The following is a 570744-nucleotide window of genomic DNA, read 5'->3' as shown; positions in this document are numbered from 1 at the left end:
ATCCTTTTTCCATTCAAGAAAACAGTTCACCACCTCAGGAGGCAAAGCCATTTCTATTTTAACAAACTCTTGAAAAGATGAAAAAGGTATGAATGGATCCCGCAGTGTAGGTGAACACCTACTGTGCTGACGTGACTGCATGAAAGAAATCAACACCCAGAATATAAAAAGGCAGGTTCACTTCTGGCATTAAGTTTTTCTTCCTTTACTACACTTTCCCTGAAGCATGCTTGTTCCTTTGTTCATCCTGTCCTGTCCTGTCCTGTCCTGTCCTCTCCTCTCCTCTCCTCTCCTCTCTCTTCCCCTTTTTTCTCCCTCCTGCTCATTCAGAGTATCAAAATCCCCTTTGCCCTTTGGGCCACATTACTCCTCTCTTCAAACCCTTCTTGCCTGCAGCGTAATTTTTTAAGTCTTATCCTCTCATCTTTGTGGGGTTACCCATGCTACCTGCTCCTTTCCAAGCATAAAATATGATCAGGGGTAGGAAAGATGCCGGAAGTCCACCAAGTTTGAAACCATTATGTTTAAGTCTGGCAGTGGATCAAGGCAGAGATGCAGCTGCAAAGCTGCATTCTGGTTTATATTTTATGCCTTATCTGCAGTAGAGGTGTGCTGTGTAAACTACCTGTTTAAAATTTTTTGTGATGAAAAATCACAGTGCCACAAAATATACCATCAAAAAAGAGGGAAGTAGGGTGAAAGAGATAACGGCTGCTTAGTGAACTCATTACCTCACTGTGGGATGAAACAAGATGACCAGAAAACCTGGTCACGGGTGCTTGGCAGTGCTCTCCCACCTTACCTCCTCCAGAAAAAGTAACATCCATCCACCATGGGGCCAGAGGCCATAGCCCTCCAAATAAAGTTGTATTTCTTGGTGGATACAAAATATAGCTTCAGTCTTTTGTGCCAAAAATGCCACATTTATGGTGCTTGCCCTTCAAGAATTTTCAAGAACATGTACTGATTAGCTTGATGCAAAATTAGTTAAAGACTAGGAATGATGGCATGTGTATCTGTTCTTGTATCATGCATGGGATACACCTGGAGAAATCAGGTTACAGTTCTGCTAAGTTTTTAAATGCTGTTCTGGCTAATCACTGTGATTGTACAGACTATGGGCAGGTTCAGGACAAGAGTGCAGGTAACTCTGCAGTGGTCACTGTGTGATCAGAGATAAGCCAGGTAGGTACTTGCTTCTCTACTTCCAAGCTAATTGCCTGCAACAGTGCTGCTCCCTGCAATGAGTCCAGAGTTTCCTTCAGTGACTTACACTTCTAGGGGAACACTGCTACAACCATGAAGGCTTGGACTTGAGCCCCGCTGCTCTCACTTCATATAATGTTGGTCTCACCATAACAGTCCTGCAACCTCAGAAATCAGCTCTAAAGCTAAAGACCAGATTCACAGGCTGTGTCTCAACTGCTTGGTAATGTTCTTCTGAATATGGGAAAAAAGTCATAAGAAAATATAAGATATTGGGAAAAATTCACAGGAAAATATAAGCTGTACATCCAGCATTACTAGATCGTTTGCTTTATTTTGTATTTAGTATCTTGGAGAATTTGCCCATGAATCTGTGTTGCTACTGCATGTTCTATCTAATAAGTGATATTAAATAATGGTATTCTTCTTCCTGGGTTTTCTTTGTCTCAGTTAGTGTGCATATTCAAAAATTTACATTGTATTACATAAGGAATATTATCCAAGCAAAACTATCAAGTATAAGGTTAAGAACTGAAATCTATGTTGTTAACTCAAGACTACTGCACACTACAGAGCAAAGCCTTTTAAAGAACACTATACAATACTTTACAGATCTAAGCTTTTGAAAGCAGGATATGCAGGATTAAGGCTACATTTAAATCCAAACATGAAAAAAGGGAAGAACCAAATAGGCAAAACATGACTACTTTATAGTGATGTTATGTAAGAACTTACATAGGGAAACAAATCATCCCCTGGTTCTGTCTTGTAACGATGTTATTTTAAAACATTAATTCCTTTTTTTTTTTTTTGTCCTTATCTAATCTGATACCATAAATACTAAAATACTTTAATCCAAACTGTATGGCCATTGCCATCACAGTGCAGAGCTCATTTTGTTTGTGAGCCTTAGTCCTGTATGTTCTGTTTCAGCACATTTCAATTTCTTTTCAGTACCAGCTCAGCTCTGACATTTTGGGAGTTTGTGACCACTGAAATACTTAGCTGTGTGATGCTTTTCAAATAACTGCACCATTATCTGTACTACATTCTATTTTCAAGTCTGTGACAGATATTCTCAGAACTGACTCAGTTTTGAAGTTACCTGTGTTTTCAGGCAAAAGTCATAGAATCACAGAATGGTTTGTATTGGAAGGGACCTTAAACATCATCTAGTTCCAACCCCCTTGCCATGGACAGGGACACCTTCCACTAGACCAGGTTGCTCCAAGCCCCATCCAGCCTGGCCTCGAACACTTCCAGGGATGTGGCATCCCCAGCTTCTCTGGGCAACCTGGCCCAGTGCCTCACCATCCTCACACTGAAGAATTTCTTCCTTTAATCTAAATCTACCCTCTTTCACTTTAAAGCCATTCCCCCTTGTCCTATCAATGCATGCCCTTGTAAAAAGTCTCTTTCCACCTTTCCTGTAGGCTGCTATAAGGTCTCTGTGGAGCCTTCTGTTCTCTAGGCTGAACAACCCCAACTCCCTCAGCCTGTCTTCATAGTAGAAGTGCTCCAGCCCTCTGGTCATCTTTGTAGCCCTCTTCTGGACTCACTCCCACAGGTCCATGCCCTTCTTATGTCGAGGACCCCAGAGCTGGACACAGGACTCCAGGTGGGGTCTCACGAGAGTGGAGTAGAAGCGGAGAATCACCTCCCTTGACCTGCTGGTCACTTTTGATGCAGCCCAAGATGCGGTTGGCTTTCTGGGCTGCAAGTGCACATTGCTGGGTCATGTTGAGCTTCTCATCAACCAACAACCCCAAGTCCGTCTCCTGAGCCCTGTTCTCAATCCATTCTCCACCCAGCCTGTATTTGTGCTTGGGATTGTCCTGACCCAGGTGCAGGACCTTGCACTTGGCCTTGTTGAACTTCATGAGGTTTGCACAGGCCCGCTCCTCAAGCCTTCCAGGGTCCCTCTGGATGGCATCCCTTCCCTCCAGCTGTTGACTGCACCACACAGCTTGGTGGTGTTGGCAAACTTGCTGTGGGTGCACTCAATCCCACTGTCTGTGTTGCTGACAAAGATGTTAAACAGCACCGGTTCCAATACAGTTCCCTGAGGAACACCGCTTGTCACTGGTCAACTTTGACATGGAGCCATTGACTGCATCTCTTTGAGTGCAACCATCCAGCCAATTTCTTATCCACTGAGTGGTCCACCCGTCAAATCCATGTCTCTCCAGTTTAGACACAAGGATGTAGTGCAGGACAGCGTCAAATGCTTTGCACAAGTCCAGGTAGATGATGTCTGTCACTCTTCCCTTACCCACCAGCACTGTAGCCCCATTGTAGAAGGCCACCAAATTTGTCAGGCACGATTTGCCCTTAGTGAGGCCATGGTGGCTGTCACCAATCACCTCCTTATCTTCCATGCACCTGAGCATAGTTTCCAGGATGATCTGTTCCATGGTCTTGCTAGGCACAGAGGTGAGACTGACTGTCCTGTAGTTCCCTGGGTCCTCCTTTCTCCCCTTTCTAAAAATGGGAGCTATGTTTCCCCTTTTTCAGTGGGAACTTCACTGGGCTGCCGTGAATTCTCAAATATGATGGATAGTGGCTTAGCCACTTCATCTGCCAGTTCTATCAGGACCCGCAGATGCATCTTGTCAGGTCCCATGGACTTGTGCACCTTCAAGTTCCTTAGATGGTCTTGAATCTGATCTTCTGCTAGGGTGATCAGTTCTTCATTCTCCCCGTCCCTGCCTCTGCCTTACGCGACTTGGGTGGTGTGGCTGGAGCACTTGCTGGTGAAGACCGAGGCAAAAAAGTACTTCAGCCTTCTCCATGTCCTGTGTAACCAGGTCTCCCGTTTCCTTCTGGAGAGGCCTCACATTTTCCCTAGTCTTCATTTTATCACCAACGTACCTACAGAAGCTTTTCCTTTTGCCGTTGACACCCCTGGCCAGATAAATTCTACCAGGGCTTTAGCTTTCCTAACCTGATCCCTGGCTGCTCAGGCAATTTCTGTATTCCTCCCAGGCTACGTGTCCTTGCTTCCAAGATTACACTATCCTTTGGGACTATGTATACTGTCTACATAATATATACCTATGTTGTAAGCTGCTTAGTATAGGGACCATGTATTATATGAAGTGGAGTGTATAACCAATGCCCTTATTTAGTAATAACCTGTGTTCTCACTCCTTCTGACTGTAGTGCCTGGCGGCAGACTGGGGTTTCTTTGGGAGATGTGTGGTGGCACAATAACATCTACTAAAATACACTTGTTATTCCCGCCTTTCCCATTCACAGTTGAAGACAGCAAGCAGCCAGCAGCATAACCTCCTTGGTAATCTATACGCATAACAGGCTTATAGATCCTATCCATGTCGTTCCATCTTCCATCTCCCCAGGAAGAAATGCTGTGACAGAGACGGCAGCATTATCCGCAGGACGGTACTGCTGCGTCCCTCCCTCCCCCCCAGCTCCCAGAGAAATACGCTGCCTTTGAAACTCACGTGCCAGGATATTATTCAAAGATTTATGGTTCCTGATTCTCACTACAGTCCGCTCTTGTGGCTTTGTTTACTTGGCATGGTGAGAGAGGGAGGAGGGAACCGGATTAGCCTCAAAGCCCCACAACAAAAGGCAGAAAATCTCTGCCTTAGGCATTTAATAATCTGCATTTCTACAGAGTTACTGAATATGCGGGGATTATCTCCAGAAAATTTGGCGTATTTTAAAATAGTTATTCATAGCACTCAAGAAGCACTTCACATCAAAACAGATTTGAAACCAATAGAAGTTTTGTTCTGATCTAGTAACCACGGTCACATACCATAAGAGAAGAGCAAAACAAAATGTTCTGGTTTTATCTGCTTTTCCTTTAGAAACATAAATGTGACACAGACAAAAACAATCTGAACTACTGGGGTGACAGTACTGGGAAAAGGAAGGGGAAGCAATTCAGGGTTTTGGTCAAATGAACAATTATCTTCCCATTTGTAAAGACCTTTACAGCTAAGAGAGGACTACAGTATTTCCCCAAACATAATGTGGGGAGAGGACTAGGGTACTGGTTTTGCTGTTTTTTTTTTAACAGAGGAAGAAAACTACTTAGTCTTTGCTCACGGTATTAGATATCATGCAATGGCTCAAAACACTAATTTGCTTAATTGCATTAGTCCACTCCCCTCCTGTTATGGGAATTCAAGCTTCAATGGCAAATTCAGCCTCCTAATGAGATTACGGTGACGTTCTCAATATGAGGCTGTAGGGTGGCAGTAAGATGGGCAAAGGAGCCATGCGTTTCCTTGGTGACTGGCTGAGTGGTTAACCCTGGTAAGAAGGGGTGGAGGGAAGAATCAGCCTGAGTGACAGTACTTCATCCTTTAAACTTCAGTTCATGGCAGAGCAAAGCAGAAATAGAGCCAAGCAATGACCATGGGGAAATTACCCTTGTTTTAATCTCTGTCTCTTCCAGCTGATGTCAGTAGAAGGGGACAAGACAAAGGACCTCAAGCTGTGGTAAAGATCATTAAAATAGAAGAACATAAAGCCATGGACACCACTGTGCCATCTATTAAATATTAATTTCAGTTGAATGCAGACATTTTTCTTTGTTATGCTGTTTGATACTATTATAATTATTATACCTTTAATCCATTTTGTATAGTTTTATTCCTTTTTTAAGCTCCTTTGTAAGGAAGATGTCTTTTAGTCAGCTCCACCAGCTAATCAGATTGCTTTCTCTTCATCACTCACATCGAGCTTTTAAAGCCTGAAGCCTAAGATAACTGGAATATATGGTCACGATCTAAGTTCTGTGGAAGAGCTGAAACTATGCCAGAAACACAGCACATAGCTATGTTTTTATTGCCATCATATCAAAAGCAGGTGAGACGCTTTTGAATTAGGGACTATTTAATCACAAACATGCCCAATTACTGTACAGGAGTAAAACAATACAGGAGTAAAACACGTGTTTATCAATCACAGATTTCAGTGGAAACAACTAACAGTCTTTTTTGCCATTTATGCAATAAATTGTGTTAAGACAAATGTAGGGCAACATTAAAGAGATGATGTCTGTGAGTGAAGGAAGACAAGAATTTTTCAGGGGTATGTTATTTTTTCCCAAGGCAAAGATATTTCTGAGTCGGAGGACAACACTGTCCACATGCAATTAAGCAGTCTATAACCCACACACATGGGTCCCTTGAGCCCGGTTTAGTTCACAGCAGTGCAAATCTAGAGGACTTCCATCGCAGCGAGTGAAGTTAAGCTGTTGTCAAAAACACTCATACAGGCAAAGTTGTTGCCACTTTCACAAGACCGCATATATGAGGAAAAACTGGAGGTACAGGCCCGTGAGTAAACCTGAACAAAGGGCTCCAAAGGCTACGTGAATTCAAAAGTGACAGAAAACTTACTCCGACCATCGAGCACCCCCGTCGGGTGATTTGCCTCTCTGGCATGTGGCTGCTGCCCAGGAGGGTGGCGGCAGGGAACAGCATTCTGGTGCAAGGGTGAGAAGAAAAGGGGAGACCATTATTGTGAGAAACCAACAGCAGCAACTTCTAATTTCTCTATGCGCTAATTTAGTACAACTGAGAGTGCCATCAGCTGCTGAAATCTTTTTACTATTTTTAAACCTTAGAGAGCAAATGGAAATCACATTTTAATGACAGAAACTCAGTTAAGGTTTTTGAGAGCTAGTCATTTGCCAAAGGAGAAGTGACAAGGCCAGTCCTACATTCTTTACCTCTTCTCTCCTCTAGGAAGGTTTCTGATGTCTGCTGCTGCTCCTTTATTGTGGCTTTGGCTGCAATGGCTCCCGGCAGATCATTTTGATGTAGCTGGTCATCAGGATTAAAACAGAAGAATCAATGGGTTTTTCAGTTTGTTTGTGGTTTTGTTTTCCTCAGCACTTTCAGGAAAGCCTGTAATTCTTCTAATCACATCCTGACCTTGGTTCTCAAGATCATCTGCTTTCAAAGATACCTGCACTGTAATCAAAGTTGCCATTGGGGCATGGCTAGGTATACCTGCAGCAGCTTTCATCTAGCTAGATTCAGAGGTTTCTGCGACCTTTTGGACTACTGAAGCCGATGGCCGGGAGTGTGTCGCAGCAGTGGGGCCCTTACAGCCCCACAGGGAATGCTGGGCATCAGCTTGCAAGGGTCGTGGGCTTGGTGGCCCTTCCCATGGCAGCTCCTGCCTACCTGGCTCTCTGGAGTCACACCTTTGCCTCCTAGAAAGACCTCATAACCCCCATTATGCTGGGATTGTCTGTAGTTAGATCTTTAAACATGACCTTCTTCAGTCCTTCCAAATATTTATTAAGTGTATGGCCAGTTTTGCTCATTAAGCTCTTGCAGCTCACACAGGATGAGTTTGGCCCCAAATGCAGCTGTTACTGTTGTGGCTGCAATGTGCATCTGCAGCTCCTTCTCTTCAGCTCTGGATTTTTTCTGAAAAATTTTCCTTCTCAGCTTTCTTCAAGTTTCTGTGTTGTTTCTCGTTGGTCTAGAGCCCAAGAGAAGATGTTCTGGGGTACTTCTGAAAGTTCAGCAGTATCAGTAAGTTAGCAGCTTAAGAAGCTGAGAGGCTGGGAAGAAGGCGAGATATTCACAGCATCTTTTGAAGGTATTTGGTACATAATAAAATACAACCAAATATTTTGATAAATAAATTAGGAGCCTAATCTCTTTTGACTTTCCTAACAGTGAAAGAGATGACGCCTCCTGCCTCCACTTGGTAGAGGAACCTAATTTAAGCATCCAGATTTAAATAAGTTAAGTATATGATGTGATGACTCCTTCCCACTCCTGTTCATTTTTCCACTGCTCACATGGGTAGGAAATTCAGATGTATGTTACTATTTTTTTTAGCCACATGATGTGACCCCTTATTGCTAATGAGAAGAGATTAACCTTTTGAAATGTGAGGATGAAATTACACTCTCTTCAGGATGAGAGCCATGAGCTAATATAATCATGTAGATCCTAGGAAAGAGCTATGGAGACTCCAGAACCTCAGATCTAAGATTTTTTTTCTGTAATGAGAAAACCAGAACTGTTATTAAAGGGTTATTTAAACAGGCTCAGGATCACAATCCCAACCAATTCTGCTTTGGCCAGGAACAGAGAATTAGTTGGAGAGCAAGGATGCGAACCCAGATCTCCACCCACAGTTTCAGTGGGACAAAAGAAATCATCTTCCAGCTGGGTTTTGCCATTGACTAATCCTGCAACATCAAGAATTCTGATTTTCATGGAGAGGCATAGGAACTAAAGTGATCTCTTAAAATGCAGCCCCAACACCATTTGGAACTGAATTTTGGGTGTGTTACATACACTCACGACAGTCTTTGGCTGTACTATGTTTTGAACACAGCTGCAAGCACTCATGTAGTCATTCCCTTAGAAACATCCATCTTGGTTACGGGAATACAAGTATTATTAGAAAATAACTACTAGTCATTAGAAGAGAGCACCCTCATTTGAATATGATGTGGAATATAGGCAATATTATGTGAAAATTTTTTTTAAAAGGGTGTGAAGGCAAAGAAAGGCCATGATATACCTTTGTTGTGTTGCATTACCATAAAATATAAATAAATGTGATAAAATGCTTTAATGACTCCAATTCAGAATTTGAGGAATTCCTTATTTATGACTCTGCCAGAGGTGAACAGTCATGGACATTGCCCTTCTGATTGCTAGCAACATTTTCAAACTATTTGACATATGTTTAGGTGCTTGTGTATTCGCAGGGAAGGAATAAGAAGGTGTAATGTAATGGCATTAAGTAGGTTTATCCAATGCAGAAAACACATACATTAATCCCTCTCCCTTTTGGTTCTGCTGTCTTGCGCTTCACACAGGATGCCAAATCAAGTATTGCAATGTTAGAAAAAGAGGTTATTGGCACAGTTTCAACAAAAGCAGAGGGTTAGTTTTGTGTGCCACCACCAAAATAGCCTTACACATATATTTTAGAAACAATCACAGCACATACAGGTGGATGCTGGTAGAAAGATGGTTCCACTCATATGCTCACAATTCTGTTGGCAAGATTTAAACTATGCTTTTAATATTATCAACAATTGTTTCAGTTTCTCTCTCCCATTTCAGCCTATCTGCTTCTTTCTTCCTTCTTCATCCCTTCTAATTCTTTTGCTCCCAGTACAATAGTGCTCTGGAGGCTCCTGTCAGTCCTGTCCTGTAGGTATGAAATGTGCATGAGACTTTCGGGCTACAGCTCCTCGGATTACTGGCCCAAGGGTCTGAGCCTTGCTCGCTTGCTGGGGCTGCCCGGGGAGTGCTAGTGTGCAGCTCGTATGGTGCTCAGCTACCCGCTTCTGGCTGGCTTAGAGGCTGCTTTGATGGGTCATCTGGGCACACCAGGAGCTTGGCTCAGCTCAGCTAGTGCTGACAAGGTAGGCATCACCCCCAGTAATTCTGACAGGCTGACAATACACATTTAATACTAACAAGCACAATTTCCTCTTCCAGTGCCTCATAAATACTTGCTTCATTAGTCTCATGTCTTCTTCTTTTGCTGCTCCACTTCCACATTCTCATCTAAATTCAATCGACTTGTGATATACTCCCATCCATTCTCCATTTTATCTTTGTTTTCTCCTCAAATGCTCCCCTAATTCTCCTGCCTGAAGCAACAGTGGCCAAATGCACTGAGCAATTGGAGCCCAGATAAGGAGTTACTGGGCTTCTGAGCCCTCACCAACACAGCCCTGTACAGAGTTAAATGAGAAAGAGGGGGACACATGCTCAGAAGAGAAGTCAAGGTGCTAGCCATAGCTGAGATACTTTGTATGGAAGAGTTTTTAATCAAGATCAAAGATGAGGCTGGCTGGGTGTGCTAAGGTCGCAGTGTGCCAGAGGAGGAACAGAACAGGTTTAGCTCCCTGTGGTCAGCCTTTGCTGAAGCTCCTCACGGGAGCCTGAGGGATGTAAAGAAAGACGGAAAGCATAAGGCGCTGAACACCCCAAGCAACACAGGGCTGATCTGACTCTTAGCTGAATTACTACTTGGCGTGCAATATTTGACATGTGAGGTGTGACTCTCCCACATCGCCACTCGCATTTGCATTCTCCTTCCTATTAATTTTAGTTACTCTTTTCTTTTTCCATATAGGAAAACGTGAACCTCAATGCTTTATTAAAAGGCATACTGTGTTCAGAAAGCCATTACAGAAGCATAACCTCTTCCTCTTTCTCTTCTCATAGCAGATCTGGGACAAGTTAGATGTTCTCTGGGACCACTGACTTGCTAAAGTTTTTTTTAAAACTTAAACATACGAAAAAGCCCCGTATTAACTTGGTGGGAATTCACATTATAGATGGTGGCTGATTAGAATTGGATGGCTGATTCAGTTAATCAACTCTGATGCCTGTTGATCAAGCTGATAACCGATGTACTCCAGGGACTGCTTTCTGACCTCTCCAGAGATGGGCAGGTGCCTGGAGGCAAATGCTTGATCTTCATTTGGACCCCTACATCAGACAAAACACTTTTTCAAGCCTTTTGTCTCTCAAACACTGATAATTACTTATGATGCTTACTTAGAGCTATGCAACACATAGCAAAGTTGATTTTATTGCAGAAAACCTGAAATTTTTTCCCCACTGACCTAAGTGCATGCTGTGTCCATTTACTGGGAAAAGAAAAGTTGAACTGGTCAGGATAGCTGTCTTCCACCCTCCTTTGGGTTCCATTATCAATGACATTTGCAGTTTCAGCAGACACCTAAACTTTCTTTATGAGCTGCTAGCACAGCCTAGCACAACTGCCATGATTTAAATCTATCCTATCCAAATTCATTCTACCCATCAGTATCTTATGAACCAGGAAGACATAAAACTCAATTTACTCATTAACCTTAGCTTTCTGAAACTGCAATTACTGCCCTGTGGACAGTCAGTAATTGAATTGAATCAGGGTAGCATGCAAATGCCAGCCGGTGCTAGCTACTGCTAAAAAGATAATCCTGCATGCTTACAAAAATTACATGTGGCACACAGACAGCAGGTAGCGAATCAGAGTATTAGAAAGCAAAATGCATAAAGTAGCATGTGCAGGGATTAAGGAGATGCAAAAGATCAGACTCACAGGAACCCACTCAGTGGGAATAAACAAAATATTATATTAACTTAGGTTTATGGTTACAGTTAAAGCATGCAGTTACTACTTTTGCATTGAAAAGCATTTTCTGAGCGGATGGCTACACTGCAGAATCAGATCTTGGTTTTCTCCCTGCCAATTGCAATTCAAGACATTAGCTGGCATTTTATATTGCCTAGTATCCCTTGCCCTAACTGTCACCAAAGAGATCAAGACATTGCAAATAAGGACCCGAGTTAGCAGAATGAGATTCAGTCTGAAGTGCACTTGTCTTTCAACATCGTTACTTTCATTTTTTTTTCCCTCCCATTGAACCATGAGTGCATGCTTTTCCAGGCTTGTGGACAGAGCTTTTGCATTTTTCAGCTTGATCTAAGTGTAGATGGCCTTGGCCTCTTACATTTCATATCTCATTTCTGCCCTTGCAAAAGTATCTCACTGGTTAGTTGAGTGCATTTATTATGCAACCTCATATTCCTCTCACGTTTAACTTGTTTTGTTTAGTTTCCTGGTTCCAGCCCTAATTTCTTACCTTCTTCCTTTGCTACTGGAAGAGGATGCTTCAGTAAACAAAAATGCCAATTAAGAGCTTAATCGGCACGCCTACGTTAGTATTTTAATTTAGATCAGGATCATCCCTTCTTACTGCACTTTGGAGCATGTCTCAGAACTGTGTTCCAGAAAATTAAGTGGATTTCTTCTAGAGGCATCTAAATCAGATGTTCTTCAGGAGCACAGGTAACAAATTCTGACTGCTATCAGCAGTCGGTGCCCAAGGCCAGACCAGAGCAAGCCCAAGCAATCCCTTACCGAGCAATGATCAACGTCCATGCAGATTCCCAGCACCAATTCCCTTGGGCACGTCTGCTCATTTTGGATCATGTTACTTGTCAAGATTGACATTGTGTCGACAGCATACATAAGCACACACAACTTTCTATTGTTTTAATTTGGTGATGTCTTGCAAGAACCTACAGAGATACTGCAGCTATCTATACAAAACTAAATAGTATGATTTTTTGCTAATATTTTTGTTGTAAGTGATGTCTCTTTAATCTGATGTTTGATTAGAGTGGTTGTCTGCTTCTCTTTGGTTGAACTTGTTTTGCCCTGACTGGAGACCCTGGTTTAGCTTGCTTAGCTATAACAACATTTTTTCCTAGTGATCAGATATGTACTACCCGTTCTGTGTACTTTTGCTTATTTTAATCATGTGATATAATATTTTTTATAGAGATAGTAGCAGCACTTAGTTATTCTACATAGAAAGACATATTTAGGACTCAGACATACAGTGGCTAGTGGAATTACATAGGAATAGAGTCAAGGTATGACAGCAAATGCCTGTAAAGTGGGGACACTGGATGCAATCTAGACAAATACAGGCCCGGGCTGAATAGAGGGGGCTTGGGATAACACTAAGGATGCAGGTACTCATCCATGGTCAATTAAAGACACACACAATTTGGAGCTGAGCAAAACAAGTGTTAGGAGTAAAAGAGAACAAAAGAGCAGTATCCAACATGTGTACAATGCACTGTATATTGTAAAAGCAGATGTAATGTACTTGCAGACCTGTGAAGAAAGAACAATCTGTATGAGAGTGTCAGCAAACATCAAAATAGCCCCAAGTGGGACCTAGAGTGATAAAGAAGTCACCAACATCATATTCCTCTTGGCAAAGGTCAGGAGGAAACCCAACCATTGACATCACACTCCACCCAGTGTGTGTGTATATGTCTGTGTCTGTATGTTTCCCTGCAACAATTTAAACTGTTTATTTTTAAACAGTGAGAAGTATTCATTACATTAGATAACTGGGATTGTGAAATTTAGTCACTGGACTAACCATAGTAACTGTTTATTGCATTTTTTTTATGTCTACTAAATTCTTGACTTTGCATATAAGGTATGTCCCCATTTTTGCCTATGGCTAGATTTTGAGAATAACAAACTGACCTCAGTTAAGATTTATTTTGTTACCGTTTTGAGTAATCCTTATCTGGATGCACAGAGTTCACAAGAACCTGCAAAGCTAAGTTATTTCAGTACAGATTTGCATCCAGAACACCACCAGTGGTGCAAATTAACTGTAAACAAGTTTAACCTTTTGAATGTATCAACATTGAGATTTTCATTGCTTTTAAACTGCTTTCAGTCTGCTCTTAAGCTGACAGAAGTAGTGTACCTGCCTGTGCTTTCCTTAGAGTGATGACTATACATATCTAGTGCAAAACCCAGCCATCTTGCCTGTCCTCCCATGCACATTCCACTGACGAGAGTTCTCTAAGGGACATCAGACTGACATTGGTACGGGGTAGTTGGTATATAATGTAATCGAAGAATAGAAGACACATAGAAAAATGTTATTTGGGATCTAAGAATATCTGTGATGCCCAGCCATCACAGACTGCATGAAAAGGGAGATCCGCTTGATCTAATTTACCCGGATTTATAAAAGCCATTCAACCACATCCCTCATTGAAGGCTCTTAAGAGATACGAAGATGCCATGGGATAAAAGAAAAAGTCCTCTTCTGGATAAATTACTGATTAAATGATTAGAAGTTACTGTGCAAATCTATGCTGAAACCACATTTCTGAATGCAGTGCTTGGCTTCTTGAAAAAGGATGGTAATAGAAAAAATGTACATAGCAGGGCTGTAAGGATGTTTAAAGGTATGAAATAGCTTCAATAACAGGAACAATTGAAGACAGTAGGACTTGTCAAGTCTGCAAGGGGATGACTGATGGAAACATTTGATAAAGGATCTTAAAATTATGGGAAGCATAGGAAAGGCAAAAAGGAAACAATTGTTCAACTGTTTCTTCTGGTAAAAGAATGCTGGTGGGTGAAATGAATTGGTTCAATACTGCTAACAGGTTCAAACTAAAGGGAAGCAGTCTTTCCCATCGTTTATTGTTATATTGTAGAAATTACTACCACAGTATATTGAAGATATCAATAATCCACAAGGGTGTAAAAAAATGCAAGCAATCAGACCAATTCTTGGAAGAAAAATCCGTTGTGCTATTACGATCCATCAGCTCAAGGACAGCAGTTTACCATTAAGATTTCCTACCCGCTAGAGCAAAAACTTTATTTTCTTTTAATCCTTGCCTATTACAGAATGGCAGTGAGGAAACCCCCTCTATTTCATGTTTGCCTATAATTACGGGGGATTAAGTTCGAGGCCTGAGCAGCCCCTTCCACTTCTTTGTTTTTAAAAACCAAACTGCATTGGAGCAGACAAAGAAATGCCCTTAGGCAGAGATCACTGGCTGCAGATGGGTATTTTGGTCTCCTCTTTCTCGCAGTGGTCATCAGAGCTCTGGATTTTGTCCCCCTCCTGACATGCCACTAGAAACCCCCTTAGGGGCAACTGCTGTATCCTCCAAGAAGTGGCTATAGCCAGAAACCTGTAGCATAAAGTAAGTAATTTCATAACTTGACAGGTAACACATTTTGGTTGCCCTACAGCCTTCCTCCTGTTTTTCATGCAAGCTTGGACAATTCTATGAAGTCTGTGTTTACACAGTGACTGTGAATTTGCATGACTGTCCCTGAGAAAGAAAACTGACTGCTTTCTTCAGTACTAGCCAGCTTTTAAGGCCCCATAATTTTATGCCAGGTAGGGAAGGTGTCTGTAGGATTGTGTGTACTAGCACATTGAGATACACATGGTAGATTTTATAACTCTTAAATGCAACATGAAAGGGTTTTGGAGAATGTGATAAGGTACTTTGGGTTCATAACAAATGTAACGTAATGTAACGTAACATAACAGAACGTAACATAATGTAACGTAACATAGCATAACATATTTTAATCTAAAAAAGCATCTTAATTCCCTCATCAGAACAAAAATCATAGCTAACACCAAACAGGATGACGCCTTTCTAAGAGACCAAAATAATCTTCAGGAAATAAAAATTTTAAAGTATAGATAACATAAAACCTAAATGTTTCATAACTATCTGTTAGGATTTACAGAAAGCTGGATTCTTCTGCAAGGGCTGGCACTTACCCAGACTGACACAGAATTTTGTTTTAATAGCATTGACCCTGTAACCCTCTGTGATAGAACAGCATCCTTGAAGACTATCATATAGAACTGGACGTCTGAAGTACTTAGAATTAAAATTAAAATTTGACCTTTACAATTTTGAGGAAAGATACCCTTCACCAGAAACAGCTTATGTATATTTTGACCAGAGTTGGAAGGAAAACCAATTTCACTCAAGATCACCTAATCAAGTAATAGCGCAAAGAACAAATTTTAGGGGAAATTCTAAGAATAACAATAAAAAGATACTATGAATCCTGACAGAAACACAAGTAATAAATCACACTGAGGGTTTTTTATATTTTGATTCATTTATTAGGAAATTAATAAGGTCCATCTGGATATTTAATGATTTTTGAGCAAGTCATCGAAGAGGATCCTCAAGGAGTGCAACTAAACAAATTGCATCTATCATGCAGATCACTGGAAGTTAGTTAAAAATATCCTTTCTGCCAGAAAAGATACTTAAGCAAGCACATCTTCACATACGGAAAGAGAAGTGTCTATTTTTAATCCTTCAGTACTTCCTTCCTTGTATCAACACAACACACTCGTGCATTTCTTTGGCTGTATTTTCAGTGCCCACAGCTATTCACCGATATTATACATCAAGTTGCTGCTCTGGAAAAAAGAGGCGTTTGGACAAAAGAGACGTTTACTCAGTAAGAAGCGGCAAGAAGCAATTGCTAATCCAACAGCACGGGTCACGGGCTCCTTCCCTGGCAGGGCTTCAGTGACCCCTAATGGACACCTGCCACCAGTGCGCCTGCCCTTGCAGGCACCCGACCCACGCCACACAGACAGGCTGTACTCAAAACTCCTCGTTTCAGCCTAATACCAACTCTGGCACCTGGCTTTTCGTTAGTTAGTGTGAACATATTTGCAGCTTACACTGCAGGCGGCTGTGATGCCACCTTTGCATTTTGATCGTTTGAAATGTTCTAAGCCAGAAGGAAGGGAAAGGTGAGCAAAGCCTATGCTTAGGGCAGCCGTACTGACGGCAAGTTAGGACAAAGCAAATTCAACATCTGAAAAATTAGAGCCAACTGGGTTTACATCTTTTAACAAGAAATAAAAAATGTTAAGGACTAACACCCCAAATTTAAACCATTGAAACTATTTTAAAAGGAAGATCTGCAATCAGCACAATCAAGAGTCTGTATAACTGGTAGTAGTAATTTGAAAGACACAGTCCAAGTATTTTCTGCCTTTTCTCCCTAAGTGAGACTATACCTGCCATTAGAACAGCAATGAGCCATTTTCATTACAGGGAAAGGATTTTTTGCTTCAACAAAACTGCTACTGTTTCCACTGAATGAAAAATTGCAAACACAAGAAGGGAGAATGAATTCATGCTGGTTGGTGCAGTTTCTTTTTGTCTTTCACAAACAGCCAAGATGAACTCATGTGAACGAATTCCCAAAACAGGAAAGTGACCAAACTGGAAACAGGCTGCATTCCTCATTCCCCTTCTAGAAAAGGTTGCTGTTCATATTCTTTCTTTACTAGTGTCCTGGTTTCAGCTGGGACAGAGTTATTTCCTTCTTAGTAGCTGGTGCAGTGCTGTGCTTTGGATTTGGTGTAAGAATAAGGTTGATAACATACTGATGTTTTCTGTTGTTGCTAAGTAATGTTTATACCAAGTCAAGGACTCTGCAGTTTCTCAGGCCCTGCCAGCCAGAGGCACAAGAAATTGGAAGGCGACACAGCCAGGACAGCTGACCTGAACTAGCCAAAGGGATATTGCATACCATAGAACGTCATGCTGAATATATAAAGCTGGGCGAAGAAGGAGGGAGGGGGATATTTGCAGTGATGCCGTTTGTCTTCCCATGTAACCATTCCATGTGATGGAGCTCTACATTCCTGGAGATTGCTGAACACCTGCCTGCCAATGGGAAGTGGTGAACAAATCCCTTGTTTTGCTTTGCTTGCATGTGCAGCTTTTGCTTTCCCTATTAAACTGTCTTTTATCTCAACCCACGAGTTTTCTCCCTTCTACCCTTCCAATTCTCTCCATCCCACCAGGGGGAGTGAGTGTGTGGGGCTTAGTTGTCAGCCGAGGTTAAACCACGACAACAAACTCGATTCCCTTTTTCCTCCATACCTTGCTTTTCTTCCCACCTCTGAAATGTACATGCTATAAATATTCCTATCTTTGTGAGATTTCGACATACACAAAGATAAAGGCGTAGCAGCACCGACAGCTAGCAGAACAGCCCCATGAGGACAACTGATACCACTGGTCTGTAAGACAACTACTGGCTTCCAAGGTTAACTGGATTAACTAGAAAACCTTGCCCAATTCAGAAAGACCTACCAAATTCCACATCCTGCTTAAATCTAGCACTCTAAGTAATGATCAGTTTATGATACCACTTTCACAAATAATAATAATCATCAAAAGGCAAACCAATGAAGGCAAACCTTTGGCTGCCAAACCCGCTTGTTGCTTCAGTGTGATGACAAAAACCAGATTAAATTAAATTGATCTCCAGTTGACAGTGTCCCTTGGTAGGCAATGCTGAAGGGCAAAGGGGTCCAGGAAGGCTGGACATTCTTCAAGAAGGAAATCTTAAAGGTGCAGGAGCAGGCCATTCCCATATGCTGAAAGACGAGCCGGCAGGGGAGAAGCCTGGCCTGGCTGAACAGAGAGCTTCGGCTGAAACTCAGGAAAGAAAGGAGAGTTTATGACCATTGGAAGAAAGGGCAGGCAACTTAAGATTACAAGGATGTCATGAGGTTATACAGGGAGAAAATTAGAAGGGCCAAAGCCCAACTAGATCTTACTCTGGCTACTGCTGTAAAAGATAATTTTAAAAGTTTCTATTAACTGGATGCAGGGGGAAACAGTGACAAAGGATGAGGAAACAGCTGAGGTACTTAATGCCTTCTTTGCCTCAGTTTTTAATACTAAGACCAGATGTTCTTGGGACACCCAGCTCCCTAAGCTGGCAGACAGGGACCTGGAGCAGAATGAAGCCCCCATAATCCAAAGGGAAATGGTCAGCAACTGGCTACACCACTGAGACACACAAACCTATGGGGATGGATGGGATCCACCCCAGGGTACTAAGGGAGCTGGTGGAAGTGCTCACTGAGCCACCTTCCATCGTTTTTCAATAGTCCTGGCTAACTGGGAAAGTCCCAGAAGACTGGAGGTTAGCCAGCGTGACCTCCGTCTACACGGGCAGGAAGCATCTGAGGAATCACAGGCCTGTCAGTCTGACCTCGGTGCCAGGGAAGGTTATGGAGCAGAGCATCCTGAGTGCCATCATGCAGCACGTACAGGATGACCAGGTGACCAGGCCCAGCCAATATGGGTTTATGCAAGGCAGGTCCTGCTTGACGAACCTGATCTCCTCTGACAAGGTAACCTGCTAGTGGATGAGGGAAAGGCTGTGGATGTTGCCTATCTAGACTTTAGTAAAGCCTTTGACACCATCTCCCACAGCATCCTCCTGGAGAAACTGGCTGTTCATGGTCTGGACGGGTGTACTCTGTGCTGGGAAAGCAGCTGGCTGGCTGCGCCCAAAGGGTGGTGGTGGATGGATTAACCCCAGCTGGCAGCCGCTCACAAGTGGTGTTTCCAGGGCTTATTATTGGGGCCAGTACTGTTTAATATCTTTATCAATGATCTGGACGAGGGGATTGAGTGCACCCTCAGTAAGTCTGCAGATGGCACCAAGGTGGGTGGGAGTGTTGATCTGCCGGAGGGCAGGCAGGCTCTGCAGAGGGACCTGGTCAGGCTGGACCGATGGGCCGAGGCCAGTTGTATGAGGTGCAGCCAGGCCCAGTGCCGGGCCCTGCCCCTGGGTCACACCAGCCCCACGCAGCGCTACAGGCTGGGGCAGAGCGGCTGGGAAGTGCCTGGTGGGAAAGGGCCTGGGGGTGGTGGTCAACGGCCAGCTGGACATGAGCCAGCAGTGTGCCCAGGGGGCCAAGAAGGCCAACAGCATCCTGGCTTGTATCAGAGACAGTGTGGCCAGCAGGACTAGGGCAGTGATTGTCCCCCTGTACTCAGCACTGGTGAGGCCGCACCTCAAATACTGGGTTCAGTTTTGCCCCCCTCACTACAAGGCAGACATTGAGGTGCTGGACCGTGTCCAGGGAAGGGCAACAAAGCTGGTGAAGGGTCTGGAGCACAAGTCCTATGGGGAGCAGCTGAGGGAACTGGGGTTATTTGGTCTGGAGAAAAGGAGGCTCAGGGGAGACCTTACTGTTCTCTACAATTACCTGACAGGAGGCTGTAGGCAGCTGGGGATCGGTCTCTTCTCCAAAGTGGCAAGCCATAGGACAAGAGGAAATGGCCTCAAGTTGTAGCAGGGGAGATTGATTGGATATTAGGAAAAATTTCTTCACTGAAAAGGTTGTCAAGCATTGGAACAGGCTGCCCAGGGAAGTGGTAGTCACCATGCCTGGAAGCATTTAAAAGACATGTAGATGTGGTGCTTAGGGACATAGCTTAGTGGTAGACTTGGCAGTGAAAAGTTAACAATTAGACTTAATCTTAAAGGTCTTTTAAAAATGGAATGATTCTATAATTCTATAAATAAGGGAATGCTGAAATCTCCAGCAAGGGCACAAACACACAGCCCCGAATTTGCTTTAGCAAGTCACCATACCCTGCCTTTTAGCTTCCAGTGCTTTTTTCCATCTTCTCATCCTCCTCCATCAGAAGTACCAAATGTTGACATTAGTTGAGTATCTCTGCTCTGAAGGAGCAGAACATCTGGTGAAAGAAAGATATGACTGTCACTCTTCCTCTAGTGCACACAGCACAACAGTGCATAAATTAAGATGTCCTGGTAAGCCAGGTGTTTTCTTTCAGCTTTTTCCATATCATGACTATTACACAAAAGAGAAATGTCCAGTCTTTCTACCTTCCTTCTCTTTACCTATGAAGAAATGACCTGTTAGGTCACTGGTTGAATGTCCGTTATAGGCAAATGTAGAACTTTATGGACACAATCAAATATCGTAGCAGCCTTCTGATAGATATGAACTTTGGTTTTGGTATAAGATGTGGTGCTAACTAGATATACCACTGAAACTGTGTGATTTCAGGAATTTACTGGATTAAATACTAACCACACTGCAATCAGTGGCAAATCACTCTTCAATGGCTATAATCTATCTACCATTATTTCATGAAAGTCAAGAAGCCACCACTGCTTTGGAGCAGATGTGAGTATCCTATTTCTGACACTCCTGTGATTTTTGCTTGCCATGCTTGCGTAGCAAAGTACACTCCTATGTATTCTCCTCCAGCATGACGAAACTGCCAGGTACTAGAGGACCTTGGCATCATCTGATGTGTTTAGTGGTAAAGCCTGTTGGGCTCAGTATTGGAAGGAAACAATCCCCATGCACACCGTGAAGAGTGGAAATGGGTTGCCCTTAACCAGGGCTTCTAAAGAACAGCAATCTGCTAACATAAGCTAGAACAGACTTAAATGCTGCAGATAGTGCTCCATCTTGCCTCTTTTTCATTCTGTGATCTCTCAGTGGCTGCGCAGACCATTCAAACACAGTCCATCATTAGATGTCAGCACAGGTTGGGCTGACTGCTGACCTTCCATATGAGGCAATGAAGCAGAAAATATTTTTTTTCCTCACCCATCTTCCTATGCCACATTGCAAATGCCTGCTAGGTACAGCAAGGACATAAATGAAAGTATTTTGACCCATAAAAGTTGCGGAGATAAAATTAGGAAATAAACCCCTCTTCAGTCTCATAGTATAATGGTTGCAAAGGAAAGACGTTTCCTGAACTTTTTATGATTTCCAATGAATAATCAAATACATTCAAACACTCTTACATAAATATGTCTTTCTCAAAGGCAATAGTTTTTAATTTTTGGTACAAGAGACTGTGATCCCAACCTACCTATACACAAACAGCACAGAATTACAAAAAGAAAGTTTATCTAAGTCAAATTTCTTAATTTTTATTAAATCCAAAAAATGCAGAAAAAAAAATCACAAGTTTCTAAGTACAAATAAAAACCAATCGGCTAAACTAAAGTGGTTGTCAAGTTACAACTATTTTCCATGATTTTCCCTTCCTTTCTATTGCCCACAGTACCATCAGAAATCCTACAAATGCTTTAGAAATTGATTTTATCTTACCAATATGATAGTAAACTGTAAGTTTACTATGTAAAAAAGCAAACTGTTTAGGCACAAGGTGGCAGAAGACATAAGCACAAATATCAACCATGCTTCCTTAATTTGTCAGTTGAAATTTGGGTGTGCTAAAGACCTGCATGGTATTGTATTCAGAATGTCAGAGCTTACTCTGCGAAATAAGGGCTCATAACTCATTTATCTTAAAAGTTAACCGTTTGTGGTGTCTCTCTTCCTTCCACAGAACAGAGAAGCTGTTTAAGTCCATGGTATACCTTACTGGTCAGTGCCAGTGTTCTGGTTAGAAGAGTAGCAAGTGACAAAATAGGTTCCAGCACCAGAGAAAGAGAAGTAGAGAAGCTGTAGTGTGAAAAAGACCGGTTCATACTTGTGTTGCCAGAGTAATTAATAGTTTGGCGACCACCTGCTAAGATAGCATGACAAGCAGTCACATGCTATTTGAAGATATCAGCTGGGCTAGGTCATCAGCTGCTCTCCCAACAGAGCAGTGATGAAGGTGAACAACCAACATCTGCTGCTCTTCTAACTACACCTAAAGGAGCTGTCAAACTGAAAATTAAATCATAACAAAATTAAGTGTTGTTCCAGATTCTACCTTTTACCCATCATTTTATATTTGCCATTCTAATAACAGGTGCAGTTCCACTGTCATTCATAAATACAAAATTTTATTTGCACTTCATTAGTTTAGAAAGACCACAATGTTTTTCAATACCACAACATTCAGGACACACCAAGTTATTCAAATATGTAACTACTGATTTACCACAGCTAAACTAAACAGTGCATTTTAATAAAAGATATACCAAAGATATAATTCACAAATTCATTATCAGACAAAACCCTAACACAGTATTTGCTTGATGGGAATAATTTCCACCATTAGGAAAGAAAATAATTTTACCTTAGGTTCCCTTCCCCCCAACCCTACTGATGTCCAGACAAGTACACATATATATTCCTTAACACAGGAAAATTTATCATCTTAATTAGGTTTTTTTTTTTAAAGAATTTGTCTAGGACAGCAGCATTGCTTTTTATACCTTATTTTAGAGCTTGAATATATCTCCATTCTTTTATTGAAACAATGATTCTTGCAACCAAGTTTATGCCTACGCAGAAAATGATAAATGCTATTTCAGAGTGCAATCTTAGATCTGCACCAGATGTGATGTCTTGGTACACAAAGAAAGGGTGCAGCATTAAACAAAATAAATAGAAGACTGCCAAAAATTAAACTTAGCTTTTCAATATATCCAGTCAGCAAAGGATGCTACAGCCAAAAATGTTCTCACTACATTAAAAGGAAACGTAATGCTGATTATGGAAGCTTTGTACATAAAGTCCTCTGTTTTTAAAAAATTTGTCTTTAAAATAGTTAGCAAAGCACCATATACTTATCTTCATACCAGAAGAGCTTCTGCCTGCCTGTTTATAATAACAAAGAACTATTACAACATTTATGTCGATAATAGGTATAGATTTAATTTCTCCTCCTCCTTGCCTGGAAGTGTGGTAAACCCCCACCGACTGTACAGTATTTATAACACTGGGGCAATGAACAAAACATCATTGTGAGGGAGAGGGGTAATAATTAAATGTTATAGCTGAATCCTACACAGGATTGCATATTTGCATATTTACAAGTTAGTGTGTAGCTCTGACTTGAATAACAAAGTGCAACGAGAAACTGCCAAATGATTGTAGTGCAGAGTAGTACAGGTACTTTCTTTACCCTCCCACTCCTATTTTTCACTCTGTATGGAGTAACAAGTCAACAGCAACGGACATGTGGCCTTGGAGGAGGCAGTTCTGGTGGGATTTCTGGCTCTGGTTGCAGGGACAGGATACTGTTGGACAACTCATTTCTTATAACATCCAGTGGCATCTTAAAGAAAAGAAAAAATCACCTGTAAACAGTTATCTGCATAGAACTCGGCACAAAGAGCTCATTTCAAGAGTTCACTGTCAGCCAAAGCCTCAACTGAAGGATCTTGCGGTTTGTATTCATGAACTACATTTGAGTAAGTCGTGTTAAGAATTTCTCTCAGAAAAAAGTTATAAGACATTGTTGAAATAAAGCCACTTCCTAAACCAATTACAAATCACAACAGAACTGCCCACAAATGAAAGCAGGCAAATGTACAGTCAGCTGCTGATATAAAGTTATAGGAAAGAGGAAGTACAGCATATAGGAGCAGATGTTTACCAGATTCAACAGCAGTATTTATTAACAGAAGTGTCTACCAGAGTCTGTGAACTACATCATGCCCACTTTATATTCACTAAAAATCTCACCTGACTGTGCACGCACCCAACAAGTACCTGCAGTCAATTATTTAAACACTGGCCATTTACGTTGTCAGTGGAACTACCACCTGAATATTTTACCTTTTTCAGAATGTCATCAACAAGTTTTAGAAATATTTCATCCACATTAAAATTATCCTTGGCACTTGCTTCACAGAACCGCATCCCAGTTATTTGCTGTGCAAACTGACAGAAGAGAAAATAAAATATCTACATGAAGATACGCACAAACAGCAACGATACATTCATAAAACCTTCAAAAAAACCCAACCCACAACTTCCCCCAAATCTGTGACTGACGTATAATTCAGTTAATAATCTTGAATCTCAACAGTACAGTGTATGTTGCCACATACAGCTAATTTTCACTTAAAATTGGTTTACTGGAAGTGTGCTGCATTTTTCCAGACTTAAACCTGAGAAATTCCTGTCTCCAGTTGACGTGGATTGCTGCAGATTGCCAAAAAGTAAGAACTTTTCAGAAGAGTTAATCTTAACCTTATTATTAAAATGCAAAAAAGAGAAGTACAGATGTAAGAATTAGTCTTGCCTCTCTAACACAAAATGCTTCACTTCCAAACATGTGACAGGTAGCTGAAGGAAAATGTGTATGACCATACTGACAGTGTCCTGGTCAAGATGGAGCTATGAGTGTTATGCTAAAACATAGTCTCTTGTCAGGTTGCTTACCACTTTTGAAGTTGGAAGAGAACAAAAGAAACTTGAAAACATAGGTGAGCTAAGTAATCAAGCAGGGCTGTTGCCTGTCCTAAAATACTACCGAAAAGCAAACATCTGGAAGAAGGCTCACGAAGATGTCCCGAGTAGAGATATCTCCATTTGTGATTCAAGTCTTCACTACATCCTCTTTCAGAGCCCCCCAAAAAGTATGTTTAAAGGGTAAGCAAATTTATAGTTTACTCTTTGTTTACATCAAAGACATACTGCTCCAGCAGGAATGCATATAATTGCACATTCTGTAAAAGTAAATACCATATGGATTTTGACAGAACAGCACCATTCTCAATATGCTCCTTAGATCTAACAGTCTGAACAAGAGTAGCCATGGACCATCAGCAGCAAAGACACAGCAGTTTTGCTTCTAACAGTAACTAAGAATTTGGTTAGATCTGTTCTTACCTTTTCTCCCTGCTGTCGAGTAATCTCTCGATCAACTTCACAGTCCAGTTTATTTCCAACTAATAGAAGCTCTGCATCTTCGGAAGCATACTACAATTAAAACATTTTTAATTAACTAAACCTAGAAACCTAAGATTTTGTAATGCAAACACAATATTAAAAAAGGGTAATCCCTCTACTAAATAAGGAACCACATCTACACAGTTTATATGTAAATGTACTTCCCAAGCATTATTTCAAAAATTTTCAACTTAATTTTTTAAATTCCACGTTTAAAACATGGCTTGAGAACTAGCTGTTCTAGTTTACCTAAGAATGAACGTAATGACCTTACTTCCCAGACAGGAAATAAAACTTCCCTACCCTCGCAGTGCACAGGTAAATGAGTAATGTTACTGACACTTCTAACTGGGACAATCCTAGTTCAAGGAAGCAGGAATGGACAACCACTTTACAACAAAACCACATTCATGTTAAATTCTGGCGAAAAGAATTCAGTTAAAATTAGTTGGTATTATTTTAATAATCCTATATCACTGCCATTACAAGTATTACACAGTACCTTTGAGGAAAAAAACCCTCCCTTCTTAAAAAAACATGTAAAAACGAAATACTTAAGGCTTACCTTATCAATCATTTTCATCCATTTTGGTAAATCGTCAAATGTTTCTTTCTTGGTGATATCATACACCAAAATAATTCCCTTGGCACTTCTGTAATAAGCTGAGGTAATGCTGTTGAATCTCTCCTGACCTGCTGTGTCCCTAAGAAGCAGCAGCAAACATTGGCAAAAATATTTCACCCATTTGCAAAGTACAGAATAAATTTGTTTGCATTTTAATAAACACCCCCCACCCCACCCCCCTTAGACATTCTATATTGAACATTTCCTTCTATATATGCGAATTTCAGGCAAAAAAACCCCCACACAGTACTTTTATCATGAAATGTTTTCACATCAGGACTACTTATCTTACACTAACTTCACCAAGAAAGGCCACCTAGCACTTCTACAGCTGTCTGAGAATGAAGCTGTCCAATGGAAATGTACCAGCAGATGAAGCTGGTTTTGTGTTGTTGGGGTTTGGGTTTTTTAGTTTGTGTGGGGTTTTTTTTTTTTGTTTTTTTTTTTTTTTTTTTTTTTTAATAGTACTGAAAATATGAAAAAAAAAAAAGATACACGCTTATCAAACCCAGCTGGACACCTAACTATAAAATCAGCAATGTACTAATCATTACAATTTGAGCTTTCAGAGCTTTTTTGGATTCAACCACAGCAATTCAGCCATGATTCTAAAACCAATGCAGAAGTTACTGGTGGAAGTGACGACAGGAGTGAGCAACCACTATGTGGTATAGGCTTTTAAAAGTAGATACATGGCTTTCATGCTTACGTCTATTAATCTGAGGTGTTCAAATGACATTTCCATTCTTACTTTCAGCACTGTAGGCATTTCAGACATGGTGCATTTACAGTGGAGACTATTTTCCAGCAATGACAACATATTGCCCATACTAGCTATGTCTTATATTCCAAAGCAGAAGAGACAGAAAGGGTATTTTTTACTGAACCATGAAAACCTGTGAACTGCTTTTAATCCTATCATCAAGTCTGCTCATGGAAGATTTTTGGCAATTATACTGAAAAAATAGCTGGTGCATACCCTAAGTCTTAAAATGTGACTGGTATCACAACTGGAAAGTAAGTTATACAGTGCTTCAATGCAATCAAGCATTTGCTGCTTGAGTTCAGCCCCCAGAGTCAATGGTAATTTTGAAATTCCAGTTAAAGCAAGTCAAAAGATGGACCAAAATTAAGAGTGGATGGGGGAAAATGTGTGCATGTGTGTTGGGACTCAAAAGTTCAAAAGGAACTCTAACAGTCACATTTTAGACAAAAGGAGGACGAGGATGGATATAGGAATGAGATTAACAATGGAGACCTGAAACACTTGTTACCAAAAAAAAAGAAAGTCATGTTCACAAAATGCCACATCAATTGTCCTGAAGAATTAATTCTTTTGAAGTCTACGCACAAGTAGTAAACTACCACAACCCTATCTTGCTCTTCACAAAAATTTGTAAGAATTTCAACCAAGCAGGTTTAAAAGTGAAGTACTCAACTTTCCCTTTAAATTGCCACAAGCATCTTGATAGCAACAAATCTTTGCTAGTGATTTCACAAAGCAAAACAGCGTCCACTAGAAAAAGATTTGAAACCTCTGTATTGACTAATACTTCACTGCAAGCCATTGGCATTGCAGTAAGGGGCACAAAGAACAAATTCTTATCACATCCATTTTTTATTTTTAACCAAATCCCATTCTCTACTCACAACTTCAGAATTACATTCACACAAACCTTTGGGACCCTACAGAAGGTGAAAACAGGTAGCCTGTTTCAATAAGGTCAAGTATTTCAGACCAGTTTTAAATGGTTAATTGGTTGCTTTCTTATCACTAACGAGGCATTTTAATTAAAGCAATACAGGTTCTGGCAGCTGAAATGACATACATATTACTCAGAGCAAGTAACTCTGCTTTCTCTTCTGTTACTTCTTTGCTATGGTCAAATTTATTTTTTGAAAGGTCCTTTGGACATTCTCTCCACGAAAGATTCAAAAATTCTAGTTATGAACCGTTGATTTTCCACATATGGATAACATTGCTTTAGCATTTATGAACAAACTTCACAGAATTATGACCTTGTAGAGCAGCCCCTGCCAAGGGTATTAAGGGTGGGATCCCTTTAGTTCCATCATTCTGAGTAGACATAACTAGATGGCAGGTGGAAGGGCATACCTGATGTGCAAAAATGCATCAGTTTTGGCTTTGGCCAGAATAATGGAAAACGTTGGGTTGGTTTTTTTGTTAGCTGGTCTTCCCCCTCTGTGCCTTTACTGGAACACAGAAATGAAGGGGCTATTTCAGCCACCTGGCTGTGCCTTCAGGTCACTGCTAGGGACCTTTAGCAACTCCCATCACAAAAGGGTGATCAGATCACTCAGTTCAGACATTAGAAAAACAGAGGGGAATTAAACACACTGATGTGCAGCCACCCTCCCTGAAGACAGTCATCAACACACTGGATAAGCCTAGGGGTAGGTGATGGAGCCAACTATGCAACATTACACTCTGCCACCCCAGCTATCTCCGGCTCCACGTTTTCCTTGACCTGCCAAGTGCTGTATCTCCAAGTCCACCTGGCACTATCAACCTCTCCTCAACCCACAACAATCTCAGGCTCTTTAGAAGTTTACAGTATTCCCACGCTGCCACTCATCTTGGCTGCTGTACCTTCAAGTCCCGTACTCATTCCATTCTGTAGGTTGTTCACTTAAATATCACACAACTTGTAGTCTGGCTTGCTAGCTATTCGAGACACACCACATACTGTGGCCAGTTTAAAACACCCATGGACAGCTGGCTGCCCACTACACATGTTAAATGACCAGATGGCCACTGACTGTCACCTGCCAGTCGTGCTAATTACAGTGGATTGCAGTTGACTTTCTTTGCCTTGTTTTAAGTCATTGACTTCCCCCCACTTCACACAACCAATACCTCTGCTGCTGCAGCCAGTTAAAATGAAACCAGTCACTAGGTTTCTGACTGTAAGCATGATATTTTAATCCTTGTTTCCTTTGAAAAGTGGAAGAAAATAAGCTGAATTTGCAGTCTCTCACATTACAGTAACATTGTACTAGCCTTCGAACAGTAAGGTGAACACTGGAAAACTATTTCTGCAGTAAGTTTAGAATGCAACCCCAAGGTACCTAAATAAGCTTCAGTCTGAGAAGAGTATCAAGCTGATCTTTCACATGGAAAATCTCATCTTCTACCAACTGCTATCTTATTTTTCATGAAAATATGCAGTAAATTCTTCCAATATTGAGGATAAAATGACAATCCCTAATGCAGAGCTAGTATTAAAAGCACATCCATCTTAAAATGCCTTTCTTTCACATGTGGTGCTGGAGCAATCAAGCTTGTTATACTATTTTCACTGATGTACTACTCTCCTGCAGCTGGAGTATTTTAGTAAGGACAGCTATTGAAGCACTAGTGGAAAGCTGGAAGAAAAGATGAGCATTATTTAACTAAAAGTACACAACTTCATGAATTTCAAAAGTGATACCAAGTGCTGCTAGTTCTTTATTTGCTCCGGTCAGAATCAACGTACTAGAGTAAGTCAGTCCAATTTAATTCAAACTCCTGAAGTCCAAACAATAAATACTACAACTTGATCAATGATTTGGCATCACTGAAAAAAATACAACAGATTACTCCTTTTTGAATTCGAAAAGCAGTTTTCTGTTATTTTTTTTGAAAGAAATTGTTCTAAATGGAAAAACACTGGTCTTTCTAAACTGTAATCAGAAGCATACCGTGTATGACTCCCTGACCAATCTACAATAACATCCCACTGCTTGACTGTATTTCTATTTTCAAAACAGAAACTAGACATCACTCCGAAACCAGAAACATTACACCAAACCGAAGGCAAATAAAAAGCCCCACACAAAGCCCATTTTCAAGTGTACACTTGTCATATTCTTACTATTTCCGGCTGCATAAAATAGAACATAAATACAGTTGATCTTGATTAAAATAAGTTTGGATATGTTTTGTTTTATATAAATGTTCCCTGTGCCTATCTAGAACAGTTGCTTGAAACAAACACATGGAGAGACTCAAAACTTTCCTGGCTCTGAAGTTATTTTTTTAATGAGCCGTGATGTGAAGTGGCAACAGAAAGGAAAATTATTTTTAAACAAAAATTTAACACTAAAATTTAATTTTTAATTTAACATTAAAAAATGTTTAAGTCACTTTAGAGGTTAATTCTACTTGTCAAGCTAAGCTTTTTTCCTCCCATAAAACACAAAGATCTTTTATTACGTGAAATGATTTATTTCAGAGGCAGTGAACAACAGAATGTAGTTCCTTCTATATTCTAGGACAGGTGATCTTTTCCTCAGACTACTCATCTCAAGAGATTTTCCAAGGCAACAGGTGCCCATTAAAAACCGCTGAGTTGGCAGAACATGAACTTCTATGAGAACGCACTGATTTAAAAAAACTTTCAGAAGCAAATCAAGACTGTTTTCCTGCCAAGTCACTGGCTTCCTTGGGCATTAAACCTGTAGAGATTATCAGAGAGCCCCTTCGGCTCCCCAGCAGCGAACCAGGCACAGTGGCAGGGCACTACAGCTTTCAGCAGCCAGGTCCTTTGGAAGCCAGAGGTGACAGCTGCTTGTGTCACCGAGTGCCCCGATTACTCAGGCGAGAGGGCAGAGTCAAGACACCCTGCTGTCCTGCCAAGCCACTCGTGGCACACCTATGCTTCAAAGCGTGAAACTGGGGTTCCTATTATTTGGTCTTGGTTTTCAGGCTTTGAAAAAGGACTGATTCAGAGATGCTCGGATTCACTTGGACACTTACACTATCCAGTAGTTCTGGTTATTTTACCCCACGGCATGAGCTGTGTGCGTGCATTACTTCTCACAGAACATACAAGCTTGCTTCAGCCAAGAAGTGCAATGCAGAAGCAGATTTCCTGTGTCTATGACTTCTGGCAGACCAAGGGACACCTACCACTGTTCCAGGTGGCACAAAAAAGACAGACGTTACTCTGTCTCCTCAATGCTGCTCAACCATTTAATAATTTAAGGAGCAGAAGGTTGTTTCCTGACTGAAAGTCAGGGAAATCGGGGAAGAGGTACTGTGAGGCAGCAGGGGCCAGACAGGAACAGGTAAGCCAGAGGTGAGAGCAGGCACCCCTGTGATCCTTAGTGCACAGTATCGCATTGTGAAAGGAATTAAGATGCAAGTCCAATTTGTACACTACTAACAGCAGCAGATGTGAAAGCCACTTTCAAAAGGATGCCTTGCACATCTAATTGCTTGATATATTCTACATAGTACTGCTGCGTTTTGATAAATTCAAGTGGTAGAGCTCTGCGGAGAACCACCTGCTGATAGAGTGGTCAGTGGAGAGACAAGAAGTGACCATGAAAACATCAAAGTCAAACTTCTTTTTTTCAGCTGTTCTTGATTTTTGAAGTAGAATCATCAAATAACTATAAAAATAAATAAAATCAAATTTTGATGCTTTGAAATGCAACCTTATTAATTTTAAGACATACAAGCATATAACTTTAGAAATTATCCGCTTGCTGAATAAAACAGTTTTTTGTAGTAAAGTTACTGTAATCATTGTACAGAAGACTCCCAGGAAGTATGAGGCAACGTTAATTCTGCCTCCGAGTAGGTATGAAAGGAGACTGACTTAGGATCAGCCATGCAAATTAAGTCTACATTTCTAAACTCCCAAAGTGTTCTGACTTGGCAAATTGCTTTCATCTTTTAATCTAACAATTGAAGATACAATAAGGAGCTGACGGAGCTGGGGTTGTTTAGCAGGGAGAAAAGGAGGCTCAAGGGGAAAACTTATGACTCTCTACAACAACCTGAAAGGAGGCTGTAGCAAGGTGGGTGTCAGTCTCATCTCCCAAGTAGCAAGCAATAGGACAAGAGGCAATGGTCTCAAGCTGCACCAGGGGAAGTTTAGACTGGATATTAGGAAAAAATTCTTCACTGACAAGGTTGTCAAGCATTGGAACAGGCTGCCCAGGGAGGTGGTGGTGTCACTGTGCCTGGAGGTATTTAAAAGACGTGTAGACGTGGTGCTTAGGGACCTGGTTTAGTGGTGGACTTTGTAACATTGGGTTTACAGTTGGACCTGATGATCTTAAAGGACTCTTCCAACCTAAATGATTCTATGATTTTGTGACCCTATGATAAGATTTTATAAATAGGCCCAACAACATACACAATATAATTCAGGATAAATTAGCAAGAGGATTGCCTATCTAATTGCTTTTCCAAAAAATTGTAAGTATGCCTATGTCAAGACAGTTTTAAGAATTAAGTCTAAGAACATCATTTTAACAGCCACTGTTGAAGAGAAAGCGACACATAGGAGCAGGATGTTGTGTTCATGGATTTTATCGTATTTTAAGATACTATCTCTTTGCATTGTGTTTTCTCCACCATTTTAACAGGCCTTCACACAGGAGTAAAGGTCACCTATCGATTTTTAGTTTTAAGTTTCCTATATCCTACTAGCATATTCTCAATATGTGGAAAATAATGGTTTAAATGTCTCCTTTCCAGCAAAACATCTCTCCTAGGAAGTATTAATTCAACATGAAGATACTGTTTGATAAGCTTAGCAATTCACAACAAGAATTCACATCAGGCATACAGTAGCATCTCCACATCAGAATTTTTTGTTACCTCTCTCAGCTCCAGCAGACCCTGGCTAACAATTGCTGGCTCAACTGCCAGCCTTGTGGTCATACGTTTCCAAACAGGGACAGATGATGGATGACTAACATTCAAGTGTTAGGTGACTGATGATACCAAAGATGAAGCAGCAGTTAACTCAGAGGGGAGCAAGACAGACACATGATGTGACAAACAGAGTTGATGGTGACCTGCCAAGAGGAGTTAGTAAGCTGAATTCACTGCATCCATGTAGTTAAGAATGAGAAACCAACAGAATAATCCCAGAAGTGTAACAACATGTATATTTAGAGAATTTTTCGCCCTCTATGGATTGTTAGCAGCTTTAACAGTTTAACTACAATGCCAATTATGCAACACGCACTGTTAATAAACCAAAGCTAAGCTTCTACATAGTAGTATATAAGATTAATGTCTAAAACATAGCTGGTTTATTCTCTCATAACGCTGTTTATGTATTGTACTACTCTGCAAAACAAAGGACCTTTTAAGCTCAATAATTTCTAAACAATAAAAATTGTATTAATCATTGACATGGAGAATCATTATCAGGAAACATGTAACCTACGACAGAAAGGAAAAGCTTAGTTCAGACTTTGAGCTTTCTGTAGTAGGACATCGGTACCAGTTAAGATAGTCTTATTTGTATGGGTGTGTTTTACTTCTCAGTGCTGTTTGGAGTGGATATAATTTAGTCTTGAATGTCCTTCACTTTGAAGTTATGCAATATAGCGTCAAAGAGACAGCACTGTCTACACCAAGTTTTAGAAAAACAGTTTAGAAAATACTTCACAGTCTTTTTATACTTGCTGTTACAATGACGGTTGGTTTTACACAGCCTAGGAAATAATAAAAAAAAAACAACCCAAAGTGTACTTTCTCTGGTGTCTATTTAACACAGTCACCTTTTGCTGTCTGTAGAACTCCTATTTCTTGTGTAGGTGATACCATTCTTCCAGGAAAAGGGGCTTGAGACCTCTGTGATGCATTAACATTTCAGCAATTACATTCATGTCCTATTTCTAACTTTCTCTCTCTTTCTCCTCCTTTACCCTCACATAAATCTAAGAGCTATTTGTTTTTGCTTAAGTCTTGTGGGAATGGAGGAGAGGAGGAATAGGGTAAGAGCTAAACCAGCTTATAACAGTTAATAGTATTAGACAAGCATATTAATTCATGCTAGAACATAAAATTAACACATACTGCTGGTTGCACGTTTGTTTTACTTACCAGATTTGTAATCTAATTTTCTTTCCTCTTAGCTCTACTGTTTTGATTTTAAAATCAACACCTATAAATAAAATACAGTAAACAGAAAAGGAGGAATAAGCAGCAAAAGTAATGCGGGTGTAATTAGGATTTTTTTTTTTTAATATATATATATATATATAACAACTTGTAACAGTGTGAACAAGCAGAAGGGTTTGCACCACTATGGGTCACCTCAGGATCATCACGGGGATTTGACAACCGCTCTATAGTCTGTGAGCCATCCAATTTGGCAGTGTCACAACATAAACCTTCCACTTTGTGCAATGCTTCCAGCAGCAGGTAAACCCAACATAACAGTAAAACAACAGGCACAGTTTGTTTCTGCCCTGTCAAGGACAAGCCTGCTCTACTTACAACTGGCACAGGTGCCCTGGAGGAGTGAAATCTACCCCTCCACATCAGTTTTGCTCTCTGAAGTGGGAACAATACACATCTGGTTTCCAGGCTGGATGGCTTAGCATATGCTAAAGTGCTTTAGTAGAAGTGCTGGAACTGTGGTTGGTTTATGAAGAAGTTTGTCAGCACTGTCATTCTTAATGTATGCAAATCTTTATTAGCAAACTGCTTAGATTTAGAGAGGGTATTTGAATTTAAAAACTTCTTCTATGTTTGTGTGGTACTTTTACCCATCATCTCAAAACTCCAGCCACATTTTGAATGCACGCTAAATACCAAAGACAGAACCATGAAGATCTTGTTATACAGAAAGACTTTACTTCTATAAAAAAAAAAATAATGCTGGCAGTCAACATGTAAGACATACTATGGTCAAACAATACCTAGACACAAAAGATTACCACCTCAACTACAAGAATATTTCAGGGTATTGATGTCCTAGAATATCATAGCATTTATAGACTGTGAAGCTGTTTATTTTAGTATACATGTGTATGAAGATTTTTGCTTCAGTTCTTCCTTCTGAACACCATCTGTCTTAACAGTGCTAAATCAAAAAGGAGGGAAATAAAAAGACAAGAGAACATGGTTCAGACTGGTACACTTAAACTCACACAGAAGTGTAGAAGCAGTGTGCTGGAAACACTCTTGCTATTTCACATACAATTGTATACCAAAGATAGGGATGAAGGTGAAGAGGGAAAAAAAATTATTTTCTCTAACAAAACCTACACATTTCCCTAATGTCTACCCTTGGTAACAGCCAGGTGTCCCTGCTGATATTGTGAGAGTCAAGACTGGACTGTAACTTTGACAGAAAGGCCTGAACTTGGCCCTTACGCAAAGCCTTCCAAAACTCCTGAAAATTTAGGTAGGAAAAAAAGTGCATTTTACATCCTGAAAACCAGCTACACATTGTTGACTTGGCCTTTATTTCAAAGTGCTTTTAAAGATAGTTACGTCTGTACAATTGTTGGTATGAGACAATAAAATGGACTAAGTTTTAAAAAGCTAGAAACACTTTAATTGAAAGGTAAAGGATACACTCAATTCTATTTTGAGTTTGCAAAGCAGATTGGCACTCTTCAGCTAGACTAAATAAATGGAAGGATCAGTTATCTTCATTCCCCTAAATAAAAATCCCTTTAAACAGCTTGCAGTTACACATTATATAGGGATAAAAGTATTGGTTATCACTATGACATTTGTTGTCCTCCTCCATGTCCTTAAAAGTGTCTAGCTCAATTGTTCACCAATTTCTGGAAAGATATTCAGGACATACAATGCTTACACTTCACTTACCAATATGTATCCTGTTCAAACCCCAGTAGGGTTCTTAAGCAACACAGAAGCTAAAGTGTTAGAACTGATTTGTACTATACAGTCTACAATTTTAATCACAATTTTTAATTATTCATATGCAAATTGAGAAAAATATTAGAACGATTAAGATTTCAGAGCATTAACCCTAACTTTAAGAGATTATTTTTCTACACTTTTGAAAAACCACCATCTGTGTTGATGTAAAAACAGAAGAAGGTGAAACAATTGATCTGTGCTCTATCCAAAATGTGGGGAAAAAAATTCTTGTAATTACTGCTTTTCCATTAACAAGATTTTTATTTTTAAAGAAACACACACCCATTTCTACAGCTAAAAGCCTTTCCTCCATATAAATGCATTTAACTATAAAATGCAATTGTCTTAATGGTTACAGCTTTGTCTGAAACAAGACAGCAACTTTACTTGCTAAGGAGATAATCAGTAATCAAAATTGCTTCAAACCTCTCCCTCCTCAAGGAAGTCTGAATAAAATTGCCCACAGTCCCAATCACAATTCTCAGTCCTGCCATTATCTGATACACAACATACTATACAATTTGTCATTCATTTGAACTTGGGTTTAAATTTTTTTTTTTTTACATCTTGCTTTTCTTTCCCACAGAAACAAATAGAAAAAAGAATCTATGATGCTCGTGCAGGTGGGTATACCTGTTTTAGGCTAACAACTGTAGAGGAGCTTTATCTGAGCACAGAGAAAATACAGCTCTGCTGTGTAAAGAAAAAGTCCTATTGTCACACACACAAAAAGAAGACTAAAGCATCTTTGATCCAAAATTGTGTATTAAAAGCCATCACAGGAATTTCATGTAAGCTTCAACAACTCCATCACGAAATATTTTTATTTTTACAGAAGTGGTTTATACACTGCTGTCTTACACAAATCAAGGAACAAAAAGGTTTTGTTGTATTTTTAAAAAAGAAAAATAATTAATTATGAAGAGAAAATCCAACTGTTCTAATAAGTAAATTTTCAAATTGGTACTTCCTGGTACAATATATGAATGAAATGAAGTGGAGAAACCCCTACATGTTAAAGAGGTGGTTTCAAAATAAATAACGTCAACAGCATTCTTATTTCAAAGGTAGATCTTTCTATTAATTATCTTAAAGTCATACCATGAAACACTTCTCTACTGTTAAATTTTGCAATAAACAATGCAAATCAGTAGAAGTTTTTGAAAAAGATTCTTCTACAGAACTGTTTGAATCATTTAACACTTAAGACAGATAGCTTGCCAGAACTAAGCAAAGGTTGCTCAGCTGCTTTTTATAATTAGTAATGCTCTGCAAGCATCAACACAAAGCTTCATGTCTGCCAATACTGAAGGAAAAAATCTGGCAATTTTCCTTTTGCACATGAAGAAACAAATTCCTAAGCTTGTCCCATTTCATGACCATGTTTCACCATAGACCTGCCAAAGGTAGTGCTTTGAGTTTACATACAAATTAGTAACTTAATTAAAACAACACAATAATTTGTTTTACACTTCAGTTTCAAGTATCATCTTGAGTTAAGAAAAAGTTCAATGAAACAAATTATATAGCTTGATTATGGTAATGAAAATACCTAAATGAAAAGTTTTGCTATCCGTACAATTACTCCAGCTATTAAAGACATGAGGAAAACCTGTTAATATTCTCTGAAAGTCAATCAGGAAACTAACACTTTCCACTACTACAGATAACATACTTCTTAGTCACATGACATTCAGAGTTAGACAACTGCACCTTTCCATTCACGTATGCTAAGCTGGTCTTACATGCTTATTTACTTGCAGCTGTAGAACCTAAGATTTGTATCAGCTGGTGAAAACTCCCATTCTTCAGCAAAATAACTGTAAGCAGTTCTTTTAAGCATCTCTATTCAGCACAAGAGAGAAGCCATTAATTCTGCTCTTAGAAAATGCTGTTTTTAAAAAGAATTCCTTTGTAATGCTACAGTGTTGATGACAGCAACATCTGATAAATACTTCTTGCTTCAAGAAACACCTAATTTACAGTTCCTCTAAGCAAGATATGTGTTTCTCAGTCTTGTTAAACTTATTCTAAGACTTCTTAAGTACAGGCAAATTGTCAGATTTTTTCCAAGTTTTGTGCTGTTTATAATACTAGTAATCCTTGCACAGTTACTATGCCCCCTTAAGCCAGATCCCAAAACACAACACTCAAATTTATTAAGATTCTACATTTGTTCTGTGTTCAAACCTGCCAGAAACTGCTCCAGTCTTGAAGCTACACAGGTGCACAAAAAGTGGTGTGCTAGAATGGGTCCACTGACAGACACGATTTACTAGCCCTGGCATAACAATCTACTAGCACAGCTATACCAACAGGTTCCCACCATGTGCCTCCAGTTATGACAGGTATCCCCTAAAAGGATGTCAACAACAGCTAACACAAGCCACTTCAACACCTTCTGTCCTTAATTTTGCAAACAGGACCAAGGGCATGGTTTTGTATTTAGTCAATAAAATAGAGGACTCAATAATTACTGTTGACAAATGCATTAAATCTAAACAACATGTCTTATAAAAAGAAAGATTTTTAAAGGCGCTCTTTAGCTGCTACACCACCAGTAAACGATTGCTGGTTTGCATGCTGCCTAGTTTGCATTTTAAATGTCTGCTGGCTAATTTATTGTCAATGAATAATCAAATGCACACATGCCAGCAAAGCCAAGTGTATGTGTTTACCATCATACATGCCCCTTGCCAGGTCACAGAGATGCAGGGGGAAGCAAAAAGCCTTACCGCAATCTTCCCCCCATAAAAAGGTCAGCCTCTTTCCATACAGCAGACTTGCATGGACCACAGGCCATCAATGCATTCTGTTTCTCTAAAATTATTACACTCACACCATGAGTTAATCCAGACTACCATCTCTCTTTTTATGAATTAAAAGTGTGTGTTTTGGATGCCAGATTTTGACCCCCATTTTTCCCTGGAAAGACCTTTTTCAGTATCCAAACAGATCCCATACACATATAGGAACAAATGAAAAAGGCACAAAAATACTGATATCAGCCTCTGGTTTGGATTTATGATTTTGTATCTGTTAAGCATTTCAAAGTATAGTGATTCTATAGCACTTAAAACTACAAATGAGCTGCTGCCCTCTCCCTGTAGGCTAGATATATGTCAGATAAACCCTTAAGTACAGCAGCACTTGTGTTGTGTGTAAGGTAAGATTCTTAAGGATTTTTCAAAATTTTATACAAAGCATATTGTTTTTGTTAATAGCACATGAACTTCAGATTAAAAATATGCTTCATGCAAATGAGAACATCTATTACAACATGTGCTCAAGTGAAACTATGCATTTCCAGGGAAAACAAAGGGCTAGTAGAATGGAAGGGTGTTTTGGAAGTATATTAAACACACAGCTAAGCAAACTGTCTGCACTCCTTTCAAAAATAAACAGTCTTAAAAAGAAAGAGAACAGACACTCAAAATAGAAGCACACTAATGAAGTTCTAGATAAGGGCAAGTTGGTGAGAGTGACATATCTTGTCACTGAACCAAACTTGAGACCGTTCCAAACTTGAGACTGAAATTCAATAAAAATGAAGTCTAGTCCATATCAGGTAATAGATTAATTGCCCATCCCAAACAAGAACTAAAAGTTATCTACTAAAGCACAAAATCAAACACACAGGAACTGGGTCTAGCCTCTCTCTTTAAAGCTAAAATAATTTGTTTTGAAATAAAGCCAATGATGAAGGAACAACTTACTATGCTTCTGGCATTTACTTCCCCCCCCCCCCCCCACCTAAGTGGCAGAAAAAGGAAGTGGAGACTGTTTTGATTAATGCACACAGAGTGACCTTTTGGAGGCCAAGATTCCTGATAACTAAGTTAAAGGGGAAACTGGGAAAACAGATGCAAATAGAGCACAAAACCCTCCCTCCAACCAAAATCAATTCCAATAGATTAAATTTTCAGAGGCCTATTAGTGATTTCCATCAAAGAAATTCAATCAATGAAAAATAATCAGACCATGTTTAAGGAAACAGTTTAAAAATTCAGAGGTTTTATACTAATTAGCCATTAGAACAGACATACAATTCAGAGATTAGGACAGTTTCTTTAATTTGGACATCTGACAGCATTATACAGACAGATTTTCTTACTTCTGCTACAATTAATGACTGAGGTCACATGCTTCTTGATGGCAAGAACCATCTTTGTTAGTCCTGGTCTGTAACTAAGCACAATACGTATACCTATCCAGAAACTACTGAAGTCAACGAAAAGATGCTCAATAGCTTTGATACCGATTTCTATCATTTTGCTGGGGGCAGGGGGAAGCAAGCAACAACAAAAGGTACATGGGACAGGAAGAGAAGGGAAGGTTACAAAAACTGTCTCGACAAAAAGAAAACCAAAACCACAAAACCATTGTATCATTTTAATTGAAGTTGTAGGACATGCAGTTAATTTTAAAGCATGCTAAAGTGGAAATACCTCTTTCAAACTGCATGTTACACATTTAAAGATTTTAAAAAGAGATTTGGAAGCACTGTGTTACTCAAATATGAGCTAGTTTGGGGATTATTTTAGAGGCAGGTAATGTACGTTGTCCACAAAGATTCAGTGTGTAATTCTAGAATGATTAACATGCAGACATTTGAGACTGCTTGCCTAAAATAAAAGTGTACCCGTATCTCAGCTGGCAACTGCGCTACAGACCAGAATGAAACAGACACACTGACAACAGAGGGGAAAGAAAAAAAAAAAAAAAAAAAGATTTTGGTAATATACACACAGTGACTAAAATTTGAAGGTGTAATTATAAAGTTTTTAGAAAGCTTTCAGTCATTTTGGGATGTCCAATATACACCTTTAAACATCTCAGACACTTGGTGCTTCCAAACTCAATGAGAACGGAGGAAGTTACCATTTCTTTACATTCTCATGGACAGTAAAATTATAAAGCCTTTCACAAAATGTAGGCTTTTGACACTATTTACAGCAGTAAGTTCAAAGCTTGCACCAAAATTTTGATAAACAGAATGAAGTGGAAGGGGAACTTGGAATCGATAAGACTCTCTGTGCCTTCTTGAACAAGACTTAATTTCAAAACTTTTGGTTACGGAACACAAAACATAGTGAGCTACTGGTCTACAACTACCTGACCTGAAAGGAAAATTGAATGTGAAGAAAAATTAAACTTATTTCATGAAAAGCACTATCCATATTTTAAAAAGGCAGAATTATTTCAAGGTGAGACTGAATCTAGCTTTTTGGTTTGGGTATCAAGTTTCCCACTCCTTGGGCTATCAGAAGAAATAAGTTATAAAAGTGTTGCTATATGCTATTATACAGTTACAATCTTAACAAGGGAAATATTAATCACTTTCTTGTTTAAGCACAGCCTAGTGAAGACAGTTTTACAAAGACTTCAGTATTTTTGTGATGAAAGGCACTCTGAAGAGTCTGTCTCTTCCATTTTGTAGTTTCAGCTAAACCATAATTACATGCACTGTTTTCATTAAATGAACATTGAAGCTCACAACTCCCAGAAAGAAGTCAATAACTGAGAATCATGTGGCCCTACTTTTTTTTTCCTTTTAGCTACTGACGTGCTCAGCTGTTCACAGCAGAGACTGAGTTTGACAGCTGCATTCCACTCTCCTTGCAAACTAAACTCTGCATTCAACACCATTCAAGTGGCCTCTTCATCTTGCCTGTTGTTTTACTTGCATATTCTCATATATGTACTGACTAGGGACTACAAGGTACCCTGACAATTCATATCGTTGATATAACCCAGTATCTGAATATTTCTATCAGCTGAAGTTAGCATCTAGTTTACAAATGAAGAAAAAGTCAATTTCAAATTTACTCTTCTTCCCAACCTCTTGTTAATTAACACCCCCCATACCTCCCCAAAACCCTATTCCTGAATTCTGATAATTAGTATCATCTACCTACTACACTTTCTGATTTAGAATATCATTTTGTCACCTTATGAGGACTCAAATGATTATGCATAAAAAACCCCGATTCCAAATGCTGTAAAATAGACGGAGTTGACATATCTGAGGCGAACAGTGGCTTGCCAGGTGCTTTCAGTTGCTGTAGTCTCCATTGTCAATTGCAAAATGACAACATTGCTCCTAAAGGTAAAAGGCAGCTTGCAGGGAACGCAAGCTTCTGTTCCAAGTTGCAGTTCCTAAACTTATGGTTATAGAACTGAAGACAGACAAGGCAGGTTCATACAGCTCCCCAATTATCTTAAGGTTTTGCGTACGATAAACTTGTTTTCTGTGCAGATTTCAAGTCTCCCGCTCTCCTCTATTTGTAGTTTGTCAAGTAACTGCAGCACATAATTAGTGAGATATTTATTTAAACTCTTCCGCACTAGCCAAAAAGCCAATATATAAGAAGAGATTCATACTAACACCCTGGACATGCAAAGATAAGAAAAAAGGGTCAATCCTCACAAAAATACTTGTCACCTATCAGAACTTTCTTCTTTTTGTACAACAGCAAAAATTTCTCAGTCTGAGTAGAGCTGATTTTGGGTGTAAAGCAAGCACATTTTACTTCTACTCTGTCATGATGTGGTAAAGTAAGAGACATCTATTTCTGCCCTTTCTTTCCTCTCCCCACCCCACCTAGGTTTTCAGTGCCATCTTACGGAAGGGGGAGGGGAGGGAAATAGTTGAAGAAAAATTAAAATTAATTATACTTTTCAGAAAGAGTCCACAGACACATACAAGTGTAGCAAAAAGATGTTCTAGTTGATGCATGACATTTTCCTGAAAATTTTATGTAGATTGTTTTTCACCTCAGATTACACCAAATTACTAAACTTGCTTTTAAAACATAACTTCATGATTTATTGAAAAATTATTTTTCAAATGGTTAGTAAGTCACATACCATGTTTACAGCACTTGTGGAAATACTGACTAGGTAACTATAGAACTGAGGAGCCACTTAAAGGGTAGTTCTGAAAAAATAACCAATTTACTTTTAAAACGAATAGGCTGATACTTTTAAGTGAATATAATTAGGTTATATAACAAGCTTATGGGAATGAAGTTTCATTTATGTTGTTAGCCCACATTTTTTAAGGATACAGAGAATGAAGAAAGGGTTTGAATTGTGACAGAACCCCCAAACATATGTATACATGTATATAACTGTATTATTTATATATCCCATGTATATGTACTTATATATCCCATATACATGTATACATATATTAAAACAAGAAGCTGCCTTACTTAAGATTACTCTAATAAAAGATAAACGTGAAGTTTTCACCGTTATTACTGTTTATTTGATGGACATTATGCATCTTGTAAGGGCACAGGTATTTTTTAAAAGAATTGATACAGAAAAGACTGCTTGGAAGAAAAAGCTGTGCAGCTCTTCAAATCTAATTAGTTCCCAACTTGCATACCATTTCACACTAACACCAGTAAGGTGAAACAATGTCAAAGAGCATTTTTGTGAAGTCAAAGGAGTTTTACACTGCAGTGCATTTGCATGCCACTGATCTGGATCCCACAGGCTACAATTAATCTAAAGCACATCATGACATTTCCATCCTGATTCACAACAAACCTTCCCATTACAAACTTAGCTGAGTAGCTTTACCGATGATTTTGTTTGTAAACCAGGACTGCAGGAAGCTTCAGTGTTTACTACAAGTGCTCCTATCTCATTCCCTGTGAATAGCTGCTACGAGAAGCCAGCAATGCATGAGGCACCCAAACTGCTCTGTTATTATCAAGGGCAAGGCTTCTTTCCTGGGATGCTTTCAGGCTTGGTGTAAAAGAGCTGAAGAGTAAGACTAGGCCTTAGAAACTTTACATAACTAAGCCAGCACTTAAAAAGAAAAGCTGAGAAGCTCAATTTGATTTGAGGGAGCAGGAGAGTCAGTCGCCTGAGAGGTGGTGAGTCAGTGCAGGGCCTCAAGTTTGGGTAAGCCGGAACCTCAAGTTCAAAGATTAAAAGCCAGAGGGAAGCATAATGCCTGCGGCAAAATTAGATGGACAGGAAATACTGCTGAGTCCAGGAATTTTGTAGATCTGTCATGGAAGAAAAACAGCAGAGAGATGGGGAATAAGCTGATTTGGTGGATGCAGGTAGGGCAGACAACTGTGAGACAGAGCAGGAGTTGGACACTGGGAAGAGAACAGAGGCCTCTGACTATTACATAAAGGGACTCTGATGAAAAGAGGGTGAGAGCGCACCATCTTTTAAAATACACATATAAATTATAGCACCACTATGGAGATCTGAATTAAGATGTATTTTTTGCAGGATAAGAACTATTTGGGGCAGGGTAAGGAGGGGGGAAGCAACAAAGGTACACACTCTTCCCTCACCAGCCATCTTTGAATCTTCTCACAAATGTGGCAATGAGTATTTATCCACTACCTTTGGAAAGACCATCCTTTTTCATGCCAAATTGGGCTTACTTCCTTTTAATTGTCAAGTCTGAAAAAACTTTAGATTTAGATTAGCTTTAGATTCTGCTCCCATGAGAATAATACAGGTGCATGGGGGTCAGGTAACAAACTTAAATTGAGAAAAACAAATATTTTAAAAGGAAAAGTGTATATTTACATTTGTTGACAAAGCTAACATGATGCCAGTATTACCCTTGCACAAGCATTACTCCATTATAGAAAAGAAATAACCTTAACTACCCTGGATTTAACACTGGCATGAAGAGAGTAATTTTACATCACTGCAGATACAGAGGAACGTTTCTAAAAACAATTTATTTGCCCAAACAAGTAATAAAAATAATTTATAACCTAATAGTAAGAAAAAAACATTCAGACCTATCACATAAAATTTGGATAGAGCATCATCTATTTCTCATCTGACAACCGCATGCAAAAATCAGTAAATATTTGAGCACATTGAGTGTTCTCAGCACTATGTAAATAGCAGATTAAGTAGACAATATTCTATGCAACTAATTTAATGCCCAAAATAAATACATCAAAAGAATTTTAGATCAACAACACATCGTGTGCCGTTATGAATAATGTGCTGAAATCTGCCAAGCTATTTTTGAACACTTTCAAAAAACTTCGGTACTTGAGATGAGACTGAAGACATGTTGATGTGTTTTTATTATAGAACTTACTTTACCAATCTGGCAATGTAGTCTTCTTAAATTAGCATCAAAATACTGTATCTTTCTTAATTGAATCCACACCGCCCTTTTTCAGCAGAAACACTCCACTCTTCAATGACACAGTGTTATTATCCTAAACAGCACTCAGGGACAGGAGGCAGACAAAGGTTTTGAACATTTACAATTCCTCCACTGTAAGACCTCCGAGTAGCCTATCCACTTTCATACAAAAGGTTAAGGTGTTAAATGCTGTTCTGTTTGGCCCATACTTCCACAGGCTTAGTATAAAACCACAGAAGTAAGGTTGAGACCATTAATATCAAGGTAAGGGAGTAAAATATGTATTCTAGCATTCCGTTCAAAACACAGCTTCGCTAACATAAGGTAGATACAGCAAATTTTAGTCATTTATTTGGTTACATTGCCTTTTCAAATTTAATCTCAAGGTCTATTCAGTTTATATAACTTCCTCTGAAACTGGATCAGTCACAGGGTTTTCAACAATGTTTCAAAACACATCCTCTACTTGTAATTCCTGAAAACCATTACTGTAAATGGTGACAAAGAACCAGCCCAGCTTTATGATTTTAACTGTGTATCCAAGTCTCAGGTCATTTTGAAGTGTGGGTTATTTTCAATCTACATGAAATGTAAATAGCAGAGGTTACTTTTTTCTTAGTCTATAGTGCAAAAAACCCAGGGTGCAAGCTGACTGAGAAATGCTCTTTCATTTAGCAGCCAAAGGATCTGGGGGAATCTTAACAGCTCTCAAGTTTAGTCAGAGGAGGATGAAAGAATGCCATTACTGTCAAGTCTTTCTATATGTATTTTGGCACAAATTTCAATTCCCCTATGCTGCTTTATGTTGGCACACATTGTACATCAAACATTATGTAATCTTCTGTCTAGCAGCTCACCACCATTTATTTCCTGTTTCTTTTCTAAAATAAGGAAATTTCTCTGCTTCAATCACTGCCTCTGTTATCTAGCAAATCAGTTTTGCTTACAAGGCACCAGCCTGGAAGTGTGGACCAGGGTCTAGAGCACCTCCTCTACTTCTCAAAATTCAAATCAGGAAACTATCCCTAGTTACAGAGAGCAGCCCAGCTTTGTAGGAACCCTTAATGTAGGTCAACACAAAGGTGATGCACATGAGTTCAAAACAATACATAGACCTGAAGAATTTATAAATACATTCCACTACTGGTTCTACTTCTCCAGCTATAACATATATTTAATTAAACCTGTCCATCTAGAGAAGCCATAAGCACTTCTTCATTACAACACGTCACCTGAGGATTAATGCCTCCAATATGCTACCACTGTCTTTAACTTCTACAAGGTTAAGTTACCAACTTCAAAACAAAATAAACCAACCATATTGACGCTAACTGGGCTAATCTGCATTACCAGATTTGCATGTTTAGAGGGCCTAGGAAATACTGAAACAACTGATAAAACACACATTAAAACTAAAGTAACTGTATTATTTTTCTCATGGAATGATAAATTTGGATACTAATCATTCAGCTTCTAAAAGGCAATACAATCACTTTCCATCACATGCTATAAGCTTCCTCACATTCCAAGCCACAATTAAGCTAAGCAGACATACTTTCCAATGACACAGGCTTAACAACGGCCTTGCTGCAACACTCAAGAGTTCAACTCCAAGGATAGGACTCTAATAACAACACAGACTTAACTAGCTTGTTTTCTTCCCTTCACACGTTTGTGTATTAAAAGACAGCAGGCATTAAATTATCTGCAAGAGTCACACAGATGACTAAACCATGAATAAGACAGCATACTACAGAACTAGGGAGTTTGCTCTCCAGTGAGTTGTGTGAGGAGCAAAACTCGCAGTGTGCTCAAGAGGTACTATTCTTCAAGAAACGAAACATTAGGTTCCTCAGACCTAAAACATCGGGGTGTGGGGGTGTGTGTGTGTGTTAGTTCTTGATGAAGATATAACAGTGATCTGGAGTTAGACTATGGTCTGGAAGAGTATTCAAAGTCTCATCAGCTATGGTGAATACACTGCACAACTTTTCAACTCCCAGAACACTTCTGTTTCCCTACACACACCATCTAAGACTTCAACACAAAAACCCGTTTTACCGCCCCCCCTCCCTTTTTTTTTTTAACTGTGCTTTTTGTTTGCCGTTAGTAAGGCTGAAACAGGATACCCAACACCTTCTCAGAACTTGCAAAGACAACCAGGCCCCCCACCATCCTCCCCGCCACTGGAACTTCCCGAGCTGGAAGTTCGGCACCAAGGGCCCCCTCGCCGCAAGCCCCGTGAGCTTCCCGCTGCGAAGCGGCACACGGTCGCGGAGCTCACCCGGGGCGGCGCGACCTCGCCCCGCCAGGCCGGACGGGCCGGGACCCCCAGGCACCCTGCAGGGGACGGGCACGGGGAGCCCCCCGAGGGGGAAGCCGCGGGCCGGCATGCGGGGAGGGGGCCGCGCTCGGGGAAGGGCGGGGAGAGGGGCCAGGCAAGGCGGCCGCCACGCCGAGCCCCGCGTTCCCACGGCCGGGCCCCGCGGCTGGGTGGGCACGGCAAGCACCGGGGCAAGGCCGTCCCCCTCCCCCGGGACGGGACAGGACGGGACGGGGCGGGCGCGGCCCGGCGCGCTCCCTTACCCACGGTGGACTTGCAGGCCTCGCAGAAGGTGTCGTCGGTAAAACGCTCCATGAGGCTCGTCTTGCCGACCCCCCGCGACCCGATGATGATCACCTGCAGCTTGAAGTCGGCCGGGCGCGGCGGCTGCTTCCTGCGGCGGGACTGCCCCCCGGAGAGCGCCGGCGACCCCCCCGCCGAGCCCGCCCCGAGGTCCAGCCCGCCGCCCCCCACCCTGCGCTGCGGCAGCCCCGAGCCCGGCTCCATCAGCGACGCATGCGGCGCCGCGCTGGCGTCGCGCTGCCTCCCCGCCCCCGCCGCGCCCCGCGCTCCCGCCCTCCCCGCCACCGGCGCCGACGACTGCGAGGCAGGGGGAGCAGGGGGCAGCGAGGACGAGACACGGCCGCCGCCCGGCCCTGCGCCCGGCCCGGCCCGAGGGGAACGGGAACAGCAACAGGAACGGGAACTGCGCCGCCGCCGCCGGGAGCGGCGCGCCCAACTCCGCGCCCAGCCGCGCAGCGCCCTCTACCGTGCCGGAGCCGCAGCCCCGCGCCGCAGTGCCGGGGGCGGGGAACGGCCGCCCGCCCCGCCCCGCCCTTCCCCGCCCCGCTTTTCCCCGGGCTCGGCCCGGCCGGGGTCCTGCCCGCCCCGCCTCTGCCCGCCTGCGCGCGGCCCGGCCGGCCCGGAGCGCGACCCGGCGCCTCAGGGTCCCGCGGCTGCCGGGAGCGGGGCGGGCATCGCGTCACCTCAGCCCCTTCAGTGAGGTGACCCGTGGCGGCCTCCGGCCTCGCGCGGCCGGGCCTGGCTTCGAAGGCCGGTGCGAGCCGTCCCTGCGCGGCACTGACCGCCGGGCGCTCGGACAGCACAGCCCCGCGCAGGGCGCCGCCGGCCTCCTGCTGTCGGCTGCGCGTGGGCGGTTTCCACCAACAAATCCAAACCCAACACCTGTGTGCCAGGGCGGCAGGCTTGCTTCGGGGCACCGACCTCTTCACAGCAACCGCCTGTGCTGGCTCCGTTGTTCAGATTCCAAGCAAAGGAAAAAATGGCCTTAGGGGAAGTAGTGTCATAAATCATGTGAAGGAAAATGATCGGGATGAGCCTTGCTCACTGTAATTTTTGAGGTGATTTCTGCCTCTCCGGGCACTGAGGACCAAGAGTTCACAGAATCCAGATCTTTCGGCAGCAGCTGGCACCAAAGATGGGGGCCAGACTTCCAGGGTCAGGAAGGCTTTGTGGTTTTAGCTGAGATCTACAGGTAGGTGCAGTATTCCTCTGAACATCAGAGGTTAGGGCAGCCAAAGCTAGCGGATATTTGAGAAAATTTGGTCCCATATTCTAGTTTCTCACTACTATTTGTAAGCTAAGGCAGTTCCACAAGGGAATGTCAAATTGGGCTTTACACTTAGGAAAACATTGCCATACAGGAATGATTTTCTCAAGTGCTAATTTTCTTGAAGAGAAGTTTGACCGTAAGGCTATGTTGTCAAGAACAAAACCCAACAAAACAAAAGAGAACTAAACCCAACCAAACAAAAGAGAACTAGAACTATTTTAACATTTTTCTTAATTGGCACTAATTTTTATAACGAGAAATATTGGCAGTTCTTCAAAAAAGTAGAATGATCTAAACCTAAAACCAAAACAACCCACCAAATAACAACCTTAACAAACCAATCCCAACACTTCTTGTGCATTACTCTCACTCCACCCTCTTCTTACCGATTAAGTGTAATTAGGTATTTGAAGGGGCAATCCATTACTGAGAGTGAAATAATCTAGCAAGTAGAGCATCATAACATGATAACCTTATTGTCTTGAGTTGGGTTTTTTTCCCCCTTAGGTCCTTCCTCTAGAATTATAATGTTCTCCAAAATCAGGCACTTGCTGTGACCCATCTGTAGCTCTGATAGATCCTCAAGATTGCTCAGCTCTTCCTCAATTGTGCAGATCCCTGGGTATGTTGTAGACTGTTGCCCCACATTCATTATTGGTCGTTAGAGTAGCCACAGTTCCATACACTATTTTATGTCCTACCAACTCACTTGCAAACAAGGTAATTCAAACGAATCTAGGTTGAGCACTCTATTTCTGTAGCTGCACACAGATACTCAGCAACATCAATATTCATTTTCAGTCCCTCATTAAATGAACTGAACTGTGAACACCGGGCTTCAATTGTGTAGCTTGGAATCATTTGCATCTTCTGTGCAGTAGAAGAGCTATTTCCCAATGAGTCAACAGCTGCAGAGAACCCACATACATGAAGTGAATCCCTTTGCACCTCCAGTCTGTCATGTTTAGCAGTCTATCACCAGCCATAGGCACCCTTTATTCCTCTCTGGCTATTCGCTGGGGCCATCTTAGCAAGCATGCATAGATTTTTCATGTTAGCTAGTTTGCGGCATCCAAACTTTTCATTCACCATCTGTTTTCAGCTTTCCCACACTGATGTGCATAGTCAACTACTGAGTATCACAGAATCATAGAATATCTCAAATTGGAAGGGACCCATAAGGATCGCTGAATCCAGCTTCCAGCTCCTCGCAGACCTACCTAAAATTAAACCATATGACTAAAAGCATTGTCCAGTTGCTCCTTGAACTTTGACAGGCTTGGTGCTGTGGCCACTTCCCTGGGGAGCCTGTTCCAGTGATCAACCATCCTCTGAGTGAAGAACCTTTTCCTACTGTTCAATCTTCCTGACACAGGTTCATTCCATTTCCTTATGTCCTGTTGCTGGTCAACAGAGAGAGGAGGTCAGCACCTCCACCTCTGCTGCCCTTCTTGAGGAAGTTGTAGACTGTGATGAGGTTACTCCTCAGTCTTCTCCATGCTGAACAAACCGAGTGACTTCAGGTGCTCCTCATAAGTCTTGCCCTCAAGACCTTTCACCATCTTGGTTGCCCTCCTCTGGACACAATCTAATAGTTTGATGTCCTTATGCTGAGGTGCCGAAAACTGTACATGCTGCTTGAGGTGGGACCACACCAGTGCAGTGTAGAGTAGGACAGTCACCTCCCTCAACAGGCTAGCTATGCTGTGCTTGCTGCTCCTGAGGACACAGTTGGCCCTTTTGGCTGCCAGGGCAGACCAGACGACTCATATTCAACTTGCCATCAGCCAAGACCAATAGACCCAAAGACTTGTCAGCAAGCCAAGCCAATAGCTCCTTGTTTGTCAAGATCAAACTACAAATCTCAGGCAGAATAAGAAGCACCGGACAACCTGCGGTACTTGTCATACCCTCAACTATTTCACTCCAAACAGAACAAGTATTTTTATTGCAGGGTTTTAGGGTTTTTTGGAGGGCATTTTTTTTTTTGGGGGGGGGGGGGGGGGTCCCTAGTAGCTGCTGATGGAAGGTTTTTCAAATAGACTTCCAAAATGGTCTTCTGAATTTTGCTGCTTTATATCAGACAACCTAATTCATTGCTTGGAATGTAATTTTGGATTAGGTTATGCCACAGTATTTGTTGGTATTACTTGCCATCTCTGGATGACCTGATCAGCATTTTAATATCTCTGGCTGTGAGAGCTGGGAGAGACTGATGCCTTCATCTAGTTTTCTTCCTCTTGTACCCATGCAAGAAAGTGATCATTAGAGGAAGAGTCATTATCAAAACCATGGAAAATAGGTTCTTTGGCTGAGCTGGAAAGAGATAGTATTTAGGAACTGGAGATGATATTTAGAAATTGTAAAGTATGATCTATGGCATAACAAATTTTTCTGAATTAAAATTAAATACTCTTTTAATTAGTTGCATTCATCTCAGATTAGTTTGTAACTTTTTTTTTAAGTTTTAAAAATGTATTTGATTTCAGGGATAGAAGAGCTGAGATCTAAGCTGCACAGTTATAACATGGATCAATTTGACTGTGGGCATAATTTTTTTAAACCAAAATACTGTTACCATTCATAATGTGAATACTCTTATTGTTATGAAGAGATTTAGATTTGTATGGTTCATACACTTTACCTATATGGGAGCTTGTATATATGATGTATTAAGTGTATGTGCATCGGTACATTCATACCTACATGAGAAGGACGTACTGATATTACTATATAAAAATGTTTTGATAAAGCTGTACAACTTATATGGGTGTCCTGGCCTACACTTCAACCCATTTATGTACACAAATAAAAGATCAACATGGAAAAAAAAATATCAGAAGCTAGCTTGAAAAGCAGACAAAGAGGTGGGAATTTCATTTCTTTGTAATTGTTTGGTGAAACATAATCAGCAGGTAGCATGGTCTGAGTTGCAATGTTTTCATTACAAATTCAATTGGAATTTGCCAGTAGGAAAAAGCTGGGGGCACAGCAGCATGGTTGAAATAGAAAAAGAGTTTCTGACCTCTTAAAAAGCAAAGAAACAAAAGAAATAGAAGAAAAAAAAAAAGCCCTCAAACCTCTTGTTTTATTAATAAGCAGATGTATGGGAAAAAAAGGGCTATTTTAGTACATTTTCAAGCTGTGTTCTTAGGGCTAATCGTAGTTAATATTTCAATCCCTCTTCTACATCCCAGACACTTTTAGGGCAGCGAGTACACATGTTTGTGTTTAGAAATGTGAAAAGAGACTTGCTGCAATGTGGTGAGCTGTTTGGAGATGTCACTTCGTGTCTGTACAGTTGATTTCCACTGTATAGCCTTTAGTATATGTCCCCTATATGTTATCTGTTGTGCCCTAGGTCTAAACTCTTTCTATTTTCATGCAGGTTTTTTTCCCTTCCACCGTGTCTTGTACTTTTCTAGGTTTGATCCAGGTTGAATTTATTTTAAAAGAAATATTTAAAAGAAAATACATGAAGTATTCTTTCGGAGAGGAGAGAGAGGGGAGAGCAGGGCTGATGGGCTAGGTCAGCCTCCATAGCTGTCAAATCCAGTCTCTAACCTTAAAGGATACTGATGGAATATTGACTGACTGGTCATTGTTCCGGTAGAAGGAACTCTTGCTACTCAATTGAGTACAGCAGTATTGTTAATTTACATGTCTCTTCAATCTTTCTCACAGTCTGTTTTGCAATACTTATACTGTAACATCTGAACAACGTTACTGTTATAATTATCTTTTCAGTACACATCTGAAGGGTTACCCTTATGCCCATATTACAGATGGAAAACTGAAGCCCTGGTATTTTGGGCTGTGTACTGTTTTAGACTGATTTTAAACATTCTAGACGGTTATTTTGTGTGTTAAGTCTTGAGGATTTGCCTCATAAACTGGTTGGAATATGCCATTTTGGAAATGGTGACAAAACACATTTTAAGGCAATGGTAGTCAAAATGAACATGAGGTAAGAACTGCAAGCTTACCTGCGCATGTTGTCAGAGTAGTGTAAAAGCAGGATTTAAAGGTTTGTGCTATAGTATATTGGAAAAGTTATAGCCCCTCAGAAGGATAATCCAAGAAGTCATAGTCTTGAGCTACTCTGCAAGGAGTGCTAAGCACAGAGGTATAGCTTCTCTCTTCCCCTCAGAGTTCAAAGTTTTATACAGCTTCTTCAAGGTGCACAGCAGAATGCAGGTTGTCCCTCTCAGATTAATATCCTAAGACAATCTATTCTCAAATATAAATTAACTCAGTGGTTTCTGTTAGCTTTATTGCTCCTTTTTCTACTTAAAAATATGTGAAAAGATATCAACACTCTGGATCTATATGCAACTTTTATCTTTGGTGGAAATTAACAATTGCCTTTTTTCCCTGCTTTCAGAAACTTCATCAGCTCTGAATAATTTTCCCTCTTTTTTCCAGGTGGTCAACTGTGATTCCCATGTGAATTTTAGATATACTTTCCAAACTATTTTTATTCTGAGCAATAAATCCCCTTTGTAATATTTTTGTTCCTTTCCAGACTTGAATGTTCTATTTACTGTGAGTGAACTGAAAGAGCCTTCTTCTTAGGCTATCAGAACGCATTCTGGCATTTGAGATGATAGCAATTTTGAGTGATATCACACCCTGTTTTAGTTCCTTAATGTCTTGTTTCCCCTGAAAATTTAATATTAGCATTATTAAATCCATATTGTTCTCATTGTTGACAAATTCAATATATGCATGGGATATTTATCATCCAGTATCAACATGCCAGATTGAGTATGATGAAGTCAAAGAAGAAAACAAACAACAATTAGAAAAAGTCCTACTGTAAACAGCTCTGCAGATTCTTTATCGTACTATTGATTTTAAGCAGGTCTCCTCATTGATTTCAGTGCAGAGTTTGGTTAAAAAATCAATAGTATGAGATGGCCTCCTGATTGTACCTTAAAATTTGTACAAAGACAATAAAAGGATTTTATGTGAGGGAAGGACTTTTTACTAGTACCATTAGCGTGAGAGTTAATGGGCTGTATTCTGATCACTGTCACTTCTGAATAAGCTTTCCTTTGACACATCAAGCAGATCATGCACATAGAGAACAGGCTGTATGCATGTAATCCATACCTTTCTTCATGCAGGTTTGGACAGCTTTCCACATCTTCCTCAGATCAGGACTGATATCTACATATGCAGAGACCCTTGGGAGAACTGGAGAGAAATAAGCAGGAGAAACAGGGACTCAGGCTTCATTTTTAAACAAATTTGGAGACGCAGAAGATGTAATACCCTTTAGCTATTGCCGTGGATTTGTGTGGTCTGCCACAGGAACTCTGGTCTGTTCTGTGAAGGCAAGCAGCTCCCCATCCACAGTGAAAGGGTCTCTTAGGATTATACTTTGCTGAATTTCTTGGTCCACAGAAAATTATTATCACAAGGGAGCAATATCTTTCTCACTGACTTCAGTGGGATGGCTTCATAGCTACACAGCGGCTTCAGATTTGGCCTTAGTTCTGTAGTCATGCTTTACATTCAGCTTTTCAATTCTGTATTTGTTTTAAATGTAACAGGAGGTTCATTATAAAAGACGATGGCAGTTTTGAAAACTTCAATACATGTATAAGAAATAAGAAACTCCATCCATCCATCCAGGCAAAACTGGCTGACTCCAGAGGAACTGTGGGCTGTAGTGAGGGAGAACAGAAAAGTCCGGACATGGGCAATAAGTGGCTGGGATGGCTGCTGCAGCTTCTGATTACCAGTGTTCTAAGAATTTCCCACTCTTCTCTCGGTCTGCCTGTGTCATGGCCTTTCGGGATATCCAGAAATGGAAACAGAGACTGTGTTCATTGACTTCTATAGAATCAAACTGGTACATACCTTTTTTTTTTTTAATTGCACTTTCCAATAAAGTTCAGAAGAACACTAAATATGTACAGAGTGGTCTTCCTAATGCAAGCATATTTACCTCATTCCTGTTTCTAGCAATGCTTCAAATAGTTTTAGATATATTTGCTATTGAAGTGAGTAATTCAGTAGAGAGCAGAAAAAATAATAATCCTGCAGATAAATGGATCTACAAACAAGTTCTTAGAATGAAATCAAAGCTAATGATCCAATAATCTCTGACTACTGTAATATGATAAAACATGAAACATATGTTCAAGGTATGTTTCAGTCTTGTGGAGCGCAGGTTGTTATAATGAGCTTAACTGACCAAGTTTCCTCCTTACTTTTAATTCTGTGCTTTTCCTAGCAGTTCCAGACAGATATTTTTTGGATAGCTTTCAAATTTTTGGTTCGTTTAAACAGAAGTGAACTCTGAGATTTGATAATCAATATTGCTAATTATTATGACTAACTTGGAGGCCTTTAAAATTGAAGGGTTGCAATTAGATGAAGGCATTAAAGTACTTTAGTCACTATAAAGAATAGCAGAATTTTTTAAAAATCGGGAGTGTTTATATGGGTTGGCTCCATTGTAACCAGTAGTTTTTTAAAAAATCAGGAGTTTGTTTTCTTTTTTTTATTTGTCTGTGAAATACTAAAGGATAAATTCCCTCCAAATGAAGATCTAGATCACAGAGCAAGGCAGAAATTGAGTGTTTTCTCTCCCCTGCAAACACATGTACACACACTCTTGTGCATGCACACGCATACACATTTGAAAACTAATATTTGCTTTTAGATCATGAAATGTTTGTTTCAAGAACTTGGAACTGTTAAGAACTTGAACTGGTTTTGCACTTCAAGACCACTAGGTGCTGCCTATTCACTGCAGCAAACTTTACAGTCTCATAGTGAGTCAGAGGAAATAATGTGAATTATTCATAGTATCAAACTGAATTTGAGGCCTTTTGCTTCCCAGTCTAATCTGAAAGAGCTAAGAATAAAGCTAAAAATATGGTAGAGGGCTTATGTTGTGTAATTAGGGGAAGCATTTCCTTGGCCACTTAGTTTTGAGCCCTCAATTACTGACATGGTGAATAAAAGGTATCAAGAAAATCCTGCAAAAAGCCTTTCCAATGTTTTGAGAAAGGAAAACACAAAAATCCCTCTCATATTCTGGTCTGACTGGCATAGGAGGGATTTACTGTCAGGCAATTGCTGAAAATTAAAAAATGTAATTAAGGTTCGTTTAAAAGTTTTTAATCTCACTTTAGCTCTGATGCTCATTATCATCTTAAATGTGACATTTATTGTTTTTTAAATAACACGTGAAGAGCTGGGTTCTTTACAGTTAACACACAATCCTTCCTAATGAAAATATATTTCATTACCTGCTAATTCTGTACATACACTGCAGATTAAGGACAGACAGGAATAGAAAAAGTTTTTCTGCATGGTTGTAATAGAAAGAAATAATACAAATCTCTAGCTTTAAGCAAGCTTATCCGTGATAGTTGTAAATACGCTTAAGAATGAAATGCCAACAGCAATTACAACGTGAGCCATCTATCCACAGACAACTGGAAGCTCATGGCTGCATGAAACGGCTTGGAAACCTTTGTGATTTTGCTGTGCTTAACAAACCTGTATTCCTATCTTCTAGAAGATGGACTGATTTGAAAATAAATATGGGACAAGAAATAGAAGTAAAGGTGTCTACAGTGAGTCTATATTAGCATATTATGATAAATGAAATGAAATGTGCAGTATGTAATAGGCAGGGTTGTTGCTGCTAAGTGATACCACTCTTTTCTAACGAAGAAGAGATAGCACTTCATTCTTCCTTTGAGTCAAATAGACCATCTTTTTCAGTAAGAAGAATAACAATGATGTGAAACTAATGTTGAAAGGCAGACAGCATTATAAAAAGTTTTTGCAAAGATTTAGATAAAAAAATTACAAGAGAACAATTTTTCTTTCCATGTCAGTAAAATGACCCTAAAAGTGAAACTGTACCCATGTTGTTTTCAAGGTCTGGAAAAAAAAAAAAAAGCTCAACTAAACATTAAAATACAGTAAATTAGTAGCCTAGGTGAAGGTATTTATCACTTTTGTAAAATATCTCTCTAGTAATACCTCATATAAAGATTGTCTTCAGGGAATATGTAGTCAGCTGACAGAATGCCCAAGGGAGCAGGCTAAGGGTAAGGGCGTGGGTCAGATTCTGAAGCAAAGTTCAGAAACTATTAACAACCTGCCTGTTCAGCTTTTGGTTTTCCCCTCTCTTTAATTACAAGGTGCTAATTATATGTATATCCCAGAATGATGATATGATCCAGAAAATGTAATGTGAATCAAAACACACTCAATGTTATATTTATCAATAGGAAATCGAAAATCCATTTAAGCTAATGGGAGGTTATTTTTTTCACCTCTGATTTCAGTATACTGAGGCCTCATCCATCAGTGCTTTGGCTGTTCTTCCAGGTTAAGAGCTGGCTAGGAAGCACAGGCTGCTACCAGTTGTATGGAACAGGCACAACATTCCCATCCATGTTTCCAAAACCCTTGTTTTCCACAGTCACTGACAGGTTTGGAGCCATACATTCATAGTATTCTCTGCTGCAGATGTTCTCTCCTTTTACAGAGCAAGCAACTTGGCATCAGCTATTCATGCTGGCAGTGTTGTGTGACGTTTATACAAATGTGGTCAAAAGGAAAATGGTAGGTACTGGAGGTGGGAACAGTCAAGCTCATCTGGTCCATGTCACTACTTTATGTAGTGCACATTTTGCTTCCCAGCAGTAAAAATGAGGATGATTTGGGGAAGGCTGTTTGCATCATTCCCTTCTTTAGGAGATCTGCCAGAAAAACAGCTATAAATCATGTCTGGGATACTGAAGAGGTACTGGTGGCAGAGCTTGCCCGATGAACAGTGACCAACTGTGTGGTGTCAAAGCTTTGAATTCTGAATTCCTAAAAAAACATCAGCTATTTAATGGTGTTATTTTCAGTTACACATGGCAAGCTTGAACAAAGGACCTGCTTAGTGAGCATCGCTGGTCAGAGATCAGTGTGTAAATGCCAGGCTTGTGTCTGATCACACAGTTGCCCAAGTTACAAGGTGTAGACCTTATTAGTAGTGATACTGGCTTCTTTATGTGACGTGCTGTGATGACAAGATCACTGTAACAAACATCTCATTTTCTGGATAGAATAGAACAGTTACTCTACCTAAGGAAGGTAGAAAAAAGAATACCTGGTATCTGGTATCATGTTCTAAAATTAAATATATTTATATTAATAATTCATGTCCTGTTAAAATTCTTCTTGAAATGGTACTAAATAACACTACAACCTAAAGACATTCCGGTGAGGATTTCCAGCATTGTTCTAGAGAAAGTGAAGGAAAATCATGGATCTACTTATTCGCTTAAATCCCATACCAAGTAACAAACCAGTTTATTTTGTTAAAAATACAATTATGAACTTAAAATGTGAATCAACATAATTTCTTGGAAAGTAAATATTTCTTTCCAAACAAACTCATCATGCTTATTTTATAGTGAACTCTGAATCTGATGGAACAAGACAGTTGTATTGATACAGTAGTGTTGGATTTCTCCAGTGGGTTTGATATAATACTGCACATTCTGAATAAAAGATGTTATTCATGTGGGACAACCAGCATGAACAGCATACAGATTTAAACTGGATTACTGAGAGTCCTTGAAATGCAGCTGATACCAGGCTGACAGAGCTGGGTGTCTCCAGCAGTTTCCAAAGGGGTTATTAAAGTACTTCAATGCTCTTTTAAAAAATCAATTGTGTAGATGATAATACAGACTCTTCGCCTGGATGGTTTAAAGATGGCATAAAGATTGACCAGGAAGCAGATAATGAATACAGGTTGCTTTACAGAGAGTTACCTAATTAAATGCAATTACCCAGTCCAAAGAACTGTGAATCAGAAGAGCCACATTTATAACTGGGAGTCATTACAGGGCACAGCAAAATCTGAGCTAGCACTGAGTGCTCTTCAGCAGGGCTGCTTTGCCTTGGCATGTGTTTTTGGCTATGGTGTCCTTCGTGTTCAAATGAACTCTTCAGGGCCAGCTCAGGTATGTCTGTATCACGCTGTGTAGGCTTACTTACTCTCTGTCTTGGTAGATGAGTGGCTCAAAGAGGAGTTGAAAGTTCACTGTAGGTGATAATGTCAACATCAAACAATAATGCTATGTTTTAGGAAGAAAGAGCGAAGGGAAACAGGGAAGTGATTTTGCCAATACACATATCAATAGTAACAACATTACTAGAACACTGCCTTCATTTTTCATAGCTACACTATGAAAAGAATGTGGGATTATGGTTGAAAGATACAGAAAGGTATAGAACAATGTCATGATGAGGTCTGTAAATATCTCTGCTTGGATTATTGTCATCTAACTTTTAGGGAGATTGAAAGAAAGCAGAGTGCCTTTCCATCAGTGGCCCATGTTCATGGCTTCACTTGCATGGACTGTTCATTACTTGGTTAGAAAAAGTCTGAGCTAAAAGTATTCAGCATTATTCTGAGAATCACATCTATCTGCTCTCCAGTTTGTGTCCTGAAGCAGTTTCTCTTTTTGGGCAGTTGGACTAGATGATCACTGTAGGTCCCTTCCAATGGAAATATTCTAGTCTAGTCAAGTCTAGTCTACCCTAGTCTGTTCTTAAGGGTTCACCCCATCGCTGGTCCCCTTTCCTTTCGCTTTCCCTTCCCTGTTTGTTTCTTAAATGGTCCTTTTCTTGTGATCTTATATTCATGAAAGGCTATTGTCCACCTAGAAGAAACATCAGACAAGATGAGCAATGGTGACTAAGTCCTGTAATTGCATAATCCTGTGTTTTTTTTAATTTAAACCTGAATTTTTTAGATAAGATGCTGAACATTGTATACTATTTTAAAAGACTTTCTATTATTATCTTTTCATTTTCACTGACTTCACTGAGAGTAGAGGGTGGACCAGTAATGACCTTTGGCTACATAGTGCTTTTTTCCTTTCAGTGGAAGGATATTAGATAATTATAGCTTATTAATGGACAAGAGAACAGTTATATACATACAGAAAAAATGTTAGGGTCTCATTCAAAGCTGCAGAGAGAAAAATTTCAATGTATAAAGGCATTCTGTTTTATGGAAATACTTGGGTTTTGGTTTTCCTCTAAACACTGTTTTTTCAGAGGCTCAGTAATATTTTGCACACTGCATTATTTTGTTATTCAGCACTGCGTGAGAATTTGCATCTTATGGAAGGGGAAATCTACCAAAATTTAAAGCAGTTTCTGAATTGTTTTATTGACTCTAGATCAGATGGGTTTATGTTTTTCGGTTTAGTACAGATTTGAAAACAGGAATTTTAAGTGCCACGTAAAATGCCCCCACTATTGGAAAACTCTTGCAATCTGTAAGCATCCCAAATGACATTTCAAAATGTGCTTTTGCTATTTTTAAAGATTTTTTTTATATAACTCCAGTAATAACAGGTATTATTTGAATTTAAATGGTTTCCAGAATATTTAATGTTGTGAGGCTGCAAAAACCTATATATAGCTCATTAATAAAGCTAGACCACCTGTCTCCTGCCTTGATCAATACATCAGTTGTTAGAGAAGGGGTAAGACTCTGCTGTAAATTGTAGCTATTTGTTTGCACTCCAAACCCTTTCAATTCAGTTTTTTAAAAAAGCAAAAATACGTCCTCTTCCCTAGTCCCTAGCAAATATTGTTATGACTCAGAAATGCAATTTGAGATTAGGTTATTTCCATTTCAAAAGGAGCTTTGAGGAGAGTGTATACATGGAAGATGCAAAAGCACCAGTGTCTTTGTGGACTACAATTTCTGAACTGTAATATACTTATTTTATTATTTATTGTTAATAAGATGCACCACAAGATGGCTGTCTAACAACAAAAATAGTCACAAAATCCAGAGCTGGTTCTAAAAATAGTTGTTGAGCTCTGACCGAGAGTAAGTTCACCAGCACAGACCTGTGTGTGGTGCTGTTGGAGCTGAGGAGAAACAGTTTAACCACCTGGACAATACCACATGCATCACTGTTTATTTAATCCCTTCATGGTGTTATTTGCTTATAGGAAACAATTAGAATATAATAGCACTTGCTTAAATGTTCGACAGTAAATAGCCGTGCCCACCTGTGACAAGTTAACAGTGCATTTGTTATGTGGCTTCTGAGTGCGATAGCACAAGAACTCAATGGCATTTTTAACTGAAGGATAATTTCAAAATTATTTATACCCAGTTTTCAGTGAAAAGTGAAGAATTTGTTCTTATTTTGTACTATTTTGTTCTCTACTATCCTATTGAAAGGAAGATAAGCATATGCCAAACTTCCATTTACAAAAATTATGTACATAGCTATTACTTGACCAATGTACAGGTTTACTTGTTGGAAATGAAGATATGCATGTGTGCAAACGTGTGGGGAGAGAACATGCATGTGGAAAACACATACCCAATAAAAATATCAACTGCAAGATGTATGCAGTAATAGTCTTAAACAGGAACAGTCAGAAGTGACTATTAGGAAAGGCCATCTCCTGGGAAGTATTCACTGACTTTGCTGGAGATGAAGCACCAAACTTTTGTGGTTTTGTCCTTCATCTCATAGGTTACTGTCAAAAAGCAGAGCTTCCCTGCCTGTAGCAAAGGCTAAAATAGACTTCAATGTGTTAAAGGCAGTGTCTATTTTTGGAGAGCCATTGAGTAGGCCTGTACAGTCCCAACACAGGGTATTTCATGCCCTGGACACCCAAAAGACAAAGAGACTAGTCTAACTTGACTAATCCAGTCCAGTTGAACTGTCCTTGGAGCTTAAGTGCAAATTTAACGACATGGTGGAAGAAACAGGGCCAGCATCTAAGACTGAGTCCCTTATTCTTGCTGAGTAGGCCAGGACACACAGAACTGAAAGGAGAAAGTCAGGAATTGTCCTTAGCTACTCCTCATCTGTTACTGTGGCTGATAGTTGCAATTCAGTAATTGCCCATGTGAGCACTTCTGTTCCATGTAAGGACAAATATCAGATTAGTTTTAATTCACCTGTTTGAATTTTCCCCTAGATGGAGCAGAAGAGCCCTTGTAGTCAGCTGCCAGCTCTCAGCTAAGAGCTATACACTATCCAATTCATAGCAAAGCAAAATAACAGATTAGTTTGAGCTATCTTCAGAAGCTTGTTAAGATAACATGTCCTGAAATGAAGTGCTTCCATAGCCAGGCGTAGCAGAGATGTGATGCAAGAATCTCTTTTTCCTTCCCTCTCAGCTTGCTAGCTGCTGCTGCAGACCCATACCTGACTGTGGAAAGCTTAGGGACTAGTAATAAATCAAAGGTGGGCACAGATTTAATGTGTTAGTGAGTTTGCTCTGACTGAACTTGGGATAGAGAGCTTAGCCACAACCCATTGTTATTATGGTTCTGATAGAGACCGCTTCACAGAGGCTTGTGGTGCTAGTAATGAAATATAAGAGGATTACTGTTTTGGACAGAGATTTATATCTAGTCTTTCCAGCTCTAATAAGAAATGGTCCTAAGCTGCATAAAATGGGATGTAGACTTTCCTAAAGTTTAGTGGTGTTCTGACTGGGGACTTTGGTTCAGAGAAAGTATTACAGATCCTGAAATAAATGTCTACTCTCTGAGACTCCCTAGTCCTCTCTACAGCTCCCTGTGGAGCAGTCCAGCAAAATTACTGTGATAAAAGTTCTGCCTTGCAGTTCCTCAGCCCTAACCCTGTCCGGGTTTCTCATAAAGGGCTCTTCTTTCTGAGATGGCCTCTTTTATTACTGCCTTTCAGGTAAATCATCTCTCACAGGGGTGAGCTAAGGTTACAGACAATGCCAGTGGGGTTCTCCTAATTTGTTGTAATGTGACCATTGTTTGATTGCCCATGTGAAATCATGGGATAGACCGTGTCTGTTGGCTGACACAAACTGAGACGATGTATTAAACACTTAAATGACTGTGTTAAACTGGACGTCATGGCTGATTCCTTCCCTACTACTCTTAGAACACCCTGATCACTCTATGTTGGATGGATAACCTCCGGTTACCATCTTGCAAAACTTGATCTGATGAAAATGACCCATGTTAGGTGGTACTGGAACAAAGAAGGATCCCTAGGTCTGCAGGATGGATTGTATCCATTGTTACAGGATCACAGAACAGTTGAGGTTAGAGGGGACCATTGCTCAAGCAGGGCCTCCTAGAACAGGTTGCCCAGGACCATGTCCAGTCAGGCTTTGAGTAGCTGCACAGACTCTACAGCCTCTCTGGGCAATGTGCTCCAGTGTTTCACCACTCTCACAGTAAAAAAGTGTTTTCTTGTGTTCAGATGGGATTTCATGTGTTTTGTGGCCTTTGCCTTTTGTATCACTGGGCACCACTGACGGGAACCTGGCTCTGTCTTGTCACTCCTTCCCATAAGTTATTTATATAAATTGATAAGACCGCTTAAGTCTTCTCTTCTCCAGGCTGAGAAGATCCAGCTCTCTCAGCCTTTCCTCTTGTGGGAGATCGTCTTAATGACCCTTAGCTGGACTTGCTTCGGTAAGTCCCTATCTGTGTGGTACTGAGGAGCCCAGAATTGGACTCAGCATGCATTCCAGGTGTGGTCTCACCAGTGCTGTATACATAGGAGGGATCACCTTACCTGCTGGTAACACTCCTCCTAATGCAGCCCAGGGAACTGTTTTGCCACAGGGGTGCATTGCCGGCTCATGGTCAGCTTGTTATCCACCAGGAACCCAATGTCTTTCTTGGCACAGCTGCTTTCCAGCCAGTTGCCCCTGGTGTGTGCTGATGCCTGGGATTATTCCTCCTCATATATGGGACTGCATTTCCCCTTGTGGAACTTTATGGGATTTCTGTCTGCCCAGTTCTCCTGTCAAACTCCCTCAATGGTGGCACAACCATCTGGTGTATCAGCCACTCCTCCCGTTTTGTATTATTGTGAACTTGCTGAGGGTGCACTGTCCCATCATTGAAGTCATTAATGGAGGTGTTGAACAGTATTGGCCCCAGTATTGAGCCTTGTGACTTGTGCCACTAGTGACTTGCCTGGACTTCGGGCCACAGATCACAACTCTCTGGACTTGGTCATTCAGCTAGCTTTTAATCCACCTCACTATCCACTTTTCTAACCCGTATTTTGTCAGCTTGTCTATGATGTTACAGGAGATGATGCCATAGACTTTACTAAAGTCAAGGTAAACAGTATCCACTGCTCTCCCCTTGTCCATCAACCTAGTCATGTCATTGTAGAAGGCTATCATGTTGGTCAAGCATGTGCTCCCCTTTGTAAATCCTTGCTGACTACTCCCCATCACCTTCTTGTCCTTAATGTATTTGGAAATGCTTTCCAAGAAGATTTTCTCCATCACCTTCCCAGAGACTGAGGGGGGGCTGACTGTCCTGTAGTTCCTGGGATCTTTGTTCTTGCCTTCTTGAAGACAGGAGTGATATTTGCTCTCTTTCAGTCTTCAGGAACCTCTCCCAGATGCTGTGATCATTCAAAGATAATCAGGAATGTCCTCACCATCGTGAGTGAGTCCCGTCAGGGCCCATGCAGTTATATACATGCAGTTTAAGTGCACCCTAAACTGTTCCTCCTCCACCAGGGTAAGTCTTCCTTCTCCCAGACTTTCCCTCTGGTGTCAGGGGCCTGGTATTCCTGAAGGACTGCTTTCCCGGTAAAGACTGAGGCAAGGAAGGCACTGAGTACCTCAGCCTTCTCCATACCTTTTGTCACCAGTTCCCTTGCTGCATTCAGCAGGGGGCCCACATTTTCCATGATCTTCCTTTTGCTGTTTATGAACTTAGAATCATAGAATCATTTAGGTTGGAAAAAAACCTTTAAGATCATGAATCCTGTTTTGTTGTCCTTCACATCCCTTGCCAGACTCAACTCCCAGTCAGCCTTGGCTTTTCTAACCCTATCTCTGCACAATCAGTCAGACTCTATACTCCTCCTGGGATGCCTGCTTCTGCTTCCACCCTTTGCACACGTATCTGTCGTAGCCATGTCCCTGCTGGAAATACTTCGGCAAACATGGAGAAGAGCAACAGGATTCTTCATTCTCTATCAGCCCTTCGCAATACAGACTGTGCTGAGTTTGTCAGCTTCTCCTTTCATTTGCTTCATTCCTTTCGTTCATGGACTTAGAATGGTTTTCACATGTAGCCAACTGTCAGCAGCTTCTGCCCCAGAGGATGCAGCATCACCAGTGCATCTGTGGGAAACATTGGAGAACCTGGCTCTATTCTGACTTACCTGGCTCAGAACTGAACTAGGTGGTACAGCAATAAAAACAGTGCCGGTCCAGCAATGCCAGCCCTCCCAGCAGCTCTAGGAAGAGTGCTGTCTGTGTGCATAAAACCAAGAAACTGGTGTCTCCAGAGGGGATAAGACAAAAGAAAATGTACACTTTCTTCTGCAGAAACCCCAGTGGAGCATTTTGCAACCAGGTGGATCTTCTACCCAACGCACAGCACAGGTTGCAGAAGGGCTTCCAGGCCCCGGTGTCGTTGCAGTGGGAATAGGGGGAAGCACAGTGGCTGCAGCAGCATCTTGTGATCTGGAGCAGACTTGTCGCACTGGGCAGTGCCTTTGAGATGTTACAACTCTCTCCCGTGTTTATCTTTGGTAAATCCTAACATGGACTTTTTTGTTTACTGCTATATATTTAAAAGAACAATGGATTTTTTTAATATATAAAGGACAAGTAGCATGATAAATATGTTACATGTGTTGTTCTGTTTATTTCTGTTTAAGAGTTTGTTATTGAAACTTAAAATGACAAAAGTGGCTTGGCCCGTTGGAACATGCAATCTGCTGTATTGCGCTTTGGCAACGCACAGGTCAAGATATTATTACAGTTGATGTATTGTGGAGACAACTGGAAGCAGGTACAACACAGTAGAAATCTCATGATCTTGTTCTAGGTTAAAATTCACAAATCTTTGCAGATTTAAATGGAGGAAAAATGCCTTTAAAAATTCTTTTATGATTAAACTGTAGAATATTAATAATGAAAACAATAGCAATGCCTTGTGAAGAGAAGTGTAACAGTATAGTCTGTGCATGCTCAAAAGATAGCAATTTGAGGAATTCAGTATAAATGAAAACAAACCATGATAAATTTCATCTGTGTTGTTCAAATGTATCACTGCTATATTGTGAAATTTACAACCCGTGACTCAAGTAATGATACTTGAAAGTCTTAAGTGATAAACCACAAAACAGTGGCTTGTACAGAACACAGAAATTGCATCAAAATGGACTCAAACAAGTAAAGCCACAATAGGGAATAACAGGAAGGAAAATTATGGAGATGCCCTCATTGCTTTCAGAGACAATATGGGGATGGAAGGGCAAGACAGCTGTTTGAGAAAAATACTCACTTCTTAAAAAAAAAAAATATCTATTGACTTAGCACTGAGTAATATTCTCAAGGTATTAAAGCATCAGCCAATGTATTTTATCTTGTGAGAACTGTATCATTAATCTATACGTAACCCCAATGCGACACTAGGTTATGTAGGTGCATGTGTTTTATCACAGTGTATAATATTTTCTCAGAACTGACAGTCCCTGGGAAGATGTCACACTGCTAATCAGCACTAGAAGAGGCAACATTTTTCCCCCCTCCATGTGGGGAGTTTATGTTCCTAGACAGCTGACAGGGCACCAGAGACCTTTCTTTTCTCATTATTAAAGCTGAGGAGTGCTGCCAGCACATGCCCAGTTTTAAATGAAAGGTGTAATTCCACACTAATGTTGATAATATTTGCTTAAGGGATACAGTAAACGGACAATTTGACTTCCTAGTGCTTCTTCATCTGGACCTGTATTGGAACCAAGGATGCCTGTATCTCCTCACACAACTGAGTCCGATCAGACAGCAGGACTGTTAATTTTCAGTTAGGAGTTGAAATACCGAAGGCTGGGCTGCCGACGCACCATCAAGCCATTAAACCACATGTTCCAAGAAGGTGCATCACAGCATCAGACTGCTCTCGAGTGAGTAAAACTGGAGTGGGCAGTGCCCTCCTGGTTTTCTTTTGCACTCATCCAGTTAGGAGAAATGAAAGATTAGCCCTGAGTGAGACTGCCAATATGACTTTGAAGAATATATATCAAAAGCCAAGAGGCTGTAGCGCCAAATCCCAAAGTGCATCTCCTGAGAAAGAACAAATATCTTCCACTGTACTCCATAAATTCCTCATCAGTGAAAGAGCTGCACCAGAGCTGAGGTTCAAAATTCCCAGGCTTTATCCTGCTTCGCTACATACTATTTTGTGCATTGAATAAAATTATTTTCCTATCCTATTTTTCTAGTGTATATAAGGACAGGCATAAGTAATACTTTAGACCTATCCTGAATGTCTTAAAGCTATTCCTAACACCTGGTACTGGGTACGTCAGGAAGAGCATCTTGCCTGTTTCTCTGTTGAGTCAAGATTTTCAGATGTTCTTTTAAAATCAGTGGTCTATCGAAATATAGTCAGTACCAGTTAATGTCTTTAGGTGTTTTCTAGTGAGGATGTAGCTATTAGCAGAGTCAGCAATAAATAGGTTAAAAAATTGTGAAAAAACTCTTAATCTAGCAACAATATCTTTCAGGCTTGTGTGCTACCACGTACACTCATAGCAGGTCTTCCCAGGTCAGTCTTGTAAGCACGAATTCCTTCATACTGATAAATAATCTACAGCAGAACTAATCCCCTGGAAGAAGTTTCTCACATGTCTTAGTGTGTACAGTTCGGCAGTTCTGCATTTGCATCGTGCAGTTACAAATGCCAAGTTCAATGGTATTTAATTGGTTAAAATTTTGCATGGCAGAGATACCATAGCACTGTGGTAGACATCTGTGCATTGGTCCAAGGCAGTGTTTTCTACAAAAATCTGTACTAAATTACAATAATAATACTTTATTTGCTTAATGTCAAGTTATCATCAACCCCATGCAAATTGTTAGCTTTGCAACAAAACACCATGTAATTGTCACTACAATCTTAAGCCTCAGCAGTCCTGATTTTTAAAATACTAGTTCATCAATAAACCATTGTAAAGGCTTTAAGCTCCAACAGGAATGCAGTAAGGAAGCTCTTTTCATGTGTGATGTCGATAAGCTGAGATGAGACAAGAAACTAGACTCATCCAAGTGACAAGTGGATATATATATTTTAATTGTAATGAATAAATGACATCCCTATTAATGATTTATCTCCCTTCAACTTTAACAAACTGTTCTAGTGATAATGACTATTTTTTTTTTTTGTATTAGGAAAGTAAACTGACACATACCTAACATAGTCAAATAGACCCTAGTTTGATATTCATAAATGCTAGCTTTGTATATGGAACCCGAGTGGGTAATTACAACCAGAACTATTCATTTCCTTTTTTAAAAGTAGATACCTGGGAATGCCATTTAGTCATTACTCAGAATTACTTGTTATCTTTGATGAACTTAGTCTGTGCTTTCATCTGGTACCAGACTGCATGCTAATGCCAATCAAGAGTGTAAATATGCAAAGAAAAAAATATTTGGGATGTGAATTTTAAATACGTTTGGTGTCATTTTCATTCTGTTCCCATTGAATCATAGACTGCAGTGGCAGCACTCTCTTCATAAATGCTGTCATTGGGGCAAAAGGGGATATCACCGTGCTTAGAGAAATCCATCTCTATTCTTGTGACAAGAAATGCACTGCAAATGGGCATTTTCCCTATCCCTCAGTCCATTCCATTTGTTCTTATTCTTATACCAATTTCGAGCCACTCACCCGTATCCTGCCCATTAGAGCTGGTTAGTACGTGCTGTTCATTTATCATATGGGAAATAGGCTGCTTCACCGCTCAGATGTTTTACAGGAAGGTATCCGTTTCAGCAAGGCTTTTTCTGAGGGCTTGAAAAGCAATAGAGAAGAGCCCTGTGTCCCAGGGCAGCCCTGCCATCACCAGGAGTCACAGGCGCAGGCATTGGATACTGACAACTGGCGCTTCGGCACAGCTCCATTTTGTGCAGACAATGGAAGCAGGTTGTTTTTATCGTTGTACAGAGTAAAAACCACAGCAGCAACAAGAAATGTCACAACCTGAAGAGCTGCCACAAAACAGAAATGTCATCCTCCGGTCAACTTTCAGAGACATTTAGTTTGGAGAGCTAACTCAGCATCTAAGACAAAAAAAACCAAACAAAAGAGATGATGTAGCTGTTTTTCTGCAAATTGGCTTCTGGTTTTTTTCACATCCTCATAGATAAATACCTATTTTAAGCTTTCCTGTAGTGTCTGTCATCCTCCCCTTTAGGTACTGCAGAGGAAATTTTGAAACACAAATATTCAATAATAATAATAAAACCAAAAATAACAATAAATACAAATGTCAAGGAGGCGATTACTCCTTTTTTTTACCTTTGAAAAGTTCTCCCACTGAATCATTAAACATCCCCGGTGTCCTCTAACCTCAGTACATTTATCTGTAGGGAGATTAATGCTCTTTTGAAGTTATGGGTCATTTTTCAAAATGTTGGTTTCCTCCTGTTTTCTGTTCATTTTTCTCAAGATGCCTCTGCTCCATGGTGATGCTGGCTAGTACATTAGCTCTTCACCTCTGCAGAGCAGGATGAAAGATTTTTAGCCTTTCACACCTGTCCTTTATATTTACTCAGTCATAAACCACAGCACAGCTACCAGAAAAGGAGCAGGGAATGTGGAGCAGAGCTGGAGCAGGAGGCACGGTGCGACTTTGGAGAGGGGTAATGTTACCACAGCTGTGATGAAAACACCAGCAGACCTAGTTAAACCTGAGTTAGGCTGTCAGCACTGAGGTCAATGCATTGTATCAGCTAGACCGAGGTGAAATCAGGACTTAACTCCTCTTTTTCTGCTGGTTGCAGGTTCGGTGTCTCACTCTAGCAAGCTCTCTCCCCACCTAGGGAGACCAGACAGTAACCTTGAAGGATAGCTATTTGCATAAAATATGTTGCAAAGACTGGATTTCTGAACACAGGCTTCTGTTAACATATTTCTTCTATTTCAATAAAAGCACATTTTAAAAAAAGATGGTTATTTGGAATTGTCACGCATTACAGTGAATACAAATACACTCTTATAAATGAATAAAATTCTAAAGCTTCTTATGTTAGGATCTGTCACTCAGACTCAGTGGAACTTTATCCTCTTCGCAAAGGCTTAAATTTTCTACTGAAATAAATATAAATCAGCACCTCATTCTAAGTCATCGAAATGGTGGTTTGCTTTGTTTTCTTGATGAAAATCAGATGGGATCCAGTTGGCAAGCTGGCGGTAAATGCCTTACTGGTCAGACTAATCACCTTTAATCATTTCAAGCCCTGAGCCATTCCGACATAAAATGGGAAAATCCAGGCATTGCTGTCTGCACCTTCCTGAGAAAAACTGTCTTTGGGCACAAAGCCCAGTGGAGGACAGAGCCTGGGAAGGAGGAGCCAGAAGGAACAATGAAAGAAGTTCAGCCTTGCCTGGAAATGTTCTTTGTCCCTGTGGGGACCCTCACGAGGCTCAGGAGAATGCTTCCATTGCCCTTCATACATGCTTTTAATCTAACCGGGGAGGTGCAGGGGAAGCAAATGGATAAATGATAGTGCCTCCTGTCATGGTGTGTGATGGACTGTGCGATTAAGCAGAGTGGTGCTATTCAGGAGCTTGAGAAAGCAAGTTTTGAGAATCTGCCTGGCAGGAAGAAGCGACTGTGTTGTTTGTGATGGCTCACTCCCAGGAAGAGGGCTCTCAATCTCTTTCCCAATGGGGATCTTTTACAGAAAGTTGTAGCAAACATCAGGCCAGGCATTAGCCAGTTCTGCGGTTTTGCTGTCCTCAGATTTCAGAAATAGTGTGTATAGGCCATTTTGTTATTTACATTGAAAATCACAGCTTCCTAGCAGAGGCTGGGGAGGTTAAATGAGATTTGTTAACGTCTCTGGAATTCCTGCTGGGCTGAGGTCCATGGTCTGCATGCAGGTGTTGATAGTGTCTCTGTATGACAAGGAGACAGTGTATAGAAATCAAAATGGTTGTTCAGCCTGAATGTGATTTGTGACCACGGACTGCAGTACATACAAACCATCTCTGACCTTGGCATAATAAGATGTAGAGGAAAATTTCCTTCAGGAAAAAAAAAAAAAGTTAACAGAGCTTGCCCATCTTCTTTCAGTTATTACAAGAGCTGAGAAATACATGTATTTTCTTCTCCCCTTCCCTCTGTCTTTCAGCTCTCCTATTTCCGTGCTCCTCAAGCTCTGCCAGGCTCTAGCTGCTGTGCCTGAGGTGCTCTTGGAGCAACAACATCTCAGAAAAAACTTCTGGACTGGGATCAGAAAACAGCAAATGGAAAGGAGGGGCTAAGGTATGTGTAACAGACCATTTGTTTTCAACTTTTTCTGTCCCCCACGGCATCATGCAATCAGTTCTTGATTATCCATATTAACAGAGACTTAAGATGGCTTGTGTAAAGCAAAAATGCAGCTAATGCAAGCCATATGGCAATTAGACTATCGGAACATTCAGTGAAAAGTACAGTGGGGAAGGGAAATAAGGCCAGTAAAGCTCCCAAGACTGAAGCATGGCAGTCCCCAGGCCAACGCTGATTTGAGCTGGTAAGTCCACACCGCCATGTGGCACCTGCTTCCAGACATCTGCAAGATCAGGAAGAGCTGAAGGAATATCTCTCTCTGAGCGGGTTACTTATCTACACCTCAAAAAGCCTGCTGAAAAATAATCCAAGGGTAGTGATGGCAAAGATGATGTAGAACATCCCTTCTTCCTGCATTTCAAGAGGAACAATAATCGCAAACATCTGAAGTCTGTCCTGTCCTGAGTTCAGTAAAGAGCTCTTAATAGTCATGTCCTCTTTCTCTAGCTGGTGGATTAGCATGATACCAAGTTGTTCTAGTCTTCTTGTTGACAAGAATAAAGAAAACGTCACAGAGTCCCTCAGTTTTCTCATCCCTTATTCAGCAGAGTGCAGAGGAAGATCCAAGCCCTAGGACTGTTTATTTCCACACAAGCAGAGCCTGTGATTAACTCGTGCTCTTTAATGCCAATGTAAAACACAACCCTCACCTTTCAACAATTGCATTTTGAACCTGCAACTTGAATAACTGGGCTTGAAAATTATTAATCCCACTATGGCTTCTCTCTGGACTCCCAGAAGAAAAGAAATCTTTGTCTATGCTCAGCAACCATCCACTGCAGGTTTAATTGCCCAGTGGTCAGCACTGAGGGACAGTATATGCAAAGGTGAACACTGCTTAAAGTTTGAATGTGAAACATCCCAGCTCCTTAATACTCTGGCTGGGAAATGAAGGGCCCAGGAATAGAAAAGGTTCCCATCTGATGAACTGAAAATGATCGCCTGTGAGCAGTTAATTGTGTAGTTGCACCATCAGGCTTTACAGTGGTTTACTTACCTAGAAGATAAAACGGAAGAAGTTTCTTGACCAACATGTGTAAGAATATCTAATTTGTTTGCAAGTTTACCATGTTTATCCTGTCCTGGTACACTCCAGTTCTCAGTGGAAGGAAACGAGAAACAATTACTCTTAAAAAAGTTTCTCTTAAAATTGCTGTCTGCTGACAGTTTGATTGAGATATCAAAAGGCTTTGCTGTTTGGGAACACTGGGTGTTACCCTTTGGGATTAAAAGCAAAGGCTCTGTAGTGCATTGTGAAATGGATTCTGGGAGGAGATGGTGAAAACTTTCACGGGGACTTAGATATAAAACTGGTGGGAGGGAAATAAGTAGTCAGGGTTCTTGCAATGATAGGACTGAAACAATCAGATTCCATATGTGCTGTGTAGGATGTCACTTGTCTTGAAATCTAGTCTACTGATTCCTACCATACTGCAGTAAAATGACTGGAAGGATCCTACAACCTCTTCCTACCTGCCACGGCTGTCAGAGTGTGCCTTCTGGTGAGTCTAATATCAGTCTGGTGATCAGTAATGGAGTACTGGGGGGAAAAGAGCTCCATACATGTCTGGCAGGTAGAAAACCCCCAGGAAAAAAATCTGTGCAGGTTTACAACAAACAAATTGTACCACCAAGTTAGATTTTTTGTTAGAATTACTGAACTAATGGATGATGGGAATGAAATCGATTAAGCAGTTCTGAGCTTTCAGTGAGGTATTTTATATAGCGTGTCATAAAATCTAGTGTGAAAAATGAGTAGCCATCTGAGCTGCAAAGAAACTGTCCTGAAAGCTGAGGATTGAATCAAGGACTTAAGGGGAAGGAAAGAAAGTTCAAAAAATAAATGACAATGACAAACCAGAAGGAGGCATTTGCTCTGGGCTCTCCAAAATCTGGTGTTCATTTCACTGGTATTTCATGCCCTATTAGGGAGCTGTTAGGAGAGGTGGAAGTGACAGTAAATTAGGAGATTCAACTGAGTTAGAAATATGAGCAGGAATTAATAGGTAGATTAATTTCCCCTCAGCCTCAGATTCACTCAGCAACAGCTCCCCGCCCCCGCCCCCGATCCCTGGACACCCCATAAAAACCCACGCCAAACCTAATACACAGGGAGAAGGGGCAAGAAACACAGTAGAACTGAAATATGTGCCCGGGAGGAGTGGCATGGTAAGGTCGGCATGGACCTTGGTGCAGAGAACAAGAGGAGACCTCTTTGTCGGCTGACTGCCAGTTCAGCCCATTTTATCATCCAAGTGGGGACCCTCCAGGGCTATGGGTTTTGGTTCTCTCTCACAGCTTGCTTTGTCTGACAGCTGTGCTCTGCTTGGAAGGCTGAGAAGCCAGCAGAGACTTGCAGAGATAGGAACTGAAGAGAAGAAAAATTAGCAATCCAACTCACACAGCACAGAAAAGGGGTATTTTAAGGAGTATGCAGGAATGCTTCATAGCATGTCACAGGAAGGTCCTGTCTGCAGAGTGCTGATGAAACTAGGCTTCAAATACAGCTTTGCTGTACTGATTTTTACTCCCATTTCTATGTTTCTTCAATAATAAATAGCATCTTCTTCCCACGTCTCAGGTGAACTGCACATTGTGAAAATATTACTTCTTGAAAATAAGCAGACAGGTAAACCACATCCTCAGATAAGCCAGGTGGGGTGGCAGTGCCCTGCCCTGCTTGGTGCCAGGGGAAGGCAGTGAGGACCTGTTTCTATGCCACACTGTGTAAAAGGTCACTTTGCTTTTCCCTCTCCTGTATTCACTGCTGCTGAATTAAAGATATCTTATGGCTGTCCACATGACATCTGTACTAGCAGATTCCAAGGAATTACAAATAGTAGGGTAGGTATAATCTTCTTTTTTTTTTTTTTTTTTTCCTTTGTGTCCTATACCTGGGGAAATGAGAGGTAACACAACCAAGCTGACAGACCAGTGTGGGTCTGTGGCGTAGCTCAGGACAGACTCCTGAGCCCCTGATGCCTCGATGCCTTTCAGGGAGTTGCCAGCATTAGTTTTTTCTAACTTCTTATTAACACTTAATTCCCTTCCTCCCCTTTAACATTTACTCCCAAATGTGGTTAGCTGAAACCACTTGTAGACCTGGAGAGTGCCTTTTATTCCTTTCTATGTGTTGTAGCAATTTCTATTCTAAAGGTCTTGGACCTTCTGTGACTCATTTTCAAGTGTTTTTAGAGTTTTGAGCAAGTCTGGTAGCAACTATGAGTGATAGTAAAACCTTGCCACACAGAAAGACTAATTTTCGTCTGTTACAGAGATTAATGTTATTCTTTCTGGATATAAAAGAAACCTCCTGGCTGATGAACTTTGCTATGACACTGGGTGGGAATGGCTCCAGACTGTTATTCTCTCTCTTTCCCCAGAATCGCTTTGCTCAGCAGCTATTTGTAGGATACTGAATAAGCCAAGGAGCCCTGCCAGTTCCTGCTGAGAATCAGTGATCAGCTCTTGTGCTGGGGGAAAAGGCGGTAGAAGCTGAGCCCTTCTGAGGGAAAGCTGCCTTGTTAAAGACCTGTCAGCTGCTGCCAAAACCAACAAGGCGAACAGCCCTTATGGGCAGCCCGTGGGGTTGGGAGCTCTCTGCTGGGGGTGCAGTCCACTGGTTGAAAGCACCTGGGGTTTGAAGGAGCTGGTGGTCCTTTCTGATTAACAGCTTTCTACAAAACACATTTTCATCTAATTTACCTCTTATGGCTTTCAAATAAGCAAGTAATGTCACACCTGCTAAGCAGCTAGAATTATGCAGCATCATAAATTAAACTTTTTAATTTGCCAAAATTCCTGACTTATACCATTTATCATTCAGAGCCATCCTTCAGGCAGGAGGCAGAATGAGAGGGGAACCTTTTCCCATTGCCTCACAGTGCAGGATGAGGCATGGATGATGGTGAGCAGTGGGTGCCAGCACCAGAAGCTCTCCAGAAGGATGGATCATTAGTGAAGTCATTAATCCCAGCACACATGTGTGGCAGTGGTGTGTTTTGCACTACATATCCACTGCAGCTGCTTTTGGCTGAGTGACTGGCAAGGCCCTGCTTGTTTGGGTCCCCGTGGCACAAACTGAAGCCCTTGGTGGCACGGGCACCTTTGAAAAGTGGGGGAGCACTGAAAAGCCAGCTGATTTGCTGCTGTCAGATACTCTGGGAAGTTCTTACAAATGGGAGTGCGATGCTCGTATTAGTGATGCTGTTCCAGCTGAGTACTCTGGCATCAATTACATTCACTCTGCCATACAGGAAAGTGTCCTTATGAAGCTGGGTAGTTTTGACCTCTCTCTTCCTCTCCCTCGACACAAGACTCAAAGCTACTTAACCCATGAGACAGAGCATCACGGAAGGGGCTATTTCGGTAAATGCATTTCACTGATGGAAGCTGGGCTTTGAATATTGGTATCTCTTGAAAATTCTTTAATATAGTGAATACTGTTGGGAAAGTACTGATGAGAATGTGTTTTGCATACAAGAGCAAGGTGCTGCTGCCGCTTAGCACAAGCTTCTGGGAAGCAAAATCAAAAATGTGAGCTTGTCTCAGGTCTGGTAGTTGCAGACAAAATGGGGTGCCTGCAGGGTCTTTTCCTGTGAAATTTTTCAGTGGGTTTTTCCCCTACTGCCTTTCATTTCAGGCCAAATGCTGAACCCTTCTCATTTCTTGAAGAGTTGTGGTAGTGGTGGGTTCTTCTTTCAAATGAGAGATAAAAACTTGCTCATGGATTAGAATAGTTTGGGATGGGGGATGTGGAATGGAAACACTATCATGAAAAAGTAATTTCCTTTTTAAGAAATATTTGAAGTCACAACAATTTGGTTTTTGAGCAGATCTGTGAAGAGTTATCTAGGCAGCAAGTAATACAAATGAGTTAAATTACTCATAGGCAGTTGCCCTTTTCCATAAGCAAAAAATCCATATCAAAACAGAGATAGGTATATATGCGGATGTGCTTAGGGTAAAAGAACTGCATTTAAAGAGTTGAATCCAAAAATGGTTGCACCACAGAGTCTAATGTAAACAAGAAGATGAAGGTGATCTGCGGTACCTTGCAGAGACAGAGAGAGTTTAATTTGGATGCTACCCCTTCTTTCTGTAAGACATCCGCATGGCTGCTGGGAAAATAAGTTGGGAGGGAGCCAAGAGGAACAGCGGTGAACGTCATGAGCCCCACGAAGGGAAAACAAAGTCCAGCCACTGCATGCAGTGCAGCTTGGCTTTCCCTCTCTGCTGTTTGCTTTCCTCAAGCCAGAAGCGCAGCCTGGTGTCAGGGGGCAGAAGGTGGGTTTCATGGGCTGCCCTGACTGTTGAGAGCCTCCTCCCATTAATTCCTAACAGCCTTCAGAGGGCCTGCAGCTTCTCTTGACTTTTATAGCACCACCATTCTGACAGGGGACTATGCCATGGCCACGGCCCCGGGGCCTGGAGGAGGTGCCTGCAGAGCAACACGCCATGTCCTGTGCACAGTGTCTGAGCCTGCGGTGCAGGGCTGGTTGACACAAGGTCTGTCCTGTATTAAACTAACTCACAGCCAGATTTGTCTGGAAAAATATTCTAAAAAGCAACGCTTCCTAATACTCCAGATGTAAACTTCAGCAAGGCTGGAGGTGTTTGCACCAGCTTGCCTCTGTGTCCTTCTGGACAGCCTTCTCCCAATGGGATCCTGGGCTTGTCAGTGGGAGAGCAAAGGAGCTGTGAAGGCTCAGAGATGCACACACTTACTCGTGGCACCAAAACTGCTCTTCAATTTCAAGCAACCAGGAGAATTCACAGGGGTTTTATCTTCCTGTGGTCCCTTCTGAAGGAAGCCAATCTTTTAAGTTAACTGTGCACATTGCCCATGTGATACTGATAGAAGGTTCTTCTACACTATATCCCTGCTGTTAGAGACCAAGTCTGGAGTAGTTAGACACCTCTTGTCCCAAAGGACTTAGCCGTATTTATGCAGCATAGGGATGACATGGCAGGGTCAAGGTCTGTAAGCGTGTTCATGCCTTTGATGTGCTGGCACCGCTGAGCCACTCTCAGTCAGTAACGCACACGCACCGCATGGGTAGTAGAGCCTGGCTTTCTTCAGCTTATGGCTGGGCCTGCAGCAGCAAGGCAACTAATTCCAAGTCCAGTGGTGGAACATGCCCATCCCCATGAATTGGTACTGTTAAACGTCTTCTGGAAGCTAAATCAAGTAAGTTGGTTGTACATACCTCATCACCATGTGAAGTGTATTTAGAGCTTCACACCTGTGAGTTATAATAAAAAATATGCTAACATATACAGCAATAAGGTGTGATTTGTGATGTTAATGACTTTCCCATCTATACATTTACTGACAAAATATATTGCATAATTTATGAAATTGCTTTCGTGCTCAGACCACAAATGATGCCTCCTGATTGGCTCAGTTCAGTGCCATATGTTGTGTAGAAAATGTATTTATACTCAACGAAGATATAAATTGTAAGGAAGCCTTAAGTACAATGATAAAATTACAAACACATTTTCCGCCTGTTGAACACAGAATTTATATTTGTAATCTTATCTTGGTTGTGTTGCAACAGTCACCTTGGCTTCTGTTTTTGCCCCTAAAGGCTTTCTTCAAATATTCCCTTACTAGAAGTGTTTTTTTAAGTTCTACAACCAGACAATTAAGTAAGTACAAAGAGCACAATAATTACTTCACACAGCCAGTATCGTGCCATGTGTGGTAACGTCTTTCTTCATTTCAGTTTATTTGATCTAGTGATATGCTACACTGATAGACTGGCTTCCAAGTCCATATTCAACTCAGTTACCATCAGTTTTAAGAGAACATTGCCGCTCAAAAAATACACAGATGTACAAAAGCTTGAAAACTGGAAAGAGTTCAAGTAATTCAGGGATTTTTCATTCTCATTAACTGATAAGAACATTTCAAATTTAAACTCTTCTGCTATAATTATATATATAACTCCATTTCCCCAGTTTAAGTCACATTATTATATAACAAGTTGCTTTAAATCTAACCAGTCGGTTCATCCTTCCTCAGAGGATTTAGGTGTGGAATATGCGAGAGGACAGGTGATTGTTACCCTTGTTACCTGTACACCATCTACATCAGCCTGTGGAGGCAGCTGGACCCCTTTGAGGATGACTCACGTGTGGCCATCTCTGTATCCACAGGAAAACAGTCTTGGGGTGGGCAAACTAGGAGGGTCCTCAGTCAGGTGGACACAATTTAATGGTGGAGTCAGAGCCTTGGCATGCATGTTTCATTTGAAACACAACTTTCTGACAATCCTGGTAGACATTAGCCAAGTTGGCCAAGTCTTCCCTCCCCCCCCCCATCCCCCCCCTTCCCCCCCCCCCCCCCCCCCAATTTCCAGAGATAAATGAAGATCTGTTTAACTGCTGCCAGCTTCGTTAGCTGATTGGGGGGGGGGGGGGGGGGGGGGGGGGGGCTTGCTGTCTTGGCCAAGCACTGCTCTGAAGGTTAGGTTTCCTGAAGGCAGGAGGGAAATCCCCCCATGACTACTCTGGCACTTGTAGAACAAGCAATTTGTCTGCCTGGCTGCTGAATGTATTAATATTTGAAGTTAATTTGTCTGCTTGAATAATCTGGTGCCAAATCATGTAGCCATTTATCAGTTGTAATAGGAAGATGCTGCTCTTGCCCAGGCGCCCCTAGAAGGCAACCACCATAAACTCAGCACATTTGACACAGCTGATTGAGGAAAATTACATTGCAATATTGTTCTGACTGCTTGGTTACAAAAGGTATGTAGTAGCTTTATGTGCAAGGTTGGACTAAATCATATCTCCACAGTCCAGATGAAGTGTAACAGATGAATTTGCACTTGTACCAGCAGGTTAGGGGAGGGTGTCTAGTTCTTCCTAAGAGTCTCAGCTAAATGGAAACCTCATGCAACAAGTAGATGTGTTGAAAGAGAGCGTTCTCAGCAGAGGTTTTTGGAGGGGAGAGAATGCTCTATTTAAAAACACAAAAGGTAAACAACACCCAAACTGATAAAACTCTGCCCACCTTCAGCAGACGACACTCTGCCCCAGGCTGTGCTGCTGACAGATGTGGTGGGATGGCAGACGGGAGAGCAACACTGTCAGCATGAATGAAAGCCTTCTCTGGAGAACACATATTTGGCAAAGCCACCTGTGAAAACAGATGCAGGATGACCACAGACTGATCCTTGAAGAGATCCAGAATGTGGGTCAGAGGGATTTGGCAAGAGGGGATGTTGGCAGTGGGGAGGGAGGGAGGAAGGAGGGAGTGCCAACAGAAGGAGAGGGAAGCTCGATTTGACCAGCGTGCTTTGTCATCTGATAGAAAGACAGTACAGTTTAATATATCAAAGGCTTTTATTCAAATCAGTTACAACAGCACTCATTTACCGACCCTTTTGGTTGTCAGACTGAGGCATAGCTCCATGCTAGGCTGCCTAAAGAAGGCAGAAGGCAGACTGATAGCAGTTCATTCATTCATTGTCATTGAAAGAGATACACATTTGTGCATGTGCTGTCTTCTTGCTTGATCTCGACAGAGATTGGTACAGGCGGGCTAGAATTACCAGGATGTGAAAATTATCTAGTTTGGGGGGTGGCTTTTATTTTTCTCATATCCTACCAAGACAAAGCCAATATATATATATATATATATATATATATACAAACTGAATACCATGAAGCAAAAGTGTTGCAAGCCATTGGCAGATGGTTTTTTAGCAGTGGTATCTCTGTCGATTTGCTTAAAGGCTGGTTGTTTTCAGATGGAGACTGTAATCATTCCAAAATACAAGGCTGCAATCCACCAGCACAGCTGAATCTGTGCTGATCCCCTGTAATGGCAAAGCAACGTTTTGTTGTGTGTGGTGTGTAATATTGATTAAACTCCTGCACATGGCCAACAAAGGTCACTCTTCTTATTCCTGGCTGTGCGAGAGTTTCACAAGTGTTCCCACCAAACAGCGCAGAGTGGAGAACACAAAGACGAGTAGATAATGAAGTCTTCAAGGACCAACATCAAATTTCATCCCAATTCTTATGTAGTAAGGCAGTAACTGTATTTCACTTCCAAGACTTTTCATCCCCAAAAGGCTTTATATTATAGGCCGATTGTTATACACCATATAAATCAGAATTTCAAGGGGACACAACAGCAGGCTAGCTCTCTATGTATTCAGCTCCACTTCTAAAGGCTACAAATACAGAGAGTAATGAGACTGGATACATCCCAGTATCTCTTCAGAGGCTGTAATTACTAACCTGATGTGTAAGGTGAGTATTAAGTATGTGATTCAGCATGGTGCTCTACCTTCTGAGTTATCTGAAGTTAATAGTTTCTGAGGGAGCAACTCATCAGGGTTAAATGCCACCTCCTTGCACAGCATCTACAGTTGTGCAGGTCTGGAAACTCTCAGGCAGGGCTCTGCTGCACCTGTAATATTCATTCATGGCATGACAAAAACACTAGCAGAGGGTTTTTTTGTTCTAGTAACTGCTGGTTATAGACAACACTTAACATGGACTGAATACTGTACAGATACAGAGAAGGCCAGGTATCTGCCCCAAATTTTCTGCCACACACAATTCAATTCCATGCTTTTATCACTTCAAGTGGGGGGGGGTCAATCTGTCCTGTCTATTTAGATTAATTTTAAAAATGTGCTTTTAATAGCATACATCACATGCTTAATTTTAAGCACTTAAGCAATCCTATTCATTTTATGACAAGTAAGCTCCTATTTAAAACTTTTTGTTGAAGCATGTAATTGACTGACAGCTGTAAACGTCAGCCCCACGAACACTTCTATGCCATCTGTGAGAAGCTGACCCCAGTGAGCAGCTAAGGCTCCAAACAACTACTTGCACACTCTCCCCACCCCTGGTGGGATGGAGGAGAGAATAAGAAGAGTAAAAGCACAGAAACTTGTAGGTCAAGATAAAGGTACTTTAATAAGTGAAGAAAAGAGGAAGAAAAGTGGGGAAAAAAACCCTCCAGCTGATGCAAAGGCATTCATTCACCACCTCCCACAAGAAGACCAATGCCTAGCCAGTCAGTTTCCTAGAAATTTCTTCCTCCCCCTCTGCCCCCATTTTGTTGCTGAGTACGATGTTGTGTGATGTGGAATATCTGTCCCAGCTGTGTCCCATCCCATCTTCTTGATCATCCCCAGCCTGCTTGCTGGGACAGGGGCAGAATGTAAACAGAGAAGGCCTTGATGCTGTGTAAACACTGACCAGCAATAGCTAAAATTTTGGTGTGCTATCAATGCTGTTTTAGTCACAGATGCAAAACACAGCACCATATGGGCTGCTGTGAAGAAAATTAACTTCATCCCAACCAGACCCTATAGAGCATCATTGGTATGACACATACAAAGACTGTTGAGATCAGATGCAAAATGTGTGCATCGGATTGATTTTTGTGCAAGTGGGACTAGGCAAGAGGATATTAATGTAAATGCTTGTAGGACTAGGAGTTCTGGTTGCATTTACTCAGGCTTGGCAGCAGTATTAATGTATGTCTAGCATGAATGAGACTTATGCTTTAATTGTGGCCCCCGAGTACATCTTCACAAAAAAACGAATTACTAGAAATATCACAACTGTAGAGATACAATTAGAAGTCTTCTAGCTGTTACTGAAAACACATCAATAGAAGTGTTTCACGAGTAAAAATACCATTGCTTGGAAAGACTGTCAGTGAACATGAGATATTAATCTCTGCTGACACATTCCCTTAGACAAGCTACAACCAGCATTGCTCTCACTCTTCATTGTCAAAGCCCACCTTTTCCATGCTTTTGTGCATTGAGTACTGTCAACAATATTAAACAAAATCTTGGCAGGGTGATTATTGATGCCAACCTCTTCCAGCCTCACATCTCCCTTTTCTCAAGTCATACTGCCCAGAAGGAATGTCATGTGCTGCAATGGCAGGACTCAGAGGGAAGCAGGGTGGAGGCTCACGGGGCAGGGGATACACAGTCCTGGGGTGAGAGGCAGGATGTGGCACCAGAGGGCAACGCATCCTCCAGAAGGGCCCTTGGAAGCTCCGATGGAAGATAACAGACCTGAAAGCAGCGTAGCACCACAGCTATCCTGCTCTGACTGGCCAGGCTGGGCCAGGGAGGTGTGACGGCCTTGCCCTAAGAGTCAGTGGGAAGCTGGGGAGACGGACTGGAGGAGGTGGGGGTGGTAGGGGATGGTTTTCAGGCTTAGAGCAGATCAGGTGAGTCTGGGGAAATAACCAGTGCAGGAGCTGCCTTTTCAGCTTTCGACAGAAAAGTCTGCTTTGAAACACCCAGCAGGGGTGAGGAAGGCATTTTGCTTTTGCTGTTTATTGAAGTTTGTGAAGGGTTGACAAGGCTTTGGAAAGGTTCCTTCATTAAAATGGGCTAGGATGCTCAGCTAGCAGCTAGCAAGGGCACATGGAGCAAGCTGCCTTGTGCCAGCGGCGTACAGAAAACTCCCACAGGCAAAGCATGTGAATGGCTGAGGCAATGTAAATGAACCCATCAGCTTATAATTTCACCACACAGACAAGGCCTAGCCTATGAAAAACAAACAAACAAATGAGCTTCAATAGAAACAGCATTATTTTTCACACAGTCTGCTGGGTTTTACTGGTACTCTGCCCCAAAAATGGCAGTGGTCATCGGCTTCCTTAATAACCATCAAACAACAAAACTAAGCTGTACATTTTTCTTTTATTCCTAATTTAATTTTTCTTTTAATAAAAAGTGAGTATCTGGCATCAGATAAGGGCTGCATGAAATTTTGTAGTCTAAGGCTCCAAGCTGATAAAGAAAGTGTAAAGCCAACAATAAATGTAAAATGATATGACAAATCGTTCTGCTACAGTGATCTGCCTACATACCTTGCTGTTTCTGAAGGCAAATGCACTACTGCTTGAAGAAGTTACTCTGGGAGGCACAGCAACCAAATTACCTTTGAATCAGAAAACTAATGAGGCCCTAAAACCTCAAGTAAACTTACGAATCACTTACTTTCCTTTAGTCATCCTTGATTTGGAGGGGGTGGGGAAGACACAAAACCACCACAAGGGAAAGAAGACTCAGCGGCTGCTCCTGCTGTGAGTGTTTTGGAGCGAGTAATGCCAAGGGGTTTTAGGTTTGCTATTACCATTACAACCTCTCCAGGCCTTCCCGAAGGAAGCTGCCTGGAATAGCTGCTGCTGGAAGTGTCAATTTATCTTCATTGCTATACCTCAAAGAAGAAAAATCTATTTGGGTGTTTGCTACATGTTATTAAAGGGCCAGTGTTGACTGAGAAGGGGCATACACAGTGAGCAGGTAGACCTGGGGAAACACCCACATACAGTGAAATGAGAAGCGAATGTTTCAGAGATGTTAAAGATAAGCCCTAATAAGCTGAAGGAGAAAGCCAAAATTAAGGTGGTTGTGATGCTGCATAGCGTCTTCAGTAGTACAGAGACCCTTTTGAGCCACACTGTGTACAGCTGGGTAAGAAGCTTTTTCTACGCTTAATTTTTTTAATCTTACTATATGCAGTCCTTAAGCTTTGGGTTAGTACTCTGAGAAGCTACCCTCCCAGTGATAGACTCATGTTGCTGATAAAGAAGGTCAGGAAGCTGTTGGGAGCATTGCTGTTAAAAAGATACAGATTACCTGCATGCCATTGGCTCTCTCACCATCCCCATTACTGCTCCTTCAGAACAATTTAGTAAATATCTTCTGCCTCAAGTCCCAGAGAGACAATGAGTTGGGTGATGTAGAGGAATTATAGAGGAATGAAGGCAGGTTAATTAACATTGATAATATACAGCTGTGGGCTGGCTTCAGGGGCGGTGGGTTGGCTGATGTGGATAATGCACAGCTGTGGCTGGGTCCTGCTAAGTACTTAAATAGCTCTAAGGGGTATGAAAGAGGAGCACTGGATGAAGATAGACCTGGGAGAAGCAGAGGGAGGAGAGAGGGAGAGTGTGTGTGCCTGCCCTGGATGTGGGAGGGGCCCTGGGAGAAGAAGGGAGCCTGGATAAGGAAAGGCTGGTTGGAAGAGGAGCCTCAGATGATGAGAGACTTTGGATGCAGCAGAGGCAAGAAGCGGGGTTAACTGGCCTGAAGAGGATGGAGAAAGAGCATGGGCAGTAGATGAACTTTTGAAACCTTGTGGGGGTTTGGTGGTTGTGCTGGGGCAAGGCATAGGAACTACTTATTGAAGTTAACCTGGTATGGGGTGGTAAAAGCCTTGTGTAGCTGGCTGGTTTTGATAGTGCTGTGACAGGGTGATACCTACAGCAAACCATTTAAAGTATCTCTTTATTCATTTATGTACCTCTTATGTACTGGTAATTGAAGAAAACATCTCTTCTTATGATCTTCCAAGCTAGGACTGATGTCTCTGTTAGTTCTGCTGCTGTACTGGGCTTGTAATTGTGTAACTTCCTTCTGAAGAGGGAAGTTGGTTTCCGAGCACTTAAAATGGCTGTCACTTCTCTTTTCTTTCCTTTGTCTCTTCTAAAATGCCACCCTCCAGGTAACTTTCCTAAAGCCTGTGCTGCTTCTTGAATACCTGCTGTCCATGTTAACCTCTTCTTCCTGCTCCTTTCTGATCCCTGAAGTTTTCTGTATTCCTAACTCCCAAAGTCCGCATCTGTTTTTAATTCTTGCCAAAATATTGTTACCTAAGCCTGGATTTCTCTATCATTTATGTTGATTGATAGCTGTAGTATAAGAGTGAGGAAACAAACCTTGTTGTGCTTTCTTTAGCTCGCTCCAGTTTTAAGGCATTGTAGTTCACAGAATGTCTTTTGGGACAACATCACACAGACTCTATAACATGGGTTTGACTATGCCTATGTTAGAAGAAGAACAACAAAAAAAGTAATGTCAGTAAACTAACAAGAAACACTGCAGAACTCCCTCCTCCTCATCTCCCTCCCTCACCTCATCCCCCAAGACATACCTGTGCAAAGTATGTCTGCAAGAATACAGCAGCTGAAATAAAGTCTAGCAGTCTCTGTCCTTGGGAGAGATTGCCATGATTCTTGCTGCACGTCAATAAATCTCATTCACATTTGGGATCACATTGTCTGCATCACCATCTGTCCTTCAGCACACTGATCCATCTTACTAATTCTTCTTGAAAGCATCAGGGAATACTGGACACATACAAGCGTGTTGCAATGAACAGGTCATGGAACCCGACTTTGTAGTGTCCCACAATTAATACAAAGAAGCATGCTTGGCTGGCATACCTGGTCCATCGAGCTGGTTGTGAGGAATGTCATGTTAGAGGATTGGATTTTGTTTCTGAACACTAGGGGTTTCCAAATGAATCTGAGTATGCTCTGCAATAGGCTGAAGTGCTACAGGGTTTTTCCAAGGGCCATCATTCTCCTCAGGGCTGGGGTTGTTTTTCCTAAGTTTTTCTGTACCTCTGTGCAATTTATAGCAATGGCCCATACTTGCCAGCTAGATTTTAAAGCAATTTCAAAAGAGATGCTTTCCAGCAGAGGAAGTCTATCCTCATATCTTCAGATCTGAATTTTGACGTGGTTTTGATCTGGCAGTTGACAAGCTGTGAGTCATTCTGTCCAAGCTGGATCTCTTGGATTTAGAGGTTCTCAAAAGATTGACTGATACATTTATATAGATACTTCCCCCATTCCAGATGGCTAGCCCATTAAAAGGATCGTTTTAAGAGCTGAAATACTGTGCAGCCTGCAGCTTCCTTGCATTGGGTTTCCCAGATAGCTTTGGAAGGCTTCAGTATTCAGCAGTTGCTCTGTCTGCTATGCCTCCTTGACACTTCTGGGTGAGAGAAAGATCTGCAGTTTCAGTGGACAGTGCAGCAAGCTGTTGCTGGCTCATTCTCCTTTCTTGCTACTTCATTGCTGTGCTTCCTGTACCCATGAATGTAAGGGGAGTCCCAGCCTGTTCAGACATCAGTGAATGCTCTGGAGAAAAGGGAACCATCCAAACACACGGAAGTGCAGTACTGCCCTTCTCAGGACAAGCGAGAGCTTTGATGGTATAAACCTGTCCACTGGCAGTACCAGTAACAGCCCTAGTAACAGGACACTTGCTTTCAAATCCCCCATCAGTCATTCTAGCATTAGTATCTTCAACATGATGAATTACTTCCCCCTCACAGCAGTCATTCTTCCCGAGAACAGATGCACCATCACCCCTTTTGCAGCAGCGATCCCGGAGCGAATGGCAGGGCATGCCCAGGGCTGCGGAGGAATGCTGTGACAAGACCGAGTACTGCAAGCCCAACATCATCTCTTCTTCATACAGCAGGGTGATTTTAAGGTTCTGCATTTGTGCATATGCATCTTTAAACATTCAATCCACCTCTTTTTATATGTTGGCACGGCACATCTTGCTATTGGCTGGATCAACACCGGATCACACAATGACCACGCTCTGGAGGTAGCTCAGTATTTACAAGAATTAATCTTAAAAGAGGCTTAGTTGAAGGTGCTCAGATGCCAAGAGATATTAAATCAAATGAGATTTTATCATGTATGTAATTATTTATTGAGCTGAGAATCCATACAAGGTAAACAAATGTTTACACTATCATACAGTAAGCATTTCCAGGGCTTAATAAAAATGATTGTCACTCACTGTGCTTCACAAAAAAATTAATTTCAATGAATAAATAATTTGATGAAATCAAAAAGTATTTACAATATAAACAAATGAAAAAGCTTTGGATATATTAATCTGAGCATCCTGTATTTTGCATTTTCTAACCGTATCTCTATCAAGATTCTCTCTCTGAAATGGTACAAAGTAGAAGAAATCACAACTCAACAAAGTTAACATGATTTGGTATATGTCTTTCCATTAGTTCAGATAAGCTACATATGATTCATTTATTATGCACGTGTTAGAATACAAATATAACTAAAATAATATCTTATCAAAATGCCAGACAGCATTCTCCACAGAACAAAAATGTACACTAGGCTGTGACAATAACTGAGAATCACAGGCAACGAAATATAACCAAAAAGTACAAATTCCTTCATAAGAATATAATTGTGCTCTCTTATTTACCAAAGGACTATGCTGCTTCACCACATCAATGGCTATGTACGAATACAGTGTTCAACAACTGCCATGTGGTTTGGTGTACGTTCATATGGGTGTCAAGCAGCGGCATTATTGTGGAAAACGGGCAGTGCAAGCAGTTTTATAAACATCTTTTTGGGCTCTTAAAAAGAGCCAATTATACAAAGCAGTATAAGCATAACACTGAGAAGTCTTCATCTCATTTACACAGATATCATGAAGCAACTTGCTTTGTTTGTGGTGGTGAAAGAAGGATCTGTCTGTGCTGTTTATTCAATCAGCCAGAATTCAAGTATTCCAGAGCCACTTCATAGCAGAATTTGTATTGATCCTGAAAAATCAAAAGAAAACCACGAAGTCGGTTATTGAAGGAACTTAATTAAGGGGATCAATATTTCTCTTCTGTTAAAATTATTTACTTTCAGCTGTTGTCAAAGGGAACCAGTTTGCAAATCCAATTTATATTCAGATAAGAAAATCTTTATATTAACCAGACAATAGACACTACACACAGTCACTTATGGTACTGCTTATATTAGATGCGCATTTAGCTGCTCTAATAGACTTGTAAGAGAAAAATTGACTACACGTAAGCAAATTGACTTGCAGCCCTTCTGTCATCTGTCAAAATGCTCATGTAGCACTTTGCCTGAATAGGAGTTATTGACGTTTCTCCCTGGAAATGTTATCTTAAAATAGACCCAGTGTCTAGTACTTCCCAGGTCGTAACTTTTATTTTAATGTCATTCATATACTTGCAACACTTCAGGGCAAGAGCTGCTTACTGTTCCTTCTCTACATACAGCCCAAACCCACGCTGTGAGATCAGGTCTGAGCTAAATTAATTGGATTAATTCCAATTAATTTTTAGCAATTAATGGTGATGTGTAAGTTAGGCTGTTATCTGGGCTAAGTTTTCAGGTGCCAACTGGTTTTATTTGCAGCTGCTTGGAAACAGGGCCAGTTCCAGGGAAATCCCCTTCCTGTGGCATGCAAACCCAGTCTGCAGCCTTCAGAGCCCAGGGGCTGTGGCTTCGCCCTTTCACATCTTCAGCGGTATAGAGAGGCCAGTGCTCTGATGGCAGTCACTGATGGCCTCACCGCTTTGTGTGGGCACATGTATCCCTCTTCTGTTTTCATTCTTGCTACTCACAATATTGAGCAATGCTACAAACATTTAAATGAAACAAAAAAGCTGAAAGAAATAGTAGGTGCAGGTTCCCTGAATCCAAGGGCTCTGGTTTCTAACAATTCAGTCTGGGAATACTTGCCAGTTTTATGACTATTGCTGCTGCTGAAATGCCTCTTTCTCTTATGCACTTGAATCAAATAATAAAAGATAACTAAGCATGTACTATCACACAGGAACAACAGACTTAACTACCTGAGAGCACTCAGCCTTCACCTTCCCAACATCACAAGCAGGAAGGTTAGAATTACACTTCAGATGTGTTTTATTTTTCATTCAACAAACATTTTAAAGGATTGACTCTTTCGGCCTGTACTTGTGATTTTGGGTCACATTTTAGCTGAAAGGAGAGTCAACCTTAACATGTAAGGACCAAATAATATTGCAACAATCAAAAAGCCATTAACAAGCATGGAGAATTTCTAAGTTCCTTTGTTGAGAGCTGTCACTTCAAAAGAAAGCAAATCCACGGTGGACGTACCACCTAAGTTATGAATGAATTGCATGTAAGGTTTTAAGATCCTGCAGGGTTCCATAAATTGCTTGTGTCTTCTTCAGAATGAGAAAAGAATAAAAAAGAAGAAAGGAAAGAAAGGAGTACTATGTAAATTATTCCTTTTCTGCTTTTATTTTGCATATATGTTTCTAAATAAATGAAAATTATTCTATAACTACATAACAGCTCAAAACATGAGATCAGGCACTCATCCGTTTCCATTTTCCTATGATCATTTTATGCTGATTTACTGATCCATAAGAATAAGCCATTTTTAGCAAACTGAATACCTGTCTTAAAGACTAGACTTCTATTATTTCCCACTGTGTTCACTCATGTGTGTCCCTCATACATTTTTACTATTCACTTGATGGTGGATACTAAAAGTCTCTTTATGTTAGCTAGCTTCATATATATATATATATATATATATATATATATACACACACATATATTTTTTTTTTCCCTAGGACACCTATTGGTAGGTCCAATAACATTTACCACAAAATGCTTTGGGTGGTCTGTAACAGACATTTTGTAATACCATGTGTTACCTTTGTATGATGGCTGAATTTCATAGATTTCCATATCATATGGATGTGGCATTCAGATTTTTACACTTGCAGGAAACCCAAATGTTTCAATGAAATTAAGAGATGAATCTCTAAGTATGGGCCATAAACATTGCCCTTCTTCTTGTCAGAAAGTGCATAACAGGTATTGATAAAGCAGTCTTGAAACTGTTTTTGTGAAATACTGTTATAATTCTGAGCATTTGATCTTTTACCACAGAATTTTACAAATGTAGATGAATATTATTGTTCTCATTTTTCAAATATGGAAACTGAGGCAAAGACACTTTAATATAAGAAGGATCATAAGGGATAAAGTCAGTAACAGCATCAGGAAAAGAACTCGATGTTCCATTTCCCTTTTACCGTGAAACAATCTACACGGAAATTGAAACCTTGCTAACTCAAATATTTGTTCCTACAAGGTAGCAGACCAAGACTGAAGAGATGTGGTTCTAACTCTGCTCTGTCCGTGAATTACATGACAATGGGAAAAATCCTGATTGTCTCCTGCCTTCGTTCCTCTGTAAAACAAGGAAAACAATACTGATCTCCTTCACAAGTGCTTTGAAGTCTCCTAATGGAAAAGCCTTACAAAGCCTCTCAATGCCATCCAGATATTCTCAATACCATCCTCAATTTGCTAAAAGCTATTTTTATATTCTAAAATAATACATTTAGCTTTTGATTAAAAACATTCTCTGCTGAAAAATGGAGACAGCTGCCTGACAAATCTATACCTGGAGAACTGTCACCAGTGGGAATTTATAGAGAACATTTTCTTCAACTGTACATCTTCACACTGGTAATTTTCTTTTTATTTTTATACAATAAATGAATAAGAGATCAGTGAGTTCTGTGGACTTAAGCTCTGGGAGAACAGAGAACAGCAGGCCTGCCAAGTCTCTATCCAAATTATACTATCTGAATGAAGAAGTAGGACATTTTTCTTAATATCTCGGAAATAAAAATGTAAGGTTCTCAGCATGATGATTCTCCTCCTGAGAATATAAACTACAGGAAGAGGAGCCAACTAAGCTGTTCCCACCCACCACTGCAAAAACTTGATAGTTTCTCACTGCTACAACATCCACAGTTGCTGACTCATGGCCCCGTGGTGCTGCTTGTAAACTCCCTCCCTGCTTTGCACAGCTGGCAACATCTGGCTTTTTTCCATGAGCCTGGCCAGAGCAGGGCCTAGGGGAGGGTCTGGGACTGCACAGGTAGGCTAAGTGAGAGCACTGCAATGGAGGATGTGGTGGGAGCTGTTCTTCCATGGGACAGACGAGGTGCAGTGATACATGTGGTGGGGAAGTGGATAACCCTACCCATCCACACATGAGCCTGAAAGCCTCACTCTTCCTTCCTGCTTTCTGCACATTCTGCAGCGTGTTTCACACCCAGATCTCAGTAACTCATCCAAGAGAGGAGGATCTTTCCTAAAATTACAAGAGGCTGGACCAGTTCTGCCAGATGCCTCCTGCCTCACCCTGGGCACTCTGTAGAAATGATGTTGAAACTTCTTTAACCAGAGCTTGCAAAAGTAGCTCAGATTGGTTTAGCATCCCTGAAGCTGCCCAGACACTGCTTCCTTCTGCCTATGATACTAAATCGAATACAGCTGCCTCTACAGCAGGATGTTGTAAAACAGTGTCATTTATAGCCCAGGCTTCAGAATAAGGTACCATGCTACACCCATCTCCAAGTATAGAACTATACACTGGAGTGTAAGAACCTGCTGGTTTAAGCTGTTCTGCAGCTCTTCTGGCATAGCAGCTGGCACTTCAGCAATTCTCCATTTAAAAAAAAGGCTCATAAAACACTCTCTAGGAAAATAATTGCACATGGCCCCTTGTTTCTGAACTTCTTTAATCTTTCTATGAGATACAGCAACCGTAATTAAATGCAATATTCTGGATGTCAAACTGAAATTCATGGCTTTGATAAATATTAGGCGATTAAGCTATTTATAAAATATATAATTTGAAAATCTGGCATTTCATTTTACATAACTATTATTTCTACTATGCAAGGGCTGCACTCCACTTGGCTCAGCCTGCTAGAAAAGGAAATTAATAAGGATGTTCGGCTGAAAGTTTAAAACTCTTAAAAAATTCAAATGAACAGAGACAAAGTCTCCTTGGGAAGAAAGAAGTGTAAAAATACTCTTACAAGTGAAGTGACTTCATTATCCCTTTTGAAAATGACTTGCTTGCTTTGTGAACAACTCCCACTGCAAATCCTGGAAATCTTACTGAGTCTTCTGAGAAAAAGGAACATTCTCTATTTAGTGGTGCAGTTAAAAAGCTCATACCAGAAGGTCCACCATGTTAGGCTTATTATTCCTCAGTGTCTTCACAGCATGGAATACGTCAACAGCCCTCTGATGTCGAAGCATTTCACAAACAATACTGATTGCACAAAATGTCCCACTGCGGCCACCTCCATTCCTACAATAAAAGTGATAAAATGGCTCAGTTACAATTGACTTTATGTTACAAGTTCGTACAGCACCAGAGATGGCTACAAAAGGCATGAGTTCCAGTAGGGAGAAAACACAGAACATTCCTGCCCCCAAAGGCTGCCGAACTCTAAGCAGAACATAATTTTAAATTGGAATTAATGGGCTGAAAGATCTCAAAGCAGCAATTCAGAATTCAGAATTCAGCAGACTGAAAGCCTGGAGGGAACTGAATGGCTGAGTTCTGCACCACCCTTCAGTGAACACTTGAGAAGCACAAAGAGGATGCTAAAATAAGAACAAGGTACTTTTAGATTCTGTTCAATACCCCTTCGTGCCGTAAACACACAAGATTGCAGTGAGCATCAGGCCTGGAAATGTTATAGAGAAAGTGGATCTTTGAGTTCTTTTATTCCAGATCCTGGTGTTTTTCTCCTGGACCCAAAGGCATTTCGGAGGGACAGCAAAAGTGCCCAAAGTCTCATTTGTAGGAGCCCTTCTGGTGGCTGTGCATTTGGCACGGCAGTAGGTGGTGCTGCGATATTCCCTGGCTGATGTGTTCACCCCTGGCAGCAGGCAGAGGGGCCACCTGCCTGGCAATGACTACTTTTAGAAGTGTATGTATTCCCCCTCCACCCACAGTATCGGAGGATGAGAACCCAAAGTGACTTGCTAACAAAGAAAACAGGCACAAACGTTCATATGCATGATCAAAACCAGTATTTAATAATACTTTAGCCCCAGTTATTTTTAATCTTTAAGAGAATATCTTTCTTTCCGGAAACCCTATTATTTCTACAGCTATTCTAATCAGAATCTTTAGGCTGTGCTTCACTGAAAATAATAAACTTTAGTAATTACCAGAGTGCAGACTAGTTAGGTAGCAGGCCTTTCAAACCAGCTTCGCAAATGGTTGATTTTCAAAGGAAGATACAACGTCGCACATCTGTCACATCCAGACAGTATGAATAGAATGCTCTCTGCTGCCAAAACATTGCCTGATATTGTGGGACTCTTTGAGAATTTTAATTAAAATAAAGTAATTTAAAAGGATTATACTAGAGCTTTTTCTTTCTTTACTGCCTGGAAGTGACGCATGTGTGATGTTGTACAACTATTTAATATCATCAGCCACCTCAGAGATAACAGTAATTTGCACTTCAAAAGGGTCTTTTCAGCTAAAGATCTCAAAACATTAATTAATCGCACTGCACAATGCCCCTTTGATGAAAGCATTATTACCCCCATTCTACAGATGGGGAAACTGAAGAGCAATGACTTGTTCAAGGTCAGTGATAGTGGGAATTATTAATTCATTGTTGGATTTTCCTCCATCATTCTAACATTGGGTCCCAACTTTTGGAAGTGTGGTAGCATGTGCTTTTCCCATTAGCGTGCCCCTTCTCTGTCATGGCAGCATCTTTAAACAGATGTTTAGAGGAAGAGGGATACAACTTCAAGCACTGAAGACCCAGTCTTAAAAGATCAGGTACTGCTGAGGTTAAACGGCATGTACAAGTATTAGGCCCTATCAAAAGAAGGATGGTGGCAGAATGGATGAGAGCCTGCATCAGTGGAGCACAAAGGTCACAGGAGGACAAAAATATATACCATTATTACAGAAAGGTAAGGCAATTACAAGATCATCGTAACTGGTCTATCATGTCACGTTTACTTCTGTGCTTTATGTCTGGAAGAGGAATCACCCCTCCAATACTACTCATTTCTACAGTCCTTATCTGTAGAAATAAAAGGTACGTTGTTCTGAAGGTACAGTTTTGATTTACTCTGAATAAATATGCATATTTTCCATTTGCAAAAGTCACTGGACATCTTATATAAAATAGAGTTAACTTGTACCCGTCATCTTTTCACAGGGATCTACCACGGGACAGAGAGGGAAACTTACGAATCTACATAAAAAAATCATACAATTCTTCTTGTATTCAAAGCTTGTAAATGAACAGTTTATTTATCCAGTTCCAGATTAGATAGATGCCTCTTCATCTCTTCACTTCTTCACAAATCTTGTAAAACCTGGCACAAATTTCTGTAATAGTACTCCTTTACTTTCTCTCTTTTTTCAGTACTTACAAGCAATGTACAACTGTGCGTCCCTCTCCCCCGTTATATTCTTCCTGCCACTTCTCTACTTGGCGGATGAGCTTCAAGAAGGAACGTTTAGACACTGGAGTGTCTCTGTACATGGGCCATCCCAGGAACTGGAACTGCTGCACCATCCGATAGCCGTCTTGGGGCTGTGGAGATTCAGACAAGAAGCAGGAAAAAAACCCAGCATTTTTTTGGTACGTAATTTAGACATTTGCATCAGTGAGGAAAGTTGTTCAAGCAGATCACTGCTGACAAGCTACTAATGTAATTTCAACTGCCCTTGAGGAGTTATGACTTTTAATTTCCAACAGAGTTATTAGAACAAGAGGTTTTAAACAAATAGACTAGAATAGAGCAGGATCTCAGCTGCAGGATCAAGCAAATAATTAATATCATAGCTGTAACTTGGTAGCAAAGAGGGAGTTGCAACACAACTTCAATTATCTACCTTTTTTTATATGCTTCAGCATTTTGAAGAATGTTTGTGTGCCTCTGTTGTTTTTTACAAGAAGGGTCAAAACTTCTCAAGATATTTTGAAGCAGGAAACATTAAGAAAAAAAGAAATGAAACCCTCAGATGTTTCCAGCTTATCAAAAATCTAACTACATTTTATTTTGTTGTGTGCTTCTGCAGCAGTCAGAACCCCTCTGGTGAAATGTTACTGAACAGTTGCTTTATGGTGATTTAAAATAAAAAGGGAGCATAGAACAAGTATTAGTGGCAGAAAATTACAGTCCTTTGAAAAGGGCGTAATAAACACACACATGAAAACTTTTTTTGTAGTCTAGGATTTGCCACTTTCACTTCTGTGCAAAGTGAGGGCATTTTAGTGCCACTTTTAAAATGAGCAACGCACAGAAATATTGACATTATGATTTTTTCTCTAGAGTAAGAGGTAATAGAGAGGAGGTAAGATTAACAAGATGAGGGATTGAGACAAAGTGGATGCAGCATTAGATATGTTCTTCAATGGGTTTTGTCTGCTTTATGCCAAAATTTGGAACCTACTGATTTCCTGGCCAGTTTCTTTCAGCTGATGGCCTCTCTTCCCCAAGCACATCAGCCAGCCCCAGCGCCTGCTAAAGCTCACATTAACGCTGCTAGGGATTGTGTTTTTATGTTGCCAGAGTTGCCGTGAATGCAGGGCCTTCTTAGTATTAAAGAAGTATCTTGAAGCTCACAATCTGCTTCCCTGTTCAGGTATTAACATGTTTTTGGGGCCTTTCACTGTCCTGAGAGCTACTACTCCTACAGAGGAATACTGCTTATTCCTAGCTATGGTTCTTTGGTGATTGATTCCAGTCCATTGCAAAGGCTCCCTCCACCTGGATGGGAAGAGACGCCTGGGCTGTGGTGGAATCTTTTTTTCCACTCAGCCTGAAAGACATGCTTTGTTTAGTCTGTCAAATTTATGGAAGCATAAAAGCTGGATATGAGAACGTACTTGTCCCTCTGAAGTGCTTACATGTACTATGAAGTGTGATTAGTGGGTAAAAGCCCGAGACTGGTATTGAAAAACATGCCTAGTATTGGTGCGCAGCTTGCTTTGCATGACACGGGATACAAGTATTCAAGATGGCTAATTTCAAACTGTTGAAAACAGCACTGATTTCAGCATTTCCTGGCTACCATACAATCTGAATACTGCCTTTATTTCATTTGCATTTAACGCACTTGAGATATGCATTAAAATATTTTTTACTTTAATTACACATAGAAGGCTTTTTTTCTCATTGATTATGGTGTGACTCAGTATTGCACCATTGCTTTCAAATAAATAAGCTGAAAAATGAGAATGGTTGTAAGTGAGTTTTACTTTCATTTTTTGTGATTTGAGTAGAGTCATCTACTGAGACAAAATTGTTTTGCAGATAACATCCTTACTCTGGCTGCGTTATAAATTCGGAATATCCGGCTGATTATGTCTTCCTCTAAATCAGCTGACACAAACTCCACCTGAATAGGACCGTGTCGGTGTACTCCATTTTCTGGCCAGTACTGAGGACACAGCTATAGAGGGCCACAAACACAAAAGAACACAGTTAATCGCTTTGAATTTCACGGTGCCTCAATATAAACTTCCATATTTTTCTTGGTGCTACATTTATTACTGAAATTCTCCCACAATATCTTTATAAAATACACAGCACACCACCTTCCATCGGTTTGGAGCACTCCGCTTTTACTTATGTGGAACAAGTTTAAACTTTCACTTTTCACTTAACTGAACACGCAATTGCTCGCTGCTGTACTCGCCATACTCTGGTATTTGGAGTAACACATTTCTGACACTCAACATCAATTCTGCAATATGTTATGACAGGACAGGGGGATGCTGTCAAATATTACCATATCTTGGAGACAGCATGAAGCCTGAAGACCAAAAGCTTGGTATCTCCAGCTGTCCACAAAAGTTGGTAATAATTCAAGCTACATCAGAATGTGTGCTTTATACTATGAAGGGTGCATCAGCTCTCAAAACTTAGGAGTTAACTTTCACATCTGTTTCACCCATGACTGATGATACCAGTTAATACCAGCATTGCTTTAAATTTTCAACAACTGCTCAATTTCATCTTATGAATGCCATCTGAAAATAGCAAAAAATAAAATATGCTTTCTTTAGTGCTCAGAAAACATTACTTCTAGGTATCTAAAGATCACAAAGCAGTATTACCATTATCCTGCACAGTTCTAGTGTCTAATAATATCACAATGGCTTAATCCAGGAACCAATTATCATCTGTGTTAATGCTTTAAAGATTAAATCAACACTTTGCAAGCAGGTTTTTGAAGGTAGACTCTGCTTGTCCATTTTTTTCCCATAAAACTCCTAATGACATTTTCCCAGGGATATTTAGAGCAGTTCAAGCACATAGCTTTTGCAAGCATTCACCAAAATTAAGTACGAAATCATGAAATTTTGTTTGCTTGCAGAAGCATTGATGTCATATTTGGAACCTTATTTTATTCAGTAAAACAGCTGTGGTCTTCATCCTGCTGCATTGCTCTTGGTGATCCAGAGCTGAGCTGACAAATCACATTTACTCCAGATGTTGTTTTGCATTTCTTGTAATGCTTAGTCCTCAACAAAGCCGTTTAGAGATGACTACATCTTAGGAAAACATAATCATTTACTACATCAATTAAAAAGAAAACTGGGTCTGATTTGCAGGAGTTCACTTAAGTTAAAAACAGAAATTTCGAGAAGGAAAATATATTTTCATTTATTTTAACCCCCCAACATGATTCAGTCTGCTGAGCAATTTACTTTCCAAATGTTGTCTAAATCTTACAAAAAATTTTATTATGAAATATGCTAGTGTACAGGATAGCAAAATACAATCCATACAGCTATTGTAAATTTAACATGTGCACAATTCAGTACACATCCTTCAAACACATAGGAATACTACAGATCTTTGAAAAATGCTTAAATGGTAATAAGCAGAGCTGTTGCTGGAGCTGTTTTAGGAAGCCAAGATTTTCAAGCTCCAAAGAAACTAAAAGCATTTAGGTCTGCGCATTTTGCATGCACGTGATGCTAGCGACTCTCTTTAAGTCACAGTCACTGTGAAGGGTTGAATTTCATTTCCCAAAAGAGCATAACAATCCACGTAAATTATAATATCTAAACAGACCTTTAAACACTTCCACACATACATAAATAATAATTATAACAGTAATTATTAATAGATCTGAATGTAATGTGTGTTTTTAATAAGCTCTGCCCTCTCTCCACTTCTGTTTGCTCTAAGGGTTTTGAGATTTATTCCTAATGAAAAGATTGTTACTCACATTAGAGGGAAAAAGTTTAACACATTGCAGAGGCAGGTGCATTAACTGCATATCCCAATAGCTTTTAAATCCTGTGAGGCTAATAAATGCTTGAAATAGCCATGCACTATTGTAAATTCAAAACATAGCCCACAAATTAAAAAAACTCTGTTCAGCAGTCCCTAACAGTCTGACTCCCTTGAGTCTTTTCTTATTCACTCAGAAAATAATCTTAGACTCATGAATAAACGTTTTGTCTTTCATTTCTATTTCTGTCCCTGTAGACAGTTAAGGGCTTGGAATCAGAAATTCCATCTTTAAAATAGTGTGTGGAGTTCCTACACATTCCTTTGAAAGACAAACCAGAAGATTAATATGTTTTAAAACCAAATTCTTTGTGTTAAAAAGAAATGAGGAAATGTTTTTCTAAGTATGTGCTATACTCAACAAAACTAAAAAGATTCTTCATCATATCGACTAAAGACGACATGCATTCTGCTACAAAAAATAACAACTGCTCTTAACCAATAATTAACAAATATTTACGTATCAAGAATCCAGATTACCACCACGTTATTCCAGCAGATGGCTGGTGCAGTTTGTTGGAACCAAGGAAATTGTATCTGTTTAAGGACTTCGAACTGTGCAGTTGCGAGCCAGGCTCTAGGACGTTTAGTGATTAATGCTAGTGATTAAACTGCCAAAGTAGTAGGTAGGGGTTTCCAATTTTCTAAAGAACATGTTCAGCATGCACAACTCTTTTGTAAGGTAATTACCCTCCCTCATACATTTCACTGCCCTGTTTTCTCTTCCGAAAGATGCTTAAGTTTCCAATCTTGTTTAGTTCCTATCTTCTTGCTAACAATGTAATTTTGTGCCAAACATAACACATATTTTCACACTGGGAACACCTATACCCTGGTAAGTAGACCAAGGTCACTGACCTGTTTCAGGCAGGCTAATGAATAATTGTTGGCTTCTCTTTATGACTTTTGGCTATTAGTGTGTTTCAGACTTGAGTCAGAGTTCCACAACCATCAGTTTTGGCTTTTAGCGGCTCTTCTCAAAGCATGTTCTCCTATCAGAACAAATGATGGGCACATGCACTTATGTGTGTGTGCATTAGCATTTTGGTGGCGAACCTGCTACCGGTCTGATTTATTCCTCTTTCTCTATGTGTATCTCCAAGCTATAAATAAATTTTTCAGTGTGTTAGTATTTAATGTTGTTTTATAAAACTAATTATGTCCTAAAGCTTTTCTGAAATGCTGAGGCATTAGCATTCCTATTTTGAGTGGAGCAGTTTTCTGGACTTACTTGTGCAGGATCCACATCGTTCAGCATAACTATTGAAGTGCAGTGATAATCTAGGACCAGTCTCCAGAAATCTTTGACAGTATTTGGTAAGGGATGCTGTGTAACTATAAAAGCTGACGGTTGCTTGTAGCTCTGCAAAGAAATAACAAGATAGTGAGAAGAATGGTATGAGATAAAAATCCATTTAGCAGAATGCCAGTCATAGCCCCAAAACTTCGAGACTGAAAGCATTATTTCTATTTTCTATGTAATTAATACATTGTTTTCAGCTTTTTCCTGAGCTCTTACATGCTTCAAAGTTAATAAACTGTATTTGAGTAGACTATAACTTCTGCAGATATTATACTTCTGAAATGTATTTTATGCCACAGGCACAGAGTAAAATCATCAGAGGTTTTTGCCTCCAATGCAACTGCTACAAAATTTTGAGCAACAGTTTTGTTTTGAGCTCTTAATGGACAGATTAATCTTGGCTGTCTGCACTTAGCTGTTAATTTGAATGATGCCCAGGAAAGGAAATATCTAGTTGTATTTCAGAAATACTGTTGAAATTCTGGTCTATCTGACAGCAGCGAGGCTACCCAGGGGATAAATTTCAGTGCTTTTGGGTTTTTTTTTCAGTAACAGGATATGTCGTTGACTAAACTGTTGGGCAGAACTGTTCCATCATAGATCTCACACTAGTATTTTCACTTATGTCCTCCTGAGTGTTGAAGGCCAGCATAGCCATACTGGGGCAACTGCTGGGAGGGGTTGCCGTTGTCTTCATTAAGGAGGGCAAGGAAGCCTCTGCCTGTCTGTAACTGAAGTATTTGTACCATGACAGAGATGCAATCTGATCAGCTATTTGCATCTTTCTTTCAGAGGCAGTCACTGAAGAGATCACAGAAAATGAATCCAATGTGTTTTGGGTTACAGATGAAGGCATGCAAGACTTCAGTTCTTTGTTTTGGTTTTGGCAAACTGCAATCAGCCAATATTGATGTTGCTGGTATATCAGTCAGCTGCCTTCTACCTTACTGGTCCTGTCTTGCTGGCAGTTGCATGCAGATGAAAGATGCTTGAAGGGCTCTCCATTACCCCCTTAGAAGCTCCAGCAGTTTTTTAGGAAAAAACATTCTCAAACTCATTCTGATGTTGAATAACGAAAATCATCCTTGCTACCCCTTTTGCTTGAAGTGAGCGCTGAAGGCTTACATGAGGTGATCCAACTGCATCTCAATCGAAGAAGTGAAGAGGTTGAAATGCATCATCTCGCCTGCTGGAGACTTGAGTGTTTAGAGAGAGGGACAAGTGTCTGCTCTTGTTTGTCAGTGCAGGGATATTGCAGGTGCCTGGCTAGGGTGCTTCAGCTGGAAAGCAACCCAAATCACCTCCTCCCTCAGAGCCTTTTGCCCAGTCTCGCTTTTGGATACAGCTCATTGTTTCAACAACGAAGAAGGGAAGCATTTTCAAAGCAAGTATTAAGCACTGCTCTTCCTGAGCAGTACATAATTCATACAACAAACCAGCACTGAACTCTCCAGGAAAGAAGACAATGTAATGGCAAGGTTGTAAATTGCAGATCAAGGAAGCTCTATTCTAATACGAAATATCGTTGACCTACTGTGAGTACCTAGAGAAGTCACTTAAACTTTTGTTCTCAGTTTCTCGACACAGATAAACATAAAGATAATACAGCCACTTTTTCATAGGAGTATTTTGAACTTAGGCTTATTTTAGGATAATGCTTTGAAACTTGGAAGGAAAGAAATGCAAAAACTGCTATAATCTGTTATTACTCCAGCTTCACTTTTAAAAAAGGCCATCTACAATGTGTTCATTCTTTGCTAAACTCTGTTTTCTTGTTGTTTATATATTTGACAACCATAATTACTATAGCTCTAAATTGACAAAGATAGTCTATGAATATCTACAGACTGTAAAGGCGGTTTAAGTGTCTTGTTACTAATATTCTATTAGCAGAATTAGAGTTACAATAGATGCATTAGACCACCCCCCCCCACATCCCCCCTGCCCCCACATGAAGAGGAACCATTCATTCAACAAGAAATAAACTGGAAGACTGAACTAATGGCTTGTGTACTATCTTATGCTGACAGACAATTATTTTTTTGGTAAATTACTGTTTAAATTATAAACAAAGAGAAATGAAATATTACTGCAAACCTTATTATTATTAAGTAACTGCCTTAGCGTCTTAATAGGTAACTCTTTTTTCCCTGGGTCAGATGGTTAAAAATTCAAGCACTAGGGAGAAATCCAGACACATTTAATTTATCAAAACTCCCTGACTTGCTCTCTGAGCATGGCTTTGGAACCTTGGCTGTGACATAACATATGTGGGATCCTGAACGTACTTGGAAGTTTAAAGATTTTGTGCCACGTTTTTGGAAAACAAGCTAGAAGGGTTACAGCCATCTTATGCTGACTACTTTCTGGCATTGCTGTTTGGAAGGCTGTTTATTCCCTTTTATTATTAATGATGTAGTGGAGACTTACATCCATCAGTGCAGCATTAATGTAGTTACTGCTCTCCCCATCTATTGTTATGAGGAAAGGCAGGCATCTGTCTGGAGGCAGAACATCCATACAGCGATTCTTTTCATGATTTCGTGGTAAAAGTGCTATGCTGCAGTCTTCTACACGCAGTGTCGGAGTCACCATATTTAAAGTCTTTCAAAAAGAGTAAACAATACAACAGAAAAATTAACACAGCAGTGAAAGCATCCCAAAATATTGAAGAATAGATCAGCTCAGCATTCAGTTTCAGTGGGAATCAACATGCAGAGAAATGAAAACACATCACAGTCAGCAGGGCTTGGAAGCAAAAAAATCCTGGAAGCATACAGATCAGAAAAATAACCTCAAACACAGCTGCAGAGTAACCTGCCTTCTGGAGAAAGGACAGAAGAAGGAGTCTAATGAAGTTCAATAAAGGCAAGTCTAAGGTCCTGCACCAGGGGAGGAATAACCCCAGCACGGGCTGGGGCTGGCCTGCTGGGGGGCAGCTCTGGGAGAAGGGCCTGGCAGTGCTGGGGGACAGCTGCCCATGGGCCAGCAGTGTGCCCTGGGGGCCAAGAAGGCCCATGGGGGCCTGGGGGGCATCGGGAGGAACGTGGCCAGCAGGTGGAGGGAGGTGATCCTGCCCCTCTGCTCTGCCCTGCTGAGGCCGCACCTGGAGCGCTGTGTCCAGTGCTGGGCTCCCCAGTTCAGGAGAGACAGGGAACCACTGGGGAGCGCCCAGCGGAGGGCTGCCAAGGGGATGATGAGGGGACTGGAGCATCTCCCTTGTGAGGAAAGGCTGGGAGAGCTGGGCCTGTTCAGCCTGGAGAAGACCGAGAGGGGATCTTATCAATGCACACAAATATCTTAAGGTTGAGTGTCAAGAGGACGAGCCCAGGCTCTTTTCAGCGGTGCCCAGCGACAGGACAAGGGGCAACGGGCACAAACTGCAGCACAGGCAGCTCCATCTGAATATGAGGAAGAACTTCTTTACCCTGAGGGTGACAGAGCAGTGGCACAGGCTGCCCAGAGAGGCTGTGGAGTCTCCTTCTCTGGAGACATTCAAAACCCGCCTGGACACGATCCTGTGCAACCTGCTGTAGGTGACCCTGCTTTAGCAGGGGGTTGGACCGGGTGATCTCCAGGGGTGCCTTCCAACCCTGACCATTCTGTGATTCTGTGAATCACCATACTTTCTTTGAGTAAAAAGAAGGTTTTGCTACCACCCCATTGCATTCTTTTATGATTTAGCATAATTCAATAGCAATTAGTGACAAGTTATTTTTCCTCTTTTGCCATCTTTCCCTCCCAGGCCTGGTCTAAAATTCACTTAAGCAGAAGTCTTTAGTATAGCTGAACTGTAGAGCTTCTAGGGTAATGCTTGTAACAGCTTACCCTAAATTCCTCTTTGATCTGGCTGGAGTTAGTTTGAGGATCCAGTTTATTCATTTCATAGTAAACAGACCTAACTTGAGAAGCTGGAATAGATGTGTCCCCACAAAGACAGGCTTCCAGGATAGCATCATGGATGAAAACATACTGTTCCTGGTAAAGCAATTAAAACAATTACTGACATAGAAAGCATATGCTATTAGTATTTTGGTAAATAAAAAAATTACAGCTAATACAGTTGCCACTAATTCTTTTTGACTACCAGCACTGAAGCAAGAGCAGAAGAAACAACAGCAGTTCATAAAACTTTATCCCTCTCATTTAGAAATTAATATACACGGATCGACTCAAACCAGTTACAAGTACAAACAGAAATGCAGTTACACTCCATAATAAAACTCAGAAGTTTCTCGTTTCCTCATTCCTCTGCACACTTTGTTAGGTGCTATCACGTAACTGAGCCTCAACAAGATGTACTCTAAAACGAATCCTGCCCAGAGAGGCAACACTCATGATATTCCTTTTTTTGTAAAAAGCATGTTGAACCTTAAGTGCAGCACAACTGTGCATTTGTTTGGGTGGCCGTTCTTCAGGTTTGTGTGTGGATTATTTTATGCACATAATCGAATCCAGTAGATTAACAATACCTCAGTCTGCACCATGTTAACTCTCCGAGATCGAAGCTCTCTCACACAGTTGTATATGTCTACAACACCTTCTCTTTCTGCCATATCTAGCATGATGTCAATAACAATGAAGCATCCAGTTCTGCCAGCACCAGCGCTAAATTAAAAGAAGAATACAGTTAATGTTCAGCAGTGTACTGGGAGATGTAAAGTGTAAGGGTTCATCTCACAGGTACTTGATCATTGGGATGATGACTGAAACTGAGCCTTGCATTCAGGTGTTTGCAGGATTTCAGACTCCATTTTTCCATTCTTGTTTATATTTTAGATATTAAGTTATTGTGGCTAGAACTCCAGTGGCTTCAGCAACCTGTGTGGGGATTACACAGTACAGAAGATGCAAAAGTAGGTCCTGAGTTTAGTGGACAATGTAATGGAGAGATTTCTTTCCTACCTACCTGCAGTGAACAACCAGAGGGCCAGCGTTTGGTGGGCTTTTGGATTTGACCTGCCGTACAAATCCCAGCAGGCCTGTTGCATGGTATGGTACACCGTGGTCTGGCCAGCCAGTGAAGTGAAACTGCCGAATTTCTCGAATCTCATGAGCACCCCTCTATTCAAAAGACAAGAGTTGAAAAAGAAAAACAAGCTGGAATGTGAAAGAATATGGATGAGAGACATCGTAAGAATGTAACTTCAGAAGCCTGAGCCTTGCTGAAAAGCATCAACCCCCTACCAACACAATCTGCCCAGATTGCTGGAGAGCTTTCTCATAGCAGAAGAACAAGTTCAAAGGTTACATATCAACTGGTTTCAAAGCCTTACAACAAAATTGAGTAATTTAGCACCAGATTGGTTAGAAACTTCTAGCGATAACATAGATGCTCATCTCTATATTTAAGCACTAGCCTGGTTTGAAAACTGTGGCCTTAAGATGCATGCCATCATCACAGAACAGGTTAGCAGCAAGGCCATGAACATACAGCACAGATGATTTTTTTTTCCCACTGTTCTCCACAGGAGTTTTGCTGTTGACTTCAGGGAGCTATAGCTTTAGCATAATTTTTCTTATCATTTGTCTCCTTCATTGGTCTGAAAGAAACAGCTGAATACAAGAAACCTTTTTGCACCTCGTATCACAGGGACTGTGTCTGTAGCTCCTCACATGCTCACCTTTGAAGTGATTTGCCACAGTCTACAAAAACATGGATATGGTGAGACAGGTATGAATGAGAAGCTGATTGTGTAAGTAATTTCCCATGTGACTTTCTGGAGCAGTCCGGATATTAGATGTGTGGATGCTAAGTTTGATTTTCTTAGTGCTTCTATTTCCTCTTCCCCCTCTGAAAATATAGCTGCCAGTATTTTATTCTCATTAGAAATCCACAGAGCAGAGGCCATCATAGATATTTCATAAGCAAACAGCAAAATTATGACATATCATGTCTAGGCTGGACTAAATGTCAGCGATATTAATAACTGGTGGTTTATGGCTTTTCTCCTTAAAGATGTATTTTCTGTCTTGAGCTGGTTTGCATATAAAAGGTCTAATTCTCTCTGCACAATGAAGTAATATAAACTTCCTAATTTACAGCTAGTATGCAAGCTAAAAGAGTTTGGGATTTTCAATAGTTGAGAAATTTTGGCTGTGCCAGTGCTACACAACTGGAGTGGGCTTGGTGTATCTTGGGGTCCTGATGCTGTGACAGCTCAGGCTGGGGGTCTGTGGAGACTGGGCATCTGCTCAGAGGAATATCCACACTCATCTCCCTCGGAAACTGCGACAGAAAAAGGCAGGCAAGGGAGAAGATGAAAAGCATATGTGACACTGGTGTAGACTGAGGAGGTCATACTGTTGCAACAGAAACGACCTTATATCCTAAAAAACAATTTTAAAACATATTGAAAACCAGAAAGAGAAAAAGTAATTTGCATTTTAAGACAGTCTAGCAAACACATTCAATTATAATTTGGTCTTTGTACTCTGGGGATTTTAGTGTGTTAGTTAACACATCTTTTTGCTACTGTAAGTAAGGCCTCCAGCTCTGTAAATAGCTGTGTGTAGGTGGGGTATCCATGTCCCAAACACTCTTATATTGCTCATAACAACTGCCCACAATCCCCCAAGAAACAAAGATCCCATACAAAAAAGCAATGCCATGACTATACAAACTGAGGACTGAAACAAGTACCCCACACAAATTCTTCATGCTGTATGTAGCCTTGATTTTCATGTAATCTACAAAAAATTAAGTACAAAATAATGTGCCCAGCTGTTGTGCAGATCAGGATATATCCTGCATATCTTGTGCATTCATTTTGAAAATGCAGTCTCTTATGCTGACTGCATTTTTGTGTATTGTTGGTAACACTCAGTTACTTAGAAAAGGTTTTGCATATAGGGTACTTTTATAATAAGTTTGTTTATTATACCTAGAAAGGAATGATTTTCATGTCTGTAGCTTTCCTGCTGGTTTTTAAACCCAAAATAGCAACACAACTGCATGAAACATAAAAGTATATGCTCAGGTTGGAAAGGCTGTATTTTTTACTATTTTTTTTCCAGCTGAAACAAACAGAAAATGGTTTACATTGCTAACAAACCCTAGGATGTTAAAATTGCTACAAATACTTATGGTGCTGCTCTGTTACTACCCGAGTAATTTGTCTGAGTGAACTGCTGTGTTGTAAAGGAACTGCTCCAAAGCAACTGCTTATGCACACAACATAAAGTGTATCTAGGAAGTGGTCCTCAGAATCAGAATGTAATTTTGGGTTCAATTTTCTTAGCATTATCCTTCTACTCCTCAATAATTACCAAATAGCCATTTAAAAGAAGAAAAAAAATATGGTTGATTTACCTACAAACAAATCAACTTATAAATTGCATTTTAGGAGCAGGTGTGAGACGTTCACCCACAAATAGGAAAAGATGGTCAGAAGAGACCTCTGGAGGTCTCCAGCACAACCTCTCATTCAAGAGTGGGTCTATGGCCAACACTAGATCTGTCTAGCTGGGCCCTGATGACCTCCAAGAATGGAGATTCCACAACTTTTCTGGGTAACCTGCTCCAGCACTGAACTACCCTCCTCCTGAAGGAGTTCTTCCACTGCAAGCCTTCCATGCTGCAACTTCTTGGCCATTGGCCCTTCTTTCGCCCTTCACTACCGCTGAGAACATGGTGCCTCTGATGTTCTAAACATCTCTGAAGTAGTTGCAGGCTGCAATTACATCTTCCTTACCCTTTCTCCTCATCTCTACCACACTGAACAAGTCCAGTTCTCTTAATCTCCCCTTTTAGCTCATATGACCTACATCCGTAATCAGCTTGGATGTCAGATATGTCCCAGGATTTCACAGCTTGTACTGACACATGGGTTTAGTCCACCTAAAGCACAGAACTTTGTGTCTTCCCTTGTTGAATTACTACAGTTTCTGTTGGCCAAATCTTCAAGTCCTTTGGTACTGAGGCTCCAATGTTCAGCGTTTCAACAACATCCTTCACTTAGTGTTACCTGCAGATTCAGTCAGGGTGCACTCTGTCTCATCATGCAGCTTGTCTTAGAGAGGCTGAAAAGTATCAGTCCCAGTAGATCAGAAATATAAATTTGAGCGAATTATGGTGGAAGAGATGTACAGACTTGACCTTCCAGTACCATTGGAAGAGTTAAAAAATATGGAAAATAGAGTAAAAACAAATGTACTTTACTCAAACTACACTGACACTGCCTTTAGAGGCTTACTGAAAAACTACCAACTATTAAAAAGCAGTGTCTAAATGAAATCTTTTCAGATGGAGATTTTTTTAAAGAAATAAAATGTTTAGTGCCTTTTATCTCTAGCTGTTCTAATGCACTTATTCAAGACAGCTTGGTTATGTTCAACTGTAAAATCCTCTAGGTTTTTTTTTCCAGTCTCAGTTAAGAAGTGAAAAGCTAACATCAAAGCACGGACTTAAAATCTGCAGAATAGAAATCAACCAGTGCTTCATCTACTTCAAAGTGTAGCCACCTTTTCTTATCTGTTTATTAAAAATATCTAAATGCAAGGAAACAACAGGCATGAGTGAATTCGATGTACAATATGTATAGTGGTAAACATGATACAATATTTCAGTTCATTCAGACCACACAATTCTATTATCATTACCCTCAGGTTGCTGTATTGATGCATATTTAAGTATTAGTTTGAAGAATAAACCAGAAAAAACCATAATTCCTTGGTTACTGTGGATGTATGTACAGAGAGCCTGTTGGGTTGTCTTTTTGGCAGTTGCATCTACCTGGGTGCAAGATTCTTTAATGCTAAAGTTTATGTTCCTCAAAACCATAACTGAATACTGTTTCATCATTACAGAGAACCAGTATATCACAGGTACTGCAACTAAATCAAAAGGAGCCTTCTAAGCTAATTAGTTGAAAATCTACTCATGATAATACTGAACATTACTTCAGTGCACCATTAGGAATATTAAGTCTTCCAAAGTGGCCCTTTCCTTGTTGTTCTGCAACTCAAATGAGTCTTGATACATACAATTAAAACATTTCTGTTCTTTAATGAATTCTGAATAAAACCCCTGAACTGACACAAAATGCATGACACCCTTCAGCGTTGACTGACCCTGCTTGTTCTCATTTTCAGTTAGTATCTTATTTGTTAATTGTATGCTGTCCATAGATTGCAAGCTGTTCAGGAGAGCTACAAGATCTAGTAAGCATCAAACAAATACATGGCATTATTCTAATAAACAGTAATACAACACACTGATTGGAACTCTCCATAAAAGACGGTATCCACATGAAAAGTGAAGGTGCCTTGAGAAGAAAATTAGTTTGTTACAACTATGTCTCTGCTGATGAGGAACACACAAGCCCAACAGATAACAGTATTGTCCACCACGGACTTCTGAATAATGGTGCATACAGTCTTTGTCACAGACAGAAAATGATTGTGGAGAACCTAAGATGGGAAAACAGCACAAATGTGTTTTTCAATTGATTGCTGGGAGGAAGGTTTCGATTTCTCCTAGCAAAGGAACAACAATTTTTCTAACTCAGGCAGGGGCCAACAGTGATGGAAAGTGCAGAAAGGCTGATATATATTTAAAGAAAAGCAGTTTACCATAAGAGGGCAGTAGCCGTTTACCCAAAAAATAGCTACATAACTGTGATGTTGGGCAAAAGATTTAACTTTCCTATGTTGAATCTGTAGGAAAGTTACTTAGGCAGATACCATTCTCTTTAAGAAAACCGAATTTGGAAACTTACCTTTTCTACTGCAAATGTTCGAATCACATATTCAGCCAGGAGCTCTGTTTCTATTAGGGTAACTTTAATGTCTTTATATATCTCTGTGTCATCTGGCCAGTATTTGCAGCATTTGACCTTTAAAAAATACAAAAGAAATTACGGTTTATTTATTTTAGAAGGTTCATGCTGAATCCATTCTGTATTCTGTGCAATGATTTCTGTTTTAAAATGCAATCATGTGCAAAACCGTCACATTTTCTGCATGTGGAAATGATTTATGTTTAAGGAACATTGCCTCTTCTTTTTTTAAGACAGCTTTCAGAGTTGCAGGTGAGATTTGTGTTGTGGTTAGTGAGGTAAGGCAAATACATATGGAGCACAAGGGTTATTTATACCCTGCACAGCTCCGAGTAACTGTTCCTTTGCTGTGCTTTCCAAGGCAGGGTGTGCCCAGAGGGACAACTACCACCAGAAGGTTTTTTTCCCCAACCTCTATCTGGTCATTTGTCTCAAAAATGTCTTCCTACCTCCTAAAATGAAAACATGCTTTTCAGACAGGAAGGATATTCTCTACTGTTAGCAAAGTATCTGTTTTCTCAGATTAACTTTCCAAAGGAACTGATGAGAGGTCAAGTGGCAAAACTCAACACTTGAAGTCAAGAGATGAGTTTTATGTCTGAGCTTTAACACCAATTCACTAGATGACCCCAAACATTATGGATGGGATTCATCTCACTTAACTCAAACTAAGATGAGTCGGATGAATGCCTTCTAGAGGTGCCGTTATTTTTTTTATTTATGAAGAGTCTAGATGACTGCCTTTGCCTAGGTGTTTGGCTTCTTGAAGGCTAAGGCTAGGTGGAATGAATTTCCCTTTCCTCCATACTGATATCAGCAGGCTTCCGGACCTCCTGTGCGTTCTTGGCAAATTTGTCCTGGGAGATGGAGATACAATTAAGCTGGGTTTTTTTAACTGTATTTCAGATTTTCCAAGCCCTTGTGTGGTCTAGATGGAATGGACTTCAATGTTTAACATTTTCAAATTTGTGCTATTATTCTCCTATTTTTTGAAGTGGGTGGTTGTGGGGACTGTACATGATGATGTAGATAGCTGACAGACTGAAGAATTTTCTCCTCCTTCCCATTTGTGTGAACAAGGCGATGGGCGGGAGAGCTAACATATTACTTACATATCTCTCTTTTATTCTGCTCTATCATGGTAATAGCTACACTATCACCACTGCATCTGGCCATCGTCCAGTAGTGCAGTACGTGCTAGGAGTAGCATCTGTTACACATCTGCTGCATGGAATGGTTTCTCTCTTTCACTGAAGGGAAAACTTAAAATGCATCTTTTAATACATGCAAATCTACTGGTTTACTTAAATATACAGTTAAATGGGTTGGGTAAAAAACCCAAACCCTTCAAATATTCAATGGAAAACTGATAGAAAAAAAAATGTCACAAGTGGTAGAGTATTTCTCAAACCTGTTTTCAAGCCAATATATTTGGATCACTATCGTGTCTAGCCTTGAGCAAAAGGTAAAACTGATGAACGTGTGTATAAGCATACAATGAAAACTGTAATGCATGATTCAGATGATTTATTTATACATACTCCATGTTCAGTATACAAAAGATTTTGCAGGCAAACCTTGTCCTGTCAGACTGGAGTACCTTCCTCACAATTTGTATCACCTCAGTGATGTAGCTGATAATCATGTACAACCCCTCTTTACTGTCTGAACAGATGATAGGTCTTGCCACATCAAAGTAGTAACATAGGCTGATACAATAAAGTTTGTTGGGGCAGCGTCAGTAGTTCTGACACTTTTTTCTGACTCTTCAGCATGATAAAATTTAAATCTGAACAGAACTGAGTTGAAGGACTGGAAAAAAACAGCCCCACATCAGGATACTCTTCAGAGAAAAAGAGTAGCCTGGTCATAAACCTTGGCTCCCAGCCACAAAATTATAGAAGCATCCTAATAGCTTATTCCTGCTTACACAGCTGATGGAAAGCTCCTAGAGCAGAGCTGAAGTTCAGGTTTTTAATTTACTTCTCTATGCTTGTCTTCAGACCTAGTAACCTTATTAGTATTGGCTAAGAAAAATTCTTTATATTCTTCACAATTCATCCTGTATTAAGCATGGTTTTGGGACAAGTGGCAAACACCAGGTTATACAGTTCCCTTCCACAGCGAGAGGCTTGGGGCTGGGACACCAAACAGACCTTGCAGGGCTCAGAACTCCTGTTCCAGGAGTAAGGGTAGCAAGACTGCTCCCCCCGCCATGTCCACCAGCCAGCTAGCTGACAGGGTGTCAGTGTGGATGAGAAGGTTTCCAGCAGCCAAGAACCAGTCCCAGGGTGCCTAACTGAGCATCTCTGGCAAATGTGTATTCACCTCCAAAGCATATCTACCAGTTGTAAGCAATGAACAACCATTTCAAAAGCATTAAACATTGCTGCAAGCATTTAAGTACTTGCTGCTGCTATGTATTGTTGCATCTACTTGATATTTAGTCAGATTTTACCTTGTTTGGATGTATTTACAAAAATCCTCTAATAGAAGCTAAGTGAAAAAATTTGAATGCTCATTGTTTTGTCCGTGTTAAAATCCCTTAGACCAGCAAATGGACCCTCTTATAGTCATTGCTGGGAACTCTCTGAAATGGGGTTTTCCTACCTATGGCTAAGATGATTTTTCAACTCCCCATGCAGAATAAGGCAATTCACACTGCCTCTGGACTGCAGCAGCCCACTGACAACCCCATCTCTGCAGTCAATTCCCTTTTCCTGCCTGCTGACTTATCCTTTCCGTAGCTGGAAGCTGAACCACACGAAGACAGGCCAATGCACGTAGGAAGGGAGCAGCTGCGGTGGTGATCCTAGTCACAGCACTACTGATCAGCACGCCTCTTTGTTGCTAACTTTAGCCTTGTTTCTTTCTGATGGGTGCCTGCCATCCTCAAAACAGCTCTAGTTTAGTAAAATAAACAACCAGGGAAAAAACCGCCAACCCTGGCTGAATTAAATTGCTCAGCCTTGAAGGAAAACATGCCTGTTTCTAACTTGGTAAGTCTAGACAGCCTGGATTATGACTAAGAACTAGGGACATTTAGAAAGACCAATTTAGAAGAGCACACTCCCCATCTTCTTATGCCTTAACTGTTGGATCTGCTTCCACTCCTTTTATAAACTTTAGTTAAGATGATCCAGTGGGATAATTAGGGAAGCATTGGGGGATGCTGCACAGACGTTACAGCCTTTTGTGCCTCATGCAGCTTGGGCCCGCTGGGGATTTCTTACTCTGCTGCACAGGGGATTTTGGTCACGGAGCAGACTGGAGCTGAGTAGAAGGATCCATGACAACACAATTTCCTGAAAACTCTCCCAAGTGGAATAGGGGCTGTAACAGCCATGGGAACAGTGCCAGAGCCACAGTCAGAGCCACAGACGAACACTAAATGATTCACTCACTGGGAGAGGGAAAAAAAGCCAAATCAAATGGATTTTTTATTATTATTATTTTTTATTAATCCAGGATTCTTTCCTACTTTTGGCTCTTGTTCTGCAGTGCTGCTGCACGTGCTGAGCTCTAGACATGGGGACTCTGTGGCTCCTGATGAGCCAAAAGTTAAGTAAATGCTCAAAGACCAGTCTCCTACCTCCTCCAGGACCTCTCAAATAAATGCAGAGGTGTCTTCAAGACAGGAGTAGATTAAATAGTGTAAATCAAAACCACACTTAGAAATGTTTATTGGATCAGGGCCTTTATTTGTACAAGGAAAGGGAATTGCAAAAAAATAGAATATGGTTTTACTCATCAAATACGAGAAACACTGCTGGTAACATATGTTTGTTCATTTTTTCTTTTTAGCACAGCTTTAGCTACTGTAACTTGATGAATCTCTTTCCCTTTTTATAAACATTTGATACATGTTTTAGAAAAAACCTGCTAACAGAAGGTTTAGCTAAATAATTGATACATGAATCCAGAACTGAATATTAAATGCATTAGATTTTTCCTTGCGCAGTTGCTACCATAACAGTAAATATCCTCCACAACGTAAAAACCTAATTTTGAAATCTCATCTGAGCAGAACTATAATTAAGAGTTTGTTCAGATATGCCCCACATTTATATCCCAACAATGTGCCAAAAAATACAGATGTTCATCACAAGATGAGATAAAAGGGTGATTGCCAGAGACATAACAAAAATGCTCTGGTTTAATCTATTCATCCCAAGGTACACTGTCCAATTGTTCCAAACATGTTCATTTTACTAATAATTTTAGAAGTCTGGAGAAGATTATTACCTACTTCCACCCCCTAGCTCCATCCCCCAGCATAACAGTCTAACGTGAGAAACTAAGAATTAAAAATTAAGGTGGAAAGTTGTTGTTGCTGCTTCTAAATATAACAAACAATGTAGGCAGTGGATAGCTAATGAACACAAATTGTGACTTCTGAAGCTGTATATTTAGTCATTTGGCAATGTGACACATCTAGCCAAAGGCAGTATGAAAGCCAGGACAGTAATTCATTTACTTAAGAGGTTTGGAGTAGAAGAACTATTACAGAATTAACATGTGAGCTAGCTGTGAAATATACTTTGTAGTGAGTACAGAACAGTTTAAATAACATCGGTTATTCTAAGTTTATTTCCTTCAATTCTGAAATATTCTTAGCAAAACGGTGATACAACTGGCTATGTACTGCATAGATTGTAATGATGGCAAGTCAGACATAAATTCTAAAGTGAAACCTCTAGGATATACAATGAAATAGACGACCAAGCTCACTGGTGAAAATTTTAAACAGATTCCACAGATATAACTAGGATGACATCAAATACTTTTATTTTGCTGACTTGAAGTAAAAGGACATCCAATAATTGAAAGTATTTTTATCTAAATACTTTTCAAACAAAAAATGTACTGTGATTTAAGATCATTTTATATGTTATAAAACAACCTTTGACAGAAGAGAAAATTCAGTATTTCTTTGTTTCATTTTCTCTGTTTGCTTTTGAGCAAGTCAGTTAATTGATTTGTACCTTATTTTACAGTTTTTTAAAAGAGGCATGGAAGGGTATTGAGAAATAGAACATTTAAGATACTGTTTGGCACTATCAGATGAATGGGTCTGTATAAACACAGACAGAAGTCTTTATGTGGTTCACAGCTCCCAGAGGGAGAGAGATATCTCCATGAATTTTACCAGCTCAGTCTAACTTCTTCCAGTGATGATTCAGAGCCAATACAACTCTCCACCTTCTGCTGCACTGTGCTGCCCCAGCAGTAATTCTAGGTTGCCTGGTGGGCGCACTCGCATTCAACTTCTGCCCAGAACAGCTGGCTTTCTGGACACGTCCAGTAGTAGTCGTACACTAATGCTTTCCACCCAAGGGAATGAGTGCATTCCCTTTGTTCTTAAGAATCAGGTATATTGTTAGCAGGCCACCAACCCGGTAGCTTGGGTTAGATGAAGTTAAGTTGACAGGCCGAACCCATGGGGTGGCCTTCCTTTGGCCATAAAAGAGAATTAGTCTAGAAGAATTGCTTTAGGGTAAGACTAACCCAAGGTAAAGCTGTTGCAGTATTCCTGCCTCCATTGTTAATACCAACAGAAGAATACGGATTGCCTCTATTTCATTGCTTATGTTTTGGCAATTTTGTCTCCCACTGGTCATTAAAAAACTGTAAATTAGTGCACCTTAGCACAGTCCTGGAGGAAAAAAGGCTGAGCACAGAATGCATGACAAGGATGGTCCCACGCCAAGATGAAGGATGGTTACAGGATTAGCTGGAGCTCCTCAAAGCCTGTCTTAATCCCTTACACAACTGTGAAATCATGGGCACATTGCTCAGATCCTGTGCTCCGAGGACCTGACGTGCCTGCATTGAGCAGAACAGCCTGCGCTCTGCATCATGCTTCTGTTCCTAGAGCAAAATATTGTCATTAGTTGAACTACAGAGCAACACCAGGTTAGTGGATTGCCTTCTGTTTCTAAAACCTGTTAATTTTATGTTAGGTTAGAAAGCTCTACATGTTGCTTTCTGGGTAAGGTAAAACTGTGTTGGTACCTCCAGGATACTTCCTCCTTCACAGAGAGATTGAGAGATTAATTTCATGAGACTGCTGAGGTGAGGAGACTTCCAGTGATGGAGCCATTTCACTAGTGCTGACATTTCAAAGAACCTGAATCCCTCTTTGCAAACTGCACTTATACTTGCATCCCACACCTTGGCAGCACTTCAGCAGCTAGCCCAGGAAGGGGGTCAATGCATTTGTGTATCCTTAAACCTCTTCTATTTATTTCGCAAAGTGAATTATCTCAATTGGATTAGTGAGCATTAAGATATTAATCTCTGTTGATTAACATTCTTTGAAACATGGCTTTTACTGGAAATGAGAAAACATCAAAACACCGAGAGCTTAAACCATTTCTACTTTGAGTGACAGAGGACAGCACTGAATGCTTGTAGGTTGATGTCCTGTTTGATGATGCTAACATTGCCAGTCTGGGGACATCTTTATTAAATGATTGCAAAGCGTCTTCCCTTCTCTTTCCTGAAGAACAACAGCCAATTTTTTTCCCTAAGGGCTCCTCCCCTGCTACGAATAATGGAATAACGCCAACGTGTTATTTCTGGTTAGAAGTCTTGAAAGCTGAAATCTGATTTGATGACTAGAAGGGCTCACTGACTCAAAAGATTTACAATAGTTTTAAATTATGATTGTTTTCTTTTTTCTCATCGATACCCTGTAAAATGCTACTCTATCCAACAAGACATGCTAGAATTACAGTAAAATCAAAAGTATAACAACAAAATATATAATAACATTTATGTACCATAAGCACAGGTACCAGGTTTTCTAGGTAAACATAATTAAACAAAGTAATTTTCCATAGATGGGGAAGGACACTAGTTACAGGTTTTAGAAGCTGAGACTAGAATTACCTAGAGGTAGGGAATGGTTTCACACAGCAACCTTTCTCCCTCTCATTTATAGAATGTGTTTTTTTTCTTTCAGTAGAAAAGTTAAAATGGAATCTTAGTCACCAGTATGCTTAAAAACTATGACACACATCCTAAGAAGCACTAATGCCATATCCTGAACTAATTCCAATGTAGGTAATTTGGCTTATTACATGTAGAGGCTGTTTCAGTTAGATAGAGTGTTCTTCCATTTATACTAAATACAAACGTGTTATTTGTGAGATGTGTTAAAGAGTTACTATGTTTCACCTCTGCAATAGCTCTGTCATGGGTGATCTGGATCTTAAATACAAGTTGAATTTACCTTTGTTTATTAGAGGGTTCTTCCACATGGAAGACTCTCAAAACTTGTAGAATGTGTAAATGCAAGCTTTGTAATAGCTTTGTGTCAAATACTTCCTTTTTTATTCTAATTGGTGGCAACTCCATTGGAAATTTCACACAGTTTTTACGTTGCTGGAATGTCATATGAAGTTTTTGTTTGGTTTTTTTGCAATATGTTTTCAGTAAGAAGTCTTTGGACAGGGCTATACTTGGCAGCGTTTCTCAGACATCTAATGTCTGTCTATAACAGAAATGGATCATCAGCTGGATCTGAAGATCCGGTTCAACATAAAGACTTCTGGGCTTTGTTTGTTAAGGAAACATATTTGTACCTGTTTCAGAAATGTCTCTTGAATGCTGACCAAGGCTGCATATCCTGAGCATCCAAGGCCCAAACACATGTACATGTGATTGCTTAGGGCTGGTCCTATACAGCCTTTCCTGAGAAGAGCATTTCTTTTCTGACAGATTTTGTCTTTCTTACAACTGGGAATACTTTTTTAGCCAGCCAGCATGAAGGAGGTATTTACTCTGTGCCAGAAGACCATTGCATGGGTCTCCTTGATGTCATGTGGACCCCAATACTCTTTTAACCCCGAAAAGTTGGAGCCATCAACATTTTTGCAGCAAGGCAGATAAGATTGCCATGTATGTAACATGTCATCCACAGGTCCAGTAAAACAAGCAAAGGAAAAGTAACCCACCACTGTGTTCTTTGTTTTTCCCTGTGCAGACACAGACTTGCTGACTCCTAGGAAGGAAAAGTCACCCAGGAGGAGTGTGAGATGGCTATCAGGAAAGCACAACACTCCTGAGAGATAAGATGGCAGTGAGAGGCTGTTCCGGTAGCGCTAAGGTGTGCCTGCAGGCATAGGGGCTATTTACCAATCTGTGGCTGACCTTCATTCCCCTGTTTCTGTCACATCCATTCCGTTGCAGTCAACCTTGCCTCCTTTCAAAAAAAGGGTCTTTTGTGTGCTTATTAACACTATTAGCACTGGCTGTTTTCTAATTCTGTATAATAATTGAGAAACTCTAATTACTGTAATTACTATGCTCCTGGGGTGAGGTTTTATTTTTTATAATTAATTCTAGTGATTTTTTTGTGTAAATACTTTGTTGTATTAAAACCATGATAGACAAACATGAGTCCTTGCAGCATATTTATATATCAACCACTCCACTGAATTTCATCAGTGTGCTTCACCATTTATTAATCAGATTTATTAAACTTCTTCTGCTTCAAGCAAAAACAAGGAGTGGGAGAGAAAGTGACTACTGACAAATGACAAATGATGTGGCGTGCCAAGTTTGATTCTGCCAACCATACCAGCCCAACAAGAACAAAGATGGAGGTGACAGCTAGATGGCACAATTGAATATATTCTAAATCTTCCCCACATAACTCTTCAAAGAGGAAAGAAATATTTCAATGTGTGCAAATATTGAAGCACTTCAAGAAGCAACCTGAGACTTTGGCCAGTACATACAGACCTTGATCCAGTTCCCATTGCTTTCCACAGAAGGATCCAGCTCTGTCTTTTGGAGTCTGTAGTCTAGAGCAGTCTCCTGGAGTAAGCAAGATGTTTTCTTGCTTGTGACTGTTTTCTGATCACCGCTACACTGGTGGAATAAAAAATTTTGTTTCTTCTAGAATAATCCACCAGATTATGCTAAAGCTCTTGGGAAAAGATTTTGCCTGAAATTACATTACTGTCTTCAGTTGCTCTACCACTTAGAAAGATGAGCATGGAGGCCTCTTGCATTAATATAATCCAGAATACATGATTTTGAAATAGTTTGTGGTCACACTGATGAGTTTTTATGAGTCTTGGTTTTGCTTTTTCCTGTTAAGTGTATGGTTTCAAAAATTCTGATTCTTGTACTAAAATGTAGGTATATTATACCATTAATTACTTGTCATTCCCTTTTTGTGAACTTCATTGTGAGTTGAAGGTTGTTGACCCCAGCTTGAAGAAGACAGACTTTTTTTCCAAGGCTGCTTCAAGGGCTGCTTATTTGTTTAGTTTTTTTGTGAAAGTTCTTATGTCAAACTAGGCCAATCTTAACTAAAAAACACTTCAACATCCGATATCAAAGAACTGTTCATGCAACTCAGCAATGATTTTTCTAAATGACTCCGAGACCTCATTTAGATTTTTAATAAACAGTCACATTCTAATGAGGTCTTCATAAAACCGACTAAATATGTTTAGAAATCATTAGCTTAAATTACCAGTACAAAAGGCTCCTTAGGGAGCCCTGCAGATTTTGTGATAAGACTTCTGGCAGATGGATTAGTATAACAGCACAAGTGAGTTCTGAATTTCCACACAAGCAGTGTAAATGTGAGTGACTGGGTAACAGGCTACTAGATAAAGAGTGAAATATCCCTCAGGTGGGTTCATTAAAGAGAGAAAACAATCAAAACACATTTATGTGCCATTTAAATACCAGGTGCACAGCAGTCTGCAGGTGCCAGAAACACTGACAAGGGTCCCTTGCTGGAACACACAAGAGCTTAAAGGGATGCATGGTTTTGACAAGTGTGCCTCAGATAATGACAGATATTGGCAGATGTACCCGGACCCTGCTGGAGGGTAATGTGGGGACTGAGTCATTTGCAGCAGGTGCTTGCATTAGGGACAGCCTCATGGTGATTCCTCCATCCCCAATTAAAACAGTCCTGATGCATAGTGCTCCAGGGCAAGAAACAAGTTCCTAGCACTGATTTAATGACTATCCAGCCAGTCCTGGTAAACAAATACACATACGCCCCCTCAATGATTAATTCATGAAGCACGTACACTATGTGGCAAACATGTTAAATAGATATTCCTCTTTCCTGAAAATATAAAGGAATTTTCCTCCTTGGCTTACATAATGAGTCAGGAGGGTTAAAAAGTGAAAATAATAAACCTCTATAAATCTTACACTAGCAATAGCAATTGCAATAGAAAACCTCAAGGTTGGGAAGGTTACAAGGTTTGCCCTGCAGGAATGCTACCAAAAGGTCCATTAAAATCATTATTAATCAAGGTGGCACAGAGCTTGTGTTAGGGGTTGCGGGACAGATGGTGTGTTTGTAGCATGCCTTCTTGCTGCTGATGGGTCCAGCTCTGGGACTAGGACAGAAGCACCAGCAGAGGAGTGACTGCATTGTTCTGTGGCTCGCATGACCTCATTTCCATTAAAAGCTCATTTTCAATTTCTGCTCTCTGATCTCACCTATGTTGGCCTCCAGAGAAAGTGAGAACAAAGTCATTTCTACCACTGCCAGAAACAACAAAGCTGCAGATCTGTATCCCACTAGGACTCTTGCACCCTGAAGAAATCTTCATGGTGGCACAAACTGTTGCTTGCTGCTAAGGGAAGGTGCTGCATACCTAAACGATGTGAGTTGAGGCTGCCAACACTGGCACCAAGGCTGGCATCTCCCTGGCTGGTACCTGACCGTTCACTCTAATTGATACTTTCAAATACTGACTTTAGGAAAACAGTACATGGTTTCACACTGTATGCTATTTTTGTTGTTAGACTTATTTATCCATACGCTGAAAACATCCCTTTTTAAATTGTGTGCTTGGCTACCTATGAATGTGTATAAAGCTTTAACAAAGACATTTGCTGGAGAGCTTCCTATTCATACAGATCCATCCGTTTTGAATTGATACATGACCATCCAAATATTTCTACCTTCTTGCTCACTCAAGGGACTGAATTTTTAAAGTGGCCACCATGATCCTTTTTTGCCTCTGCCATTAGTCGTACATGTGTTCCTGCAGCAGGTGTTAACTGCAGTCACAAACCCCATCTTTTATTGTATCTAAGAATAATCCTGGCACCTGATCTGTTGGTAGGCTTAGGCACACAGATATCTAAACAATAGGATTTATATTAACAATTGACAAAGGACATAAGGAAGAATAGATTGAGACTGTAAAACTGGACTTGCTAAAAAGGTGACAAGATCTGATACTTTGATTCACGCCACACAAACAGCGCTTACTCTCCTCATGCAAATGCCACAGGGAAGAGGGGTATCAGCCACTCCAGCAGTGTGAAATTAAAAACATCTCTTAAAACCATGAGGCTCACACCAAGATACATGCACTTCTTATTTCAACACTTCGATTTACAATAATTGCAGTAGGTGCAATAAAAGCAATGCTTTTGTTTTCATATGCCCAGTTCCCAGGCAATTTTTTTGAAAACAACATCCCAAATGGGAACTAAGACACCAGTGCATAGACAAAGCAGTAAATTAAAAGACTCAGTTATTGACGGTTGTGAGAAACAAAGAAAATGGTTCCATTCTGTACATGCTGAAAACAAAATTAGCCATAATGACTTGAGTAGGAAGCATAGTTTAGAAGTTATCAAGCAAAGAAAGAAAAGTACACAGTAACTCAAGCTTTCCTTTACTACTTGGCTCCTGAAGAAGACCTTCTGGTCAAGAAATTTAGTGTACAAATGACTAAAGCTATTTTTTTTCTGTTTTATTCCAGAAGGCTTACAGGAAGAAAAACCTAAACAAACCAGGTTGATGTAGACTTATACACTATGAATAAGGTGCAATTTCACAGTTTAACTACTTTTCTCAGAAATCTGTTTCGGAATTACTCTCCCTCAGCCTCCCTTAATAAAACAAAGATGACACCATACCTTGTTCTGTAACCAATTCCCTGTTTTCCCTTAATAGAAGTGGTATGTTTGAGATATACACAAAGAGACGGTGCTTTCCCTCTTTGGCAGTCTTTGCAGGCTATGTTGTACAGAATGTAGCTTTATCAGTTACTTTTTCATTGTGCTAATGTTATCAAAGCCAAGCATCCAAGGCATGTTTAAAAATAATTGATAATGAACCTCTTAGTACAGGCAGTCATAAATATTTTATGTGCTCTACTTAGTGCATAAGCATCTTGTTGGTCTGCTATTTAATTTTCAAAAGCAAACACCTTGGAAGTCTTTCATCTTTTTAAATACAAAAATCACTTACCCTTCCCACTTCTACAAGATTAGTAACCATGATTATGCTGGCTGTGTTTTCATGCCATACCATTCTCCAAAAGTCATATATTGTCTCCTGCATTGGTCCTGAAACAATAAATCAAGTGAAAGGTTACTATCTGAAAGTCTCATGATTGGAAGCTTGTCTCTGGGGAACTTTGAGAAACCATGACTATACACATATATTCATATCACTATCATCATATTTTTCATTTAGGGTCAATTTCTTTTCTGTCATCCCACCCATCTGCATTTAAATAGTTTTCCCCTGAAACAGTGCTCTGAAAGAAAGTTAGTTCTCCAGCATTTAAGTATTTATCGCTGTAATACCCAGAAGTGGAATTATAAAAAATGGATAACATTACTCTTTCTTTTAACAAATAGAATAATAACGTAGAGAAGGTATATTTGGAATGAAATGAGCCTCAGTGGACTATGTGGCCTTTCCTAGTTTCTAATATTTTTCTTAGTATACACTATCATCAAATTACCCCAGCTCCTAAATTGTACTTCCTGAAGTGAGACAGAAGTTAGAGATTTTTTTTGCTGCCATCTATCACTTTGTAAAATAGCGGGAAAGTGGGGAAAGCAGTACAGAACCCTGGCATGCCATGGCAGCCATGTCCTTTGCAGTGCTTTCCCCAACATTCTGTGTGCTTTTGTCGATGAATGCACAAGGGCTTCCTCTAGCAGCTACTAAAGCTGGGTACCAGCCCACAGGAAACGTTACAGACATGTAAAATGTTGCGAACCACCACACCACTTTGCACGTGCCTGCTCCTGTTCCTAGCCTACATGTCTTTCACATGACATTCAGTGTGCCACCCCAATTTTAAACCACTGCTTTAAAATCACTGAGCCAATAAGAATAAACAAATATAAAATCCTTTCAGGTACTATAAATTTAACGTCCATTACTGAACTGCCACACTGCAGTAAGCTATTAGTTGCTTATTTTGAAGAATGCCTTAAATTAGCTAAAATGGATAATTTATTGGCCAAATGTTCCTCTAGTGAAGAAATCAACACTCTTAAAAAATTACAAAACCATAGTTTGACATATTTGGGTAGTTTAGCACCCATATTTTGGTACTTTGAAAATAAAAATTTCACTCTGAAAGGGAGCACTTAGTGGAAAATGTAGTAATACTTTATTGTTATTATTATCATGGCGGGGTGGTGGTGGTGGTGGTCTTTCAAAGACTAGATGGTCTTTGAAGGTTCCTTCCAACCCAAACCACTCTGTAATTCTATGGCTTCATGATTCTGTGATATTATAAGCAAGTCAAAACCAGCGAACTAGGCAAATAGCATCACAGTTATGACATAACTTACTTAGAACTCCAGTTTAAGAAAAAGGATGGTAATAGTCTAAACCTTCAGATTTTTTTAGATTTATCTTCAGCAATTTCAAAGAATAATTTTCTCATCCATAATTTGCATACACCACTTAAAGAAGTTATGTATTCTCCTCCTTGCCTCCTATGCTTTTAAAAATGCTGCATATACAACTATATATAAACAACTAGTTTCACAGGTTTCCCTACAGTCACTCAACTTGTCTTTTATTTGCCCTGGTAGTTCATATGATAGGAGAAAAACAACAGGAAGCTATGACTGTTAGAACACAAGAAATGTTAGAAGGTCTCTGAGTAGAAGTAACAGCAGAACCTAAAATTACTGATTCGGAAATTACCAGACTCAAGCTGATGTTGTGGCTGTAAAGCTGGACACTTTTTTTTTTTCCTTTTAATTTGCAGCAGAGAAAAGGTGATAATTTTGTGAGATTTCATTCTGAAATATGACCAGATTTAAATCACTCCACCATACGGAAAACTACAATAAGTATTTTAGTTCTACATAAGTGTTCTAGATATGTAATACAGACACAGTCCAAATGCAATTTTGAATGTTGAAGTAAGATAATTAATATACATTACAGAGAAACTTCAGCTTGCTTGTGTTTTAATAATGTAGGATTCAATATAGCTTTTGGGGCAACTGAAGTCACAACAGCATTAGAAAGCTTTTGGGTCAACCTCTCCTACTGGTAAAAGGAAGGAGACTATTCTACTCACTGTAAGAAAATACTGTCTCTGTATAGCTCCTTCCTTCCTCTCAAATCTCAAACAAATACTAGCAAAATTACTATTGCTATCATCTTTGAAGGAGTGTAGCTAAAAACAGAATTATGGAAAGGCAGCTTTCCACAGAGTAGTGTCCTAGAAAGAGTCTATCTGCAAGTTCATAACACATTATTAAGGTTATTTAAACTTGATCAAAGACAAAAAATAACAACGCTATTGCTTGTTAAAGAATCCTGATTCACCACCTGGTTTAAAGGAGCAAATGTAAATGGCTTCACTGTCTTCTGTCACCACAGGATTATGTGATGTTTCAAGATTGTTCATCGGAATATGTTCTTGCTAAAGCTGCAGGAAAGGTGAGAAAAGATCCTGTCTATACAGCCCTTTTCTTTTCTCCTTGCCAGAAGCCAGAATCATGGAGGAACTGAGGGGCAAGGTAGTGAGTTTCTTTCTGTGTTATTTCAGCTTTCTTTCCTACAGATTCACTTGAGATACAAGATGGTTGGGCCCTACTTTGTAACACTCATTCCTTTTTGACAGTTCTGGGATAACCCGCAACAATTTATTCCTGATTTTTTTTTTTTTTTTCTACAGACAATTTGTCTCATGATTTAAAGATTACTACATTTCAGATCCCGAGATCACAAATTACAACTGGGGAGAGATACTAAACACTGATTTCTTCCTAAAGATTTTGAATTTGTCATTCTTTATACAGAAAAAAAAGATAATAAATGATGAGAAAAAATAATCTTTAGAAAAGGTAATAGCATTTTTCAGGCAAGAGAAAATGGTGAGCTGTGAGAAGTCTTTCAAGGTTGATTCCAAATGTTCTTCTAGAAGAAATGTCCCATTCTAAAGTGCTGAGTACGCTCCTCTCAATCGTACTATCCAAATGATAAGACAATCATAATTAAAAGTGCTTGACAGGATTTCCTGCTCTCCTCAAGTATTCTCAAGTGTTTTCATGATTTTCCTCTCTAATTCTTACACGTAGCCTCCAAATGTCTTTCATGTTCCAGACACTGAAAGCAAAAAACCCCAAACACCTGAAAATCTACCTTAAAGTCTCAGAAAGTAATGCTTTTCTACCCCATTTTGCTTTTCTTCCTGACATTTTTCAAATTATTTTCTGACATATGAATAAATTATTACTTGTCTCCAGCCAGAATTGAAAAGCATTAGAGGCTAGGTAGGGTTGGAGGATTTATTGTCATGAAGAGCTGAACAATTTGATTCCAGACACTCATGGCAGGGAGAGAAAAAGCCTATAATTGTTCTAAGCATCAACTTAACAGATGTGTGCACAATAGGCAGGAAGGTTATTCTCAGCAGTTGTCCCCTTGCGGGAGGAGAAGGTCTGAAGAGAAGGTACTGTGCTGCCGAACAGTAAGCCTGCAGCGTACCCCATTAGCTACACAATATGGTAGTTGGTATCAAAGATTTCTGCTGTGAAAAAAAGAAATCAACAACATACTGCAAGCAGAAGATGAAAAGCAAAGGAAAATAAGAAAAAGAAATCAACCATCCAATCCCCAATCTAATTAAATGCATTATTGAAAAAACTCAACAAAACTGTTCAGTTGTATATACCACAAGCATTAGTTGTATTACCAGTAGTTGTTAGCTGCTGCCCTGGCAATGCAAGCATCCTAGGAAATGGAAAATCACACAGCTTTTAAGAATGGTTTAAACTCTTAAGAAGGTGCTTCTGTACACAGAGCTTTCTAGAGCCTCTATTTCTGCTTGTTATTGTGAGACCCAGTTCTAACAACTGGTATTGCTGCTGGGTATGTGATCAATTCAAACGTGACAAACTGGCCCAGAACACAGGAAAAAGTATTCAGAAGCAGGAAAGAAAGCGAACACACAAAGAAACAAGTAAAACCAGAATCTTGCAATGTCTCCAGCACTTACTCAGATGGGACTTCTAAATCTGTGGGTCATTTTTCAATTTCTAGAAAAGCAAGCAGGCTAAACAAGGAACAAACAGGTTCTAAAACTGTATAGTTTTTCTAGTATAGAATGTCAAATCCACAAGCTAATGTTTGCTCCACCCGAGACCAAATTCAATGATAGACATCAAAGCCAAAAACGTGCAGAAAATGAACAGAAACCCTTCAGTTCCAAAGGCTCCCTGGGGACAGTGCACGGGCAGTGTCAGCCGTTAGCATGTGCTGATAGAGGCAGCTGACAAGATGCAAGAATTGTATCTGCAGCCGTTAAATTCCATCTGGAAAAGAGAGCAATAAAAATCCTTCCAGCAAGTAGACATATCCACCCCGTGTAAGGAGGTAGTTATAAAATGGTCCCCTCACCTAATGGTTACTGCTGCTTCTAGTAGCAATGATAACTGTCTTCACTTTTTGCTGAAGCAAAACCTGCATAAAGGGAGCTGCATTTTAGTCCTCATTCTTCATGATGTACGATCCCTTTGAAATGAGCTTGAGATACAGCAAATGTTTTCTTATTACCATAGATGGCTGCATGGCAAAAAAAAAGTGCCAAAAAGCAATGAAACCCTTTGCAACTATGCTGTCAAAAAAACCCAAACCCATTACACATGAAAGCATAAAACCAGAGATTAAAAAAAAAAAAAAATACTAGGAAAACAGATTACAAGATAATAGACTAAAAAGTCCAAGAATTCTCCTTTTCCTAATCAACCTCTTAAATGGGTCAGACTAGCTGTTAGTAGGATATCTTACAGAGAACTTCACAGAAGGAAACAAAATTATAGGGTTACTAATGCTTTGCCAGTCCGGTGATCTGATAATTTATAAGTGCATGTTACTCGCTCTTTTAACCATGCTAGAATTCAGAGGTAAGAACAAAACACCTTTTCAGAAGTTATGTAAAAAACTGCAGTTAAATGTTACTTTAAACTATAAATATCACTGATTGCAGCAAGGGAACATCTCCCTTAACCGAAATACATTTTTTCCCTACTCAATAAGGCAATGTGCCCAAGATTTTATCAACAGGAATTTGAAGACGCATCATTATGTGATCAGGTTTTCATGAGTGTCCAGTTCTGCCAGCCTCCCAGTTACCTCATGGGAAGCATCAGTGGTCAGCAGCTCTGCAGACCTGGGCACCTCTGTGTCACCAGGTGTAGACTAAGGAGTGTAAGATTAGGTTCCACTTTTTCATAAAGTAAACTAAACTAAAATAAAATGTCTTAATCTTTCTATATAAAATAGCATACTATAAAGGAAAGTGCCAGATCCCAGCTGTGCTGATTTAGTCAACTAGCAAGATAAACTGCTAGTTCAGTATTTCTTTGTAATTGTGTTGCCACTGCCACGCAGCAGCACCGCTGTAGGCTGCTCATCTTTGCCCTCCCCAAACGAGCTGGTTTTTGAAAGGAAGATACTTTGAAGATCTCGTCAGTTGCTGATAATCTGATTTGTCAAGTGCAGTCTTTACCATATAGTTGTTGAATATCTATGGTAGCATGCATTTAACTTTCACTCACCCTTCCAGGAGTTCTTAAGGGTTTAGTACCTCTGTGGAGGCCAGCGAAGTCCATAACAAAGCTCTGCTATAAAAACTGCAAAACCTCAGGCAGTGATCATGCAGTTTTTCTGCAATAACTTCTCTCAAAAAAAGGTTTAAACATCCGTTTTCTACATAACACATACACTTAAATTGACTTTAAAGGCTTATATGAGAGTGAATAATTTTTAGGTCTGAGATAAAATTGTGGTCAAGATATCACTAAACCATATGGGCCCACCCCTCACTCATAGCTATCAAAATGGAGACAGATAGGTATTTTGTATTTTAAGGTGTCAAGAAAATAAGGATGAAAAAGAATCAGGTCATATAACCTGGATGCTTCTAATGCTTTAATTAAAGTCCTCCCTAATCTGTTCCAGAAACTAAAACAGCATGGAGGGTAAAACGTACTCCTCTGCCAGCCATCTATTCACTTTCACTGAAGTCTCCTATAGGCCTATCACTGTAAGAATGAGCACACTAGAAGGCAACAAATGTTTGTACTGGAAAAACTTGGCCATAGATGCTTTAGTGTTATTTATTAATTGCTGGTTTCTAGCTGCCATACTTCAGTATTTATTATTTGTCACTTCTGCATATCCTAGCCACAGCCATTTTGTGCACTAAAGAATTTCAATGCAATTAAACAAAACCCCTGCAATGAGCTGAAAAAACACATTCTCACTCCTGCCATTTAATTTCATTGACTTATAGTGTTGACTGTGATGGCATTTGAAAAGCACTTTCTAAATTTAGCCTTACAAATATTAACTATTGTGTAATCTCCAGCAGGGCTATGTTGTAATTATATAGCTATGCTGGCTTTCTTGATAAAACTTTCTTGCAAATCATTCTTGCCTTGGAAAAATACAAATAAACAAAGCTGTGGATGAACTTCCAATGAGATTGGTTCCCTGTAAGTATGTTAAGCCAGCAGGCAGCCCAAGCAAAGATGCCTGAAGCTATGGCTACTCTTATGTGAGGTATGGAATAAAGCTCCCCCTCAGTTTTAAACCTTATATTAACTGATTCCTCCATGGTAGTAGATTCAGAGATGGCACAGAGAGGAGCCACTTGTTTGAAGAGGCGGTAATTAACTCATAGTTAGGTAAGAAAGAATATCCTTTTGTAAGAAAGAATTCTACCAGAATTTAATTCACAAACAAATAAAAAACGTTCAGTTTCTTCTAATGCTAGTTTTAACCCAGGCTTCAGATATGCTGTGCATATCAGAGATATGCAGGATCTATATTTGAGTTGTAGCCAGTCCACCATTTCTTTTTTTGGCCTTTTGCAACAATACCACCTTACAACGCAAAAAAAGAAAACAGTGTACAGCAACACTATCCCACAGTTAGCCACCTCAGCTACACTCAAGTGGGTTAATCAGGACTGAGCTATGAATTTAAAATGCATTTTTCATTATTTCCTCACCTTAGATGAATTGTCAATAAGAAACAGATCTGACTGAATCTTGTTAGCTTGACATTTCAGGAAAATGTTGCTTATAAAGTAAGCTGAAATGCTTTATTGGGACAAATCCAGCCAAGTGCAGCTACTGGTAACATAGAGGCTTTCTGCTGTATCCTTTTCTCAGGAAAAACACAGCTTTCTCTCATTATCAGCCAAGGGATAACACAGTGAATAGTAATTGGCTGATTTTCAAGCACAAACTAAATCCTACCTGTTTCGGACTAGCCAGTCAGCAAGCCCTGCTGACTGTCACAAAATGAAATTTTCAAAGTGCTTTCAAGTCCCATTAGCTTTCAACAAGGCTTAGATTACTAAGTGACTGAGGTGCATGTAGAATTTTTATCTATGGCTCCCATGAGACTGACCAGTGCTTTGGCTGGCTTTCTACACCACCTCCTCCTATATTTAGAGGAGGCAGCACTAGACCTTTTGCAGCATGAAAGAGATTGACCTGTAAATTCTCCATCTCTTTCCAAATGTAAAAAGAACATAAAATCATTTGGCCTGTAACATGCCGTTCACAATGTACACTAATGATGAGCTACAGTCCTATTGCTTTATGAAATATATGCAAGCATTTTACAGCTAGCTAAAATTAAAAACCCCTAAACCCTGCATTCTAAAATCCCAGTTTAATATAGAGATACTTAAAAAATATATCCTTTGAGTAATGACAAAACTGATTATTCCAGAGAATTTTTTCATTAAAATTGTTCATTTCACAAAACTAGATAATCAGTTTGAAAATACTATTTTATGTGTGTGTATATACACATACACATAAACTATTGGCTACAGCTGGATCATTTCTGTTGCTGGCATTTCCTCCGACCCCATTCTGCAGTGATTCTGTGGGTAGTCAGAAATTTTTATGGGGATGTGGTATTTATTCTCTGGAATATCATATGGCATTTTCTTTTCCTTATTGATACAGATCTACCTAGGCTGGAACAGTGCACATCTCTATACATTATTTGTCTGTATTATGATACCATCTAGAAATTCCAGTCCGGGACTGGACCTCCACTGTAGTGGGAGCTGCATTACATATTAAATGCCCATGAATACACAAAAGGTGTTCATGTCCCTTACAGTCACCATCCCAACATACCTTGAGAGACAACGGGGAGCAAGGCAAGGTTCGAATGAACTGAACAGGCTTGGTACGACATACAGCAGCCACAATATGCCAGCTCCCTAGCCATTTCTGAGTAATCTTAACCTCTTCCTGCTCCACGTTAGTATGTCCACCATGTTCAGAAACAAGTCATTGCTGCACTTAAATATTTTTAAGCCTGAAACCAAACTTTGTGCACTCTTGGCAGGTGTTATTTAAGACATTTTTATAACTCTACAGCTAATGTTACTAGCTAACTTTCCGTCTAATAAAACGTTACACACTTATTGATTGACATTTCTCCACAGCTAAATTTCCAATACTAGCTCAGTTTGTTCTGTATCAACAAAATAAAATGAAAATGTCATCTAATTTCTCAAGGAATAAATAGCACATTCCATAACATCTTTTGACTAGACACAGAAGTACTGCAGACTGGGAACAGAGGAACTGGCAGCAACGGAAATGGTCCAGATTTCTCCAGTTAGCCTGAGATCAGGCAAAGCTGACTGCAATAAAAGCTGTGTACATAGTACTACTGGCCATGCATGTACTGTTATGATCCATGATTCTATGATTATGCCATTCAAGAAAGCTGCTTTTTCTGATCTTAACTGCAGGAAATTAAAAAGCCCAAGAAAACAATGTAGTTCATCCAGTATAACTGATGAACTTCTTTTGTATAATATATGTGACACACAGTGGGAATGTTAAGTAGTCTGTTCCTCTCATTAACATTTTCTCAGGCTGGATAAATCAGTAGCTTCCAAATTTTGCAGTTATGTGGCACTCCTGGGGGTTAGGGATACCCTCGTGAGGGTTATATGGGACACCGGCGTAAGGCCAGAGTCTTGACGTTTGCCTTACGCAGCTTTTAAGAGAGCACTGCTAGGCAGTGTCTTGCAGGGAGTGTGTTTCAGTTTCTTCTGCTCTGGAACAGGAATACTTTGAATAACTGTAATTAGAGGCCTTGAAGTATTTTCCAGTCGAGTGCACTGGTTACAGAGAAACAGAGTTGGTCTCACTCACACATGGACCCTCCTTCTCTCCATGTCCCACAAACTTTTTAATGGTTTAATTACAGCCAAGCACGTCAGAAGAACGATAGGTGACTCATCTCGTAAACTGAGAGATAGGTCCAAATTGATTCAGATCAAAGAGCAACATGAGGTATTGGTTCTCCATCTGAGCTCACAGCTCTGACTGAAGTCTTATTCCAGGAGCCTTGAGCCCATGGTTTGAACCTGGACTATCTTTGTGAAAGCAGTCCAACAAAAAGTTTCAGTTTAGCTGAATCAATGTTTTCCAGTAAGAAAGCCGTTTAGTTTCTGATTTGTGCATTTTTCTCAATATGGGTGATTTGCATTACGGAAATATGAATACCTATTAATCACTCATTCTAAACAGCCCATCTGAACTTGGGAAGATTAACAAATATGGCATTTATTTTGTAAAAAACATGCTGTCTGTAACATTTCCAACACAAAAATCTTAGGTAATTTACTTGTTGGACTGGGTTCTTCATATCAGGTTGCAATGCAGAATCAATTTTGATGATGAATGAGAAGTTTTAGATCATTTTATCCCCTTCAGTAGACAGTTCCTTAGGGAATGGACGAAAGAACCTAATTAGTCTTTCCCATTTCTACTTTCTATTTTCATGTTGAGTCAATCATAAGCATCAGGATGTAGTAAAATCATCACTATTCTCCAGCTCAAAAATATGAGTTCATTTTGGCTACTTGTTTCTTTTATTTTTCCCCAAGGACCTTATTGTGAAGGAATGCTGCTCATGCGTGTGAGTAAGATATTCAGATGCTGTATTTTTTAAACTTGTGCTGGGAGTTTAAGTGCATTATCATGAACACTTTACTCAGATGAACAAACAAGATAATTTAGTCTACATTAAAGCATAAGTAAAAATGCTAGAACAACCAAATTTATTATCCTGATAGGTATCTAATGAGCGAGATATATCACTCACAATATATTTTTTTTATTTAAGACTGAAGAACTTTGGTACATTCATTTCTTCCTCTGTCATAGAAATAGTCAGAACCAAACAAGTATTAGCCAGATCAAGATACATGTGAAGGTCATTAACAAATAAATGTGTATTGGATGTTTTTCCTTTTAACTTCTAGATAATCACGATAAAAATAAAATCTGCATGACAAGAAATTCTCTCAGCAGCATCATTTATTATTTTTGTGAGCACATTGGTTATTTTCACCACTTCAAGCAGGAAAGGGCAACACTAACCTTTTAATTCTATTTTTTATTGTATTTTATGGAGTCTGCAGTATTTGATGTACACTGTAAACAAGGAAAGCCATTCTAACATGCAGCATGTATTTGTGCTTAGTACAGACACAATAACATGAACATACTTGCAACAGAATGAGATTTAGCAGCAGCAGAGGGAATCTCCACAAAGTCTACATCTGAATATGCAACTGCACGGAAGAATACAGATGGATAGGGAAAGAAATTAATCCAATAAGCCTATATCTTTCTTTTTTCAAAGGCAATGCTTCAAAATCACCCAGACTGTCATGTGCATTGGTGGCCATATCAATACAGAGATTTCAGTTCCCACCAAAGGATATAAAATAGAGGAAAGATGACAGGTTTCAAAGATTTTGATATGGTGACAAGACAAAAAAAAAAGCTGCCTTATTGTTTCTTGATATATTTGTTTCTGAAATACATGTTGTTTGTACATCTGCTAAACTCTTTTGTTCAGCAAATGAGGAGATGAAAAACCTCCTTACACCTGCTGCCAAGCTTCCTCCAGGCTGCTGAAGACCAGTTGGAAAATAAACTTCACTAAAGAAAAGATGCTTTGACTACGTGATTTTCCTGACAAACTGCATTTCTCTGCTCCTTCTGGTTTAGCATTAGGCTTTCTTGGTTTACAGGCATGTTAACAGCACTCTGTCAAGAGTGCCAGATAAATTTCCCATCAAGTCCAGTTTATGGCTGATTCTTTATCAAGGATGGAAATCCTATCATCAAGCGCCAGCTTTTCATAATTCACATCCCCCTCATGTGACATGTGAGGTACACTTGTAAGGCTGATGTTGTATACTTTCCTTGGACAAAAACTGGATTCTAGTGCTTAATCTAGGCAATTAGGAGTCTGAGCAGCTAAGCAATACAGGGCCACCTCCATAATGTTCTTTTCTGAAAGCGTGTTTGGTTCACAAGGACAGTTTGCTCAGCTCTGGAGTTTCAGGGAGATCATAACTTCCTTGTTTGCAGGACATATCTTACAGCCACATCCTTGAAAAGAGGACAAATACATTACTTTTCACAAAATCTTCCATATTCTACAATACAACCTTGAAACACTTCCTTTTGCCTGATTCACCTTTGTCTCCTTAATTACTGCAGTTTCTCATTTCTCTTACTTCTGAATTCTGATATGAAGTCTGATGTATCTCTTCTAGACTGACCACAACAGAGAAATCAAACCAGTATCTTGTCTTTGAGATGGAGATCTATGTATGCTCTGAAGACCTTTACGTCTGATTTCCTGCTGCTCAGTCTTTGTGGGGAAAAGGATGGAAAGACTGTGTTTTCCTCCTCTGTGGCTTTGACAACGGGCTACAGAAAAATCATCGGTTTCTCAAACTGTTGTTTCACAAGCTACGTTAACAAACAACTGAAAGAACAGCCTGCATGGGATGTAGAAATTTATATTAGCAAATAAACATTCAGTAATTATTCAGAATAATTTCTAGAGCTTGTTTATACTTTCAAAGAATTTCCAAAGATTTATGAAAGGCAGGCATGTATTTCATGCAAAATGTAGCCACACATATGTGAGGAATGTGAATGGCTCTATCTGCTAATGGATCTATCAGCAGTTTTCCAACAATGCTCTGTTTCACTTGGTCTACACACGAAGATTCTGAGAAGTGACACACTGCAGCAGAGCCTAAGCCAACTTTGTCTCTTTTAGAAAACTCCGCTAGCTCTGCGTTTACAGCCTTCTGTGCTGAATGGAAAGCAGCAGGGTCATCTCATTCTCTGTATAGACAAACCACCACACAGCTGATTAAGATAAAGACAGAAAAATACAGGAATCATGAAAATGGTGAAAGATAACTGTTCTAACACAGCTATCACTAAAATCTCCTATTACAAACAAGGAGGCAGAGAGAAACTGCTATTCACATGTACTATAATGTGGCAACTGCTAAAAAGTATTGACTTTGATAGTTACTAGTTCTTACTACACATTGTCTCTTTTTGTCCTCAACACTAGTGAAAGTACCAACTTTAAAAAGATGCTTAAATGTTGTAATTATTATCATCAGCCTTCGGTGGAAAATGGTAGTAAGAGAGATCTAGTGAATTTGCCATATGGCTTCACAATATAACCTGGAGGTGTCACTTCCATACGAAAAGGGTCTATTACTTCTGTATGCATTTGGGTGTGGGAAAAAAAGCAACTTCTTTGCCATCTGCCACATGATTGCAAAATAGGTGAAGGACATGTTTCAGAAAGCCTCACTACTCAATTTAGTGCTTAAGAATGGCTTTATCTCCTTTACTGAGGGCAGATGGCTTTAACCACCTTTTTAACATTTTGATGATTAAGCAGTAAGAACAGCATCAAAAACAATTGAATCTTTCAGATTCAATACAGATTAATACAGGTGTATAGGATTCAATCACTTCCTATATATATATGTATATATATCTCAAAATCAGCCTGACTACCCTACATCCTGCCAAAATGACAACCATACATAAGGCTGAAAAACTCTGTATAACTATCTGGCTTTGTTGTTTTTCAATTGTCCCTGAAGAAATTTCAAATGCTGATTTTCATCTGGAGGCTAAAACCATGGAAGCAAAAATTTCTTTGTAAAGAGAAGTGTGGAGCTTCCACGCTGCTGTAGTTCTGACAACTTTTTGCAACATAAAAACAAAAACCCTGCCAAGGAAGTTAAGAGTGTTATTATTCAAAGCAATGTTTCTGCTTCAGATGCCTGAAAGGGAACTTTCAGTTTGAAAGAAAATGTATTTTTGTTTCTGAAAACCCTTATTACAATGTTCACACAACATATACAGTCATGTGCGGAGGAAAGTCACATATTTTGCAGAAAAGAAAAGGAATATGAAAGGGGTTATTACAGTGGCAAGTTTATGCTGCTGTAGTGAAGACTGTAAACATTTCCATTGTAAACATTTGTTTTTGGAAATTTAAAACTCATACCTAAAAAACTCCTCTTGACTGAAACTTGACTTAAATGTCTTGTCTCCATAATCAGCAATACACAAAGAGAAACAGTTTAGCACCTGCGTTACAATTGGATACAGACAAAAAAGAGGTTGAAAGGCTACACTGAGCTATTAAAGCTAAAGCTGCTTTACTTTCAAGAGTAACTTTTTAGAGGCATTAAGATACGCTCTGAAGTACTTCCACAAAACATCTTAGATCTGGTTCCTCTGCAGGCTGCAGCAAGCAGAGACAGTCTGAACCGTGAGGAGTACTCAAAAGTCTGAGATGCACAAAGGAAGGTACTTCATATATAAAGACATGCAGCTTGCATGTGAGTATCTGCTGTTTCATACGACTGACCTGCTCAAAAACAGCCTGGTGGAAACAGCAATGAGCATTGCTGTAGAACTATATTAGCATTCGTTTGTCACTCATAATTTACAGTCACTGGTGCAGTGGTGGAGGAAGCATTACAAAACCTTTGCTAGACATTTGCTAAAAGAAGCTAAGTCATAGCTCATTTAACTACATGAACTTCAGCGGACACAGAACAAGTAAATACAAAAAAGACTTGTTTTTCCTGCTTAGTAATCAGGGTGAGACATGCAAGATCAACAACAGTCATCCAATAGTAAGACCATCCAACAGTGTGCATGAGAATGAGTACTATACAGATATTCAACCTAATACTCTCACTAAAGGACCTGGTTAAAATTCATTGATTACCTAACTCCTGGAGAAAAAAAACCCTAGCTGTCAGTAAATTGAACAGATCATACAAAAGCTCGATATTCCACTATATATTTATTTTTTAAAAGAATTATATCCATGGGAACAAGTGATATATGAAACAAAATAGCAATTTTTAAATTGCATCAGCTTGCTGGCTCTGCATGACCCAATATGCCAGCTTGTGATGAGGGATTCTACTTAATCACGGTGATTCAGGTGCAGATCTTATCTGGTTTTACCTATTAAAGCAGATCACCAAAAGTCTGTATTAGCTGTAAATTCAGTCTACCACTCACATTATACTTATCACATAAAGGAAATTTGATATTAATTTTATAATTGAAATTGCACACTCTGAATGTAACACTTAAAATGGAAGTAAACCTTTTTTTGATTATTAGTTGAGAAAGCCTCCATTAGCTAAGTCTTTTAAAATATGCTTCTCCACCTAATTCAGATTAGCAGCAGGATGAATGCCAAGATCGAAAGATACCAGTCTGTATGTCAAACTCTGGTTAGTATGGAAGACAGTAACACTTTAATAAACAGGTAATTATGCAGCTCTCAGCTCTGTTAAAAGCAGATTGGTTGTCTATTACAAACTGATTAAATTTCCTATTTCTTCACTTCAAACAATTATATTTGCTCATTAACATTTGATATGTTGAATGCAGCTTAAGAAGAACGTAGGGAAATTAAGTATCAATCATTCTAACTCCTCGGAGATTTAAAACTGACTCACGTAATGATATTTTCCTTCAAAGAACAATAGGCATGTGCACCTGTGAAAGCTGCAGTGGAGGAGCAAAGGGAGAATGGGAAAAGTTATTCAAAGAATGATGTAAAGCAGACATCAAGGGAATTAAACAGGCAGCTTAACTGTTGTGCTGCGTTGATGCATTTATAGGTATCTATATGAAAGTTTGTTCTAAATCAGTGCACAGACATCATTGGCTATACTGCAAGCTGTGGCTCATGGCTGGGTTACTAGTAAGGAAGACATACCCAGGCATAGTCTGTTTGCCATGCGAAACAAATGTCTTTCCTTTCATAGTTGATATAGAGCATTAAAGGAGTTTTAGAGATTATTCCCAGTTACCTTATAATCTTTACAAGAGACAGAGATTGCACCTTACTGAAAGTGTTACTGTTGTGTAAAGGCTTTATCAGGAAGTTGGGATACTGGATAACAACGCTAGCTAGCCTTTACACAGCTGCATATATCAGGACATTGCAGAGAACTATAAAAAGCAAATGAGTATTTTTAACCCTATTCAGCAGATAGGAAAGCTGAGACAGAGGAAGGAAAAGAAACTTTCTCATAGTTCTTCATCAGGCCAGGGACAGTGTCAGAGAGAATACATAAACCTTTTGAGATCAGTGCTCTTCATTCCTCCAAATCGGAGATATAAATCTGCTTAAAAAATAAGATGTTAAAGATGTAATCCTCCAAAAACCTCACAGCCACATTATTTTGAATTAGCTGTAAATTGTATGCCCATTTTTAAATGAAGATATTCTTCAGTCAGTTTCTTACTTATTGCACCACAGGTGGGGTCAGGCATCCTTGTGTACACCTACACGGAAGAAACTGATGAGACCTGCCCCAAAGAATGACAGCTGAAACAATCATATATCCTTTACATCTTGGAAGAAGACCTGTTTCTACTCCTTTTATTCTCCTTCTTGACTAGGTACTTCTTGACACTGTATCAGTAAAAAAGTGTGGCAAAGAAACTCTTGTGACTTGCTAATGGATCTGGTACGTAGACTTTCAGTACATTATTCATACATTATTACACCTAACTTCAAGAGCTGAAAGTATAAAAACCTCAGGCTTGGTATTTGCTATTCAAGTATTACGATGAGTGATAAAGCTGCATTTAAACTTGCTCCAGATAGGAACTCATATGTCTATCAGAAAGTTGTCAGGGAGATCTGGTGAACCTCCTGACGAAAACAACTGTAGTACAAACTGCAAGCAAAATGCTAACTGTGCATCTTTTTATTTTAGGATTCAATTAAAGGTGAAAAACAGCAGCATCATTAGCTAAAGGTTAAATGGAACAATCCATTTCTTCTTAGAAAAGGAGGGTGTAAAAGTCCAAAGGGAATCAAGAAAATGCTGCATTTCTGTCCTAGTTTTCATGTCTGGCTCATCTGTAGAAGGACTGTGGACTTAGGAACGTGGTGGGTGGGTAGCAGAAGCAAAAGCAGCAGCACATTTAAATGGCTCATATTTTAAGAGCACAAATTATAATTCTGGTCTCAAAGTGTAATATTAAAAGTAGTGAGGTGGTTCTAGAAGTAAGATCTGTGTCCTGCCCCACTGTCATCTGACAAAGTAGTCCCTCATTTGGGACTGTTTGGAGCTGAAGTACAGAGAGGCAGAGATACAAATACTCCCACTGGTAAAAGTGGGGAGTGGAAGCTGGAGATGGGGTTACTTATAGGACAACTGAAATCACAGTAAGATATCTTACTTAACATAGCCAAAATTTTATCTGCCTTGATAAAAAGTCATTAAAAATTACATAAGACCTCTAAATCCTACACACGGTAAGATTATTCTGAGTATATTATACTCAGTACTCCAGCTGGCTCTCTTGAAAGGTTGGGCATGTGTTGAAATAACGTATGTGGGTGTAGCTCAACTTCTCCACATTCACAGACAAACGCAGGAAGCTCTGTCACAGAATACCTGTTACACAGAAGATTCCCTCCAAGCAGTGGAGGAGCAATTTGATTTTCACGTGTATGCTAACCAAGCATAGGCAGGAGATTGGCATGTTGTTCAATATTATGATTAAGCAGTCACAGAAGATTCATCTTTCCCACCTGTTCCAGCTCTGCACTTGACCAAAAAAAACCTCCCCCACAACTGCATCGGAACAGGCAAATTATGTCTTTGAAGACAAGTACAAATTGACAATTAATTTGCATGTTGACAAAGGAATAGATTCTTGTTCACAAGCAAGCTTTTAAACAATGCCCTGTAAAATTGTCTGTTTAGATCCCTTTGAAGAATCCCACTGCAAGCATAATATCTCTTTGGGTCCTCCACTAAAACTTGCTAACTGAAGTGATTTGTATTTTAAGGACCTGAAGCCTAGTTATCATTGAACAATTAACAGAACATACATTTTCATGACACTGTTGTCTCTCTGAAAAGTTTACTGAATATTTCTGCCATGGCTTATTTCTTTTTTCATGAGTAAAAACATGTTGAGTAAAAGGATATATTTTGCTTTTCTACTCAGAACCTATCTGAACACAAAGGTAAAGGACTGCTTACTTGACATACCTAAAAAGTAGATAATAATTTAGTTTGCTTACTTCTGCCTAAGTGATTGAGTTTACTCTGTCCTGGATATTGACTGTTGCAAGAATGCATATGGTATAAACCATAATCCAAGTACCAAAACCTCTTAGCCTCACATAACAAAAAAGAAAAGGTGATAAACTTACCTTGTGTAGCAATGTAGTGATTTGGTCTATGATAACCCTAAAATAAATCGGAAAAAAAAATAAGCAATGTACACCTTGGCTATGTTGCTATTACTGAAACTTCATTTAGAGTAGTATTGAGTAAAAACCACAACAATACAGATAATGTATTATATGCAAAAGTTCTTTCCAGTGGGGTAAGGGCAAGGCAGAAGTGGAACAAGAAGCAAATGTGTTTTCTGCAAGATATTTAAGTTACAGTGTTGTACATTAGGGGACAGAAGTAATATGTTCTTTCAGTCCCTTGTTGGCTCTGCTGAAAATGAACAGCATGAAATCCTCTCTGGCACTTGCAACTAATGGCATCAGATGCTCATGGAGGCCGAGATATACCTCCAAGCTACTGCTGTTGAGTGCAAAGCCTATTCCTTTTTTAACAGCTAAAGAATGCTAGATTTGCATTCAGCCTGGGGAAGGGTGGGGGGATGTTCACTCTGTCCGCTGTGATTTGTTTATGTTTCACTTCCGAACAGTAAAAAGGAGGGTAAATTATTTGACTAAATGGTTTGGTATGAATATATTTGTTCACATCTACATAGGAGGAACATAAAACAATCCTATGTTTGTCTGATGACAAGAGCAACTTAATCACAAGCTGGCCATGCAACAAAGACTAATATTCTTTGGAATCTCTGCAACATTGAATAGGTTGCCAACATAGAACAATATAATTTCTATAGTATTCGAGTTTCTGATGTGATGGGAGTGTCACAAAGGTTTAGTTCATGCATTAGTACATTGATAAATTCAGTTATACTACTGTTGATCTTTTAATAGTGGTTAGGATGTGCTGTCAATCATCAACGGGAAGAACTTAAAGCTGCAGTTTGCATGCCATTGCAATTTCTTTGTAAAAGTGCAAGGGGCACTGTAGTGATGCAAGGTGGGAAAGACTCAAAACAACTGAAGATACCTTGAATATCACAGAAAGAATAACATGAATTACAGAATAGATCCCTTTACATGACATTGAAGCAAAATTTGGAAGTCTGTGAACTGAGAAGTGTTCAGATAGCTACAGAGTTGATTTTTTTTCTCCCATATGTTGTCTAATATCCCTAGTGGCTGCGAACAAACAATTTTGATTCCCCATGAAAAACCGTATTGGAAAAATACAGCATAACCCTTGCTTCTTTCTGTTTTATCCAAGAAAATTTCATAGTTTCTGTGACGGTGCTATTCCTTTATTAACATGTTTAATCTGACAACATGACAACTGTACTAATAACCGCATGCAAGAGTAAAATTGCAGCTGCTTCTGTAGCAAAAACCCCAAGTATTTATAATGGAAACCTGACTAGCAAGATTAAGAACAAAAAATGCTGTGTTTTGTAGTACAAGTTGTCTTTGGAAGATGTCTGCAGTCCTCCAAGCTTTGCAATGAAGCCATTTGCTGAGGATGAGGGACAGAATTTTTTGGTTCTCTCCCATTGTTTCTTTCAGGGCCACATTCTCTCCATCCTCTTGTACTTCCATAAGCAAAAATGGCTGCCACGCAGCTCTCTTACCCACATTTTAAATGAGACTGTATGGTTCAAATCCTTATTCCTCACATCTTTTAATATTTTAGAGTCAATTCAAAAACTGACACAAGAACATACTAGTAGCCTAAAATGAAAACAATCCTGAATGTTGGAGAAAGTGTGAATGTAAATTCAAATCTTGGTCCCCAATGTGAACTTTCTCATTCCTTTCCTGACAAATTACTCCCTTCAGAGTTGAAAAATATCTAAGTATATTTCCATATGTGGCTTTACCTTTTGGTGACTGTGCTATTCTTTCAAACAGAAGGGGACTGAGATTAACTTAATGGTTCTTGAACATGCTAATAAATATCAATAGAAGGAGGTATCTTCAGAAAGTTACAACTTTCTACTTCAGGTTGTTACAACTAAAGTACCTACTTCTCATGTATAGCTCTAGTTCCTCCATACTCTGAGAAAAACATCTGTTACATTCCTGTTTCATACTGGTGATTAAATCTGAACTGTAAACTGTGACACCATTTTTTTTAATGATGACACTGCTGAACAAGAAATCTTTAGTAGACACAGATTCCTATGAAGCAACACTTGTTTTACTTGGCCTAATATCTAGCACTCCATGTAAACAATAAAATTATCTTTGCTATCCATAGATTTCTGACTTTAAATAGTATTGACTTTGTAGCAATTTTCAATTCTACATTTCAGTTCATTCTTTTAACCAAAAACACCTTGTCTCTTAAAGAATTTATTCTAATGTAAAACATTAAGTTAACATGATGCAGAATGAACAAAGAAGCCACCTTCAATAATTAAACAGCCTACATATTTAATGAAATGTCTTGCTTGCATTAGAAGTACTGGTTAACAGCTGCAGAATATACTTTGAAGGCGACTTAAAAGTGCAGAGATGACAAGAGATTGCAAATCTCTGCATTAGGCATTACAGAGTTTTGTCACATTAATATGCAAACAGCTTCCTTTTAAATGTGGAATGATGCCAAGCTGTTGACAGAAAGTGAAAATAACATTTTGTTAGCCCATATAAGCACCAGCAAAGTAGCCATAGTGTTGCTGGCAAGGTTTCAGTCTAGTGGCATTTGGAGGAAATGACTCTTCATTTGCTTATTGACAAAACCTTCAAGGCTTCTTTTTTTTTTTTTTTTTTTTTTTTCCCTTTAGTGTACACCTAGCTTCCAAAGACAGTGTTTTCCAGCAGTGTTTAGCAGCTGGTATTAGCTGTGATATCTATTACAAATTATGAATAATGTGAGAATAATAACAGCTCTCTCTTTGACTGAACACAACATTAAGTTTGTTGACTCCATCAGTATACGCACATCAATATAATTTCCATTGATGTAATCAGAACTTGTTTCTCCTTCAATGGGCTGCAGTCTTACTCGAGAATGATCATCTGAAATGGGAAAAATGGAGAGGAAAAAAAAAGTAGTTAAAGACACATTCAGTAACAAAGCCTTCATCAAAATACTGCTTTAAAGTCAAAGTAAAACCTCAGCATTTGCAAGTTCTTTCTTGTTTTGTTGTTGATGAAAACTGTATCTACATTTAATCCCCATTTCAGTCACTCATAAGGTCTTCCAAATCCCTCTGATTTTCGGTCTGAATGTCTTGGAACCCACTGCAATTATGTTTTTTGCCCTGACACACCCCTCCATTTTGTCAATAAAACAAATAACATTAAGCTGTCAAAAGTTTAGTCATTTAGAAATGCATCTGCCAGTTCTTCAAAATAAGCTGAAGTCATTTTACAAGGCATACTGCCACCTTACAGTTTCTGAAGAAAACTCATTATGTTTAAGGAAGAAAGCAAAATAAAGTAATGGCAAAACCCAAGCAGACAGATAATGGCTTTGTCACTGAATTTTGCTCACTGTGGCCTTCTATATCTATCCAGGAATGTGCAAATACTTCCAACTGTATTTTCCAAATTCCAGTCCAAAACACCATGACATAAATTTGTTTCTTGTCAGCTGCCTCATTTTCTTTATGATACCACAGCAGTTATTAAGAAGCGCTAGAGGCTAGATCCCCCCCTAGAAAATAATGTCTGTATGCTGACAGGGCTTTTTCTTCTTTGTGACTTCATATGCTTCTCTTGGTTCAAAAGCAACCAAACACAATGGCTTTTCCAGAATGCAGCATGAGCTGTTGCTAAAACAAATTGAGAGCATGATCTTGAGGCTGGAGATACGGTAAATAGCCACTTTACTGCTGTTTTGTTTACAAGTTTCTCTTGCTAATTAGATACCTGTGTATTCTTGTTTTTGAATGCTGCTTGCTAGCTGAGCTAATATTACTTGCAGCTGATGCTAGACCTTCATGACTTTCATTATTTTGTTGTAAGTGTAAATAAGCATTAGAGCACCTGAAATTTGCCATCCATGTTCTGAATATTTTTTTAGCTTTAAAATCCTAAAAGACAAATGAGTGAAAGAACATGAGGTTCCTTAAAAACCCAGCTCCATCATAATTAGCATAATATTGGCCCACATTATGGAGGAGGAAGGAGAGGGCAAGCGTTTCTTAAAATAATATTGTTTTAGAATTACAAGTCAGGAGAATTTTGAATGGCTGAGTAGGAAAGGAAGAGGCAATTTTTATTTCATCCTCTCTTATGTTCAAAGTCTCAGGGACTAGAGATCTCAGAGCCTCATTCAATTCTGGGATTCCCTTTGGGAGAGAGAAAGGGCACAGTTTTACACCAAATATAGTAAATCAGAATGAATTAAAATTCCAGCCCTAGGTTCCACACAGCTCTTATTTTTGCTATTTTCTTGTGATTATTTCACCCGACAGTCTTCAAGGATGAGTTTTTCTCAAGATGTTGCAATATTCAAATCAATTTTCATCAGGTCAGCCTTTTCAGTCTCTTCATTCACTGTTCCAAGACTAAAAATTTACAGAGATGTGACTCTCCACTATATAACCTATGCTGGTCTGAACCTGCCAAGCTATGTTTATCCAAGTGCTGTGCTAGCCTCTGATCAATTAAGCTATTTACCAGTTTCTTCAGAACAGAAGTTCGGCTCACAGGCCCTTAATTCTAAAAATCCATCTTACTTAATAAAGATGCTACATTAGGAACTTTCTAAGCTCCAGTCATGGCTGCTGCTTGGACCCGATCCAGCTTCTGCTGAAGTCAGCAGACTCCAGAAGTCAAGCCTACTTTGACCCATGGTATGCCTTCGTCCACATTTTCATGATTTCCTGTATCATTGCCTTAAAAGCATTCTCAGCAGGACAACTCAGGCTAGTAAAGATCTCCACTTTCATATTTCTTGAATCACTTAGGGCAGAATTCAGTTGTCTAAGCACAAGCACCTCATGCCACTCTATATACTCCAGGATATAACTGCCTAGCCTTCAGCTGCCACTGTGCCATAAAACAGCTCTCATGTGTACTGTCACATTTGTTGGTTCTACACAGATGTCCTAGGTCACCTGAAATGGCACTACATGTCTGTGTTTAGGCAACTGAATCCCATCTCTGATGACTTGCACACCAATAATTCCTTATTGGGCAAAACAAACCTAAATTTCCCACTAAGGAACATCTTAAAAATATAACTTCCTGTCATTTTTTCTATGACTGATTTATACAACTGCATAATACGTAGTAGTATCTTTTCTTTACCTTTCCTGTTATTTTGTTATTTTCTTTATTTACACCATTCTTTCCTTGCAATAATTCTTGCTTTGGATTGGGCAAAACTAAATTGTTGCTTCACACCTGAATCTTCCTATGGTCTTTTTGCCTTTTTTCTTCTCACATCATCCTGTCTAGTACTGCATTCTCAGCTAAGTTTTTGGGAATTCTAGATTGTTCAATAGCTATGCGTTTATTTGCAATGGAGCTGGAGTGACTCTCTTTTTTTATTGATTTGAAAACTCTAGTTAACTCCTTACTGCATGGCAACACTTAATTTGAAAAAGTTCTTTCGTCGTCATAAAGAAATGTTACTGTGTCTATGCTTGTACTTATGTCAAGTAGATTTAAAGCTAAGAGGTATACAAGCCATATATTCTTCCAACATATGTGTTGATTCTTGAATAGCCTCTAGGTTAACTGTCTAGATTTTTAGGGTATTTTTTCCTTTATACTTCAGCTGTTCTTGACAGTTTTGGTAGCTTTTAAATACTCTCTTTTCCAGCTAATTGCTATTTTGATACCCTTCCATTATGGGATCAAACTTAACTTTGCATTGATCACTTAAGCTTTCAAAATTAGTTACAATAGAATCCATTTGTCTTGGTAGCAAATGGTAACAGATAATGAATATAAGCATTTTATGTTACCTACAACACGTATATGCCAGCCTGCAGACTGTGATCTCTAACAAGCCCATCGAGCAGCTGGTTGATTAACATACTGACCCAATGACCCTTTCGTGGGATGTGCCTTGCTGATTCTTTGCAAAGCAACCCTTTTATAAAGGTCTCACCTAAAATCTTTAGCTACTTTTAAAAGCTGTGATCAATATTCTCATTTAGTCAATATTGAGTTAGGTAAAAATAAATACAGAACATCTTCCATTCTGAAATCACCTCAAGATCTCTCCTGAGGAAACCCGAATAGGTTTTACCAAAATCCATACATAACCCTACATAATTATGGCAGAAACAGAATTTTTCATGGATTGAAAATTATTAATTTAGCAGATTCATGCCAGTTTTAGTTCCTAGTGAGAAAACACAAAGTTTTTTGTGTTCAGTAAAAAAGAAGCACGTTTTCTGTGGGTGACTGGACTGTGATCATGATTCAGCTTGTTGATACAGTGGCTTACAAGTTGTAGCCACTTTCATACAGTGGGCAGGGCACACCTGTAGCTAATTAAACACACATCACTCGAGTAATGTAAAGCATTCATTATAATCATGTACCCATAGTCAGTAGCATCTGAACCATCATATTTCTAAGTCCTTAAATATAGCATAAAGGGCCAATTTAGTAAAATGCTTTTCAGCTAAAGCAAATACTTTATACAACTACCTGGGACAAGTTTTAAAAAGTGGACCACTAAGACTGTACTTCAGACTCTCAGACAAGCCATCATTTATCCAGCAGAAAAACACACGAAATAATTAAACAGTAACTACCCTATTTGTATATATGTATTTAACAGATGACAAACTGTGGGCAGTTTCAGCCTCTCTTTTAAGATACTGCCTTTAATTCCAATGGATTTTGATTTTAACTTGTGTTGTCTGTGTTTTCACAGTCACATAAATAGGAATTGTTATTGATAACAACTCCATCCAACTCTTTCTCTTTGCTAAATACTGAGGACATTAAAAGTAAATTGAGATCTAAATTATCTGAGTTATATTTGCCCACTCAGAAAGCCTTCAGTATCGCTTGTAATTGCCATCGATTTGTGTATCTAACATCTTTGACTTGTTTTCCCTTGGCTACTCAGCATTTCATTCCCTCAGACATATAGTACTAGTAGTCCTCTATTTCCTTCAACCAAAGGGTGTCAAAGTATAAGGAGACGCCCAACACAACATTAAAGAGGGTACTGACAACAGTACACCTGACTAGAGAAGCTCTATTGCCATAGGCTTGGACTGGAAATAAAATTTCATAAAGGAAGGATAAACATAAAACTTTTGGGTACTCTTATTTATGCCTTCACTATTTTTCCTTAAATGATAACATCCATCTAATGTATTGCTACGTCCTCACAAAGTAACAAGTTTGTTATGCATTAAAGATTGCTTGGAGGAAGACAAGCAAAACCACATGTAGCTAACATCTTCTTTTGCATATGCTCCAGCTCATCATGATGTTCACATTTCCCTAGAAGATTTAATTTCCTTTTTTCAGTAAGTAGCACAGTATACTTCAAAAATACACAGCAATACTATCACATCCATTCAAAGTGATGTGGCAGATACCACCTCTTGCTTAACGTACCTCTGCCTCCACAAGCATTTCTTGCAGGTTTTCCTTCTGCAGCAAGTTATACATCTGTTTTCTCTTTGTAGACTGTCACAGCCCAGCTAGGCCACAGTGATATAAGGGCCTATTCATACCATCTACTGTAGGTCACTAAGTCAGGAGTTGGTTTCTCTAGACTCATTGTACAAGCACTGCAGAAAGGACCTCTTCAGGTGGTGATTCAGAAGCATTTGAATGGGCTCTGTCAAGTCCATGTGGCTCACTGATGAGGAAACCTCGATAGATCTGTGCCTGGACAAGCACCTAGACTAGATGCTGAAATTAGGCAGTATAAATATGCACTACACACTCCTTCCAAAGGTCCTCCAAATGTTCAGACAATCAGCACTGTTTATTCTTCTATGCTGACCCATGTACCTAGGGTTATACATGATTTCTGAACTTCAGCAGTGTCATTAAATGATCCCTCCTTAAAGGCCATTGTTCATTTTCATGGTTACCAAACTTCTGACATGCTGTGACTACTGCTTATTTCTCTGCTTATGCCTGCTTCATGGTTCTCTGTCTGACTGGCACAAACACATACGCTTCATACCTTAAACTGAGATTTTGAAGGAACAATCAGGGAAAGGATCATCTCCTACATACACACTGGCAACTTAGCCTTCAAGTGCAACACCACCAGTGTGTAAATAATAATATAATTTTACAGAACTTAATATATTTTCTGCCCCTGTGTTCATGTGCAGCAACTCTTTCCACAAAGTTCTGCAATCTCATAATACCAGATCTAGGGGTCGTTCACCAAATCATGTTATCATCTCCTCAAATTATTTGATTATTAGTACATTTAATCTTTATCAAGCTTGGCATTTTTAAGTAAAACATACAGATTCTGTTCTTTTTCCTTGGAGTCTGTCTAGCATCAAGATGGTAAGTCAGGACAACTGTCACCGTTATTAAAGAATACTTGAGCAGCAGTATTGTCCACTCCTACAATATCCAGATTCCAGACTCAACGTGCCAATGTGATCATGGATACTCTTTCACTAAGCTGCCAGAAGCAGTTTAGGAGCCGCTAGAGCCTAGTGCTGGTTAAAGTTGTCATTCTCCATTAGCCAAACTTTGATCACAGGATGGAAGGTATACAGAAAGCTAGTTGAGAAAATGCATTAAATTTGACAGTCTTCTCAAAAAACCCCCAGTAATATCTTACTTCACTTTTATCTTCTTAATTAGAGAAGAGGAATATAACCCTGATTTAAGCCCGAGGCTGGTGGTCATTCTTATCCACTTCTGAAGGGAAGTTAACACAGTGCACAATTACGGTGTTAACACTTACATGCAATGATATTCCCATATCTATTTTTCATTCTGTTCTCATCTTTCTTAGCTGAATCCCATGGTGCAGACTGTCCTTCAAAGAAACTCTAAAAAAGGAAAGACAGTGACATTAAGGAAAGCATGCAACGACAGTTACCTTACGGATAAACCAAGGAGAAAGACAAACAGTACTTGCGGGTATTGTTATTAAAGTGTCATTTAACTGATTCTGTTATTGAGCACAAATATGAGTCTTCTGTCAAATGGTGTTTATGCATAGCTCCAAGTGTTACCTAAAATTTGACATATTATCTGTGTAATAGCAAGAAGAATTATTTCCATATGAAGTGCTATTAAAGCTTTCCAAAGTTGCATGCTTGCAACATTAAGAGTCCTTCGTTTGTGCTATCCAGATTTTTTGCATAGTTCTCATACACACACATGAGACTGAAGGAGCTTCATCATCAGTGTTGGAGTTGCTCCAGTATTTCAGCGCAGAATTACACACTGTACTAACACGTTTTATTTTTGACACATCCACAAGTTTCAGTTACTTCTTGGCAGATGACCCCATGGATCTAAACATACATAGGCATTTTAAAAAATATGGATTCAATCAGCAAGTATCTGTCTTTCTTTTAAACAAAATTTATGATAGCACCAAGATGATTATTTTGTTAGAGAATAAAAATAATGTGATTTTGTGAAAGACATAATCTAATATTCACCTGACCTCTGTGCTCTAGTAAACAAATTTAATGTAAATAAGAAAGTTGAAGGTGCTAAAAATACATTTTTACATTAATAAAACACACAAGCTGCCAAAAGGGCAGCAAGCAAGTTGTTATGTCCTATCTGTCCCATTGCTTAAAAGAGCATTTGCACAATTTCTTAATTTATGCACTGTATCTCTGTAAGTCATACAATGTAGACGCATTTTATCATTTTGTATTGAAATATTTTTCCTATGTTAAAAATACACAGTTGCCAAAGAAACCAGTGGAATTCTAACAGGATGATGGCTGGTCTTGATTCATGTTTTGAACTTTTTACTAGAATGATCAGTAGATTTAATCTTTTGATTCAAGAGGGACATGAAGGTACATGATTTACTTTTCTGGTAACAGGAGCCAAAAAAGGCTAAGTCCCAGACTAAACAGGGAAAACCTCAGGAAGTTTGTACCTCTTGCAAGCCCTCGACATATTCTGAATGCTTTAAAATAGATAATGCTCATTAAATGGACTACCATTTGTTCTTTGCCCTCATACCTGAAATGCATTGTTCTTCAAATCTCAATGATTTCCATTAGTAAAGAGGATAAAAGTAAAAATAAACCCTTTATCTCTTGCTGAAGTCAATGGAACACAGGGGCTTTCAGTGTCTAAAATGAGTTTTCTTCTAATAAGTTCACTAGAGTGCTGGTTCCCCACTTACAATATGGAAACTCCTGGGGATACATGATTATTTAGAAAAAGTTTGTAAGTAATAACTTAGGAAAAACAGAAGCCTTGTCAAAAGGCTTCAATTTGTTTGTCCTTCATCTCTCCACGCTTCCTTAGAAAATTTCAAAAGGTTTGCAAATTGAAATTATTAAAGCCCACTAATAAAAATAAGTTTCTCCTTAATCATGGCATACCATCATTGGGTATGGCTCTGAGAGATGCAGATTGTTGCCATGAGAAGTGACACCCTGTAAATCCTAAAATGATTTACAGCTTTGTGGCAGCTTGCCAAAAAGGTGCCAATCATTGTCTGATTATATATCTGCCAACGGCATCTAAAGCAAGCAAGCCTTCCCACTCCGGAGCACTCTCAACTCGGGCTGCATGGAAAATACTTTTGTAACAAGCCCGACTGAGCTGCAAAAGGAATTGGTCTCCACGGGCAAACACCTATGTCTCAATTTCTTGCAAAGTTCACGCTTACTCTCAAACAACACCGGATGGTGAACAATTAAACATAGTTAAAGGCAAAACAGAGATGGAAATGTTCAGCCACAAAGCTCCAAAGGCAGAACAAACTAATCAATCATCTGATCTAAAACTTGACCTGGTATCTTCCTCAGGAGTCTGTGTTTCAGGCAGCTAGACAGACTATAGAGAATTCTAGTTTTCTTACAGTCCTTTTACTAAAGACTAGTTCACAGAATCGATCCATAAGACATTATCCAGCAAGTGCGTTTGGGTTTAATTCACTAAACGTTACATGTGCTGTTACAAGGAGTTCTGCTGATACAGCTTCCAAACATGCACCTTGAAATAAGAAGGACCCTTATACTCCTAGGGCCTTCTTGCTTCTCCCTGCCCCACTAATGAACTTTTACAAAATTGCTTTAAGCCAATCAATTAAAGTACATCTCTGGAGACAACTGGGAAAGATTTGCATGGTATTGAATTCAGGGAAGATATACAATAGGCAATGTAGTGGGCTGGGCAGCTTGTCTACGTCTCATTTGCTAACGTACAGGTTCAATTTCTCCCACCTGTTTGGAACTTCTGAAAACAATGATAAACTTAATGAGCCTTACAGATAAAATATTTCCTAATAATATGTCTGCCACATAGATAATTCTATTCTTCAGATTACATATATATCAAACCTCACACAATAATGAAAACCAGGAGACAGATTTATGTTTCCAGCTACTGCATATTGACTTCACTTTCTTTATTAAAAATGTATTCTAGAAAAAGAACTCCATATATATTTTTTTCTTTGGGTTTTTATCAATAAATTAGTAAATGAAATGAAACCTATCACATAGGGAAAATAGAAGTAATTTATGTAGATCCATTTTTCTTTTAAATTCATTTTGGGATACACACAGGTATTTCAGTGAGAAGTGTACAGAAAAGATAATTTGAAGGAAAAGGTATTACAGTGCAAAAGCATAAAAAGAAACAGTTATTGTAAAAGACAGCTGGAGTGTCATTTCCTAAATTCCCCATGTGCAGCGATTACACAAACCGCAACAGAACGATAATCCTCAATGAATTATAAGCAGAAATCCCATTTGTCCTACAAGTAAGGAACAGAGCAGATACCTCATAACAGATGATCTGTCAAGATCTTTCCTTACTTGTGAGAAATATACGTTTCATTACAGAAATTTTTTTAATGTCTTTCCTGACATATCACTCTCCAGAGAGACTGCTGCACAGCAGCCCACACGTTATCTTACTGACTATTCACTCTAATTCATCCTTAAAAGTTTCTTAAAAATGTGGACTATTAGGAAGAAATATGCCTACAAACAGCTTCGTTCCACCAAATGTCTGGGCAAGGGCAATGAGGAAGCAAAAATGTGTGTAGGACATTTCTGAAATAATTTAAAGTAAGTATTTCTTTACCTCAAATCGCACAAAACCTTGGCTACCGAGCCTCTGTAATTTACTTGAAAAATGAAACACTTTTCAATGCAGTTATTACAGCAGACATTTCAATATGCAATGTCAATTGTCATTCTGTTGTTAGAAAATATTTCGATAATCAGGATAAAACAGTTTCTGAAAAAAAACCTGAATTATACAGAACTGCTGGATATGCAACATGAGAACTGGTCAGTAACGCAGCAGCAGGATCATCTTAGGATGAATATGTTTTTGCTTGAACTCATTGCTGCAATGGTTTCCATTATAAATATTTGCCAAGGGCTAAATCACAGACTAGAAAATAACTGCAGTATCTCAAATGAGAGGGGGAGATAATCACTGCAAATACAGATTTTTTAAAATTATTCCCTTTCCTCATTTCAAAATTCGTAAGACCAGAAGATATTGGAAGGGCCCTATATAAAAGTGCAGTTTGAAGAAGCTGGAATGTGGAGAACGGGTTGAGATCTTCAGCATACAATTTGTACCTCTGTTGATTGTAAATTTTGGCAACACACTTTTCGTCCTAGATTTTCATGCTTCAAATCAAGGACAGCAAAAAGAATGCATTTTTGTAAACACTTTAAGATCTACAAATGTAAAAGGTTGCGTGGAATTACTATTTTTATTATTAAACCAAAGCCAAGCAGCAACTTTTTCAAAAAGCACTTCTTAGTTGCTAAGTGACAACAGCGTACTGTCCTATGATGTCATTTACAAAATGCAAGCTCTTACAAAGAAATGAGAAGTTAATTACATCATAAATCATGCTCTGCCTACTTAATACACAAGAATATTATTCACAGGTACAAAGAAATGTATATTTCACTGTGTAACAATCTTAAGTTTGATTTGTGGATTTGTTTTAAAATGTTTGACACTTTATGGTGTCTGCTTTTCCCAATTGACCCTAAGTTTGTCCACTGATAACATCCATTTTTCCATTGTTATTTCTAGATAATCAGATTAAGCTGTACTCTAGTAAAATGAGTAATTTGACCTATTCAGTCATAAAAGCCTCTGGATTTGTTTTTAAGCTACATGCAGACAGTTATGCATAATGTCTACTTTAGGCTAGACCAGACAACTGATGGTGGTCCTAATGGAGGTCTTTGTCTATGCTCAATTAGCTACAGAAGAAATGTACATTTCTACCATAAGTCCTTTGAGCTGAAGCTAAATTAGATGCCTAAAATGTCCTGAATTGGACAGTGAAGATACATCACTAGTTTTACCTAAATGTATCACCCTTTACTACTGCTACGTCCAGTTTATATGTGGAGATTATAGGTGGAAAAAAATGCATCCATTAAACTCTGAGTTAAGATCCTAGTGTCACATTAGACTCTTATTTGTATTTAAAACCCCTAGTAAATATATCTTTTACTTTAAGCAAGTCCATTAATGTTTGGAGGACAAGGACGTTCAGGCTCGTGTAACGAACAGTGCAAGATTTGTGAGTATAGTAAATCTGTCAGTTCATAGCTTTTTCAGGATTCAGAATCTGCAAAATATCTGGCATGTAAGGATGTTCTTGTTACTTAATATTAACTTTTTTTTTAAGCAGAAAATTGAAATAATCACATTCAGTTTGTTGATAACTGAGTATTTAGATTGTTAAGGAATTAAGAAGGAAGAGTCATTGGTAGTTATGTTAAAGAAATGTGCAGAGAGTTTCAAGCTATCAACAACATTTTTAATCTTCTATTCACTTTGAGGAAAGATTTTATCATTGAAAATGCATCACCTGCAAGTAATAGATCACTGCAAATGTTTGTGAGCAGTGGTAGATGATTTCACTGATGGCCCACTGTAGGCAAGCAGCTCTTCCTACTTCAATCATGGCTTTGGTCACTGCAAACATTTGTGGATGACAGCGTGCCACTAGAGAATATATTCACCATCAGCTTTTTCTTTTCTGTCAGCTTCAATCACTGAGAATTATGTCCAGTTTTCAAATAACGGAATTAAAAAAAAAAATTTACTATGTGTGCCCTTGAAAACTGTCTGTTGCAAGCGCCAGTGTGAAAATCTATCCAATCAATGTTAACTGCCTTCAGCAGTTATAAAGCACTTACCAGTGTGTTACTGTAACCTCGGTCTGAATGTGGAAGAAAAAACCACAATACAGACTGTTATGTTATCACCAAAACTCCCTCATTCTGTTTGGAATTTTCTGGAAAAATTAGGCTGATAATTTACATATGGTATTCTGAGTGTGAGATCAAAAGTGTAGATCAGTGTTAAAGCAGATACACAGTAAAAAAAAAAAAAAAAAAAAAAAAAAGAGCAAGCAGCATCCTTCATAAAGGCTTGCATAGCCAGAGGTAGGAAACAATCTTTTCCTTTGCAGGTGCATTTAGGTTAGTCTACATTAGACATGAGAAGAAAAGCAGGAAAGCAAAAGTCCTTCTGGTCTTTTGAGACACTAAACATCATAGTCACTGCCTCCATTAAATGTTGAAATGGGAGGGGAAACATTACCTCCTCCAGTAACTAACTGCAGCACGATTTACCACTCGATTTTCAAAAAAACAAAAGGACTAAAACCATGTGGTAAGACAAAATCTGGTACTAATTCTGTCATTGTATTGGTATGCTCATTTTTCAGCAGCAAGATGCTTTCAATTAGTGAATTTTCTAATACATTTGTATTTTTAAAGTCACAGGCCTTGGTACTCTCTGGACAGCTGGCCAGTCTAGTCAAGCTATAGCTTCATAATGAAAACATATTAAAATGATTGAACTGCTTTGGTGTAGTATCTTTAATGACATAGGTATTTGTAGTGGTTGCCATGAGTTATCTCTAGATGACAAGAGTGTTAGCAAATGCACATGAAATTTAGTTAGCGCTATAGGAGACGGGAGAAACATAGCTATAATAGAGAAGTAGCAAGTGAAGGTGACTTGTCTGTCACTGTGAAAGTTGTGAAAGTGTTGCACACCTTCAGGAATAGCAGATCACGAGTACCAGCCATGGCAAGAGCTAGTTTTCAGGTACCAAGTGCATTTGAACAAGAATTTAAGAACTCAGTACTATCTTCTACCCAGCCCTGTATCTGAGTGTCCTGGCTTACTTGGGGAGTGTCACAGCACTCTCAAAACTATAAAGCTGCAACAAGGTCTTTTACCAGCTCATACCAGCATACTCTTCATGCCAGTCCCTCAGCTGCCTTCTCCTCATCTCGCCTTATCCAGGGCATGCATTCTCTCTTCTCTTGCTTCTTTCTCAGCTGCTCTCTCTTCATTGACTCTCAACCACTTCACTTAACCAGCCACAGCTGCACCTTATCTACTTCGGCCAACCCGCTGCCCCTGAAGCCAACCCACGGTTGTATATTATCAATGCCAATTAACCCAGCTTTGTTCCTCTACAGGGGTGAGGATCCAGAGGACAAGGAAGGAGGCTCCTGAGAGACACTGTAGGAGAACACACGGTATGGCTGGAACCACCGCGCAGAGCCACCCAACTCTGTCCTGGACTGAGTCCTCTCTCCTGCAGAATCTCTTCCGTGGAACAGCAAAGTTGTGCAATTTGTAAAGTTGCATGTATCTGTGACTGAGGTATTTTGGTAGCTGAGTACATTTAGTTTCTAATGACCAGCTGTCATTTGGTCTCAAACCATGACAATTACTGCAAAAGAGTGTCATGGAGTACTTCTATAATAACTAACAAAGAATTACTTTCCATGTATTTCTTAAACCAACCTATTTATGAGGTCTGTTGATGTCATTTATTATCTCAGCATCTAACACTGCCACATCTGAAGTTCACTTTTAAGATTTAACAGCAGGAGTAGAAATCTTTATAGATTCTGCAGACTGGTCTAAAAATTTGAAAGATAACCTAGTTTCTATAGGCTTTCAGAGTAATTTCCATTTTACCTACTTAAGTTTTAAAAACTTATTACTTTCATTCCTTTAAAATTCTTTAAGACTTCCATATAAGGAAAGATTTTAGATATATGGTGAAATGTGAATTAGTAAGAGGACTGCAATAGAACATACAATTAAAATTCTAATTTAGAAACTTATCCCCTGGCATACCAGATAGCACTAACTTAACCTCATTAATCTTGCTGATTTATCTCCAGCAGAAAAATATGGTATGTTGATGGGATTTTATGATCCCTTTTTTATAGAAAGGACCCTCTGGGTACAATATGCACACTTACAATGCAACTAATGTGCAGGTTATATTATTTTCAAATTGTGTGTAAAAAAAAAAAAAAAAAAAAAGTTGGTCTCAAGTAGTGCTTATTCCCTCTTATGAAAATAAATTTCCTGATTTTGGAAGATTTAATGAATAGTTTTCATGTACAGTATGTGGGATTTTCATACCTCCCTATTTCACCACCCAACTTTTAACACAATACATAATTAAAAGTTTTGTTCACAGCTATCATGCCTTGTACGTTTTCAAGATGACAGTGAACTTGACCAACACTCATGACTATAATGTCTGTAAACATGAAGTGAACGAACACAGACTATGCTGAATATCAACTACTTCTGCCCTTTGATAGGAAACCTCTTCTGGGTAAATACAGAAAGACATTGATCACCACAAAGGCACTATCCATCCTTTTGTGAACAAAATTATCTGCTTTATTATTCAGTAACTCTGCTATCTCCTTGCTTTCTCCCTTTGTTGTTCTGAAGGATGTAATTACACATCTTAATTGCACAGTACATGAGTAAAAGATGCTGCAGAGTTATTTATTTCTTAATGAGAATTCCTCCTTACCAAGACACAGGTATTTCTTCACTGTGAGGGTGGCATGACACTGGGCCAGGTTGCCCACAGAAGCCATGAATGCCCCATCCCTGGAAGTGTTCAAGGCCAGGCTGGATGGGGCTTTGAGCAACCTGGTCTAGTGGAAGGTGTCCCTGCCCATGGCAGGGGGGCTGGAACTAGATGCTGTTTAAGGTCCCTTCCAATACAAACAATTCTATGATTCTGTGATTCTATGACTTATGCAAAAGGGGAGGGACTCAAAGTTACATATAGTGCACTGAATGTGTGGATAAGCGTTTTAAGATAAATTCTAAGTTAACTTTTTTATACTATTTTTTGAAAGTTAACATGTAAATATCTCAAATGATGTGGACAGAAGGAAAATTATTCAGCCTGAGCAGTATGACATGGTTTGAATGAGTCCAAAAAGGAGAAGTATCTTAAGATATTGGGTGAAGGCAGAGATATCAACTGTGAACTAATGCAGGTATCCGAGTTACCATTACAATCACCTAACTCTGATCTATTTCAGGGAATTTAACAACACTATTATTATTATTGCTGCTGCTGCTGCTGCTCATGATGATGATGATAATGTACCTCTTTTGCCCCCATCATTGAAAACTTACCTGACTTTCCTGTATTAGAGTATAAGGAATCCAAAGCAGCTATCGGCTGCCAAATTATCAGTGCAATCACTCCTTTTTCCAATGTCACAGGGGTAAATTTTGGTGCTCTTCTGTTGCAGTTGTTTTACAAGTAGCCACAATGACAGAACCCTGGAACTTCCAGACTAAACAAGTTGCAATATTGCTGTTAATGATGCCACAAGCTTTAATTTTTTGCATTACAGATCTGCCCTATTTGCTAAGACTCCTTGAGACTGCCTGTTGAATGAGCTTTGCAGAAGAAAGGAAATGCTATCCTGTTCTACCTAGCAGCGGTTTCCTCCAACTCCTCTTCCCTCCTTGGCTGCAACTCTGCGTCTTACTTCCTTTCCCTCTGTTTGGAGTTACTTACATTTACATAAGGCTGTCTGTACGTCTGCATCGCTACTCTCTTAGAATTGGGAAAACTGTGTGTTTGTCTCTTATTGTTTCTTGTTTCCAACTTTTAATCAAGAAACTCTTTTTCACGTGCCTTTCTGCCAAGCAAAACATTCCTTCCACAGTACTACTTAGAACTCAGAATTACATCCCCCCTAGATTTTCTCTGTTGAACTCAGAATGTTAGCAGGCTAATGGATTCTACAGAGTTTTTAGGTACCTTAGAGCTTTGAGAACATTATTTGGGATCTTTTTGTACAATTTAAATTTTTATTCAAAAAACTAATTAGACGATTTAAGTATCTCTTCTGAGTCTAACCTGTTCTTCCTCCTAAAGATTAGCATTATGATATTTGATTTACTTTATAAATAATAAAAGTTTGTCCCAGGGAATTGTTTTAAAGAGTTAATGAAATGTTATTTAAATGCTTATAAAATATTACTTGTTATATTAACATAACATTATATATGATAATATAATAATAATAAATATTTTTAAAATATAAGGATACAATGTGCTATGAAAGAAGTAGGCAAGAACTACAGATTTTTTTCCTCCCTACAGTAAAAAGAAGAGTTTGCAACTGATTTAAAATATAACAAGAAAGAAAAAAAAAGAGAAAAGAAATTAAAATAAAAAATACAGAGAACAAGGAAATGAGAGGGAGAGACGGGAGAAGAAAAGACACAAACATTTTTTCAGTCATCAGAAAAAAATCTCAATAGTGTGCATTTAACTGAAGTAGTAAGCTTTGTGTTGGAGTCAATTTTCTGTTCACTCATGTTTTATGTACTGACTGATGAGAGCTACTCCACTCATTGCCTATCTATGCTATGTAATGCACAAAATAAGGCTTAAGGATTCCAAGAAACTTTCTCAATTAGGTGGAAATACTTTCCATGGCAAAATACTCTTTTCATGACTTGACTGGCACTGAAGTCTGGGACTTCCTCTTTGAGGAAGTACATTGTTTGAAGTATTTATTTAATACATGTGCACTTCTGCCATCTGCTTGCTGGAGATTTTTTCTAAAGAAAGGTGATCAGCGTTGAACTGGTGGACACATACACTGATAAGAAAGGCGACTTCTGACACATTTCTAGCTAATCCAGTAATATTTTTGCCTGATGTTATCTGAATAAATCATTGTAATTGAGACAGTACACTGAGCTCAGAATTCACAAGAACTGCATGACTGTTTATATTATCAGCTGACCCAACCATAGAAAACCTGACAGCATCTTCAAATCCCCTGTAAAGGCAAGCTTTTTTCTGATTTAGAACCACACAATTTGGAAAAGCCTTGAACGTAATAAAATTCCCTGAAGCAACAGAAAACAGCACATGGGGAAATGAAATAAAGGCAAATGTTGAATCTGAAAAGTGAACAAAACTCCTCCTATCTTTACAAGCTGTAATGTACACACAGCTGATCTAACCTTTCAGAAGTGATAAAGCACCCCTCAGTTTTTGCTCACTAAGTGAGCCTCAAGGGTTTTCATGAGTGTATCTAGGCCGCTCTAGTTAATATAGTTTGGATAGAAGATAAGAAAGAAACAAAGCTCACATAATAAGATTTTAATTCTGCTACAGGGTGACACTGACATATTAAGCTACAAGATAAAAGCCAGAATACACTGGCATGTACAGATGGAACACAAATATTTTTCACACTGTTGTTTTTCCTAGTGGATAAGATAGTACTTTTCAAGGGAAGTAAGGGTAGTAGGGTAGGCTAAAGTAGATAAGGGTCTACTTGCAGTGCCCTTTCAAAAAAAGGATAACACTTCATTGTGCTGGTTCATTACTTTTTTTTGACCTTAGCAGGAAACTTTGGTGCCTTGATGTCTGCTTTGCTTGTTTGCAAATACACTTTGCTAGCATATATAAAGACAAATTATTCATTCCTCTAGGCTTGACTTTTAGCCCAGCATTTTCCTTGTTCTAAAGAAAAAGATCATCTTCTCTCTAAAGCTATGTGTATACTTCCTACTTTTCCTGGCCAGCATCCAGCCCCTGTGACTATCATTTGCTATGCTGTTCTGCTCAGGGGAGAGCAGTAATGGGTCACAGTAGAGCCACTGAGTGCTTCCACAGCGATGGGAGCTCCCACTACTTCGCTACTCAAAACTTCTGTCTCTGGCTTTTTAAAGCTCTGTTTCCTTTTTGCAGACATCCCTCTGCAGGCTTTCACTTTATAATTGCTACCTGCCCATCATCACCCCTTTGGAAAACTAAACACTTACTGGAAAGGAGTGGGTAAGTAAAAACTGAAAAAAAAAAAAAAAAGGTGTTGGTCTTAGATGATTCCACACCTCTCTGAGAAACTGCTGAAAGAATAATAGAGTATTGAAGAATATATAAAGATAATCAACATAAAACCAGTAGTGGTAGTAATGGGATTGACAATGATGACAAGTGTTGCTGTCAATTGTTAACCTAGTCATTTTTAGCATGCTCACTGTACATCGACAGACAGCAGCATTTCAACACAGCCCCAAGACTACTTGTTAGAACAGAGAGTATGGTTAGGCACAGTAATGAAAAGCAGCAGCTCACCAAACTGGATTAACATATTTTGATGTTCAAAATGTATATGCAGCACTTTCTAATTCCAAGAGAAATTTAAAACCAGGCAGTTTATTTAAATATATAATACGTAGGATTATATATTTCATATATATATATATATTTTTTTTTTTTCCCCACAGGCTACTCAAATGACCCAGACTCAGCTAATAGATAAAGTAGAAGTACTCTGGGTTAACAATGAGGGAGGGGCAAAAGGAGTTGCTGTCCCTGAACGCTGTCACTTGAGAACCACTTCTGCATCATTAATCAAATATCAGATACATGGTACTAGTATATTGTGAATGAGAAGTACAAAGATACCATACACAAGTGACAGTTTCACTACAGCAGGTATCCACGGGAACTTATCAATGGACATTTGGATTGCCCAGTTCTACTTCCATGTAATCAGCTAGTACGTTCCTGATGCAGAAGAAAGAAACTTTCAAAGAGCTTTGAGGATTCTTCTAAACTTGTACTGAACTTGTGGAATACAATGGAGATCTCTGAATGTCCCAGTGCAAATGTCTCTTCTTCCTTCTATCACTCACACAGCATACGTTCAGAGAATATACTCTGCAAATGAAATAAGTATTGGACAAACAGAAAAAAAATCAATCTACAGCTGTAATGACAGAGATGGTAATTTGGGTGCCACCAGCTACTGGGCAGGTATGCAACAAGGATGCCTCTTCTACTCTGGTTTGGTAGCATCTTACCATCATAGTTTCGCAAAATAATGAACTGAATGTAATATTCACAGAAAACAGATTGGAGGGAAAAAAATTTAAAAAAAAGGAAGAAAAGTGCCATTGTTTGACAGGACAGTCTTTTTTCTAAAGGACAATATGGTGAGAATATGAAGGTAAGTTGTTTATGGAGTAAGAGAGCTAACAGTTACAAAGACCACGTAACACAAATGGATTGTGAAATAAAAAACCAAAAAATGGATTGTGAAATAAAAAATAAAAAAAGTCATTAGTCACAGAGAAGAAATAGTGCAAAATATTGTTTACATTCACAGCTTTAAGAAAAGAAAAGGAGTAATCATAGTTCTGCACTTAGACCACACCCATGACATTATTCTGTGGATTTTTTCCTGATGTGCAGGGCCCTTGTGAACATGTCACCTAGCTACTCTTTTGTTCAGATTCTGATCTTGCTGTGTATCTAAACAATTCTTCAGTAATGAAGATTGAGATTTAACGACTTGATGTATAATTTTTGGGTTTTGCAATTTGCTTCTTCATTTTCTCTTTTGCATAAACTGAGCAAAATATAGCAACTTATCAGCTCTCCGTGGACATTTCAAGATTCATATACATTGCAGCTCTACATTTTTATTCTACATTTCCTTTCATTAGAACACTGCACTAAAGCTAGATTAATTGAGGCAAGCCAACATTATGAAAGCTCTGTTGAATAGCCGCAGATGCCTTTATTCTCTGCATCCCTCCATAAAACAAAACTTTTTAAAATTTGAGTCTCTATATAAATATTTCCCTTACAAGACAATACAAAGATTCCAGGCATCTGTCTCTCATTAAGTCGATTACTAGTTGTTTAAAATAATTCAATAAAGTCCATATTTATCAGATTTCTTATTAAAAGTATTATTCGACTCTATGTGCCAAATTCTGCCAAGGGAACCAGATAAAATGATGAAGAGAGAGCTAGATGGAAAAGAGTAGCTTGGCACTGAAGTGTTCCTCTCCTGACATTTGGTGGAAGTTCCAACTTTAAAACAAAACACCATTTAAACAAGATGGGAAGATGTACTGATACGAGATTCAGAGAAGTCAGCTCAGCAGCGACTGGACTTCCAGCTGGAGTACTAGGGAGAACATACAGTAGGGAGTATAGCTGGAGCGTTAGGGATCTCAATACTGGATTGAATCCTGTTTAACATCTTCGTTAATGACCTGTATGATGGGGCAGAGTGCACCCTCACAACCATAGGATCATTTAGGTTGGAAAAGACCCTTAAGATCCTCAAGTCCAACCATTAACCTAACATTATCAAGCTCACCACTAAACCACGTCCCTAAGTGCCACATCTACATGTCTTTTAAACACCTCCAGGGATGGTGACTCAACCACCTCCCTGGGCAGCCTGTTCCAATGCTTGACAAACCTTTTGGTGAGGAAATTTTTCCTGATATCCAACTTAAACCTCTCCTGGTGCAACTTGAGGCCATTTCCTCTTGTCCTTACTACTAGGGAAAAGACACTCAACACCCACCTCACCACCACCTCCTTTCAGGTAGTGGTAGAGAGCGATAAGGTCCCCCCTCAGCCTCCTTTTCTCCAGGCTAAAGAACCTCAGTTCCCTCAGTTGAAAAGAAAGAAACATCTCAGATTCTCTTAATGCTAGATACAGGAGTCATTTGAATGCAGACTGTGGTACTGAAATTTTACCTGACAGCTCAATGATTAAGACACCTTATACTAGTGATTTGCAGGACGTGGGAGACAGTATTCTTTACAATTAGGTTTTGGCCCAAATTGCATCAAAATTAGTAATGTCCTGGAATGATCTAACATAAGGTACAAGAAAAGTTGTCTTCCAAAACAAAACAGGTTCCTGGGACACTGGGTTGGTAAAACCAGTCAATTAGTACAAGATAGTAAGATATGAAAAAACAGTAAAACCGGTTCAAGCTCAGTGACCATTAAACTCTGTTTTTCTCCCACGCTTCCAGTATCCCACTGCTAACAACACTTAAGGTGCCAGGAGAAACCTTTTAGTAGCTGTAAGATGCCTGGATTTAGTGTAGATCTGTCAATCCAGGCCCAAGTCAACCTCTGTGAGCTGAATCTTAGTTCCTGTTGCAGTTTAACCTGGGCTGGTAATTAAGCACCACGCAGCCGCTTGCTCACTCCCCACTCACCCAGATGGACGGGGAGGAGAACTGGAATGGAATGTAAAACTAGAGGGTTGAGATAAGAACAATTTAATCATTGAAAATAAAATAAAAAAACAATAATAACAATAACAATAGCAGTTATAATGAAAAAGAGGGAGAGAGTGGAGGAATTAAATCCAAAGGGAAGGGAAGAAAGAAAACAAGTGATGCACAATACAGCTCTTCACCCCCCACTGACCGATGCCCAGCCAGTCCCTGAGTAGCGATCCAAAAAACAGGACAGTTCCTTAAGAATATATTTAAGAGTCTATCTGAGACAATACCCGCAAAAACTATGGTTTGCTCTTTTCTGTATTAAGTAGCTGCATATGTAAGTTATCATTCTTGGTAACTTCATTAGTCATAAAAGCTGGCATCTAACCTTGCCACATCAGTCAAAATACAAATGCTTGATATGATACCAGATAAAACTTGCATTTTAGCATAAACTAACATAACTCCTCTGTTTTTCTGTTGGAAGATGCTGAAACTTTTCCATGCATAGGCAGAACTGTATGGTGAATAGAGTACTTCATTGTTTTATGCTCATGTATTTTCAGCTCTTTAAAATGTGGCATGTACTAGTGATGTTAAAATAGTACTTTTAATAGTGTATTTTTCCCTTTTTCTCCATTGAAATAGATAGGAAAGAAGCCTTTTTTTGATTTTTTTGAATTATTCCACTACTAAGCTTGAGCACTCCAACACACTGTTCCTCCACACTAAAACAGTCATATGAGTAGAACCATTCAAATCTTTTATGACACCAAAAAAACGGTGTTACTATTAAACTTCTAGATTAGTCAGTCAGGTTTCCAGGGACTCTGGCACTTGCTAGTCTGCAAAACGGGGGAAACAGGACGCATAACCAGGTGACCTTTTCCTTGCTCAGTCCCAGAGACGCAGAATCACTACCCCAGCATAACTCTTTCCCACAGCTGTCTCTACACTGTGGCCTCCCCAGTCAACAAATCTTCTCCACTGTTTCTCTGGGGGAAAAGGAGACTGCTGCTACCTGAAAGGAATAAAGCAGGAATGTAGCCCGCTTCCTGCTCCTCACTCTTCCTGGTGTTAGGGAGGACACCCACCACCACGCTCCCACCTCCTGCACTCAGGAGAAGGAGGTGGCAATGGCAGAACCTGGGTGAGAGATGCAGGGTAGGTCTGGGCTGGACCAAGCAGGGAAACACAAAAATTGTAGTGTACCTTACATATCGTTCAGCATCACCTCCACCAAAGGCACAATCACTGTTCCACACTATCTCTGTCTTTTAAATACTCCTGCAATAGCTACGGGACTATGGATGTTTTCACCTTCCCCTCATGTGGAAGTCAGCAGGTGAGTAGTGAGGTCCCCACATCTAGGAGGGCGAAAGGTAAAGCTTTATCTGTGGGGAAGGTTCTTGCTATCAAGAGGGAGCACTTCTGGGGAATAAGAGTAAATATTGAGTAAGCACAAGCAAATCTCTGTGTCAGTGTGCATCTGGGAAAAAAGTTTCTTGGCTCTTGAAACAGGGCTATTTTAGAAAGATCCCATCTGATTCTTTATATTTAAGGTAATTCCACTGTGGCATACATGGAGCTAAAAAGAAAACATACTCCTAGTTATGTCAACAAGAAAGACATTTGCATCCCAACTAGGCTGTCCTTCTATCTCAGAAATGTTTAAAAATCGATTGATGTCAGAATCATAGTGTTTTGAAAAAATGTCACCAAAAAATAACAAACACATAGTCTCAGTAACAAGAAATAAAAAGCAATCCATAAAACAGTTAAACTTTATAGAAGCCCTAAATGCTGCAGATAGCATGGACCTTTTTAGCTTTCTTTGTGTGCCAGAGATACATGTGCTTAGTAAATACCAGTAAAATAAACACAAATGCTGTGAAAGAACTGACAAATGGAGGGAAAATATGTCAATCTCTAACCAGATCTACAATTAAACATATAAAACGCATGAGCAATTTGTGTGATTTTCCTTGGATCCAAACGTATTTGTATGTTCTAGCTACTGACGATTCTATAAACTTCATTCACAATGTAACCATCAAAATGTAAAATTCAAGCTGGTAATGTTGTAGGAGAAGAGACAATTAAAAAGTCAGTGGTAAAACTGAAATGTATATAAAGCTACTACAAAAGCAGCAAGACAACAAATTTGCTTAGATTTGAAATGTTTTCCCCATGCAAAACCAAAGCGAATGCTTTGGTGTGGTTTGGAAGCTCAACCTGTTTGATTTCAAAATTCATGTAATTATCCCCTTTTAGCTCTGCAAAAGGCCAGAAGTGGTTTACTGCCCATACTAGGAGTTTAACTGTACTACCTCAACGCACTGTAAGTAACATGACTCTTTTGAAAGGGCCTAATTAATGTAAACAAGTTTATTTCCAGAATAAGACAGTGCTCAGAATAAAGGCTCAAGGATTAGGCTTTACCATAGCAGCTACATGCATTTTAAATAAAAACATTTTACAACTTAATTTCTTCTTTTCTCTTCCCTTTCACAGGATCATCACCCTACATTTCACAGTCCAACAGCTGGACAATGTACCAGAACCGCTACAAACGTAAAACAACTAGAAAACACTGAGGATGCTAGTTAACTTAAGAGAGCTCTTTTTGTTCTTTATAAACTGAAGTGATGTTAGTACTATAAAATCATCTACCAGTATGTAAAAAAAAAGAAAAGGTAATAAAATAATAAATTACCATTTCACATCACACTGGTTTTATATACAAACCAAACAGAAGCACTGATTTATTTTCTTCTTCTTATGTGTGTTAACAGCCATACTGGGTCAAACCAGAGGTCCATACAACCCATTCTTTTTTCTATAACAGTACTACTAGCAGACGTTTACAAAAAAGTATGAAGAATAGAGCAAATAGAGAGTGAATCTTTCTCCAGCATACCCTCTTAGCTCCTAGCAGTCAATGGCTTTCCTGAGCAATCTCTTCTTCAGCCAGAGACTGCACACAGCCATCACGTTTAATAATGAATTTGTCCAGCCCCTTTTTGAACCCATTTATAATTTTGGCTTCAAAGAATATTGAGGCAATGAGCTCCAAAATGTAATTATGTGCCGTGTGAAAAATATTTCCTTTTGTTCACTTTAAACCTGCTGCTTAGTAGCTTCGTTGGGTGCCTTTAATTCCCTATATTATAAGGAGTAATGAATAATTGTTGTTAGCATTGCAGAAGTAACACTGATGTCTGGCACAGCTCAGAAAATCCCAAGGAGGTATTACAGCCATCAGGAATGAGTGATATTTCACTATCCTGGAAAAAAGGTAGAGACTTGATACTGGAGCTGACAAAGTGGGTCTACACCACTTTAAGGATTTCCTTACTCATAGAATCTTTACATTGTTTATTATGTTAACCATACAGAAGCTGTGTACAGCAGTGTCACACAGAGCATAAAAGCTGGAGCTGAAGCATGAATGGGTGAACGAGCAAAACTAGAAACTGAAAATGCAGTTTTACTGTAGTTGTGTCCAACTTGACCAAGGATACCAATGACAAATAGAAACAGGCACAGATAAAAATCAAGCGAACAGAAGCTCAGCTGATATCACAGCCTAATGCAGAGGACAATGTTCTGAAATACTCTTCAAGCAAACAATACACTAAGCGTTCTGGCAATGAATAACGGTTGACAGGCACTTGGAAGAGCAAAACTGGTATCACAAAAGACTGAAGAACTGTTGTATGCAGTCTTTCTCAAGATTAAAAAGCATATGTCTCAACTTGACAGTCATGCTTAGATTCAGAGGATCTTGGAAGGACATGAAAATCTAAAAAGAGCTTCACGCTACAAGCTTTTTCCCATCCATTTAAGTCCCCTCATTTCTTTCCTAACTATTCATGTACAGTCAGAGGTGGCTGCTTTTATTGCTCTTTCCCAAGGAGCGGACACGGGATCTGACCTACCTTTTTAACATTTATTATGTCATACAGGAATTTTGTTTCCTTGGCATCATTCTTTGTAGGGAAAAGTATGGAGATTGCTCACGTGTAGGTATTTACTGTAAACAACTAATGGTATTTTCTAATGTCAAAACCCTAAGCTCTGTGATACAGCCACGCGTTTAAGCATCAAAGGCTAAGTATTCCTGTTACCTTCCCCCAGACTAATCACATGCTAATTTTATGCTTACTTCAGGAACCAATACTGCACTGCACAGAAGCTCCCACCATCCCAGAGCAAGCACTAGGGGGCACTCTATTCAGAAGGGAATCCTATCGTTGTTTGGGTGGGACAAGAGACAAAAATTTACAATTTCACTAAAAAGAGCTTATACTCCCTTTAGTGCAGGCTACCTTTGTTAGCAGTAGGCAGTCACGGCTATGTCTGCTTCTGAACAGCCCCAGCCTGTGCATCCAGGAAGGTCGTCACTTCTTTTCTCTTTCTTTGGTGTGTGGTTTAAGAGCGGAGATAGCCTGCCTCTTAGAGACTCAGACCCCTCTCTTGCAGATATAAGAACATATTTTCTGTTATATATTAAAAGCAGCTATTATTGCACAGGCAAGCATCTTAAAGCTAGATAGGTTATAAAAGAGCTCAGCTAGTAGATGCATTTTAACTTTACATAAACACACACTATTTCCACAGACCAAAGCAGAGCACTGTCAGTCATGAATCTTTTTACGATCTTAAGGGGAAGAAACTGCACTGTTTTGTTGGAGAGATATTCAAGCTTCATCACCATTACGTGAATGTGTCTAAACTATTACGTGTCTGATGTCCCTGGTGTTGGTTCCATTTAAGTGAATGGTAAAAAATAAAACAGGAAAGAATGTATATTAAAAGCAGCTTTAAAACAGTCCCTTATATCCCTTTAAAACCAACTGGACTTAAACAGATGCTTAAGGTCTTCCCTGCCTTGGATTCCAAATCATGCTGTAAATCTAAATCTTTCCCTCTTGCGTGGGGGTTTGTGGCGAGTGACTCTGATCTGCTGTTTGTGTCTTGTGAAGTGCCAATATTGTGAATTTTTATCAGTTCTCAACTGAACTGCAAACCCAGTAACTCTAAAAATGTTACGTGGTTGATGCTACCATGATGATGTCATTTCTGAAATACTGACTCTCACTGACAGTATTTCACAAGTCCCTGAAGCCAGCCTGCTTTTCCTTCTGTCCACATCCTTGGCTGCTTTGTTTCCATGAGTACTTCAGTCTTCTCATCAGCATTGGTCTGAGGTCCAATTTTTTCCCATAGTTGTCTTGCTCACCTTTGCTTGACCAAGGTGCCTGCATCTTCTCATGGCTGTTTGGCAGACTATGTCCTTTTCACCTCTAAGATGACTTGCTGAGGACCCAGGGAGACCTAACTGCTAATTAATAAGATGGATAGAGAAGCCAAGCAGTTGGAGAACAGCAGTAGCCCCAGAAGAGTGTAGGCAGTGGCATCGCTGAAATCCCATGTGATGGGTAACTGGGGCAGCAGCTATCACACTGAGACAGAGGCGATGGTAGGAAACCAGAAGGAATGAAGAGGCTTGCTGACCCCCTCTTCTGCCCATTTACAGCCTGTCAGATATTCAGTGGACTTAACATTTCCCATAGACTCTTCTGAGCCCATCAAATCAGTATGTCATAACAACAAATTCATTCCTGCTAGAAAATGCTGATCATCTGTTCCATTGACAGGACAATTACTAAAGCACTACAGGAAACGTGTAAGAAGTCGTCCTGTATTCCACTTAGGAAACTTATTGTAAGATATACTGAACCACACGCTACATAAGAATACAAATTTTCATTTCCTGAAAAATTCATAATGGCCATTTTAACTTATTTAAAACAAATGCATTATAGAAAATAATGCATATTTTAGGTATGCTGTGGATAAACTGCTGTTAAATGAAAACTCCTAATAGCTAAATCATGCTAATTTGATTTGAAAAGTGTTCCTCTCACTTTACAAACAGCCAGTAATAATGCTTTGGTCATGAAACCAGCAAGGGATTAAAATGCCTAATTATTTGTAGTGAATAAATACAAACCATAGAAAATACATAAGGTGTATATATAATTAATAAAGAATAGATTATAATTGCATTTAACATCATTTGCATAATTTAAAATGGAATAACTACATGACTGATTTTTTATGTCTTTTTAAAGGGCACTAATAAAATATGAAGGAGGAAAGGAGGCTTATATGAGTAGGAAGTAATGAATAATATCTTGAACATTAAAGTGCAATATATTATTCTGTGCACATAAACTGGACCAATTCATTTTCACAGGTGCAACGGGAAAAGTATGGTACATCAGCAGATTTCAAAAATAAATAATATGTTAACTGAAGAAAAGATTACAGATTCTGATAAAATATTCAATATCTTATTTGAATAATTAACAAGTCAGTCTGGTGCAAATATGCAGCATATAGCCTACAATGTTTCAAAAACTTTTCCTTCTTTCAAATCATACCTGTCACCAGCATTTAGAAAGTTTAACCTATCACCTTATCGCTGCGAGCATTAAAGCATTTTTACGGATTTCCCTCTGGAAACTCGTGTGGTGAGTGAAATTAAGTTCAGTGGCCTCATTTAGTTTCCTACCATGGCGTTCAATAGCCCATAATGATGCACAGATTGGCTAAATCTGAAACTAAACCTTAATTTCAAAAGGTGCAGAGAGAGCATAGACTTGATATTAGCAAAAGCATAGTAGCAAGATCACTCAGCAAAAATGACAACCAGAGTGACATACATTGTGAGACATCTGCTGAGTACAGTCGGACTGTTTCTCAACCTGTGGCTGCCAAAGGGGAGGAAGACAAAACAGGTTAGAAGAGTAATGGTGCCACAGATTTTACATGCTAAAATAGTGGAGTGATGTGTGAGTGTTGGTTATTAAAAGAATAAGAATATATCTCTGTGTACATCCAAACACAAGGAAGCAGTAAGATGGAAAAGTTAATTTGTCCCATTAAAAGTCTATAACTCCTGTGTTAACTACTTGGACTTATCAGATGGGGATACTGGGTTTACAAAGACCTTCTCGGTGCAAAGTTGACAACAGTCAGTGAAACTGGGAAGCTCTTTCTTTCATTGCTCCAACTTGACGTTGCACATGCCCACAAATCTTTCCAGAATAAATTGAAAGATTTTGCAATGCCTTCAGAGAATAAAAGATGCCAGTGGTGGAGCCACATGTCAGGAAAAAGGGGAGCAAAATTACAAGAAGTTTGGAAAGACTGCTGTGGCAGCTGGACCCAAGATGGGGAAAACCCCACAGCTTTCTAAAGCAGACTGAAACTTCATTGCCATGGGATAATGAAGGACAAGAGGCACATCCACAAAACCGCATGCAACAGCTGAAATGATTCCATTTTAAATGTTTAAGTAGACTCATTAGGGATCAGGAATAACATCAGAGGTGCTTATCATGCTTTACATTACTTTTTGACTTTCAGTCCAGCTATGCTGGAATATGAAATGAATGTCTGCTAAATATCTGAACATGGAAAAGACTCCCAGGCCACTTTCAGGACCATGAGAATTGACAGGTTATAGAACACTTTTCATTGCTGATAGATTTTGTATTCATTCATATGTTTGCCACCACATACACCAGGACTACCAGACTCAGTAGAGGCAGATAACAATTAAAATAGCTGTCAGATCTCCTACATAAGACCAGCCTGCATTCAGTTTATCTGTCCAGTTGATCAGCTTAAGCATCTCTATCTCATGACTTTTGAGTGGACCAAGACTTTTCTGAGTGGATCAATACCACCAGTCTATGTTTTAACTGCTAAGAGGGACACAATGGTCATGAAAGATGCACTAAAAAGCTACCAGCCTTTCCTTAGGACACAGCCTAAACTTTACTTTACATACAAGACTGAGTCTGGCAGACTCACATGGAGAAAAACATCGGGCTGAATTAGGGATCCTTGTTCTTGTTAGGTATCCTTGCTGCTTGAGATCATACACAGTTCAGCCTGTTCAGGCTACTAAGGAGAAGAAAACAGGAGGTTCACACCCAAGTAAATCACAGACTGATCAGTACCAAAAATAGCCATGTCACAGCATGAGCAAAGGGCTGCCTACACCCCACTGAGAGTAATCCTAAGGATATTGGAAGCATTCTAGTCTACACACCTCTGCAGTTCTATTACTCAAACAGATAAAACCCCAAAGCCTTTCTAATGAAGCCGTGACCTGCCTAAATCTATAATTTGTGATAAGAATAAATTCTAATTAAACCTGTTTAAACAAAAACAAATTAAAAAGCTGTTTCTGCATATACATGCCCTTTTATTTAAAGTGGAGAAGAAGGCATTTAGGAAGAGTGGGAGAAGGAAACTGAAATTTAGAAAGTCCTGTGACACCTTGATTGCTGGGCAGTTAGCTACACTGCAGCTCAGGGCAGCATCATGTGAGTGATATTGAACACTGCAACAGCACTTCTCATACATTTGAAATATGTTAAAAATAGAAATTCACAGCTGTTAAGGATAGGTTCAGAATTGCAGAAAACTGGCTGGCACACCAACAGACATCCAGCAAACTAAGTGTCTCTTCTCTGAACCAAACAATGCCCAAACAAACTCCTATTAACTGCCACCCAGCTAAAATTGTTGGCAACTGATTCTTGCTGATCAACAACTGGACGTCACCCATTCTGCTAAGAGACAGTAAAGAATTAAAGAGATACTGCCTGCACTGGGAAATCGTGTCACTAATAACATAGGCTGTTTACTAGGCAATGTAGTTTCTGGTTTGTGATGACTTTATTTCAACAATTTATTATTGATCTGGAGTACTTTAGGATTTCCAAACCAAAACATGCTTCATGGACATGGCAGCTGCTCATTTTTACTGCTGCTTTTGGCCTCCCTAGATACGATCTCCTCAGTGCTGAGGCTTCCAGTGTCCAAAACTCTGGGATAAACCCAAGCAGGAACAAGTTACCTGGGATTGATGGAAGGCTGCTGCAGATCCCATGGCAATATGAAGAAACTGCATTTTTCTGAACACAGTCCTTTGATAAAGGAGAAATGCCTGTCTCACACAAAGGACCTTTACATCACCATTTGTTGTGGTTACCTTTCATTGTGCATGGCGAACTTACATAATAATATATTCTTATAATCAGACTGCTGCAACTTTCTATTAAAGATTAAACATCCAACTGGGCACTCAGGTGATTGTTCTAAGCTCCATCTACACAGATGAAATGTCACAGAAAATAATAGCAATGATCTTTACGGATGAGTATTTCCAACAATTTTCTGCACCATTTTCACAGGACGAAGTCCTGCTATTTTACTTCTATTTCAATTTCTGTTGTTTAAAATCTCTAATGAGTTTTCTCATTATTACAAAAATAGACAGAGAGATAAACAGTTACCTGCTCTCAGTTCTGGAGGACACAGATGTGGTCCTTTGTGCGTTTACACTGTGGACTCATGCCCCCATTCCCACCCAACATTTCACAGTCTTTCTGCTTTCTTTGCAATTTGTGTCTGGTGGGATAGAAAACGACCTGCACTGATTGTGGTATTGACTGTCTCAGCTAGTGCTGAAGAATATCAAATAAAATCAGAGAAAAAAAGGCATGATAAAAATGTACAGGTTGGAGGTGAAACAAGCCAGTTGAAGTCACAAGGAACACAGGCAGAAAAGGCAGCACCAGCTGTGCCCTGCTGGTAGCTATATCAACATAACATCAACAAAATACTTCTTTTTTCCTTTCTATTTCAAGATTTCAGAACGGGGCCCCAGAAGCACAAAGCTTAGAAGTAGCATGTAGCAGCAAATTTGTCTTCCAGCTGGAACCAAAGAGAAAGAAAAGCTGTGACTGGAAGACTGGGTTGGAGTGACAAGATTTCTAGTCCCTTAAGCCTTTGTGTGACAACAGAAAATAGAAACTATGTCGGACTTGTGTCCCAGGTCAAACATTTATCTAACAGTGGTCTGGAGAAAACAAAACCTTCAGCAGGCACCTATGGGGTAAACTTCCTCTGTCAAAAAATTCCTGCTTGCCTGCAATACTCAAAACAAGGATCTGTATTTCTGCTGGTCTTAGAGAGTTTTTTTTTCCTATTTTGTTTATTTCTTCCAATTAATTTTTGTTTACCTCAGATATTGCATTGGCCAGTAGTACACTGTGTGAAAAACTGTGGTTTTATTGACTGTCAGTGCATCTACCTGCATATCTTCTGAAGTTCCATTTCAAAGAATATATTGCCATGAAGATGGGATTTCTTTCATGCCCCCTATTATTCTTAGCACTCACCTCTAAATCCTCTTTGAATTATTCATTTTTTTATGATCACCTTTGACCACCATCCCCCAAGGTATAACTGAGCAGTGACCATGACCAGATAAACTATTTTAAAATACTTCTATCAACCTATAAGATGTGCTAAGAAGTGCTAAACTGAAATGAATTGTTTAACGTACATTAGATAATAAATTTCATGTTCCTGACCTTGATAGGCCCTCTGAGTCTGTATCCTCATAGGTATCCATCTATTTAACTGCTGTGATTTAGAGATTAATACAGTTACCTTGGTGCAACTCCTCAGAGTGGAGACCGTGTAGCATAAAAGGGGCATATCAGTACAGTTTATCTTGACAGCATAAAACTTCAGTGTATTAGGAACAGTATTGATTTAACGCTATTGGTGTAAAATAATTTCTGGACTGAAACAGTTAACTGCTGCAAAAGCTTGAGAAAGGATATGTTTGACAGGAGGGGAGGAGAAAGAAGGTGAGAGAGACAGTGGGGAGAAAGGCCTTAAAGTTAAAGCTACACAGAGAAACCTTTTTTTAAACTGTTATTGACACAGTCCTGTTAGTGACAGTAAGTGAGGCTGATCCGAGCAGGATACCCTTTGCAAATCCTGGCTTTTCAAAGGAACCTCTGGTTTTGAGATAATGGAAGCTCAGAACTCCCTGTCATGGAACATAATGTGAAATTGATTTTGCAAGGCTTTATCTACACAAAGTTGCACCGGTTTAATTAAAGGTGTGTTTTTAAATCAATTCTGTTAAACCAGTCCAAGCTCCTGTGTGGACACTCTGAAATCGATTTGTAACTGTCTTATGTCAACTAACCTTAATCTGGCAAAGGACCAGTTTATACTGAACAGGCACCAAGTTTTGCTGATCCAGAAATATAATTAAAAAGAAAACTTACATAAAATAATAAGATTTTGAATGAAATTCTCTGTTTCTGCCCTAGCTATGCCAAGCTATGTTGGCCTCCAGTTAGCCTAGTCCATCTGTTTAGGAAGGAGATGAACTTGTTTCTTTGCATCTCTGTGTTTATGGCCTTTTGACAGATATATGTCCTTGTGAAAGGACACGGTGTAAAGCACTGTGAAACAAGGAAGTCTAAAACCAAAAGGTGGCAAGTGTAAGGAGAAAGAAGGGATGAATTGTAGATATCACTTTCACTCTCCATTGCTATTTCTTTTGTTTCTGTAATGCAGAAAGGAAATAAGCAATGAGCCTCCTTCCTGATCAGTAAAGTCTCTCTCATGCTGTGGTACTGGGGAGCAGCTTCAATAACCCACCATCAGTGTAGGGGTGCATGTGAAACGAGGCCAATGCTATCCTGTCAGTCTAACGTTGCTGGAACCAAGCCAAAATCTCCCCTTTCTTAAGGGTCTGTTAGAGGATGGAAAGGATTTTAAAGATCTACTGCAGACTAGCTTTGTGGAAATTTCCCTGAGTTTAAGGATTTCTGTGCAATCCCTTCCAATCATTCACACTCCACTAGGCTGCAAATTAAGGTCTGCATTTGAGTCCACAGCTTACAGAAACACATCCACGTTATCTCCACAGCTGAGAAGCACATGGGAAAATGGGCAGTGAACTTGTTACCGATGTGCCGCTAAAGGCACACATGTATTTGATCTCATTCTACAGGCACAGCTAGACACAAAGTCAGAAGCTGCACTGCTACATCCAAGAGCCTGGATGTGATCCTGCTACAGGGAACAGGAGCCTTTGCACATGCCATGACAGGAACAGGGCCAGGCTGTAGGATGTTTCCCTGCGGGTATTTGGCCAGAGCTTTTCAGTGATGAGAGCCAAGGTATCCCACCTCCTCCGAGAAGGAGAACAAAAGGGCACAAAGCCTGCAAAGTATGGTGTTCCCCCAAGCCACCGTATACTGGGACCTAAAGGTACTCAAGTAGGTAATCCTAAAGCACAGTTGAGCTCTGAGTGACTAAGTTCTAGCCCGCTGTTGCCTTTCATTTTTCAACCTTTATTTATGTTACTCCAAAAACTTGTGCATGAGGCCAATAGGACCTAAAGCTACCCAGATGTGCTTAGATTGTGAACTATAGCCGTAATTATTGAGAATAGTGGCCCTAATTAAGTTTTATTTTAAAGCACTCTAAAACTATGCATGACAGTAAGTGCTCCGTATCTTTGCACTCCTCTGAAGTGTTGCTAATGGGTAATGGGCTATTTTACTTTCTGTTCAGTTCAACAGATTTATTTTCAGAGTGAATCCTGCGTGAATTTCTCCTGAATCAAACACTTTCCCTGGTGAGACTATATAATCCTGCTGTCTTGTTAGAGCAAAAATCATCTATGAGACTTCATTGAAAACAAATCCCCTGTCAAACTATTTCTTCTTTTTCATTTGGGCAGTTATCCTTCTGATAATTTATAAGGAAAAAATTCTTCTGCTGTCTAGTTCACCCCTGTAAAGAGAACAGTATCAGTCTGACAGCAGGGTAAACAACGAGATTTGCAATCTTAGCAGGGCCAGAATAAATTGGGCAGTTTTTCATTGCATATGGAGGAAAACCAGCAATACTGCAGCAATTCAAAGAAAAAACCCTCAAAGATATGGCTAGTTATGGCTCATTCTGATTATAAACAATTTCCATATATAAAGAGGACTCTCCAACACTGCTGCAGTATTTTAAGTCTCCGTTCACTGACACTATTAATAAACTGCACCCTAATGTATTGCATCTACTGGCATTAGTCATGACTACACCTACTGTCTGTAATGGGATGCCATTCATCAGCTTGGTAAGCTCAAAATTAGGTGATTTTCCTGGAAACTGTTTCTCAGCAGCATCATTTGATCCGCCGTAGTTAAAAAGCCATGTCATTGGTTGCATTATAAATTCCATTTTACACTCTTCTTTTTTTTTATAAATTAATTGTAGCTTTCCTCTAGGCTTAATGCTGGTATAAAAGGTTTTGGCTGATGAGCAAATCTTTTCCAAAGACAAGAATTTTCAATTCTATCCTTTTTAAGTAACAGTGGCATAAAAAAAAAAAAAAAAAAAAAGTCCCAGGAACAAACTTGTTTAAGTCAGCTACACAAATGAAAGTTGACAAGTGATTAGCTCCTTCTGGGAATGAATTGTTTTCTACATTTTAGGGGAAAAAATGTCATCAGTGGCTTTGGAAGTGGCCTGAAGCATGGGCTTTGGAAGTCTAATACTACAAATACCAGTTTAAACAATTACATATTTAAGCAATTGTTATAACATGGACTTGGCATGACAAAGTGCTAACTTCAAAAAAAACACCATGTCTTGTAAAATGCAAGCAGTAGGCACACTTGTAAAAACTCAGCCATGTACTAGTAATTGTATTAGTCATCCTGAAAGGCCTGCAAGAGTGAATACATTAATTCTTACTGCTAAAACTTAAGCATTGGATATTGCGTCTCTGGGGCAGTACACACTTGTGCATGCCCAAAAAAGAAACTGTTGCTTGTCCTGCAGGATGGAAGCAATGCAAATTACTTTTGCTGGTTGTCCTCCTCCCTTCTGTCAGATGAAAGAATGAGAAAACATCAGTTTTTTTCTGGTTTCTACTTTGAGAAGACAGTTAAAAGTGAATCTGTATCATTCTGTTGCTCACTGGTTATGTCAGAGACACATCACAGTAAGACCCATTTACACCTGTTCCTCTGATTTCTCACATTCTAGTTTCCAAGGAAAGGAAATTTAGGACTGTGTACTGGGTTGGAGATGCAGCTGAATTTGGACAGGTTCCTCAACTGGAGAAGCGGACACTACCACATACAGAGGCAATGCAGAGGCTCTGTCAGGTGTAACCTGCTTCTGGAAATGGGCAGGGAGGATGAGCTGCTGGTGGTCATTATTTGCTTCCTAGACCACACAATAGGGAACTTTTTTTTTTTTTTAAATTAATTACATCACCTTGGATCATAGTCCATAGAACATATTAAAAGTTAACAGAGTATTTCAGAGCTGAGAGCTTCCAGTCTGCCTACAGACCAGACTCCTCAAGTTCTTATGCAGCGCATCTTCCTACCTGATCAATCAAAATTAACTCATGAATTCTCATACACTCTATGACAAATTTGACAATTTATAGTCCAACCCTGTGCATCAATCTTATGTTTTTTTGCTCTGTGGAGTAATATATTTACACTACTTTTTATTTGGATTCAAATCCACTGAATTGTAATCTTGTGGGAAGCTACTCACTGTACACATCTTATCAACCCATACTGGAGTGTTCCTGTATGTGACAACCATTCACAAGAATAAACTCCTTAAGATTTGAGCTAAATGACAGAGAAAAGAGGACAAAGGACATTAATTTTTACATCCTAATGATTAAAACATTGGACTTAAGGGGATTTTAAAAGGTCTCAAATCCTTCCTCATATTAGACAAGGAACCCAGGTTGCTAAGTCTCTGTTCCTTCAAATACATTATGTGGATGAAGAGCGGTACGCTCCTGAGACTCTTCGGCAAGACTCAGCTTTTGAAGTCAGGCATAATACCACCCTTAATTTTGGACATGAGAGCAAGTTCTGCTTGGCTTTAGTTTGTTTCACTTAGACGGACTCATCTCACAAGGAAGACAGGATCTGCAGTGCAATGTGCTGTGTTCCTATAGTATTTACCAAATGTCATTATGGTCATGACATTTAAAACTAAGATGATAACAGGGAGGAAGCAAGAAATGAAGAAACAGGAGTTGAATCAAAACAAAAGGAAAAAAGAGAGACTATAAGTTCATATGAAAAATAATAAGGATTAGAGATAGCCTCCAGCTAGTGGGAAATGGTCAGGCTCCACAGAATAAATTTTAAGCCCTACTGAAGATTTGTGTACTTCCTCTCCATGATGAATACTATTATTCCAAGAAATACTGCTTGTAGAACTTGATTTCTAAGTTAGTATCTTGTTACAGGGCAACTGTGATTAGATGATCTGTGATGTAGAACTTTGGAAAAAATACATTCTTCAATAGTAAAAGAAAAATTTGGCAAATTTTGGGAGAATGTTAGTGGGTCTGTTTTTTTGAATATACATCTTTATGCAATTAGAATTAGGCAGTGATTTCCAAGAAAGGTTTTTATGTCTCACTCCTCATCAGAAAATTTGCTCACTGCAGTGTTGATCCTTTCCATTCAATATCTTCCCTCACAGAGCATCTGGCTTACTTGGTTGAGTAATTATTTCTCCTGTTCTGTGGTACAGGTAGCAGACAGACAAAGCCGACACTGCAGAAGAGATAATAATCAGATCAATAGACCTGACACTTACTTCATACTCCTCTTTGAATCCATAGCCTTCTGCACACTTCATCTGGGTAATGTGCTGTAGCAAGTCAGCTACACGTATGGCTGGATGAAGCTGTCCGGTCTGGTAGGGCACATCCACTGGATCTCGCTTCTTGTAGGTATGGGATTGGACCAGGCTGCTTGTGTCACTGACCATCGTATGGGTTTCATCTAGAAAAAGAGTAGCGCGTAATGTACCGGCTCATTTTCACTTATTAATAGAAATGTAAACTAACAGATTTCTCGAGGAATGGCAGAAATCTGACATCATCAGTATTGCTTCTGTTTGTGAAGGCTACACCAGAAGAACAGTAAATCCATGGAGCAGTTTACACAGGGAAATTGCAAGACTGATTGGAATGAGGCAAAGTCCATGGTTCTACAATGGAAGCATTGCAGAGCAGTCCGAACTCTAATATTGTTTTAAACATCACTAGCTGATTACAGACAGGTTTTAAATTGGGCATTTGGTTCTAAACTGCATAGAATTTTCATTCTGAAACTTCAGCAAGTCCCATTGAATGAAACTGGACTTGTATTCTTCTTAACATTACTGAAGTGTTGCATTTTACACTGCAAATTTAGAGCAAATGTTTGGAGTGAGCAAAATAAAAAGATGCACAAAATGGCTTATGGTTTCATCAAGCTAGGACTGCAATGGAAATGTAGATCTGATACAGCATTTGGAGACACACTACAAGAGGACAAATGCAAAGGATCATCTGTTCAGGAAAAATGTCTTGACTGGCTGCTGAACATGCTTTAGGACCACAGTTTATCATGAGCCATCACATTAGGCATGGAATGTTATATGTCAACTGACATGCAAGCCAACGAACAGGAGAACCCAGTGGGCTGGTTAAAACTTTTATGAGACACATACTCTCCCAACCCTCCACATCTCTTCCAGGGGGCAAATGGGCAACTTACCATTGATTGGCACTTTTAAGAAGATACATATCAGGAGAAAAAAAAAGAGGAGGAGAAAAAGGAAACAGGGCATAAGCAACAGTACTACATTAATAATTACAGGTAATTTTCTGTTTGTAATTTAGTCTTTACAGAGTGATTCCCTAAACGAGTCAGATTCTGATCTCAGTTTCACAGTATAAATTAAATGTACTTAAAACAAGGTATCTTAATGTGAGTCAATTCACAGTGATGCAACTGAGATCAAAACTTATACGTAGCAGTAAATAGACAGATGCGAAAGTGCACTCTACCTAAGGAAGCAACATGACTTCCTGTTTAGATGGAATTTAAAAAATTTGTTCAGACTTGACAAGAGAAAAATCCAACCCAAATTCTATGGTCCACGTATCATCATAAGTATTTTTTCTCTTTACCTGAATAATAACTTTACATATCTCAAAGAGTTTTTGATTTTTAACTGAAATTGTGAATGTGGTGCTTTGACTTATTTGAACTACTCCTCACTGGCTGCACACTAAACATAGCAAGGGGTTTATAAAAATACTATTTTTATTAAAAAATTACTACTTTGCAAAATATGTTGTATGAAAGGGAAGCATTAAAATAATATTTCTGCATTCATTAGTTAGATATATTACAGTAGAAAGTTCCACAAATACTCTGGATGTAAAGGTCCCAGATTCTCACGTACACACCAAAAATACTATCACACCTCATTAAAGGTGAGATTATGGTCTTAGTTATACCACTGAAAATTGATGTTAAAGCCACAAAGCTCAATGAATCAAATTGAGGTTCTCTCAATTCACACTGATACTAAACCACATGAAATCTGGTCCTCAGGAAGCACACAGTCAATATGAACTGTACATTTAAACCTAAACCAAAAATAACGGAGAAGAATTTATGGGTATGAGTATGGGCATTTCACTACTTTCCCTGTCAGTTTGCTAACCTGATCTAATGCAGAGGAAAGGGATTCATCTTTTAGTCATAAAATTTGACAACTTTTGTCTAATGTGTGATAAAATTGTACTGCAAAGCACCTTGGGATGCATGGCATGAAGCGTGGTATACAAGTGTAGGTACAGTATGTTGCTGCTGAAATGGCACCTGAAAACTACAAGGTGGCTAAGACACAAAAGACAAAAAAAGTGTAGGAAGTTGATCATGATTTTTTGAGTGGCTTATTTCAGTTTTAGAAACATGTTAGACAACTTGGCTTTTTTTTTTTCTGTTTTTTTTTTTCCCCCCAAACTACAGAATTCCTTGTAACACAGACTGTTAGTAACTAAGATAAAGGCAAAGTTATCAGATAGCAGGGTCTTGTGCTATGAAAGCAGCAGTTTAATCCTTATGAATCTCTTTTCCTGTAAGCTCCTTTGTTTTAAACCAATTTTCCTCTCTCAATTTCTTTCTCTCTTATAGCTGCATTAACTCTATTTTTCTCTCTTTGGGAGTGAACTTTTATGTTGTTTTAAACAAAGCACTTTCAGTCCCTGGTTTATATGGTACATATAGGAGCCACTTACAGTTTTTTACTTTGCCTTTGAGCCCTGTAGCATGAGCTTTTCAGCCATAACAGTCCACTATTTTTCAAAGGGTGAGCCGCTCCAGACGCAGTGCTCATATGCAATGGGAAGCTTGTCCCGCTTAAATACTGTCACAGCTGCAGTTGTTCTACCGTCCACTTACTCCCACAGAGGTGTGCAACACTTATTAAATAATATATTTATTTACTAGTTATATGAACTCACAGTACGGAAGGTATCTGGAAACCCAGCCCAATATTTTTAATTGGCTGAGACTCTTTTTATTCTCCAATTTCAGAAATATGCACATTGCTGACACTACATAAACATGACCTACACTCAGGCTCAGCAACTATAAATGTAGGCACTGTTATGTAAAATGTTTTTTTCTAATCGCAGGCTTTCACTTACGTTATTAGGCTGAACATGAAAGGTTTCCCTTAAACGTTAAGGAAAGTTCCTCATATCTGAAACTAAATCATCAGACCGTTCTCTTTTGTCTAATTTAAGGAGTTCCCCACTAATTACCAGACTTTTTTTTTTTTTTCAATTAGCTAAGAAGTTCCTAACTTGCATGAATAGTCCATGCTGTAGATAAATATATAAATAGTAAGTGTATTGTGGCCTTTCTAGCAGATTTTGAAAACTAAATTCAGCCATTCAACAGACCTGTACTCTTTCCCAGGGGGCCACACTGAAAAGTTCATTTATTTCTAACTGCAGGCTTGATCCTGCAGTATAACACAACTTCTGTCGACATTGGAAGACAGCAAGAGCAGGTATTAGTTGAAATTAAAACCCAGCGTATTTTGTTAACAGCTATATTCCTCTACTGACTCAAACATATCTGATTTGTTTTACCTCACATAAAATACTATTCCTAAACAGTCATTCATAAGCACATTTTGTGAGAGAGATGAGGTCTAAATGGAATACCACTCATAAAAGGGTACTAAATTTTTAACATTTAAGGTTAAAAAAATATTAATTTTCCACAGTAAAATAACTGGAAAATTTTCTGAGATGAGAAAGCACAGGTTACTGTAGTAGACCATAAAATACATAACTAACTAATTCAAGATTCTACAGACTTAGTAAAAGCAAATAATTTTTTTTCCCCCTGTGTGTGTTTGTCTGATATCTGAATTACTTGCTTAGAGATTATTTCTTGTGGGAAAAAAAAGCTAACAAATAATTTTACCATCATTATTATATAGCAAAGGAGCACAGAAAAAAATAAGAAAAACCATTAACAAAACTTATTAATCTGGATAGGAAATCTCAAAGTTTTTCTCCTGATAATAGTACTTTTCTCCTTGCCCACCCACAAGGTCAGAAAGAATATCTACTGGATGAAGTGTTGAATGAATGCTAAAGCACACACAAAAAAAATCTAACATCTCAGGCAGTTAAAAGGCTCTGCAAATTTCATTTGCATGCAGATTATTACATTGTTACAGTCACTACATTACCTTCTTCCAGATTTACATAACGTATAAAAACGTACAGGTTCCTTCTCCAAGTTATCACACTGAAATGCACTGTGCTAAATATTCTTTCAAGATAACAAATTTTCAAGATCACCTTCCTAAGCTTCTACTTCTTATATGCTTCACTCTAATTTTACTTAAATCTGTCTAATTTACAGATTAAGGGCAGGAATTGGTTAAGGGTCTTATATGTTTTACTGTGATTTGAAGAAAAAAGGAGGAGAATGAAAAATATTTGTTGTAAAAATATCAAACATTGTAAAAAGAGTAAACAGATAGGCTTAACACTGAGGTTTGAACTCTTGCTACAGTGCACTGTTATATTTTGACTTTTTTTTTTTTTTAAATCTCCCTGTTTATTTTAAACTTCGCATGAGAAGGAGGTGTAAATGAATAGAAGCCACAAAGCGGTTAGAGTTACTGAAGCATTGAAAATGCAATAGCGCCTCATGCTTATTATTTTATCACTGTGTAGAAACCTCTCTCTTTCTGACATTGGACAATAGCAGGTTTTCCTAAATTCCCAGTGGAAATGCTTTACACTTTAACTGTATGTTTTTAACCTACAGTTCTACTGTTTTATTTCGTTTCTGTGACACCTGATGCATAATAAACTACATACTCTAAGTGTCATGCTATCATTTTGCTGTTCAAAATACCATCTTTCCTCTGAAACTTCACTTTGACAAGCATGTCAGAAACTGTGAGGTACTGTGAGAACAAAAGATAGCTGGATGGCCAAAACTGTATTTTGTCTGATTTTTTGTATCATGAGGAGTCTAATTAGGAAAAATTTTATTTTTAAGAAATGACATCTTCAGTTCTGAGATAACACAGAAAAAAATGAGGGAACTATTTAAATTGCTGCAGTAATCAAATTCTTTTGTGTCACTCCAAATACATGCATAAACATTTCCTCGCAAATCCACTTGTTAAGATTATTTCTCTCTTTTCTCCCCTGACTTACACTATGACAATAGTAATCAAGCCTGGTAAGTGTCCTTAGCATTCTCAGTGTAGTCAAGCCTACCACCCCTCCCTTTAGCATAAAACTCCAGCTTTTTGCATATTATTGTCTGTACCCCAAGAACTATGATTTTCTAAATTACTCAGCAATGAACTTTGATAAAGGGAAATGTTCTCACCTAAAATTGCAGTTGGCACAAATGGATCTGTCATACATCATAAGCAGGTCAATGCAGAAAAGGTAAAAAGAGAGAGAACAGTAAATGATTGATAAATGTTTCTGAGTTTTCTTTCAGAAAGCTACTGTACGCAACCAGTATGCTGCTTATATATGTGTTAAATTTCTATGGCAAGGAGTATAATAACATAATTATATATGAATTTATTATGAAAAGTTCTATATAGGGTGGAAACCATGGAAAAAATCAGTTACCTGGGTAGTAAGAATTAGGCACTGTTGTGCTCAATGTGTTAGTTTTCATTGTAAATGAAGATGGTGAAGATACAGCTGCAAAGAGAAACAAAGCTGGTTAGAGACAGCAAAGTGGTATGTGGCTATTTAAGCTGAGTGATACAGCATATGTGATTGACTTGGTTTAGAGGCTCTCATCTTGTGTTTGTTGCACTGGAACTAGGACCTAGGGAAAACGAGGTGGGTCTAATGAATCAAATAGCTTACTGAATTGGATCAATAATTTTTAAAGAAATGTCATCAGAGAGAGCATTTTGATAGGTGATGACAAATATACTACTTAAATCACAAGATCAGACTGAATAATGATGCTTGAATAAAGATATCACAACAACAACAGGTGTTTTTGACAGAAGCTTTGATCATTAGTAAGTTTACTTGATAATACTGTAAATACTGTATGCAAATACTCTACTGTGTAAATTTTTTGCTCTCCTTTTTTTGATTTGTTCAGACAGGTGGATAAAGTGTACACAGATACTATTATGCTCTTAATATCACAGTGGTTTTCAGGAAGTGATACATAGACCAATGCTAGCATGGGTATATAATCATTTAATCATTTGTAAAACCCATGGGAAAGCCCAATGCAACAAATTAAGTTCAGTTTATTCTCTGGTATACAAAGATCATGTGAACTACTATTGTATGCACAGATACATTCATCAGGTGGGAGTCAATCACAACATTTTACAGGGTGTTCAGCTAAAGAGTCTTGAAAGGCTTTTAAGTAAAGCTAAATGCAAATTCAGCTTTAATTGCTTGTCCACACATCTCAAGTTCAGTTGGATCAGTGAATGTAAGCGCTTTCTGGATACCCATAAACAGACTACCAGGAATTTGCGAAACAGAAGCAGAACTGAGGAAGATGGGATCTGCTGGACGAGGAGTGAGATTACTCCTGCTGGCTTTCATCCATGGTTTTTTTTGGTTGATCTTCTAGGGCATACAGTTGCCAGCCCTTGTTAAGATGGAGCTATTTATCTAAATACTTAAATAATCCTGGCAATTTTCACTTATCCTATAAATGAATATATAGGAGACTACTTTCCTTTGATTATGTCTCCTGAATCACTGGATGGAAAGAACAGGGTGGTATCCCTTTTGGATACGGATGCAGAGATTAGTTGAGGTCAGGGCTGCTGCAGCTAATGAAACTGTCTAGGTACAGAATGCAGCCAAGGTAATAAACTTTCATGGGAAGTAGGGAATGTTCTAAATGTCTTGAGTACAAGGCCTTACATAAAGATTATTCCTAAAAACTGTCAGACTGCTTCTTCTGGTGACCACACTTCTTATGGAAAGTCTAATTACATGTTGTAGCCCTCAAGTGTTATAAAATACTTGCTGTGACAATAATTTTGAATTGGTTTAAGGTGGTTTACATAAAGAGGGTTTAGTCCCAGGAACGCATTGCAGATTCTTTGGTTGTTGTGACCATTCAGTAACACCATTGGAAAACTGCACAATGATGACAGAAGATGAAGTCAAACCTCTTGATCTCTTCAGAGAGGTAAGCAATCTCATTAACTGCAATTGTATATTCTCACCAGAAAGGCGAGTCAAATTTTGAAAGATCTATTTCAAAGCAATTTCAAAAGTAACTGAAATGTGAATTAACATTGTAAATCCTGAGCCTAATGCTGCTGAGAGAAGTCTCTCTGTACAAAACTCACAGACTGTTTGTACAATTCAGCTCATCAAAGATAAGTTCTTAAGCATATTATTAAAGACTGGGAGTTGGGCCTTGCATACTGTTAGTATTTGAAACAAAATTCAATCTTTGACAAGTTCTAAAGACGTTAAAAAACACCAGTATACAAGAAAAACTGAGGTTCCTTGGGAACCATAAGAAACAGGAAAGTTTTTGAACACAGTTATTCTTTTTTCATTCTTTTTAACAATTATAAAAACCTACAATTTTTCCTGGTCTTTGCTTAGTGCTAACCCCATGACAAGAGCGAGTGCTTGACTAAAATTCTAATATGGGAAAATGTTATATCTGAAATTTTATTTATTTTTATGGTAAATCCAAGAACAGCCAGAATATTAGAGAATCTCTTATGAAATTGCAGAGCAGATAATTCTTTGCACAAGATACAGAAAGACCAACTTCTAGAACTGGAAATAACAAGACAATCAGATCACCACTATTAAGTTATGACATTAAAAAAATAAATTTTGCCTACAAAAAACCGAAGTGAGCAGGGGAAGTATTGAAAGACTTGGGACAGTATAAGGGATATAAAATTTTTAGCATGACAGAGACTGGTGAAAGAGAAAACCACAGCTGTTTCGGTAATGTCTTTGCTCTTCTGCAGAAGAAAAGGATGAACAGAAAAAAGCCCAATTATCCTTATTATTTTTAAAGAAGTCTATTCTTGATGTCTGACTGTCTTGCTCATTTGAATACACACTGTAATGTGCTGCACAGTGAGAAACTCTGGGTCCTATGGATTTTCCATGACTGAGTAATGAGGAATATTTTAAAAATCATTTGCACCTTTCTTCCACCTTCCAAAAAAGAAAAAGAAAAGAAAAGGAAAAAGAAAAAAAACCAACTTACATCTCCCATTTAGATTGTGCGTGTCCATGAAAGAGAAAGCTTCGTCACAGTTGGTGCCTTGCTCAGTGTAGCTTTTATCCATTGAATTCACCATCACTGTCATTTCCTGCCGTGTGCTACTCAATGTCTCTTTCCGCTTTTTAGCCAATTTTCTTAAGAAATAAATGTTGAGGGGGAAGAAAAAAAAAAAGAAATCAAGCCTTAGTGAGCACACAGCCTTCATGTTGTTTAGATCAGCACTGCAGTTTGTAACTACATTATTAAGTAACATTTACAATTATTTCTCCATTCCTGAAAACTTAAATGATTTCACACTCATGTCTTTCAAAGGCATCTGATAATCAAGGGATAGTTGCCAATGCCCTGACATACAGTGAACAGCACCTTAACCCTTGGGGACCACCACTGAATTAAAGGGGACTACTTGGACACAAAGGTGATGTAAGCTATTGCATCAGAGGCTACACCTGTTTAAACACACAAATAACAATGATAGGAGAGAAGATTTAACTGGAATGAACAAGTCAGTAACAATTTTCACTTCACATGTATAAAACTGTCTGGAGCTGTTTCATTGAGACACCATATAGCACAGCTAACTGGTTTGTATCATACTGTAGAGTATGTTTGATCTCTTAACAGACTTTGCACAAGCAAGTGACATTTTAAACTGACTTGCATTTTTAAAGACTATTTTCTGTCACTCTTGATTTCAGGAGAATTAGCCACACGAATTCTTTTTTTCTCAAGCAGGAGTGGTCGGCCAGAGACAAGATCTTGAGTCTGATACTGTAACAGTGATTCATTAAGCTATAGAACTGCTTTGGATGCATATAGCTTAGAAGTGCTTTGGATGCATATAGCTCTTTTTCCCAGATTTGTCCTTCTGTTTCTGTCTACACTAAAATCTCACTCTGTTTCCCCAAGAGTTATGCTCAGCTACCATCACAGAATAACATGCCCAAAACTCGTGACTTTTCCTTCCAGCTCTGTAAGATATCTGTGATCCTGATGATGGTGGATCCCCTGCCCATTTGGCTTGTTTCCCCAGCCTGCGACTCTGTCCTTAGATCAAGCTTTTCTCCAAGTCCTTGCCTACAGCCTTCACTTAAAGTTTCCAGATTCCTTCTGTATCGTATCTTCAAGGTATGGGTTTTACGCAGAAATAACTCCTCCACAGACTTTGATCTTCTATCTGTTCAATGGCTCTTCCTCTGCGGAAAACATAATAAGCCAGCTCATACCCATCCATAAAAGAAAGACCTTTTAGATATCTTCAACGGCAGCTTACAGGAGCTTATTATTTCATCTGTGTTTCCTTCCAGTTCTAGAGGCCTCTTGCACCAAGCATAACCAACTTGCGCTAACTCTCAAAACCTTTCTCTTTGTTAACTCTCACTCAGTATGAAAAAATGATGCCCACCACAGACCAATATTTTATACTAGCCTTCACTAGATTTTCAAACAAGCGCGTTTGTCTCCCCTCATGTCACAGGGTAGGAGCTTTCTTTAAACCTCCCTACTGTTAGTTCACTATTCTGCTTCCAGTCACTGCCTGCAGACACACTTCGTGTTACTGTTACTGCAACACGCTGTGTGTTATTGCTATTACTGCTTGCTATGCTGATCAGCATTGCCTCAGACTCTCCCAATGTTCCCCGTCTATACACCAACAAGCCATTTGGGCAGGAGCTATGGTTGCGTTCTGTACTGAGACAGTACCAAGTTCAGCAGTATCTTAGTCCGTGACTAAAGTTGAAAGGCCTTTGAAACTAAAACCTTGCTCTTAAAAGAAGTAGTAATAGTAAGTGCAGGCATGGTATTGGGTCATTGCACATGGAAGTATTAAGGGTCACATTTGGCCCTCAGTCAGCTGCTGGATTACCACTCCATTCATGAGGGCATGTCCCCATGACTGACAGGGATAGATGGAAGTGCTCTGCTTAAAAACCTCCTACAGTACCTGCAGTAATGAGTAGTGTGTACCTCTCTGCTCATCCCAGCTCAGAAGTCACCTGCATTAGCTTGAGCCACCATGAACACACTAGATTTTGACTGATGCTGAGGAGAGCGCTTATGGTCAGTTGGATGGCAGACACCTGTGGGACTTTACTACACTAAGCATTTAGATGTGCAACAAAAAGTCTCAATAAATGCTTGTTTTTATGGATTTCAAAATTCAGTAATATTAATATTACAGTCCAGCTAAGAAAGAGTAGAAGATAAACAGTAACAAGTCACATTGTTCCTGTAGATGTTTAACTTCTGATTTTGTCATTTGGAATATCATTGGTGGACAGAAAAATAAATCATAAACAAAGGTTTTGCTTCTAGATTTTAATTTATTTTTTGATTTAAGGAAATTAAATGGAGGAACTTAACAATTCAAGTCCCTTTCTGATCAACACTAATTTACTTGGTAGACTTGATAATAAAACTAGTCCTTTCTCGCCTCACAGCGCATAAACACAGAAGGGACCATTACATAGTCTAGTCTGAACCCTTTTATATCAGTCAGCAAAATTTCGCTCAAGTATCATAAGTAAAACAAAACTGTTATACCTTTGCATTCTCTAGTCTCCCTCCTCCTTCATATCTAATAGTAATGAATGAGTAATATATTACTTAATGTAGAATCTGAGATGTATCTCCTAATGTATGAACAACTTAATGGAAGTCTTTTATAAGGACAGGCTTATCAAAGTGATAACATCAAATGGATATACTTTCCCCTCTTTCCACCCTTAGCTCTGATGGCAAGACAGTAAGTCATGCACGCCTCCCCTTCTGATCCTCTTTAGTTGAAAGCACACACAGCTACACCCACTACCTGCCAACCATTGGGCAATTCCTAGCTTAGCTGGGTTATGAAACTAGAAACTGAACAGTGACAACGACAGCATCCACAGTGTGGTCACTGAAACTTCTGTAAGGTACATATTGTACTTATTTTATTTCACGGCTGTGCAGACCATAGGAAACTATTTCAGGACAATTCAGCACTAGAGCAAAGCTTCAGGAAGGCATGCAGAAGCAGATTTTCTTCACAAGAAGACTTCCCTCTCTTCAGGCTGGAATCAGCAGCTTCTCTTTAACCAGCTGCCAATCCAGTTAGCTATGTAGATGCTACATACTCACTAAAGCCAGGAAACTGCAGCATATAGTGGCCTTCCCTTGCCCATCAGCAGACCTGTGAGTACTATTTCTATTCACAAAGCCTTTAATTGCTGTCCATCTCACAAGCTCAGCACTTTCTCCAAAACCTTTTGCATGTGAACGATGTACTGGTGAACAGGTAACAAATCTTCCTTAACATTTTTTTAAAGAAATGCTACCAGGACAATCACCACTTAGTGATATTGATCCATATCTGAAAATCCACAAGGTGGCAAAATATATGGTATCAGCTACTCAAGTGGGATTACAAAATACCCTATGCTCTGTAGGGTGCACATCCAAAGCATCTGCTGTTCCAGCTAATGTCCTTTATTTTACAGTAAAATTTGTTTCCTTCCCAAGGAAAGCCAGAGTTCTTGCTCATTACACCAATAATATGAGGCTTGACTTTTATAAAAAGTCTGCTAATCTTCTTAAAGAAATTACACTCACATTTTTCTCATTTCCTTCATTTTTGGTTTTGGTCCCATAATCAAGCTATAGCAGATTGTTTTTATGGCAGTAACAACTGTACAGTACTTCTCAATCTGAATCTAATTCTAGAAGTAGATCTTGTGGGAAAAGTTCAAATCTGAAACAACTGTTACAGGAAGAGAGCAATACCAGCCAGACTTTTGTTCTGTGAACAAAAACACCCACTGGACTTCGTCAAGTAAACTTTAGCTGAATATAACATTTTTCACATCTGCAGTTTTCAGAAATTGCTGAAAGTGTTGCAGTCTCTGCAACTCATCCATTCCTTGGATCTCTTGGTCCCTGGGAGGCTCTAGCCATGCAAGATTTAAAAAACTTATAAAACCATAGAACTTCACATAACCGTCACCACTCATACTCTTAGATTTGAAGCAAATTTTTTGGGAAAAAAACCTTAAATATTTGATCATTTTCACTCACGGAAAAGACACTTCACAGACACTTAAAGAAAACAAGATCTACAACCAAAGGAAAAAAGAAAACAGATGGAAGCTCCCACAGTGATTACCTAGGATGAAATTCTTTATGTAGGGAAAGCAAAAACAATCAGCTTATCATACAAATAGTATTATCATCACTCTATAAGGAAAGAGAATATACTATACCAGTCTCAGAAAAGAGGAGCCTGATATTCAGAACGATCTCAAGACTAGCTAGAAATTGTTGGTATTTTAAGGCACAAGAAATTGTGAGAAGTGAGCTGGTAAATATATCGTAAAATGCAGAGAAGATGAACACGTGGACTCCCACACCAAATTGTGTGGGATTTTAGGTATTGTTTACTCTGTTCTGATACAAATATTAATTAAACCAGCCTAGGGAAATTAATAAGCTAAAAGCTTCATCACAATTTGCCCCCATTTTATCTGCAACCCTGAAACTCTTCAATGTTGCATCTTTTTCTTGTACAGTCCCGTCCAGTTAAAAGTATCAGCTTGTAAAACTTCTGCGAGCCTGACTCAACACCTTTCTCAAAATCCTCCTTCTCTGTGATTTCTCTCTCAAACCCTCCAACATGCCAACACCAAGAATGTTAAGTTGCTTCTACATTATCAGCCTCTGGTTTGCTCATTTTCCACTTACTTACCTGCATCCATGTTCTCTGTCCTGTCTTGACTATATAACAAATTATTTGGGACCCAGCCTCCCTTTTCCCTTCGTTTTTATAAAGCACTAGGAACAAAGCATGAGGCACAATGGGACACTACCATAGTCAGAAGAATGTAACAGCAGTTACATGTACATATTATAAAAAAATAATAAAATGGTGACTGAGGCTATTGCACTTATTGTAACTTAAGATAAAGCAGCTGCTTATATTACATACTGTTTCAAATTTTACTTCTCTGTTTGTGTACAGGTCACATTAATGGTTCTGATAAAGGATTGGGGGCTTTAATGAAACCCACTGATTGGTGCATATCTAGTTACAAAAGCTTTTAACAGCTTGCTCACCAAACCCCTGAAAGAATTTAAAATATACTCAGAAAGGTTCTTTAGTAGAATAATAGCTGGTTAAAAAGATACAATACAAAAGGTAAGACTAAACTGTCATTTTTCACAATGGATACTTTACTAGTGAGTATCCTATGAAAGTGTGTGCTGGGATTTGTACTGTTCACCATATACACACTGATCTGGAAAAGGGGTGGATAAGATTGTTGTCCACAATGGTTTTGGACATCACAGTTTTTAATTGATAGAAACACTAGAAATAGGGTTAAAAAGTTACAAATTTATCTCATGAGATAGAGTAACTAGATAGTCACTTAAAATAAAACTCATTGTTGATAGATAAAAAGTAATGCATATGGGAAAAATAATAACTATATACACAGAATAGTGGACCTAAATGATTTCATAAACAACAGAAGAAAGAAATTTGGTAGTCACTGATTCTCTGAAGACCAAAGTTCAGTGTTATGTATAGTTAAAAAGGCAAAAAGAAGTCAGAAATTATTAGATTAGGAATAGAGAACAAAATGGAAAAACTCATTAAACCCCTGAATAAATCTATGGAGCTCCCACAATTTGAACACTGCATGCAGTTCTGCTGTGTGTCTATCCAAAAAAGACTTTCTCAAACTAGAGTACATTGATACAGAGAAGTGATGGGAAGATCAAAAGGACAGATCCTACCAGTATAGTGCTAATCTTTATATAGATAAGGAGTTCCCAGTTTAAAAAAGTGGGAATACAATAAAATTATGTAAAAAAGAAAAGCATGGAGAAAAGTAAGAAATTAAGAAAAATACTATTTCTCAACAATGTAAGAACCAGAACCAGCGGGTATACAGAATTTTTTTCTAAATGTAAAAGTAAATACTTTCACACAAACCAGATAATTATGGAACACATCACCACAGGACTCTAAAGATACCAAAAGTAAATACTGGCAAAAGAAAAATTGATTAAGGTCTGAGCGGAGGACAGTGAATGCATTACCTTATCTTTGCTCTGTTCCTGTATTCATCTGAAGGTTTGTCACCGCCCACTGTCACAGACATGTTAAGTCCGGTGGACTTTTAATCAAAAATTTGATGCAATTTTGTATTATATTAACAATACCTGGACAGTTTATGCAAGAAACAGGATATAAACACTTTATTTGCCTTTACAACACTTACAACATTAATCTGTGTATTGTCAACAATCTGACAGGAAATAAAGTTAGGACAAATATTTTTAAAGGCACTACATTTTGCAGTAAGAACTAGCAGCACTTAATACAGTACTTAACAAGTTGTCTCCACTTCAGGAACTAGCATTTCTAGAGAACAACCACAGGTAAAGTAACTGTCAAGAGAATTAAAAAAGACAAAGGTAGGGGGAATCCCACTGAATTGTGTTGTTCCTTGCCTAGGATCTCTTAGTATGTAAACCTGTATTAAATTATAAAATCATTCTTTGTCCCAAGAAGTCCAACATATTTGGTACTGACTTCACGATAAAGTACAGCTACAACAGTATGGAAGACTGATGTAGAGATTCTAAATATTTGACTATAGCCAAGGGTCATAAGCCCTTTGATAAAGACAAAAGGATAAACTTAAAAAACCCCGCTGTGATGCTGCTCAGATTTTTAGAACAGTGTTCCTGGTACCATAGGATTTCAGCTTCTCCCCTTTCATTCACTGTGGCTTTCATTTTTGCCACAGAGACTTTAGAAGCACTTTCAGTAACACCAGAACTAGTACTGGGAGACCATGAAGGCATCCCAACACTAGCACTGGCTAGAAAGGGAGAAGGAGAAAGGAATATGAGTAAAAGGGTGTGTGGGAGGATTCATCTAACTTACAGAGTTACAAGAACTGAGTGCAACATGAGTATAAAGTTTTTAAATGAAGGTAGAGGTTAAGGAAAATGGTTTTGATTTATGCCAGCGCAAACAAAAAGAGGTTTGATTTTCTGTGCTTTTTACTTGACTTTTTACTCATTGCATATTAGAACTTTAACGGTCTTCCTGCACTTTGTTGTTATTAGTAGATTGGTTCATTAGCATCACATGAGATCAAAACAAGAAGAAAAGTTATTTGGCTACATCCCATTTTCCAAGTATCATTGATACCTCACAGGGAAAGTATGGCATGACTTAAGGAACAGTGGATGACAAAAGAGAGAAAGAAAATATGGAGGGGAATGGGAAATGACAAACAAAAGGCAATGGAAAAGTAAGATACAGCTGCAGTCAGAGACACACGGCTTACCTACTCTTGCTGCTAAGTTTTTTCTTGAATTTAGGTATTCAGCATGTGCTTTGGAATTTGCTTATAGTGACATAATTAAAAACTGTGCTTATTTGTTTCTTATCTTTCATTTTGTGTGAACTCCTGCATCAGGTTATCTGAGTCTCTGCAAGTCAAGGTTGTAGCATCAAACCCAAGAACCCCTCAGATCAAAGGAGGCATCACACTGACAGATTTTCTTTGCTGATGCAGTGGTTGAGGGGAAGCACCGGTGACTGACGGACAGTGCGAAAAAACTGGAGCTATGTGACGCATCAGATTAATGTAACATTTATTTGGAATGGGCTGACTCTTCTCTTAACTCACTGAGAAAGTTAATTTTGCGGTTACAGTTTAGTTCTTGTTTGTCCACCTAAGAAGACCTCGATGCATTTTAGTATGATTGACAGTCTCTTCAGGGAAGGCTTTAGGCTATGGCAGTAAAAAGGAATCTGAGAAGCTTTGACACAGCTATGTGTCTGCAGAGCTCCTGGCTGCACTATTTCTGGATCAAGTTAGTCACTGGTCTTGGTCTTCAGAAATATGCACCCACACACTAAAAAAAAATAATTCCATTTTCCTGCCCCCCCAACAGGAGAACAAAACAGCAATGAGATGTGAGCAGAAATATTTTTCAAAATTTACCATTATCTAATTTTGACCATGACCTTGATTACTGTAAGGAATGAATCAGGCAATAAAATATCCCATTCTACTCAACAGAACTAAGGAAGGAAAAATGAAAAGCCACAAATTCTCTGAATTTGTTTCAAAATTTAACAATTTTGCAATATGAATTTAAATATGGTTTTTGATTTCTATGATCCCCAAATGAATCAAGAAAATAGTGAATACAAAATTTAATTGACCTATAGGTTCTCCTGAACTGTAAGGTTGTATAAGAAAAATACACACAATATTAACACCTTGCTTTTTTCCCCACAAATTAATTAAAAGGCAAATGCTTATGAATCTGTTCAGTTCACTAAAGACTTAGCCAACTGATTTGCTTACACAATTAAAGCAGCCATGTGGAACTACTTACAGGACGAGGATCAGGATGCCACTTAGAATATGGGAGATGCCAAAGTATGGCAAATTCTTTACAAGCACAGGGCGGAACTCAGTAGTCCAGCTGGAACGCTTAAAGGCCAAAAATCAGAGAGTGACAAGAAACTGTTATGTGCTTGTCATCTCTTCCCAGGAAGAAAAGAGGACAGCCCGGCAGCTGAGAGGTCTGCTATAGCGAGGAATGCTATAAAACCTCTTCCCAGGAAGAAAAGAGGACACCCAGAGCAGCTGGGAGCACCTAAATCAGGGTAGAGAGATGAGGGGTGACATGACTGCATTACAACCAAAAAATATTGCTGTAGTCTTAAGTTACAAGGGAGCAGACCAGCATCCAGGTCTCTCTTTTAGCTGATGGCCCTGCTCACTAAACCAGTAAGTCATACGCTCTGATCCAGTCATTTTTTGATTAGTCTTTCCAAAGCAGTGTATTTTTAAAGGTTTTGGAGAAGTCTTCCTATTAAAAAACACATATAACCCACCAGGGGATTAGGACCTTCTGATAGGAAAGGAAATGGACTTTTAAATATCACCCAACTGAGAAGGGAACTGAACCTGGATGTCTCTCGATAGACAAACCCTGACTGAGGAGGGACTGAGCGAGCTGTGCTTGTTCAGCCGGGAGCAGCGAAGGCTTACAGGGGACCTTACTGCTATTTTTAACTACATAATGGGAGAGGATAGAGGAGACAGGGCTAAACTCTACACGCATGGTGAGAGGACAAGATATGCTAGATGCAAGTTGCAACTCAGGAAATTCCTATTACATTTTAGTAAAACTTTTGTCACCATCGGGGTAGCCAAAGAGTGGAGCAGGTGCTCAAAGAAGGTGGCATCTCCATCTTTGGAGAGACTCCAAACCCTGCCAGACAATGTCTTGAGCCAGCTGATTTGCTTTAAGTCTGCTTTGAGCAGGAGGTCAGAAAAGGTGATCTCTCAAGCTTCCTTCTGATACAAATTACTCTAGGATTCCCAGTAAATGTTCTGGTAATAGGGCTTTTTTTCACAAAAGGAAGCTGTAGGGATTTAAAGGATTATTGATTTCAACACCATCCTGAACTGTGCCCCTTCTCTGGAATGACTAGTCCTACATGTGACATGCACAGTCAGAACCAATACAGGATAAAACTAGCAAAATTACATACAGTGAAATAATTAAATATGATGATAGACATAGATTCTTTTAAGTTATTTACTTCATTTTTTAATTATTTTTTTCTGCCGCATGTACTAAACCACCATTCTAACTTAAGGAACAAAGCTTATGTAAATATTTTTATCAATAAAGCTTTTTCATTACAGAGCTAATTATATTCACATTGAACTGTATAATGAGAATGGGATAATTTTCCATGAAAAAAGGCAAATTATATTTTGATTTTCTAATAAGGTATTAATAATATACATGCTCTCATTTTAATGAAGATGAAATATTCTGTTTTCCATTGTGTTTGATTTGCATTAACTTCTGCTACATTAATTGTACATAAATGTAAAATGACGTTACACTACTTTAAAAACTTTCTCTTACACTATTTCAACTTTATTGAAATGAATTATTTGAAGTTTCTGAAGAGATCCTCTTCTGAAATGTGTGGTCACAGGAAAATTTCACACCTGACCTTTCCTTTTGCCTGATGATACTTTTTTCCCCACAAAAAAAAAATTCATTTTCGTAGCTAACTTTATTAAGAACAGTAAACAAAAATTTAAACAGAACCTGGACTTTCTCTTTTGTTAGCATATATGCCATTTTACTTATCTACAGTTAACAAGAATACCTAGGTTCTTTTGTATGCAAATTAATGTACACACCTGACTTCATTTTAAGAGATTAAACTTAAAAGAAACAATTTAGATGAATGAGAGAGATGTGTTGTGTTGGGCTCACAGAGAGATATATTTCCTCCATAGTATTGTGTAGATTGGTATTAAAAGACTCTGCACGTGGTACAAGAATATTGTATTTATAACATATTGTTTAAAAGATATATTTTGCATTTGACATTGCAAGTCTTCCCCTTTGTCTCAACAGCTTTTCTTTTTCTCCTTTTCCCCCACCATATTACCATATGATCTGAATACAGAACTAAAGAGACAACACTGGGGCCTGCTCAGGAGGAGGTAGCTGTGTGATGTGCAGTGCCAGACAACATGAACATGAAAGCTTTTCACAGAAAACACATACACGACAGATTTTGAAATTCTCTTCCTGAAACTAATTATCATTTTAGAAAAGGCTGGCTAATGATGAAAGAAAACACCTTCTTATCCCAGAGCTGTCAGTTTTAAGTAGAGCCTCAGACTCCCAGTGGTGGTGAGCACCGTAGGTGCCCAGAATCCCTCTGCTTTCACAAACCAAGACAAGAGGCAGTGTTAAACTGATGCAAATTTGTTCTAGGATGATTTTCCCCAAACCAGATTTTCACCGTATTTTTGGAGTTGTTCTCAGCATGAGGAATTGCAGAGCTGTACAGCAGATGTATCTATTATGTGGTAGCTTCATCATCCTCTCTGCCCACTATCCTCTTTCGTTGAGATTTGCTATGATATTCTAAACTCCTTAAGCACGGCCAGGCAGACGTCTGCCTTGGAAAGTAAACCTGCCACATAAGAAGTTCCTTTCACACACAGAAAATCCCTAGCCCCATAGTGGATCAGTACCTGATGAACGTACCAGATGATGTACCTGCGTACAGGACAGGTATTTTCCACATGAAATAACTTGTTTCATTACGAGGTTAGAAATTTTGTCTTGCAAGTTCCATCAAAGGAAGCAGATTCCCAGATTTCTACAGAGTCTAACAAGTTACTACTAGGCATAGGCTCAAGTTAATAGAAAGCAATAGTAACTGTGACAGTTTTAAATACAAGAAATATTTTTCCCTCACAGTGTTTAGGTCTCTCCATGGATCTCTCTCTCACTGGACAGAAACTAAGGCATTTGGCTTTATTAGCATAAGGACATAAAATACAGTCAAAATAAATTGTTTAAAGTTCTCCAAAACATTCCTTACAGGAATTATCTTTAACATATTTTCTATTTAAATATATGTAAATATATTGTATGTATTATCTCCATTACATACATGCGTGTATATATGTAAATATATAACTAAATATATGTAGTAGTGTAGGGCAGAACCAAAAGCAAAGGTTTTGATAGGCTTAATCTAATACAACTCATTCATTGGCTTGCTGCTCCCCAGTAACAGAATACTAAACAGCCAAAGGCTTCTTGCTGATTAAAAATTTCATTGTATTAGTACAGATGTTCTGGTAGACAGATAAGCATCTAGACCTAGCTCCTACGTATATCCTGCAGTGTGAGGTACGTCTTCAGTACCTGGGTATATTACCTTCTACACAAGACAGTGTTTCTTGCTCACACTGACTTTCGAACCACAGCCCTATACTTCCTCACTTGAATAAATAAATTTTGCCTTTTTGTATCCCCAAAGATGCAGCAGCCTGTTCAACATATGTGCTAGTGCAGGTACTGAGCATTCACAAACTTGCATATGATTTTTTTCAGCACTACCCACACTCCATCTCCATCATGTGCCTTTCACTTTTTCAAGCAATTCCCCCCTTCAAGACTTTTGCAATATTCAAGACACCTCAGCAGTTCAAAATATTCAGCTGCATGGGGTTTTAGTCAGCCTTTTAGAGGAGTCTATCTTCTCTTCCACAAGAAGAAATCTGTCTTGACAAAAGTCACTGACTAAAAACTCGGAATAGGCAATACTCAGTCATGTAAGAAAGAAACAAATTTTTTTCCTAAGGGGCTGCTGAAATTGGGCTATCCCCTTAAGGTGGGTAGAATAACTAGTGGGATGCATGAAGATATACCTGGAGCGTAATGTTCTTTAGTAGTGCGCTAATTTAACTGTGCTCTGTGAACACTGGGGCAACGAGGGCACTAAGCAGTGGTTCTTTAGCAACATGTAGCTCATAAACCATTCAAGTGCTCTCCCAAGTCACGGGTGTATCATCTAATTGGCAGTGGAAGTGCAATGGCAGATGGACTGCTGGTAATCCAAAGCTGTCACTACAGGAGAAATCAGTCCAGCTGAGACCTTGTGAGGCTGATACTATTTAGTCAGTCTAAGATGCAGCTGCACCCTCAATCCAATCTTATCCTACAGAAAGGAATGGGGCTTCTGGGAGAAACTGTCATCTGTCTCCTTTATGAGCAGCTAATGAAGTTGTCCAGCCCCCACTTCTCTCTTAGCAGGTACGCGTGTTTGGGTCAATGGCTCATAATGAAGATGTTAATATGAGGCTTGTAGGGCAAGGAAGGTTGATTAATCCACTTTAGGGGCTCTTTATACCACTGTGGAAAGGGCAACTGATACAGCCACATATCATGGTGGCTTTAGGTGAGAATGTTTCAATTACATATATTTAGTTCCCTTCATTTCTAAGTCTGGCAAACTTGAACCTATTAACACCAAAAGCTTTCTTAGTTAAAAGATGTAAGAAAGGTGTCAAGAAAAGCTTCTCTATATCTTTCTAATACAGTTTCATGTGAAAAAAAATTACTGTCATTTTCACAATACCATTTGAAAAGAATGTTAATTAGTGATTGCATATAATACGGGATTTTCACTCGGAGCTTTGCCACCCAAAACAAATATGATATTCCAAAGACTGAGGAATCAAATTTTTTTGCATGGAACCATGCTACCTTTAAGTCTACACCTCTGTCACAGAAACACAGAAAGAAAATTAATGCCTTGTAGTTTTTCCCAAATTTAATTCTAAATTCTGTGAAAATACAATTTTAAAAACAGAAAGACATCTGTTATCCTCAGAAAAGGAAAAATCTGAAACTGCTGAACAGAGCTTGCATGGCAAATTTCCTTTTGAGCGAACAGAGTAAAAGCTATAAATAATGTCATAGTCCTTCCCCTGATGAAATCATCCATTACAAGAATACTGTATGTATTAACATGAGTTGCTAGGCACTGTGCTGTTCTTCAGAAGGCAACAACCCCAAACAATTAAATACTACAACATTATTAAAAATACCAGTCAGAATTTGGAATTTTAACAGTAATCATAGCTGCTGTTCTTACAATACACAGCATAGTACTTCAAATATGTTGGAATATTACAGTTTACAGTAGGGATGTAATATAGTAAGCATACTGAGTTTTATAGAGATACACAGACCTGTCTGAAGTGTCACAGGGAGGTGGCAAAGAAGCCAGAAACAGAACTAAGAGTCTTTTGTGTTGAAAATACAAAATATTCCTTTTCACTCTGCTAACAGTAACAAACAACGATGAAGTTTCTAAGGTATAATGTCACAGTGCTAAAATTAAGTTTCCAACAGATTCATTACAGAGAAAGGATGTAAACTGACAGCCGCAAGGAAAAGTGCTCTTTACTAAAAAAACCCAACAACAAACTGACAGAATTTGATAATGGTGAAAGCAGTACCTCTGTAGCAAAACTTAAGAGTTCCATAGAAACAATTCTGCACCCCTGAAGAATTTAATGGTTAATAATAGCCTTTCTACGAATTTATTGAATAATATAGCTAGCACAAGATTCTCTGTTAAAGCTCTATGTGATTTGGAGATGGTACTTGAGAGGAAGTGTCTTAATGCCTGCAACAAACTGCAGATTAGGTCAGGAGGTGGGTCTGGGTAGGAGTCCCACTAACAGAAATTAGAAGGAGAGGTTAGCAGGATATTAACTTGCAAGACATCACTACCAGTCAGTAACATTGGGAATATATGGATATTTTACCCTCCTAGAGAAGCTGCTGAAATTTTTTCTGCACTTTAAAAAAATAATGCAGTGAGCAGGAATGCTTTTAAAACAGTACAGTATTTACTGTGAAACAGGTTCTTTTAATGTTTTGGCACAAGTGCTGGTACATTTTCTACTGAATTAGGGTTAGTTATCCATAATGTATTTGTTACAGCTATTTAACTATACAAAAGCACCTGAAAATATCTGTAGTGTTGAGATTGTTTTCTAAAGCTAAAGTAATACAAATGCACAACTACAAATATATAACATACATAAACTAGAATGGCAATTTGTCTTTGACTTACTGTTTGATCCAAATTATAACATTTTTAAGACCACATGTCAAACAAAAAATTTTGACTAGATTGACATCTCCTAGCTTATCTAGACAACTTGTCAAAATGGTGTATCTTTCAAAGGAAATTACATGACTCCTTACACTTGACTTCAGTGGAGAGTTAAGTGAACAAGGACTTCAGAACGGTGCATCCCAATTCTGCCCTTGGAGAAAGGAGTGCTGCCTTTTCAAGGAGCTAAGAGGCTTCCCTTTGCTAACTTTTACTTGTGCGAGACCAAATATAAGAACAGGATCTCTGGTACATCCATTAAACTTAGTCACTTAGTAAACTTAGTAATGGAATCCTCTTAATGAAAAGATGACATAAGTGCTGCACCATGGGTACTTACCAAAGCTTTATATTGAACTGTAAGTCACTGCATGGAATGACATTAGCCTGTGTTGGGGGGCAGATTTTAACAGACATTAGTAACCTTTAAGCTTATAAACACTGGAAAAAAACCCCCAGTGGTGTGATAGTTTCCACAACAGCAAGGAAATAAGTAACTAGAGACCAGATGAGTGGTTGCCTGTGCAACTCATTAGAGACACATGTTCACTATTTAAATAGTGTCTTCCTTCAAAGCAGTGTAGCTATAAACAACTGTAACTACGTAAGAGTGGGCAATGACATTGTAATACTATTTTGACAAAGATGAATGACAGGTGAGGAGATTAGTTTATTTTAGATGAGAAGTTATGGTAATGAGAAACTAGATAAATATGAGGTTTCTGAAAATCCAGAGTCAGAAACGTAGGCTGAATGAGATGCGTGGACACCTGGTTCGACACTTGGACATAAGTCTGGGTAGAATTTTAAATGGCAGTACAGCAGTATTTCCTCTACCATGACAGCTGATTTCAGAAATTAGGTAAAGTTTCTCAATTACTGCTGTTTGTAGGTAAAACTGACAAAAAAAAAAAAAAAAAAAAAAAAGCTTACTCTGCCAGAAGCAGATAGAAATGTTTGCATAATTTGGAATATCTTTTTTACATACCAAAATAGCATATGGATAGGAATGCATTAATATTGTGGCCTGCATCTGATAAGGACATCTTATCTCCTCTCTGCAGTCCCAGCCTGAGTTTCTCTCTGTCACAACTTTTTTTTTTTCTTTTTCCCTCACTACAGTGATCTATGAAGTTCATGTTCCTACACAATGTAAGACTTCCATGCTATTTTCTCATTTCATTAATATCACTCCTTTCACCTGAGGAGTTTTAAGTATTCCATAGAGTTTTACTAACTGACACATCACTCTGTGAAATAGGTATGGTTAGGGGACAGACAGAAACCCATTCACTCATCAGTAAAATGGATCTTGGAAGTTAGCAGTCAGCTGACAGCAGTGCTACTCTTTACACAGAAGATGGAGAAGGCTACTGCATTTGGCCAACATGTGAAAGGATTTCAGTAGGATGAATTTTATTACCTAAATGGAAGGCTGGTCCAGAAAGTGGAAGCTTTGCATTTGCAAACAACTTTAGTGTTCCCTAAGTACCATGTTCTCAGCTCCCCTTTGGGTCCCTAGCACCTGCTCCCCAACATTTCCCAGTGGCTTCTCCCGTCTGTATAACTAAGTAGCACTAGTTGCTAAACAGCAGCAAGGCTTAAAATAGGATGAAATTTTAAGTGTCTCCAAATATCTGTAACTTCCCCTTTTAAGATGATCCAACAGATGGGCACAGTGGCCCGCAGTGCTGCACTGGGACAATAATTCAAAACAAACTTGTAGCTTTCAACTTAGATAAGAATTTAAAGAGAAGTTTAAATATAACTTAAGCATGATTCAGGATTATACTTAAAAGTGCTGAACTTCAAGCAATCACAAAGTGACAAGGCTTATGGCAGTTATGAACCACTCTCACTGACAGACTGGGAGCTAATCATGTCTTGCTGTGTTTATTATTTTATCACCCCTGCCCAATGCCTCTCTCTTAACTTACCTTGCCCACTTTTTATCTCTGGTGTTTTGGAGTTCAGGTTCAGCAGTGGTGAGACCTTTACTGATTAAGTGTTTGAACACCTGATATGAAAGTGTGATATGGAATAGCTTGAGTGAGGTCTTTGGTTAATTTTTTTACTAGAAATTTTAAATTAAATAACAACAGCGAAAAATATCATGATAGAGTTATGTGGTAAGCTCAGTGCCCTCTGGAGGTCCTCATCTCTCTCCAATGTCCTGAAATAGAAGCTGAAGATAGTACTGTATATAGTATATATTGTAGTATATATCTTGTATTACGTATATTTATTTACAATTTAAATTAGATGGAAATAATCTCATCCTAATGACTTTAGTAGGACATAACCTGGTACACAAAACCAAGCATGTTTTAAGTTTTCCTAGTCAGGGGGATACTAATGCATCAGCTTTTAGCTGTTAAAAGTAGTTTGGGGCAAAAAGTGTTTGGGGCACAGAGGTATAGGCAGACATATTAATTATATTTTTATTTTGGCACTGGTCACAACACTTTTCCTTCAATTGCTGAATAAGTCACCATGACCGGCTTAGGTGCACATGCCATACAAGTGGTTAGCTGCTACTAACCCAGGGCCTTAGAAACAGGCAGAGTAACTCCTGGTAATTGTATTCACACAACTATTTTGCATGCATAACCACATCTCAAATATTTTGATCTGCTTCTTGGAAATAATACATTTTATTACTTGCAGGTACTGCCAAGACCACAGAAGTCAAATCATTAAGAAGCAGGAGGTAAAAATAAAAATAAGAAACTGCTCAGTTTCTTCTTCACTGTGTGCCACCATCACACTTTTTTTTTTCTACTGGTTATAGAAAGAAAAAGAAGGGGTGTAATGGTTAATCTATTGTTTATTCAAAACCACCAACAGAAGTTAATAGACAGTTATAAACTAATTGAGTGCGTCTGTAGTGCTATCTCCTCATTCATCTCGCTTATTCAATTTAGCTCTGTTAGTGTTCCATATGGTACAGTGCCCTGCTGCTAAGAACAGTCATTCATTGCAAAAAAACCCCTGTAACAACAGGAAGCTAATAGTTTAACTGTTCCTCTAAATTTGTTTGACAAAACTGACATTTAGTACGCCACGTCACGTTGTCAGTAATCTGCAATTTACCCTTAGGCAGGCAGTGGATGCTCATTTTATTTACCTCTCGTAGTTAAAAGCATAATTAATATTCCACTCTGAAACAAAGATTAGAGATTTGACAAACATTGCAATTTAAATTCTCCATTATAGCAAACATTAAAATCAAACATCTTTCACACACCCCACTGCATAAAGGACACGTGTAGCTGTAATTTAACTTTTTAGGTTTTAATACCACAAACTAATTTCTGCTGTCAGTTTAATGAGGTGGAAAACACAAATCTTGTTGCTCTCTGTGCGTGCAGGCTGGGATAGTCAGACTGCAGAGAGCCTGAATCAGTTTGCTTCACAATGTTTCAGTCAAAATCTCCAGATTATTGTGAGTCTAAACAATAAAGTCTAAAAAAAAAGAAAAATCTTAAAGACTTCAACAAAAGGCTTCAATAAAGAAATACTTCAGAAACAAAATTACTGTTAACACCACAGCAGAAATTCCAATAATCATGGTCTGGGCTGTAACTCTGTGGCAGCACTACCCATAGCACAAAGCCCAGCTGAACTTTCCAAAGGCTGTGTAAGGAGAGCATGCTCCCCTTCTCAGTGTTTGGTATCCTTCATCCTGCTTTACACCCGGTCAGGGTTAGGCAGTCATTTGTATCATTTAATCATGGACTTAAAGCAGGAGCAGTTTGCAGCGACGGGGTCAGCTCTCAGGGTGGAGGCAGGGGCTTGGCTGGCATCGTCTCTGCCATTTTGCCAGTCCCTTCGAGGCCAGGCTGGCATACGCCTCCTCCTCACGCTTCTTTGACCTTTGTTCCATGCCCACATATTTTACACATAGAGAAAACACAAAAACAATTGCAGTGCCTTCTACTCACAGTACTTATGGTCTGTGTAAAAGTCCCATAGCAGGCTGCTCCATGGCATCTGCGTTACAACTGATTTATTGTCCCAGATTCTGTGACAACAGGGCATATTATCAAACTGGCAAAGTAGGGGGAGCTCTCAGAAAAATAAATGACTGGTTTTAACTCATGCTAATTTCAATTGGAATTCTAGCTCCATAAATATTGTGTGACTGATTAAAATTATTAACATGTAGAACACCTTTAGGCAGGCACACAGGCTCATTAAACATGGAAGCCCAGAATTATCTCCACTGTAACAAATGTGTGTGTGAATATGTGTGTTTCAGAGACATACGTCAGGAATTTTTAATTTTCTTTGAGGAGATTTTCTTCACAGAAGCACTGGTAATGCCAAAAAACCCCAACCCCAAAACCCCAACAAGCCAGCATAAACTCAACAAAGAGGCTGCTGTTACTCTCTTCTCAATCCATCCTATGTAGTAACCCACTGACTCCTGACTCCTTCACAAGACTTCATTAGTCACTGCCAACTTCAATCTGCTTCAGTTATTTTGCATTCAGCTCCCAAAGGAAAATCACTCTCCCCACTGATCACAGGCTAAACTAAAGATAAACTGGCTCATTTCATCAAGCTATCATGTCCTGAATCACAGTAGCATCACAAACCAGCGAAGGAATCTCTGAATATATCTAACTGTCACAATACTAAATAAGAGAGAAGGACATTGCCCAAACCGGGTCTCTAAAGCAGGAATTCAAGCTTTAGATGCAGGGAGGTTAATGTAAGCATGTTATTTCTCTTCTAAATGTCAGAGGGTATTTCCTCTTTTGTAATTCATGTCTGCATATAAAAAAATATTAACAGTAGTATTATACTTTAAAAGAATGATTTTTATGCACGGTATGAGATTCTGTGAACAAATGATTTCAATGTCCCTGTTAAGAGCAAATATTTGAAAAGGTTATAGCAATTGAATGGAAGTTATTTAGGTTTTTGCTTTATTCAAAATGAGATGCAGGTTATGAAGATGTGTACATCAGGAGATAAGCAGAAGAGCCACAAAAGTCAGAATCACAGCTGTTGACAAAGGGAACATCATTAATCATAATGTAAGAATTGTCATATTGGATAGACCTGAGCCCAACTGGTCTTACATCCTTTTTCTCTGAAGTTCTGGATGTTTTATGGAAAGTATAAGAAATACCATAAAATGCAGATGTGGAAAAAACTGTTTCAAATCCCCTAATGGCAAGAGATTGCTCTAGGTGTTGAAATATCAAGTTTTAAAGGCCTTCTATAATGCTTTTTAGCAGTATTTACAGCTGAATTTTAATGCTTTTACCTCTGCATATTCTTCAAATCCACAGAGATGTCCAGTTCGCCTCTGAATCTTACTATAATCTTACCCCAAGCAGCACCTGGTGACAACCAGTTTGATGGTCTAATAATGAATTATATTAAAACTTTCCCTTTGTTTAAATTGTTTAAAATGCAAGTTAATTAAAAAACCTGTTCCTTTTATGCTTGTATTAGCTGACATATCAAGAATAAAAATTCCTGATACAACCTCCGATTTATTAATTTTTTTTTACTTCTGCTGTGCTTGTTTTTGTCTTTCTCCTTAAACCGCCAGTGCCTTGTCTTTCAGTCCCTGCTCGTGTACCTTTTCTTGTGCCTGACTGAAATCTCTCTCCCCTTTCAGTACTCTTTTTTTTGGATAAAGCCTGACTGAATTAACAGGAGTTAATTCAAGGTTATACAACTGTAATGCACATCTGCCTTTTCTAGGTTGAATTCTTTCACTGTGTTCTAGCTTGACTTCTTCCACTTTGTTATGAGATGGATTGTGGTGCAGCCTTTTGAGAAGCTGGCTGAAAGCCTCTTGTGTTTCTGAACTGGTCTAACAAAAAGGGCTGGATTTTGTAAGAGCAAATTCAGAGAGAAAACTGCACGACAGGATAATGTATTTCTTTCCAAATCCTAAGTAGTAATGCTTGATTTGACACTGGTAGCTTCTCCTCTTCCAGGTAAATAGAAAGCCAAGATGGCCTTCAAGGAAAATTGAAGGGGCACAAGCACGCAGTGGTAGACCTCACATGTAATTAGTGTGCTCCACTGGCTACGCATTACCATAGCGAGGGATTGAGGGACATCTTCCCTCGGGAGGTCTGGAATGACATAAAATCCATTCCATCCTTGGGGCACCAAATTTTCCATAGACAGGGGAAAATGGGAAAGCCAGACCTTAATTTGGAAAGCTAATAAACATACAGGGAATGCTCACAGTTTCCTTACTTGTGTCAAAAGCAAAGTCCCTAAGTGTCAGGGGCTTGTAAAAATCTGTTTTATATCTGTGGTGGACATGGAGATCACAAGGTTTTCTGTATGCTAGTCAAAGCTGCTTTTGTCTGTTTGGCATCTGAATCTGCCCCCAGGGTCAGTCTAGCAGACTTTAAATATGAAGACTACCAATGTCCTCATTAGAGTCTTTGGGAATTCTGTTGTGATTTTGCTCTGTGTATCACAAAAATCACCTGCAATTATTTTGCCTGGTCTTTGCATGTCCTTCCCTTTCCATAAACTTCCTCCCTCTGATCATGCTACAACAAGGTAGAAAAAACAACACAGGTTGTTTTACTCAGTCAGGGCTGTTATATAGCTTCATGAGAAGAAAAAATACATTGGACACACCACTTGTTTTTTCCTCTTGCCCTACTTTTAAGAGAGAAATTAAATATATAACAATTGCTGTGGGAACAGAACAGCAATAATTAAATCCTTGGCATTTTCATGCTCTTCTAAGTGACACGCTCTAATCGAGAGACCTTTAACTTCTGTGAGAATGGTCTTCAGAAGAGACAAAGGCAATTGAATAAAACATCCAGTTTGAAGGTTCCGCCTGAAATGCTGCTATCTTTGAATGATGTCGGAGGTTTGTTTCGACATTTGCACTCTAAATGCTGAGATGAAATTTATGAAGAACAGTCTGGTGGATTCTAATTAATACAAATTTCTTTCTTTCTTCCCCCCCCCGGATTTCAACAGCAACAATAAAAGCATGTTTTATTTCCTGAGGCATTCAAGAAGTCCTTGACTCTATCCGTGCCACTCTTCTGAGGTACAATCAAGAGAAAGCACAGATCAAGAAATTATAGAATTCTTACTGATAGTGTCTTTTTAGCCTAGTCTGTCGGAATCTGCCATCAAAACATTCAGCTTACTTTCTAACTGCAAGCCATTGCAAATGTTTTGCTAAAACTGACAAAACTAACTTAGTTTTCTAATCTTTTACCATAAAGCCTCTTCTCAAAGAAATGCAATTTTCTCAACAAGGAAAATGTCACCTAATATAAACTCCACTTAGGAAACTGAAGTTCATTATACACCTAAAATGAGACTGTATCATATTATACAGAGTATGCTAACATTATGCCCACAGATGACTAAGTAGGCAATTAAATATGAAAGCTAACTGAATAAACAGAAAAAAATATTTTTGGCAGTCTATATCTCAGCTAAAAATGTCTTTTTTCTGATGTGTCAAATTATTTTCATATGTATGTATAGTATACATCAGTGCACATGCATCTTTCTACATTACCAGGCTAATAGTATAAGGCAATATAATATAACAAGACTTTCTGTATTTCTGTTATACATCCTTTTAACCAGCCTTTTCCAACTATAAACTCACATTATATGCAAATAGAAAGTTAACTGACTTTACCATTATATATTTAATGTGATGATGCTTAGGGCTTCTTTTAAAATCTTTCCCAGTGAACTAATTCATTCCATAAACTTAAATGTGCTCTAGGACATTACTGTATTGTAAATTGTTTTTTCCTTCACAAAACTCTATTAAAAAATTGTGAATCTGCTCTGCCATTGACATTTGGGGATAATGAGTGAAAATCTTGCATTGGTAACTATGTGAGTGGGAGCTAAGCCTGTAAATGCTCGTCACATCTCAGGAGTCTGTACCTCAAATCCTTTATAAGAAAATTTGCTTTTATAACAGCTATAGTTTATTGAACTTTCCTTACAATAATGAATTATTCATTCAGCCCACTTATCAAGTCTTTTAGAATTTTCAGGAATTGAACAAAACTCTCCACATACTCTCTCATACTCCTTTTAGAACAGATGATTTACAAATCTAAACTCTTGGTGTGAAATGTACAGAAAGCTCTGAAGGGAGTGTTTATATTCCAGCAAGGCTAATGTAGACATTTATCACTGCAACAGATAAATCACAAGTACTTATTTATTGTTCAGAAATGTTGGATGCCCTGTGATTTAATTGGTTGTATCTCAAAAGAATGGCAGAATCAGACCCATGGTATTATTCAGAGCTGATTTGGGTCAGTACAGATGTAAACAAAAATTCCTCTTGATTTGTGTGAATGTACAGTTGTACTGCACATCTGTTCACTGCTTTAGCCTGAGATGGGTGTGAATCAAAAGCTGTGCTGATTGCATTGGACATAGATTTGCAGCAGAGAGTGACACAGATAAAAGTTTTTCATCAGAGGCCTCTTCTAGTGCAAACACGTTTTTCTTTTATCTCTAGGTGCTTCTAAAGTTCCCGGGTTTTTATAGTTTTATAGTTTTGTAAAGTGCCTAGCAGCTAGGTGAAAGCTGAAGAATTTACAAAAATGCTTTTGCCAGTAAAGTCATATTCATGTATGCTGTGTTTAGGTTGTGAATGTTTGTATGTCTGTGATGGATGAATCATTAGGTAGATAAAGCTGATTGAACAGTATAAAACTGTTATGCTGAAAAAATTAATTTTGCCTGTTTCAGATAGTACAAAAATGTATTTCCCTGACATAGGGCTACAGCTGTGATGATTTGGCTTATAAGGCTCCTACCACATTTCAGTCTTTAATGGATGTTGTACCTCAGCTCTCTGAATGCTACAACACTCTCAGCATCTGAGAACACTCATTATATTTTGCTCTTTTGGCTAGAATGTTTATCTAATTGACAATTATTGACAACCGGCAAATTCAATAAATTGTAATCATTTAACTGGGCAATATTTGAATCAATAACAGCAGGGAAACCACTCCATAAAAGCCCAAGTAAGCTACAGGCAGTACAGGTACAAGCAACCTCAGAAATTAGATATCTTTTGAAGTTTTCATATAATCTTTTTGAATACTGTGGGTATCTCCATTATTAGACCTGAGCATTACAGTTCACAAAGAACTGAGGGAATTGAAAGGAATAGAAGTAACTTAGGATGAAACAATGTTGAAAAGAATAAATCAGCATACATGGAATAATAGGCTGAAGATGATGTATACATAAAGAACTTTCAATCCAATCATTACTCTGAATCAGGTGCAAATACAGCTTTAGATAGGTTTTAAGTGAACTACAGAAGACTGACCTTCCTTACCACAAGACCTTCCATTTGGCACACTTCACTGATGCGGATGCTAGGCTGAGTACCACCTCCTTTCATCTCTGAATCTTCCTCTCCCTCCTTTCTCCCTTCCTCCCCCCTACCCTCAGAAAACTGTTACTGACATCAAGGTATGCTCACCCCTTTTTTCCACCGTTTTGTAGTCTGTAAGCAGCCATTGTGCTTTCAGAACTAATCTTCTTTCTATTTATATATCAATAAAGAAAAGCCTAGACTGCAGCATTTCACTAAACAACTTCAGGGATTTGAAAAAGAAAACAAGCCTATTTCACTTCAAAATGTCAAGATTCAATTCACCCTAACATGCTATTCAGCACACACAAAGAAGGGATAAAATATATCCCAAAGTGTAGTGAGTGACTACGAATCAAAAAATGTCACATTTAGGTAGACAGCTATTGATAACACTCTGGGAAGAACAGGAAGAAGTGGGTACTAATGGCAACAATTACACAAACACACACACAAACCGAGAGGGGGAGAAAAAGTGTGATAATTAAGACTGTAATCTGTGTATCTAGAGTAAATATTAACTGACACTAAAGCAGCAGAAATGAGTTCACTATTGTCTCTGTTAGGCATCCAGAACACAGTGATAGTGTTTGTCTCTGTTCTGTTCCTACAAAAATAGCAATGGCAGTTTAAATAAGTAGAGAGACTGTTTGAAGATTTTTGAAGTTCCCCCACCTTCACTCCCCCTCCCCCCCCCCGCCCCCCCCCCCCCCCCCCCTTTTCTTTTCCTCTATTTTGGAAGACTGTCTATTTGAAAGAGATGATTGGAAAATAATCTGAGGAGCATACTTTCAACTTCAATACCAGCCACCAGAATTCCTCTGTGTCTTTTTTCTCTCCAATTTTCATGACAGTATGTTTACTAAGAACAAATTCATAGACATAAGCCAAGAAATAATAAATCACCCTTAGATATATAATAAAGGTTGTGTTGAAAGCACAGTTTTTAACAGTCTGCAAGGAACTAAACATGGAAGGACTGCCTTTCAGCCATTAAAGATATGCTCTACGTAATTTGCAATATTTAATTAGCTGCTTATTTATCACATCAGCAGCACTGGCAGAAGCCTCTGCTGCTTTAATGCAAAGATATTTTGATCACACATGTTTTAAGTACATATACTGTACCACTCAAGGATCTATTCTATTCTTGCTTGTGCTGTGTTGTAATGATTTCAGGCATTCAAAGGAGTAATCTAAATATTGCAAAGCACACGCAGAGATGCACGATTATTTTCTGTTGTCAAAATATCTACCTTTTACTTAGCTTTAGATTACCACAAGGTTGTACATACAGCCAGGAGAAACAGAAGAGACTATCTGGAGGAAGACTGCACGTCAGCTAAATTAATGAAGGTGGAATTGGTGCAACTTGCTTCAATGAACCAGTTATGCCTTATTCTCCTCATCACTGTGATATCTTCTTGTCTGAGTAAAGACCTTGGGCTCCATGAATAGCGATTCTAGCCCCTGAGAACCCAGGGATCAAAGGAGAACACTGCCAAACAGCGTACCATGCTACTTCTTGTTCTCCTAGCTAGCAATTAACATGTATACTATGCATTGCTAAAAGGCATCGATTAGAAAATAGTGTACTTTCTACTATTAAATTCCACCATCCTCTCTCCAGGGCTTCTTTCCTCAAGGTCCCCAGTTCACCTTTATTGCCAGTCCTCTAATTTATTTATAACACTTGCTAAGTCATCAGTAAACATTATTACGGTTCTATTTTTTTTTTTTTGTGACACGACGAGTCATGGTAAATTAGAAAAGATCAGTCTTTAGACTGACACTTAGGAAGCTCCTATGCCAAAAAGGAGCTTTTGTCACCAATATAACCAACCATTTCCATCTCTCCTTTGATCACGTCCTTACATGTCATACAATTTCTGTAATAATTGCCATCTTGCCTATTTTAACTAATACACATCCAAACAGCACTGCACTTGTTCTCACCGAATTCCAGACTGACTAACTACATTCCTGCTGTGTAGAAGTTCATTTATATTATTACACAAAGTTATCGTATTAATTTGGCATGACCTATCTAGGTAAATTATATTCATATGAACCTATTTACATTTAATCTCATTTCCAAATTATTTTTTTCAAAAAATGTTCTGAAGCCTTGTGAATAAAAAGTAAGATTATCCGAGACAATAGTTGCCTGTGTAGCTTTTTTCTTGAAGATGGATACTACATTCAATATTCTCCAGTCATACAAAACCACTGTGACTCAATAGCTCTATTAAAGATTTTTCCTAGTGGACCTGTCATTTCATCTGACAGTTCTTTCAGAATCTGAGAAGATGCATCATTTGCTTCCTGCAGTTTGGGTGCATTGTACGTTTTGAGTTTTGTTTCCACCTTACAGGGGTAATTTCCATTTCTGTACCTTTATTCATGTCAGTCATTCTTCCTGACAGGCATTTATCCTCATGTTAACTACAATCATAAGATAGAAACATAGATTTAGTTCAAGAAACCCCTTTCAGCATGGAGACCAGGATGAAACAGCATTAAGGGTAAATCATGAATAGGGAACAGGTGTTATGTCAAATGGCTCAAATGATTATACTCAAACCTTTGATGATTTGCTTGGTGAGTTATGTAATAACTGAACCTTATGGTAATAACCTTCACTCAGAGCTAAAGGGAATTATTTTTGAATAATACTAATTGTGCTGATTTTGTGGTTTCAATCATCCCTTGGTCCGAGTACTACCAGGAAGCAAAGGAAATATATTCCCACTGGTGCTGTGATGTAAAATAGCATATTATCCTGTTCCTCAGAGGCACAGAAATTTTGACTTGTCCCAGCACATGCAGGGAAGTTTTGGCAGAGCCAGAAATTTTAACACAGCCTTGGGACCCAATTTGAAAGTAACCCTTCCTTCCTATTCCACATCCTATAATTTGGTACAAAGTTATGCACTTACTTCTATCAAGATTTTCTGGTAAAAGCTGAGAACGTGCTAAATGGAAATGACTGAGAAGAAAAGACCTGAGTATTATTATTTATTGCAATACTGTTATAAGCCATCAATACAATGCATCCTTAAACAAGGAAATCCAGTTCTTGGCTGTAACAGGACAGACATTTCCAGAGGTAGAGAAGTATTAATGCCAGGGTACAAGGCACTGGCAAGACCTCATTTGGACCAATCTGGATTGTCAAAAACAATTAACTCAAAATGGATCACATACAAAGAAGGGCTCCTGGGTTTTCTAGAACAGAGACTTCATTTAACAGAGGAGAATTTTCAAAAAGCACAAATGAGGACATGAGCTCCACATAAGGCACATACAGATACGTGGATAGACATGTGAGGATCACCTATAGCTAGGAAGAACTACATGCCTGCCTTTGACAACTAATAGCTTGGAGATAAAAAGAACCACATATATTAGAGGCCAATACCGGCACAAGAAAAATTGTCTGTAAACATTGCAGCACAAACAAACTAGTAGGCTACAACAAGGCTTTTACCATTACTCAGATTCTACTATCTATACTGTTTCTCTTTCCTCTAAAGGTCAGACCACACTGCTCCCACCCATCCAACCCCCTCTCCCACACTCCTCAGGGCTATTTAACCCCTTAGCAGGAACGAGCTACAGCTGCACATCATCCATGTCAACCAACCCACTGCCTTCGAGGCAAGGCCACAGCTGCATGTTATCAATGCTAATCAACCCACTGCCTTCATTCCTCTACATGTAAACTATATGCACGGGAAGTAGTCATATATGGACCAAAGTAGTCAATGTATGCAACAACCTCCAAAATAAAGGAAGCTTTAAAGTAAGTATACATTTATGAAAGTAATTTTATAAAATTATTACTGAGAAAGCGATTTGATTTGATGAGCCTTCTAGTCTGAGGATCCCACATTCTTAAGACACTCATATGCTATGATACTCAAAATAGCAGGGGCAGAATTTTCATGAATGACATGATATCCATAGTGAGAAGGAAGGTGCAATTTTCTGTACACAAAATTTTTGTGGCTGGATAAATTGTATGTTTATCTGTTGGAACTGGAATGGAGACCACTATTTGGCTATTAGGCAACCATGCAAATCTGGTGTATTTTAACTAAATTTTCACACTTGCAAGACAAGTTATTTTCTTGACGGATCAGCCAGGAAAAAACCACAAAAGATGGGCCAAACCTTCCTACCACATAACTAATAAAATGAAACTCAGTAAAAGTACAAAGAAGGTAGAATATAAATAACATACTAAACCTTTAGCTTGTGACTTAGATTTCACTCATTGTCAACATATTTTACAGCTGAATTAAATTAAAACTAGAAACTAAGTGGAATGTTTGGGTTAAATAGATCTGCCCATCTTTATCAAGTGAAATATCTTTACAAAGCAAAGGTAGATGCTACTTACAGTTCTACCCTGTTATTTGCCTTGTCTGATTTATTCCAAACAGAAGACTTGTACTAAGAACTTAGTGAGTACAACCCTCTGTGACAGATTGCAGCAGAAATGTGGATGATTTGTAGACAGACATGCAGTGCTAAAAACCGTAGCAGACATAAACAAGGTGAGTTGAGCAATGATGATCACACATAGCATTTGAATTCAGTTCAGTTTTGCTGCATAAGAAGGCACTTTAATGTGATAAAGTCACCAGACATGTTCTGTACCCCTGCATAAACGGCTTGCCTGAAAGGTCAGCTCTAATCTTGATTTTTTTTATTATTAAAATCTTTAATCTTAAAATAGATCATATTGTACCATGTTAGAATATGATCTATCATATTATTAATTTTATAAAAAAATATTTACCCCTCATTAAGTGCATAAAGTTAAGAACTGCATATTTACAACCATGCCTGACTTTCGGTGAGAGTTCTATACCCCCAGCGCTCTGGCAATGTTGCTGCCTCAGACAGTGAGTGAAGGGAGTTTGGTGATGTAGTGATATTGTAAAACAGAAACTCCAGACTGAATCCAGCTGTAAAGGAACAGAATAAAGCTCAGGAATGTGTTACTGAATCTGGATCTTTGGCGTTTGGTTCTACTTTCAAAGCGTTGTCCCTGTATTGAAGGGCTAAAGTGGATTTGGGATGTATACACAGATTTTATTTAGGCCTTTCATAACTAAGCTGACAATTTTTTTCCAGGAATCAAGGAGCAAGTTCTTTCCTTATTCCTCAGGAGCAGACTGGGAGGATATTAGAAACAAAACAGACTTGCATTTCCATTGCCTTTGCAGTGAAAAAACAGAATCATAGGTAAGGCTTCTCATAAAGGCTTTACCTCTAAGATATCTCAGTTAGTACAGTTGGATCAATATGTTCCATCTCTATTTTTCTGCTTTGACAGTGAAAAACAGACATAAAATTAACTTAACTGGGTAGTTGCCCTGTTAATGGCTGATTTGAATCTCCAAAGTATCCCAAAGCAGTTCCACTGTACTAGTGAATCTGGCCTTTGCAATTTTCTTTCATAGCAACATTCTCACGAGGTTCTCCTATGTTTAATGTATATTAATTTTTAACCTCAAATCTGTCTTACAGTATTTTGAGAAAATTTATGACGTGAAATTGGATATTGAGATTTTTCATAAAATAAAAACCCCCAAATAAAATGGAATTTCTCCTGTGAAGCCTTTTATTCTCAGTAAAGTTACACAGTCCATATTTTAAATAGTTAATACGTACACAAGGTATCTTATTTTTCAATCTATTATTTTCATTTTTTTACCCCTTTACACCAGCTACAGTAGCAAGCAGCTACTTGTTCCAGATTCTGCAATTCAATATTGAACAAAATACCAAGTGCTGGATTAGGAAGTCTGAGGGCTTAGATATAAAATGGAAAATGGGTTCTCATATGTATAAAGAAAGTAAAAAATATCCCTTAATAGATGATTTATTTAAAAAGTTTCTTGAGTTATGCATTTTATTTTAAATACTGCAATTTTTAAAGGTCAGTACATGTTGGTCTAATAAGTTTATAGCAGCTGGGGGCAAACTGCAGAGGCAGGTCAAGATGCAGGAAATCTGCAGCACAGTCTGGATGATGGACCCTGAAAACATCTTGTGAGATGTCTGTTTACATAATGTATTGCCATGCAAGGGTCATTTGCAAATTAAAAGCATGAAAATGCTGATGCTACTCAAAACCGTATTAGCAGAATCGCAAGACAGCATGTGGCCCGATTAATCTTACGAACTCAGCATTAACGTATTACTAGATCACAATGTAGATTACACATTCATAAGTATATCAACATGTAATGCAGAGCAATATATGCCGTGGAACACCTTTGAGTGTAATTTTCTAATACAAATAAAAACAAAGGTTTCAGAGTAATGGCCAGTAGCAGCTTTCAAGCTCAACAAGAAATAATGTGGTCATGTTATTATCAGTTGCCATAAATGGCTGCTTCAAAATTCTACCTCCAGTTTCAGATTAAGTCTAGCAATACAAAGTTTAAAAAAGGGAATGTATATACAAGGGTTTATTTTCTATACAGTCCCCTCTCAAAGCATATAGAATTCAATACTTACCGTGTACATGTGTTGCTAGTTTAACATGCAGCAAGTCATGAGGCAAGAGGGGAACACATTGAATTTGTCTCTTTGTGCTGGTGGTATGCAGTTAAACACTGAAGGAAAACGTGCCAATATATACATGTACAACTTAAATGGTTGCTATGTTTTAAAACAAGCAAACACTATAACATCTTGCTTGCCATGATTGAATCATGTGATTTCTAATGTTGCCTATGGGATAGCTACTGATTAATATTATTTTCCAACTTTACTGTGGGTTTAACTGAAATATTGAGAAGATGGGTAACAGTATCAAATCAAAAGCTGATCAGGAACAAAATTTATGAGTCCGGGATCTTAGATCATGCTTGATATAATCTTGATACAATGCTCTCATTACATAGATACAATAAATCTTTCTTGCTCCATTAATTCTGGTAAAGTGATTTTCGCTGTTTTCTAATTCAGAGACAGCTTCTGTGCACAACAGCCGCTTTGGGAGTAGGTCACTGAGACATCAGCATTCAGCCTGGCTTTTATCACTTTCCAGGCCCATTGCTACAAAAGGCCCCGACATCCACCCAACAGCGTTCAGGAGGCCTGACAATGAACTTGCCAAATATGCTGTTTGCCTTGCATGCACGTACTGTGATGCAGTGGACCTGCTGTGTTGGGAACAATCATGCTCAGCGTTTCCAGAAACATCTAGGCAGCCTGACTAGCTATGAAATAAATTTGCTGGTATCAGAGGGTCTGAAACAATGTAGAGCTGAAAAGTTTTGTCTTGTCCTTATTTTAGTTTAACGCTAGGTGCCCTTACTGTATCTATCAGGCTCTTCCATCTAGAGCTGATATCAACTGCAGATCAAACAGGAGGCTTGGAAACAGTTTTCAGGCCCCAGCTCCTCGTGCATACCTTGAAACTATACTGAATTGCATCAGTCTAATTCCTTTCACCCTTCATGTAAAGAATCTGGGTCTGGGGTTCCATAGTGCATGCTCCTTCGAATCAGTTTACATATTGCCAGTGTGGTTTATTCCAGAGAGCATGGACTCAGGATACAGCCAGCCCAGAAGTGTGGTGATGCAAAGATGTTCTTTACAGCGCACTTTTGCAAGAGCTTACTTGAACACTTACAGAGGGCCTGCTGCAAGACAACTGACTCATTTTCCACGTCTCATTTAGTGAGAAAACGTCATATAACTCAGCTGTAAACGAATAATACAGCTCACCATCTAATAAAGCAAACAGAAAAAGTAAAGTTTGAAGGTACTGTTTATGAGGGATAAGCTTCAAAAATTTTTGGAAGGTCACTCAGAATGACAAAAAAGCTGGTGAGGTTATTCCCTGTTTGCTTTATTTCTAAGTATCTTCAGATGTTCTGCATACAAAATATGTATCACAGCTGCTCTTATCTTTTCTCTGATTTACTGTGCCAGATCCTAAATGCCTGTGATTGTTCTATCAAAGGCATTTCTGAGTGTTCAGGACATTTTGCTAGAACAGACCCAGTGACTTCAACGATGATATGGTGGGGGGATCGGAGTTGCCCTCAGACCAGATGCCCTCACAAGATCCCTACCAACCTGAATTATTCTGTAAGCCTCTGTTTGCTTACCTACTGATACTTATGATGTCAGGAATAGCCAAACTCATCAAAGAAATGGCTACAAATAAATGAAGAATTATAAAAAGGCTTATGAGGAGTTCCACTGCTTTTCTCTAGAGATCTGGATATATGGTAGGAATTTGTGTATAGGTGGTACCTCAGTCCTGGCAGAGAAAAATACACAGAAAAAAATTCCACTTGCCTTTCTAATAACGATAAATGCCTTACTAAGAAATGCTCTCGTTCTAACTGTGCTCAAGCCAAGTATTTTTAATGTAGTCAAAATCAAGTAACAATTCGACTAAGGAATATTTTTTCCCTTCAAAAATGGGATCTTAATCTACCAGGGCTGATGATGCACTCAAATACATGCAATATGAAGACAAATATTGGGCAGAAAGAAAGAGAAAGATATTAACTCTTCCTTTTAGTACCTATGTCAAAATGAAGTGTGGACTTGGAAAGAAGTAACAGCATGACTAGCCTGGAATCCTTTGTTGCTCAAATATTATAAATGAGATAAAGCCAATTTTATTATGGTCACATTCTGCACTGCATCAATGTAAGTACATGCCATTACCACAGTAGAGTGTAGGAAGAACCCTATTTCCACAAAACAAACATTTAAAATAAAGTACCCAATGGTTCTGCCATGGACTGGAGTTCTACATTGACTCTCATCAGATGGAAGAGGCAGGTAGGTATCAGCCATGGCAGTCCTTCTTCTTGCCTATGCTGTTTTCAGACTGCGTAGGCAAGAAACCACTCCTCTGCTACAACCACAGCAAATAAACAAGGCCTAATAAATAACCATTGCTACTTTAGACAAGTCAAGGAGTCCCGTTCATAAAGCAGTTTGTGTATAGTTTTTCCATCATATTATGTCCTCGAATTTCATAATAAAACAGACGGAAAGCATCCTACTCGTTGCCTTGTTACTTGCTAATAAGACAGATGTTGACTGTGGTATTATGTAAGGTTATGAAACATTGTAAACTGATTTATTTTGGAGTTCTCCTCTTTTTGTTATACATCTGTTGACATTCAACCCACAATAAAATACTGAACTAAAAATTCAGTTTCCACTTGGCTGACATAAAAATACAAACATATTTGATGTGAAAATATCATTTATACAACTGGTCTTCAAACAATTAACTGTCTTCCAAGCAGCAGAAAATATAATCTCTGTGAAAACACGCTGCAGCCTTACCAAGTATTGTAAATGTCTGCAAAGTGAGGTGTTTAGCAAACGAAAAGGATAAGGAATGAGAACTAAGTATAGCTGCAAGGTGAGATACAGCCACCTGACTTTAGAAATAGCCTTTTAACTGCCAGCTGTATAATGAGAGTAAATATCAGGTGAACATGAATTCACTGACAGTTATTGAGAGAAAAATAGTTGGTGTCAAAACAACAGTACTACAAAATTGCCACAGTAGGCTGCTTTTCTTAATAACTTGTTCTAACTGGATTCAGCTTTTCTGCAATTTAACGTGTCTCTTCAGAAAGATGGTCTGTTTTTTTGCTGAGAATAACCTATCGAAGAGCTGGCTGAATGCAAAGTTCATTTGCAGTTCTGATTTGTGTATCTTAGACCTGTTTGGCATAATTGCATATGTGAGAGTAATCATTAGATGCCTGAAATAGTGCTGCATCTAAGTGAATGGAGCAAAAAGGAAGAACCTTCATAAATAACAGTGAGGTACCGTATTGAGAGTCAAGAATTCTCTGTCCCTGGAGTCAATGCACTTATATTTGGATGAAGATTGAGCATCGAATATAAGAACTGCAGGATGCGCAAGCCACACACACATTAGAAATGAACAGCTGAAGGCTGAGGGACATATTTGGCTCAAATATTTTTTTATGTGAATAGCAGACAGATACAGAATGCTCCTTCTAGCTTCGCCTCTGATGTTCTTTGTGAAACGTCATTCTTTTTAAAATCCTCAGTGGAGTTTGTTCTAGAAATGTAGACTTTTATACCACTACATCAATTTAACTTCTGGAAGCTGATTCATCTATCACACTTTTAACCTTATTATCATGTGTAACTAAATAATGATATGAAAAATGCATTTTCTGAAAAAAAAAATCATCTTAAACTGCAGGATCATTGAAAGGACTAAAGTACAGTGCTCTTTGTTTTTCTTATGGCCGTGCTGTTATTTACTTGGGAACAACTCATCTTTCTTGCTCCTCATTAAGTCATTTGCCACCTGAAAATGTCACAGAAATATGATTTTGTACCATTATTGTTCCATGTCAATATGAAAATGCTATTTCCTTTAGCATTCTCCATGCTGCCCAGAAATAAAATAAAAAAAATAAAAAAATTTAGAGGCCTGGTTCAGTATAGAATATCAGTATTCACATGCACATTTCTGGCAGAATTTGCTGCAAAATTATGGGTTGGTTTAATGCTATGGAATAGAAAAATGGCAGCTGCTGCTGCTACAATAAAGGGTAGCAAAAATTCCAGCTGTGGATATGCAATCCCTTTTTCAGTGTAATACAAAAAGTGATATCTCCTATGACTAAATGTAGTGTGCAACTTTGGCTTATTTCTCTCTAATGTCATGTTTTCAGATACTTAACTTTCTTCAGGATTGAAAAAAAAGATGCTCAATGCACCACTCCCACAAACAGAAGTATCCATGGAATAATTAATGAAAGCTGTGTAATTTCTTTTTTCTGTTTGTGAATCAACCCGTAATTTCAATCTCTTCTGATTTCTGTATAAACATTTATTTTTAGCTTCAGAGATGAAAAGCTGACAGGCTTGGTAAAGAGACATTCAAAAGAAATAAGGCACAGAAAAATTTTAATAGCTATTAGATATAAGTGTAAAAATGCCATCTGTATATAAACTCCAAGATGCCTATAGGAAGAAAAAATGCAGCTGATGTTTAAATGTCTATATTTCACTGGTAAATTAGCTACTGTAGGAAATTTTGCAGTATTAGTAATAAAAGATATGACACTATCTTGTAGTGGAGCTGACTAGATGGTGAAGGAAACACACCGCTGTTCCATCCCCTTAGATTTCCGAAGGCAGAATGTAATAACAGAATGTCTTTTTGCATTATGTTACAGACTAAAACATTGAGAGCTGTAACTTCAGATATGGGCCATCCTGAAGCTTCTGTGAACCCCTGCCACCTGTTTCTCCAAAGCTTTTTATGCGATATGAAAAAAGAGGAACTTGCAATATCATAGCAAGGTCTCAAGTTCCCACTGTACCCATCTCCACTCAGCAATAGTAGAAGGGTGACTGCCTGGCACGATGATGTGTCAAGGTGTGTGGGTACTGGATCAAAACCAAGAAGGATTCCAGTTACTTTTCCTTCCACAACACACCTTTGCTGCTGTATCACCAAGAATTACAGTCCACGTGGTACCAGCTGATTATTTCTCTGATCAAATGGATACTTGTGGGTGTTGTGCTGTGAGGGAAATTTTTCAGCATCTGAGGCACTGTCAACTGAGGATTTTCAATGCTTTTCATTCTACTGAAAGTACTACCACTGTCTCACAGATATTTTCTTATTCTGGTTTGCCTCCCAGGACATTTTATTTTCCTTAGCTGTTCCCTTTTGGGGCATGTTCGTTCCTTGATAAAGTAAAGAGCTGTCTCTCAGCTCATGGCTAAACTGAGGAACCCAGGAGAGCTCACTAGCCCCGGCAGCCAGGTGCATACCCTGATTTCATCCTGACTCTCAGGTGAAACTGAGAATGATCATCCCAAAGCCCAGGGAGTTTGGTTTCCTGGCAGAGCCAAGCTGACCAACGTACTCAAGAAACTAGCACATATGGTTGTGTCCACCTGTCCTCCAATGGAGGTCCTGCAAGAGGGGTTCAGTGGCTGAGGATGCACTAGCCTTCCAGGAAGTATCAGGATGTCAGTAGGATGACATGTCCCACTGGCTGTTACCAGTTCACAGCCACTTGTCTCACATCTTACTATCTGGTGTCTATGCGCTTCTTCAGTTGTCTCCTGCAGCAAAGCTGGTAAGCTGTAAATGTCTTATGTCTTAAGACTTGTAACAAGTAGAACTAAACTCCCTGAAGCAACCCAGCAGCGGCTTACAAATTTTCTTCTCTAAAAGTTGTGTTGAGTTACAAGACAGCAATGTGAAGAGCTGAGTGGCTTGCTTATTAAAGATCATCCATGCAGACATTGCCTGATCTAAAAGGAGTATGAACAAAAGGAAGGGAAAAGCTTGTTCAAAGATGAGGTCATAGCAGGCCAGGTGCTCTTCTGCAGCACTGACAGCTTGTTGCAGCATCTTAAACCCACAAAAAGCCCATTTCAGAATGGGAGAGGAACATAACCTACACTGCATTACTTCTACAATAACCCACAATAATAATGTTATTAGAAAATCACAGGAATAAACTAACCCCTTAACTTTGAAAGCTGGTATACACAGATTATCATCAAAATGCTGGCAACTAGATGCTAGTAAGACTTCACCCAAAAGTCTAAAATTCTCTTCAAAGCTTGATTAAAAAGCCAATGCTCAAAATCAACAAATGGAAAAGACTCAAAGGAAGCACATATTTACTAGTTCTTAGGACAAAAACTGAGGTTTATTGTGCAGTGCACATGTACACGCACACCTACAGAGCTTCACATCACAGCTTGTGTAGAGGAACAGAGCTATGAAATACCTGACATTAGTACTCTGGCACTGCATTTCCTTCACTTCAGATACATCCTCAAATGATATAAAAATAGACTAGCATTACTTTCTGACGTGACTAAGGATCTTTAGTTTTGATCTACATACAACTGCATTAATAATAGATTAAGGGTTGTTATCAAAGCACGATCACATACTCCAGAAGGAAGAAACTACAAAGTACAGCTGTCAAATCACTCTCACTAGCTAAAGCAAGGGCAAAGTAACCGTATCTGAACTTCTAGGACATTTGCTGGTCTATTCAACCTCTCTTTAACATTTCATTCCTGAGCAATGACTTGCATGCACATGACACAAACCAGTATTATCCTTCTCACTGACCTTGGACAGACAAGGAAGGAAAAGATATTTTCTTAAAGGTGACAGTATCATTGTAGGACATAATGCAATAAAACAACAGCCTGCAGAGAGCAGGAGGAGCCATGGCATTAACATTTTGTTAGCCGATACTGAAGGAGTAGCATGTGACATGGGTTTATTTAGTATCTCAATCCAGTTTCTCAGGCATTACTCCACACGAAACGGATGATGCCCCTTCAAAATGCATGAACTCTGAGTAACTGTATAACTGTTTCTTGCTTCCTTGTAATTATGCTACCCTCTTAAATATGCGACCTAGTCTGTTTGGCCTGTGAATGTTGATAAAATAGCCATTTTGGTATACTGTCTGGTAAACATCTGACAGCAAAACAAAGCAACACGAAAAGACAGCCCATCACTGTCTTTCGTCAAAAAGGCAAAGCCACTCTGCCACAGCCCACTGTAACATCCACAAAGTGGACATTTCTCAACACCAAATAGAAACCAAGCACACAGAAGTTACTAAAATGGCTAGTATGCATGGAGATTCCTTTTGTCAAAAACAGACAAGATCTGCATGACTATTTATTGAGATGATCCAAACAGGAAAATCCTAGACCTCAGGTACTACAGAGGCTAATGAGATACAGGGAAGATAAAGACAGGCCAATTTAGCTTTGAACTTTTGGTGACTAATCAGCAATCATGATTCAGGACAGTGACCTTTCCTGCTGTGTTTTCATTCCTGGTTAGTCACTCCAATACATTCCTTGGCTCTCAGATAATGAAAGACAGAGCAGTTTTTCATTTGCAGTAAATTCACATGTATCAAAATAATATTAAGTGACATTTTATAAGGTTTTACAACTTTTTGAGCCACTGTACTTCCTCACCCATATTAAAAGACTTTGAGAAAGAGAACTGATTTGACTACAAACATCTAGATTCTCCATGATTAGTAAATGCATGAGATCTATTATGAAAATCCTACACTGTAAATTTAGCCTAGATTTTTGTTAGACTCTGGCAAGACACAGCAGGAAAAAACTAGGCTTTCAAGAGCATCCACAAAAAGGAAAACAAACCTAACATTAAATAGGGAGAATCATGTGACCAAAATGTTAACCTGTGGTCAATATTTTTAATCCAATAATGTGGTGATTGGAAACATCTACAAGAGATTAAGTCATGCAGAAAACAGCACTGCTCAGATTAATCTGTTTACAACAAAATATGAAAACAGTGACAAATTCGACAGGATGTTAATGGGATGAGCATTAGGACCACAGCAGGCATTTCTTGTGTTACTAAAAAGCAGTGTGAGTTAAAAGGGAAAATAAATTTTAATATTTGGATCTTGTATTAAGAATGTGCATTCCTCTGTAAATAATCAGAATGACAGTTATATGCAGAGGCCATAGCTGAAAGTGAAAGATGTGATTAACCAAGAGCAGTGTATCTTGGAGTGCTCACAGTGGACAGTAACCTTCCATTTATCGTTGAGGTTAATTTCCCTTTCTGAGGGTCACTAACTTGATCTTATTTGCTTGACTTACTGTTGATCTTCTTTAATCATAGCAAAAAAAAAAAAAAGAATTGTAAGTAATGCCTGTCTGAATGTAGCTAATTTAATCATATGACCTTTTCCATCTTATTTTCACCCTATGGCTATCAGACTTCTAATCAGACAGCAAATCATTAGACTCTAAGTGTTGCAGTATACTCTGTTATTTTATTTATGCATTCATGAAAATCATGAGATGCTAAAATACTGTGTTATTCAGTTGTACTGTATTCATACCTTTATCCAAGGAACCTACTACTGCAGTATCCGAGCTTTAAAAAATGTTGGGGTTTTTTTGTTGCTTGTGGCGGGTTTTTTTCTTGTCAAAAGAGTAATCCACATGCACAAGAGTTCAAGTAATAAAGCTTGCATGCTGATTGCTCCTACTGTGGGAAAGAAGGCAGCTCTGCAGCCACTGAAGTGTCAAAACAGCTAGTGTTAGAGCAAATACTTTACACCTCCCCTGGTGCTTTTGCAAGGGCTACTCATAAGAGAACATGTGTTTCTGCAAGTATATGTGGCTAATCCTGCCGTAGCTGGTGATGTCTCCGTCATGATTTTCAGGTACTAATATTCCAACAACATATACTTCCAGGCAGTGCTGCCTTTCTATTTAGAAACACCCAGACTGAATTTTCTCAAATCCAAGTGATGACCAAGGAAGCATCAAGTACTCTGCCTCTGATTATCAGACCTCCAATAGCCCTGATACTACTGCTCTGCAGCAAGCAGTTAATAGCAATCGAAATTTAATTAATGTGGAGAATATGGCACCCAAAGATTTAAGAACTTTCATTAGCAAGTTAGTGGCAGAAACCACACCTCTTGATTACTCTGCTCTTTCTGTAACCCACCTGGAAGCTTATTTAAAAAGCAATTGCTATTATTAGATCTTTATGCCAGGAAGAAGCCTACAGGAAATAAGTGAACACCAGGATTTCTGAAAGGCTGACTTCAAAGAACTGCAAAATTATAGTCCATTCTGGTGTGAAAGGTTTTTCAGAAGTATTAACATTACAAAACCTCTGGAAAATGTGGGGATATAGTAGCCCTACAATGACAGGCTTACACTGAACAGCCAAGATTTTTATCTGTCCCCACAGCTCCACCACTTCACTCTCCAGTTAATTTCTCTTCCATTGCATGGCAGCAGTCATGGCAATATTTAGAAGTAATCAAAACCTGCTTTAATCAGGTATTATTGGGATTTAAGAGAGGGCAATAATGTTCATGGTGACTTTATTGCCTTGCCAGAACTGTATCTCTCTTTGTTTTTAACAACAAAATGTACAAATGGGCCACAGATAATTTTCAGAAGTTAGTATGTAGGACAAAAAAAAAAAATAATCTTAGGAAACCAAATTTACATTCTACCCATGTACCTTGCAGCATTACATATTTATATGAAACACAGAAAAACAGTTAATTCATTACACAACACAAGACAGTGATTTATTAGTCCTTTGTTGTGCTGTGAGAAAATCTGGAGTCTCCCACATTTTAGTCTCATGCAGTTAGGTTTTGCAGCATCACAGCAATTCTGTCCAGTTGAAAGTAGCATCTGACCCCATGTAGAACACATTCCTCTATTCATCAGGCAGAGAAAAGATGGATCCCTATTCTTTAACCTTTAATTAGTTCTTTGCCATTATGCATGCTGAGGGCGAGATTAGCCATAAATGCTTCCAGGGGCGCTGTACACTTACTAGTAACCTCTGCACGTAGAAAGTATGTATTTCACCCAGAACCAGCAAGTGGAAAAATATGTAGCAGAGAGGGTTGGACAGCATATAATTAAACTTGCTTTGCATATTAGGTGAGCGACTAAAGTGGAAACCGTTACTCTCTGTCTGCAAAGCAGCTCCCAAGGTTGTTGCAGGCAGGACCACAGACTATGCCTTGCAATACCAGGTATATGCTGCATATGACCAGTGAAAAATAGGCTTTTTGTTATGGCAGGGTTGAGACATCCAAATATGTGCCCAGGTTCTGCAAAGTGATGAAGCCTATGGGAAGCGAGGGCACTAAGCACTTAAATGAATTCACAAAGCAGGATATCAGAATGGTCCTTGCTTTAGATATTTTAGGCAATCAAATTTAAGTGGTTATGCTGAGTTTGGTTTACTCATTTGATGTTGCCTTTATCATTCCAAGATTATAAAGCAGTGAAGCTTTCCACTATCTAGTCAAATTACCAGATGTTAATGTGGCATTTTCTTTAAGGGTATGATTTTAGGGAGCATGCCAATTTCATTATATTATACAGTGGGGAGAAAATATGTTTATAAACCTGAAAAGCTCATCTGATACAAAGCAATCACACCCCAAACAACTAAAGTGGTATGTTCTACTGAATTTTTCTGTTTTTTTCATGGGTATGTCAGCACTTTGTAAATCTGAATACATCATCATGGACTCACTAACTTAAGCTATGTATATTTTTTATGAACAATACTTTCAACTTCTAGGCTCCATGTCATTGAAAAGTCAACTAATAACAATGCTTAGAAATTAATTTATTTCAGGTATGCTATAACAACCATAATCAGCTATAAATCCTTTTGCCCTATTTGCATTTACTGAATTTTCCTTAATTATACTGCTGCCTAATTATGAAGCTTAGTCTAGAGGGGAACCTGCAAGAAGCAATGATGCAGAAAGCAGAGGACAGTTTATTCCACTTCATGGATTTACAACTTTCTACTACGGCAAACCATTTGGAACAGACTCAATTTGTGAGGTTATTAACATGTAAACAGTGTCACACTGAAGACACATGGCAATGACCTACCATGCTAATGAAAAGTGATATTGAGTTTACTAATTCAGATAAGGGTACACAGATTGCCTTTTCTCTAACGTACAGAGGCCTGTCACAGAAATAAATGCATGGTTCTTGTTGCAATTAATTTGATTCTTGTTCTTTTAAAGCTTTACTTGTAGATTTAATTAAAGCTTTCATGCAGCACTTTCAGGAAGTATCTATGTTTAATGGCTTTTTCTCCTAAATTAAAGAAACGAGTGAAGGTTATGATTCAAAGAACAACACGAAATCATAAAATGAAAAGCTGTCCTTAATACAGTACGCATTACCTTGTTTTGACATAAGTAAATACACAATACTGTGGGTATTGAAGTACACTTCTTATAATTAATATTGTATTGCAACTTCCATGGTGACATCATTTTCAACTGATTAAGATTTTTTTCTTTTTTGAATGTAAAATATTGCATGCTAAGTTTTAACCTGGAGGTGAATATTTTTAAAATCTTAGCAAAATCAACTTTAAGATAAGAAAAAATAAGCAAATAAAAACAGCTTTCTGTTTTCCCATGAAAATAAAAAAAACAATCCCCAATGGGAAAAATTCTCACGTAGACATGTAACTCAGTCTTTCCTTAATTTTACCATGTTAAATGTTCCCACAGAGTAAGTCATCCTAAGCAATAGCCCTTTAGTAAATATCAAGAATAAAAAGAATTACAGGAAAAGGTTGTACAGTAAGAGACGGATATTCTGACATTCTCAGATTTGCCTCTCCTTCCCTTCTAGAGGTTCTGAGGAGATGCTAGGACATGGACCAAGAACAAATGACTAGGCAGCCTGCATAAAGTCTCATGAGAGAAAGTAGAGCGTAGAGAATGAAAATTTTAAGGAAATATTTTTCAGGACATGGCAGACAATATTTTACCTGGTGGGGAAAGGAAAATGAGCTAAAGGAAATGAGTAGTAAATAAAAGGAGGAACAGAGGAAGAAGAGAAATAAATGAAAAAGGAAATGATCAGTAGAATAAGAAGGCAGGCTTTAGTGCTGGTCACACACATTAGTGTTGGAAGAGAAAAAGAAGCTGTAAGGACAACAGTAGGATCTAAGGAATAAGTTATATAAAACCCTTTGCAGACAGAGAACTGGACAAGATGCTTCCATGAATGCACAGTACTCCTGCCTCAAAATAGGTTTACAGTGCTTCGGGTTCCAAAAAAAGGCAGCTGAAACCACAGTAACCTATTCAACAAAAAAAATAAACCTGTTCTTGCTGGAAGCCTGTACTGGGACTCCACATGCAACCAATGTACCTTGTTCTCCTTTTCATTTATTTTTCTTAAGCATACAGTAGAGTAGGTATTCCATACAGTTTACTAACAACCTTATGTGTTTCTCTTCTTTTCTGAGTTTAAAATATCTTCTACAATCTTAATCTGGAGAATAGTAAAATGCAGACATGACTCCTCCCTATTTGGTAAGCAGAAAGTAAAGTTCTACTGCCAGTAACACCTGGATATTACACCTAAGGATCAGGGCTTTACTCTGTGAGGTATAAATGTGACAATCTTACCTTAAAAATATCAGTAAATATAAAGCATTCAGTATTTCATCTGCTTTTGAAAATACACTGCAAGCTATGAACCCAGTCCCTTTGAAGTGATCCTTCCATGGGCAATTGCCAAATGGGACCATAAACTGCAAAACACATTCCATTATACCTAAAGCATAATCCAATACACATCCTTAAGCAAGCTAAAATGTATCTAGCCCAACTAAACCATTACTTGCTGCAGCTAATACGCATGCATTATTATGCCCAGTATGATCATGTGGGTCAAATCTATAGTGGAAGACCTACTTTTGGCTACTGACATCACCACACAGGAGGAAAGCACATTTCACTTTGCATTGGGAGATGTGGAGTGGCAAAATTGCTCTAAACGAGCTGATCCTCTCCTTCCTGTACGATTGTGAAGTGCGCACGTTAGTGAATGCTTTGCTTTGACTTTCCTTCAGACAAACCAGAGATGTCTTTGGTAGCTCTAACTTAAGTCTTCACGATCAGAGGAATCGGGGAATGAGAAAGGAGGAGAGAAGCTAATTCCCTCTGCATGTAAACGGGGTATAATTTAGATACTTAGATGTTTGGTTCAGTGTCTCACTGTGACATCTCAGATCAAATGCAGAAGTGTTCCTGAGCTTCAGCTGCTAAAAAGAAAAATAAATATGCTGCTTTAAGTTCAACAGCTCAGTACTCACAGGAGCAGGTAGTTCATGGCACAAGCCCTACAAAACTGCGCTCTGCTCCAACTACTACCTCTTTTTATTTCAATTACTGCTGCTGTCTGGTTGGCACAGGAACTAACAGAATTATACAAGACTTTTCTGACAGTCCTACAGATTTCTCTCTGTAGCATACACTAAAAGCTAGTCTAATAATAATAATGATATTAGCAGTAAAAATAAAAACTTTTTTTTTGAACACTTGTAAATGAAATAGAGCCATGATTCCAACATCTATGATAAGTCTTGTAAAAGTTTCTCTTTTGCAACAGGGTGTCTAGGACTGATCAAATGCCAGGCTTTGCTGGATTTGTAAGCACACAGTGCAGTCTGTTCCTGTTTTCTTGCTTGATTAGTTTTTGTGAGGCTCAGTTTCACAGCTGATGCAATCTTCTCAGCTACATTTTGCATGTGGGCTGTTGCCCTGAAATTAGGAAGGACCCTGAATAGAAAGAATACTTGGACAAACTCATATAAATTGAGGTAGAGGGCCAGAGTGACCAGGAGCGGCAAGAGAAAGCAACTGAGGTATGTTTCCATAGCCTCTCATGCCAGAGTTAGGTAATTCATTGCAGGAAAACAACGACCAAGAAAAATGACAGAAAGAAAATTTGGAAATGAATGATGATTTCAATCAGCTAGTCACTAAGGAAAGTAAACGGCCACTGTTCTTCCCTCCAGGGATCTGGCAGTCTAGACTTTAAGGGAGCTCAAGAAATACTGTAGATAAGAAAGGAAATGGAAAGGAGAAGAAGGAAAAGGAGCCAAGATTAGAACATTTTCATTGTGAAATTAAGAGTGTACACTGACAGATGCTACCTTGAGATGGATTGTTATTAACCTGGCCATAACCCTTGCAAATAGGCTCAACAAAAATATTTCAGCTGTGAAACATCTCCCATGGGATTCAAGGGTCAGAGAAAAGATTACAGGTAAGAAGCTCAAACCAAAATATAATGAGTCAATAGAAGTTATTGCAGTACTAATGACTGGAACACCTCAGTGCCCTGTGCTGACATCACTCAACAGGCACAAACATCTAGTTCAGGGGTCCTCAAACTTTTTAAGCAGGGGGCCGGTGCGCAGATGAAGTTTCAGGCAGTCATCTGCGGCTGCTTGGTTTCCCCCCCAACCCCTGGGGGGGGGGGGGGGGGGGCGGCGGGGAAAGGTGGTGTTCTGTAAATACCAGGGGCTGGATTGAGGACCCTGGGGGGCTGTATCTGGCCCATGGGCCGTAGGTTGAGGACCCCTGATCTAGTTTGTTCTTATCTGTATCACAGAGGTGATTAAGCCTGTGGTTTACTGCAGCAAAGAAATCTTAGGCTACATTCACCATATGATTTCTTCTACACGTTTTTCTTTAAGCATTTTTGAGCTGATTGTTTTCCTTGAGTCCAGGGGAGTTATAATGCAACATCCACCTTGTTGCTTGTTGTCCCACATTTTGCAGACGACTTCTGTCATTCAGTTCAATATTTCATTAAGCCATTTTGACAGCTAACACTTCAATCTTTTAGGAAAAAATAGAGGCCTTTAGCAAAATACATTATGAAGTGAATTTTGGTCTTAATATACAGTATAGCTTTTTTTACTGTTAACACATTTACATTCACACAAAGTGTAACAGCAGATTTGGGGTTTAAAGAAAGCAAGTTTCCAATGCCATTGCCCTTCTTGTACAACAAATACCAATACTAAAGTAAGGAAAAACTCTTCTTTCTATTTAGATATTTAAAACAGAGGAATCTGAAGTCAGTTTTGAGCTATCTATGTATACAGAAAAGCAATTCAAGAGTAAAAATCGCATGAATCACACTTTCTTCCCAAGGGAAAAGTCTTAAACAAAGTGAATATACCCTCTTTGAAAGTCAAATTCAACAGCAATGGTAGATAACGGCAAAATCTCATTGCCTAGAATGACTGCTGTTGACAGTGAGCTTGACTTATTTGGGAAATAAATTTTTTTAGGAAGCTACAATGTCAACAGGTTAATTGAAGAATTAATTCAGTCCACAATTTTATAGAGAAGACAATCCACCCTGGTAAACTGGTAACATTAGCTGAACAAGACTCAATATGGGACAGCAATACAAACACTCAAATACAAACATAACATTTACAAACATAACATTTTCAATACACCTACCTGTCCCTATCTGTAGAGGAATGAAGCTGGGTTAATTAATATTGATAACATACAGCTGTGGGCTGGCTTGGGGGGGTGTTGGGGCAGCGTGGTGTGTGTGTGTGGTTGGCCTATGTAGATAAGGTGCAGCTGTGGCTGGTTCTGTGAAGTCGTTGAGAGTCAATAAAGAGAGAGCAGCTGAAGAAGAAGGAGAGAGAGCAAGTGCAGAGAATGCATGCCCTGGATGAGGTGAGAAGAAGGCAGCAGAGGGACTGGCATGAAGAGTATGCTGGTATGAGATGGTAAAAGACCTTGTTGTAGCTGGCTAGTTTGGAGAGTGCTGTGATACCTATCTTCTCTTTCCCTCCTGAATATATGTATTACCTCTCAATGTTATATATAATAAAGACAGGCTTTCAGGCTTGTCCTACAAGAATATATGGAATCCACAATTTCTAAAAGTAATCTCAGTATTCAATTCAACCCCTTGTATCTTAGTTTAGAAAAGCAAGACAAGGCTTTTATTATGTGGAAAGAACTAAGACATCTCTAGACTGCATAAATATTTATTTTCATACACTTACATTGGTTCCCATATTAATGTCCGGTACTTTCACAAAACAAGCAGTGTAAACTGAAACTGACCTTTTAAGGACAGAAAAGTCTCCAAACCCTAGCTTATCTGCAAATTTACTGCTTGACACTGAGGGAGAAAGGACAGTACCTGAGTGTGATTGTGTGACCAGCATAGCAATCAAACACTTCTGATACTTCACCTCACTCTCTCTGAAGTACCCATTTAAAAAAAAAAAAAAAAACCAACAAACAAAACCCCCAAACTTGCAGCACATTATAGTTTATGGTTTCTCTCACAACACATCTGGGCTAATGTGGTTTTGAAAAGTCTGGGTAACTTAAAAAATGACTATAGGTTTCCTATGTATAAACATTGGAAAAGTAACTTGGAATGAGTACTGAAAAATGCCCAGAAAAGATGAAGTAAAGCAGAGCTGTTCCCTCACATAAACGATCTGATCTCTGTTGCACCTCAAGAAAGGTATTTCATATAGTCAGATAACTGCGCTGGGGGGCTCGCATACTTCAGAATGAGCTAATGAAATAATAATGAAAAAAGGATTTACTCATTGGTGGTCTGAGTGTTAAGGATTATTTACAATTTCTTCTACAGCGAAATGGGAATAAAGCAATAGATCAGATCCAAAATAATCAAATATACATGGAATCAGTGTAAGAAATAATGACTTCAGATAGTTTTTTAAAAATTACCTGGTGTATTTAAATTAAATAACATTCTAATTCTGATACTGTTTAGTATCTCCACGTGAAAGCTAGATATTGTACCTCTGTACTCAAACAATATGGTTCATAGCCCACAAAGGTAGTTTTCAGCAATGATGATTTAGTAAAACACCCTCCTTGCTATTTTGGGCACTGCATATTATTCAGAGATTTCAACATGTGGGCATTCTGGACTTTGCTAGATGCAACAAATCTCATGGGACATCCCCAAATAATTTCAGTCTAGCTTACAAGACAATTACAGAAATCCAAGTTTATTTTGGGTTACTTGATTCTGTGATACAAGTCTATGTAACTATGTACATTTAAAGATTCAGAAGAGATCACAGGTGTAGTCTAACCAATCAAACATATCAAAACAGTTCAAACACATTCATGTTCTTCTGTTCAGTGTTCTCCTCCATTTACAAGATGCAATCTGATGAATTTATTCTAGTTCCAGGGGCAGTTGCAGTTGAGAATACAAGACTGTTTCTAACACCTCTCATCTCTTACTGTTTTCAAATTACTACAGAAGTTTTAATGTGATGACTGCATGTTTCCTGGAATTATCCAGAAATCACTGTTAGGAGTTTTGACATGACTGAGTTTTTGGAAATTTTATGCCTCTGATTTTCAGGGTCATTTTGCAAATCTGCTAGCCTTGTGCTTTCCGCCATAAGTACTAGGTCAATCGCAATGGGATTGGAGAAATAAACGACAAATCAAGTCTCTGTACCGAGTAGAAGCCAGCACTGAAAACCCCATAGCAAAGCAAGAGACACAAGAGATAATATAAACTGAGAACAGGCGCCCGGGTTCCTGAGCTCAAATTAGATACACAAGACAAGCCTATCAGCTGGGCCCCAAACTATTAAATTCTCATGAAAAGGAGGGGATGTTTTTATTCACATTTATATGAAAACGCTCAGTATTTGTAGAATTAATTTTCTGGTAGGAGGAATTTTGTCCTATTTGAGTCATAAACAAAGCATCAGGCAATAGGATTTCTAGTGCTATACAGTCTCTTTTAGTAATGTTTCATCATTGTACTAGGCTTCTGGATTGAGATCTCCATACAGCGGATGCACCTGTGATGCACTTCTGTCCTAAGTTACCTAACTAGATGATTATTGCTGGGACAGCCAATATCAGATTTCATATATTAAGATCTCAATTTGATTACTATTTTATAGTAGATATATACTGGGTGATAATTGTCTCCTATTTCGCTACCTCACCTTTCACAAGTTTAAATGACTTGTGAAAAGGTACAAAAATAGAATAACTCCATGCACCTGACTGCTGTGCAGCACTATTGTTGCATAAGTATCTATTTTCAATAATAATCATAATATACCATTTTGATATCAAGTTCAAACTAAGGGACATCAAAAGCTACCTTCACAAAATTCTGTTTTAATTGACCATACATCCTAGTCATACAATGTAACTAAGCCTTGTCTTGAAAGCAACTTATACCAGCTACAATTTGTAACTATCTGCCGCAAAATTTGGGGTAAATTTAGTTCCCCAAACTCTGTCAGGCACCAGTGTCTCTAGCAAATTCAGATGATCCAAGCACTCATTTTGTTTGTCTGGTGCTTGAATTTGCATTAGCTCCTGAGTAATGATTAATGACCTCCAAGGGAAGAATCTTTATCAAAATGAAAATCTCAAATATAAAAGTTAACGGCCATCGGTCAGCACAGTGGCACTCATTATTACCTGAACAACAGGCTTGTCTAGTTCATTTAACTGTAATTACACAATAAACTACTAATATACTTTTCCTTCTCTGGCCAATTTCTCAGGGGTTTTGCCCATCAGAAAATGTGTCAGGAAAAACCAGTCATGCCAGCACCAGCCATGCTGAGAACACCAGTCATTACAAGTGTCACTAACGACACCATCTTCGTTCTTCTTTTTTCCCACTTGGAATTGACTGCAAAGTCAAAAAACCTGATGCAGAGTTAATGAGCACTATTAAATTCACTCTAATCTTAAGAACAAAAGAATTCATACAGGACTAACTATGGCCAGACCAAAAAAACCCCACAAACAAGAAACAGAAAAATAGATTTGCTGCCTGACTGAGGTGAAAGGTAGAAAATGCACTAGTTCTCTGGAATGCAAGAGTGGGAGGAAAGACGCTGGCAGAGGCACTTAAGCCCATTAAAAAGTGTAATTCTCAATAGCAGTACTCAACTTCTTTTCTGTAACATCTCTTGACTTGCTAACTAGTAAACACAAGACAAAATGGAAATAATTCTCTGCCAAATATGCACAGCTGTAGGTCCACCTCTGATGATTCATCAGCAGCTCTAGGCATCTGCCAATTTTTTCTTTTTTAATTTTAATTTAGGATGGATCTAGAAGTGGCAGAGATTGCAGTCTAGTAGGGAAAAGGAGCCCACAGCACATACAGAAAGCAGCACACAAGACAATAGTAACTATTTCAGTGCATAGATGCTCGCTTGGATGTCACAGCTTGCATTTACAATGACTAATCAGTAAATTTGAATGTGATACTGAGTATAGAAGTGGTAAATTAGCAATGGCAGAGTACTTCAAATTATATTTCTCAAAATATAGAACATCTTATAATCCGTACCAACTTCCTCCACCAAAAATAAAACTGTAATGAATTCTGCATTCATCTAAGATTTCCATCAATTTCAGTGAAATTGCATAGTGCGTAAACAGGTGGAGAATTTGGTCCAAAATATTTCATGCTATTGGCAGACGATCATGTCTGCTCTTTTCAGGGCTCTTCCTTCCCTTCTTTTGCCAGACAAGGAGCAAAACAGTACAAGGTCAAGATCACACAATTTCTTTTGGAAGAGTTAATGTACTCAGACTCCGAAGTTACTGAATTTGTATTGCACCAACAAAAAGACAAATCTTGAAGCCACTGCGAGCGTATTCTGTGTAATCAAGTGAAGCCCTAGAATATCCACTATTAACAGTCTCTATGATAGCAAAACTGGAGACAAAACTTGTTTGTAAAACTAACAGGAACATTTCAGTTCACATATTTTCCATTGTCAGTGGAAAAGAAAAAAAGTTATAATCCAATTCCTTTGAATACTGAAACAGGGTTTCATTTTGTGTTCCATTCATTTTAATTTTGTTTCATGACTTAGCATTGAGACATGGATCATATTACAATATGAATTTAAATATATTTACTTATTAAGGCAACAACATACTGTTTGACTTACTATATCATACTCTTTTGACATTTTAAAAAAAACATTTAAATGGTCCTAAACTGAATTTTTTTCTGAAGGCCTACTTAATGGAAAATATGGTTTTCTCATCTTGGGAACAGAAACAAATTTTGAAATACCATGTCTATGGAAACAATATTTTTTTCTGACCTTCACATTAGTACAGTACTTTAAAGAACAGTTTAAAAAAATGCACTATATGTAAAGTGTCAAATAATGTAATATGAAATCTGAATTACCAAGTAAATGAGCAGTTTCAATATATTCAGAAGTCTTAGGGAGTTTCAACTAAGAGATTTAAATTTTAGTTGATTTACTTCATTTGAAGCATGGTTCTGCTTGCCAAGTTTTCGTTAGAAAACATTTACTAATTTTTCCATAAATTTTATAAATGTTTAATACTTTTTCAAAATATTAATTGAAAACATATTTATTTAGAAAGTTTGAAGAGCAACTAAAAAGGATCATGAGCAACTTCATATTGCACTTCAATAAAAACATTACTGAAATGTGTTCCTTTCAAGAGCATCCTGGTACTATATGTACCTGAAAACTAGTACTACAATCTGTCTCATGCAAGAAACGCCCCATGTTCTGTAACTATATAAAAATATCTCCTAGTTTCCCATGACTTTTAAACCTGAGCTTTAAAGAAGACAGTTATCTACTGGACATCTGATTTTTGCTGCGGGCCATCAAGATTAAACAAGCTTCAATGCATTTCATTTAATGACTAAGTAAGGCCCCTAATATTTTGATAATCCAAAAACTATCATATACTCCTTGTACCTGGAAAGTGAGAAAAGGTGAATAGCCTCAGAAAGGGATTTGCTAAATTCACAGAGGAACCCTTCTCATTCATCACCTGCTGACAGCAGGGAATGAAACAAAGGCTTTGGGTAAATAAAGAATCATATAATGGTATTACTAAGGACTGCACCAAAATGAAAAGTTATTACTTACAGAAAGTTATGCTTCATCTTGCCCTTATTTTTTAGTGCTCTTTCCTTTGAAATTCACTCCAGTAATGGTAACTCATGAAGTTTATGCATGATCATTATTCATGAAAAAAGTAGTAATATGTACACAGCAACAAACAGAAATGCTTGTACATGTCTAACCAATGCTATATTTTCAACAGAACAAATGAGAAAGAAACCACTAAATAAATTCTAAAAATAGATACTTAGGCATAAAAATGTCTCATAGGCATGGCAGTCATATTAGTACCTCCTACTTTTCAAATAAGAAAATTTATTAGATAACTATTCAAAGGACTCTAATGCACAGTATGAGGCATAAGAAACAGCTATAATGCTAAATATTTTGTATTTTACAAAGTTTGTTTTTATAAAGGAGCTCCCAATATTAGCATTCACTAGTTACGCATGGAACAACATGGCAGAAAGTGTGTCTCTGATGACAAAGAAGTTACTTACAGGTAGTAAGTGTAGGAGTGATAGCTTCTTCTGCCATGATGGTGGAAGGATTAGGCAGTGGTGGAAAAGATGAAATGGAAGGAAAGAAAAGCCAAATATTAATGTATGAAAAATCAAGATGAAACTGAGACCAGAACTGGTGACACAAATGAAAGGTAGCAAGAATGCATATCTGGGCATATCATGCATGTCTGGAACAGACAGATGACATATCTAATCTCCATAAAACTTTAAGCAATACAATATATAATACATCTCCAACTGTTAAATCCCCTTAAAGTATACCTACTATCTATGTAATGTTAGATAGTTAATGTATATTTATTTCTGCACATACTACACACACAAACACTTCCAATTAAAGTGATATAACACCTCCAATTACAGGTCAACTGCATTAGGAATAAGGATATGGAACTTCTAACATATGTTAAAGTTTAACAATGCAGAATTTCAGAACATGTATTAAGTAGCTTATCTTCCTGTCACAGTACTGTAGAATCTTTGAATATCCCTTTCTTTACTTAAAGAAATCAGTTCTGCCATTGACAAGCAGAACTTGTTGCCAGAGGGGAAAAATCAATGATCACAGCTTTTCTAATAACCAATTACACTCTGAAGAAAAAAATACTTGCCACGCAAACAAAAACGCTATCATTGCTGGCTAAAATCATTTTGGTGGTATTTCCCCATATGGCAGAGTAAAAAATAAGAACTGATCCTGTATTCCTGTTATTTCTGCCCACGTGAATGTCACAAAGAACAAGTTGGAGACCTAGCACCGTCACCTTAAGAAATATGGACCCAGTCAGTCTTTTCTGCATCACCTCTTGCACAGCCAGATCCTCCACCCAGACATGCTCTGCATGAGCACGAAGTACAGAAGCCCTCCAGCTATGCTCTTTTGCTTTGCGTCTCTCCCTCCCTCAGTTATGAGCCCACTGCAAGCAGGAATGCAACTCTCCAAAATAGGCAAGCTCCAACCTAAATTATTTCCATATGTTGACGGAATTAAAAAGAGGCTGGACATCTTAAAACATCTCTGAGCATAATGTCAAGTAGCATTCCCATGCTGGTAAGATAAAAGACTGAAAGGAACCATGTAGGCATTTGTAATTTTTACGGCACATGCATATAGCTCTCTGACTACAGAGGAAACATGTAAACAGGCCTTGCAAAGGACTATAACTAACGTTAACTTGCCTCTAGCTACATGCTTCAGGCACCCCTTTGAAAACTAGGCTTTCATCAAATTTTCTCTCTCATCTTCTTTTGTGTGAAGATGCCGTTAGAAATATTTCCCAGTTTTTATTCCCATTTTTCTGATGCAAACAGTGTTGTTCAAACACAAGAGGCTAGATACTGAATATTTAATCACGTGGAACATCTGCACAAATGTACACCTGTTAATGTTGAGTTTTAAAAGATATCTAAGAATAGAGCGAGAGGAAAGCTGCAAAACAGTTACACACTTCTTCCACCAGCACACATTCCACTGCCTTCAGTAAGGTGCATAGGAACAGGTCCTATCAAAGCAGATCAACTTGCCTGCTCTATTAGCAAGGGTTTTTTTCTGGTTCAGTCATAATGATATCTCCCCCTGCCCTTCTTTTCAGAATTACTTATTCTCTCACTTCCATCTAGAATCTCATGACACTGCCAACCCTATTTCTTGCCATATGTTGTCATGACAGTGACTTAATGTAAGTAGTACAAATGTTCCCATACTTCTAAAAGATGTATAATAATTTGAGAAACAACAATAAATACAATTAATCAGTGAAGCACTGCTGGTAGTTATATGCAGAATTCTGCCAAATATGTTATAGAGATAAATTATTCCTTCTGAAAAAAACGCTCAAAATCCAGGAGCTTTAATGTGTGTAAATGTCCCATTAAAAATTTGTATGAGATGAGAAAAATTAAGTCTCAAGCTCCAGTTATTTTTATATTGTTACAGTTGTGAGATTTTCCATATGAAAGTCCTTGAAAAAGAGCACTGTGGGTTTTGATTCTCAAGAATACCAGACACTGGAAAAAAACAGGTAAAAAGAATATATTAAAACCCTACAGAAACAGACTGTTTTAGACTTGCAAGTCCTCAGGCAACTTGCAAAAGCAGCATTCATAATTGAAAAGATTTAGCTTTTTTTAAGAAATACAGACAAGTTCTGTTTTACTTCCTACAAAAGGTATACAAACACACTCTATGTATGAAGTGTCTTTTCCTGTTAGAGAGAGTCACCCACAGGTTTTTGCCAACCTTGGCGACATTTTCTTCTATGCATGGCTCTTCAGTCACTTCCCACCAGAGAGGTTATTTTATGTCAATATACTGTTTCTGTGTATAGTGATAATATAAAGCACTTTTAAATCCTTCAGGAGTGAAGGCATAAATAAATTTCATAAACATCACTTGTAGAATAAGGCCCTGCTATAAAATTCGTCAAAACCAATGCAGCTGGCCACAGGAGGATTATCCTACTAGAACGGAAAACTTCTGGAACTGTGTCATTACCACAGTGATTTCTTTCATCGTCTCTCTTTTGTAGTTGGCCTAGAGGGAAAAACAAGGTTCAGGGGTAGCACTGGGAGAAAAATGCAGTTTTCCTTCAGCTCTATTATCCCCAATTTATATCCTAACTACTGGCAAATTGTTGGCAAAGGTGTATAACTGAACAGCCTGATTTGCTACCAGGTAATGGGACCAGTGCATTCCCAGCCCAGCTCCACCGAGTGCAAAAGCCTTTCTTTTTCACTGCCAAAACCCAGGGTCTCTAAGTTGAACAGATGCCACAATTACATATGTTGGAAACTACTGGAACGCTCACGCATAGAGACAGCTGAAAACAGAAACTAAAGATAGGCAAAAGAAAATAACCTTTTTTATGGAGAAATGCAATGATCAGAAAAACTCCATTCTACAACTGAAGCAGAAGCCAGTGTAATTAAATTTTAATAACTGCATCCTTGCTGCACTCCCACTACAGCAGCAAGATGGTAGCCCCAAAAGAAACAGCTGCCCCAAAGACATATAAAGTTTTAAGCAAACCTTGGACCAATAAATATAATTTCTCAACTTCTGCATATGTTTTAAACTTAGCTGAAATAAAATACAAAAGAAAACAAAACAAACACAAACACAAAAAAAGGGGAAAAGAGAAAAGAATAAAGCAGCAAGGTTCTGATTTTTCCAAGTCTTGATTTAATTGCCATTGCTTTTCCAAAGGTTGTGGGTACAGTTCTCTCCTTTTCACTGCTCTACTTTAAGTTGACCAAAAGGTGAACTTGCTGCATTTTTTCTTTTTTTAAAAATATTTTTATAAAGTCCTATGCAGGTATGTCAAAGACTGGCAGAGATCAAGGGTCTTGCCTGGGATTTAATATTCAGGATCAGACTCAAAATCCACTTCATTGTGGAATAATATCGTGGAAACACATGTATTGATTTCCACTGGCTTTGTGGGAAAATTATGTGAGAGATTCAGAGCAAGCTGAGCAGAGGAAAGCCTAATGGCATTATTCTGACTTCACAGAGAAGAATAATCACATTGATATGACCATATCGGTATTAGGAAGAACTTGCATGTTCCTCATCTACTTTACATAACATCTTTATGCAGCAATGTTGTGAATAGATAATGAAAAGATACAGCACAACAGATAAAGAACTCTGAACAACCAAGTGGGTAGAAAAACAAGAAAGGACTAACAGTCTTCCCCTGACCCAGGTGACAAGCATACAAATCTGGTTTACTTTAGTCAAAGACTGAGTGTCCACATAGAAAATGTTTTGGTGTCCATGACGTTCCTGCCCCAACCATACACTGAACAGTTAGGCTATTGTCTCTGTGACCCAGTTTATAACATAACTACTTCAGACAACCACTATATAGTGAAATTAATAATCATGCCTAATGACTATTGATATTTGCGGAACTTTTCTGCCTACTGCTTTGATAGTGGCCATATCCAAAGCATGTCTGCTGCCCCAAAAACTGCTTTGAATGTTGGCCTTGTCTACTTGCCTACTGAATTAAAAGTCAAAGAGGCTGATCTGTGACAATCTGTGGTGCCTGGCACCAACCAAGCAAAGAATAGTTGCTGGGTGAAATGAGGTGGCTATTAAAGGAACATGTTGGACAAAGTCATGGTTATCACATGCAGTAAAACCACTTTCCAAATTTCTTGACAATGGAAAGCAATGGTTTGAAATTAGTCCGTTAAGCACTGTGAAGCCCCAGAGACACAGTGAATCTTATCTACCAGTGAGATCTGGGGATCAAGTCACCAAGAACCCATTTTCATGAAAGAATGTATATGCCTTGGAATATGCCTTGGGAGAGTGGGGAGTGAATGGGATATTGCTGTAGCCAGCTCCAAGCAAGCTAAGTTTCAGAGCACGTAGACTCAGCACAGTGAAACCTAGCACTGCAACCCAGAGTGTGCACATAACGGTGCAGAGAGGGAAGTGGTTCTCAGCACAAAGGTGCCACTGAATTATAAGGTGCTATTTTATTTTTCACTCAGATCTTTACTCCAGTAAAACTCCCAATAAAGTAAATGAAATAAAATGATCAAGTGTAGTAGTCAAATGACATGCTAGCTTGATAAGACTGTTTCACGAAGTAGCACCTAAAGTATCATAAAACTGGAAAACCACTACAGTTATGCTAAGCTTGCAGAATGATTTATACATTTTCTTCCAATGCATAATGTATACGTAGTAACTGAACCAAGGTGAAACCATAGGAGTTCTTAGCAGCATAGCGAATTAATGCACCAATAACAATCTTTTGAATAATTGGTTCATCTTTTGCTTAAGTCATGAGTGTAATTGTATTCAAGACCTTCTATGCTACAGCATCTGCTTTAGAGGTCTGGGACACAATATACCTACCTCCCGAAACTCTCATTAAAACCTAGTCACATCCTTTACACAGATAAACCATTCTTACTTTTTAATATTCACTCCAACTCATTTCAGTTTGTTTTGTTCAAGGCTGCAGCATCATTCTGGAATATGTTTAAGTTATTGGTATCTTTCTGTACTAAACAATGAAATTGTATGTATTTTGTAACAGGGTTCCTGGACTTGTACTTTCAATAGTTTCATCTCTGTCACAAGCAGATTTATTCCAAACCCCAAAGAAGCTCACATAATGCACTTTTCTTCAAACAACAGAATTACAATGAATAATAATTACTGTGCTGTGGTAGACAGAAGGAATCAAGTATCCTTCTGCATTAACATGCAAACGCTTCGGATTCGAGCCTTCCTGCCTCTAATAATTAGATTATCAAAGAGCTCTTCCCTAGAGAATGAATCAAGAGCTCGTATAGCATCCATTTAGCTGGAGACCCTGACACCTTATTTACTTTCAAACTACTTGGATCATTTTGCAATGCTCTCCCTTCCAGACTAAGAAGAACTTGTCTCCTTTGGGTGAATATATTCTCTCTCTGGTGCAAATGCTTAAGGAGAGGCTCAGAACTAAAAAAGAGAGAGCGATGAATGCCAGTCAGGAATTGTGTGAAGAAGGATTGGCCAGACAATGTGAGAAGCCTTCCTCCCTGCCCGCCAAGTGCTGTGTCTGGCCCTAGGGAGGAGTTTGGGAGTTCAACTGTTAAAATTGAAGGTATGAATGATGCAAGAAATCAGAAGTGGGAAGAAAAAAGTACTGCAAAGTCAGAACAGATTTTAACTCTGCTAACACCCTACTTTATTGAGAAGATTTCATTACTGGGTCAATTTCATTGCCCCAGCCAGACCTACCCTGGGGCTTAAGTTTCAATCTCTTCTGTACAGCAGCTTTTGACTGCTTTACCTACCTACCTCTTGCCGTGACCTAGCCCTCAGCCCTGGCCACAGCTCACCTTTCTCCGCATAGAGCCCTTCTAACTCATGGCGCTGTTTCTGTCTTCAAGGAGAGTGAAAAGCAGCTACTTCTGTTGCCTGCCCCGAGGCACTGTCAGACAGCTGCCTCCTTAGCTCTGCACCTCCCCCGTTCAAATTCTGGAAGAATTTCAGGCAGCTCAGTGGTTTGGACTATCTCAGACCTGCCAAGCTAGTTAACATACAATTAAATTGCATACTGCTTGGATGAGCAAAATCAGGCCAAAATTGTTCTCAAAGGGAGAAAAGGGGATGATACAGGGTGAATGGCAAGGAGGTGAGGGGTTATGGGACAGTAAGAAGGCATGGAAGGAGAATTTGTGACTCAGCCCCTTTGCACAGCTCTCACACATTCCCAGCCCCACCTCCACAGCTGCAAATCTCACATTGCTCAGGATACAACCTAAAACCTTAAATCTATTTGCTAATTAATTTCTCCCGATCTGGACTTAGCTTCTACGATCACACAGACTTTTTTATTACACATGCCACCTCCCTAGCTATGAGATATTTTTCCCTTTAACATTTTTCCTTTTGCAGCATTGAGAAAGGCAACCAGGTTTAAAAGCCTTACGCTTCTAATGCTGTAGAAGTTTTCAAATTATATCCAAAGCAAAACAATCTCAATGTGTGTGTGTGTGTGTGTGTGTGTGTGTGTGTGTGTGTGTTGAACCAGCATTTGGAAACATTCAACACCATTGTAACATTTTCATTTGTTTTCAGGGAATGAAGTTTAAGCAGAACAATATAGACCCCATTCTCAGCACAAATTAACTTAGCTCTAGTTTCTGTTTGAGGATTTCTTCTACACTCAGGAATGAAACTACATGTAACTTTCAGCTGATTTGTTAAATAGAGTGGAGACTCACACTTTCAGAATAGAGATACTGTTCTATTGTTACAATCCATCATACAGTACTAATGCATAAAGGGCTACAATTATTAACCTTGAGGGTTTTTTCTTCTACAACAAAGCCACAAACATTAATTCATAGAAAATGCTGTGGGATGAAATAGCTCCTGTGGTATTATAAAAACACAACAAAGCTGTGGGGCTGGGAGGGAGCAGTATTTCCTAAACTCTGTGGAAAAGGCCACAAAGATGGCTGATTATCTTTTGCCAGTATCAAACTGAGAACGGCTGTAGGAGGTGCTGTGATATGAATACGTACGTAGAAGACATCTACTAATTGCTCACCTTTTCTTCATTACCAGCACGACGCCCAGAAATATGATGACAAACAGCAAGATGCCTGCAATGACTCCAGCAATTTTGACAGTATGGTCGGTCTGCTTCTCAGGCTCTGGGTCTGGTTTTCGAGTGGCAGCCCCTATGGAATCAGTAAAAGGAAGAGAGGAGAGAGAAAAAGAATAAGGATGTTATTCTTTTGGTGTTTATACATTTAACCTACCAATGCCATTAGTCTTATCCAGGGCCAACAGATATCAATGCTTGATCTTTTAAGAAAAAAATTGTGCTTTCATATGCATTGACAGGAATATAATTCTTCATACTCTTCCGTGACATTTTGCAAGACCACAGCACAGGCGGGGTAACACTGCCAGCCCTGACCCTTTTATAAGAGCCTCTTTACAGATTCACAAATTTCTGTATTTTTATTATCTGTGCTGGCTCCCTTTTCTTTCTGCCATTTAGAAACTTGCTAACAGCACAATAACTATCCTAAGCCTTTATCCAAATTTGATTTGCTGGAACATTTTCCTCAATTATTTTTCATAAATGAAGCTGTAATTCCATAACATATTAGCTTAAACACCTGGAGAAGTGAGATAAGCTCATTTACCACGCATTTTACCCACAATTGTTTTTTACACAATAGCCTTTTTTTTTTTGCCTTTGGAAATCTAAATCTAGGTCACATCTGGTAGGCAAAAAGACTCCTTCTAAGCAATTTATTCACAAAGTGGGAAGCAGCTGATGATCACACCACTGGCACCTACATTTAATATCTGTTTAAATGAGATAACCAGTGCCTTACAGCAGCTACTGTCTTAGCTCTTCCAGCTTCTCCATTTTAAAAAAATAACATCGTTTGTACTGTTTACTGAATAATGTGATGGAACGTCAAACCCATGTCTGATGAAATATCCATTTCGTCTACTAAAGGAGTTCAGGATGAAAAATCTTAAGGAAGTAACATTCAATTCACTAAACTGATTTTATTTTTTTTATGGAGTTCCATTTTTTTTTTTAATCAAAACATGACAGCATTCATCATTTGAGACACCATGCCATAAAGTGGACACAGGGATTTATGGATCACCTTCCTGCTGTAGCTTTTTTGGGAAGGGAGAAGGAAGAGTAAAGACTAAGCAAAATATAATATTTTAAGATTGCATTCTTATTTCACTGTCTGGGTTTCACAGAGGATTTTAAAAGCACCAATTATAATTTACTTGTTTCTTTACTTCCTTTTTTCAGAAAGAAAGCAAATTATTGACTGATTTACATGCAGAGATATTTTCTAAAAAGTACAATGCAAACATTTCCAATAATTCTTCTCAGTTGTAACCAGGATATTCTAAGATGGTGAGTACTTCTGAGTGCCCACAGTCACACTTTTGGCCTACATCTTCAAAACTCCTTACCAGGAGGAACGTCAGGAAAATCTGGCAATTCATACTGCTATCAGAAAAGGTGAGAGCCTTTAATTAAAATATATTGATAGCTAACTGCAGGAACCAAGTTCTTTGGAAAATTCTGGCCACGGTACTTTTTGTGAGTGGTAAGTGAGAGATGATGACCTGCTGCCTGTCTCTGTGCCTAGTCCCACCAGAATACTAGTTCGACAGCAATACAATCTATTGCTAATACAAAATACAATTCTGAATTAGTAAAATTCTTACTTCATGTGAGTAAAGGTAAGAGAATATGACTATTTTCGTCAATGCAGATGCAAAAAATTATGTTATAAACAGTTCTAATGTTATTTTCCTTGTGTCATATATAAATAATTTTGTTAAACCCTGTATTGCTGTAATCTGGATGACGCTCACAACTATAGCAGATATTTAGAAGATATCTAGAGCATCTCTATGCAAAAGGCAGCTGTTGAGTTGAACTTGGCAAACAGGGAACAGTGAATAAAGTATAATGCAAATGATAAGACATGATAAGGACTTCACAGTCCTCTTTTAAATCTAAAACCCAAGCAGGGAAGAATGTAAAGTCAAGAACAAGCAGTATCTTTTTAGAAGTAATTTCTAAGACTGGTCTATTCTTCATTATCTCCTTCAGGCTACCTCACTCTACTGGTATATTCATTGGTAATGTCTTCTTAAAATCAAATTCTGCCTTATGGTTTCATTCCTTTTATTAAGGCTTCCAGTGCTAGTTTTGGGATCATGAATGCTAAACGTTAAAAGTAAGTAAAGCCAGCCTTGTTACATTTTCACACGGGACTCTCAACTATCCAATGTGTTTTATTTCAGTGTCATGTCTGACAGCACAGGGTGCTCACTTCAGTGGAACTAGTTAGACTTACACTATGCAGAGAAGATAATACCAAAATCATATTCAGAGCACACACATTTTCTGCATATCATGGAGCACAACTTTCATGAAATGCTTTCAATGACACAAAGCATTACCCTCTTGTGAGTCATGTACAAGCTGGGACATAATCCACCATTATTGCAAATTCTCCAAAGAAAGCCTACACAAGAAGAGATATAGAGCCTACCAACAGGACACTGAAACTCCCATATTGTATCATCTATTGATTATCCGGTTGAGGGATCATCTCACATTGTCTAAGAAAAGCGCATGTAATGCTACCCCGAGTTAAAAACAGGGTAAAACTGCCCACCATGGACTCAGCCTGACTCATAACAGAGATTGTTTTAAACTGGAAACATCATGTTTCACATGAGTTTTTAAAACTCCTATCACTAATTATTATGAAAACCCAAATATTAGCATTATCTCAACTCTCCTTTGGTTCCATTCAGCATTTCATTCATTCCCTGACAGAATGTTGTTCCTTTCCTGATGTCTGCGGGTTCCAAAATCCGCTTGGATAAACAAACCAAATTTGCCACCTTTCACTTTTCTTGAGCATCCCTTGAGCCTTTTAGTATTAGAAATTCTAGATCAACTTTCTTAATTTTATTTGATACTGTTTAGTCCTTTAACATACCTCAGTTTTTCTACAACAGGGTTTTTCAAAATAGTTGTGTTCTACCCCATTCTTTGTCCCCCTTAGCATTCTGTTTGACTTTATTTCAGCATCAGATAGACACTGAACAGGTCACTGGTGTATTGTTTACAGTGAACCCTGCATCTCTTTCTTCAGTGCAGTGTTCAGTTTTGAACGCTTTATGAGTTAAAAGTCATTCAAATTTACATCTGCTGAACACTACACAGCATTTACCAAGACTGAAATTAGAGGTGGTACTACTTCATTTTGCTTTTGTCCTGCTGAAATTCTTCACAGTCCTGTGTGAATTCTGCTAACCCACATCACCTGACATCACAGTTAAGAGCTGCTGCACCAACTCTGACTCTTCCACATATTTAATAGACGTAATGTACAGCATACAATATTAAACCTTAAAGTGCATTAGCTACAATAAACGCTGGCAGTTTACTCCTCTCTGGTTTCTGTCAGATAGGTAAATTTTGATCCAGAATAACACTTGTCACTCACCTCGTAATTACTTCTTAACTGACTTTTAACCTACAGCCTCACAGGCAATTGCACTGGCACCATGGAGAGAAAGGTGAACTGCGTGTAAGAGAATTGAAGCAGCTAGGGGCAGTAGGTCTGAAATTCATTTTGCCACTTGATAAACCACAATGTCTATTTGTGCTTTTAGTTTTGTTTGTATGTTTTTGAGAGAGATTTGGAAAATTATTATTGCAAGTCTAAAAAAATGATGCCATGGTTTCTCTCTTACTCTGCTGCGCTGACACATACTAAAAAAGTTTAGTGAAATATAATCTTTCTTCACAGAAATTGTGTTAACTATACACTATAGTATCATTATATTACAGTTCTGGCATTTTATTCTATTTATTATTGTCGTTTCAACCAGTTTCTCTGACATAGTCATTTTTAATCTCCTTGATCACCCTTGAGCCTTTAAAAATACATAGTTACAAGACTAGTGGAGTTCTGTATCTCCAGTAAAATAGCTGTTTTTAATGACAGAGTGCATACTGTTCACAACAGCTGAGCTAAGCTCACTGCATTTTCCTCACAACACTGGGTCTAATGACTTACTTGTTTGTTTTTTTTTTAATTTGTTTTACTTTTAAGCATTTGGTTCTACCTTTGTTCACAGAAGCCTGACTTTAAACTTTGCACAATAACCTCACTTCTGTTTTCTTGCTGAGGACTGTCTGGGCTAGTAGAGTTAGAATAATAAAGGCCAAACTGACACCTATACTGTGGTCCAGCTGTAGAAAGGCAATAGGTCAATGAAGAGCAGAGAGTGCAAAACAGCTTAAGGGAGATGTTTAGAAAATGAAATTACAGATAAATGTTTCCAGCCAGTTTAAAAAGGATTACGGTGATGACTCTGGGAAGTCCTAACCTGCTGAGAACAAACTAGAGTGCTTCCTGCCAGAACTGAAAAGAGATACACTTATAGATAAACCCCAAGGTACCACAAAACCCAGCAAAGTTTTTCCACAGGCTTCTGCACTGAATAAGGTGGAAGACAGGAACATTGTTTGGTTCCACACCCTTAGTTGTTTATTTTTCTAATTAATCTAAGTGATTCCAATTTCCCTTTTACTTATTTATTGCCAATTCTTTGTGGCTTTCCCTACAGCAGCATTTAAAATGTGAAACATCTTTTTTTTCTTCAATTAGAAAAAATGGCATTCAGCTGGCCTGATTTATGAGTCACATTTTGTTCCGTATTTTGCAAAATCCAGTGATAATATTTTTAAGTAGTATCCATGAGGCACCTAAACATTTTATTTCACTTATTTTTGACTTTCAGACCTATTCTATTAACTTTTTCTTAATATTGGAATCTCCTTCTTTAAAGTTTAGTGATTACTCAGCGGCTTCGTGGTATCTTATCTCCTCTTCAGATTGAGAACTGAGTTATATTCTAGTCACTAATATTTAGAGTCTACCATACTATGAATTCTTAAATTACTTCATGCAGTGAAATTTCTATTTCTGTACCACGGGTTAGAAGACTGGGCAAAAAAAATATCTTTCATTGAAGAATTTCTAGCTCTCATCAGAGACATACAGGTCTGGTATTAAAATTATAGGAATAATTTGTGATATGTGGAAAATGGTTCTGCCACTTCCTTGGGTGGAAAATTTCCCTTTCCTTTCTCACTAGTGCTGTGTTATTGACCAACCCCCAAAATTCCTAAACAAGAATCTCCTGTAGGTAGTTTATAAATAGAGAAGTTCAAGCAGAAATATTCCTTATTAAAATGGAAGCAAAGACTAACCACTAAAAGAACTAGCCAATCAAAATATCATTCTTTTAAGTATTTTGTTTTTCAAAACCAATGAAATTGTTCTTCAGTAAAGGAAATGGACCTCTACCAAACTGAGCAAAAACTCTCCCTCCTTTTCTTTTTGTAAATGAACAAGGTTTGGACTTGCTTTTCAATCTTTATTAGTCCCTTCCAAAAAAAAATGTAGTTAGAAATGACTGACCGTTGTATAGAAATGAACGATTAATAAAATAACCCTGGCTCAATAGTCTAGGAGTTTCTAGTTATGCTTTGAAAAAAGAGAATAAGATTAAAGCTGTTAGTAGTAAAAATCAGCTATAGATTGTTTTGTCTAAAGCAACCCTTAAAAAATCAAGACATTTCTTCTCCTATTTGAACCAACAAGTAATTCCTTCCTTTAATTAATTCAACTGGTCCAATTTTATTTCTTCCACTCAAGGATGGCCATAGCTGATGCCTTTTTTACTTGCATTCTGCAGTTTAAAGCTCTTAAAAGGTACTCGCTTGATAAGTCACTCACAAGCCTTTCTAACTGGGATAAAACTGACTGTGACAAAACAAGAAAGGAAACAAATATGCCTGTTCTACTGGTATGAAAAGAGGTGCTCCACAGAGGTAGGTCCTTCTTGTAAATGTCAAATGATTTAGGAATTCCAATCCTGTGTCACAAACTGCAAAATACATCTGAATGGGGCAGTAGTAAAAAATGTCCAGTTTCCTCCAGAAGTTCACAAGTGTCCAGTGATGGATGGCTAACTTTACAAGCCTTTAAAATAATAATACAGTTAGTGCAGATTGTCCTAGTTTCCAATTCAAACTTGAGACTAACTAACTTGTTGTGTTAGTGAGTATCCCATGATTTTTCTATGCAGGCAGTGTGATCCAGCTATCACATCTCAGCACCTACTTATTGCACAGAGCAAGTCAGGAAAATGAAACATTCTATCCCTGTGTGAGAGTAGCACTGTGATTCTGTGGAAGAAATCATCCAAAATGGTACAAGGCGGAAGAGAGGCAGAGAGGTGTGATGCTTCCTTGGAACACCCTTCACTATCACTAGGATCCTATAATTCCTGCCACAAAGTAAGCAGACTGAAAAGATCAGAGAACTTGGCTTCAAAGACTGCCCATGCTCTCCAAGGACAGCACAGATTACAAAGGCTACTATCAACATTACTCTCTACTAGTTGTATGATAGTAGGATCTAGAAGCTCTAAATCAGATTGGGAGCCCCACTGTGCTAAGAAAAGTGCAAGCACACAGCTAAACAATCTTTGCCACTAAAAGCATACTATGTAGCTGAGCTAGGATTTAACGGGCAGGTGTAGCAACTGCAGGTGGGAGAGGGAGGCAAATACCCCTAAGAAAATGCATTTACAATACCCAAATCAATGAACGCTTCCATCCTTCCCGTTCTTTTAGCTAGCTGGTATCACTCAGCATTTCCAGTTAATAACACAGTAGAAACAGATCTTCAGAAGTGATTTGAGGGACAGGGTACTGGTTTTGTGGATGAGACGCAGGTTAGGGTGTTCCAAAGGAAAAAAAAAAATGACATAAAGGTTCATAAACATAGAGATAGAAAAAGCAGAGGTGCCAAAAGTAAAGGGCTGGGATAAAATTGACTGTGACAAAATAAGAAAGGAAACAAATATGCCTGTTCTACTGGTATGAAAAGAGGTGCTCCACAGAGGTAGGTCCTTCTTGTAAATGTCAAATGATTTAGGAATTCCAATCCTGTGTCACAAACTGCAAAATACATCTGAATGGGGCAGTAGTAAAAAATGTCCAGTTTCCTCCAGAAGTTCACAAGTGTCCAGTGATGGATGGCTAACTTTACAAGCCTTTAAAATAATAATACAGTTAGTGCAGATTGTCCTAGTTTCCAATTCAAACTTGAGACTAACTAACTTGTTGTGTTAGTGAGTATCCCATGATTTTTCTATGCAGGCAGTGTGATCCAGCTATCACATCTCAGCACCTACTTATTGCACAGAGCAAGTCAGGAAAATGAAACATTCTATCCCTGTGTGAGAGTAGCACTGTGATTCTGTGGAAGAAATCATCCAAAATGGTACAAGGCGGAAGAGAGGCAGAGAGGTGTGATGCTTCCTTGGAACACCCTTCACTATCACTAGGATCCTATAATTCCTGCCACAAAGTAAGCAGACTGAAAAGATCAGAGAACTTGGCTTCAAAGACTGCCCATGCTCTCCAAGGACAGCACAGATTACAAAGGCTACTATCAACATTACTCTCTACTAGTTGTATGATAGTAGGATCTAGAAGCTCTAAATCAGATTGGGAGCCCCACTGTGCTAAGAAAAGTGCAAGCACACAGCTAAACAATCTTTGCCACTAAAAGCATACTATGTAGCTGAGCTAGGATTTAACGGGCAGGTGTAGCAACTGCAGGTGGGAGAGGGAGGCAAATACCCCTAAGAAAATGCATTTACAATACCCAAATCAATGAACGCTTCCATCCTTCCCGTTCTTTTAGCTAGCTGGTATCACTCAGCATTTCCAGTTAATAACACAGTAGAAACAGATCTTCAGAAGTGATTTGAGGGACAGGGTACTGGTTTTGTGGATGAGACGCAGGTTAGGGTGTTCCAAAGGAAAAAAAAAAATGACATAAAGGTTCATAAACATAGAGATAGAAAAAGCAGAGGTGCCAAAAGTAAAGGGCTGGGATAAAATTGACTGTGACAAAATAAGAAAGGAAACAAATATGCCTGTTCTACTGGTATGAAAAGAGGTGCTCCACAGAGGTAGGTCCTTCTTGTAAATGTCAAATGATTTAGGAATTCCAATCCTGTGTCACAAACTGCAAAATACATCTGAATGGGGCAGTAGTAAAAAATGTCCAGTTTCCTCCAGAAGTTGCCTCAGCATTTCTACCCTTATCTCCCCCACGAATGCAAAAAAGAGTACCCTCATTTTTAAGTCTGTAGCAGCATTACTAGTGTTATGAGAAGACAAACCAGTCCAACATGCTTTTTATTTGAGCTTCAAGTTCAGTGCAGATGTCAGGATTTGTGACTGTCTTGGAGAAGACCCAAAACACATACAGATTTGTAGATGAAATGAATTACCACCCTGGCTAGTCTGTTAATACTGTAAGTGACTGGCATTCAGTCCTCATCTGCTAGCCAGCATCTACTCTGCTAACAAAGTCTTTGTTTTATTACTGCTGGTAGAACTCCAGCTAAGGGAGAACGTTCTCCCTCCCCTTCCTCATTGTTAGCTTTCAAATCCGTGTTCCTAGTTCTCCTTTGAAACTGCACTGCTTTTTTGTCCATATGGTAGAAGTTATGAGGTGTTGCTGGGCAGGGTATAATTTGTGACAGAAGGTGGTTTTGATCAGTATTTTTTTTTTCAGTTTTCTCTCTCTACTCCATGCTTTGAATATATTAGTTTTATAAATTCCTCAGAGTATGGTCTGCTTTACTTCTCTTTTTACAGTATTTTTCTTTTTCTGTTCCTGGCTTCTTTTGGAAATGCTCATGTATAAACTGCTTTTTACACAGGGCAGGGATTAGGTTTTCTTTCTGTTTTGCTGAGCACAGGAGCCGTTTAAGTTCTGAAATCGATGTATCCTGATTTTCTCTCCGATGATGTGTTAGCACTTACTAAATCTATTTTTTTAATGTCTTGGACAGAGGGAAAATAGCACTTATATTTCAGCAGAGGAGTATCTTCTCTTTAATTTATGATCATTGGTACAATACATACTGCTGTGTACAGCTCTTCCTTTCCTAAAAAAGACTTCTGTACTTCCATAAGACATCCATCCTGATTTGGTAATTGGTTTTTTGTGGGTTTTGGTTTTTTTTTTTTAAATGCAGGGAAAAACAGCCTTGTCAAAAGACCTATGCTAAGAAGGGACTATCAAAATAAGGCTCCACTGTGCAACAATAATTATGAATTATTAATTTTGTTTGTGATATTCTTTACAAAAATGTAAATATAAGCAACAAAACTGCATGAAAAGAAATGCAAAGAACTACTTCACTGATGAATATGACTCATTTAACTGACTATTAAATGAACTGCATCTCTCACTGGTGGATGATTCATGTCGGTGCATGTGAGCAAAAAGACTTTTTTTGTTAAACATCTGTGTTTCTGGTTGTCAGGAATAATAACATTCTTTACAAAACATACCTAAAACAAATAAAGTTCCCAGTTTGAAACATATCTTTGATCTCATCACAATCTATTTTTTAATGGGATTTTAATCCAGGCCTCTTAGACTGGATTTTTCTGAAGACTCTGAAGGCTCTTATCTCCTTCTTGGAAATAAGTAATTTCCTAAGGAAAAAATATAAAGCCTTTGGACCCTTAAGCTGTCAAATGGCCCTGAAGGGTACCCCCATGCACTTTAGCTATTTTATGAAGAAAAAAGTCTGGTTACTTATTTATAAGTACTCACTCTGTGTGGCCAAAGAAGCAGCCATAATGGTGCACACCACAGACCTCTGCATCAGCAAAGGGAAAGGTCAGGGCAGCATATCTGAAAGACAGACCCCACCACTGAAATAAAAGATCAAATCCTCCCGACTACTATGGAAAGAAGAAATCAGGCTTCTTTACCAAACTGCCCTCTGACTACTCAAACACAACAAAGGTCAATATGACTTCATGAAATGTAAATTTCGAATCGAGAAGGTTGACTGAGGAGCAATGAGAACATACTTGCATCAAACTAGCTGTATACATGTAGGTCTCATACTGAATAAAGATGAGGAGGTTTAAGAACTAAGTACCAACAAGGGCTGGGACTGTAGGTGTCTCAGTATTTTGAAATGCAGGGCTGGTACCAGCTTACATTGTGTGCAAGAGGTCTGACTTGTAGCCACTGGAAGTGCAACAGCATCTTACAAATCTGACTTCAGTGAACAAGAAGTCCTAGAAGTATAATGTACAACAAGGGGAGCTGTTAGCCTTAAAACGTTTGATTTTATGGTTTTCTACATATCCTCAAGCCAACAGTACTCAGAATAAAAAAGTGACTCTCACATTAGCTCTAAGAAAATTAAAGCAGTCAGTCCAGACTGATCCTGTCCATACGTAATGCATTTTTAAGCGAGTCAGCACCACTTTTTAGCCACTCCTACAGAAGCAGAGGACAATTTATCATGACCCTCCCCAAGGACATTTTGAATTTCACCTATTGCTGAAGGAGATCTGTTTGTCTCTCATGCTTTCAACACCAGATCTGCTTCTGAAACTATACTGCAGAACGTCAAATACCAGACATCCCTGAAAGTTTATTTCAACTATCTTCTGCAAACAGGAGAGGTGTGGATTTGAAGCCTGAAGAGGGCTCTGCCCTCTTTAGGTTAGGTAAAATGTGGTTTTCTAGTACTCAGCTGGCCTCCACCAGGCAGGGAAGATGTGAACTCAGATCAGAGTAATATTTCTGGAGCTGACCTACTGAGGGTGAAACAGCTACAGAACTAGATGCTCTTGGCATGGACAAATAAAACTGTTTTATTTTCCACCTGTGAATGCAAGGGAACACATCCACCATGGGAACTGAGTAACCTGAAGCTATGGGTATGAAGTAGTGGAGTGAGGTACTATCTTCTGATCTTGCTGCCACTGAGGACTTCACTACAGGAACAATAATGAACAGTTCAAAATGGAAAGTCAGTGAAGACCTGGTTACTTTGCCAGCAGGATGAAGCGAGGGCAGGGACAGAAGGACAATATAGGATAGGAATCCCACTGGTAGGTTTGTATATCCATGCATTTTTGGCTTATGATGCCACTGGCTCAAGAGATGAGGCTGACATTCCTGGTGATTTCCACTACCAGCCTCCCTCTACATTGTATCCGTTATGAAAGGTTCTTCAGAAATCCTTTAAAAACAATCATACTCTCAGATTTTACTTATCATTACTCACTACCTACCTATTTTCTTGGAGGAAAGCATAACATAGCTCATTCTGCTCAAAGATAAATGGAATTATACATGCAATGATGCATGCAGAAAGGTAAAATATATTTTTGATAAATTTATAAAAATCAGGGAAAAGACAATTTTTTTTTAAAAAAGCATTTTCACAGTCAACACTGTTTTGGGGCAGGAAGGTTGGCTAGAGGAACTTGAAAGGAGAATCAGGACAAGAAAGAAAAATAATTCCACAGAATTCTAAATCTGTCTCTGGGTCAACACAGCACAGAAATTCGTTTGTTCATATTTCAGAAGCATTTACAGTACTGCCAATAAAAAACCTGTCCGAACTGAAGCAATGTTAGATAAACCAAGATTCTAGTACAGGGACAAGAATAGAAAAGGGCTCCTCTGAATGGTTATCACTGATTTACATTTCATTTTTCATATATTTTCTGTAGCTGTTAGGGGTTACACAAAAATCTCCCATCTGTCCTATTTGATTAAGCATGCCTTGGTCATTTTTCTCATCAGTCCTTTTAATATCACTTTTAATTATGGACACATTTACTCATAACCAGAAGCTGTCAAATTCAGTGACAACATACTGGAAAGTGCAAAATATAACCATTTTGCTTCAAAAAGATATCATGAATACTTTGCTTCTAACCAATGACAAGTTACCGTTTTTCCCATTTCCTTTTGTGCTTCTGATGTGAACTCAAAAGATGAACAGAACCTGAAAGTACTGTATTTCTCTTTTTGTCAGCTTCAAACTATGTGAGACGGCAACTTCCACTCCCTTCTACGCAAGATTGTGACTCAGCTTTAACTTGCATGGGAGTCTTTGTGGTCAGCAATAACGGAAAATCAGATAAAGAGAAGGAAATGAAAGTTCAAAGTTTTGGAGAAATAAAAAGATGAAAATACACACATATACTTGAATGCCTTTCCCAGAGATCTAAAATCATTAGGTCTTGCAGTCAAACACCATTACTGCAGAAAAAGACATTTCAATATAATGTCTGGAGAAGCAGGTGTTAAAAAGCCATCAATAACTACAGTTATGGCTTGCACGTGTTGAGTTATTCCTCCAAGTAGACAAACGCAGCTTAGATATTTACTAAGATTTCAGTTATTTCAAGGAATCTAAACTGAGTGAATTGCTGAAACACTATTTTGCCCAAGGTAGTATGTTCTGTGTCTTTTGACAGTACTACTGTCTTCTTTGCTGTACTACTCTATTTAACCATAACACATTTTAACATTCACTTATACATTAACACAGAGGTAATCCATGTAATATTGAATTTAACATTTGTTAAACTTTCCACTGTTACAAACACCAGAGAACTGCAGTTCCTAAGAACTACAGGTTCTTTTACCCACAACTGGTCCCACATTTTCTTTCAAATTAAAATTCTAATTGCTTAGCATTTTATGAATACAGTCAATAACTACAGATGGGAAACATTGAAATTCACAGGTTTTTTTAGTTACTAATTATATCTCTGAGTTTCTCTCTCTTCCCTTGCCTCTCCTTAATTTGTCATTGTGGTACATGCAAAACATGTTCTGCTTTGAATGTAAAAATCAGAGGCTTTTCTTTTTTTTTTTTTTTTTAAATACAGAAATGAAATAACACACTATACGACGTACTACCATGCTGTAAAAATTACCTACTGGTATTTTTGCTTTGCTTTACATTTTCTGCTTCTCTTTAGACTGCTGATGTTGAAATATTTTGGATTAGATGTGACACTGACTGGTGCTACACAGATGGCAGAGACTCCTTCAGTTTCTTAAGAATTTATTCTGGTCAGTTCATTCATATTGTTAGTTTCATAACTGGGTTTTATGTTTCCATTCTCTGTAATGAGATCAAGGTCTCATTGTGCCTCTCCCCCAGTCAAACTTCAAACAGCATCACAGATATCCTTACATTAAGATTACACATTACTGAGCAAATAGATTCTTTTTCAAGCTGGGATGAACTGAACAGAGTCCTCTTTAGTGGTTTAAGTCAAATTTTGTTCCTCTCTCTTTATGAAAGAGATATTTGATGCCGACACTTGGAATCATATTCTTCTCTCAGCTGTGGACTGGAACACTCAAATTTCCAAATCAGTTGTGTACTTGAGGGATGTAATGCATCTCCTGCAATGACTAACTATTAACTTTGTGGCAACCAACTTTTTAACTCCTCTGACTAAAAGACAAACTTCTACCATGCAAAACACACCTAATTAGGCTACTTGTCCTTCCTAATGTGTAGGGAAAGATTTAATATTTTCTTCTAGGTCATGGGATCTTCTCCAGCTGTTCTGTCCCAGGTCTGTAACACCTGGTGATACAGTGCCAGGGTGGCTGATGAACCCATATCTCCTTGGCCCCATATCTCCTTGGCCAACCACAAGCATCAACAGCCGGAGCAGAACTGCTGGTATGACCCTGTGCAGTTCATCCTCCCTACTTTCCTATTTACACAGGAGAGTTGCAAAGGTCCTACTGCCTCCAACCCAACCTGTTCAGAGTAAGAGGAACTGAATGGGAGGAGGTTCTGAACCCCTGATCAGAACCTCTGGCTTTTCTAGAAATGATTTGAACACGCTCCAAACTAAGACTGCTAATTCATTTTCAGAAAACTTTGTAGGAATTTTTATTATTGTAAAACATGAACTGGAGTACTTAATATTGCTAACAGAATCACATTGGTAACTGACTTCTAATCAGCTCAGGTTCTCTATTGTCTACAGCTGAAAAGGCCTTGCATTTATATTATGGGTTATTTCAGCATTTGTGAATTGTGACCGGCATTATTTTTAGGCCTTCTTTGACTAATTGTTTAACTTCAGCTCTTCTTCAGATGGTCTGTAGAAAATGTGCTTATGCTTAAAATCCCAGGTGCTTTGGCTCCACTGCCTTAAAAACAGAAAACCTGACATTTGACTGTGAAAAAGGGGAAAAAAAGAAGTAAAGGAAACAGTATCTCCCATGGCACTCCTGTATCCTCTTAACATTTTCTTGTAACTATACTGTTTTATAGATGAAACTGTCACGGCAAAAATGACAAATATAACACATAAAAGAACAAAAATGGGTAATAAATCACAAGTGACACTTCAGCCCATTGAAATGCATTCAGCCACTGCTGCAGAAAGTAGGAAGATTTCCTCTTGCTTTGCATTGTGCCTAGCTGAGCAAGAGGACCAGAATCCTTGAACAATCCGTAAAACAGTCGCCGAGGCCATTATGTAAAAACAGGCTTAGAATTTCACTTTGGAGATCCATTCTAACTCTGCTTTCCTTGTCACTTGGCCTTGCAACAGCATTGTAATACAGTTTTGACGTTACACCACAAAGACGCTTGCTCTCCCCTGGATAACTATCCACAGCTCTCACTGATGTAAACGCTGTTTAGAAGTATAAAGAGAAGAATAAACTCCTAAAATGGTCTATTCAACCTGCAGACAGACATATGCACACATAGCTTTGTTATTACAGACAGCACTGTAGTCTCAACTAGGAAACCATGGGTTCTCCATTACCTAAAATAGCACTTCAAGTTTCAACATGTCAGAACACATCTAAATCAACATTACACGGTTCAGCATTGAGAAAAATGAATGTGAATGACTGTCCAGCCCATGTTGCTGTACCTCAAATGCATTGTAAAGGACAACAAACCAGATAAACAGGAAAACACTCCTCAAATTCATGCCGTTGCGTTTTGTGCTAATAAACAGACTGTGTTTTCAGTAATATAGTATAAATCTGGAGAAAATCCCTTGACATAAAAAAAATTCAATGAGGCTGTGATTTAATAATTCAATGATTTCAGCTGATTTTTTCCACTTTTACGGTGGAATGGCTCAGAACAAAATCTGACCCATACCACAGCAATAAATCTTGCTATGTACTGAATACACATCTGAAGAAATCTGTATATTTTATTATGCTGTTAACCTCATAAGGGAGAAGAAACCAATTGGGATTATTTTATGACTGTTTTTAACATGGTTATAAAATATGCTGCTCATCTAGACCTTAAGGTATGCAGGGTAAAAATCATTTAAGCTTTAAGATTGCCACTATTTAAAAAAAAAAATATCCCAATTCTTAAGGATCAGTTATTCTAAAAACTTGACATATCTTGTTGTATCTGATTTATACCAAGAATTTAATCAATGAAGAGTATACAATACAGAACTCTCTCTTCCAGCTGCATGTGTAATTAACAATGGGTAGTAAAAAGGGTGTTCTGTGGAAATCAGTCTTAATAATATCCAGTAAAGTAGCGGCTGCTCCACTAAATCAGAAGTGGAAATACTTTAATTTAAATGTAAGTAGCTCAGACTTATTTCAACAATTAAGAAAATATCTGAAAGAATGAACACCCTAATCATGATTCCAAGCATGCTATTTTATCAGAATGCAGAAAGAACAAAATAGATGAGGGTCAAGTGAATACCAAATATGGCCAATTTAAACCTATTACATGAAAAGTCTCTTACAAAATAGTGAAGGGAACTGCAAACGCTTTCAGGCTTTCTCAAACATGGATTTGTCATTCAACATCATACAGTCACTTGTGTATGTGATAAGTTTTTTGTTTACTTTCTACATGATTTCAACTGTACTGTTAAACCGTATTTATTTATGAAAACATGGAAATGGTATCATGAGGACTATCGTACTTCATATATACATAGCTTTTTCTTCTGGCTGACAGATGTTAGATATTCTCCTTATCTGTTGGAGGATAGTGTCAAATGAGTGGATTTTGCTTTAGTTACTTTTTGTAAGGTTAACACTGAAAGCTAAATGCTATCCCCCAAATTTGAATTCCTTATATACTAAGTTATTGAATCAGTGATAATAATGTATTCACTAATACTAAGAACACTAATTGGCCTATTCTGACTTCTCAGAATCAAAATCGCACAATTTCCTTTACAGCATGTTAAACTATACCATAACTTCAGGAGAGCTACATTGTAGGTATTTGAGTGCAACTACAAGGAGAAGTCCCCTTTGCTATAAGGTGCAGAGGAGTACTGAAGCAAGGAATAGCTGTCAAGATATTTAGGGCAAACAGCAGGTAATCCTGTAAATGGAAGTAATTTCTATATGAAAAGGAAGGACAAAAAGGAACTAATAATGCATTGTTTATAAACTGCACCAGTAAGGGCCAGGATGAATTGATGGTGAGGGTAGAGGAAATGAGTGCAAGTAGAGTTGGCTTCAAAGCTGACCTGTATTATCATGATCTTTCTGAAGAGGAACTTTCAAAATTGGTAACAATATACAGGAATGCAGCCAAATTTTTAAATTTTTGTTATGCAAGAACTATCAACTTCCCATCTGAAAAAAAGAAAATCCCAACCCTGACCTCCCCACTGCTGGTTATGTATATAATGCTAATGCCAAATCCTGAAATGCTAAATGACAAAACTAATTTCTTGACCTCGTATGTAATTACTTTGGTGCTGAAAGGAGGGAGGAAAAGGCACTGAGTAGAAAAATGCTAAGTAATATTATTTAACAATTATAGTTGTAGGGCTTGTGGTAACTACAGTTAGCAACTTCCTTATGGTTTCCACATAAAGAAGTCCTTTTACATGTAGATCCTTTCCACAGTCTGGGAATTTGTAGGAGAAAAGTGTGGGAAGAATGTGCATCATTGCCTGCTTCTTCATGTCTGGTCCAGCTTCAGCAAATCTCCTTTACAAAAATCTTTGGGTTCCTCACAGATACTGCAGATAACATCATCGCTGTACTGCCCTGAAGTCAAAAAGCCTGCCTAACCGACCCCTACACAGTATGTCTCTGAAGAAAAACATGAATTCCTGTTGCTATCATAGGACCAACCATGTGGGATGGGTGAGGGATTTTTCATAGTCTATTGCAGTTGTGGCAACCGAGGAAGATGCTTCTTTCCTTTTGATCACACAGTCTTTCCAGCGTAACAAGGGGTTGTGAAAATGATGAGGGGATGTCAGAGGCTTTTTAATACATTTCACAGACAGCCATAAATGCTGTTTGCAGGTATCATCTGATACTTTACTTTTCGCTATAAAAATGAGTTTTGTGTAGAACAGGTGTTAAAAAACACCCCAGGAAATAAAAGTCATAGATCTGACAGACAACCAGAGAGGGTGCCAATGGCATGAGCCACTAGTGACAAAGTAACCAAATGAATACTTTGCTGGCTGTCCTACGCTAGCTGTATTTCTGTTCTCTCATTGTAACTTCTATAGCCATCTCCTTCTCGTGTAACAGGCTATATCCACTGTTTTCTGTAGCTACCCAGTTTTGCAATAAAATAAATAAAAAACAAAATAAAAGAAGAAAAACATTTAATTCTCCATATGGAAAAATATGTAAGTTTATTTGAATCCTGTGATGAAGAAATCAAAACTTGCTAAAGTTCAAAGATATGGAAGAGATGTTCCTTGTCTCTTCAAAGCTTTATTTGTATTCTCAAGTGAAAAATAATTGTGCTATAAAAATGTATGGACAGAGCTTCTGACAAGCAGTACTAACAATAACAAGCTAGTACTTCCTGGCATCATCTAAATGTGTTATTCTGGTTAGTTCATATGTAATACAAACATACATGCAACAATTTTGTCTTGATTAACATGGCAACTTTGGGATTATGGATCACTCAGTTATTATAACACATACCCCAGAAATAAAAGCTATAGCAGACATGTCACTAATCCTCTTATCTTAAGTTGAATCATTTAACTTTCTCTTATTGACTATAGTAGCATCCAGATGCTAAGCATCTGAACTCCTCCTCGTCCCTTAGATACCTGGGTAGCAATATTTACATGCTTCCCAAGTAACTATGCCAGTATTCTTAGGAAAGGTAATGGTTTTATCATATGCTAAATGCTGATGTACTAAGTCTAACTTCCCCTGAATATGTAATCCCATCAAACTCACCTTACATTCTAGAATGTTTAATGCTCTTTGCTTCTGTTTGAAAATAAAAAGGTTTCCAAATCCCTTAAAAGCTTTATGCATGTCCTTATTTTCTGACAAAATTAATAATTTCCCCAAGTTCATAAAGATTTTCTGGTACATTCTGACCTGGCCTTCAAGCCACACACAGCCTAATAACTGTCTCACTTGCATACTGAGTTTACTGACAATTAGATTTAAAAACCTTACAGGCTTGTTCATTCTCATATGTTACATGCTAGGTTATTTTGTTTTAATCCTAGAATTCATGTATGACATAATTAAAAAGGAATTTATTTTATTTCTTTATTTAAATATTTGCTTATTGAAATGTTGCCAGAAAATATGATCTTCCCAAAATTCTGCAGTAAAAAACAATAAAAAATCCATTAATTCAAGATTTTTCTGCTAACTTACACATGCAACTCTTGAGCCTGATTTACTTAGAAATTATAGTATCTTCATCTAATAACACAAAAAAATAAACAGATACACATATATATATCTATATTCAAACTGTCATTTATTTTATGGATGGAGCAAGACTAGACCTCTTTACAACATCAGGCTTGAAGGAACATCCCACAGATCACACACACAATGGGCACATGCAGCGGAGTTGTATGTACAGGGATGTGTGTGTAAGTTTTGGTGCCAAGTACACCATTTAATTTAATGGAGCTGAAGAAAAAATTATAAGTAAAAAGAAATTTTTACAGAGAAAACTATTTATGAGCAGAGAACGAAGACACCATCATGGAAAAGGAGCCAAAGAAAATGAGACAAAATGGGCATGATGACTTGTCTATACTTGAACATCTGACCTGTTAGTTGGTCGTCGCCTGCAGCAGGGGCGATGCGAATGTATGGTGTTGTAAGCTGAGTCACGATTATCGCAGCTAAGGCAAAGGAAGATTTCCAGGTCAGCATGCATGAGGGAAAAAAAAGCCAGACTGAAGCTAGGCCAGCAAGAAGAATCTTGGTCAATAGTTTATTGTCTGAACTTCTTACAGATAAAACCCCAAAAACTCCCACAAGTTCCTTTTCACCTTCAGTTGTTAGTTTTGTTATTCTACAAATTAATAAGCTTTTGTATGTGACTTCTATTCAGGAAAAAGACTCAAGGCACATTATTTACATAGAATGCATTTAAGCACACTGGAGACTCTTTGGCTCTGCTGGTCACAGAACTGGGCTTTCTAAGTGAAAGTTAACTGCTTATTCAGATTAGTCTAGTATTAATCTCTCCAGGTGACTTGAACTAGTTTAACTTTTTGTTTTCCTATTTCATAGTAGTACATTTTCCCTATAATTCTTTTTTAAAATAATGTTTATGTAAAATGGTTTTGAGCTATTATTTTTCTTGTACCCACTTGGGTCTTTGTTCTGAAAATGCACACACTACACATATAGTTAACTTTCAGCATATAGAGAATGACCACTGAGAGCTGGCACACTTTTTGTTAGGTATGCATATATACCTGTTTGAGGTCTGAATTTCAAGTTCATGTTTTGCCACAAAGACAAGAAAAACCTGAAACATCTGATTTGTTTGTGTGCCTCAAGTATTCAGACTTTGCTGTCAGAGCTGTAACAAGTACTGACTGGTATAGACCACTATTACCATGGCTCACATTAATAAACCCTCATATTTCTTTGTTTGCCAGCAGTTCTACGATTGCCTCTAAATGGTTAAGCACACTATGATACATATATATTAAGAAATATAAAAAAAATTAAAAGGTCAGATCCAACATGATGCAGCTGGAGAATGATAAAAAGAAAAAAATATTGGAAAATTAAGGACAAAATTATATGAAAGATCACTCATTTACATAGAACAGCCTGGGTGCTATTAGAAATGTGGCAAGGAGTGAGGAAAATAGATCATCTACCATCTGCAGACAATTAAACTCAAAACTGCTGCTGCATAATATTTTGAAATATCCCTCTGCAACATGAAATGCAGTGTTGATAGTAGCTGCTAGAGTACTGTTGCTATTGGATTTAAAATATTATAATATCCTTTTCTCTCTCATAATTAATGAAAGCCTTCCAATATTGCAAAATTAGAACAATGATGTCTCCCTCTTGAGAACTGGATTCCTAGGAGATAACCAAGATGTTTCTATCCAGACAGTGTTGTAAGTCATATCAGGAAATATAGTGTTAATATAAATCACAAAACACCATAAAGTTGATAGCAATAAACTTGGAGGAGTTTTGGAATGTTTTCAACTTCGTCTGTTGAGATTTTACAGTCATTTAGCTTGAAGAAAGAGTAGGTATATGAAAGCCATATTTCAAGCAAAACACGACAACCTTTATTACCAGTGGTACAAAAATCTCTTCCTGATTTTTGTTTGTTTGTTTGTTTAATTATCTTGTCAAAAATAATGGGAGTGGAAACCCTGCAGTCTCCACATTTGTAGTCACAGAGGCACCAGAAGCCTTTCTCTACACAAAACTAAGATCATAAGACTCCACATCAGAAGAATATGTTGTCTGATGCTTCTCCTAGCAAAATCAGTGGCAAAGGATCCCTTCGACTTCAGCAGAAGCAGAAGAACTTTCAGCTCTACAAAACTCAACATTCTGATCCTAAACTAAACTTACAATCATTGCTATCAGGATTTTTATATGATCTCTAAAAGAACACATTTAACAGAGGGTTCATTTGTAAAAATGTAATGGTCATAAAACAAGATCATTTTTTAAAATGTTACAAATTGAGTTTTTTTAAAATATACTTGATGGAATGAGAAAGTATTATCCAGCTACTGACCCTACACATGTATTTGACCAGTAGAGTTAGGTTGTACTTTTCTGCAGTTATGCTGTACTTTTCTAACAAGAAGCCTGTCAGTATAAAAGCCTATCTATCTAGTGCACTTTGGCTCTGATCCAGCAACACAGATTAGTGTGTGCCAGTTGAGCACTTGCTTGACAGTAAACATACAGTAAGCACATGCATTATTCCTGTTGACATCAACTGCAATGAAAAGTGAAGTACCTACTGTAAGGGTTCTGCTGGATCTGGGTCAAAAAGGCTTTATCTCTTTAGGTTACACTTATTCATTATTTTTATTTTAACAAAAAATACAAAAGCATACAGCGGGCCATGGAATGAACACTGCAAAACTCAGTGATCCTAAGAAGGTTGCAAGGGCATCAACAACTTTTAGATTATCTGGAGTTGGAATGATTAAAGGAAATACAACTAGAAAATTATATTATATAGCTATGCTCATGTCAGGTTCTGAACTCCCATACTGGTTCTAAGGGCAGACTTCAAACAGGCAAAACCACACACCCTTAATACAGACAACAAGGTGGCTTGGCCAAGCTTGGCTGGCTCAGTGGAGCAGCTTGGAGGCTGCCTTGGGTGACCTGGATCCCAGGAAAAGCTGTCGATGTGCTTAGTGCAATCTTCAGATTCAATCTGAATGGAACTGCAGAAACTTTCAAGAAACAAGCAGACAGCTGGCTGCATCGTTATGTTTGTTCTACAGGGTATACTTTATGGCACTGGCCTTTATTCAGTAAAATACTTACATGTCTACTTTAAGACAGAATTGTTGCACTGTAATCAGTGAGATTAGCCTTTGTGCTCAAAATTAGGTACATAACTGACTTGATTAGGGCCTGAAAGTATATGGTTTCACACGCACTTATTAAATTCTAGAGTATGTCTACTAACTCCAATGGCTACCCAAGACTGTAGGTATTTTCAGGATCAGACCTTAATTTAAAAGAAGATTGTACCAGTTTTATATGTGAATGGCCTAAAGCACTTTCTTTTAACTTTAAAAACCACCAAATATGAACTCCTAAAGATAACAGATGCCCAGAATACAAACATTTCAGAGATGTTATTAGCACAGGAAAACTCGATGTTGTACTGGGGACTCCTTGCAACTTTATTTGTAAGAAGCACTGTAATAAATGGACACAACAAGCACATGACAGAGTTCAAGTAGCTTACTGTCTAGCAGCTATAGTGTAGTCACAAAACTCAGTGGAAAATGGTGTGTGTCTGTAAAAGGTCAGGCAGAGCGGTCGCAGCAGACTTTGTTTCCTGGGGTACAGGCAATGTAAATGTTGAGCTAAGGTGTTTGCGGGTGTGTGGACAGAAGGGGAGGTGAATGGGAGAGGACAGTTTATCTTGCCCCACTACAGGGGTGGTAACTTCTAACCTACAGACATTAAGCATTTTTGCTATTTTTTCTAGTCCATATGTGGGAAGTCCAAAGAGGGCACACAAGTCTGCTTTTCTCTCAAGTATCTCTTAGATCTAAAGGGAAAAAATCTGTACAGACAGGTATGATTAATATCATACTAAAATATGTCACGGTCTCCCATTTTGTTTTTAAAAATTAATATAGTTTAAAAATATAATACAGACATTCAGTTTATAAGCATGGAAATCAGTGCTTTACAGAAGACCCCACAAGGAAGTTTTGCACCAGGAACTATAAATGCCATTGATGACACCTCTGGTTTCAAAGTCCTCACAGCAACCCCTCACATTATTTTACAGGCTTCGCAAAGGTATTACAAAGAATTATGAAACATGCTTTCACAACAGAAATGCATGGAAATTTGTTTAAAATAAAAGCTGCACTTCTCACACCTCCATTGCCAAACGGGTTCAGTCAAAGTTGCTTGTTGCTATGGGAGCTATTCCAATCCATAAAGTTACCCTCACTTCTCAAATGAGAAAGTAAGATTTTTCAGTCAGTCGAGTAATTGAAATAGTTGAACATCCATTAGTGATTAGGAATACAAATCTTCAAATAATTTAAAATCCATTCCTCTAATCACCTATTATGATTTCTGAGGTAATGCAGTCCACTCCTGGTATCACTGAAGCTACCAGAAAACAACACCACAGGATTCCACTTGAATGTGGAATTAAACTCTCATCTATATGTTATAAAGCTTTTGTTTAGATATTTCAAAGTTTTCTAAAGTTTTGTAGTCAGTTAGTAAATTAGAATTAAAACGACTTCCTTTGGTTTGGAAAAAAACCCAACAACCAGGAATCAGTTCAAAAAGCCATAAAAAATGTTTGTCAGATTAGGGAGGATCCGGCCTTTCAAAAGAGGCAACTGTATGCTAAAATTTCTTTTACTTTTAAGTAACGAGATTCTCATCTATCTTATTTAGATTTAGTGGTGGTGGAGGAAATGTGAACTCTACATGTAAAGGAAATCATGGTGGAATCAGTTATGTTAGGGTGTTAGGGACAGTCACTATGAGACATGCAAGCTCTCCCACAAGGAACAGTGGTAGACAGATGGAGCAGTTTTTGTTTCATACTTTTACCAGCTGCCCAAACTGCAGGGTGGTATTACTTGCTCCTACTCACAGCAGTATTTTCATTCTTTCTCTTCTATTACAATCTCCAGATAATCATAGTATCCCATCACTACTCTTTCAGGCTTTGAAGTTGCAACCAGCAGGTACTAAACAGATGAGACTACAAAGATAATCACAGACAGACTCTACCCTCCAAAGTTAAATATATTATCAGCATGTTTATCTTTCCTTGTTTGAGGATCAAACCTACAGCTAGCACTGTCTCACTTATACAAACTTGTCTCACAAACGGTAGTATCATGTGCTGACAGTCCAATAAATATAGCTGATCTGTACCACGAAAATGCAGAACATGCTTTCTCCACTTTTCTTTTATAAAGCAACTAAGAAAAGATAATTGCTTACAAGTAAGGGGTAATGTTTCACTACAGATGTAGAAACACCTAGCATGCACCCTGCAATTGGCAATTTTACAACTCCACTTTATACAGCAAAGTCCAAAATATTTATTGTGAGATCATATAAAAACCCACAGAATATATTTTAAAAACCCTGTGTTCAAGTAGACACCTAAAAATGAGTAATACGTTTCTTATTAAAAACAAACAAACAAACAAACAAACTTACTTCCTAAATCTCAGCTAGAGATGGAAATGAATCATTTAAAATTCTGTAATAGGTTTAGTGATGCCTTTTAGCAATATAAACACTTCTGGATGTTTGCAATGACCATACGAAGGGAAGGTCAGCAAGCTGAAATACAGAACACATGACACAATATGAACATACCTTTTGTGGCTACCCTGACGCAGTCAATTTTGGTTTCCTGTGTCAAATAAAGAGGAAAAAGGTCACATCTTGTGTTTCTAAGGAAAGTAAGTAATCCATGATTGTATTTTTAAAAGTACTGATAAAATGTCAGAGAAGTGTTAATTTAATGTGCCTCATTACATATTTAACTGCTTATTAAGCAACTCGGATGGGCTTTCATAATATGGACAAACACTGCCTGGGTATGGTATATAAATATTTCACTTAAGGTTTCTTTAACAGTAGAAAATATGTGAAAGATATTCACAAGAGCACAGGCAAGTGTTTAGCTTTTACTTTGGCAACACAATGACCTTGGAAGAGTTTTCTTTTTCTTGCAGATAATATAGTTTGAGGCATCATGCTAGACAATTTTAGAAAGAAAAAACAATCAATGGTGTTTCACATTTCTGCACTGTCAGTGCACTGTGAAAGAGGAACCATTATGGTTTCTGGCAGAAAACATTTCCAGGCTGTCAGCACAGACAGCCAAAGCTGATCAAGAATTGAAGGGCTCTAGGTAGATCTGTCCAGGAAATGAAAAACAATTCCAGGAAGAATTAGTCCGATGAAACATGATCTGCAAAGACCTTTTTACACACTTTTTATTTCAGTTCCATCTACTTATTTTTCTTTTACTGTTTGCAGAAATGGGGAGAAAAAGTGGTTTCTAATTCAGTCAGGGCAACCAAATGAGAATATGGGAGTTCAAGATGTTACAAACTAAGGTAATGGGACTGGACAGGCCAAGACAAATGTGCTAAAATCCACAGTCAAGTTTGGCTTAAACTTAGCAAAAGAAATCACAACACATTCCTCTTCAAAGCAAATTAAAAAAAAAAAAAAGAAAAAAGAAGCTAGTCAAACATACTGGACAGCTTTTAGATAGGAAGATAGAATGGTATTACACTACTTTGTCTACTCACTATTGACAAAATGTTTTTCCCTCTTTCCTGTAACATTTAATCATTAAGCAATACTGTATTAGGAAAAATGTTATTTTTAAATTCAGTGTGTTAAATTTCACGGTTCCTTCATTTTCTCATTAGCAACTAAACTGGGCATCTTGCTAGTTCATAGTTCCAGTCATCTATTTACACCCAAATACTGTATAAAACCACAACTGCATAAGACTTACCCCATTGGCTCTGCTGGCAGCTTGAAAATAGATGCTGTAGCTCTTATGAGGAAGAAGAGGAGTGTTCCAGAAACCACTGTAGGTTTTGTTATCACCAATAGTAAAAGGCTGAGCAGCTTGTAAACCATTGGCTGGAAACTCTGCAGCAAAGTAGTACTGGGAATTCAGAAGCGAGGCATTCTGGAAATGAATGGGCACTGGGTAGCACTTCAGGATTTCAGTTGTCTTTTTGGTCCTCCGTGGACGTTCTTCTTCAACAACTATTTGATAGACACTAAGAGTGTAGAAAGGAAAGAACAAAAGAAACACACAGGTTGTTTTAAGACTTGGACAATCAACTCATTCTGAAACCATAATAGCATAGCAATATTTATGGGAAAAAAAAAAAGAACTGTTAATAGGAAAGGATACAGGAAGAAAATGTCATTTTGATATTCAGGTGTATGGATTTGTGGAATAGATTCATGCTTTCAAACAAATTCATTTTGTTTTGGAAAAACAAAGTTAGCCACACACATCACAGCTTTTTACATAGCAAATGCACAGAACATTTTCTTGTTTGAACTCTTGTACAGAAAAAAAGCTTGCTTGATTAGTGCTATAGATTCCATTCTCTAAGCTTTTTATCTTGTCTAAATGAAATGCAATGAGTAGTAAGATAAAAATGAAGAAATAAATTACAATGAGATGGGAAATAGTATTTGTTTAACTGTTGACATTATAACTATTTATAAAAGCACACATGGAGTAAATTACAGTCTTTTAAAATTGTCTTTTAAAAAAGTCTTTTTTCAGTGGCATATTGACTGTTACTGAGAAAGAATAAAACACTTTTTGATGGAAGTTACTCTCACTCAGCAAAGCACTTTTATCTTAGAGATAACCATATTTTTAAGTGTTTCTGCATTCTGCAAAGCAAATCAGTTTGCATGTGAATTCTTTACTGTACTGGGACCTACAGGGAACAGTCCATCCCTCTCCACTGTAAAGGTGCTATGGACTTTCAAGCAAGACAAAGAAATTGTGATTTCTGCTGTATATGCAAACAGTGTAATCACTATAACCTTGCAGCTACTGTAAAATCCTGAGTCAGTGCTTTCAAATTTGTGAAGTGGGAAGTCCATGTCTCTAAAGAGGACCAGCTTGCAAGTTTACTGCTTCACTGGGGACCAGTGATTCTTAATTATTATTTGTCTCCTGGAATCTTTAATCCTGGTAAGCAAGTCAGTATAGGTAACTGATGTTAAAGCAGCAGTATGTCCACATTTTTCACATCATCTACATCTAATAACAATTTATGATCTCTCAAGTTAATAATTCATAAAAATCAGGGATCTCTGGGTAGGGTATGTTTCTTTAGGATGAAATACCCACATAGTCTTCTAACGTGTTCCCACTCAAGTCTTCTGTAGGTAGATGATTATGTTTACAGAAGACTGCCCAAAGTACAGGGACACTTGGGCTGGGCCTCTGCAGGTCTCAGTCTGGACCCAACAAAGCTTACTGGATTAGTCATATCACTGCACAGCTATGGCTATTCCCCTTCTGAAGGCAAATCTGGTTTAGAAATAAGAGAGAGGACTTTGTGCAGTCACCAAGCCAGCTCATAGCCTGTGAACTCCTGTAGCTGCTTGGGCTCTGCTAGATTCAAGCTGCTTTGAGCGCTGGCATAGAACTTTCCAGCTCTTGCGCTCTCTGGAGCCTTACTGACTCAGTGCACAACCAGACTAACACACTGCTTCTACCCCCAAGCTGCCTTTGCATGTTTCGATAATGCTGTGTGCTTGAATGACGTGCCATCAAGGGAACTGTTCAAAGTCAGGTTGGATGGGGCTTTAAGCAACCTGATCAAGTGGAAGATGCTCCTGCCCATGGCAGGGGTGTGGACTAGATGACCTTTAGAGGTCCCTTCCAACCCAATCCTTTCTGACTTCATGATTCTATGACAGCACGATGCTAGGTCTTCAGAGCCATCATAGCCGAGTATCACCAAGAGGCAGAAGAACGCCAGTTCTCTTGGCCTTCTTACTGTTCTTTTACTAGATCTACTGATCATGTTCAATAGACCCCGTTCACTACGTTTTTAAGATCTAGCATCTACAGTAGGAGATGCTGCACTTGCTATGCTCACAAAAATATGCCCAGAAACACTGAGAATGCTTAATACCTCTTCTTCTGACTGATTTAGACTGTCACCATGGATGAGATTTAGTTTAATGTTAAGACACTTAAATTCAAATGTCACCATGAAGATGTCTATACATCTGTAAACTCCCATTACAGTCATTGGAGAGCTATTCAGTATAGGGAAGAGATCTTAAAGACCTGACTAGAGAGGAGGCATCTACTTTTAGGTTAACTTAATTGTTTTCTAGGCTGTACTGCAATAACTAAATAGTCAGCTCACATGTAGACATCTACAAGTGGACACTTAAATTTAGATGTTTTAATCTAATGATAAACCCCACACAGAAATCTAACCATGTATAAGTTTGGTATAGCCAGGGAGAGAAACAAATGTCTTGAGGGTCTACTCAGAGGTCACTTCTGTACATTTTGCAACTCTGCGCAACAAAGTCTACACATCTAGCAGAAAGATTTTTGTTAGTTGATTAATTCCATGCTGAGTAGTAAATGAAGGTCAATACATCACAACCTTTCTTTAATCCTGTGAGAATTGATGTGTAAAAACTAACCACGAAATATCCACATTGCAATCTTGTTTTTTCTCTTCCAAATCAATATTTGACATGATTATAGCAGTTAATTTTCTAGAACAAAACACAGTTGCTTAGAACTGGGATTCCAAGCTACTTTGAAAAGAGTGTATTGCCTCCTCTAATTATTAATTTACAGTGAATTTACAACAAATACCATTTGAAAATTCAAATGGAGTATTGGAAAAAAAAGGAAAAGGTGACGCAAACAGCTATTCTTGCAAGGTAGTGAAGTTGGATACACTTGCTTAATACCACAGCAAAGATAAGAATCCCTCAGTTTCACCAAAGCATGACAGATAGTAAACTCAGTTATTTGGATGTCACCTTGCAGAGAGTATTGTTACCTTTTTTATTGCAGCAGGACTGAATGTAAGAGGGATCTCAAACCAGACAAGGTAATATGACCTGTTTCAGTACTGGTTGAAACGAAGGTTCTTTTCATTTTTCATTTAGTGATTAAAGTTAAGACTGTAGATATTTTAATAACAAATCTGTCATTACAACGCTCCTTTTTCTCTGGCAAATTCATGTTAGTTATACTACATGCACTACTCCTTGTATATTACATTTTAAATGCCTGCCATCTATTCATCTTCAGATACATTAAAGAAAGAACTAAGTTGACTGGAGCAATTTCAAACTCAAAATGTCTTTTCATCCTTACTCCACAAGACAAATTAGATTTGCAAGCATCTAGACCTCAAATCTATTTGCTCTTTAATAATTTAAGCACTGAAAGGTCAAGCAGCTCTTTTCTGTTCCCTTTTATCAAAGTCCAAGTGCTAATGAAAAATAACTAAATCCTGTCTGCTGCCCAATTTTCACACACTGCTGTTTCTCTGATGTAAATTAACACATTATAAGCACCTGGGTCAATGGAAACCTCACAGAACTTTGAGTGATACGTTTTATATTTGTACAAATGAGATCATCTTGCTAATGAATTTTACAAAATTGCCCCAATTACAATTATAATCCAAAAGTTTCCTCTAATTCTTACTACTAAAATTGCTTTCTTTAGTAACTACTGAATTGCCTACTCTAAAAAGGGTTCAAGATTATCAATTGAGCTAGCACTGCTCCATGACTGTATTATTGCTCTTAGGTATTAGTCAGATTTCCTGCTTGTTTGAAGTTGCATTGTTCCTTTTCCACACATCTATATTTCAGAGAATAAGTCTTCCTATCTGTAAGCCAAAAAATAAAATCTACATTACAGTGAAAGGTATCAAATCCATATTGGCTATTGGTAGAACTTAAGATTGCCTTTCTGAAAGAAAGAAATGTAATTTAAATTTAATTCACACTATGCAGTTCTACTATAGTATTCCAAAGCCTTGGAAATTGAATCTACTTATACAGACGGAACCTTACTGTTGCATCAAGAAAGGAACACATGGGTATTATTTTTAACTCTAGGATTCAAGTATTTCAAATTTGGGGATTAAATATGATGTCTGGGAAAGGAAAATGTTGATGTAGTTTTTAAGTTACTTATTTTTAACAATTCCAAAATTAAATGACTATCCAGAGATACAAATCTAAACATGATAAGGACTTTAATTTTTGTTAGAAATTAGGCTTCTCAGATATTTACTGAAATTCGGTTGCTTAAACTAAAATGGTCTGTGAATGTCTGCTAAATATATTGGGTTTTTTTTTCAGAGTGGAAAAAGACACATGAAAAAAGAAAGAAGACGTTAACACAGCAATCAAAGATGTTAAGAATAACTAGACAAATCAACAAAACAGTTCAAAAGAAAACTTAAGTGTGTAACTGTTCTTAAGTACATGAGATGATGGGGTTTAGTAACTTGTTGATTCAGGACATTATTCCACACTATTGGAATGCAGTAAATCAAATTTTTATTAATCAAAGCCTCATTCAAAGTGACAAAGTAATTTTCTCAAGAAGGGCCTACTGCATACAAGCATGAACTTCAGGATTCTTACTACAGAAGCTCTTAACCTGTACAATCTAGGTATTTATCAACTGAAACTTATGAATTTATAATTACACCTCCACCAAAAGTAATTCCAAATTGAAAACAAAGGGAAACATGCTTGATTACTTCATTATTGAAATGTCAAGTCTATTTTTTCTCTCCTAAACAGTCTTGATGCTTCACCTAACTGAAGCCATAATTTTTTTACAAATTATTTTACAGAAGGAAGATGACCTAAGGATCTGAATCTAGATTAAGAGCATTTACTAGTCTTAATACGACTAGTGTGTGTGTGATCTTAGGCAAGTCAATTAAATATTTTGTGTCTTGGTTCTCCAGCTGTAAAATGAGAATGGGAAAGTTTCTTATTGCCTCTGGCCTGCTTCAACTGTTCAAAACTAAAACCTCTTCAAGATCTTTTTTATTATCCATGAAAAAATAGTTGGTTTTTTCCCTAGAAAATGTAAAAGCCTGCAAAGCTGTTAAACTCCACTAACAGTGCCCTCATCAGCTATGTATACTGTTGGGCTACCTTTGCAGACTGTTATGGTGACATTGTAGAGCTTAATTTGAAGTTTTCTGCTCATTGTAGTAAGTCTCCTAGTCTCGTGCTTTATTATAAACATATGTAAGTGGCACTTTTTAGAGATCTATTTCTGTATCTCAACTTGTATGCTTGCTTTGTTTTAATGCTAACAGATTCAAGCAACAGAATAACCTTTAATCTACACATTGACCATTACTTCAGTCGCTTATTCCCATAGCCCTACTTTATCTATATGCTAGAATCACATCGCTGCATTCTTCTACTAAAATACTAAAGTTCCAATAGATGGCAAGATTAAGAAATCGAAACCCAACCTTATTATCTCAGTTTTATGTCCATGAAGAACCTGATTGCTCAAACTGTAACAGTCTATAGGGTTCCTACAATTTCAACAATATTTGTGTAGACACTGAAAATTCTATTGTACAGCCATTTAATTCATGACCATTTTATAAAAAATCAGTTGTTTTGTTCATGTTTTGCATTCAAAGTTTCATATATCTTTTCTCATCATACATTATTTAATAAGTTTATCATTTAATACTGCTTCTTTAAAAAAAGACAACCCTTGGACAATTTTTTTCTATAATTACAGCATAACGTCCTTTTCATCCTTGTAATCAGTTGTCTCTGATGTGTTCATAACATATCTACATGGATTAACATTGGAGATTTTGATCTATTTCTTCCTGCCCTTATATTGCACTAGGTTCTTGCAATTCATCCTGTAACTTAAAAATTTTACAGTACTAGAAAGCATACGTAAACCGTATCTTGAAACAGAAGATGGAAATTACTCTTTAAAGGACAGGAATTTATAATTTACGGTTGGCAGGCAAATAGAAGACTACAAGAAATAGCCACTAACTCTCCTCCTACTGAGCAAGAGTCTATATATTTATTACAGGTGGCATTGAACAATTCCCTATTTATCTGGTGTCTCACCATCATAGCTACACAGGCTCTGCCAATGGGTCAGGAGTTCCAGCAACACATAGTATATAATGAATGAAATATACTCCATGTGCAGTCACTTTCAGTACAGATGTGAAGCCACAGACCCAGCTGAAGAGTTAGTCCTGTCCCACTGACCGCTGTAGAATTTTGCACATTTTGTCAAAGAGGGAAGCACACACCGTTCAGTTGTGTTTTCTCTGCTTATGGTCTCTTAAAGAAAGACCATTGCTACATTCAAGATCAGCTTTTCTAGGCTGAAAGAAATAGATGCAGTAAGAATTTTTCCTGGGGAGGGTATGGTCACAGAACAAGGGCAGCTTGAAACAACATAAAATGGGTAGTTTATTTGGGAGGGGTCACTTTTCTTGTCCAAGAATTAGAAATAACGCAATCTGTATGAGTTTGGAATTATTCTATTTTTTTTTCTGAGTGAATTGGCTTTGTTACAGGTGAGATAGGGATTGATGACTACATAAACTTGGGAGTTCATGGCTTAGTAGAAAAAACAGGGTGTTTTTGATTAGCAAAAGGACAAATGAGTATGCCTACTAATGATGGAGAAGCCTCTTCAAGCTAGTCCCCTCTATTTCATGAACTATTTCTATTTTATTTGAGAGATTAGAGATTTTCTGGGCTTTAAGCAAAATACAGCCTTGCCTTTTATAGCTTCTAAAATGAGAAAAAAAAATGAAGACGCTTAAAAAACCAAATACTTGCATGAACATAAGGTTCAGATATGAAAAGACTTACAGTAAAGAAAAACAAACAGACCAAACAAAACCTCCAAATTAAGGCTCCTGTACCAGTGCCAACAATGATGCAAGTATCGTTAAATAATATACTAGGATCTAATTATAAAGGGAAAAAAGGTGAACTAGGCAATATTTCAAATAATATTGGCAACAGAGAAGCAATCAAAATTCTTGCAACTGTTAACATTTAAGCACTTGATGTAATTGTCTTTTCTTTTTGCGAGTGAAGGGAGTCTTAAATCCCTGTAACTTTTTGTTTACATCTTTACTTGAAGTCTGGAGGTTTTATGCAAAGAAAAGTTCATCGATCTTTGGCAGGTGTCTAAGTCTGAGGGACAGCTGGTACTTCCAAAATGTAGGAAAGGGACTAAAGAAAGAAAACACTTTGTGGTAGTAGCTTGTTGAAACTTGAATGGAAAGATTCTACTTCCACACCTGGCTTTATTTACTGGCTTTGCAAGTGAAGTGATAAGCCTGGTTACATTCTCCAAGGCAGGATCTCTCTTAGTTCTCAGGAAGCACAGTTACTGGCACCTGAAATTCCCAGCCCATGGGTAAAGTAAAATCGGAGAAAGCCACAAATCTTTCAGAATCAGACCTGGAGTGAACACAAGAGGGACTAATACACAGTGTCTCCATTGTCATGCAAGGAGCCCTATTTCTCAGATCAATCAAAGCAGAAATACCTAAACAGCTGTAAAGGAGGAGATAAGACAGCCCAGATTCAGCCCCTAGAGACAGTCCCAAATGTAAACTCTGAGGTGTTGTAATAAGCTTTATCTTCACAGACCCAGTCCATCGGGGAATGGTATCTGGTTTTTAATGTAAAACTCCTAAGCTGCTTTGTGACTGCCCAAGTCTTTCGTATGGACAGGCTCAAAGACTTAAAAGTCAGTATGTACAAAGGGGATTTTCTGGGAAAAAATACATCCAAGAAAACCTCTCCTTAGAGTTCCTACGGATTTATACAGAAAATCCCAACCGTTCTTATATGGGGAGCATTATGTCACTGGAAGTTAAAGATATTTTGCTTGTTCTTTCCTCCAGCCACAGTCATCAGGGAAGGATATGACAACACATGATTCCTTTGAGAAGGAAAACACTTGCTATATAGTATCTTAACAGCAGAAGAGTCAAATGGGCTGTGACAGTAGTAAAGTAATGGCACCATAAGTTTGTCATGGATTTAATTTATTTTTTTTTTTTTTTTCCAAACACAGAAGAACTGATAAATTTCTCTTTTGCATGTCTGGACTTTCTAGGATGTTTAGGAGACATCAGAGCCTGGGCTCCAAAAATTCAAACAAGAAAATCTGAAAGAAAGGAAAAGGAGACAATGACGCACATTCCTTCCACCTCACTGTGGTGAGATGGGTGCCACCTAGTCCTGATGACACAGTGTATTTAATTTTTTGCCTTACTTCCTATTGTACAGATTCACTGTTTTACAGAATCTAAGCACGCTACATCATGGGCAGAGAATGTTCAGCTGATCTTCAACCTTATAACGGCATATATATAATGGCAGGCAATCATGTACCATTCACAAAATGCTTGTGAAACTTTTCTGCTTTTAGATTCAGTTATCATAAATGATGACTCAAAACATAACAGTTTTGTTGGTAAATAAATCAGAGCACATATGTCCCTTTGTCATTTTGAAGCTAAATTTTTTCAATATTATTGCTTCTGCTGAAAAAAAAGTTCTATAATATTGCAGGTCACAAAAACCTTATGATCAGAAACATACTTTTTCTGAACCACTTACAACCTCTCTGTAACTTGTGCTCTCCGTACTTAATATGGATTTATGTATTTAGTTGCTTTTTCTTCACTCATTAATGTCAAGAAAGTATGCAGACTTTGTACATATTCTGTAGTCCTGCACAGAATAAAGTGAATGCAAAATGAAAACAAAATTAAACATGCTTACAATGGTACTGTTTCACACTGACTTCAAAGTTATTTTCTACAGGTGTAAGTAATACAAGGCAAGAGAGATCTGCCCCCATATTTTTAAATTCTCTCAGCTGTTAACTGTGCATTTACTGTACAGGCTAAAGACATATTTGATTATAGATCTGCCCTAATGTGCTCCATACTATATGAACAAGATCTAGCTACTAATTACAGACTGCAAGTGACAAGATAAGAAGGGCACCACATTTTTTTTTTTTGTAGGAAAGAAATGTTTAGAATGAAGAGACTGTAAGGACACATTTAAATAGTTTTAGTTCACAGGTAATTAACTGTGCATGTGAAAAAATAAAGAAAAACTGAGCAAACAAAACCAAAAAAAAGATTGAAATATTTAAAAACACAGAAAGCTACACAGGGTAGGAATGTAGAGAAGGAAAGAAAAAAATAGAACAAAAAATGTACTAAAAACAGGTTGAGATGTACCATCACCTTTGATAAACAAGAAGCAAAAGAAAAAGTAGTAGTAAAAATATAAAAGAAAAATTATGTCTATCTAATATGGATGTACTTTAAACAAAGCATTTTTAACAACTTGGGTACTTTTCATGGTTCATGGTTTACATGCAATATGTTTGCAAAAAAATTTTGATTTCATAACTATTTTATGAAACCAAACACCTTTTACAAACATATTTCATGTAATTTATAAAGTTACTGTATTTCATAATATAGTTATGAAATCGCGGGGCGGGGCCGGGGGGTGGGGGGTGGGAGGGGCAATTGTTTATCCAAAAATGACTGCTGCAAGATGCTTCTCTGCTAATATCTCTTTCATATATATGGGACAACATTCAATTTACATTGATGTGGTACTGGGTTCTTTACATGTCATTTGAAACAGAAGATGCTTCAAAGCCTTATAAATAGACTAAGACGCTATGAGTTTTACAGCAAGAAGTTCAGAATATGTACCCAAGAACATGCCGTAATCCCATCATATTCCACATGTCATCTGCGATACCCAGCTCCCACCCTCAATATGCTCAGCTCCTTTTAGTATCTCCCAAATATTGGCTGGAAAAGAGGCAACACATGCTGTGTGGATGCTTCTGGGCTACACGTGGGCTTGCTGGTATGTGAATTGTAGCTGTCTACTGATGGACCAAATGAAATGAACCAATTAGTTCATGCCGTAACACAGCCTATCCATCATAGATGCTAATCTGGGTCTTTCCACTGTACCCAGAGACTCCAAAATGTGGGAGAAACTTACAATTTATGCAATATTTAAACTATTTCATATGCACTTGAAAATTTCCAATATTAATTAGGGAAGGAACACATAGACATAAGCTTTGTTTTCTTAGGAAAACATCATAAAATCAGGTGTAAACCTTAACTTAATTATGTTCCAGAAAGTTTAATTATTATCTTGGATATATTACATAGCGCACACAAGCCAAGGAGTATTTCCTTTCTTCATTTTGCAAGTGAACAAGTTTTATTCCTACTGAGTGTAGGGGCTCAGTCCCCGTAGACACCAGATACTATTGATCTCTCTCCACAAGGCTTTATGCTCTTAATTTAAAGCCCAAGCAGCAGTATCACTAACTTAAATGATGCTGGTCTAAACTGAACTAACCTAAGGCTTCAGATTCTCCAGGGCTTTGAGGCTGACTTGACTACAGAGCAGAATAAAATAGGGATGCCTCCTATCTCCTTTGTGGTTTGCTCACAATATGGCTTTAAAACGAATGAAAACCAGGGATGGATTATAAGGATAATAATTCCACAAAATATTCCACAAAGCCATTATTCTGAGATCTTCTGGTGAGCAACATGGAAGAGGTGAATAAAAAAACCCCAAACCAACCTCTTCATACGGTTAGCTATACATACATCTGCTTATTACAACACTACCCACCATTGCCAAGTTGTTCACAACCATACGTAAATGACTTTTCCTCTTTTTCTTTAGAAAGTAAATATGCTGTATGCATTTATTTTATTTTTAGACAAAGGAGTGGAGAAAGCATGATTTGCAGAAAGCTACAGAAGTTGTCCCTACCCACACCAGAAATAAAACTGTTTTCTCTTCTGCATTAAGCCCCAGTGCTCTATCTTCTAGCCATCCTTCCTACCACAGTAAGACTACAGTTTTCAGTAACCAGAAACACACTGTAATTCCCCCCCTGGCCATGTGAAGAGGCTTAGCTCCTCTTCATCTCTACAACAGAGCTCTCCCTTGGGGAAGGCAGGCCTACTCATTATCTGGGCAACTTTGTTATGTACAAACAAATAAAAATAATAATCATAAAAATGTTGCAGAGAGATGTTTCAAGAGGCTGTTTCTGTTGTTACCAAAGAATTAACAGACCATTTCAACTACAGGGCTGCCTCTACGCTATCCTGCTGGTGAACTCTGCCTTGAGTATTCATTTCCAGCAATCATCTATTCAAAGCAGGAAGGGAAGGAGGGAAAGGGGGAAGGAGGAGGAGCATGAGAGGGGGCTGAGGAGAGAGAGTGGCACAGAGGAAAAGAGGACAAACAGACAGGGAGAGGCAAAATGGGAGGGGGATTTCTGTAAAATCCTGCCTGGAGCAGGAATGTCAGTCCCAAATTATGTGGGAGGCTTTTATAAGGAAAACCACTGATCATCAAAGTTATCTAGGTTTAGGAAACATTGCTGTCCAATCTTGTTTACTGTTATTTATATGATAAGACTGCCTCCATCTTCAAAATTTCTACTAAAACACCTTATTTCAGCCAAAATAGTTTAGAGTATCAAAAACCCCTCATGCTGCAGTGCGGTGAAAAGAAGGCATTTTGGTTTATTCCATTTTAAAGAAAAAATAGCATTATCAATTTAAATGCTCAGATTTTTACATCTGTCATGCTGTGGAGGTGCTCATGCTTAGCAAGGCTCAGACAACAGTGACTAACTGTGTAACAGAGTGTGTAACTCCTAGTAAAAAAAGCATATGACCTAAACTGTTGTTGCTCATAAAATATAATAATGAAAACAGATAATAGCTGGTCTTGCACAGACAATTTTTCTTAGATGCCACGTTTGATATAATAACAGTGTTGAATATTTCATTCTTGTAACTTTAATTTCTCTTTGTCCTGGTTTGATCAAGATAAGATCAGTCCTAAATTACTTTGGAATATTAGCTGGGTACCATGAATGTATTTTGTATTCTCTCAACCATAACTCATTACATGAAACTTGCTTGGCATCAGTAAGTCACAATTGCTTGTGTGTGTACATGTATGTGGGAGTGTGTGTGTGGCTCAATACCCTGCTGCTAGGCTATTTAGTGATAAAATCTGATATAATAAAATATTAATTACAGCTGAAATGTTGGGTGAGAAATATGAACTCAATTACAGTCCCATATTGTGAACAAAGGGCAGGGTGAAAAAATCCTTTAGTTATAGAGGTTTGGGATAATAAAAGAACAACTAGAACATTAGATTCAAGCTGTGCGCTCCCTAAAAGGCCACCTGTTATTAGTCTTCACATCAGGCATAGAATTTCAAGTAAATTAGGTCAAGATGAAAGATTTTTGCTGCTGATTTTTTTGACTTAACTAATTTAAAGATTTTTTATCTGAGCATATTTTTCTTTGATGTCATTGCAATTTAGTAATTAGAAATTTGTAACAAGCACAATGTCACAGCAATTATAATTAAAGGTTAGATATCATACACAGTATGCAAAATGATCACCTTATATGGTATAAAAGTCGATAAGAATTAGCAGTTGATTCTAAGAGTCTTTGTTTCAGTCAGATTGGCAGTTTCTCGGCACCAGACTGTAGCAGATGTGGTCCTACTATCTTAGAAAGCCTTTTTTTTTTCCCAAAAAAAATACCAGCAGTAAAATATAAATTATTTCAAGCCTTCTTAATAAATAATTTTCTGTTCATCTGTTTGATTTACCTGAGTGTGGAGTCAGATGAATTACCAAAGACTTAAAATGTTACCAGACTGTAAACAAGCACAACAGGTTAGTTGTTTGTGTAGACAAACAAAACAAGTTAGTCCAAATCAAATAATATGACCTTGAAATCCTATGCATAGTTGTTAATCATAAGAACCAAGCGATCTTATGTATTGTTGCAGGCTAAAATGTGCCATTATATCATAAAATAAGATTTTAATTGTCTGAAGAACTATGCAACAGTGATTTCTATTTCTACGAATTTTGCTGAAGCTATGGCAATATATTTTGGTACCAAGCCAGAAAACATACTTTCAATGAATTTACATTTAGGATACTTGGAATGATCCAAAGACCATTTCAAAGCTTCTTAATAAGCTTTATGTTCTTTGCTTAATTTCTTTCTAAAAAGAACACAGAAAAATGATAAGTTCATAAATATGAGATAAAAATATCTTGGTACAGCGACTGAGGTGCTTTTATAAGCCATTATTACACCATTTAACGCAGCAGTTTTCAGGTTGCCAAGGCCAATTCATAAAACAACCGGAAAGCATGGAAAAAGGAGTAAAGTCTTGTCAGAGACTGAAAACAATTAAAGAAAGCAAAACTGTCTAAAATAATTTAGTTTGAAAAAGAACGAAGTTAGAGGGGATCTGAAGGAAATATTCAAAACTGAAAGCCATGGCAGAGCTGACTGAACCTTTCTTTTCAATCTGTCAGAGAGAAAGAAAATATTAATGCACAATGGTACTGAAGTACAGATCAGTGAGGAAGAAACAAAAGGAAATTCCAGGAGTCTGAACACATGCAAACAAATATGCAACAACCTGTGAGATCACACAGCCCATCTTATCAGAGTCACTGGTAGCATTTCTGAGAGTGTAATCTGACTCTCTGATAGTCAATGAAAGCACAGTACTGCTTGCAAATTGTATGTCTGCTTCTGACTAGAATGGAAAGGTTCATTACAACACGCAGCTCCAGCAAAGTCCTTGATGGCACCTGAACCATCAGATTCCACCTGGTGCCTTCCTGCTATGTTAAGCCAGGGTGCAAAGAAAAAACAAATTAGTTATTTTTTCTATTAAAGAACGTAACACAGTGCTATTACCCTGTCTTTACAAATTAGGTAGAGAATAGATCTAGCAAGGTCTAAATGACCAGTTCACTTGGGATTCCCAAGAAAACAGGAAGACAGACTCCCACCTAACAGGGACACTCCTAGTTCTTTACATCTACATAGGATTAATGTGTTATTTCCACTAAATAATTTTGAGATTCAAATATTTTTTTTTAAGAAATACCATACTACGTTGTTGTTATTCTGCAAAATTCAGAGTTGCTGGATATAATGTGATAAAATACTGTACTGCAATTACAAGGAATGGAGTAACAGAAAAAGAGGCAGTCTTCATGTGAGAGCCTGCCTGAGTAATTTCTACTTTCAGTAGAAAAGTACAGGACCACTTGCAAACCACAGGTTTCTTCCTCAATAGCCCTGAAGAAGACCAGTAGCTACACAAAGATAAAGTATAAGGATAATAAAAAAAATACTTCAAGAAATAATGTGATGTTCTTAAAGAATAGGAAGATTTCTTCAGGTCTAAATCCATACATAAACAATAAGATACACTATTGCTCATTCTCCTGTATTCAACTCACAATTTATATTTATTATGTAAGAGCTGCACCCTAAAGCAGTGGGTTTTATTCTGTTCCCTGCAAATTCCTAGGGACACAGTTCGCAAAAAGGAGGAAAAAGAAATATACAGCTTGTAGGTTTAAAATTGCAACATAAAGATCTGCACATACACTGCAGCATCTTCAGGGGTTAAAAAATTAAAACAAAATCACTTCTACTAAAAAAAACCAATTACAAGTAAGCAATATTCTTCTTCAATATTTTTTAGTAAACCACAAACTCCGGCAGCGCTGTGACTATACACTAGAAAGTGTCCATGAGGTGTGGATACTTTGGAAATGTAACAATGGCAAGTTGCACAGCTCTTATTTATGAATGCAAAATAATACGCATATGCAAATAGGTCAAGGAGCCTGGATACTACATAGATATGAAGAAGTAGTATTTGGAGCAGGAGATCAGCTAATGGATTAATGACACAATACTAACACTAAAAGAATGAGATCTTTCTATATCCTACAAAGCTGTGTACTGGAAACTCACTACTGAATTGGGTTGCGGATTTAAGCAAATAGGTGTGTTAAAATGAGTGGTTTAAGTAGAGGGAGAATGCTTATTTTCTCCCTTTTTCAAGGGTGCTCTGCAACCTGCTGGTTTGTGTGCAGCACACAAAGAAAAATATTTGCTGAGGTAGCTGAACAAATACACAAGCCAATTTCAACAGGTTTTTTGATTCAAAGCTTGACAACTGTTTACTGCTCATTAAAGCACTCACAGAGGATATGAAGTTTTTAATCTATTCAACCAGGGGATGCAACATGGAGCATGGATAGACTAGCTCAAACAGATCTCTTGCGGTGGTTTAAGATGTTCCACTTGTCCATTTTCTCCTTCTGCCAGATGCTATGCTTTCGTGAGAGACTTGGTGGAAAGCAGCACATGCCTGTGTTTCAGTTGCAACTGAAAAGCCTAGGGTTACCCCTTAAGCATTCCAAGGCAGAGGATGCATTTTCTCCTGCTGACTTTGCTGTGGGAGAGCAGGACCACAGCAAAATAACCACAACAAAATTCTCGTATCAGTGCTATTGCCTCTTTCCACAACTTAAATGCAGTGGGTTCTGGTCCAGCAATTTGGAAATGGAGATTACTCTCTGTGTTCGCTTTCATCGTTTCTTCTCTGCAAAAAGGCTCTGCAGGGCACTCTAATCAGCAGTGCAGAATGATGCAGGCAGACACAGAAAAACAGTCAGGGTTTGTAGCATCATCTCCAGTTTCTCAGGACTTCTGTGGATAAATACAAGGCTGACCTTCTATTCTGCCAGTGAAAGTATAACTCGTCCTCTTCCCTGCACTGGGAATGACTCTAGTAGGATTAGGTGGCATAGAAACCTTGGCAGCATGACATCGTACAGCTCTTCCCACAGGAAATCTGGCCATAGATAAAAGATTCTGCACAGTTCAGGATTAGCACAACTGTTAAATACAGATGAGATTTTGCCCTTGTGCTTCTGCTGCCCTATGAGGCTAATCTTGAAAACAGCTTCAACTCTAGATGTGAGAACACAGTTAATTCATTTGCCCTCCTCTGATTTCCCCATGGTAATTTCTCCCTAAATTCAGCATTTTTATACATCTATAGACTTCTGTCCTATAGCTCTCTGAGACTGCTTTAGGCTGAGGCATTTATAGTGCTCCTGACTAAAGAGTTGCTGATTTCAGTTGTAGAGCCCAGTAAGTGACTCTAATGTTTTTTTATGTCATTTAATGTAATCCAGTTGAGCAGATTAGCTTTTACTTAGCAGTGCTTTAGAGTCGTGATGCTCATTGTAAATGCCAGTGATTTCCTTTCCTACTTAGATGAACAGTGTAACAGAAGGAAAGTTTTCATGTTAATGTTCAGTAAAATGAATACTCTTTCAGCAACCAGTATGGGAAATGACAGTGTTGCACTTGGAGCACATCTATAGCTTTTCTTCCTCTTTCCATGTAGCACTCCTTTTTATTCTTTCATCTCCTTTAATACCACTTAATATCAAATAAAAACATTCATTGATTGCTTGCAATGCATGATCAAAATCCTTTAGTAGACACAGATTGGGTCAATCAAAATTATTTATACTGGGAGTCAGAAATTCCCCCAAATTACTTGGTCCTGGAAATCACAGTCCTCCTGCTATACATATACGCATTAGTAACAGAATCTTTTTTTAATGCAACCATTTAATGTTTCCTAGTGAACAAAGGGCTTGTACAAACTTGCTCAAAAATCACAACAGTGGAAGAAAAAATCCTGAGGTCAACATCAGTATGAACATGCATCATTGTCAAAGAGTCTATGGAAAAGGCAAAGAAAATGGTACAGGTAACTTCTGTTTTGTGACCTAAATTGTGAGAAAAACCCCACTGACTTTTGGCTCCTTGGTGAAGACAACCCTAGTCTGTGTGAGCACCTTGACAAAAGCTTGTGCTTTTCTGTGTGCTGCCATGTGTAGAAAACTGGAAAAAGAATTCTGGCACCACCGTGACTAATTCTCACAAAATACTGCATCTCATAATTTTAATAAATTTACCTAGTATCACCTTCCTGATACTTTTATCTGTACCTGTTTCAGAACTTCAGTTCACCACTGGGTAGGGACTTTATATCTGAGCTCTTCGTTTACATGCTCTCTGAACTGAAATTCTTCTTTTTCCTCTCTGAAATTTATTCCTCTGATGTATTTTTAGAGAACAACGATGTCTTCTCTTGGCCTTAATTGGCTAGCTGAAACAAGTCTAGTTCTCTTGGTCCCTCCACATGTAACACAGGTTTGCCAGTTCCCTGATCATTTATGCTGTAACGCTTTGCTGCTGTGGTGCTAGTAAAATTATTATTTCTTAGCAGATCAGAACTAGGCACAGGAGTTCACATGAGGTCTTGCCAATGTCTTGTACACTGGCATTTACAGCTTGTCACCTTTGCTGGAAACCCCACCTGCTGTGTATGGTCTCTTTGTCTATTTCACAGACATACCATGTTTTGATGATTCACATACCACAAGCCACCAATACACACTTTATTCTCTGCTATTTCCAAAAATGAGCCTCTACGTTACTACATGCATCCTAGTTATTAGCTCATAAAATGCAAACTTTGTATCTCATCCTACTTGTAGGAGATTAATCCTGAAGGCTGTTCAGTATTTTCTGTGCAGCATTCCAATCCAGTGCTGCAGGCAGGATCTACTTCTATTGCCAAATGGATTATAATGTATTATATTTAGACATCTATAAACAAAACATGCAGAATGTTATTGGGTCACCTCTCAGTTGATAATTCAGTACTTCACAATACAGCACAATGAACATGTTCATGGCCACTGGTTTAAAGCTCTTGTGAACCACTTAAAAATACATAGTCAATTTAAATACTTATGAATTAAAAGCAATGGAACCACAAAAACTATAAAATCTATGATATGGTTAAAGCAGATTGATGTGCAACATTGCCAAGGCTTCAGTACAAACGGCCCAAGCAGCTATGGCTTCCAATATGACCTGCAAGACTGACTTGAGTGCTTATTAAGTCAAATGGGTGAACAACCACTGAAAACAACTCCATACTTTTCATTTGTGACATCTCACTTTGGCATCCAGCACTTGAGAGTAAAAGTACTGATGAGATCCAAACCCCCATGTAAACGAAAGAACTGTAGTGAGATGATAAGCCATAGTGGAAAATCTAATTTCACATTGATGTCAAGGACATGGAAAACACACATGCATAATACACAGTAAGATCAGCAGTGAAAGCTCCGAGAGACAGCAGTGGGTTGTATGTGCCTGACAACTCCTAACCACAATTTTACAGGAATTCAGAATGGGTCATTCAGCACTGTGGCCACAAACTAACATATGGCTATTGTGATACATGTTGTCAGAAAATGACTTTAAAATGTCTCCAGAAAGTACATGCTCACTTAATCCCATTCAACAACCATTTGGGGAAATGTAGCTGACTTGCATACTCCCCCTCCAATCCTTCCACTGCACACAGTAAAACAAAAATAAATCCCTGTCGTACTTCAGTAAACAAAGGGCAACAGCATCCCTTTGTTACATTTCCAAGGAGTGCTCTAGTTGTTCCGTGTTTGAACTCAGCTATATATAAACTCAGTACACCTTTAAAAAAATCATGCAATGCAGTAATTTCCAGCGATGCTCATAACTCTTTTATTATGGTTCCTAAACACCTCTCCCTCTCAAGGCAAGTGCCCAGAAATACCCTACACACAGTGGAAAAGATAAACACGTCTCTTTACAACTCCAGAGGGCTACTCTGAGATGAAGGTGGAATTGTACCTCTCATACTGTCGCTACAGAGTGATCAATGTGCCCATCGCTGAGGACCTACATAAACTCAGCCAGAAGTCGATGTTTACATTAAAGACCGGAAAGGCAATTTATTTGAGGCTTTACTGTATATAGGTCTACATCTGCTTAGGATACAAATGTCTGAGCTGTCTCGAGACGTTAGCAGTCATGCCAGCTTTTTCCACAACAACCTAAGAACTTGAGTGTGTTCTCAGAAACTGGACACCAGGGTTCAATACTGTTTTCAACCTGAGAGGCTTTTACCATACCACTCCCACCCTCTAGCCATCTGAACAGCATTACTGTGGTCTCCTGCTGAGGTTGGACTAGTATGCTGACAGAGAAACACAAGAGATCCAAGAGACCATTCATGAAGGAACCTAATTGAACAGACTCTCCTATTCTATTCTGTCCATTATTTCTGTTTGTATTCAATGACCATCTAAAATATAACACATTAAAAGTCTCATGAGAAACGAACAAAGACTTCAGGTCTCTTGCTTGCCTAGGAGGAGCTGTAAGAACTTTGTGCTCCTAGTTAGAGGTTTCTACTGGTTTACTGAGAACATAGCAGTACTTGACAACAGGCTGCTGGCTCAGACTTGCTAACACTGAGCTGCCTAAAATCCATCTAAGCTATATGGATAAAAGGAGACTGAATAGAGAAATGCAACATCGCCCTTCCTGTTAAATGGTTTGAAAGGTCCCCAGCAAGGGCTTTGGCACCAGCCAGCTACCAGTGTCCCCAGAATTTCTAGATGTGAAGCAGGGCCCATTTCCAGCTGGCAGTCTGTAGGTGGTCGTTGTGCCTGGGAGCTCTGCAGTATGAACATGATTTAGTTTTAGCCAGTTGGCCTCAGTATCAGAGAATGGTACAGGGCATACAGAATTCATGAGTAAATATGCATGCCTAAAGTCTGAGCTCAGGTAGGCTAAGCTGAGCACTGAGTAGCCAGTCCTTGCAAAGGGATCATGGAAAAATGACACTGTGTTCTGTGTCTTGCATACTCAGAGACTGAGCTGTTCATTTTAGTAAGCAGGTTTAACAAAAACATGTTTTATCAATTCTAACTGAAGTTGGCAGTCCGAAGCCAGCAAAATAGGGTATGAGTTCCAAGAGTTTATGATTCACCAGCTGAATTGCTGCTGGACTTCAGCCTTCACCAGGGAGACTGGAAAAACCCAGTGGTCCAAACGATGTTAGCAGAGAACTAGCCTAGCTGAACTGGACTATCGCACTGTCAGAATGAGAGGTAAGCAATACAGCGACAACTATCATTAGTAATTATGCAAAGATACAGTCTCTACTGCATCCTACATTAGGTCCACATGTGGAGGGAAGGTAAAAAAACCCCAACACCAAAGGCAGAGCCTCGTAACAGTGCAGCAAATTTTTCAGTTGCTAATTATAACCATAGCCCATGAGAATGTATTGGTGAGTTGTGAAACTGAAAAGTAATCTCTTCAGAGATATGGAATAATCTATTCTTTCTTTTATTCTGGAATTTCTCTAGCTTGCCTTATTTATCATAGATTAATTTTTATTAATCGCATTGCTAAATGACAGATAGCATTACATGCTGGGTTCTCAGTGACACAAATTGCTACTTAAATCAAGAATCAATGCTCCTTTTACCCAGGGACTATGTTTGAATTCACAGTAAAATACCATGGAAATTTCTGAACAAGCCAGCAGGACATGTGAAACTGCACCACGCGTGCCCACGCAACGCGTACCATAAATTCTAACTCAAGTCACAGTAAAAGTCCAAGGACAAGTTCTACTATATAACAAAAAAGAATTACAGCATTTTTACAGCATAAGCAATTATTGTACTGTTCCCTCAATGAAACTGAAATTGACCCTTCTGCTGTAAATAATTATACTTGTTGCTATAAAGAAGTGACAATTATGGGCATTAATAAAACCCTTCTGTACCACAGACATCCTCAGACAAGTTTACTGGATTCTTTACAGGTTGTAAACCTATGATTTAGAAATAGAGTTTGCAGGCAAGAGCTAACTGTACAGCATAAAATTCAAGCCTTTATGTTTACAGACCCTTAAACAATAGAAAGGATGTTTGTGGCAAGCAAATTAAAGAATGGACAGTAAGTTCCTTTCATGCTCTTTAGATCTTGTGGTCTCACAGTATTTCAAAGGCTATATTTTGAACATGACATTTCAGAATACTAGTGAGTTAGTAACGGTACTTGAAAACATAGTAGCATTATCTCTGCATAACCATTTCTTTATCATAAACCCACCAAATATCCTGACTGTTTTATCAGTGAGCTCTTGAAAGGCCAAAGTTCATTTTTAATTTTATTTGGAATCTTTCCAAACGTCTCCTGATTAATGTATAATTTTGATATTTCTCTCCTTAATGTGTCTACATGAGATTTTTTTTCTTATTACTGCATTACCATGTCACGTCACTGCGACTAAAAGGAAATTACGATAACATGCTAGATTACATAACGTGCTAGGTAGGAATTGTGAAAGGACAGAGCTAAAACAGATATTGCAATGCTTTTATTCGCATGTGCTGTTGCCATGTTTTTGCCCACACAGAATGCTAACACGTGTCTTATTGTGCAAATCAGCATCTTCCCTTTTCAAAACTAATTTGTTCACTTATTCTGAATTTATAATCATACTCATGATGTCTGCTTCCATAATTCATGCATGGGAGTTAATGCTGCACTCCTATCATGCAATACAGAAAACAGACTGAGATACCAGTACCTCTTCTCTGAGAAGTGGATCGCAACCTTGAGGCCCAGCCCTGTAGCTGCCATGTACTCACAACAGCAATGGAAGTGCCCCACTTCTCTTCACGGTTGCGGAAAATAGACTGAAGCTTTTGTATTCAGAGTGCTTGAAGCCTGGCTGCTTTTCGGGTTCCAGCGATATCTGCCATGGGTTTCCAAACAGCCTGGATAGCTTGCTAGCTTTTACTTGGATTTCTTACTTGCCAGTGAAAAAATTTAATCTTCTGGTCTGTCGACCAGATGAGTGTTTATGTGAAGTGGTGAGTTTCAAGAATAAAGGTAGGTAATGGCTCCTCCAGAAGGCTGTCTGTCAGATTGGAGGGTCCTGCAAAAGCTCTCAGGCTTCAGATGATTCATTTCTTTGTATGGAAGTGTCTGAACTGACATGGCACAAGGAGTGTAAACTCCTGCTGCCAGCCTATGTAAAAGTGAGTAGACACAGTGACAAAGCAGAGGGGATGGCCAGACATGTAAAAGGCTGATCCCCATGGCCCTAGTCACATTGAAGGAAAGAGATGAGGCCCTAAGCCAACGTCCTCCTACTTTGCAACGTGTGTGAGAGGCATGGGAAGGCAATTGCAACCTTTGCTTCATGTGCAGTGCACAGTGGTTCCAGTGGGGAACTGTTGCATTACATATAAGAATTTGTGTTTTAAAGGTGACCAGCTCAGTTTAATTTACTCCTTCATACCACTACTCAGTGGGCAGAAGTTAGGTGTCTTCTATCATTTGTTTAAGAATCATTATACTATGATAGTTATTGAAATGACTAAGCCACATAAAGAATGAAATACTCCTTGGACTTGGGCCAACAAAGGTTTCTTTACACCATTGTCCTGGTTTCAGCTGGATAGTGTTAATTTTCTTCTTAGTAGCTGGTACAGTGCTGTGTTTGGGATTTAGTGTGAGAATAATGTTGATAAGACACTGATGTTTTAGTTGTTGCCAAGTAGTGCTTAGCTTAACTCAAGGACTTCTCAGTTTCCCGTGCTCTGCCAGTGAGCAGGTGCACAAGAAGCCGGGAGGGAGCAGAGCCAGGACAGCTGATCCAAACTCACCCAAGGGATATCCCATACCATGGAACATCATGCTCAGTATATAAACTGGGGGGAGTTGGCTGGAAGGGGCTGATTGCTGCGTGGGGGCTGGATGGGCATCAGCCAGTGGGTGCTGAGCAACTGTATTGTGCACCACTTGTCCTTCTTGAGTTTTATTCCTCTCTCTCTTTCTTACCTCCATTATTATCACTATTATTATTATTAGTGCCATTATTATTTACTTTATTTCAATTATTAAACTATTCTTACCTCAACCCACAGGTTTTACCTTCCCCACCCCACCCCCACCCGCAAATTCTTCCCCATGTCTCACCAGGGAAGGGAAGTGACAGAGTGGCTATGGGGTACTTAGCTGGTGGCTGGGGTTGAATCACAACAACCATGCATCTTCCTTTGAAACATGCAGTTCCTATCCCAGGGACCATGCGCAGATGGCCTTAAACCCACCTGTGACGGTGAACGCAGTATTTATAGGGTGCCTTTTAGGGTCTGGATTAGGCCAAGAAGAAATATAAATCTCTGGAATTTAGACAATCTGAACACATCATGAAGTGTTTATCTCATGAAGTAGTAGAAAGGAGTGCTTATCACTTTAGATAGCACGTATTCTGAAATTTCAATGGTAGTTTTCAGCTGCACTTCAAAATACTTAATAACTCAATACAGTCTTTTGGGCTGAAATGTATACATTACTTCTTCAGGGAGGAAAGATTAGAAGTACATTTCAAAATTAAGCACTTCAAGCAAAGAGATGTTTGCCTTATTTTCCCAGCAGAGTTGTTCTTATTCATGCATGTTAAAGAAGCTGGGCACAATGATGATAAGGGGCATGCGTTGAGAGTACAAAAACTGCCTTCGCTCTAGCATACTCTCAGCTTTCAACTCATATAATTCAAAGTTTATTTGCTTCCTTCTGCGTGTTTTCTATAAGGTATTTTTAAATTATATTATTTTCAATTGCTGCAGTTCTCTCCCTCTCATCCTGTCTGGGCTTTGCAGCTCCAGGTGGTGTGGGACTGATCCCTCAGCCCAGGAAGTAATCTGGCATCCTAAATGCCAACCATGCATTGCATCCACAGGGCATTGCTAGCTGACAGGCTTGGCCCTCCTGTTCCCTCACTTCAAGCTGGAAGAGGAAAGTACCAACTGCCCGTGATGTCTGTAAGACCCAAGGGGGTGGCTGAATGGGCCATTAACTGATTAGAAGGGTTTAATGGGGCAAATGCAGCTGAGCCAAACTCTGTAACAGTAATATGAGAAAGAGACTAGAAGGCAGAGCAGACCCTGGATGATCTTGCCTTCTTTCTTATCCTTCTTGCTCCCCAGTCTGCTGCTCTCAGAGTGCTTGCTGTCGCTAGGTGGTTCTGGTCTTATCTGGGCCAAAACCTTTGGGATGTTTACTGTTAAGGCTTTTTGAAGATGTGGCACACAATAGCAGGAGGAAGGTGGTATGGTGACAGCATTTTGCTGATTATGTAAGCGAGATAAAAGAAGTGGAAACACTCAACCTTTACCATAGCAAGACTGAATGGAAATCTATGTGACAAAACTTGCTTCTCTCTGCTGAAGCTAAAAGCTTGCAGGAAAACTTTCCCAGAGAAGGTCACAAGAACTGTTTATAACAGAATGTGGCAAACAATCTAAAGCTCTTTCTAACATAGATGAATATAAATAATACTAAATACATGCAGTTACCAAGCATTAAATTTTTCATTTCTGTGTATGAGCCAGATTTTTGTAATAAATCAGCATTCCTTAGTTTAAGTATATGGAATTGACCAAGCTATGTACCTGCAGACAATGTGGCCCCAGAGTCTTTTAAACTTTCGGCTAACTTGCCCTGAAGAAGTAAAAGTTACAAAAGATAGTGCCTTGGAAGAGAGAGTCCCTCAATAGATGTTGAAATGCACTCATACAAAAAATATTTACATTTATATGCTTTTTATGCAAACTCTTTAAAACTTCACTGACTCTTACATACACATACATCACGAGATGTATATTACACAATTTCCAAAGAGCCATCTTCTTAAATGAAAAAACCCGCCACCCTTGCAAATTACAATCATTCCAAAAATCAAAATAGCTTAGCCAGCTGTTAAAGAAGTGCACCCATGCATCATTACTGAATGCATTACTGCTTTAAACATATATAATTCCAAAATAATCTCCTTGACATAAACACGGCAACAGCTATAAAACATGCTGGACCTGAAATTGAAGACAAAGCAAGCAGTATTTGTTGTATTAAAACTCTGACAAAATACATTTTAATCATGTCCAGTCTTACGAATTCTAAAACAACCTGGAATGCCATTTGGCCTTCGTGATTAATGTGTACTTTATCATTGTAAACAGAGCTTCCTGAAGGCCTTTATAAAGTCTGGTTTTTGAATCAACATTTAAACAATCAGCACTGCCCCTTCTCTCCTTTTAGGTTGTGGTGGTTGTGTGCAGAGTCTAAATAAGGTAGAATGTATCAGGATTTTTCACATTTAAGCAGAGAAAAAGAATTTAATCACAGAAAATTTGGGAATTCTGGATGACCCCAGGTATTAGCTTTGTTAACTTGAATGGTAGAATTTGTGATCTCCTTACCCATCTCAGGAATTAAAGAATTTTATGTGACATGGCTGATGTGTTGATCAATAAAACAACAACAATCATTTACACTGCAAGTTTAGTGCAGTTTCAAAAATCTGCATTAACCAAGCTGGTAGTAGTAGTAGCAGAATCAAGAGACAAGGCATTTTGCTTAGTGGTGTGCATAAATGAAATATGACTAAACTTTTAACACCCGATGAATACAGATTAAGATGATAGAATCCGTATGCAGAATGTACTCTACAAGCTATGCAATGACAGTGTGCTTGAGAGTGTAGTGCACAATAAAATGTTTTAAGTATTAAGAAATTCTTACTTTAATTTTGACACTCTGTTTCACTCAGTATTTACATTGTCAGTTTGCAGACAGCATTCACTTATTTTAAGACCTGTTGCAAAGGACCTCGGTAAATTTGCTGCTGTGTCAGGTCTATAGCTTCATGTTACTTTAAATCTCTCCTCCTATTTACCTAACCATTCAAGATCTAATTTGGCACACTTTAATCTCTTAACTAGCTCCTTTCAGTCTCAGTGAAGCTTCTGATGTGTCACTACTGCTATAGGAGTCAATCATCTTTAGTTCATGATGCAGATGAAAGGAATGATTTTTTTTTTATTAATGGTCTAATATGTTTGTGTTTAAACAATGACTCCAAGTGGTATTATTTTAATCCAGATGCTTGAATTCAGAAGCATAGCTTTGTGAGATACAGTAAGACAAACATCAAATCATTCTGTTTCTAATCTGATCTGCTAAATCAAAAAGTTTCATTAAATCTGTTTTCTCAGCTGGTTCAGGCTTTCCTAAAATGTTACGTTTTCTTTTTAAAAAGGTGTCTGAATGACCAGCAGGATGGCATTTCCTAAATGCAGAGCTACCTACATATAATACATAATGCAACAATGAATATGTTGCATAGTAAAAACCCAAAATATATGAAACATTGAATACTCAGAAGAAACCCAAAGAACATTTATTTTCATTCATGTATGTATGAATATATAAGATCTGTATTTCCCAGACAAACAGAAATTACCAAAAACCTTAGCACCACAATGAAAACAATTGATAGTCATTCACTATAGATGGAAACTCTTCCTACAGTAACAAAAGAATAAACCTCTAAAAAATCTGTATTTCTCTAATCCATATTTTCATTGTATACATAAGTATTGAGCGTATTACTGGTCCTCATTCAAAACCTACTGTTTCTTATTCAAAATAATCTAACTATTCCTCTGTTTTCTTCACTGAAAAGCAGGCATCTTTTATTCTAATCATGAAGGACTTAGACAGTACTGTGTATCTAGCGGTTAAATAAACCTCTACAAATTGGAAATTTATTAACAGGTACTATATGACACTAAAGAATCCGAGCTACTGGTTTTCCAGGTTGATTTTTTTCCCCTATCGCTGCTATTATGGTCAATTAAATGTAAATACTTTACAAATGTTACAGTACATATTGTTTAAATTGGCTAGCTTACTAAGAGTTCATTATCTTAAATCTGTGAAGTAAACAAGAAGACAATATTAAAGACAGTAGCTCAGCATAAGAAATGTGATATGCCCTTGAACTTATAACACTGCAGTAAGCAATTACCTTGAAGAAGCCACCCACACAACAGAGCTATGGCTTTGTTCCTTATCTTCAAAGAACAAGCCACTTGCATCTGGATCAAATCCTTTAAACAATACACGAACACTCAACATCAAAGCATTCATTTTCTTCAGTTATTTAATTTAATTAGAGCTAATACAGACATGAATTTAGACACAGACTGTAGCGTAGAAAATCCCTAGAAAACATGTTCAAAAAATTAATCAGTTTGGTTTTAATTTTATAGAGATTTTCCTCCCAGTACCTGACAGGAGCGCCTCTGCTCTGTGCAGGTTTCAGCAAGACTGTCACAGTGCTGTCAGTTTGATTCAAAGGTGTTTCAAGTTCATACGGTGGCATAGAGGGTGCTAGAATAAGAAAAGAAAAGAGGTAAAATTAATCATTATTTTTGTATTTCTTCTTTCAGGAGCTGTATCTTTATTTGAATAGTAAATTTTAAAGACTTCTTCAAATATAAAGACCATATTATGGGTCTAAAAGGCTTTCTGTTACAAGTGTAAGACAACTGTTAAATAACTTCATCCAAGAAAAAAAAAATCAACAAAAACAACTAATCAAAACCCCAAAGAAATCCCAGCTCACTACCAATGAGGACAGCAAACATATACTAGCAGGAGTAAGTTTGAAGAAAGTATTGAGAATCCATGACTTAAAAATTAAAAGTTATCTCAAGACAAGCATCTGCAAATGTGCATGCTAAGGAGACTATAGTTTTTGAAACCGAGCCCAGCCTTCTCAGTATGTCAGTTATATTAGGATGCTCTCAGACTTTGTCATTCCTGGAATTTCAGCTAGTGCTGTAACTGTCCTGGGTCTGATGTCCACCACAGACATAATTTACACAAATGAAGCAGGATTATCACCACGAGAACTTATCTTGGTTTGAAGCCACACTCGATAGCACTTTTGCAAACTGTGTCTTCATTAAGGAGTTACAGTCATGATTAAAACTAATGATGCCCCAGTTACTGTCTTTTACTATTGCTATTTTTTTCAGGGTTAACATCTAGTTGCATTTTTAAGTTTATATTGGATGGAAGGCTGCTCGATTAATTGGTTGTTTACCAGTCTGTTGTATCCTTATTGTCCAGTTGTTAATGAGGATACACAATTAACAGATTTAAAGGCTAAAGAAGCAAAAAGTGGTCATTGCAACGATCTTTTCTGACCACAGGAATAATGCAGGGCAGTGAATCTCCCTAAACTAATTTCTGCTTGAAAAATGAAAATACATTTGGTGAGGGAGAAGATCTTTTCTTTAGCAGGTTCTTCCAATGGCTAATCATACTTTATGTTGAACGTGGAGACATATTTGGCATCTCAATTTATTTAGCTTCATCTTCCAGCCACTGGATACTTTGTGTACCATACTGATGAAGTTACTCAGAGCATATTATGCTCCATATACAGATAATATCAAACTCTAGGTTCCTCTAGCAAATTAAATAGCTCCAACATTTCTTTCAAGTGTGTTTTCTAACCCTTTTCACCTTGCCAGTAGTACCTGCATCTACTTGAAAAGTATATGAACTTCTTTATTCATATTACCCTACATATCCAAGTAAGGATTTCATTAACACTTTTGTCCACAACTTTTCAGTTTGCTGTGAAAACATTAACATCTTCATTGCTTTTCATTGATATTTACCAGTTTTGAAATGCTTCACATAGATTAAAAAAACAATTTCCAAGAACCTCCTTATAAGCTGAGAACGTTTTATTCTGTTTACAGTCATGGATATAAGGCACAAACATTTTCACTTATCATTTTAAGTAATTCAGGTATCCACTTTGAGAAGCCTAAAAGCATAATACTACACAGTACTTCAAAGATTCAGACACAATTTTCACATATTTCAGTTTAGTGGTTTTGAATATCCAGAATCTGTTCACATAATGTCCCATTCTCAAATTGACCATCCTGAATAGAACAGAAGCACAGAGTAACAGCATCTCCAGAAAGCTGTATCAACTCTGAACATTTTTGGAACATCCAGTGCCATTTCTTGCCCTTGGTCTCCTGCCCAAATCTTAACAAATCTTGTAATCTTCCTAACTTATGACACCTAGTTTCCTACTTGCACTCTTCACTAATCTTAATGTCCCTTCACCAAAATTGTCTCCTTGTCCAGGATATGAGTTATGGTTCTCCCAGTTCCACCTTTTAGTTCTAGCTACTTCTCCACAGGCACTTGGACATCATCTACTCATACTTCTCTCCTGTCTAGGTTAGGTCTCTTTCCCCTCCACCCTGCCCACATGTAAAGAAGGAGTTTATGAATAGAGAAAATAGGAGATATTCTTCTTGTTCACAGTTTTTGCAACTGGACACCCTGGTCTTTAGCAGCAGAAAGCTCAGATGCACTAAAAGATAAGGCCCTTAGAGGCTCCCTATCTGTGTTGGGCCACACGAAATTGATGAACACACAGCCAAGGCTCTAAAAGCTTGGAGAACTTAAATCTGTTTGGTAAGTTATGGCATCTATGGTGACATTCGCTGCTTAATTCTGTCAAGTTCCCACCATTTATGTGCAAACTGCAACATTTACAAATTGTCCAAAGCTGGACAGATTTTCAGAGCGATGTCTTAGAGTAATGTATCTCTTCTTGCTAAATATTTAAATCCCTGTTTGAAAGAACTTCAGAAATGTACCGGTCACCAGCTTTTTCATGATGCCAGCCATGTTCCTGAAATGGATGCAATTCTTCTTAGTATGAAAGGCAGCATACAAAATTTTAGCTTGCGCAGATGACTTTTCACAGTTATATGCAACAAAAAACAGTCTTATGATAGAGTACCCATCAATTTTGATAGCATGCACTGCTAAAAGCTCTGCTTTTGGTAATACGTATTTACATGCAGATCACTTCATCCATCAGTGCCAATCACACAACTGTAGAATGAAACATGGCAACTATTTACAATACAGAATAGTACTACTCAAACAGTTAAGGTTGGAAATTAAGAGTATTTTATTCAGGTGAAAATGTAGTCTAGAGTTAGACAAAATAAAGCTTTTAATCACTCAAATAAGGAATTGGTCAGGATGTACTGTTGCCACCTTATCTGTTTTAAAAAATAGTGAAATCTTTCATTCATAAATTTTCAGCAGTTTTGTTTCATATCTTTCCAAAATGGAGAGCACTGGCCACATCAAGAGCCTCAAAGCCTTACAGTGAGACAACGAGATCATAGGCCAACAGCACTGCAAAGAGGGTACCATATTCAAGAGCTAAAATTTCGACTGTGATTTTTCAATGATACAGAAATGTTCGCATTCTGTTTCTATTTTAAATTCATCAAGACACTGTGTTTAACTACCCATGGACAAGTCATGAACACCCCCTGTTAGCAAGTAACTAACAAGAAGTAATGAGAGAGCGGGGTGCAAAGCAGACAGCTTGCAGAACCTCGCCACATGGTAGCTTGGAGGTTAGCCTCATTCCCAAGCATGCCTGCAGTTCATGCTAATGAGTTTTAGTTGGTGACATGCCAAATTTAGAAAAGAACAATTTAAGATCCAGCACTATTCCCAAATGTCCAGATTCTCATTCACTCTCAATAGTTTCCTTCCTTCCTTATTCTAATAAGGGCTGATTCTGCCATCCTAACTCTTATTAAGTCTTGTGTCAGAAACTGATTTCTGACAAAGTTTCTACTCAGTATAGGAAAGGGGATGTGAAGTTAATCCCATCTTTACTGATCAGAGTTAACTATATTAAAATTTTCTATAAAGAATAACTTTTAAACTTGAAAATTATCAACTATTTTTTTTCTCTACAAACATCTATATCAGCAGTGTTTTCCACCTTGCATTAACCGACTTTTCCTATAATAAGAAAAGATAAATTGTTCTATTTTTGATTAATATTTGTTACTTTTCATTCCAATGATGACAGAAAATAAGTGAAGGGGAAATGCACAAAGAATGAAAGTAAAAGAGAAAGATTTTGTACCCAAATGCTTTCCTTTATCCCTTCTGAAATGCAGTTTTGTGCTTTATAGATAAGTCAATTTTCTATAAATACTATCAAGAGGCCATAGTTCAACTGTCACTTTAATTCCCAAGAAGATTGTAGAGAAGTGAAGAGTAAAGTGATTTCAAGTGTAACTTTGCAAAACATTTTGTCATCAATTACATGAGAATTTTAGAGGATGTAATAGTATTGCATCCCATCAGCCAGAGAAATGAAGTGTTCCTCTGCCTGTGGGAGGGCTTTAAAATATTGTTCATGGGTCTGCAGAAGTGATAGTCATGCTGCTGTTATTTGAAAACCACTAGTCCTGATGTTCTTGTCTAATAGAGTTTCATATCCACTTCAGTCCACACGCCTGCTAGGAACATACGCAGGCTGGCAGTTAGCTACACTTTCTAAGTGAGCGCTAGATATACAGTATTTCTGCTCTACTCTCAATTGTTCATGGCTCATTAAAGAGATTTTCCAGCACCGTTACTGTACTAATTTAGAATCATGTCAAGGCTGACTAAGCTCTGAATGAAACCCTCATTCTCATGTCCAAAAAACCCTATGCTGTGTTGCAACAGCAGCTGGCACTGACTGCAGGCACATAATTCATAGCTTCTTGGGTGATAAGCTACAGTTGTGAACAAGAATTTCAAAGTACTGGCTGATACTTAAGCACTTGGAAGTTTTTCAGATATGTTAATATATGTCACTTTGACATCAGGGATGAACACATATTTTATTTTTTCAATTTGCTGCTTGTTAAATCCTGAAGAAGAAGTAAACAACAAAAGAATTACCCACATCATTATTATAAGCAAACAATAATATTCTTTAATCAAGTACCTGATATTTTAGTGGTGAACTGATTTGTGATTGGAGGTCCAAAGCCTTTAGCTGTGCTGGCTCTGATGGTAAAAGAGTACGTAGTGCCAGGATACAGTCCAAAAAAGAGACAGTGCGTTTCATTTCCTAGCTTTGAGACTCGTCCACTTTGATTGGATAAATCTATTTCTGGGTCAAAGGAGCTGACTGCTTTGTAGGTGATCTGCAAAAGAGTAAGAAAGTTATAAACTGCCTTGAGCAGATGGACAGAGATTGCGTCTTTATCCAGTAAACCCTTCTGATGTATGCGCTGTCAGACATTTTATGATAAGCTATCTTACTCTCTTATACTCTTCAAATCCTGAATCCCACAAAAGGACACAGAAACTCAGCCATAACTGGTATGAGTTATTACTTTTAGAGATACAGAGACTTAGAGGCAGCTAGATTACAACTCTAAAGGGTGGGTTCAGGCTTACATTAATTCCTTCAAGATGCTGGCTTTAGCAGTATCAGTTTTTGAATTCATCTTCCTGTTGGTTTTGATCAGCCACAATAGCAAAACCAAAACAACCAGGTAAAAACAGATAAGTGAACAACATAGGGTGTAGCCCCCAGTTCCAGCTGCCTTCAGTATAATTACACTTTGCTCTGAATAAGAATACCCGTAAAAGATGATAAGGGCAGCTTAAGGCAAATTTTTCAGAAAGTGGGTAAAGCTTGTATTCTAGGCTAAAGCTTAGCTATTGTAATTGCTAATGTGGAATTTTTCAGGTTGTTATATTGTACCTAGATCAGATTTTCATTTGGAGGAAAGGAGAGATAAAATGTTAAGTAATATATGCAGAGTGTATATCGTATCCTCAGTTCCTTCTTTGATTCAAGCAGTATTTTTAATTTTCATTAGAAACGTTAATATAAGTTCACAGTAAAACTTGATCCAGATTTCTTCTATTAATTACTAATTTCCATGCACTGTAATGAGAATTTAAAAATAAGAAATCCATTAAAAAATTTAAAAGTAAAAATGATTCATCTTTCCTTTTTACTTTTAAAGTTTCATTTGTATGCAAGTAGTTCCAACAGTCTTATTATATAAATTGGTAATTGACATTCTTTTTTGCTATATTTATTCCAAATCATTACCATCAAGACGACACATAAAACAATACATAGAAACATCTAAGTGTCAGTATTACACACCTTAAACATTTGCAAATCCCTAAAAGCTCTGACTTCATGAAAATTGATTTTTAGATGAGCCATCTAATATAACTTCAATAAAGTGCTGAAAATCAGTGATAAAAAATTTGATACCATCTAAACACTGACATTATTTTGGTAGATATAGGCAGATTGTCTACAACTCCTTATCCATAATTTGAACTGAAAGTGCCTTGAAAACCACTCAGCTAATCCTCCTAATTATAACAGGTGACAGAGGAAGATTACACTACCAAATATTTGAACTTTTATCAGTAAAGAAATGAAGGTTACATATTGCCAAAAAAAATCTCCCCTTCTGATGGTAAGTGGTGTAATACCTCTTTGTGGGAGAGTAGGTCATAACCTTTTTTGGAGATTTTAAAAGACAGGTAAGACAACTACATTGCAACTATGTTTTATATACAGCTGATCCTGTTTTGTGCAGATATGTAAACTAAATGACCTCTTGCAGCTCCCTTTAACTGTTTTCTGTATTTCTATGATTCCTAACTGGATTTTCCAAGATCTTACTTAAGTTTTATTCAAAAGAATACCAGACTATCAGAGACTCTTCCATCTGTGTTAGATTCTTACAAATTTTTTGCAGTGTTTAGCTATTACATAGCTAAGTGGCTTTTGTTCGGTAATCAATTAAGTTCCTCCATAGATCATGCAGAACACATGAAAAAAAGAAATGTTTTGCCAGGTTAAAATGAACTTGCACTTTTTCTGTATTTCATTTCCACTTATAAGACTGTTTCTACTGGTTTTTTTAACTGATTTCTAATGTCCACCATTGCTAATGCCAGTTTAGCTTTGCAGTGACGAAAAAAGGGTATGAGTGTTATTTTCTCACTGGATGTTGACTATTGTTATCAAATTTAGATGAAAACTTGCCAAAAAGCACTAATCCCTTTATTCCTACAACTGTGGACCTGTACTGGTGATAAAAAGAACAAGATGGTATGATTTGTCATTTTGTCATTTCTTCATCTAAAGTTTTTTTTCTTTAAAAGTTTGTAAAATAATTGGATTTTCACTTAATTTCACAAAAGCAATGGGTACTTTAATACTTGATACTGCAACGCACCGTTTTTCCCACCACATATACTAAAAGACTGTCTCCTTCAGGCACTAAAAACAAATGCTTGGCCCCAGAAAACTCAGTAAGTTATGAGAGGTGCCTACTGAGACATCATCGATAGTCTAAATCAACCTATAAAACACAGGTACTGAAATTTCACCTCACTTGTCTGGATCTTATCCTCTGAGCTGCTTCATTAGAGAAAGTATACTTTTATATTTCACCTGAAATATACAATTAAAATAGGTAAAATGACCTGTGATTCACTGTGTATATTTTTTGGTCTCAAAGTAGTTTACCAGTCATATTTACAAAAACTTTGTGATGCATTTTAGGCTTATGAACAAACATGAGGGCAGAAAAATAAGCTTTGAGCAGCTAGGTATCTGTTCATAATCAGCCACCTGACTAGACTGAGTCAGCATCTCTAAAACAAGTGATGGTTTGGTTGCATCAGTCTCTTGGTATCTTTTACTTAAAAATCAATTAAATCAAGTTTCTGATTTAACTGACTGCCTGGCTCCCTCCATCTCTGCTTTGAGGTGTATTAGATAAACAGTATAAAGGATATCTTTTCAATGTTCTCTTCACTGTGGGAATGTTAGGTTCTTTTGATGTTGAGAGGCTTGCACAGTCCTGACCACCTTAGAAAGTCTGGCCAAGCTATTTTTTTCCATCTCTGAATATACCTGCACAACTCTCATTACAGCTGATGGAGTTACATATATATACATTTAAGAATGAACTGCATGTATACAGTGCATATACTCTTCAGCAGTGTAATTAGACATGCTTGCTTGTTCATGGATAGAAAGATGATTCACCTCTGTGTGTCTCTATGTATGTAAAGCCCTGCATCAATGAAAACGTTAACATATTAAATGAAACATTCTGATCCCTGAAGATAGGCAACTGTTGAACTACTGGAAAGTAGTTAGCTTTATAAAAACTTAATACACACTTGTTCATAACATTTTATCCTCTTATAATAAAATAGTTTTCAAAACAGTATCAACAGGTTACCACTCAATTTAACTTTTCTTTTACACTGCATCTCATTTAGGTGTTGTTTTTTCTTAACAATGCATTTCAATACCAATTTTATAGTAAGGTCAGGTAAGAAGCTTAACAGTGATTACTGTCTGACAGCTTAATCTCTACAGTCTTTTGTCAATTTTTCTAAAAGGTATTCAGGCAGAGGTTTTACATGAGGAAAAGCAGTGATTTTTAGACATCTAACAGCATACCATTTTGTTGAATTTGCATTTTAAAACTGTTACATTTTTTTAAATTATGCTTGCTTGTTTCTAATACAAAAGGCTTCCTGTAATGAGTCTTATCTATATGTGATGTTGACTGTCACCACTGTGTTATATCTCCTATTTCTTAATAAATTCCCTAAGATCAGTCTTTCAATCTTTTAAATATTTGATCCACATTACTAGGTAGAATGCTGTATCACTTGGTTCTAAAAATAGCAGTTTTCTTAAATCTAATAATACAGCGACATTTTGAGTCCTGCATAATTTACTCCTACATTATTTATTTGATTTTATTATTTTTAAGTGCTACTACCTTCAAAAAGTTTGATTTTACATAAACTGTAAAAAATTAATTTGCTTACTAATTATGTACTTTCAAAAATCAAAACTAGACATAAAAATTAAAACATGGCAAAATGTAGGTACCTCATACAAAGTAATCACACCATATGTTTGCGCTGGCTCTCTCCATTGAAGATATATCTTCTCTTCAAAAGTACTCCCTTGAATGGATTCAAGTGGCACAGCACTCGGGACTAATGGATAAAAAAAGGAAAAAATACTGTTTTGAGAAAAATTTCAGAAGGAGATGCTCTGCTTAACATTTGCGCTGTTGAGACATAAAAACCATCCCACTATTATTTCGCCAAGATTGAAACAAAGGTCAGGGTAGCTCAGGAGAAGACTTATTTAACAAGACAGTGCTATTAAGGAAACATATGTGTCACCTTCATTGTAAGAAGGAATTAGTGAGAAATGCACTTTTCCCATAAAACTCTACTGATGAAAGAAAAGGACAAATCAGCTTTTTATAAGGAATCAGGCAGCATCTCCAATATAAATTCTTGTAAATAAAATCTACTTGTGATACCTGCTTATCAATAGTGTTGCTGGCCCACAATGAAAAACATATTAAACATTCATTTATGAAATTGGACAAGCATTAATGTAACAAGGGATAGTTTCAACAGACTGAATTAGAATGGTTAGCTTGGAAAGACAAGCCACATGTTGCAAAGAATAGGAATGCTCCCTGACATTAGGCCTGAAGACCTACAGCAGAGTGAACGTAAGGAAATTATGAAGCAGCCAAACTGAAAATCTGACACCATTAATTTTTCTTAATCTCTTAATTTATGAGAACGACCTCTGAAGAGTGAAGGATGTCAGAAGGTTCTGATAAAAGGTATATATCAACTATTCTCATGTATCTACTTGTTTCCTGTTTGTTCTGCAACAACTACCTATCCTTGACCCAACCTCAATGCAATTCTCAGAGAAGGAGATGTGTAAACAGAACATGGACATGTAGCTGTGATTTTATTTTTGTAACAATACGTGCAATGGAATGTGAAAAGAAAATCCTGAAAAATGCACACAGAACTGTTGTGAAGCATCAGGAATGGATGGGTTAGCATTTTTCCACAAACTGTTTGTGAAAATTCCATAAGAAGATACATTTAACATTTTCCACATGCTAGAGAAAAGAAAGTGGAAACCACTCGCCGCAGTGGTTGATTTGAGACTTTATCATCACCTCTCCGTAGCTCTCCACAGAGTTCCTTGCTCTCCCAAGGGGAAGCTCCAAGGACACAGGTGATGGTTTCTGATCTGGCTTACAAGTCCTGTATGGACCAGTAAGATTATGCCTTTAAGGCAGCCTTAAGTCTAGACACTAAACTGTGCTTCCAAGTAGGAGAGAACTCGGAAAAGTTATTTGAAATCATAAGGTTAATGATTTATGTGTAAAGGAAGAGGAATTAAATACAGTGTAAGTAAGTTGGAAGTATAGTAAAACACTGTGGCAGCCCTCTAAAATTATCTGAAGGCCATAAACTCTGAGGAGTTATGCCACAAAGGAGGTCAAACACTGGCAGAGGTTACTTAGAGAGGCTGTGGGATAGCTGTCTTTGGAGATACTTGAAACAAAACCATACAAGACCTTGCGTGATCTGATCTCACTTGATCTGCTCTGAGGAAAAGTTGGATTTAGTGAGCTCTGAAGGTCTGTTGCAACCTACATGACTGTATGAGTCAAAAAATTATGATGATTATTTGGGTCACTATACTCTGTTGTGTTTCATCCAGATTTATGTACTGTACTAAAAATGCATGGTATACTAAAAAGTTAAAATTTTTGCCCAAGGTATTCTCTCAACCACTGGTGCTAGTTTTTAATAGGTCTTGGAATAATATAAAGTCCAAGAGGGCCTGGAAAAAAAAAACTTACATACAATTTTAGAGGAAATACATAAATGTCCCAGATAACTGTAAGGTCTTTAGCTTTGTTATCCTACAATTGAACCGAATCAAAATTAGAGGATGACAGCAAAATTAATTCTAATTAAACAATTTTTTGTTTGCTATGCTTTGTTAAATCTTTTGCATTAACTATACATTGCTAAATTGTTCATTTTATTCTCTCATATATTTTGATTAGAAATTAGCACTACACAAAACCAATACAGCTTATATTGAATGATTTAATAGGTTTAAACAACAGACGTAAGTATTTATTGAAAGAAGAACTCTTTATTGCTGAAGTTTTTTTCTAGAAATCTTTCCAACATGTTTGCAGAAAATCTGTCATTGATCTGGAGGAAAATACAAAGCCATTCCTGTTCAGATTGCAGATAATAAAAATGGGAGGAGGACAGATATATAATCTAAAGCAATACCAGTCATTTGATAAGGTTTCTTTAAACGGTATGCAGTTTAAAATAGCTAAAAGCAAGGTCAAAAAACCTAAAGGACACTTGTAGAGGTGTATTAAGGGGCTATACATCAGCACAGAGTGTTCTGGAAAGGTAAAACTGAGTCCTGGTGCATGACCAATTCAACAAGGGAGTCCCATTTTGATACCATTGCTAACAGAGCTCCAGCAAATGCTCTACATGTATAATCACTATAATATCACAGAGGACTTAGGAGGATGGTATAACCTTTTCATGCAATATTGTTAGAGCATCACAAAAACGTGGTGGCCAGTTCTGCTGTCCATGCTTCAAAAAAGACACTCACAATTTAGCTATTTCTCAAAATTAAAAAATAACATCTGAAAACCCCATGTTAGCTGAAAATTACTAAATGGAAGGGAATATCTATGTATTTCAATGTCTATATATAGAATATATTGTCTGAATAAGCAACGAAGAGCATCCCACATTTGGAAGGCCAAGTAGAGAAATAAAAACTGCAAACCAAGAACAAATACTTAATGTTAAGCATATCATTCAACAGAAAAGCTTACATGAGGATACTGTGGACAATCACCTGAAATTTCCTCAAAAATAATACTAGAACTTTTAAGAGGCAAAACATAGTTCAAACACAAGCTGAGTTTAAAGAAGAAATGATTAAATGATGTGTCATGTTATACGTTACGTGAAGGATCATTACAACACTTTTAATGGACCCTTTACTGCCTTAAAATTGGTGAAGCTGGTGGAAAAAGCTGTTACAGATTCTAGTGAAAGCAGAACATGCACTTATACAGAAAAGTGTATTAACTGTCAGGTAGCATGCACATACAATGTATATGTAAATACAAAAACTTACCATCTTCATCAGTTTGTACTACCAGTTCTTGGCTTTCTTTTCGTCCTTCGGGATTCATTAGTACTAATTTGATGCTGACATTTGTGTATGGTGATAGATTAGTAATTGTGTGCTGGGGATGTGAACTTTCTGTATCCCAGCTTACTTCTTCTCTCACTTGCTCTTGTCCTCCAGCCTGGTAACGGTAATGGACTGTAAGGTTGTATCGATGGCAACGTGTGACATTATATCCAAAAGGTTCCCAGCAGATAGTGATTTGTCTAGATTTGATCTCCACAACCTCTAGCTTCCGTGGCCCACGCATTGGATCTGCAAAATTACCAACATAATTCTGGTATGATTATTTATTCATATTATAACAGTAAGTAAAATGAGTAAAAAGAACTTACACAGTTCTATGAATATTGCATATAAGCAGAAACAGAAATTCAATGCTTTATATCTAATAGTGCAAATAACAATAAAAGTATAGGTCTCTGAAAAATCAGGAAGAAAACCCAGTAAGAACAGAGAAGTGTCTCTCATGAAAAACAAAGAGCAAACAAAATACAAGAAAGTTTTTATGCTTAAACTCAAAGTGCACAATACAAGTTAAATGCTTACTTTTTTACCTATCTATTGCTTGCAAAAAATAAGTATGTTCATTTTTTTTTAACAAATTTACTTGTGTTAACACTTTTGAAGCAAAAACACTCACAAAACAAGTATCTACAAAGAAAAGGTAATTTTAGAGAAAACTTGCAAATACATGGTGATTTTCTCCAAGGACTGTCTGTAGAAAAGAAATCCAAACCAAAACATGTTAGGTCACTCTTCAGCTATTTCTTATTCATTTGTTTTTAAGTTAGATTGAATGCAATTACTCAATATCTATTTGGCCAGGGCATTAAGATAATATTCCAATTCCTTTCAAATAGTCCATAGGGTTCTTTTCCATAAACATTGGTTGTTAATAGCTTCTTTCTTGGTTTATGGGGGTTTTTTAACACATCTAAAATAAACAGTGAAAATACCTCAGTTCATAGCAGTGGTTTAGCAAAGAATCAGAAGAAACAGACAGGAAACACATCAGCTGAGATCCTACTGCATCTATGCTTTCCTAGAGATCTCCCAGCTGATAAACAGAAATAAATCACATCTAACAAAATCATACCCAAGAACTTAGGGCTATCTATATAAAAGAACCAAAGATCATGGTTGATGAGGTTAAATTTTCTTCAGTCCTACTGGTCCCAGCAATTGAGATAGAAAAGTGAACTCAAACTTTCACCATACTACAGCAAACTCACTGAGTTGACACCACCCCCACCCCCATTTTCAAAACACTGTCATTAATACAGCTATTATACATATTTAGCTATAATCTGGGGTTTTTCATATTGGAGCCCTCAACAAGATTAAAGACAATGTCTGGTTTTATCCACTGCTTCACTAGTTAAATACTTAGAAGACTTATAATGAGCTAGAAACCTCTTATACGTAAACAAATTAATATGCATCTTCCCTCTTTTATGTTTATTAATCAACATGTCTTCACTAAGAATGTTCTAAACAATTTACACAGGATTTCATCTTTTTACTTTTTAATAAAATCCCTGCATGCTTGAAATATTTGTTCAAAGATGTTATTCATCTGAATTCCTTGAAGAAAAGGTGTTAGGAAATCGCTTATTCTCTCTAACATCTACAAAGCAAGGTATTTTTTTTCCTTCTCAAATCCTCCAGCTTTTTTTTTTTTTCATTTATTGTCACTACCCAACAGTGTTGATCACCAAGATAGAATAGTTGCCAGTTGATGACAAAATTGCAAAGCAAACCAGATTCAATAACAGATCTAATCCTGGTATCCTTTCTAGTGACTAGACTGACTGGTAAAAATGTCCTTACCAAGGATAAATCACTATAGATCCATTTACTTGCTTCCAACACTCACATATCCCAGCTAAGAATCCTGGTGTTTGGTATGTTTGAGATATTTTCTATTGCTACAACAATTAATGAAAAGCAAACCTCAAAGACCTACAAGTCCTAAGAGTTTAATGTCTTCCTTAAGCATTTACTTCTGCATAATTCAGACATAAATTTTATTAAAAAAAGAGTTTTCATTTATTTTGGTTTCATGTCAGCTTCTAAGCATTTCTTCATTTAAGTGAGACTGAATAGCAAAGGGGATTTGGTGGGTATTGCATAACTGTAATTCTATCTGAATGGGCTAAATAGGACTAGAAAATCAACAAAATTGAGGTGATCCTGACATACAACATTAAGCCGATGAACAAAGCTCCTAGGTGCAGGAATATGGAACAGTCTGTTTAGTTCTGTAGTAGGCAAATCAGAAAATTCACAGGGGAGCTGAGAAATCATTTTATTAGAGACATAAAACTAATTCCTAGCATTTTAAAACTGAAATTGTGGGGCTGTGCAAAAAGAAATGGATCAAAACCTATCCAAGATTTCTTCCCAGGAGTAAGATTATCTTATGTCACATTAAGTTAATAAAAAGTAAAAGTTAGCCCTCTAGGTAAATCCTTAAGTCATTGCTATGAGAATGACAGATACATTTTCACTTCTAACAAAACAGACAAGGGAAAAAAGATACTAGATTGTAAAAGAAGGAGGAAATATAGCTTTTGTTGATATTCACAGGATAAAGCTCATCAGACAAGGCAAACATCCTGGTTGCATTAGTTCCTGACTTAATTCTGTATATCTATAGTATCAGACAGCTATGCAGCTCATATCTGGTTTTCTCACCATTCATTCAGAGATTATGCAACTGATAGGGCCCTAGTAATCCCTTCAGGAGGTAAGTGTAGTGTGTCAACCAGTCAATGACAGCACTTAGTGGAAAGAAAGGGAGAGGCAGGATATAAAGAAACCCTGAGACACAGCAGAGAAAAACATATAAAGAAAAATAAAGCAAGACATTATATGATGCACCAGGTGGGAAAACTTCTGGTTTATGGGGAATGTCCACTGAGAAAGTAAGGTTGAATATTCCAAAGACATTTGTCCGTGAAAGATCCTCTGAAGATCCTACAGGCCTCTACTACAAAGAATTTACCCACTCTGTGTCTTCAATCTCACTTTTAAATTCTCAAAATGCACATGGTTAGTGGAATAAATGATGCTTTATTATTTCTTTCATCAAATAAACCTAGTTCCTGAAGAACTACTACTTTATTTGCTTTATTTTATTTTTCTTTCCAATACCATACTGGTTTCACTTAGCAGACAGACATGACTTCATTACAGACCTCATGATGTCAGTTTTCATCTGCTCTATATATTTGAGTTCTCAGTCATAATAGATGTATATGCTCCAAGTACATGACAATTTTTGTTTAAGATCAGTTAATTCACACAGTAAGCAGGAAAGAGATGAAGGGAAACATGTTGGCTAAGGTAACAATGGAATATTTGGATCAATAAGCCATGTGGCTAAAAAATAGGCATTAAAAATAGCAGTTGTTGCAACAAAAGACAGAAAAAGAAGTTTTCATTTGATCAAGTTAGCACTGAGCTTCTCTAGAGGTATCGTTGTATTCCCCAGGGGAAATACTTGATGTGATATGGTTCTGAGAGCACGGTACATTGCTTCCAATACACTGGAAAGTACACGCTCTTCATCAGGAAGGACGCAGAATACTTCGGGAAAGAAAACTGTTAAGCAACACAAAAAGAATGACAGCTAATGACTATGATTTAAAAGGTAAAGCTGAATTAATTACCACAGCATGATGACTTAATTTAGTTGATTTTATTTTCTGCAGGATCTTTTTATCACTTTCCCATGGTGGGTTCCTGGCTTTAAGTGAAACAGTAAGCATTCTGTAGAGATGCTGCTGTTGTGCTCATGAGACTTGCACTAACTATTCCTGTGGCACTTGGAGGCTGTCATTCTAGCAATGGTCTGCTGTTGTTACCTTGCATCAGGTAAGGTAAGTGATTGCTATATAGAGAAGTGTCATTTCACAGTGGTAATCGCAACTGAAATCACATTTTTTAGATTAAAAGATAAATAAGGAGATTCATACCAATCATAATATATGCAACATATACACCTCATCCCACAGCAGCTATTTGCTGAATCTTTGTTTCTCTCTTACGTGGTAAAGGCCCACCCACAGAGGGGTGATAGAGCCAGACCACTTGCTCTGCAGCTCTCTAAATAAACTGAGCCTCTGTTGTTCTTCAGTATTCCCACTTTTTTCTTATGCCTCACTGGTACAAATCATGAGGCAAATGGGGGAAGTAAGGCCTACAAATTCATAAGAAAAGAGGTTTTCCTCCCAAAGGAGCACACTGCCTGTCAAGCCTGAAGCTTAGCCAGGTAGTTCTTACTAACTCCCCTGCTGGCGCCTGCAGCATTTTTCATACTGCTCTCCTTCTGCCAGCTTCAGCAAGGTATCGAGCAGTGAAGTCTGCAGTCGCAGCTCTGACCTGAGGGACCAGCAAGCCTGGTTCTAGCCCCTGGCACTTTAGCATCCCATTTAACTGGTGATCTTGGCTCCTTCTCTGCTCTGCTCTGTTTTCCTGAGAATATGGAGCAGACACTGACAGACAGGATCAATTTCCATTGCAGCTGCAATTCACAGCTCATTTCTCTGGAACTTCACACTTTTACCTCTTACCACAAGTACAATGCTTTTTCAGAAACTCAATTTCAAAATCACAGAGACATTTAGGTATATTTTTAGCATCCTGTCATTGATCATCAAAATTTGGGTTTAGAATGAAATCTCAGACTGGAACTTTTGTCTTTTCACCACAGACCACACAGACCTACTGAAATAAGAGATGAAGAAAGGAATAAATTTTCTACCACTGCATGATACGCCAGTAGCTGCAGACATCTGGCATGTGTTACATACTATTTGAAGACATCTGAACAATAGAGACGAAGAATTTACTTCTTGTCTAGGTAAAACATTAGTGTGGTTTAGCTCTGTGACAACTCTTGTGATTTAAATTCCAGATTGGACTCCATTATCCTTCCACAGGAAGTAAAAGATGAACAGAATAAAAAAATACACAAATGTATGATGAAAACTGAATTATTTGAGATTTAAGATATTATCCAGTAGTGCTCTTTGAAACACAAGTTAATGATATTTAAATGTACAAACCTTGTCACAGATTGCCTAAGCAGTCTTGTTCAAATTACTTAACATCTTTTCACATCCATTTGCTCTGAGTAAAGTGGGAGTCATTGTACCCTAGCATCTGCATCATGGGTATTGCATATAATTTCATGAACACCTACAAGGAACTTGCATATTACAGTGGTGGAGACCATAAGCGTACATACACTTTACACTTGATTCCACATGTTAAATCAGGGCTACACCTGATTCAGCAGACAATTCAAGACACATGCTTTGTTTCAAATGAGACTACTTGTGTTTTAAGTCAAACACATGCTCTAAGAGTTCACCAGCACTGGTAAAAGTGATTAGGCTGTCAGTGCACTCTACTGAATCAGAAGTACCTTCCAGGGAAGAACAAAACAGAACAGCTGAGGAGGTGACATGGAAAGTTCACTTTTCCCTGCAGAAAAACTATAAACATTAAAAACTTTTAAAAAATTAACAATGCAGATCACAATTTTTACTTTATGCACACCATATTCCATCCATGTTTCTCCTTACTTGGTAAAACCCCACCTGCAGAGGTTACAAAGCCAGACTTCTTGGCTTACTCTACAGCTCTCCAGATGAACAGATAGTCTGCTTCTCCTCAGTAGTCTAGATAAGGTGTTGTGCCTCAGGGGCACAGATCATGAGGTAATGAAATACTGTTTCATCTATAGGGAAACAGACTACCTGCCTCATAAGCCAGCTGCTATCAAGGTAACAATATTTGGTTTGTTTTTATCTCAAGATTTGTATACATCTATAGTCCACACCAAACAAGAAAGTAGGTAAAATATTTCATTTGTTTGGCTTGTCCTTATTTGATTTGATTTGATTTGATTTGACAACCAATCTATACGTGACTGCAAACAATTTGAGGTTGTTTGCAGACTTGGTCAGACAGTTTTGCAGAAGATCACATTCAACTGTGATGGAGTGATTTTTATACTGTAATTATTCTTCATCTGAGTTCTTCAACAACAGATTGAAGTTCAAAAAGAGCTCTTCTTTGCTGAAAATGACACATGATTTATCAGATCTGGTAACAGTTCAGGGTTTTACAAATTCCAATTTACCAAAAACTGCAGAGTGCACTGAGGAAAGAAACAATGGGCAAGATTTTGGGTGGTGTAATTTCACAACTTTTAAACACATTTTTAATTCAGTCAATAGAAACACATTGGTTTTACACAGCTGCATCTCAAATCCAAAGGAGCAGTCAAATTTGTTAATATAAAGAACTATTTTATAGTTAGGATTAGAGGAGGAAAAGTGGTGCTTTACCCCCATGATTTTTCATACTGTCCATTATTTGGGTTATAAGAGAAAGGAATTGAACAAAGAGAAGGCAAACAAAGAAACAAAGGGACATATGACTCATTAAGTAAAATCAAAATCCTAATTTGATGATGTCATTGTCCTGCTGAGTCCAATAATTTTAAAGTGAAACCAAAGACTAAGCTACCAGTGTGCACAAATCTGTCAAAGATCCAGAAACAACCCTTGGAGTAAAGAGGGGCACATTAGAGGCTGGTCATCTTACTTAACTAAGAACACAGCATGTTGTGGCAGCAAGCAAAAATGTTAAAAGCAGCAAAGAACAACTGCAAATCTGTAAAAAACTTTAAACACTGGTTTCATCTGGGAGACCTCTACTTCCTGTCATGGAGCAGCCATGGAAATTGATAGCAACAGTTACAGAGATTATTCGAGTAAAAGTAAATGACCACAGGAGATACCCAGCCCCAGCATCCCCTGGAAAGATTTCAAGTTACAGTATTTAAAATTCTTACCAATCTTTCGCTATTACTTGCTAACAGCATTTCCAAACGAGCATGTCCCTCATCCTACAAAAATAGATGCCTCTCACAGAAAAACAGCACTTCTATCAGTCTTCTAAACATACTCCCTGACACTTTAAAAAACGTTGGGATGTAAGCCCTGCAGAGCTTCAGCGCTAATGAGAGAAAGAACTATGAGACAGCAAAACTGAAGTGATAGTCACCTGCAATCCAAAAGAGGAAGGAATAATCAGTTATATATATATATATATATATGTATAATATGTTGAAAACTAGACTATGCCTGTTTTTCTTTGACCACATTCTGGGAAAAAACCAGCTTATTTTTAATTATCTTATTTTAATTATATTAATTGGTCTTCCAGAGTCAAAATGCCAGTGAAGGAAGATGAACACAGGGGTGTATGTACCCTAAAGTTATCAGCGCGCTAACATTGAGCACTAGCCTTCAGGAATCCCTTCTGCACCCTTCCAAGTAATTTCAGACTTGAGAGCATTGAGAGGCAGGAATGTTTCCTGCATACGTTTCCCCCAGCACCTCTGCTAACATTGATCAGCATCCACAGTGTCACAACAGAGAGAAGGTGTCAACAGGACAAAACTTAAGTATAAAACCCCACATCTTAGGACAATCCCACCACAGGTAGTTTTCTGTCTGTGGACTAAACCGTTTCCCAGCATCTGAGAACTGTAAGAGTCTCACTTACAGCGTGTGCTCATACTCAAGACTTTTTCCTGTCAGAGATGCCAGCAGTCTACCGGGCAAAAGAGTAAAGCTACCATCTCCCAAACTATCCTGCTGTCAGGAAGATTATAGATGCGAGCATTATTCTTCAGTGCAAAACCAGATGCCTCCATGGACTTTGTTTTATCATATACTTTGGAAGTATTGTGTAGTTAAATCTTATGTATCTGTATGGTATGACAAATCACTTCTCCTAGTTTATATAAAAGAAACTGAAGCTCAAAAGAAATTAATTATCTGCTGAAGGTTACAAAGCCGCAGACAAAACTGTGGAATCCTAAGTCTAATTTTCAACCCACTAGAACATACCACTCAACAGGTTTTTCTGTATTTTTGTGGCCAGAACTGGTTAGTTACAAAACATGGGAGCTCAGAAAACAGTAAAATACATACCCACAGCTCACAGCAATAAAGTGAGCAGGCCAAGTTCTTAGAATGAGCCAGCTTGAATCCTTGCTCACTTCAGAAATTCAAATGTGAGATATAGTGGTCTGCTTTTTCCAGGAAGGTTCATAAGTACTTGTATCAGCTTATCACTAGAATTCTTTTTGTGGTATTTCTAGCTGAAAAACAAGCTAAAAATACAGGAATTCTTGGGAGAGAACCATGATATTCGGCCAGTTATAGAAGATTAATTGAAAGCACATCCTAACAAGCATCCAAGGCATCAGCTCACCACTTGCAAAAAGTAAGCGTAGATGTTGCTTGAAACTAGACGAGGCGTTGGATTTAAGCTTTTAGTAATGTATTATTACAAGCACTGGATACAGAAACATGAATGAGTGATATAATCCTGCATGAGACAGTTTCCTTAACTTTTTGATCTCTTATTCTAAAATTCATGGCTACAGATATGCCATGAGGCCTATGGCTTCAAGCTGACATTCACTGCTGCAAAATATATTAGTCTAATTATCAATAACACCCTTTTAAAGTTAGCAGTATTTTTTAAGTGTTAGTTTCTATGCAATGTTTTCTTTCATGGGAGAGATGATATATTAACTTTTCCCTTTATCGTAAAATTTAAATCTGAACCAATGCAAATTGAATCTAATATTTCTTTATGCTGTCATTTTATAGGTATATTCTGAATGGTGAGTCATTTAAATTCTAATACATTTAAATAAAAATGAAAGAAAAACATCATTCGATGTATTTTTGTCAAATTACCTACATTACATGATTACACCTCCACAATCAAAATCAGATTTTAAGTATGAATGATACAAACAAGATTACATTCCAAATCTGCAACAGAGATTTTAGTTGCTTGTTTAAAATGACATACCTAGCTATTCAGTAATCACTTTATAATAACCCCTTTCATTTCTAAATCTACTTAGCCATCAGCCAGTAGTGAGGAAAATGCTGGCAGTGGTTTTTACAACTACATATTAGTTTTACATTTCATGACAAGCTAATTCTAGAGAGTTCGAAAGACAGACAAGCATGTGTTCTTAAGGTTTTCTTTCTTTTGCATGAAGGAAGCACACATCTTACTGAGAAACAAAAAATAAAGAGTGCAGACATATACTTTTCACTTCACACATATGGCAGTGACAATTTATCCCAACTTCACCCCAGGAACCTCTGTGAATATGTAAATCAACAAGAAATAAAAGTTTGTGACAAATACCTCTCAGCAGATTTACTAAAGTAAGATGGCAAATCAAGTGACTGCTTCTGGCAGATGCTAACTTTGTTAGATCTACCTTTGGTCGATACTTGGATCAGAATGATCTTTGAGGAAAATTAAAGTCAAATGAGCTATGTTGCATATATTGCCCCTCTCAAATTAATCTATCACAGCCATTCAACCCTTTTTCTGAGTTGATCACATGACTGGTTTACAGTGTCATTATTGTCCTCTCCTATCACATGTCCATCATATGTTAACAAAGCAGATGTCATTATCTCCTGATCTGACACAGAGATGCATTTAACCAGACATGTACCTCCACACCTGCAGCACCTTTCAGAAGCAGGCACAGGTCGCAGACTTCTAGACCAATTTACAAAGCAGCCCAGATGCTGCTTATATTTGAGAAACGACAGCCAAGACAAAGGAAACTGAGGGCCTGAGGAATTGTTCTTGTGGCCACCTGACGTACCTCCTTCACACAGTTACCACACAAGAGTATTGTCTTCACTGAACATGAAACTATCTGGTAATACAGGGTCAATACAGAAATTTTCAGATACGCTACTAGATGGTGCAGGTGGCTGGCTCATAATTATGTATTCATGAGAACAACAGACATAATTTAACTATGTACCATGAACACGGGAAATGGCATTAACACAACATACACTCTCCTGCTCAGTGGTCAAAAAACAGGAACCCAGGAGAATAGTATAAACATTTAGAAGTCCTGGTGTGAGGGAAAAATATTTTTTCTAGTTCATTTTCCTGGAAATGGCTGAAATACATCTATGATATTGTAGTATGGAAACCGTTCTCTTTATACACTAATTCAGTACATGCATTTTTGGACAGTAAGTGCCCCAATCACCTTCTAATTGTGAGTAATATTAATGGCAAAGCATGCCCTGTTTGCTTTGTTGTGTGACACATTAGCATGTTTGAATTCATTACATTTTATGGTACAGCTGCTTGAGTTGTGCCTGAAATCAACTGGAGAAAAGATAAACCATTGTGTAAATGAGCAAAGGTTCCAGCTGCTCAGTACCTGCCATGAAAGTCAGAGCCCACAGACTGTTTAATATGTTGCACAAAACAATAAATGGGCAATGTTGCCTCATAGATCAGTCAGAACAAGATATAGCATTGTGTTCTGGTTATCACTGTGGCCTATTGCTACTGACAAATCACATTAACTCAGAGCTGTTACATACAGTGGTGTTAGCTAAACTGGGAATTGAAAACAGGCCTTTATTGAACATTAGATGACAGGACAACATGGTCATATAAATCTATGTAAAAGAGAAAATGCCACCAATCAATGTTACTTGTCTAAAAAGAATATTTACCATTCTTTCTAATATGACATGTGCAATCAACCTTAACCAAATGATACAGAGTGAGATCAGTTTTGACAAATAACGCTCAAATGCATAAACCTGATAAATATATCAGATTCTTTGTAACAACCGGTAAAAAACCCCTTTAAATCTACATACGTGTCAAAAGGGAACAGAATATTCTGTCTTCCTACTACACTATTATGTGTTAACTACTATTAACATGTAAGTACAACATCAAATGAGAGGTAAGTACTTTAAAGTTGAGGAGATCATTTGTTTAATTTGTGACAAGATCCTTTTCCCAAAAGAACCTCCTATGTAATTTCCAGTCAGTCTGGATACAGCCTATAACTTTCCTTAGGTCAGGCCCATCCTCAGAGCTTTTCCAGGAGGTTCACACAAGCCTGAGGAGCTAATAGCTACTGAGTAAATGAAGACACTTTTTCACCTACCAATCTAAACTACCATCTTTGTCTTTGTATACTGTCAATAACTAAAAAATTGAGCCTCAGTATCAGTTGCAACATTGAACTCTGATTCTTTTCTCAACCTAGCAAAAACGTGAACAGTACTTTGCTCAGACTTTATGCTATCTGTGTAACTCATCAAGTTTGGAATGTTCTAATTTAGAATTATATAAGAAGTTGTATAAATGATATAGTTAATGTCATTTTTGTTTTTCTGTGTATTGGGCCACCTTGTATGAAAATAATTTCTTTCTGGTTATCTTTCCCATTCATTAACTATATAAAATGTCTTTATACATTCAGGTACTTGAAAAGTACCCATATTATGAGTATACACTGTTGACTTTGTTGAATATATTCAGCCTTTTTTTTTCCTGCTATATCACAATATCTAGAAAATTTCTTTAAGAACTCCTCAAGATTGCTCACTTTCTGGCAGATTTCTTTGATTTTCCCTGTGACTACTGAAGAAGTTACTTGCCACCAGTGTTCTCTGCTATACCATTCCATGTAAAAAACAAACATAAGAAAATATGCTTGCTGATGAAGGGAATTTATACAGTTACACTGCACTATGAAATACAGAGGAAACCAACCCACCCTGTCTTCTGACACATTTGTAATAAGGAGAGAAACTTCCACTGGAGAAGGAAGGACAAGAGCCAGGAAAAAGGAGTGTAGTGGATGGTAAAGGCTTCAAAGTTAATTATTTTTCTCCAAAATATTTAACAGATTCCTAAGATTCCCACAAAAATGCATATACCTAGGACTGTGATGTCTGCCTCAGATATAGAAATATATCTGACACTACTGGCAAAAAGAACAGACAAAGAAATACAAGTACAGAATAAAGAAGAAAATATGAAAATAAACATGCTTTTGTGCAACGTGTATCACAGATTAGTTAATCCTGTGTTGTGTATTTCCTTTAAACCATGCTTTATTTCCAGACATGGTCTTGAGTCTGTATTATTTCCTTTCTCTAATCACAGATTAATCAGTTATCAGGACTACATTTCCCTCCATTGCCTGCAGCATCCCCTGCTTTAATCGCTACAGGTCACTTTGCATTTGGTTATGTAGTTTTGCTTCCTTCCCCTCTTCTAAATTTGGTCCTGTCAAATGGATTAAAGATTGTGTGCATTTATGCCAGAACCATAACTGACATGGAAGAACACAAAGCAGCCATCAAATATTCAGGAAAGGGGAGGTTATGGGAGGTTGCTAAAGCACCTGTCTTCCTGAGTAAAGGAGAGGAGCCAGGACAAGATTACAGTTTCACCAGTCAAAGACAGACAGTTGCTTTCCTGCTGGGACATAAGCCAGCTCTGCAGGTCACTCAGGAGCTCTGCATCACAGTTTCACCACACAGCTCAAGGAAAACACAGGAAAGGTGACTGGTAAAAGTCCACCAGAGATAAGCTGGTGTAAAAAATTATGGATCTTCATATGACAGGAATTAAACAAATCTAAAAACTGTCTAATTCTATCACCAGTGACTCAGGATTCAAAGTTCAATAAGCATTGTTTTTGCCAACCAAAATAAACTAATGGAAAATAATTACTACTCTGAAAAAAAGTCATACACAAAGTAATAGAAATGCAAGTGCTATAAGTCACTATATGTTACTCTAATTTGAATTCATAATTTGCTGACATCTGTTACAAATCATGCAGGTTTTTTCCAGGCACAGAAGTTTCTCATCACAGGCCTTCCCCTGTCCCTGCCGCAAATACGAAAGCAAAAATTCAGGATAATAAGTTACATAGAGTTTGTGGAGTTCTCAGACTTTCATCTTTAAGGGTGCTTTTCCTAATAAAACTGGGAAGAGAGTAGAAAGGAAGAAAACCCAAAGGCATAAAAAACAACACAACAGCTCAAAATCAGAAGCTCACAGAGCTTTTGGTCATAGAATAGCTACAGAGATGTTCCTCTTTAAAAATGAAAATAAAGTTTTAAACCAGTTTCATTTTAGAAAAAAGAAAGTATTCAGAAAGAAATAAACCACACATTTTAAGTACCAAAATTTGCATTTGCGCAATAGGAAATGTAAGCTCTTATTTGTAACTCAGAATTGAACCAAATGAGAAGGCAACAGCAGAAGGGCTGCTACTGCTTTTGCATTTGTGAAATGGTTCAGGGTAACCTGTTATAATCTTCAATTATCATGATGCTTATTTTTCTGTCAGTAATCTATCTGCACATAAAAATGGGTTGCTGTATTTCATATACATATGCATCTGAAATGTAGAAATATTCATATAATGTATAACAAACAAGTTAGAAGTTTCTTGAGAACTGAGCCTCTGCTTCGTGCCTATGTAGCATTATGTGCTTATGTAAGCCTGCCAGTAGCACAACTGCTTTTTAAACTATATTATATTTGTAGGAACAAATAATTTCATTGATTTGTAAAGAGGATTGAGATATTCAGAACTCCATTTCCAATAGTTAATCTGAAAAAACAGAACGTAGCCATTAATAAGATACTATAAACATTAACTGCTCTTGTACTAGATGGTGCAAACATTCCCATGAGGTCTTCCTGACTGGATCACAAAGGTCAACTGTAGAAACAAATTGGGAAAAAAACTGACAGAAAGACAATACAACAGAGACTTGAAGTCAACATAAACTCATTTGCTTGCTTTCCCCATCCAATCCATCAACTGAGGTCTCTGTGGATCAGTATTATTCACACAGGTGACAGGGCTTAGTGGAAAGATCCCTGTACTGGGGAATTTGAAACCTCGGCTCAATTTCTGGCTTAGGCACTTATCACTGGAAGATTGTAAAAATCCCACTCAACACCTCAGATTTGAAGAAATAAATCCTCTGTAAAACATTTTGATATTTATATAATCATAGGATTGGTTAGGTTGGAAAAGATCTTTAAGATCATTAAGTACAACCGTTAACCCAGGACAGCCAAATCCATCACTAAACCATGTCCCTAAGTACTGCATCTATATGTCTTAAATAACTCCAGGGATAGTGAGTCCACCACTTCCCTGGGCAGCCTGTTCCAATGCTTGACAACCCTTCCCATGAAGAATTTTTTCCTAATATCCAATCTAAACCTCCCCTGGCACAAGTCAAGGCCATTTCTTCTTGTCCTATGGCTTGCCACTTGGGAGAAGAGACCGACCCCCACCTGGCTACAGCCTCCTTTCAGGTAGCTGTAGAGAGTGATAAGGTCTCCCTTGTACCTCCTTTTCTCCAGGCTAAACAACCCCAGTTCCCTCAGCTGCTCCTCATAAGACTTGTGCTCCAGACCCTTCACCAGCTCTGTTAGTGTTACATTGGAAGAAGATATTATTACTTTTTTAGCATGCTCTGGAAGTTGAAAGAAAAGCAACATGAAAGTCAGCCTGTCTAGCTATTCCATTGCTGAGGACACTCATAAAATCACCTTGAAGCTAAAATATGGTAGACTGCTTCCTCAATACATGACTTCAGAAAGGGCTTAATACAAGACAAACAGGTGAGTTAGGATGGTCCACTGGGGTGCAGGTGCCCTGGCGCTGGCGGGGGGCTGTGGGGTGGCCCCTGTGAGAAGCAGCCAGGGCTGCCCCATGCCAGGCACAGGCGGTGCCATCCGGCTCCCACCGACCCGCCCCAGGGCACGGCCCTGAGAAGCCAGAATTTTGTTGTTTCAATTTGTCTTTGTTCCTCACTGCCCAAATCTATCTCAACTGGCAATACATCAAATTAATTTTCACCAAGTTGAGTCTGTTTTGCCTGTGATGGTAATCGATAAGCAATCTCCCTCCCTTTAACCTGACCCATGAGCTTTTCCATCTCATTTTGTCCTCCTGTTCCGTCGAGGAGGGGGAGTAAGGGAGAACTGGGCAGTTGTCTGGCAGCCAGAGCCAGCTGAGGCCAACCCACTGCAGATGCGTTTGGTATTTTGAATATTTAGGTTGTATCCCAGTAGAAGTGAGTGTTCCCTGAACAAAGAATACAGTATCAGGAAAGAGCTTGGTAAATAGCAGACTAAAATAGAAATGAAATTTTGCACTATACAGGTTTTTTTTGTTTGTTTAATTGTTGATGAATTCACAGGGTGTTAGGTATTGGAGCAGAAAGTGATCATTTTAAATTCTATCAGCACTAGCAGCATGTAACCATGGTAATTAAAAAATATTATTTTTTAAAATGACAGAAGACTACTCAAGACATATGAAAAGGAAGTATCCAAGAAAGAGTATCTTTCTTCTGATAACTACATTTCTGTAAGTCTGCAAAATTATTAGAGACACAGATATTTTTTACTTCTGCTGAAGAGTTAGTTAGATATGCTACAGAATAAGGATTTTAATTAAGAATTAAATTAAACAGGGAGTTTGCATGGACAGAACTTTCAAGAAGCCTTAAAGCACGTTACTGTTAGACCTCTGAGAGAATATTTTGACCAGGATTTTCCTACTCCTTATTTATATAGAGAGTTCGCTACCTTAATGCATATTTACAAATATTCCAATATAGAAGTAGTTCCCAGCTGGAAAAAAACCCCACCACCGAACCCATAAAAAATGAAGCCTTTTAAGAGTTAAAGCAAAAGGTGCTCAAATGACAGCTCAGAAGCATTTAAGTCCACTTCAGCCCTTTCACTGAACACTGCATCAAATACTGCCATTAGGAGTATAAGTGAACAGAGGTTGGAGGGACTTGTCCTTCATGATGCAGTCAGTTTGTAATGGCAGAAGAAAAAAAAATCAGTAGGCAAGAGCATGGAACCATTTAAGTTGTAATGTATAAGATAACATTTAGTGGGGTACAAAGGTATTATTGATTTAACTTCACTCATCTGAGGTTTCTTCTACCACCGGCTTGTGCCAATAGCAAAAAAGATACTGTTCTCAGATGTGTTACAGTTGATCAGTTTGGCTACATGACTATCCCTGGAGAAAATCTGCTTTAAATTATGAGCTAAATTGAGAGAAGACAAATCCTTCTACAAGCCCAAGAGTAGTTGTTTTCTCTCTGAATTCATGAGTGAATTCAGCCACTGCATAGCACAGGTGGCTGTCATGGCAAATCTTCTGTAGCCCAACACACTGAGGAAAGATTTGGAAGTTCAGAAGACACGCAGCCTTTGCCCTCTTCAGTATGCTGCAGCACAGCAATTCCCCACAGAGTCCTATGGTGCACACGACCCCTGCAGTGGCTTTCTGCTTGCAGCAATGGGGCCTTAAAAGCTCCCAGCCTTATCTGAAGCCCACTAGTGAAAGCAGGCTAGGAAGGGCAAGTTTTGCCTTAATAGAACAGGAATGTGGATGAAATACTACTGTAGGTGAAAGATGACAGACAAGTCTCACATGCTGTCAAGTTTTCCATCAAATATGAAATTGTCACCAGAAGTCAAAATATGACACTGTTACTAATGCCAGGAGATTGGGGTATACAAGGTTAACCTCCTATCATATTCAGGGATCTGCTCATGTTTCCTGTTTAGGGTTGTGTTTGAAAACGCAAATGTCCCAGGAGAGATGGTCACCACTGGACTATCCTGTACTCCTGGCTATGTGCTCAACATCATGATTAACATGAAGTCCCATGCTTTGGAGGAATCCCAAGAACTTCCATCCTTGATGTCTTGTTTCCTGAGTGGCAGGTATAGTAAAAGCTGCTGGCTCACACAAACAGGAAAATGCACTTTTGGTTTTCTTCATTTCTCTCCATTGCCCGCAGTAAAATGCAGCAAGAAGTGGAGAGAGGAACAAAGGCTCCAGCTACGCTCAACTGCCTCCAGGAGGTTCGGGGGACCCACCACAGACAGACACTTAATGGGATAATGAGGGAGCTCAAGGATGCTGGAAACCTTTGGTTATTCCTACAGTGGTGCAGAGATGCTTAGTGAAAGCTTCAAGTAAAGCAGACTGTCTGCTAAAAAGCAGAAGTGTCAAATGTCTCCTCAGAAAGCCTCTTCTCAGTACTAGTTGATAGTTTAATTTAGGAGATCTAAGGCATATGAAAAAAACAGCTGAATAAAGACAAAGGCTGTTTATTTAAATTAGGCTTTGGCTTAGAATGTCACCTGTCGCTAGAGGGAAGCACTATATGTCAATGCTATAGGTGAAAGACCAAAACAGGTAGTGTTTATGTGTGCACTGCAATGCCACATTACATATTTTAAGAGGGCTTTAAAGAGACAAACAAAAATCTTAAAAAGCTGAAATTATTATTATGGAGTTTCTGCCTTCTAGCAGAAGTAAGTCTAAAGCATGGTTCTGGCCTCTATTTTCACAAGTTTATGTCAAAGCACCTATACAAATTTTCTCTAGATAAATTCGCAGTAACAAGTTTAAAAACACATGGAAGAAGTTAGTTATAAATGGCAGAACAAACCCTAGGAGGTTTCTGGCGGCTTCATAAAGATTAATCACAATCCATATATAAAAGTACTCCCCATGAATTCACGTAAAATAAGGCAATAATTTCATCTGCAGTTTCCAATGTCATGAACAAATTACTCAAGATTCAGTCCTGTTGTTTATGATGTTGCTAGAATCTCTTGATAAAAGTAAAGCCTAATGTTCATAACTAGACACATTATTCTTTACAGTATGTTCAGCAGACCATAGGATTATCTACATGACTGTATGTTGTTGAAACAATTTTCTTTCAGTACAACTGAAAAGCTATTTAAAACTACAATAAATAAATCCATTTGCTTCAGCTAAATTTTCAACTAATTTTAAATTTTTAAAATAGAAATAGTTACCCTGATTTTAGTGTAGAGCTCTCTCTTAAATCACGAGGGAAACATATGGACAACAAAAAGAATATAGTAACACTATGGAGACAAAAGAAATAGGTGCATGAAGGCTGTCCTATATATAAATGAAAATACTTTATTCTTGCCTGAGGCACTGTCTGGAATGTCCTGGAAGAAAATTCCTAGTAGCTGGTTTGAGCTTTCTCCATTTCAAGAGCATCTGAAACATTCTGAAGGCAATCTACCAAAACCACTGACTAATACAGAGCTCCCTGTGTAACATCCAGTAATAATTACAAAGATCACTGTACATACAAAAATGCGATTATGAAAACATAATCAACAGTCAGCAAATGCCAGAGAGTATCACAGACTTCACTGAAAAAAAAGAGTTCCTTTAGTTACAAAAATTAAAGAATTTGATTGTTTCTCAATAAAGCTACAGAAGTGTACAAACAATGCAGGTAGCAATCTGAGTGCTCTTGGGGTTATCTTGTGTGTGCCTTTAGTATTACATTTAGACATAGGTATAGCTGTTTGTCTTACCAGGAGAGAAATGTAGCAGTGATCTGCAGATCTCACATTCCTGTGTAAATATATTTTCATATGTATTTAAGTCTGGCAGTCTATATGGCAACACTAATGATAGCTGTTTCAATTTAAAATACGTCTGTATGTTCAAAATTTAAGAAAGGCAATGTTAGTACATTATTTTTTTTGTCTTGAACTCTATTGTTAAGTAATATTAAAAAAATCCATATTTAAAATATTAATATCATTGGTTACTTGAAAACAGACAAAATAGTGCATAAATAGCTTGCTCTTTAGTTGAAATAGAACTAGATCATTATAGAAGTTATGGAAAGACAGTAAAGAAAAATCACACACTGCATGAAGATGCAAACTGAAGAAGAGCAAAGAGGGAGTACTATCAGACCTTAGGTTAGCACAGCAAAACTTTTTGTTAAAAGCACAATTTCACAACATACAGGATTTGAGTTCTTGACTCCCATCAAGTTTACAGCTATGATCTTGTATGAGATGTTTGTTGATAAGCATGTGTGGTGAAAGAAATTGGGATATTCATGTGACAGCTGATCTTCAGAGCTGCCCTAAGCTACTGCAGACTGCAGATCACAGTCAGCTTGGCGGGTCCAGGCACGACTGCTCAGAATAGCTGCAGTGGCAGGAAGAGACATTCCCAAACGCTGGGGAGGAAAGGGCAGCTGATGTTACACTGAACACTTACAAGTGAGCATCCTTGCTATTGAAGCAGAATTTAAATAGTAAAGACAAGGCTTAAGTTTAAGCTGCTGGCCAGAAACCAGAGGAAAAAAAAAAAAGTTTTCTATATAGAAGGACCGTTTAAAAGGAGAAGAGAAAGGCAAGGAAAAAGAAGCTTTAATTACCAACTTTATTTAGCAATAATTCCAATCAGGTAAGTATGTGGGGAGCACAAACCATACACTTGTTATGCTGTGAACAATCATTGCTATTCACTTTGAGTTTGTTTCTATAAATTAAGAATTTTTTCATTAATGTGGAAATAGGAAACTTAACTTTTATAATATCTGAGGTTGAAGAAGAGCAGAAATCTTTCATATAAATCAAACATTTATGGCTTGAGGCATATGGCAAAATAAACCTGGTAATTCTTAATGTTTCCTTTCCTTTTGCAAGCATCTCTACTTTCTAAAATGTGGGGTTTTTCACTTGCATCCAAAATAAAAACAACTTAATCAGATGGCAAATGGCTCACCTTGTGACCACAGGCTAATATCTCAATCTTGTATTATAGTAAAAAATGGCCTATTGTAAAAAACACTTTGTCATTTTGGATCAGGCAACCTGATACCTAATGTACACATCCAGGGGCAGAATTTGGCCACAGGAGTGCAAAAGAAATAAATCTATCCTTTCGACAAAAGACAAATTACAATGTTAAAAAGCTAAGCCAAGCATGTTGCCTACGGTATCTGCAAAGTACTTGCAAACTGTTCAACTAATAGTTGTAAAGTAAGAGGACAAAGGACTACAGGCCCTTGTATCTAGTAGTACAGCAGACTTGAGGCTCTTGAATCTTCAAAAAAGCAGTATATTTTAAATATTTTTCAATTCATTTCTCCTTTTTGTTAAGCATATATTTTAATGTAATGGTTTTCCCTTACTGTACATGATGTCTCTTTAATCTTTCATACCAATTTCTAGCATGATTAAACACAGTCAGCATCCACTTCCATTAAATATTTGATGATTACTTAGCTCTCACAAGGTGAAAAGTTTCTATTGTAGGTTTTGGACGTTTTGTAAAATCCTAGAAGTACACCAAGAAGTGTTTGTGCCTTTAAACTTTGCTTAGATATACACTGTCATACAGAACAGCTAGTCTGCATTATATCTGAGAAAAACTTTCATTCAGAATAATGCCTGCACGTTTTATATGTGGTGACCAAAGACCTAAGTATACAGCTTTGTTTTCATCCATTCATTTCAATGTCTTCAGGTGTCATACAACTTGTCTACGCTATTAAGCATCATTGGTTTATTTTATTAACAAAAATTATGAAGGTGCTGCTTATCAAATGAAAGCATTTACTATAGTGGCTATCTCTAGGAACACTGAGAAGCCTCCATAAAGCCACCGTCCCTTTATTTAACAAATAATGTTGGCAGTCAGTTTAGTTTCTAAACTCAATCTGGAGACATCTCTTCCTAGGAAAACATTCTCTCAAGTCCTCACAAGGTTTGTTGACTTTGCTTCTTTAACAACATAGCCTGGCAAATCTGTGACTCCTAGCAAATGAATTCGTAGTAGGTTTGGTGCTAATGATATCCCTGTCTTATATATGCTCCCATGTAATGTTTTGATAAGTTCTTCAGGAAACCACTATAACCGTATGGTCTGGAACAGGTGCAGCACACACCTCAAAAGTCCATATGACTAGGTTGTTGTGACTGCCAAGCTATGAGGCTGTCCTACCAGACTGATGACAAATTTAGTCTGGCAATGTGTCATGACATTTTCCTACAGCAATTCAATTTCTGTGAATAAGCCAGTTTTGCTTGGTCATCTTCCTGCAAGGTAAAAGACTGGCAGCTTCCTTGACCAAAGAGGAGCGCATTTGTTCAGCTCTTAACATCCACTCTGAGATGAAATATCAGATCTACATTTAACCACTGGGGAAAAGATTTACTTTATGTGAATCGTGCAGCTTCCACATGTGATAAAAGACAAGACATTAAGTTTACACATCACCCTACTGGAAAATGAAAACAACAATGAAGAAAGAATGTTGAAGCCTGGGATTTCATTATGAATGTCCAGGTTCTCCAAGGAGTCTAAGACCCTACTTGGAGTACGAAAGGACATTATCACCACTTGAAGCTAATGCTGTAAAGCCACAATAACTGAATGCAGTATTCATTCCCTATGTGCAATCTTTGCTTTGCAGGCATACAGATATATCAGGAGAATGCCATTTCTGGAATACATGGATTTCTCTTTCTAGAAGGCATGGAAATATGAGCATATTCCCTCATTTCAGTTAACTGTAAAGTTTCCCATCGCAGATTGCTGACTAGCTAGTGATACTTAGAAATGTAAGGTGAGAATTGCTTAAAAGCCTCATTGCTTTGTTTTCAGATGTCTAAGGTACTGTTATAGATTACCATGAATTGGGTACCTAATTGGACGTCTGTACCAAAGGTATGGCAGCTTTAGCAAAAGTTCCTCATTTATTAGCAGTTCTGATGAGGAAAGCAGGCAATAGTTTCAGGTTCCTTTAAAAGACAGGCATACCATTAACTGCTGGTCCCATGCCAGTTCTTTTTCTCAGGTGACACGTGGAGTCTCAGGGAGAGAGCAGCTCTGCACGTATTTCATGTCTGTCTTTGCTTTTGCAAGAAGAATTGTGCTAAAATATCCAGACTGTGGTTTAGTCACTATAAAGGTATAATTAGAATTAAAGGTCAAGTATGTCTGCTGCAAAGCCCTGCAAGTGTACAGATGTGTCAGTTGTAAGCTGGGAGCATGTGATTGACATCCTCTAACTATTCATTGAGAATCAGCATGACATCATACTGTTGGTATTTCCCACAATTTGCAGGTGAAAGTCTTAGCAGCTGCTGATGCATTTGGTGATACTAGGAGCTGGTAGTGCTGGAGTTGCTCCGGTACCTTCTGTTATCACAAGAGGAGAAAGGAAGTGAGACTTGTCAAGTGATGCAAAGGTAGCTCCAAATATGAGCAACTCCTAGTATAATATGAGCAGCTGATCTAAAATGACCAATGTTAGTTGGTGCCAGACTTGGAACTCTGCACCACTAGAGCTGCAAAGCCCTACAGAGTTTGGAGAAACCCTTTTCCAAAATGATGCCATTACTTCTGTATTAGCATAGCTATAAACAGCATTTTTCATCAGCTACTTTGCTTTCAGCACATTACCTAAGGTGTTACCTATGCTTAGGAAGTATAACTAATAGCAAAGACAGGTTCTATTCAGCCTCTTCCTTTCTGTTAAAATGTCTCCTGGTAGATAGGTAAAATTTAACTAGTATTGCAGAATCAGAGCTCTCTGATACACGGGAGAAAAGCTTCCTATTTCTTAATTTAATACACCATTCGTTTTTATCTTTCATTATAAATCACACTTTTAGAATATTTATTTTTCTGTTAGTCCTTGTGGATCTGATGAAGAAATGTGTTTACATTTATCCACTCTATGTTCTCTTTCCTTGTCCCTCAGTGTTTTTTTAATCTTGTAATACTTGCTTAGAGTTTGCATGACCACATACCTCTAGATCTCTTCTGTGTAGGAACTGTTAGGAACACTGAAGCACGCTGCACTCCTTCCTCATGCCATAATTAATCAAAATCAGTTCTCAGAATATAATACAGAAGAGACTGACTGAGGTAGAAAGCATGTATTTTGTATTAAGAATTACAGCTTGAAAGAAAAGAGAGAAAAGGGATATGAGATAAAAACAAGAATAGGTGAATGAATTACTGAAGGACTGAAGCTCACAAGTGAGGACCAGCGTTTCTAATTTTTTCATTAGTTTATCACATACCATATCTGACAGAATTACTGCTACGCTTGCTGACAACAATCCACTGGCCTCCAGAAATGACAGTAACGTCCCTGTCAAACCTGACACCTTTTTTCATTTCCAGACATCGATTCTCCACCTTACAGCCAATGTATTTCGTAAGAATAAACTGTTATCACTACCAGCAAATTATTGATTAGACTGAAATCCCTACCTGTAAATTTATTGCCTTAATTTCCAGTAGGTTTCATCAGTTATTTTCAAGCAGATAAAGACGTAAGGGAGTCATTAACATGTGTCAGGCAAAACATTAGCTAGTCTTTCATGTATTTATTAAAGTCTAACAAAAGCAATGAATAAATAATTACTCCTATATAACTGGAGAGAGAAAAAAAAGCAAGCACCTGTTTAGGGTCAGACTACAGAAACTCAGAATTATAAGGCACAGACCTTATAGATACCTAAGTAATAACATGGGCAGAAGTCTACAAGGAAAGAGCATAACTCTCCTAGTCGCAGAGCAAGAAAGAAACCAGCTCCCTCACACCAACCCCCTCTAAGTCCCTGTACTTTCAGCCTATTACCAGACTAGTTCTTTCTGTGTCTGTGGTATTATCAAAACCCAGCTTGACTTCAGTCCCTGGGTTTCTGAAAGCCTCCATGCCTGACTTATCCTGGATAAATGATGTCCCCTCTGGCCTCCACATTTCTAGCATTTCACCTGAAGTAGCAGAACCACCTTCCGCCATCTGTCACTTTACCTTGATATATGCTGTTTTCAGTTTGTCATACATGGTTTTATAATATTTAACCTCATCATCATGGGGAGATACTAATTTTCCCTACATACTTCCAGAGTCAAGATCCTCCTAATTGCCTCCTCATTCACTAACTTTTTTTTTTTTTGTCTTTTTTTTTATTTTACTCGTCTTGATTCCTCACCCTTGGACCTTAACTATTCTTTATGTGAATCATTGTTCTCTCTCCTCTGAGTCTTCTCTGCCATCGTTTTAATATTCTGCCCCCAGCTCTTCTTCCTGTTATTCTTCAAGGCCATGATGCTAGTTAGCTACTGTAGAAACATTTCACAACACTCTCTTGACAAAAGTATTGCAACAATCAGTGTGCTTTATCATTTCACTGGGTGTCTTATTTTATATGTGCAAGTTGAAAACTTGTCACCTTATGATAATTGAAGAGCAGGGTCAGATTTGGCTTCATAAAATATGGAGCAATTTGCCAAAGCAGCCTATGAGTAAAAGCTCTTCTGAGTCTTAAGACACACATGAGGACACTTTCCACTACACAGTGCACCTCTGAGATGAACAAGACCTCTGGGAGATCAAGGGCTTCTTTGTTTTCTCACCACCCTTAAAAAAATAATGTTTTGCTCCTTCAGTCACCGATCATCACCATCGGTCTACTGTATATCTGAATAAAAAATGGGGCATTTTCAGAGGGAGGAAAAAGTAAACTGTATTTCTAGAAATTACACTGTTCTGATTTAATTGACTTGAAATGCATTTAAGTGCCTAAACTAAGGATCAGAAGTTTGACTTGTTTTTCACACAAACCTGTTTTTGCTAATTACAGCTGAACAAAGAAAGGCATGTGAATGTACCTATAACTGTGTGAATGCTGTCAGTTGTAAACATGGACAAGTAGACATAGGTGGAAAATTTATAATAACCTGTGAGGTTATTTTTGAGAAGCATATATTTCAGAAGAATCTGAAGTCTCAATACCTCAATGTCAACATTATAAGGGCTTCATTTACCTACAGGATTACATTTCTGATAATGTATGATGTGTGACCCACTTAGTGGATGGGGGAAAGGCTGTGGATGTTGTCTACCTAGACTAGAGAAATCCTTTGACACTGTTTCCCACAGCATTCTCCTGAAGAAACTGGCTGGTCATGGCTTGGACAGGTGTACCCTATGCTGGGTAAAAAACTGGCTGGATGGCCAGGCCCAACGAGTGGTGGTGAATAGAGTCACATCCAGCTGGTGGCCAGCCACAAGTGGTGTTCCCCAGGGCTCAGTACTGGGGGACAGTTCTTGGTATCTTTATCAATGATCTGGGTGAGGGCATCGAGTGCACCTTCTGTAAGCCTGCAGATGACACCAAGGTGGGTGGGAGTGTTGATCTGCCTGAGGGCAGGCAGGCTCTGCAGAGGGGTCTGGACAGGCTGGACCGATGGGCCAAGACCAGTTGTATGAGGTGCAACAAGGAGAAATGCTGGGTCCTGCAGCTGCAGCAACCCCACGCAACATCGCAGGCTTGGGGAAGAGGGACTGGAAAACTGCCTGATGAAAAAGGACCTGGGGGTGCTGGCTGACAGCTGGCTGAACATGAGCCAGCAGTGTGCTCAGGGGGCCAAGAAGGCCAACAGCATCCTGGCTTGTATCAGAAGCAGTGTGGCCAGCAGGACTAGGGCAGTGATTGTCCCCCTGTACTTGGCACTGGTGAGGCCGCACCTTGAACACAGTGTGCGGTTTTGGGCCCCTCACTACAAGAAAGACACAGAGGTGCTGGAGCGTGTCCAGAGAAGGGCAACGGAGCTGGTGAAGGGTCTGGAGCACAAGTCTTATGGCTGAGGGAACTGGGGTTGTTTAGCCTGGACAAAAGGAGACTCAGGGTGGATGTCAGTCTCTTCTCCCAAGTAACAAGCAATAAGACAAGAGGAAATGGCCTCAAGTAGCGCCAGGGGAGGTTTAGATTGGATATCAGGAAAAATCGATTCACTGAAAGGGTTATCAAGCATTAACAGGCTGCCCAGGGAAGTGGTAGTCACCATCCCTGGAAGCATTTAAAAGACATGTAGATGTGGTGCTTAAGGACATGGCTTAGTGGTGAACTTGGCAGTTCTAAGTTAATGGTAGGACTTGATGATCTTAAAGATCTTTTCCAACCTAAAAACTCTATGAATCTATGCAATCGTAGAACCTTCTTTCTGTCTCTTCCCTATATCATGTAATTCCTCTACTTCTTCTTGATTATTCATTAAGTAAAGATTATTTTACTTACTCAAAAGAAAAACTTATCATTTTTATATTGAAAATATCAATCTAAAATAAATCTATGCAATTTATTTAGCTTTAATAAATTTGTGTTGTTTTCAGCTGCAATAATAATGCTACAGCTAGGAATGAAAATCCTTTATATTCATACCGCACTTTTCATATTTTAAATAGAATAACCTACCTTTCATTCATTAACCATACAGTATGATGCACAAATGTGAAAGACACAAAATAACTATAAGAAAAAATTGCTAAATCTTGGGTATTCATTTTTGTCTAGCTCCACAATATCCTGAAGCTCTTTTGTATGTACAGACAGAAAATCCTCTGGAAATCAACAGATAATAGTTAGATGAGATTTACGTGCTAAAACAGCAAACCGCACAAAATTCAGGAACTTTACAGGTTCTTAAGGAAAAAATTTCAAATTATATGCAAGTCCTTTACACTGCTAAAGTTGCTACACATTTCAGTGAGAGAAAAATGCACAGTGTTTGTTGCAACTGACAGAATAGTGCCTAAAACCAGATAAGCAGGTCATTACTCCTTCAATTTACACTGCATAATACAAATTTTGCAACCTGTAAAAACATTGTGCTCTGTTCTATTTTGCTGTGTTGGTAAGGTAGCTTATGGTTGGTCAGACTGTCATTTTTCTTTTGAATAATGCAGGGAATCAATTTGTTAACACAGAAAGAAGGGGAGGGGGAAGGAAGCAGTGGGGGCCTTGCAGAAAAACTGTTCTTGGACCGTGCATATTAAAAAAATCCCAAGAGTCCACAGAGTAATACAGATACCCAAGCAACAAGGTCCAAATCTGCTGTAAACTTTTCTATACAGAGACTAAAGGGCTTTTTGCATGTCTTTCTTATATAACCTATGAAATTCTTACAGGCCTTTAAGTCTTGAAAAGGAGATTTCATCTTCTTTGGAGTAAAGATGTTGATGGTTAATGAGTTATTCAAGTTGTTGCCTGAACCTTAATTTTGTACATCAGAAAATGTGAGAAACTCAACTGGGAAATTCTCTGTACTTATAAACCTTACATACAAGAAGGAAGCATATGAAAAAGTTGGTCAAATCACTAAGTACAGACGCCTGGCCACAAAGACAGAATCAGCAGGGTGCAGCAGAACTGTGAAACTGGCACAGAAAACACAGCAAAAAGAAAACCAAAGAGGAAACTGGTTTGCTATTGAACAAAAAGGAAAAGTATTTAATATGGACATCAAGGCACCTGAAGTATGTAATGTCCTTTTTGCATTAGTGCCCATTAGTAAAATGAACTATGACCTACTGGTTATCAAAAATATAAACTCAAAGGGTAAAATCTTAGCCTACAGTAGGGAAGGAACAGGTACACTGAAGGGTAATCAGGTATTTTTAAACCTCTAGGCCTGCTGCTCATCACGTTTAGTTGAAAATTGACTGCTGATAACTTTGATACATTAGCATTTAAACTCGGAAACCCATGTATAAGATCACAAAAAGGCAAAAATAATGCTGTTTGGTTTTTTAAAAGGTTATTTCTAAAACCTTAAAGGAAGATACATGAAGAATTACAGGCCATTGAAACAACTAATTAGACTACATGCAAGACACAGAACTCTACCTCACCCTTGCCAAATTAGCAGAAGACAACACAGACTTGCGAAGAACACATCCCATAGAAAATTACAAATGTTTTATTTCCGTGATAAGGCAACAGGCCCTGAGTTTGGAAACAAACTAGTAGATGCTTATGTTTTGACTTTACTAAGGCTTTTGACACTATTTTAGATAACTTTTCCATAACCCAAAGAAGCTAAGGAGGATTAGCCTACATGAAGACACCATATTGTTGACCCAAAGAAAGAACCTATTGGAAAACTACACTGAAAATTTAGCAATCTGATACCCTGCCAAAGTGAAACGTAGCTAAGGGGGAACTGTCTAAGACCTGATGCTATTCCAACTTTTCACTAATGGTGCGTGCAACAGCAAAGTTGAGATCTTGGGCACCAAATATGAAAAACTGAAGGAGATTTTTTGAAGGAAAGTGATTATTCCTCTGTATATATCTGGGCACTGGAGAGGCTGAATGCATGTGCACATGTTTTGGTTCTTCAGTACATGAGATTTGACAGCAAACTGGAATGGCTGAGAGGGTGAATAAAGTGGCTCGAATGCATTCATTAATGAAGAGAAGCTGAGGGAAATGGGCATAAGCAGTCAAAGAGACATTGCTATTTGCTGTATTCTAGTACCTGAATGAGAATCGCAAATAAAAAAGCATCAGAATCTTGGATGTGAAAAATAAAAGGATAAGAGAACACTCTCATCTCAGGAACTCGCTCCTTACAAAGAAAAAAATCCTTCACAGTGTACAAGCATTGTAACAGGCAGACCAGAGAGGCTGTGGAATCTCCATCTTTGGAAATATTCAAAAAATGACTGAAAAAGCTCTGAGCAAGACGGCACAGCCTTTTAAGGACTGCTTAGAGATTAAGATTGGACTGGACTTTGATCTTGTGATTTAACCATATGACATGTGAAAAATGCAACACTGCTGGGACTGCTTAGGACTCAACCAGAATGCCATGTTCAGGAAGGGAATAACCTTTTCTCTGTGTCTACAGCTGAAAAGTAACAGGTTTATACTGCAGTAAAGAAGACTGAACTTAGGAAAACTTCTAGCAGCATGAACAGCTAGAACAGATGGGATGAAGAAATTACAAAACTTAATTCCTTTGAGATCTTTCAGAAACCTAGACAAAAAGATGTCACAAATGACAGAAATATAGCTGACATGCTATTTAGAGTATTTTGGGACAGGGAAAGAACAGAAGGCCTCTAGAGAGTCTTTCCATTCTAGGACCCTATGAAAAGCAAACCATGGTGACACACACAAGCGGAAAAAAATAGTAAACAATTTATTTACTGGTTTGGGTTTTCTTCTTGGTCATAGCTTTTACTAAGAAATATTCAAATATTAGTATAGCACCATTAGTTTTGAACAGCTCTCAGTTACTACTTACTATATCAGTGGTTTGCTTTGTGAGAGCTCCTAGGAAACCCACTTTGACATAGTTTCCTTGAAGAAAGTTTCTTAGTAAGAAACATGAGGAATTCAAAAAAGAAAACAGAGATAACTGCTTTATTTCTAAGCAGAAGTTGGCCATTAATTGTTCCCTCCCATGCTTACCTTTTGAAATGCAGTGCTATGTATGGACTAATCATCTAGAGCTACCAAAAATCTAGACAAAGGAAAATGTAGCTTGCCTATTGGCAATACTTGACATCAGCATTAGAAAGAAAATGTTACGGACTCCTTTGAGACTGCAGTATGGTATGAGCAGAGAAGAAAGAGAGCTCGAAGCTGACAGGTAGAATGCAGCAGCCTCTTGTACTTTTTGTGATTGTACTTCAGAATTCTACCTGTAATACTGTGCTCCAGAAATCAAGTTTTAATTTTAGCTTTAAAAAAACAAACCCCAAACCACCTTGCATTTGAAGTTTTTAAAACAATCGCAATGATGACAATAGCCTGTATACTGCACATTCTTATTTTAATCTGCCAGTAATTTACAACAGTAACTTCAGGAGACCTAAAAACCAACTCTGATGTCAATAAATCCTTAATTCTAAAACCTGTCTACACATCAGCATAATGAACTCCCTGCTCTTGCTGACTGGTTATTCTCTCTTCCTCCCAAGGTGAGGTTGGTGGCCACTCTCGTGTCAAAATTTGGGATATAATCTTTCTGGGGGCATGTGTGTGTGTGCAGGAGAATGCATACAGAGGTGCATGAACTTGAGTGATCATTTTCAAATTAGAACTTCTCTCTGCTTAAAGGAGGTAGTTCACCTAGATATTAAATGTCATACTAGATTCCTGAAGTTGGTATTTTCTTCATCTTCTGAAGAAGCTTAAATATAATGATCTCATGCCAACAGAAGTTTCATTTCTTTCAATAAGTAGGCCAAAGTAGCAGATGTCTAGTTTAGCCTAAAGGAAAAGACATTTAATGGTGTGTGACAAATAAGAAGAAATAAAAAATCAAGCACCATTTTTTCAATATTACCTCCTTTAAAAATGGTGCTTTATTATTTAAGTTGTATATCCCTACTTTTATTGCATTAGAATGACAGTAATAATTTCTCATTCAAGACTGGGTATTAAAAATCACCACAGCAACCTTTAATACACTTCACAGTTAGCTCTTTGATTTTATTAAAGTCTTGACCCACTACTTATCTCTTGAATGGCCATCTACCAAACTGAAGGAGGATAATGGAGATAAACACAGGAATCAATTGCATCATTCCTTTCAAGCCCTCCACACAGGTACGCTGCCATATCCTGTTGACTCACTTGACTGGTTTTAAATGCAACATTGGTTTCCCAGAGAGGATAATAGACTACTGAATAAACAGAGACTCAACAAAAAACAAACAAATAAAAAAGGCAACAAAGCAACCCAAGTGGTAGAAACCTTCTGGGGAAAAAACCCCAGCTTTTGAAAGGGAACAGATGTTTTAGATACTATATGAATGTAGTTTTCAACAGCAGCCTACTATAATAAAAAAATGATACTTTAAATATATTAAAAATAATAACATGTTACATCATTACATGATCAACAAAGCAGACAGCAGTCTCCCAGGAGTGCCTAATCTAACACCAATAATAATAATCACTTATATTACCAGTGGGTCTAGATGATGTAATTATTCAATATTCCACTGACCTAGGAGCTAAATACATACAAAATTAAATGACAGCACCTGTCCCCTGTTTACAATCTCAGTAAAATGGATGATAAAATCAGAGACTGCAAAACAGTTTCAGGTACGGGGACAGCAGGGAACAAGTGAAAAATCTGATAATATTAGTAACAACATGTGCTTTATGCCAGGAAGGAAAAGATCCTACAGTATATATTTTAAAACTGAAGAAATATATCTCTACATTTTTCTGACAAACCTCTTGGATAACTGTACCTTATCTGGAACACACTTCACATAGTGGATAAAGAATATTATGGATTTAGATATGGAGAGATTCTGATCATCTTGGTTTTCATTCTGGATTGTCTATTAAAAATACCTAGTATTGTACAGAATACAGTTTAAAAAAATGTTTCTCCTATTATTGTTTTTGGAATAAAAAGTCCTTAGTGTGGCAGACTAGATTCTTTAATTACTTCGATCCAAAAAATTCTCCACAGTACTTATGCAGGGCTCCTGCATACACAGTGATCTCAGAACACCACAAGGTAACAGGACAATAGCATGGGCCTGGAAGGGACAACACTCAGCACCAAATCCTGTCCTCCACAGTCTGTGTAGGCTACATTCCTACTTTTCCCTTTTCATGGGATATAACAAACCTAAATGTGTTTCCCCTAATTTTTGCCAGGATTCACAGAATCATTTTTTTTTTTCACTGCTCAACTGCATATTTTTACATTTCACCAAAATTCATACTCTAAACCCCAAAAATTCCTTTGACGAGCAAGATGGAAAAGATGAGATCTTAATTTAGGATGCTCCAGAAGAAGCTTTAAAAATAAGTTTGCTCTCTTTTTCTGCTAAGAATGAAATAAGGCAAATAATAGCAGGATTTGTGAACAACCCTACATTATTTTGTCTAGTATGTGCTGCGAATGCTGTGTAAGGCATTTTTTTCAAAGCAGTGATTGGGGTCAGTGTGGAAAGAACTGTACACATTGCACTTGTTATTACATACACATTTAATGCCCTTTCATACTGTGATTTAGTCTGCAGTGGATGCTCTAAATAACACATGTAATTGTAGATTTATTGAAAGGAGACAATTTCAGCAGTTCAGTGAGCTTATCAGAATGAGTTTTGTAGAAGAAACTGCACAACACTTAGAAATGAAACATGAAGGACAGAGATGAGCAAAGCCCTTTTCTTCAAGGCTCTGGCTGGCTACCAGAGCATGCAAATAGATATGTGTAATTGACAATTTTCCTCTGGAATAGCAATACCTTACTGGGGTGCAACATAAATGCTGAACAGTCACAGGGAATGGTGCATATTTTCATAGTAGAAGGGTTTTTTTTACAAGATCTACAGACTTGGCCCAGCTGTAGACTCACACTACTCATACATAAAGAGTTCCTCATTCAGAACCTACAAGCAAGGAATGGGTTCCTTTCTGTTAAGCTCTTGCCTTTATTACTGCCTACTTAAATATCAACTTTTCACATTTCACTTAGCAGTAAACAACTGAGGAATAATGTATCCGTAAGAGGCAATTATCCTCAGAGATCTAATTGCTATGTAACACTTCTACACTTTAGAATAACAGAATACAAACGTTTGCCTTCTGCAGAAGCAGTATGAGGATGAAGATGCTACTGCACTAACCTATCAAGATTTCACCCACATAAATAAATACCAAAATCTGAAAATAAAAATGCATGAATAAGTTCATCCACACAATTTATTTGAGCATGAGTCAGTAAAGTGCTTTTGGGCACAGTTTAGTTGCCTAAACATAGGTGCCTACTGTTATCTGAAATGTTTCAGTATATCTGACTGATATGTACAAGGTTTTCAGATAAGACAGACTCTGTGAGATACCCTCTGCCCTTCTGAAGTGGCAGAGAGACAAGGAGGGACACTACAAGGGATCTCCAAAGATACTCACTAGTTGCTTGTGTTCAGGGACCTGAACTGAGCCTTAAAACTTAAGGTTAAACAAAGCAAACACAATTAGCACTTTTAAAATAAAGTTTTATCATACACAGAGCCAAGACTATCAGAATCATGCAGGTAAAAGCAACAAGAAAAATATTAAATTAATTATACGTTTGACTGTCCCAGACTGCGATTTTTATTACAAACCAATATATACTATATTTTGTTCTCTACTATTACATGTATAATGGCTACAGAAAATAAATTAGGAAATTATTACACCAACTGCACACACCAATCTAACAAATTGTCATTTGAATAACATTAGTTTAACTTAACCAAATATATCTCTGGTCTAGGTTGACTAGGTGGACTGAAAAGAGTAGCAAAAATGAAGCAACGTCAGGGAAGCCACTCAGACAAAGCAGTAAGAGAATCCAGGTTTGTTCCTTGATTCATGAGTTCCTGTATCCATTAGAGCTTTTTTTCCTTCTTCCATTCTTCATGAAGTCATAAAGGTAAATGAACAAAACTAACTACAAAATGATTAAAAGGAATTCCTTTAAGTGCTAGGTTTCTTTCAGCAAAATACAATGTTATATGTCTGTGGCTAGAAAACAAATCAAGGTGTGAAATCAATGTGCATGAATGGACGCACACACTAACGGCAGTTAGCTTTATATTTTGAAAGTGGCAGCGAATTAAGACAAGTGAAAGACTTAGAAGTAAACAAATTATGCAGCTCTTTCTCAGTGTTCTGTGCAATTTAACACTGATATCATCAATATTAAGCTTCGTAAGTAAAGAAGGATTTTAATTCCAATCACAATATGCAATTCCACACTGCTGGAGGAAATGCATTAGGGAACATACATATTGCCCTTTGAAGGTTATTAATGTGTTTGCCTGCTTGAAAAGTAGTGCTAGAATGAATTATCAAAACATGCTTTACTGTTCTAGCTGACTCGTTTTTAATCATCATCTCTTTAGCCATTTCCAACAGCATTTAAAAGGAACCAATCACCTCTCTATTTTGCTTTTTGGATGCTGATGTTGATATGATATGAGGCCACAGGACAAAAGTCTGCTCCCAGCTTTCCATGGTGGAGCTTAGCAATGGTGCTGTAGTTGAATGTGGAGGACTCCAAGATATTCCTCCTTTGTCCCCATGCATCTGGGTTACACGAGCTGAGAGTCAAGCTCCAGAAACTGAATCTGAGAGCACCATCTGCTTTAAGAGCCATATACCTTCATGCAGGTAAAACTAATGCCTACATTCAAATTTTTCAAGTTTTTGTGCAACATAAAGCCATGGGTAGGTGCATTAGCTGTTTTGTACAGTGGAACAAGCAAAGAAGGTTTTCCTTTGCTTGCCTTACAGGTAACACCAATTTCCAAAGAAAGGAGCGAAGCTATGAAAAGAACCAGAAGCTATTTCTGGTACAATTACTCCATGGAAAAGATAGCCATCCACTTTGGAAAAGAAAATCATGTACTTTTTTAAATCCTTCATAAAAGGATAGTTAAAATATATGTTTCTTAACACATTCACAGTGTCACATGAAGATCTTTTTATTTACAGATCTGTTCTAAAAACAATATACAGACAAAAAAGAAGGTGGGGAGGGTGGGGTCCTCAAAAATTGTAGGCTTAACAATGAAACATTTCACCACCTTTATTCCTCACCCATTAATATTTCCATAGGGTTTCAGCAGCTGTTTATTGATTTTTTTTTACATCTATTTTGCATTGTACAGGACTTCACTGTCAACCTCCTACTGTACACACCTGATATTCTGCAATTTCCATGATATGTAGGAGGACGATCTGATATTGGTAGTTAACATGGCAGCAATATTAGAACCTCACTAAGCTAGCGAAGCCTTCTTATGTAATGTTTTTCTGCTAATTTACCACGTATTCAAATCATAACAGGCTGAAAACTCTTCACCTACATTTTACAGTTCATCTCCGTATCAAAATACTTGCTGATCCTCTGAGGGGTCCTGTCAGGGCATATGCCATCTAAAAATTTTGCAATCTGCATAACCAGATATGGATGGTAGATAATGTTGCAAAAATATTCCAGAACAGTACTGAAATTCTGTCTCTTTACTGAACATTACAAAGATGTTTGACAGCCTTAAAAATTAAAATGAATTATTTTCTTAAAAAATTTGCATCATACTTGAGTTAGTATCATAGACATTCATCCAAGTAAAGATTATTAGTTTGTTAATATGCCCCAGAGTCACAGCATGCCCCTATTAGTTCAGAAGCTATAAAAATTAAAATGCTTTTAGTCATTACCTGACTTTTCCCTTCAACATAACTACTGTAGTTTGTGTATGCAGGGCATAATGATTACAGAAACCAGTTTTATTTTCATTTTGTACGTTTCTCGATTTCTTAACCAAGTACATCCAGACTGCAGGTAATCTGACTACATGATGGAAGAGGTACTGAACAGACACACAGTTAAACAGTATGTTTGGTTCTATGGTACATCGCCAAGCCTGGCAATCCAAAAGTTTCTGCTCAGCCCTCTAGAGCAGAAGCTATAATCCCAATACATCATACTTCCTGCCACCACTTAGAGCCTATGGCTCAGGAGGAGAGAGATTTGCCAAAGCTCTTTCTTAACCCAAGAAGACATTTTGGGAAATGGAAAATGTGTGAATATGGCTCTTCCTCAGGACAAGCTTTTAAAGCTTTAAACATCCTTAGAGACTTGTTCCTTCTTTGCAGAACTAAATTCAAACTGATGAGTAGAATTTCACAGCTCACAGGAAACCATGTAAAACCCTAGATTCTGTTCCACTACTTTGTAACAGGTTTAAAAGAAAATATAATTCAAGTTAGATTGACCATATTCAGTTATCCACAGATAGGACATTCCACCAAACCACCTCAGACTAAGGCTGTGGAAACTACCCCATGTTAAGATTTTCTTCTCACCATGGCTGGCTGAGAAGGCAAGAAGTATGCCCACCAACCACTGAAAAAGACCAGAGCAGTTAATACTTGTGACTACTAACAACAAAAAATCCTCACAATAAATAGAGGACTGGCAAGGTGCAAATCTTAACCAGTTTAGATACAACACTCTATCCCTTTGTTCAAATTTACATGAGAATGGCTTGTTTAGCTTAAACCAATTCCTAGTTACCTTAACATTATCTGAAAATGAAAAGCGTGCACACGGATTTTACTCAGAATGCATCAGGGTCATATATGAAACTGGACAAAGAGTACCTTCGAAGACACTTATGTTAAATGTTATGCCAGGTCAACAAAGCTGTGCAGTATCTAGACATTGATTAGCATTTTGCCAACTTGTACCTCATGCCTCAAAAACCAGCTTAAGGCCAGAACTCCAATTAAACCAGTACAGCCTTAAAGGCATATTATAAGCCATAATGCCAGTCAAGTTTGCATGGCTGTGAGCAACTAAAATGAAGATGCAATCAATTATCTATTATTCAGCGTAGTGGTAAGATGAGATAATGGAGACAGAATAAAAACTCACTAGATGATATAAAACATTTGTTTAAATTAGGCCACTGCAAAGCTGAAATGGGAATGTGCAAAATGGGTGTAAAGGAGAAAAGACAGACTGCGGACAAGGCTCAGTAGGCAATGCCGATTCAGCCTGAGGGCTCCAATGCACACCTTCATGCAAACACAGCCATGTGGCTTGCAGACCCCAGCTAGCTCACTGGCAGCCAGCTCAGGTCTCTACATTGGTGGCAGAACCTACTGTGGAGTTGGATCATCTACCAACAGATAGCTGTGGTATGAGTGTGGCTCAGTGTGACTCAATGTGGTGGTAGATTGTTATAGCTCAAATTGTTGTTGCAAGAAACATACTAGCTGAGAAATAAGCGACCCAAGCCAGTGAATGCAAAATAAATATTTAGTACTGTGGGCTTCACTTGGAACTTCTTCCTAGTCTACATGTCACAGAGCATCATACATTTCCTTCAATATATAATATAGCTACTAATTTTGCGATATAGCTATAATATATAGCTAAAAGTATATTATTAGGTAATAGTATAGCAAACTATAACATTATAGCAAATATTATATTATATATAATATAGCTACTACTTTTACAACCCAGATAATTACTGCTTAGGAAGAACACTACCTTTAGAAACTTGTTTCCTTCCTTAGTCTTTGCAGCAAGTTATTGGTTAATGGCATATATATGGGATTTGGTTTTGAAGGGTATGGAGGAAAAAAAACAGACAAAAAGAGAAAGATAAGGAAATCATCATGTATCATTTTCTCTACCTGAACTTCTGAAGTTGTACTGTATCTGTAAAAAGTGTAGGAACTCAAGAGGTTTCTGCTTACATAAAGGGATTTGAACCCTTCTAGCATAGGCTTGATGTTTATTGAAGAACTAGAATGGAATAGAATACTTCATCCCTCATTAGAAAAGTTCTTTAAAATTATAGACAATTCATTTAGAAAGCACAAATTAACATGGTAAGACACTGGTGCACACAAGCACAAACAAAGCTTTACCTATGTTCATTATTCAGGAACACATGTATGTTAGAAAGAGTTTTTGTCTAATGTATAAGGGTACTGTGCAAGCACTGAGCATTTTCAGGATGTATTCTTTCTACCACAGAAACATAACTCAGCTGGTAAACTTTACAAAGCACAAACACAGTAAAAGTGCATTTTCCAAATTCTCACCTGTTTTTCACAGGTAGTTTCTCTTTTCCCTTGAATATTTTTTTTACAGTTTAATTTTTCCAGTCTTAAAATCATTCACAGTTACCTGATATTCCTTACTGATATCCAGAAACAAGATCCACATTACATTTCATCTTTGAAAACACCTCTTTCTACTGGCACTGAAACAAAACTCATTTAACTGTAAATAAATAAAGCACGCCTATAATAATGACATTTCCTTATTCTATGCCCAATATAACCTGTTTTGGTATGTACCAAACTGCATGAAGAACAACTGGAAAACTTCACAATGCGAGTGCATCTGGATGCATCTTGCTAATCAAGCTTACCATAAGGAACGTATCTTCTGTGGGCTGAACAACGAATATCAATTATGACCAGCAATTATGGCACAAACTTTTTATCTGAAGTTTAGAAAGTCCTGACAACATTCAGATGAGGAAACTTTTTATGTTGAGCTGTTTTAGGTACAGTAAATTTACTATTATAAATGCTTTACAGTAAATAAATATGGCCTAACTTTTGTATCACTGGTACTGCAAATTTCTGATCTTATCACAGTGGCTTGAAAGTGAAGCCCTCAGATGAGAAGCCCTGGTCTCTAGTTTTGTGCTTCTGTGGGCACTGCTGGGTTTCCCATTACTGGGCAGGTGACGTCAGCAGACCCATCCGAGCTTTGGGATCTGCACTTCACCTGAGGTGTTACAATGAAGAGTGCAACACAGCACAGCAATGGAGCTTTTCCAAAAAAAAACATGCTGTGTTTTCTAACCTCAGTAACAGAAACAAAACAAAGAGGAGGTTTAGCTCAGCTCACAGCCTACAGGCATTCCTCTCTTAGGAACACTTATACAGACCTAATTTGGTTAACAGAAATCTTATTTATCCCCTCTACTCCCAGAACAATATAATTGCATTTTCTCTGTCTCTCATTATTCTTTAGTCAGCACATGCTTTTAACTCACACTGTTTTAAACCAAGCATTCAGAGATGGTCAAATGAAAAAGTCTAAGGGGTCTTGTGTTGTACTAAAAATCTGCAAGTGTAGAGTTGTACCAGTATTGCTTCTTTTTGATGCAGTATTTAGCCCAGGTCTGAACCATCTCTGGAAAACGTACTCTTAAGCAACTAACAAACACGTGGATTTACAAAATTTGTAATTTCCAAAGTGTCACTATCCAGTTTAGTCTAGATGGCACAGTTTACCATAAACCCTTCTATAAATCACCAGGATCGGTGTTTCTCAGCTGAGATTTCTGGGGCTCCATCAATTACTTCTATGTGACCCTCAACAGGTTAACTGAGCAGACCTCTAGTCAACAGGCTTACGTGCGTACAGAGTGCTATACGCAGTAATGGCACAGCTGCATGGCTGTTAAAATTTTTATGGAGGTCTGCAAATCAAAGACATTGAAGGGAAAAAGAAACCAAAAAAAGCCCTTTAACTGTGCTTTACCCAAACAGATGAGTGAATCATTAAACTTTTCAATTTGTCATGTTATTTAATCATTCTAAAGTTATCTGATTTACCAACACAATGAAAGTACAAATTAAGAGCTCTAACTTCTACCATACCTCCAAGACTAATTTTGAAATTAAAGACTATGAAGTTACTAGCCATTGCTGGGGGAAATATCAATTTAAAATAAAGCACTAGTGAAATTACCTCCCCACCAGCAACTTTACACAAGAGATGGCTGTTACCACTATTTGCACCCAAGACCAGGCACTTTCAACACACACTGAAGATCAGGGCCAGAGTTTTCTCACATTCACAGTGATGCTAATTACCCTGGTAATAGCAAAGCTCCTGCAGAGAAGGCAAGGCCCCAAGATCTTGAGTTTTTATCAGCACTACCCCAGTACAGTCATGAAAAAGCCAGGAAAGGACCACACAATACACATTTTTCAGATACCTAATGGTTAAAGGAAATCACTAACTGGTAACAGAACCAATCACAATAGAAATAAAAGCATGAAAAATACATGAAGAATAAGATCCTCAACCACGTCACAGATTGATTTTACACAAGTTACTACAGTGAAAGTCACGTGGTGTAATTAGTTTCTACATCATTAGCACTATGTGTTTTGGAACCACACTTAACTACAGGTATCATTAAAGTGAAGGAATTGCTTCTTTTATGAGGAGAGAAACATTTGCAGCTCTACAAACCACAGACTAGCCACCAGGGAAAACGTACTAACATCTGAATTTAATCATATGCTCCTTCCGTCTCAATGGATGGACTTCAGAACAGTTTAGTACCAATGCAGTAGTATCAGTCCATGATATGGAAAATATTCTTGTGGTTAAAATATACTTGGATGAAATATTTCAGATGTTTTTGTAGTTGGAACTTCCAAGCTTCGCCCAGATTAAAGTAAACACATAAAGAAAATGAAAACACTTTTTCCATCTACTCTTCTCTGCCCGTTTTTTTATTTGCTACTTCTATGCATGTAAAAGAAAGTTGATTTTGCACCATCAAATATTATGACTTGCAGATTGTTAAAAGGATCATTACATATTTCCTTTTATTTCTTTCCTTTTGCTATTAACACTTTTCCAGGTAATAGTTACATTCTGTATAACTGATTTTGACAGCTGATCTCTACATAAGTCACCATTTATGATATAATCCATGACATTTAAGATTTGCAAGTGCTGTTGCTACCTGATGGTGATCCTGTTACTTATTATAGCACAACCTGGTTCAATAAAAAGTGACTGAATAAATTTGTTAAATTTTTCCAAGAAAGGATAAGGTATCACTTCTGTCTTTTCAAAAGATCTTTCAGTCCATGATGTAAGAGAAATTTTGCTATATATCTGCATGGTAATAGGATTTATATAGGCTCTAAATCTCTTTTCATCCCCTTTTAAAATACTGATTTCATGACTCTTTCTTAGAAGACTAGGCACCAAAAATAGCTTTCTTTGAATATCTGAGTTCTCTCAAAATTTGACTTTCAAAAGTGAAGCAGTAAAACTGAATAAAACTGGTCTCTGAAAAAGGAAAAGGCCTCCAAGCAAATATCTTGGCTTGTGTCTACCTAATAAAAAAATCTATGGCTAAATCTACTTGGATGTTCGGTTATCCGCATGACGGTTTTCAGCTCTACATTTCTAAAGAAACCATGGAACTGGTGAAAAAATTATATGAAAGCATATGTGCTGGGGCTGGAATCCAACCCTTTGGGAAGCCAATACTCCTCCTGATGTTTTTCTGCAAAACTGCTAGTTGAAACTAGTCCAGGAACTATTTCCTAAAAGAATTCTCATTACTAGGGACTTTCCTCACTGATTTAACACTCTCATATTCCAAGATGCTGAGGCTGTGCCTTCTTCTGGCTAACATCCAAATTCCTAAGCTTACTCCTTTTCTGAATGTGCTCTGAATTCCAGAATGATGCTGCCTGCCAGTGGACCCTCCCTGTATGCAGGGTCACACAGCACTTTGGTCAACTGGATTACTATTAACTGGATCCCAGCTACTCCTTTGTGTCCAGGAATGGTTCCATACTGAAGTTAGCACTGGTTGATCAGGTGCAGTGTCTCTGTGGGGAAAAAAATTGTTAACTCTGAATAATCCAAAACATGATGCATTTTCAGAAATCTGTGCAGAAACACAGCTTTCAGTTTTTCTAAATCTAATTTCTGAAAGAGCAGCTCTGTCTCTTTTGGTGTTTATCTGAATCCCTGGAGGAGCCGGTGCTCCTACTGAAGATGAGATTGCTTTTGTCTAGATTTATTGCAAATCAATGTGTGCTGAGATCACAATTCACCCTGGTTATATTCTAAATGACTTTGCTCTTGGATGATGGCTTGATGAAAGTGTCATCCAACTAAAGAAAAAAGTTCACCGCCACAAGTTTCAAAAATGCTTTACAAATTCCTGGGATCATAGAGAAGCCAAATGGCACACATGTATCAATGATAAATGTTCTTTCAATGCTGAAACTATAGGTTAAAAAAAATTCTCCCTGGTTTGAAAAATCATCAAAGAAACTGTCAAGAGTTTCTTGGATCAAATTCAACACTGAAATAGCTCGCTATTTTACAAGGAAGATTAACCAGATGATGCAGGACGTTTGTATTTCTTTGATTCCTTTGACAGTATTCCCTTTGGGGTTCCTCTGATCAGTTTCACAGGGCAATTCTGCTTGAAGCACCTGAGGGGGGGCTATCCCAAATATAATTCCTCCACAGGACAGAAAAGAGCTTCTTCTCCCTTATTTGTTGGCATTCCTTTTGGAGACGTCAGCAGACCTTGGATGGCCAAGGATAATGGATCACAACTGAAAGAGTCACTTAGCCAAAACTTCAGAGAAGTTTCTAGCCCCAAAAGTGAAACTAAGGAGAAATGGAAGTGTTCATATCACAATCCATAAATTCCCAGCTCAACTGTCAGGCGTCTAGGGCTAGGAACTTTTTGTGGTCATTGCTATGGCCAAATCTCTTCTATCCTGTGACAATTCACATCACTTTCTGAAAACATTACAAAAAAAGAATCATCATTTTACAAACAAATATCTTATTTTAAATAATGCCTCAATAGCCTGTATTTTTAAAGAATTCTTTTGAACATTTCTAGTACTTTGAAATGTTTTCAATCCCATATGAATTAGCCTAGATATTTTTGTTAAACCATTATCTATACAAAGCTGGGGAAAAAAATAAATAAAGATACAGTCCCTCAGATCATCATCCCTTAGTTGCTTTATTCCTAGCATTTCCATTTCTAGTGGACAGGATACCAAAAGTAAAGCAACCATACAGTCTGCATCTTAAAACAAGACATATTTTAATATTTTGACTCCATTCAGTCTTACCACACCAAACAGAGTAAAATGGAATACTGTAAAATTTACCACATTCTTTCAGGTGTGCATATTTACTTCAGTGGGACTTAAGTGTAACACCATCCTAAAAGGCACGCTGTAGAGGGAGGGGTTGTCTAAACCAGAAGTGAAACATGCAGCTGAGAAGGGAGAGTAAAAAAGTATAGATCCTAGAAAAAATAAGCAATGACAGGAACAGAGTGAGAACATAAAAAGTAAATCATCTCAGTACAGGTACTGTAATTTCTTATCTATTTTGGCTAGCAGTGGTATGTACCTGCAACATATTTTCACCATTCAGCTGTACTGTGTACAAAAACTGTATTCAAAACATATGCTGGTGTTTTTAAGAAAAGATATATGTGGACATATAGGTAAACTATCAGCATAGTGTAACCTGGGAACTGATTTAGCTACAGCAACATATTGCATGTATTTTCAGGAATATAATTTAGTCTTGTTCACTAGATTTGACCAAGAAGACCATCCAAACAACCTCTCCTCTTCATTAATAACTGTTAAAAATATAAAGCAAACATATCCAATCTTTCTGAAAAAACAATAGAATTAGTTTTCCTTTCTTCTAGAACGTGAAACTCTGCTGTAACACCACTGTCACCTTATTCTTAAGCAGCACAATTCCTTGGCAACTCCCACAGTATTTCAAATCAGTTGCATAAAATCCATAGCAACTAACTTCAGAATTTGGTCTTTTTTTCTTCTATGGAATTTTCCTTGTTTATATTAGATGTTTGGGTATTGACATAATAACTATTATCATCCTTGAAACAGCCATTGAAGGTGACCAAAGTGTTATACTTTAACCTTGGCGATGGCCCATCTACAAATGAATGTAAGCAGTCTGGAAGATTAACGAGACATTTGTCTTCTCTATTCAGAGTAAGAATGCGTTCTGCTCAGATTCAGAAAGTCGAAGCACCATCTCATGTTATAACACAGGACTTAACAATGGCCTGAAAGCAAGGCTTTAAACAAGGTGTTCCTGACCTTATTTTAGGAAAATAATTGATTTTAGTCATTCATCAATGGATATTAGGACTGACTGTCACTGTGCCAACAGTCCAGGCAGGTCTTTACTTATTTTATAGGAGCAGCAAATCTTACTTTCATCCTAGAATGTTTTACCTTTATTCCCAAAGAGACTTGTGGGTATTTACAAAGATGCAGGAGGTTAGTCACCCTAGAAGCATTTTTTCATCGGTGGAAAAATGATAAGATTTAAAAGATGAATTTAAAATATGAATTTTAAAAAGACTAATTTAGAAGATGAGTAAGAACACTTTGGATCCTCATCTGAATCAGCCTCTTGCAACACCTGTCTACAGAAGTTACTGAAGATACACACTGAGCAGCATAAGCATGGTTCCTGATAGCATATGTAAAAGCTGGAGGTAATTCTCAACTGGCAACTCATACTTCTGCCAAATCTTAGAAAACAAGTTTATGGGAGTAACATTTACTGTTTCCATAGGCACTAAGCTGTCTAAGGAACCACAGTACTTCCTCAAATTCCTCATAGCAATTCTAGGGCAAAGTTAGCAGAAAGATTATTATGAAAATATTGATGAAAACTTTCCAAGTTTGATCACAGAAGGCAAAATTAGTCTAGTCCTGCTGGCTCATATCTACTTTCCTCAAAATAAAATTACTTGAAATAACAGCATGATGGCAATACAATTACATATAATCAGCATAATCAGATCACTTATTAGTACCTTAAAAAAAAACATTTCTTTGCTTCTCTGATTACTCCTGATAAATACAACAAATTTGCCTCAGAATTTCTTTTTCAGAAATAGACCATTATTAGTTTAAAAAAACATTCTGATGTTATTTGAATTATTGTTTTATCAACTATGCTTTTCAGGATTATGCCTACATAACCTATTTTGTAATATGGCTTATACATTAAAGGCTATCCAAAACTGGTGTCAAACATGATGAATTAAATGGGAAAATTAATGAGAAGGAGAAAAGAGGTTTTCTCCATGGATTTAAGCAAAAACAAAATGCTGGAAATCAGCAAAAAAAAGTAGGCCCAGGTTGGACTGAATTAATGAGCTTCAGCCAGAGCAAAAGTTTAACTTTTGTCAAAGCAAAGGACTCAAGGGTCTCTTGATCCTCATTTAGAAAGCTTCTATTTGAAATTACTTTACTCCTTCCCCTCTCCCCTCCTCAACAGGAGATTGATTGCACTTTCACTTCTCCTTACCTACCCACCTGAAAAAGCTGTTCTGCTTTTTGACCTTTTTGTTTTGTTAGGATATTGCTGTAATGAGTGTCAACTTTTGCAAGTCTTAAACTCTGAGCAGGTAAAGGCTTACTGACCCATGATAACTTCTGCATCTTCCTGCAGGTTGTCTCAATTCTAGAGCAATCTTGAGTTGCAGCACAGTTCAGCTTCTCTTTTCCACTGGAAAAAGTGATTCCAGTCATAATCTCAACATCTAATACCACTGCAATACCGTTGAAACCTTCTTCCCTTTCCCAAACAGCAAAAACTCTAATTTTTGCAATCCATGGAAACTTAAAGCTGAAAAGAGGCCAAAATTATTTTTCTCCCATATCATGTGCCCTGTGCTTTTACTATAGCATGACAAAATTCTCATCCGAATTCATGGTCAATTTTGTACTATCCAAGACAAATGACATCATTTTTAAAAGGGTATCTGAGTAGCATATATTTAGCATTTCACACTGAATAAAATCAAAGATGCTCACTACTACTTTAAATGATATTAAATGTATTTTACTTATTAAGTTAAAGAAAGTATCTTCTGAATTCATTTAGCAACCTTAAATTTGGTGTTTAGCATGAGAAACAGCACAAGTAGATATATGCCTACAGATACCAGTGCACATAGCTGTCACGTATATTTTGTTATCAGTTTCTTACCAACTGTTTGTGTAACTTTGTCAAAAATTAAGATTTAGACTGAAATGACTACTCTTCCTCTTTCATCATGCTGGAAAATTTTAGCAAACATAGCTCAGCTTTTTCTAAGAATGAGTTTAAGATTAGTTTATTGAATGTTATGTGTCTTTTCACCATCATGTAATAGATCCATCATCCCTTCTGGGCCAGAAATAATATGGTGTAAAAATTAAGAAAAAATAAATTGGTTACATGTGCTCATAAAAATAAACATAGATTTATGAATTGTAAATCTGAGTTATAAATAAGTCACCATTTACTTACAGTCTAAGAACTTCATAATAAAGGTTTGCTCCAATTAGTTGCTCAGCTGTACTAGATGTACCCTTTTTGATCAAGATACTAAGCTATCACCTATGAAGAAATAATTAAACGTTTATGTGGCTCTGTGATGTACTCATGTTCACAGAATTCTCTGAAGACTACCTTCTTTTTCTTCATGCATCTTTAAGACAATGCAAAGGCTGTGTTGCCCTGCCATTTCAGCATTAGACTACAATTGTTACAGAAGACACGTAAGTCCATGCCATTTAAAAATTCTCAATAACAGAATATATCTCAAACCTTCTCATTTTAAGGAAAAATCTCTACTCTGATCCACTGGACAACTGTGGATCTGTAAAGCTCCAAATGCAGAAAAAAACCTTTAGATGTTATCTAATTGTAAATCATACAGTTTTAGCAATCAATGCATAAATCAGTTTGCAGAGATTAAAACCTGTTGTCTGAATGAAAGGAAAGAAATCTACAAACTGGCCTCAGCAACTTGCAGTAGCATCCAGGAAGCGGTTGGTGTACAGCATGAAAATGAATGCAGAACAGTATTTTTCTGACAGATTTTAAGATATTAATGCTGACTGCTTTCATAAGCAATGGTCTATAAATCAAAGGACTAACAATAAAGTGGTAGTACAAACAGAAGTAAATGATCACTTTGAATTTTAGTAGAAAGTCTCTGAAAATCATCATTATGAAAATAACCTATTTTCAAGTCAATTGTTTTAGGAACTCGGTAAAATGTTGTACATTAACTGCTTAGCAGCAATTGTATCGTAACACAGAATAAAATATATTAGCTTTGGAAGATTCATGCCAAACTATTCTGTGATGTTAATAGAGCAGAAACAGATTGGTTTAACAGATTCATAAGTAAGATAAAATGCATTTTTACTCAGTCAAGAGTCCAACTTTTCTGTATATGTAAGAAACGTGCTTTGAGATTTGGCATATACACTTTGTTTAAATACTGAACAGATAATATAGTAAGAGGAATCTGTTTACAAGTAATAGACTTGTGTCTAACAGATAACAAAAGGTCAACAAAATACTTCTATTCATATGGAGCTCAAATGACTGTATGGATGAAGCATCATGCATCTGTTAGTTAAATGAGAGTGATTCTGAGCTTTGCAGTTGCCTTCAAAACTCTGATGCCAAAACATTTTTAAATGCTCATTTTTGCTGCAGCTCCCTTTGAAAGATTATGTAGAAATGAACAGGGTAGCCTCACAATGTTTTTGGGTTTTTTGTTGGTTTTTTTTTTTTTTGAGACCCCAGTATCCCAGTATCCCAGTATTGGAAAGCAAAGTGTCCATCTCAGTCAGTAATTTGAAAGTTTGAAAATTGGAATATGTTATCACTTCTTGTACTAGAAACAACTCTGTTCAAATAAACAGAATCCTGAGAAGATGGCCTTAGAAAGATCCTACTTCTTCATGAACATTCTTAGTCATAGACTGAGACAAAGTTGATGTTAAATAAAGAGAAAAACAGACTGAGAAGCCCTATCTGCATAACATTACACTGAATTAGTGCAAGACTTGATTCAACCACCAGAATTTTTCATCTCTTTTTACAGAAAGTGAAAAAAAAAAGAAAGAATTTTTAGTTTCTTTTTAAAACAACTAACAATGCAATGCTATTTGTCAGTGAAAGGTTTTTTGACAAAAGAAATGCTTTCATTGATTATCCTGAATTATAAATTACAGCTCTCTAATTCTTCCTCTTATAAATGAATACTCTTCACAATCTAGCCTTACATGTCAGACAAAAAGATGAAACTTTTATAATGGAAATTTAATTATAGTACAATTTTTGCCAGTTGTCATTCCAAAGTCATCTATAATTATGCTCAGGTCATTAAAAATTATTTTTTTCATTTACTTGGCCAAACATGCCAGTTACACATCAGTTCATCCTCTCAAACTCAACGCTGTACAACAGTAATTAAGTAACTTATTGAATATTTTTTGGTGGTTTTTTTTTTCTTTTTAAGCTAATTGCAAACAAAACATCTGCAGAAACAGTCAAAACAAAGAGCAACTGACAGACAGTTTGATTTTTGTTTCCAAAGAACATAAATTTTTAGAAATGAAAAGGCACTTCTGCATGTCAGGAGTAAACACTTATTATTGCCTTTTTGCTTTACATCCATTTTTCCATATGTATAATACTAAAAGGTAACAGTCCACCATAAATATCATTTTCTACTGCAAAATTTCTGGACCAAAACAGCTTCAGAGGGCTTTTTGAAAGTTTGGAATAATGAACTAATGGATAAAACTCCCTTTCCCAAAAGAAAACCCCCTTTTTCCTCACTAGGAACTGGGTCAAGCTTAACAGAATGAATAAGCATCAACTAAAGGCACAGATAGTTTTTAATATATTTAAAATAATTAAAAGGGTGCTCAAAGGATGGTATATATTGAAAGACAGCTAAATGCAGACATCAGAAGTATAAGTTTGAAAACATAGTTGTTAAAAAACATGTTAGATGGTTGGTCATATTTCTCATTCTAAAAAAGATCATCCTGTGGATGTACATGAGTACTGAAATGCAAGAGCCTTAAATCCTTAACTTTGTTGGCAGTCTTATTTTAATCTCCATTTTTTTGTTTTATCATAATGCTATGCATGGTGTGTCCCAATTTTATTTCTTACTTCTTTTTAGATATTTAAGTATTTGCTTGCTCAATGTCTTCACAGTCAAATGCTTTATTTTTGGGGGGCTAGAAGCCATGTAGGTACAGAGTAGCAAAAAAGAATATAAAGCAGCTTTCCTCCCTCAAACATTTGTTGCCTATAGGAATGAGTCTGGAAGAATCTCAGTTCCGGAGGGATGCCCCTCCCTGCCTAACCAACACACTCAGCAGTAATTAGATGGATTATCAAACTATATATATATATATATATATATATTTTAAATGTATAGAAATGAAGGTCTAGCACTCTTTGAACTGTTTCAGCTTTATTTTTCTGTAGTTGTAAACAGAAAAGTGATGCACGCTCGCTGACCAGAAGAGACCCTTGGACTGTAGGACAGCATTACCTATTTACAGCACTGCAGTGACCTAGCACCCTGAAGAGGAAGAGATAATTTTTTTTCCCTCCAAATTCAGGGTACTTCTTCATCAGGATTTGCCAAGATTTCAGGTCTCAAACCAGACACCTAATCTACAGTCTAGGCTAAAAAGTTGTAATGTACTTTACGGCAAAAGGTAGTACCAGAAAAGGCAGAACTCACAGCACCAGTTCTTCCTTCCGGGAACCTTCAGGAGGCTGGACTGGATTCTCTGTACAGTTCTACATTTGTAAAACAAACAGCTTTACCAAGACAAAATGCTTCCCAAGCAAAAAAAAAAAAAAAATGGAAAGCACCTGAGGGGTGTCATTGTTTTCCTTTGAAGTGAGGTAGAATTAATGTACCATTCATTCTGCAAAACTCCAACTTTTCTTTTTCATAAGCAATATTTTTAAAACAGAAAACCAAAAGGCTCAAAACTTAAGTATCACAGTGTTTCAACATAATTCCTGGTTGTTTCATGCTTTACAGATGCTCCGATAGAATTGTGCTGCTATGTGTTTTTAACAGCTGGCCAAAGTTGCTGGGCAAGATAGCACATGGTCTAGCAGTCTCGAACAACAAAGCGAGCCTTAAAATAATAAAACAGAGGAGCATGCCAGTCTGTTCCTCCATTTCTGTCTCTCAATACCCTTTAAAAACTTTGGCTAATTTCATCCAAATAACTTGTTTCAAATATAAATGAATTTGATGCAGTCCTGCCAGAATTTAGTCCCAGAGGACAAGAGAAAGCCAAACTAGTGCCCTCATTCAGGAGGCTCAAGGCAGACAAGCATAAGTCTAACATCAAACACTCTGTTTGACAGCAGATTCCTGGTTAATTGGGTGCTGGCTCTTACCTTGCAAGTCTGTCATAAGGGAAAATGGGATTACCATTGTAAGGTGGTGATGCTTAGCAGACAGATCTTTCAGAAATTAGGCTTCCATTGTCTATGGGACATCTTATTTTCCTGGCTTCTAAAGTAGATGGCTAAGTAGTTCACTCAACATTTTTTTTTTAATTACAAAACCTGTTATTTACAGCCTAAATCCCTTTTGGTCATAGGAGTGGGTGATACGTTCATACATATATATGAAGGAAAATCAGAATTCGATCAATGGGAATATACATCTGTGTGTAAGTATATACACACATATACAGTCTCAGGCACACATAATTATTTAATTTTTAGACATAAATTGAAGAAGTAGATATACTTTGGTCATTTCAAATGTATAAGTTATTTTGCTTTGGTTTTGGATAAGACCTTCTCCATTGATCAAGTCAGAGGAAAAGCCATCCTTTCCTGTCTAATATGCTATGGTTTTGCCAAAAAATCAGCATTATTAACAATGAGGCAGTATGGCATAACTGGATGTGAAAACTGCAATAACTGATGTGAAAATTGCCCTCAGAAGAGGGGAGAAAGTGCTCAGCACAAAGTTGTTAAGGATAAATTCAAGACACCTGTGGAACTTCACAGGGAAGGCACCTACATGCAAAGCATTCCCTTTTCTGTATTTCTAATTGTGTTTAATAATAGAGTACCAATGCATTTATTTAAATCTGCAGTAATAATATTTCTGAAAAGAGAGATTCAAAGCATCCATGGAACGGTTCATGCTCAGTTTGTTCAGAACAATATAATCCTAAGGAATGCCCTATTAATATTTTTCACAAGTATACCTAATATACCACTTCTATTAAAGATGCCCACATACCAGTCTTCTGTTTATAACCAGTACACTCCCAGCTTGCTGGGGTTTTTTTTCACTCAATACTGAGAAATTCTTCCTGAATCGAAGTTGGGTAAAATAATTTTCTGCGTGTGTTTTTTGAGCTTATCCTTCTAATTAATAAGAGACTGCAACAAATCTGGAGATGGAGATATGTCATAGGAGAAATCATATTATCTACTTTTTCACAAGGGTCATTATGTTTCCTTCACATTCCTACTACCTGGCAGATGTGAAATTAATAATTTTGCCCCTCAGGTTTGCTTTAAGGTGATGAAGGTTCATTTGTCTCAAAGAGCAGGTTAATTTCTTCCTCTGCAAATGTTTTGAAATAGGAATCTAATAAAGTGAAGAACTAAGTCTTCATTCATATGACTGCTTTTCACATGACCAAAGACAGTCCTACCTGGCATTTCTTTTTACAAACACTCAGATTCCACCTCTATATAAATCCAGCTTTCCTTGCCAGGTAAGAATCCTAAATGCTTCTCCTCATTGTAATGAGGAGTTCCTGAAAACAAACGAATTTGACAGTCAAGTTTCATACTCTGTCTCCTTATCATCATTAGAATGTGTCTGCATTCCTTATACACTCCAGCACACCTGTCAGAGACAGGGCCAACAGACCTAGATTTTGCAGCAGTTTTCCTGTCTTCTTCGTGGTGGGGAGGGAAAAGGTTCTGCTTCGCCAATGAGACCTCTGGATGTTGTAACTAAACCAAAAATATGTACTTACAGACAGGTGAAGAGACAAAAGTGCAGGGATTAGTAATAACACCAGCTTGTTTGGTGGCTGATGTTAGGAAAAGTGTGTGTGCACAGGCTGAAGATTCACTGAATGGACGACCAACCTGTGATTTCCCCTGTGAAGGAAAGACATACTTGGGATGAAAGGGCAGATACCTTGATAATGTTTTATTTTCTAAAATAAAATGTTTATTTTTCCCTATCATTGGCAACCACAAATCTGAAGTTTCCAGAATGATGTGGTGGAACTCAAACTTTTGTCTATGATAAAGTCTTACCATCATGCTGTACCTCACTGCTTATATAGCGTTGGGGAAGGACAGGAATATAGTGGAGATCATGATACATCCCTGCTTGTGAAAGCAGACTCCAGGAGAATTTACTAGACACCATGGTGACAGCTCCTCTTCCCAGAGTTTGACGGAAACTCGGAATCACAGAATTGTTGAGGGAGGAAGGGTCTGGTCCGTCTGGCCTAATCATCCCCTACCCCACCCTTGCTCAAAGAAGGCCAACTACAGCAGGCTGCTCAGTACCAAGGCCAGACAGCATTTCAGTATCTCCACTGCTCTGCCCTCACCTAAAAACTTTTTCATTGCAGAAGGCTGTCAGAGTCACCAAGCATGACTTCACCTTTGTGAATTCATGCTGACTTCTCCTGATCACCTTTTTGTCCTTTGAGTGCCTGAAGATGGTTTCCAAGATTGGTTGTTCCATGACCTTCCCAGGGATTATGGTGAGGCTCACTGACCTCAAGTTCCCTGAGTCTTCCTTCTTGCCCTTCTTGAAGATCATAGTGGCATTTGTTGCACATGCATTTTCTGCTGTTTACTGCATTTTCTTTACTTTCATGGACTTAAAGGACTCCCAGAGAGGAATTACAGATAGAGACAAAGAGGAAGAGAACAACGAAGGCTGGCTCTCTGGCTTCCAAGACCCTAAAGGCAAGAAAGGAAGTCTGGAGGAAGGAAGAATTTCCCTTAGTTCAGGAGGATCACACTACAGATCATTTAAGCAAATTTGACACCCACAAATCCATGGGCCCCAATAGGATGCGCTCCTGAGGGAGCTGGCAGATACTACTGCCAAGCCACTCTCCCATCATCTTTGAAAGGTTGTGGAGGACAGAAGTGCCTGAGGACTGGAAGAAAGCCAAGGTCATTCCAGTCTTCAAAAAGGGCAAGAAGAAGGACTCAGGAAACTACAGGCCTGTCAGCCTCATCTCCATCCCTGGAAACATGATGAGACAGCTTATCCTGGAGGTCATCTCAAAGCATATGGAGGAAAGAAGGTCATCATAAGTAGTCAACATGGATTCACCAAGGGGAAATCATTCCTGACCAGCCTAATAGCCATATGTGATGGAATAACTGGCTGGGTAGATGAGGGCAGAGCGGTGGACATTGCCCACCTTGACCGCAGCAAGGCTTCTGACACTGTCTCCCATAACAGCCCCGGAGGTCAGCTCAGGCCGTGCGGGCTGGATGAGGGGACAGTGAGGCGGATCGAGAGCTGGCTGATGGCAGAGCTCAGGGGCTGTGACCAGCAGCGCAGAGCCCAGCTGGAGGCCTGTAGCTGGCGGGTTCCCCAGGGCTCAGCGCTGGGCCCAGCCCTGTCCAACGGGCTCCCCAGCGCCCTGGGTGAAGGGGCAGAGCCCTCAGCAAGGCTGGCGGTGACACAGCCCTGGCAGGAGCGGCTGGTACCCCAGCAGCTGCGCTGCCGTTCAGCGAGGCCTGGGCAGGCTGGAGAGCTGGGCGGGGGGGACCGAATGCAGTTCAGCAAAGGGGGTGCCATGGGGGCCTGGGGGGCATCGGGAGGAACGTGGCCGGCAGGTGGAGGGAGGTGATCCTGCCCCTCTGCTCTGCCCTGCTGAGGCCGCACCTGGAGCGCTGTGTCCAGTGCTGGGCTCCCCAGTTCAGGAGAGACAGGGAACCACTGGGGAGCGCCCAGCGGAGGCCTACAGGGATGATGAGGGGACTGGAGCATCTCCCTTGTGAGGAAAGGCTGGGAGAGCTGGGCCTGTTCAGCCCGGAGAAGGGAAGACTGAGAGGGGATCTTATCAATGCACACAAATATCCCATGTGTGAGTGTCAAGGGGACGAGCCCAGGCTCTTTTCAGCGGTGCCTGGCGACAGGACAAGGGGCAACGGGCACAAACTGCAGCACAGGCAGCTCCATCTGAATATGAGGAAGGACTTCTTTACCCTGAGGGTGACAGAGCAGTGGCACAGGCTGCCCAGAGAGGCTGTGGAGTCTCCTTCTCTGGAGACATTCAAAACCTGCCTACCTGAGATTCTGTGCGACGTGCTCTAGTAGAACCTGCTTTAGCAGGGGATTGGACTAGATGATCTCTAGAGGTCCCTTCAAACCCTGACCATTCTGTGATTCTGTGATTAAGTGAGTTGAAAGAGATTTTTAATGGAAATTTGGATTGTTTTGTTCTTTCTTGTCCCAAGAGCTCCAATAAGACAAGGAAAGGCTGTTCTGTAAGACAGCATCAGAGAAACCAGTTCAGTAAGGAACAACCTGGGTGCTTGTTTCCAGTCAAGTGGCTGCAAAGGAAGAACTTTTATATAGTAGTCACAGCTGGACATCACTGTATTTTCATTAGGGCGCTTTCAAGGAAGATACATTTTTTTGTTTCCTAATCAGAGTTAAGTGACAACTGACACAGATACATGGACATACATCCCAGTAGGTAATATTTTCTTGGAATTCTATTAAAATCTAAGCTTACCTTCTGCACATCCAAAAGCTGTGATTTACCTGCTACACTGCAGAAAATCCAATACTAGCTTTTACCCTTAAGAAAAAGTGGATCTTATATGGGGATGATTTGTGTATCAGAAAGGCATTAGGAGAAAGACAGTACTGTAGGCATTCTTCATTTCAAATTTCTATTGAAACTGTAAGTTACTTTCACAATAAAACCATACATGAAATGTTAAATTCACTGTGGACTTCCTATTCTGATAAATCAAGCAACTTTCTACTAAAGTTTATTACAGCTCCAGGTTTGGAATGGTGACTTTAGAAATACCATTGAATTTTTCTAGGGAAAATAAAATGGTGCAATATCTGCAGCCCTCCTTCTCAGGGTTCAGGTGTCTGTGATCTGAGATCTAGCTCTGATATAACACAGATGCACAGCCTTGATTCAAATTTCTGAGAAAATTGCTAAGTTCTGAGAAAGCTGTAAAAAAGAACCTGCGGTACAGCAAGTTGACATTTTCTTATGATTGTAAAACTAAGTGACGTTAAAATACTTTGTTATATGCCTGAAAAAAACCTGAACCCATTCCCAGGCAGAACCCCAAGGTACAGCAACAAAAAGGAAGAACTTAATTCCCAGTGACAGAAACATCCTTCCTCTTTTCTTGAGACAAAAAGGTCAAAAGATTCAAAGAAGGCTGCAAGGACAGAGAAAGACAGCCACCATTTCAATGTAGAAAATTTCTTAGGAAGGAACCCATCTTTCCTAATAATGATATAAAATGGGGAAGGACATGGACATAAGCAGAAAGTACCACTGAGATTCAAGACCGGCTAGGGCATGAACACTGACAACGGGAGAAACTAACTACAGAATGAATGACAAAAGAAGTTGGGAGGGTGTAAAATAGGGAAGAGCAACTGCAAAGATGATTGAGTATTCAGAATGTCATACACTAGGGGCTGTAGACTGTCCATCTTGTAGGATTTGGCAAGTGCTCCATGTCATGGGGCAGGAGGGAAGTGGTGGCATGGGGTACTATCTGGTGTACCCCAGCACATTGACTTTGCATGCAGGGTTCAAGGCGGTTGCTGGCCCGTATCACTTGCCTAAAGATATTTTTGTCTGTTGCAACCTGATACAGTTGGAAAGTGTATGACAGTAAAGTACTGTAAAATTTGTAGGTACTATCTAAAATGGGTAGATGGGGAAGATTAAGAGTTTTTTATTTTGGCTTTGAATCAGGCTACAATTTTTAACGGTGAACTATCTTCCCTATGTGAATACTGTATTTCCATGCAGTTTTTCAAATGGCTATAGACCTTATATGCTTGTAAGTTATGCACCCCTTTTAGCAATGATAAGGAGAAAACAGGGAACTTAATTAACATTCCCAGGTAAAAGTAGGGTTGTTGATCTGGTCCATGTCTGATCGTTTTCTGGATCTGGTAACAGGAGATGACGTCTTAATTGATCAGAGGGAAGAGGATGTTCATCCCATCAGTGAGCATTTTGGCACATGCAGATTTTTTCACCATGACACTGATGTTGATGGGCAGCACAGAATTAGCGAAGTAGTTTTGACACCTTGGAAAATCACCCAGCTGAAGCCAAAGCAGCGAGCAAAATGAGTAAAACTAAAAAGAATAATCTTTAAGAACAGGGATTTAAAGAGTTCCTCTGCTCTGTTCTTCCAGATTGTAACAAGCCTTCCAGGAGTGACAGACAGTTTACAGCTAAACTGCAGCAGTGATTCAAGAGCTAAGTTGTGCTGGGAGTAACAGCTTTCCTCCTGACAAGATCAGGTGATGGGATAGAAGAGAGAGCAAAATGAACTATGTTAATCAAAACATCTCTGTTACTTCCTTGTACAAGGAATGTCTGAATTCTCTGCATGGAAAATTATTGGTTAAATTGACAGTGATTATTTTTCCAAATACTCCAGGGCAACAATTGTGTCTTAGCACAGAGGAGTAGAGTTCTGACTGCAAAAAAACCCTATAATTTGTGGATAGTTCATGAGAAGTTTCTTTCATGACAGTTTTTTATTTTTTTATTATTATTATTTTCTTAAATTCCAATACAGTTTTCTGGTTCAAGAAAGGAAAAGATGCTTATTTTCTAGGATTATTCCAAATGTCACAGTGAAAAAGAAACACAATGAGAAAACAGCAATGATTTTCCCCTGGCAGGGCTTAAAAATCCCCTCCCTTAGCAGAAGAGAGTATTTTATTTTACTTTTTCTTCCTAAGCTAGTAGCTGGCTTTAAGCTATAACTGTTCACCAGCAGATTCAAGGAACAACATTGCTTAGAAATAATATTTCCTAATAGGGAGACCATAGTACAAAAAATTTACAAGAGCTCATTTAACAGTTCTGGATTTGCCAGGAGACTGTTTTCACGGTGGCACTGTCTCATCATCAGAATGCAGGGACACATACTGGATCAAGATTTGTATCATGCAATGCATGTCAAAGACAAAACATGTTGCAAAACACTGAAATAAATAATTCTACCCATGGAAATATTGATATGGGAAGAGGAAACTAGCCTACCTTATTAATCTTTCAACATGCCTACTTAGGTTTTACTATGGACAGTTCTACGCATTGCGGGTCAGATTTTGAGAAGATTTGATTCTGGACTTTTACAGGCACCACAGAATTCCCAATCTACTTCAGTAAGGGATAACAGGGTTTTTTTTAATAACTATTGATTCTCAGATTCTCAAACTTATTATATCACATGTGATAGCGGCACTGTCGGTTCTGTGCTTACACACAAGATGATGTCTTTGGTTCAAATATTTGTGCAGCTACTTAGTAGCTAGCAATGTCTGGGTGGTCGAGGTCTCCATAGCAGTGGCTGGCATCAAGAGCTTCACACTGAGCTAATAGTCTTATTTCTCAGATAACGGTGTCTGAAGTGTGAAACATTCTGATATTCTGCCCCTAAATAACTCTAATTGTGAGCCACAACTATGGAATTCTCATTTTAAAACTATACCAGAGTGAAAATGTACGTCAGAGAAATTTGAGATACACTGTATAATGCATGTGTTCTGTCATGTATCTCCTGAGGAATTTTCTTCCCATCTCTGCCCGCCCCCCTTTTATCGTAAATGGCAACACTCTTCTAGGTTCATAACACCATATGAGACAGCTGTGGGAAGAAGGAGCTTTGAGCATAGCAACTGGTGATTCAACATCCAGACAACTTGGAAAGCCTCAATTTTAGACCTTGAAAAGAAAAAAAAACCCACCTTTTTTTCAAAGTCTGGCTCAAATGTGGTTCACAGTGGCCAAAATCCATTAAAATTCTCTTTTTGAAACTTGAATTCCATGTTCTAGGTTAAATCTAATCCAGACCTAAATGTAATTCTTTGGCTTTCCTGAACACTAGACTGAAAGAGCACTTACATTTATATTACATTTCAACAAAAGGAAGCAAAGCACTTAGAAAGTATGCAACTGCTCCACTGAGGGTGATGCAACCAAGTGAGGATTTTTTTTTCCTTTGCATTCTAATTATAGATGCTTTTATTTACTAAAGTTACAGATAAGACTTGTCTATTACAAGCCTCTGAAATCTCATCTTGCTAAAATGAAAACATATTTCAAATGCTTTGGAGAACTATTAAGATTATTGAATGTCTAGCATATTGCTTCAAGTTTCCAAGTGGTTCACTAGACCCCTAGGGAACAGGCAAGCAGCATACAATTATCACAGTAATTAAAAAGGTGCAATGACTCTTCTCTTAAAGACTCCTGTTTTATTAACTCTATGGTATGCTTTGGAGACTGGCATTATTTTACTCCTACCCAGCTTAATTATACCATCATTAGTTTATCAGCATCTCTTTTTAAGCCCCTGGGCCAGTTATTAGCATGTCACTTGCTAACAGTTAACCAATAACCACCACCCCTTCAAAGCAGGATCTTCTGCTATAAAAAAGCCAATTTGTAGAGACAGATTTAATATCATCATTCAATTTATTTTTTTCAGTCAGCCATCACTTTCTGCTTTTAATTTAAGGGGGTTACTGTTTAGCTTAATGAAAACACAAATAATGCTGATGTATTACAAGGCATTACCAGGTAATAAAACACTTCCAGTACATAGTGGTTTATGAGACTGGATGCATGTTTTTATACTCAACAGTATGTACCACTGAAAAGACCAGAAAGCATACGATGTTGTTAAATTAACTAAAATTCTGGATTTCTCTGTCTACATGGTCTGGCTGGGATGGACTTAATTTCCTCCACGACAGCCTATAAGATACTGTGTTTTGTATTTGTGACTAAACCAAGGTTGATTAACACACCAGTGCTCTGAACGCTGCTAAGCAGTTCTTGCACAGCCTCAAGGCTGCCTTTTATTCCCACTCCCCCCCCCCTCAGAGAGTAGACTGGAGGTGGACCAAGAGGCGGGGAGGGGACACAGTGGGAGCAGCTGACTTCATCTCTTCAAAGGTATATTCCGTACCATATGATGTCATAGTCAGCAATCAAAGCTCAAGGAAAGGAGAAAGAAGGGGGGATGTTCATTGTTTTGGTGTTTGTCTTCTCAAGTAACCATTATGTGTGCCAAGGCCCTGCTTCTCAGGAAGCGGCTATCTAACAGCTGCCTGCCAATTGTAAACAGTGAATAAATTTCACTCTGCTTGTAAGCATAGCTATTGCTTCCCCTACTAAACTGTCTTGATCTCAGTCCATGAGTCTTCTTGCCTTCCTTCTGTTTTCTCCCTGTCCCATGGCAGAGTGAGCGGCTGTGTGGCTGGCATCAACCCACCACACACTCTAACCCTTTAGTACAGACAGGCTGACCTATACAGCACCCGATGTTACATTAAATAATCATATAAGCAGATGATCAAACTATGAGAAAAACTGTTTTAATTGTAAAATAACTGAAGTACTTGCATATTAAATACATACTTACCTTGTCTAGACAGACAATTTTACATTATTATGAAAGGCATAGTGACCCAGAAACCCTCGTAAAGGGAACTCAGATTTATTTTTGTGCTTTGCTTTTGACTCAGCTGAAGTTATCTTAACCCAGTAAAGAAAATCTTACAAATACTAAAAATGCTTTACTATTATTATAACTTAGCTGTACTGCTTTTTTATAAATTTCATTAAATACTTCTTTCCAGTAATGAGAGGAAGGAAAAAAGCAAAAAGAATATCAAAGAGTTAGTACTTGCATAAGCTTCTGTCTTTAAAAACATAATATTGTACTTCTGACAGCAACTATATTTCATTCCGTACTTGACATCACACCAACAAGTTCAACTGAAATGCCATTCAGCCCCTGACACGTGGCTAGGTGACTTTACAAAAAGCAGCTTTACTTACTTTTACTTTTCATACACAATGGAAATACATAATTATTTCTGTTGAAGTATGTAATTTTTGCTGTTAAAAAGACAAACAATACCAAGCCATTCCTTAAAAGGTTAGGGTCACTAAGCTAATACAATTTGCTTAGTCCTGTGTCCTCTAGGTACATTTCTGCCCATCTTCCACCAACTTCACGGCAGCAGGAAGAAGATTCACAATATTGGGGGAAAATACTAGTGACAAAAAAAAAAATTCCAGGTCACAGTATACTCCATTATTTTCTGAGCAGCTGAATCCCAAATTAATATCACTGCCACTCTTTCTGAAAATTACTGTAAAACTGTTTTTGTATAATATATTTACTTTGTATCTTTTTACAGTCAAAGGTCAGCACTATAAATTATAATATCCAAAACAGGAGGCAAGACTGCTACACAGCGCCACAAATCACACTATCTCATTTAATGAAAAGACATGCTGTCAGTCACTCAAGAAAGCAGTCCTTTGCTAAACCTCATCTGTTAACTGAAACTGAACAGTGTATACTTTTGTTCTTACATAGGATCTCCTTCCACTTTACAAACATTTGAAATACCTGACATTGAAAAAAGGAAAAAAAGAAATTTTATCCAAAACAAACAAAATCTTTAACAAGCTTGGGATACTAGCCAAAAAAAAAAAAAAAAAAGAAAAAAAGAAGAAGAAAAAAAAGATTAACTAACCTAAAACCCAAACATATGTTGGCAAGGGTGTGTGTGTGTAATGAAACAGAGAGAGCCCAATGCATACCTGTTTATTTATACAGCACTCTACACTGACCACTTTAAGGCATGCACAGGCATGATTTCATCTGCAATCTACAGCGGCACTGAAGTTTGGTTTCAAGGTCACTGTAGCTGGCAAATGCTAATAGCTTATACTTAAAAACATTCACTCTTAATTCCTGCAGCCTGCTCATTTAAGGTAGACAGTAAAAAACTGCTAGTGAAATAACATACTTATTCAACCCTAGAAAGATGCTTACAACTTTCCAATCCCTTTGAGTACTCACCAGCACATTTTGTTCTTGTTTTGAGAGCTGGGCCAGGAGATCCGGTTCCTCCTTCACCTGGTCTTGTAAGTAATACACTGATTTCATATTCTGTGTCAGGATCGAGGTGCCCAATCTTATAGCTCGTGGAGTCCACAGGCTGTATATCATACCAGCTTCCACTGGAAGTTCGATACTCAACTTCCCTTTGAATAATGGGTCCATCCCCATTGATAGAATTGGCATTCAACTGTATCCACAGGTAAGTTGCACCGACTGAGGACAGCTGAGGTGGAGCAATGGGAACTGGTGGCTCTGAAGCACAATAAGTCACAAAAAGTAGCAATGATTATACCGCCATTTTTTCTACTTCTAAAAAATTCAAATAAGCAATAGGTTTTGTACTATATTAGAGCTGAAGACTGCATAAAAATACGGATATGAAGAAATTTTCACTACATATCAACTTGTTTCCAATAAACTGCAATATGCAAACCCGTCTGCTTATGCACTTGGCGATTTTAACATGAAGCTTTTGTTTATACCATGTAACTTCAAAATGGGTGCAACTGGCATTCTATTCACTAAACATGACACGGCAATTTTTAACTTCCAATACAAAAAGAAATATGAACTCAGGTTTTCTTATCAAAAGACAGTTCTTACTGGATGGAGATATAAATCCTACTCAATACTAATATTTTTAAGCTGAAATTGATATTGTAGTCTATCCTTAGACATAGCCAGAACAATGATTTCTGCATGAAAACAAAATGAATTTTTTATCCATTATTTCCCAGGAACTGTAATACTCAGCCTTGATATTTTCAGACTTCTGTGTAGGCAGATTAAATATAGCCCATACTGGGACCGGGGCTGTTTAATATCTTTGTCAGCAACACAGACAGTGGGATTGAGTGCACCCACAGCAAGTTTGCCAACACCACCAAGCTGTGTGGTGCAGTTGATAGCTGGAGGGAAGGGATGCCATCCAGAGGGACCCTGGAAGGCTAGAGAAGTGGGCCCATGCAAACCTCATGATGTTAACAAGGTCAAGTGCAAGGTCCTGCACCTGGGTCAGGACAATCCCAAGCACAAATACAGGCTGGGTGGAGAATGGATTGAGAACAGGGCTCAGGAGATGGACTTGGTGATGTTGGTTGATAAGAAGCTCAACATGACCTGGCAATGCATACTTACAGCCCAGAAAGCCAACCGCATCCTGGGCTGCATCAAAAGAAGGGTGACCAGCAGGTCAAGGGAGGTGATTCTCCCCTTCTACTCCACTCTTGTGAGACCCCACCTGGAGTGTTGTGCTCAGCTCTGGGGTCCCCGACATAAGAAGGGCATGGACCTGTGGGAGTGAGTCCAGAAGAGGGTCACAAGGATGATCAGAGGGCTGGAGCACCTCTACTATGAAGACAGGCTGAGGGAGTTGGGGTTGTTCAACCTGGAGAAGAGAAGGCTCCACGGAGACCTTATAGCAGCCTTTCAATACCTAAAGGAGGCTTATAAGAAAGACAGGGACAGACTTTTTAGTAGGGCCTGTAGTGATAGGAGAAGGGTTAATAGTTACAAACTAAAAGGGGCTAGATTTACGTTAGCTATTAGGAAGAAATTCTTTACTGTGAGGGTGGCAAGACACTGGACTAGGTTGCCCAGAGAAGCTGTGGATGCCCCGTTTTGTTCAAGGCCAGGCTGGATTTTGAGCAACCTGGTCTATTGGAAGGTGTCCCTGCCCATGGCAGGGGGGTTGGAACTAGATGATCTTTAAGGTCCCTTCCAGCCTAAACCATTCTATGATTTTTCACGTCCTATTATCTTTGTTAAATAGAAGGAGTTTCTAAATGAGAGCTGGGGGAATTGTTGAGTCTTTACTATGAGTCTGACTGTATTTCATGTAATTGCTTGTTTTCACTAACAACCATACAGAAGCAGTACTCTTTCTCACTGAGCAAGCACGTGTGCAATCTCTTGATAGGCTGCATTGTAAAGATTTTAAAAGTGAGCAAAATTTTAAAAACACTTTTATTTATTAGGTGATGGACATCTTATTTTAAATTAAACTGCTGAAGTAATTTGCAGACATGTCTTTTTAAAGGTAAATAAATTATTTTTTCCCTATTGATTAAGCAGGAAATTACTTTGCTGTTTCATGCGTCACATCTGTCTAAAATTCACCTTCCCATTGGTTAAAATATATTTAAGTAGAATAAAACCAGGCCACTGTAATAAGGCCCTGTTTGATCAAATATTCTTTAACGTACCTATCAGTAAACATTGCCACCTTCTTAAGGCTACACAGACTACATAATGAGCACAGAACATCTCCCTTTCCTAAGCTGTGGATTGAGATTTATTCTCTTCTGCTAACCATTTCCTAACATGTTGAGATATAGGTAGTCAAACAGAAGAAAAGTGTAATTTATACATTTCCCAATTTTCTCAAGGACTTCAAAGTCAGAGTTAAAGAACATAAAAGAATGAAACATAAGGGAGAAAGGAACTCTGGAAATAAGTATTGGTATTTCCTGAGAAAAAGTAGAATTGTAGAATTGCTGTTTTAACAAACATGTTAATTATCCTATGTGATGCTACCTTTTTTCATGTACAGAAAGAGTACTCAACTCACAGAACACTAAGTACATTGAAGATTACTGTGCCTCAGACAGTTTCTAATTAGCACTATACACTTGCACGTAAGCTTCAATCTGTGCAATCTGTTAGTAATTGCTAAAATATCACATCACAAAATAGTAAACATAGGCAGTGGTATTAGATATATTTTCACCTTAACAAAACTAATTGATTACTATCATGAACATGATAAAATGGGCAACAATCCAGAATGTCTCCAAAGATGTCTACTAATTATTACTGATTGGGATAGACATAAAAATAGTTTAATATATTTTGATAGATTCCAGTACATAACAAAAAGCATTGTTTACATTTTCAAATCAGAATGGAAAACACTATTACATGTCAGTAGCAATATATGGCAAAGCAATGTCACCAGTTAGACACATACTGCAGTTTTATTGTAATTATTGTCCCTGTAGTATACGAACTATGGCTTCATACAGCAATAGCATGTCTGGAAACAGTTCTGACTTGACTCGAAATGATTTAGCATCAATTTAAATCATTAGGCTGTTTTGTGAACCAAGACATGAAATGGAACTTTTATAGAGCATCCTAAGGCATTTACTTAGCCATGCTGAAAGAACAGTTAATTACTTTCAAGTTTCAAATGCTACTAAAGGCTGTTGAAGTGCCATTCAAAATGCGAACTCAGGAGTTAGGTCACTAAGGTTAGTGGTTACACCAATTCGTTCCAAGTACTACAAGTACTTGAAATAGACAGTATTTTATTGTCTTTTTATCCCTTGGGGCATGTTTTTCATTCCTTTGTGACCACAGTAGAAAAGGTTAATGCAAGCTGCATTATTTCAGCAAAGCCTGCATATACTGCAGTTTAATATTAGTAATGTAGTTTAATAATAAAAGTAGTCTTCCTACCAGAGATCAAGGTTACATAAAATGAGCCTTTCATTACAGATATGATGCTCATTATTAAGTGGCTGGTCATAAACATGAGACCAAGAGTTAAGCAGACACTTTAATACAAACTATGTACTACCAAATATAATGAGACAATTTAATGACTAAAGTATGAAAGCTGTTCTTCTGACATTAATTTGTTCCTTCTGTAAGTAAAATTGTTTATTTTTTTTAGGATATTGAGGAGTTCAAATCACTTAATTAGGTAAATACCAGACTGCAGCAGCACTGTCTTCCACTAGAGGCAGTTTTACTGGTGGCCACTACGATAGTCTCAAAAAAATTCCATGCATATTATTTTCTGATTAATACCTTTAAGAAAATGGTACAATAGACCTGTGATTTTACAGCTGTGTACATTCAAGGAAGGATTTTCAACTGATTGCATAAACAAGTTTGTAGCATAGGCTATTTAGTACAATGGTTTAGCTTAGGAGTTCTTCCTTGTAGATACCTTGAAATAAGTAAACAAAGCTATTCAGTACTGTGAAACCCCTTAAAGATAGGGTTTTGAAACAGAATGTTAACTCAAAAGAAGAAGGTAAGTTTATCCATAATTTCAAATGTAATGCTTTTTAGACTTTGGACAGACAGGTGATGTCTTCTTGAATTCTGTGACAAATGGTGATGGGCATAAGCCCTTATGGAAAGAAAATAGTGGCCACCTTACAGAGCCAGAGGTCTGCAGATGACAAGAAAGTTTTAGGTAGATGCTCTCATGTCATCCTATGTAAATGCATAATTTACAGTAAATATGAGAAAAAGACAAAGCCTTTATGATAAGGAGCAGCCCTTCTCTTATGCAGAGGATAAAACCAAATCTAGTCATACATGCATATAACCTATTTATTCTTATGCACTTTTATATTAATTTGAAACATATTTGAAACAGTAACTCCTTTATTTACACTGTTTTGTATTTTAAATTATACGGAATTTCCAAATGTCTTCTACAAGATCCTAACTTCTTCCTGTTTTCCAGTTTTAAAATTTTAATAGGGAGGGAAAAGGCACCACACAGAGATGCCAGTGGAGATAATGGAAATCTCTGAGATTTAAGTGAGTTATAGAACACAAAAAAATAGACATTTCTTTTCTGTGGCTTAGAACACCTAACTTGAAAAATGAAAAAAACCCTACTTCAACACAAACAGGAACACTTTTCAATTTTTCTTTTGAGGTGAATGTGTGGGAGAATGGAGCCATGCTACATTTGCAAGGGAACAGGGAAGAAACATTAATCCTGCAAGCTATTTTTTTTTTAATTAAATAGTAACTGTTAGAAAGATAATGCCACAATATCCTCAGGTGATACCGCTGAGCACATGACGAGTAGGTGAGGTGATAAAAATAATGTATCAATCATCTCTGATGCTATGTCCACAGTAAAAACATCATAATTATTACAAATCTAAGCAAATAATTGTAATTTTACAGTCTTAAAATCAATTAAACAGCTTTATTTTAAGAATATTTTCTTCCACTTTCCTCTCTATTTTGTTTTTTTATAAATATAAATACTGTGCTCCTCTTTTCAGCATGCAAATGATTCCGTCCCTTTGGAAACAATGGAGAGCAGTGCCATTTTGCAGCATGTAGTTGTGGATGCAGGGCAACAAGTAACCCCACTGATAACAGAAGGCACCGCAGTGATTTTGAAACACCACAGCTCTTCATGCAATATTTTCATCAAAAAAGTCTTTAAATAATTCCTGCCAAAGCATGTAATAATTGAATTAAACAATATCTCTAAACAGTATAATGCATAACACATTAGCTAATTTTACAGTATTCCTTTACTGAGACTGTTCAGGATGAAAACTTCACTTGACCCCGTATCCTAATGTTCTTAAAATTACTTGTAAATTCATCATTTAGGAAAATGTCATTGTTATGTTTTACACATATTTTGAAACTTTACAGAAAAATAAGTGTCCTTGTACTATACAATGATAAGCCTATGCAGGTACAATTTATTAGCTGGACATTAGCAGATATCTTGCTAAACCCTGTAGTAGTAGTAGTACCACCCATCCCTAAGGACCCACAAACTGTTCCCTTCTCCAAACACGATTCCTCTCAAAACCAATTGTTCTCACTTCCCCGCTCCTGACTCACCAACCCTCTTCTAAGACTGCAGTACTTCACCTCGCACTGCTCTCACTCCATCCTCACCTGATTACCTAAGTGGTCTAAACCCATCTACCCCTCCCATGCCCTGCTTTGCTCAGTTTTTGTTTTCTCCTCACACTATAGTCACTATCCCCACATTCCAAACACCACTAAATTCCCACTCCACATTCGGTTTGTTTGTTGGTTTCTTTTTTTACCCTAGCCTGTATCTACAAGCTCTATGCCTGCTCCTCTCTATGCCTTCCACTCTGCTGTTGTTCTACGGATGCTTCTTCCTAGCACACGCTTTTCCTCTACCTTGCTGCACTAGACAATTCCTCTTTTCAGAGTTCCCTTTTTCACTGGCCTTAGCCCCCATTCTCATCCCTTACAAATATATACACACATACGTATTTTCAAATAGGCATGTGTGTATGTAAGTTTATCTTCTACTCTTTGTCATCTTTCTCCCTAGTTTTCAGTGCTTATGTAGTCCCAAATTTTCACCTGCTTCCCTTCTCATTTCAAAACACCTCCCAGATTGCCATGCCTTTCAGTCCCAACACTAACAACCTCATCTGAACATGCACCTTCTTGCCCTTGCAACCCTTGCTACCACATCATGCATCTCACCATTTTGCCTTTACAGTAAAGCACAGGTTAGGTAAGCTCACAGCTTTTGATTCCTGTGCCTGGATCCAGCTTCTCCCAGAGGAGCACAGAGCACTGCTTGCATTTAAATCCCATTCACTGTACCTAGAATTTGGGGGAAATTTCAGAATTTAACTCAGAGAATTCTCAGAGTCTTGGTGGGTTTTAATTAGAAGCTTGTAAATTGACTATACTTGAAAACAGATCTTCACAGGACGAGAAAAACAGTATTCTTGACATAACTATTACCCTCCTGAAAAAAAGTTCCTGCTTTAAAGTTGAGAGTCCTCAGCGCTTTCCTAAGATGGCTGAACTACCTCCACCATTCTGGCTGGAGGTTTTCTCAAAACCTTCAAGCTGCAGCACACCCCCACACTGAAAAATATCAGCCTGAAGTCAGTTTGCCAAAATATGAGCATCTGAAAGCATGCCTTCATGGTAGGAACTGTCAGGCAACCATAAAAATAAGTCCTAATACCAGCACTGTTTGCAAAAAAGGGGTAAAGCCTGTGCTGATGGATCCAGCATGAAAGGTTAGCAGGCAGAGAGAAAAAACAGATGTTAAGTACCTGCATGTATTTAATGTATGGGAACAACTGATACCACAGACAAGCAATAGTTAATATTTTCTTACTGTGTCTTCTTCTCAGAATGATTTTGCCCTCCAGAATAAATTCTTTGCTCTAGAGGTCCAGAAGAGGTTTGGTTCTGTTCCCAGTGTTAAATCTTTCATTTGGAAAGATTCAGACATTTAAGCTGCCAGCATTACAGATGGCTACCTTTCTATGCCCTTGCTTAAAAACCTAACAAAATTCCTTTTAACCAATTTGACACCTAGGTTTACCTTGTTTGAACTCAATAAGCAGTCTGAACATTGTAATAATCTGATGTCTGCTCAGACAGGCTCATTCTGTTCTCCTAAATCTAATCTGTGTTGTATCTGCCCGCTATTAGAAAGATTCAACCTAGGGACTGTATGTAGAAGTCTCATTTACTTCACCAAACACATTTAATCAATTCCACCCTACTATTTTCCTTTTGCTCAATGTTTGATTACTTTTATATCACCTATTAGATACGAACTGCTGTTTTTTACAATAAGTGGGTGATCTGACAAGGCCAATTTCATGTCTCCCATTAGATAAAGTGACATTTCAATCCAATTCTCTGACAAACTTATATGAGGATACAGTGTAGTTTAAGCACACACAATGACAAAGCACTGTCTTTTCAGCCTTTCCTATCAGAACAAACACTCAGGTAAATTGAAAACCTCCCCTTCGGGATTTGTTTAAATAGAGCAATCAATACTTTATTTCACCTTCCTCTAAAAGACATATAAGATGACACAAATGAATTTAAAAAAAAAATAAATCCCTTTTTTCATTCTCGTTTAAGGAGAGACTAATTGTTCACTGGCAGACTTTTTGCTCATTAGTTAGACAATATCAATGTTTACAATTCTTTAATAAGATAACATGGGATTAACTGACAGCTTTTTAATTGCTTCCTCCCCCATACAGATTAAACCTTGTTATAACCATATCTGCTCAGGTGAAAAAAGAAAGGGGGGGGAGGGGGCGGGGGGAAGAGAGAGAAGAACATTTGGCAGTTTCTGCTCAGGTAAAGAAAAGAAGCAAGAAAAAACCCCAAACATTTGGCAGTTTCTTACATATCTCTCATCTTCAAGATTTCATTTCTATTCCTTTGTGTTTTCAGGTTTGGTTTGCAGCATCTGATACTAGCAGCCCTTGTGCCAATTTCAAAAGTTCTAGTACCTGGTTTGCAGTGCAACACAGCATCACACTACAGCAGCACTACAAACCTTACAGAGGTATACATAGGTAACTGGAATTTATTTAGAGTAAGTTCCTATTTAGTGAAACTATGTCTACAGTGAAGTAGAATGGGTGTTGTACACAGCTGTAACTCACTACACTGTGCAAACATCCCAACTTAAAAGCCAAGATACTTTGAAAATATCCCAACTCCAGTGCAGCATTTACTTACTTGCAACTTGAGTTACAAGTTCAGTAACCACAATGAAACAGAGAGAGATAAATGTGAAGAACTGATGCTCTTTAACTTACAAACATAAAGTTTGACTCCCCTGTCATCCTAGCAGTGTAATTCTAGGGAAATTCCTCTTAAGTCAGCTTGGTTACACCAGTGTAAATTAAAAAAGAATTAGATTCATTGTTTGCAACAAAGAGTGGGGAGTAATTACACCACTGTTTCTACACATACTATTATTAAACCATCAGTAATTCCCAAGTATACTAAGCATTATATACAATATGGGTAAATGTACATTTTTCATGATTTATTGATGGTGATGGATTAAAAAAGATATATCTGCATTGAAATCACTCACTCCATTATCTTTGAATTCTGCTAACTAACATTGCAGACAAGCTGCTGAAAAAAATAGTAAATACAATTTCTTAATTATAGGTCATCAATAAGAAAGGGTATTTACTAATTAGGCCATAATGCTGCTATTTCAGCATAGCCATCTAAAGGTTTTTACAGCACAATGTTTAAAATGGGTCTTTTTAGGTCAGAAGGAATGACCTGCAGGTGGTCTCATAAAAGCTCCAATACAGGCAAGGGGGATTACCATAATTACTTTGCCGCTCTACAAGTAGTTAATGGGATTACACCCAAAGGCTATCCACTTGCTCACAGTGCCTAGTGCAAATTTTCTGAAAGAACCTCCACAAGCACAAATGCTTTAACGATACGCTTCATAATTTTATCTACTGCACCACAAAAGGAGCCCTAATAAATTAAAACACCCTAAATCTGAGAAACTGAAAAGAATCTAACTTACTCAGCTTCCTGTACCTCCTGTCACTGAGGCAGTAAATTTTCCACCTGCCTCCTTCAGGCAGTCTCCATTCTTCATTTTCACTGATGTTAGGTCTGAAAGATGTTTCTTCATTCCTATTGGGATTCACAGCCCACACTTTCTTTTTTTTTGCTGACTTATATTTACATTTTTAGCCACCTCTTTTATTTTGTTTTCATTCTTGGACTGAAATAACCTCAATTTTTCCACATTTCCATAACGACACTCTCATCTCACCCACTCTGTTTATTTCTTCATCTGTCCATTCTAGTAGCTCATCTAAGCTTTCACACCACAATTTGTTTTGTCTTATCTTCATACACTGGTTATTTGCAACTTCCTTCTCCTTGTCTTGTCATGTTTCTCTCCATATTCTCTAAAACACATTCACTAAAACCATATTCTTCCATTTGGAAAATAGTTTCTTCTTCATTGTGGCTTTCTTGTATCTTCTACTGGTGACCTATTATTCCCCAGGCTAACCTATAGCCTGAGTTTTTTCTTCTCCAATCAACACCTGTTCACACTGCTCTAACCATATCACCTCTTCATTATTCCACTCCTTATTTTCTTCTTAAATATCCCCTTCAATTTTTATTTAATTCAAAAAAACCCACATCCTATCTACAGCTTAACTGCTAACATTCCTGTATCTCTTCTCAGCGTAAACTCTATTGTCCTCACTTTGTCTCATCATTTTTTCCCCAGAACTTTTGCTTTGCTTTAGTATTTTGTCCTGATTCCTTATTTATGCCACTGAGCCTCCTCTCCTTCAAACTCTTCCTTCTGTCATGGCTTAACCCTGGCTGGATGCCAGGTGCTCGCCAAAGCTGCGTTATCACTGCCCTCCTCAACTGGACAGGGGAGAATATATGATGAAAAGCTCATGTGATGAGAAAAGGACAGGGACATCACTCACTGGTCACTGTCACAGGCAAAACAGACTGAACTTGGGGAAATTAGTTTAATTTATTACCAATCAAATCAGAGTAGGGTAATGAGAAATAAAACCAAATCTTAAAAAAACCCCACACCTTCCCAGGCTCAACTTCGTTCCCAATTTTCTGTCCCCCCCCCCGCCCAGCAGCGCAGGGGGACGGGAGCGGGGGCTGCGGTCGGTCCATCACACGCTGTCTCTGCCGCTCCTGCCTCGCAGGGGGAGGCTCCTCACACTGCCCTGCTCCAGCCTGGGGTCCCTCCCGCGGGAGACAGTCCTCCATCAGCTGCTCCGGTGTCAGCCCTGCCCACGGGCTGCAGTTCTCCACAGCCTGCCCCAGCCTGGGTCCCCGCGGGGTCACAGGCGCTGCCAGGACCCTGCCCCAGCCTGGGCTCCTCTCCCCGCGGGGTCACAGGCCCTGCCAGGACCCTGCCCCAGCCTGGGTCCCCGCGGGGTCACAGGCCCTGCCAGGACCCTGCCCCAGCCTGGGCTTCCCAGGGGGTCGCAGCCTCCTTTGGGCACCCACCTGCTCCGGCGTGGGGGTCCTCCACGGGCTGCAGGTGGGGATCTGCTCCACCATGGACCCCCACGGGCTGCAGGTGGGGATCTGCTCCACCATGGACCCCCACGGGCTGAGGGGCACAGCCTGCCCCACCGTGGGCTTCACCACGGGCTGCAGGGGAATCTCTGCTCCGGCACCTGGAGCCCCCCTGCCCCTCCTGCACTGACCTGGGGGCTGCGGGGCTCTGCCTCTCACATAGTCTCACTCCACTCTCCAGCTGCAAGTGCTGTTGCACAGTAACTTTCCCCCCTTCTTAAATGTGTTACCCCAGAGGCGCTACCACCATCACTCTTGGGCTCGGCCTTGGCCAGCGGCAGATCCATCTTGGAGCCAGCTGGCACTGGCTCCATCGAACATGGGGAAGCTTCTCACAGCCGCTCACAGCAGCCACCACAGTAGTCCTCCTGCTACCAAAACTTGCCCTGCAAACCCAATACACCTTTACTGCTAGCTTCTCATACACATGCTTTCTATATTGACTTCAGAAACAAGATCCATGGTACATTTTCAGATGTAACAGTTATCCTACATCTTTCTTATTGTCCTACATATAAGTTGCCTTTAGCAACAGGATTGTGTCTTCAAGAAGTTCTGACAAATCTCATACAGGTTTATAAATATGCAAAATAATTGAAAAGTTAGGAGAAAGAAAAGGGTAAATCCCAGATCAACTAATAACAAAGCCCCTTATCCAGTTTGCTGTCTGCAAGTAGAACTCTGCAAGCTCTTATACTGGAATAGGAACTGATTCTTTAATTAGATTACTAAATCATAAGAAATGTTAATTTGTATCTTAACCCAAAAGATAAAACCTAGAGCAGAATTTGGAAAGCAGAGTGACAAGAAAGTATGACACAAAATTAATTTCTTGCTCTGTTACTCCTTAGCCTATAAATTTCTTTAATTCCATTAGAACATCTAAAATTAAATAATCTCTGATAATCCAAATGCTACCCTCAAAAGAAAAAAAGTATTATCCAACAAAGGATACTGTTTCTAAAATCAGAGGTTGCATAATAGATGCAACTGTGTCCTTCCTAATTCTCAGCGGAAAATCCCACACCTGTGGTGGATTTAGTTTTAGGGCAGTCATTCACTCCTTGCAAACTTGGATCAAATTTATTTCAGAAAGAAGAGAAAAAGAGCTTTTAGCCCTTCATCTCACTTGTTTCTTGGACCAGAAAGGAAAGATACATTGCACAATTCTGTGGCTCCACAACTTAGATGCTAAAGAATATGGTTTTGTCTCTGACAAAACAAAAATAAAATTTTGTTCGTCCAAAATACTAGTATAAAAGTAAGAAGCAATCAAAATGAAATATAAAAGCCATGAATATTAAAAAATTGTTTTAGCTGAGTTTTTTTATTTAGGATGGACAGACCTGTATGCGTTCTATTTACATGTATTTCCTGCTATTTTTAGAAACATCCCTCCATGTGTTGGAATATGTGTATTTTATGTTTGTTGTAATGTAAGTCTTTCATATTTTGCAGTAAATATATTTTTAGAATGCAATCTCCACAAAGGAGGTAAATAGCCAGTATATGTTCATCTTTTTCAAAAAATCTTGTAAAGACATATAGTTCTAAACAGTACCTTTTTGGAGAAATATTTAAAACAACAATCAACAAGTAACTAGTTAATTAGCCCTAGCCTTGTTACAGCTGGATAGACTGTTAAGATTTACATAAATAGAGTCTATTTACTGAACCTCTTATTGACTTTAACAGGCTATGGGTAACATTCTTACTGAATTAGCAGTATCCTTATTCCATACACTGAGCATGCAAATACTTATTTTTATTGTTAAATACCTTTGACTATCAGTTCTGCATAGTTTGATACACCAACTCCTCCTTCTGTCCGGATCATGCAGCGATAGTTGCCAGCGTCCCGCTTCGTAGCATTTACCACACTAAAAAGAGCTACAAATCGGCGGAAGTTGAACACTTTTATGTCCTTCAAAGGTGCATCCCTTACATAAATACCCTAGGTGGAGAAACAAAAATAAAGAATATTGTTAGTCATATTAAAAAAAAAAAAAGTACTGACAACCTATTTTATTTCTCTCAAGTTCCCCAAGAGGGGAGGCAAGATAAAAGCAGAAGTCTGTATGTTACTTTTACAGATGTTTACGCTGTGTGAGACTTTACTGCCTTCCCATGTGAGTTACAACCATTCATCATCAGTATGCGACCGCTGATCTGAACAGCTGCTTTCAACTCTTTATAGATTAACTAATAGAAAGATTTAAGAGCAATGTAACATTTACTTGCTTGGCTTACTTTATACAAATATTTAACATCATTTCTTTTAAAGAAACATGAAACCCAGCATACTCGGTCTCTGCTTTCTCTTCCCCTCTTGCATCTTGCACAGCTTGCACAGAAATGTCAGTGGATGGTTTTCATGCAGCAGCACCTACACATGACGTTATCAGCCACGCAGGTGGAAGAGACTAGGCACAGATTTACCAGGCATATGACCAACAAGGCTGAAGATGTCTCCAACTTTCACTTACTCAGCATGATACTGGGAACTGGGCAGTTTCTACTTCAGTGCAGTGTCTCATCCTCAATTCAACATATTGCATGCACAGCACAAGAAAATGAGCTACGTAACAGCAGAGGAGCACAGGGCCCAGCATAAATCCCATGCTACTGGCCTGCTCCCTCGTGATCCAGTGCATGGCTGCAGGAGTGAAAAAGGAAAGGTAGCAGACAGAAGAGGGCAGAAATGACATCTTGCCATGTCCTCTGACATAAAGATGAGGACAGAGAGAATTGGGTCTCAGATCCTCATCAGAACTTGTGCTTCACCTGCCTATGAAATAGGATATGTGCACTGTGAACACTCAAAACCCCTCAGAAAATGTATAATCATTGAATTGCTAGAGGCGGCTGAAAAAAAACCCATACAAAATATAGTGACAACATTTACTCAAACAAGCACACAAGAAAGGCACACTTTTCACACAAATACATATTTCAACAAACTGAAGGCTACATTATCAAAACACCAAGAGTAACTGGAGACCCCCAACTGGCACCTCTCAAAAGACACTCTTTCCAGGAAAGCATATGAACAGTCTGATGCTATGTAATGACACCGGTTATTTTTAGTAGATCTTTCTGACTTCAGGAGCTTCAAGCATGGCAAGGGTCCTGCACTACCGATCTTCTATAAACCATCAATACAGCTGGTGATGTGTTTTTCTGCCCTAGAGTTTGTCGTTTGTCCAGCAGAATTTAAGACCTGTATAGGAAATACCTCATTTTGTTATGGACTTTACTTGCCACTGTATCAAAACTATCCTTAAAATACCAGTTGTAACCAAATAGTTTCAAATAAGAGCCACATAAAATTAAATTCATCCATAAATCACAAAACCAAGTCAAAGTTAATTATGCTATTAATGCCAAAGAAGCAGCTTAATTAACAGTAAACACTAATTCTCATGGACAGTAAGGTAGAGTTATTTCCTCTTCAGAAATACACGTGGGTGATGCACAGCTTATTTAAGAGAAAAATTAAATGCTTGTAAGATGGCCAAAGAGGAATACTATCATACCTTAAAAATTACTCAGTCTTAAATTATTACTTAAGAATTACTTCAGATAATTGCCAGGTCCTTAAAAATCCTAGAACTCTGAGCTTCTGATAAACTGGCTTCTCTGACGTGGCATGGCAGTTACAAAACCCAAAACTTAGAAAGAAACATTTCAAACTACTTTTTCAAAACTACCACTTCTACTGGTTTTGCCACTGTAACATCATTCTAGCAAGAATGGCTGCAATTAGCAGGGAGCAAGCAGAGCAGGTTAATTATGGTTTTGGAGAATGAATATTTTTTAAAAGCAACATTGTCTTTTACCTAAAATGATAACTGATTAATCTTAATTAATTATCAGAGCTGCTGACAAAACACATCATTTTAAAGTATGTTTCTGAAGCTTCCATACTCTTTAAGGACTCTGTGCATAACCAAGTAACATGCTTACACTACATTCACCAATGCTAGATTTTCCTTTTTTCTAGTTCGCAACATCAGGAAGCTTTACACAGGCTATTTTATCCTGCTGAGAAACAGGGTAAGTTATTCTCTAAGGAGCAACACACTGCCACACACTGATTAATTGTAGTACCTAAACTAGCTCAGCTCATTTAGAGTGAGAACAAGCCCCTCTGTACTCCTGCCTGCATGGTACGTCCACCCTTCCCTGCAGGGTACCGGCATCCAGAGTCTACCAGGACTCTGAAGAGTTATAACATAATTGAAGAACTGTGTAAATATTTTAAGAATTATTTCTTGCTGTTCCCACCCAACAAAGGCTACAGGACACTGTTAAAGGGAGAAAGAGGTGAAGGGAAAGGACCAGGCAATGCCCAAGGCAGTATAATTTCTGCCTTAATCTGTAGCCTGTGTGGACAGGAGACCATGGGAAGGTGTGATGCACGCACACTCCCCGCTGGCCCTGCACAGAGGGTTGTGTCCTACCAGGCCTGGCCCCTCAGACCTCCGAGTGGCTGGTAGAAATCCTGAACAACACAGCCTGGGTTGTCATATAAACTGCCAGCAGTCCATGAAGGGAACTGCTCCAATGAAGCAGCTGAAGTTGCAAAAAGAAGTCTGAGGGCAGTCAAGAGAGGCTTCATAGCCTTGGGACAACCGGTTAAGGGATTAGGAACACAAGCAGTGTTCTTCACTATCCTACCAGTCACGAGGAAGGATGAGGGAAGAAGCAGGAAGAGCCAGCAGATCAATACCTGGCTCCGAGCCTGGTGTTACTGGCAGAACTTTGTGGGTTTTGATCATGGGTTGGTTTATATGACACCAGACATGCTGGCAACAGATGGGGTACACCTGTCTCAAAGAGGGAAAAAGATCTTTGCACAGTGGTTAGCAGGGCTCACTGAAAGAGCTTCAAACTAGATTGGAAGGGGGAAAGGGATAAAACCAGGCTCGCTAGAGATAAGCCTGGGGGCAGCACACCCAGTGTGCTAGCAAGGTCCTTCGGTCTGCCCTCTCAATAGAGGTAGGGGATTGGACATCCATGTGGCAGGAAAGACACAAGGTTGATTGATGTGTCAGAAACCAAAGAAGCACTTGAGAATGGACACATAGGATTTAAGGGCTTCTCCCCGCAGAAAGTTGGCGGGAGCAATAGCCCAACTGAAGTGCATCAAAATCAATATGTGCAGCATAGGCAACAATCAGGAGGAGCTAGAAGCAGGAAAACTATGACATAGCTGCCATCAGAGAAACATGGTGGGATGACTCACATGACTGGAGTGCTGCAATGGATGGCTATAAACTCTTCAGAAGGGGTAGGCAAGGAAGGAGAGGTGGTGGGGTAGCCCTGTATGTTAGGGAGTATTTTGATTGTCAAGAGCTTAATGACGGTGATGTTAGGGTTGAGTGCTTATGAGCAAGAAGTGGGAGAGTCAACAAGGCAGATACCGTGGTGACAGTCTGTTACAGAGCACCCAGCTAGGATGAAGAGGCAGATGAAATATTCTATAAGCAGCTAGAAGTCTCATGATTGCTAGCCCTTGTTCTCATGGGGGACTTCAACATACCAGATGTCTGCTGAAAATACATTACAGCGAAGAGGAAACAGTCCAGGAGCTTCTTGGATGTGTGGAAGATACCTTCCTGACACAGCTACTGAGTGAGCCAACTGGGGAAGGCACCCACTGGACCTGTTGTTTGTGAACAGAGAAGGACTGAGGTTGGAGGCTGTCTTGGGCATAGCAATCATGAAATGATAAGAGTTTCAGTTCTCGGAGAAGTAAGGAGGGGGCTCAGCAGAGTTGCTACACTGGACCTCCAGAGGGCCAGCTTTGTACTGTTTAGGAGCCTGGTTGACAAAGTCCCTTGGGAGATAGTTCTGAAGGGCCAAGGGGCCAAGGAAGGTTGGACATTCTTCAAGAAGGAAATCTTAAAGGTGCAGGAGCAGGCCGTTCCCATGTTCTGAAAGACAAGCTGGTGGGAAAGACAGCCTGGCTGAAAAGAGAGCTTTGACTGGAACTCAGGAAAAAACATAGAGAATTCATGACCTTTAGAAGGAGGAGCAGGCAACTCAGGAGGACTACAAGGATGCTGTGATATTTTACAGGGAGAAAACTAGAAGGGACAAAGCCCAACTAGATCTTAATCTGGCTCTTGCTGTAAGACAACAAAAAATGCTTCTATTAAGTACATTACCAACAAAAGCAAGACTAAGGAGAATCTCTATCCTTTAGAGGAACACTGTTTCCCCACAGCATTCTCCTGGAAAAACTGACCACTCTTAGCTTGGACAGGTATATGCTTTGCTGGGTGAAAAACTGGCTAGCTGGCTGGGTCCAAAGAGTTGTGATGAATGGAGCGAAATCCAGTTGGCAGCTGATCAGAAGTGGTGTTCCCCAGGGCTCAGTACTGAGGGGCCAGGTATGTTTAATATCTTTATCAACAATCTGCACAAAGGGATTGAGTGCACTCTCAGTAAGTCTGCAGATGACACCAAGGTGGGTGGGAGTGTTGATCTGCCTGAGGGCAGGCAGGCTCTGCAGAGGGATCTGGACAGGCTGGACCGATGGGCCGAGGCCAGTTGTATGAGGTGCAACAAGGAGAAATGCTGGGTCCTGCAGCTGCAGCAACCCCACGCAAAACCGCAGGCTTGGGGAAGAGCGGCTGAAAAGCTGCCTGATGGAAAAGGACCTGGGGGTGCTGGTCACCAGCCAGCTGGACATGAGCCAGCAGTGTGCCCAGGGGGCCAAGAAGGCCAACAGCATCCTGGCTTGTATCAGAAGCAGCGTGGCCAGCAGGACTAAGGCAGTGACTGTCCCCCTGTACGGGGCACTTGTGAAGCGGCACCTTGAATACTGTGTGCGGTTTTGGGCCCGCAATGAAGCTGGTCAAATGTCTAGAGCACACATTTTATGAGGAGCAGCTGAGGAACCTGGGGTTGTTTGGTCTGGAGAAAAGGAGGCTCAGGGGGGAACCTTATCACTCCCTACAACTACCTGAGAGGAGGCTGTGGCAAGGTGAGTGCCCATCTCTTCTCCCAAGTAACAAGTGATAGGACATGAGGAAATGACCTCAAGTTGTGCCAGGGGAGCTTTAGATCAGATATTAGGGAAAATTTCTTCACTGAAAGGGTGGTGAAGCATTGGAACAGGCTGCCCAGGGAAGTGGTGGAGTCACCATCCCTGGAGGTATTTAGATGACAAGTAGATGTGGACTTGGCAGTCCTGGGTTAACAGTTGGACTTGATGATCATAAAGGTCTTTTCTAACCTAAATGATTCTATGATTCAGCCCCACAGGACACATTTCCCATCTTTTTTGTGCATAAGTAGAATGAAAATTGGAAGTGATCAATGCATTGCAGCATTTATCATAAATTTTCATTTCACTGTGGTCCCATAGTCTTTTTCACCTTCTTCTGATTCCTGAACACACTAATTTCCCCTTATTGCAAATGTTTTAACTCCTGTTCTACAACAGGAAATCTTAGTTTGATCAAATAATTGACTTATTATGGCCATGCATCACATAATATCCAGTCACATGTCAATAATTTTGACTGAAATAGGAAGAAGCTAAATCACATTTCGGAAACACACATAATTTTGCTCAAATGAACAATTTACATGAGTCTTAAATATAATTCAGCTTGGCCTTACAAAAGATTTGAGCATTTTTGCCCCCCACCAAAATCCACCTGTGAAACAGGTTATTAATAGTGGCTTCAAAATTCATGAAGGAACTCGAGAATAAAAAGTGTTTGTTATTATTAACACACATGTGAAATATAGGTGAGATTACTATTAACAAAGATTATCTTGACTGACTTCTTTTAAACATTACAAACTTACAGGGGCAAAGTACAGAGTGTCTAATTATATGTTAGAACTCAAATAGTCCCACAGAAATCACTGGCATGACATTTCCTACTAGAATTCAAAGGAGATAAAAAAAGATTTTTTTTCTTTAGTCTCTTTGAGAAAAAATATTTTCAAGGAAAACATAATGTCTGGAGCAGACAAAGATTAAGAAACATAATTGCTTCACTTTCCACAAGAAAAAATACAGCTCAAGAGAGCAAGTCTTCCCTCTCTTCTGGGATGACAGCAAATGAGTAGGAGAGCTACCTAATTGATTTAAACCTGAGCATAAAGGAATGGTAATGAAGGTAATGAATTCATTTATAAAAGTTCAATCCACAGGTATTGCAGAAGAGAGTTTAAAAGGCTGCAGAGTAAAAAAGAAAAAAGTCTACACCTACAACCTCTCCCAGATTCTTATTTCAGCAATGGACAAATGGCAAAAGACTATTTTTAATCTGAAAAAAACACTATTTATAATTTGATATATAAATATAGAATGGCTTCTGTTTTAACTGTACCCACATGGCCAGCTTTGCTTCCTTTATTCACATTTTGTTCTCCCTGACTTACTGCACAGTGTCTTCAGGAAGCTGCACAGGTGTGACACTGGTCACTTTTAGTTAACTACCTGAAATCTGGAGGAGAATGTCAATAATATTTTCTTTTCAATATTTAACAGGACCCTTTAAGCACATTTTATGATAAATGATAAGCTCTCAGTGCTGATTCTCAATAGCTGTTTCATTTAGAACAGCTAGAATGAAATTAATTATATCAAATGAACATTCATTTATTGAACATATTAATACATCCCACCACAACTTTTTAATGACATTATTCTTAGTAGCATTCACAAAAATAAGTTTTTAACACTCACTGATGACATTCTTAAGTCCCACAAATAAGAGATCACTTACAATCCATTGCTTTACTAATTATAGTCATTAAAACATTAATCACACTTTTTTAAAGATATATTCTGAAACTTACCAATAGGTCTTGCAAACTCCCACTTTTTATGTGGAAACCTGAGTCTTCACAAATATCTCATATCTTATTGGAAATTAAACAAAAATTCACAAGTCTGTGATTTATTAATCCCATTCCAGAAAAATACAAAATTGACAATTTACAATGCAACACTATGGAACTCTATATTAAACCCCATTAAAACAGGTTGTTGGAGCAAATTTGTAGCATCCTTCTGTTTTCTGAGTACGGTTTATTTGTTTTAAAAACAATTGAAAGATAAATATTGTTCTTTTTATTATTTTACTTTAGCCATGCCTTGCCGTGTGGAAGACTGAGGCTTTACTGCAGATTAAGTTTACTAGCTCTTCCTGCCTCCGGGACTCAGAACTGGGCGAACAGGACACTCCATTCTTTGGAAAGAGGAAACTGTTGCAATCATTTAATGCCAGACCTGCTTGGACTACAAAGGCCATGTCCCCTGGGCAATGCTATCTAACCTTCTTAGAGCAAAAAAAATTTGACCACAAATTGACTGCAAGATGTTGAGATCCAAAAATGAAAATAACAGAGTCCATTGGCCACAGAGCAACCCATACATTTTCAAATGCTCAGAGAAAGCTTTTAAAAAACATAAATATACATATTTCAAAATGCTATTTAAGCCAACTAATGAAAATACATTACTGGCAAATCACATATAAGAATAAATTATCTATTAAGTGATATTGTATTTAATATTTAATATATGGGGATATAAAACATATTCTTCATTTAACTTCAGGATATACACATCTTGAAAATCCATATACCTAGTACCAGCATATCACATGCATACAAAGACCGCTTAAAGCACTTTAAAATGCACATTATTTTTTCATTTTAGGCAAGCTAGAATGAAAAGAAATAGGTTGATGGTTATTTAAATTAGACTTACAGTCTCTTTTAGGCAATGAACGAACTCTAAGTCTTCTAAATGAACAGCAATTTAGCAGCAACAAGATATATATTAAACCTTTCAGAAATACTTTTTAACAAAAATGCTGCAGTAATTCAAAGGGATTGAAGTTCTGGGATATTATATCCAGCAGTACCACTGCATTAATCGCTCTCAAGGAATGTTTCAACAATTTTGCCAGAAGAGACTTAAAAGGAAACATCAGTCAGTCACCCTCTGTCCATACAGGTAGATTAAGCAGCTCTTCATACATTTAATAAAATAAAGAGTTTGCATTATTCTACATTTAAATATGCGCATTTATAAAATTATGATTAAAGTCATACCAGCGGGATCTCAAATAACATCAGCAGTGCCAGAAGTAATTTTGTTTAAAATATGTATGAAATTAAATCAAATAGTAATTAATACCTCAACAAAATTGCTTTACAGAGTTCATATCATTCCAATAATTAAGACAGTTGGCTCTACCTCTGAATTTCTAGAAATGCTTTCATAACCAAGACAACTGTTTGTCAGTCTAGATTAGAACCACCACAAATCCTGTGATTATCCTCTATTTATTCCATCTGTGTAAGTTAACAAGTGTATTTCATTCAAGTAATGAGGCCATGCTGGAAAAAGATTATTGTCCTGTTTAGAATTATTCTGCTATGAGCCAGAATTACACTCGGCATGTGTAACTAATTGGCATTCAAGCAAAATGTTATTATTTTACCTTTCAAGAAAGATTTCAGCTTTTGATATTTTAATGTTTGATAACTGAGCCTTTTCTTCAAATCACATTGCTCTCCATAAATCTCTGTTTATTATGATACCTGGAGCTGCCAGGTAATATAAAATGTTACTCAAGTTCCATATTGAATAGTCATATTATCAAATATCAAGCAATGACATCTATTTGAAGATATAAATAAACATACAGAAAGTAAATAAAGACATTATTGCATTTTCTGCAGTCGTTAAACTCAGTGTAATTTACCCAAAGCAGTTACTCTGTACTTACATACTGAAATATTTTCATATCGTTCTGACAGGAGCAAATCTGTTATTATTACATGGAGAGTTTACAAGAAAAAAAACCCCAAACCCTGCTCAATCTATTTTTTATTTTCACATTAAATTCCAGAGCAATTGAGAAGAGTTTACATTTTCTAAGAATTTGTAAGTGCTCACAAACTATGTAAAAAGTCCAAATCTTCTTTCCATTCATCTTTAATAGCACACAATACAATACAAAACAAAATGACTTGTAGGGAACTACATCCTCAGAAATGTCTGGAGAAAACTGCACTTCTCTAACAGAGAGATTTATACTTTAGCCAGAAATTATGGCAATGATCCATGTATCTGCTAAGCATTTTGCTGAACTCATAGCCCTACTTGTAAAGTCATTTAATCTAATGCTGTATCTTATTTCTTTGAAATATGCAAACTAAATGCTTCTCATCATCCTTTTTGTATTAAAAATTCCAAGAGTTAGGAAGAACACCTTGCTAAAAAAAAAATAAGAGAACATATATAGGATTTTAAATACTCTGGCTTGAAATTCTGCAGATGCCAGGCTTATGGACAGGCTGGGAAGGAGCAGAGTGATGAGGAGAATACGAGAAAGTAAACACCGTTAGCATAATTCTCATCCATATACACAATGCAAAGTGATCCAGTACAGGCATTTGTCTGCCTTTTCTATCCAAGTACCTAATAGGACAGTTAAAAAACAGTGTGCTCATGTTCCACATTCTCTTCTCTGGAAAATTGTTATCTCGTTTGGAAGAATAATAGCATGGGATGAAGCAAGTCCCAACATGCAAGTTCTGAGGACCTGAAGTCCGCTCCAAAGTTTTAAACAACCAGAACAGCAGGAAAACCAAAGCATACCGAGTCCTACAAAGCAGGCAAGGAAGCAGTAGCCAAGAAAGAGGCACGTACATATCTGGCAATGAGAAACAATGCCCTGCTAAGGGCAAGGCAGCAGCCTCCTGAAAATTCTTCCAAATCAGAGGAATGAATGGCAAGAAGAGACACATGCCTATGATTAAAGAAAGCCATAATAAACCTCTCAACTGTGACAGTGCAATTTCTGAATAAATTACAACCAGAACAGTAATAATAAGTAATAAGTAAGGTAGTTACACCTTGGTTCATGTAACAGGGAAGCTACTGTAGAGGGGGGTTTAGCTGGAGGTGTTTCAGTCTTCATTACTGAGTCAGTCACATAGTTTAACAGCTCCCACCCCCAACACATACCTTCCCCTATGCTCTCTTTCCTTTCTATCATCTTCCCTTTGGGTTTAATTTAATTTAATCTTTACTTTGGTCCTCCTTGCCTCAAAACAGCTTCAACAGCCCTGGGTCTTAAAAAAGAAGTCTTGATTTAACTCCAATTTGAACACGATACCGCCCAGCAGTAAGTTTGTATGTTTTAACTACAGTATTAATTGTAAAGGTCACTGTTTCTTTCTCCCAAAGGTCCAAGAGAATAGCACAGAAAGAGTACTGAATTTACTTTATCAATTGCCTAACTCGTACATGTTCCCAAGTGATTCTACTGCTGCTGAACTGTGTTTCATATCAAGACAATCTTCAGGGTCCAGAAAAAGAAATACCTAACATGCTTTTGAAAAGCAAGCTGAATTTAACCAGCCCCCCCAGTGGCATAGTTCAACTGTTCCATTATCTCAGGTTTGCTAATCACCTTGTACTACATTATTTAACACTCCAGAAAAACTGGAAGATTAACATATCACACTGAGTTTCCTGAAAAGAGAACACTGCTTGGGTCACTTCATTTTCAAACTCAGACAAGAATATCAGAAAGGTTAGACTGATAAAAGTAATTCCAGGACAATTTTTCTTACAGGTCACTTCATCAGGTAAGAATATATATGAGGCTGAATAGCGATGGAGGAGAGGGATAGATTTACGTGCAACCCCACTAACTTGCGCATGTCCATAAATGTCTGCACGTAAACAAATTTTCTGCAAATCAATGTATGTAGTCAATTTATTAATCTCTGGGTTTCTGAACACTTCAGAGAGTTCTAAAACAAGGAAGAAAGGAAGAAGAAAGAACAGCTACTTGTTACCAGAAACTTTTTATCCAGAGTCCAAGTTTCATATCATCCTTGTTAAATAAAATAATAGTCGCTCTCTTAACTGGCACTTTAGACACACTTCATAGACATAAGATGCAACAGAGCATCTTCAGTGAATGAGTAGGATCGAAATCTACTGATTTTTCATGTTACTGGCAAACAAACTTTGCCAAGTTGTCTCCAGCTGTCTTAAGGTTTTGCAGTGTTGTCCATAACCAAGGTCCTAGTGGATGTCACAGAGTTTGCAGTGTACCTCTAAAGGCAAAACTTCTATAGTTTGTGATTTTTTCAGATTCACTTTTTCCCCAAAATCTCTTTTGGTCACAGGAGATTAACAAAGAGGGAGAGGATGAAGAGTTATATTTTTGTGATGAAAAACACTTTTTTCAAGACAAAAATTTTAATACCTATATTGAAATTTTCCAGACTCCACATTCCCTTCATAAGCAGGAACAGCTGGTATACTAGCTGAAAACAAAATGTGCATTTCAGTGCCACAAGCACACTTTCGGCAGTGCAGCATCTACCTCTGCTAGACAGATGCTGAAAGGTCTTTGGAGACCACCACCCACTATCACTCCTTGCAACCTGATGGATGGCTGGCACCACTACAGAGATAAGCACCTCTCTCCTCACTAGCCGCAATACTTTTTTTTTTTTTTCTATCGTGTCAAGGGTTGTTTAGTTTTCTTGAAATAAAATCATCAAATTTGCCCACATCCCCTGAAGTTTTTACTTGTTTTTTGGTGTCACTACCAATGTGGTCTGTGGTGCTCATTGATATGAACAGTTTCTGATTTAAAGGTTTTGACTAATGTCATAATGTAAACCTTCACAGCTGCTTCTGTCAGGTATTTTCACCAGAAATCTACTATTTTGGCTAACTTCATAAACTTCCACATCACTTAGGAATGGTGGAGCCAGTTCATGAGGCTAGAAGTCAAGTTTATTCTTCCATTTCCCCTTACCTGCATTTTTTAGTATTAATAGGAAATCACACTGATGTTCCTTCATGGTTACTGACACCTGGTTCTTGTGCTGGGCAGGACAGTCCAAGTGGATTGGTAGGCTTACCCTGTAAATTACCTTTGCTGGCCAGGCTTCTGCAGTGTTTCTGAGCGGGAGAACATAAAGCCCATTTTTACCTCTACTATTACAGTGCCACCATCTCATACACGTAGTGTAAAGCTAGAACACAGATTCAAAGTAGCTATCGTACCATCAAGCATTTTAGTTTTTTCAGCTGTGCATTTCATTGGTCATAGTATCTTTGTGAACCCCAGTTGTGCTTCCCTTGCAAGAACCAGCCTGAGCAGCACACTGCTGTGGAGGAAAGATTTCATTGTGCTTGGGTGCAAAAACAGGAGGGTGGCAGGTTTGCAACCCATTTCCAACACTTCTGAGAGTATGTCAGTTCCCTGATTTTGAGAATTTAGTCCCTAAATCAATCTCAGCACTCCGAGGGTCATGCCAGTGATAAGAGTACACCACTTGGCCTCACTGATGTCAACCTATAAAGGAAAAGATGATGTCCAAGGAGCAAAGTCACCTTTACTGTACATCCTACCACACTCCAAGCACATTTTGATTATTCAGCTGCACATAGGTTACTAATAAGAACACTAGACTGGATGTTTTCTACTGTTCAGCTCCAAAACATCACTGGAGCCAAAACACCTTACAGATACATTGATTTCAAGATGTCTTTCTGTTTCTTGCAAATGTTCACTAGGATTTATCATTAACGGTCCACAATTAATTTCTCCTAGTCTCTGCTACCACTAATAATTGAAGATTTGGTAAGAGAAATCTTAGCATCAGAGAAAGATTTATCAAATCTATATACATATATGAGTAAAACCAGTAAGCCTAGGTAAAAAACAAAAACAAAAACAAAACCAACTGGCTGGTGTTATCCTGATAGGAGACTGCATCCCAACAGACAGAAAAGGATTACTCTTAAGTGTGATGAAGCCTTCAGCCCTAGGCCCACAGGGAAGAGCTGTAACTGTTCACAACAAAGCTTTTCACATAAGCAATGCATTCATCTTCCTCAAAGGATGAGCATCTAACCTAACAACTCTTTTGTAGGAGGAACTGGTTTGGACCTTTAGGTATACATATTAAAAAATTTATTTGACTTTTTATGCAACCTAAACACACACCATCTTAAGGTACAAAGCTTCTTGTATGCACATTTGCTCACAGCCAGATCAGAGCAAATAAAATAAACATAGATTATTCCAGGAATTTGGCATGGGATCTCTAATACATATAAACATATTTTAATTTTTTTTAAGTTTGAATTGGTGTTTAGAAAGCTGAGATTTGTTACATTTTTTTCTTAATGCCTCTCTTTAGGGAAAGAGAATATGTAAATTAAATTAAATCCTTCTATCACATTTTATTAAAGTTCTAAAAATGCAGAAAAGCAGAAAAATTGAAGTTTGCCTCCTAAAAATTTATTGTGACAAAGTCTGTACAAACTAAACCTTAGGCAGAATTAACAAATGCAAACCCAACTAGCTAATATAATATTGTACACACAAAATCGTGCTGTAAAAATTATGCAAGAAACATGGATATAGAGATAACAATACATTCTTCCACAGATGCTTCACATTCCCTATTCTTTGCATTTTCTTTACTTCACACTTATAAACCATATGAAAAGGAGCTTCTTTTTGCCACTTCCTATACTCCTGGCATTTTACACACAGTACTAGACTCCAGCTTCTGCTTTAACAGATGATTCTGTATTTCTAACACTCTCCTAGCAATATTCTACTTCTTTCACAGAAATTGCTGGAACTAGAGTGTGATCAGAGGCTTAATAGGTCAGTGTTCATTGACAGCCAAAGCCCCATCCCAACTGCTTTACTGGGTTTCCTGTATGTGCTCTAATTGCTAAGAGTTTCCTTTCTCTTCCTTTATGATCAACAGAAGTAAAGTAAGAAATAAGAAGTGTAAACTGACAGAAATAGAAATTAACAGAAAAGACAAACCAAGAGGTTAAAATGGGAAAAGAGGAATCTAATCAACTGCTGAAAAACCGTGTACATCTCACTCTCACCTCACCTGAGAAACTCCAATTCAGTATTTCCTTATCAGTGAAGTTGCTAAATGCTATAGACAAGAATAGTGATTTTAAAATATTATCACAGAATCACAAAATAACTGTGGTTGGAAGGGATTTGGGGTGATCATGTAGTCCCAGCCCCCTGCTTAAAGCAGGATCAACTACAGCAAATTGCTCATCACTGCATCCAGATGCATCTTTAATATCTCCAAGGATGGAGACTCCCTAGTTTCTCCAATGAACCTGTTCCAGAGTTTGAACACAGTAATCTTTTTTTTTTTTTTTTTTTTTTTTATGTTTAAGTGGAATTTCCTGTATTTCAACTTGTGCCCACTGTCTCTAACTGGCACTAGGTAACACTGAGAAGAATCTGGCTCTTGTGATCTCTACTTCTTTCAAGATCTCCCCAGTCCTTCCCTTCTTCAGATTAACACTCCCAGCTGCATCCTTCTATGTCAGATCCTCCAGACCCCTAACCTTCTTCCAGAGCGTCTGTATCTTTCTTGCACTGGGGATCCCAGAACCAGACCCAGCACTCCAGATGTGTTTCCCCGGTACTGAGCAGACGGGAAGTATCACCTCCCTTGGTCTGCTGGCAATACTCCTAATGCCGCCCAGGAGGCTGTTAGTCTTCACTGCTACAAGGGCACATGACTAACTCATGGTCAAGTTGTCCATCACAATCATCAGGTTCTTCACAAAGCTACTTTCAATCCTGTCAGGCCCCAGTGTGCAGTGGTACATGGGATTATTCCTTCCCTGGGGCAGGACTCTGAAATTCCCTTTAATGATTTTCATGAGGTTCCTCTCTGCCCAGCCTGTCAATGTCCCTCTGAATGGCAGCTCAACCCTCTGGTGCATCAACCACTCATCCCAACTCTGTAGCACCTGTGAACTTGAAGAGGGTGCACTCTATCATCATCCAGGTCAGTAATAAATACGCTAAAAAGTACTTGCCACAGTATTGATTCATAGGGTACACTGCTAGTGATTTGTCTCTGCATTGCATTATTATCCAATGTAAAGTATACCACTATACATAATGAATGCTATACATAATTGCTAATCTGCACAAGTTTTTCTATTAGCCAAATATAAACATGGGTTTGGTTCTGCTTTGTTTTGTTCTTTCTTTCTTTTTCAGCCTAAGTGTTACTTTTACATTTCTCCTCAAAGAACCTAAAGCCTCCAAAAAAATCCAGGCACATTTGAAGTATTTCAGTTCTTACAAAGTTTATAAAAATAAACAGCACAGTTCTGCAAGACTGCCCCAAACACAAGCCAAAGTATATTATAGGCATTAGACATTTCATATTTAAGGCAGATAATGAAGGAAAGGTTTTCATCAAAGATCACAGCTTCTTAGACACTGGGTAACACAAACATGACACACACCACAAGCCTCCTATGTTCTGCTGTTCATAGAATTTTTTTCTGTCATGTAGAAAGACTAGTATGCAATTAACAAAAAGCAACTAAGACTGATTAATGACAATTAATAGAAAATATACAATATTGACTGCAAGAAAGGCACTAAATATACACTGGAATGGAGAGGGGGATGCAAAGAAACTAACATACCAAAACCTGGAAATAATATTAAATGTTTGGCAGCATTTTAAAACAAGTTTACCTTTCATCTATTCAGTAATAGATAGTACCCCACCCTACAGGGCACTAATTACCCTTGTAACAGTAAAATCATCACAGGTTATCTAAAAAAAAACACATCAGGATGCACACTCATCAGGATGTGTGTAGTCTTGGCAAAATACTTAGTTGATTGATGTCATTAAAGCTCTTCTTAAGTCAATGGACTCAAGACAATTTGCTATGCACAAGGTGGTTTTATCAGTCTTGGAAGGCAGCTATTCATGAGCAGAAGGAAGAAAGATCTCCTGTAGTTAGTAGACAAAAGCACCTACTGATCAAACCCAAACTATTGTTCTTATAATATTCAAAGGAACACCTTCTTTAGGCCTATCTCATTGTACAGTTTACATTCATAGTTCCATCTGTTTCTGTTACTAAGTTGTTACATATGTATATCATTTAATTTTAACCAGTGAAATACTGCTTCATTATCTTAGTACTCAAAACCGGCTGAAACATTTTTTCCTCAAGTGCTTCCAGACTTAGCTATGAAAATGGTAATTATGTGAAAGGCTCAGACAGTTTAACAAAAAATGCTTATGAAACTCTAAGACTTCAGTTGACCTTCTGGGATACTTCATGTGATATACATAAACAAGCACACATACACAATTTTGTATATCCTATAAATATATTGTGTGTCTGTGTGTATACCTAAGGAAAACAATTTGCTTTCCAGAACTCCCTCTCTCACAGGATTGTATCTCTTCCTTTGAATAAATAATAAATAATGCATACAGGTTTTGCAGTTTTGTATGCAGAAGAACAAAATCTCTTATACTCTTCATAACTTCAGCAAAAGAATACTGAAGATACAAAACAAAAGACACGTTGAATGAGGTGAAAGACAGCTTTCAGGAAAGACAAGAAGAAAAGCCAAATCCCTTATTAACAGGTAATAAATGGCTTAAGTAGGGTAGAAAATGCTGGCCATTAGAGTGATACTGTTCTAAGTTTCTTGGCTGCAAATGAAGTAGCTTGCATTCTGCATGCATAAAACATAGGTATGAAAGATTTCACCCTCTCCCATTCTATCGGAGAATACCCATTAGTCTCCTGCTACTGGTAAGTCTGATTATGCTGCTTACTACAGCTGTCAGATATCCTGAGATCCTGTTGTTACTTGCTTACCTTCAACAAATTTTTACTCTTAGGACTATATTTCTGCAATAAAAGTTATGTGTCTGAGAATTACATTTTAAAATAACTATCTGAATTTCAACCACAATTTAGAATGAGGCTAGGAAAAATACATCACTTCACAGAAGTGATGACCCCTCAACTGTAGCTTTCCATTGTTTGAGGAACCTCTCTCAAGGAGGGCTACCCACACTGAGTCAATGTACAAGTATCTGAAAAAAATTAATTGCCACATTTAGTGATGCTACAACAAATCAACAAAAATTAATATTGAAAGATTGGGTTTGATATTAAAATGGAATTTCATGATGCCTGGGTATCATCCGAACAGTAATTTCCCAGAAGCCATGCTCTAAACCATTCTAGAACAAGTAACTAGCAAAATATCACACAGAGGGAACTGAACGAACCAGCTGCAAAATAGAAGCAGCAGCAAATGAAGGTAGGAAAATGAAGAGGTGGAGCCAGGCCAGTGAAGCTAATGAAGAAACCCGACAATTGCAGCATGTGTGTGATTCCATGATTTAACAGACTTGCCTCTGTCACAGAGACCTTATGTCACTTAAACTTTCCCAGGACTGTTCTAACAGTACACTGATATTCTAGATGTCAAATTTTGGTCTTTGAGGTCAGTTTCCTGAAGTACTGACCACTTGCTATTGCAATTAACATCAGAGGATGCTAAGCATGGAAAATGCTCAGTGTCTTACACACAGAGAATCAGGTCCAGATGCCTCAGAGGCTGTTTCCAAAAGTAAGGGAATCATTTTGCTTTTGTTTCTGTTTCCGTGTTCCTCAACTATAAAATGAAGCTCATATCTATTCACCCTATAGAAACAAGTTAATATTGTGAAGCATTAAGGTTAGTAGAAAAAATCCATTAGAAAATTAACAAACCTGTTTTCAGAATTGATTTCTATAGTATTTAGTAAGCAAAGTGAAGCCCTAAATACACTTGTATGAAGAAACCCACATATTAAGGAGCTATTAACCAACTTAGTATGTCCACTATACTGAATGAGATGGGGAATCTGCAGCAAAAAAAAAAAACCAGGATGTTAGTATGTACTTTAAAAAAGGTAGGTTCAAAAGGTTCAAACTTTTAAGGCTGCAGAGGCACATTTTTCCCCAAGTATTGCCTTGGAAACATTTATTTTAATATTTAAGTGGTTTTCACTTGATAGTGATTTTAATTTTAGTTACTATCAATTATAATATTATGTATGTGTAAATATTCAATATATGACAGTTCAAATTTCATATATTTGCAGAGAAGAAAATCTACATATGTATATAATTTGGGCCCGCTTGCAGTGGAAGAAATTTACCTGGTTTTAAGTAAATCTTTATTTCCTAAAGTTCATTCTAATTTGCAAGATACAATTTAGATTCCTGGCTCAAAGATTTTGGTGGAAAGAAAATCATATGCTTTTTCAATGTTCTAGGCTGCATCAAAAGAATGTTACTTCCAAAAATGAATTCTACCCTCTTTCTCCTATAATAAAGATTCATGTTTCTTGTGCCAATTTATTAAATACTAATATTAGCATAAGCTTTTCAGAAGACATTGTCTCAGCTGCTTTCACTTGACCATTAACTGTTCTGTGCTCCACATGTTAATTTCTTCCCAAATTCTAACTACAGCTCCCACCTACATTATTTTTTTTTCTCTGAAGTGTATTTCCATTACTTGGGATTCCCAGCTTCTTTAGTGCCTAGTGCATTATCCTATGGTTGGTGTCAACTTCCAGAGCTTGTAGTTTCAAAGAGGAATTTGTTTAATTAAAAAAAAAAAATATTACAGCAATTGCTACAGCCCTTACAGTGGGAGCACAGGAAATGGCACAGGAATGGCATTTTTGCTTAGTCATTCAATGGAATAGAAAGAGTCATCCCATACTGACAATAATCTGTGCTGTCCACAGATGTGATAAAGAAAATGCAAGCAGATGGGTTACATCTGTTAATTATAAGCATTCTTTCAGTAGTGTAATCAAATTTCTTTTTAAGGTATGTTTATGTTTAGAACATAAGCTAATGGGGACATGAATTCATAAACATACAATCTAGCCAATGAACTTATTAATTGGACGCAAGTTAAAACAACAAAACCAGACTTCTGTGATGCTGTGTTTTGTTCTTGAGTCCCTTCCTTTGACTTTAAGTTGAAACGATATCACTGAAAATACCCACAATTTGTTGTCAAATTACCTGACAAACTTGCAATCATAGGTCATGCACTAGGGTGCACGGCTGCCTAGCACGATCAGGAAAAATGTTTTTCTTGCAAAGCACTGCACTACGGAATAGGTAAAACAGATTTCTGTCTTCCCTTTCCCAAAAGGATTAATACTGATCATAGCATGATGAAATAAATTTCACGGCTCAGTGGTCTAATTTGGGCAGCTAACCTATGAACTGCAGCTCCCCCATCACCCTTTCAACTGCAAAAACTTCCATAATATTACATAAATTAATAGACTTCATATTCCATAGGGAGTAAGAGGGACAGGCTTGAAAAGGAAGGGGAGGGGGGTAGCAGGGAAGGGAGGGAAGTAAAATGCGATCTATAGATTTCACTTAGGACTGCTTCAAGGCCTGGCCATTATTAAACTAAGAACATATATGCTGTTTCAAAAAACAACTCAGCAAAGACAAGGAGACTAAAATAACCAAGCAAGTTAAAATAATTCATTTGTTTTAAGGAACATACACCCCTCACAGTCTAACAGACTGTAAAATTAAAATACCTCTTTGCCAGAAAAATACATACTACTAAACCTGAAGTCTTCTGCTGCATACAAGCTGAGAGATACTATATAAAAAAGATGGAAGTACAGGAGTAAAATTCTGCCACTACTCAAAACAGTCAGAAGTGTCATTGAATTCAGTGGTTTTGTGATTTCACCCTGGCAATTTACCTAGAATTCAGACTAACAATATGAATCTGGAAAAAAAAAAAAAAGACAGCTATTGGAAAACATTTTGGAGCAAATTATCTCACAATATTTTGGGACTGACAAATCCAAATAGATTAGGTCTTCTGATATGACTTATATGGCAGAAATGCTGAGAAGCGCCTGATAAAAATCATGCTACTGTATTTATTTATTTACTATGATTTCCCTTAAGGTTTTATAAATTCAAGGAAACAAACCATCAAAAGGATGGTAGAAAGGGCTTAATATTACTGGTTAACTAACTAGGCATATCAGAGAGATTGCATGACCTGTTTGTACTACCAATAAACCCTGCATCCCTATTACCTGACTGCTAGCATAAATGCCTCCAGAGAATGGTGCGCATTTTAATCTAGCTTTATTGTACCTAAGAATGTCTTTTATTAAGATGTTTTGTAGTTGAATATTGGTTCTACTGTTACCAGGAATGAAAGGATCTTTAACACCCATTTAACTAGTTATATGAGGTAAAAGATACAATGTTTTTTGACAGCTATTACAGATAGCTGCATTGTACTCACGGTCCTCTGGCAGTGTCATGAGATGTTACAAACAGTCATTTACAAAATTCCTCAGTATCACACCATGAAACCAGACGGTCTCAGAAGACTGACAGAGAACTGCAAGGTCTGGGAATCTGTTACCCAGTAGTGACTTAGTACACTACGATACAGCTAATGCTGTTGGGAACTGTGTGTCAGCCTTGATTTGCAGCATCCCACACATGGAACTGTCTGATCAGTCTTACTGTAAGCTGCAGCAGACATCTGTGGAAACTGGCAAACAAGTACAAAAAAAAGTCCAAGCTATCTAGGAGATCCTGTCAACTTTTTAAATGTTCTTACACAAAGGCAGGCCTGGAATTTGCACAACCTTAGACTGATTACCAGAGGGACCTGTAGTTGTATGGGCAGATAAATAAACAGTGGCCCTGAAGGACGATAAAATTCCTCAAAAAGTCAATCTGTCACTACTTTCCTATCCTTCATATAGAGAAAAAAAAAGTAAATCTCATAATCATGTATAAACAAGGAATCACTTAAATAAGGTCAGCAAAGATATTCTGAAATTTCTACTGCTGTTAAGACACATTTTATGTTACATAAAATCTAGAAAGATATTTAATTTCCTACATGAAGAAATTACATTCCAGCCTTGCAAAGAATTTATGTGTCCCCTAAATTCTGCGCGAGAAAGTTAAAGCTGAAATTATACTGTCCTGAAATCTCTATGGAATCAGGATTTCCCTACGTTGAATTCTACCTTCAATTTTACAAAAGAGCATTATGCAAATGTTCAAAGGTTCTAGAAAACTTATCCTTGACGAAATAGCAGCCTCTTATTTTCCCATATGTACTAAACTCTTTCCATGCCTGGAAAAATAATTCTTTCAAAAAATCTTAGTGGCTTAGGAAAGACAGGAGTCTATTCTACCAATTAAACACTGTAATACTGGCTTTAGAAAACTGATGCATTAGGGAAATATCAGCTTTGTATCAGCACAGAGGTTGAAAATATCCATGCAAACTCATATAAAAACAAAGGAGAGTTCCATTGCCTTTTACTGTATTTCATCAGGCTCCTTCTGGATGGACGTAACAGTTCACCACTGATGTACAGATAAATATGAGTCTTTGCTTTTCAGGTGGGTTTACTTATTTATTTGCATGCTAGTTTTCTTATAACTATTTAGCTGTTTAACCTGTCACACTTCAATGAATCATGTCAGAAATGCTTGATGAAGTTTTGCAACAAGTGTAACGTGAAAGGAAAACTATAGTAAAAGCCTGAAATTGTTTAAACAACAAAAACAGAGAATTTAATCTCTAAGTCCCACCTGTTACTATTGCCTCAATTTCTCCTATCCCTCCTCCACATACTGCAATTTCATCTGACTGATCTCCTTAGGCATCGTTTCAGGCATCCTTATTTCCTTCTCACATACAATGCCCCAGGTCTAGCATGTTGTTTTTCAAGTATGGAAAGCATAGAGATCTGGAGGTTGGTACATCCCTAATGCTACGTCCAAATACAGACTATTGTTTGCTGTAAAGATTGCTGTAAAGAACAGACAACTCTGGAATGATTCAACTTGCTTCCCCATTACTAAAAGAGAACAAGTAAGATGCATGTTTTTGATACAAGGTTACACATATGGATAGGGGAGACTATCTTTACAGAAAGACAATGAGTTGGAGACAGTCTTCAAATCAAGATCTGACACCTATCTAGAAGCTACATTACTGAATAAGTAAAAAATTATGGACTCAATGAATACAGGTAAGATTCTTTGGCTCAGTAATACAGATGGTCAGATTTTACGGTTATACTGGTCTTCTTCAGACTTTAAAAGTAAGAATGCAATTTTAACTGAAAATACTAAACAGAGATAGAGGTAAGCCAAGAAAATAATTATGCGTAATGTTGCAATTAGCCAGCATAGACATTATGAGAAAGTCACATACTCTTCCTTGGGGGTTTAGCCTTTACTCATGATCGCCACACGTAACAGAAACAGTACGTTTATTTTTAATAAGGCATCCCATTGAAACATGCAAGGAAAATCTTCCAGTATCATTTTCTATAACAGAACACCTACTATGCAACAGTTCAAAGGCGCTATAAAATCTAATACTGATGAAAAGAACAGCCCTATCATTTTTCATGTTTTACATCCATTTCAGAGTGATGAACTCCCCTCCCCCTAGATCTCAGTGCATTAAAAGAAAGAAATTACCTGTAACCAGAGTCTGTCACCTGAGTCTGTTCCACCATTGGCAGTGCATTGAAAAGTAGCAAATTGCCCTGCATTGACTTCCACACTCTGAAGACGCAAGAAGTGGGGAGTTTTTGCTGTTGGAAGAAGATAAAGTATTGCAGTTATGCAACATGGAAGTACTGATTATGAAATAGCCCTGCTTCAAAAGGTTCCTATCACTGACTACACATTAGCTTTTAGGTTGGTTTACTTCTGTACCTGGGAAAGAGCAGAAAAGAAGGGTGTTATTTAATTGTTCCTGCTGTGTCAATTACCTTAGCTCAGCATCCCTCTTTCAGTAACACTCTATTAATCAAGATCATATTGGAAACTAATTATGTTTTGAACGAAAACATACTAGATACTTACACTACCAACTAGACAAAACAGTAAGAAGTTGAGTGATGTTGTCAGGGAAACAGGTTTTTCTTTTTAACAGGTTCAGTTTCTATAGAGGGGATGCTTATAGAAACGTAGCACACCAAACAGTTAAAATAACTAATGTAACACTTCTCACTAACTACAACTGTATTAAATACGATTATTTTCAACAACACTGCAGAAAAAAGCAAAACACAATGCATTTGCCATACCAATACTTTTTTCATTTCAGAATAGAAAACAACCCCAGTAAAAATTAAAGCAATACAGCTACAAATAACCTAACAAATTAAACAAATATCCAAGCTTGAACTATGTCCACTGAAGGAGGAAAAATAGTACGTGTATTTTTGTTTTACTACAAAAAGCGTCAACCACATGACACAAAAACATAGGAATTGATACAGAAACTTATCCTTGAAAAGGCAGTATTCCCCCACCATTCAAATCCTACTGCAGGCAAGGGTACTTTTTGCACTGTCCATACTAGCAGATAAGCCAGGCTCTGGACATTGCTTTCAGACACCGAAATGTTAGTACTAGCAATAAACTGGCAGACTAAATATACATTTTCTAGCAGACCATCACAACCCTTTAAAGTGTTGCTGACAGTTTCTTTCAAGACCCTATCACTGGCAGAAATTACAGTTTTAAGGAATATATAACTAACCAGCTAGAGAAAGTTGCTTAATATCCAGTGCAAGGCAGTATAAGGAGAAGATGGAATAAAAAAGCTCAAATCAATACCTAAATATGGAAGGAAATATTTTCCTGATAATTGTCCTTATGGCAAATTTATCAGACAAACTGTTTGGGTTTGTTTTGTTGTTTTTTTTTTCTTAAACACTTGCCAGTTAGAAAAGACAGAATTTAGGCCAAAGTCATCCTTCACCTTCCCTATCAAACTATTAATATCTGATTATCCAGTAAAATTCTTCACTAAGTTCCCTATTTATCAGTCATTTTTTTTTTTACATCTGCTTTTACCCTACTTGAGTCTTCTTAAACTCTAGAAAACTAGCCTTTCTGAATTACCAGGTATGGCCTAAGTAGAGAGGGGCATGAGGTTTTAGAAATAAACACACTCACACACACACACACACACAAGAAAACCCCCAACCAACTAGCCACCCACTCACCACAATCCATCCCTCTCAGTTCTATGTGCTTACAACTTGCCTTTTGTTTGGTCTTTGTCTGTGCTACCCAGAAAACTGCCTAGCAAATATTTTCCCCATTTCTTTAAAGAGTTAATTCAGAAGTATTTTTTCTGGCAATATATGGAAAGGATAGAATTATGAGTCTTGCAAAGTTTTAGACACACAGTAATTCTATTCCAATTTTCACACTTTTTCAATTTTCTTGTAGACAATATAACTGGTTTGATGTCTTAATTTCTAACATTTTAATTACTTCATCAAAGAACTTTTCATTAAAGCTTTTGCATTTCAACACTGTCACGTTAGAACTCTGCGTGCTATGGGGCATAACTCAGTCTCCATATTAACAAGAGCTACTTGCAGGTTTTGAGAATTGATTAGTAGAAATGCACAGATCAAACCTCTCAAAATCTGTATAAGAAAAATTATTAAGCTGATAAAATGCTGCTTTAGACTTATCCTACCTGAACCAAAGATACAAATTCAAAATGCAGAAGCACAAATACTGTCTTAACAACATGAGAGCCTGCTGTGTTTATTAGAACTAAGTGATTCAGAAATACCAGCTGCTGATTCTGCATAACTGTCTGTATTTGAAGAAATGTCTGTGTCTTGTTGCTGCTAACGCTAAAACCATTTTTATGAGGTGCTCTGGTACTGATAAACCGCTTGTTATTTTAAATTGCAGCTCTTTCTTACAAGCCACAAAGAATGCATACAGGGACAACATGGTATAAGAGGAAGGTGAACAGTTACACAGAAGTTGGTGTCTTTTTTCCCCATTCAGTCATTTGGTCAATAAGATTACAACCTACAATTCCATGTATGATCTTAACACACCTTATTTAACAAATAGCAAATATGTGAAACAATCGTTTACTTAAGTACTCTGTTCAATTACATTACAAGCTTTAACTTACAAGGTTTTGTTTTGACATCAGTTTTAAATGAACTTAGGATAGTTTAAGTATTACATATACTTAGCAAGGGGATAAGGAAACATATCTGAAACATAAGAAAGTAAAACCGTGCAGAAACTGAGCCATGAATCTTGGGAAGTACCCTAAGTAACCTAGGAAAGTTTCAGCCCTCTCACCCAGATGAGTTCTCTTCCTTCTAAGCCCTGGAAAAATAACCATATATACTCAGTTCTTGTGGTGTTTATCTGCTCTCACTAATGTCTCAGCTTGTGGCTGTGCTGAATTTTTATGCAGACAGAAAACTGGTCAACAAATCTTGAAGACTTTCTTTCTTGAAGGAGTTGTTAGACGACCCAGTTAGGGGGTCTGGGGCTCATGCCAAGTGCTGTCCACAAGGTGTATGTAAGAGATGCCTTTAAAGTGTAAAGTATACCAATAAGGTGCAGCGCTCAAATACTAGCAATGCTTTGTACATACTCAGCTTATATTTATAGCAGTGATATTGTTTTCTGACATTTTCCTTATTTTTTGCATCACATTTATTGAAGCATAGTGGCACATCCATTTCAGGGGCCTAGCTTTAAAACAGCAGATAGGTACTTACTACATGGATGTCCTAAAACTTTCACTTCATCAATAGCCACATATCCTGGGTGACCTGAAGTAACCACTTCAAAAACAACCTGAGAAGCAAGAAGAGAATTTCAGTTATCTGCTTTGTAACACAGGGAGTATAAAAATATTATGTTATGGAAAAATACATCAACTCTTTCCACATGTTGAGAACACCTTGAAAACAAAATAAAATCAAACAAAAATCAAAACAACACTAAACACTCAAAAAGCGTTGTTCATATCATTAAAATTAACCAGAATACAAATCACATTTTTTCATGTTCATACTATTTTGGAGATTTGCAAGTATGATCATACATAGCTCACAATGAGTAATAACCAAATCCCCCCAATATTTGGTCTGCCAAAGTAGTTACCTAATAATAGCCTTAAGTATTAAGTTTCATATTTTATTTTCAATACTTCGCTGTGCAGAGTAAACTCTTACTTTCATTCAAAAAATTACAGTTCTGCAGTATACAGAGATTTGTGTGGTATCAGGCACAAACATACCTATTTTCATGAATGTGTTTTCCATGCTCTTACTCTTCCACCAAATGTAGTGAATTAAGTAAAACAGATCCATTTGCCAGTTTGTTTAATGGCTATAAATAGGTCACAAAATAAATGGACCATTCTTGTAATCAGAATTAAGTACACTTAAAAAGTAAACCTCTCCAAACCTTGGCAGCCTTAGCTTTGAACAACCCAAGAATGTTCAAGTGGAACAGAAGAAAATATGCCAGTAATGTTAGCAGGTACATTTCCAAACCAATGCTCGTGAAGTTCATCCTCAAATCCAGGTTGTGATTTTTTTTTTTTAATACTTCCCTTTTGCTTGGAAAAATTCTAATTGCCTCTTGTAACAAGTATCAGGGAGTACACTGAGGAACACAAAGTTTAGGAACTCTTTTTCACACATATGCCGTACTTGACTTTGGAACAGATGCAGAAGGACACTACATGACATATCCTTTACTGTGACTATTTCAGCAGAAAGAGAATTATACAGAATGCAAACATGTCACAAAGATAACATACAGCCCTGCAATATTACATCACAGTTTCCTGGTGCTGAATAAACACTGGCAGATCACTGATTCGGATTTTTAAATAAACTTGAGGTGAGCAAATTCTTCACTACCTCTTGCCTCTGCCTTCTCCCATCTTTCCCATTGCTCTATCTGTAGACATCAATCCTGTTCTTGATATCCCAGATATCATTTTCCTAAACTCTGTCCATTTCTCTTTCCCCATCTCACTGGAGTGAAATTGCTGTAAATATGGCTTTAACTCCACATGGCTGACAAAGAAAAACCTACTTTTCTTTCTAGTTCTGCCTCCTGTCTACACAAAAATTTCAACCTACAGTGCCAATGTTGCCCCTAGATGAACAAGACAGCAGCAAGAATACACAAGATGGCAATAAGGAAAGCTACCAAACAAATTTTTGCTGAAACAAGTTCTGCAAGGAAAGGATTGCTCAGTCACAAGCCCCAGCCTGTGGCCTTCTAAATGCCCACTGGAACTCTGAGGACACTTCAAGCTGACATTGCTGATCCACAGCAACAGAGTGAACAAGGTATGGATTTGGCTCCCAGCATTCAGTAGAGCACCCAGAGCAAAACCATTCAAAAGCTCAAAGCATCTCTTTCTTACAAAGAAGAAAAATCTCCTGGAGGAACTGGTCTTAGGAACTATGTTGGGAAGCAAATGCTCTTAAAGAAGAAAAAAGCGGTTCTTAAAGAATAATTTGCATTCAAAGACCTGAAAGAGCTTTTCCAGTCATGATCATTCTTACCCTCATCTTAACAGCCTTGAAATGGTAATACAGATAGGTGGCGTGCACAAAGTAACCCTAAATTTGGACAGCAGTGCAAGACCCAGAATGCAGCTCCAGTTTTCACTCACTGAACTTTGAAAAAAGAACAAGCATTTCTCTCTATTAACAAATGTTACTAATATTGTTGTATGTCCTAAGTTTGTGTTACACTGTCTGATAAAAAAAAAAAAAAAGGTTATGCTAGTGCCCTTGGAAGAAGAAGAAGACTGCTCCATTTCTTTAAGAGCTACCAAGCCTATTCAAAATTGAGATGATCTGAAAGACTGTTGGGCGTGAGAACCATGGCATAGTCCCAGGAACCTTCAGTTAATGCAGGAACATTACAACACAGTGGTGAAGAACAGGGAGCAGACAGCCAGGTCTCAGAAATGGTGGAAAATTTTCCCTGGGAAATACACTGCCATTAAGAAAGTCACTGAGTTAACTGAATCTAACTGTGGAGGCAAAGACCTGCCTGTAAAAACACAGAGGGCTGGGGACAGTTATTGATTTCTCTCCTGTATTACCTAGTGGCTTTGAGTTTTCTCTGTTAAGAAGAAAAAAAACACAGTTAACTTTCTCATTTTTATTTAAATGTATCTGATTAAAAAAAAAAAAACAAACAACAACAACCAAATAAACCAAAATGAACAAAACCAAATCAACAAACAATAAACTCCTATTTTGGAACACTCAGTACAAGGAGATCTGCGTAAAGCCATCTGAAAAGTGGCTGATGCATGATCCTATCCACTGCAGAGCACAGGAGGTTTTTTCAGGTTCTTCACTTTTAGATATGCTAAATTCCAGAAAAACCCAGGAGGAAGTGGCACATGCACACCTCTGAAGCAGCCAGCCAAACCAGTCAGAAGTTTCCTGCTAAAAATATTACTTCCAGATAATGAGGATTAACTATTAAAAAAAAAATGTTGCATATAAGTGCTTTTTCCAAAGGTTTGCCTGACTTCCAGTAGAACCAAGTACCTGAGCTCTAGAAAACAAAACATACACGATACCTGAGCAGACGATCTCAGAATAATTTCTATACTTTGTAACATGGGAGCTTAGCTACAGGGTCTCCCAGAGGTTTTTAAGTACTTCATTATTGCAATACACTCACAGACAAAAATAGCTTGTAGATTCTAACAAAAACCCATTCCTTCTGTTCACAAGCAGAAACTACAAGCTTGAAATAACTGCATCAGACCTGCCTATGACAACAGAGAAAGGCTCAATGAGTGATCTAAAATGTCCTGCCTTATCTCCAGACAACATACCAAAAATGTCATTACCACAAATAAGCCAGGCAATGTATCAAGAAACTACCAGCTGGACATACTATTACATTACAATTATTGTCACTATAGAGGGCATGTTCCAAGGAAAAGTAATTCAAATTGAAATATTGTCTGTATACTCATGCTTCCAATAAAAGCAATAGCCAATCTGGTATCAAGTTTAATGATCATCAGTTTTGGTCTCTTCTGACACAAAATATGCGATTTTTAGTAAATTAAAAGAGACACTACAGCCAGTAGTGATATACCATCGTCAAAGACATATCACTGATGTGCCTTTTACTTCATGTATAAAAGAAAATGACAGCTATTCCAAGTACTATAATTTCCATTCTGTCCACAGGCTGTGGAATACTATCAACTGCTGTATCCAAATCCAGTATTTTTATTTATTTAAATTAATAAATGAAGATTACAGATTAAAATATCTGCTTAACTAAGCAATTTCCCTTTTTACACTAAAGAGAAATAATTTGATCCTACGCATGACACCTTTCTGAAAGTCTTAGTAAGTATGCTGCGCACTGTAAGAGGGTGAGGGTGCACAGAAATGGATCTAGAAACACTTCTGATAGCTCATTTATTAATTGAAAAGCTTGTATTAGAGATGGCAAGACTATTCACAAATCTGGATCAGTTTTGCTAGTAATTTCACTAGAAATGAAACCTAGAAACTTATTTCACATTCAGGTTTTTTCATTATTTCACAATTGAAAAGTTGATTGTCTTGCAAAAGTTGACATTTCTACTCCCACTTCCAAACTCTGCCTTTCCTCATGGCTGACGCAACACCTGCAGGCAATATAAAAGACCCCAGTCAAAACAGATACAACACTCCAGCAACATTAGACTGGGCAGCCCTTGGATTTTTTGCCTATTATTCCCCCACCTTATCAGTCCGGAAACAACCAGTTAAAACACTGAATTCATTTGCTCAGGAAAAACTGCTGAACATTGGCCTGAGAGCTGTTTTACACCATTCTCCCCCTCTCAGGCCTGCCAAACAGGAACCAGGGAAGCAGCTTAGCACTGCACTGTCCCTGATCCTCCCTGCTTCAGTGAAGAGCAAAATTAGCTTTTCATTCCTGCCACTTCCCCTTGCTACGTATGAACAAAGAAATAGGGTCTGCTCACCAACGTAAATGCTTACTGCTGAAAATGTGCAACTCAAGATAACTTGTCAGTTCCAAAGAACAATAGAAATAAAAACGTTTTGTTGCCACGGAACCTTACTCCGTAAATTCCTGCCTTTGTTTTTGCAAAATTACAATGCTTTTAGTCAAAGGGTAGATTGTACCTAATATAAACACTCTCTGCTTCACATGACTTAAAAATAGTGCTCTGCAGAAACAAGAAAGAGAAAGGTGTAATAAGAAAGCTACTTAATGTCAGGCTGCAATCCTGCTCCCCTGCACCGCCGCTAAGTGGGCAGTGATGTATCACACACTGTCCCCAGCACTTACTGCATTCTTTGCCTGCCATGCTTTACTGCACAGAATGCCTTTCTTTGACTAGATTTTACAAGGCATTGGGAACAGTTTCTCTCCAGAAAATTGGCATTGCCTTGCACCCCTGTGCGTTGAGTTCTTTTCTCCCTTTTGACTCACCCTAGGACTACCCGCTTTTATCACTGAGGCACGATCACAGCAACTGCTGCCTTGTCAAAGCCACATGAAGGGACATTCCTGACCTGGCCCTTTCCCAGGCCCTGCAGAAACCTGTCACAGGTTATTGACTTGGGCTGCCTAAAATGTGGTCAGGCCTCCCTGGCCAGGAATTCGCTTTATGCCGTTTCCCTCCCCACCTCTCACTCCCCGACAAATATCATTCAGCACTCACACCTGCACTCAACCACATTAAACATTTTGGTCGTTGCTGCCACCCTGAGACTCCAAAGAAACCTCTTACAGGTGAGCAACACTGAAAACTGAGCTCCTGACATTACAGCCTATTAAATCTTATTCTTCTCTTTTTGTTTTTAAAGCAATTGTTGTCTTGCATTTCTCTACTGAAGGCCCAGAAGCTTTCTTGGTTTAGGAACAAGGGACAGGTGATAATAACAGAGCCTCGTGCATATAACAGAAAGTGCATGCCTGCTTATTCTTGGCTGGTTTTAGAATTTTGGGGTTTTAAATTTAGGCATCTGGTTTGCCCTGGCACATCTTTCTCAAAATAACTATACCCAGATCACCCGACTCAATGAAGAAGAGCTCATTAGGATGTCTGACATAGGGCTGTAATTCAAAATGCAATATGCATTTCAAGGTTTATTTTGAGTTCAAAGCATAGTTGAGGAACTGCATGTGTGCAGTTGAATGCAATGCACACAACAAACGAGAATGCAAGCCTGACCTTTGCTGCACAAGAAGCTTAATTCTCTGTCCTAGCTGATGACTTAAATCCATCGCGTGAGCCAAACTCCAAGCAAAGCATGTACAAAGCGGGTTATGAAACAAATGAAAGTTTAAGTCCATATTTGAAAAGGTAGGTTGGCTTATTCCCTGAACTCCTAATTTATAGGAGAAAGTGTCAGAATGGTAAAGGGTAAATCTCATCTCCGTGGGAAGTGATACCATGTAACTCCTTTGTGTCCTTACTAAAAGAGATCAGGAATTACTGCCAGGCTCTTATCCCGTCTTCTCATTCCATCTTCATAGGAATTTATGTTTAAAGAAGGTGCGGTGGCATAGAGAGTAGTGTTACTCCACTGGAAGCTATTTTTAATCCTTTCAATTTCATTTCTGGATTTTAAAACTGCAGTGTTTGTTGTTTTATTTAATCAAGATTTGTTTCAGCTCACTGCTGCTATGCCTGACTCCCAGCAAAGTACAAAGCAAATAATTCAAAATACAAAAAACTGATAAGGGGACAGTGTGTAACTTGCAACTGTGCTGTGCCAAATTGCTTGCTTGCAGGGCTAGGAGCAGGGAACACAAGCCACTCAACAGACTCAGCTCGTTAGTGGCATTTTGCATATTGTAAATTTCCAAAACTGCAATGCTTCAAAAACATAAAATGTATTAAAAATAGTACTAATTGGCCAGAGAATCATTAACTAACCTAGGGAAAAGAAAAAAAAATAATTACTCCCCCACCCCGAACAAACAAAACCAGAAAACAATCCTGAAATCAACAGATTTTCCTCCTGCTAAAAGATCCAAATGAGGAAAAAACCCATAACATTAAAGAAAACAAAAACAAACACCAGAAAGCCCTCCCACCCTCTCCTCACTAGTGCAGCAGCCTTTTCAGGACTTGTATCTCAAAGCATCAATTTTAGAGCCTCTCAGCCTACTGAGACCGCTCCACAAGAATCTAACAAGCTCATCATTACCCATAGAAATCTACATAGCATTTAATCCTCTTTTTCTGTGTACATCCTAATTCTATTCAAGTAAGGAGGAGGGTGAAGGTCTTAGTAATTATGCAAAGCCTTGTTTTCTTTGCAGGCTGTCTCTAATGGTATGATAAATTCCTTGATGCTCTTGCTTAAGATGCACCAAGTAGACAATAGCTCAGTAAAGCAAACAATTTCTCCTGTGACCAGTGATAAAAAGAGGAAGCCAGTGCTTCCTCAAGGGAGCACTCCTAAAGGGATTTTATAATACAGAACTAAGACTAGCTCTGTAGAAATACCCCAGCTACCTCAAAACAAATAGCTCAGAGACCAGGAGGCACAGCAGAAAAGAACAAGTTGTGCTGATTATCTTTAACCCTCAGAAGATGTTTGGCAGATTGAACCTATGTTACTGCAACTATACTGTAATCAGTAACTGGACTACAATGTTGATATACGCTGAAGTCAATGGCAAATTTTAAGCAGTAGCAGGTAGAAGACCATTAATTATGGAATTAAACATATCCTTAATCACCAAAATACTTGAAAAAGTTTAAATAAGCAGTAATTAAACTACAACTAGTGTTTGTTACATGCAGGTTATCATGGTGATTTATATACGTCGTACAGCTTACATATGGGGTGAAACCTACACAAATAATTACCTAAAAAAAAATAAAATTATTGTACACTAAAAGAAATAAATTACTTCATTCAGAGACTGTACTTCTAAAAAGTCAATTCTAAAATGAAACTCAACATGAAAGGTATTAACAAGCTTGGATAACTGGTGCTACAATAACAAAATACTGTTAATTATTAAATCTTTTGAATTATTTGCATGTATGTGTTAATACGTGGTTTAAACAAATAAATCTTTAGAAGTTGGATTAAAATTCATTCCACGCTACACAATCCAGTCTCTAGTCATTCACCATTAGTGGGAGTTATTTTGCCTATGGTTTTCATGAAGCAACAGCAAACCAGACCAACACCACTGTTTTCAAGTGAACTGTATAAATATAACTCTGAAATGTTACCATATATGATTTGTCTTCAGAGTTCTGTAGTACTTTTTGGTTTCATTTGCAGTTAGACACCTTTTAGGTGTCCTACTAAGGGAACAGAATTATAAGGCATTCACAAACATGCAGATGCCTACATGGACATGTGATTTAAAACACAACAAAGAAAATCACACGATTACATTGCTTTGTCCCTTCACCTACTAATGTCAAATCTTTTCCTGAAGATTACTCATCAGGAAACGACCAACCTTCATCTACAAAAAGTTAAAAAAGGCCCCATCGTTCCTCAAAAATCTTCTTAGCAGACTTTTCTTGATTTTGTTCAATAAGGTCAGCCTCAAAAACTCCCTTGGAGGAAGTCTTCTACATTTTGGAGGTTATGTGAGAAATGCATGGATTTGTGCCAAAGCAGGTTGGAGTTTTGGAATCAAATTAATAGCAGCTTAGGAAACAGACCTGGTGCTAGACATGTATCAGATGGGTCCTCTGCCTTCTCCCACCATATATGCAGTCATCTGAGCTCTCACATAACTTGGACACACATCCTCACAAGACCCACATATACCCTCTCTCCTCTTCCTGCCTTTCTCACAGCCGCTTGCTGCTAACTTCCTGCCTCCCCTCAAAACAGATGCTGTGAAGAAGAAAAAGCATGAAAATGGATGAAAAGAGTTCAGAAACTATGAGAAATTGCAAGTATCACTGCGTGAATAAGGAAATAGCATCACAGATTACTGAGAGGATGGAGGCAACCAAGATGGAGACGACTGACTATAAACTGTTAAAAGGGAGACAGAGCTTCCTCATAATAAACTAACTGATCTACAGGGAAACCAGTGAAGTTACACTATTGCACACTAGTTCCTCAGACCACCATGGATATTACTATAGCATAAGACATTTTGGCACATCAGCTGAATTGCAATACTTAACCAGGTATTATTCCAGACTATGTGCAGCAAATGCAAAGAAAATGACTTACTATACGCCTCAGTGAAAGAAAGATTATGTAAAAATTTCTGTAGTTCCAGAGGCAAAGAGAGCACATGGAATCCATTACAGACAGACTCAGGCATCTATTATGTATCAGCTGATGCACGTTAATTCACTAAACCACAGTACCCCATCCAAGCATATAAGGGTTCACCTACAAACAAGGGTGAACCGTCCAGGTGGCAGGTCTCAAGGAGAAAGCTGACTAGAAAGGTTATCTTTCTGCTGCTATGGCCAAATATCCATATTACTCAGATATCAGTTAGGTGCATCACATTGTTAGAGATCTGACACAGATTATTGCTAATATCAATAACATTTTAAATTGTCAGTTTGCCTGCGTTTTTGTTAACTTTTTAATTAGCTCAAATTTACGACTCAGAGTCACAGCTTATTCTATTAAAATTCCCCTGTTCACATTAGCATTTTGGTTCAGAGCTGGAGTGAGGCTTTGAAGCACAATCCTTGTCTTTACTGACCGCTGGTGCACAGAGCAGTTCTGTTGCATAAAAACCAGACTCCTTTCAGAAGACAGGAAATTGGAAGCACCGCTACTGATTCACTCCAAACCCAGATGGGGAAATTAAAGTCCAGACTTAGGCATGAGCAACACAGTCACACATTCACCCAGTGTCTGCAAAATGTGCACACACCACATAGTGCTCCTGAAGCACCCAGCCTGCTCAAATACCCTCCAGTAGATCCCACGTTACAAACTGCCCAAAGTTATGTCCAATGTCAGCCATGAAATTGTCTATGGGATGCTTTACTCTTCTCCCACCATCCACTGAGAGTAACAGACTGGTCCTCATTACTTCAGTCAAGATAGACAGACTCTTTGGCATCACTGGAGGGCATTCTCAAAATGGTATCAAATCAATATCATGGGGTCCACAATCTTGCAGTAAGGTCATAGAATCATGGAGTATCTTGAATCGAAAGGGACCCATAAGGACCATCAAGACTAACTCCTGGCTCCTCCTTGAACTCTAACAGGCCACAAAACACACACTGCCTTTTCACCCTGAGAGATGTAAAGATATGGCTAAACCAAGCTTGGACTCTGTGATCAGGATACTACCTTCTGCTCCAGAAAGGAGGGTAGTACACAGCTTCTCCCACAATAAGAACCATACTGAGGTGAACTTCTACTCTGCTTATATGCCTACCCTTCCGGAAAAGGTGCCAGTATTCCCTCATCAAGCCCATGGCCAATTATAGGGGATCCACATAATGAGTCCTCCCAGTGAAGTTTGCTGAGATGCCCATAAACTTACCTTGAATCCTCTCCAGGAAACCCAAATGATGCAGTTGTAGCAATTCCTAGACACCTCAGGCAGAGCAAAGGATGCAAATGTGGACCATGTGAATACCCCCTACACAACCTAGGAACACACTATCAGAGGCAAGAGGAAATGAATGAGTTTACTCTTTTGGGTCTGCATTGGCAGGTATCCTACATTCCAATGATAAGATGGTCCTGGTGCTCCACACTCATCTTTTGGACCAGGACTTTCTGTCAATTGTGGGTGAAACACAGAGGGGAAGACTCCAGGAAGTTCTTCAGCTTGTTAGTTGGTTGGTTTTTTTTCCATGGAGAAAAAAGGGTTCAAAAGGAAGCAGCTTCAGTTCACTTGAGACATTCTCACAGTTCAGCTGCTGCAGCCACAGAAAAAAGTCCACTTTAAACCCCACAGTACCTTGCAGTGAACATTGTCAAACTCGTAATGAAAATATGATGGGGCAGCAAACACCAGGTCACCTTAAACAGCACATGCAGGAACAGAAACAAGGCTCTGCTACATGTGACACTGGTAGTTAGGGCACTGAGATAGGAATTAAGATGTTGTCACTCCCTGCAACAACACTGTTGAATGACAGCATTTAACTTCCTAGGAAGGTCTGCAGTCAAAGAACTCCCATCTTTGGCATGCATTGTCTTCAGAAAGCTTCAAACCATAATGTGGTGACAATGTTCAGCATTGGGGACCAAATAACATCCAAACCAAACTTTCCAAACTGCAAGTGAAGATGAGAGGAGTCCAAATAACATCTTTGATCTACTGGTCTGCTCTTACTACAGCAAATTACTTGCCTGTGGAGAACATAGCCTGTATTTTCATGGGAACAAGGAGAAAAACTGTTGAACTACTATACAATAGTAAAGAACTGTATCATTTCATCTGTAAACTTTCCTACAGAAAAGTAGCACCCTAAGAAACTGTCAAGTGAAATTCTCCCTAAATCTTTAGGATGTCATCAGAAGCCCATTCCTACAATTGCTACTGTTATATTTATGATTACTACTGGACAGAACAAATGGATATTACGTTCAAACTGAAGACTCAAACTAAAGGACTGAAAGGATTCTGCTGGTTCTAAAGCAACAAGTATTGCTGATCTAAATCAAACTTGAAGACTCTACTGCAATAAAATCTACCGGCATTCAATTCCAGCATCCCTAATGAACTGAAAGAATGAGTGACTTCATTACAGAGAAACAGAGGTAATTGACTGAAATCAATGGTTAGATTTCTAAATTGTTTCAATATAATTATTTCATCCACATTTAAAGCATGTGTGTGTGCATACATTTCATACACTTCCATAAATATATATAAACATATAAACACAGTCATATAGAGTAAACCCAAACATTTAGCACCATCTACAAAAATGTATTTAAGATAAAGATCAAAAAAACATATTGAAAGATACTTTTATTTAAAGTCAAAATGATAAGTATGAAGCAGGTGACTACTGTGAGAAACAAAATTTCATAAAAAGTAAAACATACCTGATAAAAATTAGGCCAGAAAGTGCTAATTGCCAGTTCTGCTCTGTTCCAAGTAGCAGTGATAGATGTGTTCCAGACTGGGTTACCAATAGGACCATCATTAACTTTCACATATATATTCAAAGTGCCAGGGCTAGATCCACTCTTGCTTGAAACGTAGTAGTGGAAATCAATACAATGTGTATCATTCTCTTTCAGATGGGGCAGCAGGAGGTGAGCTTTCTGTCCCGCAAATCTCCCCGATGTATTCACCAACATGAAAGAACCTGGAAAACAATGTCACAAATTCAATTTCCTCCCTATTTTATTTTCTTCTCCCTAATATGGTGATCTGGAATTATAGCACCATTAAAAGAAATAATAATTTTGCTTTGCTTCTACTAACATGACAGTCGTTTGTATTCAGTAGGTATTTAACCTCAAATAACCTTTGAGAATCTCAAGATTCTTTTCCCAAGCTAGTAAATATTAGAAACCTTATTTTACAATTTGAGAAAGAAAGAGACATACAAAAATAACACTGAAATTATCAGCACTGAGCTGCATCTACAAATGTTAGAAGATAATCAATTGTGGGTCTCAACTATCTGAGCATTTCTGTACATAGAGTCTGTATAGGTTTGCATGGCAAGGCTTTGGTAGCAGAAGGGCTACAGGGGTGGCTTCTGTGAGCAGCTGCGAGAAGCTTCCCCCATGTCTGATGGAGCCAGTGCCAGCCGGCTCCAAGACAGACCCACCGCTGGCCAAGGCCGAGCCCATCAGCAATGGTGGTAGCGCCTCTGGGGTAACACATTTAAGAGGGGGGGAAGAAAAGACTTCAATGACTGCAGCCAGAGAGAGAGTGAGACTAAGTGAGAGCAACATCCCTGCAGCCCCCAGGTCAGTGCAGGAGGGGCAGGGGGGCTCCAGGCGCCGGAGCAGAGATTCCCCTGCAGCCCGTGGTGAAGCCCACGGTGGGGCAGGCTGTGCCCCTCAGCCCGTGGGGGTCCATGGTGGAGCAGATCCCCACCTGCAGCCCGTGGGGGTCCATGGTGGAGCAGATCCCCATCTGCAGCCCGTGGAGGACCCCACGCCGGAGCAGGTGGGTGCCCAAAGGAGGCTGCGACCCCGTGGGAAGCCCAGGCTGGGGCAGGGTCCTGGCAGGGCCTGTGACCCCGCGGGGAGAGGAGCCCAGGCTGGGGCAGGGTCCTGGCAGCGCCTGTGACCCCGCGGGGAGAGGAGCCCAGGCTGGGGCAGGGTCCTGGCAGCGCCTGTGACCCCGCGGGGACAGGAGCCCAGGCTGGGGCAGGGTCCTGGCAGGGCCTGTGACCCCGCGGGGAGAGGAGCCCAGGCTGGGGCAGGGTCCTGGCAGCGCCTGTGACCCCGCGGGGACCCAGGCTGGGGCAGGGTCCTGGCAGCGCCTGTGACCCCGCGGGGACCCAGGCTGGGGCAGGGTCCTGGCAGCGCCTGTGACCCCGCGGGGAGAGGAGCCCAGGCAGGGGCAGGGTCCTGGCAGCGCCTGTGACCCCGCGGGGACCCAGGCTGGGGCAGGCTGTGGAGAACTGCAGCCCGTGGGCAGGGCTGACACCGGAGCAGCTGATGGAGGACTGTCTCCCGCGGGAGGGACCCCAGGCTGGAGCAGGGCAGTGTGAGGAGCCTCCCCCTGCGAGGCAGGAGCGGCAGAGACAGCGTGTGATGGACTGACCGCAGCCCCCGCTCCCGTCCCCCTGCGCTGCTGGGCGGGGGGGGGACAGAAAATTGGGAACGAAGTTGAGCCTGGGAAGGTGTGGGGGTTTTTTAAGATTTGGTTTTATTTCTCATTACCCTACTCTGATTTGATTGGTAATAAATTAAACTAATTTCCCCAAGTTCAGTCTGTTATGCCTGTGACAGTGTATCAGTGAGTGATCTCCCTGTCCTTTTCTTGACCCCTAAGCCCTTCATCATATATTCTCCCCTGCCGAGTTGAGGAGAGCTGCGATAAAGTGGCTTTGGTGAGTACCTGGTGTCCAACCAGGGTCAACCCATCACAAGAATTCCAACAAAATCGAGAATTGTATGTGCTAAGGTGTAGGGATGCAGTATTATGATGTAGATGGAGTCTTGATTCCTTAGCCTTATTCTAGCTAATCACCAGTTACATCCTTGACTGATTGAATGTGACAATTGTCTCCTGGCCTCAAAAGCTGAGAAAAGAAGGAACAAATGAAAATACCCAGCAAGCTGGTAAGCTTGGGGGGTGGGGCTTGTGAATTTTACAGTATGGTCCCAACTTGAAAAACAAGACACATAAAGGTATAGTTCAAATAAAGTTACATTCAAACAACTCTCGCATGAACAGCTAGTCAATTTATGCTCTATTTTTTCAGTGCCAATTAATGTGTTTCATTGAAGTGTACCTTCAAAATAATCATGTTACAGAACAGATGTGTAACTAAAGAATTTGAATGACTGTATGGACATTATATTAGAAAAATACAACATGATTTTCAAGACATTCGTATTTCTGGGTTGAACAAACCCAAAGGAAAGAATTCTATTAATACATATACTATGATATCATTGAAGGAAATAAAATTCAGCACAACATCTACTTTGGAAAGAAAACACATCAATAAAATAATGAGGCAATTTAAACCCTGCATTTTTCATAAAAGTCAAGAAATGGACAAGTTATAGGTGTATGATATAAACGCATAGCTAAGTGCTCTTATAAAAACATAAGCACACAAATTTCTGTTATTAGAAAACAATATTTTTTTTCTTTTTTTAATTTCATAGGTGATGATGTCTCGGAATTTCAATGAGATGTAACCTCCTAAGTCATTTTTTGAAATGGAATATGTTTAGAGAACCTTGGTCCAGACTGCGCCTTTATCCTAAATATGTTTAACTATTCAATAATAGTTTCACAGTTACTTTACATTATTTATAAAGCATAACTTCTCACTAATTTTCATTCTATACAAAATAACTGTTTTGTAAAGTTGATAAAAATGGAAATGAATTATGATACAAAGGAATCTGAATATTTTACTTCCTAAAAGGCATGACTCTGTACTAAATTTACAGACTGTTCATTACTGTAACATATTGGGACAAATTCATTAGTAACGTAAGTAGAAGTCACTGAATGTGTTTTCCATACTCTCCTTCAGAAAAATTTTGATTTTTAACTTAGCAGAAGGCAAAAAGGCAAGAAAACAAGATTTATGTGCTTTTCCATGCAAAGACTGATTTCTACAAGTTTCTGATTACACTGCACTCAAATCTACAGTACACACACATCTGCAACATTTTATTTCTTGCTGTGTTTCAGCAATCTAAATTGTAAGAAGGCCATAATGAGGAGGAAAATGGACATTCCCCCCATTCTAGATGGAGCAGCCAAGAGGTGACTGCCTTGTTCCTAACGTATTGGCACAAGCACAGGAAGGAATATTCTTTATTTTTCAGATGTGCTCACCCTGATTCAGCCTGTCACAACAGTACACCATTTTCATCCAGAATTCCCTGGTTTTAACCTGTAATATAAACATCTTTGAATCCTCCAATGCAGAAAGAATCAAATTTACTTCCATGAAGACACAGTAAGGAGAAGACTCCTGTCTTTCTTATACAGAGGAGACAAAGTTATCAGCCTTTGGTCTTTTGAATACTTTCTTTAGTTTGAGGGTTCCTAAGTTGTTTGTGGTCTTGGGTTGATCAAAGTATAAAATCCCCCTGTGCTGGAATTTTTGATCCTGTTACTCAGTGATTAACTAGGATGCTGAGGGGTGAAGAATGAATAGACAGCTAGAACAAGAGTTAGTCCTGCTGTATTACTCGTAACACATTTCTCCATCTTTAGAACACAAAAAAAGGTTAAAAATAAAACTCACAAAAATATATTTGGGTACAAAAAGGAAGCAAATTTTTGATTTAGCCACATGGATCTTTGCTTAAAATAGGCAGGAAAGAAACCAATATTCCTTCCATCACTCAGTATATGCCCTGCTGTTCAATTTGTTTATTTAAATTTAAAATGTAAACCCCTTTAAATAGTTATAATTTGCTAAGATACCAAAAAAACCCACTTAAAGCATTCATGAGTTCACTGAAACTTAATTGCCAATTTTTTTTAAATCTTACCACCAAAAATGCCATAGAGAAATGCCCATCTTTTCTTAAGCAATTTAAAATTTAAAACCAGTATCTTCCTGATAACCCAACCAATTTTATATTCAGTGCTTCCAAGAATCCTATAGTCCTTGATAGAACTATATTTTTAAGAACTATTTAACTTATACATACTGATTAATGTAGTATATACTGCACAACTGAACCATGTGAAAAATTATCAGTGGTTTAAGAAAAGGAATACAGTCAGCCTATTTTGAAAATCTGTCTGTAACTCCTTTGTTGAAAGTGAAAAAAGTACAGAATAATGTCACGGTAAACAGAATAAATCCTACTTTCCTTTTTGTAAAAAAAAGGAAATCTTCAAAGAGAACTAAATTAGGCAGCAGTTTGTCATTCAGATGTGAAGTTTTTGTTTTTCTGCTAGAAAGTACCTGGTAAGCTCTTTGTTTATGAGGCACAGAGCAGGACACAAATGCATCCTTTTAATTATTTGACTAAACCATCACCTGAATCTCAGGAAATAAGACACCTAGCAGTGCCATGACAGGTAAACTGCATGACCTAAGTCTTTTGGGACAATTTGATTTCCAACTTGTAAAGGTCTCAACAACTAATGCTTTCGGATACTGAAGTTTCTTGTTTCAGTGCACACAGAACAGCACCTTCACTGATAGAACTTTTTAACAGTGTTGAAAACCAAAAGCACATTCAGCCACTAATGTGACCTTAAACCCAGAGCTGATTAAGTAACATGTAATAAATAGCTTCTCGCTTGTTGTGTCATACACACAGTACCTTCTATTCTAGCCTAAACATATCCTCTAGACAGCATTTAAGGAAAACTTTCCTGAAGCAAGCAGGCATCTAGATGATGGATCCAGGAACATCTGACTCCAAGAGCCTGGTTTCAGAAGAGAACAGACTTCTTGCACCAGGCACGGGCCATGACTTGTGTGTGTGAGAATGAAATCCCAAAAAGCCTGTACATTCAGCTACCTAAAATCAGCCCTTTCAATGCGGAGCCATTGCAAGCTAGCTAATGAAGAAAAACTGAATATAGATACATCTGTAACATTATTCATCTTTGAAATTCTGTCCTTTGCTAGAGATACAAGAAGTGCTTTGTCTGACCAGAATAGCTAGCACTGCTTTTTTGAAGATAAATGCTTAGGGCCTCCTTCTTTCGGTGGGCCAGATGAACATGAAATGTGCACACAAGAAGACTCATGTATGCACAATCACCAGCACGTGGGCAAATCTAAAGTTCAGATGTAAGCCACTGACATTCTGGGGGTTTGACTAAGGTTAAGCATAAAGAAAACAGGGATAACAAATTTCATGGAAGCCCTAGTGAGTGCCTTAACCCTTTATTAGCCCTTGTCTTTGAAAGGTTGCCATCTCATGAAGGAATTCAGTATTTTGTTTGACAGTATCTGTTTTTTCAGGCATGTGAATTATAATAAAAGTTCAACTCAGTTTCTACACCTAGTTTTAACTATGGATCCCCCCACAAGAAAAAAACCTAATATGTATTAAAATGAAAAGGCATAATCATTAGACAGAAATCATTACATTTTACTTAAAGCCATGCAGTGTAACAAAAAGAAAAAAAGTGAATTGAATGCATTAACATCTTTCTTAATTTTTTTTTCAAAACTAGTAAACTTATCTTCAGTGTTAAGTCATATAGAAATTTTTTGTTTCAACTTTTACTATTGTAATCTGTTAAACTGATTGCTGAATAATACTATGCCAGATGGCTATATAAATCTAAAGCATGGGATAAACTCAATGCACACACACACACTTAATTTTGACAAAAAAAAAAAAAAAAAAAGATGACTCAGTCATAAAAAAGGAGGAAAAAAAATCCCAACCTATGGCATACTGTCTTATAATGGACCAGTTCTCTGCAGTCATTTATCACATATTTGGGCATACGACAAATACATACAAAAAATAACTGCAACTATTCACTGGTGTATATATACTAGGAAACGGGTATCTGCCAGGAAACAAGGATTTAACAAGAAAACACATAAAACTATAATCAGTTCAGTACTCCTTCATAAGAAGAGATATCAAGTACACATATTACTATAAATGTATTCCTTTTAAAGTGGTTAACTTTCCTAGATGTACTTTCTTGTTTAAACACATGAATGATAGTAGTTTCCTCAGTCAAAAAGTTTAAATGTGATTTACTTGAGTTCAGTGCTCAGGTCTATGTTTACACACTACATGCAATTTAATAGTTCAAAAGACCACACTGAAATCAAACTAAGAATAAAATCTAAGGCAGCTATGCTGATCAGTATCCATTAAATTCAGGCTTCTTTAATTCACAAACTTGCTAAATGATCCATATTTCATCGCTTTGCCCAGACGGTTTAAGTCAACAAACTGGTGAATTTGCTACAGTTGCTGTTGTTTACAATTCCTTACTGCAAAATGTTTCAGCACTAATTTAGCAAATGTTTGATTCAATAAAATATTATTTATAAGAAGATAGAACACTTGAAAAAGAAAACATAGACTAGAGATGCTGCAGAGTAAATGGGCATTGGATGTCCCAGTAATTCTCATTAGCATCAATGGAAATTTTCTGTGAATCGAGGAAAATGAAATTTTGTACACAAAAAGATGTCCAAAAGATAGAGCAATGCAATAACTGCAAAACAACAAAAAAAAAAAAAGTTAAAAAAAGTATTTGTTTAAAAACATATATATCTGACAACTGGAACAGCAATGTACTGTCCTACAAAAATGATGGAAATGGCACAAGAGTGATTTTTCAGTCACTTCTGCAAGTCTTCACCATGTCACATCACCCTGTTAAAAGACACTTTTTATACTTGGAATGTCAAATGCAATGAAATTGAATGCAATATCATTTTTCATGCATGAGGAAAATGTGACTAATGAGCAAATAAAGTCACTTTGTTGATTTTTTACCAGTCTCATACACAGTCGAGGACAAATTATAGTTTTCCTTCCAGACAATGACAACAGACATGACCTATACAGGTTATAATTGCAATCCTATTGCAAGTTCGCTGATAGAATGATAAATATAAGTAAGAAAGTACTGGTGTTTAACCTATGTAAACATCAGAATTGGTTAATTTTTATTCTCAATATTTTAAAAAATGTGCTAGATGAAAGAAATTAGGAAGTCTGATTTTAAGAACAAATATTCTATGTATTACCTTATTACCGAAATACCCTTCAGGTGCAGAAACATTTCTCTGTAAGGCTGAAAAGTATCAAAACCTCTGTGAATAGGTGGATATAAAGGGTTACCTTTTATTAACAAAACAGCATTTCCTAAATGCCAGCCAACATTACAGCCATCACTTACAAGGGGCAGCTGCCTTTTACCATAAAATACCACTGACTGTGCCTACTGCGAGTGCCCAAGACTAAGTATGTGACTGTCCCAGGATACTGGAACTGCTGTCTATATGCACATGAATTGCAAGGCTCAAGTGTTATGGGTCCCATTTCAGACAAGGCAAAGTCAACATATATGTTATGAATTACATTTTATAAATGTGTACACAACACCTTGGAAGCAGAAGACCTGAATTTAGTAACAGCCAGCCTTGGACTTTATTTCCCAAAGCTAAAAAACACAAGTGTTTTTGACTTCAGAAATTCTTCCTACTATTTACTAATTTCACAGATAAAGGAAGACACGTTTTCAGGTAACATTTGAACATTATGGAGCTGCTGTAATTTGAGAAACCTCTCAAAGCATAACTAGCCCTACCTACAGAAGCTGGAACTTCTGCTCAGATGCATCACTTCCAGATACCATGCAGTAGGTAACTGCATATAAATGCCAGCACTGCTTGCACCCATGAAATGGCATAATGAGGTGTGCCTAAATAAACCAGTTGAGAGTCTTCCCTTTAGTGCTTCAACTAATATCCACCAGTTAAGTACGTTAACTTATAAAAAATTATTGTCTTCGGTGAATTTTAAGTCTTCTTTTGAGCAACATTTATTTATATTACATTTTATGTGATAATTTTACTCATTATTACCTGTCATCGTAGAAACAAAATCATTGATCATCTCAACTTTCAAGTTGTTTATCTTCCAAATTTTCAACTACTAAAACCCTTGAAAAAGTCCAACAAACTATTCCATCATAAATCCTGTATATTGTTTGAAGAGATCAATCCACTTCTACCCATAATGCCATCTTCATTTTAGCAGAACAACTAATAAGCCTATTAAACCTTATAATTCTTTAACCAAATTCAATTCCTCAACTTTTTTCCTCATGTCATATGCATAGACACATCTTCCATTATTTTGTTAGAAATTGTTTTGATCAAACACAAACATGAAATCACATATTTCTGAATCATCTTTCTGCAGCCCCTTTTCCAGACAGTAGTATCTAAAAACCCTGTTTTTTGATGAACGTTGTTTATTTTTCAATCCTTTTCAATATTTAAAGAATATAAATATTTAATGAATTTGACTGTTCATCCTATAATCTTTGTTCTGTTTCCTTCATAACTATTCTACATCTTCAAACACTGTATTGACATTTTGAAGGCTGTTTCTTATATGACTAATATTACCCCTTTGCAAAAAGCAAGCAATGTATAGAAAGTCCATACACACAAAGTTCATAAGCTATTAGAGATAACAACTGCATGTGGACAAATTATAATTTGTCCAAAGTTTCAGATTAAAATTCTGAACCAACCATTGCATTTTAGAAAAAATAGAAAGCAAAATAAAAGACCAATTATCCATATGTTGGAGTATGCATTATGCTACTTAATAAAAATAAAAATATCCTCTGGTGAAGAGCTAACTTGAAAATAAACATATTAAGATTATAGGTGAAGAAAAGGAAACAAAGTGTGGGATGATGGGATGGAAAGTGTGCGGAAAATGCATCAAGTGAGGACTCATGACTCCAGGACAGGCAGACTGAGACCAGGAAGACTTCTAAAACACAAGGCTATACAGCAGTGTCTCCCCAGGACTGGAAAAAGCAAATTCAGGTTCAGTATTCTAGACCAGGGAGCAGCTAGATACTTTAAATAATTAATTGTAATTAGAGGACGATGTAGATCTTTCCAAAGTCATAGAATTATAGAATGCTTTAGGTTGGAAAAGACATTTATGATCATCAAGTCCAACTGTTAACCCAGGACTGCCAAGTCTACCACTAAACCACGTCCCTAAGCGCCACATCTACACTAAATACCTCCAGGTGGTGGTGGTTACACCATTTCCCTGGGCAGCCTGTTCCAATGCTTCACCACCCTTTCAGTGAAGAAATTTTCCCTAATATCCGATCTAAAGCTCCCCTGGCACAACTTGAAGTCATTTCCTCATGTCCTATCACTTGTTACTTGGGAGAAGAGATGGACACTCACCTTGCCACAGCCTCCTCTCAGGTAGTTGTAGGGAGTGATAAGGTTCCCCCCTGAGCCTCCTTTTCTCCAGACCAAACAACCCCAGGTTCCTCAGCTGCTCCTCATAAAATGTGTGCTCTAGACATTTGACCAGCTTTATTGCCCATCTCTGAACAGAGTCCAGCACCTCGATGTCCTTCGTGTAGTGACGGGCCCAAAACCGCACACAGTATTCAAGGTGCCGCTTCACAAGTGCCCCGTACAGGGGGACAGTCACTGCCTTAGTCCTGCTGGCCACACTGCTTCTGATACAAGCCAGGATGCTGTTGGCCTTCTTGGCCCCCTGGGCACACTGCTGGCTCATGTCCAGCTGGCCGTTGACCAGCACCCCCAGGGCCTTTCCCACCAGGCACTTCCCAGCCGCTCTTCCCCAGCCTGTAGCGCTGTGTGGGGCTGTTGCGACCCGGCATTTCTCCTTGTTGCACCTCATACAATTGGCCTCAACCCATTGGTCCAGCCTGTCCAGATCCCTCTGCAGAGCCTCCTGCCTTCAGGCAGATCAGCGCTCCCCCCACTCTGGTGTCATCTGAAAACTTACTAATGGTCAATCTCCTTCACATAAAGTAATACAAAAAGGAATTTGATTCATTTCTACCCACAAGCTTGATGAAAGACAGCCTTTAGAAGATGGGACTCAGCATTCCTGAGATGAATGTGTAAAGTTTTCCCCATGAGGCTGTCACAGTGGACACCTCCAATGCACTTTCAAATCAGTACAGCTCCCAAATAAGAGCAAAGATCATTCTTTAAGTATATACATCCATACTGGAGGAAACCATATATTGCAAGGTATTTCCTCCATCTTCTACCATTGATAAAGGACCAGAGAGAGTTTATGGGGGGAAAAAATCCAACAGTATTGTCCTACAGCTGGTTGGTACGCAGAAAATTATGTCTCTGCATTGTGAGCCATATACTGAAGAAAGTAATATTCATCTGAATTAAAAATGCAATGCTGAGTATTAATGGAATGGAAAACTAAAGCTCACAGGTTTAGCTGTTACCTGCAGTTAAAGATCCTTTAAATGTGACATATCATATGTTTCTCTAGCTACAACATTGTGGGTGTAGAATATTGTCGATTTGAGACAAAGTTAATGTTGGGTTTGTATAAAAACATCTGAAGGGCAGGAAAAAGGGACTGCATTTGAGCTGCAGTTCCATGCATGAAGGTAACTGAAAAGATTTATTGTATTTTTTCAACAGGAAACCTGACTTGCCTGAATATAAGGCAAATGCAATTACAAGGTAACTGTCCCTCTGTTTGATATGGGAGGGCAGATGAGACCTGGGCAATGAAATCTCCAAGGAGTTGTGCTACTCCTCTTGTCCCTGGAGGGCTACCCTAGATGCAGCTCAGCCCCAAGGCAGTAAAGCAGTATCATCACAGGCAGGAGAAGGCTTCCTTACAAGCCCTCAGAAAACCCATGGGCAGCTAACTAGCCAAGGGGTACAGCTGCTTGGGAGAGTTTTTCATTTGTTTGTTTGTTTAAAATGAACTGTGCTCCTTTTTGTGTTTGGTGCGGGACAACATTCTTGTTTTAATTTCTGTAAGATCCTTCATCCCATGTTCAGCCTAACACAGTATTATCTGGCAGCTCTGCCAGTAGCTTCTACAGCAAGTGAGAACTGTGGTACAAGCTGTTAAAACAGTAAACTGATTTACAAAATGCACTTACAATAGACAGCTTCCCACAAATGGTACGCAAAGTTTTCTTCAGATTCTCTCGAGTCCTCAAGATGCAGTCAAGTGGATTTCCTTAAAGCTGGCCTAATACCTTTTACCAGCTATAACATTTTTTAACTTTTATGCTATAACTGGATCTCAAACAAGCCAGAAGTTTGAGACAGACCTGTCTGCACCTTTTCTTTAAAGTGAACACACCAAAAAATACCAAAAGGGCTTTGAAGAAGTGATGTTTTATTAGAAAATGAACATTCTTTTGGGTGAGAGAGATAAAATACAGCCATTTGAGAACAAATAACTTTTCTGGCCAACTGTATCTTTGCAACAAGGGCCCTTTTCCTACAGACCAACTTTTCACACTAACAACTTCCAATAGCCTCTGTGGTTTCAACGAACTCTACTTGTTCTTGTCTGGGTCCACAGAAAAATCTCCCCTCTTCTCACCATCTCTGGCCTGGTTTTGCATCTCTTCCCCATTATTCTAAGAAAAATCCCCAAGTGCAAGCTCCCCAGTCAGCACATCAATTACTACCTGCCCTGTTCTTTCTTGCAAAAGCTTCTCCCAAGGCGAGGTGCTCTCAAAGAAGAAATCCTCTCCTCCCCCTTAAAGAACTGCCACAACCAAAAAGCACGCAGTTACCAGAGACTTATCACAGCATATATGTGCATACAAAAAAATAATCATAAAAGACAATTTGAACCACTATCTCATTTGTCACATACAGAAAGACAGTATGTGCATGAAGAATTTTTTGCATGTTCCTTCTGGTTTGAAGGAAAAAAGATGAAATTTCCAACCTCACAGACAGAGCAGAACTGTATAGCAGAAAGGCTCTTTCCCTGCCTCTGAGGACTATGTTCACAGATGCTTCCTTGTCTTGTCTGTTCCTAATAGGGCACAGCTCCATCAGTTGATTCTTTAGCCTGTGTACCTGCAGTGAGATTGGAAGAAGTCTCCTAGACATGTGCTAGATCTATCCTAAACAAAATAAGGGAAGTCAAAACACAGAATTCAGTAAATAAACGATTAAAGGACAGGAACAGAAAACAGTAACGATCAACATTGTAACAAACAAACAGGTCTTTCTAAAAACCCTGGGTTTACAGTTGGAAGGGATTGTAAGGGGGAATGCTGAAAAAGATAGCAGCTAAAGATAGAAAAGACTTCTGTGAAGTGCTTAACATAGTAAACAAATTGATTGAGCAGCATAACAGAACACATCAAAAGTATTAAAAGCTGAATAACTGAAGGAACTGTTAATGAAGAAATCCCAGTAAACAAGGGATGAGGTTCTGTTAGCGGGATTCTCTTTGGATCACTTTTAAACTAGATGCTATTTAACTTCTTTAACAAGGACACTAACAATAAATGTAAAATTATCTCTGGGAAAAACCGTAATGATACAAACACTGGCAAAACAACACAGTGTCTGAATAGCCAAAAATAACACAAAGTGTCTGAATAGCCAAATCCAGGCTACGCTTGGCACCCAGGGTGAGCCCTCTCCTTGTGCCTCACAGACACAAGGCTGCTGCAGTTCCATGTTCCTGTATCCAGCTGGTGGTAAGGCTTCCCAATGCAGACAGGCAGGCACACACGGAGAAAGAGATGGCTTCCAGATCAGATACAGACAGAAAAACAGTGCCTCTACCAGCACCCCTACAGACACAGAGCACTCACACAGACAGGATGGACAGCCCCACCCTGTTCCTCCTCTCCAGCTAATGGGAATTTCGGTCTGCCAGAGGAACGCACACCCTGCTCCTCGCCATGTGCTGGCCCTCCAGTCCCAAGAGCCCCTGACTTTCATGGTCCCACACCAGCTGCTGGAACTCAAATTTCTTCTACTACTTTCTGGTTAGCCTGGTTTGAAGTTCATGAGCGTTCACACACCCACTGAAGACGAGAGTGCACCCACACACAAGACAATTAGAAATAGGATTTAATAAGAACACAGGAGAGACTGTGCTGATCAAGCATCAGCCAGCGTCACACCAACATACTGAGTGGACAGCTATTTACACTTGATAAACCACTTTTATCTCTTCATCTCTCTGTTTTTCCAATGCTTGCTCCTTCCCAGTCCAACTTTACTCCTGCCTTTGGTCCCCACGTTAACAGTTGCACATGCAGTGAAGGCAGCAAGCAAAATCACAACCCATGTTTTCCAATGAGTCACTTACATATCAACTCATATTTTATTGCAACTATGCATTCAAAGCATGAAACAGTTGTTTTGTCACTGAAGTACCTGTAAAACTAACCAGCCTATGCCAACAACTAACACTGTAGCCCAGAGAGTCTCCCTTTTTTTTCTAAGCACATTGCTGAACCACCACTAACATTAGTCCTTGGTTTTGTAAACCATTCAACCATGCAGTTCGGCATTTAAGAAACAATACTCATGAGATAAGCAGAAATCAGCTTTAAAGTGTTTATGGGGAGCTCCTGGGGTAAACCAGTTACTCTTCAAGTAAAAGATTTGGCGATGTAAATAGAACAAAGTGGGGTATGGGGGTGGGGGGGGAAATGGGCTGATCCAGCGTGTTACCCTTACTGAAAAGGGCCGTCTCCCATAACAGGGTTAAGTGCTACCTGATGCTCTTCTCCCTTCCCCATGACAGGCTGAAAGGTTTGTTACACACAGAGGTTAATATATAAAAAGCTTCTCAAGGCCCAAAGACAGTTAGCTTTCCAACTTTTATAGAAATGCAATTTTGTTTCAGCTTTAGGTTGCTAGGTTAATGTTTGACTAATGATCATACCTTTGTGTACTCTTCCAAATTTTAGATCACTCCAGCATTGTTACTTTTCATTTAAAAGCAGACTGTCATGGTACTTTCTGCATACAGTATCCTCTGGAAAGTGAACTGCCACCTGGCCGATTACCAGTTTCCTAACTACTGATAAAGGCCATTTGTCATCATAATACTATTCAAGTCTGTAAACTACTACTAAGGTGTTGTACAGATTAATATCTGCAGTAACACAGCACATGTAAATGACATCTCTCTTTTGAATTCCACTCAGATATCTGATAGTTTGTCACAGACCTGTAAGACAGAAAACAAAACACTTCTATATTGCCTATGGTGCTAAATCCCACAACACCGCAGAGTCTCTGAAATCTTGTTTGACATACCAGTAATTTTAGAAGCATATTAGCCTTAAGGACCATTCTGTTACTGGAGCAATTTACTCCTGGTTTCATGACTGTGAATAAAGATAACTCACAAGAAATCTACCTTATCTATCCAAAAGTTGGGTAGAATAAAACCAAACAAAACAACTCCACAGATCCACAGCAGACTACAATGTAGTCTAGTCTTTTGAATCAAAGCAACCATCTTTTTCTCATCTATTTAATACGTTCATCTGAAAGCTCCCTTAGCATGGACTGTATATAGCCTCAATTCTTCCACTTAGAAAATTCTGGTCAGAAATTAGAAGCTCACCAGTATACGTATAATCAGAGGTGCTTCCCTAAAAGATACTTTTATGGTTTGTTTGTTTGTTTTGCTGAACTGAACCACTTATGGAACTACAAAACACAACCAGTGGGCTTTTTCCCCAGTTAAACTACCAATTATTTTAGATTAGCATTTACAGTATTTTTCTTCTATAGAAACACTTCAGAGACCTTAGGTAAGACTCCCCGAGTTAAATTTTAAGCACATTAGGGGCTGTGTTTAGCTGATGAGCAACAGGATGGCTCAGACCTTTACTTTTAAATCCACGTCTCCACAGGAAAGCACTATGTCATACCAGCATTAAGGCACTCACGTGCCCCTTGGCAACTACACGACAGTTTAAAATTTAATAGATAAGCTACTGCACTTTCCACAGGCTAAGTTACACGCTTAAGATACCTACCTTTTATTGTCTCATAGCAATCAATCTGTACAGTCAATCTGTATTATAACAATAGGAAAGCTTTAAAATTGATATAATAGCATATGCAACTGGAGCTGTTATTTCTATCTTAAAAAGCCAAACCAACCAAACAGAAAAACCCACCACCATAAATTCAAAACCTGCTTTAAAATGGAATTTAACTCTGGTCTACACCAAGATTTATATATGTATGTGTGTATATACATCAGCTTGGAATACTGCATTTAGTTGGACTTTGTACAGGAATTAGAGACTCATTAAACCTCCATTCCTGGATCTTTCATTTTTTTAATCCACTTACGCCGTTGCCACAGAAGCAGCTGACAGCATTTTCTCCAAATTGGTATATAAAGCAAAATTTCACTTAGGTTTTCTCCTCCCAGGGATCCTGTTACACTTAGCAATGACGGAGAGACCTATCTAAGAGTTCAGACTACTTTTTTACTACCTATTTTCCAAATTCTAAAGCAAGTAAAAAGTACAGAGATGTTTGTCATCCTAGGTCTAAGTTGTATGACAAGGTTACATGAAAGGGTTTCAGTACATGACAAATGAAAAAAACCAAAAAAACCAACCAAAAATAATTTAAGCCATAAGGACTGTATTTGCTTAAAGAACATATTCAACTAATAATTTCACAAATTTGAAATCTCACATCTAAAATAAAACTACTATTGCAAAATCCCACCTTCTTAGCATTCCAGGAAGAAAAAAAAATACTTACTTTTGGCTATCTGAGTCTAGACATGTTAACTGCTACAGCACAATCTATCTTTAAAAGCTCTTATCTAGAAGAGATTACGTCACAGACTACATCACAAATAATGAATACTGTGCAGGTTGCCAATTTATCTGTGTTTATTCATACAATAATTTCCTTCACTGTGGCAACAGGCGGACTTTCCAAAGACATCTTCACACTGATAAAGTGGGAATTTCACTTCTCATTCTTTTTAAAAGAGACTTTTTCCAAGCCCCAGATGGAATTGGGTTTAAGTCTTGTACTACTATGGCTATTTGCTATGTCCTAGTTAGTCTCAGCTTGTATCCATCTTAAATGTGGCAGAAAACATCTCTAAATCATTTAACTGGTGTACATAATGAAGTTACCATACTTACTCCATGAAACTATATATCGTGTTTTTCCTGTGCAGTCCCACGGAGGATACTGTTTGATATACCTATTTTCAAGTTCTCATCTGCTAGAGATGCATTAAAAATATTAATTTGGGCCTGATTCATCACTGAAATAAGACTTCCAGTTTCCATGACTCACAATCCCAGGAATTAGATTGTCACTTGAGAACAAGAAGCTTGGGGTTGGTTTTTTTTTTCCAAGAGTCTAATTAATACAAGGGCTTAATGATGTGCTTAAGTACCATTCAGGAAAGCACTTAGATACTTACTTTAATTTGGCTTCAATAGATTAAAAATTGAGAACATACATACATAATGTTTCTGCATGATGCTTTCTGGAGTTCTGAGTTCCTGCTATCACAGGAACCTGACATTTCACAGCTTATTTAAAAACTGTTAATTGAAATACCATTATATTCAGGCATAAAATTTTCAAAAATACCTAAGTGATACAGAAATCCTAGAGCTGATTTCATGACAGCTAATTTGTCAACAAAGTACAGTAGCTAAAGACAGCACTTTAGGAGCTGCAAGCTGTAAAATGATATCTGAACTAACCCTTGCACTGAGAAGGAAGTGCTAATTAATTCGGTAAAACTCAAGACTCCTAAATCCTAAAACTACTTTTTCCAGCAATATTTAAGCATTTCTCAGCAGACTTGCAATTCCCAAGTTACCTAGAGCAAATGAACCATGCAGAATCATATTCAGCATCATTCAGTGTGGTGTTTTCAGTTAAATTTTATATTAAGGGTGGCTGGTGGTCCATAAGAAAGGTTAAGGCTTGGTAGCAGTGCTCAAGCCAAAAAAGTCTGGACAACACTGCCTTAAAACTCACGAAAACTTTTTTCAAACCCAGAATTTAATCCAGTTGTTAAATATTAAGGCATCTGCATGATTCTGAAGGGGGAAGAGGGATAAATCTATGTTTTCACTGCTATGGAAGGGGAGTGTGTATTTATACATATTTAAAAAACGATGTATAGTAAAGCAGAATTGAACAGAAACCAAGATAACAAATGCTCTGCACTTTTTCATTGGCTTTGTCTTACACTTGTAAAGTTTCTAGGTTGTAACTTGGACAGGACAGCAGAATCCCTTGGATTTAATTATATATTACTCAGAGAAAAACTAGGGAACTAAAATGGCATTTTTGTTTTTATCATCTCACCCTTTTCTGCAATTTTACATCGGTATGTTCATGACCCATTCTGCTCCTCCCATGTCTCTCCCCACCGAAGCTTTCAGGGATGTCTCCCAAGCGAGACCCAGGCCAACCACCTGCAGTGCTCTGTTCTTTCCCCACTGTGGCTGCCCCATGCCAAGCTGGGCCTGGCTGTCAAGACGATGGAGGCTCCTCAGCTGGGGCCACATCCCCCAACACAAAGGGTGACTAGCCAGGAGTCCAAGGCAGGTGCAAACAACTCCTGCCAAAGGGAGGGAGGCAGCAGAGGGTCCTCCTAAAAGAGGATGGATCCTGACCCTCAGGCCCACAGGGAAGGAAGTGGGATGCCAGCCAAGCCCATCCATTGCACCCGTAGGGCCCTCAGCCTATGGCTTAGACTGGGAAAGACAGCAACACCACACGTGGCACATTCACTGCCATCCTTCCCTGCTCCTAGGATGTTACACGTGTTCCGCTAATTTTTATTTTATTTTATTTTTAATCCCCATTCCAACTGTTTCTTTCAGGCAATGGCTGTTGCCATGCTGCTGAGTAGCACGAAGCGTCCCTTACCAACCCATCACCACAGCCACCCCGTCCCGGGTGCAATGCTCTCTGCAGAGGGAGGTGAAGGCTGACCATGGCAATGAGAGCTACAGCCAGGTTTTACTACAAATACACCTTAATGCTTCAGCCTATCACTCATCATTAACATTTTTAACATCAACAGCTGCTTATTTCTGCTCCCCTAAATAATAGGAGCAAATTGCTACGTACTAGCAGGCAGCCTTAAGCTGAGCCTTGTATCTAGGCAACCATGAAAACAAACAGTGTAGGCAATAGTTTAGGTGTTGGTATGTCAGACCACTCGCAAAGTAATGGTTCTGTACTTTTAACATTTATTGAAAAAATCCGTTTCCAAACTGACTTACATGTATTGTGTCTGACTGCAATTTAGTTTTTCAACTAAAATATGATTTCAAGTCTCAATTTCATTAAACTTCCTTTCCTTGCCTGCAAATATGAACCCTTTTCATGTAGCTTCTGAAGTACTACAGACCTTTTTTGTCGTTATTTTCAAAGCCCGTTTCACATGACCAGATAAGCTATACTTCAACTGCATTTTGAGACAAAAATCTTCGGAAATATTATAAACATTACTAAAATGAAACATATTACATTAAAATGTAATGAAATGTAAAGGAAAATTAAAATCCTATAGTGAATAATTGCTAGGCTCAATTATCCTTTAAAATAAAATAAATACATTGTGTTTCATTCAGACTGTAACTGGGTGTCAAAAGTAGGAATACAAGACAGTGACATAAATTCATTTTTAGGCAAGCAACTTGTCTTTATTTGAAGCACTGTAGCATTTGCTTTCTCTTCTCTCTTCTCTCATCTCACTTGTTGCCTTCTTATTTTGCCTAATATAATTATTTTACCTAACATCATTTAGGTTTGATTTACCAAAACCAAATTTGCAGCACCGCTGCTCCTTCTCCTGGAATTTTTGCTGTGATCCTTTGAAACCTGGCTACCTTACTTTTGCAAATATTTTCAAGTGTTTTAGTAGTGAAGTTTCAAATAAACAAAATGTACCAAATTTAAAAGACTTACCTGCAACGAGCCCAGGGAACAGTTTGCCAAGGAAATCATATCAGTGGCAGAACATACTCAAACTAAAAACTTCACTTATTGACCAGATATTTTTTTAATTGGCTACTATTACAAGCAATACCTACAACTCTAGTACTGAGCCAAGATAAAAACAACATAGCTCACATTTTCTAGTGTATTTAGTGTGCATGAGACAGTGCCTTGTATATAAGAACATCCAGACTCCAAGCTATAGAGTCAAACCAAAATGGAGATGAAAGTGGGGTGGGGGGTGGGGAGATGGTAGATATGGTACCATAAATACCCTTTTTAAAGTTACTTTGGAAGTTTACTTCTTTTAAACTAGATGCTCACTCTTCCAGCTTCCTTAAATGTCCTAAGTCCCTTCTTCAAAAAAGCTAAAAAATATAAACAAACCCACCCCTTAGGAAACACGCATACTCTGAATCACAGTGAAAAGCCCAGCACCTCAGGCAAACCAGATTGTTTGCTAGGTCTGTTCGATTAATCTGAACACTAAGCACTTCTCGCTCGCTCATTCTCATTCTGTTACACCTGTCATATTTTTCTAAGTCATCTGTCTTCTATTCCTTCTTATCACCTGCTGAACAGAAGAGGGAAGTTGAGAATAGTCTACTGAAAAGTGACTGAACATTTAGTTAGCAGATGTCAGCAATCTCTTTCACATATTTCACAATTTTGGATTTACAAATTCAGAGATTAAGATTTAAGAACGCATTGAAAACATCTGAAATAAAACTCTTGGAAACATGTTTCTTGAAGTGTGGGTATGTATATTTTAAATACATATTCTGAAATGCGTGCCAAAACACAGAAGTTGCTATGTTGAGCACGACAGGTGTGTACAGACTGCCGTTTATGCACAGAATAAATTGTCACACCACAGCTGTTTGCATTTTGTTTAAAGTTTACACTAACTTTGGTAACTAAAAAAGTCTGTTGAAAATTAATCCTTATTACTATCTCTCTAGAGACAGAGGGTTTTTATACTATTTTGAAATTATTTATTTAAAAAGAAAAACAACTTTTCAGTTAGGCCACAAAATCATCCATTTCATAACACTCAAACTTGATGTTTTTGGGCAGACTATAACTCAACGGACTTCGCCACATGATGAACAATTAATAGATAAATGCATCTAGCTATTCCTACTCTGCTCATCATTTTGATAAGGCTTGTCATCATAGAGGAGGTAAAACTCACTATGCTTTAACAGAACGTAAGTTAATTTCCTGAAAGAATAATGTAAGGAAGATTTTTATTAAACCCTAATTACTTCTACTTCATTATCACTTCAGTAGGTGAATTGGCTGATATCATTATTGTAATGGAAGTCAAAGAGAATTAATCAGTCCAGTCTTACCAATATACTGCTTCCTCTCATCTTTTTATAATAGTCTCTCACCTTTTCATGTATTTCAGTAATAAAATTCACAGAGGTCATACCAGGAAAGTGAAAAAGCAATGACTGAAAAGTGTCAATGGTGGACAAGCTCTTGGTACCATTTAAAAAAAAAAAAATCATCCAGAAATTCACCTAGTTGTAGGGGCTGGCAATATTGCTAATATGAAATATTTTGACTTCCAGACTGGTTTGGCAGAGGAGAAGAATATGTTACAGATCTCCTTGTTTTGTCAAAAGTCAGGGGCAAACACTCTGGAATACATTCTAACAATGGCTACCTCAGGAGCAATCTACAGCTCTGCAAGTCTAGCTTAAGCAAGTAGACAGGGATACTCTTGAACTTCTGGTTTCTCTAGAAACCTTTTTTCCCCTCAGCCAAATAGTTTAAACCAAAACAAGATCAGCAGTAAAATTAATCAAATTATTATAATTTATAAGCCTGTTTTACTGATTTAAACAACTTTACACCTGATTAGAAAAATTGCTGTCTTGATACCACCCTGAGTAAACTTTTCGACAGTAGTCTATTTCCAATCCTTCAGAGTAAAAAAAACAGTGTCTTAAACCTATAGAAAGCATTCACATCCTTACATCCATCAGTTATCTATCTACCAATTATGTGTGCTAAACTACATGTGAAAAGCATTCTTTAGATGAACTGATTTTAATCCTGGGTTAAACAACAAAAATAGTATTTCTTACCTTTAAAATCTCAATTGATTTTCTAACAAATGGGGAAAAAAATACCAGCACTTCAGTTATTCTCTCTAGCATTCTTTTTATTTCATGACAGGTAAGAAGATCTCTTTTTTTCCTTTTCTTTTTAAAGAGTAATACACTAGTTCAGTCCATTAAAAAAAAAGGGGGGGGGGGGGGTGTTAAGAAAAAAAGTCTGAAAACACTGAAGATTTTCTGAGACACTAGTAAAAATGTTTCTTAAGGGTTCTCAAATGCCCCAGAAAATTACCAGGAAAATTACTTTTTAATCAAGAATGAGGAGGAAAGCAGAAAGTATTTTATTCCCTATAACAATATAGCACATGCTTAAACAGTTAGAAAACATTTGCACTTCAAGAGAGACCAAATCACCAGAAATAACTAGAATTCTCTAATATTTAGCTTATACCCACAGGGAGATTTAAACTCTTATTTTTCTGTAGCTTACCTTTCCTTACAAATTTCTAGCATAAAACACGTAGTCACTCTACTATTATTTGTGATTGTCCATCTGTCTCAGATAGGACAGCAATTACAGACTTAGCTGTTTTTCCTTTTACACTATCAACCTCAGTTAGTAAGGTTACTAAGACTTAGAGAGAAACCTGCAATCCTCAATCCTTCCCCATCTTTATTTTTTTTTTCCCCCTAATTTAAATTGTCAGAGGGTGAGGAGGAATACATACTTAGTACTGTAATTACTTAGCAATGGCTCCGGTACTTAACTAGCAGAGATAAGTAGTATTTTAGGGTTGGATATGTCACAAAAGCTCAGCTAATATGATAATAGAGTAATATAAACATTCACTATTTAAAAAAAAATATTTGGCATGTTACTAGAAAATCCAGTGGAAATAATTCTGCTGAACACTACTAAAAGCTCTCTATATTTTTCCTTATCCTTCTGCTTTGCTCTTCCATAGATCTTCACACAAACATTCTGCAGCTTTTAGCCTCAAGATGGCCAAATTGATCCTAGGTAAGAAGAGATTATGAAGTCTTGCAAATCATCACCAAAGATGCTGAAAAGCATGACTAGCACCCATGACTCAGTTTCTAAAATCAGACTTGGAAATGGAGACTTAGAAATTTCAATTGTCAAAGAAAATTTCTAGCCCTTCAAAAGCAATCTGCATCACAAATCTGCATCACCTGATAATACTTAGAAATTTAAAATAATACATTTAGTACTATTGTCAAGTAATATCAGAATACTAATGTTTATAAATGACTGCAAAGTAAAGTTAATCTGGAGCGTAACCCTCAAATTTGGAGCACTTGACACAATGCTCTGTCTCTGGGTAAAGGCTGAAGAGGTGTAGCTCAGGCTTCCTAAAACTGAAAAAAAAAAAAACCCTAAAGAATAAGAATACTGTTTTGCCAGTAATATAAAGCAAAACTTCACCTGAGTCAACAGTGAGCTGAAGTTCACTGGGCTGAGAAAGATACGCAACGTTCACAGCCACATCATCATCTGTCTTGTGCAGGGATACCTGCGCTGCTTCTAGTGCATTTCTTTGCAGTAATTACCCAATGCTGACTACATGTATCCATTATAAAAAAATTGTATTTTACTAATGCATCTTTCATTAAGGTTGTTTTTTATTTCAATGAAAGCTTGAGTTAAAGGTGTATTGCAGACTTTTGAGTCAGCACTGGTGTTTTAGAGTGGAACAACATAGGCATCCTGTTAGGAACCATGAACCAGTGTAAGTACCTCTGAGCTTCATTTCACAGTCTCCCACTGACTCATCTCAAGTGAGTCACTTAACCAGCGTAGGTCATTTAGATTGTCTGTAAATTATGCAGGATATCACAGGGTCTCATGATTGTTATGAGGTGTTACTCATTTCTGGAAAAACATTTGGCATTCTTGCATAAATGAGTGTAAATTTTATTAATGCTCGCTAACAAGAAATTTGCTTATGAGAGCCACGCTATGTTCCATTTGTGGTTAATTTTGCATGATAAATGAGTCCCAAATAGTCATCAGTGGTGAATGTCACTTTTATCAAACCCTGCCCTGTTTTTTGTATTTACAGGCTTTTGCACTAGGAACACAGGATAACAAGCGTGAAACAAGGACAGTAATTGTCACACAGAACCGAAACAAAAATAGGGACATAGCATCTATAAAAGTGAGATCTAGAGTCCATTTTGTTCGTGAAAGTGAAACCGATAGTAACTTTTTAGTCATGTTTACTATGTCCTTGATTAATTTTCTTGTTTCCTGAAAAGTAGACCATACTACCTATGTGATATTGATTCCAAATACTTAGTTTACAGCGTACTATTATTTATTTGACAGGTATGTTAAAACCAAGCCTGTTGAAGCTGTTAATATGTGGTTTACTATTTTATTATAATTACCTGAAGCCAGAAGCAGAAAGACTGTTTACTACACAGTAGTAAGCAGTATTTGGCATTAGCAAGCATAAGAGATATGAGGGTCATCAACTTGCAGTGAGGGAACACACTTTTATTGGTTGACTCACAGGAAACATCTTGCTACTAACATCTTCTACCCCCCACCATACACCCCTTTGCTTTAACTAAAACAGGAATAAACTGTTTCCCACTTTTGCTATACAAACAAAAAAGATAACGCTGATGGAAGAAAAGGTCTTTTCTCAGGAGACATTTCTTAATGCATAACCTTCAATAACCTTTAGTTTCTCTAGGTATAACATGAAATTTTGTTACAGTCAAATGCAGCTGTTGTGTTTTGTTTTTTTTTTTAAATGGGTAAAGAATTGTTTCAGCTATTATTGATATGCCATCTATTAAGTAATGTATCGGGTAGAACCACAGAAGCTAGTCTAGGAAGCATTTCAAGGCCTACCTCTGTAGCCAAAATTGCTCTTAAGCCACTATAGACCAGTACTGCTACTGACAGTGGTCCACGCATACCTACTGTGCCTTCCCATTTCTGTCCTATGAGGCTGCACAGTAAAATGAATCAGGTACCCAACTAATTTTTTCTGTTGGTTTGTGTTGTTTTGTTTTTGGTTTTTTTACTGCTGGTGATGTGGAAGAAGGTGATGCCAGGTTCCCAAGGACACTACCAGGCCGTACTGTTCCACCCCATATCCTGCCCCTGGAGCCCCATTTCAGCTCAGCCCTGAGCTGTCAGTCCCTGTCCCAGCAATGCTGGTGGAGTGCCCATTCCCAGCCCTGTCTACAGCCCCTTCTCCTTTGGCTCCTGTCCCTGGCCCCCAAGTTGTGTCCTAGACCTGGGGCTTTCCTTGGATCCCACTAGCAGGTGTTACACCTGTTACTGGCTGCATTCAGATGCTGTGGGACTGCGCCCATCTGTGAGGGCACAGCTGATGCTCTGGTCACCCTTGGCTTCTAAACACCCTTTCCCTAAGCAGCAGTCAACCCTTACTGCTTGCTAATGGGGGAAGGAAGATGTTGGTCAAGTTAATATAAGTATTTATGAAACTACCTAAAAACTAGGCTTCATTTCAGCTCATCCACAGGAAATAGGCGTATATACTTCCTCTCCAGTTGTACAAACTTCAGTAAGAAATGAAACCCTAAGCAGCACTGACAAATATCACATTTGTTACACGAGACGGCACTGACCAAAACAAGGAACTATTGCTTCAGGCCTTCTGCATGAGCAGTTACAAAAAGGTTAAACACTTGCATCACATTTTAAATGATTTCAGTATAACAGCTAGAGAGGGACTTCATTAATTTCCGTGAGAAAACTGATGCAAGAAATCTATCGCTACCCTGACAACCACTGATCCCTTATCTATCATGCAAAAGCATTATAGTCCTCCTAGATCTCATGCTAGTGATAGAACAAAAAAAAAATGATAGGGGTGAACTGATACTTTTTGTTTTGGAGGTAGACTGTAACAGCGGTGTAGCCCGTATCATTTCTTTAGAAGGATGACACAGCGCTGGAACAGGCTGCCCAGAGAGGCCATGCAGTCTCCTTTTCTGGAGACATTCAAAACCCACTTGGACATGATCCTGTGCAACTAGCTCTAGGTGTCCTGAACTAGACTTCAAGGCTACCTGTTGATTGACAGCGTGCTCAGTAAAACAGAAAATTAAGAAATTTGCCTGACATCAACAAAAACCACCCAGTACCTACCACAAGACCATAAAATGAGTATGTAATTTTTCTAATTTTTTTCCTAAGTACCCTTTTCCAGATGAATCTCTTGCATTTGTTCTTTCCCCCAGCCAAGGTAACTGTACGTATGCTGGAAGTGCCTTTTTTCTGATTTAATTTCTTCAAGAAAGGTTTCAGGAAATGCTGATTTGGTCTTTTAAGTTTCCTGCATCCTTAAACAACCAAATGTTGTTTTACAGTATGATGTAGCTAATTAAGCTATCAAGACATGTAGTGTGTTCCTTGTCAAGAAACAAAAACAAAAAAATCCTTCTCTTATCCCAAAAGAACTTCAATAAAATTAAGACGTATGTTCCTATCTGAGTCTCAAAATAAAAATATTTCAGGGAGCCTTACAGATCATTTGGAACTGCAAAGTAAAACTACATATATGTTTCCTCAATGTACAGCGTTATAGATAGAATCCCCTGAACTACAGTAAAATAACTATACAGAAAAGGCTACTCTCTCTTTGTTGTTACTGAAAAAGGATTAGAAAGCAGTGGAAGAAGGAGGAAGAGAGGTGGAGAGGGAAAAATAACACAGAAAAAATATTTTATTGTGTTCTTTTCATAAAAATTTATTATTATTTTGGTTTACAAGCAACTTACACTCACAAAATACAGTCCATCACAACTTTAGATGTGATCATTTGCATATATCTAGCCTAGCGTGAGAAAACGAGTCCCAGGTGAAGTCAGTGGCAGTAATGGACAGGATAACTGTAATCCAGCTTTAGCCCACAGTCAGATACAATGTCTTACTAAAAATCAACATGCTGTTCAAGTTTTAAGTATGATGTCCTCATAATTTAAATCAGGAAGTTTTATCTTATTATAATAAAACATTTATCTTCCATAAAGACACTTCAAAATTTACTTGAAATTTCATTTCCAACAATGAGATTTGGCTCTTTTAAAGGACCATGAGAATATCTGAGGCAAAATTATTTTTGATACCATAATAAAGAATGTACTGCGGAAAGAAAAAGAGTAATTACACTTTCAATTACTGTGCTATAATTAATGTGTCTTGTATAACAAACTTCAGAATTGCAGACAAAGACTATCAGATGAGGACAAGACTTGGTGTCATCTGCTGCTATTTACATTTGATTAGCAACCCCAAAATTGCCAAAAATTGTTATCAGTTTCTTAAAACATGCTTTTTCACAATTTAATCTTGACATGGAAAGAAGCACGTGTTATAAAGCTTTGTATTAAGTATTGAAGAACACCTTGAAAAAAAGCAGATTGTAACATTATTTATCTTGAATGTAAGTAATGCATCTGTGCATGTGGAAGCCAAATGAAACCAAATCTTTTCATGTGTTTGTTTCAAAGTAAAGGCAACTACCTTGCTCAGAATATCCTGTGGCTCAGCAGATGTATTGAAATTCATCAACGCAGTTATATCCTATTGCTACTCAGGCCTTCTAGAATACATGCACCATAAATATTAATGCATGTGGTTTTTTAGACCTATCTTCAAATATTCCATCAAATTTTCTTTCAATGAGGAAAAACATAAAGGAACACATTTTAATAGGCAAAGCAAAGCTCAGGCAACTATTAAGTTAAAAAAGGATATCCCAGAATCCCTTAGGGAATTTGACAGTCTATGCTTCCCTAGACTCCGCACCACTGATATGCTAAAATGCAGTACACCAACAAAGCTTTAGCTAGGAAACGAATCTGTGAAAAATAATAACGCTTAAAAAAAGTGTCTTTTGAATTAGAGGTGGAAATAGAGTAATTTGGCACACAATAACAAACAACAGCTGATGCAAAATGTAACATCTGTGGCTAGCGGATTCAGCAGAATTTAGAGAGGCGCTATGAAGAATTCCAGACAACAGAAATATCATGCACATACTGGGCTCAAAGCCAAAGAAAGAGAGAATGAAATTCTTGCAAATAAATATATTTTCGCAAGAAATTTTATAGCACATGAACTGTACAGAACATGAACAAGAACAGAATCTTGAAGTTACAAAAGTGAATAAATCTTTTGGAAATTAAAGTTTCCTTTCATTACAAACTGCCATGTAGCAAATACAGTACAAAAAAAAAAAAAAAAAAAAAAAAAGGATGTCAGGCTTCAGCCTTACAATAGTATTGAAAGGCTCTTAAATTGCAAAGTAAAGGAAATGCACAGCTTCATCATAAATGCAGCCCACCTATTAGCACAGAAAATACTGGCCTCAGGTTACATAACTTCAAACATTTTCTTTTCAATATGAACAAAATTCACCAGCAAAAGAAACTAGACAACCTGAGATTACACCAGAGGATTTTCTATATTCCATTACACAGGATAGGCTCTATTTGCGAAACTCAAAAGATAAATAGGAGCACCCTAGTTGCTGAAGCCTCACTGTAGTATCAGTTTTTACTTCCATATTACAGGTAAAGAACTAGCTTTTCCAAAAGAGTATTTTCATTTGAATGACAGTGATATGGATAAATAAAAGATCTCAGAGGAGCTCTTTCCTGGAACTTTAAAGGGAAATTTATTAATGGGAAACAAACACACAAAACTTTTTATTTATGTCTGTATAATTTCATGTGCAGAGCTGAATATCTTTCAGCAGATCATAACGATTTTAGATTTCAAATTCCAGAAATAATCCACTTTGGAGAGGATTTTTTTATGACCCTTTTGCTGTTAAGTCAGAATATCACTGCTGTTTAGCGAAAATTACCTCTACCAGCTATGAAGGGGAATAACCTGACAGAAAAAGAATGCGTCTAATCCAAACCTTAATACTACAGAGAATGTCAGATCAGAGTTGGAGGCATTTTCCAATACGCATAGCTTGAAGAGGAGGAGAAAAGAATAATGGAACTAAAGGGGAAGCTGTACAACATTAATTGACATAGATGTGTAACACCTAATATAAATCCATTTTATACTTGTAGAAATCCTAATGATTGACTTCACTGGTGAATGCACAGCATATCCAAGCTGTGTATTCCAAGGGCTTTTTCTTTTTTCTTTCTTTTTTTTTTTTTCTTTTTTTTTTTTAAATAAACTTTGCTTCTTTATAGACTTGCACAGGACGTAAAATGACCTGTTTTAATACTTTATGTTAACTTAAAAGTACAGCTGGATGTAGACACACTACAACCTTTACCATGGGTAATTTAAATTCAGCAGGCACTATAACATGCCCTTGCAAAATATAGCTTTTCCTTGCTGTAACTAAAATAATAATTAACTTCTTACTAATTATATAATTGTTGTCACTACTACACTAAAAGGCTGGGGGGGTGGGGGGGTGGAAACTGCCATGCACTCAGTGAATCTCCTTACATTTTACAAGCTATAAGTAAAATGCCTGAATTGACATTTCTTCAAACAACTTTCTGCCTTTGCAAACGTACCTCGTGCTAAACTTAAACACGGCAAGAAACACACCACAACACGTGTAACACTGAAGTATTATTGCTGAAGATAACATATCTCTTTATACATAGTACACCAATTTATTCCACTGCAAAATGTCACAGGCTGCCTTAAATTTCACATACCATTTTGTGCACTCATGAAGAGAGCTTGATGCTGCGACTGACCAAGTCTACTCTAGACATGATGACTTCTTGTTTCAGGCACGTAATCATTGATAGTGCTGCCACATGATGAGCTTCCAGAACTCAGGTAGCATCTTCATGCTGTCCTGCATGATGCTTTTTGGATTAATCAGTTCCCTCAGGCACTAGTGCAAGAACAGTCGCACAATATCCCCACCAATGTCCTCAGAACAAGACCAACACAGCCTAGACCTTTCACAGTAATTTCATTTGATGTGTGGATGCTTAATAAGGAAACCCCATAAGGAAATGCCAAGAAAGCAGCAAGTTTTACATCCCTTTCTTCAGGTACCTTGCTAGCTCCTATAAAAGCACCCTTCCCTATTTGGGATACAGAAAAGTCCAGAATCCTTCTCTGAAAGCCTGTCCTCTCATTCAGTTCCTTCTTGGGATACCACTTGTAAAAGATCATGACACCACCATTTTAAGTAGCAGTACAGCGGTAGGATCCGTTTCCTAAGATGTGAGAACCACAGGGTCAGTGTTGTCTGCCACTCAAACAGTAATTAGCTTTAATTCCTATTAACTGAAAACTAAAATACTGTAGAGGTAAAAGACTGCACCAGGGACCTGCTGTCCTTCCAGAGTCTTCCAAGTGCCTGAAAAATCTTGATTTCTATTCTAGAGATTGATTTCTCATGTTGATTTCTCTTCTACAATAGCCCATGAGCAAAAGGAGGGCTAACGAACAACTTAGGTTCTCATCTTGGGGATAGGGTCATTTCCTTGCAACTGCAAGATATGAATTTCAAAAAGCTTCAGAAAGAAGCATCTTTAGCTCCTTTGAGCAGTGGTCTGATCACACAGCTCTTGCATAAAAGAAACTGCCTGTTTAGCAAATTCCCAGTTCCCCTCCTTTTTTTTTTTTTTTTTTTTTTTTTTTTGTGGCTCTCAACACATGAGAAGTAAGAGAATACATTAAGCATCATCCTGTTGTCACTATGTGTTTGATATATTTCTTGTGCAATTGCAGGAGACAGACATTCTGGGAAGAACAGCATCTGACTCCTGATTTCAGGCTGGCGCCCCAATGCTCGGTGCATATGTACCAGGCACTTGGAAAACTCTTCGTTCGCTGCAGTGTGACTTGCATAGTGCTTCCAGGAATAGGTGACGATGTTCCACTCTGTAATTCTGCCAAGGAGTTTCCACTATAATTATTTTCAGTTTAATTTCACTCTTATCCTTTTGTGGGTTTTTACATGCCTTTTTGACTCTCACTTTTTTCTGATTTGAAAATGGGGTGTTGGGAAGAGCTGAATGTCGCAACAGCAGCTAATGAACTGTGAAGTATATCCTGCCAAGTCCTGCTCCAGCAGAAACTAGAGGGACACAAGAGTTGACTATGACACCTAGGAGAGGTAAAGACTTTAAGAGCATGGGGAAATCAGGAACTCAGATTTGGCAGAAGGACATTTCTGCCATCTAAAGTAAGGGAAAAAATGAAGTAGTAAAAATTTAAGTGGCAATACAATCATATTTGAACTTAATGCAAAATCATAGTATATGAAGTCACTGGTGAGAAAAGTGTATCAAGTCGCTTCTATGTTCTGATTTGAATATGTACGTATTGAAAAGTGCTTTTCAAATCTGTATCATGTGAGAAGCACAGAACTGTGATCAATTGCTTGCATGCAATTATCACAAATATTTAATATTATTAGCTGCTGCAACATTATGATGTGGATAATTACCTGCACCTGTTTTCTCATAATTAAATGGCTGTGTACATCACTAAATTTTCTGTGAGGTCCAGACAGTACTCTTTTTTCCTTTGTGCTACTGAAATGCAGCTGATTAGAAATGTTGTGACTTCTAGATGAAGAAAGCATTATTTTAGCTGATAAGGCAAGTAACCATACTGCTTTAACACTGAGAACAAAAGTACTGAGGTCTTTAATTCAGCTCATAGAATTCAGGCCTCTGAGTTCTGCAAACATATACAAGGGAATTAAGACTGTGTCTGATATGTTGGGAAATCTGGTTGCTTCAAAAGCAAAAGGACTTGAATACAATCCATTCATTTTGCTCATGTACTAACCTCACTCCGCAGCCACATTTGCCACCTGACATACTGCCACGTGACTCTCCTCAACTTGAGAGCAAAAGTACAAAAAAGTGTAGACATCTGCAGTTACCTGAAGCCGCATTGCAAGTAGAACTTCTAGGTGGCTATACAGTCTCCTGCATGTACTGCTTTTGGCTGAAACAATTCCTTTCATTGAAAAAAATGTTGTTTATGCCCACATGCTAAGTAAAGAAACTTCATTCTGCAGCATTATAAACATTCTCCAGTACGCTTGTACTATGTATCAGATTTCAAAGTATTACATAGAGTATTCCCTGTGGGGCTTGATTAAGGTTAATGAAGTAATTTAAAACACACAATTCTCTGGTAAAAGGAGGAAGACAAAGGGAGATGCTAAAAATACATTGCTGTTAAACTTTGATCAAATACTAGTTTGGTCAGAATACAGGCCTGGTTTTTGACACTGATGAGGAAGAAGCTTTCTTTATCACTGTCTTACACTTCAGAGTAATTTCAAATCCAACCCAAAGAACAAGTGCTCTGTGAATGATAGGTTTGCCAAAGAGCTTTCTGATGCAGCATTTAATGACCTCTGCCTCAAATCACTCAAATCAATGACTTTTTGGCTGCTCTTCCTATAGTCACAGCTCGAGCTGCTAACAAAAATACTATCAGTCATCAATGCCTGCGCCAACAAATTAAGTGCTGTAAGAAGGGATAAAAAAAATCTCCCATAAATCTAATTGAGACAACAATTCCCTCTTCAATTTCAGGAAAAAAAGCCTTAAAACAACATGCCAAGTAAATGATTCCCTGAGGAATCATGTTTGCACTCCTAAAGAGGAGTGAGAGTCCATCTCCAGCTCACTGACATTTTAACTGTGACTATGACTATGATCTCGTCATATAAAACTGGCTTAAAAAATAAACTTCTAACTCAGGAAATAACTGACTTAGGCCCTGAAATGGAGGCATGCGCATTACACACTTTGAAGCCTGTACATGCAAGGAAAGGTTTTGATCCACTCTTTATTAGTTTCTAAAGGACAGGATGGATGAGAAGAAATCTAATGGGATAAGCATGAGACTGAAAGAAAAGCCCTGAAGACTGCAAGAAATTAAGAGGCTTTTTTTCCAGTAGATTAATTACTAAACAAGAAAAAGCTTATTTAGGAATACTCTGATTATTCCCCTTCCTCCTGACCTTGCAATGCAGTGAGTGCAGTTCTTAGGGGAGCATCTTCAGACTCACTGTTTATTCACAGTCCTTACAGGCTTTTTACTGGTCAGAGCTTTTCTCACTCTCTAAGTATTTTCATTCTCCAGTAGAATAGCCAGGCAAACAAGCACAAAAATTGTCTGCTGAAACTTCAGGAAAAACTGCAGTGGTTTCAGTAAAACACCCATGGCAGGGATGGTACAGCAACATAGCCTTCAGCACTGAGTGAATAGCTAGTGAACCCTATGCTAAAGCAAGTGCTACCTCATTTGTATTACTATGGTGTCCCAAATTACCTAGATTAAAGCTTCCTGAGGTACATTTCCATGTCTCAGCCGTATCTTTCCCCAGGAAGGAAAATTACATTCTGTGTGGCCTTTTCTGACCCAAGAGCCTCCACTAGAAGCAACTGACTTTTTCTTTTCAAGACCAATATTCCAGCTGAAAAATGGCAGTTCACCAGAAGATAATGCAAAGGGAGCTGTCCCGAGTTCTTGATAAAATACTTTAAGCATTATTTACTGGTTCTACAACATGAAGCACTTTCTCTCCCTCCTGTTGGGATTGTCCTGCCTCACTTTCTCTCTCTCCTCTTCGGATACTCCTACCTCATCTGAGGGAACTTCTCATGAATACTCCAGGGAGGTAAAATAGACACAAAAACAGAAGTCCTGTTATTCACTGTACTTCTACTTTTAATTTAGCAGGGAAACCTGAAACAAGATTCTGATGCACTTAACCACAGGACAGTGTCGGGCACTATGGGTGGAAAATGGGAAGGAGACTGGGTTTCCAATGTGTAACAGTAAAATTTTGTAATCCTAAACATTTTTGTTGTCAAAAAACCCATTTCAAACCCAGCTCCAGTGTCTAGCTTATTACGTTAGCTGCTTCTCAGCATATATGATGGCAGGTGTTATATATAACCTCAGCAGGAAACATGTAATCACAGCTAGGTAAATGAGTTAGGCTGGAGGGCTTGCTTAGCACTGTGTGGCACTATGTGGTGTTACAAAGAAATAGTCTCAGCAGTCAACTTTCTCTTCCAGGTTGCTTTGAGAATACTCTGGTTTAACGAGAAGTGAATTCCCAGACCTTCCATAACAGCCTCTATCTGACTTCTATGGAAGAGGAGATTTCCTCAAACATTAAAGTAGTCATAACTTATCATATCACCATTTTCCCATCAAACATCTTTAACAAATCTTTATCAGCTACTGGTAGATCCTGATGTAGAGTCTCCCACTCACTTCCATGAGCTGCAGCACATTCTGCATTTTTGCACTCAAACATTAGAGGGCTGCTGGAATGCATAAGAAAACAGGACAACTGTTTTCCTCCTCCTGGCAAGTTACAGTTACAGATACTACAGAAAAGCCTGTTCCTTCAAATGAAATTTGAAAGTCAGTCATCTACATTGACCATTATCTCATGAACCACACTGTTTATATTCAAAATACTCTGTTCTACAAAAGAAGAAAAAAGGGTAAAACAGAAGTCATACATAGAGAACATCTAGAACAAAAGATTAAATAAATCATTAGCATATTAACCCAACTATTTTGGGTGCCCAACTAGGCGTGTAGGCAAAATACATTCAAATAAATTGCCTAGTTGGCCTATCAAGCAAGCTAGGAACATTGGCAGTCAGTGATTCAGAATCAGAGACTCGGATGCCGATTAATCTTTTACTTCCCTTTGCAAGAATATCGGATGCTCAGTATTTGTAATAAACCCAGTATTTGTGCCAGGTGCTGAAATCTAAAGTCAGGTGAGAAGTTAGAAAAATGACAGTAATATTTCTGTAAGTTATCACAACAAGCTGTTCTGGTATCAGATGTAGCTGATGGCATTGTCTTGGTTGTTAAACAATTCTGTTAAGTGCACCACTCACCAAGTCTTTAGGTATGCTTTTAAAGTATCTACCCTCTCTAAGTGCCTGCACTGTAGCCATGGCAGCACAAAGCTAGCTGGGTGCACACTCAAGTGGTTTGCTCAGGCTGACCTCCATGTTGCACCATATTAATAGCAACCAATATCAGCTTACGCTATTTATTCAAAACTGGCTTGAATGTGTCAACATGAGCTGGAGTTGCTTGCAGAAAAGGCATGTCCTTAATGACTGCAGCTATATTACCTGGATATGCAATAAAATGCCAAACATGCTAGTGTTCCAGGTCTAGAAAATTCTGCTAGAAAATGTTAACTTGGAACACAGTGAACAAGGTTTAACTCACACACCTTGACAGTACTTCACGTTATCTCTGGCTAGCATTCAAATGAATCAAAAATGCAGCTATTTAAAGTAATCTGGGAGAAACAGCATTGAATAAGAAACATATCTAATTCTCTTCTATATGAATGTAAACAGAAGAAAAGCATCCCTGCTAACACAGAACACAAACACAGTGCAGTGTTAAAAACAGACCTAATGATAGAATAGTCACCTCAATGGAAAGTCAAAGTACTATAACTTTACTTGGTAAGACATTGCAGTTGGCTTTAATATAGACTAGCCAACAAATCACTTTGTCTTTTTAAAATGGATCACAACTCTTCTACGCACAATTAAACAACAACGTACATTTTTCTCATAACTACCTCACATTCTATAATATTAAAATACTTCTTTAAATCAGTATCTCAGTTTATGGAACATCTGCTAGCTATGCATGTCTGCTAACTAGGTATTAAAAGGCCATTTTAAACAATAATTAATATAAGCAATATATGCATTTTCTGCAGATACTGCATAGACATTACTAAACATTAAGCAACACTAGATATTCAGGATAAAAAAAACCAAGATTTGGGTGTTCAAAAAATTACATATAGCCATGGAAATCACATATTATCACTTCAAATAGCACAAACAGAATCCTCATCCTGGCTTTGACCAGCACTATATTAAACACAGAGGTCTTCATTGCTGAAAACATCCTTTCAATGCACTGAATGGCAGTCTGTGAAGATTTGATTTATAATTGGTTTTGAACTATTCTAAAATGAATGAAAGGCTGATGCCAGTGATTCATTGCAAATGCAGTGACATCCCTTCAGTGATATCAAACCAACCACTGCATCAAAGAAAAATGCTTACTGTCCTTCAGAAATCAACTGGAACTGTGAAACACCGTAGAAAGATTTTACACAATTGAACACAGTCTTTTGTAAGAAAATACATGGGACATGAACAGAAATTACACCCAGCAAATGATAAATAGAGCAGACTCTTGACAGCATTTGCATTTCTTACAGTAATCTGTAAAATTCTAATTGCATCACTGTCAGTGACAAGACTTACTGTATCAGTATATAAACTAACACAAAGCACTGAAATATCTCAATTCTGTTTTGCTGTGGTTTGCATACTTCTGTTTTGTTTGCTTTTGTTTTTTACTCATCTGTTTTCCCAACTCTTATTCTGCTCATTCCTCAGGCTACTCCAGATCCTACCTAACTCACTGCCACTGCTCCAGAGCTCTGACCCTGCATTCTCTTCTCTTCACTGCTGTCTGTATGCCAGTTGCTCTCAATCGGTAAACTGGCATCCATGCATACACATATATGTGTCCATATATATATTTACACACATAAACTCTTCATCTTGTACACCCTGCCCCTGCCCCCCCCCCCCCCCCTTTAATCAAACCAGCACCTCTGTTGCTCTGTTATTCTGTTCTTCTCTTCTAGGATGCACTGCCAGGTATCAGACAGACGGCTTCACTACTGCACTCACACACTCTGCCTGCATTTCTTCCTATAAACATCTCAGAATAAGCTACAGTTTTGAGTTTTAATGTAAAGTATCAGAGTACTCTGCGGGAATATCACAATGTCAACATGCCGACTGGCCACGATGAGCTGAATGGGACATGAACCTAAATGGGACTATGGAGTGAGTAGAGCAGACATAGGCCAGAGGAAGAAATAAGCATCTGGGAGATCAACCAAAAATCAGATCAGAAATGCAGGAAGAAATGCTCCAGAAGACTCTTTATGTTATACTTTCATTATCATAGGACCTTGGGGCACTAGACTAGAACTGCTGGGTAAACACAAAATAAAAAATGGGACAAATGAGCAAGATAAGGAAGCAGTACTGATCACAACAGTGCAAAGGGATTTAGGCACAACTTTTTTTTTTTTTTTTTTTAATACACACAATGACAAAAGAAAGTTTTAAAAGCAATGAGGCGGCTATATATATGTTTAGAGTGCCTTCCAACGGTGAAGCAACATGAAGGAAAGCATAAAGGTCTCTCCCTGAAAATTTACCAACTAGATGATAAAGACTGCTATCATAGTGTAGCAAAAAACAAAACTGGTATAACGACACGCTATTTTGAGATAACTAGGGAGGTAACAAACAAAGTGAGGTAAGTACCTCATATTTGATTTTCTGTACTGAAATACACAAAAAAAATTAAAGCAGTTGGTTTGGAAAAGTATCTTTGCAACTACATTCCAAATGGAAAGAAGTGGTTTGTAGATACCTGTGGGACATAAATCTACAAGAAATTGGCATAAATTATTATGTTCTAAATTTGCTATTTCCTAAAAAAAAGCCAAAACTGAAGATGCCATCAATGTGACATAAGCAAGATCAGAATAATGGTGCTACTGTCCACAATGATCAAAAGTGTTATTAAAAACAAAAAAAATCTCATCCAAGTGTTTAATTGGATTGGGAATGTCTTTACTGGTGGGTTGACCTTGGCTGGCTACCAAACACCCACCCAGCCGTGCTCTCATTCCCCCTTCTCAACAGGGAAGGGGGAGAAAAAGAGGACAAAAAAATCTCATGGGTTAAGACAGAGACATGGACATCACTTATCAATTACTGTCATGGGCAAAACAGACTCAACTTAGAGAAAATTAATTTGATTGATCACTAATTAAAAAATAAAGAGTAGGATAATGAGAAAGAAAGACAAAACTACAAACATCTTCCCCTCACCCCACCCCACCCCACTCCCTTGTCCCATGTTCAACATCACTCCTTCATTCCCAACCTCTTCTACCTCCTCCCACTCAAGTGGCATGGGGGGATGGGGAATAGGGGTTGTAGTCAGTCCATAACACCTCATCTGTGCTGCTTCTTCCTTCTCATACTTCTCCCCTGTTCCAGTGTGGGGTCACTCCCATGGCAGACAGTCCTTCACAAACTGCTCCAACATGGGTCCCTCCCATGGGGTTCTTCAGGAACTGTTCTAGCATGAATCCCTTCCATGGAGTACAGTCCTTCAGGTAGGTACTGCTCCGGTGTGGGTACCCCACAGGTTGCTCCAGGCAGAAAATCTGCTCCAGGCATGGGCTCCTCTCCATAGGCTACAGCTCCTGCCAGGAGCCTGCTCCAGTGTGGGCTCTCCACAGGCTGTAGCTTTCTTCAGGGCATGTCCACCTGCTGCAGTATGGGGACCTCCATGGACTGCAGCATGGATATCCGCTCCAGTGTGGTCCTCCACGGACTGCAGAACCACCTCCATGGGCTGCAGTGGAGTCTCTGCTCGCATACCTGGAACACCTGCTTCTCTTCCTTCTTCACTGACTTTGGTGTCTGCAGAGCTGTTTCTTTCATATTTATCACTCCTCTCTCTCTCACAGCTGCTGCCCACTGTTTTTGGTGCCACCAGCATCACTAAGGAGCTCAGCTATGCCCTGTGGTGCATCCACTGGAGCCAGCTGAACTGAATGTGTTCAACACGGGGCAGCACGTGGTCTCTTCTCACAGAGGCTTCCCCTGAAGCCCCCCCATCCCCACCGCCAACACTTTGGCAATAGAGTAATTTGTTTGGGCATATTTTTCTTAAGACATCTTTACTGGAGCCCAGCTAGAGGGTTTACAGTTAGCTGTAATTGTAAATGTGTATTATATAAACACATTAGTATCAAACTGCTATAACTCTTCCACGGGACAATGCAAGATAACATTAATAATGAGTAAGTGTTTCTATAATTATAGTTTTGAACACTATTATAAACATACATTCTTGGAACAGAAAGACAAGAAGACAGAGGCTCAGAAAATAAAAGAGCCACTCTTCCTACAGCATTTACTCAATTTGGCTCACAGGACACTTGAAACAGAAAAGCAGTGGATTAACCTCTCTCATTTAATCCATACAATATACACAGAAATACACACATCGTTGCTTTTTGGGTCTGTTTAGTACTGAGTCATTAAAGGTTATGCTTATATGCCAAGAAAATGAGAGCACTAGAACCCTACTTACTTTGGTAGCAATAACTTCATATTTCTCTGCTACAGTAACAATCCAACAAGGATTAAAGCCCACTGTAAGAAACACTTCTAGAAACATTTTATTATTCTTTGATACAACTTAACAATTTTCATTTAAAACTAGACCTCACAAAGAAATGTTAAAGTCCACTCACATGCAAATATATAGTGTGTACATTAATGCATGCACACATATGCATGAATGTTACATGACATTTCTTTTGTCCCACTGAAATAACATTTCAAGCCAAAATACTTATCCGAAGCACAGCTATGCTCTCAACGGTCTCGGGATTAAAATAAATCAGATGCCATAACTAGTGTGCTTCCTCCTGACTGACACCAAATGATACAAAATATTATACATTGACATCAACTCACTCACTGGAGCATATTGCCTGAAATTAAGAATGTTATGTGTATTAGTTTTTTCTACTGACAAGGGACTACTGAACTGAGAGTTCTTGTTTCAGTCTAGTATTACAACATTGTTGCATAAAGCATTTTGCTTTCAAGCCAAGAATTCCACACAAACCATTAATCTAAGATGTTCTATTCATTATCATCTGAAGTTATTTCTTCCAAACTATGTAGCTCAGAAACTGCTGACAAACTACTTGAAATAATTTTTTGAAGTGTATCACATAACCCTCTCGCTAAGGTTAACTGAAAGTTAATTAAAATCATTAAGATGATGATTTGAACAAGAACAGGAAAAAAAACTGTCTAGATGAAATTATAAGGAAAAATTAGATACCACTTGAGTCAATCGTGCCCTTAGACACACTGCTTCTCATTTGCAAAAAAAATGAGCATTTCTTTCCTTCTCAAAGGGGTTTTTGACCTTTTAAGGCACCAATATCCACAACCCTCCTCAGACTGCCTCGTTCATCTTCTGGCCCAAGACCCCCAATGCATATTTCACTTCCTTTATGGGCAGAAATAGAAGTCCCTAAACTCTAAACATAATTTCTTACCAAATTTAATATCTTTTTAATTGATCATCAGAACATTACTTTAGTCTTCTGTTATAAACGCAGGAAGACAAAAAAGAAACAAGCTGTATGACATCTGATAAATAAAATTACATATACATATAATTTTCCCATCATAAAAATACCAGTCCCTAGTCTGGACTCTTGCCCCTGGGAAAACAAAACAAATGAAAAAATATACAAGCCTATGGTCATCACAGACAAGAACACAGATTTGAACTACTTCTATCTGCCAAGAAGACTGAACAACATATACAGACAACAGCTTTCACAAAATCCAAATGAGGAGAGTAACGAATGAAATTTGGAATAGGAAGAGAATTTCCAGTGGTGTGATTGAGAAAAAGAATTTATATAGCTTGTACTGCAAGCCAAGATGACTGATAAACTATGTGTGTTAGCTTCAACTTCAGAAACAGTATTAAGCACTAATGAAACAGTCCAGAAAATTTTTAGCAGTTTGTGTCAAGAACACTGGACAAGAACCAGTTCAAAAAGGAATTTGCAAGAACCTCCTTTATCTGGGATGATGAACTCAAACTAGCATGACAGTCCAAGCGCCGGGACTCCGGCAAACTGAACATTCATCTTGAAGCTGGGAGTCCTGCCTTTGCCAGAGGAAATGAAGTGCTGAAGGAGATGGCACTTCAGTTCAACCATCAGCCTCAGATGTTGTCCACAACACATGGCAACATTGGTAAATCTACAGTGAAGAGCACTGAGAACATTTTTACAAGTGAATGATACCTAAGGCTGATTAGTGCATATTGTACATTAGTGAATTTATTAGCCCACTAGTGATGAGTGCATACATTCATTTTGTTTAAATGGTCACTTACAAAGATTCACTGCTTATCTCCTAATTCCCTTACCCAAAAACAAGGGAGGAACATTTTCTTGAGGAGAACTGTTAAAAGAGATTTTACAAAAATGCCAGAGTTTATTATGGGTGCTTTAAAGAACTAATTGAAATTGATGTGGAACACCAGGACATTTATTTGCAATGCTTTTAAGTGTTCTGCATAGATTTCTACAAAATGGTGAGACTAATGCAGAAGAAGTCCCGTGAAGCTACAGTCAGTGATTTTATGAAGTGGTCTTTTTGGTTGGGCTTCTTTAGGTGAGAATAGTCACAGGAGGCTCAGTCTTTAAAAGCCAAAGAAGATGCTGAGCTGGGCTGCAAGCAATCCCCCCAGGACATGGAAATCAGTACATGGGGGAATTCTTAACATGCCTAGGTAATAACCTGAAAAAATAATAACTGATAAGTTTTAGGCTAGAGGATAGTTTAAAACCAATGGTCAAATTTTATGTATTTGTGTGGGTGAAGTGGTAAAGGAATGACTGTATTACCGAAGTCTACAGTTCGGCAGAATACAAGGATTATTGCTATGGAGTCTGGTCCAACTGTATGCAGTTCACAAAGTACATTAAATAGTAGTATCACAACTCTTTTAAACACAGCCACAATATCATTGAAGCCCTTCGTTTTGGCATACTTCTCTCCTTTTTCTCTCACCTCTTTTTCATTCTCTTTTTTTTTTTTTTTCAGAACAGATTCTGAATACTATCTCTTCCAATGAAAATTTTTAAGGACATCATTATTTTATCTCTTATTATTCCTTCTTTCTTTGGGTCTTCCTGAGTAGTCCTGTCTGCTTGTTTCTAGCACTCCTTCACATTAATTTTCAAGCCATCATTCTGTTTTCTTTCTGCCTTCCCTGATGACACCAAGTTTTTGTTTCTACTTTCTAACCTTTATGTTCCCCACACAAAAGAAGACCTTTGATTTGCAAAACATCCCTCACAAAAATCACCTGGAAGATCTAACTATTGCAATTAAACAGATTTAGATGAAATAGCTTTCTAACAATAGTACTTTCAAGAAATGCTGAATAAACACATAAGCTATCATCAAAGAGAAACAAAGCAAAATAAAAGACCAACCAGATGGCATCCCTTGACCTGAGGAGGGCTTTATCGGTGCATTCACCTGATCCCAGTTAAGATCATCATCATCTGACTGACTATAGCCACAGGAACTGAGAGGCTCATCGAAAGTACAGCATCCTGTAAAACAAACACAAAGATAACAATTAAACAAGGCATACAGAAAAGAGGCTATGAATCTCTAATCCTAACAACTGTGAGATAATTCAGTGCAGGCTGTGTAATTGTGGGACACTGGAATTGTTGGTGCCGATTACAGAAGTTACTGAGAGTCAGCAGTGAGTAGCTGGGTTTGACTTGAGTGACATGCTTATCTCACAAAACAGATGTGGTGGGTGCGGTCTAGCCCTCAAATTGAGTGACACCTGAGGTGAGGCAGGGGCCTCACACCCTGGTGTTGCTTCAGTAAAAGCCAGAAATACCCCCCACATCTGTACTGAACACCCTGCCCTGTACTGAGCCATCAGGCCCCACTGGCCTTTCAGAGCTGAGAACCCTTGCTAAAGGCCAGTCAGCACACAATAATTGACTTAGTCCCACTTTGCCATGACTATAAATCTGGCATTTAGAATCCTCTATTTTGAGGATGAGAACTCCAACTACTGGATGGGCTGACAGGCCTGGACCTCCCTCCTCCCCAACAGGTACGCCTCTGTAGTGAGACTTGCACCTCCAACTGCCAGATGTTACCTGGGAAAGTATTGTTAACAAAAAGCACTGAACTCTTAACTGGAGCTCAATAGTTGAAGTAAGTTGCATTTATCAAACAGCAATTCCGAATTTGTTTTATCTGTCACCTTAATAAATCATCTATCTTTTCAACTTTGCAAAACTGTTTCAGTGAAAGTCTTTGAGAGGACTCTGACAGGCAAACATTGACTCTGATGAGTGGCTGTGTACATATTAATCCTTTATACCTAAACCACTGACCAAGTCTGAGACTACGACTAGATCTAGCTGCACCTAGACTCCTCTCAGAGAAGGGAGTTTAGAAAGCAAGGGGATTCTTTCTGAACCTCGTGACTCAACAGGAGAGCTTTTTCATCCTGGCCATGCATCAGGCTCATATCCATAACACAACAGTATTTTTAAAATTTCTTAATACAAATTATTATATATTTATTAATCATCCTTTTTGAGAGGGCATAAAACCTTCTTGTCACAAAAACAAAATCCCAAGGTCAAGCAGCTGATTTAGAACTGCAGACAAATTTTCTCCTATGACATAATCATCAGGTATCAAAAACAAACCAGGAAAGTAAAAAGCAATAAAACTCAGAACACTGCAAGATTGAATGATTAGCATTCTTCAGGAAAAAACAACTATTCCATGCCTAAAAACCTACATTTCAGAAGAAAGCTGTAAGATGGGAACATCAGCTCCCATTCCTCTATCTTGGTTTCCAAATAAGGGAAGGCCTAGATGTTCCAAGAAGTGCTGTGCTGCAGACCTGGACCAGCCTGGCTATTTGTGGGATCAGTGTCTCTGGTACAATACAGCACATCCATCCCAAAATGCCAATCTATGCATAGCCTCAAACTCTCCAAAAGGAAACAGAATTGTTTCCTATCTTTTTCTCACACTTTTCTAAGTAATTTAGAAAAGAATAACAGGTCATAAAACCTCACGCTATCCCAAGCTGGGGCACGGATAAATCTAATGTCATGAATTCAGAATTCAATCTAACATTATCCACAAAAAAGCTTTGCTTTTTTCCTGTGGTACAGAGGAAACTTTTCCAGCATTTCAACATCATTCTCTTCTACCAGGGGACTAACAGAGGGTTACAAAATTCTGTTTTCTTTGATGTCTGACATTTCACTCCAGTGAAAAGTGACATCTTTCCTATTCAGGAAAACAAACGTAACCCTAGCCATGGATATTTCTGTCCATATTAAAGTAAATTCTGCAGCTGTTTAAACAAAACTAAATTTAGGGCTATTCATCATCTTTGCTATCCGTCCATAGGCACAATAGGTTTAGCCTTGCCAAGATGTATTAAAATAGCAAAACCAGACAAAATCTAGCTTTAAAAATTACTTTAAAAATCTAAATTTTCCTAGAACATTGTAAGTGGCATTACAGAACACCTTATCAAAAAGTAGAAGACAAAATTTCTTTATACCTGACAATCTTCACCTAAGTCCAGCCTTCCTAATAGCTAGTCCCAATGTATACTTGAGATTCATGACAAGCACTTTGCAAGCATATAATCTTTAGTAGCAATTACTTTTACATACAATCACCAAATAATTTCCTTTTTTGTTCTCTTACAGTGCCATTGGTCTTTATAGACATACAATGTTTACTGTGCCCTTAGATATAGGTCATCCTATACTGTTCTCTGTTCTAAAATGTTCTAAACTGCATCTTCATGTACAATTTTGAGTGCACAAGATTCAATTAGGCAATCCAGTGGGAACAGAAAAGCCATTAGAGAACTTGCAACTCCAAACTAATATTCCACTTCAGGAAAGAGATAATTTATATCTGTTATCGTTGAAGTTAAACAAATTCAAAAATACAAGAGACTTGTATAAAGTATATCAAATAACATCTGCAACATCTCCAGTGGGAAGGCTTAGAAAATTAGACAGCCATGTACCCATTTGTTCTAGTACTTGCATAAATATTGCTTCAAGCTTCATAAAATATGACACAAGCTAAGTTTCAGACACAAAAGCAAAATAACTTTCACAGACCTATTTGTGCTTTTTTAAAAGAAAATAGAAAAACCCAAACCATAGGTGAAGCAAAAGGTAGTTTCTTTGCAAAGGTACTGCAAATGATATTAGGACAAATTTAAACGTCGAGTTATGCATTGTCCAATGTAGTTAAGCCTGGCAAAAAATATACACCCAAATAAAACCTGGCATAAATCAGGGTTTACAATTCAAACACAGGATTAATAAATGTACAGAATAGCTCCCATACTTCATTACATCATACATATCTCTAGCAATAAGAAGGCATAGAAGGGTTTAAGAAGGTGTTTTCTTGCTGAAACCCAGAAGTGCAGCCAAGTGCTGCAAAACATCCAATACTGGAAAAAAGGGAAGAGTTTGTGATTCCAGATGGTTAGTAAAGGCTCTTCCCTTTCTCGCTAGCTAGGAAGTTGTCAAAAACATGGATAAATAGAACAACAGTTCTAGTTATCTAGATCATTTGTCTGTCAATACAGGACTGTTTCTCACAGCTTTTCTTCATTTCTCTGGCAGGTCTGTTGCTAAATCACTCTGTCAGGATTAATTTTATATTTTATTTTATTTTTGCCATTTACATCCTTCAAACCTTTGTAAATTCACTATCTTACAACTTCCTCAAAACGGGTATCTAATCTTCATATCTGCTATAGGAAGAGTTTAAAAGGTATTTTTGAACTTCTTCATTCCTAAGTCACTTCCACCCACAACTAATAACTAACCTGTAGCAAGTGTTACTATGAGTAATCAAACTGTACAGCCACCCATCCAGAGAACTGACCAGCATATGTAAGATCTTTAATAGCACAGATGCCAAGCCATGTTTCTTTCTACAGCTAGCCACAAAGAATAACATGAACACTAAGGAAAGCTTTGCATGGCCATGACTTTTTGGAAAGTCTTTTGTAGATTTAAATAGCATGCATGGCATATATAGGTGTTGGAAATATAAGCAAGTTTATAGACTAAGAATAACACAGATCTTAGTGGAGCAAAACAAAACAAAACAAAAGCTTAGCCAAATTAGCCAAGTAACAATTACTGTCACTGACGAGTCATCGACAGTCCTAATGACTTATGCCTGCTTCCCAAAGTTCTGACTCACATCTGACTGTATTACAAATAAGATTAATTTCCTTAGAAATCGGTCATGCCATTAGACCAAACCCTACATTGCATCTACTCAAGCCTGCCTGCCTGCCGCCTTCTGCAGTGCTTCACCTGTTTTCTAGTGATGATACTCTTACTGTACAGGGTTTCCACTTCATAGATTTCCACTTATGATATCAACAAGGACTGGTAAAATCTGTAAAATCATCAGTTGTCTTTAATGTCTCTCATTGTTGCACTGTTTTGAAACATGAGCTGCTACCAAGGCAGGCAGCTGTTTAATCAACTAGCACACTTGAGAAATTCTGCCCATTTTTGCTATTAGAATTTATAATAACAATTAAAATACATATTGGCAGCTACATATTTTAATCAAGCAAAGAAATTCCCTGCCTATTATAATGGCACTAAAGACTGCATGGACAAACTGTATTTTAAAGAATGAATTCTGTGCTGACTGAAATATTTAAGTAAAACAAGAGATACAGACCCCATTAAGATCCTTTGGCTTATGCTACTTTTTATAGATATATTTGGATTCCTGAGAGAAATTGAATTTATAAATGCATATGATGCAATACAGTCTATTACAGCCTATGGTTCTTTCAACTGCAATTATTCATTTAACCATCACGAATCCAGTTCAATATAACTATGCCATTGTCCAAATGTAGTCCTTTTTGCACATTTCTATTTTTATTTGGTTAAATTACTTAGGTCTTGAAAAATATATAAGCTTAAATGAGGAATATAATTTAAGATGAAAGCAACCAATTAAAGTAAATGGAATAAAGAACATACTATATTATTTCTAATGTGAATAAAGTTTTATTCAGAGTATTGTGTGTTACAGATATAATTATTACATCTGTTATGAAGTATTCTCAAAGAATACCTTAGCAAAAAGTAGGCCAATAGAAGACAAAATCATTTAAGTGACAAAAACTAACATAGAAAGAAGTTCAAGTTACACTGGACACTTTTATTTTTGTTGGTCTTATATACTGCAAAGATTCAGATCAATGTTACTCTCTATCAAAAATCTCCTGCCAAATGCACAACAGCTAAAACTTGTAACACTTACGAGTATCAATGCTAGCATTGCCATTACCAGGGAACATAAGTGCGTAGTAGAACTGATACAAGGGCCCCGCTCTGGGACACAATACATTTTTTTTCTTCACAGCAAACCCCTGCGGTTCCTGGTCTGCCATAGTACCAAGCATTCTGTGGCAGAATAGATGAACCCAGAAGACGAGTTTACTGAATCCCACATTTTATTAGTATTCTTATCTCATTTAAAAGTATTCTAAATTCTGTTGTCTCTGCATTTTCAGTTTCATACTGGAAATGTGTTTATGTTGATTAACTCTAAGTACAACGTAGCTATTCTTTGAAACAGAGATAAAGGTTTTGATATCTGATCTGAAAGCTGGGTTTCTAGACTACATGTCAATATCAGGGGGCTTGATAATGCAGTGAAAGATTAATCTCCTATTAGGCAATGGATCTTTCCATAAAGGAAAAATGGAGGAGAAAAAAAAAAAAAAAAAAAAAAAAAAAAAAGGAGGGGGAAGAAAAAAGAAGAAAAGAAAAAAGGCTTTGCCCAAACAAAAATATACCATTTCTCAACCAGACGCATGCCCTCCTGCCCTCTGGAACATACCCTGCATCCAGCAGCAATAGACCAAGCACATTACCTGGACAACATACCACAGCAAATGAAAAGTGAAATAACTGAAAACTGACAAAATACAATTGTTAAGCTCGAGTACACTGTGAATGGGTCAGCATTCATCCCAAAGGGTTACTGCTCAGGACAACGAGTAACTGTCACAGTAATGCTGCCTTGTGCTTCCCTTTACATTTTTAAAGTTCTAGATTTCAGGCAAATCATCCTATCTAGACAATCCCATGACAACTAGAAAATTACCTGAGAAACACAGCATTAGGAAAATGGGATCCTGAGCACCTAAGATGACAAACCATCAAATCAGAGAATAAACAATTACTGCTTTGGGGGCAAGTAAGTCATGATAAAGCAGAAAATAAAAAGACATTCTCAGTTGTAAACTGGCTAACAGAGAAAGCAAAACTAGGAATCAATAGGCAATTTTTAACATAAAAAAAAAAGAAAATGCTGTCTCTAAAGCTGTATGACAGGTCTGGTCTTCCATATAACTTTTATTAAAGATAGGGTGATGACAGAAATTGCCTAATACAAAAATGTTTACCTCTCTGAAATCAATAAATGGTTGAGCTACATAATTGGACAGTTTAAGGAACACATTAGAAACCGGACATAATGTCCTGCCTGGATTCTGCTTCGTGTGTAGATGCTCAGTAAAAAAAAAAAAAAAAGGCTCTACCTGCCCTTTCAAAGGTGTTACAGCATTACACATTTAAAGGCCTTTCCAGACATGCTAGCTCAGAGATAGCTAACAAAAGAAACTCTTCTCTGTGTGCCTCCAAAGCTCACACAGAGCTGCTGCGTATCTGCAGTGACATACACACACCAAAAATTCTTATCCAGGCTTTACAAGTGAGCTTTCAACAGTGGGTAGTCTATTTTAAAATAGAGCATTTATTTTCTCTCAAAATATACCAAGTTTTTCATTTATACTAGAGCCAAGCATTCAGAGCTGTAAAATAATACTGTAATCTAGATTACTGGTCAGGGAGTCTGAAAAACCATGTGCTGCATAAAGTCGATATAAATTAAAATACTATCTACACTTTGTTGAGTCTGCATATGCACAGGGTGAGGGAAAAGAGCAGTAGGAAACAGATTTTACAACTAAAGAACTTCTCTGTGGCTCTGCTCAGAAAACATTTTGAAAAGGTAGAGGACAGAAGAATTATCTGGAAAAATCTCATGAGTGAAGATGATGAATTAAAAGGATGTATTTCACAACTAAGAAAGGCCAGATACTAATTCTGGATGTAAAGGAGAACAACAGGTGGAAAACAATACAAAATTGTGCTAAGATGTGTGGAAAAGGTGGTATGAAAATGCTAGAGTTCCGAGTTCATGGACCCAATTCCAGCAGTATTGAAGGTGATGACAGTATAAAAAAAATAAAAGAAATAATTTTGGATGAACATTTAAAGTGTTATTTATGAGACTTCAAAAGCTCACCACATGTTCATAAAACATTTATAATTGCTCTCTATGTTCTCCCTCCACTTACCTGACAGAAACTGAATCAACACAAACGTTTCCAAAAACATTTCAGTTTTGGTGACGTGGGACATTGTAGCAAAGCTGCATGTTATGGAAGACATATATGTCAGTTCTCATTTCCCCTGGAAAACTGCCCACAGTTAGGCAAATAAAATATTTTCTAAAAAATTACACTTGCCTAACGGATACCGAGAATAATTCAAAATTTGTGTTCTGGAACTCTAGTGAAAAGCCCTGAAAAAAAAGTTTCTTCTCAAAACATGCATTTGAACTCCTTTTAGATACCAAGACATAGTACACAGACACCACTCACCAAGGATAAAAGAGAAGACACTGAATAAGGGATCCTAAAACAAATATGACGAGTCTCATGTAAGCAAAAAATATCTACATGTTTGTGTCATTTTTCTATCAGTGAATATTTACGAGGCCCATGGGAAAATGGGTGCACATTAACATTCTGTGAGCAAATGGATTTCTGGCATTTTTAATGCCAGGGTGTTTGATTTTGCAATATTAATGATAGCTTTTCTTAGTGTGTGGCATGGATTATATGGGCAAGGGCACAGGCATGCTTACATAATAATACACAAATTCTATTCCTGTTGCAGTTTTCATTAATTAGAACACATCTACCGTAAGAAATATTAGAGTGTTCAATCCAATAAAGTACAGGATTACACAGAAATATATTTAGGAAACCCTATTTTAAAAGGTATTATTAAAACAAGCTTCTGTACAAAAGTAATTTGGATTCTACGCTTTAGTAACAGCGAAGGAAATCATGTTGGGTGGTAAAACTCGCTGGTCTTCCAGTCCAACAAAAGTTAATACTAAACCAAACATTTCTTGTACCAATAGCTACTATGCATAAACCAGCGGTTGGGAGGGTTTGGTGGTTTGTGGGGTTTTGTTCTGTGTTTTTTTCCGTTTTCTTTTCTTTTTGTATATGTGCCCTTGCACCTTTTTAATTAGTAATGTAATGCTACGATTGGGTTCTAGATCAGGGAATTTACTTTACAAATGTAATAAAATATTGTGATAATAACTTTTTTGAAAGAAAGCCTTATAAGAAAAAAAATCCATATGATAAGTACTTTGGAATGACTTTTCAAGAGCTATAAATCAAATCTGTAACATATATTTAACCTACAGATGTACATAGCTTATTAAACAGATTACTTTTGGCATACCAGTTACAAGAAGGAGACTGGTGATGTACACGTGTTTTGGAGCTGACTCAACTCACTGAAATTCTGGACTGTGGCCAAAACCACTACAAAAATCAATAAATAAAAGACAGATTTCCCATATGTTTTGCATCTTCTTTATCACAAATACCTGACAAAACCATGCTTCAACATGCAAAAGTCTCTTATGTAAACTGCCTGAAATGTTTTAACATAAAGCTTTGACCTACAAGTAAGTAACAAAGGGAACCTTCTTTTCACATACTTAAAATAGAATAAAAAATTCAAAAGAGATTCTGGCAGTGGAATAAGCCTCCTGAGAAAAAACAAAAATGCAACTGAACACCTCTTTCATATAATTTATATCATAGGATTCACTTAATTTATTTTTATAGCTACCACCCAGGAGTTCACAAAACCCCTTTATTAAATGTGTAAAAGCATTCAATCATCTTGGTTGGCAAAGCAAGCAGATGGCACAGAACAGAGATGTGGGAGAGGGATGTTTTCCCCCATTTACTTGAAATGGAGACTAATAAGGACACACTGGGACAGCGGGAAACAGATGTACATACTGCAGTAATATATACAATAGGTAACAATTTGATATACTTTCTTCTGGCAAGGTAACATGCAGTACCTCTTGAAGGACCTGAAATTACACCTCTGTTTTGAAAAACTACAGTAAAACACATGGTAATGTTTTCTGTACTCTTTCCTAGGGAAGAAAAGAAAAGGTAATTTATGGTCTAACTCCCGGACCATGCATTAAATGCCAGTTGTGACTCTGAAGCAGTCTGCAGCATTTCACCCTTCTGTGAGCCAAGGGACAAAATACCTAAGTGTATCTCTTGCACTCAGCACATCTATTTGTGATTTCTTGTGTTAGTAACAGAAGCTGCCCCTATTAATTTATTTGTTATGTAGAACACCTCTACCGTTTCCTCACTTGGCTTTTATTGCAATTTTACCTTCACTTTTTCCAGTGAGGAGAGCTATCACCAAAACATGCCCAAGTATGTGATGTGAAGCTGGAATTAAAAAGAGAACTTCTAAACATAGTAAGAAATTACTCGTTTCTCTCCGCCCCCCACCCCACTCGACCCAGTTTCATTTGCTCGTATAGCACTACCAAGTCCTAGAGGCAAAATCCTAGATTGCTTCCTTAGGTAAAGTGCTGCCCTGACAAGCAGTACACTCAAGAATCACTCACCATTCGTCTCTCCATATGATATTTATAATGGATGTGAGCAGTTCTACTGACCTGTTGAAGACAAGCAAATTTCAAGAAAAGGGAAGAGGACACCTGTCTGCTTTCAGTAGCTTCACATTAAATCCACATTTTTATCCTAAAAACTGCTTAGGCCATTTCACCTCACCTGAGTACCCCAGTATCTTCATATAGCATTAAAATACAGCTGCCCCAGAAAGATTTGTCCAGGGGAGGGGAGAGAAAAACAGGAGAAAGCATTTGGGAGACAATACAAAACTTGATGGATGATAGCCAAGAAAGAAATGGATATACTGGAAAATCTGAGATTAAATTAAATACAGTTCAGAAGGAATGAAAAAATAGTGTGAGGATCACAGAATCACAGAATGGTCAGGGCTGGAAGGGACCCCTGGAGATCACCTAGTCCAACCCCCTGCTAAAGCAGGGTCACCTACAGCAGGTTGCACAGGATCGTGTCCAGGCGGGTTTTGAATGTCTCCAGAGAAGGAGACTCCACAGCCTCTCTGGGCAGCCTGTGCCACTGCTCTGTCACCCTCAGGGTAAAGTTCTTCCTCATATTCAGATGGAGCTGCCTGTGCTGCAGTTTGTGCCCGTTGCCCCTTGTCCTGTCACTGGGCACCGCTGAAAAGAGCCTGGGCCCGTCCTCTTGACACTCACACATGGGATATTTGTGCGCATTGATAAGATCCCCTCTCGATCCTCCCTCCTCCAGGCTGAACAGGCCCAGCTCTCCCAGCCTGTCCTCACAAGGGAGAAGCTCCAGTCCCCTCATCATCCCCGCAGGCCTCTGCTGGGCGCTCCCCAGTGGTTCCCTGTCTCTCCTGAACTGGGGAGCCCAGCACTGGACACAGCGCTCCAGGTGCGGCCTCAGCAGGGCAGAGCAGAGGGGCAGGATCACCTCCCTCCACCTGCCGGCCACGTTCCTCCCAATGCCCCCCAGGCCCCCATGGCACCCCCTTTGCTGAACTGCATTCGGTCCCCCCTGCCCAGCTCTCCAGCCTGCCCAGGCCTCGCTGAACGGCAGCGCAGCCGCTGGGGTACCAGCCGCTCCTGCCAGGGCTGTGTCACCGCCAGCCTTGCTGAGGGCTCTGCCCCTTCACCCAGGGCGCTGGGGAGCCCGTTGGACAGGGCTGGGCCCAGCGCTGAGCCCTGGGGAACCCGCCAGCTACAGGCCTCCAGCTGGGCTCTGCGCTGCTGGTCACAGCCCCTGAGCTCTGCCATCAGCCAGCTCTCGATCCGCCTCACTGTCCCCTCATCCAGCCCGCACGGCCTGAGCTGACCTCCGGGGCTGTTATGGGAGACAGTGTCAGAAGCCTTGCTGCGGTCAAGGTGGGCAACGTCCACCGCTCTGCCCTCATCTACCCAGCCAGTCGTTCCATCATGGAAGGCCATCAGGTTGGTCAGGCACGATACTCAAATCTTTCTTTCCCCCTCTAGCTGGGAAGATAGGATTGAAATGCATGCCTCACAGCCAAAATCCATCATAATAACGGGTCTGCTCACTCTGATACTTTATTTAAAACACAGTGTATCCTAAGAAACATATAATCATCAAGGCTGTGATTACAAGACCACATGAGACTATTTCTCTAACACCCTTTCAGGAAACACTCTATTAGATTTTCAGTTTGTCATGAGAACAAACCTTTTCATGCTACATCCATCCTAGGGCTCTGGGGAAATACAGCCTAATAAACGACAGTCAAACCACCTTTTCCACAACCAGCAATGCCAGCCATTCAGCTCACAAAGTGATCCCAGTGTAATCTGACTTTCACTAAAGTACTTTTTAATAACTTTGAAAAACAGCACTTTTTCTTAAAATTACTATAATCCAACTTCTTCATTCTTCATTAAAAATTGTGCTATTCATCTAGACCCCCCCAAAATTTCATCCTTACATTGTAATGGATGCATGTGAATGAAGCAAGAATAAGCAACACAGTAAGCAGCCACTGTTCTTTTCTATGGTTGTGCCAAGAGTCATGCAAATTTTCACAAAATAAATCAGCTTTCAGCTGCATTTCATGCTATGAGACTATGAGAAAAAGGCTATGCTGCTTCAGTACATTTATCACATAATTTTACAATTCAAATCAAGCTAATGAACACTTGCTCTGAGGGAACAAACCACAGTGTTACTTCATAGGTCAAAGTCACTTTGTTCATTCCTTGCCTTACAGCATTAGATAAATGGACTGACATTGACAAACAACCCTCATGCTGTCATAGAGCAATCAAAACCTGGGATAATTTAAATTACTTTTACTGTATAACTACTATACTGTATCTGTTATCAGCACAGATTATATCAGAATAAGAAGCGAAGAAGAATCTGAGTTCTGATTGTAAAGCTCAGTATTGTCATGTTTTTCTAAGGTCAATAAATACAACAGTGCAAAATAGTTCAAAGTCTTGAAACAGGTAAAAGTTAGCTCTAAGACAATGGGCCCACGGCAAACTAAGATACCACAGCTAGATTTCTAGTACAGCATAGAAGGTCCTCAATGTGAGCCCCAAGACTCATTTCTTCTCCAGCTTCCACAACTTTTACAGACAGTTAATACTGCCTCTGAAGTTATCAGACAGCAGGACAGAAGACAATCTGTTTTATCAAATACAGTTTTGATAACTGAGAGACTATAATCTCATCCAACTATGAAGACATTCTGAGCTGAGTAAGGTTTTGCGGTTTGGTGGTTTGTGGGGGTTTTGGATTTTTTTAATTATTTTTTTTCTGTTGTCAGAAAACTACTATAATATCCTATATATCTATATATAAAGGGTTTTCATTGAGAAACCTGACAGTATTCTTCTCATCTACCACTTCAGCTTTTAAAATGTATCTTCACCTTTACACTCTTCAAGCTAAAAACCACAAGTGTACTTGAAGCTCAATCATTTTCCCTGGTGCTGCTCACTTTTAATGAGCCTCTTGTCTTTACCTCTCCTAGAAGACAGACTCCACACAGCAATCCTAGGTGATGTGAAACCAATGCTTGATGCTTCTCCAAACTGCTGTCTTTTTGAGCCTGAAATCTTCCTGCTAACCCCATATGGGACTGATGGGCCATTTCAGTCAAACCCAATTTCACTTATCACAAGCCCCTACTTAGAAACTCTACTGTGGATTGCTTGTACACACAATCTGTTTCCAGCTTTGAACTTTAAAAAGGATTTAAGCAGTCAATCTCAATATCTTTATAAATCCAACGTGCATTACTTGCCTATTGATTATGAGAAAATAAAAGTTTGAGGCTTGATTTCAGGGCTAGTCTTTCCATTTGCTTGATGAGTTCTGCAGTTGTTACAGAACATTTAATGCGTCCTGTTAGACAACAGCATATTATGCTTGGATAAAAAATCCAGACTATTTACAACACACTTCTAGCTTTAAGTAAAGAACAAAGGCAGCATTAGCTTTGCTAGTTTCAGAGGCTTTTCAGCTATACCACAATAAACAAATAATAATAAAAACCAACCAAAACAAAACTACCAAAACAAACAAACAACCCACCCCTAAACATTTTGTATAAAGGATTCCACAACCTTAAAATATTTTCATAAAACTAATCATGTTAAGATGGATTTTATATTTCTTCTGCCTGATAGATCAACAGCCTAGATCTGGACAGAATATATTGAAGTTTATATTTTACTTCATCAGTAGACAGAGTAAATGAAAAAAACATAGGACACATTGGTATTCATTCCGTTTGTTATTATATTAGACTATCTTACAATGGTATTTTTCCCTATAAATTTTAAGTGAAATAGTTTATCATCTAATTAAACCAGCTGTTTATGTTCTGAATTTTAATGTGTGCACTGAGACATTTGAGAGCAAATGCCATAAAAGAATTCTATACAGAGAAAGAATTCAAAGACATATTGAAGTCCATGCGGTCCCTTCCCTGCCTACTAATCAAATAATTCCCCCACTTTTCTTTTTTTATTATTTTTTTTAATCTACAGATTTTCTGCTGCAGTTTTTCTCATTTAATCTGAGGGCTTTCCTTCAGGTGAGAAAGGCTGTTACTCATTTTGGTTTGCTTTTTACAATTATTGTATATGTGTTTTCCCATGCAGCAACTATGAACTGCTACAGCTGCATCCCAAATCATTTACTTCTATCATATAGCTCTAGCTACCTAATCAATAATTCAGGAAAATATTCATCTCTATTTAGTTACTTCTGTCAGTACAACTCTGCCTGGATGAAAAGAGAGCAGGACCTCCATCATCTGGAGGCTTTACCTGTGCTGCTCAATGAATTAACCTGTAGGAGGTGCCACAGTGATGAAGCAGTCAAAAACCACCAGCAAGCAACTTCATCACACTGTTAATTAGTTCAGTACATCAATAATGCCTCCAGTTATTAACTGCACCAAGGCTGAATCCCAGGTCTACTTGTTAAATTCAGTCAGCACAACAGGCTTTCACTATGCTACAGGTATAAATAACTTTCTATTTTTAAATGTAGTTAGCTACTGCTTTCCACCCCCCCTCATTTTTAATCATTATCTCTTGCAATAAATTATACGTTATTTCATTCATCACATCTATAAGCTCCTTGCAGAAGGAGAAGAAATAATTTATTTTAGAAACCTCTGATATTTTCACAAGGTCTGATCAACTGTAAGAGAGAACCACATTTGACAGCATTAAAAGCACTACTGCTGCAACATTGACTGTCCAAGCTTATATGACCCAAGGAGCAAACACTTCAATCTCCCACATAGCAAAGCAGTGCACTATCACTACACTACCCAGACAAAAGAATTACTTTCAATTCTTGCCTATAAGAGGATTAAGTCAGTAGAAAACTCATTTAAATGTTGTACCACAACAAAAAGACAAATGGAGGCCACACAGAGCTTCACGCTTTCTAAACTTGTAGAAACCATTTCAGGTCTGTGTGTGAGTGACTGTAGTACCTAAGTAATAGCAAATCCAAAGACTTTCAGGTTCATTGAAATGATTTTTTGCTTTCTGCTAATTCCTGCTCCATGCCTGATGAAATGGATGTTCTGTTCAGAACATAACACTGGAATAAGCATCTCTGATCCTTTGTGAAAAAGGTCTGATATTCCTGGAACCCCAGTACACTACTAAATTGGGAAGGTCTTGCCCTATCAGTTGCCAAAGTTCACTTCAGGGTAGGATTATCTGATAAAAGCTAAATGTATGCTTATGTCTCCAAACTATAGATTAGACAGTGTCACTCATTTATGACAGATTAGACCAGCTCAGAGTTTTTAGCTTGATTACTAGAAAGTACCCACTTTTTATTGTATTATTTTAGTAATATCATATCACCTGTTACATACAGTGTATACAGGTATATTTTTACGTGTATTTCGTATTATCTTTCTTAATTCACGTTTAATTACTGGGGCAATTTTCTTCTTATGTAAATACATCTTTCTGAAATGCTTACAAATCTTAATAAAAGTTATGTTTGGCCTCTATTTTTGAGGTAGCTGATAGGTCTAAAGACTTCAATGGGTACTAAGAATTGTGTGCCAAGTATCAGTGCAGTCCAAACACAGGGATATTTCAAGTGGATGCGAGACATTCATATATTAATCTGTCATCACACAGTCTAACCCAATGTACAGCACAAACCTTGGGACTTAAAGTAATTAATTCCTGCCTGAACCAGAGTATATCTTTTACTGACATATGCAATCACAGATTTTAAATACTTTAAATCATAGAGATGTCAGAGTTACTGACCTAGCCACATTCTTTTCTTTAATAATCTATTTGAGCACCATTTCAGGTCTTAGCTCTCAACTCTGTTCATGGCTGGAAGTTGTTATTTCTCCTACAGTCATGTCAAATTATAGACCCATCCTACTCTCAGCCAGCCTGACCTAGTCACATCTTGCTGTTCCTCTGCTCCTTTTGGATCCAAGGGTGATAGCCCACAACTAAACAGCTTGGAAAAGTAAAGTAGTTTTTGTTCAACTTAAAAACATACTGGAAGAACAGTTTAACACAGCAATTCAGTGTGTTTTGCATGGTTGTTTGTTGGGGTTTTTTTTCTATAAAGTTTAACATTTTTAGGACTTGGAGGTAATTTATTTATTTTTTTTTGGGGGGGGGGGGGGCGTTCTTGGTTTGTGTTTTTTCAGTCTTCCTTCACAAAATGCCTCTCTCCCACTCCTCCACTTCTATCCCTATTGGTGCTATACAGATCCAGTTCGTTAGTTGAATCTTTTTCACTTCAGCAAACGCTCCTAACTGTTTGCACGCCTTTCAAAGTACTGCTCCCATGAACTACGAAGACAGTCCTCTTTTCAGCTTCAGGTGTGGAAGCATGATGCTCTCCTACAATTGTCTCCTAGTATTAACCTGAAGATCATGCATCTATAGTTACTGTGTCCTCTTCTTGTTTGTCTTCTTTTCAGAAAGAGGCAGTTGAACAGAACAATCCAATTATCACATCATCTCAAACATGTCACTTAAATATATTTATAAAATTACTTCTCAGCATTTTTAGATTCTTGAATCACAGAGTCACAGAACGCTTGAGGTTGGAAGGGATCTCTGGAAGTCATCTCCTGTCTCCCACCCCAAACACGTACAACACAGAGCAGCAGTCTTGTGGTTTAACCCTGACCAACAACCAACAACCACACAGCTACTCGCTCACTCCCCCCACAGTGGGATGTGGGAGAGGATCAGAAGAGTAAAAGCGAGAAAACTTGTGGGTTGAGATAAAGACAGTTTCATAGGTAAAGCAAAAGCTGCACACGCAAGCAAAGCAAAACAAGGAATTCATTCACCACTGCCCATCAGCAGCCAGGTGTTCAGCCATCTCCAGGAAAGCCGGGCTCCATCACATACATGGTTGCTTGTGAAGACAAATGCCATGATGCCAAATGTCCCCCCCTCTTTCTTCTTCCTCCAGTTTATATAGTCAGCATGATGTCTATGGGATATCCCTTTGGCTAGTTTGGGTCATCTGTCCTGGCTGTGTCCCCTCCCAATTTCTTGTGCCCCTCCAGCCCTCCTGCTAGCAGGGCCTGAGAAACTGAAAGGTCCTTGACTGAGTATAAACATTACCCAGCAACAACCAAAACCAGTGTGATACCAACACTGTTCTCACACTAAATCCAAAACCCAGCACTGCACCAGCTACCAGGAAGAATATTAACCCTGTCCCAGCCAAAACAAGGACATGTCTGCAATGTGGGGTGGCATGGAAGACAATCCATTGGAGCACTGGAAGCAAATATTAGAACTTCAATTTTTTTAAAAAACATAAAAATAACAAAGAAAGTAAGCTTTACTGATATTTTATATACAGCTGGACACTGGCACCCTCCGTTGGTTTGGTCACATCTTCCTTCCACGGAGAGGGTGACAGTGATGCTCTTACTTAACCATTAGTTTTAAACAAATTGCAGTGTATTGCATTTCAAGTGTTCCTGGTTAAGTGGATTCATGGATATTATCTATTTGTAGCAGAAGTAAAATAACCCTCACAAAATGCACAAGTGTCTTAAAATAATTCTTGCAAAGGAATCAAAGTCTGAAGATGGTACTAATAATGCAAATACAAGCAAACAACAAGAAAATGGCAGAGCTGACATTTCTCCTCAGTAAGAGCTCTTTGTCAGCCACATTATGAGATATCTGTTAACAGTTACGACCTAATCAGATCTCACAAGAACTTGGCCAAAAATTTGAAAATAACAGTAATGATAATGATTCAGTAACGATAACTGAACTTTGAGGCAGACCTTCAAATCACTGCATCATAAAGTGTCAAGCTCAGATTTTAAAAAATAATGAAGCACATTCAATCAGTGTAGTTGTCCCTAAAAGCTTTGTTATTAATAGCAATATTTTAACTAGGGGAACAAAAAGTGGTTTTTTACCATTACTGAAATAAAATTCAAAAATATGGGGTTTTTTCATCTTTATATCATCCTTTTTAAACTTCTTTTATTTGTGTATGTTTTAACTATACTAATTATATTTGTACAGTAGTATGAGTATATAAATTATAAATAAATACACATATATTAAGAGTGCATGCTCAAAAATTTCTTACTGATAGAGGTGCATGATCAAAAGAGTCTGGAGACCACTGACCTAGAGCAGGCTGCTCAGGACCATCTTCAGATGGCTTTTGACTGTCCCCAAGGATGAAGGTTATCTGGTCCAACACCCATGCTCAAGCAGGGCCACCCAGATGCGTTTTTCCAGGACAACACCCAAATAGTTTCAGAGTATCTCTAAGGCTGGAGGTCCTACAACTTCCCTGGGAAAACTCTGGCTGTGCTCAGTCCCCACACAGCAAAAAAAAAAATAAAATTCCTGATGCTCAGAGGGATCCTCCTGCATTTCAGATTGTGCCCACTGCCCCCGGTCCTGTCACTTGGCACCACTGAAAAGAGCCTGACCCTGTACTCTTTGCAGTCTCCCTTCAGGTAATTATAGACATTGATAGGATTCCCCTGAGCCTTTTCTTCTCCAGGCTGAGCAGTTCCAGTTCTCTCAGTCTTTCCCCATATGAGAGATGCTGCAGTCCCTTCACCATCTTTGTGGCCCATCACTGGCCTCTCTCCAGTACATTCATCTCTGTCTTGTACTGGGGAACCTAGAACTGGACCCAGCACTCCAGCTGTGGCCTCACCAGTGCTGAGCAGAAGGGGAGGATCACATCCTTTGACATGCTGGCAACACTCTTCCTAATACATCCCAGGATATCACTGGCCTTCTTTGCAGCAAGGGCACACTGCTGGCTCATGGTCAACCTGATGTCCACTGGGACCCCCAAGTCCTTTTCTGAAAAGTTGCTCTCCACCTGGGCAGCCCCCAGCCCATACTAGTAGCTGGGGTTGTTCCTCCCCAGGTACAGGACACTGCATTTTCCCTTTTTCAATGACCCTCTAAGTGTATCAGCCACCCCTCCCAGTTTGGCTTCATCTGAGAACTTGCTAAGGGTGCACTCTGCCCCATCATCAAGATCATTAACGAAGATGTTGAGTGGGAATGGATCCAATACAGACCCCTCAGGCATACCACCAGTCACTGGCCTCCAACTAGACTTTGTGCCACTGATCACCACCCTCTCGGCCTGGGCAGTTTTCTGCCCACCCCACCACCTGATCATCCAGCCCATACTTCATCAGCTTCTCTGTGAGGATCTTACGTGAGACAGTATCGAGAGCCTTACTGCAGTCAAGGTAGAGAGTATTCAGTGCTCTCCCCTCATCTACCAAACCAGTCATTTCATCGTAGCAGGTTATTAAATTGGTCAAGAAGGTTATCAAGTTGGTCACTTCCCCTTAGTGAATTCATGCTGACTGCTCCTGATGATAACCTTCTTGTCCTTCACATGCCTGGAAATGGTTTCCAGAATTAGTTGCTCCTGCCCCATCATTTTCCCAGGGACTGAGGTGAGACTGGCCTGCTTGTAGCCTCTTACTTGCCCTTTTTCAGGGTAGGGGTGACGTTTGCTTTCCTCCAGTTCTCAGGCTCCTCTCTCAATCACCATGTTCTTTCAAAGGTTATGAAAAACTGCCTTGCAATAACATCAGCCAGCTCCTTCTCAGCACTCATGGGTGCATCCCATCAGGACCAGAGGTACCAATGGGACATCTACTTCAACCCTTAACTTTTTCCAAAAATGAATTAATCTAATTCTCGGCCTAAATTTATTTAGTCATTCAGGCTTGTTTTACTAGCGGCCTACTGCTCTGTGGGTTGCCTCAATTATTAAACAGCAGTTCTCTACAGCATGCTTGTGAACCTAGTTCAAATATTGTAGATCTATTTATTGAATAATATTCTAATGGCAGATTTAAGGAATTTCAAGGTTGTGCTTCCAGACACTTAATGGTTCAACATAGTTGTTCTCCTGAGCTCCCTTGAGTTTGTTGTCCTTCATGAATTGTGATGCTGCATGAGCTAGATCAAGTATTCCAGTAACGTTATAATAATGCCAAGTATTCATCCTGTTTCAGATACTTCTGATCAGACATCAAAAAGCATGGCTTCCAAGTCTTTTTCAATCACTGTTTCCTTGATAGTGTTTCTTTAGGCTGGAGGCATGTCTTCGTTTCTGTGTCAAAACACATACTGCTTCCTTACACTCCTGCTTTCAAGATCACTTAGCTCTCCTCTGATCACTACTTTACCATGGCACTAGCCCTTGTTATCTGTGTGCTTTTATCAGTAATGACTCTATATTTCTTCCTCATCACTAATAAAAAGGCTAAACACTGTCAGAACCAACATTAATCCTCAGAGGACCTCCACATACTCCACATTGATTACTGACTACAATTATGTTATTGAGACCTATTAACCATTTTTTTAAAAACACACTTGATGTATGCTGATGATTCTATATCATTCCAATTTCTAGATGAACATGTCACATGGCACCAAATCAAACATTTTAAAAATATTAAATGTCACATATCTTCAAAAAGTTAAACTTGCTCTCTCAAAACCTCACATTCCCTTAAGATTTATTTCCCATAATCTTGTGTTGATTGAAATTAATTAATAAAGAATTACAGGTGTGCAACAGAGTTAACTCCCACACAGCCACTCTATTACTTTGCACCAGATTAATGTCTGCTTGACAGGCTTATGATTACTTGGTCATCCCATTCACTCTTTTGATACTTTGTCTTACCAACTTTAAACAATTCCTAACTTTTTTAATTCACATCCATTTCTCCTTCCTCTCTTTCCCTCACTTCCTCTCAATTTTTATGATTTATTTTACTTTTCCTCCCTTCTTAACCAGGATAAACCAAAAAAATCTATTATTGCAATTAGTGACATTCTGCATATGAATTTTACTATCTCTTCCTCTACTACTTCTAAATTCACATTACTTCTGGAAGCAGAAGTAAGCATCCATGAATCGTTAGAAAGAAATGTCTTACGATAAACAAGCACACCAATAGTTATACAGTTTTATGGTGCTAGTAAGTAAACTGCCAACAGTAGCAGTAAGGACAGTACTGGGAAATTCCTAATTTAAAAGGAGTTCTGAGTTGTGAAGCAGGGAAATGCTTTACCAGGTCTATCCTCCTGGAGGAAAGGGATGGGATAAAAAAAAAGAAAAAAAAAAAAAAAAGACTTAAACATAAAAACAATAATACATGTATTTTTATATAGAACTTACCAATCCTAAATGTTCCATGAAAATAATATATGTAGCAGTACACTCAGAGTAGTGATGTAAAACAATCACCTATAACAGGAAACATCCTCATCATCATTGAAGTAAAATTTCAAATAACCCTTAAAAAAGCCCTTTCAAACAACTCCACCAAGCTGGACTAACACTTTTAGGAACACACACACATGCCTTCTCACACACCCTGTTTTATTTGCAAGGGGGGGTGGGGAATGCAATATGACTCACCTATGGCATGAAACAATCAGTAGTGTTCTGGGAAATAAGGTATTTTATTTAGAAAGGCATTGATTTGCAAACAACGGGGCTACAGAAACAGCGCTCAACAAAAGTAAATAAAGGACTAAACAAACATTCACTGAGACAGGAAATTCTGTGCCTGAGAACTTTCTGGAGAAAGATTTATAATAAGCTTTTGTTCTTTAAAATCGAGACTAGTAGTTGCAAGATAAATAGCCAGTTTCACTGTGTTTAGTAGTTTTTATTCCTTAGAAGGTTATTTTATTGATGTAAAATCGAAACCGTAGTTGACAAAATACACCTCTATTTCTCCACAGTTTTAAGTGTAGTACAACATAACAGATCTCCTTTCTGCAGAAAATTACCTCATTTACAAGGCAAGTGTCCCACATTTTATACACGTTACATTCAGCCATATTTTCCCATGTTCTTAGGTAGTTTTAATTTTCACTTTTTTCTTCTCCTAACCTCAGGTAAACCTGACAGCAACTAAGAAATAAACTAAAGCAGCCGCAATGACATAAAAATTTTATTTCTTATTTTTCTTACTGTTTAGCAAATTTACCTTCCAATTTTTTTTAGGAAAGTATTTTAGCCTAGCTTCAAATTCATGCATAGTGGAGTCTTCTTTAAGGTAAGTGCAATACTAATGCTAAAGTAATTTTTCTCCTTCACCGATTTTCAGCAATAGATCTGTTCTTCAGTCCCAAAGGACTAGTGGTATTCACCCATACCCCACTCCACCTTCTGCAACTTTTTCAGGGTTTTTGTTTTGATTAGTTTTCCCCAAGATAAGCATATTAAAATAGAAGAAATGGTCTACTTACAGACTGTCCCTTTAACCAACCATACTTCAGAGCCAGGTAGAGACAGGTCACAAGGGTAATGGGGATGTTGCTGCCCTCTGATCACATGTTTCCTTGCTAAGGAAAGGAACTAGAGCCTTCTTATGTGCTCGCTTGCTGTTGATGTTATGGCTTATAAATGACAATGCTCCAACTTTAGCACTTTCTTTGCAGGGAACTAATTCCTGCATTACAAATCCTCAGTACTATGTAGAGGCATTTGACATTCACCAAACCTGGCAAGAAAGATATCTTGAGGTCTTTTTGGTACTGCAAACAATAGTCCCTGTGAAGGTCTACCCTAAACAGATTTAAAAAAATGAAGCAACAAAGATGGCTTCACTATTTTAAAAAGGGCACATCACTATCACACCAAGTTCACGAAGAGAGTCTCAAGATAACATCAAGTTAACACTGTTGCATCAGGTCTCACAGATGGTAGATCAACAACAGCGATCAACAACAGCTCCTGTTTAAATCCTTTACTAAAAACTGTAAATCCTTGCCTTTAAGGCCCATCTCTCTGTAATGATCTCTGTTCATCTTTCACTACATTGCTAAAAGCCCCTAATTAGTATCATCTTAGGCTGCCTTTCACTGCCCCTAATCAGTTAACTAATTACTTGCACATAATCTCAGCGCCAGGTTAGATGTTTTTTGAAGGAAGATAAGCATGTGGAAGTCATCCCTTGACTAGGGAGCATGGAAGACCTGCTACAAGAAGACCAAATAGCAGCTAGGTAAAGCTAACTAGCCTTGCTTAAGGAAAGAAAGGGGGGGAAAAAGATGCAGTCACAGCCAACAGCAAATTTACAAACGTGATAATCCACAAAAGTCGACAGCTGGATTTTTTAATGAAGGTGGCAAGTCAAGGAAAGAGCTGCAGCATGAACACTCATTCTAATGCAGCAGCAGGGAATGCAACTGGATTTCAAATGGGCTGAACAAAGGAACAGCAGCAGATGCTGTAGTAACTGATAGAGGAGGAGAGAAGGCATACATAATCGTTTTTTGCAAAGGCAAGGAAAGAACACATCTGATTTTAGAAATACATGCACACAATCTCCAAATATTTTCATATATGAGAGAAAAGAAAGCACCAGAGATGCACCCAAGAAAAAGTAACAAGATTAATTAATGAAGGAGTTTGGGCAAGACCAGAAAGAAGAATGCTGGAAAAAACAATACTTAAGAGCAGTTAACTGCCCCCCAACTCAGCACTGGTGTGACTTCCTCAGTACAATGATGGTGCATTAAAGAGTAAAGGAGATAATCCAGGAAAGATAAAAACAGCTGAATTAGGAAGGGAACACTTTTCAGACTCTTATGCAAAGAACAGATGTCATGACAGAAAATAAGAGAATGAACAATCAGACACAAAAAAGTTAAACAAGACTTTTAAAAAACAGTGCTTTAAAACTATTAAGTTTATATCATATTATTACACATAGGGAGAGACAAAATACAGCACAAACTTTAAAAAAAAATAATTTGGTGACTTACAAATTCCACCAGGTGGAAATATCTTAAGGATTTCTCTGAATATTTTGAAAGCAGTACAGAATGTGTGAAGAATGCAGAAGAGTATTTCACTGACATGTACTTAAGATGTTGCTAATTCAGTAGTCAGTTCCCAATAGAATAAGTACTGCGAAGACACTAAACTGAAACCAAGACAAATCTGTAGGGATGACTATTTGCTTTTAAGATGAAACAAAACTATGTCAATTTGAGTTTATGGATTTTATGTTAGTAAATCAAGGAACACTGGAAGCTCAATATCCCTAAGTTGTGGTTCTGTCCCCTCTCTTTTACTGTTCTTTTTTTCCTTAACTAAAATGACTTGCAGAGATACTTCTATTTTGTGCCTAAGTCAGAAGGAACTGCAGTTCTACATTTGAAAATATAACTGCAACATTTTAGAAATAACATCTGCGCTCAGCACAGCTTCTCAGCAGAATTCCCAGGTATTCTGCCCAACAGTTTGCTCCATCTAGCATTTCTAGGGGCAGTTCCTAAGCTTATTCAAGCCAAGCCATACAGTGCAAAGTAATGCTACTGAGTCACACCCATTAAGTTATACTGACCAGCAGCCAAGGATGTGGGTTTACTGTACAGCTAGAATTTCCAAGCTGAAGCCCTGGGTCTGATGGCAGCCACATTCCAATATTTTAAAGTAGAAAGCCTGACAGCCCTTAAATTTGTCATATTTCAGATCCTATTAAGATGGGCAGAGGACAAAGACTTAATACTGCAGCTGGCAACAGTGGTGCAACATGTCAGTCTATAAGCTGCAGACCTGGGCTGTGTCCAACAGCTGGCACAGCCTGCCCTGCGGAGTCAACTACCAGAACTGCTTTTATCCTCTCAATAATTTCTGCTGATCTTTGCTAGTCTCCATCACAGTCAGTGATGGTGATATGGTCCAGAAGCAAATATTCACTCTAAATCATCAGGTGCCAAGGCCTGAAAATCAACATTAGAATGCCATAATTTTTCTGTGAAAGTTTCTTGGGGAGTACCTGAACTCAGAAAAAGTGTTAGCTTCTTCTTACCTAACAACACATGTTAATCTAATTAAACTGTTAATTGTCACATATGTAGAAAAGTACAAACAAACTACTTGGTTAACTGGATTTTTTCTCTTTATTTCGCTTGTTTCTTATTAATGGAGAGAAAGTTCAGTTTGGCTAAGCATATAAGCAACATACAATAGTTTATTTGTCTTAAGAAGGCAAGAAAGAAACTGAAGCACCTGCCAAACCTGAGGGTTAAAAAGTCTCAAGACTGCCATAGGATTTACCTCCCCTTGATTTTGGACACAACTGCCCAAATTAGAAAATCAGTTCCCTTAAAGCCCTGGTCCCTCACCATTGAACCCAGGGAAGAAGCAGATCTCTCTAAACGATGATTCAGATTTGCAGTAGTTTTACTTCCAGTTGAGCTACTTGGTTGCCACTACTTATGTGCTAGACACATATAATGCTTTATCTATGCAAGTTTGTTTTTAAAACAGCTTCGAAAACTCTGTAGTTTAAATGAAGTGTTTTGTAAAAATGTCAAAACGGTAAATCACTGAATAGTAACAGTAAGCTGGATAGAGAAGAAGCAACTTGCTCAATACAATTCTTAAATCTGTTAAGCCAGAAGTTGTTTAATACAATTTAACTCACCCTGGAGTGCAGTTAAATAATTATGATGAATGGCAGCTTGTCTTAGTCTTTTCCATTTTTTAAATTGTGATAGATGAATTATGCACATTACTGAATTTCAATGCATTCTTTCTGTTCACCACCCCTGTTTCATGAAAAACATCCAGTCAATAAACAGTCTAAGTCGATCAGAACCGTACCATGTTCTACAGTTACGATAAAGAAGCTGAAGGCCAAAAATGTCTCAGAGTAATTCCCTTGACATTAAGGACAACATTAAATGTATGCGTGCAACGTAACTAACGCTTGCTACTATCTCTATTTTAAATAAAGTAACCGAACCTACATCTGATAAAAATGTTTGTTATTAGCATTTCATGAGAACTCTGAGAGAGGGAAGACCCTCATGAATCAAACCCCCAAGACACAGGCACTTTTTTTTTTTTTTTGAGCAATTAGCTAACATGGTATTGAAGTCACATATTGAAAGTTATGTAAAAATAATTATTTCATAAAAGAAAAAAATATATTGCTAAATATAATACATTTTCTAATAAAACTTTGTTTGGGCAGCCATTGGGTAATCATCTACTCTTTGACAACATCTGCACAGAGACTCCTAGGATGTAGACTATCATTTTAACATATTCCACAAAATCCCAGTGTATTAAGCTTCAAAGAAGAAAATTCATACTATCCACGTTTTCAAAGGATCTTTATGTTGTAATAATTGTTGAATGTGACTGCATCTGACTTCTAGCCATTTTTGTATCTGTGCTCAACCAGTGTGGCCAATACAGTGTGGCTCAAGCAACTTGAACTGGACTGTTCTTCATTTAACCACAGATGTACAGTGTCTTAAGTTCCTCAGTTTGGAGGAAATGATAAAATGAAACTGGCTGATACAGAGGTTTTCTTTAGAAAAAGACAGTGCATGTCTCCATGTGTAACTCTTATGTATTCATAAACTACCATAACTCAAAGTGTCTGACGTACTAGAAGATCAACAGAAATGGCTTCTGATTTCAGATGTGCTGCTGTGTCAGGAGAAAGTCTATGTAACCAGTGGTGGTACATCAATCAAAGACAAGTCTACAAGAAAATCTACTCAGGTTTTAAATATGTCCCTCAAGACTTACAAAGAAGTAAACAAACCAAGAAAATAAAAGGATTCGATTTGGCAAAGTGTCACACATTTCAGAGATTACTTTAACTGTTGGTGAGGTATAATTTAACACAGCTGAAGAACAGCATTATGCACACAATTCACACTACCAGACTGAAGTACCTTCCACAGTAGGTTTTCATCAAACACAGATGGAAAAGGACTCAACCTAGAATGGCTAGTTTAAAGAATAAGGAAAGGAGAAAGAAAAAAAGAGGGGCAAAAAGAAAAAAAAAAGCTGGACTAATAACTTCACTAGCAAGTTCATTGATATTTGATGAAAACTTATGAAAATGTTATGAAAGTACAGACATGAGCAGTAGCTCTGTCAAATCACAGAATCACAGAATGGTTTGCGTTGGAAGGGGCCTTAAAGATCATCTGGTTCCAACCCCCCTGCCATGGGCAGGGACACCTTCCACTAGACCAGGTTGCTCCAAGCCCCATCCAGCCTGGCCTTGAACACTTCCAGGGATGAGGCATCCACAGCTTCTCTGCGCAACCTGGCCCAGTGTCTCGCCACCCTCATAGTGAATTTCCTCCCAATGTCTAATCTAGATCTACCCTCTTTCTGTTCATCTCTGTAATCCAGTCCAACTGACAAGCACACACCTTCACAAATGCATCCTGACAGTTACACACACTGCAGCACAAGGAATCTTATTTTAAGTAAAGTTTGCAAAAACCAAAGTGTGACATTTACAAGATTTCTAAGCAAAAAACCTCAGGAACAAATTCAACCTCTATCACCTTCATTTCATCCTAGCTTTCCTTAAATATATTGTCTCAGGTTGTTCTTATGTCTTCTATCCCGATATGGACCTAATGCCTAAGAACTACCCTGTCACTTTGAGACCACCAGGAACTTTCAAAAAGCATTTTTATCTTAAATATGAAGTGTTTTCCTGCTGGTGAAATGGCATTACATCTTGCAGAGGTCTTCATTCATCCCCAGTGATACCACCTACTGTGGAAGGTTAGATCTGAATCATCTGCCTTAAAAGAAGCTTGACAGTTCATTTCAGAGGTTCCTTTTTGTCTCCAATTTCTAAGCAGAAGGTAGTGTATGTTCAGAAATTTCAAGCAGCTGTGCAACACTGCAAGCGCCACAGAACTAAAATAACATTTCTCAGAATTAGTCTGTCATAGTTTAAAGCATCCAAATTGTTAAGCAATTCTCAAGTGACATTGTAATTACGAAGTGCAGCCGCAGTGATGCTATACTTAAGGCTGAAAGAGCTATTTCTACCTAAAACACCATTTTCAGTTTCTTGCAACTTTTTCAGCACCCTCCCTTTTGAGGTCTCCCAATTGCAGACCACCTAAACTCAACAAATGACAGAATTTCAACTGTATTCCCTAGAGCTAAAGCTATGACGAACACAAACAGGCTGTATGAAATGCTTGCATTTGACTCCTTGCAGCAGTCTGATTATTTTTGAAAGCTCAGCTGAACTTTCAGGCATGAGCTGAGCCCTGCCACTCTTTCTCCACAAATCTAACTCGTGCCAAATGCTATCAGTCCTACTAAGATCCAAAAGTGCAGTTTTTTATAAGAAGGATAGGGTTTTTTCCACACTGGCAATCACATTCAGTAATTGCCAGACAATAAGGAAATTATGTCTGTTTATGCACATCAGAATTCTTCCCAGAACAGGCAATAACTGTTTCCTTACCAAAAGTACTTTTGTAGTTGTCAAGGTTGCTTGAGGAACAGAGGAACAGAAAAATCATCTGCCATTTTTTCCATATTACTGCATCTACATTGTATTTAATCCAACATACATGGCAAGTTCTTCATACAACACATATGCAAGATCATGCACATGTCAATTTTTTTATCCAGCTTCCACATTTCATCGGGCTTGTTACTAGTCCACTGCTTGGACTGCACTTTACAAGTGAATGTACTGAAATTTCACTGAGATAGAAATAGTAAATTCTGTCGGATTTATTTATTTATATATCTGGGGGATGTTCACTATTTCTTCCTTATCCACAGCAAACACAAACAGCAACTCTTTAGTTCTGGTAACTGAGGTCCCTAAACGTGAAGGAACTGGCTTATTTATTTTGAGCAACGGGGCAGGGTAAAACAGAAAGAAGTTTTATAAAAATAAATAAACAAACAAACAAATAAAAGGGAAATAATTTGATAACTCTGGCATACTGGAAGTAAGAGCCAGTGACCATAATAAGCAAGTGCATTTCAAGACTGCTAAGTAACAGAACTCTTGTTAGAGCTCAGAGACCAATACTTAAAAAGTAATACTGGCTTTAAAAATAAAGGGAAGACCTCAGATCCTTTTTTTCTTAGAATGAAAATCAAGAATGCAAAGGAAGACCAAAAAAGCCAAGCATGAAAAGCAATTATTCAGCAATTCTTAAAACAATAGTTAAAACATTTTCTCAGAAATTGTAAGATAAATACAAGAATTTTTGAAACCTACCACAAAGAATGAAGATGGATAAAATAGTGATTATTATTAGAATGAATTAAAAATTATTTATTAATTTTGTTCATTTCCAACTTCCAATCATATAGATCTAGATATGTTTATTTTAAGTAGCTTTGACATAGACCTTCTGAAGGAAGAGGATATGCGTGGAATAAAACCAGCAGGTACTTTTCCTTCTGCAAAAACCAATCGCTGAAATGCACCAACACCAACTAACCACTGCATTCTTTTAAACTTGAACTAAAACTAAAATTAACGTACAACAATAGTGTATTATGTAAATTTTACTAAGCCTTAATAAAAATTCTTCCTCTTTTGTATGTACAGTCAACATTACATTTTTCCTTCCTCCCACAAGCCAGAGACATAAGAATTAATTTCATCTACTTGTGAATAACCTAGGTCTATTTCAATATTTACTACACTTCACTGAAGTGATTTATGGGCTGAACACTTGCACTGATAAACACCAGGGCAGAACTTTTCAGTAAAATGACAGAAAGAGCACTGTAAGGAAATAACATAATATGTTTTCACCAAATAAATTGCTCTCTTAAAAATGCAATGCCCAGTATATTCTTCAAAAGAAGCCTGATTATAATTGGCAGTCCTTCAAAACAGGTTTATTTAATATGAAGAAACTAGACGTCAACTGGTTTCACAAATACCACTAGTTATGTTTCACATAGATCGTGGTCAAAGTATTTATCAGATTTTGCCTAGAATGCTATACCTTCTCTTAGTTCAGCTACTTTTTTCCCCATAAAATCATGTAGAAATATCTACGATGTAGGTAGGCATAGAACTTTTATACATGTTCCTGAGAAAGGCAGTTAAAAAGTCAGAATCAGTCTTTCCGAAGGTGAATATCCACAAAATGAGAAGTAGGTGCTCCTCCATGGCTTCTGCCTGCAGTTAGTGGATGACAGCAAGAACAGTCCAGGAAGAGGCATTTACAGTCCTGCATACAGACATTTCCTCAGCAATTTAGTCACTGGAGAGAACTTAAAAATGTATAGGTTTACCATACAAGAATAATCTATGATCTAATGTTTAAAAAGTATTGGACTTCACCCACATCAAGACTCTTCTGAGATAACTTATACAAAGACTACACTCTTTAAAGCATAAAACAAATAGAGGAATTTGCAGCTTATTCAGTGACAACGATTGGACATTACTGCTAACTTCCATCTAATTAATAGAAATATAATCTACACATTATATTTAAAATAAACACAACTGCCTGAATAGCTTAAAGATTCAACTTTAATAAAGTTCAGAATACTGACACAAATGTTTTGGTTTTTTTTAAATGGAATCTTTTTTATAGCAGTTAAGCCTTTAAGGAAATTAGTCAAACATTAGAAAGTTAATTTTGTAGCAACCAATAATAAAGTCTGGAAATAACATGACCAGACCTTCAGTCTTCAAACCTAAAAATGCAACACTCACTTTATGCATCTTTTTCATTGTAACAGTATCATTTATTCCTCCTGTCTTGGCAATTTGCAAAAGGTCATCTTGTAATACACTAAGGAAAAAATTCTTATACCATAAATTAATAAAGTTACATGACATGCCTTATCAACCTTAAATATTCCCCACTAAGAAGTTTTGCAGAAAAAAACATTTAAATGCAAGATTTTTATAACTACACTGCCAAACTGTAAAGCTTAGCCTTTCAAATACCTTATGAGAAGCAGGGGAAAAATAACTTGTTACATCCAAAAGGCAAAGCAGTGACAGAAAGGAATTGTTTTTTAAATTTTCTTAATGCTCCCTGTACACTACAGAACATCAGAAATCCATTCTTTGATGATGCTGTAATGAAAGAAAGTTGCTCTGATAATATATACAAAGCCCCAGATAAAAGCTTACAGGATTAAAGGATTACATGAAGGTTATTAAAGGGGTTGGGGAGATGGAGGAGGATGCACGCTCTTTTAAATAATGACCATCTTTCGGTTTGGAAACATAAAAGATAAAGTTTGTTGTTAGGTTGGAGTTTAGTTTTTGTGATAAACGATCCACTTTCTTTTGAGCAAAAACATTTAAACTAGTAATATGTAAAGGAAGTAAGTGCCTAAATCTTCAAATGCACAAGAAAGATTTGTTTGCAATATAAAACTGTTGCACTGGCAGAGTTTCATTAAATAGAGGTTTCTGTTCTGAACTGGCATGTTATATATTGCATTTTAATGCATAAAGACTGTCAAACACCATATTTTCAGTGTTTCTTCCTATAGAAAAACAGTTCTAAATTAAAAATTGACATATCAGTGTAATGAATTACACTGGTTATTACTTCTATACTAAATAAGTGACTATTCTTAGTGTACACATGTCATTCATATACATTATGCATAAGTTTCCCTAAGTTTACAGTTGACCAAGATTAAAACCACTGTGGCCTCTTACTTTCACTTTTACTGTTGGAAGTAATGCAACTCGTCATTTGAGCAAATAGCTTTAAAAAACCCTGGAGTTTTCTCATACAGCTCAAAGCATAAAATTTCAGCTCATCACCGAATGAAAATTCCAAAACTAACTATATGTAACTGCCTCCCAAGAGGGAAATCCTCAACAAGATATGGAGTTACTGCTACTGTTTACAAACACTGGTTCCACCATACCCACTCTGGTTTTATTGACTTTCAGTGTAGTTAAACTGACTTTATTAAATATAAAACGCTAGCCTCAGATATGTACGGTATTAGACTAATGGACTTTCTTCTAATGCAGCTGTACATTTTACAATTAAAGCTTCCTTGAGAATTATCTGATTTCTTAGAACTGTTAAAAATGAGGAAAAATAAAAAACATTATTTGATTCTAAACAAAATACTGATGTTCTCAGTGTACTGGCTATAGTTCATACACAAATAAATGAGTAAAGCAATTAGAAGAGCACTCTAGCTCTTTTCAGTTATAACGAAATACATGACATCTCCTTGGGGACTCATTTGTTTTTAATAATTAAGCACAAATTGAAACTCCTGCTAAGGGCAGATCTGTAAACAAGTATTTACCATAGCTATCTAAGAAAACAGGACAGTGTCTATTCTGCAGCCAGCAACTACTAGCAACTTTTAAGGCACTACATGGGTTTAAGTTCAAATATTTATTCTGTACTCAGTAAATGTATTTCATTTTACACATATTAAATTATCCTACTAATATATTATGCAGTTCATTGAAAGATAAAATGAGATAATTTTATCACTTTCCAAAAGAAGGTTATTTTGCAAGTTCGCATGAGGAAAGGTTTTATGGTAATTACACCTCATAGTATGTAACATAGAACCTACCAAAACGCTACGGGAACTAGCTGAACACTTTGTGACTGGCTTTTTTTTTTTTTCTAACTTTCAAAATAATCCATGTAAAATATATTCCCAAATTATGTAATAACTGAAAAGATCCAGAAATAGAGAACATACATACATCTTTAATGTCCTAGTTAAGAGACATTTGACATCAACATTTTAAGTCTTTTTGCTAATCGCTGAGTCATCTAACAGACAATAAGGGGAAAAATGGCCAGAAAGTGAATGAGTGACAATAATGAGATGTATAAGAAAGCCAGATAAAGTAAAAGCTTTACAATTAATACTGAGAGAACATGGGAACATTATTTAAAATATCAATTTTATTCCTCCAATACTCTCAACTTTTAACTATTACCTTAATACACCTGCTACAAAGGGATATTGTTCAGTAACAATAAACAATAAAAACATAAACTATAAAAAAATATAAAACTCACAACGCTGCTACAATACATGCATACTTCTGTTTGTATTTCTAACACATGAACCCACTATTCGAACCTTGTGTTGCACAGAGGTTGCACAAAACCCCATCTATTACCGGAACCCTCATGTAGAAAACATTTTAAAAGTGCTAGGGAATTTCCAAGTGATTGAGAACACAATTTCTCAGTTTTCACCTCACTATTCCATATATACCTTACATTCATTAAAGTGATAGGATTTGTGTCCATTAAAATTATCAGATACTAATAGATTGTTGGCCCCAATTCCACTTGCAGGGAGAGACTAAGAAGAGACACAGGCTGAAGCACATAGACAACTCACACTTTGTCCAAACCATTCTGTCAAGCTCCAGCAGAAGAACCACCGGTAAGTAACAAGACCCTCAGTGCTCCAAAACTGTCTTCTACAGTAAACATTAACAGAGCTTAATAGCGGCCTAATAAAAGGGCACAAAATCCAACCAGTCATTCTGCAACCACATGCTGCCTTGGACCTTTTCCTGCTGAAAAGTCCCACATCTCATTTAACCCTATTCTTCACTGCAAGCTCAAATAATCTGCCTCCTAAGGATTTTGCCAAAATCGCCTATAGATAGGCAGTACTCATTACCTCTGAAAGATCTGAGATGCAGCTTTTCTGGTAGTTTTACTCAAACACATCACCACAGTAGGTGCATTCATAAAATTATCTTTGTTGTGTTTTATACCTTTCACTTGCAGTACTCGCCCAACTTGCTCCAGTTATAAAGCTTCATACATATGGATAATGCTCCTTTGTACGTGCTAACAATCCTGGCAGGTTTCCCTTCAATAAACCACTCCAGATGTTAGTCTCGTAATTATGTCTGACATCTCTCAGCTTTGGTAATGAAATACTGCTGATACAATTCCTTGTTTGTATTTCTATGGATCATCTTCAGACATAAAAAATACAGAGTTAAAACAGCCAAATCGATGGTCACAGAATGAAAATCTGCTAAAATGAATACACAGCAATCGCATGATTAGCATAAACAGGCTAAATATGGAAATACAGGATTGTATGAGAAAAATATCAGTTATACAGTATATTTCACTCTTCTGCTTAATAGAGATGCTCTTTCAAATATTATAGATACATATTTATAACTACATGAAAGACAAAATTACCAGCGTTATCAATATAATGTAACACTGTCTAAGATAGAACCTCTTTCTTGTTTCAAAGAATCAAAAAGACTTGACACAACAGGCCTATTGCCAACAAGGTATGAGAAGATGCACAATCGAATTTCTAACTTAAGTCATCAAGACTCCATACTTATTTTAGCTACAATATTATCACGTCAACTAAACTGAATATTAGAAGTGCTTAGGCTAAAAGTGTGGTTAAATAATTCTCATCCAAAAGCTTGAATTTTGCAGATGTGATCATAAGAGATCACAGATTCTGGAAGATATATTATAGATGTGTACAGTTTCTACATTGTATATAAGCTGCTCAAGAAGTCATCAGCTCATACTACTCTCCTGGGGTTTTTTAATTACCATATTAAATGTCAACACTAACAATAAAGTGATTAAATCAGTACACAAGTGCTACTGATGCCTGAAATTTCAAGTATTAGTAATGTTGTATGAGGCACACAGAAAAGAAATTTAAGCAGGAGTTTATTTTGTATTAAAAATAAACATTTCTTATGGTCTTAAGCTGTAATAGATATCACACCAATATTTCTGCCAACTTTATTTTATTTCAGATAAATTATGAAACAGTGTTGAAAGTTCTTAGTGATTATAGCTTTCCTATATATTACACAACCATACTAGCTATATTAAACAAACATATTAATTATTAACTATTATGACTACCTCGCAGCACTAAACCCCATCACTAAGAAGCAGCTTTTAGGACATACCCATCAAAACAATTTTCATTTTAAAAAAAAAAAAAAAAAAAAGAGTAAGAAAAATGTAGAAGTCACTTTACTGACCTCTGAAGGGCTGAAATTAAGCCAAAGTCACTTAGATCAGCAGCTTAAGTGACTGCTAATTTGAAGTCTTCTTAATTGAAAGGCAGGAAGCTACTGGTGTTTACCGTAATACACAATGCCACCATTTTCATCACATAAAACAAAAGCATGTTCTGAACAGAAATATGTGGACACATGTACATCTGCCCATCCCCATGGCAAAAAACCCAGAGACTCTTACAAAAGCACATGCAGCACACTGGATGTGCTTTTGTAAACTCAAGGTCACCCAAAACAGTTAATAGTTTTGAATGTCTCTAAGAATTTTTAGGCATTTAAGCGAGCAAAATGTTTGATCATTAACTGAATGCTGTAGTTAGACAAACAGGAAAACCAGTACTAACTGACCACCCATGGCAAAATCTCATGACTGCAGTTTACTAATAAAGCAATAATTATGTTTTGTAAGAAATAAGGAAGTATATGCTTCAAAGGGATTCACATATTACAAAAACCACTTTAATATCTCAAAGCATGCACTAGGGCTTGCCCCATCAAATGAGAGAAGAAAGCTGAAAAGAAGTCAGAGCATTTATCTCTGCAAATATCTGCAATTCTGAACATCTCAGTTTGTACATCACATGAACTCTATTAAAAAAAACCCACAGCATTGAAATGAAAAAAAAAACCAAACCAAATCGGAGCCAATGTTCTCATTTCTAACAAGGTATATGAAATGTCTTGATGATAAGGTGATGTTATTTAACCTAGATTGTGCTAATTACTTGGTAGGTTCTATTTTCCTGGTTGGATGAAAGGATACAAAAGAAAAGGACTAACTAACAAAAATTTAAGAGACTTGAAAGGGAAGGGTTTCAGCAAAAAACTGAACAGTGTATTTTGGAAGGGGAAATGTTAGGAAAAATGTATCAAATGCTTCTGATGATTCAGAAAGTTCAAGTACGTAGGTGTTACAGACACTGCAGACTTGAAGACGCTACTGCTGTATCTGACTAAACAGAAGATCATCAAGCTCAGAAATAAAAAATAACACTGCACATTTAAGCCAAATTTTAATGGTGAAGATTTATTAAACTCTACATGTTTTTTTCTAGAAAAACCTGGCTGAAGCCTAGAACCAGTCAGTAGGAAAGAGCTGACGCTGGGGATTACAATCTGCATGACTACATCTGTACTTACAAAGACAGTCAGCTGCTTACAGACAGCACAGAAAGCCCAGCACAGCACTGGTAAGGACTTTTGTAAGTCTCAGGTGAATGATTCCATGACCTAGATCAAAGCTGACTTGCTGGTAAATGAAATTCAAAGGCAAGCTTTTTCCCTTTGTCCACGCTAATCCTCATGACCCGTCTTCAAGCTATATCATGGAGAGGGATAAATTGAATCTCTCAGAAACAGTGCAAAGTGACACAGCAGAGGCACATACAGAGCTTTGTCTTCCCATAGCTAAGGCCATCGACCTGTTTTGCAATATTTACAACATGCAAAATAAAAATGTTAAATCTATGTTGACTATAGGAAAAGGAGGGAAGAGACAGGGGAAGAGAAGACAGTAATGACAACTCTTTGTGGAAAACAATAAACTATGTGTTAAGGAACATTTAATCATGCAGAATGGATAAATCCATTTTGAATAGCTCTACAGCATTATTTACTGTGTCTTCTCCAAGAGGAGAACCACCTCAGCTGAAGAACTAACTTTTGATCTCTCTTTTCTTCAAGTAAAGCCTTCCACATTACTAAGACAGTATATAAACATGTGCTGGCTTAGGATCTAAAGAGCATCATTATTTTGACAGGATTGCCTACATAACAATATGCTTGTGCTAGACTACTTTGCTTAATTGAGATGCAAAGGCTGAAGTAATGTGAGGAAAAACATGAACCCCACTGCATTCTCTGAAAGTAAATTGACCAAGTGCTATGTGAGACACCAATTTCTACAGCCGAAAGTTTCTGTTAAAAAAAACTTTCTATATGCAATTCCTTTCAAAATTGCTTAACAGAGTTTAAACATTTCCGTTTAAGGGGACTCTCTGGAGAGAAGCCAATACTCTTAAATCCATCAGACAGAAATAAATAGTAGCTTATGCCATGCCCGGAAATATTTCCCAAACAAGGTTTTTCACAGGATCAAGATATGAATTCAGAGACATAGTTTTGTTTGTTGTCATAAAATATTCAACAAACCTATGCTTTCACTTGTTCTTCAGCAAACAAAAATATTCTGAATTTTCTAAAACACCAACCACACCTACCATCCATTACCAGGTATAATCACTGAAACTATTTCAGTACAAGCCTTGAGTAAGCTGGTGTTAAAAGTTTATAAAAGAAATATTAATGAATTATTCAAAAGTATCATATACTTCCTTTTACCTTTTGAAATGTGTAGGAAGGTGTGCACAAAAAGCAGCAGCTTTCTCCCTCCCAGCCTACGTGGCACTGAACCAGTTGGCCATTCTCTAAAAAAGGCAGATTCCTATTTGTAGTACTTAATGCCAAAGCTAAGCTAGCTGCATCCAGACAATAATAACTATTTTTATTACTTGGGTTTTGAGATAAGAGGATTCTGTCATTAAAATGTTCCCTTATGCAGTGCTTATTCCTGCTCTAGTATACTGGCTGAGACTGGGAAAGCTTGGAATTGATCACTTCCATTTGTTTTAATAAACTGCCCTACTTAACTCCCAAGACTGTATAGGCTTCATTCTTCAAAAGGTTTCAGTAATGCTGATTAAGTCACATCGGTTTTAGGTAATTTATAACTCTTATTTAAAAATGCAGCATTAATTTATGATGCTTTTTCTAGAAAATTATGGTACACAGACAACTCTATGTAAACTATGAAGATGTGAAAGCCCTGTTTCTAATCTCAAAAGAATAAATAGTACTTTTGGACAAAGTTCCTGTACTTTCAATGCAATGTGATGCAAAGAATTATTAGGAAACTTGATGAAAGTGTCTTTCTGTCTGCATGTAAAAATGACAGCTGCATTGCTTGAATATTGTTATGTGTTTACATTGTCATATGGTTCCAGTAGGTTGTGGGTACATTTTCCAAACTTTTTTTTTTTTTTCATTGTTACCCTGGTGCTGCTGTACCCATGCAAGCCTAACACTGGTACTAGTACTTGTACTATGTTATAAGGAACAACTCTATTGCAGGGAACCTCGTATTGTTTCCCCACACAATAAGTGTGCAGAACATGATCAAATGCAGCCTCAGAGGCACGCAGAGGAATGGGTACATGGCAGCACCATACCACTAAGACTTCATCTTAAGCAAGGATGAAGACGCCTGTCTTCTGTAACAAAGCAGTCTCCTGCAGCACTGATTAACAGCAGAAGTGAAAGTTGAATACAAACATCCAGCCATGAACAACTGAAAAAACTCCTGAATCTTTCCAAATCTTGGGCTGGAAGTCTATGACAGAAGTACAGAGTTGAGCTAGGGCAGAGGAAAGGTCTCATAATCTCAGACTCTCCCCCACAGCTTTCAGTGTTACTGCATCACCAAGAGGCTGGAAACCACCATTTTTCCCCCTCTGTCTCCAAGTATTCACACTAGACTGTGCCCAGTTTGGGGCTCCCCAGTACAAGGGAGAGATGAATGCACCGGATAGAGTCCAGAAAAGGGCCGCAAAGATGATAAAAGGACTGGAGTACCTCTCCTCTGAGAAATGTCTGAGAGCTGGGACTGTTCAGCTTGGAAAAGAGAAGGCTCAGAAGATTCAATCAGTGTCTAGAAGTACCTAAGGGAGAGTGCAAGGAAGACAGAGCCAGGCTCTTTTTAGTGGTTGCTGGTCACAGGGCTAGAGGCAGTGGGCACGCACTGAAACACAGGAGGATCCCTCTGAACATCAAGGAAACACTTTTTTATTGCGACGGTGACCAAGCACTGGCACAGGTTGTCCAGCGAGGCTGTAGAGTCTTCCTCCTTGGAGATACTCAAAATCCATATGAATAGGTTCTGGGCAACCAGCTCTGGGTGGCCCTGCTCGAGTGGGAGGTTGGACCAGATGACCTCCAGAGGTCCCTTCCAACCTCAACCATTCCTGGATTTTCTAAATTATGTAGAAGCAGAATATAGGCCAACAATAGCATCTGATCCAGGATTTGCCTGTAACACTCAAATGACAAGAACACTTATTTTAAAATGTCCATTACAGACCTGACCAATTCTTCCATATCTTCACTGCTAAGAGATACATACAGTATTTTATATTACCCCAATCAGATGGAATTAACAATCATAGGAAGAAATTAATCTTTCCAAGACAGCTGTGAATCCCTGTGTCATCTTTAACTTTTGGCATATTTTGAGGAATCACATCAATTTTTAGAAACTCACTGAGATTCACACATAACTAAAGCACCAACCTGATTAAACAGGACTGAAAACAATTGATAAGTACCTGCACCTTACAGAATATTTACTATATTTTTCTGTGGGAACATCGTTAAAGTGATGAAAGTTATAGTATTTCTTTACTTTTAGTAATATGGTATCTCTTATTCTGAGTTTCAACGGCAAATAATATTTATTTTCTCATTAAACAAATTTCCTTTGTATTTTAATATCTCATAATGTGTAATAGAAACTTTAAGTTTGAACATTTTAACTTATTTTATATTATACAGCATTACTATTTATATTTGAAAGTCAAATAGCTAGCCAGTATCATCCCAAACATAAGCCATCTAACTGATTTCCTGCATATTCACAGAAATATTAAGAATCTATTTACCAGAAAATATGGTTTCCTGTAGACACAGAAAATGTACTTTCTTTTGCACTAGTTATTAGTCATAAAGCAAATACTGCAACCTGTTTTGCAAGCTGTTACTCTCCTACTTGAATTACATTCTATCTTACAGCTTTCTGCAGCTGTCATTAACTTTGGCCTCTTCTTTATCTTCAATCTCAAGTTAATTCTCTGGCCAGCATGTTGCTCGCTGCTTTGAGGGATTAAATATAAGGGTTTATGAAGAAAAGGAGCTTTTCATACAATGCTATTATACCATGATAGCTTTCACAGAAATTGCGGACTCTTGAAAAATGCATGTTAAACATACATGTTGTTCATTTAAAAAGAAATATTATTGTATTACAAAATAATAAAAAAGGATTATTTTAAAACATTTGCTAAACATATATGCAATCCTATTATAAAAAGCAGACAATAACGTGCCCATGTTCTCAGCACAGCACACAGACATTGGAAATGCTGTTTGTTGTTTATACACATTGTACCATCATTCTTCTATGGCATATTCAAAATAATACCTGAATTTTTACTTCTAAAAGGAAACTCTCTTAAGAAAATAGTAAACCTAGAGAAGCATTCTAGTGCTGCAGAGTTACGAATCTGTGTTCCTGATGTACCAGCCTTTCATTTTAACTCACTTTAGCTGCTGATGAAGTAAGGCATTCATCTAGAGACCAATTTGGAAATTTAGGACAGTAATTAAATGGTTTATGCTAACCATAATATAGCATGTCTGTGCTAATGTCTAAGATCTGTCTAACCAATGGATGCAATAACAGAAGAGAAACGTGTATTTGTGGACCACATTTCCTTCCACACGTGCTTCAAAACAGAAATCATAGATAATTCTTTAGTAATAAAAATACATGCATACATTGATTTTAAAAATGAGCAACTTCAGCCAACCCTGCTGATCTATCAGAGCACCAGTAGAGTATCTCAGGCTTTTCAGTTACAAACAACTGGGGAAATCTTAGAAATTTAAAGTACGTGTGAGATGCTAGTCAGACTTAACCTGGACCAGGTCATCAGTTGGAAATAATGGCAATATCACTCTTATTTCCCTTCCTAAGATGTTTTCTATCCCATAAAGTGGAGAATGGTGTAAAAAGCTGCAAGAGACAACTTCGCTAACAATTTAGCTACTGAAAAGTCTCCACAGTTGAGGGAATTTACCCTAGCATTAAGTGAGAGTTTAAACAACACCTATCACTACCTAATACTATGCCTTTAAAGCCCCAAATTCTGCATCACAAAAAATAAAGCAAGCTACCAAAGGATCACTTCAGTCAATGTGCTGGCGAGCCTGTGTCTGTGCAAAGAACATGTTGCAGTGTGATTTTCTTTCACCAAAAATCACATTGTATGCAAAAAAGAATGTACCTATCTCAGGATCTTCTACAAGCAATAATCACTCAGATGCATTCTCTTGCCTGAATCGCTCTGAAATGCTAAAATAAAGGCTATTTCTAACTCCAGTTAATTTGTACTGGACTATAGCTGAGTGACTTAAGTAAAAAAATAAAAAATAAAATAAAAAAATAAATTAATATTACATCTGTTACAGATAGAATAAGCATGGACAAGCATAATCTTTTCATTGTTTTATGGAACCACAATCCACCAGCAAGTGTACAAATCCGCATGATATCCTCAAGTGCTGCATTTAAATTTGGGTCTCGGAGAGAGGCGAAAGAGTGCAAGAACTTAAATATACAAAGAATCCTTAGCTGACTAAGCACAGAAGCTACCTTCTGCAACTCATATGCAGGGATAAATCACATATTTATTTCAGCATAACTATACAATTTCTCACTTGTTCCTGATTTTTCCAAACAGCACAGAGAATAAACACACAAATGTGTGTGACTGGGGACTCAGGAACCTGCAGCTCCTTATGGCACACTGTAAAATGCTTCCCGCATGCCCTCCATGAAAACCAGAGATGAAAGTTTTGCTGGGGTAGCTCTGCAGGCAAAAGCCCTAATACATACTTACACACCCTTTCAGCACGGGAAATAAACTGTTAGCAAAAGCATTTTCATTCCAATGTAACTGCAGATACATTGGACTTAAGCACTGCAGAAAAGCAGCCTACATAATGTAAACAGTTGTTCATACTTTGAAATATACACATAACCATTTTCTAGATGACACTGCTACCTTTGAAAATATTTTGAGTTTAGCCCTTTACACCTTGGCTTCAGATTAAAAAAACCTAATAGTCCAAGCACTTCTCCTGAAAAAACTCTAGAGGAGTGATACATTGAAGATTATGGAAGATGCCAGATAGACAGAGTGAATAGCAGATGGCCTTACAGCTGTCTGTACTGTATCAGTAAAAAAGTATCAGTACTTTCTTGTTAAGTACAAAATATCTCTCTCCTTTCCCTAATTGTCTACCACAATGACACTGAACAGTGGCCATGACAGTACCTTTCCAAACAGCTCTTCAGCCCACTTTCCAGTTTTAAATATGCTGAATATGCAAGCACAAAACTGCTGTTACACCCATCTGCAAGAGATTTTATTTGGCAGAGTACTTTTCACCTACTTAGCATAAGCAGGCCAAAGGGGAAGATGGTAAGTGGGCCAATCACTTTTACATTCCTTGTTTTCCCTCAATACTTCAGGCAATTAATTCTGAACATTTCTTTAAAATGTAAGTTACATAAAATACACTTTTCTCCTTGCTGACTGGTTACATATTAGACCAGTCTTTATACTGCATAGTCAAGAGATGATGGACTGCATAAAACCAATGTGGCTCTCAATCAATCTAGCTGCTACTCTGGAAAGTTTATGAAGACTGGCACTAATGACCAAGGCACAGAACCAAATAAGCAACATCTTGCCACATAACCTACGAAGGTTAGCAAAGTAACACATCCCAGCAACACTCACCAATTATTAGCCACTGGAAGCTGGGGAAAAGCCTTCCCTTCCCCCTCTAAATGGAATAATTAGCATCACCCCTGAACATGCAGACAACCCTCTCTACAATCCAGGAAAGAGGGCTTTAATACTTCAGCATCTGCTCTTCAAAAGGCAGCCTGCTAAAAGCCAAGGAGAGGCCTTCAACTAATGGAACTTTACAGAAGGGAAAATAAATGGCTTTTCCTTTTTAAATGAAATTGTTTAGTCAAGACTTCACATATATTTTTATTTTTTGTGGATGAGTGGTCGGTGACGACTGAAAAGAAAAGGGCATATTAGATATGAGGTTCAAAGTGAAATCTAACAACACGTACTTGGTCACTTCCATTAATCAAGCAGCATTCAGACAGCACTGATCTCTGAACAATACAGTCTAAACACTGGCTCAGCATGTGAAATCCAAAACCAATTTACTTAATTATGATTTTAAACTAGATGTGAAGCAACTGAAACTTACACTACAGGTATAAAAATGGCCAGTAAACAAACTACAGAAAACACCAGCACAGGAATCTACAGGATACTCTATAGAGTGTTACACAAATATCAGATGAATTATTATCTAATTAAGCTTGCCTTGCAAGCATATCCAAAGAAGCTCTGAGCATCTGCTTCTCACATCAGAGCTGAAAACCAGTAAAGTTTTACTATATACCAAATTTTGTCTTCATAATGCAGACTACCTACTAAGAAATATACCACTCTTCAGAAATTTCTGTCATCATTCCTCTTGGCTGACTACTAACTTCATCTGCATAACTGAAATAAGCCATGATGGTTAATAGTATTACAGAGACCTGTAAAAGCCACTCTATGGCTTGAAAGAGTAATTTTTAAATAATTTCATAGTCCCCGATCCTAAAGAAACTAAATGCATTCTGAAGAACTTCAAACTTGACATACCTTGCCAAGTAAGTTTTTGGATGCCATCAAATACATAAATGCCTTCAAATCATAAGAAATTATTCTCTTTAAGAACCACCTATCTGAACAAGAATATTTTCTTTCTTTCCCCCTCTCCCTTCCCAGCTGGGTCACAAACCATTCGTTGTTAAAGCTAAGCCTGACATTTAGCTCTCAAAGGTGGTTTAGACAGAATCAAAAAAAAAAAACCAGCCAAAAAACCCAGCCAACATCAAGGAACATAATGTAGCAAGTTCAAGTTTTTCAAAAAATGGAGAAAAGAACTGAACCCAGCTCAGAAATTCCAGCCCAATAACATGAATACAGAACCCCGCAGGAAGTTTCCTGCTCTCTGCAGAAGCTTCCCAGTGGTTGGAAGCCTCTCCCTTAATAGCAACCTGAACTCAGCTGAGATAGTAAGAGGAATCAACTTTAAAGCACAGCTTTACATCCCCCAAATCAAAAGTCTACTAAAATATTAAATAGAGTAAAATAATCTTGTGAGTATAAGAATGTCAATTAAAATCTTAGTGGAAAAAATGAGACAGCAGTAAAATGTAAACATGATACAGCGGGTCAGGTAAGCCTGCTCTTAACACTCGTAAGAAATATGCAGAGAAGTGCATTTCATACAACAGAAAACCTAAGGTACTTGAGAGAAAACTCAAGGACAATGAACCAGTTTACCTAGCATAGAAGCAACGAAGACCAGGAACTGACTAAATCACATGCCTTCTCAAACAGGATTGATTCAATACTTATCTAAAGTAATAACTCTGGGTTGAAAGAAGCAGGTGCAAATATGGTGGCAATTACCTTAATGCTCACCACTGACAGCATATTAACACTAAACAGCCCACTGTCACACTTCCAAGGGGTGCATTAGTAGTTCCTAGGCTTGTGCTGGGCACCTGTGCCAAAATGGCTGATTCAGTCGAGTGTGCTCAGCACACCAAGACAACAGCAAAACTGAAGCTTGCATAGGATGCTGCAGTTGCTTAACAAGCAGAGCTTCACACCATAAAATTCAGTCAGGTAGTCACTACATTTTCTGCTGAAATTCAAATTATTAATATTTCATTAAAACCCTCAAATGGTTCGGTTACCTTATAGATCACCTGCCCTCCTCATCCCAGGTTCCTTTCGGATAACAGAGGAATTCCAATAAGAATTCCCCTCTCCTCAGAGAAGAAAGAATTCATGTGACAAAGTTTACTGTAAAAGGCTGTTAATATTGGTACTTTTTTCTCCATTTTTATTCCTCATTAGAGCTTTCTTCTTGCAGTTTTACAAATTGTATGTAAGATCCGATTCCTTTTCCTCTGCCTTGCCTCAGCTTTACTCTGTGGCCTGAAATCCTTGAATTTATTGTATTTGCTGAAGACATTCATTCAGTAAAACTAAGGAAAAAATAATTTGTTATAATTTTTTTTCTTCATTCATTCTTTTATTCACAGGATAAAAGTCTAGAGCATTGAGTAAATGCCTTGAGAAAAATATACAATAACATATTTGCAATCAAAATAATTCGGCTCCAAAACAGAATCACCTAGCTTGTCCCTAGAACTGAATTTTCAGTTAGTTCTGTTTGAACAGATGAAAACCAGGAATTTGTTAGATAAAGAAAAAGTGGGTCAATCTAAATCTCAGTTGTTCATGAAGCGGAGGATGGCTCAGTTGCTGTGTGTCAGGATGGTAAACAGTTTCAAGTCTGTCAACTGCAGTTTCTCTGACAAGGGCTGGTAACAAGTCAACTTTTATTCTTTTAGCCCAAGGCTGAGAAACAACGAAAATTTTTTAAAGAACATTTAGCTGACCTCATAGTGCTAACTCAGTCCACTTTAAAGTGATAAATGACCAGCTCTGTGGTGCTCCACTTAGAAAAACTTTAAATAGCACAGCTGACCACTAACACTGAAAGGTTCTGCAGTTCTGACCTACACTTTTCCTGTATAGATGCAGGGAAAGGGAGGGGGAAGGCTTTTGTCCTGAGGGCAAGGAAGAGATCCTGATTGAAATTTTAAATGAACCTTCCACTTAAGACATTAGAGGATACACTTTTTTTATGTTAGAGAGCAATAAACATACTTACTGCATGTTTAACCTTGACTACTGAAGTTTTTCTCAAACCACCTGAGACACAAATATGCTAATACGTAGGCTATAATTTTCTTCCTGCTATATAACTGCTCAAAGGTTTCCAATTTAATTAAAATTGTTAATTTATTGTCAGTTCCAATTGATTCCACTCTGTAAGTCTGCAGCATTGATTTTTTAAGGAGAAGTTTGGTCAGGTTTTGGGGCTTTTAAAAACATTTTATTCATAGTATCATCAACAGTAGATGTGTAACTTCAGTCATCAATTTTGCTCATAGCATTGTAACAACACACTCTTCTTACTGGAGTAAAATGATTGTTTCCTGCTGGTATCATAGTCCACCGAGATTATATGTATTTTCAGAATATTAAAAGGTATCTTTAAGAATATTTATTTTACAAATCACAGTTACATACCAGTATGGCATGCCAGCTATAATTTTATACAAACTCTGAATATCCTGTTGGAAGTATTGAAAATAAAGGACAAGTTACCCCTAAGAAAATAATTTCATAAGATTGTTATATTTATTAAAGATCTTCCAAGGTAATCTCTTATCGTTCCTGTTCCCACAATCACTATATACAGTTAACCACCTATGCATACAGGAACTTGGACTATGACTATGTAAAATACAATCAGATGTAAATAAGATACATGTTAAGGAGAGTTACTAATATTCAATGCATTTATTTCAGATACACACTATGGGATCCTTCAGAAGACACTAGAGTTTTTTTCCCCCACAAATGAATTAGAGTGTAACATGCACTCATACACTTTTAAAAAGCCACTAAAATAATACACAAGTGCTTTCATCGAAAAAAAAATTATATTCCTACATACAAGAGAAAAGTAATCAGCAAGTTAAGGCGATAAGTTACTTTACCAATGTTCTGCTGGACTCAAAGTGTTGAAGTGAATAATTGATCGACTGTGACACCGCAATAGCTGGGACTATATAGCAAAAGAAAGAGAAAGGTCCCTAAGGACCAAAGTGCACATCTTTGTAATGGGAGCAGCTGTAATAAATCTAAGCTGACAAGTATTCAGAGACTGAAGCAATGTTCCATCAAATATTTTTAAAGTCAGTTCCACACAAGTCAGCCCAGCTTTGCCTGGAGATTTATCAGACATTTAGCTGGTGCACATGTGATCACTTGTTAAAGTGAAGAGGAAAGCAAAAGAAGTGGACAAATGAGATATACCGGACCAAGGCACTGTAAGATTTTAATCCCCAAGGATGAACCTTCACATTTTGTTAAAGTTTAGAAATCTAAAAAGCTCTTCTCATACCTTGCATTTTTAAAATATCTTTTGTTTTCCCCTAAAGGTTTTTATTTAAGGAAAAGAACTGAGAAACTATTTTCTTTCTTTTCCTAAATTTAGGAATGTGTTTGAATCAAAATTCTTAAATTATTTCTTTTTTTAAAAAGATGCACATTGAATTGTCCTTTATGTCCTAACACAGTTGTAGATTTTTAACTTTTGAAGTTTACAGAGCAGTCTGTAAAATTCTGCTAGAAAACCTGACCAACTGACAAAAGTAAGACCTTTGATTAAAATGGACTTCAGAAAGCAGTACTAGATAAGTAAGACACCATTCATTCAAGAAAAATCAGTTTACTAATATCCTTCACAGTATGATCTTCAGTTATGGAGCCCTGTTCAGGTATTGCAATCCTCAATAGCAGATGGAGCCTGCTCAATATTGGGAATCTTTCAAAATACTTATCAAAAGGGGCAACTTGACAAATCCTGATGTCAGAAAAAAACCCGCGACATTTGGCAGCAAAAACAGATATATCGAGTACCTGACTATATGCCAGGCTGATTCTGTATCCTGCTTCCAGCTCTCAAATGCTGTAACTCAAAGCAGTTCAAATGCAGACACAATTAACAAAACTCTAAGATCCAGCCTTCCCCAAAATTTAGAAATACGGAAATGATAAAGCAGGGAGTGAAAAGAAGAGATGGGGCAGGGAGTAGAGCAATAGGGAGAGGAAGAAAAAAAATCAGCTAAAGGTCATGAAGTAAGACAAGGTGGCAGAATCCTGCACCATTTCACCAAGACTGTTCAGGAATAGTGGAGCTGAGCATAGTATTAGACATTCCCTGATGTGAGCCCTAGACCCATGCTCCTTCTATGCATATCTCTGGTAATACCACCCAGTGCAAGCATGACCCCCATTCACAGCATTAATGGTAATTTTTGGCTTTGGTTTCACACAAGTGAAATGTAAAGATGCTGTAGAAAGTCCTCAGGGCTATTCCAGAATGGAACAGGCTGTCTGCTGCCCAGAGCTTCACATTTAGTAGATCTGAGTCAACTGATTTACGGATCCAGGAGTTCAAAGGTACTTCTACAGAAAGTCTCTAAATCTAACTGCCATCAGGAAATCCTGTGACTCTTCTATTTATTTACATTCACATTTCCATATCCAAGTTTGATGACAGCTGTCTACTGACAATTAGGTTTATGGAGTGAACAGAGATGGATAAACTGTCACACAAACTGACATCCACAGTTTTACTCATTCAATGATGGAATCTGGCATCAGCTTGTCAATATGAATGAGAGAAGACAGCACAGGGTGGGGATGTATCATAAGGGGCTGCTGAGGTCCCTGAATGCAAACACAAGCAGTTTATAATTGATGAGGTAAAGATGCAAGAGCCAGATGTATTTCTATCATGCAGTCTTTTTTGATTCTCATTTATGTTCTCTTCTGTCAAAGTGTGTGGGAGGTGCTGGTTTCAGTGACGCAGTGCTACCGCACCCAATACTCGCCACGGCAGAAATGCACGTACATCTGGCAGTCCTACTGCAATCGTCAGAGAGAGCTGAGCACAGCCTCTCCCCATGAAAGGAGATGCAATTGTACCTCTGCTAAACTGAGATTGCCTCAATCAACAAAGAAACGAGGACTACAGCAAGGTGACCCGTTTCATTTTGAAATACAATCTGGTTTTTTACCTTTTGAAGCTTTTGATTTAACTTAAAAATTACTGAAGTCAACAGTTTCAGAGTTTGAAATTCAAGATAAGCATTTTTATGGACAAGTACCAGACTACAAGCTGGTCAACAAAATCTACTTATGATAAGAATGAAGCACAAAATCATGTTTTCCCAAGACCATTATATTATTAATTTGGAGTTTTTGTTATTGAGACTCTTCAGAGTTATTTAATTATTTACTAGTTTGTGTAGATACATACTAACATGCTAAAAAATGGTGGGGTTTTCCTTCAGAAGTTACTAATACAGAATTACATGATAACCACAGTTTAATTCAGGCTATGGAAGGGTCATGGGCAGGTCAAGAAAAAGCAAAGAGCACCCATTATATTTCTGCTTTACTGGAGTCCAACAGTGGCAGTGATGGCAGCATTGATGGTGACATGGTGCACTTGCAGCACTGTATCTGAAGAGGATTCCCAATGGCTTGAGCTGCAAAAATAACCGATGTAACTACTCACTGTTTTTTAGCTCCCTAAGAGTCATGAAGTTAGTCATTTACATCTCTCTGTATTATAAAGGAGACAATCGCTCTGTAAGGTAATTCATCCCGTACTAAGAAAGGTAGCCAAGAAAAGTGAGATATGAGACCCTGCAAGAGGTCTTTTGTTGCTAACTGGAGAAGTCTAAACAACTAGGTTCACAAGGCATCTGACTTTAACACATGAAGAAATAAACCAGTCCCCTCTTCACTAGACCGAGTTGAGGGGCTTTGTTTGATGTTAACTGAAGAACTTACTTTTTGCGATCTGCTTGATGCACAAACAGAAGACAATGCTTTAAAAGAAGCAAAAAGCAGACAATGGAATTGATTTATAAATTAGTTTCAGCTCTTTGTCATACTTGAAAAAAATATAATGACAATTCAAGGCTCTTGTCATTCACAGAAATGCAATAAAAGTCATAGAACACAGGGGCCAAACTTCATTTATATATATAGACAACACAAGATATATATATATATATATATATATATATATGTATAAAATCTTCCTGGGCTTATGTAGTGCTTTTTACAACAACTGAGAGGCAACATGGACATTGCCTACACCAGCTATTGTAAAGCACAGAATGAGCTCTAATAAATTTTGCCCTTGTTTTGGAAAGGTTGGAGGACTGAGTCCTTATCTTAAACACCAAACATGGTCAATTTTATTCAATGGGACTACTCATATAAGCAAAAACATTTGTATATATAGCTATTTGCAGGATGAGACCTAAAGCAATTTTGTTCTCCTTGACATTCTATTTCATGCAGAGGCCTTTTATTTTCCATATACAAGACTCATATTTTATACATGGCAGCTTGGAGAGCCCCACTTTCATCAACCTCAGTACCTTTTTGAAATCCTCTGATGTATTACAAGTCATGCCAGAATATGGCAATTCTGTATTCTGCACTTGAGCTAAAGGAGGAAGTTGTTTGAAAAGACAACATAGAAAGTGAAATAAGACATATAATTTGGTGAAGAAATATTAACTCATATGATGCATGCATCTTTCATGGTTTTTAGGTCACAGAGAAAATGCATATGAAGTATACACAGGTTGTGTGAGCTGGATTTGGATACTTTAGGATTAAAACCTGAATAAAAATAAGTAAAACAATTATCTGAATAAGCAAACATTAATAGGAAATAATTTTCTTCATTTTCACTTCTCTGAATAATTATACCTGTGGGCTACTATGAATAATTTATGACATGGCATGCAGTTTACATGTAGCCCTGAAAGGCTATGCATTTATAATACAATTCTGGGGCAAACCATGCCTGGTAAGTGACTTCTACACAAACAATCTTTCAGCCTTAGGATACTTTAAGCTTCTGTTAACAGAGCAAGGCACTTCATTAAAAAAAAAATAAATAAATAAAACAAAAAGTATTTTTAGTTTATTTAAATCTCTTGCCCACAAGTAGCATTCAATAGTTCATTAAAATCTTGTAACACCAAACTTCCTTTAAGCTTCGCAAAATATTGTCTAACTACTTTATATATTGATCTTTACAGTGATTAAATTTTTAAGGCACTTGAGATGAAATTCTGGTAAAAGCAATATTCTCTTTTTCCCAGCAGCATACAAATTATGTTGTGTAGCCCAAACCCAAAGCACTCTGATTACCCTGCACTGTTTTTAAAAGCACAACACTGTTTCAGAAACAAAAACCGGGTGCATAATTCTAATTTTCTGACCAAGTAGAATACATGGGGACCATTTAAAACAATTACATAACATTTATCTATTGTAAGTCCTATTTGCCAAGAAAGAGTTTACTGTAGACATACTAAAAAAAACCCCAAGAATATGCAAAAGCCCATTTTTTTTTTTATTTTTTTTTTTTTTTTGGTCTTGACCAAAGATTAAAAAGCCACCTGGAAGAGTACAATAGGACTACACATTCTTTTCCCTGAAGAACATCATGCAGATTTGTAAACATGCAATTCTTTGTCTTCCAGCATAAGTAAACTAGAGGAGTACGGTATAAAAAGATAAACTATAACAAAAGCCATTCTGCAAAATACAATTCAATCTTTATGTATAAATTATCCATTCACAATACTGGCGCCTTTTAATAAATTTTGGCCTTTAAAGTATTTTTTTTTTTTAGCTTTGTTTCTTTCTAACACATTTACTGTCTTTATAGTACATTTTGTTCTTTCCTTTTCAAGGCGGAACAGAAATAATAACCACCAACAGAAACTGTATTTTCAAAGCCTGTAAGTTTTCTCATGAATTCTTTTCTGCTTAAACTGTGTATTTCAAAACTACATCTATTGTGTTCTTGTGCACTTTTAAGTTCACAGACTGGAGTTTGTCTTTTCATCCATATTTCACCTGTACATCTGAACCTATCTTCACAGTGCACGACAATGTTCCTTAGAAATTAAAAAAGAGGAAAGAAGCAAGAAACATGTTTCTGACAACCATCCAAAGTCCACCCACTACCTTTTGCTAATTATATCTCAACAGCTCAGCTCTCTTTAAGACAGAGAAGGAAGCAGATGACACTGTCAGAACGCCAGTGGAAAGAGTAAGGCAAGCAAGCAAGGGAACCCCAGGAGGGAGGGGAATCAAAAGTTACTGAATTTTGTAGCAACTACTGACACCCAGCTCAATTGTATGTAAAGATTAGATGTGCTTCAAACCTGCAGTGAAGCCACTGTATGCCAAGAAGTACCATGTGTATTCCTTCTGTGCAGAAAAAGGGCGGTTTGGACACAAAATTTGATGTCAAAGATGTAAGAAAATTGCCTGGTCAAAATAACAAATAATGACTTAAAGTTCTTCCCTTAAAATAACTTCCCTTGTCCTAACATCCTCCGTCTTCTGCTACCGTATACTTTTACTTCTCTCCCAACAAAAACACAGCTTTTGAGGCTGGACTACTGTATCTCTGATACTTTCTGCCTTTCAAGATCTTTAAGTAACACTAAGCATCTTGCCTACCTTCATCCAGAGCCACCCTCATCCTACTAGTGGTTTAAGTCACTGAACACATACTAAAAATACCCATTTTTATAAACAAAAGTTGGTACTGGACCAGTGACAAAACTTACTGTTACGCCTGCCAGGAAGAGGTGGTAAGCAACACCTACCCCTACTTGGAAGCTGTTGATGTATTTGAAAAGTACATCAACTTTCTTTATGGAAAAGTAAAGGTCACTGGCCAGAGAACACAATTCCCGGTGTCCTTTCTTGACTTTACTGTTCGCCATTTTGCTGCAAGAGTGATTACTCATATAAAATTCCCCTTCCATAAACATGTTAAGCATATGCTTGGATATGATGTAAGTTGCTTATAACATTAAAGTACACTAGCCATTTTGATAATCAAAGTTTTAGTATCCCCTTCATTATAAATGAAACAAACATTAAGGTTCTTAATTTAATTCAGACCTATCCAGGGAAGGGAAGAGGAGAAACAACACAGCTACACAGCACTTACGTGTGATATAAATGAGGAAAAACAAGTTAATTTTGAATAGGGGGAAAAGCAGCAAAACCAAACATTCTACTTTGATTCTGAAACAGCAATGCAAGCATCCACATTTTGCATTAACCCACCCTTCCCTGGTATCTATTGCAATGGCACACCACAAGAAAACTTCATCAAGGTTAGTAACACACATATAATAACTAGAACAAATTTCTATGGGCACGATATCCCTGCATACTACTTTTAATGCATGAGAAAGAGAGAGAAAGAGATGCTGTTGCATGTAATGATTCCCTTGACAGTATACCTTAGCCAGTTTCCTACCCTTCTTGCGGAAAGGGCATGTCAAGAGAAGAGATGACAAGACCAAAAAAGACCATGTTGTGGCATATCCTAGCAAATGCCAGTATAAAAAGAACATTAAATGCAAAGATGATTCAGAGGAATATGGCTTAACCTTACATGAATGCCAGTTCTGTTACATAGTAAAAAAACCAAAAACCACAATGCACTCTTCCTCTGATATCACCTTGCAATTATCATTGAAATGGGAACTATAACATATGATGCCAAACATTTTCTGGTTTATAAAATACATAGATGGCATCAAACAGCGTGTAATTTCCTACAGAAATACTAATTTTTCATCTTTGCTGAATTAGTGGCCATTCCATAAATTAGTTAATCTCAAAAGAACTTACTTGTTGCTTGAAAATCAGTTAGCAAGCATATATAATAGAGCAGCCTTTACACTTGACACAGGTTGGGAAACTGAAAACATCTCAGCAGAAGAGCAGCAGACCTCGGAGATGGCCTGGATATCACGTGCCAGATGCTGACCATCCATCATTTCTACATAATTTCTATAAAAACAAAGCATCGCAGCATTCTGGACTGTCCCAGAACCAGCTGAGCTCTTTCCCAACAAGCAAACAGGTAGTTTTCATCCCGTACTTAGGCAAGACTGGTCTCTATTGTTAAGCCAACCCACACTTCCCCACTCTTAGCTGCAAGGAGACACTAGCAAAAGACAGAAACCAAGTTAATGAGTTACTTTTGAAAGAGGAAACTGAGACACTGGATTTCACCCATCCAATGGAAAACACGTCTGACACCTCACCAATGTTTAAGTGTAGCAACCAAAGAAACTAACTAGGAGTGGAGTCTGTATTTCATTCATTTGGCTATTCCACATGAAAGACTCCACCAAACTGGATCTTCATTTAATATTATCTTGTTCCCTGAGAAAGGTATTGGCCAGTCTTCAACTACCTATGCAAGAAATCATATGGGAGCAGACAGATTTCAGAAAGCACACAAGGTCACAAAATACTGACAATCCAGTTAAGTGCCAGTCATCAGCAGAGCATACTTAGGAAAGAGAATAGTCAGTTCCTGAAACGGAACATAAAGGGACAAGCAAAGTCCAACATGTTTTTGGATCTGAAATGCTCTAAGCACATCTTACCAAATTAAAAGAAGATGGAAGCTTGCATGCAACCCCTGTCTTCCAAATTGGGAAGTATTTATGAAGGCAGTTAGAGAGTAAATCAATTTAGCAAACTTTTGATAACTGAAGACTTAGAACTTTTATTTGTATGAGGTACTAAGATTCATCTGGCCACAGAAAAATATGATACCTGAAACTTTCTTGGAGTATTAACTACCATGAACTTTTTGTTACCTCCTTGGGAATTCGAAATTATCTTTTTTACATAGAGTGGTTTTGCTTTCTTGTCCAGATATTACTCATCTAATACAGAGAATGATTTTTGTAAATTACTGTATTCTGGAAGTTAAATATATGTGTATTATATATAAAGAAGTGTGTACATCTAATTGGACCAGCTATGACTAAGCAAATATAGTACCTTGCCCTCATTTTCACGTACATTTAAGCATAAACCTGCTACAAAGCAGAGGAAAAACACCTAGTAGAAACATTTTTCTTTGAATTTACATTTCTAATGGAGTAAAGAGAAATGCTTAAGGGGGGATTTATTTTAAACCAAAGGATAGACATAAGAATGCCTGATACATTTATGGCATACAGTATTTTACTGCATAGATACTAAGAACTAATGCAAGCAATTTACCAGAAGAAATCTCCATTTTCTTTATGGGGACCTGGTGCTATACCATCACATAGGAAGTCTAAATCCTGTCATGTACTTCTCAGAGCACAAACATCTGGAATAATACAACCTGAAATAAGTAATTATTTTAATGCAATCAGAAATACTATCTGCAAAACTCTTGCTAGGCACCCTGTACTTTAAATGGTTTATTAAAAAGGAAAGCTGACTTATCTCTAGAGATCAGTCTTTCAAATTAATATCTTTTATGTTCTAAATAATGTATTATAGCTAAGCAGCACAGAAATTGGAAAATTTATGAGTAACATTATAGATGGTTATAAAAAAATAACCTTTCCATTTTTTTTTTCTTGAAGGAATCCAGCATACTATTCTTTTAAACTCACAGTAAAGCATCTGCAAATACTCATGATATTTCTTTTTGTATTTTCAACTGACAGCTTTCCTGCATTAATACTGAACATGTAATAGCAATAGCCTTTGGGGAACATATATGCTTTTACATGCAATTTCTATCCATAAAATAAAGTTGGAGAACAAATCAGTCACAATGGTCAGCAGAGCTTCATAACCCAGTGTAATGAATTTCCCAATATAATAGACATTATGAGAATTTTCATATTTTCAAGAACAGTGGATTAGAGATAAATGAAAAATACACACACCTGCAATATCTATACAATGCCCAAACTTTTCTCTGTCTTCATGATCTGCCCCATAGCTGCTCAATGTACAACAGGATTAAACAGCAAAAATATACAGGCACCTGAAAATGAAGACTTAGCCAGAGTGACATACTGTGTCACATAACAACTGCCCCCAAAAAAACAGTTTCCTCACAACGCTATGAAGAACATCAAGTCATGCATCACTTTGGCCCCTATCAGGGACCAGAACTGAGATTATCACCAAGAAACTTCTCTTTCTCCACTTTCTAACCAAGCTGGCCAACATCCTAACTCCTTGTCTCTCACTCACAGAATATGCAAAAAATACATAGACATTCCCCCTGAAATATGCTTTCCTCTGCAATGCGGGCTTGTTATCTTCTCAGACCTCTCAGGAAACATGCAGAACACCAATCTGGAAAATACATGCACACTCACATATTTGGTCTGTAAAGGAATCTGCTTTACACTACACCTTCCAACTTATGTATTAAGATCCCATCTGAGCAAAACACAGTAATAAGACATAATAAACATGAGTCTGGAAGATTATTTTATATGCAGAGCATATTTTGATAGTGGTACTGTGATTGTAGTAAATGCAGAAAAAAATTGCAGAGCAGTAAATTGAATACCTGCACATTCTTGGGTATCAATTCTTCAGTAAAAACAAAAAAACCCAAATAACCCAACCAAAAAAACAACAACAAAAAAAGCCCCACTTTATCGTGAATGATAGTTGCATAAGGTCAATGACAATTAAATTTTAAGTGTTCCTTTCATGGTTCAGCTGGTGAGGCTTCCTATATAATTTGCTAGAATATACCACATATAAAATGAGTAATGGCGCTTGTATTTGTATTCTGTCATTCTCTATTAGTGTTGTGTACAGAAAACAAGACCCAAACAGTTAGTGATAAGTGAGGTGAAGAAGGGAAATGAAAATGTCAAATGCAGGAAGAAACTGTTAAATGGCACCAAGTGCCTGGGTGAGGTGTTTGTCTACCCATGTGCTGCTTGTCTTTCTCAATCTCTCATCAGAAAGGACAAGGAACCTCAGGAGGGATGAATGTCCTGAGTCAGAAGGATGGAGTGGTCTACATCCTCAGCTGCCTCAGGCAATAGCATGCTTGCCCTAAACTGTCAGTTTATGGTCTTCACTGCAATCTGCCTCCTGTCAATGTAAAATTCAGATATTAAAATCCGATGTGACTTGAAGTGTTCAGAAATAAACACTATATATAATTTATTTTTTTTCCAAATGTTAGAATGATAATTACAAGCGTTTTCAGGAGGTATCACAGCAGAGGAGGGGAAACACATTCCCGTATACCAACTTGCCCCATTTTTCATTCAGACTGATGCTGATAGATAAGAGAATGACTGGAAGCAGTTGGCCCAAATGACCATCTGACCATGAAAGAGAAATATGGCCTAGAATTTGAAAGGAACTCCTAATGGAAACGTAAAACAAGAGAGGAGCAGCACTGCCATTACTGTCAGTAAGAAAGGACTGGAATAACAGAAGAAAGTCAATCAGAGTAGTTAAAAATGAGGAGAGACACAGAAACATGCTTAAGTTTCTACATGTCAGTTCATGTCCCCTGTTTCATAATAAGCAAAGAGATGATAAAGAGGCAAGCTGACAGGTTGTATACTCACTATTGCTCTCAAGAGATGAGCAACACAACAATTCTGATTGAAAGACCACAGGCCACCTACTTCTACAAAACATCATGAAAACGTTAGGTACATCCCAGTTTACCCAAGTTCTGCTTTGTCTTTTTCTTTTTAGAGTAATTTTATTTTTACATGTGATGCTGGGTGTTTGCATACATGGCAAACAGAAGAGGTCTATATGCACATACAATTCAGAGCAGCTATTTCCCTTTTAGAGGATGAAAGCTCACTGAAAGGATTATACCCTATTTCATCACAAAAGAGTGATTTAAATTTTATTTTGTTAAATATTCCTTATACCTAGGGATTTTAAAGAGTTATTATTACATTTGATAACAATATTTTATAAACGGAGGGACATTACTAGTATTAAATATTCTGGAATGCTTCCAATAGTACCACAAACCATGGACATCATACCTCAGCCACCCACAGACACAAAGTCAAAGCAGGGATCATAGAATCATAGAATGGTTTGGGTTGGAAGGGACCTTAAAGATCATGTGGTTCCAACACCCCTGCCATGGGCAGGGACACCTTCCACTAGACCAGGTTGTTCCAAGCCCCATCCAGCCTGGCCTTGAACACTTCCAGGGATGGGACATCCACAGCTTCTCTGCGCAACCTGGCCCAGTGCCTCACCACCCTCACAGTAAAGAATGTCTTCCTAATAGCTAACATAAATCTGCCCCCTTTTAGTTTGTAACTATTAACCATTCTCCTGTCACTACAGGCTCTTGTAAAAAGTCCCTCTCCAGCTTTCTTGTAGGCCCCTTTAGGTACTGAAAGGCTGTTATAAGGTCTCCCTGGAGGCCTTCTTTTCTGCAGGCTGAACAACTCCAACTCTCTCAGCCTGTCCTCGGAGAAGAGGTGCTCCGGCCCAGCCCTCTGGTCATCTTCGTGGCCTCCTCTGGGCTTGCTCCAACAGGGCCATGTCTGTCTTGTGCTGGGGGCCCCAGAGAGTGGTTGGCTTTCTGGGCTGCAAGTATGCATTGCCAGGTCATGTTGAGCTTCTCACCCTCAAGACTTTTTTCTCAGGGCTGCTCTCAATCCATTCTTTTCCCAGCTTGTATTTGTGCTTGGCATTGTCCCAACCCAGGTGCAGGACCTTGCCCTTGGCCTTGTTGAACTTCATGAGGTTCACGAAGGATCTGACAGTATTTTACCAGCAGACTCTAAAATTCACGTCCCTTTAATGAAGTCTAGACCACACTGGGGCCTTGCACTGAATGTTTTCATTACAGAAAGTTTTCATTAATTTACTGTATAGCCAACTAAACCAACTGCATTGTTTGTAAGATCTCCAATAGAGACTTTCACTTACAGTCAGATTACAAACTTAAAAAAAATCATTTTATATAATCTCTATAGTCATTAAAATCAACAACACAAAATTTCATTAACTTTTATATTCAGAAGCATCCTAGACCTGCTTTGGTTTTTAACTGAACTCCACAGCCATCGAGTTGAATGGCAGCACAGTTACATCACAATTTAAAGCATCTGAAACCTGAACTCTACATCCATGTGACAAGGATGAATGTCAGAATCTTTTGAATTTTACATGCAATACATTTAGGACTGGAGATTGTACTACAACAGAGTCTATTGCTACTTTCGAGCAAAACTAGGTGTCCCTTAAAAAATCAAAGCCCAGGCAAACATATGCTGGTAATTTAAGAACAGACAGAAGAGGTGAGAAGGTTGCTGAAAACACAGGCATGAACACACTAGCTCTGGCTATTCATACCCAATATGCCAGATACTTTAAGCAGGAATCCAGACAAAGTGCACCCAGTGCAGTTACTGTCTTTAGGGACATCTGCATCAGAATCAGGAAGATTCTTCTGAATCACCTCCAGAATCTTAAGTGGTTGCTGGCACAGATCACACCTTGGCAAAGGTGCATGCTTTAAATTTGATACAGTCCTCAGAAGCTGACTGTATATTTCTGATGAGGTTCTGTGCCAAGCCAGACCATGTTTTCACCTTCTCCCCTACATGGAGAGCACTGCTTCCAACTAACATCCATATATAAACGGAATAAAAATGGTTGAAAAGATGTAAAAACTGCTTAAATTGAGAGTAATTCAAAGAAAGGGATATTTACACACTGGTTTTGATTTTGCAGTGTCACTCCTATTATTTGATCCCATCAGGAGAAAGCAGCTAAAGATGCAGACTCAGCAAATTCTATCAATTTTTGTTGTTTTCATTTTTAAATGCAGAATTGTCTGAATATCTCAGATTGCAGCCTTTTCCACTTAGAGCCACATACACACACATACATACACTATATATATATATGTATATTTGTGTGACTGTACGTGGCTCTATCTCCATCCTCACCAATCAATTATTTGGTGTGATAAACAAGTAAACCCCCCCCCCCAAAAAAAAAAAAAAGTTCAAAATTAACTTACCCACCTTACACCCCCACTCTCTGGAAAACAAGCCCTAGCTGAAGGCCAGCCAGTTTTCTGAAGACCTTCCACCCCCCTTCTCTCTCCAATGACTCCCAGCTTGCTCTCCTTTCCCTTCCAAGCTTCCCAGGCTCTGACCTTTCACCAGCTGAGGCTTTTTGCCTCTCAGCAGTCCCTCTGCCTCTCACTGCCTCTTTCTAGTTCCCTCCAGGACTCTGCTTTTGCACTAGCACATAGGGCAAAATATGCTCCATAAGGCCCACTGATAACATTTGGGGTAAGGGAGGGCAGGGGAAGAGTCTTCCGAAGACAAAATTATTTTTAAGGAATTCCCCAACAGTGTTTCAACATTCACTTTCACAAAACAAGAGTAAATGTAGTAACACGGGTAGGACTGCCATTGTGCCTCCACCAGCACAATATTCTCTGTGGGGAAGGAGAGAAACAGGGCAGGGGGGCATGGAAGGAGAAAAAGAAATAAGCAGCCTCGATGATATACGACACAAAATTTCTCTCCTAGCAGGACTAATCTCCATTTACTCTACTAAGATGGAGTTTCTTTATGGAACATTTCATATACAGCAGGAGATTATTGATTCGCCATCCATCACAGACAAATTTTATTTTTATTTTTTTTAAACCTGACTGCTTTATGGAGTTCTACTGGATATGTGTAATAAGATTGTTTCTTATTTAATGGATTATTCCCAGGTGCAGAAACAGCATCCCAAATTTAAAAGTAATTCAGCTTCACCCTCATCCCACCATAACTATATATCTGCCTTAACAGTATGATCATCATTGACCACAGGTCAGATTGCCTCAGGTCAGATGAATTTGCAATGATCTTATGATACTAAAATAACTTAATTTGAAGGGAAAAGAAAGCCCCAAAAGATACAAGTAAATGGCAAATTGCTTATTTGTTCCTTCTAACTGCAACAATCATGGAAAGAGCAGCTCACTTTCAAGTCAGCCAGAGTTTTCTAAATGAAAATGGGTTCTCATCCCTGCCCTTCACATGCCAATCAGTGAGGCCAAAAAAGGCCTCCAAAAAGCTGAAAGAGGAAATGCAGCTTTTTTATTCAGCCCAGTGGAAAACAATCCTGATACCTTTTCCAGTATATGCAGATTCTGATCATAAAAACATTCTGGGGGTTTTACTGATAATTTTTTTTTCCCCCAATAAATTATTATTAGTCAACTATCCTCCAGGACTGGATAGTCTCTCCAAAGCCTTAACTAAGGGCTCCTATTAGGAAAATTATAGCCAGCCAGTGCGTAAGGGTATGCATTAACAGTCACAAAAATGAAAATGCAACTGTACCAATTTTAAATTTGAATACACTACGGTGTTGCTTTTACCCCGGCAGCTCTGATATGTTGCTTAAGGTTCTAGTTAATAAAAGGTCACTGTTGCTGTTTTTTCCTTTATTTTTTAATGTCAGAGAAATCCCCAGGGTTGTTGCAAAGAGTTCTGCAAATGCCATAACACAGAATGGAAGATAAGTTTTGGGGCTTAGGGTAGGCATCTGCAAGAACCCAAACCTTTTTGGTCCCCAAGGTGACAGTGAAGATAAGTCCACTGTACAGACTCATACAGAGCTACTGAGGGCTACAATGGTCTGCTCTCTGTGCCCTCATCGAAAATCTGCAGAATGAACACCACCTTTCCAGAAACTTCTATCTGCTTGTAGCATATACTAATCATCTAGTATTTCACCAAGTCAGAAGATGAGAGACTTGGAGAGGACAAGGACTGAAAGCACACGATTTAAGCAGAATAACTCAAAAAGAGTCACTTGAGAGACAAGCGGTTCAGCACAATAAACTAATAATTTCCAGACAGAAAAGTCTCTCTGAATAAAGCAACTAGAGTGCTATATGAAAACAATGCAAGCCAGCAAGACTTCTTAGCATACCTAGATCCTGCTGACTCGACATAACCTTAGGGATGGTTTTTATTTCCTGAAAGTACAGCTCCTATTTACAATATAACCTAGGTATAAAATACTTAAGCACAGTGTTTGCTTAGACAAGTTTACTTCTCTTTTTCTTCTTTAACAATTAATGAGCCAGAGAAATAATTATCTTTAAACAAAAAGATAGTTTGGCTTTGATTTTCTTTACTTATTTCCTAGTTTATGGCTATGCAAGTCAGAAGGTGAGGAAAGCTGGCAACAGAAAAGAGAGTTCCAAATTCTAGTATTTAAAAAACGGAATAAATATGAACCAGAAGAAAATTGCATGTAATTTAGGCAAAGAACAATTTCTGAAGGCAAAAAAGCAGAACAAGAGTTTTACTTAAACATCTTACCCAGTTCCTTTGGAGAATCTTCTTTGAGATGGCAGAAGAAATGAGTTATAAAATCCTGAGCTTTGAAGTTTTGCTCATTTGATATTTTACATTTCAGCAAGTATTTTTTCATTATTCACTAATTTCCTTATATTATAGGGCACATCTATAAACTCAGACTTAACTAGCTCACGCAGGACCTCAATATCAGGATGCCAATTGGCTATTTAAGAAATGCAGAGGATATTCTCCATCAGCCAACAAAAACAGTCAAAGCACCAGGGTTAGAATGAGATTGTAGCAACTCAAATTAAGGGTGCCATCGCTATCAACTTCAGCTATAATAAGGATTTTCATTATAATTTATTCTATTTTTAAATCAATTCTCTTGAAAGAAAGGTAGTAATTAGATGTGAGTAGATAAGTGGCAAAATAAGAAATTTGGAAGAAGTTTTGAAGAGTTTCCATCCATTTTTCATGCTATTTTTACTCCTCCAAGCTGCCTAAGTATACAGAACAGTAAATTAGCCTTCCCTGCCCAGAAAGTCTGACTTTCTTACTTTTTCTTAATCTGACTCTTCTCTCATCTACCTGTGGACAGAAGAATGCTGCTAAACACTATAATTACCCCCTCTAGAAATTACAGAAGGAAATTACAACAAGTAAAAAATAATCAGAAGGTAAAACCAGCAAATTTAAAGATTGAAATCTCTATTTTTTGCAGAATGAAGAAAAATAAACTACTATGCTTTCATATTTATACATAATATTGGTAACAGGAGATGGTCACTCAAAAATATGGAGCCCATGAAACTGGGCATGATAGCTAGCACATTTCTAACCCAGTTCAGCTTGCAATAACTGTACTTCTTCCTATGTCCTTGCGCTGAGGGGAAGAAAAAAAATCCACATACAACATAAAGAACTGTGAAGACACAGAACGTTTCAGACCAAAGCCCCAAGTCAGCTTTCTGCTTCACATGGTCATAGCTGAAATACAGTACTAATTTTTCCTTAAAATGTAAACACTTAACTATCCGTGCCTGCTGCTCCTCCATATTAGACAGCTGATGCTGAAACATAGCTCACGATAAGAAATTACTTTAAACTGTGCAGAATTCTGCTGCCCTTACACCAGAAAATGTAGCTCTACTGGCTACCAAGGCACTAACATAATCCCAAAGTAGACAGGCCTTTATTTGTCTGAAAGTTCTCCTTTCTTCAAGGGAGACTTAAGTCACACTATGGCAGCTGCAAGGAATATGATGTTCTAGCTACAGCTCCAGGTACATAGTGGATGAACAATTAACATGGTATTTTCTGATTTTCTACGCATACTGCAAGGTCGCTATATAGCCAGAAGCACAGAAGACCTAAAACATTTTCATGATAAAATTACATTTGGGCATTTGTTATCACTGCTAAAAAGTTCACATAAGGGGTCAATTTTTACACGATAAACACATAACTAAAAATCAATACATGTGTTTGCTGAACAGCATGCAGAGCTCTCATCTTAGATAGCCAAATGCCTTCATTCGTTTACCTTAAGGTGTTTTAGGGTTTTTTAAGTTTTTAATAACGACCACCACATCAATGCCAATGAACTCAACAGATAATGGAATCTAAAAGCAAAAGGTTTGTTCTAACAGTTGTTGCTAACTGACAGTTAAGAGCACAGGGTACATAAGAAGCCAATGCACTGAAATAAACACTAACAAAATTTCACCTGGCTTTGCAAGGTAGTTATGCCTTCACATCAGCTGAAGCTGATAAATTTCCAAGTAAGAAAGAATAGTGAAGAGCTTTGCTTCTCTCCCACCCACCTCCATACTGCATCCAAGCAGGGATCTGTTTGGCCCTAGCAAGGACCAGGATAGGACTGTCCTAAGTCCCCACAATACTTCCAGTGATGGGAGATCGGGCAGGTGTACATTTTGGCAAGTGGATTTATAGATAGGTCACAGCTTCACGGCTGACCTGGAGGCTGTGTTATTTTGGCAGCAGAATCAGGAGGACGTCCTCAGTCCCTCACTTTCTGTGGATCACAGCCATCAGTATGATCCATGCTATAAGCCCTGCAGCAGGACATTTCAGGACAAGTTTTCCATGCTGGGCCACACCCCGTGCTGGCTGTGGCTCCCTCTGAGTCCTCTTCCTGACACAGAAGGCAAAGGAAGATGGGCCTGCAAGTGGCAATTTTCCTTTGATGCATCTTACACAGATCTATCAAATATCTTAAAGGTAAGGTCAGAGGGAGTTTGAAAGGCAATCAACTGACATAAAAATCAAAAAATACAAAAGAGGCTAGTGGACCTGGAGGCAAGGCCAGCGGCTGATCTGCAACAAGAAGTAGCCTGATAAACTTTTGAGCTTTAGGAAAAGTGGGCAGAAACTATCTGGCCACCATGGACAACCTTTCTGAACTCTGTTCGGCACAACCCTTACATGGAGCTTTGATATTTCTTGATAACGGACCTAATACTGTCAGTGCAGATGAACTAGAGCTCATTTATGCCTGGCTGTGGTTATATTGTAGACAAGGTGCTAGCTGCCATTGTCTCCATCTTTCCCATCTCCGCATACGAGCCAAACAGGATTACAAAGTCGATCACTTCAGCCATTACTGCACTTACAGTGTTCTTCTTAAAGTACTATTTAATCAAAAGGAGAAAGCACCTATAAATCCTCTTTTATCTCTGCAAGTGCACAATAATTTGCAAGTTCAATATACTGTGTAAGTTACAAATTAAATCAACTGCTAGCATTTTGAAGAGTTCTCATTTTTAAAAGCTAGTGCTTCAGCACAGAAATGAAACGGCTCCTTCTAAAAGCTCACAAGGAATATAAAAACTCCTCTGGTTTAGTACAATTGCTGTGTTTTATAGGGATCAGACATTTCAAATGCATTTTGCATTAATAATACTAACACTCTAGATGCATTTAACTGAAAAACAAAACTGAGCTGCTTTCAGTATGAATTTGATATCAGATGTGTTATGGCTACATTTAAAATAGCTGCCCATTATGTTTCTTGCTTATGTATGCATATAAAGCTGTTCAGAATTAAGTCCTATAGGGATTTTTCACATGAATGCTAGCAAGTATTCTGAAAATTTAGAGTCTGTTCATCTATACGGATATCTTATAAAGTTACTTTGTAGATTTGGGTTTATTTTAACTTGGAAAAACAAATATTTAGGGAATACAGTGTATTAAGTGATGCATACAAGAGGGAAATATAAACACTATCAAAAACATGCAGCTATTACTCAAGTTTATGTAAACTGCAATACCTGTTTACCAGCTTAAAGGTACAAGACAGCAAAGGTGTCATTTAATTTTAAAGGATCAACCACACACTGTGTATCTGTTTTAGTTTACAGTTCTACCACCATTGCTGTTAATGACAAACTGCAACCTGATGCATCAGAAGCTAATCCTGAGGTTTAAACAAATTATTCCCTATTATCTCTTGGCCTTAGAATGTGCCACATCAGAAATCTGATGGATTAATGAAACACTGCTACCGCTAATTGCTGACACAGGAGTATTTAGGGCACTGAGGCAATCACAGGAATAAAAATAATAATTTAAAAAAAAAAAAAAAAAAAAAGAAAGAAAGAAAAAGAGAGGGGTTCCCAGCCTTCGTCTGCAGTACATTAATCAGTTACACAACGTCCTGTTGTGAAAGATCACTAAACAAAACAAGTCTTTTCCATATTAAGCGTTCCTTGATTCAGCAGCTGTACAGCTAAAACCAAAGACACTAAATACTGACACAAAGCAAAAGATGAGTAAATAAATGCTTTTACATTGATTTCCTGTACAACTGTGCATAATGCAGGAAGGTGTTAATGAAAATGAGAAAACTCATACAAACTTGGGGCCTGTTCACTAGGAAGAAGTTCTGGAGAATCTGCAAGAGTGTACTGATCATCCTTACTTTTACTGGCATCAAAAACTGTTTGGTATTAAACATATCAGCAGAAACCATAGCTTCTTTTGCCAAACAGTGTTCGTTCATTGTCAAGACCTGTAAAGGAGGTGGAGGTGTTTTGTTTTAGGTGAATGACCAGAAAAAGCCCCTAAATACACAAACACCTCAATTGTTGATGACCAACCTACTGAGCTCTTCCACATTCTCACCAATTTATCCAGTAACAATATGAAAGTTTAGTAAGTTCTGTAAAATTCAATCGTTTGCTCTAAAGTCCCTTTAAAAAGATCCCCCACCCAAAAAGAAAAAAAAAAAGAAAAAGAAACAAAACATGTGATGGGAATACACAGATTACAGAGAGGTATATAATAGATTCTCTTTATATTTAATTTAAAAATACCAGTCATTTTCTGTGATGCACCAAACACCAATATGCACATTCACTTGCAATATCACAACTGATAGCAATTAACACACACCAAAACCAAATAAATAAAAAAAAACCTCACACAGGTGAACAGAAAAGATGGCCTGCCACTCTTTGACAAAGGTAAAGCACTAAATTAAATGGCTATTCAATTACAAGGAAATATGCTTAAAAAACTTCCCTTCCTTTGCCCGCACAATGAGAAGACAGGACTTTGTCGTGAGAGGACAAGGCAACACACAGATGAAATTTAGAGAGCTGACAACATTTATTTTGACCAGAAACAAATTTTAACATTTATCTGTCTTGCTTCAAAGTTAAAGACCAATAGTCACCAATTAATGAAATACACATATCGACTAATTGCTCATGATTTTGTACAATGACTTGAATATACAAACATCCACTCCTAAATGTGGGTTAATGAAAAGCTAAGGTAACAGTGGTTTTCCAGCACCATACACTGGTTAGGATTTCCAAAATTCAGAAACCTCTCAAACCACCAAAATCTGCAAGTTAAACAATGAAGCAGCAGCGAGAGGCCGTGTTTCCAAAGCAAGCCAGAGCACGTGGAGAGGCTGTTACTGCAGGCTATGCCACAGAACTGACCTTGATTTGTAACTTCACTGCAAAACCTGTTCCACATAGTCAAAGAGAAGTAACCACAGATACCACAGCATCTAATACTTGGGTATCCCACAACTGTTATCAGTGCAGTTACTGTGGTTTGCTGTAGAAAACTGAGTAGCTTTTCATGACAAAAACTGATTTAAATTAGTCCCCATCACCAGTAGATTACTGTCCATAAAACTCTTTCCCTGAATGTAAGAACTTGAATTTAGCAATAGACGTCCTGAGAGAGCATTTCTATTTTATCTCAAAGAATGTCTAATGGTATTAAACAAAAATCTGAGTGTTAAAGCTCTAGGAAAAGTGATATTTAAAGAGGTCTGCCACCTCTTACAGATACTACACAGTAAATGGTAGATGTTGCTGCTTCTTGTCAGTGTTTTAAAGAACTTTTTAAGTGGAACAGGTGGAAAAAGTATTTGCTAAGCTAACTGGTCCACAGATTTAAAACAAGAAAGTGAATAATGCAAAACCAGAAGTATGTTGAAATTCTGATTTCTCTTACCATACATATCTCTACTAAAATATCATTCACATGCTCTTACACATTATTTTCCCCTATTTTTTGTTGTTCAAAGATGAAACTCCATCCATTCTAGAAATCAATATGAAGTATCATTAAAATTATCTATTGCAAGATCAGATGTTATCTGAAGATTTTAAAAAGGATTAAGATGCTTTGCCCTAAGAAAAGAAAAAGCCAAAGACTTGCTGTACTGCAACATTTTTGAATATGTACTGTAATAGGCTGAAAAAAGATTTATGAAAGCCTGAAGTTATACTAGTATGCTTCTAATGTTTTATTTAATTTTTATTTTTTTTAATTTTATTTAATTATATATATTGTCTTCCTTTATTGTTGATAGGTGGGAGAAAAACTTATGGTCATATAAAAACCTTCAGGACAAAAAAAAAAAAGGGAGGAGGAAAACCCTAGAAAAGTGACACTGTACAATGTCATTTAAACTGTAAGAAAAGGCTTTAAATCAGAAATCTTGTAATTTACAATACTTAAATAAGGCAATGTATTTTACTGCTTCAAAAACTCATCCAGTCTCTTTTTTATTATTATTCAACAGATAAATTAGTAGAACACTCATAATGTGTCATTGCATTTCAGCTAATCTTTCCATCTAATAAAGCAGTAACAGTAATTTTAACTGAAATTATCATCCAAAAATGGCAAATTTGTCATTCTGCAAAGATCAGGTTTCCAAGGTTTTTTTTCAAGACTAATAATATGCACTATTTGCTATAACTCTCTTTAAGGCTTTTTCAGATTACTCATGATGGAAATACCTTTTCTACTGGGAAACATCTATTAGTCAAAATCCAACTGTTAACTGCCAAAAGGATATTATTCCTTCTTATTTTACTACTGTTCTGACAGAGCAAATCTAGTATTTAGAGTAATTACTTGTGGTATGACATCTGCTCCTGACTAGAATGACTACATTTGGATTTTAAAAGTTTGTGGGTAGAATACAACAGATCCAGTATTATTCAGCAAAACTGAAATATACCCCCACTCCCTCCTACCCCTACCCCCCAGCCACTAAAAGATATTTAATTATTTAAAAATTCAATTTAATTTTTGAGGACATATGCACAGAGTGAATCTTCAGAGACAACAGCAATGTCTCCTCTGCTTAATTTACTTCTTTAAATTAGTATTGCCGTCCTAATATTTTCATTATTTCTTCTTTAATCTTCTGATTATGTTATGTATGTAGGTTTATTAATGGATGGGCTTAGTGCCCCCAATTAGTGCCTTTAATTATTGGTTCCTTGTTGGATTTTTCCTTCCTTTTGTACTTGGTAGTCAGCCTTCAACTGGTTTTAGTTTTTCACTTGCTTTTTCTGTTTTACTTAAAGATAGAGCATTTGCTTCCCTAGCAAGTATAAAAGTATATTCATAACAGCAGTAAGCGTTAAACGACACTTTCATGACTGTGCTTTTACCAAGGTCATTACATTTAACATTACTCTTTGTTCCTTTGATCTTTGTCACCTTTGTGGCTGATGCTGTCCTGGCCAGAACATCATTCACATGTTTCACTTTCACCTGCCTTCTCTCCATGTTATAATGCAGCTCTTGTAAAAGTCATTATGTTATACTGGCCACAAAGTGACACATCTGTTTACTTGTATCGTCTCTGATTTTTTGCTATACAGCAGCTGATTTCCAAGGGTTCAGTGAGTTATTTGTTAGCGGGAGAGAGGTGGAGGCGTGGGGATTGGTAGCACCGAAATTAATTTTGAGTCAGCTACTTAGGAAAACACATTTCTTTTTGTATTATACTCTGGCAGAGCTTTTCAGCAGGGGATGCCTAACTCTGAAATTGGTTGATTCTGCAAAACTACACAACACTGACCTTCATGAAAAGATGCAAAATGTTCCAGTTCTATCAGGATATTTTCAAGGAGACAACAGCTATTTAGGAACAAGCAGATCAGAAAAGCCTGTAGCTTTCCTGGAGACAGATGTTCTTAATATAAAATTTTTGTTTCTTACACTAAGTTAATTGCACATTTTAACTGCTGATCAGGTAAATATTTTGGGATACTAACTTATTTCAACTATCCTAAGTCACCTTTCTTCTTCGTAAGAATCTGACTTCAGAGCCCCTTGCATTTTTGGGCATTTTTTCAGTTCAGGGATGAACTAAAACACAAGCACGCTAGAAATTCCTACATCATAATTCAACTTCCACACAGAACCCTCATTAGCTGCTATTCAGTCCACAAGCAAAAATGATGAGCCAGCATCTTGGTGACAGCCTGCATCAGGATGAAGGTCTTAGATGGTACTGTCCCTCTTAACGTTCAATTCAACTCTTCCACTTCATGTCACTCACAACCGAAGAAAGTGAACAACCTAACAGCCAGATCATTTACCTAATATTTAAGTTTAACCATGCTGAAAGTAGTATCACTACTATTTCGTGAAACCTTGTTTTACATTCTTGATTGTTAAGCAGCACGTATGTGGCTGAAGCTTGTTTTTGCTGAATGTTTTACTGTTTCAGTCTCATATGTATCAACTAAGACTTAAATAAAAACTTTGTTTCAGATGTTGCTCTGAAGCTAGATAATTTGGGCACTAACTGACTTCTGAATAGAAGTCTAGCTGACATTTACCTCTCCTGTTTAATACAGAATTAGTTCTGCTCATACAAAAAAAAAGGACAGACCTTCGCATTTCTAGTTTTCTCATTATTTGGGGCAGGGGGAAGCAACCTCACTAAAAGTGTTGCTCTAAAAGAGATGCAAATTAACAGAAATGGAAACAGCTTCCATATTTCTTCTTCTTTCCTCTGTTGGTATTTTTTTGTTGTTGTTGTTTGGCTACTTGTGTTTTTGTTATGCTTTTTTTTAACTATCACAGAAGTGTATAATCCATGCTTTGCCATGTAAATCCCCTATTTCTCTTTAGGCCAAGGCTAAAAAAAGCAGTGACAGACCAACCAGCTAATCATATTCTTCAACTTAACAACTGCAGGCAAATGACCTTAAACACTGCAAAGTTTCATCAAGCCCAAATAAAAGTAATAATTAATTCAATATAACATATATAAGCCTAAGACCTGTCCTTAGGACACAGTAGAATGTTAAATACACTAAAAACAGCTCTGAAAGAAAACATGCTGGTGAAGAACCAAATTATCTTTCTCAGAAGCCCTCTTCGCTGCATGACACTTAAAAGCAAGTTTTAACTTGCATATTATCAAAGTTAAAGGAAGAAAATCAGCACTTTCGCTTCTTCCACCATGGAAAAAATAAAAGTTCTAGGAAACAGCCCAGGATTTCTTGCCACAAATTATCACAACTTCCTCAAAAGGGTATCTTCAAGTTTCCCTCAATACCCTCCTGCCTCCTGTTAGCTGCGACAGAGAATCCCGCAGTGACGTTTCCAGGTGTACAAGCAGCTGGCCAGGCTACAGCTGAGATTCTGCAGCAGCTATTTCCCCTGCCACGCACTAACTTGAATCTCTCTCCTTCACTCAGTCACCCATTTTTACACAACTAACAGTATGTAATTACCTCTGATGTTTTTTCATCTGTCAAATGCGGAGAAGCAAGTTCCAATGTTGCAACAAGGGACTGACAGAGCAACTAGAGCAGTCACGTTAACCTCACCACTTTGGACAGTAAGCTGCAGATACAGTGCATCTGGCAAAGCTGAAGCTTTCGTTTCTGACTCAAGGTTTACATAAAAAGAGTGTACAGCCAAGATAACCCATACTTAATTACACCTGAGATTTCCTGATCTTTGTGTTCAAACAGCACACTTGGTGACAGCACGGTGAAAGATTACAAGCTAGTTTTCATTACAGTTATATCAGTATTAATCACACAGGAATAATCCCATACACCTTCACTTGCTTCCAATGCATTTCCCTGATCAAATTCCAGAGGAAGTTGGTTAAAATTAACCAGCTACATTACTAAGCACCAAGGATAGGCCAATGAAACTGACAAAGTTACTGACTGCTTTTGAACATTCACCAGTTTATGGATAATACCTTGACAAACTGGTGTTTGCTAAAATGGAAATGTGAAACTTAAAAAGGAAAATATAACAGTTTTGATGCATTTTTTTAATGAGGCCTTTACAATACTATATCAAGAAAATCAGAATACTAAAAAAAATATTTCATTACATTTGTTAAATTAACCTAAAACCTAGCTAGAAAGCTCGAATGGTAACTACTTAGGGAAAAAAAAAAACAAACCAAAACACACAAAAAACCTGACAAAACACAACTAAATAGGTGTGAAGTGGGAGGTCTTAACAAAAATGTTGAATAGGACAGTGTTAACAACCTTAAGAATGCTGCACCATTCCCAAATAGAGTTTGAAGATGACAGAAAGGCTGAGAAAGAAAGTAAGTGATAAAGCATTACAAAGCAACCTCAGTAACATGTAGTGAGACAGACACTAGTAAATAATCATTTTGACATACAAAAACTTGTATTTAGAAGTGAAGGATGAGTGTGGAGAACAAGGGCCTCCATGCCAGGAAGAAAGGACTAAATGAAAACAGTTAAAGTATTTAAAAAACAACCAATCCAAAAAAACCCAATCAAACAAATGTGGCTTCTTCAGAGAATGGTGGTGCCAAAGAAACACATATGAAGAGTGGGTGGGAGTTAATACCGGGACATTAAATGCTAAATGCTGAAGTTCAAAGCGGACTTAATTGTGGAACCTGCTACAGCCTAGAGCACAGAGGCAGACAGACCAATACACACACACATTCCCTTCTGGTGATATAATCTACAAATCATGCAAAAACTTCCATAACCCAAAAGCCAAATTAGCTTCCTTTTAAAGGAAAGAGAAACAAAAGAAGGAAACTGGCCTTTAACAGTTAATAATCTCTGACACTCTGAATTTTTTGGTTCTGAAACACTTCTCAGTTTCAATTCACTGTTAAGACCAAAACAGAGGGAAGGTCCTTGCCTAGCAAAATCAGCTTTCCACAACAGCAAACTATTTTGATTTTCTAAATAAAAAAAGATCTCCACAAGATCTCCATAGCAAAGGATACAGACTACTAAAGCAGTATTTCAGTACAAAATTTCAGTAAAGCTCTGATGGAGGATTGTAGAGGTCAAATGTGTGGATACTATTAAAGCAACAGAAAAATGAAAAGCTGTAAAAAGGGGCAGCCCTGAAGGTTGTACAAATTCAACTGGCAGAAACATAATTGGTATTCTCTGGATTTTTTCATGAGCTCTAGCAGCCTTCAACATTGCATATGCCACTGTGTTGTATGTAAATTAAACACTAAGTACATCACATATACACAAACTTCTGCTTCACCAAAACATAGTTATATACATATTTATTTAATCAACAGAAATTTCAAAGGCAAAGAGGTATGGAAATTCACTATTTCTGTAGTAAAGTAATGGCTATTAAGAGTATGGATATGAGAAAGCAACACCCACTTCCGAGTTTCTGAGCACTATTAATATCTGTAACATGACTTCAGCAGCACCAACATGAAACTTTTAGCAATTATTAGTATAGAGGGGGCAAAAAAAAAATATATATCTCTAATTTTAAGCTATGAGTTTACTTGGGTAATATTAAAATGGTGAGCAACAAATGAGCCAGGTAACACTGACGTGTAGAAAGCACAGATAAAAGACACTCCTGAAACACTCTTCTGACACTCTTTAAACAAACTAACTGATAAATGTATGCAAAAATATTAACAGAAACCATAAAGCAACACAATGAAGACTGGGTTCTCTCAAAGGTGAAGATTTATTCCTTAGATCCAGTGCTAATAAGACTAGAAACTGACAACAGCCACAAAGAGAGCTATGAGCTTGTCTAGCTCAGTTACCTTTCGGCATGGGTGACCTTAAGCTCAACATGTCCTGTTACGTACTCATAATGCAGAAGGTCCAGAAGACTTCTTTGTGAGACAGCCATTAAGAGTAGGTTTATGGAAAAAAAAAGCTCCATGACACTTATTCAGTCTGCCCTAGACTATCTCAAGACCGGTAAAGAAAGATTTCACCCTCATTGATGATTACCAGCAGACAGGAACTCCATTACCTTATTTTACAGAAACAGAGTCACAAGCCCAGTATTTGCAAAAGGGTGCATGCTAACCTGCATACAGTAGCGATATAAATTTCCAGAGTAAAGAGCAATTCATTTGTTTTAATTAACTTAATACTTGTTCTTTTGTAAAGTACTCAACACCATAGAGTATCCCTCCCTCTACCTGATGTCTCTAAATAACCATTATATTTGAATTAACCAAGTTCCTTTCAGCACCATTAGGTGCCATGATTTGTTTGTGGAAGACTTCAACCCCCACTGCAATGACCTCTGCACATACGGCTGGAATTCCACCACAGGATTTCAGATTTCCATTCCCACCTTTTACAAGTACACTGTGTAGAGGCAGACACTGAACATCAGGCATTTGTAATGATCAGATCACTAAACTACCCAATCTTATATGAGGACACAGAGTGTTGCTCTTGTAAAGATTTCAGAAGTTTGCATATCTTTAAGAAAAATTCTCTACCATGCATGTACTCTCACAGCAGCCAAAACATCATCTTTTTGCCAGCATTTCCTTAACATTAATCCAATTATTTCATCAATGCCAATAATCTGATAGTTTACCCCTCTACAAATCCATGTGAGTGAATTGCTGAAATTGTATTTTGGCTATGAGCTATGAAGATCAGCCACCTGAGAAACTACTCTACTTTCCAGTTGACTCCAAGATTCATCAAACCTCTAATCCACAAGGAATTCATCCCAAACATTTTGCAGTGATATTAGCAAATACTTACAAAACACCTTACTGTGTTGGTTCTGAAAAGATTCAAGCAGAACAAACCTGTCCCATTTAATACTCTTGATTTCAGAAGTCTTGTGCCTCACTTCACAGATGAGGAAAAAGGGTGCTTGACCTGGAAAACAGCCCTACCTTTCATTTAAATGGGAAGAGAAGCTTGTAGAAGTAAGCTGTGCCAGAAAACATGAGCAGAATTGCAAGTACACTATTTCTCAGATAACAGGAGGTGACCAGTCTTGAGGTTTCCAAGACCATTTCAGAGTTTAGCTAAGGAAGTCCCTGAAGAGATACTCATTTTTAAAAGGCAAGTAAATGTAACAGTATCACAGGACCAGGTCTGCTGACCTGAACAAAAGTGCCCCTCCACAGTGAGAGGCCACTAAATGGATTGTTAATCGAAGGAAGTCCTGACACACACACAAAAAAAAAAAAAAAAAGAAAAAGTAAAATGACTAAAAGCTATCAGTGGGTCACAACTTTTTCCAAAGACTCTGGGAGATGGACATCATTTTCCCATTCTCCTGTGGAAACCTAATTCATCCACTGTCTTGACAGAACAGCACAGAGCCCATGTCCAGCTGGACACATGAAAGCCTTCTGAGGAAGACTTTCAGCTTTTCCTTGGGGTTTCCCTCATTTCTAGAGAAAAAGCCATATTTACAAAAAAGTTTTAAACTGCTACACATTCTATTATGGCTTCAGCCTCCCTAAGTTCTGCTCAAGCTAGCAGTATCCTCTTATCCTGGCAGCAGACTTCAAGATACTATTTGTTGTTAAATTCCACAATTTTTTTGTAGAAGACAAGAAGACAAGTCCAGATCAGAATGGATGTTCTTTTTACCTGCAAGGGAACCTACTCAGAGTGATTCCAACTCCACCGCAGACTAAAAGCAATCTATTAGGTGAAAGAGTATGCATCAACTATTGGAAGGGACCAACGGCACATACAGGGCACTGGCTTTCATGATGAGTTATTATGACTAGTAGTCATAATAGTTGAGCTTTTTAGTCAGACAGGAACTTCAGCTTCTGAAGTCTCAGGATGCTAACCTTTGACTGGGGAGGAGGGAAAACAGAAAGAGGAAATCTAACCCAAGCGAAATAACACTGTAAAGGATTAAAAACATGAAGCCAAAGTCAAAAAGCTTCTAATGCTGATATTACAATCAACATAGTCACCAATAAATTACAATATCACTTATTTTCGCTAGATAAATTAGCAGACTTCAGTGCACAACAGACACTTTGGCAGAAGAAAATCACTAGAAAAATTGCAAGCATTAACAAAGGTCTGGAAAAATCTGTCATTTGATAATTATTTAGATTTCATAGGTCTTTATTTCAGAAAGGTTTAAGAGGTGATTTGCTCATAGTCTAAAGAATTTTAAATGAATGAGATTTCTGATAACAGGCAATTTCTTCATCTAGCAAAAGACCACATGATAGGCATTCATTTAAATTCTTTAAGTAACTGTAATATACCACCGAAACCATGTCCCTCAGGATTTGGCTTGTTATCCATCAGAGAGACTCTCTGTATCAATATCTTTCCAGATACAGTTTCGAAAAAGTGCAAAATGTAATGGGAAAGCCTATGTAAGTAACAGAGAAGATTAAAATCTACAAATCTATAAATTAATCTATTTGCTCTTGGACATTTTTACAGATGAGTCACAGCAGAGACTTGATAGCCTTCAGAGGAAACATCAGAGAAGCTGAAATAGAGGAAACATTAGAGAAGCTGAAATTTAAGATTTCAGTGCCGACACAGCAGTTAGCATTGGCAGAAATTAGATTAACTGAGTAGGTTTCAAAGCACTGAAAATTATCCGAAGTTTGTGGGTATTCAACCAGAATAGTTTCTCACAGTACATTTTGATCCTCATAGTAAAGCTTCTAGATATCTCATTAGCAGGTTTAATAAGATATTTAAAAGGTAGGGGGAAGGATGTTTTGTACTTTGTATTGTCCCACATGGAAGAAAACAAGCTAAATCGTACGATATGGAAACCTAACATTCTTCCAGTGCTAGCAGCCTTTCTGCTACCTCCTCCTTTCAAAGAAAGCATCCACTACTTACACTAAGTAAATCTTAAACAAAAACAAAACAAAACACACACACACAAGAAAAAAAACCCTCAATGTCAAAACAAAACTGAGAATCTGATTTATAGGCAGGATTGGGGATGAATTCACAATCATAGACTGTCTATATACATTTCCTAAATTTTTTAATAAAAGTTTTATTAAACACTATCAAAATCAACATACAGTAAAGGAATTTAACAGCAAACATCTCATATGCTAATTTCAACTTTTTCATATTGAAAACTATGAAATAATTCAAGAATTGTAAGCCATCACCACAAAGATAACACATTCCTTTTTATGAAGAACATTTTTGAATCTTAAATACTTCTGTACAAACTTCAGTCAATCCCAACAGATTATTTTTTTTTAATTTTTTTTTTTTTTTTAATCGTCAGTAAGTGTTCCCTGGGGCAAAGCCTACACAAAAACTAGAGAATGTCTCCTGGTACTAAACCTTCTGTGAATCAAACTTCTAGATACTTGCAACGCTCTGGCATCAAGACATTCATACAACTCTGAATTATTTATTCACCAATCTTTGTGCAACTTCCCAAATACCAATGGAGACCAAGGCAATTTCAGCTATTTGATGTTACATCTTCTCAAGTGGTTAAAGAGGCTATAAAGCACCCCATTGCTTAAGCCTGCCATCTCAGTTCCATTAGCAGTAAAGACCTCTCTATTCAAACTGCTAAGTAAATCCTCCGAGAGCCCAGGGACTGTTTCATGCTTGAAAGCAACTGTTAAGAATTTGACAACAACCAAACTGTTCCTATTTAATCCTTCTCCCAAGGTAAAAAGAATTATAGGTAAACATATGCCTTCATTATTTGCTTTGCTGCATTTCAATACTCAATCCCACACAAAATTGCCAGCCAAGGATTTAATGCAATCTCTTCTGTATTTCAGAGCTATTGCCTTTACAGAATGGAAAAAGCTTAATAAGGGCTATAGCGTTGGTTAGCAAACAACTCTATTTTCTATAACGCACACTAGAGAATTCACACAGGTAACTTTAATAATGCAAGGAATTTTGGAATTTTATTTCAAGATAGGATTTTCAGGTAAACCAAAACAGTTGTTAATCCATTCAATCTGCCAATAAATAATTTTCTTTTTAATTAAGAAACCAAAATTGATCTATTATGGAGTACAACAACTCGAGTTTTACTACACACACAGATTTACATAAACGTTCTTTTGGGTGAGCAATATGTAAGTTACTAAAACATTAGAATATCGAGGAAAGCTGCTTAGATACACTCTGGAATTCACATAAAATGAAAATTTCAAGCCTTCGGTCAGGTTAATACAGAAATGAAAGAACTTCAAAGTTTTTTGAAGAGCCCAACATTGTTGTTACTCTCTTAGCGATGTATAGTGCTCTCACCCACACAGTCAGAGCATTCACTGTCTAATCCCTCATTTATGAAAAAAGTTAACCAATATAAATACAGAATAACAACTAAATGAAAATAAACACACAGTCACTAATTGACCAAAGGAGCATGGACATGACAAACAGCTGCCATAGTTCTGGTTGCAGCATCATTGCACCCATAAAAAGGTTTCAAAACAAAATGGTGCTGTGTGGCAGGACGGTCCTGCAGAACAGAACAGAACAGGCCGTTGTCCACACCCATCTTGACTTTAAAGTAACTGCAATGCCGTCTCAAGGACTGGACACCCATTAGCATCAGCAGGTGATGCTACTCCTGTTTTACATCTGCCACTTCAGTTTCATCCAAAAAGAATCCAAATCTGCAAGCTCCAGGACAGTTTAGCAATGCCAACTGAGGTGCACAAACCCAGCCAATTCAAAGTCCATTTCAGAAGTACATTCCCAATTCAAACTAAAACATGAATGTAAATGCTCCCTGAGAACACAAGGCAAAGATATGAAGGAGAGAGAATAATTTTTTGGGGTTTGTTTTGGGGTGGTTTTTTTGTTGTTTTTTTTTTTTTTTTTTTTTTTTGGGGGGGGGGGGGGGAGAGGGAAATGACAACCCCAAAAAGCAGACAACATTTCAAACACACAAGCTTTTTTCAGACTGCAGTTCTATGCAGCGCTGGAGACAAAACCTGGGCTAATATTATATTTAGGCATTTATTTAAGAGTTTATTTAAGCAGAAAAAAGAAATTATCGATTTATAGTGAAGACTGTGGGCAACTCATCAGACATTAGAAACCAAAGGCTAAATCCAGATCTCTCATTAGATTTCATGGATTTGTACTGAATTTACAGTACAGCAAAAGTTCCATTTACATATAGCACAACAAATATGTCCAAAACAATCTCCAGAGTTAGTAACAATCACACCTTGTCAGAGGATTTGTTTGACAATTATCCCTGTTTTTGTAAGAAACAAAAATCAGATAAACCATAGTATGTTTCTTTCAATTGACATGGGACAACTAATCACTGGGGAAGTTAAACCCAAAAATCAGAACCTTGAACCCTAATTCTTATGATGTAATTTAAAAATAAAACTCCCAGACCATTTCTTGTACTGTGCATCATTTATTATTCCCCACTTTTTAGTAGGTTTCCCACACACACCTTAGCAAGCAAAGGTGCCATTAGTTAGTAACACTTCCTACAAGTAAACATGCAGGTCATGAAAACAAACACGAGACTAGAAGACAGTTAGTTATTCTAGGGCTAATTATGCTATTTAACGGAAAAGAAGGCATTCCTCCTCACTTAATTTAAGAAACAAAAGAAAGCCACCACTAGCTTTGAAAGCTGCAGCTTTTACCACCATTCAATTCAGCTTTCTCCTTTTTTCTGTACATTCACACATTAAAACTTCTTGTTCTTTTCATAAACATTTAAATAATAAATTCCCTTTTCTGTTCTGTGTTACTTAAGGAAATGGGAACAGTATAGCCTTTATATTACTTCTAAGCTTTTTCACTATGTCAAGGCTCTACAGCTGTCTTGTTGCGCCTAACAGTACTAAATCACTGCTGAACACACTATGACTGGATCAGCACATTAAAAGGTAGTATCTTAATAGGCATTACTTTTCTTGGACGTCACCTCTTTGGCAACTTCTAAAACTAATTTGGCATTAAACACATTATTCTTTTACCTTTCTAATTCATGACATCTGTTTTAACCTGTGCTTCCTCTACAATGACATCTGAGTATAGTGTACTAAATTGCTACCTTCTAAAAGGAACAAAATGTAACTAATAATATGTCATCCCATCCATGTCTATAAAGAAGCTCAAATGGGGACTCATGTGAACTGGTGCTTAAATAAATATTTTGAGACTTCTTCAATATATTTGGTATATTTCAAGTTTCTTGTTATTCTCCCTGAGAAATACTGCTCTGCTGAAGAGTTTGCTTTTTAGCAAAGCTCTGTTCTTATGGAAAAGAGTGGTAAACTAAGTGCAACAATAAATAGAATAAATGTGCACATCAAAATCCTTCATTCAAATGGAGATGGAAAAGGAAGGTGATGATGGAGAGTAAATTATCTTCCTTAAATGTATTTGCAAGGGTTTTTTCCATTTCTACATACTCTAAGTTCCATAACGTATCACCTCTATTTAGCAACAATCATTAAAAACACTGCACAGTATAATGAAGTATTTCACACGCACAGAGTAGTCAAGCACAGAGCAAGAAAATAAAGTATCTTTGTCAACAAATGTAAACAACCAGTCACTCAATACTGTCGTTCTTGACATACTTGAAATTTTATGAAAGTTACTGCTAGACAGGGATTTCTAGTACATTATAAATAGGATATAAAGCTATCCCAAATCTTGTCTAGATGTGTCTTTCCTCAGAAGTTGTTCTAATAAGACTGCTATGATCAGTGTTTTGTTCTCTGCATTTTTGACCTTGTCCCTCACCTTCAGCTTGTAGGCTTCTCCTGGGTCAAAAGCATTTACTGCTCTGTTTACATAGTGCCAACTATGTTACCTGTTCGATTCTGAAGTACTGTTCTGCTACCACCATGAATGATAACAGCTTTCTTGATTTATATCTGCTTCCATGCTCCTTTTTTCAGTGTTGTAGGACAGTATTCCTAAAAAATAATCAACTGTACCCTTATGCTACAGACATCACTGGGGCCAAGAAACTTGAGAACTAGGCACACACACGTCATGTATATCCCTCCTAAAAAATTCAAGACTCTATGAGGCACAACTCATTTATATTCAAGCCCCTACATCTGTGCATTTCATTCTATAATTATGATATTGTATAGTCCACAAACAGCCTAAGCACTAAATGATACACTGTAACTGTTGCTAAGGCAGCAGCAGATTTACATGGGTGAAATCTAGCCAGTGTACCACCCTTGTAAATTATCAATAATTAAGCTGCTACTCCATTAAGGCTGCCACAATTAAAAAAAAATAATCTTTGTTATGAAAACGCCACATAAAATAAAAAAAGGTCCATACGGTAAAGACAATAAATATTTTTCAGTTTTTAGAACATTTATGACAATTGTTTTTTCAAAGCACAGCGGCGCCTTGCGGGCTATGTACCCAGTCACAGAAACTGCTTCAGGAAAAAAAAAAACCACAAACTCAAACCAGTAATGCGCAAACTGTTTCATAACCAGTTTCATCGTGAACCATCATGCTTTATTTAAGTTAACTGCATTGCAGGTATCCCCATCTTTGGGTAGTTCACAAACTCCTATCTCTGTCCCTTTTTAGGTCAATACAAGTACAACAGCAAGAATTTTCAAGAATTTTTTGCAGAACAGGAAACATGCAGAGGAGGTAGCAATTTGTTCACTGTTTTTTTCCTAGCTTAAACACGTTCAAGCAAAGACTAAAAATAACAGAGACACTTTTATTCTGTAACAGATCAGGGATAAAACCTTTCTAAAACAAATTACCATTCTAGCATAGAGATCTCCACATATAATCCAATTATAATTAAGACCAACTGCAAGTAGTTTAACTATACTTCACCAGAAATTACTTCCGAAGAAGTGGCTGGTTTTGTCTGTACACAGTTTTTGGAAAATAGGAAACACTCTCAGTAAGTTGTGTGCCAGAAAGTGAGCACAACAAACTTTATATACACTAACACAGAGTACCAAAGCCATAGCAAATTATTGTCAGCCCAAATGATTTTATTCGAACTTCCTGTCATTATGTTAATAAAGAATTAGTGGCAAATTAGTAAGTCACAGTAGCTGCATTACAAGACAGTGATACAGAACATGATAGTTTAAATGAGACTGGTAGAAATATATTTAAGCAGAAGATGATTTGCACACGGAGCTTCCTGACTGATATGTCTTGTCTAATTAAAACAAAAATTAAGCTAATTTTTTCTTCTATCTCCCCAGATCACTCCAATCTATGCATAGCAGATAAGCATTCTAACCTAAACTGCGTAGTATTTGCTGAGAGGTGTTTGTTTTGATTTTTTTTTTAAATGCTACAAATTTCAAATAAAAGTTGTTTTGAGAAAAGTTTACATTGCATAACCTTCCCCTAAACTGAACATGCTTGATGAATGGGGAAAAATTTAAAAGAAAATGCCAGCCTTTAATTTTGGAGATAGATATGTGTGTAGACACAATTGTACATGTACACACACACACTCACTCACTTTTATTTGACTTGTTTCCTAGCCATATCACATATCCAAAAGTGTCTTGACACATTCAATAGAACATAACAGAGATATCAACCAGAAAAGAGTATACTGGGCACACTGGGAAAGTATAGTAAGTTATTCTACAGTATCTTCCAAATTAAATAAATAATTATTATAGTAAATCATCCAACAGAATTAGATGGCAGGGACAGAGTTTCCTTTCAAATTCTACAGGCCTTTGCCACATGGACAATGAGAAGTCCAGCCCTCTTTTTGTACAATATGGTAGCCACTTGCTAACTGCAACCTCTTTTGCATCAGACCACATGGCCTCCCAAGAAGACTCTTCAAAAGCATACAGTAACCTAAAGCTAAGCCTGCAGGCACAACCAAAGGCAGATATGGAGCCTCTCCTTCAAAAGCCCACCACCAGGTATACTCAAGGGGGTCTCCTCATGCAGTTTGAGACAACTTCACCAAGAGAAGACACAATTGTTTTGCTGTATTGATGACTGATGCTAATCTTAAAGATGAAGCACTGCCAATCCCTGTAACTACGCTAAAGTGATCCTCCATCTCCCAATTCTGTGATCGATGCCTTACGCATTTTTAACATAAAAGCGTAACAGTCATCCAGTAAAAAACTATGGTAGTCTACCTCTCTTTATCAAAGAAAACACCTAAGGAAACATGAAAACAGAACAGACAAAATGTAATCAAAACTGTTTTCAAAGAGAGTTTGGGGGCATTAGGTATACCCACCAAATAACAGAAACAGGTCAGGCACAGAATTCTGAATGTTATAACCAGTGTAACAGGTCAATATTGCAACTTTCATAATACTGTGTGATACACATCTTTTTCCTGCATTACAGTATTGTCAGGCTACACCAGCTACCAAAAAAAAAGTTGAAATAAGCCTTTTGTGTTGCCTTAATTTCATGTAAGTAAAACGCTACATAAGAAACCAAGCATTAAATTCACAGAGATTTATTCAGCTCAAATACCTGAACTTCTAGAGATGCAATATTCACAAAACCAGAAATCTTTTATTTTGTCCATTTAATCTCTGCATTGGGTAAGGAGAAGGGAAAGTTCTATACAATGGCCATATCTGATCACATAAACAGGCACTGTACCAGAATGCTTGCAGAAGACAAGAAAATCTCCTTTCACCATTACTGACAGCCTCCAGGATCTTTTGAAACATTCATAGCTGTTATCATACAATCATATCATAGAATCATAGAATGGTTTGGGTTGGAAGGGACCTTAACATCATCCAGTTCCAACCCCACTGCTATCAGCAGGGACACCTTCCGCTAGTCCAGGTTGCTCAAAGCTCCAGCCAACCTGACCTTGAACACTTAAGAGAGACCAGGCATGTACAACTTTCCGGGGCAACCTTTTCCAGTGTCTTGCCAGCCTCAAAGAAAGAGAAGGAAGAAAAGAAGAGAAAAAAAAAAAAAAAAAAAAGGTACTGCATTAATAAGGCAGAAGATCAACATTCCCTCCGTAAAACAAGGAAACATATCTTCCTTTGTAATGTGCTATGAGATCTGCTGATGAAAGATAGCTATAGACAATGATTGTGGAGGGAATAAGCAAGTGAAACTATTTTACTGCTGTTATCTGAGATCTTTTCAGCTTTGCACAACTGCTTAATATTTTTTAGCTTTCAAATCATGTGATGGATTTATATGGCTTACCTAAGATGCTTTTTTTTTTTTTATATGTACCATTTCAACAATATTTAAAGAAATAAAAATAGCTCTGGCTTTAAATGAGTACATCCTTTCTTTTAATGTATTTATTATAAATTTAAAATATTTAAAAATTAACCCTGATAACCTTATTATTAGACCAAATTAAGAGCTCACAATGAACACCCTGACAACAAATAGCAACATATAATGTTTTGCTTATTCCAAGGTTGTACTACAAGTTATAAACTTTCTGCACATGCATATAGAATTCTGTCTTCAGTAGCTTTGCAATCTTCTGAAAAAGCAAACAAAGGACATTGCCTGGCTTCTGAAAAGTGAATTAATGAGTAAAAAAAAAATATATTGGTGCAAAGTAAGAACAAATCAGTGTAAAAGTATCTATTACAAGCCCTAAGCAGCAGCACCTGAATTCAAGAGATGAGAACTGGATGGTCTAATACCACAGAGGGCAAAAGAATCAGTGAAGGTTAAACACTAAGAAAAACAGAAAAAAATTAAACTATCACAATAACTGTCATTTATACATGGTCATCTAACTTTGAACAGCAAATAATGTGGCAATGTAATTTGTACCAACAGCCACAAATCCTTGTCTCTGTGTGTACATTTTTTTTACACTGTTTCTTGTTTTTTTGTTCAAGTTGGTAAGATGCCAGCATCAGGAACAGCTACTGCAAGCAACCCAGTAACAAATGCAGGGGGTCGGGGATGGAAATCTATTATTATAATCATCATCTTTTGACCAACTCAAAAGATTCCCTTGAATCTACTGGAGAAGACAGTAAGAGTGAAATGAAGTATAATAAATACACAGTATGATGAAATCAGAACTTCAAATCCATTTAAAATACGACACAAGATACACCAAAAAAATCCCAAGAAAAGGAATTTACAGTATAAACCACCATAAAGATTACATAGATGCTTTTCATCGTGCAGCCTGAATACCTTCAAGCTGAGCCGTTTACTCTGCATGTACTGGTGGTTCATGCTGCTATTTCACACGCAGAGCCTTTCAAGAACATCCTTTTGGCAGCTGTGTACAATGTAAATTCACACTTTAACCTGGTGTGCAGTAAATTTATTCGTAGAGAAATCCTAAAAGCAAGATAATTTACTGTGTTTTTCAAATAGTTAACCACATCATCATTGTGTATTCAAAAGGGAATTAGTGCCATCTAAATTCACACGCTAACTCCTGAGCACTCTTCTCTTGATGCGCACAGGTACATGTTCTTGTAGCAGCAATTCCTGATCTATGCCCCAGAGATCAGAGGAGATCCTGATCTAATGGTTCCTCCTAACTTCAAATTACATTATGCATTTGCAGCAAAACCAATGAGCTTCTGGAATTCCACTATGTACTTAATAAATATTTAAAGTCAAAAGATAATTTAGTCATAATATATAGGGCATTTTCCGCAAAAAGCAGAATTCTATTTTAAATAATTCATCAATATAAATGTACCCATAAAAGGCTATATGCAACACCAATTCATATTAACAGCATCAGTTCAATCACACATTCCCCTACAGAGCTGCAAAGAAATGAAAGACCAATTAAGTAAGTTACATTGTTCGATCTCCCAGATGAGATCCAAAATCATGTTTCAATCACTAAACATACATACACCATAGAAGTATTATTCACTGATGAAGTGGCAATATACAAGACTAAAGCATTTTACCACATTTGTCTGAAGAACTCAAACACCTAAAATAAATGTACAGACCTTCCATAGTTATACCAATTAATTTTAACAATGCAAATGCATGTTGTATTTCACTAAAATAAGTATGAGAATATATTAGCTTAAGTGGAATAGCGTATCTTGCATATATATATATATCATGTCTTTATAATGACAGCAACAACCCACATAATCATATATACAGATCTAACAGACTATTTCAAAACATCAATTATTTGCCTTATACATTCAACCTGCTTGAGAATTGGATTAAGCATGAATTATTATATTGTTTAAGCTCACTGTGTGGAGTTTGTTTATTCATTTGTTTTTTGTTTGCTTTGGTTTTTTAAGTTATAAACACTATGGCTTCTGGAGGATATCAGAAAGAAAAAAAAAGCAACACATTAGCCTCAAACTTTGCCCCAATGCAGTTTTGCCAGTATTGATAAGCCAGATAACACCAACTAAGTGAGTAAACAAATTATTTTAATTTCATGCTCAATTAAAAACACAGTGGGTTGCCCAGACTGAGAAGTGTGTGGAAAATGAAAAAAAAAAAAAAAGTTTCCAAATTTTAAATAATTTTCAAGGGCAAACTATCTGCATGAACTATTCATAACCCCATTGCAAAGACAGAATCAACACAATACTTACTTATGGCTGATATGTGTACAAGAACTTGAAAAGGGTACTCGACATCCATTACAGAGGAAAATCTACCTGCTAGAGTGAAAACTGCATGTGTCATCAGGTGTGCACAAGTTAAAAAAAGCTCTTCAGACATCATGTAATTTGTTTAGTTGCAGCATACTGTAACCAGTTTTTATGAGTTCGTTGCTGGCTCCCATTTCATTTTTCCCTTGCGTACACATTACAAATGAGATACATACCTCTCTATGTTCCACATTCCCCACACATTTGTTTTTCCTTTCTCTTCTCTCTAGTTCTGTTCTCAACAATTTCATGTTCTGCTTTGCAGGGTTTTCCATCCTGTGTTTTCTATTCCCTTTCTTTTTCCAGTTCTGTTGGTAGTCTCTCTACACAATTCCCTAGGTCTCCTTTCTCAATTACCCCTGCAATCTTTCCCTTACACAACTAGGAAGGGAGAGATTCTCTTGCAAAACATCTGTTTTCACAACTAGGATGGTTTTCCTATATTCTTAATAACTAATGCTAATATGAAAAACTAAGAATACAGACCCTAAATAATGATGCGCTGGAAAGCAAATCTGTAGGTTTTAACTACAGAAGGAAAAAGAAAGTCACTTGAATTCTACTAAAACATTGCCCCATTCTTACAGCCCACTGGCACTTGTGAAAGATGTACACTGCAAGTGTGGAGACTTGCACACTCGCATCCTGCCTGCCACAGCCTACCAGTATTTTTTTATTCTTCTCCACAGTAAACTACTGCAGTGCCTGCTTCTGCATTTATAGTTAAGAGAGCAAAACTGACCTGATAATCGACGGCTGTACTAGTGCACACAACACTACGCTAAAAATCATCATCCATGTAAGAAAGTGTCTGTAAGCTGAGCATCACTGCAACAGTTAGCGTGTAGTTCATGGTTTCAAGCTTTCCTTTGCAGCTGTGCCACCTAGAAACACTCCTTAACAGCTTAAGCTGTGAAGATGCTGATCTAGCACAAGGCTAGCATTGCATTCTGCTCATCAGAATCAGATGGGTTTCCAACCATGCAATGAAACAAAAGCTGAATTTCTAATTGTGTAACTTCTACTTGCTGGTTTCATTGATGTCCCTCCTTCTCACAATCCCACTGCTATGATTCCTCTGTAAAAATGAAGCACATCTTCCTTGTGAAATCTTCATTAGATGTCCTGACTGCAGCAAGACCAGGATTACAATCCTGTTTCTCCCTTACAGCATTTAAATTTCAGTAGCTTCTCCACGTTTCAAATACAGTGCCTCTGATATAACACTACATTTTATCAAACTCATTTAAAGTGTTCTAACATAAGGTAATTACAACCAAAACCATGCGGAACTGTTGTTGCCAGTGTTCAGAAGCTAATGCATCTCTGCCAATAACAGCCTTCATCAACAGCCAAGCTTTCCCCAGCCCAAAGCTCCCTTCTCCTCCAAGCACCAAAAACCTGAGGCTGTTACCGCACACACAACCTGCTGCACCAACACTTCTGCGAAGACATTGAGGTGGTCAACTACTGACGTGACACCAAAGGAATAGTAAAATGGAAATGCAGATCACAGTACATTGCCTACTCTATTTCACTCCTACAGCAAGTCTGTGGCATAAAAAAGCCACTGTGAAGTTAGCCAGAATTTGAAGCTTCAAGTTGTAGCAGCATTAGCTACTGTTCAAAATGCCCTCCTCCGAACAGCAAGCAATACTCCACTGAACAGCCACAATTACTACTAGCATGAGGAGGATGGTAGAAAGTATGTTAATGCTGAACAAAGTAAAGGCTAAAAGTAGTGTGTTGAGTTCTGGTAGTGTCAAATAATGAAGCTGCAAATGAAGAAAGAGGATCTACAGTTAAGGCGGTTTGTCCTTAATTCCCTGCTGGCCCAAGTCAAATATGCTAGCTCTGGGGCAATGTTCACAAATATCTTTTATGTATACCAACTGGAATATTTACACTTGCAGATCAACAGAATTGTGAAGTGGTTTGTTTGTGGTTTAAACTACTTATTTTTGTCTTGCTTTGAACTGACCGTTCTTAAAAATGACACTTATGTGCCCATATGCATGTACACACAGATTCAAAAGCTAATAGCAGCTACATGACTAAATGCAGAAGCATGCTATTTAGTCTTCTGCATTTTCTCCCGGTAAGACAAAAAACAGCATGTTAGCTAAACCAGCAGTAACTAAATACAAAGAACAAAAAATCCCTTTGCAAAGTTGTAAAGAACTTAAAAAAAAAAAAACATAAAAAAAACAACAAAAAAACCTCAATGACAACACTATGCATTTTAAATACTCGAAGAATTGCACCTGCAATCTAGATTCTCAGGTGTCGATTCTACAGAGCCTGTTGAGATTCCCGAAACACAGAAAGACTATATGAATTTATTTCGGTCATTTGTGAAATCTCAACCATAATACACCAGCTCCTCATTAGAAGCCTGACATGGTAATTAGTTTAAACACAGAATAACCCATAACTTTTTCACTGTTCAGTGATTACTAGCAAGATGCTTTTACTGTGACTATAAAATCTAGAATTCCCTGAAAACATGAACTTTAATCCCCTGGAAATGACCAGCTGTCATCTCATTACTTAGCACATTTCTAGCAAGAACAAAATTTATTGCTAAAAGGATAAATACGGAAAGAGAACAGCAATGGAGACTTATGTTACATAATTACTTAAGTTTCAAATGAACCAATACCCCTGTGAATACCAGCATGCCTGGGATCCAAAGAATGTCTAGTCATGCCCATTTCTGAGTCTTTCTTAATTTGGTGTCCAAACAGAAAGAAAGGTTTGAGTTTCTACAGCAACTGGAATGAATAGAACCCAACTGAAATGAAAGTCAACAGTAGTTAAATGGATTAGGGGAAAAAAATGTATAGGAAAAAATCTTTGGACACAGTATAATAACCTCTAACTCCCTGCAACAGGAAAAAGTGTGTGCTTGTTGTTCCTTTCCACACATTTCTCTAGAGGCATCAATTCTCCTTCCCTCCACTGTTTAAAAACTCCCCATGGAGTCTCAAAGTTAAGAGTAACACTTCTTTTGCTGCCAGTATCTGGGACAAAACTCAGTTAAAAATCTGTAGTTCCCCCCACAGGGCTTCTTTTAATATATTTTTCTCATTTTAGTGGCTTTGCAATTTGATTTCTATTTAGTATCAGTGTGTATTTTCTCTTTGCTGAAATTTTTAATTGAAAAAAGCATCTTCATTAGAGAGAGCTCCAGTATTCTTCGTTATTAGACAAGAATGCTAGTACCATACAAGGAAAATTTCTGCTATGAAAGTGGTTAGGTTTATGCCTTTAAGCTATGTGAATTTGAAAACTAAATTAAAATGTTTTCTGGAATGACTATTCTAACTTTTATCATTTTATTATTTGAAAAATAACACCATCAGAAGCAGTCACTGGTACAACCATATTCATTCTGAACAAAACTAGACAGAAAGCAACAGGAATGTAACATTACTGGCACCTTAAAAATATTTGTCAACACTACAAAAAGGTATTTAGAAACACCTTCCTGACAGATTCATTTCAAATACAGTCCATTCAGAAGTCTAAAAAAATCCTTTAGCTTTTACCTTTTATGTTTTAATGTACTCTGCAATATCTTCTCTCAACATTTTCTCTTGCATAAAAATAATATGCTAACATACTAAAAGAATTTTAAAGCTCATATTTTACAAGTTCATATAATGCAGAGAGGTTGTGGAACTTCCCTCCATCCTTAAATATACCCAAAACAACTTGGACAAGGCCCTGAGAAACATGGTCTCCACGCTCTGCACTGAGCAGGAGGTTGGGCTGGAAGATCTACAGAAGCTTCTTCCTACTTTTAATTTTCTGTGACACTAATCCTTTCCAAAAACATGCAAAAGGAAACTGCAGCACATAAGCAGATGCAAAGCATTACAGTCAACCTCTTCACAAAATCTGCTGCTTTTAGCTACATGGGGTATTGAGCAGGAAGGCATTTCTCCCAACTCCGCATCTGCACTTCATAGTCTCTTAAAAGCTGTTAGAACAGCAATATTCTTTCGTTGCAGTGGAGAATATTAGTAAGTGTGGACTGGACCAAAGCCGTGTTACTGCTCTTCCTCTCGGTTTCTAATCCTGCTTCTTGACGGTAAAGTCTGTCAAGAAATATCCAGGAAAAAGCTGACAACGAGAACCTCATAATCGAGAATGATTTAGCAGGTAGTTGCATTTCCTGGTTCCATCTTCTACCTCCATCCGCTGAAGCTGCCTTTCAAGATTACAGGAAGACAGTGAAACCAAGCACCAATACCACAAAAAGCGAAAGCCACGGTCACCAAAACTCAACCATGAGTAAACTTCTCTCTTTTTAGGTCTAAATGCTAATTCATCTGGCATCAGATTCTACCCATCACTGTTCAAAAGCAGGTGACACGTGAAGTAGCCACCTACATAATGCAGTGTTCATCACAAGAACATTTCTCATTTACAATTTTTGCCTATTAACTTCCCGTAGCATACGATTCATAAACAACCAATTTGGCATAAACATCAAAGTTGTTTGGATTTTTTTTGATCTAGTACACTATTTTTTCAGCACCATTAGGAAGTGATTTATAGAATGGGCTGCTATACAGCTGTGGCTAGGAGCTGCTGTACACCACTTCTTCCAAACAGCATCCAGACCTTCATGCAGAATGCAAAGAGAAAACATTTCAATTGCACTTACACACTTACTATGTAGTAGACAGACAGTAGAAACAAAAGTTTATGTTTAGAATTTAACTTCTAAAAAATACAAATAAAAAAATAAAATCACACGTTATTCACCAGTGATGCTTTTACTTTTTGCATTTAGTCAGCAAAACAAAACTGATTCTTCCTATTACTTTTTTGATTTCATAAACAAATATTTATTCCCCAGTGCCAAAGGATTTTGCATGCAAACACTACCGGAAAATATTTTAATACATGAACTATGTTCATGAAGATATTTTTCAGTTTGCTAACATTAATTATGAAACCACTTAAGGTTATCACTGCTTTACTTCGAAGAACAAGCAGATTTTACTACTTCCACCCAAGTTCTTAGCTGTGTCCTTTTGAATGTTCCTATTACCTAAGTATGTAAAAATACAATGGAATTACACAGGTTTTTGCATACAAGGTCAAGCCACCACATTTTCAAGTGCTGCACATTGCCTCTGGCAAAAGCCATTAACTAGAATTTTGGAAAATAAAATATCCATAATGCAACTAACTAGCTTAGTAGAGTTTTTCTGCGCACTTCAGAAAAATAATCCTGCCATCAACAAGTCTAAACTACTGCAGGTAATACAGCTACACATTATTAAGAGTTCTTAGTCTTTTACAAGAGCCCTCTTAATCAATAAAAATGTCAAAGCCAAATCAGTTTTACTTCTTTTTTCTACTTTATTGCACCAACTTGGAAACCCCCTATGCTGCAAATTACCACTTTAATCCTTCTATACAGTAGAGTCCCTCTTCCTTTACAGGGAAGGTCAAGGTGAAATGTTTGTGATGTAGAGCTGAAGCTTTGTAGTTCCCTATTTATCAAGCCCTCCAGACAAGAAAACTAGTGCATATGAATCAAATATAAGCAACACTAACTCATTAATGACTGACATGTGGCAGACACAGACACATAGATGCAGTTTGACATTAATGGAGAGATTTGCCTGTGGTCATGGACATGGGGCAAGGGGGGGGAACAGACCCACCTGCCTCATGTTTTAACCTGTGTATGAAATCAAATGTCAGGCAAGATTAATTAGATGCCTAGAGTTTTATTCTTTCCTGTTGATAGAAAAAGTACATTTCCATAATGTGAGGAAGCATTTATGTGGATAGCAAATCAGGTTGACATTGAAGGAAGGTTTACTTTATTGTGAATGCTAGCTGTGTGGTGCTTGTCAGTGCAATTACTTTCTCCTCAAGTGGTTTGCTTTTTAACATTTTATTATCTTAACAATAAAAACCCTGGAAGCAATAATTATTTATTATGCTAATTCTTTAGCTTTTTTATTACGAATTTCTGCCAGACCATTAAAACTTGCTGTTTTCCAGAAATAAACCTGATTTATTAATATTCAGTCAATTAAGAAAAAAAGAGAAGGCAAAAACAATCTCTGTACTGGTAATTAGTTACTAACCAGTCAATTTGTACACTTATCAGCTTCCTCACAAGTTCTATTTTCATTTATTCAATACCCAACATTTTTAACATCATTCTGATTGAAAACAACTTCAAAGCACGAAGTCCACTGCTGCATTTGTTATAAATAATGATTTAAGTAGTCTGAGAAGCAGCAGGGCTTTAGACCACTCTGAAAATGCACTATACTCAAGGACTGCATTTTAATTATGGAAACCTTTTAGAACATCCCTGTTTTATTAACAGTAAGTGAAAGACTATAAACAAGGCTTCAGTATGCACCACTTCTTCTCAGTCCTGCCTGAAGCCCTCAAGGGGAAACAGCTTCAATGTGCTTTCATTTCTCCCCCCAAGCATTCTCATCTCTGAATGCCTCTTCTCACCAGCTTTAAAATTCATTTAACATAACAACCACACAGTTATGCTTTTTTCTCCCCACCCCCCCATCCCTTTTTTTTTCTTTTTTTTTTCTTTTTAAATATACAACTGTTCCCTCCTTTAGGAATAAACACCAAGGCCAGAGCTCTCGAACTCCCACAGCATAAATGCAATATAGGAGACCGTAAGCAAGTCTAAGCAGAAAAGCACTGCAACTAAATGTACCTTGAAAAGCTCTTACTTTGCAACGCTTTTATATAGCTTCATGTCCATGCACAAACTGTCCCTACATTTCACGCAGTGACAGTGGTAGTAATCCCTGGAAAACTTCTAGAACAAATTCCCTAGCTCAAAACTCGGTTCTCTCTGAGCCAGTACAGCACTAGCTTCCTCTAAGGCAAAGATACAATGCTTCAGTGCTTGTCAGAGCGGCCCTCCCAGCTTCAACAAGCAATACCAGCTCCCATGCTGCCACACATGAGAGCAAAGCCAGGTTTCTCCATCCCTCTCTGCTTCTGAAACATCTTTCTCCTGTACCTCCCACTGGGAGATTCTACCCATAGCAACAGAAAGTTCCCTATTAATATGTAATATATACCATAATTAGCACTGCAAAGCAGGTAGTTATCTCGAAACTGTCCTCCCATACCCTCCCTCATAATCACAAGACTTTATTTACAGGAAAAAAATAAAAAAGAAAAAAACCCACACAACTTATTCAAAGCCCCAGCTCTTCATTCCTGACTTGAATCACCGGTATGCCATCGCTCACTGGATGGGCACAACCTAACAGGGGACAGATAACTTGCTCTTTAAGCACTTGTTAAGTCTCCCTCTTCCCAGATACCTACAATCCAAACTAGACAGCTATGCTGCTCCCACCATACTTACTGGTGTAGTAAGGATACAGGTATCAAAAGAGGGAAGGAAGGAGCATAAACTCTTCCTATAGAGCAGTAGTAGGAAGTACTGGAGTGGGTGCTCTGTAAAAAGACAGACTAGGTTGTGGATGGAGCAACTTTTGCCCAAAAATTATCTCAAAACTTAAGTCCAGGCTCTACGGTACCAAGGTGGGACCATCTGCGCAAGATTAATGGCTTAGACAGCTGTAGACTTGGGTGTAATCCAGATGGGCACCGTTACTGAATTCAGGACAAATTTTGTTAAAACTGTAACTCCTTGTTATGAAGTTCCCTACCTTTCATGTACTTTCCCAACATCAGCAGCCACTTGTGTTGAGGGTTCAAAGGCATATTTACTCTAAACTCATATTCTGAAAATTTGTTTCTGTCAGAGTTCATTAAGTCATCACATGGAACACAGCTGTAGAAACATACAAAAGACACTTATGACCACCAAACCCCCCAGCTATGCCATACCTGTAGCTCTCATGGCCCCCTGCAATTTACAGGAACCAGCTTCCCTCCCAGGCTAAATTGAAGAAGTGCAGCAAAAACTTCAATGGAGGTAGTTTTTCCACACCTGATTATCAGATTATTATCAGACACCATATCTGATATGGACCAAAGAAATGCTTTGAAGAGGTCCAAAGAGAATACAAAAAATCAAAATGCTGCCATTTGAACACATTGAGATCCGTATTCCATTCTCCATATCCAGGAATAGTGTAACAACATGTTCAAGCATAGAAGTTCTCCCAGATCAATTAACAGGCCACCTTATTTGTTTACATCAGTAGTTGCAGTATAAAAGGAAGCTGTATACACAGTACTAGCACCCCTGAAAGATACAAAGCATGACTCAATGCTCTGTTTTCTGTTGTACTACCTCCAGTAAAAGACACTTGAACTTCACAGTGATGTGAAATAATGCTGACCCTTCTAGTTTGATCTGCCTATTTTCTATGGGAACCTGGTCTCTGGTACAAATAGAGCACAAAGAAAACAACCATAGGAATGCTACCGATGTTAGTTACCACTTCTCATCCTAAGGGAAAAAACAAAACCAAACAAACCCCACAAATAAACCAATCAAGGCCAGACTAAGAAAATTACCAAGACTATCTGACAAAAATCTGAGTAGAAAGACATACTTCATAAAGTACTTTTTAAGCAGAGCCTAGAGATGGAGGAAAAGATAGCAAGCGGGCAGCTGCCTGGTCAGCCTACAAACCAGCATCAGCACAACGGGACAGCAAGACAACCAGTTTCCTGGGTAAGATCCACCAGTGCTTTACCTGACAGAAGGGTGCGGTGGTGCTGTGGGGGTGTGTGTGAAGTCCTTTCTTACAAGGGGCTAGAGCTCTCAGGATGGGCACACAAGTCATTCACTTGCCTTTTTAAACACATATATAGCATATTACTTTAGTCCCTCCCAGGACATCAGGTTAGGCCTTTAAGGTTTACAGCATTAGTTCAGCCTTTCTAACAAAGTATGTGGCTCCATGACCTGCATTATTCTCTTCTGCAGAAGAAGTAGCCCGAGTCAGTACAGTCATTACATTCCTAGCCACGCCTCTGAAAGCGTGCAAAAAGCACCTAAGTTCTGCCATTCCTGAATCCCAAAATTATTTCATCATAACATCATTTGTTACCAAAAGGCAGACTTTTGTATTTTTTGTGAGTTTCAGCATGATTTCTCCCCTTCAGTGTTAGTTTAGAATGTAGTGCTATTAAGCTTTGGTCTCAAGATATACTTAATTTGAATATGTAAATGCTGGAAATTTTTTTTGTAAAATGTACAAAAACTATTCACCTACCAAAATACTTCCTTAAGTATGATAATCAAATTTGGGAGCTACACAGAAACCTCGTAACAAACACAGGCTTCTACAGACACACCTGAAGACAATTAGCTCTTAGCAATGACTTTTGGCTGCTCTATTAGCAGTAACATAATAGTGTGCAAGTTGAGAGAACCAATGTACACAGAACAGAACGATGCAGATGCCTCTGAATTTTCTCTCTCAGGACAATGATTTTTTTACTAATATACTCTATAAAATATATTACTAAATTTGATGCAGAAACAGAAAAAGGTTTTTAAAAATATAAGATGATGTGACACAAGCTGTATATCCTAGTATTTTCATTTATTATACAAGCATTTCAAATGGCATTCATTTACAATGGTAAAAAGCAAAGCCATTAAGTAGATAGAGGGCCCTGATAGCTCCAGGTGTAAAATAAGAATAGTTTCTCACAACAGCTTAAGAGTGCTGCTGTATACAAAGTGTGAAGAGTAAAACTTGATACCATTGCAATTCTATCTTGTGGATACATAGGAAAACGTAGAGAGTAGCTATGAATATTTTCTCTTAAAGAAAATTAATTACCATGGGTGCAATATTCCTGTAGCAAAGGCACAGTAGTTCACAGCCATCTTCCACACCACCATAAAAACTTACTGCAAGTGATGTCAAAATCCATTAACTTCCCCTTTGTTTGTTTATTACCGATCCACCGCTGGAGGCAACCAGCTCCATCTCCAACCAGGCTGCATTAGCAGGCAGACTCCAGTGCAAAGTCAGAGTGGGGAGCATGAACCACCTCTGCAAATAATCTCAGTTGACCCAGCTAGATTTGCACAGAAAAAGATGAAGAGCGCTTGTGAAATCTAACAGCACAGCTGAGCAATAAAGGGTGTATCCTCCATCTCTAGGTGGGTAGCAAACATCTTTAGAAATAAAAATCTAACTGTAGTGATTTGTTGAAGAGTTCATCTACCTGAACTCTTTACAGGAATATACCTACCTCTACTAATTACCCTGTTATACAACTGCAGCCATTTTAAAGCTCTTGCACAATTTCAACAATTCCCACATAGCTGAACCTCCACACAGTGTATATACACAAGATCAGAGTAACCCTTTTATTTTCCCAGTCCTGGCCTCACCTCAGCTAAACACAGAATATTACTGCTTTCAGATAATGGAGACCCTGCTTGGAAATCTTCAACTGCTCTTAAAGTCACCCTGCTTTTCAGACCTCTGATTCTGTTGATACTGTAGAAGGCAGCAAAAGAAATGAGTTGCAGTCTCATACAGCTCTGAAGACGCCAGTAAAACTTGTTCCTGTCATTAAAGAGAGGAGACAGAACACAACCAGTATTCAGCTTCCCAAAGCTCTGTGATCTAATTCTACACAAAAGGCTTAATAAGGTTTAGACTCATAATACAATTAGTAATTTAGCTCACAAATTAGACTATCTATTAACACTCCAGCAGACACATCAGCCATATGAGGATTAAGAAGGAATCTTCTGCTCTCAATATGGAGTAAGAACTTGAATGCTTTAATAGACCACTCCAGCTTCTGCACAGAAGAATCTATATTGCACTGTACAGAATGATGTAAGCACAGCCAGTAAACTGCTCATATATTGAACTTTCATCAATAAGAACCAGGTTAATAATCCACACAGAAAGTACAGAGTGGCAACCTTCAAGTTTATCTTAAAGCACAATTTTAACTAGTAAAAATATGTACTGATAGCACAGAATACACTGTATATGCATTTATAGTCATTAGAAGCACACATAAAAACATGGGCCAAAATTAACATGTCAGCATAGACAAACCAGAGGTTACCCCAAGGTATGGACATTACATAATATTTAACGGCAGGTAAAAAAAAAAAAAACAAAACACAAACCAAACAAACTGTTTGCTAAATCTTTGCATACAGCATTTATTCTTTATATATTAAGAAAGGAAGCAGACATGTAATACAAGATTCTGCATCACCTCTTCCCCATAAACAGCACTCCAAAGATTTAGAAATGGGCTGACACCTGTAGTGTACTACTTTAAGGCATTTATCCACACAGAAAAAAATATTCCAGATGAATTTTCAAATGCAGGCTGAGTAGGCAAAGACTACTCTACTCATTACCAAGGAAAAAGAATTTAATTTGGGGTGTGTGCAAAAGATGCTATTCTGACTCCCAGAATGCTATACGTGTAACTACATTTCTACAAAATGCTGAAATTGGTGTGTTCACACTGACTTAGGTTAACACCTGATTTACTTGCAATTATTGTGTCAATAGAGGCTTTTTGTAATTACTTTCACAGTACGCCCAAAACTGGCCATATTCATCTTTAGGGTTTGAGCTTGTGTTTATATAAATAGTGCCAATATTACTACTTCTTTTTTAGCTTGAAAAACAAACAAAAAATCTTCATCAGTTTACTTCACACTCAAGTAAAAAACATTCACACCCAAATAATATTATGAATAATGTCCATCTGGTCTGATCTAGATGTGGCCACAGTATCTCATTCTCCACCAGCACTGCCTGCTGTTGCTATCAAATCTTCAGTGTGAATGCACCGAGTCTCAAACTTCACTCGCTTATAGTAGTCACTCCTAAGCACGTGCTTTGCTGGCATGTGTATTAGCCCATGCATGGGACCATTTGGATTTTATTTATCTTTGGGGGTGGGGAGGGCAAAAATCTTAACTTGTTAGGAATAATACTCAGGCAGTCAGAAACGGTATCTCCAAGCTTCTATTACAGACTGCCCAGAGGCTCTAGGGCTTTCTCAAAAGATAGATACGTAGATCTCCACACTGGAAGGGCAACAGAGTGGCCCGTGACACCACAGGTTATTCCTAATGAGAGCTACCATCCTCCAGTCTCAGCTCTCTCCTCACCTCAGTCACAGCTGCCCAAGGGACGGCGGTGGCAGAGGAAGGCACTATGGATTTGCAATTTGTGGAACATGGTGATCAGGTGCGGACACATGAACTGGGAAAAGGCGGTGGAGAGAGAACAAGAGGTGGCAGGTATATTCTTAAAGGTGGTCTGGCAGTTAACAGCTTTGTTAAATATGTATGTTATTCACAGTGGAATAGATGGTACTAAAATGCAATTTTAGACGGAACTGAAAATAAGTAAGAACCCTCCCTCTTCCTCTGGACAAAATTTGAGAGTACACAGCTTTGGCAGATTACTGTAATTGGCCAATTCTTTCTGTTATTGCTAGACCACTGTGGAGAGTCAAAGCACTGAAATCATGTCAATGGGACTGCTGATGAATGTCACGTATTTGCTCAATGCCAGTTTCAAGCATACAGGTCTGATTTTTTCCCAGTTCTGCTCCGAAATGTCCAGAAATACACATATATACATTCTGGCATACAAACTAGAATTAATTTTTCACTGTTGCAAATCTAGCATAGCACCCTGCAGTTTATGAAGACTAACAGAGCGAGTTCTGGAAAAATGCAATTTCTCACTCACGGTTGCAAAACTCCTGTGACCTACCCACTACAAGCACTGATTTGAACCAAACAAGGCTGTCAGATACCACTTCACGGAGGCAGATTTACTGTGGACCAATTCAGGAAGCCCCAAATTTATATTCATTTTGAAATTGAGATCTTCAAAAATATAGATAGTTTTCATTACAGAGTCTTAGAGTCTGGGCTACACATCAGAAACTGACTCCATTTTTTGCAATGAACACAACAGAACTGACAGGCAAGCAATAACTTTCAAAATACAAGCTTCCATGTTGCAGCCTAAACTGCAACCCATCACATGTAACTACGACCTTTGAAGTGGTTCCTGACTGATGCCAGAATGAGTCCATAGCTGCTTTCTATTTCCATTCGTTACTGACTCATAAAGGTATCTTCCAAAATAAGAATTTAGACTTCCAAAGACTGTATCTGTTACCCTGTAGAAATCAAGGGAATGAATTTCAAAAGCAGCAGACAACGCATGCACGATTTATGCTCCCTAATTCCCCTTGAAGCAACCTTGGCAACACAGGCAGACCAAGCCCAGACAGTCTTTATCTGAGTTTCTCAGTCTGAACATAGGCAATACTTAAGGCTTCACCCCTACTCCCAATCAAATTTATTGTCTGCACTTCAAGACTCCAAGTCCACTGTATGACAATGGAAGGTACAGGCGAAAAAGGCTGGAGTGCACCTTCAGCCATGGATCTGCCAGTGAATCAACCCACAAGCACAGCAGTATGTTTGTCTATGGCAGAATTGGTAAGGTATATTATTCTAAAGGAGTTATTTCTATGTCATTTCCCTGTATGGATAATCTTACGCTAGATACGGGGTTATAACCTGAAGAGCATTTTACAGCTTTTAATGTTCACATCTTTTTGTGGTCATGTAAAGTGGGTAACATTTAACTCCCCAGTATTCAGGATGCAAAGAAGTAACAGATTCTAGTGGACAAACTGACTTTCTGTTAAGCAACTGTACATGTAAAGAACCAGCTCTGAAGTTTCTGCAAGACTTGTTTAAAACCTCAGATCCACATATGTTGTTGCTGCATGGCTGCTGCAGAAGCCCGTTCTTTATTTGTCAAGAGTGTATTCCAATTTGTCCAGGGTTCCCTGGCCCTATGCAATTTCAATGCATTTTTGCTCTAAAGGGCGTGTGCTTGTCTCAAACACTTTTAAATAAATAAAATGCTCAAACCTCAGTGTTTTCCAAATCCCCAAATGAAAATGCTAGGCTAATTCACATATACACCTTACTAGGCTAGATTTATGTAGGCAATTCTAATGACAGTTCTTAATGTAAAAATAAATAAAGCACACCTCATGAACTTATACGTGAGCTTCAATCCATGTGCTTTGCTGTCACTATAAACAGAAGGTAGTAATGGCAATATACAGGGTTTGCACTTTTAACCTGAAAGGTTTTAAATAAATATTAACTTTAATTGTATTTTGGTTTTGTTGGTTTCCTGTGACAGTCACAGACCTAACCCTAAAAGGTTGCTTTCATATTTAAAGTTGCTTGCAAAGGTTTTATGCCAAGCTAGAACTGAACTTAGATGACGTCTCTCAGACACAGTAAAGAAGGCATCAACAGCATGGTGTCTTAAAATTATTACTGGGACAACAATTTATCTTACATAACTGAGAAATTACTTCAGTAACAGCTGTCTCTGCACAAGTTAAAAAGAAAAACAGTTGAAGTGATGTGTTATGTAAAGTGCCTATATTAAAGTGTTGAATGCAGTGCTTTGTAAAATAATCTTCATCTACTCTGCAGAATTCAGAAAAGGTAACATTAAAGGAAAAAAAGGCTGTAGCAATTCTCAGTCATTAACATAAGAACTACTCCACTGAGTACTATGGTTCCTGGAAACGTCCACAACTGTCTCTATATCCTAAACATGTGACAGTATTTAAGCACATTGTTGAATTTCTAGGGAAAACTGAAATTACAGGTCGTGACAAGTGACTGCTGTACATTTTCTCCAAATATGGGGGGTTGGGGGAATTTTGAACAGTCACCTGCCTTTCCCCGCCGCTGCCCCCCGGCCCCAAATGGAAACTTAGCAGATTTTTCAACCATGGGGAAAAAAACAACAACAACAACCACCAAACCTCTACTGGTCCAAACTAAAGAAATCCCCATAAAAAGAACAGAAAAGCCTGGCTATGAAGATCCTCAGCCACATCACAGTCAAATGCCACAGCACAGACTTAAACCTGGGTCTCCCACACCTATTGTAGGAGTTCTGATCACTAAGCAACTGACTATTACAACAGCAGTTATAATATATATCTGTCTTTTTCGTGCTGTGCTCCAGTGGTATGATTCATGTTAGGCTATGTCATCTGAACATGGAACCAGAAAAATCTCCAGGCTCAGAAACTTCCACTGAGAGAAAATAATTTCCTAGTTAAGATTATATGACACATCTTAAAACAGTTAAGTAAAAGAGATCTTACACTATCAAAACAGTAATAACTTCCAAAAATTGTAATAATCAGAGCACTGTTCATCCTGAATTATACTGATCAACAGAAACATCACAGCAATGACAACAGATTATATCTAGCCCTGTGCAGATACACAAACGGTGTCAAGCCTTCAAACAAACACATTTCCTCTCAAGTTTCTAACAAGCCTATGAGCACACACTGAATAGGCTGCAGAGTTGTGAGGAAACACTGGACTTCTCACAGTGATTTTATTTACTAGAAGGAAGGAAAAGGGAATAGGTAATAATGAAATTTTTCCTTTCAAACAAAACAAATACACAAATCACATAAGACCACAGCACAAATACACCAAACTAAACAAAAACAAACAAACAGCTATGTTTGATCTGGGGCCTAACATAACGAGGTGGCAATTGACTTTTGTATTTGTTTTCAGTTGTTAACTGAACTGTTTATTAAAACAGTAAAAAGCCATGAAGTGAATATAGCAGAAGTGAGGTGAAAGGGAGCTTGTATGCAGACAGAAGACAATGTGAATCCCTTTAGAAATCCTAATCTCAGCCTCTGCTTGAGACATAACTTGGTAATACTCTTTTTTAAAAAAAAACTGGAGATCCTTTTTCTCTACGTACCCTCAGAAACTATGTAGACTTGGTAACCAAAGCTTTAAGATGTGCATGTAGATGACCATTTTTTGGTTATACATTACTGTATCAGCCATAGTGCAATTACTAAGCATCAGCTCCCAAAATAAGGAATTGTTTGACCTTAGAGAGAGAAGAAAAATGCCAAGGGGGGAATAAAGGCCCCTTGCAACCACCTCTGCTGTGAGTAAACCACAAAAAATGCAACAGTCTTCTGAAAGGTAATAATTCATCAACTTTTTAAAGACACAGACATACAAACTAGTGCAGAGATTACAAGCATATACAGAAGTACAGAAGTGCACGTCATGGATGGAAATTATTTCTTCAGCGTAGTCTGTATTCACCAGAAAAACAAATGTGAAAAGCCCCTCTATTCATTTACCTTTAAGAACAATTCCATTACGAAAACCTGAAGACATTACTGGTCCGCTATCCATCTACCTGGAAGTGCACAGGAACCCCTGTAACATCGTCCTCAATCTTATGTTAGAATCTTGTCAGCACAACTCAACAGTTCTTTCATCTAATCAGCCTACCTTTATGCACTACAGAACTACAACAAAAGGGCCACAGACAAAAGTATTCTATCCAGTATATTACTTTAAAAAATACAGATTCTAAACAATGTTTGATTTCAGAGTTAAGGATAAAAGAGGTAATAGGAGTCAAGATAACAAAGCACAATCTTTCTGAGAAACTTCCCCAAAATAACTGTGCCATAAACCTCAAAAGAAAAAAAAAAAAAAAAAAAGCTCCCAAAGGAAAAAAAAAAAAAAACAAACAACCAAACCAAACCCCAAACCCAAACCAACAAAACCCCTGCTCTAATACAGGCATGTGATGCTCTATTTCATTCTCCTAGAAGATGAAAAGCTGAAGTGATGAAAGAGGTAATTAGCCGTTAGTTATTCCACAGCAAAAACATATTTCTTGTGATTAACAAAACAGTGCTGTAAGAGATATTTGTAATAGCTTAACAATGAAGAAGATTTTATTAAAATAAGGTGGGGGGGAGGCAGGAAAGCCAATCTACCCCTCCAAAGGCTCTACTGTAACCAAAACATTCTGCTTTCTAAATCATGGCAGATTACACGGGGGGGGGGTGGGGGGGGGGGGGGGGGGTGGTGGTGTGTGACACAAATGACACACACTTAGAAGCAAAATGTTGGGTTTACACTGTTCCACAGGAAAAAAATTAAAGACTCTTTAACATCATTACACTTAATCATATGTGTAAAGAGAATCAACTATTGCTATGTAAAGCTGTCAGAAGACCAATTTGAGACTTGAATATATTATTAACGACAAACGTGTTCAAGAATAAGAAAATGTGAATAATTATAAATCCATTTCTGTTTCCCAGATGTAATTTAGCTGCCTTTAGGACTTCAGCTTTTTTTCTACAACTTACTCTCTTCCAGTAAGGTTCACCTCTTACACTCTTCTGGAAAACGTTATCCCTTCCTTCCCACCTTTACCCCCATACACCCTAATTCTAACCTGGTTTCAGAACTCCCTCCTGTGTAATACTGCCGTGGATTTGTCTGAACAAACGTGGTCATTACTTTGTTTTACTACCATTGCTCCTTACATGGCAAAGGGTCACTGTGGAATCAGACACTTCAGGGTGAGACACTGGTTTCTTATTCCTTGCAGCTACTGAGCATGAGTATGTGTTAGACGCATAAATACACCTTTATTTTTACTGTTATTACTCAGAAATCCTGGCAGAAAAATGCCTTTCCTTCATTTTTAAAGCATATGTGAGGACTTATCCTCTGCATCTCCTCATAACATTAATGGAAGTCACATGGCTTAAAAACCAGCACAACACTTTATTCCAAAAGCAGTATAGAATTCCACTGACAGCAACATAATTTCTGAAAATGAATGGAACAGAAAGCTTTTTAATAGGTTGTGAGAAGACATACACAACACTTAAGCTTTTCTTTAAGACAAGGATCAATATAACCTTATCAGATTTCTATAGCAATAGCCCTTGCATTTAAACCACTAAGACAGCACTGACAATTTCTTTGTGATTTCATGTGTTTTATTATGTATTTTTGTTATATTAGAGCATTCATTCATCCTTCTGTTGAATACTAATACTGAAATCAGCCTTTTTACAAGTAATTAAAAGTTAATTTGTGTTATAATCAAACTGGTGCAAACAAGCCACCAATAGACTAAAATACTCTAGGTCACAAAACTCCATCATGGATTTTCACACCTCCCCAGCTCCAAATACACCTACATTCTCATAAAGCCCAGTCCACAGCCCTTCCTCTTTCTACGCTTAGAGAAGTGGATTTAGAGATGCAGCTACACCTAGTGATCAGCAGCAGATCACAGCAGGCAAAACTCACGAAGACTAAAAAATCAGAGAGAAGTATGTGAACATAGCGGGAGAATGAAATCACACTGTAAAATTTGCTAGATTTTTTTTTTCCTCCTGAACACATGACCACATGCTCCAAATTGGTTTTGGTTTCTTGAAATCCTTTTTAATACATTGGTAACATTACAGATTAAATCAGAAATACAGATCCGAAGTTATGAGCAAAATCAAACTAAATAAAGAGGACTGTAAATTTTTCCTAAATAAGTTGTGCAGATAATTCAGCTACATGCACACACCAACAGAGCAATTTATTCCTGGGAAATTTTTCAGAACTACTTCTTTACACCAAAGTCATAAATGTGAGAGGAAAGGTATTCATAAATGTATGTCATTTTCTGGGGAAAAACATCTTTAAAACTTAGTGATGTAGCTACCTCAAATACGTGTTTGACAGTAATACTAACGAGGTTTATATACAAGAGATTTCCCTCTCAAATGGCATTTCCTTTAGCATAAAGCTGCCACATGGGAAATACAGGATCAGTTCACAGGTCCTGATCACACATCACTGGACTTTGTTCTATGAAGTCTACACCTATTATCTTCCTCTAGCTGAATGTAATGATGCAAATAGAACCAATTGTCTCAGCAGTAACATGTAAAACTGACCTGGCCACCGGCAGCTAGGCTGTTTGACACATTTGCTGACCATCTCAGTGTATGAGTGAGCACACATGAAAAATAAACCGTCTGCACATTTCTTCAGGTCAGACTCAAATGACATTACTGAGATGGAGTTCAGAAGCTTACTCGCTCCATCCTAACATGTTTTGTGATTTGCCTGAGGATTTGGTCTCTCTAGCTGTCAATCTAGCAACTTCTGCAAGCACTAAATATGTTATTTTTTCATAAATTATATGCTGCTGTATTGTTTCAGGACACTGTGATTTGTTTTCTACATGGATTCTGACAACTGCTAAATCGTGAGACCAAATAAACATCACAAGATTTTTTCCCCAGTGTTATTACATCCTTGTAATATTTTGTAGGATTTATTTTTAACTTGTGATGATGTTCTATTACTTAGTTTTGACACCAGAACAAGATCAGAGTAGCTAAATAAAATACATTTTAAAAAGTAACCCACATACCCACCACACAGTTTCTTTTTTGACAAACTGTGCCACTTCTAAAGCCCCAACACTCATTTTGACCTGAAGTACTCTGATGTACATCCCAGTTTACAGGGGAACACAAGCTTTATTTCATCTTACTGTCAAAATTTTTAAAAAAGGAAAAAAAAAAAAAAAAGGAAAAAAAAGACAGACATATTTAGAAGCCAATTATTCAAAATGCTTCCATTAATTTCCTGGACTGTTTTAAACATAAATAGTCTTAGGTGTAAAACACAAATCAAGTCATTCACCTATTCACCTAACAGCTGTAATAGCAGCAGCAAAAATCTGTGACAGCAGGAAGTTTAGTTTGAGCGTCTTGCCCCACAACTCTAACTATTTAACAAAGCCAAGTCCATGCTATGAACTTGAACTGGAATAGTTTTGTTGATGAGCTGACAACTGTGTCAGCTGCTAATAAAGCTGCACTTTCACTAGCATATGTTACTTCCCTTAGGAAGTGCAGGAATACAGACTTGATGGATGGGTGGAGAGGAAGGAAAGCAGCTGGAATAAGCAATGTGAGCAAAAGCAGAATTTGTTAAAATGAGATATAACCACAGTTAGAGCTCTTTGCTGGTAAAGTGATCAGAATAGCTATTAAAGTCTTCCAAACAGAGATCCTGAATACTCTGAGAAATCTCTTTAAACCCAGTTAATTATACCAGAAACTTTTTATTTTCCGTACGTTGCTCCGATTGCCAGGAGCTTCATTTCAGCTGCGACAGGGCCTGCGAAGACTTAACCTATATTCTTTCCTTTTGTTTTCCCTCTGCAGTCACCAAATATCAACATCATCACAGTAAGTTTGAACTTCAGCATGTCAAACTTCTTTGTTGCATCTGTTTTTGGAAAATGTGATTCTTGTTTTTGGAGAGCTTACATCCAAAAACGAAGTAGATTAATATAAGGCACAACAACCATTCAGAATGCAAGTTTTTGTATTTTTAATCCATGAAATATCTTGAGGGCTACTATTTGCTATGTAAAACTTTTACTAGTCGCTAGGAAAAGTAATTTTCAATTTTTGTACAGCACTTTGCGTCCCGTTCTCCTCATGATTGCTACTAGTCCTGGTGCAGAGTTCATTATGAATGGCCTCCTACAAGCACTTTTAGTCAGTCCATCTGACTCATCGCTTCTCAGAGAAAAACTAAAACTTTTAAATTCAGTACCATAAAAAGAGTGTGTTAATATACAACCTTGATGCCTTCCACAGCAATAGACAACATAAAAGCATAATAATAGCCCTCTCTCGGTCAGATTCAGGTTATAAGCAAGAAGCACCAATTTCAGAATTCAGGCTGTGTGTAAATTTACATCTATCTCAACACGATGCCTTCATAAAAACAGTTTCTGAGTTCTATGACACATCTCCTTGCCTTCAATTTCAGCTCCCTATTCTGGTATCTGACAGAACTCATCTCATCTAGACCCTTCATTTTATATAAGGCCTAATATTTAGGCTTACAATGTCCCTTCTAACTTTCCACATCTGTATGTTTGACCTAAATCCCTTACAGCAGTGGATTGCTTTCACTAGCCTAAATAATCTGCCAAGGAGACAGAAGAAGGAACACGGTGGAGTCAGGTGGCATTTTGTATGACAGGGACACCATGTTTCAGGAACTTTCGCAATATTAGCATCGTCTTCACAATAACATTTATGTTAAAATTACAAACAAAACCAGCTAAATTAGGTGTGTTACAGTTTCTCAGACAGAAACTAAAAAAAAAAAAAAACCCAAAAAAACCAAACCCAAACCTACTCTTACAGAAAGACCTCAGTTACTTTTAAAAACTTAAGCAGCATTATCTATTTAAGACAATGTTTTCAGTAACATCTCTTGAATGCAAATTCTTGAGACCATTTGCTTCTTGAACTGATGAATCCAGAATTTGAAACTATTTAGTTAAGGACTCAGAGAAAATCCCATTGTTATTAACTGTTAAGCTGCTTTCAAAAGATTGAAAGCTTCCAGGCCTTAAAAAGCCAAGATCTGATCTTTCAGTAAGATTATTTTCTAAATAAGAAACTCAGATAAAACAATAGCCGAATATAACATTAGAACCTATCTCTGTAAAAAAAAATCAGTAATTTTAGAAAAGGGTAAAAATAAAAAGGGAACTAGTAATGCCAAAGATTACTTAACTCACTCATTGCTATTCTTTCCTTAGAATGTATTTGGAATTAGTTTTGTTTCTTTTTTCATTGTTTGTTTTTAAACTTTTTATAGGTTAGTCACATAACGCCTGTCTGTACCAAGAGACAGGTATTACAAAAGAGAACTACCCAACTCAAGGACAGATTTTCCTGTAATTTAATTTCTATGACACTGATGCATCAAGCTTTTAACAAAAGCAACAGCAATTTTTTTTCCCCAAGCAAAAATTACTCCCAGGCACGCACTTCAAATGGTAAAGTACAAAAATGTAAATTTAATCAGTTTTGTTTCCAGTGCCAAGAATACGTATTGGGGGGGAAAAAAAAAAAAAAAAGTCTGTACTTGCATCTTTACAAATAATCTTTACATTCAATATTTAACATACACATATATGCACACATGTGGAGAAAGTGGGCCAGATTCTGCATCCTGTGACATCCTTTGCAATCTCACTGAAGTAAATTGCAGCCTCTGTTTTTCAGTAATTCAGACGGGTTAGAATCACACCTTTTTAATAAATGTATGCACAAGTCATATGTGACTTGTTTGCTGTTTATATCACAGTTCTTTCCACAGCGTGAGGCAATAGATTTTTATCTGTTGTATTCATTTCTAACACTAATGTGGGTTTGTTCTTCAGCAACATGAACAGGACTTAAATGCTGACCCCAGTATAGTATCAGCATATCGCACACACAAGTCATTTAATATCCAGGAGGAGAAGAGTTGCCGCAGCTTAACTTTAAACAAGACAGTTCACACAGGTCAGCAATGAGTTACGGATTTATCTTAATAAAGCAAGAGCTCTCACTGAAGTCTGGACCCTAGACTTCCAATATTAATGAGTTATAGGGCTAATATACATGAGTTCAGTTCCATAATTCACTACAGAGCATAGCTTCATCCTAACATGAGTGTTTAAAAAACGATTTCATCGTTGTTATAGATCACCTCTGTACAAAACATTTTTTCTGCTGAGGGATCCTCTTGTCTCATCTGCAGTAAAAACGCTGGAGAGAAATTAGAGGAAATGCAGCTGCATGTACAAAAGGTCCCTGGAACCTAACATAAAGCCATAATTTTTGAATGTTTTAAAAAGCTTTTAAACAGACCACTGATTCCTAGCCATCAAACTTGGTTTAGCTGCAGTGCTGCACAGAAGCAACATGTAACGTACAAAATGTAAACTATTGTGCAGCCTGAGCAACAAGGAAAGTCAAAAGTATCGCTTCCCACCAGATCAAAGCACACTTCACATGAACTGAAGACCAGATGTCTTCAATTTAACGTGCTTTTCAGTTGCACTAACTTCATGTTAGGAACAAAATAAACAAACAAAAAATCTGGTTACTCTTTGCAGGGAAGCACACAGAGCTATTTCACAATCCAAATTTCTGTCTAAAATCACGGGTTTCTTCAACATATAAATAGGCCAGGGGTGCAGGCAGAGGACCGGAGACCAAGCTAGCCATCAGCAGCTCCAGGACTCGGGCGAACAGAAGAGAGCTGCTGAGGGAGCGTTTCGCCGGGCTCCTGGCTGGATGCGCATCCTGACACCCGCAGATGCGGGCGGCCTCTGCCCTGCCCGCCGAGGTGACCGTTTCGGGGCGGCTGGAAACCAGGGGCCAGGGCTTTATCTCCGGTTCTGCCGCCGCTTCGCAGCCGCACCGGCGGGCAGCGCAAACCGCGGGGAGCTGCGGGGGGAGCGGGGCGAGGCAGGCGGAGCGGCAGGGCGCCCGCCGCGGAGCGCCCCAAGTTCTCCCCGCTCCGTCGCCGGGCGGAGCGGGGAGGCGAGGGCGGCGGGGGCAGGCGGCGGCGCACCTTGGCCCTACGGCTCCTGCGCCGGGGCAGCGGGAAACTTTCGGGAAGTCGGCGGCGGACAAACGCCGGAGCGAGCCCGAGTCCCGCCCGTCCCTCCAGCCCTGCCCTCGGGCCGCCCGAGCCCCGCCAGCCTCCCCCCCTCCCCTCGGCGCCCGTGCCGTCGGGGCACAGGGGCGCAAACCTGCGCCCGCCGCCGCCTCCTCCAGACACTTCCCACCCCCGCACCGTACATAGCGGCTCCGAAGTGCGAGCCCTGCCAGGGGGACAGGCAGAAAGAAAACACACAGACAAAAAACCCCAAACCCGACCGACTACGGAACGGCAGCGCTCCCCCCTCGCCCCTCCGCCGCCCCGTCCCGCGGGAGGGCTGCCTGGCCCCGGGGCAGGCGAGGCGGCTCCTTACCTGTGAACGTCTGCGCTCCCGCTGCCAGCAAAAGTCCGGCCAAAGTAACCAGGCAAGTTCCAACTTTCTCCATATTTCCACCCCTTCGTGCTCCGGATCCAGCAAAGTGCCAAAGTGTTTGCCAAAGTAGGAGGCGCCCCTCTCGCCCCCCTCCAGTCAGTGAGGCAGCGGAGGGGGGGAGGGGGGGCAGGCTCCCCTCCTTGGTGCCCCGCGGGCTGTTTCCCCCTCCTCGCCCTCTCTCCGCTCCGCAGGGCAGGGCAGGAGGGCTGCCAAGTGCCCGGGGCTCCCGCCTCCGGCCGCGCCGCTGCCCTCGCCCTGGGGCCCGGCGGACGCCCCACGCCTTCCGCGCCGCTGGCCTCCCCCGCTGCCCGGGGGGGCACCCTTAATCCCGGAGTCTCCTCTCCCGGCGCCGCCGTTGGTCCCGGTTTAGCTCGGCTCCCTGACTGACTCGCGGTCCCCCCCGGCAGGCAGGCAGGCTAAAGGGAGCGCCGAACGTCACGCCCAGCCGCCGGCGCCGCCGCTCTCCGCCGCTAGAGGGCGAGGCGGCGCGGGCTCCAGCGGCGGGTGGCCGATGACAGCCTTTCGGTCGCGGCCGCCGCCTGCGGAGCCGAAGCGCTCGAGTCTGCTTCCCGCCCCCCTCCGCCGCCCCGAGAGCGGCTTTGTTTGCAGAGGAGGTGGCTGCGTGCCTGGCGGGATGGTGTCGAAAGATCCCGGACAGTGGGAGAGAGGAGGAGGAACCGGAAAGATAATAATGAAGAAAAATCTCAGTCTAGTATCTCGGTAACTTTGCCGCGGGCCGGCCCCGGCGAGAGCGGCGGACGCTGGAGCTGGGGCCGCCGGGGCTCCCTGTCCCGCCGGGACGGGGCCCTGAGGGAGCGGCTGCACCCACCCCACCCCCACCCCCACCGCACCCCGCCGAGCAGCCCGGCCCCGGGGCAGCGGCGTCTCGCGCGCCGCACGCCGGCCCCGCCGCTGTGGCGCTGCCCCGAGTCACCGGGACGGGGGAGGGTGGATGTGAGAGCGGGGGAAAGCGCCGGCTGCTCGCAGTCGTTTTGTTTTGTTTTTTTCCAGGCGACCTGGAGCCTGTCGGAAGAACTAGTTCGAGGCCACGACTCGGTCTTCCGCGAAAACCGCGAGCCTAAGAGCTGTGCCCTCACGGCGAAGGCTGATACTTAGAGGGAATTAAGATGTAAATGGCTTCCTCCGGGCTGCGACGAGCGACACTGTCTTGTAAAGAAATTGCTACTCATTTCGTGTGCCGCTAATAAAACTTCAGCGCCTTGCCCAGCCCTCAGTCACAGCCGCCCCTCGCCCCTCCGCAGCCTTTCGGGGCGGCTGGGACACACACACACACACACACACACACACACACACAGAGGACCTCTGGGGACCCCCTGCCTGGGCCCTCGGCTCCGAGCAGGGTCGCAGCTTTTACTCCTGTGCCTGAAGAACGACGTCCTGAATTGGCAGGGTTAGATAGTGAATTATGGAAGTCAAATCACGTTAAAATGGCAGTTAGTTTTCAATATTTGCAGTCTGCGACTTCTGGCATGTATCTGTACATCACATACGGAATGCAGCTGCTTGACAATCTTCTTCACGTTGGGACTTTGGCTGCTTGTGCCCAAGACGCTGCAAGGTTGTGTTTGTTGGTTTCCAACCAGTTCTTTCTAAATTGAACTCCTGGAGGTGGAAGTGTTTTTGCTGGCTGTCAATTTCAATGAAAGCTTTCTGCCTATTTCAAAAGCCAGTGTGGCCAAACTTGGTGCCTGTTTATTCCCTGCGAGTTACAAATGAAATGGTAAAACCAGGAATCTAGCTAATGCTGCAATTAAGGGTTTGAGCTGGCAACCACAAACACAAGGCATCAGGTTCTAGGTTCTCATTTTTCTCCAGCACAGGTCCTCTGTTTTCTATACTACTCTTATACATAGTTAGCCGGCTTCACTCTCCTTTCCACTGAAGTCTTAACTCTACCCATCCCCCACGTGGTAACGTGAGTTACAACGTATTAATGATTTGTGCATCTTTTGTATTATTTTTATATATAATACATCATCTTCAAAGTTAGACTGTTACCATTAACAGTGATCGCCGAACCGTGCTGTTGTCAGGACACTGCTCTATTATGGACTTGCTAATGCATTTGTTAAGTGATGCAATCACGAACGGACATGAACTTTTCGGTACGTGGGGGCATGGCAGTTACCTCAAAAGTTAACGCAAGGGGGCAGAACAGCATTAATTGTTGTGTTTTCCTGACGTCAGACTTTTTCTTTTGACTTGTGAACATTCTCTTCGTTTATTATTTGCTTGGAAATTCCCAGACTTCTCCCCGAAAAAACTTACCTTAATTCGCCAGAGCCTTGGTAACCTAGGGATACCTTGCAATAAAAATACTAAATTTTTCATTTTACAATTTTTTCCTGGTTGCATAATTATGCAAATTTTATGTTCTTTAAAAGCTGCAGTTACAGATTCTATAAATTAGAAACTGTAGCTGTTCTTGAAAG

At 38.3% G+C, this 570744-nt stretch overlaps 2 protein-coding genes and 1 long non-coding RNA gene across 14 annotated transcripts; 1 reads left to right on the top strand and 2 right to left on the bottom strand.

Moving 5' to 3' along the window:
• Window positions 1–22721: 22721 nt before the first annotated feature.
• RAB12 (RAB12, member RAS oncogene family) lies at window positions 22722–47525 on the bottom strand. Its single transcript, XM_037379958.1, has 6 exons — window positions 47042–47525; window positions 33508–33568; window positions 25593–25731; window positions 24968–25057; window positions 23909–24013; window positions 22722–23405 (listed from the first exon to the last, which is right to left on the bottom strand). The coding sequence occupies exons 1-6, from the start codon at window positions 47283–47285 to the stop codon at window positions 23292–23294; spliced, it is 753 nt and encodes a 250-aa protein (XP_037235855.1). The 5' UTR covers window positions 47286–47525; the 3' UTR covers window positions 22722–23291.
• Window positions 47526–86245: 38720 nt separating this feature from the next.
• PTPRM (protein tyrosine phosphatase receptor type M) lies at window positions 86246–568769 on the bottom strand. 12 transcript variants are annotated; one of them, XM_037380694.1, is made up of 35 exons: window positions 568232–568769; window positions 459310–459432; window positions 417955–418220; window positions 406669–406747; window positions 403583–403698; window positions 380929–381103; window positions 368458–368751; window positions 308421–308729; window positions 305289–305398; window positions 301332–301533; window positions 296764–296866; window positions 269674–269947; window positions 268515–268551; window positions 263228–263302; window positions 244274–244406; window positions 237180–237209; window positions 185389–185540; window positions 182784–182858; window positions 182530–182556; window positions 178360–178371; window positions 177413–177600; window positions 147258–147345; window positions 141330–141406; window positions 138467–138503; window positions 120842–120939; window positions 108526–108642; window positions 103716–103870; window positions 103279–103414; window positions 102635–102784; window positions 101237–101410; window positions 98735–98866; window positions 95525–95650; window positions 93622–93785; window positions 91381–91516; window positions 86246–87140 (listed from the first exon to the last, which is right to left on the bottom strand). In XM_037380694.1, the coding sequence occupies exons 1-35, from the start codon at window positions 568302–568304 to the stop codon at window positions 87087–87089; spliced, it is 4497 nt and encodes a 1498-aa protein (XP_037236591.1). In that variant the 5' UTR covers window positions 568305–568769; the 3' UTR covers window positions 86246–87086. The 12 variants fall into 12 exon arrangements, with proteins under 12 accessions (XP_037236591.1, XP_037236592.1, XP_037236593.1 ...); XM_037380695.1 differs by lacking the exon at window positions 178360–178371; XM_037380696.1 differs by lacking the exon at window positions 237180–237209.
• LOC119144841 lies at window positions 158490–159569 on the top strand. The gene is made up of 2 exons (XR_005103228.1): window positions 158490–158654; window positions 159522–159569. It is a non-coding gene; the product is annotated as an uncharacterized LOC119144841 (long non-coding RNA).
• Window positions 568770–570744: the final 1975 nt, after the last annotated feature.

The sequence above is a fragment of the Falco rusticolus genome, chromosome 3, assembly GCF_015220075.1.
Source record: "Falco rusticolus isolate bFalRus1 chromosome 3, bFalRus1.pri, whole genome shotgun sequence".
NCBI lineage: Eukaryota > Metazoa > Chordata > Aves > Falconiformes > Falconidae > Falco > Falco rusticolus.
Note: the sequence above shows the minus strand (reverse complement) of the source record. Positions and strands in the feature narration are given on the sequence as shown.

Excerpts from the sequence above, each read along its gene's own strand:
- RAB12 (XM_037379958.1), bottom strand. The coding sequence starts at position 47,285 with ATGGAGCCGGGCTCGGGGCTGCCGCAGCGCAGGGTGGGGGGCGGCGGG. Across the intron at positions 33,569-47,041 it reads GGCCTGCAAGTCCACCGTGG|GTGTTGATTTTAAAATCAAA; the intron begins GTAAGGGAGCGC and ends TTTTATTTATAG. Across the intron at positions 23,406-23,908 it reads TTGATGACATTCTGAAAAAG|ATGCCACTGGATGTTATAAG; the intron begins GTAAAATATTCA and ends CTTTTCTTTAAG.
- PTPRM (XM_037380694.1), bottom strand. The coding sequence starts at position 568,304 with ATGGAGAAAGTTGGAACTTGCCTGGTTACTTTGGCCGGACTTTTGCTG. Across the intron at positions 263,303-268,514 it reads CGTCAGGGTAGCCACAAAAG|CTGCGATAATCGTGACTCAG; the intron begins GTATGTTCATAT and ends CCTTTGCCTTAG. Across the intron at positions 141,407-147,257 it reads ATATGGGAATATCATTGCAT|ATGATCATTCTCGAGTAAGA; the intron begins GTAAGTGTTAAC and ends TTCCCATTTCAG.